The sequence below is a fragment of the Rhinolophus hipposideros genome, assembly GCF_964194185.1.
Source record: "Rhinolophus hipposideros genome assembly, chromosome: 15".
Taxonomy (NCBI): Eukaryota; Metazoa; Chordata; class Mammalia; order Chiroptera; family Rhinolophidae; genus Rhinolophus; species Rhinolophus hipposideros.
Genome location: NC_138061.1, coordinates 33,211,302 through 33,781,071, shown reverse-complemented (window position 1 = coordinate 33,781,071; position 569,770 = coordinate 33,211,302). Strand labels below are relative to the sequence as shown.

Below are 569,770 nucleotides of genomic sequence, written 5' to 3'. Positions count from 1 at the left end.
GGATATAAATATATATGTATATGTATATGTATATATACATATATATATATATAAATAAAATGGGTGTGAAATAGTAAAAGCAGTAGGGTAGAGAAAGCAAAGGATGAGAATTCTGGTGATCTGAGTATAAGAATGTATTGGGGAAAAAGAAAAAAGCACTGGCTTAGCTAAACTACTGTGTAACAACCATCAGCATCAGCAAGTCCTCTATCTGGCCCCCCCTTTCTAGTTCTGTGATATGAAAGTGGTTGGACTTGATTCTCTTTAACATTTGCTCCACTTCTAACAGGCTATACCACTTTGTTTAAATCATTGACATCAAGGTTCTTCAAATACACTTTAAAGAAATGAAATCTTACCATTTGTGACAACATAGATGGACTAAGAGGGTACTATGCTAAGTGAAACAGTCAGACAGAAAAAAACAAACACCATTTGATTTCACTTATATGTGGAATCTAAAAAACAAGATAAATGAACAAACAAAACAGAAACAAACTCAGATACAGAGAACATTTTGAGCATTGCAGGTGGGAGGGGGATTAGGAGACTGGGTGAAAAATGTGAAGGGATTAAGAAGTACAAATTGGTTGTTACAAAATAGTCATGGGGATGTAAAGTATGGTATAGGGAATATAGTCAATAATATGGTAATAACTAAGTATGGTGTCAGAGCGATACTAGACTTCTTGGGAAACTAATGTAATATTGAATGTCAACATTAATTGAAAAAAATTTAATTTAAAAACTATACTTTAAAGAGACTCCCGATAAGATTTCTCAAGAACTTTCAAAATTCATATCAACTAAAAAGATAAGCATAGCTCACCTTCCACATTTCTGGTCTTCAGGGAAGGGGCCACATTCTCCACAAACTGTGCAGGATCTCAGAACAATGTTTTCAGGGGAAACCTGATTTATTCTTACCTCGGTAGGGCCTATAAGGCCTGCAAATCTGCCAACATAATCTCAGAAAATAACCTCCTGCTGTTCTAATGAGAACACAACCAGGGAAATCTAAATTTGAGAGATAATTACCCTCTCTGACCTGTTCTTTCCAAAGGCAGTGGGTAGAGTGTGAGCAGTAATAGCCTACATCCTCCATCTGGCAGCTATGAAAATTTAAACTCCTGTGTGTGTGTACGGTTACACTGTAACTTGTTAGTACTGTGAGTGAGCTCTCTTGGCTTGCTTTTTCTGATAAGATTTGGGATAAATCATGACCCTTGGCTTGTCTTACTGATTTCCTGTTAGAGGCTGTGGACTTTATTGTTAGCCTAATGTGTCTCTTCTAAGCGCCTTGGAAAACATGTTCCAATGTCCAACCACAGTCCTATTCCTCCATCCAAATTCATGTGATAAAATTGATGAGATTAACACCCAATCTAGTGCTGATGTGAAAGTCAAAATATCCTGAGACAGAGTTTAGGAGAGAATCAGATAATGAGCCTTCTCATCTGTTTCTGTGTAATTGAAATTTTCTAAGGCGCATAATCTTGTATTTCTGAAGTACCTAGCTCAATGTCAAGGACCCACCTGAAAGTCAGGTGACCTGAGTTCTAATCCCAGTTTTACTACCAATTTCACCTGTGCCCTTGGTCAAACCATTAAGCTGTCTGGGCAGTCAGTCTCCTCCTCTGTAAATAAGATCAGGTGCTCTACACTCTGTTTCCTTCAGGAACCAGGTGGGTAACCCAAGTGAGTGAAGGGCCCGAGTAGGGCTCTACAGAGTAGGACACATTGAACCCTCTGCCTAAATGCATTCAAGTTTCATTAAAACTGAAAAATAAATAAAACCTGTACAAAACAAATTTGTTCATGGCCTGTAGTTTTCAAACTCTGGTTCTAACTCTGACTCAAAGATCACTAAGATCCATTCTAGCTCTAAAACACCGAGACCTTCCAATCCAAGTGCACTGGACAATGTACGTGGTAGCCTAGATCAAGTGTGACATCCAGTGGCATATTTGGCTAATGACACTTAGAGACTTTCAAACAGCCTGGGGAATTCTGACCTCTTAAGCACTTCATCTTGCTGCAGAGATTTCAACTGAAGAAAGGAAAATAGACCTAGCATGTATTCTCCACTGGGTTGCAGACACTGTGAGAGCAACTTGCCTCATTTATCCTACCCACACTCCACAGTAACTTTGAGACCAATTTTATTATTCATCAAAATAGATAAGAAGCAGAAGAGGTTAACTAACTTACCCAGCTAACTTGCCAAGCTTGCAAGTAAGAAATTGTAAATACAGTCTGACTCCTGAATCCATACCTCATCCATCTTTCTGGGACTTCAGAGAATGTTTCCAGATTTCTATTTTCTAAATGTGGAAATTAGTCTGAGGTAGGCTGAGTGATGCCAAAAGTTAACCTGCTACTTAGGGACAGGGCTGAGGCTAGAACCCAAGTCTTGCAGAAGATCCACCAATTCATTTCTTCATAATTAACCGTCCATAAAATAAATACTATTTACCTCCACCAAGGCCTCTGAAATACAAACTCTGATTACAAGGATTCTTTGCTTTATTTCAAAGAAAAGCTACCACTCTGATAATTGGAAGATTAGAAATGAGCTTACTAACTGCTTTATATCAAGAGTTGGCAGCAGAAAGGAGACAAAAGAAATAATAATAATAAAACTTGAATGTGTAGGTAGTATCATTAGTACAAGGGCAAAAAGTCTGGCATACTTTATGCTCCAAAGGTTTCACTCGATACAACCTGGCAGAATAATTCATGTTCATGATGATGACCCTGAGTCATTAAGAACAATTAAATTATTCTTAGAGTCCTATGTTTAATCAAGTAAGGAAATACGTACTCTAATTTAGAAAGATTTAATATCCGAAATAATGAGAGTGAACATTTTCTGTGCAGTTAAGCAGTTTGTCTTAAAGACTGGCTTTGGTTTGCCACATTCTTAACCCTTGAGCACAGTCTACAAAGCAGTCAGATGACTTCGCCTATCTGGCCAGAAATTCTTCTACCGTCAGCCTTTGGTTTATGCTGCAAATATGGGAGCACTGTGCCCAGATAAGAACTATTTCCTATACCCCTTGCCTGGTTTTCCCTGATAGAACCTAGTCCTTTTCAATTCAGTCTCATAGCAGAGTCATATTCAAGAAACAATTTATAAGGAATTCCATTGTTTATTTGTATTTCCCAAATAACTTTGAAGGGAATTCAAATATAAGTTGGGGTCACTTTGCATACTCTTTGCAAACAGTAACCTTGGTTAAATGTATCACCAATCCTCTCATCTACTTTTGTCACACACGGCATCCTCTCTGGGACCTACCTCTTTAAAACCCTCAGGAAAAGCTGTCTCTGCTTCTCTATCAATGATGCCTTGTCTTCTGCCTTGAATTTCTCCCCAAGTCCACCTCCTGTCCTGTCTCCTTTACCTTCTCAGCCATTCCCACTTATCAGAAGTTAATTCCTGCTTTATTGTTCAACTCAAATGCCATAAAATCTTCCCTTCAAAGAACTTCCTGCTCCTCTCATTGAGAATGAATTCCTTCTTCCACTGCATTACAATTGCATTTTTAGTTCACACCTCATTTGTTCTTTCATGTTGCTTTCACTCAATTATGCCTCACATGTCAGTTATTCTTCCCATAGTTCAATCTCCCATTTGAATCTAAGCTTCTTGACAGAGGGACTATATCTCTTGTTCTGTTTGGCTTATAGTACTTGAACAAAAAATGCTGATGAATTGTTGAAAACTGATCAATTGTTGAATTACATTAAGGTTCTCAGATAAACTCAGGGAAATCTTCAGTAATTGTTTTACATGCAACATTTTTTATTGAAGACCTCTGTAAAATGAGTCTGTATGCTTTGCTGACTTATGACATTGTTGAACTCCTAACAATGCTCCTTGAGGATTTCTGGGTCCTTATTCATTCAACAAATATTTATAGAGCACCTATTATGTGGCAGATGGTTCTAAGTGCTGGAGATTCCATGGTAAACTAAAGTTATTTCCTTTTTTTTCTTTTTTTTTCTGCGATTACGTAAGCTTGGAGTGTATAAAATTGGGCTTCAAGTTTATGAACTAATATTTACACTATATATACCACCTCTTTGTCTATGAAATGCAGAAAGAAGGATGTGGTTAATTGAAATTTCTGGGAAGCTAGATTCCAGTTAACCAAGATTTTGCCATGTTTGTTAACAAACAGAATGGAAATAGCATTTCTGAAGCATCTGCTTTAAATTATTTGCTAAATGATTTTACTGAAATTATTTTATTTATGTGTTACAACCACCCTATGAGGTACTTGCTATTTCCAGTTTATAGATAATTAAACTGATCGTCACTGAAATTAAGAAAACTATTCAAAGCCACATACCTGATAAGTTCCACAGGAGATCCAGACCACAATTAACGGAAATGTGATTCTTTCCTAAAGACTGCCTCTCAAACTAAAAACCACCGACAGGAAAAACTTTGGAAGTAAAATTTTCCCCTGTTAAATTAAACAAGGAGGCCATTAGACTGAGGTGGCTCTAATGCCCTAGCGGCCTAAATAAGCAAACCCAAATCTAAGCCTATAAATGGCTCGAGGTCAGGAGATCAAAACCTAAGGACAACCACTCCCAAACAGCCAACTAGGCTTTAAGCTCCAGTCAATCAAATAATTGTCGTTTTTTTGTTTTCACTTTCTCTCTATTTCTTCTGGCTTCTGTGAGTGGAGCAACCCTAACCAATTCCAGTGTGGTGCTGCCCAAGTCCAATCGATTTTTTGTTCAAATAAACTCTTAAAATGTTTAATATACCTCAGTTAAGTTTTAGTGCCTCTAACTTAAGTCAAGAAAAACTTGGTCATCTCGAAGAATGAAAATAATCCCATGTGAATCCAGTGCACCTTTATTTGCACCTTTATTTGCACCTTTCTCCTAAGAAATGTATACATGGAATTTCCTTGGATGGATTGCATTGTGTTGAGCCAGTTAGGAAAAGTGAAGAATCTATTTCTTTCTGGGCAAAAACTCAGCGCTTTCCATTGTAGTGTCAATTTCACAAATACCACTCCATGACGGCTGTCAATGTAAGACTGCTCTTGTTCATTTCTTGTGAATTCTAACAAAAGATTTTCTTCACTTCTTCATAAGTGATAGTGGTTGTCTGGCTAATAATTCAGAGCCAAAACCGTGCTCATGGAACCACTTACAGATATCATGAACACACATGGAAAACACATAACGTTAAATCGTATTGCATACATGTATACAAATGACCCTAAACTCTTATTGGGGTCACTTTGCATACTCTTTGCAAGGTACAGCATCCCCCTCACTGTTGCCAAGAAACTAAAGGGGCTTTGGGAAAAACATATGAAGAGAAATTTGCTATTTCTGCAAAGGCTTCTGAGATGCCTTGACGTAGTCAGGCAGGATCACTTGACATTTCCTAAACATGGTTTCAGATATTTCCCTGCCCCCGTGTTGTCCTTGATTTCTCCTGGGGAAACTATCACTCCCTCCTCTTGGCTTTGTTCATGGATGTTCCTATCTCTAATTGAGCTTTTCACATTGCACTGTGAATAGTCAGTCTCTTTACCTATCTTCCCCTGAAGCTGTGAATTTCTGAATGTTTTGATCATCATTTTACCAGTATTTTTATCCTTGGTGTTTCATCTGCTCTATAACCAGTAACGAGGAGCTCAATGAACATTTGAGAAATGAAATAAAATATATGCGGATTAATTTGGCTTTGGATGGTAGCAGGAAGTAGGAATAGCTTTAAATTCCAAACTTCTGAAAAGAACTACTTGGAATGTTGATGTGGACAAGTGAGCTTTTTCTCTGCCTTACGAAGACCAAAGAGGGAAAGAATCTAGAAGAGAACTAGAAAGTGACTCTGACCACAATGTACACTTTAAATATATTACAATTTTATATGTCAATTATACTTCAATAAAGTTGAATTTAAAAAAAAAATCCAATGAAAGTGACCCTTGTGGTAACCACACATTTCAAGTTTATGAGGTTGTCAGAGAATTCACAGAATAGTCTTGAGCTATATAAATTCTAAAATAGCACCCTACAAGAGTCAGCAAAGTTACATGCTGGGATAGGAGACCCTTAATAAATGTGTATAAAGCAGGTAAAGAGGAATAGAATGTACATCCTACAATGTTTTCAAGAGCAATAGGTAGACTCAAAACCAAAAGAGGAGAACAGGTGCTAGAGCCACCAATTCTGTTTTGTTTGTTTGTTTAGCTTCCATTATTATGCCCTTTCTGTGTGCTAACCCTTAACTGACCTGCTTTGGCTGAATACTTTAATGTAAAAAACTGTATGAATTCAAGGATAGCACTACAAGAGTTAGTAAAGTTATAAACTGTGCACAACAGACTTAATAAATACTTGTGAAATAAAGAGGAATAAATAACCTACAAAATTTCTAAGAGCAATAGGTAGACTCAAAGAAAAGGTGAGAACATGTTTTAGAGCCACCAGTCCTGTTTTATTTATTATTGAAATGTCTCTGGAGTTCTGTAACTCTGAGTGTCAAGTTCTGAATGTGGTCCGCAGCTGTGTTTGCTTTTCCACTGTAAGAGATAAGCTACCAAAGAATCCCTCTGGTTCTCTCCCTTAGCCTGTAACTGTTTGTCCATCACCCCCAGGGTCACATTATTCCTATGGAGCATGACTGCAACTTTGAAATGACTGACCAACTCTCTTGTTTTGGTAGGAATTGTTCTGCAACATCCTTCAAATTACCTGAGTTATTGTACTGTCAAGTGCATCCCCTCCCACCAGGGCATTTCCCCAGGCCAACACTAGTGACATCTTCAGCAATCGGGCTGCCACCTGTGCTGGGGACTATCTTTGCCTTATCCTCCAATCAGAATGGAGTCATCTTTGCCAGTTGGGTGGTGGATCAGCCAGTCTTGAAATCTCATAATACAGCCCGTTTTCTTTCTCTTATCAACTTAGTCATTCCTTCTGCTGACTAGGAGAAAATCTGCTTCCTTGTCTTTTCCAGCTTAAAGAGGCCAACTGCATTCTTTGGCTCATGTCCCCTTCTTCCATGTTCAAATTCCTCTCTCTTACCATGCTGCCTCCATCTTCCACTAACAAAGACCCTTGTGATCACATTGAGATTCACCTGGATAATTGAAGATAATCTCCACATCCTTAATTAAGTTAAGGTCCTTAATTTAATCACAACTGTAAAGTTCCTTTTCCATATGAGGTAACATATTCACAAATTCCAGGATTAGGAGATGATATCTCGGGACAGGAGGGACCTCATACCGATTATTCTTTTGTGTTGACATGCTGTGTTTCCCCCAAAATAAACCTGGGTCTTAGATTAATTTTTGTTCCAAAAGACGCATTAGGGCTTCTTATGTTCAGGGGATGTCATCCTGAAAAATCAGGCTAGGGCTTATTTTCTGGTTAGGTCTTATTTTCAGGGAAACACTATATAACATTGTTTATTGTTATATGTCAGTGTATTGTTATATATATTGACATATAACGTTAGTGTAAGGTATAAAACATAATGATTATATATATGAATATATATATCTCAAAATGATTACCATATTAAATTTAGCTAATATCCATCATCTCACATCATTATAATTTTTTTTTTTTTGCATTGAGGACTTTTAAGATCTAATCTCTTAGCAACTTTCAAACATACAATACAGTATTGTTAACCATGGTCATCATGCTGTATATTAAATCCCCAGAACTCATTTATCTTGTAATTGGAAGTTTATACCTCCTGATTACCTTCACCTGTTTCTCCCACTCCCCAGGCCCCGTCTTGGCAACCACCGCTCTGTCCTCCGTATCTATGAGTTTTGCTTTTTTTAGATTCCGTACATAAGTAAGATCATACAGTATTTGTCTTTCTCTGTCTGACTTATTTCACTTAGCATAATACCCTTAAGGTCCATTGACGTTGTTGGAAATGGCAGGATTTTCTTCAGTTTTATGGTTGAATAATATTCCATTATATATAAAGGGTGACTCTTAAGGGCCTGAAGAAAACTATGGCCCACTCTGATTAAAACAGATATGCCTAAGTTTTCCTGGAAAATGGTAGAGGAAATAAAAAGGTTCAGAAAAGTGGAATGCTGGGTGGAGATACTGTGAGTCCAAAAGTTCCACCAGTGCAGGCCCCAGAGCTCACATCGTAAGGAATGTACTGGTGAAAGAGTCTCAAGCCTCACTGAGAAACTCAGTAGTGACTCTCCTCTGCAGGCCATGGCTGACAATGAGAGGTGGTCACAGAGCTCCACTTGTTAGAATACATGAGGATGCTGACTCCCAAAGTAATAGGGGCCAACAGACAATGATAGGGACTCTACCAGGTCTACAGACCCACCCGTTGGTCACTGCTATTCACCTGAGCCGGTGGTGTTGAACAATTTGCTTGTTGGGAAAGGAGAAGGAGAGGGAGAGAGAGAGGGAGAGAGAGAGAGAGGAGAGGGGAGGGAAGAAGGAAGGAAGGAAGGAAGGAAGGAAGGAAGGAAGGAAGGAAGGAAGGAAGGAAGGAAGGGATAGTGCTGGTAGACCTGTTTGGGTTTTGGAGACAATATATCTGTCGTGCGGGGCATCCAGCGGGGTCTCTGCTCCCGCTCCCCACATAAGAACGCAGGATGTGGCTAGGCCAAAAAGGAACACCCACGGAGCCATAAGTAGGGAAGTCATACCACTATAGTCTCACTGGAGGCTGGGTTTACACGACGTGCGACCTGCAGTCCGCTTTGCTGCCAACCGACCGACTCTCCTCGACTCTCCTTCACTCTCCTTCAGTCTCCTCCTTCACTCTCCTCGGCTCCCCTCCGTAGCCGCGGCAGTTATATTAGTAGTCAATGGCTCACTGGTTACAGCGGACGGCCAACTAGCCACAGCTGATGGCCATCCAATCACAGTTGATGGCCGTTTACTACCTGAGCCAGCACCTTTCTATGTGAGGCCGAGAGCCTGGAAACTGGTTTCTGGGGCTCTGTCCCCACATACCCACAGACTACAGTGTTGGAGGAGATGGTGGTAGTAAAAGACGCATTGTGGAGTCTATCACAAGCCCGAATGAGGTGTTCACAACACAGATCCATGGGGCTCTGGAGCCAGGCCCTGTGTTCTGCAGTAAACAAATATCTCCTGGCTTGTTCCTGGGCTCCTGTAAAGATGAAATGCCTGGCACCTGCTTCTTATATGGTCCAAATTAACACAGCCATCCTCACTGTTAAATTGAATCACTTGTTACAGCTCCCCTCCTCCCAGGACTCACATATGGCCCCAAGGAGTTGAGTCTAGAAGCCTAGCCGAAGACCTTCACACGCCCAGCACTCCTTAGCCCTCCTTGCAGCTGCACTGTCGTCACCCCAGCAAGGTGGCACACCTCAAGTCTCTGACAGTGAGCTCCTTCCCCATCAAGTATAAGGTTTAGCGTTTAAAGATTCTCCCCAACTGAGAGTTTAGTGGAGGAGCTAAACGCCAAGTGTCAAACTTCCCCTACTCCAAACTCCTCAATTCCTCAGGCAAGTAGACCTCTAGCGGGTTTGACCTTGAATCTCTGATGTTTATGCCTCTCTTTTGGGGCCCCTGATGCACTTGTTCACTGTTCTGCCATTCTGTACCAGTTTACCAAAATCCATCCTCCCAGCTCACCATGTTACCAAGGCCATAGTAGCTTAAAGGCAGACTCTGAACATGGAGGACTGCAGGATCTCCTTGAACGTGAACATAAATCTATAGTGTCTCCTTGGAACCATGGAAGCAGGAAAGGTCTTCTACTTTGAGTATGCTATAGGGAAAGGAGGGGCCAGCAAACCTGCATGGGCCCTGAGATTTAAACTAAGCACACAATTGGGAGATAATACAATATACATGCATTATTTATATAATATAAATTCATTTTCATGACGTTCCAAAATTATATTTCTAATCCACATAAAAAGTCTAAGCTTTTCTCCTGTTTCTCAGACATTTTAAATTCACCTTGTTTTTCACTCACCATTTAAAGAAGGGAGGGAATCCAAAAATATTTCCTACAAATAGGTCAGACACTCAGGTTTCCTCTAACACATTAATAAATTGTGTTGTCTGTTTTCTATACAGTTAAGTTTAGAAAGTTTATCAACTCATAACAATTTGGAATGAGAATGAAGACATTCAGGATCTCATTTGGTCTCAATTCAGCCCGAAGAACAAGAGACATTCAATTCCTTTGGACTTGTGAGGAAACTGAGACTCTGAGTCTCACAGAAAGCAAGGGATCAAGCTCGGATTCAAAGAGCCTATCTTGCCCTGCCCCTATTCTAAAGGCCCGCTCTCATCCAACTTTCATATATAAAGGACCCAAAATAGCCTGCCTAAAAATAGCTTCTGGAAAAGTGTTCTTTAATAGCTGTTCCTTGTTGGTAAGGTACAAAATCTATGACCCCTTCAGGAGAGTGCCTTTGAAAAGTGAATCTCATAGAATTAGACAATAAATGCTGCTTCCATGGCTAAGAAACACGGAGCCTGGTTCAGACCTGGAAAGAAACTAGAAGTTGATGCATGTTATACAAATTAAGAATTCCCTAGAGACATTTTTTTTTCCTGTCTCGGTATCCTTCCAAACAAGGTCAGCTTTGGAAGTAGATGACTGAGTTTTCAGGAGTGACATAGAGTCCATCTATCACAGGCAGGCACAGTTTCAAACCTCCAAGAGAAGCAAATCACTTGCTTCTGCAAGAGGAGCCTTAAAGGTGTCTCTATCTTAGGGAAAGGTCAACTAAAAATGGGGGCTCTTGTGATCTTCCCCGCTCTGGCCAAGCAGAAGATCCTGTCCTTTAGCCATGTGAACACTAAAACGCCCTGTTGAAGGGCCAGGTGATTTGGCTGGAAAGAGCAGGTACTTGGGAATCAGCCAGGCCTGGGTATTGATTCCAGCACTGCCAGTTTCTAACTATATGCCCTGCAAACTTTGCTTCAAAAGTTGCTTCAGCTCTCTCAGCTCCTTCCGCTATAAAATCGCAAGGCTGTAATGAAGCACAAGCCAGTTAACTCATGTGAAGCAGCTAGCAATGTGTCTGGCATGTGAGAGACCAATATTTGAAATGCTCTAAAATACATAAGCTGTGTTCAACTAAATTTAGAAAGCCTTGAATTCGACAAAGTTAAACAGATTTTTTTGCCTTCAGAGACTTTAAAAACCTCTAGTATTTAATGTGCATTGTGAGTCTGTGGAGAGAGGGATTGACTATAGAGTAGTTCCCAAATTTATTGGATCATGGAACTTTTTTTCATGACACTAATATAAACAGTACTGGGAATACCAATTGGGAGCAAAATCTCATAGAGCTTTAATAATCATTATTTGTCTCTCCTCCTACCCAGATTTCTTCACCTCTGATGTCCTAAAACTGACATCCAAAAGAGGCCCTTTGGTCCTTGTGGCTACAAGGATATCAGAAGTATACTTCTGGGTTTCAAGTTTTTAAATGTTGAACTCCATCATTCAAAAATACTAATTTTAAAAAGGAAACAAGTTACTCAACACATATTGACAGTATACTCATGATTGTTGTTTACGTTGAAATAAAAATGGTAGGAGAGTTTCTCAAAAGGGTTCACCTATCAAAATATAAGTGCAGTTAAATTATGAGATTAAAATTTGCGGTCTTAAGCAAAAAGTAAAAGATTTCCTCCTATTGTCATCTGGCACACTTCTAACGTCTTTGTATTATTTCCTGTCTGATTCAGTAGATGGCACTGCAGATTTAACATAGAGAAAATCCTATGGAGTAAATGAAGATTAATCCTGGGGTGAATATCCTGGGGTTTCTTTTGTTTTTACCTTCTTTAGTGTTCACCGTTCTCTATCAGCTTCTCAGGGGAACTTGTATAATTTGTTAGAGGAGACAGTAATAAAGTAGTGTAAACAAAACAAAAAACAAACAAACAAAAAGATTTTCTGCTCCTTTTAGGAACTCTGCCTGTATATCTCATCCCCCAAGGGCATTTATCATTTACAGAATTCCACAGATCAGGAAGGGCAAATATAGGGCCATCATTTAGCCACTCACCTAGACCCCACCAAAGTCAGACAGTGCTAATCAATCAGAGCACACTTTCCCACTGGATCCAAACACCATCTCTCAATCCTTTCCAGTGTACTTCTCCAGGCAGCTACCATGAAGCTACCAACAAAGACACCAAAGATGAAACCTATTTATAATACCTGCCAGAGAGTTCAGACACTCTCAAGATCAAATCCTTGATAAGACTCAGAGTTGTTAAGAAACTTATCCAAATGCTTACCAGATGCTTTATGATAGAACCAGCACAGGGATCCAGGCCTCTTGACTCTCGCTGAAGAGTTTCTCTCCCACCTTGTGTTAATTCCCTGCTGCTAAGAGCCAGACTAAATACAAGCCCTGAGGACCAGGACCAGATAATTAAGTACTGGGGTCTATCAGGTCTCAAGTGGTCTCATTCTTCATTTGGAAAAGGGGGGCAGGGGTAAGAGCAGGCATAAGTTAAATCCAAAAGCTGTCTGTGGGCCCTGTATTATCTGTGCAAATGGCCTTTCAGGCCCATGTCATCTCAGCCCAAGAAAGTTCTGCTCCTTTGGCCCAGGATTTCACAGTCCTCCAGTTGCTCCTGCCCCTCCCTATGCCAAGGCTTTTTATCTGTTGGCTTTTAAGGCCATCAGGTATAAATTTTGAGTTAAATGCAGGTCCCTTCATTAACATTGTTTTCTCAGCACTATATTTTCTTTCCCCTATGGTTTTTCAGCTTCGAATTTGTTGTTTCAAAAGTGCTTTAGGAAAAGCTGAATGTGAAGCCCGTAAGCTGCTTTTCTTCACAAAACTACAGATGATGTCAGAATGAGCATCTCCAGTGGGCTTTCGAGCATTTCTAGATGAAATTCAGCCAGAATTTTAAATATCAACCATCCAAAATTAGTGTTGTCATCCTCCATCTCATTTCTGATTTTTGTCTAGCAATTGCAAGTCTTAAAGGCACTGCTATTCTCCAATCACCCAGATTTGAAATCTCAATCAATTTCAACTCCTCTCTTTCCCTCACCCCATTCTCACCAAACTAATTCCTGTCTGTTCTGCATCCACTCCTTTTAAAAATGTCAGTACAATATTTCAAGCATAAAAAGATGAAACGATTAACATAATGAACACTTATGTATCCACCATTCACCTCTGTCAAATGTTTGTGTTTTGACACAATCAGTTTATGTCTTTAAGAAATAAAAGTACTATTTATAGTTGAAGACCTTGTAAATCCATTCCTGATTCCCTTTTCTCCCATTTACTCATTGTTTCAGTCAACAAATATTGTCAAGCATTATTAAGTGCCAGGTGCTAGTCGAGAAATGGGATTAGATCAGTATATGAAACAAAACCCCTGCTTTCGTGGAGCTTACACACCCCAGAAGTATCACCATCCCCAATTTTTTCTCACACACATTTTTTTTTCTCATTTATTTCATCTTGTATAGCCAAAAACAGTATACAGCATTATTTTGTATGTGTTCAAATTTTATCTAAATGTTACCTTACTGACATGCAGTACATATGATTCTGCAACTTACTCTATTTGCCTCACATTTTGATAATTATCTTGAAACATATAGCTCTAGTTCATACATTACCTAAAGCACTCCATTGTGTGGAACACCATAATTTATTGATCCATTTTTCCTGTTAAAGAACATTCAGTCCATTTTGCAATTTTTCACAATTGAAAATTATACTGTAATGAATAGCTCTTCTTCCCAGTGTCATATTCACGTGGTTTCTTTCCCACTCCCAAACTTGGCACAATGCCTTTTTCCTAGGAGGAGCTCAGCTAATACGTGCTCTCCTCAATGATATTCTTCTAGGGTTGACCAGAAATTTATTAGTGGGCTATTCTAGTTTTTAGGGGAGCTCCAGACACCCTAGCAAAAAAGAATTTACATAGAGCAAGGATAAGTGTGCCCCATTACTAAAAGATGAAATTTTGTTAAAAGAAGTGTAAGTCAGGTGGACTGGTCCTAGATGTCCCTTGTCATCTTTAGCATAAGCTCCCTTGAGTCAATCATTCATTTCTTCTTCCTACCAATATAGTAATGATATCTATTACAGTGCTTCTCAATCCTGGCTGCCCATGAGAAGCCCCTGAGAAGACCTTAAAATGTATTGACTCTGGGCCTATCATCAGAGCAATAAAACGAAAATGTCTGCGGTGGGTCCAAGGCATCAGCACATTTTTAAAAGCTCTTCAGATATTTCTAATGGGCATGCCAGGTTGAGAACAACTGAGCTAAGCCAGTGAAAAGCCTCAAATTGTGGGCAACAGAACACTGCTGGGCTGAGTTCTCTGCCAAATTTTGGTCAAGGTGCAAAACTTATCTGGGCTGCAACCAAAGATACACGTTGTTCTTACACATTTTAATCTCACCGTTAGCACTCTGTTGTTTTTGTGTAGAAGCATATATTACCCTGCGTCCTCACATACTCCCAAAGCTAGGTCCTTCCAGGTCGTGCTGAACATGTAATATTTCTTTGGCATTAGCTGAATGTTGTCAATGCCTCTGACCTGCAGAAAGTCGAATGCCCTTTTAGCCCTCTACAGCACGTCACACGAATCCTTGCTCGAGCCAATGGTCTACCTGACAGGTATCATTATTATGGTATGCTTGTTAGTAGTAAAAATGAATTGCACACATTTATCAAAGTATACACAGTGCTGTCTAATCTCAGGTTGTGCAATTATTACAAGTGTTTTTTCAATCCTGAAGTTCGCTCTTCTTTATACCAGTGATTGCCTCTTAATCTCTCTTTACCCTCTTTGGGTAAATGTATTACCCAAAATTCCAGGATTCTAAATCCACTGTGAACCTTGAAAGATTAAAAGCCACAATTCAAGGGCTCATGTTGGGTTGTGAGAAGAAAAAGGAGTCAAGAATGCTACTTCATCTGCTTTTAGTATAGATCAGTGTTTTTCAAGTTGAGGTCTTTTCAGGAGTTCAATAATTATAAGATTTATATGTTGTATTTTGATTCTAAATAAATTTGTAAAATATTTGCATGAGCATTCTATGGACTATATTGAGTGCTTCCTATGTGGCAGGCACTCTGGTAAGTGTTTAACATACATACCTCATTAATCCTTACAACAACCCTGAGATAAAGTATCACCTCATATTAGAGCCAAAGAAAAAGCAGAGAACACTTATTAACTTGCCCAAGGACACACAGCTGATAATAAATAAGGTTGGGACTCAAACCCAAGCCAAGTTGTTCCCTCGTCCATCTTGTAATCACTAGCCTATGCTGTTCCTTGAAGTATTAATAGAGTGATATTACTTTGTCACCAGTTACAGAGAAAAGACATGAGATGGGCTTAAATGTAATTGATGACTTGTGCCATGTGAAGACCAACTGATGCCATGGCATCTGCTCAAATACAAACTTTGCAATGGAATAAAAAGAGAAGAGTAATGATTAGAAATGAGTCATCACAGCTTACTATAGTCTTGACAGTCAGACTCAAAAACACCCATACAAGAGCAGTCAGAACCATAATCACATTACAAGTGCAAATTTAATTTTAACAAAATAGCATCATGCATCACATTCAATAATTGTTGTTTTCTGATTCTTACTGGTTTATGGTTTTCCAGTATATTTACTATTTTTAATTTATTTACTTTTTATACATGCATAAAATTAACAAGCAAAACAAATTTGTCTAATTTTGTTTCTGCATATTTAACTAACATTTTAATGAAAATATTTAAATAAAACTATGGGATCCATAAACAATTATTTTCCCATTTAACTGTACCTAATTTACTACTTAAGTTTGAGAAACACTAATGTAGACTAAGGATATAGATGCACTAGAGTTCCCATATTTCACGCAGCATCCAGTCCTGGTCTCCAGGGTTTGAGGCCCGAAGCCGCAGTGTTTCTTTGACAAGCCTTGTGATCTCTACCTAGATCTACCTACACAATTTGTCCAGGGCAGCTAACCTGAGCATACAGGTTTTCCAGGATCCTGACTGTTTTCTCCCATCTTCTTGCCTTCAGAGACATAACCACCTAACTTGTCTGTAGAGCTAATCCACAACCACAGGTGACCACACTTGGAAATGAACACCCTTGTGTTTGGAAAGCAGAACTTGAACTTCAAAGATACACCAAGTCCTAGACAGAAGATTGACCTCTTTCTCCTGTTGCAGACTGAGGCACCATATAATTTCTGCCTGGAGAAAGGTACCAAAAATGACAACAGAAATTGCAGCAATCTTCCCTTCTCTTGACGTTTTCATCTGCCTCTGGACACAGAACATATTCTCATTCATCCATTTACTCACACTTCAGAAATAGTTATTAATCAGGCTACTATGTTCTAAGTACTGAGATCACAGTGGTGAGCAAAAAAGACAATTTCACAGGTCAGTTTCATAAGGCGATAAGTGCTCGGAAGGCAATAATATATACTAGAGACAAAAGAGGAGGGGGCTACTTTAGGTTCTGTGGTCAAGAAAAGTGCCTCTGTGGAGGAGACATTCAGTACTGCCATCATCAGGATTCCAAGATACGTTCTTTTCTAAACTATATTTCCTAGGATAAAACTAGTTGCAATTATTTCAAAAAGCCATTAAGCTGGATATGCAGATATTATTACTAGTCTACTATGGTAACCACTAAGGCTGGTCACAGATATACTGCTTCTGTCCTTAATGAAATGTGATAAGTGACGTGTGTCACTTTCAGATGGAAGCTTTAAGAGCTGTTGCATGATTCCCCATGTCCCCATCTCCTAATCATACAAGCATGTTTTGAATGGGAGCCTCTGTCAGGTTGAGTCCCTGAGTGACAAGATATACAGCAGACCTCCCAGCTGGCCCCAATGAACATGTGGTGGGATCAAGAAAGAAATCTCTAATGTTGCCGTACAACAAAATTATTTTGGCTGACACTTATAAAGCAGCTGCTTCCACCATCTCTTCTTTCTTGCTATCAGAACTTGTCTCCCTCTCTAGAGGCAGAAAATGCCAAATATTCTCTTTCTCAGCCTCCCCTGAGGCTATGTGACACAATTCTGGACAAGAAAATATAAGGGAAATTCTACTTGTGTTTCTACTAAATATTTTCTACATTGCAAAAATAGAGTCTGAGGAAAAACCCCCTTCTTCCTTTTTGCTACTACATGCAATTGTGTAAAGACATGAGATAGCCATCTTTCAACTGGGGGGACAAGACTAAGAATTAAAGTCAATATGTTAAGAAAAAAGCCAGTGCCATCGAGTGATTACACCAAACTTGAATGTGTCACCTCAAAATTTATTGTTGTGGGAGATTGTAAATGCTTTTAGTGTTTAGACCCCTGTTGATCAGGAATATTTTGTTACCTACAGCTGAATGCATTCTAACTAATTGTGTGGGGAATATGCAAATTTCTCTCTCTGGCAGCCAATACAACAGGAAATTCTAAAAGCCATTATAAACCACAAGGTCAGATTGGGATACCGAGAAACCAAAAACCTTATTTGGAAGAACTAAAGACATGAAAGGATCATCTAATGCTGAAATCTATTGGCTAAAGATGAAATTCATATGCTAATATTAGGAAAGGACCTGTACTTGCTTAGGTTGGAGGAGAAGTATTAAGAGGGTAAATGGGGAAAAGATATTCACAAGTGTATTCATTCTTGGCCTCTTTGCTCAGAATTAGCTCATAAAACAATTTTATAATTAACTACTTGCCTAGGAAACGCTCAGTTGCCTTAGTAGTAAAACGTGTCAACCATATGAATTTTGCCAGCAGTAGGTCTTTGGAGAGCAGGAAGGAACTGATGCAGCCGTTTCCTTGTGTTTGGGTGGTTACTTACAAAGGACATTTATATCGCTTTCCGACCTGATTTACATGGAATCCGTCACCATTTGTTCCACCTCTTACAAAGAAAAAAGAAAGTGCTCATTTGTCTACATCACCTCTCATTAGAAAATACTTTCCCGTGTAATTATTAATTTATTATTAAACATTCTATTGGATATTGACAGTTTACATAATATCATTGAAAAATATAGAGGGACCATTCAGCACTTTTTGAAGAAGTCACAGTACCCTTAAAACTAGAGTAGACAGAGTACAACAAATAAAATAACATTTTGACATGAGAAACAAAATTTTGTCCCAAAAACTTCTCCCACCAACCCAACCCCCTTTTTCCCACATTCTCCACCACCAATTTCAGGAGTTTTCTTCACACGGTTTGGCTCTAATAAGCCACTCGAAGCAGTAGCCACAGACACAGATTGAATCTATGTATTAACAGATCACATCAGCTTCTTCATCGTGTTCACTTATGCTTTAGTGAATCACCATGGTATCTATAATGCAGGGATCTGGTCTTATTTTTACATATTTTTACATATAAGCTGCAGAAATGGAGCTGCAGAAATGGAAACCTGTTAGTGAGAAAACAGGTTTCCGTGGGTTCTTTGGAGCCAAGAGTACTGATAGACAGAGGGCTGGGTGCAGAAGGATCATGAGCAGGCAATACACTGGCTGCCTTGGCACAGATGCAAGTAACCAATAGGGAATCACCGGATGATTGAGGAAAGCTTCAACAGGAGATATGGAGGTGGAAGAAAATGATTTGAAAACTTTTCTGAGCCACAAGAAATATTTTTTAAAACCACATCGAGAGTTCAACTTTAACTCATCTGTCTGGTCAGCTACTTTCAGAATTACCTGCTCTTTGAGGCCTCTGAACTTTTTCACCAAATACTGTGAGATCATTAGGAAAAAAGATCTCTATGCCTTTTCAAATCCTGATTAGCTAATTTCCCAACTGTTAATTTCCATAGACACAGCCTCTAGAGATTCATCAAAAATTATTCCAGGTTCATTCTAATGCAATATAATATGTCTAAGTCTTACATAAATGGATGTTAGCATTATCATTATTAATATCATTACTATTTTCAAACTTTGGAGTTTGTTTTTGAAATAAAGGTTGATTTTTCCTAACATGCTAAATCTTTTATACACATACAAAAGTATGACTTGGTTTTTGGATATTTATTTTGCAGCCTGAGACTCCTAGTTAATTTGGATAACTTTAAATGCAATTAGTAACAACCTTCAGGCAATCAATTATCAGACTGTCATATCTCATTCTTTGGGGCATTAGGCCGAGTATTTCAAAATGTCCCCAAATAACTTTCAAACAGCTTTTTCCAAATTGTCTGGAGCTTCTTTCCCCCAAAATTAGAGTACCCAACACAGATAATACAACATGTGACTTGAAGATTACAGATTTTTAAATGCCTCTCCAGAATTTACATATCAAAGTGATTAATTCCTCCATCAAAATAGTCACCTTTAACACTTACACATTTATCCAAAATGTAATCTCACCAACTCCTCTCACTAGTTGTCCTTGTACAGGCCTTATACAATGCTGGGTACAAGAGTAAGTCTTAATAAATATTTTATGATTGGATGGGTCCATGAGTAAGTGAGTGAGTTAGTGAGTGAGTGATAAAAAAAACAAATAAATGAATTTATAGCCTCCCCTTTAAGGACTCCCTTCTAAGCCAGTAACTTTCATTTTCTTATCCACATTAATGGCAAAGCTTCATGGTTTGGGGGTGAATTTCATTAGTGGAAATAGTCAAAAATCACTTAGAACAAGTTTGATGAATAAGAGACACAATTTAGGGGGATAAGGGCACTTAAGGAAACACAAAGCATGATCAAAATATTACAAATCTGACTTCCTATAACTCGGCTCTGAAGGCAATTCCAGAAATGATTTGAGCATCAACAACAAATCTGGATTAGCCATATCAACTCCAGAGTAACTGCTCTGAAAGGCCGTGCTCAATATAGAAAAACTGGTATGCTAGTTTTCATGCTACTTTTCTCTATATTTACATTTATATCAATATACTTATGGTCAATGTTCATATAGTGTATTAAAATGTAACTGGGGGAAATATCCTGTAGCCTCATGCTAATCTTAAATCCATAAAACTTCATTTTCCTACTTACAAAATAAAGGATCAAACTAGATGATCTGTTTAAACTTTTTCAGTGCTATCATTCAACAATTCTATAAATAAATAGTTCAACCTTTGTTCACACATCTTAAACCACTCTTACTAAAATTTCAGAGGTTTCATATTAGGGAACTGTCCCTTTAAACAGCCATAAGGTCCCGAGGGAAATCATGCTGTAGACCATGAGGTACAAAACTACTAGAGCAAGGTAAATGGGACACACACACATCACACATACACACACACACACACACACACACACACACACACACACACACGTCTGTCCTGTTAGAAGTAAACTATTTGCCCCCAAACTGGGACATTTATAGATGTCATTATGATAGTTTACATTCATGTGAAATCAGTTATAGAAATTATACAGAGCAAAGCTGCTCTTTAAATGGTTTTTCAACTTTTTACTAAGTCGTTACAACTTCAAAAGTGGAGGAAGTGCTTTCAAATGGAAGTATGACAGCAGGCTTGAGGAAGTCCTGCTTCCGATTGTGTCCAAAGTATCTTATTCTGTAGATTCCAGGCTGGGCCGTATCTGGAATATGCCATTCTATCGTTGCATTGCTACGACCCAGGAATCCCTTGTGCCAATTGAAACTGTTGGTAGGAAACAAACAAACAAACCCAATTTTACTCTTTAAAATGTGTGATTAGAAAAAAATGTATTACTCATTAAATGAATATTCAGGGGGCACCAACCATGAGCAAGGCACTAAGTCTAGCTATTGAGAGTATAACAATGAACAAAACAGAGATAAATACTTTCTAGAAGAGAAACTTTAATGAACAATCATTTGTAGAAATACCTTTACTCGTTCTACCTTTCAAACTACCTAAACTATATCCATCACAGGAAGTTTTACCTCATATTCAAAACACAGATGTCTCCTGCTTTAGAATTTCTATAGCATCCTTTTAGCCCTTGTCTTTCTCTTCTTCAACTGACACGTCTTTTTGCAACGACATTTGTTTATTAAAAATATACATTTAATGAACATATGTGCCAGAGTCTATTCTAGAAGTACTGAGGATACAGTAGTGAGCAAGATAAACATGATCCAAAAATTCATGGAGCAAGAAAGACATGAGACAAAGTTTCTATGTTTCTCAATGATAGAAGAAAGGCAATGAGCAAGGAAACCACAAATAATTTTAAAAGTGGTAAGTGAAATGAAGAAAGGAACACAGAGGTATCTCTAAGGAGATGTCATTTAAACTGAACCCACAATAGCTAGAGGAAGAACATTCTAAGAAGAGGGAACATAGAATGCAAAGTGTCTGAAGCAAGAACAAACTTGGTACAGCCAAGGAACAGAATGCAGGTCAGTAGAATTAGGACATAATAAAACTGTAGAAGCGTAATTGAGATGATAGAAACAGATGAAGTCAGATCACATTGGTCCTCGTAGACCATGACAGGGGGTTCAGATGCACCTCTAGGTACAATGAGATACAATGAGCTAACTGAGCAATACCCTAAAATATGTAGAAATGGGCACAAAAGGTGTGCTCAACCTTCTATGTTTCTCAGTGATAGGCCCAGTGCTCTCAATAAACAGCTGATGGTTTTGCTGCTGATGAACAGGGCTGAAGTCTATACATACCCTCAGTGCTGACTGCTATTCTGATGTGGGGCTTTTGAAAATAAATCCTTCTTTTTATATTATCTGTATAACCTTATTTTAACAATAAATATGTATTTATGACTTGTTTAAAATTCAGCCATACCCTTTAGAGTCCTAAAGATCACAAGGAAGATTATGCCAATATTTACATATGGTTATCAAATGGGCCACAACATGGTCAAATCTGTATTTTCAGTTAGCCATGTGAATACAACCAACATACAAATAATCATAGGTAATCATGATTAGTTATAGGTAATCTAAATAGAAATAAATTGGCAAAAACTTTGCCCACTTCCATGCCACTGTCTTGTGGTAAAATTTATAAAATTGAGAATAGAAACATTTTCTTATTTTAGACACATTTTCAAATCTTCAAAATATCTATTCAGCTCAATATTTGGTAACAAAGGGCACAGAGATATATGTCTCTCTGAAGAAACTCTATGAGCATATTTCTTTCTTACTTTAGTCAGGAAGACTTAAACACTCAAGCTTCTCATGTGTTAGTAATTCAAATGAAGAATCATTGACCATATATAAACACACAATACATGCATAGACTCGTTATTTTCCCAGAAGGAATGTCAAGCTCTGCAGAGCTATCTGAACACACCTTCAACCAGGCCCCCTTTCAACCAATTTGCAAGAAGGCTAGACAGTTTTAGGGGTAATGTCTGTGATCACACAAAAAACTAAATTAACAGATGTTTATAAGAATGGAGGTCATAACCTCATTAGCACCTAATCTTACAGAAGCACTGTTTTGTAGAAAAATATGAAGTATAATAAATCAACTAAATATGGCCAGCCAGCTCCTTGAGAATTTGATATCATTAATATCATGTATTGAGCCAGTCTTCCCATTTGTCTCCCCTGCATTACTAACCAACTGTTTCCAAGGCTTGAAAGACAAAATATTCAATAGACATGCTCACCGAGTCTCCCAGGAGGCATCATTATGCACTATCTGCCACCTTGTGGAAATGCTCTCATATTTCTCCACGGTGAGGAAAGTCTGATGGGTCTGGAATGCAATTAACAGAACTGATCAGACATCGAAGAGTAACAGAAGGAACCTGTCTGTAAATACTCTTGTTGACTGTATGCTAACCTACCATTGACCTTGTATGAAAATGTATTCGAATTTCATTCAAATTCTTAGGTGGTTCTCAACATTCTATGCAATGTCTTCAGAATGTTAATTTATCCAGTCTATTAAAAACCATAACTTTTTTTTTAGAAAATTGAATGAAGCAGAATTTCAGAGATGATAGCAAATTTTGGAAATTAAAGCAAAGGAGACAAAATAAAACTTGAAATTTAAAAAAGGCATAAGTCAAACCTTTTCATGACATGTTTACTAATCTATAATCTAAGACTTTATCTAGTCACCTCAAGATTTAGGAAAGAAAATGGGAAAGTTTCCTCATCTTTCCATTTGCAGATATATGAATTATTAGTAAATACAGCTTCCCAAGTGAACAAATTGAAAAGCATGCATAAATCTTTCTTGTCCTGGATGCTAAAAGCAATTCCAATATTTCGTCATAATGGATTTCTAGAAAACATAGCATAAGCAAATTTTATTTTCTCATTGGAAAATTGCTATAATAATCTGTTTCAGACTAAGAATTCGGCTTCAAACAAAGCATAGATTTGAATAATATAACAAATTAAAAGACACAGAAGCCATACATCTCCAATTTTCCACAAAATCCTTTAAATTGTGGCCATTGGGGCACAACTTGTCTCTAATTTACCTTTGTCCATCATAACCCCTTACACCTGCCATTTCCAGGTGTTCACATAAACCTTTACTGAATGAATCCCTTATTTACAGCTGGGCTGTAGGAGTATTTCAAATTCTCTTCTAATTACTCAACTGATAGATTATATTCAATAAGGAAGTTTTCATAACGATGGTGACGTATAAAGAGAGCTATTTCTGGCCCTTTAGGGAAGAAAGGAGGCCTTAGATGGGGTAGGAGATAGAGTGGGTACCACTAGTGTATAGGTCTAGAGTACAGATTTGACAACAAGTCTAGGCCACTGCATATGTGAATTATATGACCATTCTTTCCCTACTTCCCAACCTTAACCTTTTTCCAGATACACAATTAGATAATATAAGTTATTAATCTCTCTAGGCCTCAGTAAAATAGGGATAATAAAACAGAACTCATTGGGTAGCAGTGAGGAGTAAATTAGATTCTGTGATAATGTATGTAAAGTACTTAGTTTAGTACCTGCAAATAGTAAGCATTCAATAATAGTGGTGAGGATGTGATGGTTATTACTAATAAAACGTATTGGAAGTTGTTTTATGCCTTGTCCCACAGCATTCTTAGAAATTCATTCTATTGTCACTTTAGTGTTTTAAGCATTTTGTTCTGCTGCTTCTTCATGGCAATAACGATAGTAGTATTTCTCTACCCTAGGGATATCAAATGACAGTTAATCCTGTAATTTTACTGCAACACTTTGATATATTCATAAAAATAATGTTATAAACATGTAAATACTCTGGCACAGGTGACTGCCTAGAGAAATTATTTCAAACAGGTACATGTCAATTATCCAAGTAGTCGAACATTTTTGCCCAATGTCTTTCTGACAATGTCATTATTGCCACAATTGTTTTCACAGCAATAATAATATTCTAATGAACAGAAATGGGAAGGCTCATTTGGGAAAAGTGTTTTGTGTTATAAGTGACAGTGGGCCCTGGGAAGAATGGCTCACTGATAGAGTGAATGCATCCTCAGCCACAGTGAAAAATCTGACCTTGAAATCACTTTTATATACTCACTCTCTTTTTCCTCTATTTTTATGTATTGTTTGAATTTTTAAACTGGACTATATCTAGTTATAGCTTGTGTAATATTCTAAGGGTGTTGCAGAGGAGTAAAATGACTTAATTTTATTAACCAGTATATTACACATATATATACTTTGTCATATATGCATAAACATATATAATAAAACAAAAAAGTATGAAATGATATGTAACAGACTATTTAAAACATTTATGAAAATAGGGATCCTTTCACATTCTACCTTAAGCATTTTGTATATTATCTGTTTTTGCACTGGACATGTACTTCTTCTGTCATTTTTCAAGATTAGTAAGTAAAAATCCTATTAGGGCCAGTAGAAAAGAATAGGGAAATGAATGGTGCAAGATAAAGTAAAGCACATGGATCAGGGTTCCAAGCCAGTAGAGCATCCACCTGAGGACCAATGGTCATTCCCACAGTAAAGGGAGGACATGAGGCAGCAGTGCTAGAGGAAGACAGGAGTCAAAGAGGGAGTAGGAGGGAAACAAAGATATACTTCACTCTAAGACCTTTGATTATTTCACCAAATTTAGCAGAGTTTTTAAATTGGGATACATAAATGGGATTGTATCCAAATTTACATCTTCTCAAAAGACAATGCAGTTCTCAATGCATTGTGCTATAGGGGGTCCTAAGTATAGCCAGTTAAATATTTGTGTACTTTTTTTCCAGATTCAATTCCACATTCACTGCTCTCACTGAAAATTTCCCCACACCTACAAAATCAGGTGAAAAGCAAGTTGGAACATTTATCTGCATGTTGTTAACCTCTATAGGGATATTGAAGTAAATGAAAAGCTAAAAGGTGACTTTAAAGTTGCACAATGAATCACTGATGCTTACCCGGTTTTCTGCTGAATTCTTTGGGTTAGCACCAACAAATGTAACTTCAACAACTTCTCCCTGAAGATAAAAATTCATTCTGTGAGTTCTAGTAAAAGTATTTTTTGCTCTGCTCATATTTAGACCATTATTTATGAAATGTTCTAAGATTCTGGGTACCTGTATAGATTCTGTTCTATTTAATCAAGTGAGTTATCTTCTGAGACTATTAGATTAAGTGCCCTTGTAACAATGGACATGGAAGTTTGGGCCAATATATTACTCTAGAATTTTTGGATAATGAATTTTATTTTGGTGCATTTAGACAGAGTTGAAGACATAAAAAGAATTCCATAAACATGAAAATATCCTTCAAAAAGAAAAGCAAAATAAGGACATTTCAAACATATGAAAGAAGAAAGAAAAATGTTATAGGATGTCCTTCAAGTGAACAGAAAATGACACTGGATGGATATTCTGGTCTATACAAAGAAATTAAGAGCTCCAGAAATTGTTAATGTGTGAGTAAATAAAATGTTTCTCTTACTATTTAATGCTATATAAAAGACAATTTACTGTTTAAAGTAAATAATAAGAACACTCCAGGGAGAAGTCCATAAATTACATAAAAGTAAAATGCATGACAACAACAGCACAAAGACCAGGAAGAAAGGAAAGAACACCACGAGCCAGGCTGATCAAGAAAAAAACAGACAGAAGGCACAAATCATCAGTATTGTGAATGAAATAGGTGATGTCAATACATATTGTGCATATATTTAAAATACAATAAGGAAATATTATTCATGACTTTATGCCCATAAATTCAATAAGTTAGATGAAATGCAATGGACGCATTTCTTGAAATATGGAAACTGTCAAAGATCACCGAAGAGGAAATATATAATCTTAATAGCAAAAATTTACCAAATGACACACTTTAAATATGTATAGTTTATGGTATATCAATGATACATCAATAAAGGACTTTTAAAACAACAAACTAACAAATAAATAAATCTTCCCATCACTTACTGTGGTACATGAGACCTTCTACAAGTTTCCACTCACTCTTCTACCTTAAGCCCTCTACTGTCTATGGACCCCAGAGATGGTATATCTTGATGGGTACAATGAACTCTTACTCATCCTCCAAGACCTAGCTCACACTGAAAACATTTTTTCAATAAAAATTTGCCATGGATTCAGAATCCATGCTGACCATCTTAACAGAGATGTGCTGCTCAATTATTTACTTTACTATTAACTCCCCTGTATTACTATCATCATTTTATCTCCTTGTATTTATTCTCATCAGTGAGATTACCAAATTAGCTAATCTAAACAACAGCTAGCAAAATGTTCCAACAACAATCAATTAGAATATCCTGCAAAAATCACTGTATTGCTTATATAAAGCAATCAGCCTGGCAGCAAATATTATGGTTTATCTTAAAAATAAACTTTATGTCTGTTAGCCAAATTGTCCTAATCCTTAAAGGTTTTCTTTTCCTTGATGCTTTTTCTACATTCACAATTTACTATTTACTCATATTCATCTTAACAATGAGAAACAACCCCACTACAGATACAACACACCAATACAAACGGAAGTGGTATACAACAGGCACTTCTGACATGACAGAGTGAGGCACTTCTGATATGTCCTCTCCCCAAAAAGCAAATAAATATATGTATATGACAAACTTTCAAAAATAACCATTTTGGCACTTTTGATATCAACCAAACAGAGAATTGTTTAGTCATTAAACTTAAGGTAAGAGCAGAAGTCTTTAGTGTTCTTAACAGGGTTGCTCCCATCCTCTGTGGCACTGTAATTCAACCAGAGTGGGGAAGGCCATGAAATCAATTGCTTTCCTGCTGCTACCAGAAGGAACTCATCTGATTTGGAATATAGCTATTATATTTAAAATCATGATCTCAGCAGAAGGCAAACATTAGAGGTTAGTGGAGGTTAGTAGACAGGTGGGCTAGTTAGAGATTTGATAGTGTTTGGGGAGGTAAGGTAACCATAGTGCTCGTAATAAGCTCTCCTTCTATCCTAAATTGACCAGAGGCTATGAGCATGCACAGCAGAGACCAGAGCAAACCCAAATCACCCACACATCCCTGGACAATGGAGTCTACGTGGGGTGCAGAGGAAACATAAGAGAGTCTAGTGGAAATTAAAAGCTGGGGTAGACTGGAACACGGTCTGAAGTTTGAATACATACCGCAGCCCACACAGATCCATCAACAGAGATTGAAAATCTTTCTCTCTGAGGCATCTAAACACAAATTCTGACCAACATTTGGTTGAACATTAAGTGATGTAATCACAGGAACACTATGAGAGTTAGACTTAAAAGTAAAATCAAGAATTTAAAAAACTGAGCAAAGATATCAGCAGCCACACATTGCAAGAGAGACAGACTTTACTAATTTAGTTGTTTTAAATGAGCAAACAAAAACAACTCTCTGCTGAAGAGGTGAAGCTAGAATTCAGAGTTGATACAATATAACCAAAAACATCTAGTAGTCAAGAAAATATAAGATATTTTGAAAGCATTGCCCATACTGAGAAAAAAGCAGCAATTAAAACTCCCTTTCTGTGTCCCCAGATACTGGATTTAGCAAAGACTTCCCACCACTGTGATAAAAATGTTCTAAAAACTAATCTAAATCATGTTTGAAGAAGTAAATGAAAGTATGACTATAATGGCTATGCAAATAGAGAACCTCAATGAAATGAATTAATTAAAAAGAACCAATTAGAAATTCTGGAGTTGAAAATCACCACAATGAGGTGAAAAATTCACTAGAGGAGCTTAATAGCAAATGTGAGATGACAGAAGAAAGCATAGGTGAACAAAAGGTATCAAAACAAATTATTCTAGTTGAAGAATAAAGAGAAAAAAATTAGAGTTAAAATAACCTCAGAAACATGTGGGATAATATCAACCAAACCAACATTTACAAAACAGAAGTCTCAGAATTACAGAAGAGAGAAAAAAATGGACAAAATTTTTTTGAAGAAACAATGGCTGAAACTTCCCAAATTTGATGAGCATTGCCTTACATTTCCAAAGAACCCAATAAATCCCAAGGGAGATAATCACAAAGTGACTCACATTCAGATACTTAATAGCAAACTGGTGGCAGACACAGGCAAAAAGAAAAATCTTGAAAGCGGTAAGAGAAAAATGATTCATTACTTCCAGGGATACTATAATAAGATTAACAGTTGGCTTCTCATTAGAGAGTGAGAACATAGCCATTTAACAGGATAACATACTCAAAGAAAACAACAGGATAACATATTTTAAATGATAAAAGAAACAATTTTTCAACCAAGGATGCAGCAAAATTACTCTTCAAAGATAAATGGAAAATAAAGACATTCCAGATAAACAAAGGCTGAGAGAATGTGTTGTTAGCAGAACTGTCTTACAAAAAATACTAATGGAAATTGTTTAGGCTGAAAGGAAATTATGTTAGATGGTAATTCAAATTCTTAAAAAAGCATAAAAAGCATCAGAACTGGTAAATATGTGGATAAACAAAAAATATTCCATAAATATACTTTTCCAAATCTTAACCTCTTTACAAAGCATAAGATTGTATAAAACAACAATTGTAACAGTATATTAGTACATTTATATATAGGTGTAATACATGTGACAATAACATCACAAAGGAGGGAAAGGAAAAATAGATATATTGGACCAATCTTTTTACATATTTTGGAATTAAGTTAGTATTATATTGAAAGGTAGGTTGTGATTAATTAAGATGCATTATTATAGACCTGAGACACAATAAGACATAAATTTCTGGTACACAGCTCCTAAAACCCTTTGAATCTTTGAAGTGATATATCTGTTTGTGTTCTAATGCGAGAATTTATGGCTGGGCTAGTTGTCCAGGGAACCAACCATAGGATTAGAGGGTTAAAACTTTTCACTCCACCCCCTTGATCTCCAGGGAGGGGGAAATGTCGTGTCCAGCACAATGTCCAGGGTTGTGGGGAGGGAGAACGGAGGAGCAGGGTTAAGAAAAGACAAGTAGCCATGAATAGAGTGCAACTGCGGGGCCAAGGGAATCAGCCTCAGGAACTGACCCCCGAATTGGGCCAATGCGTAGTTTTTATTGGTAAACTTCTAAAGAGGTAAAAGATTGTTAATTTCAAAATCTGTGTGTTAGTAGCCTGCTGGCTGTCTTTCCAAAAGTTCCCATTGTGTTCCAGCTTGTATTTTGCCTTCACACACGCACATCTCCAAGGAATCCATTGAAGGGTAGGGACCGATGTAATTCCATCGGGTCTCAATTTGCTGAGACTTCCCATCAAAGGAGCTTTTCTGATATCTCTCCATCAGGCCTCAGTTTGCTGAGGCACTCCCTTGTGAAATCCTGGGAAGAGCACGGGGGAACAAACGGTTTGGCAGTTGAAAGGCAACAGGGGAAGGGGCTGGAGGTTGAGTGAATGACCAGTGGCCAATGATTTAATAAATTATGCCTACATAATGAAGCCTGCATAAAAATGCCTAAAGGAGTTCAGAGAGCTTCCATGTTGGTGAATGTATGAAGATTTGGAGAGGGTGGCATGCTAGAGGATCTGAAATCTCCATGCTGCTTTCTCCATACCTTGCCCTAGGCAGATGCCCTATTCCATTTGTCCCTGAATTGAATCCTTTTATAATAAACTGGCAATCTAGTAAGTAAACTGCTTTCCTGAGTTCTGTGAGCCATTCTAACAAATCATTGCCCATAAAGAGGGGTTCACGGGAATCTCCAATTTATAATCAGTAGGTCAGAAGCACAGGTGACAACTTGCATTTGCCATTGGTGACTGAATTGAGGAGGAGGGGTATACGCGGTCTTATGAGTCTGAGCATCTGGAGGATCTGCACCAACCCAAAGTAGACAGTATCAGAATTGAACTGAATTGTAGGACACCTAAATTGGTATCCACAGAGAATTGGAGAATTGCTTGGTGTGGGGAATACCTCCACCCATATACTGTTAGTAATATTGAGAATAGAGTATTGAGAGTAGAGTGTTCAGAAGAGAAGCAGAGTTCCTTTTCCTTTCCAAGTCCCTAAAACAATTACTAGAAAAATAACTAAATACATATACAACTTTAAAAAAATCAACAAAAAATAAAATAAAATAAAATAAAAAATAAAAAAATCAACAGAAGAATGAAAGGTACACTAAAACATAAAAATAACCTACGCTTCTATCTTAAGAAATGAGAAGAAGAGAAAAATAAAAGAAAATAAAAGCAGGCAGAAGAAGGATACAAAACATTATAAAACATTTAAAAAATCAATGAAATAGAAAACAGAAAAACAATAAATAAAATCAATGAAGCTAAAACTTCTTTGAAGACACAAATTACCAAAATAGGAAGTAAGAAGGGACATCATTATTGACCTTTCAGAAATTAAAAGGATTATAAGGAAATATTATGAGCAACATCATCCCAACAAATTAGACAACTTATTTGAAATGGATAAAGTCCTAAAAAGATGACAATTCTTAGGAAGACACAGATTCCTAAAGATAAATTGAATTCCTAGTAAAACACATAATTGACTCAAGAAAAAAAAAAAAGAAAAGAAAATCTGAATAGGCCTACAACAAATAAAGAAAAAGAATTCATAATTTAAAATTTTCTGATAAAAAGATGCCAAAGTCCAGATGGCTTTGCTGGTTAATCTCATCAAATACTTAAAGAAGAAATGATACCAATCTTTTACACACATTTTCAGAAAATATATGAGGGAACACTTCCTAACTCATTCCTTGGAACTAGAGTTACCCTGATACCAAAGGCAGACAAAGACAAGATGTGAAAAGAGACTAAAACTATCCCTCATGGACACCAGTACTTTTTAGCAAAATATTAGCAAACCCAATTCAACAACGTATAAAAAAGGTTATATACCATAGCTAATGTGTATTTAATACTTGAAAATCAGCGAATACAATATGCCATATCAATAGAATAAAAGAGAAACACCAAATTATCACCTAAGTAGACATAGTAAAGCATTTGAAATAATTTTACACCCCTTCTTTATAAAATCTCTCAACAAACTAGACATAGAACGGAACTTTCTCAACCTAGTAAAGGGCATCTAGGAAAATCCTTTAAAAAAAATCACACTTGATGACTGAACACTTCTCCTCTGAGGATTAGAAACAAGATAAGGATGCCCACTTTTACAATATCTATTCTACATTGTTTTGGAGATTCTAGCCAGTGCAATAAGAAAAGAAAAAATTAAAAGCATCTGGAAAATAAATCCAAAAAGGAGTAAGTGAAGTTGTTTTTATTTGCAAATAACATGACATTATTTCTAAGGAATTTCTAAAGAATCCACTCCCACCCCCAAAAAAACCTATTAGAACTAATAAACAAATTAACCAAGTTGCAAGACACAAGATAAATATAAAATAGTTGTGATGCAAATTCTGCTTCATTTCTGTGTGCTTTTCCTATCTCTGATTTTTCTGAGTGCCTTTTCTGAGATGCTTTTCTGAGTGCCAATGACTATTGCCATGACCATCCATTTAAGAAGAAAAAGACAAACTGGGATTTTAGAAATTCAATTTTATATAATTACCACCTGAAAAAATAATTATTTCCCCATTATCTGTAGAGCCTCTGCAGAGATAAGAACAATTATCAAAATTACTGTTGCTAACAGCTGATCTATAGCATCATTAAAGGCAGGTGGTGCCACTGAACAACATCTTCCTCCCCCAACCCCAACCTCCAAACACAGGCTTTTGAAGCACTCCAAGATCTCTTCGTAAGTCTTACCACTCTGTATTTAGGATTTGGGGGCTGTAGGACATCCCCAAAATTCTTGCCAATTGGTGGTCTATCCACAATATTAGGAATTAATGGGCTTATCAATTCTTTGAAAAATGGAGGCTCTGGACCACTGCTCAAGTTGGCTACTGTGTCCTAGAACAAAGAACAAACATTTGCTTAAGGAGCACACAACACAGAGTCAAAGACCCTTTCCAAGTTCCTGGCCCCCAGTAATGCCTTCATTAAAGGAGTCTCTCTCTCTCTCTCTCTCTCTCTCTCTCTCCTTTAATAAAATGTGAGCTAGATGTGCATAATTTAAACTTTCATCACTAAATTAAAGTTTTTGGTCATTGGCTACACTTTCCTTCCCGTAGGCAGTATGGTTCAGCGATCAGAGTGGAAGCCTGGAAGTAGGTTACACAGCTTTAGATTCTAGGACAACCATTTTTTAAATGCGTGACTTTGGACAGGGGCCTAATGCATGACAAACCTTCATAACATGACACTGTAATTATTCTTTTGATTTTTAAAAAGGGTTGAGCCTCTCTGATCCAGACTCACACCAAGATTTTTTTCCTAAATCTTTCTCTGTGCTGACTAAAGAATATAATAAATATATTTTTAATTTAAAAGTTAAGATCAGCCTATATCCTGGCTAGTTTAATCTGTGTTTTCTACAAGATTTGGCACCTTTAATAATGTCAGCAAAATGCTAACCTCAAATTTGATATAGCCCTTCATATGTATTGAATGTACTGTAATCCTCTCTTTATATATTTAATCTTTACAACAGCCACATGATCTATTATCATTGCCAGTTTGCAAAGGAGAAAATAGGCTTAGAGATACTCAGTAGTTTTTCAAGCTCACATAGCTAGTCTTAGGTACATAATCATAAAATTGAGTGTGAAACAAATTTCCACAAAATGAATTGCACTTTTCTTCCTAAATATTATTATAAAATTTGAAGAATCTATTCCCATGGGAAGAGCTCTAGACCTATCATTGCAATGAAAGTTATCTCTAAGAAAAGGTTATAAGCAGTTATCTCTAGGCACGGGTTATAAGTTTATACTTTTCTGTATAATATGAATATCCTACAAGTTATTATAGCCTTTACGATGAAAAATAAAAATAGTTCTACTTTGGAAAAAAGTATCAAATATAAAATTAAGAACATTATGATAATAATCAGGTAATTAAAACATACCCTAATACCTTGTACTAAAACTTCAAACACACAGGAACTAATTAGGTGGAAGCATATGAAATTGCCAATATTCAACTATTTTGACCTATAGAAACAGCAATTTCATTTGTTTCAACTTAATATATCCAAGCTCTTTCTTTGAAAGCGTTTTATTGTTTTTGCTATGTCATAATCGTTTCGTACACTTATTGGGGCTTATATGCTATTATATAATGATCTGTTTATTAGTTAAGCTCTTTATCCTGCTTGTTGACTAATCTTCCCTCTCTAGAGTGAGGCTTCATAAATAACTGTTTTCAAAGGGAAGACTTCCACAAGTGGAGTTCCTTTAAGTAAACTTGCTTGGGCATGCAAATTTTACATAGATAGAATGTGTATATATATTCCCAGGTACTGTTACACTTGATCAAATCTAAGCCTCTATTAATTACAACAACTATTATTATTTTTGAACCACCAAGAAAGTAAAAACATGCTACTACTTATAATTGTAAGATTCTTCTGATTGAAAGATGCACCCCAATTTTAGAGATGTTATAACATGGAAATGGGCATCTCAGAATTGATGACCTGCTCAACTAGTGATTGGAAAGAGTCTGGCCAGGATTAAAGAACACTGATTCAAGTCCCAGCTATAGTTATAATAAGCCGGATCACTTATCATCTCTGAACCTATTTGCTCATTTGAAAAATAAGGGGGAAAAAGGATACCTCCATGTTTCACATGATGATTATGAGGATAACATGAGATAATACATATGAAAAAAGCTGTCACCACCAAAAGATAGTCACTGAATCTGAATTTATCATTTTCATTTCCTTGATACCTCATAGCTATAAATTCTTTAAAACTAAAGGTTTTCAAAGAAACTGAACCTCACAGCTAAGTTTCTCTTTTGCTTCCCCTCTGCATCTCCTCAGCCCTGAGACTCACACACATACTATTTTTGATTACCGTAGCAATGGCCTTCGCAAGGACTCTGAAGAGCTGGATGTAAGCGGACAGAGTGTGTGGTCCATAGATTGTAGATGCTGCTTCATACCGCTGAACCTGCAAGAAAGTCAGGGCCGTGTTGTCCACTGTTCTCTCTGTCTCAGTCCGTTTACAGAGGTGTCACACCTTAGGTGAGAAGTGATGCTTGGACATCCCATGTAACTCAAACTGGCGCAATTCAAGAATAATTATGACAAAGGGATTGGACATTTCCATTTACCAACTAAAGGGCATGACTCCCGTCAACTACTTGTTGAAGCCAATGAGTTCTCCTGGCTTATGCCATTCGGACTGTCAGTCCGTTTAATCTAAAAGAGGGTAATATCTCTTGGGCTTGTGTCTCTTTTAAGTACTTGTAATATAAATGTTTTCCCCCAAGGAATACAGCAGGAGAGAAAAAATGACAGTCTTAGTCACCTCTGGATAAATTGGGTGGTAATAGTAGTATCTGGAGAAGGACACTTAACCCATCATAAAGCTATAAAACAGAATCAAATACATCTCCTTTTACCTGAGCTCCAAGCCTCTGGTTGTTCCACAGGAACCTCAAATTCATCGAATCTAAAATGGAACTCATCACTCCCAATATACTAGCTTTCCCTGAAACATTCTCTTATTTTTATTAAAATGTATTGGGGTGACAACGGTCAACAAAACAACATAGGTTACAATTCTATAATACATCATCTATGTATTGCATTATGTGGAACATTCTTAATCTTAGTGAATACCATCCTTCCAATCTCCTATGCCAGGATCATCTGGCAGTCATTCTGAGCTTCTCTCTCTCCCTCATCCTACATCCTATAAGTCTCTAAGTCATTATTCCTTGAAATCTCTTGAATTCTTTCATTTTCCTCTGTCTCTACTGCTTTTCCCTTGGTCAAACCCTTACCTCTCACTTTAATCGTAACTACAGTTTCTTTGTCAGTTCTCTACCTCCACACTTCCAATTCATTTTCTATACTGCCATCCTAGTGCTCTTTCTAAATCACAAATTTGATCAGAGAATTCCTTCCTCTGAACTGTACTGCAGTCCCCAAAAGCTTTCCTTGTTGAGTCAAAACTGTGTAGCATAGCATGACTTTTCATCAGCTAACCCCTGCCTCCCACTCTAGCCCGTCTGACTATCCCCTTTAAAATGTACTAAGTCTTCCCCTCTAGACCTTAAATATGTAGCTCTTTCAATATGGAACACCTTCCTTAACTTTTATTTGCCTAATTAGCCCTTACTCATTCTCAACAACTCAGACAGATAACTACATCATTCAAAAAAAAATCTGCCAGTCCCCATGCTCAAATACCCAGTCTAGACTGGTGCTCTTTGTTTTTATATCACCTTGTGCATCACTTTCACAAAAAGTACTCATCTGATTTCTTCTCTGTCTTTTACTAGGCCATAAAGTCTACTGATTTTGAGGGCAGGGGCAGATTCTTAGTCAATGTTATGCCCAGAAAGTGGCTAATACTGTATGTCACAACACATATCTGTTTAATTCATTAATTAATTAATATTAATCCTTGCAGGAGCATATCTCTGAACCGGGAGATAAGCTTGTAGGGGCTCCTAACCTTATTCGTGCCATGGACTCCTTTAGCCATCTGTTGAGTCCTATGGAGCCCTCTCAGAGTAATGTTTCTAAATGCATAAAATAAAATGCATGAGTTGGCAAAGGAAACCAATTAGACTGAAATATACTAATAAAACAATAATAAACCCATTTTGTGATGAAGTAATGTTTGCTCTTCTTTACTGAATAACAAGATCTAGTAGTGGATTTAATAACTGTGATTTTAAAACAGCAATTAGAGTAAATGATATTTCCAGATCTGAAATCACATGAAAAATATCTGTGGTTCCTACTGGTGACAAAGTCAGAGGTACTGCCAATATTATTATCATTTGTCTCCTACATTCATAATTGAAGGAAATGCTACATAATAGTTACAGATAAATAAAAAATGGATAAATGAAAATTATTCCTATCCAAGTTCATCCCAATGAAGAACTTTTATTCAAGGACTTCCTAGAAGGCAGGGAATTTCAACAGAGGGCACAGAGCAGATTTTACTGCTGGCATTCCTGAGTATTTGTCAAGGAGTAGACTGTATGCCTGGGTATAGACTACCAAGATATATCAGAGGATATATTACAAACGATTAATTGTGGAATCCTAGACTATTTTCATGTTTTTAACTACTATTGTTAAAAAGTACTTGGGCTACTTTCTGTTCTATTTCTAAACTAGGAAACATTACCAGACAGAAGCCCCCCTAAATTCTATGAGACTCTATTTTTTAATCTGTACCACGGATATAATAGTAACATACTCCAGGGCTTATTGTGAGGATTACTTAAGGTCACATACGCAAGGTGTTTAGCTCATGCATTCAATAAATAGTAACTATCAGTGGGAGTTTTCCCATGTTCTACAGAAGCTTAAGGCACCAGAAGCATTATGGATAGAGTTGGGAATATTGTATGCCACAACCCAGGCTTATTACCAGCGCCCCTAACAAAATACTTTATTTCAGGGAGAGTGAAAGTCAGTGAGACTAGATTTCTAACCTGAACTTAGAAATGGTAAACCTAGAACTCCTAAATACAATCTCTGGTATATTATTCTTTTATCTGCCCTAAAAACATGAAGGGAAGTATGCATTTCATACAATACTCTTGACCAGGGTATAATTAACTTAAATAATAAAACCTTTTTACTTTACCTGGTATTCTTCATAAGTGGTAATGTAATGTGTATATACATTGCATAGACCCGAAATAACAACAGTCATATTCTGCATTCCATAAGTTGCAAACTCCTGGGGTAAGGGAAAGGAGGTAGAACCCAGTAAAGTTACTCTTAGTCTCAAACTATATTATCATCCCAGTTATACTTAACATACAATCACAGCTATGAATCATTAGTGTAAGTTGTCTCTCTCAATGATGTTCTTTCTAATGATCAAAACTACCTAGGAATGCAAAAGTATCAGACTCCTGATGAAAAGTTAGAGCCATAACTCTGCAGTATAATTGGGCAAGTCAATGGAAATATGAACATCCTAATGATTGCATCTGCAGATGTAGAATCTTATTACTAAAATACAGATATTTATCAATTTCCTAAAAAGTACAATGGGGAGTTTTTCATCAGTTATCATAGTAGTTATTTCCAGCTCCAAGTAATAAGATATTTGTTGATTATATCATTTTAGAACCATTTACAATACTTCCTGAACATAATAGATAAAATACAGAATTCCCAACATGTGTTAGATTTTATTTAGAGAAGACATTAAGATATTAAGGTACTTAGGGGTTGTTTATTATTTAATCTATAAAATCATAATCAATTTTTAAACTATTAATAAATACCAATAAAATATTTTTAACCTGACTACAGTTTCCTTATGCATTTGTAAGTTTGATCTTATACCATCAACATTTCATATTTACCTCTAGCCATTATTGTCAAGAAGTATAAAACTCTAATCATCTTAGCAAAGGTTAATTTAAAGGTACTAAGTCATATGGATACAGAATTCTTTTCTCTTCACCAAATATAAATGCACAGGTATTTTATTTCATTTTTAACTTACTGCTTTAACTGCCTCCCGAAATCTTCGTCCAGACATGGTCCTAAGTAAAGAAAACAAAATTATCTAAGTATTTTCCTATTCAGAATGTATGCAAAGTATGCAGAAAGACTTTTGTAGTGAAAACCAAAAAATTACCCTGGCTCGTTACACAATAATAAAGTATTTAGGAACTCAATAACAGAGCAAAGCTAACGCTGAGGTTTTTTTCCTGACTGTCCTTTCTTCAAAACAAGTTCTGAAATGAAAACAGATAATTTGAAGGAAGTAAAAAGAATCAAAAAATATCAATGGCAAAAGATCACATTCATTTTCCATTCATCATTGATTCAGCAAAATATATGGGTTGTATTCTATCTTAATAGAGCTAAAACAAGTAGAGAGTGTACTGTTCCTGCCTACTGAGAACTTACTATTTTATTCATTCATTTAATTCTTCATAAAAACACAGCACCTACTATTTACCAGGCCCACATTTAAGTGTTATTCAACAGTATAAAGCTAACATTCTAAGGAGGGAAGAGGGTCAATAAGCAAGTTAAAAAGTGAGATAACAATAAGTGCTATGGAAAATATAAGGTAAGGTGAGGATGAAAGGGAATGGTGGTGGTCATTGTCGTGATGATGGTGGTGCTGGTGCTGATGCTGTAATGATGTGGTGGTAGCGGTGGTTGTGGTGGTGGTTATGGTGATGGAAGCAATGGTGGGTCAAGACAATGTCTTATAATATAAGCAGGGCTAGCATCTCTGTTAGAGATTTCAGCAGAGAACTGAGGAATAAAAGAGTTAGCCATGGAGATTACTGGAGGGTAAGTGTTTCAGGCAGAAGGAACCATAAGTTCCAGAGTACTAAGACAGGAGCATGTTTGGTGAATCTGGGAATTTCAATGAAGCCAAAGTGGTTGAAGCAGGGGGGAACAAAAGGGAAGAGTGGAATGAAATCAAACCAAAGAGTTTGATGAGCAGAAGATCACACAGGGCCTTATAGGATATTGTAAGGGTGTGAAGATTTACCTAGAGTGAGATAGGAAGCCACTAGAGGGTTTTGAGAAAGTTAAATCACATATATTAACTTGATGTTTTAAAGGGATTCCTCTGGCTGTGGTGTTGATAAAATAAGATAGAGAAATAACAGAGGAAACCAGATGGCAAGACAAGAGGTTATTGCAGTAATCTAGGAGAGAGATAATGGTGGCTTAGACTAGAGGAAGTTCAGAAGGGTGGGGGAGTGATAGAAAATGTTGGGTAGAATGTAGAACATTGCTGAAGGATTGAAAGTGGGAGAAATTGAAAGAGAGAATTTAGGGATGACTCCAAGATTTAGGGCCTGAGCAACAGGAAAGATATAAAATTGCTACTTACTAAGATAGGAAAGCTTGCATAAAAAGCTGGTTTATAACATTCTTCCATGTTTCTAATACCTAAACTAATTTTTCAAGTACCTGTATTTTAATATTATTTCTAGTTTTTCTGTTGGCAGAGCAATTCACTACACCATTTTAATTTGGAATGATAAGTCTTCAAATTTTTACATTTGCTTCAAGGTACACCTTAGTAATAAGCATACAGAGATTTATTCTTTAGAGGCCCCACCAAAAGAGGGTGGGAATATTTGTCACTGTTGCTAAATATAGTACAGTGAGATATAAAGGAGTCAGAAATGATAGGAAGTGATTCCAACAGAAACGCATATATAATAATTACATTTTTAACTACAAATTAAAAAAGAACTTACGTAAACTCCCCAGGGATGGCAGTTATGGCCAAGGACCCAAGAGTAATAATCTGAACATCAACAATATCTGGGTGCCAGGGATGAGGTTTTGACAGCTAAGAACCCAAAACATAAAACCTGTGTTAGGAATATTACTATTTCTATGGTCAAGAGGCATGTGATACTCACATAAATTCCTTTATTAAAGGATTTTAAGTGTTTCCAGCTGTTTTTGGTGCCTTATCCTATTATCATAGATTTTATTTCTAATTCATGATGTAACATTAAATATTCTATCTGGTCAAAATATGTGAATATCAAATGACAATGCCCCATTAACCTGGACTTATTTTCTCATCAATGAAGTTTTTGGTGGATTAGTCATTGTGGAATCACAATGAGTAACAGGTAACCAAGGATTCTACTAGAGTATGTAGTAACTATCCTTATTCAAAATAAATAAGGAATTCCATTATTTGAGGTAGCTTAACTTAATGACTTCTCTTTTTACTTCAATAGCACTTTAAATTTTCAGTTACCAAATTTTGCCTTACTTCCCAAATTTTCTGAAAGAGAATCTATCCCTTTCCAAGGTCAGACTAGTGTAGAATCTTTCCTTCTACTTCTTTTTCCCTTCTTTCTTTTACCTGAAGAATTTTAATAGAATATTAGGAAAACACTCTATTTAAAATTTTTCTATATCAAAATTCATATTATGAACACTGATATGACATTCTCATATTTAGAATGTGAAAAATCCATGTTCCAAAAAAGTAGTAAAAGAATATTTCTTTAGTTAATAACATTGCCTGAACTGTGAGAAAATTGAGATATGAATATGTTCCTTTTTATATGACCTGAAATATTTTTTTCTCTGCAGAGAATTCTGTGTGAACTCCTGTCCTGGAGATAACATAAATGAATCTTAAATAAGATAAACATTAATCCTATTCTTCCTTTTTCAGTGTTCTAATTGTTTAGGTTATTTATCATAAATTTTAAGTCAGAATATTTAATAATCATATCTCATATTCTTTAGTTAGACTCATAGCATCTATACTTTTAATATTAAATATTTTGATGTGGGGAGATCTAAATAAGACCTCCCATGCCAATAGAGCTCTACCACTCATATCTGACAATTTCTAAATTTTAAAAAGCAATATACTAATTTCATCATGAAAAAAAAAGGAACAAAAAAAATTTTACCTCTCCAGTGTGAATAAGGACTGGCTTCGGTCTATGACATTCTTTGATTTCTTCAGATGGCTTGCCCAGGATCTGATCTCGAATAGTGTCCCAAAATGGATCCGATACTGTTGTCCCTATTAGAGATGTGATAATTAATGTGACTCCAACTCTCCAGAAAATGTCATCAATTTGACAAATGTTGTATAGCAATGTTTTTAGGAGTTTCAGAGATTTTATTAAGGTTGTTATTCAATGACCTAAACTATTTGAACAATAGAAGAGGCGTATTTTCCTGTGCTTCCTAAAATAGGAGCCATTATTTAATTAGATGTTGAGTGTCGTTGGTAGAATAAAAGAATATATTTTGCTCAAAGTTTTGTTTCTATGGCTTTTCCTCTTCCATACTGCAAATAAAAACAATATAATATAATTAACCGTAGATCTATGAATTGAATCATCTGTTTTTCCATTTTTGAAAACTAAAAATGACCAGTTGTTTGGCTTGTGGTCCCTGAAAGAGCCTATCTTGAATCCTCACTTAATTATCTACACACACACACACTCACATACAATGAGTAAAAAACAAAAAGAACCTAAAATCCATAACCTAGGGAAAAGCTATGTTAACTACAAAACCTATGAACTTAGAATCTATAATCCATTAGGAAATTATAACAATTATAAACACATATGGATGTAACATCACAGCATTCAAAGTACATGAACCTACACTGGCAGCAATGAAAGGAGAAAGAGACCATCAACAATAATAGTTGGAACTTAAATAACCCACTTTCAATAGTAGATGAAACAACTAGACAGAAGATCAACAAGGAAATAGAAAATTTGAACAACACTAGAAGTCATCTAGACTTAACAGACATCTACAGATCACTCTATCCAACAATAAATAACATAATATACATTTTTCTCAAGTGCATATGGAACATTATCCAGGATAAACCATATGCTGGCTATAAAACAAACCTTGGTAAATTTTAAAGAAGATAAATAATACGAAGTATGTTTTCCAACCACAATGTAATAAAATCAGAAATAATAGAAGAAAATGTAGGAAAATCACAAATATGTGGAAATCAAGCAACATAATCATAAATAGCTAATGATCAAGGGAGAATTCAAAAGAAAATATAGAAATATTTTCAGATGAATGCAAATGAAGACACAGTATATCAAAACGTTACGGGATGCAGTGAGAGCAGTATTCAGAGGGAAATTTATAACTTTAAATGTCCATATTAGAAAAGAAGAGTAGAGTTAGAGTGACATCAGCAAAATGCCACAGTAGAAAATATCAGCCTTTGTTCCCTCATGAAAAACAATAATTAGACAGCTATTCAAAGATAAAAATAGCCCTGGGAGGGCTCAAGTGTCCAATTAAGAACCTACAGCAACACAGTGAAGCAAAAAACAGAGTAACTACACAGAAAAGATCACTGGGGAGATTAGCACAACTAAGACATCTCTTGACAGCTCAGAACAAAGAAGGGCAGATGCTATCATTAGCAACCACATAGCAGTTGCCATCATGGTTTTCAGTAGCCTGCTTTGTGGAGAACCCCAGCAATCCTTGCTGCTCAGGACCACAACAGACTTCTAGCATTTTTCACAGCTGTAGTGCTCTTCAGCACAGACCCTAGCAGCCTGCTCCACAGAAGACACCAGCAGCTTTTGTGATTGAAGTAACCAATGGCCATCACCATCATGGACCGCTTAGGGACAGAGATGCTGCTGCACCTTCCACATAAGGAGCTGCTGCTGTGCTGCCCTGAGACCAAGGTTTTCGTTCCCCATCCCCAACTGCACGCATGCCCCTGACCCACAGCCCTGGCTGCTCCATGCACACCCTTGTTTCAGACCCCAATAGTGATTGTACTGTGTGCTCCAGACCCCAGATCTGCAGCTGCTCTACATGTACCTGCATCTCAGGCACTGGAGCCACCATTACTATGAGCTATCCAGTGGCTATCCCAGAGCCACTGTCCTCTGCAAGTACATGTGCTCCAGTCCCCAGCTCTGTGGCTACTCCATGTATGCAAACACCTAAGGCACAGAGCCAATATCACTGCTGGCAAGCTAGTGCCCTAGACCCTGGAGCTGCTCTTCAACCATTAGTACCCATGCTCCAGATATCAGATCTGTCCCCATTCCATAGGCACTCATGCATCAGACATCAGTGCCACTATGACTGTGAGGGCACCTGCAAGCCAAACTTAGCAACAAGAGAGATCCCCTTGGCCGTGACATCCCTCAGGGGAGAAAAAAGATCAGAATGTCACCAGCAGCCTTCACCACTGAAGATCCCAACAGCACTCATGGCAGTTGCAGACACCAATAATCTTGGCCTTTGAGGACCCATGCAATCTTCACCAACACTGACCTAAGCTGACAGAGCTACAGGGAGACTATGCCACTTACATGGCATGCCCTGGAACTAGAACTGCAATAGCTCACCCAGTCAATGTCCCTGCACCCACCCACAGGTGAAGATCTTTCTGCAACAGAACCAGTTTGTAAAGTCTAGAAGCAGTAGCTGCTCCATCAAATGCACAGACAAAACACAAGGCTACAAGAACAACATAAATCAATGAGCAGTGTGGGAGAGAGCATCAACAACAGATTTGATCAAGCAGAATCTATGAACTCAAAGACAAGGCATTTGAAATTATCTAATCAGAGGAGAAAAAAGAATGAAAAAGGGTTAAGAAAACCTACATGAATTATGAGACACTATATGCTAAAGGGAATTCTTCAAGCTGAAATGTAAGGATACTAATAGTACATGAAAGATATGAAAATATAAAACTCACTGGAAAGGTAAGTACATAGTCAAATTAAGAATACTCTAATACTGTGATGGTGGTGTGTACACTACTTAACTCTAGTATAAAGGTTAAAAGACAAAAATATTAAAAATAACTAAGGTTACAATAATTTGTTAATGGGTACACAATATAAAAAAGATGTAAATTGTGACATTAAAATGTAAAATATGGGGAGAGGGGATAAAAAGTTAGCTTTTGCATATGATTGAAATTAAATTATCAGCTTAAAAAATAAGATATTTTATGTAAGCCTCATGATAACCAAAAAGCAAATACCTATAGTAGATACACAAAAGATAAAGGAATTAAAGCATACCACTATTAAAAATCATATCACAAAGGAAGACAACCAGAAAGGAAAAAGGGAATATGGAAAATACAGAACAGCCAGAAAAAAAATTAATATAATGGCATTAGTAAGTCGTTACCTATAAATAATTACTTTAAATGGAAATAAATTCTCCATATAAAAGGTAGAGTGATTGATGGATAAAAATCAAGATGAACTATATGCTCCCTACAAAAATCTCACTTCAGATTTAAGGACACACATAGGTTCAAATTTAAGGAATAGCAAAAGATATTCCATGCAAATGAATATCAGAAGTAAACACAGGTAGCTATAATTCCATCAAACAAAACGAATTTTAAGTCAAAAATGGTAACAACAAAGAAAGTCATTATATAATGATAAATGGGTCAATTGGTCAACAAAATTAAGAACTTTTTTTGAAATGATAAACAAGACTGACAAACCTTTAGTTAGACAAAGAAAAAAAGAGAGAAGACTCAATTAAAGAATCAGAAATGAAAGATGAGGCATTTCAACTGACACCACAGAAATACAAAGAATCATAAGAGACTACTACGAGCAATTTTATGCCACCAAATTGGATAACTTAGAGGAAATGGATAAATTCCTAGAAATACACAAACTACCAAAACTGAATCATAAAGAAACAAAAATTTGAACAGACCAATGAGTAAGAGTGAATCCATAATCAAAAACTACCTAGCAAAGAAAAGCCCAGGACTAGGAGGTTTTACTGGTGAATTCAACCAAACATTTAAAGAATTAATGTTAATCTTTATCAAACTCTTCCCAAAAATTGAAGAGGAGTGATGACTCCCAAACTCACTTTACAAGGCCAGCATTATCCTGATACCAAAGCCAGATCAGGACACCGCAAGAAAATTACAGGCTGATATTCCTGATGAATATAAAAGCAAAAATGCCAAACAAAATACCAGCAAACAATTGTGTGGTATGTAAATTATATCCCAATAGTTCTATTAAAATTATTGTTTTAGAACATTAGATAAAGTGGATAAAATATTACCAGGAAAGATGGCACCAAATATGTCAAATTGCAACTGTATTCATTGTTTTAATTAATGGTTCCAAGACATACATACATGAATGACAAGAATGAAATAAGCCAAAACATTTCCTATAGATGATACTCTTTCACTTTTTCCACTTTCTCTACTTTACAATGTGTATTATTACAGTGATAATCAGAATAAAATTATAAAACTTACAATAATCAATTATAAAACTGTGGAAATACACACAGGAAGAGGACCTGGGACCACATGCTGCACCCCCCAACTCCACTCTTGCCCAAGCACAATTTAAAATTGTTCATTCATAGATTAAAATTCAAAGAAAATTTATTTCTGATTCTATTTGAATCAGTGGAAAGCTAAGCGACAAGACACCTATCCCTGAAAAATTGGTCATGTAGAAACCTGGAAAACCCGGGAATCCCTGAGTTTAAAATTAAAAATAGTCAGTGTACTGGCTACAATTAAACCCTCTTAGGGAACACAGCCCTGAAACTTCAGAACCTAGAAGCACAGATTTCCTCACCCTGCGTAAAATTGAGGCTACCGAATCCATCAATGGTGCCCGCTGCAAAACTGTAGCCCAGTGCTGGTTTACACGTTTTTGCCTAATAGAAAGATTTTAAAATCAAAACAAAAAAGAAACAGAAGTTAAACTTCAGGTAAATAATGAGAGAAGCCCAGAGCCTTTACCCTTATGGCATAATGAGCGTGACTCGGTGACACTTACTGTGTGTGTAGAATTGAGCGAGACAGTAACATTCGTCATATTCACCCACTGATGAGCCGAAATCAATGGTCCAGTTACTTCCTGGGAGGCGGAGGCATACAGTTCCTAGAAAACCCATATAGGCTAACTGTTACAAGCAAAAAAGTTAAAATGAATACTACCAACTGTACCCAATAAGTACCAATTTGAAAAAGCATCTCTCATCCAAGTTCCATTTTGCTGGCTTCTTACTATTAGCCACTATCCACATGCATCTCTCTACCAACCCCAGTTGCTTCCCTGAAGATGGAAGGCCCTGAAACAGTGGACCTGTGTCTATTCCCCACAGATATGAAATTCTGCTGATATAAAATGTGGCACAAAAGGCCCCAATCTCACTTGAAAGACAGAAAGGAAAATTTAAGGTTAGAAGTAGAAGGGCCAAATTACTTTCTTTGCCAGAACAAAAATGTATCTTCAGGCATTCTCATGGACATTTCCCTCTCAGAATCCTTGGGTCCTCTGGCAGGGCTGGTACCAAAGGATAGCTTGAAATACTTCAGACACACTTAATCTGCATCAGCTCCCCGCCCCCGCCCCTGCCCCCTCCCCCCCCACACGCACTATTCACCTTTTGATAATCTTTTTCTTTTCAATATGATCAATTGATATTTTTTTTTCAATCTTATGGGAAATGTGAGCCAAAACATGTTGAGAAATGTTTATTTTTATTGATTTGTATCACACAATATAGGCAAATGATGCTTCAGCACAAGTCCCTTTGCCTGACACCTATCTCATTTCCACTACACCCCCATCCAGTTTCAAGGGCCACAAAGGAGCTCTCAATATAAGATCTCAGTAACACTAGCTGCAGCTTGCCTCCCCTGATTAAAAGGGAGGTAGTGCCTTCCTGAGAAGAGAATACAAAATGTGGGACAAATCTCTATGGTTCTGAGGCCCAGAATGGTAACAAAAGTTCTGACTCCAAATTGTGTCACGAGTGCACACTCTAAATAGGATCTGTTAATTTAGAGCAATCCACTGAGGATAATACAGTAATTAAAAAGAAACAGCAGCAATTAGGCTGGCTAGTGTCTGATATTTTTAAAGGTGCTTTTGATCTTCCTTAATAGCTCCTGAAACATTTTAGAATCCTTGGAACAAAATATTTACTTAAATACACACACACACAAACACTGTGTGCGCACAACAAAGGTTGACTAAGCTATAAAAAGGAAAAGCTTTAACTATCTTTATTAGAGATATTAACTCTAGAGCTCATTCTTTGTCATTTCAATCAGCAATCTGTTTCCATAGAAGCTGATACATAATATGGAGCAAAATGAAAGATAAAATTTAGGAGCGGAAGGAAAGTAGAGTAACTCATAGTAATCTTACTGGAAACCAGATTCTGTCCTAAGGAAGAAAAAAAGAAAGAAAGAAGGAAGGAAGGAAGGAAGGAAGGAAGGAAGGAAGGAAGGAAGGAAGGAAGGAAGGAAGGAAGGAAGGAAGGAAGGAAGGAAAGAAAGAAGGAAAGAAAAATGTTAAGAAAAGATAAGATGGATGATCTTTCTTCCCGTATCAAAGAAGACTAAAACTAATTTGAATCCAAATTGGAGGAGTTGGGAGCTGTGCTGTTCAGCCTTGCCTTGTCACTGAAGGAAAAGTTAAGAAATGGCTAGGTGATTTGACCGACTAAAGCTTGAGAGATTTCCAAGATTTTGGAACACTGTGATCATATTTGATACCATGTTAACTGAAAATCTTACAATCTGTCTATTATCCCACTTTCTGAAGTAAGTGCTCTGGCTGAAGTAGAGTGTCTTCCTGATTACTTGGTTTTAAATGTACTCCCTGTAAGCAGTTGGATAAAGCAGTCAGAGACAGATTCCTGTATGGCTTGTGAAAGCAACATTCCTAGCTGGCGTGTAAAATCATTCAGTCTTCCAGACTCCTTGGCGCAGCTTGAGCTCTTGTTCTCTTCCTTACAGTTATTGACTTTCTAATGAACAATGTCAGTGGATTTTAAAGAACAATTCCAAACAAAGATGAAAGAAGTTGAGTGCACAGCTTACCTTTGCTGCTTGATACATGGTCCGTCCTATAATTTGTGTGCTGTCAAGCATATCCTGTCCAGGTCCCATAGCAATGCACGTGGTAGACTGGAACAAAATGAGACAAGATGTGTTCTTAGTGAAATAAGAGATTATTTTAAGAAATAGAAAATTACAAGTGAATCTAAGCAAACACATTTTTAAGCCACATTCTAGCATTTCTTTTCAGACAATCTCTCGATTTACAGATTACGAAAAATAAAATCATTCATTGAATTGAAGCAGTGAATATCTTTAGAAATCATCTATTTCAGCACCTTTGAAAAATAAGGAACTGAGGCTAAGGTGGGTTAGAGGATTTGCCAGATTTGTTAGAGGATAAATCTTTCCTTAGCGACCCATATGTAACTAAGACCTAAAGCCAAGTCTTCATTTGCTGCACATCTCTCTACTTGCTTGTTTTTGCCTGTGGCTCTTGCTCACAATGGCCTTAAATTGAAACTCAGTTAAAATTATGTTGGAATAATTAGCTGACCCTCAAAAAATAAACCTGACACTATACCCTACATCAGAAATATTTTACATTGATCAGCTATTAAATATTATAAATGAAACCAAAAAGTATTAAAATAAAATATGAATAAATATATTTTAAAGTCCTAAGGGTGTGAAAGACCCTTTTAAAATTGTATAGGACAGGCTTAATAAATCTGACACATTAAACATCTTAAACATCCATATGGGGAAAACCAAAACACAAGTAAGGCTGAAAGACAAATGATAAACTTGGGGGGGAGGATGCACTGGTTATGACAAGCTAAGACTTTAATATATTAGGAACTTTAAAAAGTCAATGAGAAAAAATATCTTTATTAATACCTTTTGATTTATCCATATTGAGTTATCTCTTATTTGCAGTAAAAAGCATTTTATATGTATAGCAAAATCATCACATTGTACACCTTAAAATTACACAATGTTATATGTCAATTATATCTCAATAAAGCTGGAAAAAAATAAAAAGAAAGAGAATTATCCTAATGGATACACAATGGAATACAGATGAAATAAATTTACAAAACAAAACAAAAAAAGAACTGTAAAGGGCCATTCAACATTAAAATGTGTTCAGTCTCATGAGAAATTAAATATTTAAAGTTTAAACTACAAAAAGAGAACTCTTTGCATATTGTATTGGTAAAACTTGAAAGATTGACAGTTCTGACAGTCCTGGTATTGGTGAGAGACTGGGGAAACTGTCACTCATGCACCGTGGGTGGAAATGTGATAGAGAGAGCTTTTGGGCAATGCTTAGCATATGTTAGATTCCTTCTTCTTTGACAGCAAACTGACTTTTAAGAATGTGTCCTAAGGTGAAACTCTTACTCATGTGAAAATATATATGACAAGCAGAGTGATCATAGCATACTTATACAAAGGAAGGAAAAAAAGAAGGGAAAGAGGATGTGAAGGAAAAAAGGAGGCGAGGAAAGAAAACACTCATCAGTAAGGGACTGATTAATTATGGCACTTAAACTGAAAATTATGGAGTTAGTATAAATGATGTTTTAAAGTATATTTACCAGAAATAAGGAAGCAGGGTAGAGCACAGTATTTTAGTTATGATCCCACTATGTGAAATTGTATATATGTGCATATATATGCATGGATACATAAAAAGTTGTCTGGAAGGATGTTCATTAAAATTTTAACAGGTTAATTGTAGGATGAGGGAGTACTTTAAAAGTTATTTTTAAGGAAACCACATTAAAGCAGAAGACATGGCAACATTTGCCCATTTCCCTCTTTCTCTTTCTTAAGTGAATCCCAATTTTGTTCAGGAAGCCATCTCTCCCCTTGCAGTCATGGATCCCATTCCTAGTTCCAGGTAAGTCTAAAGCAATCATGTCTATGCGCTAGGCATTGCTGAAGAATGGTCAAGAACTCCAGCCTAAACCAATCAACAGGTACCATTCCCCCAGCAACTGTTGTGGTCCAGGGATGGCCATGTGACATAAATTGACCCAATCATAAATAGAGAACTTTTATTCCATGGTGGAGGAGAGGATTTCTCTCTCTCCTACTGTATATGAGGTGATAAAAGCACACTCCTTCCTCACTGCTGACTGCCATATTGCTAACGTGAGGGAAGCCAATCCAACACTTGGAAAGGAACAGAGAGAAACAGAATCCTATTGTGGAAAGGGGTATGGTTTTGTTTTATTTTTTTTCTGAGCATAAGGTAAATTCACTCATTGTAGAAAAAAATGTATAAATAGAATAAAAACTACTTATAATAGTACCAAAAACAGAAAAAATAGTCAACAATTCAGTGTTTCAGTTTGTCTTTTAACTATGATACATTTATTTTCAAAACTGCAACCATAATGAATACATAATATTGATTCCTAAATTTTTTAGTCAACATTGTGTATTATGAGCTTTTTTCCACATTAAGTATTCCAACATAAGACATTAAGTTGTTGCATAATATTCTACTGCAAATAAGTATAATAATTTTTTTAACCATTTCATCTATGAATTTTGGAATTTAACAAGTAATCATCAGATCTAATGTGAATTAATAATTTGTGAAATTGTAAATAAAAGGTAACAAAGGAAGACTTTCTATATAAAAGTAGTAATATATAATGGAAAGGTATAACTGTTAAAACTATATTGCTCAATGAGTGGTGTTGACAGGAATAGAATATATAGCCCAGAAATAGTGCTTAACAAAAGTAACATCACAGTTGAAATGTTCTAAAACACAAATAAGAACCCAAAAATGAGCATCTGCTGATCATGTCAGAGTTGAAAAATCTAAATGATCTTGGAGGGGGGAAACAGTTAAATAAATGATGGTACAGCCACATTTGTCTTTGAAACCTAATGCTGAGACTTAGATATAGTCATAAAAAGATTTTTAAGACAAATTGGGTGGAAAACTCAAATCCTGGACCAATAAAAAAATAAATAAATGAGTTATAAATTTTTTTTCATGACTGCAGAGACAAATACATAGGGAAAGGTGTGAGAGTGGTAACTTCTGGGAAGGAGACAGGAGAGAGAGAGGGAGGTAAATAGAGACTTTTACTTTTTACTACTGTCTAAGCTTCCATGCAAGCTTAGACAGCTTTACAGCAAGATTTTATAATTTTAAAAGAAAGAAAAAAAATGGATTATATATTGTTTAAAAAAAAAACATGAGAAATATCTCAGGTAGGCATTTTTCATACTATCTTGTGACTTCAGAAATGCCAAGGCAAATGTTTCCAACTGTCCAAGTTTTGGGAAGGACACTTAATCTCTGACATGTAGTAAATTATCTCATCATACAAAAAAAATCACAATCAGATGGAAAAAAATATAATTTTATCCAATTGAAAGTTACTGGGTGATTTGGAGAAGAGCAGGTACTAGAGGTAAGCAGGCCAGTGTATATTTGAGGAAATACTTGTCAATTAATGATAAATATTTAAACAAAAAAAGGTATATGAAATGCAAACACAAAGATTTCATGTCACAATTACCTACCCCACCAATGGGACAAGTGCTATTGGCGTTATCACAAGACTCTCCTGTGTTGATGCAACGTGGGCCGCGGGTATTGGGGGACACATCTCCTAGGTTGGAGGAAGCAAAAGCGGCAACAAATGGACCCTGCCAAAAGAAACAGCCAATTGCCTTTTTATTCTTTCTTATTTCCCATGACTTCCATTAAAAATGTAAACATTCAATCTGCTCCAGTGAACTGTTCTAAATCATTTGCACACAATGAAAAGGGGGATGTACAATATTCTGTGAAAATTTTTTATTTCTGAAAAGGCTCGCATTGTAGTCAGTGTCCAAATTATTACCCTTGATATTCCAATGATCAATAAAGCTGTTTCGAGCAGGAGAGTTTCAAATTTGCACCTCAAACAGAAACATTTTGACAAGAAACACAGTGTTGAAACAACAAATTACAAAATACTGAAACATAAGCCCCCTCTCTGGTGTTGTACTTGGAGTTCTAAAAATCCATTCGCCCTTTAAAAATAAATACCCCATTGGTTTAAAAAGAAAAGAGCCAATCCAGATTATCCTGCTGCAAAACTGAACATAAATATAGCATCCACCATCCAGACCTGCCCTTCAGTGTATCTTTTCTCTATCTCTTCAATCTGAAGTAATAATACATAACCTTTGAGTATAAGGCATTAACTTCAACCCACTGGTCTACCATTCCATCTTAAATGTCTTAAATTTTCTAGGGAAAGAGAAAAGCAAGTATTAAAGATCATGTGTCATTTTTGATGCTAAAAAGATCATTTATCTCAAAGTACCCAGCACCCAGCCAGTGATCATAAATGGAATCTCCTTTCTTTTCCTTAAAACACGGACTAAAATGAAAAAATAAGAGTTTTGCCAACAAAGGAACTAAAAGATCAGACCAAATGTACATGGGGCTAATAATATCTTTATCACAGTGACTGGGGCTCTCATCCCATGGTATATATTCTTCTGCATTCGGGGCTTGGATGCTGGTGTCAAGCAGAGCAGGGTCCCTTCTCCCACTTATCTATTTGCAGTCTTTATTTTACACAGATCTGAGGAGCTTCCGGGTGTACATAGACTGGGTTCCCAGCCCCCCCGTCTCTGCTCCTGTCATTCACTGTGTTTCAAAATTACTAAAACAAGTCTGATGGATTAGGGTTGTCTCTGATTTAGACTTTATTACAGGGAAGTAGAACCAAGTCCTTGAAAGGAAATTCACCATTAAAAGGAAAGTCTGGACCAGTGAAAAGGGCTCATCACCTATCCTCATTCAGGTTCTTACACCATTAAGAATGTGCTTAATACTTTTATAACGCTGAAAGCAAAAGCAAATATCAACACGGTTTGTCATATATTTAGAAGTTGATAAAAAAAACTATTATATATGGCAAAAATCTTGAAATTGCCCTCCTTTATCTAACTTTATCATAAAGTTACAACTTTATGAAGCCATTAATATAAGCAGTATTTGACACAAAGCTTATTAGTCATTTTTCATTTTTCTTTCCCTACTAGAAAGAATGGAGAATTCTTTTTATCAAGTATATCAGTATGTGACGTCCATGATGACACTTTACTCTGAAGATTTGAATCAGCTATTCTGAACACTGCATAAATTATGATACTGAAGGAGCAAAGATGGAGCTTTCAATGACATAAATTCTCACCTGTCCAGGTAGATATCCTTTGTTCTTTTCTTGCTCAAAAAGGTAAGATGCATAGCCCATATTGTCACTATTTACAAGATGATTGCTGTTGTTCATGCTGACTGGGTGGATGGCAAACCAACTGTAACAGAGCAAGAAGCCCTAAGTTAATGGAGGGAACCAGATAACTGGGCCAAAAATGGTGACTGGGAGCTTAAGTTTTCCACAGCAGGAAAAAAAAATCAATGACAGGCATTCCACATTTAGGTTCTTTCATTGTTAATGAGCTTAAACTACTAATAATATGCTCAACAACACTGATCATTTACTGAAATTAAAAACACAAATTTTTTTATAAATATTTCATGATCTTGATCTTCATCATAAACTTTTAACAAGAGTCAAGAGTGGTCATTTAACAGATGATATACCTAAAGAACTAGACATAGTCTAGTCTAGTCTAGTTCTTTAGGTATCTTTATGTAAAGAACTAGGCATAGAATAGACATAGACTTTGTCCTTCAACACCTGCACACATATAACTATTCAAATCAATCCAATCCAGTAGATATTTACTGAGAGCCTACTGTGTGCCAAGTACTAAATGAACTGCAGTTTACTCTCAAAATTTTACAGAGGACAAAGATGTGAGCAAATGGCTTTAATACAGTGTGACAACGGTTATAAAGAAATAGGCATCTGTTTGGGGACCACAGTTGACGAGCAATTAATTCTTAAGGGCATTCCAGGGAGAGGGAACAGCAGAGTTACTGCACAGAGGTGTGAAAGAGGATGCTATGAATAATTCAATATGTCCTTATGCATAGTAATACCTTGTTTAAGTGTAAAGCTGCATAGTTTACAAATTAATGTCACATCTGTTATTTTATTTGAACTTCACAACAACCCTTAGAGATAGGCTATTAACCTCCACTCTGTAAGGTGTCTTAGAGAAGCAACTTTGTCATCCACCTGTCGTAAATGACCAAAACTCAAGTTTGGTTCTGTGACACTTTGTCCAGTGGCCTTTGCAGGATCAAACCTCCACATAGGTGAAAAAGAGACTTTACAGAATAGAAGGTTGTAAAGCAGGTTAACTAGGGTGTTCAAGAAAAGAGAGATGCCAATTCATAATGTTTTAGGCTAATTTAGGATAAAAAAAAATCTTTTGTTGATTTAATTCTTTGCTGAAAACTTTTTAAACATTTCAGTTTACAGTCCTACATAAGTGATATAATGCACAAAACTAAACATTGATCAGACGACTGGGGATGTTTTTGGACTTCACAGCCGTCACTCGGGATTCAATTCTCATGGCCCGGCAAATGCATATGCAGATCAGAGGTGGCCAGCACAATGCCCACGGGGGCTGGTAGGCAACATAAATGACTTACACGGGCTGGCACAATAGGGCCCGGTGTGGACTCTGCAGATCTGAAGGCATTTGCCAGGTCTAAAGGCTGCAGCCTCTACTGTGCTGCAGCCAGATGTTGCCTGTGGGAGTGCAAGCCAGGACTGCCAGATCTTCCAACTATTTCAAAAGAAACCAGGAATCCATGTTTTGATGAAATATTGATCTATTTAAAAATTCTTAAAGAAATCAGTGTTATGGAAACAGAGGAGGGGACCTGTTACCAATTAACAGACTTAAGACACATAGCCAACATATGGAATCTGTGAACTGTATTTTGATTCTGATTCAAATAAAACAACTGTAAAAAAAAACTTTATTGATACGAACAGGGAAAACGGAACACGAACTGGGTTTTAGATCATACTAAGAAATTATTTTTAATTTTATGGTTTGTAATCATGGATTATAGTTATATTTTTTTAAGGTTGTTGTTTTTTTTTTAATCTGATAGAGCTACGCACTGAAATATGTATGAGTGAAACATAATATCTGACATTTGCTTTTAAATACTCTAGCAAAACACACAAACAAAAAGGAGCAGAAGGATGAAACAGAATGGCAGAATAGTGCTAATTATAGAAGCTGAATAATATATATGTGGAGATTCATTAGACTAATCACTCTAAATTGGTATATACTTAAACATTTCCATCATAGTTTTTTTTTTTTTCAATGTTGACATCCATTTTAATTTTTTTTTTTTTTAAACAGTGTTAGGCCAAATCACCAGTCAATTCAGTCCCCAAGGTATATATTTGCCACTGTGCAAAAAGGTACAGAAGTTTAGGCTAAAGGTAGTTCTAAGTTCATCCCCTAGAACTTACTTGCAAGGTTTCCATGTTTTTAAAAAACCTTATATTAGGTTCTTCTTAATTGTTTGTCTCTTTCTCTTAAAACTCAAGTGCCAGGGGAAATTCCACTCAAGTAGTGTTTTCCAATTAGTTGGAGTCACAACCTCTCCAACAAAAGGAAACCTGTAGAACTGGTTTGAACATTCTGAACATTCTGTCATCATTTAACACTTTTGAGGTGAAGGATTTTCCATACAGAATCTCATTTTATTCTCACAAGAACTCTTTGAGTCAGATGCTGTCATTATCCTCTTTTGACAACCAAAGAAAAGAAGTCTCAGAATAATGATGTAACCTGATCAAGGTCACGTAAGTATAAGTCAAGAAGTAGGACTAAGAATCCAGGTTTGCCGGACCATAAAGCTCATGTTCTGATCTATGGGATACTGGCTATGGGATACTGGCTCTGTCCCTTCTGTTCATTCACTTGCTCATTCAATACAAATTTAGTTAACTTTGACTCTGTGCCAGGTGCAGTTTACAGAGAGATGAATGAGTCATCATCTTGCCCTAAGAGATGTGACATTTGAACTGGATCTTAAAAGATGAGTAAGAATCTGGCAAAGGGGTCGCTGGAAAAGACTCATTCATAGCACAGGCACGCAGAAGGGATGGGGAGCAGTGTGTTCAGAGAATGGATAGTCACGGTGGCCAGAGCAGAATGCACAAGGGCAAAGAGAGGTAGCGGTTGCGCCATTCATTGAATCAACACAAATTTATCAGTAGCCAAACATGTGGTTGGCATTGCATTAAACCCCAGGGAACATAGAGAGAAATGAGTCATGTTCTCTATCATCGAGGAAACACAACAATACCTGTGGAGAAAGCAAATGCTAAGAATTTTGGTCTACTAATTAGACTACAAATTTGAATTCTTGTTTATTTCATTGAGTTCTTTTTCAATTATTTTAGGCGTTAGAAAATTAATTGAACTTTTTTCTATAAAAATGAAACAATAAGTATTCAAAAAAGTTATCTAAATTTCAGGATAAGAAGATGCCCTATTTTTCCTCCCCTGCCCTTTGAAATATGTGCTATTAACAATATCAGGCTTGTGGGCAGCTGGATGGCTCAGTTGATTAGAGCGTGAGCTCTGAACAAAAGGGTTGCCAGTTTGATTCCCACATGGGATGTTGGGCTGCACCCCCTGCAACTAAAGATTGAAAACAGCAACTGGAGATCTGTGCCCTCCACAACTAGATTGAAGGACAATGACTTGGAGCTGATGGGTCCTGGAGAAACACACTGTTCCTCAATATTCCCCAATAAATATATATATATTTATTTATATATACATATATTTATATATATATTTATACATATCAGGTTTGTCACAACAACCAAGTACTATGGTAGTAGATAAATATTTACAAAACTATGAAGAAAAATGGTCAGTTTAATTTAAGAAAGCTGTACTCACAACTTATTGTATATGATCAAAAAGTATTCATGAAAGCAAAGTTCAAATGACAGGAGGAAATGTTTGCGTAGTTTCAAAAAAAGTTAGAGTGTAGACATAAAAGGATGAATATGTCCCTGTTAATAAACATTTTAAAATAATGATTATGTCACAGCTAGAGTATAGGAGAGGAAGCATGGCTCGACTTGAATCAGCACAATACAATCGAAGTACTGAGGAAAGTCAAGAGATTTGAAATTGCATCCTAGTTTGTAGCAAAGTTAGTTAAAATTTCGGGATCTCTTGCTTCCTAAGACTGAAAAAATAATACATTTTAAGTACATTTTGTGAATCAATAAACAGCAAATTAATATAGAATATTATAATTTTCTCCTCCTATAGAATTGAGGCATTTGGACAAAAGATTTCTAGGGCCTCTTTAAATTCAAGCATATATACTTCCTACTCTGAAACAGAAAAAAAGCCAAACATAAAAATTGAGATTCTTAAATATTCTAAAAGTAATAAACCCATGCCAGATTCCATACTCTCAGACCTGGGCCACCGTGTCCCACATGTAGAAAGGTGACTGACAAAGCAGGTAAGTGGAGGCTGAAATCCATTACCCATTTGGTTCACCAACCTAGGCACCTTGGTCAGCCCAGGGAAGGCAGCACCTGCGTATGTGTGATTTCCACCAACGTCCTTGCTCTCTCCAAACTAAGCGTCCACTAATAGGGAAAGAGAATATTGTGCAGCCATTCAAAGGTAGTGTTCATGAAGACGTGTAATAACATGGGAGCTCTTTGGTTAAATACAATATAGGAAGCTGTAATGGGTTGAATAGTGTCCCCCCAAAATTCATGTCTACTGGAACCTCAGAATGTTACCTTATTTGGAAATAAGGAGTCCTTAGCAACATAACCAAGACAAAAAGCAAGTGAGATCATACTGACTTAGGTTGGGCCCTAAGTCCAATGCCTGATGACTTCCTAACAAGAGGAAAGGAACAGAGAGACAAGTAGAGACTTAGAGAAGTATATGATGTGAAGAGGGAGGCAGAGATGGGAGTGATGTGTCTACAAGTGAAGGATTGCTGGCAACCGCCAGAAACTAGGAGAGAGACACCGAACAGACTCTTCCCCACAGCCTCCGGAAGAACCAACCCTGCCAACACTTTGATTTGGGATTTCTGGCTTCTTGACCTGTGTGAGAATAAATTTCTTTTGTTTTAAGCCATCCAGTCTATACTAATTTGTTATGTATGGCAGCCCTAAGAAAGTAACACAGAGGCCATGTATTTTAGTGGCTAAGAATATAACACTGGAGTCAGACACAAGTTACTTATCCTGTTTGAACCTCAGTGTCTATATTTGTAACATAAAGATAATACTAGCATCTACTTCATAGCATTTGACAATTAAAGGAACAAATACGTCGAAAGTACTAAAGACTGGTCTATACTAGAATGGACTAATTTAGAATGGACTAAATCATCACTACAGTGTTGTTGATGATGCTGATATTGATACTTCTGCAGCTGATGGTGATGATGAAAAGGGAAAAAGAGATACAAAGCTCTGAATGTGTGTGTGTATATACATATTTAATAAGATAAATGTGACGTGTGTGTGTGTGTATTCAACACATGTATATTCAACTTACACGATCCAACTTACATGTCTCAGGAAGTGAGAAAGCCTGTCCTCCTGTGGCAGAGACTTGAGGTCTCACAAAATGCGCATGTGCTCCTCTATTTCCTAGTCCCACTAGCAGGGCAGAGCATGTGAATAGCTCTGGCCAATAATATGTGTGCAGAAGGACTAACCAAAATGTATTCAGCTTCGTATGAAATAAGTCTGTATTATGTTAAGCCACTGGAATTTCACATTGTCTGTTGTGGCACGAGGCACTAAGTACCCTTCTTAGCACACTTCTTTGCACCTCCCTTACAGCCTTCCTCAGCAGTTCCACTACAGACTATTTGAGGGAGGAGAGGAAAGGGTGTTTCACTGTGTTGTACTAGAAGGTTTATTGGACCTGGAATTTTACCCAAGGGGCAACCTAAATTTTAAAATAGACTGCTCAGATTAAGGAAAGACAATGAGCAGTAGCCAGAGAAACCCTTCTGAAGGTACGTAAACTTGGTGGCCAGCATCCTGGAGAATCTTTCTCCAGAGAAGAGACGTACATCCTCAACTATTCCTTTTGTTATGTTCAAAAATTCTGGATGAGAAAGCCCTTCTTGATGATGTTATTGGAGAGATAGCTGGTTTGGCTGGATTCCATTAAGTTACTACAATCAAAATTCTTGTATCCTAAATGGCATGATTAAGCCATCAACAAAAATAAAACAGGAAATGGGCAATAAGAGTATTTTTTAAAATTCAGCTTAACTAGACGTAGAAGAAATCAAAAGGAAAACAACAGTGATTTGTTTTTGTTTTTTTTTTTGGTCTATTACTTAGCAACAATTGTAAAGTATGATAATACCAAGGTTGGCAAGAGCACAAAAAATAACACTCTGCTCACGCTTGGGTAGCAAGAGTATAAACCAGCAAAACCTTTCCAGAGGGCCATTTGAGAAAGCCTTATTAATGAGTATTCCTCTTTGGCTCAGAAATCCCACCTCTAGGAATTTAGCTTAAGGAAATCATTGGCAAATATATAAGACATGTGTTCGAGAATGCCTACTACAGTGTATTTTATGATGAAAAATACTATAAACGAAATATCACACAATTGCTTGATACACATCACATTATCATGCATATAACGAATACAGCAATTTTTAAATGGTGATTATAAAACACTAAGTAGCATTGAAAGATATTCATAAGGTGCTTCTATGTAGCCACGCAGCAGCTTAACCTTTGTTTCCTTCTACCTGCCCCCATATAAAGGAGAGTCTGTAAGACGATCCTTTCAGGGACTTTGCTATACCTTTGTGTTTGCACCCAATGCCTCTCTGTTTGGTCCCAGAAAGATGACTGGACAGTCAATGACGAGGAGATTCCTCACGGAAGGAACAACTCAAGCCAGACACAGTCATGGGACCAACAGGAGAACCCCCGGGGTTCACAGAGGTGGGCACAGCCCCCACCTTCCTCAGGCTAAAGAAAGCCTCAGCCTCTGTGGCTGCATTCCTTCCCAACATCTGTAAGGGAAGTAATTCAATGAGGTGCTCTCCATCTATTCATATGCATATAGGTTTTGTCCCTTGGGAAAGTTGAGACTTACAGTCCAGCTGTCTGCAGGTAAGGGTGATTGACTCTAATCGGTTTTCTATTAAGATGTATGAGGTACGCAGACCGTGGAATAAATAATGCTAATGCCTTATGTGAATATCAATAAAAGTCACCAGTTGGCCTGACTCGAGGCTCCAGTCTTCCGCGATTACGAGGCCCCCTGGCCTTCTGAGATTTAACTGCATCAAGTCTTTTTTTTTTTTTTTTTTTTTGCATCAAGTCTTTGCTTCTTTCTTTTTTAAAAAACTTAGCCTAAAGCTGCCCCTTTTCGTTCCCTCCCTGCCCGTGTTGCACTGGACGCGACACTTCTAAATAAAAAAAAATGTTACTAAGTTGTATACACAATAAAGTCTCACTTAAAAAAATGTATAAATATGATTAGGCAAAGGCTATTTAACAAAATGTTAATAGAAGTATTATCAAGTCCCAGGCTTATCAGATGATTAAAAAACCAGTTGATAACACGAAGAGTGAAGTCTAATGTAAACTATGGACTTTGGGTGACGATGATGTGTCAATGCAGGGTCATTACTTGGAACAAATGTACCTCTCTGGTAGGAGATGTTGATAGTGTTTGACAGTCAGGGAGGGTGTGTGTGTGTTGGGGGCTAAGGGATACATGGGAAATCTCTGTATTTTCTGCTTAATTTTGCTGTGAACCTAAAACTGCTCTAAAAAATAAAATTCTACTGAAAAAAGAAACAATTCCAGCCCTGGCACAGCGTCACTTCTACCCTTTCCCATTGATCAAAGCAGTCCCAATGCCAGGCCAGTTTCAAAGCCTAGAGAAATCATCTTCACCTCTTACTGGGGGCTGCCACGGTCACTTTGTATAGAATATGTGAGAGAAGAGCTATTATTGCAGCCATCTTTAGAAACTACAATCTGCCATTTAAAGACTGTTTTTTAAATCTCTATTCATCCTCGAAAAGGTCACAGAAAAAGAAAAAACAAGCACTGAAAAAGTGAGACAAATAGCACAAAGTGAAGAGTCATAGAAAAGTCCAGATATATAATCATCACAATTTCTCAGACTAAACTCATGAATCAAAATACAAAGATTGTCAGAGTGAAAAACAAATAAATAAAATGATATGATATTCATAAGAGACACCTCTAAAATATAAGGACCCCAAAAAGTTGAAAGACAATGACATAAAATACATACATGAAAAATTCTAACATGCAGAGAAATGAGCTAGCTATATTAACTTGAGAGTACATAGACTTTGAGAGAAAAAAAAATCATTGTTAGATATGGAGTCACTATAAAAGAAAACACTTGGTAGTCTCTCAATATAGGGAGATAAGATTGTTAACATTTTTTACAGTAATTTAAAGTTTCTAGTGCCCAGAGTGAAAGAAACCAAGTACGCATCCACATTTCCAGAATGACCTTTTAGTCATGCCTATTTCTTATTATATGTTCCACATAAGGATATGGACAGAAGAAAATGTACCTGAATATAAACTGTGGTTGACATTGGGAAATATAACTTTGTGTTATTTTTTTTCTTTCTACTTTCCTATATTTTTCAAGTTTTTCTATGATGAGTACATATTATTTCTATACTGGGGGGAAAAAACTTCAAAAAAAAATAAACGCCTTTTAAACCACTTTGGGTTAAGAACTTTCCAGGTATCCAACAATCAAGTAAGTCCAATGTCTTTTGCCAGTTAGGACAACTGGTTTTATGGCTTTGGTTTCTAAACTTGGGACAAATTAAATTAACAAGCATGATTTATCTCTATTATCAGTCAGCTATCATGACCCACATCACCAAAAAGCCCTTAGTAAGCACCTTCGCTTTACATGGGGATAGACCAGAAATAGGATGAAAACTTACTATACAGCCAAGACCTTGACTCCACTGGAGAAGAACACACACAAGCTGATAGGAAAGTTGGGGGAGGAAGACAGCATCAATCTTTACAACAAAATAGAAGGGGCAGAACAAGAAGGAAAAATTCAATGAAGGATATAGGACTAGAAAGCAGGGCTTCACAAACCAGAGTTGATATTAACAGAGAAGGCATTTATAAAGATAAAGATGAGACGAGGTGGAGAAAAGAGAAGAGGTCAAGAACGGGGATACGAAAGTCAATTTGGGGAATGTAATCAATAATGTTGTAAAGGTTTTGTAGGGTATCCGATGGACACTTGTCCCATTTAGGAGACCACCTCAGGGAAGATGTAGATGCCTGATCACTGCACTGTACACCTGAAGCTGAAGCTGAACAATAATGAATGTCAACTACAAGTTTATATATATTTTCATATATATAGTTATATATATATATAATTTTTATATATAATATATATATATATAGTTACAAGAAGCGGAGTACAGTATTAGGAATAGAGACAGTGCAAATGTAATGGCCATGTGCGATGTCAGAGGGGTAGTGGATGGGGGTAGGGGGGTTGTCACTTTGTGAGGGATATAAATGATAAATGTCTAACTATGACATTGCGCTATGCACCTGAGACTAAACAAATATTAGAAAAAAAAAAAGGAATGGTGAGTGAAGGACAGTTCACTGAGTTTCCTCATTTGCTATCTGAGTCGGGTTAACTGGACTAAGGGAAGAATGTAGAGGCTAGAATAGATATCCATAGGATATAAACAGTCAGACATTATAATTTAAGAAGTCATAGTCATAAATGGAAGAGATTTACACACACACACACACACACACCATGAATGTGTTCTGTAAGTCAATATATTTGAATAAATTTGTGTAATTTCATAAATTGGATTTTTCTAAGTGTGTACACAAATTATTCAAATATTCTGAGCAAATCACTGTCCCTGTTGTTTTTTAAAATGTGCCTTTAAAGGCATGACCCTTTGTAATTTAATTCATCCCAAGTTTAGAAACCAAAGCCATAAAAACCAGTCAGTTGTAAGAATAAAAGGATTAGCATTATATAAAGCAGAAAGCAATGGAGCAATCCTTTAAACACCTGCTCAGACCTTCCTTACAGCTCCTTCCTGATGAATAGGAGCCTCGTCATACCAACTGCTAGTGCTGAAAAGGTTAAAAAAAAAAAAAGGAAGGAAGGGAGAGAGGGAGGGAGGAAGGAAGGGAGAAAAGGGTCCATGCCACTCTTACAAACTCAAGGAAAAAAAACTTATCAGAAGCAAAGAGATAGAAAAAGGCAAGAGAAGTGAGACTGTCCTGTTGCACCATACTTGAGGAAATGAGCCACTCCCAGAGCTGCTTGAACAGGGCGACTGCATGAGAAGTGGTTCTCCACCCTTCAGAGCAACCATTCAGATTATCTGCCTGTATGACTTTCCTTTTAGTGCAGAGATTTACAACCTCTTTGTTTTCTTTCTTCTAGTTTCTTCATACACGTTGTGTCATATTACATAAGGATCTCCCAAGACTCAGTGTCATCTTCTCCACTGGATGACAGACTGTTCTTTGAGGGGGTCTTTCAGAGTCTCTCAAAGTGAATTTTGTGAATACCACACAGCTTACATTTTAATTCAGAATTCAGAATATTCTAAACATGTTCTCCACATCTGGAGAAGAATCATTTACTGTTTCTGCATAAGGTAATAGCAGGCAAAAAGATAAAAATATTTTCCTTACAGAGATACCTGGAGCAAACAGTGGCCTCACATTTGTAGAGGACTTAATAGTCTATGGAATAGTTTCATACACATAATTCTATTTCATTTATCAAGGCAGCACACATCCTAACCCTTCAAGAGCCCCCAACTCCCAGCTCCAGCTTAAAACCCTTGGATGATTTTCCATTTCCTTTGGTATAAAGACCAAAATCTTTATCATGGTACCTAATTTCTACCTTTAACTTTATCTCACAAAACTCTATCCCAATGTCCTCTGCATTCCAGCCACACAGATCTTCTATCAGTTCCTCAAATGAGCCACAGGACATTTGCACATGCTTATTCATCTGTCTTAAAGTACTAGTCTACCTTCCATTTTGCCAGTTAACTCCTACCCTTCCTTCAGTTTTCAGCCCCATTGTCACTTCTTCAGAGAAGGCTTTCCCAGTCTCCCTGACCAAGTCAAATCCCTTTAAGATAGCTCTACATACCTTCCTGTCTTAGGACTTAATTCAATTATAATTATACATGTATTAATATTAATACGTGAATGCATTTTATCTCCACCAGTAGATTGTAAGTTCTATAAGGGTAGCAACTACATCTGTTTTTGCTTATCAGTGTATCCATAGTGGCAACTTAGTTCATGATACATGTATTCCACAATATTGAATGAATAAATGAATGATCTGTGTGTAGAGAAATGTTACATCCATACTTGATAAATCTGGAAACTGAGTCTCAGAGCATTTAAAGGATTTGCTCAAGGAGCACAGACACAGGTATTTGATTCCAAAGTATTTGATTCCTTAATTCAAGGCCAGGGAATGTATCATTTTAAGGACTGGAAAGTGTTGTATGGCACATAGTACGTGCCGAGTGCAGACTTTGCTGAGTGAAGAAATGGAAATAAACATGAAAATAGGAAGGAATGCATTATGAACTTCACTATGGCTTTCAGTGTGAAGAAAATAGTCTTGGTTGTGACACTGGGCAGGTCACCTCACTTTTTGAGGCCTTAGCTGAAGTCTGAACTGGTGATCTCTGTGCTCTGCAAATCTGAGATTCTGTGCTTCCAAATTCCTGGAATCCCACGTTGGGATTCCACCTCATAGCAGACACCTACCTGTGGTGGCTGAGTTATTTAGTAGCCCAGGTTTGACTTTATGTTTTGGATAATTTTCAATGCATTCAAAGAGCAATTATCACTATGCAAGAGAGGAAACGGCAAATGCATTTATGTTAAAGATATCACATGGTGGCTACAGAAACAATGGCAAGTTATTGCGGAGTATTAGCACAGCAGATGGAAAAGTGTTGTTATGACCTTGACAGTTGACCCTAGGACTTCTAGATAAGTTATATAGTTCTTTGTGAAGAAGCAAAGAACATCTGGGCAAAAGGATAGCATTGTTATCTGTTGGCATTGTTAAATGATTCAGAAACTAATAAAAGGGTATCATAAATACTCTCAGTCATTCAGCCAAGACTTAGGTAGAAACTGTAAGGGAAAAGCCACTTTCTTCTCTCAATAAATTTGGGATACTCCATCTAACTATTCACAGATACACACTATTATCCTGACTATCTCCTAACAAAATTCCCCACTAATGTGCTCCACAGTCTAGAGCTAGCTTACCTTTCCAGATTCATCTCTCAGCCACTCCCTGACTCTGTCTGGCCTCATAACTCTGTTATTTCATGACTCTATGAGAAATTCCATGGCTCCTTCAAGTCCAATTGAAATGTCTTTTTCTCTTCGAAGCTTTCCAAATGCTCCCAAGTAGAACACGGTGCTTGCTCCCTCCTCCAAATTCCCACGTTTATTTATGCCCAGGTGACAGCACTGATGGGCATCTGACTTAGGTTCTGATGACTTGTCTGTCTGTCTGCCTCCTGTTCCAATCACCCCACTAGCCTATAAGACCCTTGAAGATAGGAACGTATGCCTTATTCATCATAAATACTGCAAGTACACAGTTGCATGCCTAACATTTAGAAAAATCTATTGAGCTAAAAGCCAGGTGGCAACTAATCAGTAGATGAATTTATTATAATAGGAGAATCAGTCGTATTACATCAACCCATATAATAAAGTTTACCAGGTAGTGTCCTTACTTTAAACCCAAACAAGTAACTCTAATGCTAACAATTTTAAGCACTCTGATATGCCAATAATGGAGTTTTACAAGAGGTATAATATTACTCTACTTCTTATCTTTTAGCTAAATTATTAAAGTTTTTTTCTATGTCAGACACAGACCTAGAGATCTGGATGTATTATCTCATTTAATCTTCAAACCACCCTATGAGTTATTATTGTTCTCATTTTCAAATAGACTAGTTGAGGCATATGTAGATAAGGTACTTTCCACAGGCCTCAGGGTTAACTGGCAGGGCTGGGATTTGAATCCAAGTTCTAAAACCTACACCTAAAATCTGAACTCCTCACCACCATGCTGTTTTCCACCTAGCTAACCCTAGTATCTGCACTGGGGGGCTGGGGGGTGGGTCACAGCCTCAATATTTCTCTTCACCCCTTATTCCTTTCAATTTACTGTTCCTTTTACTCATACAGAACATTGCACTTAGGTATTTCATAATTCTACCTGGCAGAACCTCACCACCGTTACTAACACTTATTATCAACAGTCTAAGGACTCCCTTTGTCCTTTAGTTCTAGAGAGAAGAAAACTGAGACGCGGAGCAGTTACGTAACTTAGCCGACGTAACAGAACTAAGAAGGAGGAGAGCCCAGAGTGAACCCAAGCCATTTGACTCCAGCACTCAAGGGGCTATCATCTACTTCCTTAGGGAATTTCTGCATCATTTGGAACTCCACACATCAAGGTGTCTTGTATTGTTACCCACCCAGTCAATTCCCCAAGTCAGGCCAATTGCAGCAAGGAAAATCACATGTGAATGCAAATGCCTTCTTTTCAAAGAAAACAAACTTCGCATGTTTTCTTATGTGTAAAAAGATGCTAAAATCAGTGGCATGCTATAATTTTAACTCATCTGCTTCCTTTAAGGGGCCTCAGTTCTGTTTTCAAAACTAATTAGCATTGTCCTATTTAGACTTAATCCTTTCAGGGAAACACAGGTAAATAATCTCAAATTCATATTCATTTGCCTGGTTGATCAGACAGTCTTTTTCATTTTACCAAGAGATAATTGTTCACCATCATAGAAGTTACACATATCAGACCTTGATCTAGTCATCGGCACTAACATTTTTTGAGTCTTTATATAGTCTATGCCAGATGCTGTGCTGAACTTTTTCACCCAGATCCCTCCTTTCTATTAATGTAATCCCTTCATTAGCCTTTTTTTATAGGTGAGGAACTAAAGTCTGAGAGGCTGAGCCCCTTGGTCCTAGAGCCCATGGCTGGAGGGAACTCAGATGTGTCTGAGTCTGGACTCTTAACAACTCAATTTATTCTCAGCCTCTACTGCCACTATTCTAGTCTTTTCCCCACCCTCACCCTTCTAATTAAGGAAAGTTATCCAGACAGAATTTTTAAAAAAAGTTAATAATAGAATACCTGATAAGGCCCAATTCATCTCCATTCAAATCTACCATTTTCAAGACAGTCATTTCCTTGTCTGTATTTGAAGAATACCTAGTCACCAAAATAAAGAAAGTTGGTCAGTTTTCTGGTAGAGACTGGCACCCATGTATGAAAAACAATAGACGTTGGCACAGAAGCAAAATCCAACACACCTCTCCGTAAGCTGGGCTCCCTGACGTGCTGTAGTCCTACAAATTGCATCCTGGACCTCTTTCCTCAGCTAAAGAAATGGTTTGCAGCTGTGATTGGAGTGAAGGGCTTTAGGTGAGCTAGCTGACCTAATTTTTATGTAATATATGCAATATTACATAACATGTATTGCTTAGAAAAAGTATCTCTCTTTGAAATTTCTATCAGATCAAATTTTAATGGACTCTCTTAAAAATAGCAGGGAATATACAAAATCAAAAACATTCATGACCTGCAATTTAAAGTGTGTTTTTATGTTCTTTCAAGGGACATCAGATTATATTTTCTAAAAATCAACTCTTGAAAGCTATTGAAAAATATGTAGACAAATGTAAAATGTCAAATAGTCAGGTTGAACTGAGATACTATTGTACTCGGCTCATCACTTAAAAAAAAAAAAAAGACAAAATAATCATCTCCCCTAGTTGTTCATTCAATTATTCTAGGTTTATTTCTTCTGTTTCGTTCCAGTTTTTTTATTATTATTCTTTTATCTCCTCTCTCTTGCCACATTCTCCTGGACTAAGATGATTATTTCTAAATAACATAATAAAAAAAGCTATTCATTAATTTAACAAACACTTGTTATGCACAATTTTATCTCTATTTTACAGATGAAGAAACTGGGAGCCAATAAATTAAGATAAGTAAAACACGTATTATCATCAACATACACATCCTAAAGGTCACACAACTAGGAAGTGATAAAGCTAAGATGAGACCACAATTATATCAGATTCCAAAGCCTGAGTCCTTCAAATATTCACACTGACTCCCACAGCCCTCACAGTAGGAAGATACATTCACAGGTTGGTGTGTGTTTCAATGTTAATTTTTTATTACTTAAAAATATAAATAAATATTTAATAAAAAATAAACATGTCTTAGATTATAAACATGTTTTTAAATTATTTTAGTTTTAATACTTTTTTTCAGGAGCTTACCATAGTCAAATAACAACTCTGGTCTTAGATTCTGTAGCCATTTCCTAAAGGAAACATGATCACATTTTGATAATTCCCCCTCACCTTTCTCTCTCTGACAGTGGATTCTGAAGGTAAGAAAAAGGGCTTCGGTTGATCTGTGCACCATCCACGTTTCCTTTATTGATAAAGAGTTTGCCTGGTTTCAAATTTGTGTGCGCTACCTCAATGCTCTGTGGGTTAAAAACAAAAAGAGTTGTAAAGTTCGAAATCCTGATGGGATATTGACTTAGTAAATATACACAGAAGAGACCCTTGGACAATGTCCTTTGCCTCCAACCTGTTCCCACTATGATATGAAAGCTGGAGAATCACAGGTCTGGCTGGTGTCATTCTGGAGGTAAGCAGACATGACCTTCAAGGTTGAGACAGAGGAAGTGCTATGTATAGAGAAGCGCAGTGCGATTAGCACCTAAAGCTCTCAGGACTGCTGAGTCAGGCGTGATCTGCCATTTCAGATGGCCCAAATGGGAGACTTGACTCTTAACAACACTGGGACAGAAATTGTTAATATGTAGGTATTTCCACCCTTCCTACGCGCTCCATCCCAGCACCTTCTAAGGCAGACTTTTTCAAACTTTGAGAAGCACAGTACGCAATACAATTTTCATCATAACTTAATACACATCAACATATATATTCTAAAACAAAAGTTTACAAAACAAATTGTATCCTTAATACGGAAAGGTTGGAATGTTTGTAATTACTTTTGGTTCCTTGATGGGTTTCTTTTCATGTGACTTTGTGCAGAGCACAGACCATGTGGAGCCCTATAATTTAAAAGGGTTACATTCAAAATGTGTTCTATTTCTTTAGATGACTGCATGAGGCTTACTGCCATAGAACCCTCCTCTCCCAATCAGTCAGTGCCTCAAGCTTAACAACCCACAGCTCAGGACCGGAAGCTACTAGCGAGTCAGGAAGGGAAATGAAAGGTAGGTGGTAAGACTGTGCTCAGACCAAGACCCTGCAGGGACTGTCTCAAGAGCACACAAATCCACTCCTAAAAGACTCCGAGCCGTAGTAAACAACAGCTGCCTCTGGGTTCTTTGCCTACCTTCATGATGCCAGTGACCATGTGCTCAAAAGTCCGATTGCTAAATCCTTCACTGGCAATTACAAATACAGTATACTGGAAAAATCCTGCTGGACCTGAGTGTGTGTGAGTGCCACTCAGGATAACATTGTCTCTTCTGTACAGGGAGCCATATTTACTCTGAAGTCTCTTCAGGACCTTCAAGAAAGAAAGAAAGAAACTGGACTAAGAAGAGGAATAACATAGGAGTTTAGCATGAGAAAAGGCTCTGATTAATCTAATCACTGATCCATATCAATGACATTCCTGTCAAGTGGCCTTTCACCATATGTATCATCACAGTGTATCTATAGCAGATAAATAGTTTATATAGTAGAGATAGCTTGACCATATCATCATACTAACAACAATTGTAATAGCTAACATTTTATAGATTCTTGCAAGGTGCAAGCATGCACAATGCTAGGAATTACATACATTATGTCATTCAAAAGCTTTGTAACAACCCCAAGAGATATTTTTAACCCTATCTTTTAGCTGAGAACATTGAAGTGCACAGAAGTGATTTGCCTACTGATCTAATGACACAGCCTGAATCCAGATCCAAGTCCCTCCAACTATAAGATCCAGTGCTCTTATCCATTCATCATTCCACGCAGAGCATTAATATTCGGGCACTCTTCTAAACATTAAGAATATATGAAGTTCCTACACTGAGAAGTTTTTATTCTAATGAGGGAGAAAAATAATAAGCAAATAAATATGTAATATTATATAGTGAGAAACGCTATGAAGCAAAATATTGCTGATTAAAGAAAAAGAGCGTGATGGGTGTTAGTGAGGAAAGATTTTTCCAAAGATTTTACCTTTCACCAGAGGTTTAAATGAAGAGAGCAAGCTGGTCACTCAATACCTGGGGGGAAAGCATCCTGGAACAGTGAACAGACAGTGCAAAGGCCTCTTTACTCAACTGCCTAACTTCCGAAAATGAAGAACTCAATATTCCCTGCCACAGATCATTACAGTTATTGGTCTCGGAAAAGCCAGCACTATGACCTAAGGACACCCCAGCAATCCTGTGGAGAGGTCCATGTGGAAAGGAACCATCTTGTCGGCACTAAGTTGTTAGCCACGTGGGTGAGAAGCCTATCAAGCCTTCAAACAACTGCAGCCCAGCCCACACTGAGTTCAACCTCATGACACAGAAGTAATGCTATGTGACTTCTGTTCTAACATAAGTTAGAATTACCCAACCCAGCCTCTTCGGCTTTCCTGACCCACAGAAATCCTGAGCAGTGATACAGGATTATTGTTACCTTCTGTCACTGAGCTTTCTGGAGAGGCTCGTTGTACAGCAATACATGACTAATATAAAGAGACTCAGTAAATGTTCATTGAATTAATTACTCAATGAACATCCAAACGCATGATTAGTATATTTGTGTGATACATACACCTCAAGGAAACAACAGAAAGAAAATTAGTGATGTTGCTGTTTCTGAGTACCTGTTTCTCATTATGCTTTAATCAGAGGCAATTTGAAATTTGGTATCATTGCAGCTTCTTTGTGAAAGATGCATTGACATTTTTATGTCAAAAATCATTCAAATCAGCAAAAGTGTCAAACCCAAGCCAGCTTTCCTCAATGTAATATATTGTCACCTAATACTAGGAACAATGATAAAGGCTCATTTATGACACAGATGACAAATACTCTTTCTCTCATGCACTCAGTCCGATTAATGGTGGTTGCTCTCAGGAGTAGTGTGTTCAGATGGATTCTGAATCCAAATCTGGGATTAACAAAAAAGAGTGACTTTTTTGATTAGCAGTGCTATCTGCCTTGAGTATGGCATAGGCAGTGGTATGCTGATAAACTGTCTCTTTAAAGAAAAAAGAAAGCCCTCATTTGTATTGTTTGCCAATTTCCGCTGTATGAATACTCCTACCATAGTCAATTTCAAGGTACCAAAAATTTAATAACCAGCTCACAAAGTTCCTGAATATTTAACAATCTGAAGCTGGTACAAGCCAGTTCTAGAACATCGCTGGTATGTAAGGGAGTAGCAGCAACTTGTGAGCTATATACTTAACACACATAAAGACATCTAGTTAACCTCTTCTATTTTAGGTGAAGAGCTACACCACCCTCATTGTAGTCATGGAATCACTGAATCAGGAAAACGATCTTACAAACTATCTTGCCTCATTAACCTCTCCATGTTCCAAACACCAATTGCTAGGTTATCAAGTTCATGTGCTGAAGCAATCTTGTGACACCAAGCAACTGTGGAAAGGGAACATGATATAATCTGAGTAACATCGTTCTGACAAAGTAACCCACATTCTCCACCTCAATAAGTTTCCATATTCCTTCTGTTTGATCCTAACCCCAGCCCCAACTCTTCATCACTCTTACATATTCTTCCACACAGTAGCTACTGAACTCATGGAGAAGACATATCTGTAAGGAAATGGGGGAACAGTCAATGAAGGGAATGAAAGCTTAACTAAGGTCAAAGGCTAATATTCTTACAATTCTGTAGCCCTAACCAGAAGGTAGTGAAAAAAAGAATGGTGGGTCAACTTTTAAGCTCCCCTAACCTTACCCCATTTTTATTCATAAAAAATTATAGTGTTAGGATTTTAGAATTAAGTCTATTTATTCAGGCTTATTTAAGAAGCAAGCTCTTAAAAATATAGAAATTATAAATATTCAATTTTAAAACAAAAGTATTATCAACAGCTCACGGAAATTTTATACTAAACTGCTGTCTCTAATTTAAAATTAGAAACATGGGACTTCCAGGGAAAAAAAGAGAAAAATAAAAACTCAATCATCTAATACCAATGCCTGCAAATAGCCATTATAAATAGCATGTTTTCTACTTCATGAAAGGGGGGGTATTTTAATATAGAGCAAAGAATTTACATTAATGGCTACAGCTCACTTCTTTGTCTTCAGTTTCCATTTCATTTCCTATTACTGACACTCTTGGGAATATGACAGAGAGATTTAGAAAGTAATTCTGTTTTCCTGTCCTGCTTCACTGCTCAGAGGTCATCCTTAATCTTTATTCCATGCTGGAAATTTTACCAATCTTAAATCTGAGACTGAGAACCTGCTTAAAACCAGGTGTTATAAGTAAGCTTAATGGTACTTGTTTAGCTACATTTATTTTTCACACCTTCCCTTGGGATCACTAAGTGGGTTCATTTAAAGACCTTCCTGCTGGGTCTCAAGTTGCATGAGGAAGCAAAACTAGGAAGAGACAGTTAAATGGTGCCCACTATTGACTTAATAGCACCTACAACCCAACACATCAAACTCCTCTCTCTTCCACTCTCCACCCCCAAAGTCTACCTTTTGACGCTCCTATTTCTATTATGACACCACCATTTCCCATTCAGAACCATCTTTGATTCCTCAGGAAAACAGTATAGTGCAGTAGTAATGAACATGCACTCTTGCCACCAAGATGCCTATGTTTGAATCCCAACTCTGACAGTCTTCACTGAGTAACCTTGGACAAGTGACTTGATCCTCTCAGTTTCCCATTCTGTCGAATGACATAATATTACGTCCCTCATACAGTCATTTGGAGGATTGAGTTAATTAATATATAAACATATGTATTAATTATATATATGGAACAGTGCCTGACTCATCATGGAAGTATGTTAAGTGTTAGTTCTTATGTCTATTCATCCTCAAATCTCATTAGCATTTAATTTGACCTCTTACCACCATTTAGTCTCACTGCTGCCCTATTGGTTTAGGATTTTTGTGCCAGGCTCATATAACATAGAGGAAACTGCCAGGCAAAGTTAAAATCCTTCCTGCAACTCTACTTGTCCTTTCTAGCTCTTTCAGCTGTCCAACACCCTGCAAAACTCCTCTGTTTGAAATGCCTAGTGTGATTAGTGTTTTCCAACTGAACTCTCACCAATAGAGTAATATTAATTTAAAAAATTTGCCAATTTGTGTCCTCACCTCTAGTTCTAGTTTATTGCAAACCACCTCAAATATCACTGTCTAATTAATCATTCTAACTCAAAAGTTTTCTAAGAATCCCCATCACCTACAGAATTAAAAAAAAATCTGGCATGCCCGGACCTCTACAATTATGACCAACACACTTTCCAGGTACATCTCCAATTACGTGCCTAGGTGTGTCCTAATAGAACTAATCTCTGTCCCTTCAGAGAAGTGTCTACATTCCTCCCTTGTGCTTCTTCTGTGTTCATGCTGTCCCCTCCATTTGAGAGCTCTCCTTCCCAATGTTAATCATGTAAAATTCTGCCCATCCAAGTGTCACTTCCACTTCGAAAATTTCCATTTCCTGAATCCCCATGTGGTGGTTTTAAAATACTGTATGGATTTTATACTCCTTTGATATTCCTGCCTTCAAGAAGTAAAGCTTAACTTTGTTCTCCCTTAGTGTGAAATAGGCTTAGTGACTTGTTTCCAATGAATAGATCAGGGTGAAAGTGATGGTGTGCAACTTCTGAGCCTGGGTTAGGAAAGGCACTGTGGCTTCTTCCCTGCTCTTTCTCCTGAGTTTCTCACTCTGAGGGAAGCCAGCTGCTCTGTCACAAGGATATGGACAGTGGAGAAATGAGGACTTTTGCCAACAGCCACATGGGTGAATCTTCTTGGAAGTGGATCTTCCAGCCCCAGTCAGGCCTTCAGATGACTGCCGTCTTTGCCAACATCTTGATTTTCAGATACCCTAAGCCAGAACCCCCTAGCTAAATCAGGCTTGAGTTCTTGACCCACAGAATGTGTGAGGTAATGAATGCTTGTTGTTTGAAGTCACTATACTTTGGGATTGTTTGTTACTCAGTAATAGATAACTAATTCACCACTATGCTTTTACTTCAATGAATTATAGTTATTTGCATATTTCTGTCACAGTCCTTTCTCCTACCCCCAACTACGTAGTGAGCTCATAGGGGACATGGATTATGACTCACTTAGCTGTGTGTCCCCTGAAATGACTGGCAAAGTAGGTTATCAATGCATTTATTTTTCCTCCAAGATAAAGAAAAATATCACTTTTAAGAATATGGGCTCTCGGACCAGATATTCAGAACCAAGCTTTACCATTTGCTAATTGTGTAAATTTGGAAAAGTCAATCATCTTCTTTAAGACTCAGTTTCCTTATCCATAAAATAGAGATCACAATAGACCCACATCAGTTTTGTTGTAGTGTACGGGTGAGGAAAATACTTCCTCCCCAGCTCCTCATTTTTCATAAATGGAAGAGGCTTCTGTTCCACTCTCCAAGAGCAAGTGAGATTGGAGAAATACTTTTAAGCCCTCGTGTCACCCTTCTCACTGGTTCACTCATACAGTGGAGTGTACCATTTAAAATTCTGCCCATTCAAGTGTCACTTCCACTTTGAAAATTTGTATTTCCAAAGTGTTTAAAAGGTGAAATTATTGATAGAACATGACATTGACTGATGGACATTTAATGGTCACTGTTTTGTGTACTCATCTCATTTCTTTCTCACATTCATGAATATGCAAGAAGACATTAAGGAAGCATATTCTCTTTCTGTGACCAGAACCTATGCAGAAAATATAACTAGGTCAGGGCCTAGAAATTGGCTTAGAGAGATAGACTTGGAAGTCCATATCTATCACTCTATTTCTCCCTTCTCTCTCTCTCTCTCTTTCTCTCTCTCTCTCTCTCTCTCTCTCTCTCTCTCTCTCTCTCTCTCTCCCTTTTACAAGTATCAGGTAGCCCAGGACATCCACCCCATCTATGCACCTTTCTGCTAAGCTCAACATGACCCACAGGTGAGTAACAAGATCTAAATTTACAGAAAATCATAAAAGAATCTGCCATATTCTACAATACAGTTTAAGGATTAAACTAACATATTCTTTTAAATTTTTATTATGGAAAATTTCAAACACATACAAAAAATAATCAGTGTCATATAATGAAACCCCCATGGGCTATTACCCATCTTCAACAATTTATGGCCAACCTCATTTCAGTGTTGTATTTTAATTCTCATCTGGTTCCTTGCATCTATTCTCAATTTTCTAAAAACTTCAGGGAAGGGTTACTGATTAATTGGCATTCTCAGAATTCTAACAAGAAGACTAAATGAGAGAATGTATTTGAAAGTCACCTGGAACATAATAAGCTACAAGAAAATTAGCATTAGTAATGATGATAAGCCACCAGCAGAATTGAAAGAAAATTTTTATTAAGATGACTTAGAATGGAAAAATGAGGCTGTTCACCTCACATGATTGTCTGCTGTATTGGCAAGAGCTTATAATGTTGAGGGTAGTAGAAACTTACTGTATGAGAAACCAGGAGGTCTTAGTTACAGTCACAATTACCCACAGAATTTTCTTTTCAATCATGTCATTTCTTTCTCACGTGAATTTCTTACCTCCAGCCTCATTCGTTGGGATACCATGCCTATGTCGATGCTGACAAACACCATTCGATTTGACCCATCAGGTTCTGCCAGGACGAAAGCACGACTGAACAACCTGGTAAGAAGGCCCCGTGCGTTCTGGCCATTTTTACTGTAGCCCATCTAAAGAGGAAGAGAGAATCAGAACCACTCTGTCTCACTCCACTGCTGCCAGAAAGCAGGCTCAACCATAGAAGAAGAAACTACTTAGGAAAGACAGAGACAAACAATGCAGGTGACACCATAGCCTTGGATGAGATATGTGTTTTCAAGAGTAAAGCCAACATCGTAAAAGAGGTTGTAGTCTTCTTGGTAGAAACATGTAAAGGCAAAGTAGTGATCAGCTATGGTTGAGGAAAGAGCTGATCTGGCTCAGAACTTCATCACTATACTAGAGACCTTTTGGTGCTTCTCATTTCTTTGAAAAAAAAGTTTTCTCCCGCTAAGGTACTACACAAGAAAATAGTTCCCCTGCCATCCACTTTGCCCAGAAACATCCTGAAGATTGAAGGCTCCCTCATTTTGATTGTTGATGTGCGTCCCCCCTTTTTTTTTCTGAAGAAAACGGTTTCTTTATGAATAAGTAATCTTTACTGAGAGTACTTCACCCTGGCTTTTCCCATGTTGTCCCTCTCTAAGGCAAATCAGAACAAATACACCTTTTCTAAGTCCCTTCTCTCACCCTTAAAGTATACCCACGTCTTTAGAATGCTCCCTCTACTGCTTGCTCATGTGAGTCTTTATTGAAAGTTCACATTCCAGAGTTGCTCTTCAAAACAGACAGCAGGGAAGATAATTGGTCCTTGAACAATTCAGGTTTGAACTGTGCAAGTCCACTTATACATGGATTTTTTTTTCAATAAATGCAGTCGGTCTTTTGCATCCACAGGTTTTACAACCACAGATTTAATCAACTGTGGATTGAAAATAGTGATCGAAAATAGTATTTTCACATTTCCAACCACAGATCAAAAATACTGTTTTGATAAATCTGTGGATGTGAAGTGCCGACTATAGTTAAGTCTTAGGGGAATCAAAAGTTACACGTAGATTTTGGACTGCAGGGGAGTCAGGACCCCTAACCCTCACATTGTTCAAGGGTCAATTGTAATTTCTAGAATCTAAAGATTATTTAGTAGGAGGGAGACAATCCCATCAGACAATTTCATGCTCTGGTTTCCCAGGGAAGGGTCGATATAAATGGTATGACTGCCATCAAAGCCATGAAGTAGCAGCCAAGACATACATAACACATTGAAGGGTTTTACTTGGCTTACATTGTGTTGGCCCACGTTAGGTTTCCTGTTTTAACTACTAGAGTTGCCTACATTTTCCAGTTGAGAGATTTAAATCCTCAAATCTTCAATCCAGAGATTTTTCTGGTTTCTCTTGAACAAACTGTCATATACAGCAACCCTGAATCCACATTCTTACAGGCAACAATCAGCTAGAGCTATTCCCTTTCTAGTTGTACCATAGTCCTACCGTCCCCAAATTGAGGGCTCACTAGATACGCATCATCTTACACTGGCCTACTTCTGTCATTTGTGGTACCTGCACAATCCTATCTCCTAGAGTTGTTTTGAACAATAAATATGTTAATGCATGTTAAAAATTTAGAGCAATGGCTGGCTTACAGCTTTAGTTTTATTTACATATTTAAACATCTTACATAAACATTTTACTTGTTTGTTTCCACTGCAGACAACAGCCCTGTCACTTCATAAAAAACAGCCACCAGTCTTTACAAGAGAGTTGTGGTTTGACTGAAAGTTCCTTTCTTCCTCATAACACAATATTCATAGTTTTAGACAGCAGTGAAGTGAATGGAAAAGTGAGAAGACGATGATGCAATAATCAGAAATAAATGCATAATGAAAAAAAAGAAAAAATTTTGTTTCAGTCTCTTTGAGGAGCCCATGATTTACCTACCAAGTTGATATCTGCTACTTGTCCTGTGCAGTCAGCTCGCCCAACACCAATATGGTAGCCAGTGAAGTTCGTAAATAGAGGAGGCGCCGGGGTACTAGTTACTGGGGTACTAGTCACTGGGGTACTAGTCACTGGGGTACTAGTCATTGAGGTACTAGTCCCGTCGGTGACTGTGGGGCCCTGGGTAGCTGGCAAACCTGAGTCTAAAAAGAGAATAAGATATTTGAGAAACAACAATTCAGCCTACTTATTTGTCAGCATGAATTAGAACACATAGGTTCAGGTTCCCAAGGAAAAAAATCTTTGTATACTCTCTTATATGTAAGATATTTGATGATAATTATCTCAGGAACTTGTTTTATATCAGTCTTCAGGAGGATCTTTTTCTTGAGCTGGAGATGTTTCAGCCGAACAATCAAGGCATCCATCAAATGTCGTTCAGCTCCTTATCACAAGCCATTCCTTGTCAAACCGGTCTCCCTTCATTCACTCACCCTGCACGTCTGCACCAGCCCAGCAAATCAGGTGCCAGTTTCCTGGCACACAACCTACTACATCCAGCCTCTGGGTATTTATTTCTACCCTTCTCTTCATCTCCCTCACTCCTTTCTGTTCCACCAATCAGTCTCCACTACCAACTTCAAAGCTGGTTCATTTTCATCAGACTCAAATCCAGCTCAACCCTTCATTTCCAGTCCCAGCTGTCTCTACCCTGCTCTGATCCCCCTCAATCTTCTCAAGACTTTTATTCTTTTTTTTAAAGATTTTTATTCTTAACACAACCTAGATCATTATACATTTGTTGACACAGTTCTTCTTTTGTTAGTGATTCTGATATCACCATATGTGTGTGTGTGTGTGTGTGTGTGTGTGTGTGTGTGTGTGTGTATGTATTTATATATTACACAAATAGCAGGGAGGTAGTGATTCAGAGGATAGGTGCCAGAAACAAACAATCTGGGTTGGAAAACTGAATTTACCTGAAAAATCACTTAGGCTACTTCATCCCAATTTCCTCATCTATAAAATGATAATAATACCCTATCTCCTAGAGTTGTTTTGAACAATAAATATGTTAATGCATATTAAAAATTTAGAGCAATGGCTGGCTTATAGCTTTGGTTTTATTTACATATTTAAACATCTTACATATACATTTTATTTGTTTGTTTGTTTCCACTGCAGACAACAGTCAGGGGTGGCCAAGGCAGCAAATGTCAATGTCACAGGGATTCATGGTAAGAAAGTACTTAGGCAAGAGATTAACAACTAACTAATTCTGGGAATTTGGGAACTCAAAAACACTTAGCGATCACCTCATCTAGGATCCTCAGTTTTACATATGAGAATACGAAAGCCCAGAGAAGTGACTTAACCAAGATTTCACAGAAAGCGTATGAATAACGAGGTGCCCAAACCAGCTCCTCCAAGTCAGAACCTGAGAATCTTCCAACTACATTCCAGATGGAGTTAGAACCCATGTCTTCTCATCCCCAAGCTCACATTTTCAACAAGGCATCAAGTATTGCAAGGAAGGAAGCATGCACCTTTGCTAGTACCTCACTGATAACCAATGTAGGAATATGATACCAACCAAAGCAAAACCTAGTCACATAGCCCAGGGTAAGCTCTTTGTAATCTCAGAGTCTCAGCTTCCCCATCTGTAAAATGGCACTAAGACTAGCACCTACCTTCACAGGCATTTTATGAGAATGAAATGAGAGAATTATGTAGACTCCTGACTGCAGTGCTTGACACATAGTGACCCTTCAATAAACAACGGGCGTTACGTAATTACTGATAACCTCCCTCAACCTCTGGATTCTCTCATTTTAAGAGCTAAAACTAAGTCTGCCCTATAGATCCTTTTATTTCTAGCAGTCCCATACCCTGCTCTGCCCACTGGCACAGATAGGGACATGGCAGAGAATACGCTGGAAAAGAAAAAAGGCCACAAAAGAGAAAACTGAGGTGAAAAAAAAAATGCTGTCTCCTTTTCCACTTGGCCTGAGACCAGCCCTCCCTTTACTTTGGTTAAAGCACTCAATCTCTACTGTCTTCTCTATTCATTGAACAAGTATACAACCTAACACCAAAGTAGAGCCTTCATCAAAGACCCATGGGCCTAGATAGTTTTCAAAAACGAAATTTATTTTTAACATTAAAAAACAATTAAGAGGTGTTTAAACATCCCAATTTCTAGCATCTCTGGAAAACTCAGGCAGTCTGGGTCCATATGATGTTATAACCACGAACAGCTGGCACTGTGGAAGGACTGTAGACCCTCTTCACCAAAATCTCAGCTGCCCCACCCAGGTTCACCTCCCCACTCCACCTCACTTACAGAACTTGATTGGCCCTTGTAACTATTTGAATTCAAGACTCTTTTCTCTAAGTCTTTCTAAAGACTAATTGATAGTCACTGGGTCTTTCATTCTCCTTTTGCCCCCATAAGAAGATGATGCCAAAAAGAGACAAAGAGAAAGAGAGAGGCTCGGGGCAGAAGTTCACAATCCTGGGCCTGAAAGAATCCTGAACTGTGCTTAGATCAGTGGAAAAGTGAGAGACAAAAAAATGCATGTGAGATGCTGTCAACTCTGGGGGCAAAGGTAAACTTCATAAAAATTGCTATCAATGCAGAAAGAGCAAATAATGTAAAGGTTAGGTGGCTATCCCAGGCGATTAAGTACGTATTGAACTGTCCTGTTATCAGCATTATCAGCAGACACTCTTTCTTGCCTTAGTGTCCCCAGTAATCAAGAAATTTCCTATGGGCCCAACCCGGTGCCTCAGGTGGTTGGAGCTCCATGCTCCTAACTCTGAAGGCTGCCGGTTCGATTCCCACATGGGCCAGTGGGCTCTCAACCACAAGGTTGCCAGTTCAACTCCTCAAGTTCCACAAGGGATGGTGCACTTCGCCCCCTGCAACTAAGATTGAACAGGGCACCTTGAGATGAGCTGCCTCACGGATGACTCAGTTGGTTGGAGCACAGGCTCTCAACCACAAGGTTGCCAGTTCGATTCCTTGAGTCCCACAAGGGATGGTGGGCAGCGCCTCCTGCAACTAAAATTGAACACGACACCTTGAGCTGAGCTGCCGCTGAGCTCCCGGATGGCTCAGTTGGTTGGAGCGCGTCCTCTCAACCACAAGGTTGACGGTTCGACTCCTGCAAAGTGGGCTGCGCCCCCTGCAACTAGCAATGGCAACTGGACCTGGAGCTGAGCTGCGCCCTCCACAACTAAGACTGAAGGGACAACAACTTGAAGCTGAACGGCATCCTCCACAACTAAGACTGAAAGGACAACTTGACTTGGAAAAAAATACTGGAAATACACACTGTTCCCCAATAAAGTCCTGTTCCCCTTCCCCAATAAAATCTTAAAAAAAAAAAAATCCTATGGGTCTAAGAAAAGCTTCCAAGAGAGCTCATGACACTTGCCTTTGTGATTTTCAATGGTCCCAGTGGTGATAAACAAGAGGCTGAGAAGGGCCACGGTGATCGCAGTCATCATCAAAAGGAGGAAAATCAGAAAGGTCTCTAATGTGGAGAAGGTTTGTTTGGCCATTTCTCCTAAAACAAAACAAAACAAAACAAACAAACAAAAAAAAAATCAGAGAGAGAGAGAGAAATGGAAGAAGAAATATGGGACAGGCAGAAAAAGACAGAATCACAAATTAAAATGCATATGCTTCAAGCTGCCCAAGGTTACGATATCTTAGCTCTTTCATATGAATCGACTATACCAGGAAGTACAGAGCACATTTGCCACTAGTACCACATTCCAAACCTGTAGCAGACAAGACCAATCAATCACAGCAGCTTTGATAAGTTTAAATGGGATTTCCAAATCCTTCTCAGCGCAGTGCTCATCCTGGCAGCCATCACTCATCATTTGGCATTGGCAGCTAAGCTAAAATCTATTTGCATTCCTTGACTACATAATTTCTGCTTTCATTTATGGTGATGATGCTGTTTTGGCTCTCTACATGGGTCTGGGTTGGTGTACTTCTGTCAACAGGGATGACTAATCCATTCACATTGTTCGTACTAATTGTAAGAAGCTGGCTGGAGTGAGGGCTGTAATCTGTGGTTACGGACAAAGCAAAATTGTCTTGTCCACATGGCGGTGAAATCCATACCTTTGGCCTTTAAACTCTATGTTCTAACTTTCAATTACTACTGATGAGCAAATGGCATGGAAAAGGGGGTTAGCATCTCTAGTCTCAAGCCAGGTATTAGGAAAATTTCCCTCTTCAGTAAACAGAAGATCCCACATATTTTGCTAACTGTGTATCAAAGGATGAGGATTAGGAATAATGATAAAGATAAAGATAATCCCTGTGTTCTACAAAGCAGAAAATGTCCTAATAGATTCCTTAAGATATTTTAGGAGAAGAATTCATCATTGGGACTCACTGGGACTATAGAAGCTAAAAATCCATACAATGTAGAAGGAGAAAGTATAATATGGTAATTAAAAAATGGATTCTGAAGTCTGACTCCAGAATTTAAATCTCATTTCTGCCATTCACTGCAACTTGGAAAATCCCCAACAATTAGCCTCCATATCCCCATTTGTAAATAGGAACACGATGATAATAATTTTAGTACCTATCTCATAAAGTTTTTATAATAAGAGGAGATGATACAAATAATAACTTATTTATTCCATGAAATGTAGTAAGTGCTCAAGATGTAAATGTGGCCACGTGGTAGGAGCCTGTGTGACAAACAGACATGGTTCAAAATCAAACTCTTTTTTTGCTAGTTTTGCTCTGCTGAATTGATTACCACTATTGGCCCCTTACACAAGTCAACAGTGGCCCTTGATTTAACATTAGAGTTTCCACCTCTGACTCAGATTTCAATGATGTACCTCATGTGTCTCACTACTCTATTTCATTGCCAGAACTACTGCCAACATATTACATTTCTTTTTGAATACATGAGCACTATTTATTTCTCATCAATGATTAAAATCTGAATTTGAAAGTTAAGGCAAATGTCTTGTCTGCCTTCAGAAGTCAATTGAACCTTGGAGAGCTGAATCAATAATTATACTTTAAAGGATTCTACATTTTTCTAATGGTTCCCACTTAAGTTAGCATAATCCTGTAAAGTCAATGATGAGGCTCTAATGACACAATAGCAGGCCAGCTACTTGCCACATCTTTACTGTGCTGAGGTCCCTGTTTCTCAAGACTGTGAAAGTGAAAAGCAGTGGTTTGGCAAAATGGGTTTCCAAAGCTAAGAAAAATGGGTGAGGCAGTAGTTTGCAGTAGTTTCCAGCTAGACTCTTCCCAGCCGACCCTTCTCTTACTTTAATAAATCTTCCTTGTCTTAGGAAAAAAAAAGAGAATGAAAGAATTAAAGGAAGGAAGGAAGGAAGGAAGGAAGGAAGGAAGGAAGGAAGGAAGGAAGGAAGGAAGGAAGGAAGGAAGGAAGGAAGGAAGGAAGGAAAGAAAGAAGGAAAGGAAGGAAAAAAGAAAAAAAATAGGTGAAGGTTTAGGGTTTCATCAAGCTCTCTGAGGCAATGGATGACTCAAGATCTCTCCCCCCTTCTCCAAGAAAATGCAGGCGTTCTTACCAGATTCAACCTCTCAAAAGAATTTTTGCATCCAGGAAAGCAAATGATGATCCAGAATCTTGTTTTCTGTCCCCTTGCACGTTGCTCAGCTAAGACTTCTCCGCGCTTCCTGAAACCTAGGAAGGAAAGATTTTTCACACTGATGTCCAGGAGAGTTAGAGTTCTCATTATCATACTTTTGTGGGCTTGGTACAAGGATGAGATTAAAGTGTATTGATAACAAAAGGCTTATTATATGCAAACTCTCCCCTGGAACAGCTTGACACTGAGGTAGAAGTTACAGAAGGCCAGCTGGACTAAAGGTCATTTCAGCCTTTATACAGCTCCTCCAGCAATGTCACAAGCTGGGACACACACAAACACATACACACACACACACCCCAAAAAAAAAAGCACCTGCTTTATTTTCCACTGGTCTCTCAACCAGTGATCAAGATGAAGTGGTAAGGTATGCTGGACATTAAGGTGGGCTCCAGGTCCCGTTGGGCAATAGTTAAATAGATTTCAGAACAGAAAAGTGTTTTCAATTTTTAGATTCTCATGTGTAAAAAGAATGCAAAAGTTTAGATTAGCTAAGAATGTGAAGAATGAATATACAACAGGGCAGCAATGCGGCACAACTATTAAACTCATATTGAAGGAAAACAACTCGACATGAAAAAATTACGAAATATTATTTTAAGTTTAAAAAACATCATAAACCCATTTGTGTAAAGTACACATTACTTACATGGGTGTGATCATGGAGATTGTAAGAAAAGTAAGTATAGCAAAATGGCAAGAAGTAATTACCTGATGGTAAGATTATGGGTGGGTTTTGTTTTCATTTTTTGACTCTTGTTATTTTCTGTTATAGCCATGTAACACTTTTGCAATAGGGAAAATACAAATGTTACTTCTTGGAGAATGGGGGTGTCCAAAAAATGTATACAAGTGGACACTTTCGTCAGTGTTGCTCAAGCAGTAGTTCATCATAATCAGAAGTGTCTGGACGCTAACGGTAACCACTTTGAGGACCTCTTGTAATTGCAGAAGTCAAACGTGACTTGTATTCATCTTTTATTATCAGTATATATTGAGTATTACAACTTTAATACAGTTTTCCTGTCTTACAATGTGCACGCATTTTTTGGCACCCTCTATATATAGTATATAACAGCATGAATTTAAACAATGACCCACAAGAGTCAAAGAGAGTAAGAAATAGGCCCAAACTCTTTTTTCCTAGTAAACCCAAGTGGTTTGAAGACCACATAGGCCATTTAATATCTCACAGAGTTTTTAGAGAGACCAGACACTAAGGTCCATCCCTCCTTCCTTTCGTTAGCATTATTATGAAAATACTTGTGAGGCAACACTCAATTCAAGAATACAATACAGAGTGAATTGCTCCCTCCCTGCTACCCTAATTCCCAGCCACTATGTTCCCATTCTAGAGGCAACTGTGACCCACTTTTAGTGAACCTTTCCAAAATGATTCTATGTATATTCCTATGTATTTTTGACACAACAAGCACAATTCTGCTTTTCTTCACTTAATGTATACTGGAGAACGTAACTAGGAAATGGTCTCATTCTTGTTAATGGCACTGGACTATTTGCTTTTATGGTATATCTGTTCTGTAAATTCCTAGAAGCAAAAATGCAGGGTCAAAGGTGAATGCATTTAGAATTCGGTATCAGTATTTGCAAACAGTCCCTAGAGGGGCCAGGCCAGTGTGCATCAGACTTTGTTCCACATACCTGCACTGACAGGATATCTCAGGCTCTTTGACCCTTGCCACTCTGACAGGTGAAAAAATGGTATTTCTTTATGATATTCATTTTCATTCTTTTCTGAATTGAGCCAAATATACTCATATATTTAAAAATTAGAGATATAAGTGACTTCAGATAGAGAACTTAGTAACATATTTTTGCTACCTCTCTGCTACTACAGAAAGGAACAGGTGAAACTGTGGTATTAAACAAGTTTTTTGTGTGTTTCTGTTAGAATCCTTGATATCGAGCAAACAGATGCCAAATCAAGCTAACTTAAGGCAGAGGGAAAAAGACAGAGAAATGAATTCACTGGAAACCAGCATAAGAGGTTGAAGACTCAGGCTCAGGAAGGCCAGAGACCAGGGCAGCTCTGCAGATCTAGGTGGCAGCATCTAATGAACAATCTCTTTGGGGCATTGCCCTTGAGATGGATGTCTTCCAATGATGTTAGGTCTTTGTGCTCTTCTATTTCAATTCCTGAAACACAGCATCTGACTAGCCAAACTCAGATCACATACTTATCCTTTCCCTGAAGATATAATTTGTAAAAAGTCCCGACAAAACCACATCTAAAGAAGGAAGGGTAGTTTTCCACAATAAATCAAGGCGGGTAAAAACAACAGCTACCACTAGTGACCTGCCATTGGATTTCCTTCTCCCACCCTTGTCCCTTACAGTGCAATGGCCTCTAAATTGCCCTTGTGGTCTCTTCCAGACCTCTCCAGCCATCTTCCTCTCCATAAGAAAGAGACATATCATATTCATTTACTCTGAGACCTGCTAGGTGACCCACAATCTAGTCAGATAAGGTCATTTTAACCGGGATTTTAGTAGATGATAATGTCATACTATGTCATTTCTCACAGACAACATCAGAAGACCCATGAATACTAAGAGGGTACAACTCAAGGAGATACCAAGCACTATGGCAGAGCCAGTAGAGAAAAGATGGTAAGTTAAGGGGACTTCTGGTGCCCATCAAAACAGCTGGCTCCTATACCCAGGAATAAGACTACCTCGGAGCAAAGTAAAGATATAATCATAGCACATATTTTAACTTGTACATATATTTTATTTCTATCTGAATAGACCTCAGATAATTCCTGTTAGCTAGGATAATGATGACTGTCCTTTACTCCCCACCCCAAGATGTTCATTGATGCACACATTACCCATTTTACGGATGAGGGAATGGGCACAGGAAAGGGCGATTAAATGTGAGCATGATCCAGCAATAGTTATTCCAGGATGTGAGCCCAAGTCTCCAGATTCCTAGACAAAACCTATTGCCTTTCACCAAACCCTTACTATTCACATCACCTTGACCTGGGCCCTGGCCTGGCAGCCTCCAGGGATATGCAAGTCCATGTTCATTCCTCATTAACAGGTGATAAAGCAAAGCCATGTCCTCTCCTCTTAACATCCTTTCAGAGAAAGAAACGACTCAGCACAAGGTAAAAGGCAAGCAGAAGAATAGTTCTCTCCACACCATACCCAATAATCATTAACATCACAAAATCCCTTAATATTTTTCTTATGCCTACAGAATAGTGGCCTTCAAAGGCTTGATGTGAATTTCATATGCTCTATGGTTACATCCTTTTTCTTTCTTTATTCATGGTATAATTGAATGTAAAATTAATTTTTGAAAATGTACAGTATTTCATATACCACCCAGATTGTTTGGTCTCTAACTACTATTTCTTACTAAAAGGAACAAGAGACTCTTGAAGAAATGGCTGGGTCTGAGAATGGGGCAGGAAATACATGAATTAAACCTGCAACATTTTTTCATACCACAAATCAGGGAAGTCAATGAGATGACTAGAATTATATCAAAAAGACCTAGAGGTTTCCACTAGACAGAAATGAGTCAATTTTAGTATCAACTTAAAGAAATAACTGCAGCAGATTGAAAAAAATCCAGTTTGTTTAAATCCATGATATCAAAATTATACTTAAAAGAAAATCTCATTAACTTTAAAAGATGCTAGGAAACTCATTTGTTTTTATGAAAACTGGTGAGGAAAAAAGGGGAGAAGGGTCAAGAAGTCAAGAATGTACCTGCTTTTCCTGTATCAAGGTATCTTAAGAAAGCCACATTGTTGATGAGGGACAGTTTCACACTCTCAAAATAATCCAGCTAATAAATGAAGAAGGAATAATAGACATAGAATCTACATCTTTTGCAAACTCCTAAGGAAATGCGGGATCTAGGCAATGATCATCAATGGCCAGCTGTTTATGTCACGAAAAGACAAACACCCAGGTATTGCAAACCTCAGAATAATTTACACAACCTCATCTCTCAAATATTTTTACCAAAATTTAAACCCAAATTGAATTAGCCTCTAGATCTCAGTGCCTGTTTATAGGAAATGCAAAAACCTCTAAACTTGTCCACTGAGGACAATGTGGAGACAGAGTAAGCAAAAATCTAGACTGTGAGAGACTCTGTCAGACAAATGACACAGGTTCTTTAACAAATTGGGAGAGAGGAAGAGAAAGATGGAGGAGCAGGACCAGTTGGAGGAGAGTGGAGAGGAGGGGGAAAAGGGAAACAGGAGGAAGAGAGTAGAGAGAGAAAGGCAGGGAGAAGAGAGTGGCCAGGAACGGGAGCAGAAGAAAAAGGAGAAAAAAGCTGTCGATTAAAAAAGGATGAAGAGACATAGCAATCAACTGTATGTTGTAAGCCCCAAATCATCATTGTTTGAAACCTGATTCAAACAAATTGTTTTCAAAAATTATGAGACAGTTGAGAAAATTTGAACACTGACTAGATTTTGATGATATTAAGGGATTATTGTTTAAAATGTTAGTGTGGTAATGGTATTGTGATTAGAGTTTGTTTTTTTATAATTCGTTTTTTACACATATTCACAAACAGATTATATATAGATAGATAAAACAATACCAAAAGTGTAAACATTGGATTGATGGACGGATGAATAGATAGATGGATGATGAACAAATAGAAGGACAGATGGGTGTGGAATAGGCTTTGTTCTTTAATATGCCAGAGGACAGGAGAGAGGTGAGTTAAAAGCATTGTGGCAGATATTGTCGAGTGCTTCACTCAACACCCTTTCTAAACCCATCTAGTGTGCAGAGGCTGGACCCATTTTTCTAAAGATTCAGATAAACTTTAGGTTCTGCCTTTCAGATGCCCTAGTGTGAGACTTTGTTTCAGAACAGAGCCACTTGGGAAGAGAGGCAGGGCCTGGGACATCCATTTTACAGGTTTGGCTCATGGCAGCATAACTCTGCTGGCAGCTGGATGGCTGCCTCGAGATGCTGTAGATGCTTCCTCACTCCGTGACCACTATAAAAGCACCCGCCCTTAGCAGCTCAGTTCCGCAGTTTAAGTTGGCAAGTTGTTCCTAGAAGCTCAAACTCAATTCTGTCTTCAGCCTTCAGAAAGATTTGGCAAATTACCTCTATCCTTTAAGCTAACTGGAGTGGATTCTGTTATCTCCAACTATCAGGTTGGTGCAAAAGTAATTGTGGTTTAAATGGTTAAAAATAGTTGCAAAAACCGCAATTTCTTTTGCACCAAACTAATAAGAACACAGCCAAGCTAAATCTCACAAAAGTGAGCACTGAATCTCCCTTTAGAGAGGAGATGCTTTCTAATCATTGGACACTGTGTATGGCCAACTGCCTCTGGAAACACTTTTAATGCTAAAAGTGATAAGCAGTCTGGAGCAACAAATTTTCATCAGGTCCAAAAAGAAATCCGTTTTAAGTACATAGGTCTGCCATAGTGATAGTGGTACCTTACCACCTCATGGGCTTTACAAAGGACTGAAAAATCCCTTTGACCCCGAAGCAATCCATTATTAGTTGCCTATTTATAGAATCATCTTTTCACTTGTGTCAGTTGAATTTTGACCTCAAACTACATGCAATAGAAGAGAGAACAGAGTCCCTTCTGTACCAAGCTGGAGAGAATGGTTCTTATGAAACCCCTTCTGTACCTGTCATATGTAGAGACTGAGAATGTGACTAGGGGAATGTGCTTCACTGCAGGTGGGAGTCCAAGTCCATTGTACGAAGGAGGTTTCAGCTCCTTGATGGCAGGGCATGGGAGGAAGATGGTGTGTGACAGAGAAACACACTGGGGCTCTCCTTCTTTTCGGGACTCACAGAGCCCATGTTCCCAGAATACTAAAAATACTGCTTTTCTCAGATGACAGCATAGATAAACTACTGAAGGGCTACAGAGTTTCTCTCCCCAAATTTATCCCAGTTCTGCCTTAAATACAAAGGGCAAAAAGGATAAAGAAAGACATTGAGGGTATGGGAAGGACTGGGAATTAGCATTTGAAGATTGAGGCTTTTTTTCCTTGTTTTTTCAGTGACTTTCATTTTCTTTATTGGAAAAATGGCGACTAACAAAAACCTACCTTGCTGATTCACAGAGACAATATTTTTTTAAAAGGTCTTTGCTAGCTCTACAGCCTGTGAATGGTTATCATATTAATTAGGCTGAATGTGGATGCTCAGAAGTTGTAGGTTGCATGCATTTTAAACCTTATAACAGTTATTTCTAGGTGTTTTCCTCATGCTTGTTTCTAAAGCTCTCCCTATTAGATTTTGACAAACTTAGCCTTGGGGAAAAAGATTGTCTTTTGCTGTTTTCAAAACATCCAAAGGTTTAACATTTAGAAAAAAAATTGGCATTGCAAAACTTCCCTACTTTTCTACTGTTAGATATCAATGTGGGTCTACAGAACCACACTGGAAATTATTCTCTGATGATTTATCTTTTTTCCAAAAGCACAGATAAGAAATTATTGCATTTGGCAGTGACAAATTTGACCTGTTTGCCATACAAGATTATGAAGGCAGATTGGGGGAATGCAGGCTGCAGCCTCACTTATTATTATTTCAGGGACAGGGTGATAATATATTTTGATGTAATTCTTCCCTTCTACATAAATCTCAGATGTTTAGCGTCTCCCACCTGTACTACGCACTGTAGAAATAGTACCACACTGTCCATGATAGAACATGGAAAAGGACAAAGAGAAGCAGAAAGCAACTTGCTTGTATCGAAGTCCAGCATCTCTCAATGTTCTCTCCAGCCAATGAGGGAAAAGACGAACTGAGTGGAGCTTGACATGAAAGCATGTTGTCTTTCTTGTACTGGGCAGAACAAAGCCTGAGGAGGAACACTGCTTGTTAAGAATTGTTCTCTTCCCTGTCTGGAGCAAATGTACTGGCAAACATTCACAGAGAATCCCCATTAGATTAGCCAAAAAAGCAAAAGGAGAAAGGAATCAGACCATCCCTATGCGGGAGAGTGAATGCACCTCATTTCTTACGTTCTCTCTTGTTGTGATTTGTCTGACTGGTTCCCAAGGAAAATCCAATTAAGATCCAGGGGGAAAAGAAAAAAGTTCTTGCTCATATGAATCTTCCTGGAGAGATAATGCTCGCAGGAGGACTTAATGTCCTGATTTAAGATGGTGATAAGGGTTAGGTGACAACTGAAATACCTGCACTCAAAGTGTACTGCCAGTGAAATGAGAGAGATTGTCTGTCTGATGCTCCTCTCTGTGTGGAGGTCAGGACCAAGCTTTGGTGTGAACCGAAAGCTAAGGCACGGTTTGGGTCCTGAGGGTCTAAGGTTAGGGTAGGGAGTTCCCACTCAAGGTAAGTGGCTTCCCTAGGGATCAAAGGGGCCAGTCCAGGAAGTCCATGAAAGAAAGCCAGAGCTCAGTGACAGGAGGGAATCCAGGCAGTAATCTCAAGTTTGCAGCAGCCAAAGGCAGGATCCAATCAGAGAGAGAGCCAAGACAGGGTTAGGCAGTGATGGAGTCTAAGCTAAAGCAGATGAGGCACAAGTAGAAAGGGCTTGGTGGTCTTGGGCAAAGCACCAGATCACCTACATGTAGTGTTTGCGACTCCATTTTATAGGTCAGTAGATTAAAGAGACTTGCATGGGTTGGGCTGGCTAATCACGCCAGGATGTGAAAGACAACAACTTATCGAGCTGTTATTATATAGACATGTATCAAGCCAAGGCAAGAAGGATAGTCATCTCCTTAAAAATAATAAAATGTGAAATAAAGTAAACTTATTGAACTCTTAGTATGTTCCAGACACTGTTCTAAGAACATTACATGAATTGACTCATTTAATACTCACAGTAATCCTATGAGGATGGTACTATTTCTATCCCCATTTTGCATTTGATGTAAAAAGCAAACAAAAATAGTGAGTCATAGAGAAGCAAAACAATTAGCCAAAGATCATACTGCCAGTAAGGGACCAGGCTGGATTCAACACCAGATCATGTGCTTTTAGAACACTTTAGGTTAACCATCAGCTACACTATGCAACATAACCATCTGCCCTTTACTAGTATTAATATACCTGATATCCTTAGAATAGCAATAAAATAATGCCTACAAAGTAGTCAAAAACACAAAGCTAAGAAGCAAAAGAAATCCAATATTTAGAGTCAGGAATTATGAGAAAACGTAAGGATTCTAAAGTTATCTAGTCATCCAGTCCAACCCCCTTGTCATTTAGATAAAGTTAAGTTACTTGCCCAAGGTCACTGTGATGGAAACCTACAGCACTCATCCATATCTGGTCCTCAACTCCTTTCTGGGAATATAGGAAGTGCATCCAGCTCCCTGGTAGTTACTGGTCAATGGGCCGTGCGTGGCAGTGATATGTGTTACTCCTGAACTGAAGTATTCAATGTGGAGGCATTTGAGAGAGGGTGTGAGTTCTTACGATCTCTCTTCCTCTGCTGTGGTGACCCTGATAACTGCATGTCTCAGATGACATGTTAAAGATCCCTGAGTCACTACTTGGAGGAAATCTACCACAGAGAGTCATAAGACCAGGAGTACACTTTGCATAAACAAGAAATAAATGCTTATGTGTTAAGCAACTAAGATTTAGAGGGTTTTGTTGTTGTTGTTGTTGTTACCACAGCAAGCCTCCTACCCATCCTAATGAACAGTCACCTGACTGACACCAGTTCATGAAAATGGCTCTTTAGCTAAATTACAAATTTTCTTTAAAAATTTCTCAGCCCAATAAATGCCACAAATCAAATGGCTTTATTTCTAGATAACCACATGCAGAGAAATGAAATTAGATCCCTATCACAAAAGTTAATTCAAAATGGATTAAAAACTTAAAACATAAGACCTGAAAATGCAAAACTTCTAGAAGAAAACATAGGGAAGAAGCTCCTTGACATTAGTCTTGGCAATGAGTTTTTGACACAAAAAGTACCAGCAACAAAAAACAAGTTGGACTATATCAAACTGAAAAGTTTCTGCACAACAAAGGAAACAATTAACAAAATGAAAATGCAACCTACAGAACGAGAGAAAATATTTGCAAACCATATGTAAGATAAGGAGTTAATACCCAAATTGGAAAAAGAACTCACACAAGTCAGTAACAACAACAACAAAAACAAACAAACAACAAAAAAAACAAGTTGATTAAAAAATGGACACAGCAATAGACATTTTTTTCCAAATAAGATATTCAAATTGTGAACAGGTATATGAAAAGACACTTAACATTACATTTCAAAATATACTAAAATCTCTCTAACTCAGAGATCACATTTCATGGAATCTCAACTCTAAGACATAGTTAAAAAATGAGAAATAAATATAAAAGGACTCTATGTCACAGACACGCAATAAAGTCCATATGTTTTATATCATAGGAGAGGCTCTTAGGTTCATGTAGAGCTTGGTGACTTTTAATTTACATACAATTCTAACCAACCATTCTTTTGCTTTCAATCATAGGAAATTAGAATATTCCAGGTTCCTAAAAGCAGGCACATAGGTTATAGCTGAAGGAGACTCAGATGAAAGTGACTGAGTCTATAACAAAAATCAGTGGTCAGAGTTACAACTTGAGTCATTTTTATTTAACAATCTCCAAGACAGCAGAAGAATACATAACATATTTGAAAAATTTTTCCTCCAAATTTTTAAGTTCAGAGTTTAAAAAAAGAACTCCAAGTTTTAAAGCTGTCAAAAATATAAAGACAGAGACAGGGACAAAAAAATAACTAGAGTAATCCAGTTCAAAATGCTCCAATGTTTTATTAAGGTGGGATTTAGGAAACTTTTATTTTCTGCATTTTACTTAACCATATTTAAAATTTTTCTGCAGTAATCTTACAACACTTTTGTGATACACAAAGTTAATTATTTTAAAGGATGAATAGGATATGAAAAAGACATACATTAAAAACTTTTGTTCTCCGACTAGGCTAACATAGGAGGTATGAAGTCTGCTAATCCATTCTTACACATCGTCAAATGAAGAATAACCACTACTGAAAACAGAGTTTTGTTTCTTTTCTTGGCTATATGAGACAAACTATGCTCACTTCAGACTCCACCTTGGTTGGAGCTCATAAATCGGTGATATGATACGGGACTTTTAGAAATAATGAGGTACCAACTAATTTAGTCAGGACTAATAAGACAGAGCCAAGTTCTACATGCTTATTCATTTCATTAATGAAGAAACAGGCTGAGCTGCTTTTTCATGTCCAGGGGAGCTGAACCTTGGATACACCACATGAGACAAAGGTTCTTTGGAATTAGATAATTACATTGGTGTTTCCAGGAGATAACTGATACCACCAGGTGGCATAGAGCTGTGACCAAGTTGTTAACACCTGTTGTCTCACAGGTCAAGACATGATTGAAGACTAGCATTTTTTCCAATCCAATGTGCCAGTTCCAGGGTTGATATGTTCAAAAGATGTAACCACTGATTCAGCCTGAGCACTGACCAATTACAACGGACGGCAGAGTAAAGGGTAAAAAACTGGTATACCTGTACCAGTAGATTCCGCCTGAACATCAGCCAGCCTTCGTGAGTTTTTTCTTAAAACCAGGACTTAGGAATTGGCTGGGAGTTTCTTCTTTCAAAAACCCAATCATTGTGTTATAAGCCTTATAAATAGAATGAGTAGTCATCTAAAAAAAAAAAAAAACCCCTCTAATCTCATCTCACAGTGTTGAAAAATTACCTCAATCAATCATGAAAGAGACAGGCTACCAATAGATTTTACGTAAACCCTTAAGAGCACTATTAAAGGAGAAAAAAAATCAGAAAATTGGCATGATGTTCCTGATAAGCCTGCCAGCACTGCTGGGTGAGGCTACCTCCAACCAAACCACAATTTCTGCCATAATAAAACTGAATTATGAGACGAAAAAAACATCTTACTCTAGTTTAGGCAGGTTATAAGCTGATATATCCTTCAAAAGCTTTTGGAGGGAGGAAAAACAAACTCAATTTGTAGAGGAGAAAATCGAGGCCATAAGCAATGCATAAAAACCTTACCCAGGAAAATCTTACCCTACATCACACTTTCAATGAAGGCAGAAATAAATAAGCGAACACATTTATCAGCAGCTCTCCTAAAAGTGCAGTACTTTACAGCAGGTAAGTAGCTCAGTGAAATGTGAAGGTGTCCGCAAAAGAACTACACCGATGTGATGCTCCTCAACATGGGTGTTGAGGAGACAACAGGGAGCAGTGAGGACTGTCACAGCCGGAAAGTTGGTACCCATCAAAGGGGTCAGCCACCACTCAGTGGTGCCCATCTAAAGGAAACAAATGTTGACGGACCTTTTCCATTTTTTAATGAAAAGCCAATAACATAGGTGTTTTTCTTACATTTCTTGATTTTTTTTAAATACAGGCAAACAATTTTTGAAAAAAATACTTTGTCTTTCTTTAGTCAACACTAGGTGTGACAAACTGAACATTACACAGGCCACAGGTTGCAACCTCTGATTTAATCCATGGCTTCCTTCATTCGGAAATATTTTCTGAGCATCTATGGAGTACCAGATACTGTGCTACACCTATACATTTCATAAGACGAAACGACTGCCTTCAAAAATCACACAATCTAATGTACAATAGAAATGATGTCCAAGTAATTATAATACCAGACAATTCATGACTCTACATACATAACAAGGGAATACGAGCCCAGACTTGAAGAAGGTTAGAAATGTCTTTGCCAAAGAAGTGATACCTAAGTTGAATCCAGAAAGGTAGTTCTTAAAGTAATATATCAGTTAGCTTTGGCTGCATAACAAACCACTCCAAAATTTAATAGCTTAAAATAATAACTTGTTTAGCTCATAATCCCGTGAGCTAGCAATTTGGTTGGGCCCAGCTGGGCAGGTTCTGCTGATCTAGGAATTGTTAATACATCAACAGAGAGCTGCTGGGTTGGTTGGGAGTTGGCTGAGAGTTGCTGGTGTATGGCCCATGCCCAGACAGCTCTAATCCCCATGATCTCTCATTCTCCAGCACACTATCCTCAGGTTTTTGACATGGCAACTGGACGTGTTTGTAAGAGAATGAGTGAAACAGACAAACCTTTTTCAGGCCTAGACTCAGAAGTGGCACACAGGAATTTCTACTGCACTGTTTTGACTGAAGCAAGTCCCAGGGTCAGCCCAGATTCAAAGGGAGGGTAAATGGCCTCCACCTCTTAATAGGAAGCACGTTGCAAAAGGTGTGGGTTCACAGAGGGGTGGAGAACTGTGGCCATGACAACCTCCTTCACCTGATAAGAAGGCATGGCACATGCAAAGACCTGAAGAAAGAGCAAATGGAAGCAAAGGGGATACTGAGGAAAGACATGAGAGAAGGCAGAAGTGTGGAGAAGGCAGACGAAGGCAGATCATGTAGGGCCTACCATGTATGTAGCCCAACGAAATAGATTTTAAGAAAAAGAAAAGGTTTCTCTTTGCTGATTTTGTATGAGGATTACAATACAGGTGCAAAATAAATGGAAAATATAATGTAAGGTTGAATATAAGCATCCTAAATAAAATACACTGGGGGCTCAGAAAAAGGAGATATCATATCTAGTTTAAAAAAATAAGGAAGGCTTCATGAAGGAGATAGCATTCAAGCTGAATTTTGAAGAACAAAAATATTTAGGCAGGTAGAGGTAGAGAGGTAAAAATTCAGCTAAAGTACAGGGGAAGGAAAGCCAAAAACCTGTATAATATAGCAAGCAGTGTGGTTTGGCTAAGCTGAGGGTACCAGTTCTCCCCGCTTTTGGACCTTAACCTCCTGAAAGACAATGTTCATATGTGACGCTCTCCTGCAGTCAAACACTGATGATGCCTGACTTAAGACAGGATGTGGTATTACTTAAGATCATCAGGTCCCTGATTATTATCTCACCCACTGGTCCGTTGTGACACTGAGTTTGAGATCCATTAATGTACATTTTGGTAGGGGAGCAAAGAAAGATGCAGCAGAGAAGATAAGTTACAGGCAGACCCTGAAGTTTCTCAAATGCCAGGCTGCAGAATTTTAACTTAGTGAAGGCAGCAAAGAGTCGCTGACTATTTTTGGGTGAGATAAAAACATAAATTAAGCTGCATTTTGCAAACATTTGTCTGACAAAAGTGGGTAAAATGGAGCAGGGAGAGGCTGAAAGAGGATGTTTCTTGCCTATGCCGTGGTCATGGCAGATACCACTAATCATCAAGGGACTTTGTCTAGAGAAACCCAGATACATCCCCAAATTCTTCCCAACTTAGGGCTCTTCGGGTGTAGAAAGTGGTAGAGCTGAAAACAAATTGGAAGCTGAAGGCCACCCCGGGGCTCGAGATAGGCAACCATTTCAGAGGTGAGAGCCATTTGGGTTGGAAGCAGAACCAAGGTGGTGTGTGGAGGTGGCAGTAAAAATGGAAATATTCAAGAATGTGGGTGAAGTACGTCACTAGGATTTGATACTTGCTCAACTGGGAGGTGAAGGGGAGGGGAAAACCAAATGTCACTCCAATTTTTTAAGATTGGGAGAGCATTCTGGCGACAGTGAGCAAAAAAAAAAAAAAAAAAGAAAGAAAAGAAAAGAAAACTTGGGAAAACAAACTGATTGTGAAGTTTTGAAGAAATGGATTCAGTTTGAGTTCTGGGTATAAACCCCAGGCCTAAAAGCATTAGAATGAGGGCTGAGGCTAAAGTGTGTAACTACAACACAAAACAAAAATCTCGTGAATATGGCATTTCTTCCAAGATTCAGCAACATTGAAAGACTACGTATGGGAGGAAAACAAACTTATTTTCCCTAAAAAGCCTATAACATTGCTCAAGATTCTTGGCAAAATCCAGAAGAGGAAGAAAGGTGTAAAAGTGGTTGCCAGAGAGTTGTTTAGTTTTGCTTGCATAAGAAACAATTGGGAGTAATGACTTCTGCAGTGCATACCGGGCCAAGACGGCATTCAAGTTGAAATCTGACGTTTCCTACTCCACCTTTCAATTTCCACTCTGAGTCTTAAGCTCAGACTTAATTAAATGTGCAAAAGACTTGATCAACTTATGAAATCCACGTTCTGCAACCTCTTGAGATTGTTTTTCATGCAACAAAAGTGGGAGTCCATGTTCAGAGGAGAGGAGCTGAGTCTTTAGTAAAGAACTGTGGCTTAAAGTATGGGTTCTGGATTAAGACATTCTTTAGTTGAAATTCCAGCACTGCCCTAACTGGAAGAAATCACTTACCTTCTTTATGCATCTATTTCCTCATCTATAAAATGGGGATAATAATAGTATCCACTTCTTAAGGTTATTGTAAGGATTAATTGAGAAATACATGTTAAGTGCACTCAATTCTTAAATATGATTGCTTCCCAATTACCCTTATTTTATTCTGTATAGACACATTTTCAAGTGCTAATGAATAATTCCTCTTATAGGTTAATACGCTCCATGGAGAGTTCTCACGTGTTTTTTTTTTTTAATTTCCTTTGGTTTGGCACGAGTAGATAAAGAACTTCAAGAACCTGTAATAAATAAATGAATGTCTCCTATAAAGGGAATTCTCAGAGGCTTCTTCACACTCCAAGAAGACATAATAATGCTAGCCATAGAGTTAATCTACTGAGAAATGCCAGTGTTATCCAAGTCTCTGTGTATGTGAAGTTCCGGAAAAGGACTTCAAAAAATGACCTCCCATATTCTTGTTTCTATTTGTATGAACCCCAAAAGGTAAATCAGTTGGAGAGTACTAGAGTACCCTTTCATTTCAGCTCCAAAGATTTACTTATAAATGTTTCCTCTTATTAATATAGTAACACAAAGGTGGGGTCCTGTCATTAAATCAGCATAGTTCAGGGATCTGAGCACTTTGGAAAGCAGTAGCCTGACCTGAAAAGGGGACCTGGCCAGAAAACTGTCCATTTGCAAACCAAGAGTTGTTCTGCTAAGCGAGACTGATCCTGGGTCTATCGTAACGTTCTGTAACAATACAAAATCATTTCTTCCGAAGGCTACATTTTCTCCTAATGTCTTAAACCAGCACATGATTTCTTTATCAAAGAATTTTCTGCAACAAGTGTTCGCAGTACTGTGCTGCTAGATGTTGAACAACTGGGTCTCCAGGAATCAAAGGCCCTGAAGTATAACATGTGCCAATCTCTATGGTGTAAACACTCCTACTGTGGCTGATTTCAAGCTACCAAAGGAAGTCATTGAAAGTGAAGTTGGGAAGATCCGTGCACAATTGGTTCCGATGAGCCAGTATGAACTTCTGTCAACACATAACTGTCATTGAACAAACCACCTCTTAACCCACAGTCTCAAGTATAGTCTCAGATGACAGTGCTCTCCCTGGAGCCAGGGAGACGATGTGGAGCAGGAATTGAGACTAGATGCCCCAGGTGACTGTTGAAACTATATCCAGCTGGTCCACCCAGCTTTGTTTGTCTCATAAATACATTTTGAGGGTTTGTTTGTTTTTTAAAATGCCAGCTGCTTTTCCCAGACCAGGTTAGACTAGAAGAGCAATCAGGAAATGTAGGAAGCAATAAAAATAATATTGAAAACACTTCCAGGAGAATCCAAGGCCTATAAGGGCCCCATTTCTTGGCAGAATCCCAAGAACCTCATGCTACCCTCCTGAGCAGCCATTAAAATGTTCCTTCAAGGTCACCAATACATTCTCTGCACTCCCTTCTCGTGGCTTCAGTAGCTGCATTAATCTGGGGGTGACAAACCTCTGACCACCTTCTTTCTTTCTTTTCAAGTGTCTTTTTGTTGCTGAAGCTATTCTCAGTGAGGTGTGAGGCAAATTTTGCTTCATGAACCTTGGGTACAAGTGTTCTTGGACCCCTACCTTTTGGGGGGAAATGTGGGACAGATTCCCTCATGCTGAATGGAAAGATAGCTGAGTAGTACAAATTAGAGTCACAGCGAAAGTGTCCCTTGCTGTCTGGAGCCTGGGCGTCAGAGTTCCATCTCTTTAAAGTAAACTCCAACATTATGGGGTGGTTCTTGCCCTTCTGTTTTGGAGTCTTGATGCTGGGGATGGATAACTGGCCATCTCACACTTTCTATTATACTTTTTTCGAGAGTACCCATTCCATCCTGATGCAAGGAGGACTTCTGATGCCTGTCCCAAGAGATGGCCCAGATTAGTTTGGTTCCTTTCCTCTCTCTCAACAGTGTATGTGCACTAGAAATTTGGTATGTTCTCCATTTTTCTCACCTAGTGTTGACTTGACCTTGTCTCTTAGCAGAGAAACAGGCACTTTCTTCTCTGAGGGGGAAATGAAGAGACCGACAAAAGTCTCAGGACAGAAAGGCTTTAGAAAGCTGCCTATTTGGAAGAACATTCAGAGCCATCTCCTGGCCTCTCTGCTTTAACCAAAGAGGCAAGGTTTCCAGGTATCATTTCACAGCTCAACTCTTTCTTTTGGCAAAGGTGACTGGATGGCAAAGGTGACATGTGCATGTCTGTCCTCACCCTCCTATCAGGAACCTACTTCCCAGGATTATGGATGGAATACAGAGAAGAAGTATGTGATATTGCTGTGCAAATTGCAGAGTGCTGAAAAGATGTTAATTATCAGAACAGCAATCCCCCAGAGTTGATGGCTTAACCCATTTCTCCCTCTTAAACTTTACACACTCTTCTATTCTGGTACTTACTATTTCATGAGTGTGTGTCTCACTAGTCATTTTGGTCGTGAGTCCCATCCTATTCCTCTCTGTATCACCAGCACCATCCCAAAGGTTCACACATAGGATCCCAATTTTACAAATGAAGCAACTGAGGCTCAAAGAAGTTTCAAGAGCTAATAAGTGGCAGACATAGGATTTGAATTCACATCTCTTGATTCCCACGGCAGCAATCACATTACCTTGACACATGATAAGTGATCAAAAAATGCCCAATGATGGAGGAAAAGAGACAGGGCAGCCATCGCCCCTCAGCTGCCAGGAACTGGATCCTCATGGGGAGGATCCAGCTTGTCTTCACCAGGGCAGGACTTGGATACAGAGTCTCTGAAGAACAAGGGCCACCTTTTCTCTGCAAAGCAGAGAGGCCAGTGCTGGAGAAACAAAGGCCTTTTCGAGATCAAACAGAGGGGGCTCCGATGGGACAAAAGCTGAGTCCCAACTATACAAGAATGACAACCTGCTGTCTTCCTCCTTTTACAAAGGCCTCTAAAGAGCATGTGTGCCCACCCCACCGTCCCAACTCACCTTTCAATCCTTTCCCCTCCTCCCACCACAGAGTTTCAGGAAAGCAGCCTAATGACTGTTCCCCTAGCTAGCCATCTTCTTTTCTATTCTAGGCCTTTGCTCAAGTTTTTCCTTTGCCTAACATGCCCTTTTCCTTCTTTCCTCTTAAGAACACTTACTCAGACGTCAGCATTTCAGCTCAAAAGCTGTCTTCTCTCTGCCCTCCGTGACCCTTTGATTCCTGCATCAATCACATCTTGCTGTGCACTTGCCCAGAACCCAGTTTCTGCCTGAAGTTAGAGCACTGGTCACATTTAATTATTACCACAAGTATCAATGCCAGCCTCCCCACCAGACTGTGACCACACATGGAGGCCCAGACAATTTCCTAACAATTTCGCCTAGCACAACAGGAGATGGATGGGTAAGCATTTGTTGAATGAATAAAGCAATGAATGGTGTAGAAAGAAAAGTGTCTGGTGAGTACATCAGTGAAAAAAACCTCTTCTTCAACCCTTGCCTTACGAAAACTTTGCCTTATGAAAAGCCTTGCCTTATGAAAGCTCCGCCACTGCACACTCTATTTTCAAATCACTAGGCAACTACTAAATACATCAAAGAAATCAACCAGCTGGTTCACAGAGGAAGTGGTGTGGGGGGTGTTGAGCAATAGACACTGCAGGACCCTGAATTGTGGGGAAAAGCAGAGGCATGCAGGGCACAGGAGAAGGAGAAGGCTCTGGGGCAGTCTGAGGGCAAAGGCACTTGCTGTCAGACAGGCTCATGTCACCTCGAGGATAATGGATTCCAGTGGGCTTTACAGCTTTTGCTCATGAAAAACCTAAAAGAATTTTCTACTCCCTCACCTGTTTTTAAAGATGACATCTAAAGCTTTTATATGCTTACATACTTACAAAAGGTGTGTTATATAATTTTTTGTACATTGTACACATATTTTAAATACGTTTTGGCCAAAAACTTGAGCATCAGAATCGGTATATTAAATTTACAGAAAATATCTACAGACCCTATTTGGCCAAAACAAACTCATCATCAAATCAGGCAGCCCAACAGAATTGTTAGAAAATATGACTTCATTTTTATTTACAATAAATATATTCATACACACCCTGTCCTCATGATAACCTACTCACTCATTCATAATCCTAAGGTAGTCAGAGAGACAGGGCATGAGTTTGAAACCTAGATGAAATGAGATGCGTTCCATTTCTGTTTACTTTGCTTTTACTGGGCTCTCCCTCTGGAGCAACGTGTTCTGAGATCTGCTCTTCGTATAATGCCTAGAAGACTTCTATCCATCTCGGGACCATGGTCAGATTGTATGCCCACAGTGAGATTCTAGCTAAGAGAGAAGTTTGCCTCTCTCTTTTCTGAAGCAGAACGCAAATGAGTTCTCATGCAAAAAAAATTTGGAAAGCAATTCAAATTTAAGTTAAGGATCTGGAAATTAATTCCCATAGATGCCAACTATGCCCATGTGCCCCTGGAAGTCTTCAAGCACCTTTACCTGCAACACTGTGTGCAGTGCCTTCTAGAACCTACTCTTACATTCCAGTTGCCCCTGGCTCAGGACTCTTCCTCAACCACTACTGCAGCACCCATCCAGGTATCTTTTTTTTGCCAACCCTCCACCTTTAGAACATAGGCTCCAAATTCCTGATTCTCACCACCTTTCCTTCATCCTGGGAAAACTCCATTAGTTCAGGGAGAGTGATTTTAAAGAAGTATTAAACATGAAGGTATTAATATTGTGAAGTTGTTAATGACCAACAGCCTGCCCAAGTTTAAGGTAGTGTTTGCATTTTTCAAAGAGAAACTTGTTTACCAAAAGGAGTCTTCCACTGGTTAGAAATTTGGGTGAGTATAAGAGAAGCTATGGGCACTGGGGAAGAAATATTCTAGATGATTCCAAAACAATTTAAAACCAATTTTGATCACTGTGCTGGGAAGCAGTAACTTGTTAAGTAGGATCTAAGCCTGACCAATAGAATCCCATATTTTAAACCTGTAGGTGGTAAGAACTGGGAAAAAGTCATCAGTGCCAGTTAGTTGGTGGATGTTACTGCAGTGCTGGAATGGAGCTGGAAGGAGATCCAGACAAACTTGACTTAAGTCCCAATATCCTTGAAAATTCCATCAAATCCAAGTCTTTGGAGGTGGGTAGTTGTAATCTACTCTGAATCGTAGGTATTTTTAAATCAATAAAATAGAGAAAGGCATCCCAAGGGATGGGAAGGCCCATGTGACCCAGTCAAGTAGACAATAAAAGAACCGAGATTCTCAAGGTTGTTTCAGGTTATGCTGCATATACCTGAGACTGAAGCCATCAAGTTGTAAGGAAGAAAAAAAAAAGACCATATCCAAGATGCTGCTGCTTTCCCTCAGGCATATGGTAAATTTGGAGAAGTTTGTTCTGTAAGCCTAAGGAAATGAATCTTGCTTTCCAAAATGAGGTAGGAAAATGGATTTCTGCCACTTGACTTCACCAATTCATCAAACAACGCTGCAAACCAAATCTGTATCCCTGAATATAGAGATGAAGACTTACAGAAAGAACAGCCAAAAGATACCTTTTGTATTCCACTGTAATGATGACATTCAAATGACCCGACCACACAGCATTGCAATACAGATAGAATGAAAGAAAATGTGCTGTTGCAATCAGAAACATAAGTGAGTGTGAAGAATCTATTCCCCAACCCCCTCCATCCATATATTACTTATTTTTGTAATAAATATCGGTGTCTTCTCAATGTCTACGGGATTCTGTTTGCAAACATGAACGACCATGGCTTTTTTCTCTCTGGAGAAAACAAAACATTATCAATCAAAGCAAAGCTACGTACGTACCCAGACCTGCCGCAGTAGCTGCTTGTTCAAAACCGCATGTCATTCCTCCTGTAAAGCAGTGTCCCCAATGCTTCTGTATCCTCAGCCCCTGCTCAGAAGAGCAGTGCTGCAGGTTAGCTTTGTGGAGGCTGAATGCTCTAACCAAAGAAGCCAAAGGCTCGCCAACTTAACTACTTGCATGCTGACTCATTCACGGGGCAGGACGCCACGCAGCTGAGCCTGCCTGTGGGCGAGCACCGACACCATCCTTGCAAGGTCACATCTGGAAGTCACCATTTTGCACCCTGTACCTACGCTGCCCACGAAGGGGTCCTTCATTTTCTCAGGCTGACCGGCTTCTCCTATTAGATTTGGAAAATGTGAAATTCTCCACTACATCAACTACACACCACTGACAGGACCGTTTGCAAGACAAATCAGCATGGAGATGTAAGTGAGGACCATTTAGGATGAATGAGTTAAGCCTGGGAGAGGGGATGCCCCCATTTTCTAGAATGGCTGTAAGTCGATGGAGCAAATTGATTACACATGGCCACCTTGGTAGTTAGAGGAAGCAAATAAGACCATGTTTACATTTTTCCTAGTGTCCTTCTGGGCAAAATCAAATACCAATTCCCTGTAGTACTGCAGTATTAAACAACATCACAGTATTGAAAAAAGTAGCATGATTGCTAGGGGTCTCTAGGGGAAGAGTTCATACTTCTAACACTTTGGGGCCCAGATTAGCAGGTATTAAAGGCAGGGAAAAGCAGACTTGCAATGTTTGATTGGGTCTTTGAAATGAAATCCATATCATTTCATTCCACCCATATCACAAGCAAGAGGCACAGAAGCCTAGAATTCCTCAAGAAAACTAGTGCCCTTTTTCCAGTTATTGGTCAGTCACTTAGAATAGTAGCTATGGGGCAAAAACTTGCCCCTCATCCTTGGGCAAGTCTCTGTTTTCTTTGGGCCATTACAGAGGTCAACCTAGGACTTACAGGGGAATAGAAGTTGGGTGTAAAGCAGGGAGGAGTGGTGTAAGTGTTTCGTAGGAAATCCACTGTTGAAGGCAGGCAGGAACTAGACATGCAACTGGGTGGGAACCTGGGATTAGAGAGTTACGACACAGGTTCCCTATTCTTCCCACTGACTGGTGCTGCAGCGTTGCTGGCTGAGGTTAATTAGCTACTAATTGGGTTCCAGGGCTCTGGGGCCTCCTTTGCCTAAAGTGCCTCTACCTTGGGGTCCTGCAAGCTCCAGCAAAGGGAATGCAAACCCATCTGTGCATGAAACACAGCCTGTAGACTGAATGTGTAATAATAAGAATGGTGATATTGTAACAAAAGCAGTAGCTACTATGTTGAGTGCTTATTGTATGTAAGCAAATGTGCCGAATGCTCTGCATATGTTCTGTAGCAAGGACTGCTAGCTCTTGCACAAAATCTGTGAGCTCTCTTCTTCCTGGCTTCCGCTACAGTCAGGAGTAACCATGATCTGAGGTCTGGCCAATGGAAAGTGAGCAGCAGTGACAGGCACCAATTCCATTCTTGGCCTATAACAGACTGCGAGGAACATACTGACAGTGACCCTGGAGGTTATGGAAAGAAGACAGTGAAAAGCCTTCCTTAGCCTAAATGACCACATAGAGAGAGCTGCTGACCTTTGCAATTGCTTTTAAATTATGGGGGAGAAAATTGATGCCAACCTAAAAATGCATTTTTCAAAATTCTTTCAGGGACATGTAAGCAAAACAGTTTAAAGAACACTTGTCACCAGAACAAAGACTAGACTCCTTAACCAGCTACTCAAACTCACCCCAGCCCAAGCCCTTTCTTTTATTTCTGTCTTCGACATTTCTCCTGGTCAGACTCCCATTCTGGGTCTCTTTATGGTTCCTAATTGTACTTGCCCTTCCCCACCCCTGCTCAAACTTTTATTCTCACCCAGAACACTTTCCCAACTACGCCCCTCTTAGCTGAATCATACCTTACGGAGGCAGTTTGAAAACATGGCTGCAAATTTGTTGACATTCCATCCGTGGAAAAGTGGAGCTCTATGTCATCGCCCCTTGAATCTGGGCAGGGTTGTGGCCGCTTGTGTCTGACAACTGAGACTATAGAAGCGATGTCATGTGACTTCACAAAAGGCCTTGCAGCTTCCATGCTTCCTGGAACACTGGTTCTTGGAATTGTTAGAAAACAAAATTCAACAGATTGCATTTTAAAGATCTTATTTGCTTTATTCAATGATTCATGAATCAGATAGCATCCATTTTAGCAGATAGAAAGGAGCTCTGAAGACCTCTACAAAATGAAAGGCTTTTATAGGCAGAAGGGAGGAACAAGGAAGTTATATCAACCAACCCAAAAAAGCGGGTTGGTTATTGCAGGGTGACCTTCCTATAGAGATGGTAAGGGCCTATCAGGCACATGACCTAACTGGTGCTGATCAGGCGATTCCTGACTGACTGATTTAAGATCCTATGTCTGGGAGAGTCAAAACCATAACTAAGTCTCGGTTTGGTGACATGGGACTTAGCATAAGAGATGGCATTTGGGGCGTGGTGGCTTGTTTTTAACAGAACCCTGAGTCAGCGCGTTAGAAGTCTGGAAATCCTGAAGCCACCAACCAGGAGAGACCATGTGTAGGTGCTTCAGTCACAGTTTCAGCTGGATTCCTCCTTCCAGCCATCCCCTCCAAAACACCAGATATGCAAATGAATCAGTCTTAGACTCAAAACTCGGCCATCTGCCAGCTGAATACAATGGAGGAAACCCCAACAGAAGTATCACCCAGCCAAGCTCTGCCCAAATTCCTGACCCACGAAAACCATCAGCCGTAATAAAATGGCTGTCCTTTAAAGCCTCTATGTCTGGTGTTATTTGTTACATAGTAAACATAACTGGAACACCCTCCTTCAGGGCCCACGTGCATACTTTTCAAGAAGTTTTCTCTGATTCTACCACTTTCATCTCTTGAGTTGTCTGATACTTTATAATTTTGGTTGTGAATTATTTTTTTTTTTTAATTGGGAGTTGTCCTATTCCACCTAGAGTTCAAACTCTTTTTATTTCACCATATTGCTTTGTATCACCTTATATAATAATGAATAAATTTGTTGATCGATAAGAATGCTACCCATGTAACATGAGACATATCTGTAATTGTGAGGTTGAGGAGTAGGGGCTGGGGGCATGGTACTTCTTACAGGTACCATGCCTTCTTACAGATTTTGCTCTTTCTGGGCACCAGAATCTTGACTGCAATGGCCAGTTAGTATTGAGTCAACCAGTATTTATTCATGTACTTATTAAGTGCCCACTATTTGCCAGGTACTACGTAAGCCCTGAAGATAGAATGGTGACTAAAACAAAGTCCTTCTTTTCATGATGCTTCCATTCTAAATGGAGGAAGACAAACAAAAAATATAATTAAATATAATGCATTAGGTTATGTGACTAGAAAGAAGAAAGCAAATTAAGAGTTGAGAGAAGCTTATTATTTTGTATAGTATAATCAAAGAGGACCTCTCAGATATGGTGGTATCTCAAGATACACCTGAAGGAAGTGGGAAGAAAGTGTAAGTCATGCTTACACTTGGGGAAAAAGCATTCCAGGAAAAATGAGTAGCAGACATCCAGCTCTCCAGGCAAAAATATGCCGGCTAGGTTTAAGGAAGAAAAGATGTCCAGGGTGACTTGTGCAGAGAGAGCAAGAGAGGGACCGGTGGAAAATGTGGTTAAGATGTGTGCAGTGGAGGTGCAGGGCCTAGAGGTCGGGAAGGTCTTACATATCAAGGCCAGGACTTTAGATGTTGCTCCAAATGAGATGGGAAGTCATTAGAGATTTTTGAGCAGAGCAGTGGTATAATCTGTTCTTTAGAGAGCTTACTTTACTATTTATCACCTAGATTCGATGTGGAACACACACGTCGCAGAGACAAGCTTAAAAGAAGTGAGACTAATTTGGAGCCAAGCAAGGGACTGAGACTAGAAGGCTGGTCATGGAGAGCATGTGAAGTGGTCTAATATGGATGTGTTTTGAAGGCATAGCCAACAGGACTTCTTGTTGGGTTTAGAAGGATGAGAGAGAACTAGGAGTCCAGAATGATTCCAGAGCTTTGTAGATTGCAGAACTGGTAGAGTGGAGTTCACCTTGGCTGAACTGGGGAAGAGTGTGAGAGAAGCAGGTTTGGTTAAAGAGAATCAAGCATTTCTGGAGGGATTCTTCAGCTCAAGACTTTGTGAAAATGACTTGTTGAGATTGGTTGGAAGTGACCTACTACCCATGAAGACAATGATAAACAAAAGTATATCCCAAAGGAAGATAGCTTTTTAGGTGGTACAGAGTGGACACTTTTTCTTTTGATAGTTATGGTTTTGATGTGAATTAGAAATATAAATTATAGAGTGAGGCTAAACCAATTTTTAAGGCCTTTATTGGAAGAAATGCTTATTAAATACTAGTACAAGTGATAAACAGTTGTGGGGAAAAATCATGTCAGCTATACACTAATGGGTGAACTTTGGGAAATACTGGTGTACAATTTAATATCCAATTAATTTGAGTACCTGTAAAGGTCAGTCTCTGAGAAAAGAAGCCTTAGCCACTGAGTCTGTCCTGATTCATCCAAATTCTTATTTATATACAGTTGCCTGTATGTCTTATATGATACCCCACATTTTTGTTTCACACGAGGTCTGCTCAGGGGTGCTGTGTTCTATCCCAAAGGACAACACTACCATTTGTACATTATTCACACTCCATGTTCACATAGAATTGCTCAGAGGTTACACTAATGGAAGTCCTTATAATTTGGTTGATTTCCAGAGGAGAATATGCTTTCCTTCAGAAGCCTTGCACAAGGCCACTTGCTGCCTTATTCCCTGTCTTCCAATAGCTAAAGGTTGAAGGCAGCTCAGCTTCCAAACTCCAGCAAATGACCCCCCCTCTGAGTCTGCATGTGGCTCCTGTGACACCAGTGATCTTGGGTGCTCCACCTGACATGGTTGGTGGTAAGAATCCCTTCCTGCTTAGCGTAGAAACAGGAAAGAAGTTATGCCATGAACCCGAGAACATGAGCCTTGCTACCACCTGCCTTAATGTATGTCAGCCCTTTACAATCAACCCTCAAAACAACCCTATAGGTAGCTACTATAATTCTACCAATATCACCAGTGAAATAACATCTGAGGCTCAAATAGCCACATGTCCAAAGTCACCCAGCCGGTAAGTAACCCAACGTATTTTTCTGACTCCTAGATTTTCAACCTGTTCGATGGGACAATAAGCACTTTGCAGAATTACTTTAATACAGTTGCACTTCCTCCCCAACTGCCCTCACCCTGCACCCAGGATAACATCAGGAAAACTCAATGATTACCATTTTCACTAATTACAAGGCGTTTGCTTTGCTAAATGAAGTGTATAAACTGAGAGGAATTTGGAGAGAGAACATGGAAGAGAAACCTGTGTCAATGGAGTGACTGCTGGATGAGGTTTCGGGGAGACAGAAGCCAGGGGAGAGAAACTTGAAAAGAGTGAGGGATTTCTAATGAAGAAGTCGAATTTCGTTTTTGTAGGGCATTGGTACAATTTCTTCCTTAAAGGTTTGGTAGAATTCTCCAGTGAACTCTACTGAGCCTCAAATTTTGTTTTTTCACTCCTAATTTTGATAATGTGTGTTAAACCCCACTTCCTCAAGGCCACTCAGATATTGGTCTGGAGGCCAGTTACTTAGATTCCATTGGTGAAAATTAACCTACGTACTTTTCTGTATGTATGTAATACTTCAGTCAAGTTTATAAAAATATTTTTACTCTGTAAAAACTTTTTTTTTTTTTAAGCATCTGATTCAAACTGACTGAAATAATAAGGAACGTTACTGACTCACATTACAGCTCCAAGGAAGGCAGCCCCTAAGTTGGTTATTTCAGTGTCCGGTGACAATCACAGTATCGTTAAGGACCCAGTTCCTTTCCCTGTCAGTTTTGTCCTCAGTCGCGCAGAAGTTCTGTGCCTTCTATCTAGACCCAACTTTGCCCAGAGGAAGGGGGTATTTTTATCTGTGGGTCTCTTTTTAAGAACAAGACAAATTTCCTAGAAGCAGGTCTGGTCCTTTCTTATAAAATTAAACATATCTGCCCTATGACCCAGCAATCCCACACCTGAGTATTTACCTATGAGAAATGAAAACATGTATACATACACACAAGCACATGTGCACGCCCTCACACACACGCACTGAGAAAATGTTTACAAGAATATTCTTAGCTGCTTTATTCAGAACATCCAAAACTTGGGGATGGTCCAAGTATCATCACAGAAGGGTGGATACACAAACTGTGGTACATTTAGTCAATGGAATACTGCTCACTAGTAAAAAGCAATACACACAACATAGATGAATCTAAAAATAATATGCAGAGTGAAATAAGCCAGACACAAAAACTACGTACATGGTGGGGATAAAAAGTCAACGGTGGGGGGAAAAAAGGTAGATACAGTCGATGTTTGCCTCTGGCAGTGGCAGGGTGAAGGGCTGGCCACGATTGACTGGGTTTTAAAGGACTTTCTGGGAAGATAGTAACGTTCTGTCATGACCAGCTTTTGAGTTACGTAGGTACATGCATTTGTCAAAACAGCAAATATACACTTAAGGGTACATATTTCTTTCTCTATAAATTTTATCTTAAAAACAAACTGAATAAATTTTGAATTTTAGTTGGTGATATAAATGCCAAAGTATTTAGGGAAAACTAAACTGACATCTGCTGATTCATTTTGAAATGCATTTGAAAAAATAGGAATAATTGATCGATGACAAAAAGATGGACAGATAGGTTGATGTGTGATAATTAACAGTAGAAATGAGGTGGTGCCTATATGGGTTCTCATTGTAAAATTCTTACAAATGTAGTGTACACTGAAAAATTTTCCATAATAAAATGTTAGAGGGAAAAAAAGGTTTGAACAAAAAGGGTTTCAAGAACAAATAAATTTGGAAAGTGTTAGCTTCACGAAATTTCAGTAGATTTCTTTAAAGGAAGATTTATTAGAGGCTTAAATATACTGATATGAAGGCTGAGTGTGTGTGAGTGTGTGTGTGTGTGTGTATTCTCTAACTTAGGGAACCCCATCAAAGCCAAACTAAAAGGGACAAAGAGAACTGGGCATCAGAGAACTTTGTGTTCTCCAGTACGTAACATTCACCTGCCCTCCCAGGGACCATGACTTAACGACTCTAATTCCCTGGGCTTCAGCCCCAATCTCACCAGCTCGTTTGCCTCTGGTCCTGGGCATATAAAATCAGCTGCTGCAAACCAAATCAGAAACCAGCAGGTGTTTTCTAGTGAGCTTGGCTGCCTTTCCCGCTACAACCTCCTTTTAACAGTAGGAAGATTGCCATCAATTCCTCATCATTTTTGTCAAATGAAAAAGACAAGGATTTAGGTCTACTTCATTCCCAAGAAGAAAATGGATTTCCTCGAGCTTGAACAATTCATTTCGTGTTACTGATTTTAATTAGTGATTAAGCCCTGAACGTCTTGAGAAACTAAACCAGTTTCGATAGCCCAGATCTACAGGAAGCCAAATTGCCACAGTTCTTCATACTTGCCATGTGTTGGTGACATTTCAGATACCTCCCCGTCTAACTTTGGTGACTTTTTGTTTGAATTCACACGTGGTGAATGTTAATAGTACGTGGGGGTTACATGTGCTGACTACGTTAACATTTTTCTCTCCTGAAGGAGGAACTGTATCGCCACCCCCGCCCCCAGGAATCTTTGCTGTGTGTTGGGTTCAATCGGTGCAGAGGATGGTGCAAGAACAAGGCACGCCTTCTGGTTATACTCCTTGCTTCAGTTCCTCTGCCTTCCTGCAGTTGTATCCCTAAGTGCTCAGGAGCCAGGAGCTTCAGGGGAAAGAAACCTTATTAGGCAGCCACTTGGCCCCGAGGATCCTGAGTGTCCCTCTGTACGCTGCATGGGAAGGGAGGTCAGGCTCTGGGGCGTCATCTGGTGTTAGCTCATGAGCATAAGGATGTGCTCAGGATGGGGCCAGCTACGCTTCCAAAGCAGACATATGCCAGCAGCACTAATTGGACACAATTCTTATGCAAGCCATTTGCTTTACATGTTCATCCCTGCAGCCTGTGGAGAAATGGAGTTAGCACACGCCTGCAAATTCATCTGCCCGCCTCTGGTATGGAGGCTCACTGGAGCGTGGTAATGTTGCTCGCTGTGAAAAGGAAGTGTGTACGGCAACACACTGTATCCTCACTTCTTCCCCCTGCCAGGGGCCGCTGTCACAGCCTGACACCAGCCAGAAGTCAAAAGGCTCTCTTGGCCAAAAGGCTCATTAACGAGCACACATTTCATAAGCCTGGCAGTGATCTGTGGCCTCTTTAAATCTGAAGCCAGTTTCAGGGAAGCCTTCAAAACATTCATTTTAACAGCCAGAGTTTGCTTTTTTCAAATAAATGAATAAATGAATGAATATATATATATATATATATATATATATATATATACACACATACATATATATATATATATATTGAGAAACATCCTAAAATATCAGGGAGCATTGCAATACATCCCCAATGGGAAGCTCAGTACATGCCTTTCCATGGTCATAGGCTCTTTATTAAAAAGAGAACGCATAAAAGACAGTGAAACCCCTTCTCCTCTCCTCTCATGCTGATAAATACCATTAGAAAACAGTTCGCACAATACCAGCTCCTCCATGTGACAATACAGAGCTGGCCAGGGGAGCTGACTCCAAGCACCAGTAAATCATGGTCGCCATGCATGTTTCTGCTTCATTGCTACCCTGGCTTACCATCCAAGATGTCTGCGTCATGCCATTTCAGAGTTGGCCAATTCTCAAAGGAACTGTTGTGCATGCACACCAGATATTCAGAATGCTCGAGCAAGTATTATATTTTACCAAAGGCAGTAAGATGGCAATTGCTCCAGACTGCTGATAATATATACTCAGAAGTCCAAATCAAGGCTACGTCCAGGCTTGTTTTTTTTTTTTTTTATCCAGTCTAGCTCTTTCCTGCTGGGGCCAGTCTTTTCTTTGACGGGAACGTCTTCCTTGACTCCAAAGGAGCCTCCTTTTCATCTCCCTCCCACACTCCTCTCTATAATGACAGTAGTTTACTGAGCAGTTAACTTGTGCACATACTTCACCACTGCCCCACATTACACCACAACATAGGTTAAAAACAAAAAAATCACCCCTTTTCGTGAAGAAACTGAGAATCAGAGACAATTTGCAGGGGATACAGTGCCTATAAGCAGTGGAGTTGGGATTTGAATTCACAACTGAGTCCCCAGTTCGCACCCTAGTGGATATGCCATACTTCACCTTCTCTTGTGGTTTCTCTTCCCCTCAGACAATTACTCTCATTCTTCAAGAAACAACCGAGTCATTCATTCATTGATTTCAACTATCAAAACTTTACCAGTGCGTAATACACAAGTTAAACAGAAAGGTCTTAGCTCACTTCCCAGAGAGAAGGCATTTCCTTTGAACCTGTATTTTCCTCTATTCATTCCCCAAGGCTTTTTTTGTTTCCCACAAACAAGGAGATTCTTACACCATGCGCTATGGTCTTCAGAATCCATAGTTTTCACAGTTGCATAGTTTTTATTCCAAAATGTCATAAAGGTAGATGGTAACATTGATTTTAAGGGTTTCTAATTGAGAAAGTATAAAGCTCTTGCTAGAAATAACATGAATCGGGATATCTAAAAGAGTAACAACCATTGCTATTTCCTACTCACACTGAAAAATGCTTTGGGTCAGACTCAAAGTAAAGTATTTAGAACTTAGTCCAAGCCAAAAACAAATTTTTTTTAAAGGCTCATCAAAAGAAAATTGGAGAAAGCAATTGACTAAACAAATAGAAAATACCATATATCCTAATTTTGACATAAATAGGCCAAGCATTCTGTAGTTGCCTGACATTTTGTCTTAGTGTCCTTAAATTCCTTATAAGCAATCATATTTGTTATTAACGAATGTCCCTGGCAATTCTTTCCCAGGTCAGCAGCTTGGGGGATATGCCACAGTGCTTTCACAGCTTGAGTAGTCAAAAGAAAGAGAGAAACTTATTCAGGAGCATCTCTGGAGTTTGGGTGTTGCTTTAATGCTGGGCTGCTCCTAGGTCCTCTGCAGGAGAGCACATTAAAGGCTCTGGCAAGTCTTGCAGTTAAGAAATCTAGAGAATGTCTGCCAAGTCCCCAGTGCATACTAATTAGAAGACACTTGGATGTATCTCTTCCATTCTCCAATCCAGTGAGTTTCCCAGACTAGAAAAAGCTAAAGGAGTGCATCACCACGAAACCAGTTTTATAAGAATTGTTAAAGGAACTTCTTTAAGAATATGAGTAATAAAATGGAAATAACTTCTTACCTATCAACAATTACTTTAAATGTAAATGGATAAATGCTCCAATCAAAAGACATAGGGAAGCTGAATGGGTAAGAAAATAAGACCTTTATATATGCCGCCTACAAAAGACTCACTTCAGATTGAAAGACACACACAGATTGAAAGTAATGGAAAAAAGATATCTTATGAAAATGAAAAGGAAAAAAAAAACCTCAGAAACCAGACAAAATAGACTTTAAAACAAAGGTGATAACAAGAGACAAAGAAGGAGCCAGCCATATTCTAAGGGATAGGGAGGAATTGGGAATACACTGCTGTAAGGTGCCTGCACTATACCTGAAGTGGTGTTGTGCTATTGGAAGCACGCTTAGATCAGCTACAAGTGTATATTGTAGACTCTAGGGCAACCACTAAAAATTTTTTTCAGCTGTGTTGAGGTATATAAAAATGTGTTTTAAAAAGACGTATACTTGGTATGTTAAGAGATAAAATGGCATGTAAAAAGAGATACAATGCTCAAAACTAGTGGGAGGCAGAACAAGAATAAAAGAAAATTGTAAGACAAACGTGACAAATAGAAAAGAGTTACAAACATGGTAGCTATTAATTCAAATATTATCAATTATACTTTAAATGTGAAAGGCATGAATATACCAATTAGATTGTCAGAGCAGATTAAAAACAAGATGCAAATATATGCTTTCCATAAGAAATCCACTTTAACAATAAAGGCCCAGAGAGGTTAAAAATAAAGGGATAACGATACACCATGCTAATACTAATCTAAAGAAAGCTGGAGTTATTACCTTAATTTCAGACAAAGTTCACAACAAGGAAGATAGAGATGATGTCGTGATAAAGGGGTCAATTCTCCAAGAAGCAGCAGTAATCCTAATGTGCATGCACCTAACAACAGATTGTCAAAATATTCAAGGTTCTGGGCCACCATAGAGCTGGGAGGGGACTCTAGGCCAGCCCCTTCCTGGGTGTCAGACTTCCCTTGTCCTCATCTGGAATGCCATTCCTGTCCCCTGTAGCCACATCTATGTATCCTTCAACACAGAAAACATGACAGGCCTCCCGATTCTTTTTTTTTTTTTTTTTTTGCTAAACTTAAAAAAAAATGGGCTCTGGCAATTTCATTGAACTCTGCCTTGAATCTTCGGTAAACCTCTCCTAAGAATTCCCAAGAGACCCTCAAATGTTTATACTCACCAACCATGGTATGTTGATGGAATAATAGCTCCTGTAAATAAATACTATTCCAATTGACCAAACATTATACATCTGCTATTGTGATTAATAAACAACAGATTCCCTTGAGAGCATTTCTAAATTCATAGCATGTATTTTTTCAATCATTACATGCTAAACTATATACTCACTGTGCCAAGCCAGGGCTCAAGAACTAAAAGAATCTCTCGTATGTGCAAAAAACATTAACTCATATGATACATCCTCATGCTATATTGTCTTCACCAACAGCAAGCCAGAGCCATTCGCACTGTCCTTAGGGGCCCTGCTTGGCTCCCTTTTTTCCCCCCAACTTCCCTCACTCTTCCCTATCTCTCACTGATCGCACCCATGTCTGACCTTCTTGTCGTGGGAGCTGGAGTCTGAGACTTTGGAGGGCAGGCCTCACTTAATTTTCTTCTGACTTGTACTCTGAATCAGAACACAGATAAGTATTTTAAGGTGCTGAAAAGCAGAATTTCAAGGCAGCAGTTCTGATTAATTCAGTTTTCTGGCCAGAGAAAAAGAAGGTATCGGTATCAAAGGATTCAAGTAGAATATCCTGTTTCCTAGTTAATTCAGAACATGCTTGACTTTTTGTATAACAGTCAAATGAAAGGTAGCATGTATTCTCAGTTTACATGATATTGACCAAGTTTATAAAACATATAGCAATTAGGAAACTGGCAAAATGATTCTTTCACACTAGATGGTGTGAATTTCTTGCTCCTCAGTCCATAGTAAGTTATCTTACTTAGCTTTACCACCAAAAGCACAGATTTCTCCCACTGTAGACTCTTACTGAAGAATTTAAGAAAACTCAGAGAATGGAGGTGGGGGGCGCAGGGCAGGGGGAGAAAACAGGGTGGAAAGTTGGCCTCCAATCAGATTTCCAATACTTACCCATTGCATGTCCTTGGGAAAGTTATTTAACATATCAGTCACCTTCCCTAAAAGGGGGATGATAACTAACCTCGTGGTTGTGTGAGGGCTAACAAGGATATATACTGTAAACTGCCCAACCTGTAAAGAGCAAAATACAGATGTTAATGTCTAGGGCTTTGATCAAAGTCAAGGACAAAAAAGCACATGTCCTCATGCAGGCAGGTGTTATCAAGGGGACTACAATTTTCCAAGAAGACAATGAGATTTCTCCTTGTTCCTCCAGGGATACGAAGACTAGAGAGCCACAGGCTATGCCAACTATGCCAATTCATGAATAAGTAGAGTCAGGCATGCAGAGCGATCAGCAAGTGGACTCGTTGGCACATACGTAGTATGCAAACTTATAATGAAGTTTTTCCTGTTATTATTTTGACTCAGAAAAAAGATCCTATTGTTAGCATGTGCCAATAACTCATTTTCATTACTCAACTTCCTTTTCCTTTCAATATCCAGCACCTGGTGAATAATCAAAGTCAGTAAAAGGCTGTAATAGTTCAATATAAACCTATCAGAGACATTTGCTCTATTTGCCTTAGGAGACAAATAGATGTAAGTCCAAAGCTCCACGAAAGAATTCTTACTCGTTTCACCTGTTTGGACTCCTTGAATACGTTCTTTAATAGGGAGAGGTCTCCACTGTTAACATCTTCCTTTCTTCACCACATCAGGAATATCTCTTTTCTTTTTAAAGAGTTATTTTGAATTACCATTTATTATCAAAGCACTAAATACTGCATTTCTCATTTCATATTTACTTTTTCTTTCCATCTGAACTAGAAAAGCTTTATTACTTCCAGTGATGGGGGGAAAAGTTAAGACAGTGATTTGATTGAAAATTAATGACTTGCTGATAAACACAGTGGTCTGCAGTTTGCATTTAACTTATCTGTGATTCTTTTTACATACAGTTGACCTTGAACAACACGTATTATATGCAAATTTCAAAAAAATACAATATTCAGTCCTTCATATCTGTGGATGCAAAGGGCTGACTATCGCTGGAGTTATACTCAGATTTTCCATTGTGTGGGGGTTTGGCACCCCAAATCCCCATATTATTCAAGAGTTAACTTACTATTTAAAAATACACTCAATCTGTAGAGGTTACTGAAGTTTAGGGTACATTTTAAGCAATCTCAAGGGAAAGGAAACAAGATTATTAAAAGCTATCTCTCAAAAAAAGCTCGGTGAAGAAATCCCGAAACTCAGTTTCTTTTCTTTTTTTTTTTTTAAGATTTTATTGGGGAAGGGTAACAGGACTTTATTGGGGAACAGTGTGTATTTCCAGGACTTTTTTTCCAAGTCAAGTTGTTGTCCTTTCAATCTTAGTTGTGGAGGGCGCAGCTCAGCTCCATGTCCAGTTGTCATTACTAGTTGCAGGGGGCACAGCCCACCATCCCTTGCAGGAGTCGAACAGGCAACCTTGTGGTTGAGAGGATGCATTCCAACCAACTGAGCCATCCGGGAGCTGGGACTCGAGGAATCGAACTGGCAACCTTGTGGTTGAGAGCCCATTGGCCCATGTGGGAATCGAACCGGCAGCCTTCGGAGTTAGGAGCATGGAGCTCCAACTGCCTGAGCCACCGGGCCGGCCCCCCCGAAACTCGGGTTTCTTATCTTACTTTAATGACTTCATTTAGAACTTTTGTGAAAAATGTGAACATATTAGAAATAACAGGCATTTATTTTAAGTATCAGTTTTTATTAAAAAGTGCATTTTGATTAATTTGTGATCTATGTAAGCTGTTAAGATATCAGTATACTCTCTGGAATAATAACTTTACAAAGATTTAAAACAAACAAAATTTTAAAAGCCTTTTTATTTCCTTCACCATTATTGTTTTACAATACAAATATCACCTTGTGAATACACAAAAAAACCCTACAGAAGATAATTCTGCTGCACGTAAAATACAGAATGGATATATATACTTCTTCATTTTTAAAAAACTATTTTGTTCTCCACATTGGCAAGTATAGAATAGAATACTTCCCCAAACATACTTATGTTAGGAGTAAAACTTAGAGTTACATGCAGTTTCTGCACAAATATATTTTAAAGAAATAGATCTCTTTTTTGTTGTTCACCAACAAAATTGTCATGAGAGTATGGATAACTAATTTATAGCTTTCAAGTTTTAGTTAAGTGATCATTTTCAAAACTCTCTTTAAAAAAAGTATTCATGGCTGTTTTCATTGTATAGTTAAAATTGAACTACCAAATAGATGATAAAATAATTTAAGTAGTACATGTTATTGTCACCTGCTCACAATATGGGAACAGGATCTGACTTTCTAATTAACCCCTCCCATTCTTTAATTCAGAGCAATTTAAAAACCATAAGCAGTCTTCTGATTTAATTTAGCTATAAATGCAAATTTTAGTAGTGTATACATACATTTATATTTTCATGGAATACTTTATTTTAAATAAAAACATTTAAGGTTGCCTACTGACCATACAATCAAGACAAGAAAGGCACTAGAAACATAGACAAATTTCTCTCCCAAGAAGCATTTTTAAATTTTAACTCTTTCCTCTTTGACATGTAAAAATCTTCAAATTTGGTTTTCATAACATCATTTTGAAAAATAAAGTTAGGAAATACTTAGAAAATCACTTTATAACAGAATCTTTTTTTTTTTTTTGCACTTTTTGACACACTGTCTCTGCTGATTTTACAAAACCCAAAGTTACTAAACCTTTCTGTGTCTGTCATTTTCATTTGAGTATCGGTGCAACAGGTAGAAAGATTTCAGTATTGAACCCCACTCAGGTACTTAGAAACCTTCATAGAGACATTTGCTAGAAAATGGCTTACAGCCCAATCTTTGGGGCAAGAGATATGAAAAGTATGTTTTCCCAAGAAAATAATACGCTTTATTTCCAGATGTGACTGGAAAGACCAGAACTTATGATATATAAAAGCTTACATTTATGCTGTTGCATCATATACAAAGGAACATGGTGGTTGCGAGTTATGTAAATTCCAAACTTATGAACAGGAAATGTGTACAGTGCATGATAGGTTAAATTTTCTTTATTGTTGTCCAACGCAGGTCCTTTGGAGAGAAAAAAAGATCACAGTGCTGACTAGGTAACTCAATAGGTTAAGTCAAGGTAACTGTTGAAAGATAGTAGAATTAGGGAGGTGTTTATGTTATGGCATCTTCTCTCACGGAGTTCTCAGCACTTCGGACAGTTCCTCATTCCCCCACTGTGTACAGCTGTTATGTGCCATTCACCAACCGGCTGTATTTAACTTGCCTACCAAGGTGGACCACTGGCCAGGGGAAGGGCCAATGGTAAGATCGAGGTACAATTCCTTGGACGTTCTTTTCAAAGTACTGAAATGGCCTGTACCACCACACCCTAGCCAGGAGGTTCGTCTGGGAAGCTTCTTTTAGCACCTAAAATAATAAAGAAAGAAGAAACCAAGTCAGGAAGAACAATGAATTGTTCCAGCCTCTAAAGAAACATACATATTTTTCGCATAATATTTAAATAGCTTTTTATATTAAAATTTACAAAGAGCCCCAGACCAGCCCCAGGTCCACCCACATATCCCAGTTTCACACTCACACCACCGTTCTACTCTCTGTACTCATCTGCAAACTGGGCCACACCATAGTAGAAAAATAATAATAACGCCAATTCCAGGAGTGCAAGGAGAACCTGTGGCTTACTCAATCTCCTGTTTAAAATAAATACCTCAACTAACTTTTTAGTTACTCACTCTTCTGCCAGGAAAACGAACAAACTTAATTAAATATTAAGTTTTAAGCTGGTGAGGGGGACAAGGGTAGGAAGAAGAGGGTAGGAATGCTAATTAGCAATAGGTGGGCACATCTTAGAAAATATTTTCAGGGACAATGAAAGTAATGGTATTTGTTCTAGGAAAATGCAATCTCCTATCATTACATTAACATTAACACATTTCTTGTTCATTTTTGATTTGAATCGGCATCACAAAAGACAACAGGATTTTAATTGACTATCCCTCAGAAAAAAGAAAACTAAAAAGATATCTGTGGATTCTTTGCATATCTCCCCCTGCCATACCAGCAACACCTAGCCAGGAACAACAGAAGCTCAAATCAAATGGAGGAAAACTCACTTGCTGATTGGCCATAGTGTGGTACCACCAGAAGAGTCTCGTGGTGATATAATATGCCACCACCACGTCCACAGTGTAGTGGTCATGCGCCAAGAGAATACAGAAGATTCCAACCACGCTGAGAAGCCAGCAGATCCAGTGGTACCACCAGAGTCGGCGAGGGGAATCTGAAAAGAGGAGACATTTGTAATAGTCCCAGCATTCAAATACCGCTAAGAGCACCCAACACTGCCTCACTGCTATCGTGAAGATAGTTGGATCTTTTCTTCTGAAAACAGATCTGTTGGGCTAGCACATCTGAGAGCTTTAGCTTATCTGTAATCAAGATAACAATGAAACCAGTTTTTATAAAGTTATTTTACTCACAGTAGAAATTCATATTTGGCTGTGACTTGATTCATATCATCATAAATACAGTTTAAAAGAACACATAAAGACAGGTTAATGTATCGTGCTCCATAAAAAAAAAAAAAAAGTAAAAAAGCGGTCCGCTGACATTTAATGTACCTGTAAATAATTTGGCGTTAATGCTTTAAACAAAAATCAACCTTTGGGGTCTATAGATCCTTACACATGGACTAGCAATTATAATTGATGTAACTGTCTTTCCAAGCTGTGCAACCATACACTACTCTGAAAGTCTTTGAGGTGTCCATTTCTCAAATTCCAGTAAGAGAGAATCCAAATGTCTGGGAATTCTAGACCAAGTGCACTCCCAACAATAGGGCAGTGACAGACAAATGCTTGTCTGTACCTCCACTTGGGATGTCACTTGAAGGAAGTGACATCTCCATTAGTGCAAGCCTTCTGACCTTTCTCAGTAGATGTACTTCAGAAGGTCTGAAATTCTTGGCAAAAATATTTCAACGAGGTCTATCCTCCCCATTTTAGGGGAGAAATTTCAGGCTTTTACTGGATTCTTAAGGGGTCTAAGAATGAGTCATTCATTCAATCAATATTGATTAAGCATCTAATCAATATTGTGCCCAGAACAGGAACTGCTAGAGCATTTACTGAGATAATGTACAAAACAGGCAAAGAATCTGCCTTTGTGGGGACATCCCTTCCTAATAGGGAAGAGAGACAATAAAATATAATTAAAATAAATAAGGAAATTATACACTATGTTAGCAGGTGTTAAATGCTACGGAAAAAAACAGTTGAACAGAGTAAGCAGGATCAGAAGGGTGAAGGGTAGTTTGCAGTTTTAAATGGAGTGGTCAGGGTAGGGGTCTTAGTGTACGTATAAGGCTCCATATTTCATTTCCCGAAAAATTTGTGTTTGATACCTTAACAATACAGCAACAAATAGCAGCTACCATAAACTCTCCATGCAACTCTATTATTAGTGTCCATATATGCCACCTATTGTCATTTTTACCATCTCCCTTCACCCATGAAATAGCTATCAGTATTTCATTCTCAAGATACAGAAACTAAGACTTAGAACTTAGAAAGGTTAAATATTTTCCCCAAGGTCACAGAGCTAGCAAGTGGTAGCACCAGGATTCAAAGATCAGAGTTTGTGATCCAATATGGCACACTGTCTTATCTTCCAAAAGGATAAAGCTTAATTCCATGCAAGGATTTCAGGTAACAACCAGCAGGGGGCAGAAATCTCTTCTCCTGGGCTGCTGACATCAGGCCTATTCTGTCCCCATTTCCCACGCCCCACATCCTAGTACAAGGGCTAGATCGTGCCCTGACAATTCTGAATGGACAGCATCAGAATTCACTCTATTTGGTCACATACTAAGTACCAGGAGAAACCTGTTCTCCCTTCTCTTTCTCAGCGCCCTGAAGCACAACTTTCCTTCTCCCCGTGTTCCCTATCTTAGTTGTTTTTAAGACCACAACTGGGTGTTCACCCATCAGTCTACCACCTGTCCCCTGAACCCCAACAATCAGTCCTGTGATCTGTTGACCCTTTTTTATCTCCCTCTGATCCCTTCACTTCTCTCCATCTCCAGTGTCATCACGGAAGTTTGGGCCACCACCCATCTCTTTCCTGGATTACAGCAGCAGCCAGTCTCTTAACTTTTCTCCTGGTCTTCAGTCTTGCCCCTCTCCAATCCATCCTGCAAGCTGCTGCAGAAGCAGTATCTCCCTCTAAAAAGGGTAAGGTGATATTGCCCCACTGGTACAACCCTTCAGTGGGCACCCCATCTCTGTCAGATGGAAGTTCAGATTCCTTCTGGTGGCTTAATGCACGCTGCATGATCTGGTTCCTACTTACTAGTTCATTTTCATTTTTCATTATTACCCCCAGTCTAAATTCCAACCATATTAAACTTCTACAAGGTGCCACACACTTCCAAGACACCCCCAGAATGCAATGTGTATCCCTCCTCTTTGGTGCCAGGAGCTTGGTTCACTTATCGCCCTTCATGGCAACTATTGTATAATGTTTATTGAGACTGTTTCTAAGTGGAAAATACGGAAGACAACTGCATTTTCTACAAGTAGATAAATATTTGCGGTTCACTTATAGTATTGTAATAATAATAGCAATTAAAATGAACCAATTTCATCTCAGAAACGTAATTTGAAAGTGGCACGATACCATGAATGTAAATTTTAAAAACATAATATAGAAGTACAAAAACGTGCATGGAAATGACATAGGAAAATGGAAAGGACAAAAGGCTTTAATTATATGTTAATACTTTATTTGCTTTTCTAAAGGTGTTATCTGAAACAGATATGGTAAATGCTAATGTATGTTAAATCTGAGCAGTGTAGTGATCTGTAATATTATTTTTCTTGTATGTTTCATAAAATATTTTACGTGCTTTTTTTTTTTTAAAGGAAACTTCCCATTTAGTTTCTGCCTCATTTAGTGTTCCTGAGCCCCGGCTTCTATGAGGGTAAAGACATCACTGACTCACCACAGTCCCCTTAGCTTATAGCAGTGTCAGCTACTTGAAAAAATGTCTACTAAGTGAACACATACTCTGCCATCATCCAATCAGGCCCATTACTAGATTTCTACATCCTTGAGACTTCTTCCTTCTGGCTCCTTCCAGCAGCTGTAAATCACCCCCGGACTACAGCTGCCACTTGAGGAAACAAGAAACTCCAGTCAAGAAGAGCAGTTACTTCCTACCACATACATTTCCCTGGGTGCCCGTGTACCCAGGCATGGTGGTGAGGTGAGGTACTGCCCTCCCGAGCCCTCCAGTCTTGCTTCAGCAGACTTTCCATGTGGCATGTGAGGAAATGCAAATGGAAGTCTGTTTTGGACTTACATTCTTTGATAAATAAGTAGGTGAGTGTGAGCATGACCGTGTGGCCGCTGTACAGATAGTCCCCACACATGTTGTGAGAGCCAGTGATGGACAGGCCACCGCCGGCAATGAGCTTCATTATTCTCCGCAGTTGGGCTTCCCAGTCTCCAAAAAGCTAGTGGGAAAAGAGAAACAAGATCCATTATTAGCCCTCATGAAAGCGAGCTCTAATTACTATTTATATTCAGAATTAAGCTTTGTGGGTATTTGTTCTTTGTCCCTGCTCCGGGCAGAGCTTCTAAAACCTTTGGAATTTCCTGAGTGATAAGAAAGATAAAGGTGTCTTTTGTTATTCATAACGAGCTCCTTTCAACCACACCTGAGTCCACCTTATTGTGTTGACCTTTGGAAAGCCCTCATGGATGGTTGCCAAAAGAACCAACCAGGTGGTGGCGAGGTTGAAATTTTCAGTCCACTTCACCTCCTCCCGGTTTATCACCAATGGCCAGTGACAATCAGTTGTGGCTACGCAATAAGGGCTCCGCAAAAATCCAAAAGGATAAGGGTTCAGAGAGCTTCTGGGTTGGTAACCATGTGGACATACAAAGAGAGTGGGATGCCCTGGAAAGGGCTTTGAAGCTCCATGCTCCTCCCCAGACTTTGCTTGCACCTTTTCCATCTGGCTGTTCCTGAGTTACATCCTCTTATAATAAACTGCTAATCTAGTAAGTAAATTCTGTGAGCTGCTGTAGCAAATTAATTGAACCAGAGGAAGGGATCATGGGAAACTCTGATTCATAGCCAGTTAGTCAGAAGAAACAGGTGACAATCTGGAGTTGTGATTGACGTCTAAAGTGGAAGGGTGGTCAGGGTGAGACTGAGCTCTTAACCTGTGGGATCTCCAGGTAGATAGTGTCAGAATTGAGATAAAGGGAGTTGGAGAATTGCTTGTTGTTCAGGAAAACCCATGCACACATCTGGTCACAGAAGTGTTCAGTGTAGTTATTGAGAGTAAAGGAAACTCAGGAGTGTTTTTCCTTTACAAACACAGTAAGACACAAATCCCTCACCATGAATTTGCCCACTCAACGTTTACAGTACTTTGGGCAACCCTTGGAAAGAGTATGGTCCTAGAGAAGAAGCAAGAACTTTCCTTAGATGTCACCATTCTTTATGGCACATTTCAACTGATGTTTACCCTTTTTTTTTTTCTATTACACTGATAAATATTGACAGATTCCCTCCTATAACTGCCATCTAGGGGGAAAGAAAATTTACATCTCTAAGGACATTTTAGAGATATACTTTCACATGCTTGGCCTAGACGACAACTGTTTTATTAACTTAGCTAAAGAAGCTTATGAAGGTTGGGGCAGCCAAATGTACAATGTTTTTTTGGTGTGTGATTTTTGGGGGACCAAATTTAAAAAGGGGCTAAGTAGGATGTACCTTCAGTCTTCTGAAATTATGTAGATAAAATTGTATGTTTTTCCTTTTAATAAAAAGTGAAAAAAGTTTAAGAATAAATCTTCCTGTCTCTGATACAGGTCTAGAATTACTCTAATACTAGAGTAATAAATGGCTTGAACAACTTAATCACTGCAACTTTCATTTGCTCTATCAAATGAAATGTGTGACTATTTATATTTTATGGTTGTCAGCACTCTTTTAAATTCCAGTTGGCCAATCTAACCACCATGATCCCATTTCAACATTTAACTAGTATATCATCTGTGGAAATCATATGTTTATATAAATTATAAGTTCATTATAATTTCCCTTTAAAATTGTTATGAAGATTTCTAGTGAAGGAGGGCAGGTTGAACGCATGACACAGAAGATATGACTTTCTAAAGTCAAAGGGATCACCGAATGCCCAGCTCAATAGAAGAAAACAGAGCTACACAGCAAGACTCAACATCATGGAATTTCAGAAACTGGGGGCAAAGAAGAAACCCTAAAGCTTCCACAGATCAAAAACAAGCTTTATATGAAAGCTCAAGAATCAGAATTTTTCAAAAGCAACACTGGAAAATAGAAGACTTTGGAAAAATGCCTCCAAATTCTGAAGGAAAATCATTTCCAACTTAGAATTGTACACCAAGTCATATTATGAACTAAGCATACACTAAACTAAACCTATTTTCACAGATACAAGATCTCAAAATATTTACCTCCTGTGTACTCGTTTTCAGGTAATTACGAAGGACATGCTCTACAAAGAAAAGGTGTAAACAGAGAATAAAAAAGAAGAAATGGGATTCGCTAGCAGGCCAATAAGAGGAAAGCAAATAAAACTGTGCACTTGACCTAAAAAGTGAGCCTCCCAAGTGGGCAAGTGAGAGCTCTAGAGAGTCATCTTCAAGGAACTGAGACTGACAGAGCACTCAATGCCTCTGAATGTATCAAAAGGAGAAGCATAAAATGGGGATGAATAAGTATATAGAAAACTGATATCGCAAAAGGCAAGGCAATTACTAATTCTATAGAAAACAAAACATTGTGCAGAAAAGTAATTATAGGAAACGACATGACTTGGCTGGGAATAGCATTTACAAAACTGTAATAATGTAAGCACTGAATACTGAGTTAAATCAAGGACAGAAAACTATACTGGGAAGACAGAACAAGAAAAGTTAATGTGTGTGATGGGATGGTGGTCGCAGGGGGCAGCAGGCATGAGGACTCTAAATCTTGGCCGTCCACACCAAGAAATTAATAGCAGAAACAGCCTATATTAGAAATGGTAAAGAAACAATATTGCCATGTCACTTAGAGACCTGAGGGTAAGCACGCACGCACGCGCACACACACACAAACACAGTAAAAACAGTTCAAGATATGAAGGGTAAACACTACAAGATTTGGTTAAAAGAGTTCAAAGCATAGAAAAGTGGGCTGGAGTAGGATCAGGGTGAGGGAACTATTGTTTTTCATAACAAGTCCTATAGAACCATTTCAATTTTTAAATTGCATACATGTATAAACATAATTAAATCTTTTTTAAGTTTCAAATAGAAAGTTTGGTCTAGTTCTGTCATAATAATGGAGAATGCATAGAAGAAAATTATGGCAAAAAAAGCGTAGGTAGCTCTTCATTTTACATTTCAAACTGTTCTTCTAAAATTCTGTGTTTTGAAAACTATAAATCATATGTTCAGGCACCATCACCCCATAATTTGCCCTCCCATTTTAGCAGGAAAATGTCTGTGGGGAAACTGTTTGTGTAGGGGTGGAGGGAGAAATTATGAGGTAAACATGGCATTGAGGAAAACCAGCCGAAAATTAATGCTACACTTCTTACAAGTGCCCTTAAACACCTAAGCTTTCTTTTAAAAAGATCTTTCCACATTTGTCAAACCCCTGCAAGGGGGAACTCTCTTTAAGCTTAGTGGGGAACAGGAAAAAAAGATGGATTGTTACATTGTTACAGCCACATTAAAAATAATAATAATAATAATAAATAATAATAATACTTATGTTTTTAAAAGCAAATAAATTAAAAGACAAATTACAAAACAATCGGAGCAGAAACAAGTTAACATCTTTATTGTGTTCACAGCACATATAATTCAAGTAAATAAGGCCATTTTAGGAAACAAAATCTAAAGGGCAAAGGATATGATCAGCTGGAAACAGAATCTGTCAAGCAAATAAAAATGAAAATTAGCATTAACAGGAGCTCATTCCCCCCGCCCCATATCAGACTAGCAAAGCAAAAGAAAGATAGACAATGAGAGGGTAGGCACAATGTCACTGATGCCCCCAAACAGGTTCACCTGAGAGAAGACGTGGTGAGTGCCCCAGCCAGCAGTGCAGGAGGAGGAGGTGGCAGCAGCCTCTGCAGCAAACAGGCAGGGCTAAAATCATGGCGCTTCTACCAAGCAGCTGTGACCCTAGGCAGCCAGAACACTCTGAGCCTCAATTTCATCATCTACAACTCGGGGTCTGATCTATTTATTACAATTGACAGAACCCTCTGCAAAAATAATCACCAGCAATTGAAATAGGCATGACCTCTGACTCAGTCACATTGCTTCTAGGAGTCTACCTCAAAGAAACGACCCCACATATAAAGAGAAGCTTTATGTATAAATATCGCACTGCAACATTATTTATAAAAGCAAGGAGCTGGAAACAATCTAAATGGGAGTTGTTCCTTGCTATTCAAAGCCTGGGCCAGGGGTGTAGTGGCAAGACCAGGAGTTTGCTGTAAAGACTCTCTGGTACTGAACCAGAATCCGAAGTGACTCAAATGCATGTTGCAGTGATGCAAATGCATTCAGTTAGGCGGTAACTGCTGACTACATTATTAAAAACCAAGTTTACAATGATTGCATACCAACTTAATAGCATAAATAATTGTCTTCTATTAAGAGGGGAAAAAACCACAACAGATGTTTGGTATAATTACAACTATGTTTTTAAAAACATGCATAGAAAAAGTCTAGAATATAGACTCTACATGTTAACAGGGTTTGCATGGAAATTGGTGTCTCCCAGTCTTTGTGCCAAGGGGACTTCCATTCCTCCTCCTGGAGCTAGAAAGACAGGGATTCTGTTGGAGTGCGTAAGTTCTGGCATTTAGGTAGCTTTGGGGTGCAGGCAGGAAATATGGGAAGAGAAAAAAGAAGAAGAAAAAACAGGAAACTCATGGCTAGACCTTTCATACTTCTCAGTTTAGCTTCCTTCCCCAATCTGCCTGCTACCATTTTTCAGTCTTCAAAGAGTGCTCCATACATTCTGCCCAGTGGTTTTTGGTTGCATTCAGTGGGAGACAGGATGTAGTGCTGACTCCATTATAACTGGAACTGTAACCTCCATATCAGTACACTTTTCGATGTCCATTCTTGAAAGGAGAGAGATTTTGAGGGAGGGGGGCAGTCATATAAACACTTTCTCACTGGACACTACAAAGCTGTGACAAGTACATCTCACAGCTGCACTAGTATGTATGTGAATTACGGTCTCCTATTGTCACAGAAAATTCAGTTTTTAGTAAAAACAAAGTAATTTTCTTCAACTTCTAATAAATGGCTAAGAAATTAAGTAAACTGACTGAATCACTTATGCAGTAACAAGGCACAGAAAGAAACTGAGAGCAGAAGGCGGCGGGAGAACCTTCTGAGTGAGACAGACCATTCCAGTACAGTTTGAGCCCGTGAGCCTTTGGGTGTTAAAAAACAAGCTTCCCCAAGAACTTTTTCAATGCTGAATAACACAATGCGCTGTTTACTATCAGTCAGTTTGCAGACAGCCTAGTGCACTGCCTTTTCTCTTAACTGCATTTGAAGAGTGGGGACATTCTGTGTTTCACCCCCAAATGGCAGGAGAGAAGCTGGAAACAAAATTCATCAAATAATGCCACATAAATCAATGCCTTTGGCATCACTTTGATGAAGGGCTGTAGCTGAGTGCTGAAGAGTAGAAATGCTATTTAACAGAATGCTTGTTCCTCACCAATGCTCTGACCTACAGCAGCACTGAAGGATCAGCAAGGCTTCCTGGGTCCCCTCGCTGTTCAGGGTTGGAGCTGGGAATGGGACGCAAGTTCTCTAATTCCATGGATGTACTGCCTATAAAACTGTATGCTACCTGTGCACTGCCAGCTTCCACAAGCTCACATGAACTGGATACATACAAAGTAACTTTTCCCTGAGCAGCCTAAGTGGGTACCTTACAGAGGCAATGGCATGTTGTCGTGCCCTATTCCGACAACAATGAGCAGCAGGTGTCTCTCAAAATACTTCCTCCCTCATCGCTCCCTTCCTCCCTTCCATTATTCAGTGAATCTACCTACTGCCACCAGGGCAACTAATTTTTTGTCTTGTTCGTGAAGAACAATCTTCACCCAAAACAGAAAATTCACTATCATCCATGGCATGCCAAGACAGCTGTTCTTAAACACCCAGACCACAGATCACACCTGCGATGAGAATTGAGTATCAGAGATCAGTGGGACCCCTGTCAATCTATATCCCAGCAGCCCGCAACTGAGAAACACGTGCTACACGCTGTGGTTTCCCCGTCAACTTCAACTCTCCAAATGACTAAGGCCAAAATCAGCAAAAATATTCACTTCCTGAATTTCAACTGGCATGTAGCCCTCCCAACCAATGATGGATACTTAAGAACTAATATAATTTAAGAAAATGTCCTTTAGCATGACCTTGAAACCCCCATGGAGAAGGGAATGTACTTATAAGATTGATGAATGCTTTAGATATCATAGTAGCAGTGAGAAGTGAGAGGCTCAAAATGACCCCTTGTAATTTCTCATACCTTCTTACTGTTACTTGATTGGGCAGTTAAATAAAGGTGTTAGGGTGGCTGTACATAATAGGCCATACCTTTTGTTTGTATAGAAATTCCAACTTTTTAACAGTTTTCCCATCAATTACCTCATTGTATCCCCAACAAGCCTGTCATGTGGTTAGAGCAGATGTTAGATGACCATTTTACAGATGAGCAAATAAACAGGCTAATTTCCTGTTTCACACAGTGACTCAGTTGGGATCAGATCCCAATGTCTTACCTCTCATCTCAACAACCTTGCGCTGGGTCCCTGAAAAGAGCTTGTTATTACTGCAAACACCTCCCCTAATGCAAAGGGCTCGATGGACAGTGTTTCCAGGTTCACTTTATATTGTTGCTCTCATGAAATGTAATCCATGTTACATGTCATTTAAACACAGCTGAATTGCTAAAACAATATTTATTCATTATTCACTAAAGATCTGTTTTTCTTCTGTCTTCTCCTTTTAAGTCAGACTTCCCCATCTCTATGAAAGTTATTTTCATGGAACTATTTCCTAAACAAATTGCCCATTTTCTGCCTTCTTAAACAAGGTGCTTTCAGTTTGATTGTAGCTTTCCCTGCTTATATACTGTGTTGTGATGGAGGGATGTTCCAAAGGTACCCATGTTACTTTCACAGGAACAACAATGAGCATAAATACCAGCCCAAAACCCAGTTTTGGGTTAACCACCTCGGTGGCTCTGGATAAACCATTTTACCCACTTTCGCTTCAGTTCTGTCATCTGTAACATGGCAAGAGCAACACTTCCTCATCCTCAACTCTCAGCAACCAAATGCAAAATAATGTTTGTAAAAGTGATAGCTAATATTATAAAGGGTTATACAAATCTAAGGCAGCATTATAATTACCAAGTGAGGTCAATATTTTCTTTGGGGGGTGGGGTGGAGGCGGCCTGCATTCCGTAAGTAAGAACTCAAAGCCTAGCAGCCAACTAGTGAAATTTGGATGGTTCTGTTTCAATACGCAGCCCTCACAGATGCTCATCTATGATAAGACTTTTCTGAATTCTTCCTCCAGATGGTAACCACTTCACTTCTGGAAAGATTCCGTTTCACACACAAATATTATATCCCCCTTAACTGATCTGAAGTAGAGAGATTTCACTACGCACAACCTCTCAGAATTCATATATATACAACTTTTAAAAAGACTTTTCCCTCCACTAAGCTCTGACATATTTGGCCCCCTACACCTCCCCCATTGTCAAATCCATCAAGTCCTATCCTAAGCAGCCATTCTGGATGGGGGCGGGGTGGTCTCTAAGTAATTATCAGCAATCAAACACTAATCCCAACCAGCTTCCCTTTCCTCTTAATTTTTTCATGGCCTCTAGTAAGGAGACTTATCAAAGGCTTCATATAATCTTAAACAAAGCTCAGCTATTAGATTTCCATTCACCCATATTCTTATTTGTCACATTAAATAAATCCAGTAATTCAGTCAGGCAAGTTTTGCCTTTAACAAAATTACAATTGCTGTTAAGTGTTGAGAGATCCTTTAGTCTACCTGGCCATGCAGTGAAAATTGCACAAAAAAAAAAATTTCCCTCAGATTTTTGTTTTGAAAATTTCTAAATCTAAAGAAGAGTATAGTGAACACCGCAGACACTTCACTTAGACTTATCAATCACCAACATTTTGCCACATTTACTTCTATTTTCTCTCTCTCACTTTTTTCCTTGAACATTTGAGAATAAGTTGAATCCATCATGACACTTCACCCCTAAATGTAAAAACAAAGACCTTTCTCTTTATAATCACATACATGAAATTTAACAATGATACAATACTATCACAGTTAATAGACAGTCTCAGCAACGTCCTTTAGAGCTTTCTTCCCTCAACCTAGGATCCAACCGGAGAATACATATTGAAGTTACTGGTCAAACTCTTAATTTTTAGTCTACTACAGTTTCTTAGTCTGTTTTTTTCTAATGACATTGACATTTTTGAAGACTCCAGTTTAGTTTCTTTATAGAATGTCCCTCACTTTGGTTGCACCTGATTGTGTCCTTATGTTTAGACTCACGTTAAATGTAATTGCCAGGAATGTTACAGAAATGTTACATCCTGCTCTGTGCGTCACATCCAAAAGCAGCTGATCTCATCTGTCCCACTACTGGTTTGATCCCTTGGCCATGGAAGTGTCTGCCAGGTCACTCCACTAAATATATCCTTTTGCCCCTTTGTCATTAATAACCAACTTGTGATTGTTTTTGAAATTATGTAAACATTATGGCGCCCAACCTATCACCTAATCCTTTAGCATCCACTGATGATTCTTGCTTGAATCATTACTATAGTGGTTGCAAAATGGTGATTTTTCTATTTCTAATATTTCTTCTACATCTATTAGTTGACATTTTTTCTCCCCAATACAATTTTTTAAATGTTTTTTATGAATGTCGTATAACCAATTACTGTCACTATTTCATTGTGATGCTCAAATTGTCTCCAACGTGGCCAGTGGGAGCCTCTCAAGTAGGAAAATATGGTTTCTGAACGGAACGCGCTAGCCTGTAGTGTCTGGGCAGCTCTGGAACCCCTCCTGAGGGTAAAAGCCCTGCTGTCTGCCTGCCCGTGCTCTGACACAAAGCATAACACTTCATGGAGAGGCACACACCGTTTGACTCTGAGGCTCTGCATTTCCTCAGTGAGTGCTGTCTGACTCTGATGACCTCTTCACACTAGATGGCTGTTGCCACGTAGAACATCTTTGTCACCTTCCCAATGGCTCCCAAACACGACCCCTCTTCCCAGGTCTAGGCCTCCCTCTGAGTCAGGCTAACGCAGCCTCATCTTTCTCCTTCCAGTGAAGTACCAGGAACAGATATGACCAAGCTTCTTGCCTCTGCCACTTAGTACCATGAGTGCCTCTTAGATAAGAGGCAGGTTAAGCAACCTCCTCCCACTCACTGTTGTGAGAATGAAACGAAAACAACACATGTAGAATCATGCCTGGCCCAAAACAGGTGTACATAATTTAGCCCCACTCTAAGTCTTCCTCCTTCTCTCCCTCCCTTACTCTATATCACTGGCGAGAGATCTTCCTAAGATCTTCGATGCGATCATATGAGACTCCCCTAAAACCTTTCCTGGCTTCCCATGGCCACGCTCCTTAGAAGGATGACAAGACCCCTTAAAATTGACCCACAACTTGTTTCTCCGGCTTTACGTCTGGCCACTCGACCCATAGGATCGTATGCCCAGGCAGATCTAACTTTACCTGCTCCCTCAGACTCCCTGTCACACACCCTTTCTGTTTTCTCCACCTGGCAAGCTCTTCCTCCTTCAATTCCACTTGGCAAACTCCTACTCATCCTGTTGAGACTTGGCTCAGACAGCCCCTCCGCAGTGCAGCCAGGACTCCCAGGGGAGTATGCCTCCTTCTCTGTGCTTCCATGGCAACTGAGCTCCACACGCCTATCACAGGGAGGACCAAATAAGTCAGAGAGTAATCTGCCGGGTTACACATCAGTCTTGTAAGAGGAGGGGGCGCTTGTCTTAATATTTGTGTATCCTAAAATTTCACCTTGTACAGGATGGGTTCTCTAGAAATGTTAGCTTAGGAAATAAGCAACTTGCTTGTTTTTCAAAAGGAAGTCACATCTACAAACTCCCTGCCTCACAATCTGCGAGTGTGAGTCTCCCTGGCAATTTCCCTTAAATAAGAAAAGCGTTTAGAAAGTTTAGGGTTTATAAAATCATGTAAAAATGCATATATCAAATGTTAACTATAAGAAAACAGGAATAATTATTCAGAAATCATAATCAAAAGTATGTAAGAAAAATATGCATAAAGAACTAATAAATATACTAAACATTAATAGTAGATAGGGCCATGAGTGATTATAAAAATTCCCCTCCTTTTGTATTTTTTTTCAATGAATCTATAAGGAATGTGGAGTTTCTTTAAAATAGAAAAATAATCTTTTTTAAGAGAGAGAAATTATTTAGTTCATGTCTATTTTTTTATCCCCAAAAAAGGAAGAGAACAGTGGAGATAAAGATGGGAAAGTCGAGAAGAGACTTCGGATGGGGAAGGTCCCTGAAAATTACATGCAGAGAATGAACAAATGAGAATGAACAAAAGGAGAAATTATACTGACAATAAGGAACTGGCAGGCAAGCAGAAAATTAGGTAAAATCAAGCATCGACAATTTAAATTCTATACAATTCAACAGGATGACAGGTAAAAGAATACAAGCCATATTCTGAAATACTGATAAGGTTAGCAGGAGCTAATCAGAATATCACAATTTGTCAGTGTGGAAGGCAGTTTGGGACACTCAAACTGCTAGCTGAGAATGAAAGGAGGAACTCAAAAAGGTTATAAAATCCTAAAGAGCAGTGAATCTTTTGCCTAAGACTGAACTTATGGCAGAAAAAGAGACCTTTAGGCTGATGACCGTCACATGAGGCTTAGCAGTGTAGTTCGTAAGGAGGTGCTTTGATCTTTCTAATTGTGTAATGCAGAAGGACTGACAGTGGCAGAAGAGAATAGGCAGGCCTTTCTGTTATTACATTTGTATTTTATTGTTCCACTGAACAATTAAATTAACCTCAGATGCCACCCAAACGTAACCCTTGTGCAACAGTGGGCTATGTTCAAATGTGTTACGGAGGGGGAAAAAAAACCAAACTTTTTTTTCAAGTTTTAGAGAATCGTTTCACTGAACACACCATGTCAGATGAATGAATTAGCCAGCTAAGTATCCTGGCTGTAACAGAACTCTCTCTTTTTAAGTTTTCAAATCAAATTCATCACTAAGACCATAAAACAGAACACAACATACATCTCACTTGAATGCTTAGTCACAGATTAACTCTCACGATTATTAAAATGAGAGCTGAAAACAGCATGAGTTATTTTCTTTCCCTTCCGTGAGCATTAGGCTGTCTGTGACTCTGGGGCTTAGGGTAGTGTTTTGTTTTGTTTTACCTTTTGGAGTTTGCTAAAACAGACAAAAACTTCTTACAGAAAGCTTAGAACACCAAATAATTCTCAAGCGCTTCTGCCTTTTTTGTTGTTTTTTTAACAGAATCCTAAACAGTTGGAACAAGATGATAAGCGGTTATTTCTGGGTTTGTACACATGCTCCTTGGCGAAAAGCTGTGATGAGATTAACATGGGCTAATCAAAATATCAAAAATTTGGCAGCCTCTAGTGTAAGCCCGGCACACCTGTACACGGGGATCTAGGACAAGTGCTTCCCAGATTACTAATCTAGGAACTGAACACACCTCCTGGCCCTTCCATGTTTCTCAGGGGTTTATCTTTGTTGTAGAAGCATTTGATGGGGGGTGTGGGTGGGCAGTTCTCTTCCTCGTGTAATCACTTCACAGAACAATTATTTCTCCAAGCTATTACATTTGCGAAGTGAAGAGTACACCACCATTAAATGAATGAACAATAGGAACAATTTTCATAATTACTGCTGCAAACATGTTGGAACAGTTTTCTCAGAAGCCATGCATTTTGAGTACTGGCATTAAGGGACGACTAAAGTGTACTAATTATGAGGTTTAATCTGATGGCAGAACCCAGTTTAAGTTCACATGACTATGTTAAACAGGAAGACATATTCTAAAGCTCAACTCTCTTTCCCTGTAATTTAATGATGACTGATAACTGTAAGGGCATCTGTCCACCAAGCGACAGGCCTTAAATGGTGCCTCTTATCAGGGAATATCCAATTCTAGAAACATTGTACCATTATGTACTATCTTTGGCCATCCATACCCACAGCTTGAACACTATCTAGAATATGATGAATCACAAATATTTAATTTCTAGCTCGGATTTTTTCCCCTCGACTTTAGACATGTCCTGGACACCAACATTTAGACCTCTGACAAGTACCTCAATCTCTATTTGTTTAATCTTAAGTCATTAACTCCCTTTTCCTCCTTCCCTCATAATGATCGCAGTGGTAAAACCCAGTTGCCTTTGAAATCCTTCCTATCCTCATTCCCTACATCACAGAGAATACCAAGTTGTATTGATTCAGCCACTTAAGCTTTGTTCAAATCTGTCTCTCCCTTTCCATCCCTAGGGCCAGTGGCTTAACTTGGGGCCCTTCCTACAGCATTTTACAAATGCTGGATGAATAAGAGTCTAGGGGTTGAAGCGCGATGACGACACCAAGTTCTCTTCTTATTTCTGTGAGCATTTTACATTGACAGAGCCCTATGTATTGCCTTCTTTCCTTCTCACAACTCCTTAAGAAAGATATAAAAAGTGTCATTAGCCCTGTTTTGCCAACAAAGGAACTGAAGATCTGAGATGTTAAATGCAACTGCCATCCAGTTAGTAAGTGGCAGTGCAAGATCATCCTAACTCTGACCTCAGCGTTCTTCCCACTACTGGGTAGGTTTGCATTTTTCCAAGGCAACACATTCCCTCTCTGTGCAGGGGTTCAGAGAGATGTTTATCAAGATTTGGTGGTGAGGCTATTGAGAGACATCAAATAGAACATTGGACTGGATGACTTTTTGTAAGGTTCCTTTTAATTTTGAAACTTGGCCCCGGGTATGACTCTAGAGTAGATAAAGCAGGTCTCCGGAATCTCTCTCTGGTGTTACCTTTGTCTCCCTTTTGACACTGTTCATCAATGCAGCATTCCAGCCCTTGACTGACCATTGAATTTCTTAAGCTTGATCTGCTATTCCAAAGGGTGGCAGCCTGAGAGCCTTTCTCTAATTCTGCTGCCTAGCTTTAGGTATCATTCTGTTTTACCTGTGAAGTGTTCTTGCCAAACAAGCTAAAATTAAATAAAATCAAGTCTTCAGAGACAACTTTCTACTTAGAGGAAATATGAAGCAGAAAAGAAACAGTTAATTTACACTAAAAAGAAACAAACAGATAAATCCAGAGCGTGGTATACTCTACAGAACAACTGATCTGGTTTCTACAAGTTGCAGATGGGGGGGTGGGGGGGAAGGACGAGAGGTAGGGATGGAGCGAGGGAGGGAGGACTGGTGTAGAATCAGAGACTTAGAACAACTGTATGTAATATAAAGGCTTTGTATCCTAATTTATATAAATCAACTTTAGAAAAAAGGCATTTTGCAGGCAATTAAGATAGTCCACCAACTGATAATTGTGATACCAAAGAATTACTGTTAATTGTGTTGAACGTACCAATAGCATTCAAGTTACACAATAAGATATCCAAAAATTTTAGATGCACTCTAAAGTATGTAGCAATAAAATGACATTGTCTTAGATTTTTTAAAAAAATTTCTTCAAAAGGAAAAAAAGCAGATGAAGTAAATGCAGCAGATCCTGATAATTACTGAATCTGAGTGTTGGGTATGTGGAGGTTCCTTACACTAGTTTCTTTACTTTGGGATACATCTGAACATTTTCAGAATTAAAAAAAAAGTTTTCTGAATCCTTTCTTCCAAGAGCCCTGTTCTACAAAAGAAGTAATTAGACTTCATGAGTTTTAACTGATAAGTTTTGCTAAGGTATGGTAACATTTTACCCTCTCTTAAATACTTTATTTGAAAGATTCTAATTTCCAGAAGACTGTCACAGAATGATGGCCCGAGTTGGAATTTCTGGAAACACAATTAATGACTGACAAATGTTTGGGTTTGGTTTTTGGCACAGTTCTTGCCATTACCCCTGCCTTTACCAAGAAAACCCACAAGCTATTTTTAGTCAGTGACTCTTGGTTAGTTACGCTGATGGCTCAAGCTGACTGTACCTGCCCGTGCTAACCAACCTTGGGCTTGCCTGCAGCCGGGTGGAGCTACAGAGATCCTGAGAAGAAGCAAAGCCAGAGCTAGCGTAGGGAGCAAGGCTACACAGCATGTCCCCGCGACAGTGGATCCGTCTTCAACGTGTACCTGACCAGATCACACATCTACCTAAACCGGTGTAACATGTTCCTTGGTGGAGAAATTTCCCACAAAGGGGAACTTCTGCACAGACATACTTTTTAAAGGAGTTGAACTAAACTTAGGTAAATAACTTAAACAGTCATCCTACTACTAAGGGCATATTTCTTAACAAGCCAGCCTCCCAGCAAGTCTATACCTTTGGATTCTCAATAACAAGGTATTTCCTATGACCCAGGGGCTGCAGGCACGTGCTTGAGAGATTTTACGGAAGGTAAAGAAGATGTGAGGCTGGCTTCTTTGGAAGGGCAGACGAAAGACCAAGAGGGACGGTGCAGAGAGGACTGCTGATGCAGACGGTGGAACATGGGGAACATTCCTGATTAATGATGGCTTCTCCAGAGTTAAGGAATAGTCTGCAGCAAAAATGGGAAGAGTGAAGTAAGAACTAGCTACCTCTCTGAACACATACGTAAGTCAAGGAAGAAGGGCGGCCCACAGTAAGCAAACCCATGTAAAGGAGTCCAAAATTTCAAATGATAAAGACATCGCTTTAAAAACCCAAAGTCAATTTTTCAGCCCTCTTCCAAGGTTGTGGCAGAGAGAATCTCTCTTCTGGAAGGAACAAAAGTACAAAGGGATGAAGTCGGAAGGGTGTTTCACCAGCACAAGAGCGGTGCAAAGAAATGATTGCAAACACACTGTAGTATTTTCTCCCAACTGAATCAAGGGAACTTGTCTCTTTTACTTCGTATTGCATTAAAGAGCCTTAATGCAGGTTAATATTTCTAAAATTAAATCTTCTGCTAACTATTTCATACATTTCCAATGCTCTCCCTTGGTTGAAATTATTCCAAGGTACAGGTAGAAACAATAAGAGAGGAATGAAGTTTATTTTAAAGAAAGGCTTCTATGCTACTAGAGAAAATCCATAAATATGGCAAAATGTAGCTCTGGAGAGTAGTGATATTATTTGGGTGGGTGGAGAATGTAAGGAATAGTGTCTCTTGTGCTGCTGTTACAGATTTCCGCTGTAGACATTAATAGAAAGAAGGAAAAAATACCATTTGAAACCAAACTTTCCATCTAAGAGAGTGAAAAGCCATACAAAAGCTTTTGGATCTGTGTCAAGGGAGTGAACGATATTTTAAAACTTTGGCAGGAAACCAAAGAGCTACACCCACAAGGCTTAACTGCTTCCAGCACACTAACTAGACCACATATTTCCCCAGCTGAGAAGTACTGGCAGGGTTTGGAAATTTTGAGAAGGGTGGGGCTACCTAGCCATATTGCTTTGTAACATTCCCAGAAGAGGGTGGAGGGACTTGACTACATTCTAAAGAAATTTTCACCTTTGGCCTCTGCCAAAGGACCCCTGGGCAAGATGAGAAACAAACAAAAAAGGGAAATTACAGTGAGGAATGGTTTACCTTCGGAGAGCAGTTGAAATGCATACCAGGTACTGGGAGTGTAGTTACATACATTGTAATACATCGATACAGGTACAGCGTGCCAACTATGCAGAAAAATCTTCTGCTAATAATAGACCTAGAAAAAGGGAAAAACAGGGCAGACACTCAGTCATGAAATTCTTTAGGTTTACTTACTTTAAGTTTTCAATGACCCAATAAAACAAACAAACCCAAAAAACTACTTGAGAGCTTAAAATCCGAATAACTATAGCTAATAGCAGATTAAGGTGAGAACTTTGAGAATGATTCAGTGGGTATTTTTCTCTTTTTCTAAGTATTAACTGGCCAGAAAAGTTTAAAACACTATATTGCTATTCATTAGGCTTTGCGAGGCCTTAAGCCTGTGTTGACATGTAACTGATGTACAAGTGGGGCCCAATCTGATTGGTCAGAGCCCACTCAGTATCTGTGGTTAAATGTTAAGTGTCTTTTCTGTCCTAAAAGGGAAGATGTTTAGAAAGTTAGAATGATATTAAAATGAGAATTCATACTTTTCTGACATTTAATGAGTCGACAACATTAAACAATTTTACTTGTACATCTGAGAAACTGATTTTCTTAGACAATCTCTGAGGAAGCCTGACGCCAAGAAAAGAGCCTGTTTGAAATGACAGCATCCAACCCCCAGCTCCCTCTCTGCTTACTACGTGGCCTTGGGATACGCTATTGACATCTCTGTGTCTCAGTTTCCTAATCTGTAAACCAGGTATAATAACATTACAAATGTATGAAAAATCCCTTCCATATGCACACAATGATAGCCATCAACTATATAGTTTATATGGTGGATAACAAACTAAGCCAGAATTAGAAATCTTTTCCACTTCAAATTGATGAGTGGTTCTAATGAAATTATTTGATATATACATATGAACATGTATATTGAGTTTGATAATGTCTCCTAATAACAAATTCCACACAGGTTTAATTCAATTAGATTAAGTTGTACAAACTTAAGTGTATGCTTGGACAGTAACACTTCTTCCTTCTCTACTTCTATCTTGCTCTACCCACCACAGGCCAGAATTATAGTCCCCTGGGTCTCCTCTTTCTCAACTTGGGAGTTCAAACTTTTCCTTGGCATGGGGCACCTTGAATTAAATGACCAAAAAAAGAAAAAAGGAAAGAAAAGAAAAATCAGAAACAATGGACTGGCTTTCCTCTGAGAACATGGAATATGTGATCACTCTATAATTGTATAGTGTGGCTCTACTTTTAAGCAGGGTAGATATTCCTACTGAAGTGTGGTAACTGAAGGAGAATTTGTATCATTTGTATTTTTTTGTTTAAATAAGAAGAATGAAGTAATGTCACTTGGGAGATTAAAAATTAATTTTAAAAATAACCCATGCAACTATATTAGCATTTCACACATAACTGCACAGTTCATGTAAGTTAAGTTACTTAGGTTGATGGGTAGAGTCTGGGTTTTTTTGTCTCCTTACCCAGATTTCAGAAACTAAGCCATAATTATTTACCATCTTAGTGAAACTCTGTGTGTCACCTCCCAGGATGAGACTTTATTCAGCATAAAGCTGTCTTCTAAAGGTATATGTCTCTAATTTGAAGTATGACGAAAGCACGATATAATCAAACAATATAAAGAAGGACAATACTAAAGAATAATACTAGGGCATAAATGTCTTAACAAGAATACTTGAAATATAAAACTGAATTTTATATTGTATATAAGATGTAATGGTCATCTTTCATCAAAAGGAAATGTCCTCTCTAGCCATTCTGCTCAAACAAATAGAAATTCCCTGCAATTTCACTTGAACTACACTAGAAACATCTAAGACAGAAACCTGCTAAATCTACATGTGTTAATTTCTATGGAGAAAGAAAATGACTGCCATCACTCAATTTTGGTCAAGAATACTATCTTAAAAACACTTCACATGATTGTCTCATGGTACACAAAAGATACATGTACACACATGCCAATAATATTTCCATATCTCAAATTTGAGTCACATATGAATAGCTGTAAAAGGAATTCAGAATTATCTGAGAATTAGGTATGTGAAAAAAATGATAAAGGATGAGAAAAGACTAATCTCTTTACAAAAATATTTTTAAAATAACAAACACTAAAGATTCAGTCATGGAGTGGCCTGATGGCTCAGTTGGTTAGAGCACGAGCTCGATTCCCACATGGGCCAGTGAGCTGCGCCCTCCCCAACTAGACTGAAGACAACGAGCTGCCGCTGAGCTGCAGGAGGGGCGGCCAGATGGCTCAGTAGGTTAGAGTGCGAACTCTCAACAACAAGGTTGCCAGTTCAATTCCCATGTGGAATGGTGGGCTGCGCCCCCTGCAACTAAAGATTGAAAATGGCGACTGGACTTGGAGCTGAGCTGCGCCCTCCACAACTAGACTGAAGGACAAAATGACTTGGAGCTGATGGGCCCTGGACAAACACACTGTTCCCCGATATTCCCCAATAAAAATTAAAAAAAAAATTCAGTCATATTTACTATTTGCCTTGAAATGAAAAAGTCAAAAGACTTTACCCAGTGTTAACGAGGTGATAAGTTGGAATGTTGTTTGTAAGAAGCTTCTGATCTTTGGCATTTACTTAATCATTTTGAAATTAAGCTTAGAATATCTTCAATGTATAATGTTAAACAAGGATCTCCTACCATAGACTTTAAAGGGCAGGATATAAAAGTGTTTCAAAGAACTGTATGCAATGAAGATATTTATTTCCTTAAAGAATTTCACACATTAGAATTCTTAAAGGTGCAAAAGTTCAAAATCTTTAAAAAAAGATTTAAAGTGGTTAAAAATGTAACAATGCCACAAAAAAAGTCATAGAAGAATGTTAATAAGATACTACTGGAAATTAAACGAATGCCAAGAACAAAATGCAGGCTGTAATTCCCCAAAGCACAATGGTTTTCCCCTCATATTCATATGGGATACATTTCTCCTTTCATCTTAGAAAGATGACTGTTGCCATCTGCTCACACTTTGTAATGACTATCACTTCACAGACGCTTGTATTTGGACCTTGGTTATCCTTCTCCCAAGTATTTGAGTAATAAGTTCGTTACTACTTTTTCTTGAGAGAAAAGAAAAACATACTTGTTGAATTTGATTAAAAGGAAATATAAACAAAAGTGTTAATGTTTGATAAATAATTATTATTGTTAGAATAGCATGTCATATCCAGCACAGGTAACTTTATTTTTATGTATTATACATCTTATATTTTTATTTTTCAAATATCCCTATTTAAAAAGGAAAAAGTACTCAAAACCTGATTAAATACTACCAAAATACTACTATTTAAAAATAGCAGCACTGCAGTGTTTTTGGCATTTGCTACAATGGTCTAAAATTCTAAAGAAAAAATGGTGAAAAAAATGAATATACTGGGAAGTATTATTAGGTTGGTGCAAAAGTAATTGCGGTTTTTGCAATTTTTCTTTTTTTAACCTTTTAAATCACAATTACTGTTGCACCAACCTAATAAAATACTGGACAGTTCTTTTGTTACCTCTTTTAACTAATCCACAGCCACACATATATGTAATTTATTCAGTGCTCAGAACTGGCCTGCAAGCTCTTTGTGGAAGCTATTATTGGCTTTTATAAATAAACAGGCCCTGATACATGGGAGTGGAACTAAGCAACAATTCCAAACTAGGAGACAGTCAACAAGTGGGAGAGCACACGTAACTGTAACACGGAATCGGGGAGGCCCACAACTGTGGAGCAGTCACTGAGGTCGCGGCATGATTTAGGTCTCTGATTAGCAATTCCAGTCTGTGCAACATGAACAAGGTGAAACAGAGCTTATCTTTATACATATGCTAGCTCTACATTTAACTAAGGCCTGTTTGGTGACCTGTACCATCTCAACTAATTTCCTTAGAAATTAGCTTCCTCACCAGCAAAAGGAGGAAAAGGATATCTCTTTCTTACAATTCAGAGAAATGCTATTGAGGTATTTCCCTAGGGTGTTATTAGGAATAGCTATGGTTTTGCCAAATATCACCAACATGCCAAACTCTATGCCACCTAGCTCTTAAAACGACCTGCAATGCATGGCTATGATCCTTACTTTACAGATGGGAAAATTGTGGTTCAGAGAGTTTAGAGCTGAAATATAAATATATGACACCAGACCAAAAAATTCAGGAAATTGCTTCAAATTGTGTAAGAAATCCCAGTTTTATTTTGAGACTCCACTGCTGTGTAACTGTAGATGAGCCAACAACCTATCACATTTAAGTTGCATTTCAAAATCTATGTCACTCAGAATTTTCACTAAATTAGTATTTTATGTCACATTTCATATTATCCCAGAACTCTACAAAATAAGTATTCTGATAATAATTTAATAACTATGTTATTATACTACTGAAAAAAATCCTTCCACACACCCAACACTAACTAAATGCAACCTTTTTCATTATTGTCTGCACACTCTGTGCCGTTAGATTTGCTCACCACCTACTGCCCCCAGGTATAATCAGTCATTCTGAAATGCCATCCACTTCTCAGCATTTTATCTTGTCTGAACTTCCACAATGACCTTCCATCTGTTGTTCCTAATTCCACTGATGCCTCCCTAACAAGCCACTCCACAGAGAGCAACCAGAATCATCTCTTCTTAAACAGTCAAACAGAGTATGTCCTTTAAAACTCGCCAGTGGTTGCCAAATGTATCTTGAGTAGAATCCAAATCCTTCACCAACCTCACGAGGCCCTTAAAGACTGCCTCTCTCCAACCTCAGCTACTGCTGTTCTTGTCGTTGTCTAGAATGCAGCTTCAGTCCAATGCCTGTGGGGCTCTGTGAACACCCCATGCAAAGTCCGTCCTGCATCAGGTAGGACCTTTGTGCCAGCCACTCCCTCTGCCTGGACTCCTAGAACACTGCCTGTCACTCAGGTCTCTGAGAGACCGCCTACTCTAAAGAAGTTCCCTGGGGCTCGCTATCTCATCCTTCTGTTCTCACTTCTCTAAAGCCCCTTCCCCCATCCCACATTCTGTTGACTGCCAACTCCAAAGAGTTTCTAACATGTTTTCCTCCCTTTAACTCCTTGCTACTAACCCTTGGATTCCCTGGGTTGTGCAATGGCTTACCACAACCTACTGAAGTTCAATCTCCCCTCCTGACTTCCCTTTACATGTCCTCAAGCTCTCTTACCTATCTTATCTGCAGATGTGAACCCCACTGATCTGGGCAAAAGGGGCCACTTATAGTTCCCTAAAACCCGAGTTTCTTGCTTCAGCCAGCAAATCTCTTTCCCTGGCCTCTCCCATTATCCCATCTCCTACAGCTACTCTACAATCCTACAATCCTATGTCTCCTACAATCCTATCCATCCACATCTGCATGGAGACTTCCAGATGTCCCCAACTGGACAGAGTCACTTCCTCCTCTGACTCACTTCACAACTTTGTTTCTAGGCTACGGTATTTTTAATAGTAAAATTGGCATCACAACTACCAACAGAAGGTCTCATCCCTTCTATCAGAGGCAGCTCTTAAGCGAAGCTGTCTTGGTCATCTTTCAGTCCCGGTGAGGTTTACAATGGTACCTGTGATACTGGCAATATTATACAGCTCTGTGCTGTAGAGCTTTGCTTCTTACTCCCTCTGAGAAATCTTTCCCTGCTTCTTTCCATAAACATCTGCGCTTTCAACTTTTCCATATACCTGCCAAAATTCTCCTGCTGTGATGCTCACCGATCCTTCACTCTGCATCCCTTGTGCACTTACATTTCAATTTACAACATTTGCTGAGATTGCTGCATTCATCCAACTAGCACTGTACACCCCTGGACATGGGGGACTGTGATCTCTCCCTTCCCTCAACGTCTCCTCATCGCCCCGTATGTGCTTTCTACCCATCACAGGAGTCTCAGTGGCTCCAGATGGTCATTCGTGAAAGCCCAGGCTTCATTCAGTACTTCGGGAAAAGAAATTCAGGGAAAGGTTTGTAAAATAAACGAAAGGGAAAGAAAAAATGCTGTAGAACAAATAAAGAAGAGAAACTATATGCTCTCTTAGGAGACCTATAACTCATTCAGTATTTCTGCATTCCCACATAGGGTGGATGACACACTGTGAATCAGGACAATGACACATACCCATGCACCCAGCCCAACAATGTGTCGGTATATGCAGTGTCTTTTGGCCTTTTTAAGATCCAACTCAAAGAGATTTTAGATCTATGGTGTTAGTTATTTTAACCACATTCCTGTTTAACATATATCATTATCCCATTTTACAGAAGGAAAAATTAAGATGTAAAGAGTTTAAGTACTAAGTATAGGGGGGCAGAGAGTCAGTCAATGAAAGCACCACACAAAACCCAGGTCTCTAGACTTTCAATTACGGTAGCTGCTCTTTTCACTAGTGAAACTGTCAAGTTTAGAAAAGGCAGTGGCTTAGATTTATTTTTTTTCCTAAGCCCCATGTAAAAGATCTGAAATATACTGCAAAAGTCATTAAGTTTAGGAAATGATCCTGGTTTAGAGAATTTGCAAAGAACAGATCACACTGTTCTCTACTCAACTTATCTCCACTCAAATTATCTCCACTCAACTTACCTTTTAAAAATATATCATTTCCTGGGTTAAATATACTGCATTTTGCCATGTATAATGCATACTTTTTTGCCAAAATTTGTGAGGGAAAAATAAAAATGTGCATTATACATGGGCGGTACTAATTCCACATCTATATAAATGTTTTTAATTCTTTTATTTATGCATGGGAGTTAAAAGTGTAACTCTAGAAATCAATAATCTTATCTGTATGCAAAATAATATCCTGGAATATGATAACAGTTTTGGAACTTGCAACAACGAAGAGTTCTTGGTCTTCTATAATACAGCAAATATGGTAAATTTGTTACCGGTACATAAAATTTTTTGGACCTTGTATCTGTTCTTGTGTTTTGTAATTATTTGTTACAGAAAATTTCTTGTACCATCATATCTAAAAAATAAGTGCTAAAATTCCTTTATAATACAAAAAACAAGTACTTAAATATAAACAAATAAAAATTTGAATTAAAAAATTAAAATGAAAGATGTTTTCCCCTGAAAGTTTGGGCCAAAAACACAGGTGCGCGTTATACATTGCAAAATATGGTAGACTGTAATGTAAGGTAAAGAAAAAATGTTCCTCTATAAAATCTGAATGACAACCTTGATCTGATCTACTGGAGATAGTTATGTAGAATTAAAATCAAGTATCATCCACAAACTGCTACATACATATGTACAAAATGAAAGGAGCTATATATCTTGGTACTTTAGGATATCAACAAACAATATATGTATATGTGTATATACACATATACGGGGTGCCAAAAAAATGTATACATATGACCTGTATTCATCTTTTGCTATCGGCATATATTGAGTATTATAATTTCAATATTTTTTTCCTTTCTTAAAATGTGTATACATTTTTAGGCCACCCTCTGTAATAAACACATGTGTGTATAAATATATATATATATGATACAAATATGTACATATGGTATATAAAATGCAAATATGTACATGTTTACCCAGATTTTTCCTCATTCCTTCCCTTCATCAAAAATTAATCACCTTGAGTCACATTCTTAGGGGCTTGTTCAGTCACAGCTAGTGGAACTGAACAATTCATATTTGCTCTTGGGCTAATAGATTACCCTGAAAAGTAACATACTCTCATTTTTAACAGGAGGTTTCTAGAAACATAATAAGCATAGACATCACCAGCAGCGGCTAACATTTATCGGACTCTAGGCACAGTAACTAGCATAGAGCAATACTCCATAAATGTTAACTGCTGCTATTTTGATTTATTCACAGAACAAAAATGTTATGTTCTAGGCATTATTCTGGGCACTAGGAATACAGCAGTGAACAGAACGGACACAAACCTGCCTTGTGGTGCTTACAGTCCAGTGGAGGACACTAACAACACACAGGATAAATAAATAAAATATAGAGCGTGTTCAATAAGTGCTAAAGAGTAAAATTAAGTGAGACTGTCACTGGGGGAAGAGAGGTTACAATTTGGGGCTAAGCTGGCCAGAGAAGGCATCCCTGTGTATGAGGGGGTTAGCCACGAGGACATCTGTGGGAGAAGATTCCAAATTAGAGACAAGCGTGCAGGAGTGTTTGCTGGCCACAGCGACCAGAGCGTGGAGTGCACGGGGACGTGCGATCCAGGAGGACAGAGTGTGGGGTCTGACAGCGCCTCCGTGGTCAGCAGGAGGACTCCGGCCTTAATGCTAGATGAGGCGGGAGAAGAGCTCACTCTTACACCGCCACACTCTGTCTGCCAAGCTGACAATGACTTAAGGGAAGCAAGATCAGAAACACGGAGACCAGCAGGAGGCCCTCTCAACAACCCAGGTAAGAGATGACAGTGGTTAGACCTAGGGCAGCGACAGAGGTGGTGAGAAGTAGGGGTTAACAGAGAGACCAGATGTGGGGTGGAAGCAAATACCAAGAACAAAACCAAGACATCTGGCCTGAGAGCCAGAGGAGGACAGAGGTGCCATTTACTATGATGGGGATGGGAGGTCTGGGCACCAGGAGGGGGCCAAAGACTCAGCCAAGTGCTTTGTACATATTCTCTCACTCGATCCACAGAACAGCGCTGAGACACACACTATTTCATCATTCCCACTTTGTAGGGTAGGAAACTGCTACTACAGTAGTTAAGTGACTTGACAAAATTCATTCTGTTAGTAGGTGGCTGGAGGGAAAGAATGATCTTAAACGAGTAAGATTTACAGTATAACTGAATGCTTAACTGCCAGTCACCACACTGACAGGCTGGTAGGGGACAGATATGGTGACTTCTACATCAGATCACGAATAATTAGGCTGGTGATTGTTTAAGAGAAGAGGGAAAGAGATAATCCCTGGGCATGCTGGAAAATATAAGGCAAATATGAGATCATTTAACAATACACACGTACTGCATATATTATGAATAAATGAGCACCCCGAAAAATGTTAAAAGGGATGTGAACCCAAATATTACCATCAATATTTACCTCTGGCAACATGATACTGGTAAGTAACTTTTTTTCTTTTTTTACCTTTGTCTTCTTTTTGTTTACCTTTGTCTTCTAATGGCCTACTAACGACATGTTATTACTTAATTTCCTTTAGTGTTACATTAGGTTGGTGCAAAAGTAATTGCAGTTTTTGCAATTATTTTTAACCTTTTAAACCGCATTTATTCTTGCACCAACCTAAATAAAACTTAACTCATGAAAACTAATGTATTGCATCTATGTATTTTTTTTTGCTCTCTTCTCCTTATAATATTTATGGTAACTTAAAAGCCAGATTGCTAGGGTTACTGAAATTTAGGGAGCTATAGAGGACGAACCTAGTTTCCCTTCAATTCCTAAGGCTAGGCTTATATTTAGGTCTTGAAACCTAAATTGGTAAAACTTAGAAAAAGTGAAAGCAGGTAAGATCACCAATTACCTAATGCCAGAACGAGAAGTGGATACAGCTTGGGGCTGAATCTGTCACCTAGCCCATGCAGTGACTGTTCTTCCCCACTCAGAATAGTGCCCCTGGTAAAAGGAGGCAAAGCAGAGGTCACACTGTATGGGAACGGGACAGGGAAGTTCCCCAGGGAATGAAAGAAAATAGGATTTCAACCCAGGCTCTACAGCTCAGATGGACAATGGGTCAGAATTAATGGGAGAGGAGAAAACTTACTAGAAACAGAAAGGGAAAGAAGGTTGAGCACTCCTGGTCAGTGGTCTTCAGGGGAAAATCATGACGGAAGTTGGTGGCTCAGGGGATTTCCCAGACCAGTAATGAGGAGGTCCCATGTCACACGTAGGGTTACAGAACAGCAGTCAGGACAAAGCTAAGTACATTTTCTATACACTATGGTGGAACAGCAAGAGATGAAAGCTCTCAGAGGTGGCAGTTCCCTTCTGGGGCAAATGCACGTGTGTCCCGGATGGTATGTGACACATAAACCTGATTATCAAACACTTGTTTTATTCTATCTGTCCTACGGACATAGAATCGATACCACTATACCTACTAAGAAACTGTTTTTGCAGGGAATAGGTGCCTGTTATACCATGACCTAGACTGAATTTATACTGAACTGCCTTAGATCCCCAAAATATACCATGTGGGGCCTCAGGCAAGTCAATAGCTCCTCTGAGTCTTAGTTCTCCTCACTGAGAGCGAATAACACTACTTATTTTGAGGAGTGATTGGATCACATGATACAATGCATATAAAAATTTCTTGTTACTCAAATATTAGCTGGTATGGAATCTGTCACTTGAATAGGATGGTAATGATTTTTGACAACATGGATAAAAAGAAACAGAATAAAACAGACTCTGAATAAGCACATAACAGATGTGGGTACCTGTTGAAGAAGAAGAAAGGAGGAGAAGAGGTTCTCCCTGAGCTCTTATCTTGCTTTATTGCTGGAGAGGAGTATGACAGCTTATCAGCCAATTGAATAATGGGATAGATAACCCCCAATAGCTTCAAGAACATGAGGGAATTTTTGTCCTCAGGAGTTTTATACTTGCATAGAGTTCGGACCACACATCCTTTTAAAAACTGAGATGTTACAATGAGAACAAATTCCTCAGAAGATAACCTCTCTGCAGCTTTGTTTTGCTGCTGCATCTTTAGCATGTAGTCTTCAACAATTCTTGATAAGTAACTCAATGTAAAGATGCCCTGAGGCTCCATTAGAGAGCAGCCTGTGGTCCACAACATACGGTCAATTTATAATAAAATAAAACAGCCTTAAGAAAAGGCTCTTGTGGAACTTGGAAAATAAATTCTATTGAACAGGAACCGGGAGAGACCTGCTTCATATCAAATGCTTTATACCAAGAGCTTTTAAGAACTTTAGTTAATCATAACCATCAAAGACCTAAAAACAATTGAAGAAATGTTGACAATAACTGTGGTTATAAACTACCTCGGGAGGTTAGAAGAGGAAAAAGATAAGTACTTTGATTCAATCAACTTAATGTGAAAAGAAACACTGATGGAATTACAATGGGGTGAAACGAAAGATAAATGTTAGTGGAGAGGCTATCTGCTGAATAAAACAAACCTAAAATAATCAAATTAGCATCTGAGAGGGCAGTTGCCAATCAGTGCAAAATTACATCCTTGGAAACTACATTGCATTCATAAAAGAGAGCTAAGTGCTGTAGATAAACTTTCTTATGTTGGCAGACACCCACCTATCAGATAAGGCCCCCAAAGCCAGAGCATTTATCAAAGGTTAAAATACAAAATAAATCTTTTCCTAAGTGGTTCTTGAATATGAGATACATAGCGCCACCAAACATCTAAAAATCCATCCCAGTACTCTCAAGAGTGTGATCCCAGAAAAGCCACACTGGAAAACTGTATCTATTCCTTCCTGCAGGAGAAACGAAGCCCCAAGAAACAGTTCTGAATAGAGACGTGACAGCAGGTCTTACGCAGGATCTGCCAACACCATTCCCCGTCTCCAGTTCCTTCCCTTTTGGCACGGCATCAATTTTCAAAGAACCTACTCAGTGACAGTTCCACCGGTCTCTCTAGAACTCTACACAACTGTTCACTCCAGAGTGAGTCTTTTAAAATATAAATCTATTCATATCATTCTCCTCTAATGACTTGGAACAAAATACAAACTATTTAGCCATGGCTGACAATGCCCTACCTGATCCACCATCCACACCTTGCTGACTTCCTGTGTTACCACTTTCCACACAGCTCACTTTGCCAAACAGGCCTCCAGCTGTTCTCAAATAAACCTTGAGTACCCTGCAATTGCTCTATTTCCTGTCTGGCCCCAAATACCTGCATGGTGTTCACCCTCATTTGATTCAGGTGTCTGCTCAACCTCACCTCACTGAGGCACCTTGCAATCACCCTATCTAAAATACCAGCCCCTCTCTTCTATCCCCAATACTTTCTCACCCTTTCTATGCTTATTTTTCTTCATCTCCCTTATCAGTACCTGGTATGATATATTCACTTGTTTACTGCCTGTGTTAGCCTAGCCAGAATACAGGCTCCATGAGACATCAGTGGCCTCTGCTCACTGCAGCACCCCCGGGGTCTACAACAGTGCCTGGCACATAGAAGGTTGCTCAGTAAATACACACGGAATGAATGAATCAATACATTTTAAGTGAGCACTTTCTCGGTATCAGACTCTGTACAGGGCAGTGGGATATAAAGATGAATGAGGAATAGGATCTCGTCTTTTTCCTCGAGGAACTTAAAATATTGCAGCGAAGGAGACCTACAGAAGGCACACAATGGGATATGATACGAGCTTCAAGTGTTCCAGGGAAACTGTGGACTGGAGTAGCTGAGGATGATGCCGGACAGATCAAGCCAGATAATGAAGAACCCCGAGCTTCATGCTAAGGAGTTGGGCCTCCATGATAAGGAGTTTTAGCACCTATTACACTTCAATAGGTAGGAACAGAAAGCGGTGATGAATGTGCAATTAGAATGGGCAGAACTTAGCATGTGTATAAAAAAAGCTACGTTTCTAGGAAATGCCACTGCTCACCTAGGAGGAAGAAGTTGGAAGAAAACGATGATAAATCTACTTTTGGACAAGTTTGAGTTTGAGGTACTATGAGTGCCACACTAAGTCACAGTGATTTCTCTGATGGCGAGAAACCCCTTGACTTGGAAGTTCTACAATCCTGCTCCCTGGCCTTCTTCTTTGTCAGGTGTTTACAATGTCCTACTAGAGTTGAGCCACGCGTATCACACAGAGGAGCCATGTGTTAGCCATGATTTAGCCATGCATGAAAAGTCCTTACGAGGTCTGTTTAACATATTCTTTATCATGCTTTCTGAAAACAAGGGATACCTGTTTTGCAGTGAAGTCTGACACAAATGCAGAGATTTCCCAGGAATTTTTCCTAGTCAGTGGCTTGCAAGTCCAATTCTAAATGGGGAGACAATATTATTTACAATTTTAAAAATCCAGACGTTCTCAAGGTCAGGCATTACTGTTGCTTTCCACTATGCAATGTAATGGAGATCCCATGTGGATATATGTATATACAAACATATATACATACAGACATGAGGGGGAGATGTTAAGAATAAAAAGAAGCCAAAAAAGAAAAATAAATACAAAAACCAAAATTTACTTTTAACAGTAAAGGACAATTGCATACAATCTGAGGATAGACCCAAATGTCACATGTCACAGATTCAGCATTAAGGTTTCCTAGCCCCTCAAACATCTGGCTGACGGGTGTATTATTGGGGGATGTTGCCCAAATCCCAGTGATCTCATTTCTCAATAAGTCATCCTGTACAGTTTCAGCCTCTGATTCTTCTCTAAAAAGTAGAAGATACAGAAGCAAAAAGGAATAGGCTGATAGGGCCCCAAGACTCTTAAAACCAAAGTAAAATTCCCCGTTGGGATTATTGGCCGATCAGGCTTACGTCTGAGGAGTTGTGCACAGTGTGTCTCCTGAGTGGTAAGTCTCATGGTGGAGGCTGGGTAAAGGGTCAAGACTCAGAAGAGTCAAGCACAAAAGAGGGAGAGGTGAATTCTCTGTTAAACAGAATATTCCAGAACCAGAAAGATCCATTTCCCCAACATGCTGAATAAATAAAAGTCCTATACTGCAACAGGCAAATAATTAGAAACAAGGGGTCTCTGACACGAAAGAACATTTCAGTCTGCTTTACGAGAGCTAGGGAAAGGCGGTTCATCAATCCCCACTGCCTGGCACGTCAATCTGCATCTTTCTTCTTACTCCTTACATGTTTGGTGTGCCATATGCAAGGAAGAGAGGTCTCACAGAGGGAGATGGAAAACCAGGGACATGGCCCAGTAGGACAGGGGTGGGGATTACCGTGACAACACGTGGCTTCCATTCCCCACGTCCCTACCATGCCAACATGGAAGCCAGAGAGAGGACTTGACATAATCCCTACTTAGATGTATTCTGGACAAAAAAAAAATGCTCTGCAGCTAATAGTATTCAAACATAATTGGCCCATTCGATCATGTTAGAATCAAATAAAACATAGTTGTATAGAACAACAGAAATCACCTAAACTGAGAGGCCCTTTTTTTTAACCTGTGAGAAAAACTAGGCTCCCGAGATTTAGAGGTTTACTACCCACACCACCCAGCCCTGGGTTAGTTTTGTCCAAGGCACAAATTAATTGATTTATTGCTACTTAATAATTTAAATATACAAGTGAATACAGTACTGGCAATAGTACCAGTAAAATACACAAATAGAACGCTTAAAGCGAAACAGATATAAGAAAAAGTCCCTGCTGAGAGAAATATAAACAGTAATATATTTCAAAGAAATTAACCCTATGGTTAGGACCTTCCTTTATTACCATAGCAAAAATAAAATTATTTAAAAGTCACAGTTTTGTGAAATATTTGGACTCATGCATGGTATCACTTACTCAAAGTTATATTCTGGGTCAGTAAACTATTTGCTTGCATGTAAAAAATTTTATAAAAAAACAGAAAACAAACTCTCCTAAACAACACAATAACCATCAGGAAAAACACAGGAAACATAATTTAGTTGACCACGACTTTTTAAAGAAAAAATACTGGCATTTTTTTCTAACGTGTTTTTAAGAAAAGAAGTTTAGAAGTCAAAAGTTTCAAAGTCAAAGCAGAAACTGAATTAGAATGGCAGCCAAAAGAATGTGATTAATAAACTCATGAGCATCTCGTATTTCCAAAGCTTATTCCTATCTATTTAGCCTCTTAAAAAACTAAAACAAACAAAAAAAGGTCTTCTACCAAATCAAATGCAGCACAGATCATCATTCCTATTTCAAATTTAGCTTACAGTCTAGGATTGCCAAACCAGCTCCAAAATAAACACTGGCCACTTAAACAACTTCCTTTACACAAGTTATAGTTCTTTTCCTGGCAGTCAGGAACTGCTCTTATTTCCATTTGCAGATATGTAGTTTATAAGGTGAAAAACACAGTCCATGTGAACATACCCGGAAAATACTCATCATTTCTGTCAGATCATGTTCAGCAGAAACTGTCTGCATTTTGTTTTCCAGATTTAAGATGATTTTCTTAATCATCTTCAACCATACTATGGGTCATGAAACATAGAGACACTCAACACAACGAAGAAACTCAGTTCCTTAACAAGCCAGTTTCCAACTCCTATGCATGGAAGCCATAAAGACGTTCTGATAATAGCAAAACCAGACATCAATGAAGAGGGAAACGTAGGTGCTTAGTTTGTTACAGGCAACCCAAGCAAACAGCTTGCCTGAGGGGAACTGTGTTGAGTTTAGAGCTAGGGACATGAAAGCCACTTTAGATCCACCTGAAACTAAAAGATGGTGCCTATTTAAAATCCAGAGAAACTTGAATGGAATAGCCACACACTGCTTTTAGTTGCCACACACTCCAGAAGAGCCATGCAGGTTCATCTGTATTCCACCTATCTAAACAAAGTCATTCCTTGAGAATGTCCTTGTCCCAAAGCCCAAGCCACTCTGGAATAGCTGTTCTGAATTCTATGTGTGAAACCTCTTTAGACACACATTACGAAGGTTCCAGAGGTCTGCTTCTGTGTGGGAAAAGCTATACTGTACAGCCATTCACGGTGCTTAGACCACCTGTCAACAATTTGTTTCATGAGATAATAACACCAAGATTGGATAATTTGTCTGTGGTTCAATAGCTTGCACCCTCTGAAGGTGTCTGTAGGTGTTCTCTCCTGTGACATTAAAACAGAAGAACAGCATCTCGAACAATTCTATTCACCATTCTGTACAAACCTTGTAGAAAGAAGGCAATAAACACGGCCTGTTCTTAAAACTGCCAGAGCTTTCGTTGGGTATGTGGCTTCAAAAAGGTGTGGGAGATAACATGCTTTGTCTCCACTGCTTGACACATTTCATTTCCAAATAATGACTATAAGACATCTGCAGTGCAAACCCCTCAATCCCTGAACCTGAGCATTTCTGCTTTACTTACTTGTATTTTAAGAGCAGCCACTGAATTAACCAGAGTCCCACAAGGATCATGCCGTTAATTTCACAAATAGAAAAGGCCCACTGCACCCGGTTAAAATGGTCAAAAAATGTGTCCGGTAGTGGAGGCTGCACCTCCTTAGGAGGCACTCGTTCATGGACGACCGAGATCATCACTGTGGTGAGGACAAAACAGGAAAGTGCATAAAGAAAGGCCAGAATCGTTTTGCCCCACTCCATGGGGTACTGGGAGCGCTCCGGTTCGGGCATGGGGATCTTTATCATCTCCTTCCTATAGCCATTTGGCATCCCGTTGGGTTTGACCTTGATGCTGAAACTGCTGTCCGGGGTGGTGACATCTGTGCCAATGCTGAGGTGCCCGTTGGCATGGCCATTCTTGTGTGCTTCCAGATGGCGCTCCATTTTCAGGGTCTCTATCATGTCCAAGAGACGCTGCCCGTTGTCGGAGGAGACTCGGCACAAGGGGGGTTTTGTGAAATCCTCTTGGGTTAGGTTGATCAAGTCCCGGCCTGTGAAATGTTCCAGAGGCTCACAGTATTCTGGCATAGCATTCTCCAGCAGCCAGTCTGCCACCGTGCTGGGTGACCAATAGCCCACTTCCTTCATTGTACTGGCAGACGACATGCAGTCCTCAGCTTGCGCTCAGCGGGTCAGCAGTCACGGTTCCTACAGGGCAGGACGCGGGCGCGCCACAGCACATTCATCCCGTCAGGCCTCATGACAAGAGACTGGGTGGCAAGACGGTCGGGGCAGTTTTTAAAACACCTCATGTAGCTGTCCAGGCTCCTGAGGACCTGAGCATCTATTCACCTCATTTTTGAACCAGATTCTTCCTTCTGCAGAGGCAAGAGAAAAAGACAAGCTATTGGGACTTCCAAAACAATGCCCCCTGCCCCAAATGCACAAACTTAATATTAATAAGGAAGATGGAAAACCGGTTATTGAGAAGTCCATCGTTTTCAAACATGTATTCTGACTTGAAGGGACCACGGATTCACTGGTTAGTCTTCCTGGAGAGGGCTTTAAATGGACCTAACAATAAACAGTGTCAAAGGGGAAATGTTTTACAGCCTCTCCAATGGTGTATTTTCTAAGAAATATTTCAGAAGTGCTTTGCACACTGCTCCGTATGAATCAACGATTCTCTTTGCACTTACACGCTTCCTGAGATAATATTCCTGAAAGAATGTGGCAATTCTGCTTAACCTTTTATTGTATCTGGCGAAGAAATGTTTTTAAAATGTATATAACACACAATAACTTAGTAGATATCACAGAAATGTTGAGCTTAAGGATCATCTGATCCAACAATTTTATATTCTTTCACACAAATCAATGAATCCCTTTTCCCAAATGTGCCTGGACCCTAAATCTATGACAGAGTAATAAACGCTGTTGCCTGAGTGGAAACACAGGTGGAGCAAAAGGCCAGAGTCCTCCCTGCTCTGATGACCTTTCTACCCCCAGCCCCTAGGGTGTTTCGTGAAATCCCACCATGTAAAAATTAATGATGTGACCCAACTCCCTCATTTATAAATGAGGAAACTAAGTTCCAGAAAGTTGCAGCTTGCATCAAAGAGCTTTAAGTTAAGGTTCTGAGTCCTAGTTCAGTGTATTATTCATTAAAATACTTAACCAGTATTAGTATGGGGGAACAGACAAATAAGCTCCTCTTAACTGATACTTTTTAAAATAGAAAAAAATCAAATGGTAGGAAACAATATAGGCCAACACACACACACACACACACACACACACACACACACACACACACACACACACACACGGGCATTGTAAGCCTCCATCCAAATGAAGGAACACTAATCTTGCAAAGGCAAGTTCATCAGAGAGCCAGAGGAACTCTTAAGAGACGGCCAGAGAAGTAAATGGCTTCCCTTAATAACTAGGGCAACAAAATTGTTCCCTCCTCAAGAATCCCTGTGCTTACCCCCATCTTGGAATTCTCTGTTTACTCCTCTTCAACAAGTCTAGGCTCTTTCCTTAGTCTTCTAGGCCCTTCTCTGCAAAGCCTTTCCTGACTACTCTACTTTACAATCCTTTCCCCCTCCCTGATTTCCTACATCACTAGTATCTGCGACACATAATGCAATTTAACTGTTTTGTACGCATGGCGTGGTAGAAGGAACACAGACAGTGTGAGTCAGGGAGCCTGCAGTTGGGACCCAACTTAGGTAGTTCCCTTCTTGACAAGGTCCTTTAACCTCTCCAAGCATCGGTTTCCTTTGGAAAATAGGATTAACAACTACCTTACCTATCTTCATAAGGATTGCTACTACTGTGACAATCCAATCATGTAAAAGGAATGAAAGACATTAATTACTCCAAGAAATATGTCTTGTTGTTTCCATAATGTCCTGCTTCCTTTCTCACGCCCAACTGGGCCCGTAGTGACATGTCATAAATATTTACCGATGCAGCCACTTCCAAATGGCATTTTCAAAAGCCCAATTATTCTGATACAGATGAGTAAAAACAACCTTCCAAATTTCACAAGAAAACCACCCTTTATTTTTCAAGCAAGTTTTGAAGCTTGAAAATAAAGTTATACCTGCTGTTATCCTGAAGCTGACGCTGTAATGGTACAAAGGGAGAAAGCTCATTTTTATGCAAGTAAATTGTTAGATGGCTATTCAGTACTTCAAAGGCCACTGCTAAGAGAGGTAAGGACTTAGCCCAGCTGTAGAAGGCGAGGTGAGACTCTCCCCTGGACGCACACACTCCATTCAGAATACACTGTGGCATTTCTGAAAAGGGAGAGGCGAGGTGTTTTCACATCTAGACCCAGAAGACTATACATTAGACTGGGCTCAGAAAACAGCTACCGTCACCATCACGCAGAAAAGCCATGCTGAATCCATTCCTGGGAGAATGTTAAGAAATAATGCATAGCTCAAATCATGAGATGTATTTCTCAGAACTGGAAGAAGTAATAGAAGAGTAATAACTGTACATAAACTCTTTATTAAAACACCACAGAATATGAGAGACCGAAGAGGTGTTGGAACTCTCGTTCAGCTGTAATTTTTAGATATAAGTAAACTAAAGTCCAGTGAGATTGTGATTTGTCTGAAGTCTCCTACACAGCAAAGAGCTGGCCCTGGGGCTAGTTGGTCAGGGCTCTTCCACTGCAAATATTCAATGGCCTCACAGATTTGAGCATATATATAAAGGAGAGTCTAAAAAAGCCTTTTAAAAAGTGATGGAATCCTATAGAATAAAGAGCAGAAACAACAGCATATTCATTATAGATTCTACTCAACATGGTTTCCTATTGGCCCTCAACTAAATAAAAAATAAATCTGCCAAATATGATTTGGCTCAAATTCTTAAAATAGATATTTTAGTCTTTAATATTATAAACACCATCAGATAATATGCCATGACACGCTACAAACTATTTACAGTTAAATTATCAAAGCCAGATCTCCAACAGAAAAACTAATTAAAGCTATTATCCTGGTAATGAAAGAAACATTAACCAAGTACAATCACTAAACAAATCTTTTCTGAATATTTGTTTATCCTTAAATAAAAATCTATTATATTATCTTATCTGGCATTGTCTAGAAATAAGACGTTGTGTAAGCAAAAAGCCACCATATGAATTATACACTGAACACCAATTTTCAAGAATTAGAATACCATGAAATACATAATATTATACAATTATCCATGGAGTAATTGCTCAGAAAATCTGAGTTCTAATGCTTGCTGTGTCATTAACTTGTACTCTAAACCTAATGCCTCAGTTTCCTATAATGAATAATTTATTCCATCCACTGGATGGAACTAGTTAAGGGAATTTACATGGACCTGACAATGCTTTCGAAAACATAAAGCAGTGCATAAAATGGAAAACATTATTATACTGAGTGCAATTTATTCTTCTTTGAAGATTCAGTGGACTTTTAAAATGAGTGTTATGAAATTAAAAACTGGATTTTTCTTATTTTTTTTTATGGCACGTTGGATTCCAAGACTGAACAAACATAGCTGGGTTGTCAATGAAGAAACCAAGGGGAAGTCCAGATGTTTCTAAATGATGATAATGGCAAATGAGAGAAGGAAGGTGTGCGTGCAGAAGTACAAGTTCATGCATCAAATCTCTAAAAACAACTGCCAAAGTGACGTGGGTATATATGCATGATTTCCCTCTACTAGCTTGTGTAAGAAACTTAATGTGAGATCAAAATTTGGTGAGCATGTAATGTTTTGCTCCGACTTGATCATAGAAAACTACCTGTGGTTACCCTGTTAAAGAGCAATGCAAATCAAGAAATGATTATGAAAGAGACGAATGCCTTTTTATAAATACTTCAAGTCCAGATGAAGGCCTTTACATCTACTAGAACTTTCCATAAAAGTCAGTAATAACCTAATGGACCATTTAGGGCAATGAGGTAGGTATTTAATTCTTCTCTAACTCAATTTGGATAGCTCCTGAATGTTTTTCTCCAAACCAGTCTAATTAGCTATAGATTTCATTTTGTTATTTAACATTTAAAGAGTTAAATAGGCAGAATTCATTAAACTGTTCTTTATGTGAAGAAAAAATGGCTAGAATAACAACCACACAGTCTCAGCTGAAGGACCTACATTTTTATTTCAATCTACACAGTTGGGGAAATTTTAGATTACTTTTGATGCCTTAACCTTTAAATTGTCCTTTATTTTAAATTGCTGTTGCATGCAGCACTCACAATTTTAACTCTGGTTAGCAAGTAAAATCAGCCCTTATGACACAGCATCTTGAACTAAGTATACGCTGACCTGTTTTGTTTAGATATAAGAAATAAGAGTGTGCTGAAGTGCACATACGTGCTTTTCAGTCCACTTCGGCTGTTAGACTTCAGGCTGATGAAAGAACCTCGTATGATGACATCTTTTGGTCTCCTCCATGCCTTGTTTATTTAATGATGTTTGAGATTTAGATTTCGCAATATCTGAAATGTATTCTTTCTTAGTAATTGCCCTATAACTTTCCCAACTGATAGCCTCCCTTTTTATGCCTTCCTCCCAAAATGACCCATTCCAATGTAGCAAGTCTCAGTGTTCCAGAGAAAAATAGATAATTTTGGGCCGACAAAATTAGTAGATATGACATTGACAAGAAACCAGCCACTTCAATTGTATACTATAAATCAAGATTCTAGCTGTTCTCTTATAATATGAAACACAAAACTGTCTCATCCTTTTCATGGAAAGTCTTACACCAGCAAGACTAATTAGCTAATGCCATTTCCCATAACCTGAGCCTCCATTTGAGTCATTCTGTGATGGAATGTAAATATTAATTAACCAGAAAATTCAAAGAATCATTTACTATGGCAAAAAACTAGAAACAACCTAAAAGTTCTATAGTGAGAATTCATTAAACACATCATTATACAACACAATATTCACATCCACTAGAGATCGAATGGAGACAGGAAAAGAAAACATTTTGTAAACACACATGTATTACAAATATCTATAGGAAAAAAGTACAGACGGTGTATATCAAAGACTTCTGTTACCATTGGGTGATACAATTATAAAATAATTTCCTGTCTTATTTTTTCCAGTATTTTCTAAATTCTCTGATAAACACGTATTTTGTCTTTGGATAAGAAAAGGTATATTTGTCTTTTAAGCACATGCTATGTTTTTAAACACAGGCTGCACTGTACAATTAAAAACTGATGCTCCCTACATTAGCTTTCCTTTAAATATGAAGTGGACTTACAGATTTCTCTACATAACTGGAACCTTTGCCCTCTGTGTATAATTAGGTTCCCAAATCCTTTGTATTCCCAAAACTAACGGTCCTAGAAGATGACCCAAACCACCAACAAAGATAAAGTTGAAATCTGAACCTAATTACATAAAGAAATTCCAGGCTCAGATATTTCCCATCATCACAGAGAGAGAACAAACCATCAGAATTACAGCTGTTCTATCATCTACATTTTCTTCAATATCCATCTACCCAGTCTACTGCTAAATGTAAAAGAACAATTTGAAAACTTTGCCTTGTTGTCATTACAATAAGGAAAACTTTGCAGAGCCCTAACGACAACTAATCACTATAGTTTTCCCCTGGGGTTCATTCTTCGAACCCAACTACCAAAACTCTGAAGATGATCTACTCATGTTCCCACTCAACTGATTAACTGCCTCTCTAAGTCTGAAACCAGCCAAGCCAGTTTAATATTCATCTAGTTAATCTGTAATCCTTGGACACAGACTCACTCTAGCAGCACTCAAGAATGTTAGGACATAATCAATGTTTCCAAAATCTGTTGGCTTTTACACCCAGCTGATTTGTACAGTGGTGATCTCATCTGTCCCGAGAAGACTGGGAAAGGCTAACACAGGCTCTTTATTTCCATTACACTCCATTCCATTCCTTTCCTTTGTTTCCAGACTGCTTTTTAAAAATGAGACCTAAAATCCTTCTACTTTATGCTCGTTCAGCAAGAAGAACAAAATTGTGTGTGCCTCTGATTCTATCATACAAGTACATCAGGGCTATGAAAAAAGTCAAATGGCTTAGAAAAAGGATGAGGCCATGCTTTACTATCCTCTCTCTGTTTTTAAGAAACTTCAATGCAGTTTTTAAAAGCATATTGGCAGTCTGGCTTACCTAAACTGCCTCAGTTTACTTATTTGTAAAGTAAAAGTAATCCTGCATTCCTGCAATAAGGATTAGAAATCTGACACGACATTTAGTACATGTATCACAGGAGCTTTTCAAGGCATCTATGAGGGAAAAAGTCGAGGTCCTTTCTTTCCTCCTCTTTTTCCTGCAGAGAATCCAATAGTGGTCAGTCAAGAGATTGGGGTCGGGGGTAGGAGTGGAGGCTAGAAGTTGGGGATGGTGACAGAGCCAGCATCAGAGGAGTCACCCTGCCCCCACCACTCCTTAGTCTTGCCTCACCCCTGTCTCCTCTCACACCCCCAGAATAAGCTGTCTAGGAAAGTCATTCCACCAGGTTCTCAACTTCAGATGCCCTGAGGGACGGGGCAAGTGTAGCCCAGCTGGGTTGCAGAGAATAGGGAATGGAGAGGACCATGCACACAGAATAGGGAAAACCTCACCCAATGGAGTTTAAAGTTAATTTTTTAAAATGGCAAAAACAGACAAAACAAATGCAAACTGAATCTGACCCACACTATGGCCACTTGGAGATCTGTCTCTCACTCCCTCATCTATTATATCTAACTGGCCACTAATTTCTGCAGATTCCACCTTGAAGGTGCTCTCAGATGCACTCCCCTTTTCCTATGGCCCATTTCCTTCTGCTTCAGTTTCTGCCTCCAGTCTGGCTCAATAGCAACACACCTCCATTCTGCTATCTAATGGGTCTTTATGTATACAATGTGATCTCCTCACTTCAGGCTTAAGACCTTTGATGGTTCCCACTGATCTCTGGACAATGATCAGACTCCTTAGCTTAGCAGCACGGCCTTCCATGATCCAGCCTACTTCTTTACCTTTACCTTTCATACAAGCACTGTGTTATACATATCCTCAACTGTAATAGTTTCCTTCACATACCATTCATTGCACAAAGCTTCGCGAGACGTTCTTTCTGTCTAGAATATCCTTCCTACCTTGTATTTTTGTACTTTTAGAATTGCCACCTTCAGAAAGCCCAGCCTCACTTGGAATCTTGAGACCCTAACACACACTACACACTTTGTTGAACACACGAATAAATAAGAATGCAAAAGGAGATGGCTTCTAATTCCATAACACGGCTCCAGTGATGTGTCTTTATACATCAAGCATATAAAAAACCTACACAAATGTAACTCCTATATTTTAATACCACAAACCATTTCAAAATAAAGAGAGGGAACTTCCCATGTATCAAAAGAGAAATCTCAAAGCCAGAGTGGAAAATATCAAGCTAACACACATAGTCGAGAGGGATGGATAACCAGCCTTGGGCCCCAGCAGCCAGGAGGTGGGTTTTTAAGATTCAGAACGGGGCAGAGGATGTGGCCTGAGGCCAGATCCAAGCAGGGAGTAGGAAGAAAGACCTTTGCCTTGAATAAAGCAAGGATCCCTGTAAGACTAGAAAAATTGGACCTATGAAATTAGCATACGATAATGCAGACTCCAAATTTACAGTACCTGCATGGTGTGGGATTTCCAAGCCAAACAATGCAAACACAAGAGAGAATAAATGCAAAATAGTGGCTTAGAAACCTTTCAACAATCAAGAGTTCACAGGACTCCCATGAAAAAAGTAATCTCTATTGAGGATGAACAAACAATTGAAATTATAAACCGCATGAGGAAATAATCCACCTTGAGGAAGATTTGACAAGTGTGACAACAAGAAGCACTAAGTTTGAAGAGGCTGTGGAATGGGCACATAAAAGAGGCAAACAAAAAAATTGAGACCATAATGAAAGAAAAAGATAGGTTTTTTTAAAAAAGAAAAAGGACAAGTGTGTTAAAATAAGGTACAGAAAAATCCCAGTTTCTCTCTTTTGCCTGCAACCAGCTGATACCTCAGGAGCAAAGGCACGAGAAGGCAAAGGTTAAAGGAGGTCGAAAAGGAAGAGAAATCAGCAAAAATGTAAAGTATATAAGTTTAAAGGCAATTGACAGGATTTTTTCAAATCTCAAAAACTCACCCGTATATTCTTTTATGGGGGGGTGGGGGGTAGGAAGAGGGGAACAGAAAACCGAAGCCAGTCAATCAAAAGATGAACCATTTCAAAAAAGATGTCTAATTAAACATGAGTTAGTTTCCATTATTTTTCAAAACTGCCCTGAAATGATAGTACAGGGATTAACAACAAACAAAAAAAGGCAAAGCGAATTAGGAAGAGGAAACAGAAGCATCTCAATTTAGGAAGTTGGGGAGCAGATGGACTAGTGGTTACTAACTCAGCAGACCCAAGAAAACAACCCTGAGCCAGGAAGGAGGAAAAATGAGAAGTGTTCCGATTTGCATCACAGAAGCCTTAAAAGGATGAGGAATTGGTGGCACAGGTAGGTACTTTACAAAATGGGGGTGAAAGGGGGGGCTAAAAATAGAAGGGTTGGTAGAAAGAAGTTACCTCCTGGTTTTCATTTTGCAAGGCTGAACAACCGCCTCTCCCAAACACCAGAGAAGACTGGAAGTTTATTCTCTGGAAAAGGGAAATGGAGAGTGTCTAGACTAGGGGATAGCACACAGTGTAAAACACAGGCATTATACTAAAAACAAGGAATTAAATAAAAGTTGCAAACAGATGTTAAGCTGGATGTCCTCTTGCCCTGTATCTTAACAGACACTCCCCCCGACCCCCCTCCAGAATACTGGGAGCCAGGATGACAACTTCCAGGTAAATAACCAGATACACCTTTTCGGGGAACCCCTGACATTTTAAGATAAGAGACCTAAGAACACTGATCATCTAGTACTGAAATCACATGAACAAGCTCCATTCATGCAAAGACGACCAAACAGCATTTTCAGTGCCTCCTTTAACATAAGAATGGACAGCTAAAAATCATAGACATTTCAAAAACTTCTAACAAGACAGATCAAAACAAAAAATAACAAATAAGAACTTGGAAGAAACAGTAAGTAGGGAATTGATAACGTTAAAAAACTATTGTTAACATTCTCAGAGATAATCAAATAAGAACAAAAAATTCAGAGTGTTAAAAAGAAAGCTCCTGGAAATTCATGCTAAATATGAAAAACTAAATAGAAACAATAGAAACCAAAGTTGAAAAAAATCAGAAAGCAGAACAAGAAAGATTGAAAACTGAGAGAAAAGGTCAGAACATTTAAAAAGTAATCTAGGAAGTTCAATATGTGAATAGTAGGAGCTCAAGAAAGAGCACATTAAAAAAAAAACAGAGGGAAGTTATAATCTAAGAAAATCGTTCAAGAAAATTTCTTAGAACTCAAGGGGACATAAATTGCCCAAATGAAAGGGTTCAACAAGTGTCCAAGAACAATGGCTGAAAATACAAAATATGTTTCTGCTATTATTATTCTGTATTAATTATTTTAAAGGAAAAGAGAAAAAGAAATCTTGAAGAACGCTCTAGCTCCCATCCTGCTTTTCACCATCCTCAATATGTTCTCCTCCATCTTCCCCAGACCGCAGCTTGCAATTTCTATCCTTGAAATTCCTTACTGGTATTTCTGTCCCTAATCAGAAGAGCCACTGGGGGCTGAAAGCACGAAGACACTGTTCTTGGTATTGAAGAGTAGTTGTTAGGTATAAGGATTATTTTGAACTGAAGGCACTGAGAAGAAGCAGACACAAGAAAAGCTCTCTGCCCTTACCTCTTTGCCTAAAAGCAGGCCATAAATTTGTAAAAGCATTCCCCTTTCCCTCTCTACCAGGAAGGGCAGCAATTAAATCGCTGGAGACTGCTTTAGACTCTTCCTAGCCCAGAGGTGACATTAGAGGAATCTCACAAACCTTGCTAACGCTAGCCTTTTTCTACCATGAGTCTTTCCATATATTTGCCTTCCCACATTTGTTGCCCCTAGCAGCTTAAAGTCCTTTTACTTTGTCTTTCTCTAAAAACTTGTTTGTTTAAGATTCTGTATAAACAAGATCTTAACCATTCCTTTGAGTTATTCATGGCTAAGTGCTCCCATGTGTATGTTCCATACATGCTAATAAACTTGTTTTTCTCTGTTAATTTGGCTTTTGTCAGTCTAATCTATGGAGCCCCAGCCAGAAAACCTAAAAGGAGTAGAGGAAAAATATTTTTTTTCCCTCCCTAACGTATCTACAAGAATTTTGATTGTATTTTTGGTCAACCTATTGTGGTAGGTGATGCCTCTTTAATACTATATAAACAATGAGGATAATAGTGCCATAAAGTTTAGATACATTTTATATACAGTAACCATTACCCCTGATTTCCTAAGGTGGTTCAGATTTCAAACATATTTCCTTTGTCTCATATGCCATCAAAATGTCCTAGAAAATTTGATATTTCAGTTTCTAATCTACTTTTCTCCCAGAACGCAATAGTTAGAAATTATTAGATGTGTGCTGATGATTTTACACAGAAGGGTGACCACTTTCAAAAATGTACGCATTTTGGAAGACTGATTGGGGCCCCAATCATCACACATAACAATAAAATGCAACTAATTTAAAGTTTACCTTTGGTGTTTCAATTGAGGAGTGCCTCGTTTTGTTAGCAGACTGAAAGAAACACAATTTCTCGATTAATATGAAATAAAAAGTCTTATTTACAGTGAAGTAAGTTTTTATAGTCCATTAAGGACTAGAAATACCCATTTAGCTGAGTAACCACAGCTTTTGCATTTCAGGGAGAAAAAGTCTACCAAATTCTTCTAAACCTGCGCTTACAGAAATAAATTGAACTCACTGAGGTAAAGGAAAGCTAATTTAAGGCACATGCCCCTGAAGGCTAACACCATGTTTCAAAATAAGCAACAGCTCATAGGCTCACGTAGAGAAATCAAATTCAAGTCTATATCCCAAAATAAAATTCTAACACTTACTTCATAGGTAGACAACTTCAAACTATTTTCAGACCAGAGAGCATCCAAAGGGGTAAATTCTAAGTTGATGGCACTTAAACGTGCGTCCTCCGGGCAATCCTTGCCTTGAAGGCACGCTCCCTGTTCTCTCACTGTGTTCTTTTCTTCTCCCATAAATGGCTCCCCCACCTCCTTCCCCGGGATTCCTTCTCCTGGTCTCCTGACAGAAACAGAATCAAGGATTTCAAGGAAGGCAAGTGTAGGTCTCCTCTATCTCTGTCTCCACACTCAAAAAGATGCATTAAGTATGTTTGATATTCTTTTTTCCTGACAGCAATTTTGCTCATTCTTAAAAATGTGTATTCATCAACTTTTCTCCAGTCACCACTGAGAATGGCTTCTTGGTTCTAACTATCTGATATTTTCCCGTACTTCCGGGGCCCATCTTTACAGAGCTTCTTTATCAATTGACAGATGGTTGATAGCACCGAAGCTCAGCTGCCTAGAAGAGATGATGATCCTTATCCACCAAGCTGGCCAGCACTGGAGCACAGGCTGGAGCTGTAAAGGCACTACAGCTGTAGCTTTGCACTAAGGTAGAACACCACCAGGGGGCAGCAGAAAGTCTATGAAATTACATACTCATCCCAGCACCTTTCCCCAAGCTATAAAGGATTTTGGACATATTGCAACAGGGATCCTGAGTCTAAGCAATACAACTAGGCCATACAACTACAAGAGCTAGAACCCCTGTTTTCTAAACCATCAACTGATACTCCTTCTTTCTACACCTCTGTGATTCTAATATGCATCTAGTGACTTGCAACATGGCCTTTCCAGAGCTTTTCAGGCAAACGGCATAGCTGAGCTACCATGCAATCTCACCTAAACAAGACCATGTCTAGGATGTAGGACCTCAAAGAAGTACAAAAGCCAACACTTAAAGAGCACACCGTTTACCAGAAGGACTAACCCTAAGATAATCACTGTAAATATTTATCCTGTCTTTATATAAAACTTGAGTGAGCTTTATTATCTCACTTCCACAACTATAACTAATGCAACAAAATTAGACTCTTGCAACTAATCAATGATGACAGTTGAAATATAAAGATATTATGTAAAATTACACAAATTGTAAATTTAGATAACAAAAGGTATGATAAAACAATAAAGGAGTAAGTAAAAGAACTGAACAAGCACAGCTAAAGATATTCTGCATTAGATAATAACTCCTTTCCTCTTAAAAGGCTTTGAATATGCATCACTGTTGTTATACCGAAAGAAGTTAAAAATGAGTCATATATAGAGGGTGCCAAAAAAAGTATACACGTTTTAAGAAAGGAAAATTGTATTAAAATTGTAATACTCAATATATACTGATAACAAAAGATGAATACAAGTCATGTTTGACTTCTGCAATTACAAAAGGTGTTCAAAGTGGTTACCATCAGTGTCCAGACACTTCTGATTACAGCAAACTACTGCTTGAGCAACGCTGACCAAAGTGTCTACTTGCATACAGTTTTTTGACACCCCGGTATAAACTGTTCTTTCAAGTTCACATGCACTTATGAACTCTATAGCATTAACAAAAATGTGACACCAAGTGTGTGAACCATAGCTTTAAACAAATAACCATAAAAACAGTCAAATACTTCATAAATGAAATTAAAAGACAAATGACAACATAGCATAAAATATTTTATCATCTGTCACAGATCTCAAATATGAAGAGCTCTTAAAAATCAGTTATAAAAAGACTTGAAATAAGTATTACAAATAGGTCAATCATACACACACACACACACACACACACACACACACCAACATATGTGGAGAGAAAAAATTCAATCTCACCAGTTAAAAAAAATAAAAGAAAAATGAACACAATAGTACGATGCCATTTTTCAGCTATGGAGTTGACAAAGATGAAAAAGAACCATAATTTTTTTTTAAAGTATCACCAACGGTCCAAGTTCTTCCAATTCTACCTCTGAAGCAATCATGAATCCATCGACTTTTCTTCATTTCCATGTAACCACCCTGGTTCAGCCAACAACACATTTCATCTGAATTAAAGCCTCCTCAATGCTCCTTCTCTGCTTACTATCCCCTCCAGATCCCAACTGCAATCTCCATAATGCAGCAAAGACAACTTCTTAAGCTGTGTGATTCCCACCTGTGAAATCTGCAATGCTTCCCTCTATTGGAATCAAATCCACGCTTCATTGACCCTCCCTGCCTTTGTATGTCCAAGCATGACCACTGCACACTATACTTCAATTACCTTAGTCTTCTTTTAGTTCCTAACTGCCTCAGGGCCTTTGAACATGCTATTACCGTTCCAGAAACACTTTCATTCTGCTCTTTCACTATTGGCTTCCACTCAACTTTTAGGCCTCCACTCCTATGTTATCTCGTCAGACAGGCCTTCTTTGATTATTTTCTTACCTACATCGTCTTACTTTTTGAATGTCTTTCTCTACCAGAATGGAAGCTCCATGAGGGAAGGTCCTTTGTTGTGTTTTTCATTATTGCATCCCCAGGAGGACAGTGCCTGGCACATATCAGGCACTCAACGTAAATATCTGTTCCATGAATGAAAAAAATAAATACTAGTGAAAGAAGGTAGTCAACTATATTTTCGGTTCTAAGAACATAGGTCTTCATTCCAGATTCTTCACAGGATGAGACTGACCAGATTACCCTCTTTAAAACTCACTTTTTCCTACCTATTAAAATAAATAAATACATAAAATCCATAATTATTTCATCAATAATTCAAAAAAGTAATCTTTTAAAAAGAAATATAATTATGATTTTCAGATGGGAAAACATACTTCCCTTAATCAGATTTCTTCCTTTTAGACTTAACTTTAGTAGAAGAAAACAGCATTGAGCCCTGTTAACCTCTATAAGAACTTGATTTCTTATACATATATAAAAGGAAGTAGCTATCCAATTGTTAAACATAAAGAGAAGATTCACAGAGGTTCCTCAATTTTTATTCTTTGCTATAAAGAAAGTAAACAAGAAATCTAGAGTCAGTGCTATATTATAAACTCAAAAGTATGCAAACAAAATTGTAACTTCATATTTACACAATGAATTAAAATAAAAATCCTTGAAGGGTTCCCTCCCCGCTCCCCCCAAATTGTATACAGAGCCACCTTTCACCTAAAATTAAGCCCTCACACTTTTCAAAGTTACCCAAATCCTCCTCAGTAGTATGTTAATCAGATTTTTAAGCATATCCTAGTGGGAACTACAGCCTAAATATGGGTCCTTACAGATGTTTCCCAATAGTTTCTAGATAATTTATAGATGAGTTGTTCATTACTGTGTCCTAGTATCAGTTGAGACATTGGTTGGAATAAACAATTATAGGCACATCTAAACAATACAGTATCAAGATGGCATGTCCCTAATGACTCCATTACCTAACAGGTTCTAGCCACAAAAATAGAACTGCAGGTGTCACTGTCCTCAGTAGTCTTGTTTTATGCCCAGATCATATCATGCTCATTTTTTCAAAACTCTGTAGGCATTAACACCCAAAGCATTTGACAAAATGTCACTTTCACATACGATGAGAACATTACGTTATCATAACCTGGGAAGGTGGCATAGCTCACTAAAAAGTGCTTCAAAATCTTGTCAAATGATCTCAAGATGTAAACTATAACAAACAATTTAACTTTCAAATGTCACGGGTTATTTCTATAAAACAGAAACAAGGAGCAAGGGACAGCATGAAATATGGACTTAATTTGTAAAAGAACAAAACACCAGTCATGAAGATCAAAACTGGAAAAATGACTAAGCACAGCAAGTATGTACTACATCTTGAAGAACAGAATTTCTCAATAAAGTGGAGGGGTAAAATTTAGCACCTAAAAATGCCAAAAATGCCTTTCCAAATTGTTTCTGACAACTACATTCTTACCATAAAACAACAGTGGCAGTCTCGTGTCTATTCCACACCTGGATCACGTTCACAGCTATGCTAGAGGAATCACGCCACACACATAATGAAAGGTCCTCATAACCTGAAATTAGTTCTGCTTCTATAGAACTAAGTATATAATGGACAGATCCTGTTCATTACAGGAACTCGACGATCTGCATTCAAAGAACAGATTATCAAAGCACTCTGGCAAAACGACAGGCACATCAATTTCACTCAAGACACAGCTCAAATGTATCTTCCATTTATAATCCTAACGAACTTTTCTCTTTGGTGCAAATGCAGCCAGCACTAAAGAGCTAAGGACTGAAAGGTATACATTTTCATAAAAGCCAAATCACCAAATCAAAATAAAACCAAACATAAAGCATCTACTATGTCTCGGGGGTTTTATGAGTCACAGGATACATCCACCATGATTCCTGCCTAACTAGGTTAAAAGTGTCCAAAAAAACCCGAACCCTGCCTTTCTCTAAACCTATTCCTCCTGCATGCCTTCTCCAGCTTAGCAAATTGCAATTCCATCCTACCATTTGTTCTTAACTGGTGCTCTCTCCCTCCTCCCAACCAACCCATCAGAGCCAATGCCATCAGACCTAAGACCTACTCAAAGAAATGTTCGTGTACTAATCGGAAACTTTTATTTAGAAGTACTCCACACTTTTGTGAAAATATATAGTTGAACCCAAAGATTTCAGTGCACTAGCACAGAATAAGTTCTTAATAAGTATCCGTTGAATTAATGAATTAGTGGAATTAATCATGACTAGTGTCTAGCAAATCTGAGCACTTACTCCTAATTAACACCTCAGTATGCACGTGATGGTTATTTATCCATTATTAAGGAACATCAAACCAGTATCCATAAGAATGGAAGAATAAAGGATTGAACTTGGAGTACTTTATTTCCAAATAATCAAGGAGGATTTTTGGTTCTAAAACTCGTTATTGTATTGAATACCAGCTATTAAAGCACTATGTATGCCTGACAATGAAGACATCATAATTCAGGTAGGAAGCAGAGAGAACATACTAAGATATGTGGAAAAAAATGTCCGAAGTACAGACTGGGGGATAAGTACAAATAACAAATGGTAAGATTTAATACAGGCTAAATAATTAGATAAAAATTAGTTAAGACTGTCATAACCTTTATGTAAAGCATTGTTACATTATTTACCAAAATCTGTAACATATTTTGTGTCCCAGAAATTCCATTTCTAAGAATCTCATTTACAGAAACATTAACAAGTGAGTCAAGATATATATTCAAAAATGTTCACAATAGCCCTGTTTATATAGCAGAATTTCCAAAAGCATCTAAACATCCTTCAGTGTGTTTGTATAAATAAATTTGGTACCTTCTCCCCACAGAATACCATGCAGTCATTTAAAAGAAGTGTATCCATATATACCAACATGTCTGTGACATATATATTATTCTCATTTAAAAATATACATATTTCACTACACATATATGTGCATATGCACGTATAAGCATTAAAATTCTATTAGTGTACACAATACAGAGGTTATGGGGGAACAGGAATACAGAACTGGAGAGAGAGGGAGGACATTTCACGTGTTTATACATGATATACATATCATAATCATGTATCATTCAGTGCTTTAAAAAAAAAAATAAAGGTTAGAGAGAGAGCAAGAGGAAAAGGAGAAAGAGAACACAATGGAAGGGAAGAAAGATCACCAAAGAATTCTCAAGTCCAGAGTTTCATATGTCTTTTTAAACATAAAGGGCCATCTGGGAACAGCTGCCCAAGCCAAGCAGGCATGGAATTCACCTTCTCTTGCAGCCCTATCTTCTTGGTTTCCACTCCCCTCCCTCTTTGGAAACTAATGCTACTTGGGCGCTGCCCCATCGTGGGCTCGAGCAGGTTCTGTGGGAGGCTCTGCACCACCGAGGTGAGCGTGTCTGACTTTATCCCTTGTCTTCTCTACCGTTCACCTTTCAGGGGTTTAACTTTAGCATGGGAGGGGACGTAGGGGGGTTCAGGGGAGAAGGACATTGTAACCAGTTAGCTGGCTAAACTTAGCATCCCATCACTGCAAAATCTGATCAAGAAGAAAGTTGTACATTGGGTAACCTGCTCTCCAGCTGTAAAACACACGGGTGGAAGGTAGGTCTTCCTTTCCTCCTTCTTTTTAATGCTGATACTCCTGAGGTTGAAACTATTAGGTAAAATCAGATTGTCAGATTACATATGGATACACACACATATACCATTTATACAGGTAACTTCTACATGGTAATAACCTTGGAAACAAGAACTGGGATTAAACTTAATTGACTTCTGACCTGTGGGTTTCAGCTGGCACCAAACAACAGTAAGAAACTGACCAAATGAATCAGTACCTTTCTAAGGAATTCCACACAATTATAACTTATCTTGTGGGGCAACGTTTAATTAAGGATATGGGAAGATGCATGTGATAACTGTATATCGTCCATTTTAAGCAAGTGTTTGTTCAGTATACCTGACGCATGAGCAGTCACTACTTCATACAGAGATATATGGACACACACAAAATAAGACTTTAGGTCTACATACCAAACTGACCAAAGTTACCCTTAGTGACTTAACCATTCTGCTTGTCTTCTTATAGTTCAAAATTTAAAATAAGAACCACATTACTTTTATAACCAATAAAAGGCTATGAAATAAATAGATGTTTTAAAGGTGGATGCCCTCCCGCACTTCGCAAACACATTCTATCTCCCCACGCCACCCCCACCAAAAAAACACACCCCAGCCTCCATTATCAACAGAAACTGAGAGTCCTGGCAAACTGACAGACTAAATTTAGCAGACAGATCTAAGTTACAGTTCCTCTCAAAACCAGTCCCTGAAATAGTTCGGGTCTTGTGAAACTTAAACTTTCTAGGCCTGCCACTCTGGGCTTCATTTTATAAGCTTCTAGTTTTATCAAATGGCTACAGGAATTACATACAATTAAAAATAGCGCCGCAGAATGCTAGATGATCCAATATCATGGCAAACAGCAACTTGTTTTCTATGGAACACCTACCACATGTAAATCTAAAGGAAGAGGTCAAAGTCTTTAGAAGCAGATTATTAACTTCAGGAGTCATAAACAACTGTGTGATAGATTTGTATTAAGAAGGAAGAAAAAAACTTTATACAAGAAAAATGAATGCTTACATCTTTTATTTGAATGCATTTTTATAAACTATGAAATTATCCAATTCTCTCAGTCAAAATTTGGGGTAAGTTTACGGGTGAGAGCATGGAAGCTTCAGAAAGTGATTTCAAGTAAGATCTTTGTACTATAATTCTAATTATGTTACACCAAAGAATTGTCCAGAATTTATCATTATTTATCAGAACAGAACCAAACAATCCACTTCCTTTTTTCTTTTAAAGTTTAAAAAGATTTCTAATGTAATTATGTCATCAGGATTTTAAATGTACATAGGATTTTCTTTCAAACTTGCATTCATTCTCCACTTGGGCCTAAAGTTTTAAAACAATCTACATGTTTTTTCAAACTATCAGTCTTTTAATAAAATAAAAGATGGTTTTCTTCGTGTATCTTTCAAATTAAACAATACAAAGCTTCATTTGTATAATTTTGCTAACTATATTTATAGAGGCAAGTTTGAAAGAGCTGGGCAGCAAGAAGAGTGAGAAACACAGATTTATAATTTGGGGATGCAAGATGTAGAAACTACGTATTGGAAAAAAATCACAACAGCTTTGTAATGACTGATTTTCACTTTCCTTGGTAAAATTATATGTAACTTTGACTAGGACTGCTTCATGTACTGAATCGCTGGTATAGGCCAGAAGGGCTCTCTCTCATAAAATAAGTATCCTCTCCTTGCTGAGATCTCTTACAAAGAATTTTAGGCTATGACATAGGACATCAGATTTTTCTTCTTTTCCAGCTGTGTCTGATGTTATACATGGGTGTAGATTAGTTAAGAGGGCAATTCAAGGATACCTAAGGTATCGTAGTTAAGTATATTATGAAATGATCCCTCCTTTAAAATAATATAAATCCAACAGTGAAACAACAAAAACAAAACAAACAAAAAAAAAACACCCAACAAAATAAACTAACCCTGGGGGGTAACGGGGGAGGGTCCTAGATATGGAGGGCCAAATTTTAAACACTTCTCTATCAGACCGCATGAAGACTTACAAAACTGATGACTGCACGACAGCCTTTGCGGATTTCACCTAAGCTTTGGAAAGCCAGTGTTTATAAACATGAGAGTAATAAGACATAAGTAGCAAGTACTGTAGTGCAAACAGACTGCATTACTTCATATGGATTATATGTTAGTTACAAAAGCACTAGCACGCTTACATGTTAAAGTAATTAGAAGATCCATATGTGAGTTAGCATCCACACCTGAGGCCAGGAAGTTGACAGCCACCTAAGCTTCCTCAATGCCAAGGTGGAAACCTGTATGCCACAGAGCTAAAACACAACGCCATGTGACAACCTGACAGACAGAGATGAGGCCAAGATGAGGACCAGGGGCCCAGCGACCTCTAAGTGACTCTGAAGAACACTGAATTTTCAGAGGACAGTTTAAGCAGAGAACCGAGCAGGCTCCCGAGTCTGCAGTCTTTTCTCAACACACTTCTGCTCCACCTGTGAAGTGGAAGGTCTGTCCACTTAAGTGCTTCTCATTGTTATGCTTCTCCTCCTAGCAAGAAGGAAGATGAGAAGAGCTAACATAACTGAGCGTGAATCCCTATTAATAGATGAGGACAGTCCCAGAAGTGAAGTCAGGCACTCAAGGTCAGGGGCTGGAGTGGGGCTCCAACAGTTGGCTCAAAGCCTGTGAGCTGCACAACTGAGCAGGACACCCCCAAGTGAGGACAACGGCACTTCCTTTGAAACAATGGGGTAAAGCTGACAGAAGGTTCTGGAACATGTTTTCAGTTCCTTAGAACAAGGTGCACTGTTACCACAAGGACTGTTATCACTGACAAATTCTTCTCCCTTCTTTCCCTGTGGTTTCAGGAGCATTCCAGCACTTCGGGGGCGCCTAACCCCAGGCTGCCCTGCCTCCTCCACTGACCTCTGTCCAGCTAACACATCCACTGTCCTCACCCTGACTCCATTAGCTGGCTTCCTGCAGAGCCTGTGCTGGGGACCCAGCCTTCCTTCCAGGCTCCTGCCCCTTGTGCTGCAGGGTGTCTCGCACATTTACCACATGTTTGACACTCTTCCCCCCACACAACTCCTGAGCACAACTCATACTCGCATTCGAGTGAGTCATATCAGGTGGCCAACTGCCAGAGAAGGAAGCTCCACACATTTTCACATTCCTCAACTGCTCGTACTTAGGCAGGGTTGTAAAAACATCACTGTGGGATGCTTGCAGGGAGCTCCCACGATCACACCCTTTCCCAGGTCAAAAGCTCACACCCACCCAGACAGTTCCCAAGCCCAAAGCAGCTAGTAGAAGGCCCAAATACCTGATTTCTGTGTGTGTGTGTGTGTGTGTGTGTGCGTGCGCGCGTGTGAACTCTTACCTTGTACTACCTCTTCCTTCAAGAAGGACTTTCCCCCTTTTTATAAAAACTCTATTCTCCTTGTAAAAAGATGCAAATGATACAGAAGCACACTCAAGTTAGATAGCTGGCAGGTAGGTAGGTGGGTAGGTGGAGGGGAGGGGAAGGGAGGAGAGGAGGGCGGGCAAGTGAGCTTCCTCAACCCCACCCTTCAGAGATAACCAGTGCTAATACTTTGATCTACATCCTTCAGGGTGTTTTAAAAAAAAGAAAGAAAATCTGTTAATGAAAAAAGCAAGGGAGCAAATTTATATGTATTCTTAATGCCATCTGTGTAAAAAAAAAAAAGGGAGGGAAGGAGACATATATACACTTGCTAATATATACATATCACGTGAAGCCATGAAAAGAAAGAGTCAATATTGACTGGCTCCAAGGAGTAGACCTGGGAAGGGTGGGAAGTACGCTTGTCACTCTATATCTTTCTTACCATTTGAATGTGGAACCATGTGAAAATATTATCTATTTAACTTAAATATTAAAACAAAGAAAATGTACTTATTAAAAGTCCAAAACAGTGCCTACCATAGAGCAGGCACTCAAGCAATACTGAAGAATGACACAAAGGAGTCTATCTATTTTAACATAATAGAAATGACACGACTCGCATGGTTCATGCTGTTTTAAGTAACCTACTACACACAACACCACCAAAACAAATAAAAACACTTGAGTACTGACGTGGAAAGGCGTTCCTGAGTGGTTCTTACAGAGGAATAATATAAAAGATTTTAGATATCCGGCAGTTGGTAAAGGTAAGTATCATCTTGAACATTTTCTCCCAAGACTCCTGTGGGCAGAGGGCACACATAGCCACCCAAAGTCAGGGTGCACAGGCCTAAGGGGCACTATAATAAGAAGGGCCCGAACACTGAAAACATTATGTTTATAGCTTACCCCAAATGTCATATAAATTTTGTGTTTTGCTCTATAGTTAGTCACGGCTATAGTCATACAAAAACCATTGCCTTTGCCCAAATCTTCAAGAATATATGCTGCATGTATCATGTTACTTCACACCTCCTGACCCACCATCCCACATCTGGGAGAACTGAAGCACCCCAATTTGAAAATCATAATCTAGTTGAATCTTACACAAACTGGCAATCATCAAAGCAAACTGCTTTACCCAAGGTCACATGGCAAATACTGGGCAAGCTGAGATCTGGCTGTGAGAGCAATTCTCAGTGGAAGCATAAAATTTGACTGATCGTCTTTTTGTGTGTCCCTTTCTCCCCACCTCCACCCCATGGGCACATAACCACTACCAGCTCCCCCAAATAAAATCCCTCTGATGTCTCATCAGGTCCCATGCTCATTGACAGAACTACTCTTTTATAGCCCCTTCACCATAACTGGTGAACTAAGTCAAGCTACGCCTACAAAATATAAAATCTCTAACAAGCACTGGATCTCATTAGACTCTGTGTGAAGCTTTTTGTTTTAACAAACAAAACCGTTTCTAAGCCCTTTAGTAATCACGTGAGCGACCCGAGCCCATTTGCATCCTGGTTAATGTACTAATTGTAGATCTGTTTTATTTATGTTAAAACCAGAACCTTGGTTTGACAACATTTGGTCAACCAACCATTTTGACTAGTTTGAAAATAGCACTGCCTATTGTTTAAGATATTCCATAATACACATTCCCCCTGATTTTAACAGGTTTTCTCTCAATTTTCCCAAAGAAACTTCATATTAGAAATTATACTACCCTATTTTATATAAGGAATTCTTGAATAATAAACAACAGTTGAAATATCTGCACTGAAATTGTTCAATTCTTTGTGTTCAATTCTTACTCAAAATATTTGGTACTTTAAGTATGTGTAATGACCCCAAATCAGGTGCACAAATCATATTTTATGAAATAGAACTACCTACAGCAGGCAAGACACTTCAGCAGGAAATCAATTTTAACTAACATAAGAAAAGAAAATATCTGTGGGAGAAACAAAATATACAGATTTTTTTTTAGGTTGTTACTATAATAATTTTGTGAATAAAGCATAAATCCTGAAGAATGACTTTATTCCCTCGGGGAATTTAAACCGATAGAATGTGCGTAGTTAGGTATTTTAAAAGGAACTGGGAAATCTGGTGCTTGCACCAAATTCCTATGGAGGTGGAAGAATTCTCCGAACAATTTCAATTTCTCTACTGGATCAAATATCTCTAGTCCCCAGGGAAAATTTCAAACCTTGTAGGCACAGACGAATTCCACTTTGTCACCAAAGCAAACACTGCACCAAGGTAGAGGTGGCAATGATTGCAGTGTGTGGGTCTGGGAGAGCAGTGAGGAGGGGTGGAAACCAATGTCACGGGGGAGAGATGGTGCTGTCAGGAACCAGACAGGGCTGTGCTTGCTGCCCGGGCCCTGCCGTGGTACAGGACTCCAGGAAGAGTGCCGTTTTCCCAAGCATCTCTAGGAGTTTGTCCAAGGTGGTGTGAATTTCCCAGACATTCAACACAGCAATGTTCAGGTACAAAGAAAACAGGCACGTTCCAATTTCACAACACAACAACTCAAAAACCATTCAAAACGGACAGACTTCCGGGCTAGGAGGCATAAGACCTAAAGTTGAGTCACAAACTATCCCCTCTCATCTTCAATTTTTCTTATGACTTACTTGGGCAGAATTCAATCCATTTCCTTACTCATAACACTGCCGTGGGCCTTAAATATGACGAACTATACAGAATCCTTCCAAAAGTGTGAAATGCATAAATAGTATTGTACTCAAAGGATGGCAAAGTCATAAATGAGTAAGTTGTAATGTCAACAGTTTCCTGTGTAGATAATTAGAGAAATAAAACAGGATCTTGCCATATTCCTGTGGTTTCTGTATGAGTTTAATAACACAAATCATGTGTTATTTATGTTATATTTAATCATGTGTTATTTATATTATATTTATATTATACTTATATTTGGGTCTACTTCTTCTACACAGTATCATACAATAAATGCCTAGCCTTTCACCTCACTCTTACGACCTGGGGAGGTAGTAGTTATACCTCTGGGTTCTACTGGTAACTCTACCGTGAACTTCACACAGCACACTTGTCCTTCTCAGGAGCCTTGAAAACCAGCCCATCAAGCACATGTAAAGGACAATGCTTCCAGAAGAGTCCACCTTTATACCACCATCATGGCACAGTGCAAGAGCTATTTCAGTAATAAGAGAAAGAACAGCCAACAGACAACAAAACCACGAGAACAAAGGTTGCAGTAAAATGGTATGAGGTCCAAGATCTCCTTTAAAGTACCGCCTCCTCTCTCCCTCCCCTGCACCCTGAATAAAATACAGGAGGACGACGGGGAGAACAAGAATGACAGTAAGTTGATGGTTGTTAATCCTAGGTAATAAGGATATGCTTGTACTAGTCACTCTATATTTTTTAAAAAATTGCTTTTAAAAATTGTCTTAAAATATTTTAACTTGATATGAACCAAATTTGTTTTTTTAAAAATAGTATATGCACACACACAAAAAGTAAAGAAAAAGAAAATTAAGAAGATGGATGAAGGAGGTCAAAAGGTATGAACTTCCACTTACAAAATAGATAAGTCCTGGGGATTACAAAATAGATAAGTCCTGGGGATGTAGTGTACAGCGTGGCTACTATAGTTAGTAATACCATATTGCATAAAGTTGCTAAGAGAGTAGATATTAAAAGTTCTCAAGAAAAAAAATTCTGTAATTATGTATGGTAGTGGATGTTAACTGGACCTATTGCGGTGATTGTTTTGCAGAAACACAAATACTGCATCACTATATTGTACGCCCGAAACGAATATAATGTAGTATGTGAAAAAAGAAAAGAAAAAAGAAAAGAAAAATAACTGCACCAAAAATTTTTGGTGGTTGGGTGATGGGATGAAACCAAAGAATAAGTCAGCCGATTTCACACAACTCCTAAGCTCAGAGCTGGTATTCCCGGCAAACAGTTCTTTCCACCAAGCCTCATGCGTTCATCAACGTTTACTGGAGCCAACATCTCTTTTTAGTCTGTTTATTTTTTTTTAGGATGTACAATGTGATGATTTAATATACCCATACATTGTGAAACCACCATCTCTTTAATAACCTACTCATACATACCTTCCTGAATAATGTGAGGCTCTGAATGGGCACACAAATATTACCTCCCTGACACTCTCCATACTCAGGGGGGCTTTTACCTGCTAGCCCTTTCCTAAGGGAACAAAAACATATGTCCAGTTTCTCTACCTAATAAGACCAGGTCAAATAAACAGAAGAGAAAAGAAAGGAACAAAGATCAAACTCTGATGTGTAAAGAATGCCTCACACTAGATGGATGATAAAAACCAAAAGAAGCTCAAACCACTGCATGCCATTTATTGGGAAGATACATACTAAAGCTTTACTTTGTTCCATATTTCCTTTCTAGCTTCAGAGGCAGACAATAAAGAAATATCTGAGAAACTCCACAATGGCAGATAGGGAGGTAGGTTAAGCAATGGGACACGGTTCCAAAAATTCCATCTGATAAAAACAATGAGTTCTGAGACCAATTACCAGGGACAGCTTCAGAGGCTATGGACCTTTTCTGATATCTGTCCCTCAACAAGAAAAAAGATTCTCTGAACAGAATGTTTTTATATCAGTGTGGACAACCAAGACACAGCTGACAAAAGTGTTGGCTGAGCAAGAGAGCTTAAAAAGATTCTGCAGGTGCGCTGACAGAAGTGAAATCCCCACAGCATTGGATTCTTCTGATCTTATATGCCATAGGGGCACTGCTCAGTTCATCTTCCTAGAGCAAGGAAGGTACTACGCATTACCAAATGTTCAGACTCCTGACCTTTGCCACCTGAGTCATATATCCTACCTCTACATGGATCACACAAAAGCAGGGGGAAAACTGGCATGTAAATCAATCCTTTGGACTGAAGGGAATAGAAGAAGAATTCTCTTGTCTTTCCTGTCTGAGCTTTAAAGAGAAGTTTGCTTTTCTTAAAAACTGGTCGGTTCCTATCTTATATATAATGTGAATGATATGGTGTTTCCCATTTTACTTCAGCTGCCAGGAATCCCTGAGCCAAATCTACAACTGAACTGAACCTAAAGATTCTGTGCTCGTTCCTTAGGAGTCTGAGTGTTTGTCTCATGAATCCTAAAACAAAACTCCATCACCAGCCATGAGAAATCCTACTTCAGGAAAGAGCGTAAGGGATGGCAATATGGGAGGTGGCGTAATGCTGGTTTCCCCCAGCACTTCAGATGCATTCTAAACCACATTTTATGATGCATGACAGGACAGAATTTGCCCAATTCTGGACACACATCCACTAAGAAACTCCTTCGCCATCCAGCTATCCTTAATTTTCAATACTGTGGGTTTTCTCAGAGGGTGCGGTCTTTACATAGGTCTATACAAATTCTGGAACCAGGCACCATGAAATAGAAATAGAAATAAATCTGAGGTTATGTGAAATAAACACACAATTGCAAAAAGCCTAAATATTTTATAGCTGCCTATTCATTTTGCTTTAAGTTATATCTAAATTTCAGAGGCAGGAAAGCAAGTCAAGTATGACCCAAAGTTCAGGCCATTAGACCCACTCTAAGTTGTTTTTTTTCCTAGGTCTTTGTTTTTCATTCAACATCAAACTATTCAAGTAATAATTGGTTTGCATTTTTTCTATCTTAAAAGTAAAACTACTGAAGTTGATGACTGATTCTTAAAGTAAGTCAAGATATGAACCAAATTAACAATTAGACTGTATGAACTAATTATACTTTATGAACTAATTATCACATACGAAATAACGCTGTAATCTGCATGGACTCCTTTTAGCTTTCATGTAACAGGAAAAGCTTGCCAGAAACTCTCTGGCAGCACCTGAGTGAGTCAGGAGTTTTGTCTCACATCTAAGAAGCTTATCCCTTTACCCAGAAATATCCAGCGATATCAAGCCCTGAGGCGATGGCAAAATCCATGTCCCGCCCTCACTAGCCACATAGCTATTTTTTTCACTAGAGTCCCGTCCAAAAAAAATCCCCACCACTTTCATGTGTTATTGTTATGATGAGTAGTATTAAATGCTTACAGTTCCAGATACGATCCACATAAAAAGCAGGTTAAACAAGTTGGTGGAGTTCTAGGATACCTGTAATAATTAGCCCTGTTTCCCCGAAAATAAGATCTAGCCGGACCATCAGCTCTAACGCATCTTTTGGAGCAAAAATTAAAATAAGTAAAATATAAGTAAAATAAGTAAAAAAAAAAAAATAATAATTTTTGCTCCAAAAGACACATTAGAGCTAATGGTCTGGCTAGGTCTTATTTTCGGGGAAACACTATAGCTCTTTAAACCATTAAAGAACAGGTATAACATTATAGCACAGTTGAGGTTCTCTTAACCAATCTCTGACTGGATTAATGACTCACGACATACTGATGCATGAGGATGGCTAAGGAACCTCTCACTGTCGCTGCTATTAGCTAATAGAAGCCTGACAACGGTTTCCACTGCTCCGTGTGCAATGTTTACCAAGACTCAAGTTATATTTGTTTGCAAACATGTTTACGCAGGTTGGACTTGTTTCTGTTATTACATAATTTAATTAAATATTAAGTAATCAATGAAATTTGAGTCTGAAAAGAAACTGAGCTGTTATTTCTATAAAACTAAATTGAATGCATTCGAAACACTTGACAAGGGTAAACAGCTGAAAAAGACTGCTGTAAACGAAGGTGTGTTTGGGACAATGTTAACATTCTGAGGGGGAAAAAGGACGTAAACCCAGATGAATTCAGCATTTGGCTGCTTTAAAAGCTTTGATGTTCTGGAACCACTTTAAAGAGATAAAGACTAGACATTGTTGATGGAACATGATGAGCGTGGTTTGTGTGTGAAAGACAACACGGGACACAAGTCAGGGCACTGACGTCCAGAGAAGAACTCTACACCGTGTAAAAGACTGAGCAATTCTGAACATCGATATTTCTAAGTTAATAAAATGTTTATGGTTATTTCTTATTGTTTTATTATTTCTACTGTTAACTGATTAATCATCTAACTACAGGTCCCAATTGCACTCAGCAGGACTTTCTCTAAGGCATTATTAAGTCAAGGCCTGGATCCTCCCGGGTATTTTTGTCTTTCCTTGATAAAGAGCTTAAATAAAAATGAAAGGGAGGAAGTTTGTCCTGATGAAATCTCACACCCCCATCACTCTTTCAGTGGCCATCTCCTCTGGAGTCTACACTTCCCCAAGCTCCACCCCGCTGGTGGACAAGATTAAACACTGCCTCTTCACTTCCCTTCACATGTACAACCGCCCCCCCTTTATCTCAAGTCCAAGCATGCTTCACTACGAGTTGAGCAAAGCAAGGTAAAGGTAATTCATACCGTAAGGTGTATTTCTCTTCTCTAGGATGTTTGCATTTCAGAAGATCAATGCTAAGAAGATGTTTACATGTTAGAAGGTGTATCCATAAGTGACATCAGAGTTCAAGAGTATATATAAAGAGGCAGTGAAAAAAAATCAAGATTGTGGAAAGGGAGAGGGAACCTGGTAGCAAGGAACAGGTCAGTCTCAAGGCAAATGAGTTACAATGTAGAGAGCACTAGATTTAAACTCGGTCTGTGACTTTGGGAAAGTTAACAACCTTTCCAAGCCAGTTTACTTGCATATAAAAATAGGATAGCACCACCTACTTCACAGGATTAAATGAGATACAGAGTTATAAAGTACCTACTGGCATATATAGTCCAGGAACAGTCGGTGCTCAATAAATCATGGCTGCTTTTAGTAGTCTACCTTCTCACATCCAACCGCACCCTACTTCTCAAAATGGCATTATTTTTTCCATCTTCTCTCCTTTGATTTAAGAACACAAAGATTCTCTTACAAGTAGTGGGTCCCCACCTCTCAAATACTCCCAAAAGCAGCAGTTCTGGGGCACTTTTATGAAGAAAGCTATATAGGTCAAAGTAATGTTACTTGCAAGATATGTCCTTAACCCTTCAGTACATTCTTGGGAGCTCTGTAAGTATGGGGCACTCAAAGTGTGATCATAAATTGATTTATAGAATCAAATTTACTCAAAATTAATGTACAGTAAGGTCAAAAGAAAAAAAAAGCAGTCGGTTTATTCTTGTTACACCAATACTTCCAACCCATGTTCTTGCACTGAATCATCATCTAAAGAGCTCTGATGTGGCTGCTAGATTTAGAGATCCAATCTGTACGCTCTGCAAAGAGCAGGTTACCACCCTTAAGGAGAAGCTTCACTGCACACCCAGGTGAGAGCTCGCTCAGGGTGGGGCATTCTGCCGCCCCCCCCCCGGCCCCCCCCCCTCCCGCAGGGGCAAGGTCAGTGTCTATTTATAGCATCATTCCCAATTCAAGAGAGGGATCTTGAATCTTGACTCACATACATACACAATAAAGACGAAGATGTAGAAAAGTACAGGGAAGATTAAGTATAGCTGGTCTGGTCTAGGTCTTAAAGGCAATGATACAGTCATGACACAAAACCAAGGAGAATGGGGAGATGAGGGCATACAGTTCATTTTTAACAATATTCTGACTACACACACATCCGATCACAGCTCACTCCCCTTCAAGAAAGAAAAACCTTCATTTTTAAAAGTTCTGAAGAACAATGTGTCTGGATTTCTTTACATGTCTACATCTCTCTGCCTCTGTGCAAATGAGTTATCTTTTCTGGATAAGCATCAACTACTACACGTTGCTTTGATTTTTCCCTTTAGAAGACAAACACAAGTTGAGAAAGCTGCCTTTCCCATTTGCCAAAGATGATGAAATGCAACAGCTGTTACCTAAGCAACCATTCAAGTTTCAGAGGTATTCAAGATAAATCTGTTATTTCCTCTAAAGAAAAGCTTTTCTCTTCCTCTAATGTTAATTACTGATTCATAAAGTAGTCGCTAAGACCAAATGAGTCAGGGGGCCTATGAAGGGCCACAGTGACAGAATCTGCCTGGAGCGGCATCTGAGAATTGTGAAGTGAAATCATTTCCCTTCCCTTCAGTACATGACTTGGGAATACCTTCTGCTTACTAATACATTTCAAAAGGCTATACACCGAAATAATTCCATCCCTGGACTTTGCTCTGGTGTGCTAATAAATATTGCAGAATACAGTTAGCGTCATAATGCATATTTTTTTCTCATTAATAAAAGAGGAGTGATTGTTATTTTTCTACTCTCTCTGAGCTTCTTAAAAAGTAGAGGTCTTTGGAAAATAGTAATTATTCACTTGAAATGACAATAAGAAATACGTACGCACTTTAAATGGAAACCCCCAAAGCAGACCACATAAAAACCCCAGATTCTTAACAGTTCTAAAAGGCAGGGAAGTAGGCATCTAAAATACTTGGAGGAACTGTCAGATATTGAAAAACTAAACAGTTAAAGGAAATTATCCTAAAGTTTTAAATTATCGGCTTTTAATTCAAAATGGTTTATAAAAGCAATAAAAGAGCAATTTTAACTTTTTAAAAATTTTCATTATTTGAACACTATAGAGTTGTTCAGTCCAAATGAGTTGCATAACTTTTCCATGCAATTTGAAGCTAACACTTAGTACCTAAAACATGTTTGGGGTATCATCACTGAGAACATTTTGGTATCACCTCTCAAGGGTGAGGTTCTGGTAAATTCCTGCTACGTGTTGGTAACATGTCTTCTGTAAAACCAGCATATGTTCAGTACTCAATTGGACTAAGCCATCAATCCCAATTACTATCAAGCCACCACATGAAGAAATAAACTCAGTATGCTGAAAACCAACCAGTTTCCTTTTGATATGGGAAGTATTACTGAGGCAGCCTCACAACCATAGAGGGTGTGTGTCTCTGTGAAACAGAAGAGAATATATATAAATAAGTAGATATTATTCTTATTATTATTCAAGACAGTACTGAGCCCTAGTATATATAATGAACAATTCTAGCCAGGAGTTTTATAGGGGCCAAATTATTCAAAAGAATAAGAAAAGAAACATTATTCATGAATATTAAATTCTTAACAGTGACAGGTTATATGAACTATTCAGAAAAGGCAAATCTATAGGGACATAAGGTAGATTCGCGGTGGCCTGGGGATGGGAATGGGGATGAACTATAAAGGGACAGAAGGGATCTTCCTGGAGTGACGGAAATACCTGAAACCGGTTGATGGTGCTGGTTGCATAACTTGATAAATTTACTAAAAATCTCTGAATTGTACACTTAAAAGAGGTGACTTTTATGGTATGGAAAGCATACCTCAATAAAGGTTTTTTTCGTTTGTTAAGTAACAGGGTGATCATTTGGACTTAGCATTCCGATTGGGACTGGGAGGTAACTAAGTAAGGATGCGCTCACATCCTTAATTTTGAGAATGTTCATCCTAGTACCTTCTAATAACCTGAATTTCAAAAGAGAGGATTAATTATAGTGCTTTCATACAATAAACACATGCACTTATTATAAGTTATGTAGGGGAAAATGTGACAATAATCTAATTGTCCATCAATGAAAGTGGCATATGAAAGAAATTATGGCACAGCCATCCTCTGAAAGTGGTATAGCCCATACTAGTCAATTAAAAAATGATAGATTCTACACAACACATATAGAAATATGTCCAGGATATACTGAGTGATAAAGCACTTAGCAGACCAATGAATGTAGTAGTACATATGAGAAATGTGTGTCGATAATCTATGTAGGTACATGTGTTTCCATGAATATTTGGAAAGATAAATATCAAACTGTCATAATGCTTAGCCCTTGGAAGTAGAAATGAGAAAAGAGGAGAATTCTCCACCAAAAATCAAGGAAGGGAATTGGAAGTATGTACAGCCAATGGCTGACGCATGGTTGTCACTGGATAGAGGGGATTTGTACTTTTTCTTCATGTTTTTCTAAACTGTCTGTACTTTCTCATTGGAGAGGAAAGTTGGCATGGTGGTCAAGAGACAGCCCGGATTTAAATCCTGGCTCTTCTGTTTACTTGCTGTGAGACCTTGAGCACATGGCTCAACCACTCTGCTGCAGTTCTGTGCCTCTGTAAACTGAAGTTAATTAACAGCACCTACTCCACAGCCGGGGAGGATTAACCAAGGGTATTATATACACAAGGGACTCCGAGCAGAGTCCAGCATATAATATGTATTCTTCGTTAGTGCTCAACGGCATGTATGACAATACCCTTATTAGTAAGAACATGAACAGAAACTTGATCTTCATGGGGGGGAAAAGAAAGAAGTATAAAAACACAGGCACTGACAGACCTCAGGTATGTTCAATGCCAATACGCAAGCAGAATGTATTAGACTCAAATCCAAGTCTGGACAGGTTGTCAGAGCCTGTCTTAGGACCAACACTGATGCAACCAACCTTCCTGTGGGCCACACCGAGGCCAGAGGGTACGTGGCAGGAAGCTCCCACGTGCCTTGGCTCAGTGTGTTATGACCAACTCATAATGAGAGAGATAATTGGTGTATGTGACCGGACCAACGGGCACAGGACACCTGAAACACAAACGCTCCAACATAAACACTTGTTAATAATTGACCTCAGTGGGACTTGTTGCCTCATCTTGGGGCATACATATAAACCAGGGTCAATTATCTGATACTTAAAACAGCAATGGGAAAAATCATCACATTCTAATAACACAGGCAAATCTCTGCTTTCCTGAAAAAAAAAACAACAACAACAACAACAACAAGTTCTAAGGTATTCTCATTCCCCATGTCTTATGGTGTAAGAGGAGCTCTAAAGTTTAGTAGTCCGTAAGGTCATTTTTAGTGGCTAACCTCTCAATATGCACAATATTAGAAACTTTTTCGTAAAGGCGGGACACTTATGATTTGTTGATTACAATGTACCAAATTCATCTACATCTCTCAAAACTCTTTGAGGTAGGTATTTTAATCTCCACTTTACAAATTAAGAAAATTGGGGCTCAAAGAAAGTATATTCCTTACTCAGGTACCTCCATAAGTGGCAGCACTGAGAATCAACTACAGAGTCATCAATTTCCAAAGTGATTGCTTTCCAAGTACTGTAAATCCTGCTAGTTTCATGTTTAAGTGGTTCATACTTTTATTTCAAACTGCAAAGCATTTCCTGCAAAAGGCCTATACACCACCAAAAGTTTAGACTACCTAACCAAAAAATCCCACAAAAAGCTCCTGAAATTTTCTTGAAGTATATATTTTTCAGAATGGTCACAGTTGGTATCAACATTTTACTTTTCATTTTTTTTGTTTCTCGAAGGCCGACTGGTTTTCAACAAGGCACCAAGGTCTCACCCATAGAACCGACTTTATTGAGTAGAACAAATCACAGAAACTCCTGCTTTCAGAAACTCATTTTTCAAAGTATATTCCATTGCCTAATTCATTTATCCTCCTGCATAAAACGTCAAAGACAAATTCACAAATGAATTTTTGTCAGCCCTATTTAGTCAACTTGATTTATAAGCTAAAGCTAAAGAAGCAAGGTGGTCCAAAGTGGTACAAAGCTATTGAGCTAAAATCATTTGTGAGCTTTCCTTTGAGAGATCTAGACATTTTTAAACATCTCAATTTATCTTTCATTTTGATATACTATTTAGAAAACTGTCATGACCAAACTATAATAAATTGGTGTGGTCAAAAGACAAATTAATGACATCAGTCATCAATTATTTCATCAGTCTGCATGAAACAGATGCTTAATAAGCGCAGATCATTTGAAACAACAAAGACTGGTTCTCTATTGTTCTGGTGTCTAATTATTTTTGCATTGAATGCCACTGAATAGTAACAGAAGTCAAAACTTAGCATTAGCTTTCTCAAAAATAAATCTAATTTTTCCTAGTGTAGGTTTTTATTTCAGTAAATTCAAATTAAATAAATCAGCTCCCTTCATAAAACCATGAAGAGAATAAACAGAGCCATTAGACATCTCATCTGAGGTCAAATGACATCAAAAAGAGGCCATGATCCTACTTGAAATGAAGATTTATTGATATTTTCAGGGAGCAACAGTGTATGTTAAACCATATAGCCCTTTATAGGATACCATTAAAAGGCTTTCGATATGTAGGACTGGATATGTATATAAATACACATTATTTGAATTGTTAGGAAATCCTTAAAATCTTTTCTAGAGATATTAAATAAAGAACTAGCCAACTATTTTTCTTGGATTTAGATTAAGTGATAGTTTACACAGTATGTAACAAGCTGTTTTTATATACTCAATTTTCGTTAACCAAAATCACTTTAAATATTCAAAGAAGTTTAGTTTAAAGAAATTTGGAGAGAAATCCATTCTTGACCTACTTACTATTTGAAAATAAATTTTACATAGTTTTAATAACATTCCACTCACAAGAGGACATGATTATCTCTCATTAGCCAGTCTAGAGAGGTAATTATGTGAACACAAAGAAAGAAGAGGTTCAACCACTTGGCACCAGTGCACTGTTTCCCCATTTAATATTCTATAAAATTTATCATGAGCTATGTACTATTATCTTAGAACTCACCCAGCTGTTTAGAAGCTCACTGAACAGGGGTTATGAAGAGAGGAAGTGTTCTGGACTCCAGGGGTGTATTTGGCAGGCATGCATATGTCCAGTGGACTAAAGTATTCCAAAGTGAATCTTTTCAACCAAGTCTCTGTTCCGGCTCATTCAACCTCCAGTACTTCCTGCTCTTTCTTGTCTCCATCCATTCATTCAACACACTGTATTTCATTTTGGATACAGAACTAGGCGCTGGGGATACAGAAATGAGCATATTCTCCTTGACTGGCTACCTGGGATGATCTCACCAGTGGCTAAACTCTGATGTTTACAGACATGGCTGTTCAGAAACTCACCTGCTCTTAAGAGGCCCGATACAAGGCCTAGACAAATACATAAGGGGAGGACACCAAGGTCTATTATTCCTTCAGAGTAGTCTTGGTGTAAATAGATGGTATGGGGTCTACAGAGCTATGAGACATTCCAGGATCAGTGCGAATAAACTTTTATCCCTATCTACAACTACTCAACCTTAAAAACAGCGGAAAGTATAGCCAACTTTTCTCAACGCCCATCCTTCTTTCATTTCTTTTTTAAAGAACATGTTTTAAACCCCTTACACCAAACTGAAAACTATGTTTTTAATGAACATCAAAAGGCTGGATATAACTTGGGAGAAAATATTTGTACATAATGAAATAGGACTAATTTCCCCAATTTAAAATGAACTCATATAAGTCAATATGATACAGACAAGAACCCTGGGGGAAGAAAAGGAAGAAAAAGAAAGATGGGGAGGAGGAAGTGGAAGAAGAAAGTGCAAAGCAAAGCACTGGGAAAAAAAAAAACACAAAAATAAATAAATAAATAAATAAATAAATAAATAAATAAAAAAGCACTGGGAGCCCACCATTTACAGAAAGAAATTCAAGTGGCCAAGAGACCTACAGGATCCTAAACCTGTAACTAAAGATAAGCAAGTGAAAACAGAGACCACATTTTTAACTTATCAGATGGGCAAAAATGTTACGGCTTGGTGATTTACAGTATTGGTGGGAAAGATACAACCCTGGTTTAAAAGAAATCAATTTGCATAACCTTCGTAGAGTACAACTGGATAATGTTTATCAAAGTTTAAAATGCTTTTACTCTCTAACCTAGCAAGCCCCAGATTAGGAATTTAACCTACAAATATATCAGCAAGATGTTTATACGAAAGTATTTACAGAAAGGCAGACGGCAACAACTCTAATAGCTCAACACAACTCCTCCTCCCAAGTAAGTATCTGGCAATTACTAAAATATCCAGAAATAAGGCAAAGGTGAAATAAGTTATTATACATCTATATAATGAAATCTTATATACATTAAAGTGAATAAGAAGATTTATGTATGCTGATGGAAAAGATCTCTAAAAATATAATAGGACACCAAAAATAACAACACCAAAAAAAAAAAAAAAAAGGGCTACAGAAAATTTAATCCCTTTATTAAACAATATAAAAAGCAGAGAGCCAGACAGATGGAGATATGTGCCAAAAACATTTTTTTTTCTGGAAGAAACTATAAGAAATGTAATTACAGTTACATTTGAGGAGAGGCTTTTACTTCTCTTTCTGTACCTTTCGACACCATTTGTACGTTAACCACATACATGCACTTTCGATGTCATCATGGGTGACTTAAATGTAAGATTACGGGCAATTATCTTCTCTCTCTTTACACTGTTTTTCACCAAAATCTAATTGAAATATATTTAATAAGTTAAAGACTTTTTAGGACAGTTCTGGGAGAGAAAAACACAACAAAATAAGAAATGAAGTAGAGAAAAAGAAGGCAATGCAGATAGATCAAGTTATCAACTTGAGTTCAAGGTCAAGTATTTCTTCTTTTTTAATGTTTTAAACAAAAGGATAAATTATGCACTGTGTGGTGCTAGGGAGCAAGACACCACAAAGAAATCTTTGCAGTTCAAAGCTGTGGATTGTAGAAAACAACCTGGATGGAAAATGTTTAAAATGCAATTCTGGAAGAACTATTCTTCCAAATTCATAAGGAAGTAGCAAAGAAATGCACTAGTAAACGAAATAAAAAGCCACCCAAAACAAATAAAACCATAACTCTACAATGCATTATGAAATCATTTGGCAAATATTTATAAAACTTAATAGATAAAAATCCCAATTGAATTACTTCAACAATGCAATTACAATTCTAGGTTGTATCAAATATCTTCACAGGCATTAAACAAAAAGCTTGGACTGTCATCCAGCTGGATGTCGTTTCATAAATGTGATTCCAATTCCCAATTATCCATATTTATCCAAGGTTTAAGAGGCAAACACAAAAAGAAAAATCAAGAAACTTAATCCTCAATAGTCCCTTGGGGATGAGTCACTCTATGGCTAACAGGTAATCAAACCATAGTGTTAAAAGTCTGAGGGACATGATGACGTACCATTAAGGGAAAAAAAATCAAAATTACCTAAATACCGGGAGTACCAAAAAAATTTATGCACATGACTTGTATTCATCTTTTGTTATTGGTAATATATTGAGTATTATAATTTTAATACAGTTTTTTCCTTTGTTAAAATGTGTGTACCCTCTGTATATACACATCATGTGCAACTGACTGGTTGATGAAAGACAAACAAAGGATCTGTGAAGAAGGGTGGGATTTTTTTCCTCCCTGTGTCAGTTATCAATTTACTGCCTCTCAGCTACAAATTCATCCTTTACTACCTGATCTGCAAAAATGGATCCAGGCCCCATATATATATACATATTTCTTTTTTTTTTTTTCACTTGCTATCTAGTATGATGTTAAGTTTTGTCAGCAGAGGATGCTAGTTGTGGTTCCTGGTTCTGCTGTGCTCCCTCAGGAGGCTCCTGCAGGGTGTGCAAATTCTTCAGCACCTGCCTTGTAACAATTTCACAGTGGAATGCCTCCAGTTAGACACCTCCCTTCAACAGCTTTCCTGAGCACCACGAAGGATGGATTTCCAGCAAATGCCAGAAGGTGGATTTTTAGCAAGTTCCATGGACCTGACACCACAACCATTTCTCTGCCATACAGTGGGCCACAGGAGAGAAGTATTTTTAATACAAAATGCTAATTGATGTATTAAGAAGTGCTTGATTCTGCACCCCTAAAGAGGGGACGGCATTAGGAGTTCACTTTATTCATAAGGGGTGTTCAGCTGAACAGATACCAGCTATGTTAGTCCTGGGCCTATTGGCCCTAACTCTGCTCTGCATTATCACAGGGAGTCAACCTGCTGGGAGGCACTGGCAGGAGGAGGGTGGCAGCAGAAGGCAGAAGCTTCCAGGAGCATTTCTCACCTTCCTCTCCAGCTGTCAATCTCAGACCTCCGGATTATGGCTAAGGCTCCTATCTGCCCCCACCTCCAATAACCGGCTCTTCCATTTGTAGCTCCAGGCGGAGGCTGGGATGACTTCCTGCTGTGGCTGATCTAGGTTTAGCAAGGTGCCTTGTTGGGCTCCCTGCCACACCGTCCCCTATGGTTTTTACTACTTAGGCCCTGACTATTCAGTTAGAATATAATGGCTGCTAATGCTTCACTTCAGCTGCTCTCACAATCACCGTGCTCTGCTAGAATCTGAACTTTACATTTGAGGAATCTGAACTCGAATTTCCAATAATATACCTTCATTAGGCCTCAAGGAACCAACATTAAACCCTAGAAATGTTTTGGTTTATATAAGAATTCCTGGAAAACTTTTCAATGGCAACATATATTTTCTTCAAGGCTGAATCATCTTCTCCAAATGAGATGACAGAAATGTTCCGTATCTATTTCGTCCAGCGTGGTAACTACGAGGTACATATGGCTATTGAACACCTGAAAATGTGGTTAGTGAGACTAAGAAATGGAAGCTATAATTTTATGATATTTTAATTTAACTTAGTTTTTATTTAATTTAAATATCTGCATGTGGCTAGTGGCTATGGCACTGGACAGCAAGTCTAACAATGGTCATTTCCCTTTGTGGAGAAGGACTTCTGCTACTGGTGTTGTCTGCTTTGGCGAGGACGGGTGGGTGTAGAGAGAAGCATAGAAATCTTAGCCCTTTTATTCACTCTATTCACAGTTTAACACTATAACAACCCCTAGCCTATCTGACCCCTTTTCACACAGACACACAATTTACTCAGGTAACTTGGCTAATACATTTTCAGAGAATAAAAGTCCTTTGAATACAGCAAATTGAGAATGAAGAGCTGTGGAGGAAATGTTGATGGTTGAGGAAAGGAATAGACCCAGTTAGGGCAGGAAAGACATACATTAGAATTCTTGCTTCGTTTTCCCTATTCTTCAGCCCAGTGGAAATAATCCCCTGCTTACACCCCACTGCACTGTCCGAGTCCACTCTTCACTCTCCTTCCAGGAGGATTCCCCCCAGTCTGACTTTTATCTATAAAAGACATTCCCTTTAATCCAAGTTCTGGTTAGAGGCATTTACTTTCACATCTCTGACCTTTACATGGATGTAATCAAAGTAAATGACATCAGGCACCTGATTCTCCTGGGAATTTTGCTCCGGGAAGTAAATGCTAAGGATTTAAGAAGGTGACTCTCTCGGATCACTAGACTGATATTTATCAAACAATTGCTCAGCATTACAAAAATCACTATCCACAGTAGATAAAGCAGGACACCGTTTCAGTGTATCAGTGGAAAAAGAAGAATGTTAAAAGAACAGCTTTATATGAATACAGTTTAAAAGCACCGCAGCTTCTGAACCCAAAGGACAAAAGACTAGTACATGCTATGGTGAGAACCAAAGACAAGTATTATTTCACGGATCTACAAGAATCTAAGAAATACAAATCCACACTGAAAAATTCTACTCTGACGCTTTGGCTATGACCTGATTTGATTGAGAACTTGTGTAGTAGTTTGGTAATGTATGCAATTTAAATGAGAAGTATAGGATATGCTAACTAGCAAAGTAGGAATTAGTTCACCTTATAATTGGAACTATAATAATGCATTCTAGTTTACTTTACTCATATTTATAGGAGTCACTCACAGAACAGAACACCACATTTCCAGCGTGATTATGTACTTGGTGATATTTCTCTTCTCAACATTTTTTCAATACAAAAAACGATGCTAGTATTATGGTCACCACACGCTTAAACTGCAAGTGAAACAGCAAAGACAACACTGGGGAAGCCAGCCGGTCCTTGCAGTGTAGTATGACCACTTTGGTGGGTTCGCAGAGTCCAAGGCTGGCCTTTCATCTTAGAAACTCACAAATACGATGATCAGGAGGGTTTGTGCTAACGAAAGTAAAAACGCCCATGTGACACCTTGTTGTGAGAAATAGAAACCATCATGGAGATTGATGCTGGCATCTGCTGATCATGTGTTTCCCCCAAGCATAATTCCACAAGGTGCCCAAATTATAATCAGAAGGCTGTAGAGAGGCGTCCTGGGTGGCCTCACACTGCATTGTGAGGTTCGGTGGGCTCGCTGGTATGCAGTGCCTAAGTGACTAAAGCAAAGCCATTCTCTGAGTCAGGTCTGGAACCTAACAGTTTGATTTCAAAGCCTACTGACAGCCCTCCCATCCCCACCTCACCCCCAGGGCTAAGATCCAGGCAGAGACCTGCTCAGGCTACACCATCTCTGGTATACAGGCCAGGTGGACCACTCACACTTGGTCTTCCATGCTCCACTTTCTAAATTCCTCTGCAAACAAATTCCCTTTCAGACTAACATGTTAGCACCTTTAACCAAGTTATAATTCTGCCCTAGAGCCCATTCAATTTCTTTCCTTATTTTGTCTCTCTTTGCTGTGATCCATTCATTTACCCATGTGTTTCACAGTTTCTTTTGGAGTCTGATCTTTTTTCCCAAGTCGGAAAGGGGAAGGGATCTACCTGTTGACCCTCACTTATGGTACATACATACCACACTTATGGTAGGTGCCAAATAATTCCACAGGGAAATGAAGGCTTTAGGAATTTCAGGGAATGGAAAGGGACCTCTTAACAAAAAAAAAGGAAACTATACCCACAAACTTTATTTAAAAAACTATATTAAAGAATTCATTAAATACCAAGCTTAAACTCTTTACAAAATACAAGCTCATAGACCTATGACATGGATAATCAGGTATATTGTTAGGTACATTGTTCCACTCTAACATTTTAAATCTCTTTGTTCCTTCAATGTCTAAAATATGTTTGGGCCTTTTGGTGAGATGTGTTTCAAAACGCAAAGAAATCTATATTTAGATCTGTTGATTCAGCACAAGTCTAGAACTTGGGATTTTGGTCCAAAATACTATAGAATTTTACTAAGCTGATGTCCAGGATCCTTGCAAATACATTATCAGCTCTCAAACACTTTCAAAGACACTTTCAGAAGTTCATGGAATTTTCTAGTCTCATCCACATCTGAAAAATCAGAGTGATGAAGATACACCAAAAGCGGAGAAATCATCTATCAGGTTTCAAGGATTGTGGTCACTGGCACCATCTAAACTTGTAATTTGTCGATTATTTCTTTTAGTTTATTATTAACATGACTTCAGCTTAAATACCAAACTCTTGCCTTCTGACCCTACAGAGTTATGCAATTTTGTGAACCAGTTCAGGATTCTCGTTAGAATCACTGAGTTTTTGTCAATATTGCCTACCCAGCAACTCAGGGGCAGCCTGAGACCGAGAGAGTCTGGAATATCACCTTCTATTTCTGTACAATCAGGAGAGTTAAGTAAGCTTGAAGGTTAGGTTAATGATGGCCTCCAAGCACTAACAGGGCTTAGTCTATGTTATAAGTTTTTCAGAAGTGTGTTTTGGTCCCCAATTCATTTTCATTATACCATTGTAGTGGAGTGAGCCAGCCATGAATTCTCCTCACTGCTCCAAGAGGAAAGGTTTCCAGAAGCCCAGAGAGAGGCTGGGGGGAGGAGGTACTGATATCTGTTGCATTTGAGGACTCAAGTCACGTGTTTATGTGTGATTTAAACAATTCAAATGCAGTACGGACCTTGAGAAAGAAAGTCAAGAGTAAATCTCTCTTTAAAAAAAAAATCACTAACTTCAATTCTCTAACCTGCCTAGGGGTCTCTTTCTAAGCCAGGGAACTTTTCATTGCCAGGTCTCTTACTGCTGCTACCTTCTTAGAAGATGAACAGAGCTGAAAATGTTCTGCCTTCAAAGAGTAGACAGTGGTGGGCTGTGCACACGCAGGGATCTTTCTACCCAGGCCCTATCACAAAAATATCACACTCTTAAGTTAAATACATTAACTTTCAACTGAACTGATGGCTATGCTACACGCTGCAATATAGGCTACTATAGTGTAGGAAAACAGTGGGCCTCAGGGATGGTGTCCGGACTCCTAGTTACACAGCTGATACATGCATGGAAATGACAGGAAGAATGATTACATGAAAACTTTGCTTCATCTTTTGGGGGGGAGCCTGAGAGGGTACAGGAAATCACTAAGACTGCAAAGTTCACACATTTGCACATACACTGGCTGGGTGTGTTACTTACATCCTAAGGCAATGGAAAATATATTAAGAAACAGTAATATCAAGCGTAGGATGCAAAAAGTAGAGCAAAGTACACTGCTTAAGAACAAACTTTACAAGTTTTTACAGTGGAAGAAGTCACAAACACAGAGTTATACTTGGCTAGTTCTACACTAATGTAAAGTAGATGGCTCTTGTTTTCCATGCAACTCACCCCTCTCCAGTAAGTGCTTCTCAGCCTGGGGCATATTATGGTTCTTCCCTACAAGGCCAAAGTAACACTTCCAAAGACATTCACCTCTCCTAAATTCTGAAGACAAGAAGCCTTTCTGTTTTTCATCTTGTGAAAATTCAAAATCTAATTTCTTTATTCATCCTCTTTCCAAATCTCAACCTCATTACCAAAAAACAGAAAGTTAATTTAAAACACAATGGCTTGCTACCATGCCCAAAGACCATGCTAGAAGATTTACATACATAGCACTTATGTGTTCCTCCAAACTATGAGACAGGGATTAGGTTTTCATGGATAAAGAAACTCTCTCCAAATCACACAGCAAGTGAAATCCGTAGGGCTGAGATTCAAGCACAGGCTTATCTGACTCTCAAATCACTGTAATATATTCCTCCAGGGAATGGAGCAAATGATATTTTACTGTGCTGCTGCTGATGAAATGTATATGCTGTGTACATCTGCAGACTTCAGAATATATTAACTCTCAAAGGCCCTGTCATAAATATACTGTTAAAGCTACTTTATGATATTGCTAAAGCAAAGATCAGTATTCAATTTTCACAAATAGAAACACATGCATTGAGATTCTCAACCTCAGCACTACTGATATTTGAGCAGGGTGATTCTTTGTTCGGGTGGGGTGGGGGGACTGTCACATGCACTACAGGAGGTTCAGCAGCTTCCCTAGTCTCTGCCCCCTAAATGTCAGTAGCACACCTCCCTACCCCAGCTGTGCCAATCAAAAATGTGTCTGGACATTGCCAAATGTCCCGAGGGGTGAAATCACACCCTGTGGAGAACCACTGAGCTAAACTAACTGCCCAAGATGCTATAACTGGTTAAGAATTGTGCTGATACCAGGAAAGAACTCTTCTAAATCCTAGTTTAGTGGAGTTCTCTCTTACACACAGTACAGGTCCTTAAGAGAAAGCCCTTGTGAGAGGGGGTGAAATGTACAGAATTCAGAAGGCGACCACCTCTATTTCACTTTATAAGTACTGTCCTTCAGCTTTTACACTCAGGTATATACGTAGTGTGCACCCCCAGTGTTTTCGACCACTCTCGACTGCCTACACCTGATTAGCCCATTCTGGACACACATTTAAAGACAAACACAGAGACATGTACACGACACTGCCTTAGGTAGTAAAAGCAGGAAGGAAAAGCAAAAGACTGACATCTAACACATACAGTTGACCGTCCTGCTCCGTTTTTAAGCACTTCACTTGGGTTATCTTATTATTAATCCATCAACATCGTCAACAGCCTATGAGGCAGGTATTATTACCTGCATTTTATGGATGAAGAGACTCAAGTAACTTGTCCCAGGTCAGGCTCCGACATCCCTGTTCTTAACCACTCTTGATGGTGCTTCAAAGAACTGTGAGATTATCACCTCCTTGGTTCTAAATTATCTCTACGAATGTGTGAAGTTTTTTCCCCAGAGTATCAAGTGCCCTCAACACAGCAACTTGCTCAAGTCTGACATCACCCTACTGATCATCCCTCTTGGCACATGACAAGATGCAAACCCACTTATCTATTTTGCTGTCTAACCCACATTTGACCATCTTGAGGAAAAAACGTTAAGCACTTTGTTAAATGTTTTCCTGAAGTGGACATGTCATAGCTACGGCAGTGTTGATACAGTTGTCCAGTAACTATAAAAAAAAAAAAAAAAGATGAAGTCAATTGGAGATGAGTGATACTAGATATTGATCATCATCGCATTTTCTAAGTGATCCCCATCTATCCTTTCAAAAATGTGATTTCCAATTCTATTGGACACAAACATAAGGTCTGAATCTAAAGCTTCAGGAATTTACTATCTTTCTAGTTTTAAAAGTCAAGTTGTCTGGCACACTTCCTCCTCTCCATGATTTTCACAAGATTACCCCCAAGTGGTTTTATCATCACACTGGCATGTTCTTTCAACATCCTCAAGAACTCAAGGCACTTAAAGCAGCTAGGGCTCAGGGAGGTTTGAGGAGGAGGCCAAAGCAGCCCTGCTTCGCTTGTTAAGGTAGGTGGGTGTTCTGTGTCAAATAGTGAGAACGCTGAGGTGGGGGTGTGAGCAATACCCAGTGCTGGAATAGATGCTGTAGTCCATGGTCTTCGAAGAAGGTGGCTTGTTCTCTTCTATTATGACATCCCAACAGATGATCCAGCAGATGGAGTCTCTCAGAATTGGCTGCCCCTGGTGAGACACACTGAGACTTTCCCACTTCCATCTAACAAGAAAAGCTTTTAGCACTCACAGAGTGTGCCTTTCGTGACCTCACCTTCTGAACAAGCAGGTTCGACACTAACCCAAGTGCTAACAGCAATTATACAACATTTCACATAGCATATGAAATTATGCAGGTGTGCATTTACACACAGAGAACTCAGCTACTGAAGTCCACAGACCCAACTGCGAGGAACAGGAAGAACGTGCACGTCCAGAACTAAAAAGATTCAGGGAAACAAAAGGAGGAGAAAGTCACCCCAAATCAGCAACTATGAGGCAGTCACATGTGTTGACAGGCTCATCAAGAATGGGGCTCGCTTAGTTAATATTTGAAAACCACAAGCTTCCAGAGTAAATGCATTCATTATTCCTTGAACTTTGGTATTTTGGCACTGGGCAAGGAGGAGCTTTTAAAATCACTTACAAATCTGCTTTGAACCAAGAGCTTCCTCTGGATTATTTCACACAGGAACATCAACACTATTTTGTTAGGAGGAATTGAAGCCACATGGGAAAAATTACAAAGCTTAAATGCTAACTTCCAGTGTAAACTAAATTCACTAGCTGTGAAATCTGGAGATTATGTAACCTTGCTGAGGCTGTTTTCCGAACTACAAAGCAGAGATAATAATACCTCTACCTCTCAGCAAAATCGTAAAAATTAAATGAGATATTAGGTGCAAAGCATCTCAGTGCCTGATAAAAGGAGGCTCTTAAATGTTCGACTCTGTTACAGTTATTAGAGTAAAACAAATCCAAATCCAAATTTAATTATCCCTTTAAATTTTAGACATCTTAAAGAGTTAATAAACTATGTTCCCATTCTTACCACCGGAGGGGGCTTTCCAACTACCCCAGTGGACTTAAGGCTGTTTCTCAAAAAAAAAAGGGATCCCAAGTTGTTACCTCTCACAAAGAGGCACTTAATCGTTAAATTCAATGCAACTGAACTTAACAATTAGCCTACAAGCTTGGAAACTAGCTCAACGTATAACTAATTAAAAATCCTAACAATTTTTTCCAGGCTACAATCTAACAAATTTTAATTACTCCATTTAGAAGTGATTTCTTTCTAAAGAAGTTTCCTTCACAGACCTAAAAATGTCAGTTGCAAAGAACTTTACTCTTTATGTTACAGAGCCTATCAGTGCATTAGAGTCTACAGCTTCAGAAATGAAGGAAGTATAATTCCATTCGTAAGTTCTTAACTCATTTGGAATTTCTTAAGTCAGTTTACAATGTTCTTGTCATCCTTTATGATACCGGGATATCTTCAGCCTGCCTTTCCAGGACAGTGTTTCTGATGGTTCCTCTTGTACTGTGTCTTTATTAAAACTGCGATAATCATGAGATTCTGCTTCTCCTGTCGCCTACCTCCCCATCCTCTTCTAAGAAATTTACTTGCACCATACAAATCTCTATGTACTGCTAATTTCTTATATAAAAAAGATTTTTTTTAAAGAAGCTCAGACTTTATTTCTACATAAATTTAAAAGTGGTAACTCAATAGGCTTAAGTGTGGAATAGGACTAGACCCCAGGTCTCCCGATTCCCACTATGCTACAACTTAAGTAACAAGTACAGACAGGGAACACAAATAGAAAAATAAAAATAAAAAAGCGAGTGCTATACATTTTTCTCAGTGTATTTATTTCCACAAATTCCACAAGAGCCAATTACGTGGCCACAATCAATAGAAAGCATAGCTGTGGAATAAACATGTTCATTCCAAAACCTGGGGACACGTGCTTCCTTCCGGCACGGAGTACAGATGTCGCCCACCAGCTAGCTCCCAACCGGCCAGAGGAGTTGGCTAAAGGACCTTTCGTTTTATTTTGTACAGGGACTGGACTTTGAGAAAGTGAGTATTTCCCCAAACCTTAGTAACAAACTGTAAATACAATTCCACTTCCTCAAAAACCTCTATTAGGACAGCCTCATAACCCCAAACCGAAATCACCGCCTGAGCCTCGGCTCCCAAAGGCACCCCTCACCATTTGGAGCATTAGTTGTGCGGCCTCCCTATGTCACGACCCACTGTTTCCGCAACGGCATTGAGCGCTCTCAGTGTAAATAGCTATTGCCCACTTGATCACCAAAGCGAGATCCAGGACAAACTAAGATTCCCTTTGCGTCGCACTCGCAGAGGGCAGGCAACCACTGGGTTCGCGGAAGTTTTCGGCAAAGCAAGGAAGGCTGTTTCCCCCTGCTTTTAACGAGGTCCCACCGTCTGTCGGTGCCACAACGCCTGCCCCAGACGTCATTTTAATGAACCACAGCATCCCCGAGGGAATAACACTTACGGTCTCTATGCGCTGGAGGCAAAGTCCCGGGAAAGTTCCCGGGCACTAAGTTTGCGCGCGGCTCCCGCGCGCCCAGGGAGCGCGCTGCCTGCCCGGCAGCAGGAGAGGCGGAGGCGGGGAGCGGCCCGCCGACCGGCCCTGCTCCGGGGCGCTCCCTGCCCTCTGCCGGCCGGGGCCGTCCCTCCCCGCCGCCCGCCGTGCTCCCGGGCCCTGCGCCGGGCGGGCGGGTCCTCGGGGGGCGGGGCGGGGAGAGCTGTCAGCTGAGACGCGGGGTCCAACCCCAGAGGCCCCAGCCAGGAGGCCGCGGGTGCGGTGGAGCGAGGCAGCAGACGTCTTTGGAATGCAGGGCGTGGGCCTCTATCTCAGCAAAAAAGAAATGAATGAGTCAGCCCGTCCAACGCGAGCCAATCAGCGTGGTCACTGTAAGCGTGGTCACTGTCGGTTAACGCCAACTTTCCTTGATTTACATCAGGCTCAGGAGCCTTTTACAGTCTTTTTTTTTTTTCCCCAACTTCAGCCTTTAACAACTTCAAGAAAATGGTAGATGGCCTTTGAAAAACTCTTATAAAATGAGGATTAATCTTGTTATGATCGCTACTTGAACACTGGATGTACAAGATCATTTCTATTCCTTAGTAAAAGTCCTAGAGACAGGCAGCAGTCCTGGCTGTGATGAGGATAGGATCCGGCAGCGGAGCAGATTTGGATCTGACCTCTGACACTGCATGACCTAGGGCAGCGTAAGTATCTGCACTGAGGGCGAGAGAATGCTCACTGACATTGTTTTTATGCTGGACAGACGGTATGTAGTAATACACCCCAGACCTTTGGCCCGCTGTTTGACATACAGTAGGCACCTCATGCTAAGTCTGTCCCTTTTAGTTCTCCATCAGAATCTCCAAAATCGTGGACAGGCAGGCTCATGATTTTTTTTTTTATTATTATTAGTTTTCAATGTTAAGATATCCAAAGAATTTTAGAGCCTAATAGTTCTTTGGGATTACATGGTCTGAATCCCTTACTTGAGTGGTAAAAAAAGAAAAAAAGAAAAAGTTTTGGTTTAGGATACTTGGATTTTGGTGTTCTTATTAATACAACAGAAATTTTATTAGTAGCAAAACTAAGTGCTTAAAATTGGAATGATTTCATTATGCTATTATTAAACCAACTTTTAATAAAGTAAGAGTGATTTTTGAAATACGCATTCTATCTGGGTCATTGTGCTGTAAACATTATTTTGGAATAAAATTATTTAAAAGAAACTTGAAGTAGTTGGGAATTAGCAAATTACAGGAGACTATAGAACAGTTAGGGCCTGAGGACGAGTTAAGAAATAAGTTGATCGCTTGTAAGGGTAGGGAGTTTTTACAGAGGAAGAATTATTATTTTTTTTAAGTTACAAATTAAACCATCTTAGCTTTGGCAAAGATCTCCTGAGTTTAACTTTCCTATATTTGTTTAGAGCCAGTCATTCTATAGACCAAGACTTCTTTAAAATACGCAACAACCAAAGATAAGATCTAAAGTGAGATCAAGGGCCCTTTCTAAAACGCTGTTCTTTTCTCCAAACCAGGAGGGAGGAGTAGGTAGAACTATACAAGGACTCAAGAGCTCTGGTCCTGATGGCGACTCTGCCAGTAAGCGACCAGTACGCAGCCCTAGGAAAATGCTCCATCTCTCTCTGAAAATCTCTAAGAGTTCTTGAGAGACGGAACTGAAAGACCGAATTACGGTCAAATGGAGCAGGCGCTAAGGTACAGCACAGGGAATATAGTGACTATTATCCTCATAACTCTGTCTGGTTCCAGATGCGTACTAGACTTATTGGGGTGATCACTTCGTTGGGTATATCAATGTCTAATCATTATGTTGCACACCTGAAACTAATATAATATTGAATGTCAACTATAACTGAAAAATAAATTTTTAAAAATAATCTAAAACAATTTTTAAATATTTTTTTTTAAAAAGGCAGGTGCAAGATAAGCCTGCCTATCACCTAACATTTATCCTTTTTTTAAAAAAAAAAAGATTTTATTGGGGAATGTGGGGGAACAGTGTGTTTCTCCAGGGCCCATCAGCTCCAAGTCGTTGTCCTTCAGTCTAGTTGTGGAGAGTGCAGCTCAGCTCCAAGTCCATTCGCCGTTTTCAATCTTTACGTGCAGGGGGCACACCCCACCATCCCACGTGGGAACTGAACCAGCAACCTTGTTGTTGAGAGCTGGCATGCTAACCAACTGAGCCATCTGGCCACCCCTCTGGAAGCTCAGCGGCAGCTCATTGTCTTCAATCTAGTTGTAGAGGGCGCAGCTCACTGGCCCATGTGGGAATCAAACTGGCGACCCAGTCCTTCAGAGCTCGCGCTCTAACCAACTGAGCCATCCGGCCGCCCTAACATTTATTCTTAAGAACAGGCATAAGTTGGTCCCATGTCCTAGATGATAAAGCTGATAAATCTCTTTTGACTCTCATATTCCTCGTAAAGGTCCTGGCTACCTTAAGTTAAATTCTGGAATCATCTGATCTCCTTCCCTCTCTCTGGAAAATTCACTATCAATGGGTATATGAGAACTTCCTAGTGTCTTTCACATCTGTACCATTTTTTTCCATTCCTGGTTCAGGCATTCATCCCCTCATGCCAGAGTGGCTGAGGCTGAGTGTCTCCTAACTTGTTCCAGCTGCTACGTCCTTCACTCTGTGCTCCCAACACCTCATTACCATCACATGATAAATGTCAAAGTCCAGCATGCCATCCTGTCATGAACCTTTCCTCACTCTGTCAATTAAATGACTACAGTTTTACAGAAGGGATCAAAAGGAAAACATATGCTTTATAGGCAACTTTCCTCAAACATTCATGAAAATTAATACATATTTTTAAGCACATCAATTTTCTGCTTACAAAATTTATGATCAATTATACTGGCTAAACTAATAATATGTCGGCTGTTCCACCAAGAACAGCAGCTCTTTTATATGAGAAGACTATATATATACCCGGAGTGCCAAAAAACTGTATACACATGACTTGTATTCATCTTTTGTTATCAATATATATCGAGTATTGTAATTTTAATACAGTTTTTTCCTTTCTTAAAATGTGTATACTTTTTTGGCACCCTCTGTATAAATCCTATATGCATATGAGCAATTCAATAAATTTCATAACCTTGCAGTATGAAAACTGCAACTGTGTGCGTGTATAGAAACGTATGCAGATATACACTGAGATACATGAAAGAGGAAGGGAAAGCTGGTGCAGGAAAGAGAGAGGTAATCTAATTTGTTTCTATTGTCTAGGATCCAGTCAAGCTTAAAATTCACAGAGTGGGTGCACAGTTCAGGAAGGAGGGTTTCCTAGCTGTTCACCTGCAATCATAACTCAAAGCACTTAAGAGGTGTGTGGGGACAGAGCCAGGAGTGCAGTTTCCAGGCTCTCGGCCTCACGTGGAAAGGTGCTGGCTCAGGTAGTAAATGGCCATCAACTGTGATTTTATGGCCATCAGCTGTGACTAGTTGGCCATCAGCTGTAACTAGTGAGCCACTGGCCACTAATATGACTGCTGTGGCTACGCTAGCAGCAAATGGGGGCTAGCAAGAAGATGGGGGCTGGCAAGGGCAGAGCGTGGCTCCTGCTTTCTGTGTCTCCAACCCAGCCGCCAGCGAGACTATAGTGGTATGACTCCCCTATCTATGGCTCTGTGGGTGTTCCTTTTTGGCCTCACCATGTCCTGCATTCTTATGTGGGGAGCGGGAGCTGAGACCCCTCAGGCCGCCTCACGGGACAAGGTGTTTACAATAATCCTTATGCTTTGGAAATGAGGACACAATTACCAACATTGTTAGAACATTCTCACAATAGAAAAAGGGTAACTGTTTCTAGGATGTCTTTGTTTGCCTAAAGTTAAAATGCAAAGTACAAAGACTCACTCCATAGTCTGAAAAAAAGTGATTATTAGCCCATGCTCTCAATGTCATGATGCTCAGTCATTCAACAGCTGGCCTCCACCTCTCCAAACCCCATCTTCCACCTAAAAAACCCTCTGCCAAGTAACCCAGCTGGCCCACTTGTTCCCCTAAGGCAGTGGGCACATTACCACTTCACACCTGAGCCCGCACTATGCCCCCTGTCTGATGACCTTCCCTCACTCTTCTGACGAGTCATCACCTTCCAGACCCACGGAATCCCTTGCTTTTCTTGGATCCCTTCTCACTGGCTCAGGCCTCAGGGAATTCTCCTCTCCTCCAAATGTCCACGGACCTCGTTCTTTGTATCTCCATCTCAGAACTGACATATAGAACCTTAGTATCTTCTTTCGTTTTGAGATCCCTGACTTTTCTTTCTCTCCAGATGACCGAAGTCCTTGTGAGGCAGAGACTGTGTTTTAGAGGCCTTGTACCTGCCAGGACCTCGTAGATTCTGAATAAATAGTCATTGTTGATATAATGATACTTAAGTTATATAACAGCCACAAAGGAGAAAGGAAAACTTTCCTTTTGACTGCTGACACATCAAGAATAAACAAATAGTATAGCTGTTCAAACCAGTTGGCAAGCAGAACTCAAACGGCAGATGCATTTCTTTGCTCTTTACAACATATTCCAACAATATAGAACGCTATTGCTGAGAAAGAGAATCTGATACTTCCTAAAGGGGAGTCTGCACGAGTGTTGTCACAGAAAACCCCAATTCCCCAAACACTAACCTACTGAAGATAAGAGAGGCATTAAGTCATTCTATCTTCCCTATCAAACAAGGAAAACAAACATGCATATTTGATAATCTTGCCAAAGTACCAATTCCTCCTTAAATAGAAACACCTGTTTACCTACAAGAGCGCCTAACCATAAACGGTAGAAAAGGGTAATTCTTCAAGGCAACTCGTAACTACCCGAACCATCCTAAGTACCCATGTGTATATGGTTTAAAATCAAAATTTGCATTAGAGCTAGTCTGTCAAAAGAGACATTACACACAAACACACACACACACACACATTCATCAGTATACTTTCATTAATGCTAATACATTTCTGCTTTTATGAGATGGGAATAAATGCCACCATTGTTCTCAAAAGCCATGTCATACATTGGCTATCCTACTATCCAATTATATTTAATTATATTTATTATAATTGCCTATGACAAAGACTCACTTCTTTAACATGCCACACATATAAACAACCAAATGAATTAGTCAGCACTAGTGAACTTGCAGGTAACAGACATGGCACTTGAAGCAGCACAGGTGAAAAACGCAAGGTGGGATGTATTGACTCTAAATAACCTAGCAACAAGAAAGCCACCGCTGGGCTTTAGGAGCAGCTCAAAGGGAGGTGCACCAGGATGAGATGGCGTCTTTCCCTCTCCAGTTTGGCTTTGTTCTCCCTTCCGGAAATCAGCCTTCTTCCACTTAACTCCCAGCTCTGTCACTAACATGGAGTATTCCGCAGTTGTAATTTTAAAAATTCTCTAGAAAAACTCACACTGGTACAGTTTGGGGACAGGCACCCACCCCAAAGGCCAAGGTCCCATGTTTGGTGGGTCTACACGACAACTACTTAGGTGGATTGGTAGGAAGAACAGTAAGTTCTCCAGAGGTGAGTTTACCTCCCAGAAGTAGGAAGGAGGGCTCATTTGTCTGCCCCCCAAACACCACCACCTATCAAGAAATTCCATTTTGTGTCTAATGTGAAAAGCTGATCTAAGCAGTCCTCAACCTGGTAGTAAATGACTTCCTAAAAGTTCACTTTTAGAGTCTAAAAGTTAATGAACTCTTACACGGCACCAGAAATGCCTTTCACGAGAGGCAACATATACAGACTGGCTTCTCTGGCCATTCTTTTAACTCGTGATTTATCTCAAGTATAATGTTAATAATATTTCTAATACTATACTCATACCTGATTTGTAACATTGTTCCTATAGGAAAGTGTATTTGAAATTCTACCAAGAACAAGAAAAAGATGCTCAATTTAATTCATTTACTGAGTATCTAGTAATGACAGTTGCTTCCATTGTACACACATTATTTTACATCTAATCTGTACACAACACAGCAAGGCCGGTGTTAACAACTGCACTAAACCCATAAGGAAACTGGGAGTCTAGAAGGTTTTGATGCCCAAAGTCAATTGTCGAGATGAACCAAAGTCAGCTTCCAAAGCCACATACAGTGTGTTTGACTCGAAAGTGGGGACTATTGTGTCTGATACTCACAGCAGCCACAGAGGCACTGAGGAGAACGAGAGCTACTGTTTCAGATTCTGCGTAAATATCTAGATTTCTCTGCAGAGAAGGGACTGGAGGCTGTCATTGTCAACAGCCACACATTCACCTTCTGTATTCTAAAAGAAGGTATTTCTCTGTGGTGGAACAAAAGAAAAGATTTCTTGGGCAAGCCTTACACTATACTGATACTTGTACTTACATGAAAATCATTGGAACAGCCAGGGTCTATAAATAGTATCTTCACTAAAAAAAAAAAATCTCTTTTGCCCTGTTGAAAAAAAAAGGGCACTAACTATTAAAACACCTGTCTAAGGTGTTTGAAAATAAAATTGAAACTGCAAAAATATCTGATTGATGAAACTCAGCTCTGTCAATACAAATACAAGGGGTGCATTGAACATCATTAAGTGTGTTTTACACTTTAAAAAAACCTTTTGGTTATGCAGTATTTAATATATACAAGAGAATATATTTAACATATATGTCAGGAAAACAATATTAAAATCAACCACTGTGAACCCATCATCCAACCTAAAAAGCAGACCATCACCGGTAAACCATGGCAGCTCCCTGGGTGCTCCTTCCTGTCTGACTGAGGCTGACCACCATTTCTTTCTGTGCATGTCGAACAAAAAAGTCTGAAAATCTTTGGTCCAAGATGGGATTTTAATAATAAATTAACCCTGTGCCTTTGAAATCAAAGTGGAGAGGTGGTCAGAAGTAACAAGTAGAAAATAGCTGGATTCAGTTATAAAGGACAGGAACAGCTAAATCATATATTGTCTTAACCCAGAAACTACTGGTCAGATAGACCTCTAGAAACTTTTGGTTTCACTCATGGTCCATAGTTAGAACTAGTCACTAGGAGCATAAAATTAAGTTAGATCTCCTTAACGTCTCTCAGATTATTAGACACATGACCTGATATATGGCAGGTCAACTCCAAATTATTCCATATTGAGATAAGGTATTACTAAGCCAAGGCAAATTGGTTCTCCCATGCAGAGCCTGGAATACATCAGATACCATAAAAAGAAAAAGAAAAAGGAGCATTCTAACAACAATGAACTCCATATATCATTGGAAAAAGAACCACTAACTTGAGGCAGGGAAAAAAAAAACCAGTTAATAATTTACTAAGAGTTTAATTTTGTTGTAATAGTGTGTTAAGCAATTTATATTATGGCGGAAATTTTTAAGGTTAAGTCACCGGTGAAGTTAGAGTTTACAATAAATATCAAAAGAAAGGACATATGTACTAAACTAGTGAATGAGTCATTATAAATTGATTTACTAAAAATACAAATTGAGAATAAGGAAATCTAACAGGTGTTACAAATTAAATGGTACAGTAAATACATCCTGAGGAGGAGAGGGAAAGGAGATGATTGATTAATGGAAAGCAATGACACTTGAACAACATCTTAAGGATGGCAACAACAAAGTAAGGACACCTCCATGAACACAGCTTACTGATTATCAAACTGACATTCTCCTTTCGCACCCAACAATCTGCTTTGTTTTATAGCTACGAGAATACACAGCATCCAGTCACATTGTACTCTAAGATTCCTGAAGGCTGGGTCTAGAGCTTAGATTATTTTAAATCTCCAGACGTCCAGGCCTTGACATGGGACATGTTCTACAAATATCTGAATTAAAAAAAAAAAAAAAGAGAGAGAGATCAATTCTAAATACCATATGCAAATGCCTTAATTGAAGTGATAACATCTGACAAAACTTTGCCCCTTCAGTGCAAGAGAAATACTGCAGTACAGCAATTGTAATATTTCAATTCAGGCTAAATGCTGCTGCAGGAACAAATAGCACCAACGTTTTGGAAGCCAGCACCCTTGGAGAAAGGTTTATTTCTGGCTTCTATTTAGTTCCTTGTAGGTGACCTGTGGCTGTCATCCAGGTCCTCTCTTCACTCTGGGACCAAGGCAGGAGCACCCCTAACCGGGACATGCTGGTCTCATGGCAAAGGGAAAAGACAGATGGCAGGACCAGGCCACGTCTATTAAAGCTTCTCCTCGGAAATGGCATTGATCATTGCCATTTCATTTGTTCACATTTCATTGGCCAAACTAAGTCCTATGGCCAAGCCAGCCATGGGGGGAGGGGGTCAAGCCTCAAAGGGGTGGGAAAGCATAATCCTCCCATAGGGGCGGAGGGTTTGTAGGAAGGAACAACAGATATTTTGACAATAATATAATCTACCACAATGGAAATGGAAAACGGCTAAAGAAATGCTTTCCTCCTTTCAGTAATGATAAAAGATGGAGTTTTATAATAAAAGCAGTCCCTCCGTTTCTAGTATGGTACTGTATGCTGTTTTCATATCTTTCAGATGTTGTCTTCTTGTGTCCTCACAACCATCCCAGTGAAGTCCCAGGACTTGCCCAAAGCCCCAGCAGCACCTGAACTAGAATACCAAGTGTGGTGTTTTCTCCCTGGCGTAAGCCTTGGAGGCCTCCATTTCACTGGCAAAAGACTCTTCCTAAGAAGGTTTGTGAGAGCTTGAGTAAAATGATGTACACACAAGCACATAAAAGCATTCAGTAAATATAAGGTCGTATTATTGTTAAATTGTGATATTTGCCCTCTAACCCCTATCTTTCCCAAATTATCTTTAAATTTTAGTCATAAATAATTCATTTAAGTGTAGAAAATATATTTACTAATGATATTTCCTTCAGCTTTCTAAACCATAAGCTCCTCTACTCTTACAGTTTTGTTTTTTCTATAAACACAGATACTTTTCTCAGCTTCTATTACCTGTTCACTGGCTGATTTCTTAAGACTCTCAAAAATTTTTGGAAAACAGAACTATTAAGAGTTTTTATTTCTCCCCAAAATAAGGGAAATTAAGGAAAACTGAAGATACTCAGAATCTTCATTTGAAGTATGATATAGATTCCAATATGGCTGAGAATAAATAAAGGGCTTAGCATCAAAGATTTTCTATTTTCTACCTCGAGCCCTAATCAGCACTACTCTCCTTCTCCCTTTGCAATCTACTAAACTAAACTACGATTCTAGCCTTTCCCTAGAATGGGGTATTCCTTCCCCACCTTTGCCCTTTTGCTCAAACTCTTTCTTCTACCTAGAGCATTCCCTAAGCACTGCCCCAATTCTGTTCAAAGATACTGCACAAATAATTTGGTAAGTGCACCACAATTCATGCACAAAGATGTTCATCACAGTGTGCTTTACAAGCATGAAAAGTTGAGAACAACCAAACTGCCCATTAATAGGGAAACGGTTAAATACATTTTGAACCATACATACGTGGAATAACAAAAATGAAACAGATGTATACTTATTGATGTGGCATGGTCTCAATATACTGTCAATTGAATCAGCTTTCAAAACAGTATTCATAATGATCCATTTCAGCGAGAAAAAGGTGTGTATTTAACCTAGGCATAGAAAGAGTATGGAACACACACACACACAAAAAAAACCCCAATATTAATAATGGTATCTCTGCATAGTGGTAATATTGATGAGTTTTCCACTCTTAATAATTTTCCCATTTTAAAAGTTCTTTCCAATTAGCATTTTTATTTTTTTATAATTTTTAAAAAAGGTATTTTAATGAAAAGGCATTAATCATTAAGTACTCAATTCAAGTATCATCTGCTCCTGAAATCATCTGCTCCTGAAACAATCCTTGACCTAGCCCACTCTTGCCATGCAAGTAATTTTTCTCTCCTGTCTATTTTCTGAATGTTTAATATATCTCTTATAACATCAACCACATTTGTTTTGAAATTATAGCTTTATATGTTCGGCCTTGATTATTAACTCCCAAAATGGAATAAGCCTGTCTTATTTGTATTGGAATTCACTGTCACAACCCATGACATCCAAGTAGCCAGCAAACTACTGAGTGTGTTGATATGAACATAATGCAAGGCTGTAAAATTTACACATTTGAAAGCTACATACCGAGCAACTCTCTAATCAAACATTCATCTATACTGGGAATGTTCAGATATAGCAGAAGGTCCATTGTAGAGAGAGAAATTATAAATCAGAATATTTACCCGTGGTAAAATTTCTCTGTAAATTATTATCCCCATGTTTGTTTTCAAAGTTACCAAAGATACCCTTATTCAACTTAAGACAGAGGTCATTATTTCCTAATCCAGAGGCAAGTCTCTCAGATTTCCAGTTATAAGCTTCCGCTTGAAATGGACAAGAATTACTTTTGCAATAATCCAAGTCCATCCCTGACTCAGTAGGAACTATAAATACCTATTGTGTTAAGATGAAATAAGGAAAATAAATGTTTTAAGATTATGTAAGTCTGATTCAGGGAATTGACACAAATGAATGTTTTGAAATACCTAATGCAATTTTTTAAGGTTTAATAAAGAATGTGTTTTGAAATTAGGTGGGTGAGATTTAAAATAAAAACAGCTACCACAATCTTAGCTGTTACTTAGCAATTTCAGGCTTCAATTGTTCCCTTCTAAAGGGCAAGTCAGAAAACTGAAGAAACTGCTTCTAGAAGAAACACTGAGATATCTGGTCCAGTTTCCTTCCCGCCATTGAATTCCCTAAGACTTTAATCAAGCCTGTATGAACTTTAACTGGTTTGGTTTGGTTTTGTTTCTCTTTCTCTCTAGAGACAATTCACTTTTATTAAAACTTAATTTCTGAATCAAAAGCAAAGCTACATGCCGTAGTTCATCAACAGGAACCCCGGCTGCTAGTCCTTGCAATGCCACTACCTGAGGAAATGAAGACATGAGAGAGTGCAGAGAAGGAAGTTCCAAAGGGAGTAAACAGTCTGACTCATCGCCAAGCACTGTCATTCAACAGCCAGAAGAGGTGAGGGGTTCCAGGGGCCAGTTATAAACTGAGTTAACAACTTGAGGACTCCAGTCACACTCTTAAGAAAATAGGTTTAAATTCTAAATTGATCTTAGCAGTTATCTTCAATTCCAGAACCCATATAAGCATGACAACCTGGATCAACAAGCGAGTATTCAAAACCAAACCTTGCTTTTATGAACTCAACCAAAGTCTTACCACCAGGACTGAGACAGATAATTGAAGAATTGTGGCTTAGGAATGTCTTTACAATAGGAGACCTACAATCGGTGGTATGCTGGAGCCAGATTTTACCAGCCCAACTAGAGTCAATTGTCATAGTCTCTGGATTTTTGGCAAGCCAGCTGTTAAACAGAGCCATCATTAAATGTTAAATTATATAAACATACAATTAAAATAAATTATATAAAAACAAAGATAAAAAATACTCAAAATTCATCACTTCCTATTTACTATTATCTATGCTCTTGATATCATTTGCAACTATTTAATCTGGCTGGTAGTAAACTATACAATGGTGTACTCCTGCATGTTACTTCCCAAGTCGGCCTATGGTGACTTGGTGGTAGTCTGAAATCAGCCATGGTGGAAGTATTTACACCACAGGAATTGGCAAACACTACAACCCCCTCCTTCCTACAGGACCAGCGCTTAACCCAACATTGCCTGATAGTAGCTAAGGAAGTTGAGCTGGCTAATCTTCTGAGTCATAATAAAGAAACCACTTCTATTTTGGCCCTGTAATATACCAGTCATAGCACAAAGTGCTTCCACACAGTCTTTCATTTCATAAAGGTATCAAATCCAATACACAGATGAGTCAGCTGAAGTTCAGAGGCTAACTACTAAAAGCACAAGAGCAAAAGTCAGGTCTACGAATGTCTAACTCAAAAATTTATGATCTTTCCACTAGGCTACCCACCTACTAACATTATCATTATCACAATGAAACCAAAATCAACCACATATAACTGATAATTAGCAAACATTAATGGTGTCTAATGTATAAAAATGACACATTCAAAAAGGAATATGGAAAAAAATATAGAATAAAAGCTCAGTTTTATTCATATTCACCAAGTTTATTCATATCTACTTCCAAAATGTACCCACAAAATGTGGGTAAGAATGGGGCCCACGGAACCAATGGGCCCAAGAATATGTATATTTGAGAAGGACTATTCCAAGATTAATATAAAAGGAATCATCTTTTAGTCCTTTAAATATTTATGTTCTATCCACCAAACTGATGTACCCAACTGAAAATAACACACTCTACCAAGAAAGAATAATTTCTCAAATGTTAAGATAAATTTTTTTGAAGTACTTATGATATTTACTTTTTAAATATTTTCTCCTTTAGACTTTTAAGTTATTGGATTGTGCTATTCTTTCATCAAGGCTTCTTACAGAAAATTCAGGGCTGGCCCAGTAGCTCAGGTGGTGGGAGCGCTGTGCTCCTAACGCTGAGGTCGCTGGTTCGATTCCCATATGGGCCAGTGAGCTGTGCCCTCTACAGCTAACATTGTGAACAACGGCTCTCCCTGGAGCTTTATTAGTGTAGCTGCCGCCGGCTGCTGTGTGCTGCCATGAGCAGCTAGTGACCAGCTTGAGAGGCCGGTAGCCAGAGTGAGCGGCTGGCAGCCAGCAAGAGCTGCCGTGAGATGCTGTGAGAGGCCAACCGACGATTGGCAACCAATGGCCTCAGCCGGGGGATGCGCAAAGCTCATAATACCAGAATGGGCCAAGGAGATGTGTCCCACACAACTAGACTGAGAAACAACGGCTTGAACCAGAGTGAGGGGGAAGGTGGAAGAAGGGAGGGGAAAAAAAAGAAAGTTCACCTGGTAGTCAAAAGAATTCCAAAGGGCTAACAGAATTTTACTTACTGATTATTTAAAAAAATTCTTGTCATCTTGGCTTCCTATAAGTTACTGGCTTCTCCCATTGTTCCAGTACATTCGCATCACCTGTCATGAGGAAAGAATCTGATCAGTTACATGCCTCAAAAAGACCATTTCTTGGTGTCTACATTAGTCTTTTTCTTTCTTTTAACCCAAAACACAGAAAAATACAGTTGTCTCTTCCTTTTCCTCCAAAATAAAACAGGAAGGAAAGAATAACAACACAGAAGATCACCCCAAGAGAAAAAAATGTTTAGAAAGCAGTATTTCTACTGTTGGGGTTCAGGGTTGAGAACGCTTAAAATACCTGCCGTTATGTTTTCGGGAAAAGATTTTTAGTCTGTTTCCTGGGAGGGAACAGTATTAGAATAACCACTGTCTCTCCTCTCCAACCCCTTCCTTCCTTCTCCACAAAAGTGAGTGACTAATTTGCCTGGGAAGACTAGAAAAAGCACTGTCTTAGCACTTAGCCACTGCACTGAGCCTGGCATTGAGGGCCTCCCTCCAGTGCTAACACCAGGAGCCAGCTGACTCCCTTCCACGCAGTAAATAGGACCGGTTTGCCTGCTTCTAGGAGGGCCAGCCAGCTTTCTCTGTCCCAGCTTCTCTCCAGTTGTTACTGGATGACTATGTCACGGGTGCTAGGGCCCAATGTATGTTTTAGTTTCAGAGAAGGAACTAACTGACACTTGTGAGTTCTCTCATCTGCTTTATCAGTAATTAAGCTAGATCTATGTATGATTCCCATTTCAATCCTTGCTCTATTTCTCAAATTGTTTTAAACTAATAGATAAGAAAGGTGAATAATTAATTAGGCAACCTAAACCACCAAAGAGCAATGCACAGATAAAACCTTCATTCAAAGACCTGCCACATACTGGCCATGTGACCTTAGGGAAATCCATTCACCTTTTCCCAGCCTCAATTTCTTCATTTCTGAAAGAGCATCAAATGCCCTTTCCTATACTGTGTGGTTGTAAGGATTAAATAAGATGACAGGTATAATCTACCAAAGTCAAGCATGCTTTGATCCAATAAGGACATTATCTCAGCACCAGGGGCACCTAAGGCCCAATGATCAGACTTGCTACCTTCTCCGTATGTCCAATTCAAACACGGGAGGTTCATACAATTCATGGAATAATGGAATATGCCCAACAAAGTGCCTGCCTTTTTCCAAAAGGATGTCATTCAGAATGGTATTTTACTTTTGTCTTTAAATTTCGTTAACGTTGTATGGTCTACAACCCAAGGATCGGAGGTTCCACTTTCTTTCCCTTCACAGAAGAGCACTGCATGAAAACACCCCATATCTACCAAGCAGAATGCAACTATTGCTCACTTTATATGAAGAACATATGGCTCCAAGTAGACAACACTTAAAATAGGAACCTGTTCTCTTTCCTCACTTGAAGCCTTCGTGTTAAGTCATTCAGAGAGTTGAATAATAATTGTAAAGTGGCTCCATACACTGAGGTACCATGAGAGACAGTGTCACCTCAGTTATAGAACAGACAGAACCTCAAATTATCTAAGCCATTAGGGTGTGTGTGAGTGTACGTGCGTGTGTGACATAAAGGAGAGAGAGAATAAAACAAGCACCACATAAACCTAGACAACTTCCCAGTAACAAAGAATTTGTCGACATCAATACAAATAGCGGGGAAGGACCTAAGAGTCAGACTTGTAGATTATACCCAACACGGAGGGGAACGTGCTCACTGGCAAGCTATAGCTTTATATGCCTGGTCACTTGGCATGGAAGCCTTTAAAAGTGACGGGAAATGGAGGTTTGTTACAGGTTTACAATAAATAGGCGTGAACTCCACCTCTGCTAGTTAACGGCAGTGTGGTCTTTGTCAAGTGATCTAATCCCTCTCAGCCTCTCAGTTTCCAAGTCTCTAAAATAAGGACAATAATACATACCTGGAGAATAATTACGTAGATTAGAGATAATGAATTATAGTGCCCACCATAGAATATGTCACCAAAATATAATTGCAATGATTGTGTTTACTAGTCCAAGTATGATAGCCTATTAAATTCATGGTAACAATTGCAACTATGGTTATATGGTCCATTAAATTCACACTCTTTTCCTACGTGAACATTTTGGAGAGGGGTTCAAATCATACTTTTGACAGCAACATAAAATTTTTCTACGTTGTCCTGAACGGAGTGTTAAGTAAAAAAAAAAACCCATCTTAGTTGCTGGCCTTTACGAATGGGCAAACAGGAAGCTCTAGCTATGCATTCGTTAGCTTGCTTCATATCAGTACTGAGTTTCTTTCTTTGATGATCAATTCTTGAAAGAAGGAATGGATCTTTCCCACCACTGCTAATTCTTCAAGTATGCACTCTAGGCTGACCTCGCATTACAGCCTCATCTATAATATGGATTTGTCAGCTATGTTTTCAAGGAAAAAAAGACACTCAAGGGCGGCAACACCAATGTTTAAACAGAACTTTCTGTCTAAGAAAAGCGTTCCCCGACTCTTACGTCACCCTCTTTGGGACTCACCCCGATGTTGCTGACTGCTCAGAATAAGCTGAGTACTCTCCTTTTACCTTCAAACTCAGAGTGCAATGCCCACAAGAAAATCTGCCTCTGACTAAAACTGTAGTTTGGTGACTGTTGATTTCTGAATAAAAACCGCTTCATTTGCTATAGTGGAAAATATTTAAATAGGTTCAAGGAATCAAATTCATCCTCATTAAAGATGGTAATTTGCCACCACTATGGTTATTCGAAAAAATTACAAGTGACTTCAACAACTGACTTTAAAGAACTAACCATTTGGCAGAAGACACTGTACTAAGTACTGGGGGTAGGAAAGCGGTTATAAGGTGGTTGAGATGAAGTTCATTTAAAAGAATGCAGTGCAATGGCAGTATCACCAGAATGTGAGCAATTGATTTTGCTGATGCATTTAAAGAGAATAACCTGAATGTAAAAGTCCTGGCTGGGATTGTTAAAAGACCAGTACTTCTTAATCATGCTTTCTATACAATGTTGGGATTCTACCACAGTCACACGGAGACCTGGCCAGAAAGAATAAACTCCTTTCTGAAGGTATGCTCTCTGCTCTAGGCTGAGGCCAAGCCTTCTCCCCCAAGGTGGAAGGAGATTGGTGGGTATCAAAACCAAGAGCATTTGAGAGCTAAGAGGCCAGAGGATGACAGTTGCACCAAGGCTGCAGAAGTGGATAAAAGCTCTTGTACCCATAAGACATGACTGTTTGGGGTTCTCAGCCTCTTTTCTCCCGAGGAGTTAGTTCATTAAGAGGAGTTTGGGCTTTCTTTATGGGAGACAGTGTCCTGTGGTCATTAAATGGACAAGCTTTGTGGTTACACAGAACTGCATCCCCCAACCTTTCCTGAAGACCTTGAGAATGTTGTTTAATTTCTCTACGCCTCTGTTTCTTTATCTCTAGGATGGGAGTAATAGCACTACTACAATTTAATGTTGCTATGCAGGTTAAAAGACATATGCCTGCAAACAGTTTCATAATCATGGCAAACAGTAAGTATTCACCAAATGTTGTTGCTATTGGAAGAAGTATACTATCCTCACTATCAGGGGGCAAAGACAGTACTAGGGTGACGGTGACATCAACAAAAAGAGGTATTTTCATAAGCTCAGATATGTTCCAGAGCATTTCACCAGGAGAGCAGAAAATGGCTTGGAGTAAAGTTTCATTTTGTAATAAAGCACACATTGTTCCTATATCTGTGCATAAATCTTGGGAACAAAGTGAGAGTGGCAGCAGTTTGTTGGCTGGTAGAAAACTCAGAAATCTTACTACCAGCCATAGAGAAACAAAATTGAATCTCCTGTTTGAGATTACTCAGCTAATAAATGGCAGAGCCGGGATTCAAACCCAGGCAGTCTGTCTTCAGCGCTTGTTCTTCACCTGCGAACGACACTGTCTCCTCAGCAAAGAGAAAGAGCAGTACCCGAAGAGCGGTGAAGACCAGGACCGGACAGAGAAAGGCATGAAACAACCCAGACGACGAATACAAAGAGCAGTTAATGGGGCCAAAGAGTAAAAGGACCCAAACTGCTACTGTCTCTAAATGAGAATCTAAAAACACAGTCATAACAAGGTATTCTCAAAAGATGGCACTGTGAAAATGAACTAGTTTGGGGAATTCAGCATTTACTTAAAGTGACCAGATGATACAAAAGCTGAGAAGGACCCACGTAGGTCCTTTACATGAGCCACACATTGACTTAGAAACAAGCGTTACACACCCAAAATATCAGCTGTCGAGGGAGGGCCCCTATAGCACGAGAGTTGCTTACCAAAGCAGTTTCCTGTGACCTTTTCCTTGCATCTTTATAGCCAAAAACAGGAGGAAAAGTCACTTAGGGTTATTGAATTATCTGCAGGTCAGAAGGAGGGAAGAAGACAGAAGGGATGGGAAACATGCACCTAGTTAAGTAGGAAAACGCATAGAGATGAGAGTAAGGATAAAGAGAAGCCATATTCCTGGCCAGCCTTAAATGTTTCAGACTCTAAAATGGCCCCAAGGATCCCTGTATCTTATTATCCATGCCTGTGTAATCCCCTCCCCTTGAGTGGAGGTGGGACCTGGGATTTGCTTGTAACCAATAGAATAAGGTAAAAATGATGGAATTCATATGGTTATATCATGTAACATTGCAATGCCCATGCTGCTATAAGATTCTGTTCCTAGCTGGCTTTGAAGAAGCCAGCTGCCATGTGGTGAGCTGCCTACAGCGAGAGCCCCAGGAGGGCGACCTCCAGCTGACAGGTAACAAGAAGTGAGGCCCTCAGCCTGACAGCCCACAAGAAATTGCCAACAACCAATCACAATGAGCCTAGAAGCAAATCCATCCCCAGTCAAGCCTCAGATAAGACAGCAGCCTAGCTGACCCTTGACTTCAGCCTTATAAAGTACCTAGCCAAATCATGACCAGATAGATCCCTGACCACTGAAACTGTGAGACCGTTTGTGCACTGATTAAGCCACTAAGTTTGTGGTGATGTTATGTAGCTACCGTGTTTCCCCAAAAATAAGACCTAGGCAGACCATCAGCTCTAATGCGTCTTTTGGAGCAAAAATTTACATAAGACCTGGTCTTATTTTACTATAAGACCTGGTTGATAATATGATTGATATGATATGATATGATATGATATGATATGATATGATATGATATGATATATGATATGATATGATACCGGGTCTTATATTAATTTTTGCTCCAAAAGACTCATTAGACCTGATGGTCCGGCTAGGTCTTATTTTCAGGGAAACGTGGTATAGATAACTAATACAGAAGGGAAGTGAGGTTCGAGTCCCTGATGCAACCTCATGTCTTGCAAGAGGAGGGTAAGGACAAGGAAGGCCCAAGGCCAGGACCTGGGAGAGTGGTCCTGCCCTTACATTGTCATGTGTCCTCCATTCACCTAGCTCTGATGCAGGCCCTCAGTCTCCTCTCTTACCAGACAGGTCCTCTCACCCCATTCTTTACATTTGGCGGACATAAAGGAACATACTTACCAAGGAAATAACAATCTTATAAATGGTGATCAGTTTCTCTGGCTGGCTTGCAAAAGCTATTTCACATGCCAAAAACCGACACATTTAAAATAGCAAGGGCATTTTGACCATCATATGAGCTATACTATGACCCTACCCATCATAAAGTAATTTTAACATAAGTATTTTAAATGTGATATATCAGACTTAACCACTTTATAGAACCTATGTTTAGAGAGATAAGTTGGAGACTTTCTATGTTAGTAGTTTTAAGAACAGAATTAAAATAAAACATCCAAGGTTCCATCTGAATTTTGCTAACATGAGCTCTTTAAAAACCAAACACATATATTCTTAAATCTGAGCAAGTACCACCGGCTTCTACAAATTAATCCCAGTAACAATTCCCAAGCAGACTACACAGCTAAGAAAGACTACTGAGCCAGAGACCTCTGACCTCAATAGGCCATCTTGCTACAAGCAGAAATCCTACAATCACATCATTTGAAAGCTGGAAAATCCTCATTATGTAATCGTCTAGTCCTGGCCTCTCAGTTGACAGGTGATGACACATAGACCCAAAGACTTTAAGTGACCTGTTCAGTCTCACTCAGCAACACAAGCTGGGCCTCCTGTTTCTCAGGCTTCTTTATACTCAACTCTACCAACTTCAGCTTCAACACCAGAAAGAATAAAATCACTAGTATTAAATATTCTGTAAGGAAAAAAAGTGGAACTAACTTTCCATGACACTATAAAGTTCCTACTTGTAAAAACTAAGGTCTATGGCAAGAGGAAAAAAATAACATTGACTAAACATTCATATTAAATAATAGCAATGCACAGTATTTTCTAAGGAAACTGAGATGCCCGTAACATAGGCTGCCTTTTCTTATGAATGATCTGCTTTTTCCAAAAAAAAAAAAAAAAAAAAAAGAATGTTAAATAGGGAAGAAAATTAAAAGAGGCCTAGAACAAACACTTGTGAAAGTATATGGATCCCATTGCTTTCCGTATCCCTATTCCTAAATTCACTGATTCATTCCACAGATATTTTGGGGTCACCTACTATGCCAAAGCATTGTGGTAGGTGCTGCATATAAGAAGCCTGTCTGGACATAAACAAATAACACTTATTAATATTTTCAGCAGAAGAAACCACATCTAAAGAAGCAAATACTGCAGAGATGGAGATTTCCAGTATGTGTTTTGGTAGGCTATTAAGAATGCAGACTGGAGTTCTCTTATCTCCTAGAAACTTCCATACTTAAAATAAACAACAACTTGTTTTTTTGTGTAATGACATCATACTGATGACAGCAGTGGGAGTTAATCACAGGAAGAGGTTAAACACCCCCAGGTCATATCCCTCCAGAATTTCTGTTATGGAACTTTCTCAGCAGCCTAAAAGCAATTTTTTTTTTTTTTTAAAGAAAGTGATCTTTCACCCAACATTCTCCTTCCTGATCTTTTTCTCAGTACCAAGAATAAATATAAGTTTAAAATAAACCAAAAAGAAACCAGAGCTTATTTTCCCCCATGTAGCCAATAGTTTCCTCTCCTCAACATGAACTTAAACCTCTAAGGAAGGGTATTACCATCACTAAGACATCATTTAACCTCTCCGTGTTTTAAATGCATCTGCGTGATCTGACATAGTATTGTTGAGTAATACTAATAATACTAGCAATACTAATATTACTTAAAGTAAAAACAGACAAACTGCTTACTACATGCTCTTTTCTAAATGTTTTACATGTCCTCACATTCATTTAATCTTGACAACAGCACTAGAAGGCACATCACTATTATTGCCTTAATTTTGCAGAAAAGGAGACTGAGGCAGAGTTTCTGAGCAAACACGCACAGTCAGTCATGCAATGCATCCATTCACAAAGCCTTGGCGGGAAACCTCCCCTCCCCAGGCCTCCTCTTGTCACTTGGAGGACTTTGCGTTCGCCTAACAGCCCAGTCTTCTCCCAACCTTCCCCCTGGCTAAGGAGGAAGGAGCTTTGCAATGGTGAGTTTGGGAGAAGAGCCTGGTCATTGTTCCCCAGATTCTCCTGATTTCCTCCCTTTCCAGAGCCAGCCTGCCCACAGATGAGGGGCATCCCAGGTTGCTCCCTTCTTCACTACAAAGCGGAAACTGATCTCACACGAGTGTGAAACACCAGAAAGCCCACTTGGCTGCAACTCTGATCAGGTTTACTTCCAATGGACCTCTGTATGTTTAACTCCCATTGGTCTATCCATTGCTCCCAAAATTGGGTGAGGAAGAAGGGTGTTCTTCAACGATCCATCCTCCCAAGCCCTGCCACAAATAGGTTTTAAAACTGAAATGGGTGGCAGGAACTTTGCGGAAAAGGTAAATATTTCTTTTACAAAAAAGAAAATCAAAACTCAAAGGGATACAAGAACATAACACAGTTCAACAAGGTATCTGCAGAGCGGGTCATTGGTGAACCTGCTCCCCGCACTCACTGTTAACTGGGTCCAAAAGACAAGGCTATTCCTCTACTTGGACCTAAAAACACCATTTCCTTTCCAAATACATAACATCCACACAGATAACCTTTTCGACTGTGGTACCCTAATTTAATGTAGTGGGAAATTCCTTAGCATCAGTAATTGCAGTTATTTTCACAAAACGGGCAATGTACTTCAATAGTATATATTATCATCACCTTGACAAAGTCTGTATTTTATTAACTGCATGATAACTCCATAACAGCAAGTACAGTGACAAAAATACTACCAACAACTCTGTCATCCAGGAATAACAATGTCTTTCATCTCTAGACTTGTCATTTGATCTTTGTTCTCAAAATGCAGTGCTTCTGGTTTTAAAAATATATGTAAAAGGGCTTTCATTCAGTAATATTGATTTTTTTTTGCTATAGAGATATATTGAAATGTTGTCACATTTCAGCTGACAACTGAAAATGTTTAATGCAGGTAATTTAAGCTCCATGCTTCTTATTTAAACTGTTTAATAAGAAAAGTTTCCTTGACGTTACCTGAGCAAAAATTTCAAAATAAAACACAAAACACATTTATTCCACAATACATTGGAAAGCAAAATTAACTTTTTCATGGACGCATACAAGTGAAGGAAATCAGGCATCCAGCACCATCAGATTTATAGAAAAGAACAAATGACAGATACACTGGTATTTACGTGCCTTGAGCCTTACACCAACCCTGACGTATAAATAGATAAGGCAACTGTAACACTATCTCCCTTTGCAGAAAAAGGACCTGAGGTTCAGAGGACAGTGGCACGCCTAAGTTGACCTATGTTCTAAGTGGCAGGACTCAACTTTAAACGCAGGTCTTCTTCTGCTTTTTCTCCTCAAGGCCACCATGAAGTGAGAAGTAACGGGAAAAGCCTCTGAGAATGTCCAGTGATCAAAATTTAAGTAGACAAGAGCTGAAAACAAAGACTGACAGTGATGCAGTGTGACATGATACAAGGTGATGTGTCAGCCCCACTTATTGTTATTAGCACAGCCTGGGATACCTGGGAGGAAAGGAGAGAAGAAAGAAAAAAAGTAGATAACAGAGATGACAAACTGCAGACTGGCCGTGGAAAATATGAAAAGAAACACCAACCAAAATAGAGAAATGATGTGGGGCTTGTGGTTATGGATTATGCCTGAACTAGTGGTTAGCAAACGTTTCCTGTAATGGCCCACTCAGTACTGCACGTTCTGCAGGGCATATGGTATTTCTTGCAACAACTTAACTCTGTCATTACAGTGCAAAAGCAGCCACAGACGCAAATAAATGGGCATGATTCGTGTGCCAATAAAACTGTATTCATAAAAACAGATCTAAACAGGTCTCAGGCCAGATTTGGCTCGCCAGCTATCGCTTGCTAACCCTTGGCCTAGATAGTCACCTGGCCTCCATGTGAAACCAGTGACATACCAAAGAAGCAAAGAGAAAGATGCTACAGCCTTCGTAAAAAATCTAGGGACAATATAACCATTCGGCTGGCAGCAAGTACCACTAGGTGCCGAAAGAACCTAGTCTGTGGGGGCTCAGCACGGCCTTTTGATTAAGAAACTGAAGTGACGCATTTGTTCAGTCTTAGTTTATCCGAAATTATTAACATTCAAAGAATCAATCTGTAAAATATCCTGTCGATTATGACTCACAGAATTGTTAAAAGCCCAGTCTTATCACATATTTTACAGGGATGATGATGGGGAAAAATCACCCCCATGTTCCAAAAGTAACTACAAAAGAAAATTGTCCCGAACAGGGGCAGCTGAATGAATCCTGGCTTCCATCACTGACAGTTTCTCTCCCTGGAAAACTCTCCCTGACTTTTCCTGTCCTATTTTCCTATCAGCTCTAACTCCTCATTTAGGTATCAATTTAAACATCTTTTCTTCCAAGAAGCTTTTTCTCAAACATCCTAGATCAGGTCAAGACACCTGCCACACATTCATATGACACTGAACTTCTTCACTACTCTCAGGATACCAAACATCCTTCCTAGTTGAACATCTGCGTCCCAGCTGGACTATAAACTTTGGAAACATCTAGGAACAAGGCTGGCAATGAGAGTTGGATTATTTGGTTGGTGCAAAAGGAATTGTGGTTTAAAAGGTTGAAAATAATTGCAAAAACTGCAATTACTTTTGCACCAATCTAATAAATAGAAGGCTTTGGCATTTCAAAATGGTGCCCTGCATTGAGTGACTAAATAAATAGCTAGTGATGATTAGCAAAGCATGATTCTGCAGAGCCACTTTGGGGCTTTTCCAGCCAGTACCATATATAGTATGATAAGACTAGACAAGACTAGGTCCAGGTACCAGGGAGCAAATTGCTCCTACACTGAAACAGAGTGAGAACAGGTCACCCGTTCCTGAGTTTGTTAAAGTAGAAACTATAGAGAAGTTTCTCTGATGCTTATCAGTTAAAAAGCGCAAACGTGGTTTCAGTTAATGATAAAATTTTCACTATCCTAGGCCTTAGCATATTCAAAGATATTTAGCTGGATAGATTTAAAGCACAGATCAGCACAATTTCTTTTTGTTTAAATAAATACATACAGCATATATAAAAGTACAAACATTCACATACAGAACTGCTTGAAATAAGAGAGGGGAGAAAAAGCATATTATAAAATACATATAGTATGATCCATTTTTACAAATTAAAACAAACAAAATTAACTGAAAAAAATATGTGCTGCCCCTCACCCAACGTGGTTTTACCTGTCAGAGGTATTTGGGTTAATTTAATTTACTTCCTTCTTATTTGTCAGTATTTTCTTCTTTTTACACAATGACCAGATATTTTTTTTATAAGGAGTTATTTAAAGTTATTTCAAATAAAAATCTCTGCTCATTAGGCAATGCTTTAAAGCTGTTTAAGAGAAACATTATACATAGGGAAAATGAGAAACAGGGCAGTGCTGTTATTATTTAACATAGCTTTGCTGACAACTGAAAATGTTTCTGACCTTCCTACTATTCCTACCAATATCCTAATGACGATACATTTTACCAGGGTGAGCATCAGCAGACAAAAGCACACCAGTACCAATGCTGAGGGTGGTAATTTCAGTTTCTAACTACAGTTTTACTTTTCCTGGACCGTGACATATTTTAAGTTGTCCTAATTTCTCTCTGGTCTTAGACTCTGAGAACTGCACTAACTTATCTAGCCAATTTTAGTGACCAAAATGAATTAGGGGCAGATAAGAAACTTCAAAAGTGAGATCTCGTCCTTTGAAAGGTTATTTATGTAGGTCAGGAATTGGCAGCCAGACATTAGGAATGCTGAAGTAGTTACTTGAAACTTATTTCCAGTGCTCACACTGGAGTCTTTAAATACATACACCTAAATCTAATATGTTAAATTTAAATTCATGTGGTCATCTAATATCAGGCTATGCCTACATTAGAGTGATTACCAAATTTCCCATCTTAGAATGTGCTTTAATGCCTTATATTTCTTTTCATAAATACTAAGTATTTCATAAATACTGTCTTATGTTTGAATGATGCTCTACTGGCCAATAACAACAGTTTCATCAATTATACATTATGAAGATATTTTTAAACTCCAAATGAAAAGATTTGACATCTCTTTACAAAGATCTGAAATAAACAACACAAAACACATTCTTTACGAGATTGGCTTTATGATAACAGAGTTGCCCTCCATGCAATAACAATTATAAACTGTGAACAAATATAAAAATCAACTTTGAGGGCACTAGAAAACAACCAAAAGCAGGCAGAAAGTGGACAATCTACATATAACCCTTAAAAGAAGGGAACCACAGTGGATGATAATTTAGTTATACAGCTTATCCCATAAGGGCACAACCAAGTCTGTGCCACAGCAGATGGAATGCAAGCAGCAAACCACAGTCATATTGGTCAGAAAATGGGTCTGTCAGGGTAGCTGAAAATTGAGGAAGAAAAATCCCCCAGATGAGGAAGTCATGGAGAGTGAAGTCCCTGATTTACAAATAAATTCCACACTTGATGGCTAAACTAAGAACTGCAAGACTACAGGGATCCTGTCAAGGGGAGAGAGGAGAGGAGAATAATAGTTAAAAAGTTTTTAGAAAGCTGCCAGATTCCAACAGCTGCCCACCTCCAAGGAGTTTAAAGTTCAAGACATGCCAGGTTTCAGGGGCCTGGTAAAGGCCTCAAACTTTCCTTTGAAACGACATATGCACCATGCCTTAAGGAATAAAGATAATGTATCCTGACTAGAGGATATTTCCTGAGAAACATAGGCAAAATGAAAATACCAACGCATAAAAATGAGCCTACAAAACATTCAAGCTAATTAGCCATTATTTTAACAATTTATTTGAAGAAAACACACTCTCCTCAGGGGAACATAACAGAATCCCAAGTCTTTTACAATGTAGCACCCACAATGTCCATGCAAGCAAAAGTTCATAGATATGGGAGGTAAACGGAAAATGTAACTCCATAATCAAAGATAAATCAATCCACAGAAATAGTCGTACAAATAACCCAGAAAATGGAATTAGAAGACAAGGGTTTTAAAATATGAATACGAAATATACTAAGGAATCTACAGAGAAAGATATAATGGGTAAAGAAATAGAAAATTCCAGGAGAGGGCTGGCCCGGTAGCTCAGGCGGTTAGGCCTCCATGCTCCTAACTCCGAAGGCTCCGAAGGCTGCTGGTTCAATTCCCATATGGGCCAGTGGGCTCTCAACAACAAGGTTGCCAGTTCGATTCCTCGACTACCACAAGGGATGGTGGGCAGCGCCCCCTGCAACTAAAATTGAACACGGAACCTTGAGCTGAGCTGCCTCCCCGATGGCTCAGTTGGTTGGAGTGCGGGCTCTCAACCACAAGGTTGCTGGTTTTGACTCCCACAAGGGATGGTGGGCTGTGCCCCCTGCAACTAGCAACGGCAATTGGACCTGGAGCTGAGCTGCGCCCTCCAGAACTAAAACTGAAAGGACAACAACTTGAAGCTGAACAGCACCCTCCACAACTAAGATTGAAAGGACAACAACTTGACTTGGAAAAAAGTCCTGGAAGTACACACTGTTCCCCAATAAAAGTCCTGTTCCCCTTTCCCCAATTAAAAAGAAAAAGAAAAGAAAAAAAAAAAGAAAATTCCAGAAGAAATATAGAAGCTGTTAAAAAAAGGAACCAAAGGAAATTCTAGAATTGAAAACTATAAAATAAAATGTAAAAAAACCCATATTGGATTAGATTAATAGGTTAGACAAAATAGTGAAAAGGGACTAGTGAACATTAATATATGTCAATATGAAAAATACAGACTGAAGCACAAAGAGAGAAACAATGTTTTATAAGGCGCCTCAGTGACCTATCAGGCAGTATTAAGTGTCTAATTTACATGTTAAAGCAGAGTTAGAAAGAAGAGAGCAGAAAAATATATATAAAGAAACATAAGCCAGAAATTTTCATAACTGAGCAAAAACAGTCATACACCAAAGCAGGAAACTCAGTTAACCATAAGGAAACTTGAGACTAACCATGACAACCAAAGATAACAACAACAAAAATAATATTAGAAATAGCAAGAAAAGACACACATGAGAATAATAAGACGGACGGCAGACATCTCATCAAAAACAGAAGGCCACAAGACAATAAACATCTTTAAAAAGCTGAAAGGAAAAAAAAAACCTGTTAACCTAGAATTCTATATATGACAAAAATATCTTTCAAAAATAAAGGAAATATAAAGAAACTTCATATAAATGAAAACTGAATCTGTTGCCAATAGACCTACACTGCAAGAAATGCTAAAGAAAGTTCTTCAAGCTGAAGAGAAGTGATGCCATACACATATTTTAATCTACAGAAAGGAATGAAGAACATTGGAAATAGTAAATGTGTAGGTAAACATGAAAGATTGTTTCTCATAGCATTAGATACAATGTATTAAGTGTATTTATACACACACTTTAATATATACTGATATATACTGTATTAAAAGTATAATGCTACATTGTATAGTTGGTTAACATACACGTATATAGATACAAAATTCATGAGGATAACAGAGCAATGGATGAGGAGTGGCAAATGAAACCATATTGTAGGTTTCTTACATTTTTACACAATGTAGTAAAATATTAATTCAAATAAGCCTTTTTATTAAGGATGAATATTGATCTTCAGAGAAAGTACAAAAACAATAATGTAAAGAGGTATGGTTGAAAACTTAACAGAGAAATTAAAATGTAATACTAAAATATATTCATTAAACAAGGAGAAGGAAGAAAAGAAGATACAGGACCCTGCCCACCCCCTAAAAAAGTCTAAACGATGGAACAAATAGGAAACAACAAAATGGTAGACCTAAAACCAACCATATACATAATTATTGTAAACAGATCAAACATTGCAACTAAAAGGCAGAAACTGTTGAATACATAAAAAAAGCAATATCCAATCATTTACTAGCTACAACAGATGCATTTTAAATGCAAAGACTCAGATAAACAGGTAGAAAGGATATACCAACATGACCTCAATAAAATCCAGACAAAGACAATAAAAGAAAACTACCTACAGATGTGTATCACTTAGATGCACATACTAGGTCTGACAATTAAGTTCGCAAACTCATCCTAGAAAAACTGCTACATACCTCATTGCTGAATATCCCTACAGTCACCTTTGAAGTCCTCCCCTTGAGAAGCTATGCAGTGACGCCAGCGCCTAGCCCACCCTTCAAAGCAATTTTGGAACTCTTTTTCTAGAATGGCCATCAGAGCTGTCATCGTATTACCCTTGATGTCCTGAATGTCATCAAAATGTCTTCCTTTCAATATTTCCTTTATCTTTGGGTAAAGAAAGAAGTCATTGGGGCCAGATCAAGTGAGTAGGGAGGGTATTCCAATACAGTTATTTACTGACTGGCTAAAAACTCCCGCACAGACAGTGCCGTGTGAGCTGGTGCATTGTCCTGATGCAAGAGCCATGAGTTGCTGGTGAAAAGTTCAGGTCGTCTAACTTTTTCATGCAGACTTTTCACTTCCAAATAGCAAACTTGGCTAACTGTTTGTCCATTTAGTAAAAATTCATAATGAATAATCCCTCTGATAGCAAAATAGGATAGCAACATCATTGCAACAAAATTCGCAAACTTAATTGCCAGGCCTCGTATATGTAAAAAATCCTCAACAAAATACACTATTGGCGTAAGGACAGATGAATAGAACAGTGAAGCAAAACAGAGGCTGGAAACAGATTTACACGTAAAATGATCAACTGATCATTTTTTTTTTTTTTGGCCAAGGTGCCAAAATAACTAAATAGGTATAAAGGTAGTCTTTTCAACAAATTGGGCATGAACAAATAGATATTCGTATCAAAAGAAGAATAAATCCTGACCTCATATAGAACTAACCAAAAAAGCTAAAACTATAAAGCAGGAAAACATAGGTGAAAATCTTTGTGACCATGAAGTAAGCAATGCACTATGAATAAAAGAAAAAACTGATAAATTGAACTTCATGAAAATTAAAAACTTCCTCTTTTTGAAAGACACAGTTAAGAAAATGAAAACATAACCACCAACTGGAAAATATGCACAATTCATATATCTGACAAAGGATTTGTATCTGGAATACATAAAGAACTTACTATAACTCAAAAATTAAAAAGCATAAGAAGTCAAGAATAAAAAAAGTTATACAATCCAATTTTTAAAGTATCAAAAGATTTCACTAGATACTTATAAAAAAAGACACATGAATGGCCAATAAGTATGTACATGAAAACTTTTTCAACATCATTATCATCAAGAAAATCTCAGGAAACCACAAGATAACACATTACACCCACTAGAATGCTGATACTGGAGCATACTGGATTATCTCATGCATTACTGCTGGGCATGTTTAATTATATAACCCCTTTAGGAAAATGTTTGACAATTGTTGTTTTAATTAAACAGTGATGCTCTTCTAAGTGTATATCCAAAGGAAATGAAAACATATTCCAGAAAGAGACATATTGTACAATAGCGTTCCCAATAGTTACATTCATAATAGCTAAAAATTGTAACCCACCCAAATGTCCATCAATAAATGAATAAATTCATACATGGAATGCTACTCAGAAACATAAAGAAAGAACCTACTGATAATGTAACACCAAGCATGACTCTCAAAAACGCCAATAAGTGAAGCAAAAGAAATCAGACACACAATTGTATAAACTATATACGTGAAGTTCTGAAGAGGCAAAACTAAACTCTGTTGATAGCAATCATATTAACATTTATCTCTGGGGTGGGACAACTGACTGGAAATAGCACAAGAGAATTTTCTGGATGATGGAAATGTTCTATATCTTGAAAAAGATGTTTGTTCACTAAACTGTCCACTTAAAATGCGTACGTTGTACAGTATGTAAAGTATACCTAAATTAAAAGATAGCTCGCAAAAAAATTTATCTGAATTAGCTCTAAGGAGATATGGTCTCCCACAGGTCAAAACTACTTCTCTTCTTATTATCTTGTGAGACAAGTTCCAAAGCCTCAAAAACAGAAGGTGTGTGTTTTAGTTCATGCCAGTTTTGAAATATACACCCAATCAAAGCAAAGGAAAAAGAACTATTATCTACTCCCTATGACAATACTTTCTGAATATTTGTTCTAACCTAGAGGAATTGAAATCAACCTGTCCTTTAGGTTTTATCTTATTTATCCCATTAATAATTTAAAGGTACTTTTAACAACACAATGGGGAAAGGACTCAAAAAATAAACTATAACACATTGAAATATTCTAATATCTTACTCATTCTAAAGTATTTATTAAATTCCTACTGTATTCCAGGTAAAACAACAGTCACCAGGGAAATGAAAATGAAAAATGTGTACCCTACTGTTAAAGGGTTCTAGTCCTGTGGAAGAGATATCCATGAACAATTGATGTTAAATAAATGTTTTTAAATATATATTGGCAAAGACCTCACTTGGGGAAAATATCACTTCTTATGCCTCTAAAACCATAACATTTAATATTGATGAATAATAAGTATGTGAGAAGTAAATATAATAAATTCAGTTACTCCTTTAGAAGGACATAATAATTTTAAGAAAAACTTATTTAGTAACTAACTCCAAATCACCACGTTTCTTAGCTCCAGGAAAAATAACACATACTCATACATTCCTTTAAAGAACATTACCCCACCCACAGCAAAGGGGATCAGGCAACTACGTGTTGTACTGCTTGCCCACAGCCTCCACTCCAACCGCACAGCAGGGGTAACCGTCCTATGCCAGGTAAAGATGAAGGCTAGTCAAGCTACGCCTCAAAATGAAGGAACTGGCTGGGTCAATTCTCACTCTCAGGAATCTAATCATGATACAAATCCCTTCCCTTTTATTCTCTCCTGACCCTGTTCTCTACTGAAACTATCCATTTCAAAATCAACAGCGACCTTCAACACTTGCCAAAGCCGATGGCCGGGGCTCAGTTCTCTTTAATAAGAGCTGTCAACAGCATGCCACACTGCTGACCTCTTACTTCTGTTTGGCCCGCAGGGCACCGCCCTCTTTTGACCATCCCCCTTCGTCCTGGCAGTGCCTTCTCACTCCGCTCTGTGGGCTCCTCCTTATCTCTGCAAGCACCCCAAGGTCCATTTGGTCCTCAGATCTCTTCCCTGTGATCACTCACTCTCTCTAGGTCAGCAGTTCTCAAATGTTTTGGTCTCAAGATCCCTTCACCCTTTTAAAAATTACTGAGGAACTCAAAAAGTTGTTATTTATGAGGGTTGTATCTATAGATAATTATTATATTAGAAAACCGAGGAAAGTTTTAAATGTTTATTAATTCATCTAAAAGCAACAATAAACCCATCAGGTATCAACACAAATAACACATTTTAATGAAAAACACATTTTCCAAAACAAAAATGCATATATTTAGTAAGAAGAGTGCTTACATTTTTGAAAACCTCTTTAACAGCTAGCTTAATAGAAAATAAAGGACTCCCATATCTATGTCTGCGCTCAGTCTGCTGTGATGTCACATGTAACCTCTGGAAAACACTACTATACTACAGCATTCAGTATTATCATACAGAGTTTTAACTCAGCAGACCCCTATAAAGTCCAAGGATCCCCATGGGTCCCTACTACACTTTGAGAACCACTTTAGGTCATCTCATCCAATCCCATAGTTTTAAATACCATCTCTTCCAGGGCAATTCTCAATTAAAAGGATCCCCCTAGGCTGAACTCGGTTGAACTCCAAGTTCAAACAGCCAACTGCCTACTCTCACTATTCCCACTTAGGTTATCTAACAGATATCTATTTTAGCTAATAAATACTTGAGTCCCCATCACCCCTACACCATTTTCTTCCTGCACTTTCGCCCATCTCAGTAAATGATAACTCTATAATTTACCAGCAGCTCAGGTCTGAGTCTTTAAAGGAATCCTGAATGCCTCTCTTTCTTTCAAATCCACATCTACGAGTAACTCACACCGAAATTCTATCAGCTTTAGGAATATATCCAGAATCCCACACTTCTTAGCCCTCCCTGACACTTTCCACCCGAGTCCAAGCTTACAGATCTTGGTCTATACTTTGGCGATAGCCTCCTAAATGGGCTCCACATCTCCTCCCGTATTCCCCTAAAGTATATTCTTGTTCACATAGCAACCAGAAGGATTTAAAGCATAAGTCAGATCACGTCATTTCTCTTCTTAAGACCTCAGGTACCTTCTCACCTCACTCAGAGCAATCTGGACTCTTGCTCATATCCTCCAGAGATGCTATGTGATCTGGCCCCCGACTACCTCTCTGAACTCGTATCTTTCAGCATCCCCCTTGCTCACTCCACTCTAGCCCTGCTGGCCCCTTTGCTGCTGCTCATACATCTCACCTCGGGATCTCTGCACTTGTAGTTTCTTCTGCCTGAAACACACTCCCCTCAGATGTCCTCACACTGAGGCATGCTCCCTCAGTCAACACTCACTCACCACCATATCAACCATGCCATCCTCGCCGACAGTCCGTACCCTGTCCCTGCTTCATTTTTTTCCCTAAAACTCATCATTACCTGACATACGTGTCTGTTCTTTGTTCTCCCCAGCCAGTAAATGAGAATGAGTCTGGCCCCGTGCTGTATCCCAGTACCTAGACCAGTGCCCACTATGTAGTAGGTGCTCAGTGCACATTGTTTGAGTGGATGAACAGAGATAACAGTGCAGAGAGCAGAGGGAGTTGAAGGTCTAAGTGACCAGGTAGCGAGGCCAGGAGAGCCACAAGCAAACCAGCATTCTGAAGGAACACAAAGCATTAAATGTAGAAAAAGGAGAGCCACAAAATAAAGGCTATGAACAAAAGGAGACAGCTGCTATTGGATTGCACTACTACGAAGGCCAGGAAACTAAATTATTACCATATGTTTATACAAATAGTAGCACTTAAAATTCATTCAGAATATGCAAACATCTTTGGGACAAGAGTGTTTCCCTCGAATGCCACCTGCGTCAATTCAGTGCAATCTTACACTTTTCATATACTGTAATATACTTAAATCTTGTCTTATACAGGTCCACGCAAAGGAAAATGGTTACTCTACTTAATCTACTCTCGAAACTTTCAGCCTACATAGTAACTTTTCAGTCATTCTCACAAACTGGTCCCATGAGAGAGAAAACACTGTAATCGTTATACTAAACTAGATTCCTATTGCCATTGAAATTCGAGGAGTCTGACTAGAAAACCGAACAGCAAATCACTTTGGCCCAGTCTAAGAATGAGTGTCAGGGTTATTTAAAAGTAGTTAATATCCAAGTCACAATACCATAAACAGCACATTGGTGGACAAATATTTTATCCAAAAAGAATTTTAAAAATTGTTTCTCCATGCTAACCAAGGAAGAAAAGCAGCACCTACAGACTCAAGTCATGACAGGTATCCCAGAATTCAGCTGGCCAGTGCAGCCGTCAGTAGTCACCGGTCGTTTGCCATCCCTCGTGGAGGGAACGTGAGAGGAATGGGGAAGAGGTGTTCAGGAGAAGGTGATTCCCCAACAGCTAAGGTTGTGGGTTCATAGCTCATGGGGGACCTTGACTGAATCTGCTGCCAATTTAATGTGTCATGATTCAGACTTAAAAATGACACAGTACACCATTGTCTTAGTGAATTACCTTTCCACAGGCTCCACACACACACAATAGCAAAAGAGGCAGTGTCTCTTAATAGAACGGAGAAAAAACTGTCCCATCTGTTACTGACATATACTCCTCCTCCTAAGGTACTGCTTGTGTCAGATTCTACACAATTAAGCATGTGCTCTTGGAATCTCACAAATAAAACAAGGACAGAGTGATTTTAAAAAGCAAAATAATAAAAGTATACAAAATTTAAAGAAAGAAAAGAAAAAGCAGAAAAGGTAGTTCCCTAAAAGTTGTCCCTTAACCACCCTAAGAGACTTGAGGAAAGAGGTTATAATTCTGAGGCTCCACTAGCTGAGCAGAGAAAACTAATCTATCTGTCCAGCTACCTATATTATCTATTCCTTTTGTTTGAGAGCAGACACGGGTAAATCATCAATGCTCACAATGTCGAACACATTTTGCTAGGAACTGGAAAACTCTGTAAGATGAACAGAAATTTCCGTTTAGAATTGCCCAGGGTCGTAGAGAAAGCTCGGGCTTTGATTTTGACAGATCTGGGTTTAAACCAGGGATCCTGCGCTGAGGAACTGTGTCGCCTTGGATGAGGCTGACTGGATGTGTATCTGGGCCTCGGTATTTACTGTCTTGGCTGGAATGTGCTTCCCAGATACAGCAGCTCATTTCATTCCCTTCCCTCCTTCCTTGAGTGTTAGCTTGTCACTGAGGCCTTCCCTGACCTCCCTACTTTGTATGATAGCCAACACATCTCACACACACACACACACACACACACACGCACACACACACACACACACACACACCATTCATACTCATACTTCCATCCACTTCTCTGCTTCATTTTTCACCACAACCTGATCATTATCTAGTATACATGTACTTTACTTATTCATTGAGTTTATCCTCTTTCTCCCACGAGGCTCTAAGGCCCAAGGTATGGGTTTGAGGTTTGTTTTTGTTGTTGATCACTACCTAACATAGCTAAAGAAGGGCACAGAACATCAAGTTTACACCAAAAACCTATCGAATGAAGGAAGCTCAGGAAGGTCTCTGCAAGGTTCTAGGGCTTTCGTTAGAGCATGTAAATAAAGACCTTCGGACATAAAAGGCACTCAGTAAATAGTAGACATTATCTTTAGAGAAGAGACTATCTGAAACTCTTAACTCTTATTTTTTTTAAAAACATAATGAGAACAACATCAGAGATGATACAGGGCAGCTGACTGAGTAGCAAAACAGTGAAAGGAGAAATAACTGCTATAAATCCATGGGAGTGAGATCATTCTGGGTTACTATAATAAGAAGAAATTTATACATTCCTTTACAGGAAACAAAGTTTAAGAGAGGAGTGTGTTTGAAAACAGATTCTGGGTTATAGATGGATGTGACTTATGTGTTCTTTACCCCCTGGCTACTAACCCCAAACATGGCCCAATCAATGAAAAAGAAAACTAGGGCAGTTTCATTTTACTTTGATTATTCACTTCGATAGAAAAGCAATAGAACGTGAGAAAGTCAGGACAATAATCATGCCTTCAAATATCTTTCTTGACAATTTTCTAACCGTGTGTGAGTTTATAAGTGGATACCTTAATAACGAACATTTTTCCACAAAATATTTTGGAAGAAAAAGATTCTATAAATGAGCTATTACTTCTCTAAAAGATTCTAAAAATATCTATTCTATAAAGGAGCTATTATATTATGTATAAATCTTTGTTTTCCATTATGGTTTCTTTCTCAAATTAATGCAGATAGAAATAAATTTATACAGTCAAAACAAAAATACCCAACACATCTTTGAATGTGATATAAAAAAAATTATCAAGTGTGCCCCAAGATTAAAAACCTCTGCATAAAAAAGAGTTACCAATATCAAGGAAGCTTTCTTCATTTTACTAAAGTTTTTCAGAATTCCTTTAAAATTAGTGAACTTCTCTTCTTAATCTAAGTGTACTCAATTTATTAAAAATATCATTTATATAATTTTCATAAATGCATTGCATGAAAAATACAACTGTGATAAGAAAAAGAAAACACTAGGAAAAGTCTATGTTCTCAAATTTTGGGGAAAAAAATAATAAATAGTGAATGCCCTGAATTAAATAATTTAACAACGTAAAAATATTTATAATGTGGGATGCAAACCACATTCCTCCTTGGAAACTATTTCCACCAATGCCAATTCAAAGTAAACATTACAATATTTTTAAAACAGCCTTTTTACATAATGAAATGTTAAGATATGTCATAATAACACATTTTGCAAAATTAAAACTTCCAAACACAGCTACTCAAAAAACAATAATAAATGAACTTCTCCAAGGCCCTTCAAATATTAATTTTAACATTTCTAATCATAATATAGTCTTATGTAAGTGTGCAGCTAACATATCATGCTATTATCCAGCTGGCATACTTAGATTGTTACGTTTCTGGTTTCTTTCATGGCAAAGATGTAAAACACACTACTAATTTTCAAAATCTCAAAATACATAACTGTGCCAGACAACCATTATCTCTACTCTGATCATCATACCTTGAGTTTTCTACTGATTTAAATCAACATTTATTCCACTTACTATTTGCTTAGTACCATAACACATGTTTTAAGAAATTATTCATTAGTTTAAATCGTGCCAAATACACTTCCAGGAAACCGTGTTCTAACGTGCCTACGGAGACTAAGGGATGGTCCAGTAACCTTGATGCAAGTCCTTCTCTGCAAAATTAATCTAACATGGGATTCTCAAAAAATGAAAAAGTTCACCACCGTATGCGACTCATTTAGGTTAATGAGCGGCACGTGTACGTGTTACATATTTCTATCAGGGGTGCTTTATACACCCCTATTTAGTGCTCAAAGAGTACAGAACCAGCTGAATTTTCATATCACAAAACTGATTCTGCAGATCTGCACATTGTACATTTAAACCAGAACATTAAGAATTTCTTCTTGAGGCTGATTTCTGTATCACTGGTATATCCTACGAATTGCAACTATTTTCACTTACAAATAATAATACACTAACTCAGAATGATATTAAGCAACACTGAATTAAAGGACCAAAGTACATCAGAATCTCTCCGGACATTATCATATGGACCCATAGCAGTATCACATAACAAAAATGATGACAAATAACCCCCTCAAAATAGGGGAATTATTTAGAAATCAAATCTGACTTAGAAGGATAAAATTATATGACATAGTAAAACATTAGGCAATAAATTAATTAATGAAATCAATAAACAAAAATCAATCTCATTTCAGTAAGTAATGTCTCAAAGACATCAGGGTTTCTGCCAACTCTAAAAGCATTACTGCGGGCAATTATTCTCCCCCTCATTCCTGACCTAATCCAACTGTGTATGAAAAATAGTCAAATTATAAAAGGGGGCTGAGTGAGTTTGTACCTAAGTTTTTAATAATTTTTTGAGCTCTACCTTAAATGTCTTCCCACCTTATGTACCAAAAGCACCTACTAAAAAGCAAAGCAACAAAAACAGGTTTCCCATTTCTGCAGAATGACACGCTAGATACTTTAAACTACACTCCCAGTGAAAAGAACTAAAGTAGAAGAAGATGTAACCTTTTTTTTTTTTTTTTAATGAACCTGTGAGGTGACAATAAAGTAAAAGTGGGAAAGCTGGGAAGTAGGAAGCACCAAAACCAGAACTCTGGTCACCTTGAACTTCGAATTTCTCTATCTTTAATTCTTATGAGCAGGATATATCATTTTCCCCTGGAATAGATTTGAAATGTCTTTTTATGTGGTATGTGCACGCCAGCAGTTAATTATCACTTTTAAATTCAATTTTCACCAACTACTTTTAAAAAAAAACAAGTTATCTCAGTTTCCACCGCTGATCGCTGGCACCCCGAGAAACATCTTATTTCCTTAGTTCCTACAGAATATACAATTTTGACAGAGTAATCTCATCTTTTCTCGGAATTATTTAAGAAAGTTTATAAATATAAAATACATGTAACACAACAATAGCCAACAATACACAGGTTGTACATTTAAGATACAATCTAAAAGTCTTTCCTGCCCCAAGATACTCTGTAACCCTATTTTATTGTTTTCACTGCACTTTTGCATGTCTGAAATATTCTTGTTTGTCTACCTCTTTGTCACTTATCTTCCTGAACCACTCTGCCCGGCTCCCATGGTATTGTAAGTTCCATGAGAGAAGGGATCTTGTTAGCAGGGCTCACTATTGTAGTCTAGTATCTAGAACAGTGCAGAGCACAAAGTGGAGATGCCAGGAGCTGCCAGATGAAAGCAAGCAATCATCAATGGATGAACATACCCAAGGCTGCAGCACTGCACAATTCCAGGGGTACCATTCACTCACATACTGTGGGTTGCACAGTGCACGAGAAGTGTATCCTTGTACTGTGGCCGAAAGTAGGTCAGCAGTTGTGGCAGCCAGAATGGAGACCCTATCTGACTCCAGTTTAGCCTGTTATGTTTACAGATTGGGCATATTTACCCTTCCCTTGCTAGAGATAGCAAGAATTTTCTCTCCAGTGTTCACTCAAGATTAATTTTATTCTTTGAATAACTAAATATGTATTCATGTTAAGGTCTTCATGAATGCATACTCCTGCATCAACTTTCCGGTAAATAAAAAGTTAACATTTTAAATTATTGACTAAGGATTCTGAGTCCCAACTATAAGTTAGCCACTGTAAACTCCTTAATCAGTTTCTCAGTCTTCCCTGGTTACAAATGTCTTTAGGGAAATTCGTTAGTCAACTGAGAGGTGGCACAAACACCAGATTCAGGAATGGTCAGTTCTGTGATTCATCAATATTAACCTTCAGTGTAAGAGAGCCCACCCAAAATCTTTTAGAAGAGTCCAGACATAGATAAGGAAGGTTTCACAGGCTGTCAGGCCCAGGTTCATGCATTACATCACTCCAAGGGCAAGAACATCCTCTTACATCCACATCCTCCTATGATTCCAGTCTCCCAGGGCCTCAAGGGGTTACATGCACGACCACTGGCTGACCCATCACTAAAAGGTTACTTTCTACCCCCAGTGCTTGTAAGGCTATCATGCCATCTCTCCTAACCTTAGATCTTGTGAGGCACCTCTGGAAAGCACTGTGCTAGGAGCAGGTCCGTCTGTGAGAATGCCAACTAGAAGGCCTGTGGTAAGCACCAACACCCAAGAAGAACTGTGTCCCTGCAGGAGAATTACAGGCGGAATGGAAACTTGAAGTAACACTGCATGAACATCTATTTTCTGTTTCATCCTCCCGTAGGTTCCAGGTCTTTACTTCCTTACACAGCCGAGTCATTTTTTTATATAAAACTTTGAGGAAACTCAACACATAAAACACATAAAAGCAGAACTGTTGGTTGATGGGACAATCAGGTGGCTAAAGGCCTTGTCCTTGTCACTCACCCCTCACCCACCCTGGTGGCATGCTGGAATCCCAAGGGCAGTAAGGAACCATGCCCGAAAAGCAACGGCCAGGTCCTCACCTACAATAGTGATAATGATGATAATTTAATTTAATAATGATTGTCTATAAGAAAAGAATTAAGGAACAGGACATTATAGTCCTGGCTTCCTATCAGCCTGTTCGAAGTAGAGTGCTTCTGTAAACCGTTCACCCATCTCAGTGGTAATCGCCTTCTCAGTTTGAGAGCTTAAATCTGTAGGGGCGCAGAATTCTTTTAGTTCAGGAGAAGCCACATTGGTACTGCATTGTGCCTGTCCAAGAGATTGCAAAAGCAGCATCATTCATGAGGCCAGGGGGATTTGCCCAGGTGAGTGCAGCTGCCTGACCCAAGGGTTTAGCCCAGGTGAAATATTTAGCCAAACAAAGAAAAATGCTTAATTGACTTGTACACAAAGCATTAAGTATGTTCAGCAAGTAGCATGGCCAAAATACCCACAATAAAGAATTTGAGAAGTTTCATCTAACTATGGAAAAACTGAAGTTACTTATCATAGATGAGTCACTTCAATAAAAAAAAGAAAAAGGTTTGAAAATTTCCAGGTTGGAAGAGAACTTCCAGTGCTCCCTTCATGCACAACATTAGGTACTGGGAAATTTACAAGTCAGGTTCATTGTGTAATGTAACAGAGGAAGTGGTCTGGGTTTTCTCATCATATTCTTAACCATCGTTATTTATTTTACAAGAGATATGAAAACTAGTGGCAAAGTCCTTGTTTATTTTAATACTTCTATCCTCTCACTATGGCCTAATCTGAAGAGGCACTAACCGAACTGAATGAAAATTAGTTCTACCTAATAACAGGCTGAAATAACTTATGCTGGTACACACTTGGGATACTGTGTAGCCAGTTTTTAGCATGTTGCAAAAAAGTATTTAAAAACACAGAAGAAATGCTGAAGTTATGCTAAGTAAAAATGGATCTAGAATACTATAAATCTAATTTTGTACTTTTTAAGAGGTACGCATATTCATAGGAATAAAAACTGGAAGTATCCACACCAAAATATTATCAATGGCTACCTCTGAGTGGTGCTTTATATTTTGCTTTCAATGCTTACCAAATTTTCTATTTAGAATCAGCAAAATAATAATAATAATTATAATAATAATGATACCTTTAAAAACAAAAAGAAATTTTACTTACAGTAAAATTGATACAGTATATCTGGAATTTTGAGGTTTGTATATTTTGCAAATTTTGAGATTCTTATGTAAATGCTAGAGCTGTGTGATTTAAAAAAAATGTGTGATTGTTTGGCCAAACTCCAGTCCCAACTGCTTTGGAAGGACAGCTGCTCATATAACTGATAAAATGAGTCTAGCTTAATTGCTCTTGGCAGGATAGTAAGAGCAGTGTGGGAAATGACATGCGGCCAGAGTACGACAACACCCCTTCTCCCCCAATTCTCAAGAATGTCTCAGTCCATCATAAACCAGAATTGTCATTATTTGGGTGCGACCTCCTCAGTGACTAGACCTGGCCTATCTAGATGCTTTCACTTCTGTGAGGATGAGGCTTATTTAATTCTTTGTTTTAAGACTGCCTTTGTATTAATGCAAAGCATAAAAAAATTCTTGGACATGTTTGCAATCTAAATGTCACCACTGCATGTAATCAGTGAGACAGTGTAACTGTTAAAAGCACAGTCTGGAAAACAAATAAATCTAGGTTCAAGTTCTGGCTCCACCATTCTCATATGCATGAGCTTGGGCAAGGTTTCATAATGTCACAAGCCTCAGTTTATTCATCTTTCAAAGAAGGTTGACCATACCTACCTCCCAGGATTTTAGTGCAGATTTAAAATATTGATCAGTATATGCAGCATGTGCTAATTTAATAAAAATATTTTAGAATCCTAAATATACAGATTTTCAAATCAGATAGCCCACTATTGAAAAAAAAAAGTGAATACCATTTATTCTTGAGGTCACTTAAACTTAAAACCCACATCCTTCAGGGCAACTTACCAGCTATATACAACACTGAAGTGATCCCTGAGCCAACACTAAGCACTTGAATAGGTGTTCTACATTTTAAAGACATCAGGCTCTGAAACAATATTTTGAACTACATAAGAAGATCTCTTGCAAAATCTCATCATTCCTCTCCTATATTACCTTCATGAATAACTCTATAGTGAAAGGATCTGGATAATGGCACAAATGGTGTCACAGACACAATCAGATTGTATTGGGAATACAAAAGTCTACTCCTTCTACCTCCTATATTGGCCTCACAATCAACTCAGAATATATTAATAAAGGTATCAGAGCCTATGTTAGAAAGAGGGAATATTTTTATAACATCTCATACCAATAATATACTCTCACAAAAATTACGAACAATAACTATTGAAAATATTTAAGTTTAATATGCTAATTAAATGTTATAAGTATAACTATAAACGAAATAAAATGCCATGAAATGGGGAAAAGTAGCAAATAATAGTGAAAAGAGTAGGGCAGAAGATCCACAAACATTAGGATATTTTTCAAACCCAATTTCAAAAAAGGGAGACAGCACGATATACTGTCTCCACAACACACAATAAGAGACAGGCAGAACTGGTGCCGAATCCCATTTCTGCCACTTACTCTCTGGGAAATAGTAGGCCAATTATTTAACCACTTGGAAACTCAGTATCCTCATCTAGAAAATGGGACTCGTTTAATGTTTTCATGATGGTATGATAATCAGAGGCATAAAATGCTTGGCATGAATTACGTCTATAGTGTTTTATATTGGCAGAAGAAAAAACCCTAATGGAACGATCAAGGTGACGTATAACATGACATACTCTATGCCATAAAAAGAGTGAGTTTATCAAAAGTCAGCAGACATCCACTGAAGGTCACCAGATATAAAATAATGGGTGACACTCTGACCTTGACAATAAACATTGTTGAGGAGATAAGAATAAAAAGCTATAAGCAAGAAAATGAAACAACCATGTAACACTGTAACTTGGGGTACAGTTAAGGAGACAAGCAGGTCAAAGTTAACGAATAACAGGGAACCAGTCAATCTGATGCAACCACCACCCAATGTGATACAGCCCTGATATCATTCAGGGTAAGAGTAAAACCAATAAGTAACAGCTGACTCAAAGGACACACATTCAATGAGCTTTGACACAGACTGCCCCTTTCCCAGAAAAGAAGGCAATGATGCCTCTAGATAGAAACCTGTTATCACTGTAACGTGTCCAAAGTCGAATGTTGCCTCTATCATCTTTATTGTCTTTCAGGGAATAAGAAGGATTCTAGAGGGGCTGAGACAAAGATGCTGAAGGAAGAATTAAGAGTGATATCCCACTACATAGCCAAGTGTAGAGAATAATGGCTGCTATAGAGTTCTTGAGACCAGAGGGTGAGGTTCTGCCCTAATAATGGCCTCCATTCCCAGAGGCTCAGCTTGACTTAGTACAGCAAAGTCAGCCATGCTATGTTCAGTCCAAGCTCTAAGTTATTACATACCTCCGACAGTTACAGTTTTGCATTCATTGATAGGTTCCTTTAAAATTATTCTCATGTACGCTTCCTGAGGCAGGGTCTTGTCTTCTATTTCATAAGTTTCCCAACCAGACAATTTTGTACATCCCAAAGAACTCAATGGTGTACCTAGAAGACAGGAGCAATTTAAGCTTTTTTAGCCACTTCAAAAATGGAATAATTAAATTCTAAAGCTGAAAGAGACCATATAAATTAGTAGACCTTACTATAAATAAAAAGCATTAAAGTGTTAAAGTATTAGATTGGAAACAAAAAATTCGCAATTGATTTTCTCCACATCCCCCCCCCCATCTTTTCTTTCCCCTTGCTCCCTCCCTTCTTCCTTCTTCCTTCTTCCTTTCCTCCCTTCCTTCCTTCCTTCTTTTCTTTCTTCCATCCATCTTTTCTTCCTTCTCTCTTTCTTTTTCTTTAAGCTTTTTTGTTGTTCTCAAATATGCATAACATAAAACTTACCCTATTTTTCTTAATTGAAAACTAAAACCTGTAACCCTCTATTATATACAGATATTTCTCCTTTTATATACTTACCTACTGTCTTTAACTGTCAGCAAATAACTGATTTTCACAAATGCAGTATAGCAGCTTCAGTATGAAAACAAAGAGTAACTACCAATATATCCTCTTTACAAATTGATAAAAAGATAGCCATTTCTCTGGGAACAAAACATTACGCTCATAAATGATACCTTTTATTGTTACAGGTGTGTAAATGGGTATTGCATAACCAGAAAGCTAGAGATAACGTTTTGCATCTGACAAAAATAGTTACTTGTTCCTTTCGTCCCTCATGTACTTTAGCCCCACATGTACTTACATGTGAAAAAATGTGGAATCAAATGGTAGCCAGAAAGGAGGTGTTTCATTTTTATCATGTTTAATCAGTATCACTCTATTTTTTCTCTATAATCATCTATTAGAAGTGGGTTCTCAATTCTTTTCAGGATCATATAAGCCCCACATTACCTAAGGAAAACTAAGCCTATAAGTATTCTATCGCTCAAATTCAGAAGGATCTTGAACCACCCTTTGAAGCCCATCCGTGGACCCCCCAATAAAAATCCTAGGGACTTCCATGTACCAAACTGAGTAGTTGATTCATGAGCCAACTAACAGATTTAATTGTGAGGAAACAAATATTGGAACAACAACAACAACAAAAAGGCACTCTTAATAGTCCCTGAGGACCTAGTCATACCAGCCAATGCCTCATTTAATCATTGTTTATCCTTTCTGTAAGAAATAGTGCTACACTTATAAATAATCAAATACAGTTACAAAAGAAAGCCCGTCACAACTAACTAAAAATAACATAGGACTCTCTTGGCATTCCATTAGCTTACAAGTATTCACTTAAAGCTTCAGAGTAAATATATCTTTACATAAAAGAACATCATCTCCTGACAATACCAACATAGAGTGTACATACCTAAATATAAATCAAGGGGTTTCTCCCCCTCAAAAAAGTATATCTCAGGAAATAGTGTGTCACCTTATATTGAGGACCACACTAAGGTTCATATTACAAACACAAATCTCAGTTTATTTTGAACAATGAAATGCTTGGGAAAGTAACTGCAACTAACGCTAGCTTTGGATGTATAGGTCACTTGACAGAAACTGTTCAACAGAGAGGAAGCAAAGGAATAGAATGAACAATCATTTTGGAGGTAAGACCTAACAATAGAAAAAATGAAATATCATTTTTAAAAGCCTTTTAAATATCATTTTAAAAATCAATATGGATTTTGGGATTACAGATGGCCAATGGAATAGGGTTGTTTATCTCTGCTTCTGTCTAAACCCCCATTAAAATTATAATAAAGAGGCAAGAATATATAGATCCGTTAGGACAAAGGGAGCAAAAACATATATTAGAGCTGACAACAGACAAGAGTGACATTTTGGAAGCTGACAGCAGAGATGACTGCTGAACTGAGCTAGGCAGAGCAGGCTGGAACCTCACTGCCTGAGAAGCAAGCAAAAGCCAGCTGACGGCTCCAGAAGGACTCAAGAAATGGAGCTTCTGGTTCCTCGGAAGGAGAGGGCAAGAAGTTGAGAAGAGGGGGACTGGTTTAAAGTCTGTATACAAAACACTGTTAGACCCTTACTTTATACTATACAAGTATACAAAATAAATAAATAAATAAATAAATAAATAAATAAATAAATAAATAACTCAGAAAGGATTGAAGACCTAAACATAAGACCTGAAATTTATAAAATTTCTACCAAAAAAAAAAACCATAAGGACAAAGCTTCATAACACTAGATTTGGCGATCACTTCTTGGATATGACACCAAAAGCTCAGGTGACAAAAGCAAACATAGACAAATGGGATTACATCAAATTTAAAAACTTCATCAATTCAGCTAAGGAAATAATGATAGTGAAAAGGCAACCTAAAAAACAGGAGAAAACACTTGTAAACCCTATATAAAATAAGGGGTTAATATCCAAAATATATAAAGAATTCTTACAACTCAATACTAAAAACTAATAACCCAAATAAAAACTGGGCAAAGAACTTGAAAAGATATTTCTCCAAAGAAGGTACACAGATGGTCAAAAAGCATATGAAAGGATGCTGAACATCACTAATCATCAGGGAAATTAAAATCAAAACAAAATGATGTATGGCCTCACACATGTGAAGATGACCCCTACCTAAAAGACAGAAAATAGTGTTAGTGAGGGTGTGAAGAAAGAAAACCCTTGTACACAATTGATGCCAATCTAAAAATGGTGCAGCCACTATGGAAAACAGTATATGGAGGTTCCTCAAAAAATTAACAATAGAACTACCCTACGATCTAGCGATTCCACTTCTGGATATATGTCCACAAAAACTGAGAGCAGGATTTCAGAGGTATTTGCAGACCTATGTTCACTGCAGCATTATTCACAATAGCCAGGAGCTGGAAGCAACCTAAATGTCCATCAATAGATGAAAGGATAACGAAAATATGGCATATACATACAATGGAATATTAGTTAGTCTTTAAAAAGAAGGAAATCCTGTCATAGGCTACTACATGGATGAACATTGAAGACATTATGCTAGGAAAAACAAGCCAGTCACAAGAGGACAAAAACTGTCAGATTCCATTTATATGAGGTACATGAAGTAATCAAATTTAGAAATAGAAAGTAGAATTGAGGTTGCCAGAGTCAGGGGGCAGGGGTGGGTGGGGGAAGAGTTGTTCAATAGGTACAGAGTTTCAGTTTTGCAAGATGAAAAAGTTCCAGAGATCTGTTGCATAACAATGTGAATTTAGTCAACACTACTGTACTGTATACTTAAACATGGTTAAGATGGTAAATTTTATACTGTGTTTTGTACCACAATAAAAAAACAAGGAGGTTATTCCGGATTATCTAGGTGGATCCAATGAAATCAAAAGGGTCCTTAAGAGTGAAAGAGGGAGACAGAAGATGAGGTCAAAGTAATGTAAAATGAGATGTACTTGACCTGCTATTGTTTCTTTAAAAGGGGGGAAGGATACCGAGAGCCCAAGAATGTAGCCAGACTCTAGAAGCTGGAAGAGCAAAGGAAGGGATTTCTCTAGAGTCTCCAGAAAGGAATGCAGCCCTGTGGAGACCTTGATTTTAGACAATGAGACCTGTGTCAGACTTCTGACCTACAAAACTGCAAGATAATAAATTGTATTGTTTTAAAAAAGCAAAAACAAAAAAGGGGGGACACTTAGAACCCAAAATCTTCTCCCCACCTGGTAGAGCCAGCCATCCCTCCTCCCATAACAGGAGGCAGTTTACTCTGGAGAAAATGATACAGCAATACTTCATTCAGAGACATCAGATAAGACTGAAAGAGAGGCATTAAGATCTCAGCATTTATAGGATGGTGACACCTCTCCCTCCTTTTTCCCACATGACTCCCCCAAATCCTCACAGGCAGGTTTTTCCTTTAACCTTCAAGGAAAAAGACCTTCAGATTCTAATGTCTAGGAGTCACGACTCAAATGGCCAGGTCCTTGCCCAAAGACTCTATAGTGAAGCCCACTCCAACAAATTTCCACTCCACTTTTTATTGTCTCCTAAATATGAACAAAAAACTAAACCCTCACCATTCATTTAGAAAAGCCTCTATCACTAAAAGCAGTGACCAAAACAAGCTACTAAAAAGAGGGAACACAGAGGGGGGAAAGTGCAAAGAGCACAAGAAAAAAGCAAAATAATTAAATTCATATTCTCAAAGAAAAAGAGAAAATATTGCATCCATGATACAAGAACAGATCGTATTTTTAAAAAGGAAATATTCAGAGACCAATTTAAAAATTAAGTTTGAAATTACAGATTTGTTAGCAGAAATAAAAAGTTCAATAAATACTAAGAAAACGTCTCAGAAAATAGAACAAAAACACAGAGATGGGAAATAGATAAGAAAAATACATATGAAAATTAGAGAATTAAACTAGCAGGTCAAAATATCCAACTGACAGACTTGCAGAAAACAAAGAAAAGGATGGAAAGAAATTATCAAAGAAATAATACAAGAAAATTTCCCAAGTTGAAGGACATGACTTTCCGAATTGAAAGAATCATGAACATCAAAAATCCGTAAGATCTATGTCCCAATATAAAATTTTAGAATTCTGGGGATAAAGAAAGGAGTCAAACATAATCCAGGGAAATCATACACAACCAATTGGGAAGCAGAATGGCCTGAGACATTTCAACATAAGTATCACAAAATTCAGCCACAAATTAAATATAGTCTTAATAAAGTAAACACAGAGTATTTAACCACAGACCATCACTGCATCCAGAGAATGGAAAGACACTAAGAGTATGTGCACTGAGAGTAAAGGGTTGTATGTGAGAGGTAAATCCTCAGCAGGAAATCAATGTATCAGCCTAATATTAAAACAGAAATCAATAAATGGCACTTCAAGGCTACACTGTGTTTTTTAGAAACAGGCAGGTGAGCACCAGAAAATGTCAGAGTTGAAAGGTCTATCTTTGAGCAAAGGAGTAACGAAAGCATAAAATGAAGAGGAAATGGCTATAAAAGTATTATTTGGATTTTAAACAGTGTGCATGTAATTACCTCAAAATAAATAAAATAAGTAAATAAATAGAAGGAAGGGAGGAAGGAAAAAAGAAGGAAAGAGGGAAGAAATATTTAACAAAGCAAATCTATAAATTGTTACACAGTGGAGATATCCAATGTTCATCTACACAGAAATAATGAAAGTAGCAACTGTTCTAACATTATGTAAATGGTCACTTGTGACTTGGAATACAATTTCCAATTACAGTACCATACATGAATTCCAAAAGTGCTGCATCACAAACAACACAAATGATAACATGCTGTGGAAAATGGTATTGGATGCTTCAAAAATGTGACTTGAATAATGAAGATACGGACATAAAATATGTATATAAAGAGTTGGAAGAAAACTGTTCTGAGGTAAAAAAAAAAAGCACTCGTTATAATATTGTTTTACATAAATATGTGATTATTAAATACATGTACATAACTAAATTAATTAGATATTACAAATATGTGTTTGATTATTACATCTATATCCTCAACCCATTCTTTATATGTTCAAGTTGGTCACAAAAATTGTTTGTTTATTTCTTCTCAGTGGGAAAACACAGGAAATATAAATCCGGCATAAAAGGTACATAGAGAAATTAAAAATCCATTTACCTGACTCTGTTACTTTTCTTCATCAGTTTTCTTTCCAATCTAGGAGAAAATAATAAGTAAATTAAAGTGCATTCTTCAGGTAATGAGCTGCTTATAAGAAAAAAGAAACCCCTAAAATCCAAGGTAATTATTATTCACTTCTTTTCTCTATCCACAGCAAAAATTGTTCTTTCCCACTTCCCAAATAATTTGTCTGTCATGGTATTTAGAATAAGCTTTACTAGGCAAAGCCAAGCAGAAGCAAGCATGTGTACCCAATGTCAATAAAAAATAGCACATTGAGTACATCTAATGGTATGAGTTTTAAAATCATATACTTTTATAAATTACCTCTCTTTCGTTCAGGTTAATAATTGCTAATTAACGATACAGAGAAAGATAAAAAAAACAAGAAAGCACATTTTTCAAACCACAGAATTACAATTGCTGGGTCAAAGAGGTAGTAGCAACATGTTTAGATTTTCATTTTTACCAGAACACAATCAATAGCAAGTGGAACAATTACCGATTACATACATATGTGTATGATCAAAGAGCTTATAGATTTAAACCCACATCACCTTAAAGGCTTAGAAATGCTTCCTCATTTAATTACCTGAGAGACATTCTCAACTAAAAATGAAATATGATCCTTCGAAAACATGACTATACAGTCATGTGCTACTTAACGACAGGGGTATGTTCTGAGAATTGATCGTTGCGCGTATGTCAGAGCGAGCATTTACACACACCTGGATGGTACAGCCTGCTACTGTAATTGTGTGGGCTGAACCTTCGTAAGCTTGGTAGTGCAGTAGGTGTGTTTGTATCAGCATCACCACAAACAGGAGTAATTGTTGTATAACCCTGACAGTGGGCTTTTCTTTTTGTAATGCATGTGTCAGACTTCAGCTGTGATTGCTGAGGCCTCAAATTCCAGGAAAGCTATCTGGAAGAAACACACTGCCAGCCACAGGACTGGATAAAGATCCAAGCCTCCCCACACTGAGGCTCCTTTGTTTTAGAGATCTTGATTGATTTAGATAACTGAACATTTGGGCTTCTTGTTTCTTTCTCTTCCCGAGCTTTAAATTCCTGCTCTTATGTTTTAAATTCACCAATAATGAGGGAGCCTGAGCAACCCTAGGCCCACACTACTGATCCTAATAAAAGCAGAACCCCAGGCTCTCTCTCTCTAACCAGGCGCGCGCGCGCGCGCTCTCTCTCTCTCTCTCTCTCTCTCTCTCTCTCTCTCTCTCTCTAAACCTCAACCTTGTTGTGTGCCTTGTAAGCTCCAGAGCCTGTAAATAATAAACATTTTTTTCTTCAAAGTTTCCTAATACTTATTGCTGAAGGGTGTCTTGCAGTGGAAATATGCATAAGAACCATGGGGTCCATCCAGTTGTTACACTGGTTTAGAAAGGGGAGATATCTGGGGGAAACTCACTGGGCCCAGGTTGAGTGCCCTCAGGCATTTGTAGCCAATTACTGAGATGGCACAAAACAATTAGTTGTCCTAAGACATAAGGATGGCTATGAGGTCACTAGGCAACAGGAATTTTTCACCTCCATTGTAATCTTATGAGACCACCGTCCTACATGCGGTCCATTTAAAATGCTTCATGCAGCACATGACTGCATTTGTAAAATACATATGTGAATTATGGTACCTGAAGAAAAGGGTACTTTCCTTAAAAATTTTGCTTAGAAAAGTTCTTATTGTTCTCAATGCCTTTAATTTTCATTAAATATTTATTCTTGTTTAATATCTTTAAAAAATCCAGGTTCAAAAGGCAAGGCATGTAGATTAGTTTTTAAAGTGTTTATTAAATTGCATTAATATATGTACTACACACATAAAGAAAAGCACAGAAATCTTGAGTGGCTTACTGAATTTTCCTAAAGTGAACAAGTATGTGTAACTACCACTCTTCCCCAAAAGTCACCTTTGCCCTGACTTCGGATATCACACATTAGTTTTGTCTGTTGGGCAAGGTATTATTTTCCAGGAATCTGAGAGTCTAAGAATCCCTATATCTGGACCAAAATAAAATGCTTTAGGAAGAGAGAAGTAAGTAGTCATTGACTACAAGGGGATATTATTTCAGAAAGATGTTGATGTCTCTGAGGAAGGTGTTTGGGCGGTTGGATGATTGTTTGAGGTCGACCTTCAAGTTCTCCAGAAACTGTAGGGCAGAGAAGCTGTTTTATGATATAAATAGAAGGGGAAGGGCCTTCCTATCGTCCAGGATGAATGTACTGCTGAGGGTAAGATACGGGAAGGGGAAGCAGAAGGAAAGGGGGGCAGGGGCAGGGAGGGAGACTGCACTTACTTTCTGTAGGTACAAAAACACCTATAAAATAAATAACCAAACTAGTATGTGCTAGTAGCTAGACTAAGTTACTGATACATCATCTCATGTGATTTTCCAACTGCTATGAAGCCTATAATCAGATAAGGATATTGAGTCTTAAACCAGCTAAGTATGGTGCCCATACTTAGCAGTAGAGGAAGTTAGTAGAGGAAATAACACTCTTCCTTTTGACAGCTTCTATGCAGGTCTAGAGACACCAAACACAAAAAGGGAAATGCTCCCAGAAAAGAGGTCATTGTAATTAGATACAGAATATATTGCATTGTCCTTGCCAATGAATCATTTAAAAGCAAAGAACCAAGCAATTCTGCAAAAGTGTCTGCAAAATCTTCAGAATAACCAAAAAATTGAACATCGGCCTACTTATCTTTCTGTACCTCAAAGAAGTTTCAAAAGAAATCCTTACACTTCACAAGGTCTGATTTTCTGACATGTTAACTTGTTTTATCACTCTGTATGCTCTCCCACTACAATGGGGAAATCAAAAGAACTTGATGTCCCTCAGAGAAACTCACAGATGCAGAGAGACAAATGAAATGGAAAATCATTGAGGAACCTATGATAAAGCCACTTCCAAATGATATGTCAACCTGCATGAATACTTAATTCTATAATAAGTACTTTCAAAAAGCAGGGGCCAAAATGGGAACACGTTCAAAAAGGGAACTTTCTATTCTACTACTTGAAAGGGAGAGGCAACAAAATATCTAAATAAATTGACATAAGACTATATGTGATGTACCTCCTGCGTCCTCATTGATAAATATAAAATAATATATCAAGGACAACAACTATGATTGCCAGACATCATGAAATTCATTACATTTAATCCTACAAAAACCAGGCAAGGGACGAGGGTTTAGGATCCCCAACTTATCAAATGTAGACGTTGGACTCAGGGAAGTTATGCAATTTGTCCAAGGCTGCAAAATTGTCCAAGGTCAAAAACTTGTCCAAGATTGTACTGAGGGAAGTAGGAAAGGATTGGTTCCAAATCAAGTTTGTTGGATACCAAAGACATGGGACTGTTCTGGCTTAATGATGAAAGCAACCAATTCTGCTTTTCAATTCCAAAGCATTTAATGATTCAGTATTTTCTGGTTTCAAATTGCTTTTGGTGTGTCCTCAGTAACGGATATTAACACTCCTTCCTCCTGTGAGATGGGGGAAGTGCCTTGTTAGTGAGTGGCTTGAGGTCAGGAAACCAAAATAGGTCTGGATGGACTCTTTTTATAGATTAGGTAACTGCTAACGTAGGTAAGAACTCTCTGGCGATGTCTTTATATGGGATCTAGCACAGGAAATGCATAGTAATAGCTGCAGGCTTGATTTTTACAGTGGATACATGCTGTGAAGATACATGCTGTGAGAAGTTCTTTCTGGGACTAGCGGGTAAGCCAATTAACTATGCTCATCTTGCACAATAAAGTATCTAGGGGGAAAAATTATCCAAATTACACTTGTAAGAAAATGGCTCTAAACTTTCAATTAAGACTGGCAATACTAAGTCAAAATCTTTGTAGACATTAACCCAACAACATTCAGAAAAATATTGGGAGAGGAAGGAAAGAAGAAGATACCCTTCCCTTATTGACAATAATTCTGGTATAGAAATACTCAAACTCCTATATTTTCACTACTAGTGACTTCCTCTCAAGAAAAACCACACTAGGGCAGGAGAAAGGTTCAAAGAGTAAAAAGGAATGAGCATAAGAAGCAAGGCTGAAGAAGGAAAAGACTGAAGTTCACGCAATTCTGAAGGGCGTGGCAAACTCCCATTTTATAAGTTTCTGATGAGACCAGTAAAGAGTTAACGGGAGTGGGTTTGTGAGCTGGCAGGATGGGACAGGCAAAGAGTTAATAGGAGCGAGCTTATAAACTGGCAGGAGTAAGCTTAAACATTAACGGCTTGGCTCTGACTCAGTTCCTGTCACCTGCAGGCTGACAAGCACCTTACATCCGTCATAGGTAGGAACAAAACAGTTCCCAATTGCAACAGCAACCCTTACACACTAACAAACACCCATCATAGATGGGAATAGGACAGTTCCCAGGAGAAGGTAATTGTAATGGCAGCCCCCCTGCAGCTGACAAGCACCCTACATCCTGCATGGATAAAACCTCAGCACTTCTCTTTGGTGCAGCTGTCAATATTCTGCTCTGCTCTGGCAAAAGTCCCTTTGCTACTACTATCTTTCTTCCATAGCTGTCCCTATAGGGATCTGTCCTGGCAAAACTTCCCTTGGCCAGAACTGTCTCTCTCTTTGACTTTCAATAAATCTTTTCTTACTCTTGTAGAGTCTGGGAATTCCTTTTACATTCTGCAAACGACCAGGGGTTAATTCTACACCAAGACAGTTTGCATTTTTATGGCCAGTCCTTTCAAAGTGTATTATTTCCTCCTAGACCAGGGAGGGCAGTGGTTTCATCCTGGGTGCCAACCCGATTGACTGACAGGGAGTTGCAGTTCAGAGAACACCACGGGAGACAAAGCCAAAATCAACTGCCATTGTCTACCATGTAAACATGACACAGAAATTGCAGCAGACATGCTTTACTTTTGGCAGCTCTGCCCCAAATTCTATAATGATAATTCAGTTGTTTCTTCTAAGATAGAGTACAGTGTATAATTAGACATGAATAGTAGAGACCAGTAACAGCATAAGATCAATTTAATTATATTTTTCTATTTTTATTACATTTTTCTATTAGAATAGTAAAAATGACTGAAAACTTTCTCCTTCATAAACAGCATGTTATAAAAATTAAATCTTGGTTTAAGAGAATACAAAATCCAAAGTACACAGTACTTTTTTCTTCTAATGTCTAACTCTCAAATAAACACAGTTTGAACTGAACCTCTTCTTTCTTTGCTCTGCTTGGAGAAGAACCTTTACAATCTCTCAGTATGGAGGGATTCAACTACATTTGAAAAGCCCCAGGTACCATGTCTAGTTTATGGAATATTTACAAAGAGAAACAGGCCCAAAATGGAGTCACTTTTACTAAGCCACATCACCAAACCAAAACTTACTAACCTAACTGCAGTTTCAACCTGCCTCAGGAGTGGACCAGAATTTTAAGCCAATCAGTCAGGGATTCCCTGATGAACACTAGTGAGGTAATCTGCTTGATAAGACCCCCTGCCCTCCCTTGAGGGGATGTGTCCTTGTCTGAAATAATCTACACTTCCCACTGCGTAGTCCCACCTGCTTTCTGACAATAACAAACCTTCCATTTTGGATAACTCATCTGGGTGCCCTTTTACTTACTACATGGGTTGCTGCCCGATTCAGGAATGGCTTCATAAAGCCAATTAAATCTTCAAATTAACTTGGTTGAATTTTGGTATTTAAGAGGTGAATGAAAGTTGCCATCTCCTACTGAAAATTAACACTGAAGACCTGAGTGTGACCTCAAGGCAAACAACCAGAACTCTCCCCTTCCACAAAGAGGAACCTAGTACCTTCCTTAGCCTAAAGGAAAGAAAAGGTACTTTATCCCTTTGTTCAGCAAACATTTATTGAGTGGGACATATAGAGATAAAGACTGGCTTCCTTGAAGGAGCTCCCAGTTTAGCAAGGAGAGACAGGCATCAACTATTATTTACATTTCTATGGAACACCTGATACCAAGGAGGTAAACATCAACATCAACACGCGAAAGCCCAAGTAGGGGCCAGGCACAAGTCCCAGACATTTTATGTTCCTCATTTCAATCCCTGAAACAAGCCTGTGAGAGGCAAACGCCTTGTCCTTTTTCCTGATGGGAACTAGGGTGTATGGGACACAGAAAAGTGTTTTCCAAACAAAAAGATTATTTTTTATTCTAATTATATCTGCAGATACCCTATCCCTGCCCTAAAATATAAATCTCAATCCTTATTTTACCTTTGGCAGGCTGCCCAGAAGAGTCTCTAATTCCCAGAACTTTCACTGAGAAATCCACAAATTGAAGGAATAATTTTCTAACCGGCTCTGTTACCAAGGGCCCCATCAAAAAAACCCTGTGACTCTAGTTTAATGGAGACAAGTTTTGATTATTATTAAATCCCTGCCATTGATATGCTAATAGAATTTTCCTCATACGTTATTTAATCACAGCTCCTTGAGGGCAAAAACCACACTTTATCAGGCCCACAATGTCCTCATTACCTCGGACAGAAACTGGAAAGCACCCAACAAAACCCCATTCATGTTTCTGTTACCAATTATACCAAATCAAATTTCTCAGTTCAGCCCAGTCAAGCCATCTGCTCACCCACCTTTACTTTCCAAACTTAGTCATTATTTTCAAAACTGGATTATGACCCACTCTTAAAAGATTTATTCATTGCTAAAGGATTGCTCCTGCAATTCCCTATAATGTCCTTTCCCTAACTGCTCCCCACCCTTTTGATCCATGTTTATCACCTGGTTTAGAAAAAACAATGGAAATATATTTGCAACGATGGAGGAATTATCCACGTGCTCTTTTTTGACTTAATGAAAACATTTGTTTCTCAAGATATTACATATGTATCCAAAAAATTCTGGATTGGTAATTACCTCCACATAATATATTATTATAATTTAGCTTCTATAAAAACCATCTTTACACAGTCTATGTCACTATCAAAATATTTTCAAACATAAAAAACTGTTAATCTTTTCAAAAAATTATCTAAACTATCATGTCTAATCTGTAGTCCAAGTAGCTTCTCTTTGAAACAGTCACATTATCTAACTAATCAGAAAGTCTGATAAGCATAGATTAGGTCATATCCCAAACAGTAGTATGTACAGGTTAGCAATTTAATAAACACTTTAAAAACTAATCTAAATGCCTTGCCTTTTGAACCTGAATTTTTTTTTTAGATATTAAACAAGAATAAATATTTAATGAAAATTAAAGGCATTGAGAACAATAAGAACTTTTCTAATTTCCTTTTTAAATACTTTGAAGTAACATTATGGCTTCAAAAGAAAATTCAGCATGAACTGTAAAACCAAGATACCACAATAAACTCTGCAAGTAGCAAAAGAAGCTTTTGTGTTCCTAAAAGAGGTAAAATTTAGCTGGTTAATAAGAATATAAGACAGACTGAAAGAGAATCCTAAATTTATTCCAATATAGAAACAGATTAAAATATTAATACAGGTCCAGGGCAGATTATGGGAAATGTTTTTAACTGAGAATCAACTAATTTACTGAAATTGGATTTGTAACAGACATATATCAGGGTTTCTGTTCACTACTCCTATTTCTGGGAGATTCTGCCACACCCTCAGTCTCAGTGGTTTTCAACTGCTATCTTCCGTATCACCTGATATAACTACACACACACACACAAACACACACACACACACACACACACACACACACACACAGAGCCATAGCTGATTGGACCTAGAACACCTGACCAAGAGACAGCCATTCATAGGCTGGCCTATGAGTTGTGTTTACAGGCAAAAATACGGGGGTCAGCCAATCAGATTCTCTGCTTCAAGAACTGGAATAAAGAAGGACTAAAGGAAGTTGCCAGTTAGATGTAAAGGTAAAGAGGGACACTTCGGGTCAGAGAAACCTTCATTGGACAGGTCTGTCATAGAAAGCGAGAACTGAACCCAAGCCAGAGCGTACCCTGAGATTCTCACAACTACTTCCTGACTACCACCCTCATCCCCCTGCCTTTGAGTGAGACTGACCTGGTTTTCACCACCCCCCAAAACACCAAAAGACAGAAAGGATAGCAGCGTAAGTTAAATTTTTATGTGAAGACCTACTGTTAAGGTAGTTAGAATAAAGCCACCTTCTTTTAGACTGTTTGGAGTAAACAACTCATATCAGTAAGAAGTCTGAGGTCAAATTTTTAAAGAAATGCATTTTTTTTTTTAAATTTTCAACTTCCTCTCTATTCTGGACTTCAGAATAGAGAAACTTCAGGTTTCTCGCCTATAAAATAAGGTCAACTTATAAGAAAGTCCCTAAGTTCTCTTCTATGGTTTATACTCTCAGTATAGGCAGTCTCTGGTATATCAACATGTCCCTCTCAGACCAAGGAGGACTCTAGTTTTGGACAAACAGTTTTGGGGCAGTGGTGGAAAACATTCTCTGTTACCTGGGCTATCACAGGATAAATTCTTATGCTATCAAATTCATAACTGGAACTAACATTTTCCTTATAAAAATTCTTAAAATAAGCGCTTCCCAGGCTATCCCATTTTAACTAAATGTATATAGAATATTAGAATTTTTCATACTATTTTCACTTGCTCTACTTTTCATTTAAAATGCACTGTATACCTGAAGCTGAAGCTAAACAATAATGAATGTCAACTACAATTTTATATATATATATATATATATATATATATATATATGGAGAGAGAGAGAGAGAGAGAGAGAGAGAGAGAGAGAGAGATACAAGAAGTGGAGTATAGCATTAGGAATAGAGACAGTGGAAATGTAATGGCTGTATGCGACGTCAGAGGGGTAGTAGATGGGGGAAGGGGGGTTATCACTGTGTGAGGGATATAAATGATAAATGTCTAACTATGACATTGTTTTGTACACCTGAAACTAATTTAAAAAGTGTAAAAAAAAGTTAAAAAAATAAAATGCACAGTGATGCTAAAATGCCCTGCCTCTCCCTTAGTTTAAAGAAACTAAGAAGCAGAGCACCTGAAGAACTAACTACCCAAGACTTTTCCCAAGTAATGTTCCCATTCTCCATATAATAAAAAGGAAGAGAAAAAAAGGAGAAGGGAAAGGAGAAGAATTACTTTCCTGTAAGTATGACTTGGGTGCTTTCAAAACAACCTCTACTATTTCTGAATCACTAATGAAACATCTATGTCAACAGTTTCAATGAATTTTTCCTTCCCACAGTTAAGAAATATATATCCCTCAACACCTCCATATTTGTGTAAGGGTATTTGGAGAAGTGTGCTGCAATACCTGCACATTCTCCCCCATCATTCATCAGAAGACATTTTTGCACTGGTCATGGTTTCCTCAAGCTCTACGGCTTAATTGATTAACCACAATACAATCTGAGACCCAAGCAACTCTGTGAGATTAAAGATACTTTTTAAAAAAGATATAATCATCTAATACCTTCCTTGTATAATAAATAAACTTCATTAAATCTGTTCCAAAAAATACATTTCATATTCTATATGTATATGACTAAACGAACGAGGCTAATACTGCCAGGTAAAGAGAGGGTACGTTTACCAGAACTAACCTCGAACCTTGTTCCTATAAAGGGGACATTACAGTTGTCTGGTTATCTACGTTGACGTAGGCAAGTAATCTTTTAAATTCATATTTTATTGAAGATACAGAAAGGGTAAGGAAACAATCGGTGCCATAAACAACAGGCAAGATCTATACCCCACTCATCCACAGAACTTAAACTGTATCTGCCACTCGAGAGGCATTGAACAAATTTTCTGAACAAGTGAATGCTCTCAAATAATAACAGTTTTCATTCACCAAAAATTCTTTCCCTCCATGGGAACCATCAGGATTAATATATGTGAGATTATTCAACCTGCCTCTTATTCAACTTAAATTTGGGGGGAGCCTGCACAAACACCTGGTAAAAGTGACAATTCTCATTATAAGTGTCCAGTTTTGTCAGCATTATAAAACCACTTACAGGAAACACAGTGTTCAAAATAACTTTTCCAAAATAGCCACAAACTTGTCCTGCAGTTCCATGGTGTGCTGTTTCAATTCAATAACATTAACCCTCCAAATGTCTCCCTTTGAAAGGTCAAAATCACTCACTGGAAAATAAACACAGCTCAAATACATTTGCCTGAAGCAAACTGGTAATGTAAAGAAATGGCCCCACTTCCATGGCGGTTGAGTCCAGTTAGCGCCAATTTACTTTTTTACTTTGAGGAAGTCTTTTCTGCCATCTCTTTGCCTTAGGGTGGGTAGATGTGTGTGTGTGGGGTGTGGGGGGAGGGTGTTTAATCCATAAAACAGAGATCTGGTGAGATGTTCTCTCTCATCTATAATTTTGCATTGAAATGATCTGTATTGACAATTATCCTAATTATTCTAATTATTCCAAATTATGAGCAAGAGTCAAGTTTGATTACTACTGATTTAAAAATTGCCATGGGAGGCAATGTCATATAATGGTAAGAGACAAGCTTGAAATTAAGAAATGTAAATATGACACCTAGTAGAAGACAGAAATATGTGGGCCATTTTTGGATGGCACAGTCATTGGGGTCACATTTAGTGAGAGGGTTCCAGGAAGCTAAATGTCCTAAAATATGTAGCACAGGCCCACCCATGAGGCAGGTCCTGCCTTAAATAACAATTGTGAGCAACACTGAAGAATCTGGATTTCCAACCACATGACTTCTCATGAGCAGCGTGACCTTTTAATGGCCTATGGTTAGGTCATTTAATTCTGAGCCTCAAGCTCCTCAAAGGTAAATTGGGAATATTATTACCAGCCTCCAAAGCTTCTTTTGGAGACTAGTGTATAATGTCATGGTGTGGGTTTGGCACAAACTGCCTACAATCAAATCCTGGCTCTACACTTTAAAAATTGTGCGTTCAACTAACCTCTTCAGTTTTCTTATCCATAAAATTCAGGCAAACAAGTTGCAGGGTTTTGATGAGCAGTGGCTCAATGCATATTAGCTATTGTTATTTGCGCAGGGGTAATTATTACTATGTGCTCAATGGGTGTTCCCACTCCACAGCACTCAAGACCACATTCTAGAAGCTTTCTATAAGCTCATCAACTATACCCATCTCAGTGGGTATAGTTACTGACCAGAACAATTAGCAAAAAGGAATAGGGCCTGTTCATTGGTGGTATTTAATGACATTTTAGCAAATTGTCTTTCAAACAAATCTGCAAGTTAGTCTTTTGTTGACTAATGAGTCAGAGTATACACAGAGATTACCAGGTGTGTCCCACAATATAATTATAGTAATTATAAAATAATTAATAGTCTAGAGAATTAAACAGCAAAGCCCAGATTCCAAACACGAGGTTAAATGCTGAAACATCTAAACAAAAACAAAAACTCACTACTAGTTTCTTTAAACACCTTCACACCCTCCTAGTAAGATTTAACTTTGGAAAGATGATGAAGAACATTTGCAGAATACATCGATATTAATAAGAAGTTTAACTATCCCTCTCTCCCACCAGAGCCATAAAGCTAGCAGAAATTGTCCCATGAACTGATGACACACAAGTGAATATGCAAAACAGAAGCAACACAGTTCGCTGGCTGCAATAAGGTGCTGATCCCTTAGAAGCTTACACTTTCCACTCACAGACACTCAGCACATTCCCCACGTTCCAGTATCAGGACGCTCCTCGTCTAGGGAAGTGAATGTCTCGTGGCTGGCTGACAGGTCGTGGATTTCAATGGAGGGCTGGGGACTCAGAATCGACACTGCTCCATCTGTCAAGGGAGGGGGTTACTTAATGATTACACTGCACCTGCCTGAAATAATATTTGGTTGAGAGACCTTACTATTAGGACAAAATGTTTAAATAGATGTGATATACTGGGCTGCCAAAAAAACGTATACACATTTTAAGAGACGTTATCTAAAAATGTGTATACATTGGCACCCTTGGCACCCTCTGTATTTAATCAGCACCTTTTCACAATTATTGGCAGGACAGAAACTATGTGAATCAAACTAAATTCTACAAGGTGACTGGTTTTTCACACAACAGATGTTCAAATTCTAGCTCTATAAAGCCCAATGCACATATACTTTGACAGAGAAGTTAACAACAAAGAATGTTCCATAAGGATATAGCTCTCAATATTACTTGAAAAACATTAAGGTCTAAAAGGGAACTGGTTAAATTCTGGTTATTCCATACATTGGAACTGTGTAACCATTTTTTGTAAATGGGGCGGCCTGGGGGTGGCAGGTTAGCTCACTTGGTTAGAGTGTGGTGCTCTTAACAACAAGATTGCCGGTTCGATCCCCACATGAGCCACTGTGAGCTGCGCCCTCCACAACTAGATTGAAACAACTACTTGACTTGGAGCTGATGGGTCCTGGAAAAACACACTTACATAAACAAAAGTTTAAAACATAAATAAAGAAAATAAATAAATAAAAATAAAATGGGACAGACTTATACATGCTGATACATAATCATCTCCAAGAAGTATTATCCAGTGAAAATAGCAAAGCATGGAATAGTGTGCATATTGTATACAGAATGTATTTGCATAGAACATAATGGAAGAATACGGAAGAAAACTGAAACATGTTGCAGAATTTGTTAGAATTTCTTTCCTTTTTAAGGCTGAAGAATTGTTCCGCTGTTTGTGTAAACCACATTTTACCTATTCATTCATTCATTCATCAATTCTGGGGAAGGCAAGGAAAGACTGGAATGAAAGGACGGCTTTTCACTTTCTATATCCTTCTATTTTGCTTAGAGAATTTTTTTAACCATGTGCATGTGCTTTTTTTTTAATTAAACAAAGAAACAATTGACCCTTTTTAAAAAGAGTAAAAGAGCACACGCTCCCTGCCTGTCAGTTTTCCTTTAATATTGAATCCAATGTACTAAACGATAAGTATGACCATGTAGATTTTTTCAAACAAGGTGGAAAATCAGTTTCTTGCTTCTCTACAAAACTGCTAACCACCTATCCTAAATTTTAGTAGACGAAGTACACCCTTTCCACAGACGCCTGCAGGAAACAGGCCTACAAAACATTTGAAACGTCTGCTTTTGTATTCTGGTGTAAATACTTCTTGTGGCTGTAGATTTCTTGCTGCTTTTATCGTCAAGTGGGTTGTGCCAAGCACACAGTCTTGTATAAAGTAAACATCGCAAAAAGCACTCTGCTGGTTGCCGGCTGTTCCTTATTCCTCAGCCAAATGCCTAGAGAACTGGCGGAACCTGCTCACGTCAATAAATATCAATGTGCAGCTTACTTGCTAAATAGAATCACACGGTGTACCCTGACACCACCCCCAGCACCCCTACCACTGCCACCATCCAGAAAAGCAACCAGGCACCTGGGCGCAGACAGCACTAGCAAAAGCCCCCAGGCCAGCCCAGCTCATGCTGTACCACAGCTGTCATCTCTGCCAAGAAGGTACAGACATGGCCAGAGCTACCCCATGGTTCCTGGACCCCCGTTTCAAGGCAATCAACCACCCTTGCACCTTCCTACACCACATTCCTGATGATCACATGGCTTTGGGCGAATGCAAAAAGCTCCTCCCACCTACCATCCCTGGATCCGTTCAGTGTAAGCTGTGTGGGCTTCACACCCTTCAGATGACCAGATCAGACCAGATGATTCAGCCACTCACCGTCTAACACTGGGCTTCACTGGAAAGCATGACTCTCAGTTACAGGTTTCACTTTGGACACATCTTGTTTACCTATTTGAATGTGAGCCCCAAGTTATTTCTGCACTTGGCTTTTCTCTCAGGCTGAGAAAGCTGCTGCTAAACCGCTCTGAGTGAAAGTACGCTGCTATCACCCTGCAAGGAATTCAGCTTCTGAGACAAGTCCACTCACTTTGCATCGGACTAGATGAAGAGAATGAAGACTTCAAAAACGTCAGGGTGAGCGACATAAAAGTTAAGGTCTCACCTAATTTCCCATCACCCTCCCTTTCCCAATGAACGCTGTTTGGGTGGGTTGGAATAATTTCACTTCAAAATATGTGACTGGGAGAAAAATCCCTTTTATCCTTCAGAGGGAAGAATTCACAACCAATCACTTCAATTCTATTTGTTTAATGATTACTTTTAACTGTAGTAAAATACACTTAACATAAAATTTATTACCTTAACCACTTTTAAGTGTATATAGTTCAGTGGCATGAGGAACATTCACATTGTTATGCAGCCATCACCACCATCCATCTCCAGCACTTCTTCGCCATCCAAAAGTGAAACTTTGTACCCACTAAACAATAAATCCATTTCCCCCTTACCCCGGCTCCTGGAAACTACCACTCTACTTTCTGTCTCTATAATTTTGACTACTCTAGGTACCTTATATAAGTGGAATCACGGTACTTGTCCTTTGGTGCCTGGCTTATTTCACTTAGCATAATGTATTCAAGTTCATCCATGTTGCAGAATTTGTTAGAATTTCTTTCCTTTTTAAAGCTGAATAATGTTCCACTGTTTGTGTAAACCACATTTTACCTATTCATTCATTCATCGATGGACATTTGAGTTGCTCCCACCTCTTGGTTATTGTGAATAATGTTGCTATGAAAATGGGTGTGCAAATATCTCTTTGATTTCTGTTTTCAATACTATTGTATACTCAGAAGTATATTAGTTCAAGTTTAACCAGGAAATCTGTTTCAACCATTGTTATGTTAAAATACTTTAAAATTACTTTCTAATTTCAACGATTATGGTATGTGGGTATATAATTTTTAAAATCCCTCTTTGGTGTTTCAAGATTTAGAGAGGGGTCTCTGCTGATTTTTCAGATTAACTCTTTAACCAGGCCTAGGAAGGCTCACGTTCTCATTATAAATAACATCACTGGGTCTCAGTGATCACTGGAACCAGGCAGGAGGAACTGGGCAGAAACGCTATTGATGACACAATATGCCCGATAAAATAATTAGCCTCACCACTCTAGAATATATAAAGACCATCCATGCTTCCCAAAACTGTATGTTTTCAGTCCTTGGCACTTTTCTTTATTCCACCTTCCTCTGAGTTTTCACTATAATTTGACCAAGAAGAAACCATCAAGTAAGAAAGTCAAAGCTAACAAACAGGGTACCTTAGTCACTGTCTACTTTTTCCCCCTTCATTAGTCTTTGAAATTTAAATCCTACCTCCAGAGGCAGCCAGAGGAAATCCTTCACATCCTTGGGACTACATCGGTTGCTCAGATTCCAAGTTATTTAGCAGAGTCTCAGAACTCCAATCTCTGAGAAGGAATCGTGGCCATGGAGCTTCCGTGGCGGAGTCCTAACTAGAAAATCCTGGTCTGTCACATCCCACTGCAGGGTTCCTGTCCCTGCACATCTTTTACCTGCTGCTCTCATCCTGTGGCATGGCTCACACTACCCAGATACTTGGCTTATGATTCCTGAAAATTTATCCTGAGAGCTAAATTAGATATAAGCACTCTTCCTCACTCACTCAAAGGGAAGTGCTTCCCCTTCTCCTTTCAATACTTTAATGTCATCAGTTGTCTCAATGACCTTTCTAGCAGCTTTTGTTTTCCCTAGGATTCAGCACAGGATCACAAACTGCCTTTATCTCTTATGTCTCTTTAGTCTCCTTTAAACTGAAACAGTTCTTCAGCTTTTGTCTTTCGTGCCATTGACATTTTTTGAAGAATACATGCCAGTTATTTTAAAGAATATCCTTCAATCTGGGTTTCTCTGGTGTTTCTTCACAATTAGATTCAGATGCTGCATTCTTGGCTAGGTATGACATCCAGAGGCACATGACACCTGCTGTCCCTTACAGGTGATGCGAATTTTGATCCCTTGTTTAAGGTGTCCAGGTTCCCCAATGAATTGTTACTATGGTTTCCTTTTGTAATCAATTATTAAATTTGTGGGGAGAACAATGATAAACTGACTTCAGAAACAGACTCATGCACTTGATGGGTTAAAAAATACTTGCTGAGCGCCTGTTACGTGCTGGGTATTATGGTGGCACTGGAGATACCGTGTTTCCCCCCAAAATAAGACCAAACCGGAAAATAAGCCCTAGCATGATTTTTTCAGGATGACATCCCCTGAACATAAGCCCTAATGCGTCCTTTGGAGCAAAAATTAATATAAGACCCGGTCTTATTTTCGAGGAAACACGGTACGACAGTGGGATACAGACTGCCTTTAGGGAGTACCCCTGCCCGTAGGGCATTTACATCCTAGTGAGGAAAGCAGACAAGCGGCAAGTAAAAAAAAAAACAGCAAATACTGTGTGCTCTGGTGACAAGTGCTTCCAAGGAAATAAAGCAGAGATAGGCATAGGGAACACTGAGGGAGGAGCGACTGCATCTGCAACTGCTGGTGTGGCCTTCAGCCCGTACCCAAAGCAGAGCGGAAGAGACCTTCCTAAAGCAGAAATTGTAACTTGTCACTTCCTCCTTAACATCCAAAGTCAGTAAAAACTTCTCTGCATGGAGTGCCCCAAACTCATCACATCATCTCTTGTCATCCTCTCTGGCAGCTTATGCTCTGGTGATATCACCTATGTTGTCAACAATGTACCCTGCTGTGGCCCCCCATTCAAAAGCCCCTCACCCCACTTGGAGTACCTCCCCGCCCTCGTCCAATCATAGCACCTCCCTCTGGACTCTCCTTCAGTGCTGAGAACTGGGGAGAGGGAAGGAATCTAGTCCACCCACTCTATCATTCTAACAGAAATGAAGACAGCGTTCTAAATTATCTGAAAATTAAAACAGCAACTATTTACAATGATCTATTTTACACATAATTTTACGCAAAATTCTGTATTACACACAAAAGTAGTTTGTTACACTTTTTTTTAATTATCCTAGACAGAGCACTTTATGAAAGACGTTGGAATTTTCCCTCTCCTCTGTCTGGGTTAACAAATGATTCATTCACACACAGAGTAAGAAAAATTAGCAGGCATTTCTTGAGCTAAAACAGCTTGTAAACAAACATCATGAATATGTGAACACCTACAGGCAAATACTGCAGAATTCCACCTACATAAATAGACTGAGTCATGCTTCAACCCAATTCAACAAGTCGTCTCTAAGTCCTTATATGGTTTTTGTTCTATGTTCAGTGCTGCAGGAATTGAAGAAAAAGTATAAGATAGGAACCCCACTTTCAAAAAGGTTAGCGAATATGGTGAGACGTTAACATACATGGTATCATTAGAACCCTAATAAAAATATCTTAGGACTACTTTTTCGATAATTAGATATAATTACATAAACAATTATAATTTTATGTATGGACACTTAAAAAATTAAAATTGCACATCTTGTTTATTGTCCATTTTTGTTGTATGTATGTTTGCTGGGAGGAAAAAGGAGTTGGGTTTTTTTGTTTCTTTGAACAGAGGGCTTCCTTTGTAGATGGAGACTCTTTCTTCATCATGTACTACATTTGTAATTTAGAAACACCTGCCATGGACCTTGCCTCCTGCCTGTCAACAAGAGCCCAGGTCCCTGGCTGTTATTCCACAAACTTCCTCCTTCCTCAGAGGCCCCTCACCCGACGACATACCAATCTGAGGCTATGACTGATCACTCCCACTTACCTACAGGTAATCATCTCTACTGCCTGTAAAAAGATGACTCTTGAAATTCCACCTTCAGTCTCTCCCCACTCAAAGATGATTTACAAACGAGGAAAGACAAAAACAAAGGCCAGAACAGCAGGAGAAGTCAGGAAAGAAAGCTGCAGAGCAGGCCTCAGCTCATCCCACAACTGAGCTCTCAAGGGAGGTACAGAGGTGTCCCCAGCGAGGGCCACCTTCTTTCCATCTGTCCAACTGTGGGAAGAAAGCGAACTGCCCTGCACATCAACACTGCCTCCAGCCTTTTCTATCGAGAAGGTTTATTCCTTTCAGCGTGCCCACAGAGGAACAAATACCTGTCCAACACGTTTTTAATGAGTTGTTTTTAAATTCACTAAAATTTAGGATTTCACCATTTAATGCTGTGCAGATGCAAAATTTTGCCACATGAAAATATTAGGACGAAGAAAAGAATAAGAAATACCTTCCCTTTCAATCTCTAGATTCTTAACTTTAAATGTATTTAGGTAGATGCCCTCAAGACCTCATAGGCTTTTTCCAGGGTAGTAAAAATATGCAAATTTATAAACATACATCAACTTTCCAATTTTCAAAAAAGTTCCTAGAAGTGGACGGTTTTGCCACAGGTCAGAAATGAACTTATCATCCAAATAAGATTCTTAGCACAAATCAATTTCTCCCATGATAACTCAAATGGAAAGATACAGTTAAGACCAATCTGCAATAAAGTAAAATATCAATACGAAACTACGACCAATATGAAAATTAGCTGTTAGAGAGAAAATTCTTTACATCTTCATAGAACCATGTAAGAGAACAACAACTCACAATCCCACCTGATGTGGGGAGTACCAGCATACTGAAAACAAGAGTCCTGTATTCATTCCTCGAAGAGATGTGAACTCTATCTGTAATGTCTGCAGAAAGCTCAGCTCTCAGAGTAAAAGTTTTAGGTGCTCATCTTCCTGTGTGACTGACAGGAAAATGTTTCGCTACTGCCTGGGCCAGAGAGGGGAAATGAACTTGCAGGCTTGTGTGAAAACAACAAAATGCTGTTTTTCTAGACCTGTTGATTAAGAACACACTGTCCTAAGTGCAGTCAAGGGAAACGTTCCTTCCTGGTTCCCAGCTCTCAGAGGAGGAAAGAACAGCTCGGCCGGCTTGGCCTCCAATGAACAAAACCTGGGGGTCACCTCCATGTCCAGACAAGGCTTCCAAGGTCACTGTCACTCTGACAGCTTGCAGTAACAAAGGCCTCAGAGACTTGGGAAGACAAAGGGTTGTCAAGATATGTTGACCATGTCACTGCATGTATTTCACAGAGCATACAGGTTGTGTAAAGAGAAAGAAAGACAGCCACGAAAGCTGGGTAACTTACACCGAGGCTATCCTCTTTTGTAGATACACATCATCTCAAGTTCCTGGGAAACCAGAAGCATGTTGTATCTGCTTTGATTAGAGAGAAGATTCTGAATAAATGGCCTATATAAATGGTGACCATATTTCCTGTCTGAATATTGGGACATAATCTGATAGGTATAAACGCACATCTGGAATCCACTTGGCAGAATATCTGAAACCAGACAGACTCACAAAATCCAAGGTGTGTCACCGCCCCACCTACCTAGCAAGATTCCCAGGCCCCGCCCCTGTAGATCTGCGCCTGCAAATCTGGGTGGTGCAGGGAACCCTCATTTTAACAAGCACCTCGAGGGTATTCTTATGCTCAGGCAAGTCTGGGGAACACTGGGTTGGACAAATGATAGTCTCTAATACTTAATTCTCTTTAAGATACTTCTATATCTAAATTCCACTTAATAATACCATCAATTAGGTTAACTCTTAAATGCTAACAATTATGTGTATTTGTCTTCTCCTAACCCCTCAGATAATAATTTTGGTAACACCCATTTACAGAAAGAGGTTAAGTAACTTGTGCAAGGTTACACAACTAGCAAGTGACAGGTGACTCAAATAGAGGTGTGACTCTGACAGCTATATTCATAACCATTATATATATACACATATATGTGTATGTATGTATACACACACACACACACATTTCGACAAGTAAGTTCATGAACTTGCCACTTGCCACCGTGCACTTACACTGGCAGCACTGTACAAACAGCTCGGTAAGGTTTCATAACCTTGGTACATCAGTGTCTCACAGCTGTGTTCGTGTCGACGTATAGCAGTGTCTTGCTGAGTGGCGTTCATTATTGTTGTTGTGTGTTTTTGTGTGCCGTCGCAAGATTGTCTGAGCTTGAATTAGAGCAACGAACAACCATTAAATTTCTTGTTTAACTTGGCAAGAATGGAAGTAATATCAAGGACATGTTAGTCCAAGTTTATGGGGATAATGCCATGAAGAAAATAGCAGTGTACAAATGGATTGAACGTTTTTCTGAGGGGAGAGAACACATCACTGATGAAGCAAGGTCAGGACGACCAGTAACGACCAGGACTGATGAAAACATTGCAAAAATTCGTTGAATTGTGTGTCAAAATCATCAGCTGACTGTAAGAAGCACAGCAGATCAACTAAACATTGATAGAGAAACAGGAACTTGTGCAAGGGACCTGTTAGTCCAATCCCCGCCAATTTTCTATCAGCACAGATGGTACACCCTTTTTCCCAATTGCTCGGGAATGGACCTGAGTGGGGATGGATCCTTCCTTACCCTCCCATCCCCGCCCAGTCAGGAGTCCTGTAGGCTGTACCTCCTAAATACCCACTTCCACTCCCTACCTGAGCAACAGAAGGCCTGGCCATCACAAACATGAATGACTGCAGGGGCCTCCAAACTGATCTCCCCATATCCTTTATGCTCTCCCCTCCCCAAAGCTATTCCCCACTAAGAAGGTAGAGTGAACTTTTAAGATCACGCATGATTACATATGAGAATAGCTCGATGCTTCCCACTGCTTTTCAGAATCACGTCTACATACTCCATGTCCAGGCCACCAGCCGCCCTTCACTACCTCTCTGCATTATTCACACCCCTCTGTCCCAGAGCTCATTAGCCTCGAAGCTACCTCGGCCTTCTTTCAGCTTCTCTGATGGGCCCAGCTCCTTTCTACCAGGGACCTTTACTCGTATGTTCCTTCTGCCCAGAGAGACGCCTTCCCCGTGTCCCCTTGCATGCTCTCCCTCTCATCGTCACAACTCAAGCTAAAAGTCACCCCCAGTGACTTTCCTGATATCCTCATCACATGTGATCCTACTTTACACACTTATTATACACTGTACTTACACAACTATAATTCAGTCATTACTTCTGCAATTTAACGTCTGCCCTGCCCCAATGTCATCTCCATGACATTAAGCACCACATCAGTAGTTGTACTCATGTTTACATTTCCAGGGCCTTAAAAATAGCAGAATTCAATAAATATTTGGGAAGAGATTACCCTTGCTCCTCATGCTTCCCTGTGTTCTCTCTCAAGGAGAAAATATAAGTTGTGTTTTTCCACTGTGTTGTACATGCCTCACAAATTTCTTTTGTAATAACAGAACTTGGGAACTATGAAAAAGCTATGTAGAAATAACAAAGTCCCCAATTGAGAAATCCCAAGTTGAGCCATTTAGACCATGTGTGTCTTCAGTTTCATTTCATGTTATAGAATCATCTTCTTAAAGGGCAGTCAAGTAATAAGCAGAGCTGCCCACTCCTGAGACCCCACAGGTCGGCCAATGACTCCTCTAGGAACAAATTCACGTGATGTGAAGGAACAGAAAGCAGTAGGGAAAAGAACTTCCTGCTCATCCACAGTTACCAGGACTTCTTCTTCTTTTTTTTTTTTTGGTTAAAGCTAACGGGAGGCACTCAGTCTGTGACAGGAAGTAAAAGGACAGTGCTGAGACAGCCTCACATACCATGCAGGCTGCATGTTACTGGAAGCCCCCATGAGCTGCACCTGTGCCAGGTGCCAGATACTCTGCTGAGTGCTTTACACACTTATTACCTCACTTAACTGAACTGAATCTTTACAAGGACACCGTGATCCAAGTGACTTAGTGATCCCCATGTGCTCAAGGAGGAGACAAAGATGAAGTCACCTGCTTACGCTCACAGACATAAGAACTGCTGTGACCCAGGAATCAGAAGCAGCTGCTGGTCTCCAAAACCTCTGCAAAGCATGTCAGTTGGGACCCAGTGTTCCAGTACCAACTATACCAGTACCCAAAGTGCTGATAACTGAGTATGAATCACTCAGCTGCTCTTGTCCAAGCTCCTGGGCTTAAAGGCCCAGAGGGGAAATAACTGGCACAGGATCACACAGCCTGTTGGTAGCTACGTCCAGCCAACAGCTCCATCCCTGTCAGGCCGTCCTTCTGACAGATAGCACCTCCCGTCACAGAAGGTTCCCAAAACCCACAGAACAAATGCCCCAAGGCAAGCTTTCCTAAGGAACACTGCAATGTTGTAAAAATCCTAAAGCATCCTTTAGAGTTGAACACAAGCAAAACAGAAGGACTTTATCACTCTCCTTTCTTGCAGCTGCCACTGGTCTGAATTCACACAAGCAGCCCCTTGTCTCTGCGCTCCCATGTAGCTCTTCTCTAAGCGGCTGAAGCCCAGGAACACCGAGGCCCTGGGCCCAGGCCAGCCGGAGCTGACCTAAACAGGCTAGAAAGCAGGCAGCTCTGACACTCCGTTATCTAACACAACTCCCTCTGAAGTAGCAATAAACACAATCTCGCATGCACAATCACTCTTCTTTCTGTACAAGAGCAAGTAGAATAAGGCCTGAGCACTTCGATGCATTCCTACACCGTGAACAGCACCCCCATTTTTATGATCCCTATGACCAATCCTATTACCTACATGCAGGTCAATTTACTGTGGAATGCAGCCACTTCTTCCCCTGACATAATAATACCACTTACCGCCACCACCAGGCCTGCCAGGCCAGACTAAGCTGACAATGTGTGCTTGCTGCTTGGAAGCTCTTTCGGAGAAGCAGCCCTACAAGGCCTCATGCCATCCTCAGGAGCTTCAAACCTCAATACCCTAACACCCCAGAGTGGCAACTGCCAGGAGAGCTTCTGTTCTAACCAGGAGCTCCAGGCCTGGGGATCCCCTGGTTACAGTAAGCCTCAGCTTGGCCTAAGACGGGATGACGCCCCCTTAACTTCCCACAGTAGATGCCATCAGGGGCGACTTGCAGAGAGGGTAGATTCACCCCACTCCAACCAGCCCTGGCCACTCAGCCAGAGCCACTAGCCAGCTCGGGCTTTAGGCCATGCATAGGTTCCCCGAGGGTGCTATACGACAGCAGTGCTCTATTTAAAACTATAGTCACTCATGCTGTGAGATTTTTTTAAGTAAAAAAATCAAATTAGAAGCAAACATTTAAAGAGCTGAACAATTTAAGAATATTAAATATTCACCCTTCTGCTGACCACACTTGAGGACTGACGTGTAGAGGATTTAACTTTAAGGGGTCTCCACTGTCCTTGAGGTACGCAGCATTAAGGAGAATCCTAAAGCTCTGACCTGGGTATGTTACTCAAGCCTCTACTGCTCACTTTCCTCATCAACAAACTGGGATTAACAACATCTCTCTTGGTATCACAGTGAAATAACAAAAGGGAAAAAGGAAGTCATCCTCTAACCTAGTGAATGGCACATGCTAAGTCATAAATTAATGCTCACTTCCATCTTCAATGCTTTTTAAAGAATTTCCTTTCCTTAATGTCAAGCATTTATTTTATTTTTCCCTTTATTAATTTCTCAAATTCTTCTGTCAAAATTAACAACCCATATATACTCTTATTCCAGCAATTTGGTATATTTTCCCTAAGGACGTGTGGAAAAGTGTATCGAGACATATGTCGAAGGAAGGTCCAACACGGCAGATTAGGTAAATGCTAAGTCTGCCCCAGGATCACATCAAAATTACAACTAAAGTACAGAGCAATCACCCTAAAAATCATCTGAACACTAGCTGAACAGAGCCCCTATAAGGATATAAAGAAGAGCTCAATCTAGACTGGTAGGAGGGGAGGAGATGTGAAACAGGCTGACCCCAAGCCCACAGGTAGTGGTTGAACTTCGGGAGGGACACCTCAGCGGCAAAGGTGCCCCCTGAAGAAGGAGTCCCAGCCCCAGACTGGATTCCCGCACCCAGGGGTCCTGTGCTGAGGAATCTTCCTAAGATCTGGCAATGAAAATCAGCGAGGACTCTGTCCATCAGTCCCAGTGAAAATGAAGGTAGCCTAGAAACCAGATGTCCTCATAAAGGGCCCACACACAGACTCACTCGCTTGCACTCACCTGGGCTCCAGTGGAAGGACAGCAACTCAAGAGGCTCCAGAGACATACTGGGAAAGACTGAGTTGTGTGGCTTCGGAGCAAGGGCTGGAGGAACAGTCCCATTGTCTGCCTCAAGTGTAGTCTATAGGAGGGCGGCATCTTTCCTGTGTTGAACCCTCCCCCAAAGGGTCAACTCTGAGATGACACTGGTCTGATAAAATCAGTGTGTGTGTGCACCACACAGGTGAGGCCATGGGTTCCCGCTCCATACAGTTAGTACTGCATCGCCAAGGGCACTCTCAGCAACTGGGCCACTCTCAGCCCCGCCCCACAAGCTGCAGAAGACTTTTATGGCAGCGGATGGCCTGTGGAGGGCTGGAGAAACTTCGGTGGTGAACACTCAGCCACAATTTGTGCTGCAGCCTCTCTTGGGCAGCTCTCAGGGATCTGCAGGCGTGAGGAGAGTGGTGGCTGGCCGTGGTGTTCTCAGGGAGTTTTGCAAAGTGGTCATGGCCCCAGCACTAGTACATGTGTGGAACGAAACGTGCATTAACTTTGTAAGAAACAAAGCCCACATCCTGTGACTCCCTGGGGCCCTGCCCCACCCAGCTAGTGCTGCATCAGCCGGGAACACTCTCAACACCAGGTCAACCAGCCTGGACCGTGCACCGAAGGAGGCTGTTTCAACGGCTGAGCCTCATTGGAGTCAGCAGGTGGCAACAGGCCTGGAGGGGCCCTGAACCTTTGCCTAAGCTGTCCCAAACCCAAAACTGGTGGCAGTTTTAGAACGTGGTATTATCCATTTTTGTTTCATTTGCCTCTTTTTTCAGTCATCTTAATCAGTATATAGTGGTATCTCATGTTTTTCTTTTAACTTTTGATTTTGAAATAATTTTAGACTCACATCAAAGTTGAGAAAATACTACAGTTCCTTCACTCAGGATCCCCTTTTTCTTAACATAACCATAATAAAATCATCAAAAGCAAGAACTTGACACTGTACAACACTATTAACTGAACTACAGACTTTGTTCAAATTTCATTAGTTTTTTCATGTACTCTCACTCGTCTTTTTTTTGATACAGTTCTATAAAATGTTATCACATGTATAGATTTATATAAACACTACCATAATCAAGATATAGATCTGTTCCATCAAAGCACATTATATTTTGAAAAGACCTTTCTGGTTTTACAAATGTCATCAGCTGGAAGGACTGTGATAAATGGTGACTTTCTGCTGTCCTTTTCCCTTGACCAATTAAAAGTGAGCTATCTATTCTCAGGCTGCTATGTGCAAACCACACTGAAAGAGAAGTTCACTTTTCAGGACAGGTGCCTGTCCTATTCATTCTTTGTTATATGCCAAGCCCAGGGTGAGCAGTATGGAGAAAATGGTTACCAGGAGAGCAATAGTTCCTGCTTTAAAAGAATTTAGAGTGGAGAGATATTCACATACACACACAACTACAAATTGTGACAAGTACTGTCCATGAATGAAAAGCAAAAGGTGCACTGAAAGATTAAAACACTCTCTGGTTTTGACTAGGAGGCCCTTGTGACCTGGCCTCATCCTCTGACTCTCAGTATTTGTGGCCTTCTCACAGGAACAGGATGTCCACGTATCTGAGTCATTGAGCATTAAGTATATAACCAACACTTTCTTAAAGAAGAATACAAGACAGTGCTCGCCCTCCAAGGCTCAGCAACTTCACCAAGCACTGCTTATCTTTGCCTCAGGTCAAGGCCTGGCCCAAAAGGTATAAATAATTGGCAATTGACCATGTGATGTTACCTTAGGGACACGCACAGGCCTATATCTGCCCCCAAAATTTCTTTCCAACCACCTGCCATAGTGAGCCAAATTCCACCAATAGAGATCCTTTAGTTATAGAGGTGTCCCTCTGCTTTAGACTAGTCACAATGAAATACCCTCACAAAGGAGGACTAGGTAACCTAACACTGGCTTCCGGTTGATGGCCGACATGATCCTCTTCTCCTGTCTGAGGGGCCCAAATAGACACATCTCTCAGGGCACAGTTGTTCCTCTCCCCTGTGTCCTCACTCTACCTCTATATGTTATCAATATTAATCCCTAATGCTGTTTGTTTTCACATTTATCTCCCCGTTCTAGAATAATAGCCCAACAATCTGATTTATCTCTGTATCTCCCTGCGTCAGCATCCCAGCTCCTATGCACACAGTAATTGGTCAATAATTTTTTTTGGTGAATATGCAAGAAACTGTCACCTTACAATGTGCACAGCAGGGAGTGAACCAAGACAGGTAGGTCTCTATAGGAAAGACAACAATCTGAGGCATGAGGTAGTTGGTCCATTTCGAGAATTGAACCAGAGTAGCTAATACAATAGCAGGATGCTGGCTTGGACACCTGAGAGAGGGCAGAGGCAGGACAGAAGGAGATGATGTTATGGAGTCAAAAACAAGACTTGCCTGGGGCAGCCGGATGGCTCAGTTGGTTAGAGCGCGAGCTCTCAACAAAATCGTTGCCGGTTCAATTCCCGCATGGGATGGTGGGCTGCGCACCCTGCAACTAAGATTGAAAACAGCAACTGGCCTTGGAGCTGAGCTGTGCCCTCCACAACTAGATTGAAGGACAACGACTTGGAGCTGATGGGCCCTGGAAACACTGTTCTCCAATACTCCCCAATAAAATTTATAAAAATTAATAATAATAAAAAATAAAGACTTGCCCATACATGATAAAGCTCAGGATCAGACCAGGTTGGCACCAGCGAGGAAAATGGCATATATGTATTAAGGAGGTGAGGAGGAATGGGCAAGCACTCTCTCCAGGACTCAGTTTCGAAGGGTATTTGCCAAGAGCTGGGCTGAGGGAGACCAGGAATTCAAAAAGGAGTAAGCAACAGTTGCTGAGGGAGTCAGTTAAGACATCAGTAAAAAATGAGAAAGGAAAAACAAAAAAACTTCCAGAAAACAATTAGTTTGTTGTACACGCTTCTGCCTCTTTCCAGAGAGAGACTAATCTTTCCTATACTGTAACACAAGATTCCAAAACACTCTGGGGTCTTCTGTGCACAGAGCAATGACCTCTGTGAGGCCAATGAGGGCTGGCTACAACCCTGTAAGGCCTCCTCAGCCAGCTACGAGGAAATCCCCCCAGCCCTCTAAAGATCTGAAGAAAAATGTAAGACGCTGCTCTTGGCGCTGCACTAGTTGAGCTCCTTGCACATTCAAACTGCTTACATGTAGTGATTAGTAAATGTAGGAACTCCAAAATCAAAACACTAATTATTTTCCAATCTTAAAACAATTGTTTTGCAATTATTTTAAAGTACCAGAAAATTATTCCACCTATATCTCCAAAACCACTAGCTGTTGCTATAAATCACCACATGGCTTTTCACCAAGACTTTCCCTTAACCAACACCTTGACCTTTGCTACCTGGCAACAGAGCAGGGGTGAAAGTTAAGTCTGTGAAAAGAAGAGGGGAGGAAACCGCAGCTAGCCACACACTGCAGTAGCCACCCTATGGCAACACCTAGCAAAACTCAGGGACAGCTAGCTCGAAAAGCCCCTCGGTGGTGATCTGAAATATATTAAAAAACGAATAGGGACAGGCTTCCATCAGTTTCGCTTACAATTTTCCTATTATGACCATCTAGGGCTAATAAATGTTATTATTATGATGGTAATTGTAATGGTACTTATAATGGTAGTTGCTAAATACACTGAGCTCCTCAGATGCAAGGTGCTAAGTATGAGCAGGCCCCCAGCCACAAGTTCAAGTTATACTAAAGTGCTTCTACTCTGTTTGCTTATTAAAGTATAGTTGACATACAATATTACATTAGTTGCAGGTGCACAACATAGTGTGATTCTCCATTTATATACCTTACGATGTGATCAGCATAATAACCAATAACCATCTGTCACCATACAAAGTTATAATCTTTTTGGCTATGTTTTAAACTGATAAGTGTCTAAGTTCAAACGCATTATAAAAGTATCACATTTTTACTACCTCCCCATTTTTGACACCACATTTTAAATATTTTTCTTTTATGTATCCCTAACTACTTATTGTAGTTATAATTGATTTTGCTGCTTCTTTCTTTTAAACTTCATACTAGCCTCTTATGTGGCTGACCCACTGCCTGTACTATGTATTTGCCTTTATCAAAAGTGAGATTCACTTTCATATGTGTTCTTGTTATTAGTTCGGTTTCTTTTCAACTTAAAGAAGTTTATTTCACATTTCTTGTAAATCCAATTTAATGGTGATGAACACCTTTAGTTTTTGTTTATCTGGGAAATGCTTTATCTCTCCTTCAATTCTGAATGATAACCTTGCTGGGTAGGACATTCCAGTGTGTAAGTTCTTTCCTTTCAGCACTATAAATATATCCTGCAACTCCCTTCTGGCCAGCAACGTTACTGCTGATAAATTGGCTGACAGACAAACAGTTTCCCTTGTATGTGACTAGTAGTTTTCCTTTTGCTGCCTTCAAGATTCTTTAACTTTTGCCATTTTAATTGTATATCTTGGTGTGGATCTCTTTAGGTTCATCTTGTTTGGGACTCTCTGTGCCTGGATGTCTGTTTTCTTCCCCAGATTAGAAAGTTTTCAGCCATTATTTCTTCAAACAAGTTTTCTGTCCTTTACTATCTCTCTTCTCCTTGGAGCCCTATAATGTGAATGTTAGTAGGCTTAATGTAGTCCAAGACGTCTCTTAAACTATTCTCACTTTTCAAAATTTGTTTCACTCTTTGCTGTTTTGATTGGGTGATCGCTACAAATCTGTCTTCCAGGTCACTAATCCATTCTTCTGTATTATCTAATCTGCTATTGATTCCCTCTAGTGTATTTTTCTTTTCAGTTATTGTATTGTATTCATGATATTGTATTCATGATCTCTGATTGGTTCTTTATTTATTTATTCTCTTTGCTGCAGTTCTCACTGTGTTCCTCTATTCTTCTCCCAAGTTCAGTGAGCATCCATATGACCATTAGTTGTAATTCTTTATCAGGCAAATTACCTATTTCCATTTCATTAGGGTTTTTTCCCCTGGGGATTTGTTTTCTTGCTTTTCCATTTGGAACATATTCCTCTATCTTCTCATTTTGTTTGACTTTTTGTGCTTGTTTCTATGAATTAGACAAAACAGCTACCTCTCCCAATTTGAAGGAATGGTTTTCTGTAGGAATGACTTCTGTGGAGATTATTCCAGGTGGCTTTGGCAGGCTGGCTGGAGCTGTAGCAGGCACACACAGTGTCAGGGGTGCCCTAGCAGGCCAACGGCTGAAGCTGGGCAGGCCTAGATGTCCCGGGGTGTGCAGCTCTGTAGTGCCATAACAAGCTGGCTGGTCAGGGCTGGAGCAGGTATAGGTTAAGATATCACGTGGTTTGGGGGTGGGGGGAGGGAGATGAGGGTAATGGGGTCAAATATATGGTGATGGAAGGTGAACTGACTCTGGGTGGTGAACACACAATGGGATTTATAGATGATGTAATACAGAATTGTACGCCTGAAATCTATGTAATTTCACTAACAATTGTCACCCCAATAAATTTTTTTAAAAAGATATCACGTGGTGTGCAGCTGCGAGGGCACCTTGGCTAGCTGGCTGGCTGGGACTGTAATGGGCATAAGTCGAGGTGTCCTGGGGCACTCTGTGGCAGCCTTGCAGGAAGGCTAGAGTGCTTGAACCAAGCTCCCACCTGAGCTACCTGGCTGGAAGCGGAATGTAAACAATGGCGCTCACCAGTGCCTCTGATCCCAGAGAATTCCTGCAATTTGCCTCCTGTTTGGCAGGTGCCTTGGAGTTAGTAAACAGACTTTTTTTTCACAGTTTAGGTACCCTTTAAATTGCTGTTTTAACACTGTGCCCCAGGCAAGTCTGTGCACAGGCCTCTCAGTGACATCCCTCCCCACTACAGATTGCTGCATTAGGGAAGGATTCCCGTGGTTACATCTCCATCTCTCCTACCCTTTTCTGTGTGGTCCCTCTCTTGCTTCTTGCGCATAAACTGTTCAATCAGCCCCCAGTTCTCCCTCAAGAGGAACTGCTGTACATGTGTATAACGGGTGTGTCCATGGGAGGAGGTGAGTTCTGCATCTTCCTAAGCCACCTTCTCTGACCCAATCCACTCTCTCAATTTTAACCAATGTTTTAACTGAGAAGGACCCTGCTTCCTAATGTAATGCAACACAGTACATTACAAGATAAAACAGAAACTGGCATCTGCAAAATGGTGTCTAGTGACCTCTGAGAAAAAGAGCAGAGCGAGTAAAACTGTCCTTTCCACCTCCAGTTCATAGAAGTCACCAGACAGTGGTACAATCCTCTGGTCCCAGGTACCACTCAGTGTGGCTCCCACACAAGTACACCTTCCCCCCACAAGTGCTTGAGGCTCTAAAATTATCTTAGTCGCTTCTTCTCCACCCCCCATCCCAAACCAAAACTTCCCCTCCCAGTCAGTTCAGTTAGGAAATGGATAATCTAAGGTGTGAAAGACTCAAAGGCTTCTCCCACACTAGAAGTTGAAAAATAGTTCAAGACCATATACAGGATGTTAAAATATCTCCCAAGTACTCACTCATCCATAAGGTATTGCAATAATTGATTTAAAGATAAGGATGGCACTAAAAACATGCATTAAACACATAGTCATCAATCAATTAAGCTTTATATGAACCTCAAATTAAGGCCCCTTAGGCCCAAACTGTTTTATTGTATTTACATACATTTTTTAAAAATATAAGCTATTTAGCACAAATATTGCTAACTGCTATTTCACATCAGAAACTGGAACTGGGTTATTCTTCAGTGACACAATGCTGCAAGAGAGCAGTAGAAACTCTTTACAAAATGACCCAGAGGACCCTTTGCATTTTCAAACCCATGAAAATAACTATGAATCAAAGCTGAGTCTGAAATCTCTTTCACTTCCAACTTTCCTCTTACCCAAGGAAAGGAAGCACGTGTTAAGTTCAAAAGACCCAAACAAGGTATCAAAAAGCTGCCTATGAGCACTAAACAATAGATAGTTATATAATTTAACTACAAATGCAAAAATATGCAATTCCCTGCAATTATACCTCTGACTACAGACCATTGTGTTCTGCCATAAGTATTTTTAAATGCTGCAGTCTAAGCAAAATGCCTATTTTTCCTAGCTAATATAAGGACGAGGAAAAGAGAAAACAAAATTTTGGTGATTATCTACTTACCATGGGTATCAAACTTAGATACAATAAGCATTTGAGATTGCTAAATGTACTGTAATATCCAGTCTCCCATTCTTCCTTAATAACAGAACCCCCACTTTTTAAACTGGCACCCAGAATAAGAGGTGCAACTCTCAAGATACTTTTGCAGCTAGGTGTGACCACGTGGCTATGTTCTAGCCGAGAAGTTCTCAAAGTGGGAATCCCTAACACCCTTTTAGGTAGTCCATGAAGCCAAAACCATTTTCATAATAATACTGAGATGATACTGGCCTTGTAATTCTCACTCTCTTGTGAGTGTACAGGGGAGTTTTTCAGAGGCTACATGCACATGATACCACAACAGACTGAATGCAGGAGCCCATTCGAGAATGCACCTGTCTTCTATTGACCCAGACGTTAAGGAGAGTTACAAACATGTATAGCAGTGGTAGTCTTCTCATTACTAGTTGGGAAATAGTTATTTCCCCCCAAAAGTAATTTATGGTAAGTAATGGTTTATTATTTTTATATGAATTATTATTTTTAATTTCTTACTTTTAATTTCTAACACAGAAAATGTTTGCATTACTTTCCCATTGAGGCAGGTTAGTTAGTACGAAATCAGGCAGTTAGAAATTCCTTCTGAGCAGACTGAGCAAGAATAGAACGGTACCAGGACAACCGGACCGGGGCAAAAATACCATCAATCATGCTCTGGGGCAACTGAGTTATTTCAAAGGTCTCCCCCAGGCTGAACAGTAGAGCGAGTGTGGGAAACGTTGTATCCATAGGCATCCACATCCCAACATCCCCCTCCCAGGTAGAAATAAAGGTGTATAAAGACAAGCGTTTTGCCTTAGCTAGTGGGCATCCCAGTTTCGGGTACTCCCTCCCACTCTGGAGCTATAACTCTTTGCTTGCTGTGATAAACTATCTTCCTGTGCAATTCTGTGCCTCTCTCTGGTCCGTGTATCCATTCTTCAGCTCCAGAAGACTACGAACCCGGCATACATTAAGAAACATCCTACATCACTATTGCTGCTGTAACAAATTACGACACACATGGTGGCTTAAAATAACATGAACTATATCTGGAAGTCAGAAGTCTGAAAATGGGTCTTATGGAGCTAAAATGAAGGTGTTGGCAGGACCGAGTTCCTCCTGGAGCTAGGGGAGATTATGTCCCTCGCCTTTGCCAGCTTCTGTAGGCTGCCTGTACTCCTTGGCTCAAGGTGTCCCTTTCAGCAATGGCATCGCTTCAACCTCTGCTTCCATCCTCGTAATTCCTTCTCTGACTCTGACACCCCTGCCTCCCTCTTATTAAGGTCTTTTTGATTGTACTGACCCCATCTGGATAATCCAGGATAATCTCCACCATCTCAAGATCCTTAATATAATCGCATCCATAGTCTGTTTTGCCATAGAAAGTAACATATTCACAAATTCTGGGGGTTGGGGTGCCATTCCTCTGCCTACACAAATTGCTAACTATAACCCATGTAAGGAAAGTTCTTCGGGTCCTCGGTAATTTTTCAGAGAAACACTACTCTACCATATGAACAGAGTAAGGTAGTTATTAGGTGGGAAAGCTCAGAAAAGCCAAAGTCATACAGACTTAGTAGAACTTTACCTTGAAGCCATGTCATCTGGCTACTGATGAACCTACTATGGCTGCAAGCTTTGCGGCCAATTCCCAAACACCCTGACTGAGGCAAAGACAAATAAAAATCATTCTCTGGGCACTTTGCAGGTATCAAATAGAGAATATGACAAGAAGCATGCAGAGGTGAATCTGGTGAGCAGGAGGGGGGACACGTTGGACAAGAAGGTGTCTAAAATAATCTTACTTTTCAAAACATTATTTAGAAACATACAAATTCATTACCTCGTGAGAAAGGAGGAAAATGTCAGAAACGGCCAGGTGTTCCAGTACTGAGTCAGAGAGAGGTAAGTGACCGCTCTCGGTCTAGAGGAGCATGGCTGGGACGAAAGCCCAGGAGGCTCGGGGAGCACGTACAGGAACGCAGCACTCTGAGTCAGACGATGGGGCCTGGTGACCAAACTCAGATTTATGGTCACTCGTCTTGACAATGACTGTCAAGCCCCAGTTTTTAACACTCTAACTGAAAAGGACATCTGAAAGATTGCATTCTTAAACTGTCTCTCTGCATTATTTTGACATGACAAGAGCCACAATTTTGCAGCAGAAAAGAAACTGCACTCAGGTGAACTTGTTAAAATCATGCTAATGATCCAAATCATAACTTTCAGAGACATATATTTACAGTAAAAGAGGGGAAATGGGAGGCCCAAATGGACAGTTACTGCTCTACCAAATAAATTGCCAGGCCCAGGCCAACAGAACTGGGAGCAGTGGCAGTTAAGATTCCTTTCCCTACAATGTGCATTTGGGAATGACGGCACCCCAGCCCAGAAGGCCGGGCAGGGCTTCCTTGGGAAGCACTGGCCATTCCTGACAAGTTTCTCCAGTTCGACTTCATCTCTTTCCCAGTTCTCCAGGTAAAGCTTCTAGAGTGTTCAGCTAACCAAACCAAAAACCTGCAGGAGTGTGTGAACTGACAGCCAACAATAACCCAAGACTATGAAGTAATTACTTGTTAGAACTTGCTATCCAAGGGAGAAAAAGCCACAGAATTGCCTGATATTTATACTTTCCACGTGAAAGTATAAAGTATGGAGTCACAAAAACAGGCAGTCCCTCCAGGAATCTCTAGCCACAGAGCACAGCGTTTCCTAGGACTGTTTTCAGGGCCCGCCTTTCCGATGACTGCACGCACATTCCAAGAATGCTACCTGTAACCTACAAAGTGTAAAGATTTTTGCAGATGAGGAACACGCCTGACACATCACTGTCATCATAAAGTCCTAACCCACACATAGCTGTCAGGTCTGTGTAGCCTCTGAAAAGGTCTGGTGCCGACAGGTGATTGTTCTCCCGCAGGATGAAGAAACTAGGAAATCAGCAACCTCAGTTGACATCCATTTTAAATTGTTTTTCATGCGCCAAAGCCAAAGTCCACTTAACATTTTATAGCTCACAAACTTCATGCTGCTTTCTAGGCCGATGTAGGGGAATGGAGAATGTGAGGACCTGGAGGGTACAGAGATGATGCCTCGAATTCACAAGAGCAAACGTGAATTTTCGGTACTCCACGTGAAAAAGAAAGGCACCCGTAGGCATAGATCCACAACCAAACCGTTTAGACCTAGTGCGCTGGATAGAAAGAAAAACGACATTTTAAAGGAAAATAGATTGGAAGGTATAAAGAAGGAGTGCTGAGTAAGAACTCTGTTCTTAGGAGTTATTCCCAAAGTAGTGATTCCAACTTCCAAGTACGGAAATATTCAAGAGATTAACTAGGAAAAAGGAAAAAAAGGCAAACGTGTAAGGATACAGAGTCACGTGAGTACAGATGTGGTTCAGCTAGCTTTCAAAGAAACCACTGCTTCAATATTTTCCTATCCCTAGGTGAAATAAATTAATTTATCATGTAAACTTTAAAAGGTTTAAGAACATTGATAAAGGGCATGTACAGAAAAAAATTCACTTTAAAATATCGCTTGAACACTACTAATTTAGGAATTGTGGTGGGCTAGAGTTTTGCAGGGCCCTTCAGTTATACTATAATTAGATTTGGGATAAAACAGAATTTTATTTAGTATTAAAAATTAATTTACTACCATAGCATGCAACAAATGAAGTTTAACAACGTAACTGAATGAAACAAATGGAAGTTGTAGAATACATAGTAATTATGTGCCAGAATGAAAATTAACTACCGACACTAAGAACGCTGTTTAGTTCAGCTGATCTTTACTTTTGGCACGAGATTTCCTGCCATGTCCTGGTCCCAGTTCTAGAGCAAGCTCTTCATCTCAACTTAGACTGACACATTGAGCAGTACTGACCGAAACTGCAACTCGGAGAAGAGAGCAGACCTGGGAACCGTCAACTTCCAAGATAAAGAGCCTCAATCCAAAGCAATTCCAGATTAAAGGAAAAGGCCTGGCCCCAAATGACTCTCCCAGGCCGCCCTAGAACCTTTCCTAGTAATTTCTTCTATAAACATTCAATTATTGTTAATAGTTTTGGTTAAACATGAAAAATGGTGTAGACTGAGGTAGAAGTTTTCCTCAATTCAGGTAGGCCTTTTTCCTTTTAAATGTCAAGTTTAAATGTTAGACTTTTAAATGCCCTGGTTTATGTGACTGCAGATCCTGCAGTGCCCTTTTCTGTCATTTCCAGGGACTCAGGCAGACATCACTTCCTGTGCCCTTTGTTATACACATTTCTACCACCGTGGCCCAAGCTGCCTTCCTCTCCCACCAGAAGCTGGCTTCTTCAATCATTTTTCCTTCCTTCCTCTGACCATGCTGGCCTTTCCTTGGCTGAATCTGACGTGGTGCATCTCCAAGGCCTGGAACAGCCCTCCATCCATCAGAGCCTCGCACACAGTCTCAGAGCAAAGCAAAAGCTGTTCTGAGGAACTTCAGATCCATGAGATGTTTGGGAATGGATAAAACGCAGAGACTGACTTACACGTGTTGTCTTTCATACACCCTCTGCTACGCTCCTACGTCACTGTTCTTGAAATCCACAACTTCTTCAGTCACTGAAGCTTTGCCTGGAACGATAAAGGCAGGAAATGAGAGAAGAGGCAACCAAAAGGAACCACAGGGTCTGCGGGGGAAAGAAACTCTCTTATAGAATTAATCTTGACATTTAAAAGAAAACGGGGCCACCTGAATTAAGGAAAATCTCTACCTTAGTCTAAGTCATTTTTCATCTTTTACCACAACTATTACCAGTAATTTAATGTTTATACAAGAAATCATTATTATTTACAAAGCGCTTTCACATGCCTTTTCTTATTTGAGCTGAAAGATCTTGAGAATAAGCAAATATTATTTTCTTTTATTTATTAGTTTCAGGTGTACAAAACAATGTAATATTTTGACATTTATCATTTATATCCCTCACACAGTGATAACCCCCTGCCCCATCTACTACCCCTCATCTCATTAGGGAGACCATCTCAGGGATGATGTAGATGCTGGATCACAGCAAATATTATTTTAAAATGCAGCAGCTTTCCCACGACCATTCAGCCAGCAGGTATGAAAGGAAGAATTAGAACCACCACTATGAATCCTCACTCCAGGCTCTTCTATGGGACAAAATATGATGGTTTCAACTCGAAAAACAGTCTTATTATTTCTTCTTGCACCAGATATATTTTCTTAGTCAACAGGTATAGAAATGGCTTTGCCTCCTGGGTGACACAGACATTGTCATAGGATTAAATGTTTATTTACCAAAGACAACCCACAAGGTAGAAAACCCACACCAAGATAGTTAAGAAATGCATGTGTATTTTTCACATACTTGCACTATCCTTTTTTCTTAGTTGTAATTGATGGGCTTTTTTTTTTTAACTTGCAAATAACTTCAAGCTTATGGAAAAGTTGTAGAATAACAATAGTACAAAGAATACTGTGTATTCTTTACCCAGATTCACCTACTATTAACATTTAACCCATATACTTACTATTTACCCTCTCTCTACAGACACACACATTCACTCAATTTTTTTTCCTGAGCCAGGTAGAGATAAGTTTCACAGGTTATGGCTTTCTACCTCTAAATACTTGAGAATTTATTTCTTTAAAATAGGGATATTCTCACATAGCCATAATGTTGCTATCAATATTAGCAGATTTAATATTGATACAGTACTTTAATCTACGACCACTTTCAGTTAACCCAGTAATGCACTTTAGAGCATCTCTTTTCCTACAACTCAGGATCCAGTTAAGGGTTAGGTACTGCATTTAACGGCCATCAGTCTGAAACACACGGGATTCCTTTGTCTTTTATTACGCTAATGCTTTAGAAAAATAAAGTCCTCCTCGTTTTTTTATATGAATAAAACATTTCCTTTTGACTTGTCTGACATTTCCTCATGAGTCAGTTCAGGTCATGCATTATCAGCCAGGAAACTATGGAGATGATGTTTCTTTTTCCAGGTGTCCTGTCTGAAAGCACACAAAGTCCATCTGACCCTTCTTGGCAATGTTAATTTTGATCACCCAGCCAAGGTTTTGTCTAATTTCTCCAATGGAAAATTATTATTTTTTTCCCCTGGCAACTAATAAGTAATCTGTGGGGAAATACTTTTGAGACCATGAAAATATTTTGTCCCTCAGCAAAACTTCCCCCTAGATTTAATATCCATTGGTGATCTTTGCCTGATCTAAAATTCACAGCAATGGCTGCAACATGCTGCCTGTTCCAGCTCCAGCATTCCCTCCAAATTGTCAGTCATCACTCAGCATTGTACATTATTTGTTTGTCTATTTATCTACTTATGATCAGTATGGATACATGAAGTCCTGCTTTTTCAACGGTTTATCATTCATCACTGGACTTAATTATTTTGGTGCTTAAACCATCTCAGATTTAGCAAGTAGACGCCTCTTTAAGCTGGCTCGTTTATCTTTGCAACATGCCCACATAATTTTTTTTTTTTTACTTTTATTATATTTCCTTACTTTCTGACTTTTTTTTTTTTTTTTAAGTTCTGGGCTCATCTTATACCTACCCTACCTCTGCTCTGGACATAGCCATTTCTCCAAAAAGCCCTGGTTCCCTTCAGTGGAGAATGGTACTAGAGACCGGCATCTAGGATAATACTATTTTAAAGGCATTGTCTGTTTCTATTGATTACTTTCCATTTTAAACATGAGTCACATTTTCCTGTTTCTTTGCATGCTTCTTTTCTGTTATAAGGTAAACAATTAGAAGGTATTCAGTTTGATTCTAACGGCCTCTAAATTACTGGCAGATCCTCTGTATCCTGCCAGGCTTGGTTTTGTAGTTGGTTAAAACAGGTCTATTTCAGTTATGTCCTTGGTCCTACCTAGTGCATGGCACTTACTCTGCAGTATGGCACTTACTCCTAAGATGTAGTCTTTCTGGTGTCTCAGTGGAACGGCTAAGGTGCTCAGGGAGGCCTCTCCACCCTCCCTCGGCCAGCACTCTCCGCATCTCTCAGTACTGCATGATCTCTGGTATGGCCATTCTCTTCGGAACCTGGTAGTAGCTGCTCTCTGCTACGTCTCACCCTGTATGTCTACAAACATCCCAGCTTCTGAGTTCCCTTCACATAGCTCTACAGTACCCTGCCAAACACATCCTCGCCTCTTGGGCAGCCCTGCCATCCGTGAGACCACCATCCTCCCAGTATGAAGGCAGGAAACGTGTTCAAGCAGAACACCAGAGCCAATGTGGGTCTCACCTCATGTGATTCTCTTCTCTTAAGGACCAGTGTCGGTTGCCTGTTGTCCAGTGACTAATAACAACTGCCTCCTATGTTGCTCAGTTTTCTAGTTTACCACGGGAGGCGAGTCTAGCACCAGATCCCTCTTTTCTTCTCTATGCCTTCCACACCACTGATGCTAGGGAACACGGGGCTGCTCTCTTGGAGGGTGAAGAATCAAACACTTTGAGCATATAATAAGTGTTCTTGATTTAAACATCTCAAGGACTCTCTAACAATCTGTTTCTTGGAAATGTATGTGTTTATTTTTATTGCAACGCTGTGGCAAGAGAAATACTCTCTAGCAATCAGACAATTCCAAACAAAGTGACAGGAAAATGTCTCTATTCCTTCCAGAAAGCTGATACTCACTTCAGATAGCCAGCTGGCTATCACTTTGACACATAATTACATTTATTTCTACTACTCTTCCTCCAAATGTCATAACAAAACACTATGGGAAGTGTATCCAAGGAAATGAAAGTTAGTTGCTAGTCTTCCTTTTTCTTGTTTATGCACATATACTTAAGGGTAGGGAGAAGACTCCTTTTCATATAAATCCTTTTCTGATGTATTTCTATTTCCACTTCTAACCACTGAAGAGAAAATAATTAGAAAAAAACAGTCAAAAAGAAAACTTGCAATCCCAGACACAAAGTTTATCGAAAGGAAATTGGTAAACAAGAAGAGTATTTTCATTGCATACTGTGATAAAAGAGAATTTTGCAATCACAGGAAAATGGAGAAGAGGTCTTTCCCTGCACAAGCCAACAGACTTATGTGCACAGTGCATGTGCACACACACACGTGCAGCCTTCCAAACAGTGTGCCAGGCAGAAATTTGGGACTACCTCTTTACTTTGTGAGCAGGTTTTCTCCATATTAAAAATGTACACTGCAGCCCATTTAATTCATTTACTCAAAGGAAATTAATGTATGGAAGTTATAACTTTCTTTGGTTTTACTTCAAGTCCCCTAGAACCTAAAGGCAAGATCTGATGTAAACATAGTTTCTATTTGCCCCTTGGCGCTCCTCACGGACCAGGCCCTCCCTATCCTATGGGGCTCTTAGATCAGTCTTCTCACAGGTCTCAGTTGAATTCGCGTCAGCATGTGCCTGGTACTCTAATTAAATACAGTTCTTCTGTGGTTCCCCATACCATCAGAGCCCCTGAACTTGCTAAAACAAGCCCTCCAAGATCTGCTTTCTACTCACCTTTCTATTTCATCTCCCGACATTTTTTGCCTCTTCACTAGTAAAAACCTTATAGCCATTTCCCTTCAGAAACACCCTTTCCTCCCTTTCTTCTCTTGACTAACTCACTGAAGCTTGACAACCTCTGGGGAATATTTCATGATCACTATTTGAACCCAACCTTATTCTCACAGCAGCTAAGCTCACCTGTATAATAAATAATCGTTTACTGAGCACTTATGACGTGGCGAGCACTCTGGGCATTTAACATGCATTGTCTCACTGAGTGCTCGCTCACGTGAACTCTGAACAGTAGGTGCTGTTATCAGCCCACTCTACAGATGAGCAAATGAGCAGAGAGGCTCAGCGGCTTCACAGTGTCACACAGCTAGTGAGTGGGGGAGCCAAAGAGCTTACAGGCTTTCCATAAACAGCACTCAATATATCTGAGGGAAAAATTAACAGTATAACTGGTGTTTCCAGGTAAAGGCCCAGAATGGGAACAAATGGTGACCCCATGACAACACTAAAAAGGTAAAATAAGATGTAAAAAACTCATCAGAATATTTCAGAAGAGGATGTCATAAAGATAGTCATAAACTAACATCCACTATGATACCCATCATAAAGACCAAAATATTTCACCCAGATGGGGTGACTAGCAGTTTCAAGAATCCAGGAATACACACAGGCTCAAGCAAAAAAACTGTATAAAAGTAGTGGGGAGATGGGGAAGCATGTTCTTACTAGAAACAAACAAGAAAATGTATTCTAGATCAAAGATTAAAAGAACCTCTCAGAGGGAATAATCTGGAATATTTATATAATTAAATCAATTCCATTCTCAAGAAATTCATATATTGTGCAACCAATAGGATCAATCTTCTATTTGGGGTAGCGTTACTTCCTACACAAATTGAGTAAGTGAGGATTAGTAAATAGGCAAAAATCCACCTAGGCCCTGTATGCCATGATCTAACATGCCCATTTCTGGCCCCAGATTGCGGAGTTGGAGAGCTGAAGAAGGAGGCATGAAAAGGAATGTCAATGACCTGCCTTACAAATGCCACACTGATAAGTCTCATGAAGAAAAGTCAGAGAAGATGAATATTTCAGTACAGCATATCAGTTCATACACGTTACCCTTCTCCACACTGTAGACTAAGAACTAGAGCGAGAATAGACTATGATAAGGGCCTGGCAGGAACATAAACAGCACACGTGCTCAGGGGTGACTGTGCGATCTTTAAATCCAACAGCAGGAATCCTCTAACTACAGTATAACCTGTTAATGGTCCCAACCCAGCCTGAAAAGTCATCCACAAAACGCTTGCGTCTGCCACTCTGAAGGGCCATCTTCCCAGGGATTTCACACATGCTGAGGGAAAGAGACGGGCTAAGAACCTGGGCTTAAAAGTCAGACGTGCCTGGCTTTCAATCACAGGTCCTCCAATGTAGCCTTGAAAACAATTAACCTTTTTCTGTGCTTCAATGTCCTCACTGCAAGGACTAACAGAGATAATTTATGTAAAGAGCTTAGTTCCAGTATCTGGCACTAAGGACTACACAAATGAAATACTAATAATAATAACAATAACAATAAATAATAACACACGGAATTGCTGCTGCTATTTCACATTGAGACTCAGCCCTGAGCCATGCGCGAAAACATCAACAAGTAGACAACATCGGCCTACAGACCAAGAATGCAATCTACAAATTTTGAAATACACTGTGAATTCACTAAAATATCAGTAAATATCTACTATAACTCAAAAAGTATTATAACCTGTATTTCAAAATGCTTAGAAGTAAAAAGTCTTCCATTTTAAGAAGTAAGAGTAGTTGCTGTGTACTGAGGGCCGACTCTGTTCCTAGTCTTATTTACAACAGGCACTTCACAGGTGTCATTCAATCTTCAAAACCACTCAGAGGTTCGTCAAATGATCCCAGTTTTACGGATGAGGATTCTGAGCCTCTTGGGATTAAGGGATGGGCTCCCTGTCACACTACAGTAACAGCAGAGACTGTTGCTTAACACTGAAAGCCTCACCAGTGAGACAAGCAGGGACATAATCTCTGGGTGACACTGCCACTCTACAAAGCATTTCCTTGGCAGCAATTGGAATTTCATTGAGCAACATTCAATACAATCCATGTCTCATCCACAAGATGTGCATTAAAGAAGCCCAAATCATTGAAAGGTCATGATATGTCACCCATTAAAGTGACATATTAGTATAAATCGCATTCTATCATCCAGTTTAATTATAATGTCCGTTGGGAACACTGTCAGAGAGGACTAATCTACAAACAGCTATGGTTGTCCAAAAGTGACTAGATTTACAATAAAACAAATTGGGTTCTAGAGATGGGACACTGGTGAAAAGGAAGTAACATCAACGGCACAACACAAAATAAGTGTTCAGGGCTAGCGTGGATAGAGGAAGAAAACGTAAATCAAAAAATCCTCGTCTAATTTTGCTTATAGCAGAGTATCCTTATCACAAACAGCCAATCTATGACTCTCAAATTTTCTTATTCCTGATTTTCTATGTGTCGCCCACCCTTAAGAAAAAAAGAAGGCAGCAAGAACATCTATATAAATGCTAAGACTTGGGCCTGCTGCTCAGACTTCAGAATATGAATTCCACCTCTGAAGGGAGAATCCACGTGTTAGGTCACCACTGTGTCCTCAATACAATACACCACAAGTAAGGGTGCATGTTCACGCCCAGCACAATTCGGAAATGTAGAGGAGAAAAAGTGTGAAGGGCTGCCCGAGGAAGGGTTACCCACCCCATTCCAGCAGGTCTCAGCACCTAACTGCTCTTTGGAACCTAAGAGTCATAGAAATGCGAGATTACAGGAGATTTTGTTTGCTTGTTTGGAATGAACAAATTACACTTTGGAGGCAAAAATTCCGCCCAACCCTTTGACTATTCAGTTTTTGGAATGAATACATATTATGCTTTGGGGGTGAAAAATGCCTCCCGTCTCCTTTTGACTATTCAAAATGTTTGCCAATATCTTGAAAGACTTACTGGCCTAAAATATGCCTCCTAATCTGCTGTTTCAGAGATATGAATCATTCATGCAAAAAACTCACTGCTAGCATTGTGCTAGATATGACCAACACAAAGAAGAACAAGGCTGGGCCAACTTCAGTTTAACAGAGACACAGACCATAACCAAAGAATCACAATGCCACACAACTACTGCTTTCGGCAAAGTCAGATGAAGTGCGGGAGGACGCAGGGGAGGGAATGACTACCCCTGCTGCACATTTCAATCCCACATTGTGAAAAAGAACCTTTGAGATTTCCTTGTCCAATCCTCACTGTCTTCTTTAAAATGAAAAGCAGCACAGTCATCTATATACTAAATACTTTAAACAGTCCCCATGCTCCTCTGCCATCATCCCACCCCCATGAAAAACTGTGCATTGCTTTAATGTGGATTAGCTAAATAAAAGTTCTGAAATTCATGATCAGCCACCCTGTAATGCTGGCTGCTAAAACACACACACAATTTAAGTGTTTAAGCTGTGTCAGAATTTTTTGGCCTTACTATATACCCTCCAAAATCGCTGGCCTTCTTTATAGTTGATAAAAATTGTATGTCATATTCTGTCCGAAAATCTTCAAGATACAAGCCAAATGAATGGTTTATCTAAAATCATGATGTCATCAGCAGCAGTTTTGCTTTATTCAATTATTTAAGTGCTGTCCATCTCGAAGAGAGATTTAAGGCAACATACAATAAAAGGAATAGTCACAAACGTGAAGTCATGACACGGAGAAAGATGTCGATTTTCCAAGCACCAGATGACGCTGTCGGTGTGCTGGAACATGAAAATGATTTCTCACGTTCTGATAGCCACAGCCAAAAGGAAAACGGAGCAGGCCACATTAATTCTGAACAAAGGAAGAATATACAAGGGATTTTCCCGCTACGTGCTGAAAAACAGTCATCTTTTTTCACAGTGGCTTGTGCAATACATGTAGAAGCATCATCAGGTTTCTTACATTTTTACTAAATAAAAGCTATGAGCGTAATATTAAAGTGTGCCTCAGTGAAGGGACTCGGGGAGGCACTGATAATGTAGAAATAAATACCTTTTGTGTACGTCCAGTTTAAAAGTACTACATAAGATGACGAAAAACACACATGGGGCGGGAAGGTGTCACGGAGAGGTTGGTCCCCAAAACAAGACCGTCCAGGAAAAACTATTCAGATGTGGTCTTTTCAGAAATAACTGAAATAAAAGGTTTTCAGAAATGTCAACAACTATTTCAGTATTCAGAAGGCTATCAACTCATGTGGCTGGAGCGGGCACTGTTTACGTGTCAGCTCCCTCACCTACAACCTGCTGCCCCTTAATTTATCACTGAGGACCCCCTTATAACCCACCTAACTGGAAGGGGAAGAGCAATCCCAAAGCGTACTCATGGCTTTATTTCATATTTTAAAGGAACGTACACAGGCTGCCTACTTGTGCCTTAGTTTCTTTACTCAAGTTTTTACTTTTCTTAATGGTAACAAGCTCTTCTGTTTGGGCAAGTGCCACACTTTGTATATCTGTTTATCATTATATTGGGTTGGTGCCAAAGTAATTGCGGTATTGCGGTTTTTGCAATTATCTTTAACCATTTAAACTGCAATTACTTTTGCATCAACCTAATAAATTCCTTTATTCTTGTATTCCAAGTGGATCCTATTCATTACAAAGAACCTTCTGGAGCCTTATGACACTAAATGTGAGACGCGAATGTGGGCATAGAAGCTGGTGGACATGCTGACCCATCTCCTGTCACTAACTTATTTGTCCTACCCCTTTTTTGGTGTTTCCCCGTGGAGCCTTCACATAAGAATAGTGACCCATAGAGTATATTCTGAGAAATGCTGTTGAAAAGTATTTCCTTGAAACAAGATCTAAATTCTTAATGGGCTGATTCACTGATAAGCTCTGTGGCCTCATCTTGGAGAATTAGAAGCCTACCACGAACTAGGCTTTCGGCTGGAAACCTGACGCTTTTGAAAGTCAGCTCTAGCCCCTGAGATGCACTCACATTTCTGATTCAGACACTTTTAGGGCAAGAGAACAAGCCTCGGCTTAGTGGGTATTCCTTAGGCAGTCAAGAGGCATGAATATATGATGTTTCAGTAGGAAATTTCCTAGGCAGAATTTCAAACTATGTTCTTAGTGGTAATATATTAGACTTAGTGTTTAATACATCGCTTAACTATGTTGATATCCCTTCTTTCTTTCCACCCTTTAATTGACTCAAGTTTTCCCCCTGCTCACACTCATTCCTTGCAATCAGAACCCTATTTCCTCTGTGCAAATGATCAACCAATTCAAAATATGGTGTGAGGGACTAATAGTTTCTTCAAACTACCAGGAACATTTGGGTTTAAAAATGATTAAATATTGAAATATTTGGACAAAAGGTTGACAAAACACTTTGCAATACATTAGATCACGTTTTTATTTACTGTATTAAACTTTTGTTTTAATTAAAAAAATAATTATATGTTACATTAAACATTTTAAGTGCTAAAGCCCTAAGAAAGAATTCCAGGTACTTTGAATCCTACGACTTAAAGGTAATCCAAGGGAACATTTTGATTAATGCCTTTCCAGACTTTCCCCCATGCTCCATAGTTTCTTCATTGAAATGTTAACTTTATATATTCTATCTTCGCCTATGTGTCGTCCCACATCAATATTTTTCTTCAACATCTTTGTCATGGTTACACAATACTCCATTTTATTGATGAATTATAATGTACCCATCCATCACCTTATGGGGGGGCCGCATGGGTTGCTTCCAATGTTTAGTTTCAAACAGTGCTCACTAAGCATTCTCAGAGCTAAATATCTGAACACAGCTCTTATCATTTAGTTAGAAGTTACTTCCAGAAGTAGGCTCACTGCGTCAAAGGATCGACAACACATTGTTTGCTGAGTCACAGGAGACCTTGTAGGGAAAAGAGCCCTATGAATCATTTCGGTTTGCATTTCTCTCCCCCTCTTGTGGCTGAATTTTCCCAGTCTGTTCCTGTTGCCTTTACTGTGAGTTCAATTATTACCTGGTTTTCAAGATAGGCAAATTTTGTAGTCTACTGGACATCCTTAATCCTTAATTCAACAAGCTATCTGGCTTAGCATAACCTCTGAGTCCTTTAAAATAAAATCGAAAGTCATTCTGTCTGTTCGCCCTTCTGTGTTCCTAATTTTTTATCCATCTGTCATTTCTGTGATATTTCTAACTGAATAACTGATATGAATCACCACATATTCCAGGGCCCTGTACTGACTCAGCTAATACTTACTTCAAACCTTCTTTTCTCCCCACAGTAACTTTCTAAACCACAGGCAAAGTAAGGTTTGGGAGCTCGGAACAAGTGCCTCCATATTTCAAACCCTCCTACTGCTAGGCACGTTGACACAGCAGCATTTCTCAGAATACATCCAGTGGGGCACTATTCTTATGAGAAGACTCACCTGGGATGGTGTCAATGATAAAACATTGGGTTCTCCGCCCCCACTCCCTCTCATAGTATAGCAGTTTATTTACTTAGCATCTCCCTGTTTATCTTTGAGGGGCCAAGGTGTCAGTGGGAAATACATGCAGCAGTGTTTGTTAAAATCAGAGTACTTCCTGAGTGGAACAGCAGCAGCAGCTCAGGATTATTTCCTTGCTCATAAGTCTCGTCTACATCGTACCATCAGGAAGGGTGAAGCTGCAAAGCCAAATCCAAGAAGAGCAATAGTTCCACTGTCAGAGCATTAACTGCCATCCAAGAAGATGGCTTCGACCACTTGTGGATTTTCCCGGCACATAATGAAGCTCATACTGCATCTATTAAGCCACACAGATTTAAAACCTGGACTATTAATTAAATGCCTGGACTACTCTCAGGGAAACACTAGACAAGATGCAGACAAACCCAAAGAGCTCCAGTGTTTCCCAGGGGCATGCCATTAGCATTGTGGACAGGACAATTCTTCACTGGGTGGGACTGTCCCAAAGACTGAGGGACATTTAGTATCCCATACCCTCAGGATGTTAAATGATAATATACACACCCCTCACCACCATCATTACAACCACAAATGCCCCCACAGGTTTCTAAACAAGAGGGCAGGAGTGAGGGGTGGGAGGTGTAACACTACCCCACATTGAGAACCTGTGTTTCTGTTACTTGGTGAGATGGAATTAACAGTCAGGAAATGACAGAAAACAATATCAATCTGGATATGGAATTGTGCGGTACAAGCTGTAAGTACCATAAAGGATCAAAAGAGACCGAGGGAGGCTAACAGCACAGAACAAGAGATGGAGAACTCTCACCTCTTTCAAGAAGAGTCCAGTCCAGGGTTAACAATTGCTGTGAAATGTTTTTCCATAGACATCCTGGATTTCCCCTGCTTTAAGCTGATGACATGACCTACTACAGTAAAGCACCATCGACACATTTGGCAATGCCACCTTTTAAAAATACTGTTATTGTTTCTGTCTTCCTGTTCAGGGAAAGTTTTCTCCTTGCATCCTAGGTATCCAAGGAGGACAGGAAAACAGTGAGCGTCTTGGTGAAGGTGAAGGTGAAGGTGAAGGTGAAGGTGAAGGTGAAGGTGAAGGTGAAGGTGAAGGGCACTGTGGGTCTGGCCCTGCTGGGCTGCTCCAGAGAACTAAACCAGAAGGACCGGTCCCCTCACTGCAGGACTGACCCTTCCTCGGCACCGAGGAGACCAGAACCTTGTCTGGTTCCTTCCGCCCATGTGAGCCATGGTCAAAGGGCCATTGTTCCCAGAAGACCAGTGTGTTTAAGCCTCTGGAAACAATGCCCCTTGTTGATCTTCTGTGCACCGGCTGAATAAGTCAGTCACTGACTGTTTTCAGCCTCAGCCACAGCCACTATCTTTGCCTTTTACTGTACAGAGGCGGCAGTGGTATGTTTTCTGATGGCATCATGATGGTGAGACCGAAAAAGTCAGTGAATGATCCATCTTGTATGGATCCTGTTCAGAACTTACTAATGACGCACGATACACTAGGTATTATATGGGCGTGGTTCTCAAACTTCTGGAGCTTATTTAAAACGAAAGTTTCTAGGCCTCAAAAAGTCTGATTTCAGTAAGTTGTGGGGTCAGGAACCTACAATTTAGCCACCCCCAGGTGTCCGATACAGGTGATCCATGGACACACTTGTGAAAACCTGCCACAGAAGGACAGTAAACTACACAAAAAACTAGCACCTTCTTCACATTTTCTATTCTAATCTTGAAATGAATTCTTCCCTAGCAAAATAAAAATTAAACATCTGTAAATATAGAAACAAGAAATCCAACTTAATTCTGAAAGAAAAATAGAGCCCTTGTTGTAAGGCTGATATAGATATGGTAAGCCTGCAATTAAAACTCCTATTTATGTCTACAAAGACTTTATATTTTTGTCTCCACATAAGAGTGGCTGATCACAGGATGAGTATTTGTTAAATCAAAGCACATTCAAAGTAACTATACAACCTTGTATTTGGATACGCTTTGCTAATTTTTTTCAACATTTATTACTTTATCCTCATAAAAGAATATCTTACCTTCCCATCTGATCACTTGCATCAGCCTGGTGTGCAAACTAAGGCATAAAGAGTTTCCACAACATGTCTAAAGACCTGCGGCGAGATTAGAAAGATCTGCGGCAAGAGATTACTTGCCATTTCAGATAGACCAGTAGTTCAGAAACAGCTGCCTAGAGTGCAACACTAAGAAAGCTAGCCTGGTGGGAGGCAGTGGTGATAGATTAGCAACGTCTGATACAAGCACAGGGCAAGAGGAATGGTGGTATCTCAGCACACAAGACCAGACATGCCACCTCTCAAAGTATTTAGAAGCACTGAAAATATTTCTAAATACCACTACTTGCCTCCCTTCACTCAACAAATACAATCAAGTATCTCCTACATGCCAGACACTATACAAGGTACGAGGGAGATATCAACCAAGCGTTAAGTACTACCAAAAGGATGGACATGATGCAATAAGGTGGTCTCTAACCTGACAAAATGGTATTGAAGGGGAGAACTGAAAAAAGAATAAAAAGTAACAAAACGTTAAAAAGGAAGGAGGAAAGTGGAAGTGAATGCTTCCTGTTTCTGAGAAACAGAAACCAAGTCACCATGGCTGGATCGCAGAGAGGGAGACAGGAATGGGGAGGGCTGGGCAGGCAACAGTCAGGTCACGTGGGACTTGGAGATTTCAACTGAAGATTGTGGGAAGTTATGGAAAAACGGGGTGATGTACATTTGTTTGGTTTTTTATGGGAGCGGGTATGAATTCCAAGATTTGCATTTCATAAAGAAAATGGAAGAGTCACAGTGAAAAGAGAATGACTGCAGTCACCCAAGTGACCAGACCAGGAGTGGGAGGTAGGGAGAAGCGGGTGGATTTGAGATCCTTTCTGGAGGCAGAATCGACAGTGAGTTGGGAAAGCATTTAGGGGATGACAGAAAGGGAGAAGACCAAGATGCAGCTCTGATTAAAGTGCTTAGGATAAACCCAAGTGGAAACTACCAGGTATATTCATAGCTGGACCAACTAGGGTTCGACACCGTAAGAAACGTTTAAGATTTGAAAAATCTGGAGACTGCAAGCACAGAATATAAGACCAAAAACACTATTCCTATATCTTCTGCTTTCCAATCTAGTTAAATTTTATAATAGTTATATTACTACACTTATAAAGACTTAATCCAGCAGACACATTATCATGTAAGTCTCTGATTTTCTAAGTTACAGCACTTACTACATTTTTTTTACCTCTCATAACAACTTAATTCAAGTAACAAGACAACTCCTGCTATTGAAAATTTTGTAAAGCTTTTGCACTTTCCTGCCTTGTTAAATATGGCACACCAACATAATTTCATCTTTCTTTAGAGATTTAATATCTTACTTTAATTTTACCATTCAGAGACTTATATAATGATCTCAAGCCCCTCTCTGAATGTCCTATGCTGTGTGAATGGGGAATACCTAGACTGGCTTGCTAAGTCATCTGTCATACTTTAAGTGCCCAGGGCTATTGTAAATTGCCCTACTTGCGATAAGACCAGGAGGTGGGGCAACGATCATTGAAACTGTAACATAAAGATGCTGGCCTCTGGCTGAGCCACCTACTCTGGAGATTTGGGGGAGGAGGGGAAAGGCTTGTTTCAAATTCAACAAGAGAACCACGGTGGAGCCTCCAAATTCATGACTAGAGCCAAACTCTAGGACTCATCCACCTAAAAAGGAGACTGATTCCTGGAGCTGATGTTTTCTTTTCTGATAAAACACCTATCTTAGGACAAGGCACTAAAACTGACAGCTATTTCACTTCAAGAAGAGTTTCTGCTTTTATCCTGCCAACAGGTTTTAATAGGAAAAGCTCAAGATGCTGGCATCCACAGATGTTAGAGTCTGTGTGTCTCACACCTGTGCCTAAAATCACTGTGGCGAAAACTGTTAATTTATTTTTTGTTCTTAAAATCTTCCCAAGGCCACCGCTACTAACACCAGATTGAGACCCACCCTATAACTTCCACTTTTTATTCTTCAAAGACTTGTGCGACATACAAGAAAAGTATGTAAACAAAATTTCCAGGTTCTGTGTGTCTCAAAATGGCCGGAAGTACATTTATTATTCTCCTTAATATTATTTTTAAAAATTCAAAAAGATCTGACGCACATATGTATTTACTTACAAATCACTGTTTTGAAGTGATGCCATTCATTGAATTCTTAGACATCTGTTTAAGAACAGATTATGAGATACCAAAAAGATTGAACTAAAGAAGAAAAATAGAATTTCTCTGACACCACCAATCTGGGTTTAGAGCAAAAAATATGCACATGCATGCTTGTTCATTAAAAAAAAAGAGGTCAAAGGAGTGAGAATTTATGAATAACATGAGTCAAAGTAAAAACAAAGTGCCATAAAGAAAAGTTTGTGAAAAAATAGAAAAGCTATATATGTAAATATAGAAAATATAGAAAACCATATATCATATATATATATTATGCATAATATATATATTATGCATAATATATATATGTTACATAGTATATATAAAATATAAATTATCTATAAATGATACACATATAACAATGATATATATTATTCAGAAAGTCCCAATTTTTCTTTGTTAGTTGGTTTTTATTTTTTAGCAACCATTCATGCAGTTTTTTTTTTGGTTATTGAAACGTAATGACAATTGCAAAAGGAAAATTTTTTCAAATATCCCAGCTTTTATTGTTTTTAAACATGAAACTTACCTGCTTTTCAGACCAAAGGAAGCCATCATTGCTAGACTTGGAACCACTTCCCTGACACATACAGTCCTATATGACCACTATCAGGCCAATTTTAACAAGTGACATTAGGCAACCACGTCTGGTCTGCCACAATCCAGACAGCACTGGTGAGTATCATGAGCACCCAAACTATCTTGGAGAAAAAGGTTGACTCTCTGCAGAGCAGTGGATATTTTAAGACAAACTTAGATTTTCCGTTACAGTATGCTCAGCTGGAAAAACTGACTGTAGCAAGGCTGGCAATTTGACTTACAAGTGACGCTAAAGTCTGAGGCTGATTTTCACCTCTCTGGAACCATGGGAGGGAAAGAGGACAGCAGGGACGTGAGGCAGTGCATTTCAGGCCTGGGGCTGGCCCTCACTCAAGTTTTTTTAAAAAGCCAAGGTGAATAAATGTACGTATATCTAGTTGTAAAAAAAGTATTAAGTATTAGAACAAAAGGGTTTGTGGTGAAAAACAAATCTGCAAGTACAACAGAAAACAACCCCACTGACTCTAGTGGGGAAAGGAGTTTCTGTATGGCTGGTGACCTGCATTCAGGTGAACCCCTGAAACTAAGCGTTGCTGATGTTCTACTTATAGAGGAGGAAGGTTGGATAATGGGGTTTTAAGGACAAAACAACTAACCATGAAGTAGTCAAGTCACTTCAGCAGAAGTACGTTCTTTCCCCAAAAGTAAGACCTAGCCAGACCATCAGCTCTAATGCATCTTTTGGAGCAAAAATTAATATAAGACCCAGTCTTATTTTACTATAAGATCGGGTATAATATAATATAATATAATATAACATAACATAACATAACATAACATAACATAACATAACATAATATAATATAATAAATATAATACCAGGTCTTATTTTACTATACAACCGGGTATAATATAATATAATATAATATAATATAATACCAGGTCTTATATTAATTTTTGTCCAACTAGGTCTTATTTTCGGGGAAACACGGTAGATAGTAATTATTGACTCCCAAAAGCCAAAAACCCAAAAGAGTCCGCATGTTGAAACCAAAAACGTGGCTTAGTTTGGCCCGATGACCATACTTGTGAGTGAACTTTACAGGCAGTTTTTAATCCAAAACATTTTTTCACTTGACTTAATTCCAAACGTCTTTTAGCTTTAAACAAAACAAAACAAAAACAGAAAAAATTCAAACCCTCATTCACTCAAGTGACAGAAAATTGACCACGGCAGGAGCCATTTAAAGAATGTAGTTACACAGCCTTCAAAGGCAATCCCAGGGGAGGCATTCCCGAAACAGCCTGTATGGGCCGCTCTACCAAAATCAGTACTTATTTGCCGTAAGAGACCATTCTGAGGAAGAAAATACTCTGTCGGATATGGAGGTTCTGATACATTTATTTCTCAAATGTCTGCTATACTTACACGTGCTGATACAACCTGTAGGAATATGACAACAATTTCAGGCAACAGCTATTGAATGCCAGGGGTGTCTAAAGTGCTTTTTGAGTTAACCCACTAATCCGTGCAATAACTCTGAGATACTTTTCTTGTCTCCATTTCACAGGCAAGGAAACTGAAGCACAGCCAAGTGAAGTAAGTGCCCCTGTCACACAGGGAGGCACAGAGGAGATGAACCAGAGCGCAAACCCATCGCCAACACAGGAAGCCAGAGCTCTAAATAAAGGAATCCTACACCTATACATATCTGAATGTCTATTAACCGTGACACAACCTCACGTCAGGGAAGGAAAGCAGGCTTACGGGCCTTCTGCACTTCATTTGCATGGGTTTCTACCTATAAGATAGATTTTCAATTGCAACTAACAGTTTACTTTTTGCTCCCATTCAGTATTTTCCTTAACAGAAAATTTGAATCAAAAGCTTTTGCTGAAAATCTAAGACAAACAATGAATGTATCTATCAGGTCTAACTGCAAAGCTCAAGAGAAATAAAACTGAAATAGATCCTTTACCTAACAATCAACTAAAATGCTACCTTGCAGTTTTAGAAGGTGAAAGATTTTGAAGATGTGAAATGAACATGGCAAAACAGGAAGTTACACAGAGTCCAGGCTGATGCTAAGAGTGCTTGCAGCCCACAGCCTCTTGTTCTACAAGCTCAGTCTAAACGTCACGAACCCCAGGGATCATCGGGATGCGCTTGCCCCCAAAAGAAACGTGAAATGTGTGCCATTTATTTCATTGATAAGTTCAGTCTACTGACATTACCCTCAACTTTGATTTGTAGGTGGAAAATAATTTGGTTAAACGAGTCATAGTTTCTGTCTAAAAGAGGAAAAAGAAAAGCAAAATAAACTCAGCCCTGGTGGCTGTGGCGGCTCTAAGGAGGAAATGGCAGCACTTGTGCAATACCAATAAAATCAAGAAAAGGGAATGGGACTAGCTTTGAGGGTGGCAAGGCAGGTCTTCCACTGAAGCACGTGTAGAACATCACTAGCCTACCTCAACAGGAGAAGCGCTGTGATATTAAAGGGACTCACTGCCCCTGGCACACCTGAAATTCCTCGTGTGAGAGGAGCACGAAGTGACCATCCTCAACACTGCTTGTGAAAATGTCTTCTCCTTCCAAGTTTCTACAGGCAGGGAATTCAGAAAGAGGTGTTGGTGTTGGCCCCTGGTCGGTGATTCTGTTGGTTGGATGGTGTGGGAGGAGCCCAAATGATTTCCTTTCCTTGGTTCTGCTTCAGAAAAGGTTTTCTTGCTAAAAAAGAAAAAAAAAAGAAAAAAAAGAAAAAAAATTGCAATCAGTAGCAAACATATAAGGCACAGTCACTGTAGTAAAATCCATAGAGATGCAGTTTTTATAAGCTGATTCTAACAAGAGACACTGCTTAGAAGATACAGCACTTAATTTTCACCCCTTATACCAACTAAGAACCTCGTGAGATAGGTATTTTTGTCCTCACTTTACAGATTAAAACAAAACAAAACAAAACAAAACAAAACCCTTGGAATTTCTTTAATGAAATATTGTTTCCATCCCAAAGTGGGAATCGCTGCTCAGAAATGAGCCTATCAGAGACTCCTTGATAGGAAAGTGCCAGTGGACTCACAGATGAGGACACTCTGGTTTAATAAATTAATTCAATTTCACTTAAACAAGACTGATACGGAAACAAGGCATAAGAGGGCTATTCACTGTTTCTATTGAACCAAACACACAAATCACAACATTTGAGGCTGGCTGGATTAAATAATGAAACTGGACTCTACTTCAGAACCAGTGATTTGTGTCCAAAAATATTTCAGGAGTAAAAGGGTGATTTTTAAAAAGTGAAGGTCATACCACTGATTTTGTGAATATGCTTCCCTTTTCATAAAACATGTAAGATTAAAGCATAGAATTTATCTCCTCGTCGTATGCAAAAGAAATGACAAGTTCAAATACCAGCAACCAATGAAAAACAAGGAAGCATTCCCAGGATTATTTTCATCACACAACTTTGGCTCAGTGAGTGTCTCTGCCATCAATTACCTCAGAAGCACCACAACTTTTAAAATAAAACTACTATCAAAAGAGGATAAAGCAGAAAGTTCAACAGGAAATAAATTTGAATTGACTGGGAAAAGCCTATGAAAACTAAATTAAAAATTCATATTCCATTAACTTGGATTGTGTGACATTCCAGCTGGGTGGAGCTCAAGTTCACCTTTGACTTTTCTCCAAGAAAAGGAAACCCTACACACATTAGTAATTACAAGGCGGCAGAGATATTTTAACACCTCTTTTTTTTATTGTTTAAGTTTATTGTTTATAAGCGAACAGATTGCTTAATCCCTAATGTTTCTCTATTTTTTTCCCTGATTATGAAAAAACCTAGTATATACAGAAGTCTTAGGTGAGCTGACAATGGTCCCTTAAGGGTCCCGCCTTTCTTCACTATTCCTCTAGGCACCAGTGAAGCAACTACAAGTTCTGATCCCTCTATCTAATCTGTGTGTGGCTGACAAACTAATTAACTGAAAGCACTGCTTTTATCAGCTTTTATATATCCCTGCTGCCAGTCAGAAAGACCTAGCCTGGTTTTCAAGGCCAACACATCTGGCCCCAACCTATTTCCTACTGCCCTTCCTTCCCAGGCCTAAACTCCAGCCAGATTCATATACTACCTAACCCTAAACATTGTTCTCTCTGACGTACAAAGGCACACTGACCACTCTCACACCTGAAATGCTCATAAACCTGGGAGGTCGGAATACCGCACCACTCTGGTTGGCCACCTGCTTATCTCACCCGTCCTCCTCAGGCTCTTTGGACAACATTCACCTTTGCCTAACCCCTAAATAGACCCCCATTTCCCAGGACCCTGCCCATTTTCCCTTCGTCATCCAAGTAGAAGGAGTTTGTGAGGAAGCGATGGAGGCAGTCCTGTCTAAGCCAGAAATTTCCAAAGTATCTTTGGCCACGGCTCCTTGGAGAACTGGCTGGTTCCATAGCTGAAGCAGGAAATACATAAGATGAGCTTGACATATCCTGTAGGGCCAGAAAGAGTACTAAAATGCACATGTGTGTGCACACACGTACACACACATACGACAATGGGAGCATGCCACAGGGCACAGGAGCCAACAGAAAGAGTTCCCAATGGCCAAAGCTGGAACAATTTGAGCAACTAAATAAATAATGTGTATTAGATAATAACCCAAAGCATAAATTAAATAGCCATGAATCCATCCATGCTGATATAACTGATTGAATGAATGAATGAATTAATGAATGAGAATATACAAATATATGCAGAAGAATGCAAAATAATTTATGTAGATATTCCACACTCAAGACGGTAGAGCGTAACTCCCTACTCCTTACATGTAGGCTGTACAGTGACTTACTTCCAGAGAGTAGAGAATGGAAAGGGAAAAAAAGAAACTTTACAGTGGAGAAACTTGACAAACACAATCTCGCAAGATGACAAGGTCAGTATCAAAAGTGATAAGTCATGTTAACACTATGTACTGTAGATATGATTAAAATGGGGCTTCATTTCTGAGGTCTTCCTCATAAAAACCAGTAACTTCAATCTAATCATGAAAAAAACATCAGATAAATCCCAATTGAGGGAAATTCTACAAAATACCTGAATAGTATTCCTCAAAACTATCAAGGTCATCAAAAGCAAGTAATATCTGAGTCTAATAGTCCAGGAGTCTAAGGAGACATGACAACGAGATGTAAATACGACATCCTGGATGGGATCCTGAAGCAGAAAAGGGTATTTGGGAAAAACTAAGGAAATCTGAATAAAATACGGCTTTAGGTACTGTAACAATGTATCGATATTGGATCATTAATTATGACAAATGTACTATACTAATATAAGATGTTTACGTAACAGTAGGGGAAACTGGGAATATAGAAAGTCTCTGTACTACCTTTGTAACTTTTCCCTCAATCTAAAACTATTCTAAAATTGAGTTTAGTTTAAAAAATTATCCTTGGCTCTCCTATTTCCCATACCCCACACCCAGACTGTAGTCCAAAATACCTCTTTCTGTTCCCTCCTCTCCCATACCCTCGTCCACTGCTCTCCCTCGTCTTTGTATTCTCCAATCAGTCCTCCACACAGTTGCCAGAGTAAGCTTTCTAACATACACGTCTGATCAAACCCTTCAACAGCTCCCTTATCTAGATCAGCGCTGGCAGATTTTTTTCTGTATAGGCCCAATCAGTATATATTTTAAGCCCTGCAAGCCTAATCTACTCTGCCATTCTAGTGCTAAAACTGCCGTGTATTAATATGTAAATGGCTGCAGCTGTGTTCTAATAAAACTTTATTTATAAAAACAAGCAGAGGACTGGATTTGGCCCACAAGCCATAGTGTACCAGCTGCTGACCTAGAGAATCAAGTCTAAACTCCTTCAACTGACATTCAAGGCATGATCCACAGTAGCCCTGCACCCTCTATCCGGAGGAGCCCTGCCTCCTTTGGCTAAGTCATTTGCTCCCACATGGGTATGCTCCCTGCTTCCCCTTCACTTAGAGGAGGTGAGGCATCTCCTCTGTGAAGTGTCTTCAGATCATTTCACATCGGAATAACTTCTCCTTTATCACAAATCATAGTATATCTGGACCCCGATAACTCATCTGGCAGAACATCAGCTAAAATATTAAATATCATCATACATTATTTAATTTTGTATATTTGTCTTGGATTTGTTCTCTCCAATGAATTGCAAGCATGTTTAAGGTATTAAGTAACGTGAAGTTAGTTAAGACATACCTGACGCCTTCAAAAGACTAGTAGGTGATAAGTAACTGAACTAGTACATCCTAAGACATGTTCTAAGTTCTTCATGATGTGTTAATAGGTAGAGCTTTTAAAATGAAGTGTTTTATAATCAACTAAGTCTGAGGAATTCTGGGTTCAACTAAGTTATGCAGCTTTCTTTGTCACAGGAATTTTCAAAGCCTTCTTTGTACATTGTCAATCCCTTAAAGAGGAACATATTATACAATAATCCTCAAATCTGTTTGGCCATGGAAGTTTTTTCACATTTTTAGCATCTGTGTCCTGCTGAACAGTTAAGGAATTGTTGAAATTAAGCATATGCCTACAAGGAAGACTGAAACTTCTAGTTCTTTCTAGTTGTCACTGAAGCAGGCTGAATAATGGTCTCCCAGCAGATATCCATGTCCTAATCTCTAGAATCTGTAAATGTTACCTTACATGGAAAAGAAAAGGACTTTGCATATGTGATTAAGGATCTTGAGATGGGGAAATTATCAGGATGGGTCCTCAATACAATCAAAGGTATCCTTATAAGAGGTAGGCAGCGGGCGATCTGACACCAGACAGTAGAGAAGGCAGTGTGACCAGGAGGCAGAGACTGGAGTAACGCAGCCGTAAACCAAGGAATGTGGGCATCCGCCATAAACCGGAAGAGGCCAGGAAGAGCTTCTCTCCCAGAACCTCCAGAGGGAGCACAGCCCTGCCAACACCTTGATTTCAGCCAAGTGAAACTGACTTTGGATTTCTGTCCGCCAGAACTGACAGAAAATAAGTTTATGCTGTTTAAGTCACCAAGTTTGTAATAATTTGTTATATAGCACCCATAGGAAACTAATACAGCCACAGTGCCAATCACAGTGCAGTGCTCTTTGCCGACATTAAATATTCTTAAATAAAGTCAAATTAGCCTTGTCCACAAATTAGGTCATAATTAGCCTTGGCTAGTGAGGTTTCATCAGCCACTTATAGGGCACAGTATAAGTCTCTGAACCTGGGCTAAAACACTTGGGTTCATATACCAGCTCTAACATTTACTAGTTAATGATATGATTTTGGTCAAGGTGTTTATCCTCTTTGTGACTCAGTTAACCTCACCTGTAAAATGTGGCTATATTCATAGAGCTGCTTTGTCGATTAGATGAAATCATATGCAAAAAGCTTAGTACAGTTCCTGACATACAATAGCACTCAGTAAATAAAAACTATTTATTATTAAATTATAGTATTATTGCTACTTAGAGGGGGGAAAAAATCCACTTTCACCCCAAGCTAAATCTCATGTTTTCTTATTCTCAGTTTGATAAACTATACCCAATTTCTAGATTAGGACATTTAACATGACCTCGACAGAGTAAGGCAGGTGGAAAAGTCCATGATTTCCTCTCTGAATCATAGCTTTGGGGTATCTGACTTGTTTAATTATGACAACTAATAGCTGTGCTTAATGTCACGTGTTAAATTCATGCCTCTCAGTAAAAGGCCAAAAGCTATTCTTCTATATTAATTAGGTAAAAGTGCCAACAAAGGCCTCTTTTCTTAATTATTAAGCTACTGATGCTCCATTTGCTAGTTTTTATCTTAATGTTTGTTTATGCTTAGAGCAACAGATGAAAGTTTTCTGATAGGTCCCAATATCGGAATGGCACAAGGACATCAGCCAAGGAGACAAACAGTCTTGGTATAATGTGCAAACGTCCTCCCGGCATGTCTGCCATATCTTCGTCTCTCCCCTTCTACCACTGTTCTCCATGGACAACCTAAGTGCCACTTGCTACCACATCCTACAGCATAAACAGCCTACATGGGTGATTGAGGAGCTACCATACAATGTACCTGGTCATAAATATTGGGCACTATTGGTCACAAGGTGCTTAAGACTCAGAGCTCTGATTCCTTAAGCCTTCTACTAAAATGGAGATATTTTTAGGAAAGTTAATATTTTAATTCTTCATCATACTGCAATAGTCATTAGTATGAAAAAGCCAAAGGGTAGGGTTGACATAAGAAGGCAGCAGGATTCTAAAAAAGGATATGGGGAAAAGCATGACATCCTTCACTATTCTTTTGGGTGTCACAGTCAAGAATTGTTAAGAAAATCATGGCTCAAGTAACCTAATCTATATATTCTCCAGAATCCTGGTGAAGTGGGATGGGCCAAGAAGACTAGCATTTGCATGAGATTCCAATAGATACCACAAGAAAAATGATCAAGGCCTCCTTAGGACACTGGAACTAAGAACCTCCAACAAAAGCGAAAGGGCCACCTCAACTTCTGGGGGCTGCCCCAAGTAGACAGAGCGTAAAAGACAGACGACAGATCAAGGTGTCCCTTACTTTAGCAAGAGACCCAACCACAAGAGTTGCGAGGTCACATAAGGCGAAGATAAAAAAAGTGATGTCAGCACAACCAACACATTTCCGACCCCACCTGAGCCCTAAATGCCAGGCCGAGTCAGTCTGCCCTGTGAGCAGTGGCCAAGAAGCAACCGCTAAGGCCCGGAGACAGACAGACAGAGATCAGTTCTAGGGACTAGGATTAAAAGAACTTGAAAGGGCTTGAGCTATCCTTGGAGCCTGCAGAGAAAAGCAGGGACTTGGCAAGAAGTACAGACGGCAGGGGTCTCATAGCACAGCTGGGGGGAGGTCCAAATCTCCACACTGATTACTACTCCCTTGGCTCTACAACCCCAGGCAACTGAGGAGCTGTAGAGGCACAAGTCACACTAACAAGTTACGGTACAAACAACCCCAATTAAGGGGCTGTGGAGGAAAACAAAAGTAAGTCACAGCTCTGGCCACATTCAAGAAACAGAGAGGGACTAGCACTCCCTTGGTAATGACAACCAGATGCACACACAGCACACATGTCATAAACACACGGCCAAACTGTCCTCGTCTGTCAGCCGGGGAAAGACCGGGCTGGGACAGTGCAAAACCTCACAAAGTCCTGCTAATTCAGGAAAGCAAGCTGAAACTAAGGAAAAGTTAAAATGTTAGCGATTTTTAAGAAGCACTTCCTTTATTTTTAAATTTTAAAATCGAGGTTATAAATCCAAATGTCAATGGAGCTGGGCCTGGAGGGCAATGGTTATGGCTGGTGGGTATGAAGAACCTGAAGGTGTGTGCCGCATCCAAGAGGGCCCAAACCAACTGCCGTCATGGGAAGCGTGGGACAGGAGTGGGCAGCTACAGCCCCCAGGGCCGACGGACACCTGAGATGGTTCGGGGGCTGCACCCAGCAGAGCCCGTGTAGAGAATCACAGAACCACTGACTCTCTGGTTGCTTGTCTTTCAACATGAAAGTCAGATGAGTGAATAAAATTTAGTTCCAAGGAATATGAAATGAGAAGTGAAAGTCCTTCCCTTCTACTCCCCCAACTGTTAACAGATTAGATCACTACATGTCCTTCTTTTCCTAGACATACAAGATGTTTTACAAGTTGCTTTTTTCACTCAACAATATGTCATGGGATCCTTCCATGTCAGTACATTCAGATCTACCGCATTCTTCTTACCAAGGCAGAGTGAGAAGACAGAATTGCAATGCTGGGAGATGACTGACGAGCCTCTAGGCCAATTCTTTCCACGTACCAGGTGGGGTCCCCAGAGGTCCTGGCATCCTCTAACCACACAGGAAAGAAGCCTGAGCCCCACCCGACCTCCCCCTCCGCCCACCATGCTGCCACGCCAGCAGGTGTCACCAGGATCACGCCAGCCTCCTTACTTTCCAAAGGAGCCAAGCAAAAAGGCCAAGCCTCCCACATGGTAGGTGAGAAGCACTAAGGGAGACAAGATTACCTTAGAACAAAGCAGTGGATTGTAATCAGTTGAAGAAATTTATATACATAAACTTCGTTTTTTTGTTTGTTTGTTTGTTTTGTTTTAATAGCACATATCTAGAACCACTCAAAATACACCCAAGTTACTAAGTTAGAACTCCCTTAGCAGTCATAGTCTAGCTATTTCTGAAACACACTTGAAGTGAAGTTAACCGAGATTTTTGTGACGTTCAACATCTTCCTGATTCTAAGCCTTAAAGAAACAGGGTAGGACCTGAGTCATAAATAAACTGTTTATCCCAGCCAGCTAGCAGATGCCATTACTGGGCCTCCTGGTAAATCCAGACCTGCACTAATGGAATAAAGGATGGGGTCGAGGCCTCTGCTTCAAAGACCACCCTTAGCTAAGAAAACATTACAAGAAGAACTGTAAAATTCATATTTAAAATATTAATTCTGTTAGTGACTCAAGGTACTAAAGAGCTAATTGAGTATTCAGACCTTCAGAAACTCCAGTTTGGATCCCAGATATAGAAAAAGCTCTCTATCTAAAGATATAAGCTCCCTGGACGCCAAAGCCTCCCTGCATGGCTAGCTTTCAAAACATTTTAGGAAACTTGACCTCAAATTAAAATCGGCATTTCAGCAAGGGTTACTCAAAGCCTTTGGAGAAACTATATTTCAGATAAACACAAATTGGAGAAATGAGTTATTCTCATATCCTATTAATACAATTTGCTAGAAACCGGGAATATTCCAGATTGCTCTCCTTTTCCCCTCTTCCATTCCCAAATGAGAATCATCAAGCGCAGGCCCTAGTCTTGACTCCTTTCTCCTCTCCAAACACGTGGTTTAGGTTCTCACCAAATCTTCGGTAACAGCCTCCTCATTCGTTCTCAGTCACCAATCTTGCCCCTCTCCCATCTGTTCCCTACAAAACTGCCTGAGTACTCTCATTCACTCATTCAACAAATATGTACAGAGCGACTGCTACTCGACAGACACTGAGGATAAACAGGGTGCACAACTGAGTCCTTGCCCCCAGGACCACCCCAAGGTGGTGTCAGATAAGTGATCAGTGCCATGGAGAATAAGAAGGCAGGGAGGGGGGCAGGGAGATCTTGGGGGCTGGGTTATTTTATCTAAGTGGTGGGCAAAGGCCTCGCTCCTAAGGGGATGTGAGCATGTCCTGAGGAAGGCGAGTGGACAAACACATCAGGAAAGAGTATTCCAGGTGGAGAGGGCAGCAGGTTCATCCCCGGAGCACGTGCCTGGTGCATCTGAGGACAGCAAGGGGGCCAGCAGAGTGGCTGGAGCACAGTGATAGAGAGGCAGTCCGCAGGGGTGCGATCAGGAGCCGTGGGGCACACAAGCAACAACAGGGAGCTGGTCTGCAGTGAAATGGGAACTGTTTCTGTGCAGAAACTCCTTCCCAGAAATTACAGCTTTTCAGAATCCTAAGAAAAATCAGTCAAGAAATGAGAGGAAAGTATTATTCTGCTTGCTTAGCAATCAACATATTATAGAATACACGGACATTAAGTCCAAAGCAAGACCAAGAAATTCTGACATACAGAGGGGAAGGTGAAGGCCCACATTTTTGAGAATTGGGTCAGAAGCATGTAGAAGTGAAGCTGCCCGAATCTACTCAGTCTTGCTTGTAGTTGTTACCATGTTCTAAGTGTGTTTATGGTCCTGTCTGCTGCCAATGCTGAGTCAATCATACAAATAAAGTTAATATAAATAAGCTATGCATAGTATGCCTCATACAAATCCTGATTCTATATAGTGCTTTTAATCTTGTTAAAAGATCCCAATGTTGATATTATTCAAACACTCCCAGATAATGTTCAGAGCATTTTCCAGTGTTTGAATACACAGCATCGGATACAGTTCCTTGTAAATAGTACTAAACTTAGTATTTATTTACTAAACAATTTTTTAGATATCCATAATAATGAGTAAAGACTAACAAGAATGTTGGAAGTATTTTAAGAATGATAAAATAAATCAATTAGCTTTTTACTAGGTATGTTTTAAATGTTACAAAAATTTTAATAATAAGAAGAAAATGTGCTTTAACAGAAGAAATGCAAAGAAAATGTTGTAGAAATCAGACCTTGATCTAAAATCTGAACTAGAAAAAGAAAATCAATTTCAACAGTGAAACCAAATCAGGGCAATCAGAAAAATAATTTTATCATTATAAAGGAAAATGCGTTTATATGAGCTTAGGGAACCCAAATATTTTATAACAAGCAGTAAGCATGCCCACTGTTTGCTCCAGAGACACTCTCTCTCTCTCCCAAGGCTATTCGCTGCACAAACAAGTGCCTCTACTCACGAGAGAAACCCACGGGGAACTACTTCTCAGTTGTAGGTAGGTTAATAACAGGGAAAGACAGGCCTAGGGAGAAAGTGGAACCTACGATTTCAGAGTGTGATTGGCAGTTTCATGTGCTAATGGTTCCATGAACTCTCAGTAACATAATCGTCCTCTTCCCTCCTCCTCATCATGACTATTTATTTGCTTATTTTCTTAAAATTACAAGGACATTTTATTTAAAGGTACCACACACATTTCACCCCAATGTGCTGAATCTAATTCACAGCCTAGAAGCTTCCTGTTTTAAAAAACAAACAAGTTACTCCTGGCTGCTTAAACTTCATGCCTGAAATATCCCAGATAAGCAAGATCGAATGAACCAAACACCATGATGAAAAACGATACCTGGCATCTTCTCCTGAAGTAGAGAACTGGATTCCATCATTGTTTAAGGACATGAAATTTCAAGGCCTGGGACCACTTTAGTGTAAGTACATATTGGTCTGGAAGCTATTGAGGACTGCTTTGTAATGATCCATTCACACAACACCTGGAAAAGAGAATTCTGAACTAAAACCGACCATGATGCTAAGGAAAACTGGTAAATATGCAGCAGCAGCAACATACACATAACATATCAAAGACCTGTTACTAAAACTACAAGGGTCAGCCAAGGACGACCCCTAGTGTTGTTTTATTTGCCATAATCTTTTATTTCAACTTGCTTTTGCTTCTTTAAGCAATATTAATATCCAAAACACCAGCCATACAACCCTACAGCCTGCCCCAATCCAGCTGCCAGAACTACAACCAGAATTGCCATTCCAAGTCATCTGCAATCACTCATCTTCTGTGTGTGCTGCCACATCTGTTATCCTATCCACAAAGGCAGACACACACAGTGGATACCCAGCCTGCTTTTGGAGTGAAGGAGAAAAAGAGAAAGGATTAAATATAGCTATCTTGGCCAAATCTCTGAATATGGAAGTTCTAACCATCAGATGTATATTAGAATTAAACCCTTTTTACTGGTAAGGAAACTGAGCCCTAAAGAAGTTAAGCAACTTGTCCGAGGTCATACATGTCTGTCTGAGTATAAACTGCTACCCTGTACTCACCATGTATTATCAATAGAATTTTAGCAGGTTTTCTCAACAGTCTGAGCCTGCCCAAAGGGCAAAGGCAATATTTTCACCCGCAGAGAAGAATTAAGTTTCTCACATAGTGAGCTCACACGGTGGAGAGGGTGTTGACTAGTCACGTGGTGGAATAGATTCAGTGTGTGTCCCAGCACTTAGAAGTTCCTAAAAACAAAATCCATTCTCTCTTATGTAAAACTATAAGGAATTTCAATTCAACTATGTGAACAGGAAGAAGCATCTGACACCTCTTCTTTAAACAGAGGAAAGTTTAAGACAGAACAAAGGAAATACGCAGGTATAAATAGCTCAGCAAAAATGTGGTTTCTCGTAGGAACTTTCAAAATTTGTCCTTCAATTTGTTACATGTGTGTATATTCATACATATACATTTGTACAGATGTGTGCAATACAACTGCCAGGTCTTAATGCCTGGCACTGAGAAAACAGATTATCAGTGACAAGTATAAATCGAATCGATGGAATGAAAGGCTTTTTCCACACATTCCTGGTGGCCCAACCCTTTCAGTAAGACCTGACAACAACCATAAAGGTATCATACCCTTTGATGCAGTAGTTCCATTCCCCTGACACACCCCGACCATTTTAGTGAATTTCCTTCCACTCCTCATAAAGTTTTTACCCAGCTATGATCACGGGCCACATACAGTTTCTGCATCTTGCCACAGTTTTCCTGACAGCCATTTCTAAAGGCTGCATTACTTGGCAAGGGACCACAATCACTGGGATAGGAGTCCTGCTGTGCCCGGTAATTGTTTTATGTTATAATCACACCATGTTAGTCCAGAATAGTCTCTGAGCCGTGAGGCTAAACAGAGCTGCTTACATTTTACTGATTATATCAGGCAAATATAACATTCTAAGTCCATAGTTTAAGAACCAGTCAACTGGTACAGTCGACAGGTACAAAATAAGACTAGGGGTTAAAGGGCCTGGTTTCTGAACCTTGAACTAGTGATACTGATACGAAACGGCTTCTCACTAAAGAAACTCTAAGTTTTCTTTTCCCTAGTGTTTTATCTCTGTAATCCCTGGTTATAATCCTTTTTCTAATCAGTTTCTTGATCATAAACGACAGATTGTTGGGTGTCCGTGGTTGGGTGCTCAGTGGTTAGAGCCCCATGCTCCTAACCCCAAGGTCGCTGATTCGATCCCCACACGGGCCAGTGGGCTGCGCCCTCCACAACTAGCCTGAAAATGATGACTTGACTTGGAGCTGATGGGTCCTGGAAAAACTGTTCCCCAATATTCCCCAATAAAAAAATTTTTAAAATAGATTGTTTTTAATCTGAATCATAGAACTCTCCTACCCCCTGCTTTAGGTAATTACCCTAAAGCTTGTGATTAATGTCTGTGGACTATGGTCATTGTATCACAGCATTTTTTCCAGGCCTAGCTCCTAGGTGAACAATAACTGAATGACCGGTTAAACCAGAAGAAAGGCCAGGCTCCATGAAGCAAATTTTTCATCATGCAGTCACTCTGTCAATGGCTTTGAATCCTGCTTCTTGGGCCAATTAACTCTATTAACTAAAATCTGTCTCTCCTTCTCTAGGGGCCGTTAGGATACAAGTGATGTTCCACCATGACTTCCAGTACATCCTGACCACAGAGGTCAACATGGTCCTCCAGGCAGCTCTCATGACCCCTTCCCCTCATCTAAGATCAGACAGGGCGAGAGTCCCATGAATCCCCAATAGGTATGGACAAGGGCCACGTTCAGCAGGGAGCAGATACAGAAGAAGAGACCTCCTGTCCCTCAACTTCCCATAGAGACTTATGGGGATCACGTCTCTCAAGGGGGACATATGGCAGGCAGTGAGAGACAGGAATGGGTCTCCAAAACACCTGGATACATCAGGTAATATTCCTGCACGTCCGACATAGTCTATGGGAAATGACCGCCCAAAAGATCTCCCCTCTCCGCCCAAACTTGCCCTTGTTTACCATCACCATCAGCCATTATCAATCACAGGTATCAACCAAGCAGCCCCACAATTAGAGAGGAGTAGCCCATTCTAGAAGAGGAGGAAATAAAAACTGCAAGTCCTCAGCAGTCAGCACCTTTTGAGCCTTACTTTTGCTCGGGGGCCTGCTCCAAACCCTTTGGAGTTTGGCCTGCTCCAAACCCTTTGGAATGAGCTGTGCTTATTTGGTCACATTAATGCCAGTTGTTTGTAGTTGTTCAATACCCCTCACAAATAACAAATTCTTTATCTTCAAACGCTGAAAGATGTAAAGCAGTCATCAAAGACAGGACTTTCCGCATTCACTCTAATGACAGGCCACCCTAAAATGATCCAGAAACCCATGTGGCGTTTCAAATGCTTCTTAACCATTCCACTCTCAGTTGATGCGGGAAGAACTGAATTATTAGCTAAATTGAAAGACAGAAAGATACAAGACAGAGAAACATTTTACTTTTGGAGTAAATGAGATGGAAAATAAAACCACAACCAGTTTCAAGGCTCACTAACTGGTCTCTATTCATTAATATTTCAGATAGGCCTCTCCCCACTGAGGACTCCAGAGGTCTATCCACTGCTCCACAACCAGATAAAGCAAAAGGGAGAGCTTGCAGTGACATCTCCAAGCCACCAGAGAGCATACCTTATCTGGCTTCAGGACACTTCACAGAAAAGGCGACTTAAAAGTTGAGACTCCTGGCAATGAGAGTGTGAAAACACCACCCTAGTTTACCTGCATTTCTTTTATTCAGATCAACCAAGAAGTCTGAGACCCACCCTTTCTTTTCTTTCTTCTTTCAAGTCCCAGTTTCTCCCCAGTCTAACTCACCCTCATCCAAATGAATGAATGAAACTACCACTTTTTTAGATCAGAGACTCTAGGACTCTGCTGTGCACAGAAGTCAAGGTGTCAGATTAAAATGCAGATTCTCAGCCGCTACACCCAGAGATGATGTTTTGCTGGGTCTCGTACGGGGCTCAGAAATCTACCTGCTGACAAACACGGTCTACAGGAGCCTAAACGCTATCTCCATACTGTCTAGGAACAGGAGGGTTTTTCTCTATGTCCCCCTTTCCCTGTGCATCTGCCCGGTGACTGATTGCCGGTGCTCCACCTTCAAAAGAGACTTCCCCACAAAGATCTGGTCATTACTGTGGCCCTTACTAGGTCAGCTCTAGCACTTCCTGTCGAGAGAAAACCTCAGCGGCAAAGTTCCTGGAAGCTTCAGCAACTCATTCCCAGCTTGATCATCTGCATCAGAACAATAATTTCACTCCTGAACTATAAGCAGCTCAGCAGACACTAACTTCCAAGTAGGTAGCTGGGGCCTCTCGGAGCATGACAGCGGTATGTCACAGGCCCCCGTGGTCGGCCCCTGATTATCACTGCTTTGGAACCATCGTTCTCTGACCAGGTACATGAAGCTGGACTTGCCATGCTCCCAGACTGTGGCAACAGGAGGGGCCTTCTGTAACGCACAGGGCAAGCAGCCTTGTGGCTACTGAAATAACACAATGATAGGCTGCTAATTCAATTAACGGAATGCACTAGACCACGGTTAAAATGAAGTTTTCTAAAACACTATGATACTGAAAACCACATTAAATCCCCTTACATAAGAGACTTGGTCTATGGAGTTCATTTCCTATGCAATCAGTCCCATAGTGACTGGGGTTTAAGTTCCAAGGATCCTCAGGTGCAGGGTTTCGGATTACACTTGTGTATGCTTCGGAATGAAGGAACTGACAACCTCCCTCTACGTGCCAAAGGCAGCAGGGATGACGGTGCCCAGGGCTCTCAGGCAGCCCTTATACCGGACCTTGCCACAGAAAGTACCACGGGAGGCTCAAGGGGCTTGGCCTGAAAGAGAAGTAGGCACCACTCAGGGTCTTGTGAGACACCAGGCCTCAGGCCAAGAACAATAACCTATCATCCAACCTGATATGAAATGCAGAAAGCAACGCCCTGGCACCCAAACATGTTCCTGCTCCAGTCACATAAGCAAGAACTTGAAGCATTTACAACAACTTGGGAGACTGGGTATTAGAGCACTGGCTTCTGAGCCCCTTGAACAAGACAGTTAGAGACTTGTACAGGTAGAAAGAATTCGGCACAGAGTGAAATAGAAAACACATGCTACAAGGCAGTGACTACCATGTTTCCCTGAAAATAAGCCCCGGTTAAGATCGTCAGCCAGACGGAGGCATTTAGGACATTATGACGATGTTCCAGAAGAAGATGACATGACTGTATTTAAATAAATGTAGATTGTTGTACATGAAAAAATAAGACATCCCCTGAAAATACACCCTAATGCATCTTTTAGAGCAAAAATTAATATAAGACCCGGTCTTATTTTCGGGGAAACACAGTAGCGTAAATCCAGATTGTGGTTACCTTTAGGGGGAAGGGAGAGAGTCATGATTAGGAAGGGCACAGGTGGGCTTCTGGAAAATGTCCGTTCTTGGCCTGGGTGGTGACAACTCATGTTCACATTGTGATCATGAATTTGACTTTACTGCAAGACTAGCTAGTGCTCTAGGTCTTGGGATCACACATCCCTTACAGCCTCTGGGCTGATCAGACCACAAGCACGCATGACAATCAGAACACAGCAAATGCTCCCACTGGAGCCACACACCCAGTAGCGGGGTCATTTGTCTACAGAGCTCTCAAAATTCTCCAACTCTAATGCAGCACTGGCCAGTGTGGCACTTCATGAGCAGAAGAGAACATCTGAGAATGAGAATTACCCACAGGTACTGGATTACAACAACGTTTTACCCAGTGTAGAAATGTCACAGAGCAGAGAACAAGACAAGGGCAGATATGCAGATCAGTAAGCAAGGCTACTTCATGTGGGATGTGCCCCGAGCGCCCTTTCTGGTCCTGTGCCTCTCGCCTGTTCTGGGCTGACTGCGTTTGGCCCACTTCCTGGCACCCACTCTCTCTATCCCTGGATTATAAGTAACATGAGCACTGGGGGAAGGGTTAGCATTAAGTTATTTTCTTGTTTTCGTAGATGGACTTTCAAGATTTCTTTACCCTCTAAAGTTTTCCCTTTGTCAGCTTTTTATTATATAAGCAAGGGTGTTTATGTATTGCTGCCTACCCTTTCTTCTCTCTACAGTAAGTACAGAAGGGGCAGAAATGGTCTTACTCAACTCAGTAGCCCTGAGCTTGGTACTGTGTCTAGAACCCACTATATAGAAGAGATATTTATAGAATGAACCAAAATAAATCATTGTCTAAAAACTATGCTATAAGATGCTGGCACAAAACCGTATGTGTCGAAAACCACCTATTCTCACACTGAGCATTCCCTGCTGCTGCAAAGCAGATTGCAATGTAAACTACATCAGAGCAGCTCTGACTTCTACTACATCTGCTTGGAATAGAAAGTTCCAGCACCCTTCAGGCTGGAGATTGGGAAAGGATTCTTAAGCGCTGCCATTTATGTTACATGAAATATACAGCTGGATAAGTAGTAGGAAAGGGCATGAGTTTGAGAGTCAGGTACAAATGGGTTACAATCCCCTCTAACATTCAATGCCCCGGGCAAGTCACTTCACCTCCCTGAATCCTCCATTAGCCACAAGGTGCCAAGTCCTAGGAATGACATGACATCTGATTCCTTTGCCTCCATTCAGCCTCAGTGCTTCCATCTTCTTCCTCTGGGAATAATCTAAAAGTTAACATATGCGTGTAGGTGCCCAGCCTGTGTCTCCTATGGGCGTGTCCTCCTCCAGGGGTGAGTACTGGTGGGAGGGGAGCCCACCCTATCAGAGATGCTGAGAAGGAGGAAGGCCATCGTTTCCTCCTGTCTGCCACCCAGTGTGTGCACATGTCGTCAAGGCTTGGATAATCAGATGCTCCCACCCAAGACTGAATCTGGAGCAAGTGACACAGGAGACAAGGTAAGAGAAGAATGCAGCTGAGTGGCATGCACATAACTCCATATCCAGGGCCTGGCTGGAGCCAGCAGGGGCGACCTCCCTGGGATGTCCATGGCACCACGGTGGCTCACTGTAGCAGTGGTTCTGGCAACCTAACTCCCTTTAGTAACTGCTGGATATTCTTTCAATAAATGTTTTTTCTGTTTAAGTTCTTATTTGCAACCAAGAATACAAGGACAGGGTGAGAAAATTGTGACAACCTTTGGCTTTCAGAAGTGCTAGTGGATGACAAAAATAAAACATCAAAGGAAGCCAAACCAGAGAAGTAACAGCTTAGAAAATGAGCCTGAGCAAAGATTCACACGGCAAAAGTGGTATTCAATGAGTTTGCCCTCCTCTCTTTTTTACCATAACCTTTCTGTAGCTCCTTCATTGTTAAAAATAGAGGCTGTCTCTATTTGCTTGACACACTGGAGGACACTACAACCAGAAAACATATTGATTTTCTTTGTTTTATTCTGTTGACAGCTTCTTCTGTTCTCAAATTTCTCTCTGATTCTTGTAAACTGGAAGGCTATGGATTATTAAGCTCCTTAGCATTCAGTTCCATTTAACAAGTCTTTATTAAAGGCCTACTTAATTTTGTAATTAATGCTTGAAAATTTTATATTTAAACGTAAAAGACCAAGGTAATCATTTTTGACCACTCTGGGTTCTACACTATATGTTAGTGGTACAAAACCAAAAGGTTTCACAGTGACAATCTGTGAGCCACATGCAAACCACAGGGAGGTTTTGTTTGACCTACATGGCACTGGTGTGGTTTAAGGTTTTCAGTCAGTTATGTAAAACTCTGGATTTCTATGAAAATTGGAAGGTCTGGCCTCCACCCCCCACTTGGGCCACCATCTGGCAACGTAGAGCGGGTTCGAGCAGCACCTGCTCCTGTGAAAACAGCACTTGGCCCTCCAGTGTGTCCCAGGGCCCAGCCTCTGCTATTATTTCACATTCAACCCACTTCACGAATTTATGCTACCTGCCTGGCCCTAAGAGTCATTCGAGTTTGGGATTGTTCTTTTAGATATATCATAAAATGGGCTTTAGAAAAAATACACACACACACTTCATTCAAACGCTTCAAAATGTCCTTTTTCCACAAGGAAAACAGGGAAAACATTTTTTCCCATTTCAATTAAACATCCCTTGGATTTTAGACTTTGCAGAAATGTTAAATGTATTAACTATTATATCTCTTATTTCATCACTATATTTTGTATTTAAATGTTTGTTTTCAGGAAATGATGAAATGTTATGCCTCCCCATTTTATTCGCACTGCCACCACCAGAACTCCCATCACTTCCATCTAGTTCCTAGCTCTTAGATTCCTCTTCCTAAACCTTTCCTAAAAGTGAAGACTGGTGTAAAATCAATAGCGCACACAAACTGCTATTTACATTCTTGTGATCCCTTTCCCCTACATAACTAAGGGAAAGCAATCTACAATGCACTGAGGTGGGATTCCTTTGTCCAAAAGAAGTGAGGGCTGCCAGTGCTGCCTGGGACACCTATAGATGTAGTAAATGGTGTGGATTGGAAGTTTGGGGTTTTTTTGGAAGGGGTGAACAGTCAGGATGCCAGGAAATAGGGGCAACATGACACAGCGGAAAAGCACACATTTTGGAGTCAGTGGTGTTTTGTTTTTTTTCTAGCTGGGTGGCAACAGACGGTGGTAGTTAAAATTGTGCACTTTGGAGTCAAACGGATCCGGGGTCAATGCTGACTCGGCCACTGTTATGCAGTCTGGACAGGCAGCTTAACCTCCCAGTCTTCGTGTTCCTCCAAAGAAGCTACCGGGATCCCCCCCATGGGAGGCTGGTGGGAGAGCCTGTGACCAGGCCCCCAGATGGCGACGGCACCAAGTGTGCCACAACAGCAGCAGGGCTGGCTAATCTTCTCCGTGGTTCTTCTCAAGGTCTTCTGCTGACCTTCTAGGGATTTATGGTTACACTTCTTAAAACAATTTTATGCTGGCAAAGCAGTGCAAACTGTGGTCCCTCCAGGGGGAAAAAAATGCCACGGAAACTAAAGGAAAACTTGTCTAGGCTTCCTGGCTGCTCATTCTCAGAAAGAAGTTGAAGAACAATGGAAGGTATTGTTTTAGTTGTCTGTATTATTTGAACCAGCCTGCCTCACTTGCAGAAAAAGTCACGCGACAAACATCTCAGTCTTGGTCCCTCAATGGCAAAGGTAATAAAGGACTAGAGCTCGATTATAAAGGATCATTGAGCATAACAGAAACCCTCTTCAAGTAAATCTGTTATTAAGTCTTAGGGTAATCCTTACAATGTTAATGACTCAAAGGGAATGGGCATTCCTTGCAGACCTCATCTATTGTGAGTATGTGTTGTAATAAACCTGAACAAATCAACAAATCTGGACTCTTATGAGTATAGCTAGTGCCACATGAAATTTTACATATGAAATTCTTTTAAAAAGTGTAAATAAAAACCCAATGAGGGAAACGAAAGACACTCGAGGTCTATGTGCTACTGCTCTGTATCTATAGTTCCCAGTTAAGGTCCTAATAATAACATTGTACTGCTATTTCACAGTCTCTGCTATTTCAGGAAAGGGTAAAAGAAACAGCTTCTGCCCGCAATCCTTCTGCCCGCAAGTCTAGACAAGCTAACTGCCGAAACAGTCTTTGCATCTAGCAAGAATTTTATCAAGTTCAACTACAAACACCAGTTATCTCTTGCCAACCAAGGCTCTGATCAAATTACTACCAAAAAGTAGAAAATACTAATAGCTGCCGAATAAATTCGGTTTGTTTTATGAACAAATCCTTTCTCCCTTAATGTCCATGAAAGAAAAAGTAACCTTAAAAAGTAAAAGATTAAGAAACACACCTTGATGAGGCCACTTTGCCAGTGCCCAGAGAGCCCACATGCCCTGCTCCAGAGAAATGTCATGTCTATTTTAATAGTTAAGACTTTAAGAGAACATGGTGGACATGAGAAAAAACAAAGGCTTAAGAGTTAGAAGAACAGGAACTAAGGAAAGCAAATTACAATCGCAATGTAATTCAAACAAAGCCTGGCATCTTTTACAACTTCCCTCCAGTAAGCACTGTCGCACCTGGAGGGTAGCACAGAGAGAGGCACCATACATTGCCTCACATATCCCGATACTTGAGTGCAATTATAGCATAATAATATAAATAGTATGATAATAACATCTGCTCTGTACTTGGCACTTACTAAGTGCCAGTTACTGTACTAAGCACAATACGTATATAGTGCACATGTATATATGTACATATATATAACAGAGGCATAAAAATCAACATATTAACATAGATATAAAATGTACATGTATATATACATAATACGTACTAAATTTCATTTAATCCTTAACATAACCCTGAAGCAAACAACACCCCCATTTTACAGATGAGAAACTAAGGTTAAGAAGTTTAAGTAACTTTCTCATGATCACAGCCAAGAAGCTGGGATTTACATCCAGATCTGTGTTGCCTGATTCAAAACTTGGGCTCCTACACACCACATCACCAAGGAAAGTTTTTCCAACAACTGAAGAGCCACACAGGAAAATGAGAGAGCACCTACCACCACACACTTTGTAAAGTTCTGATCAGAGGACCAGTCAACCATTTCTTCAACTAGGAACAGAGCTGCAGTGGGCATTCGCTGCCAGATGACCACATTTTGTTCTGTAAATCCAGGTGTACTGGCAAAGACCACCTCTTCTAGGGCTCAGATCCTTTCTTCTAGGCGAAAAAGCAACTCCTGACACTACCACCATGGGATTAGGTTTATATGTTTCCCAAATAATTGAAAAATCACAGTCTGTGCAGCCTCCTTTTGTGGGTGGGGGAAAGGGTGGTGAAGAGGTGAGACCCCCCACTGCTCATGCCCCAACATTCTCATTTGCCAAAACAAAAGGGAAAAAATTCACAATTTCTTGCCGAGAAAAGTGACAGAATCCACCTGCTTCAAGTGTGCTCTGTGGCATTCGAAAGGTCTCTTCGTACGTGGGTAGGGGTAGGAGGAGAGAGGTGACAGGTGGGACCCTTCACCAGAGCAGAATCACAGTCATCCACTTTTCATAATGTGTTTTTGGGAAAAAAAGTATTTAAAGAACTGGTTCCATTGCTAAAATTATGACTCTGACCTTGCAAAATTTAATAAGAAACACAGTACTTCAAAGATGCCTAGTTTATTAATTTTTTAAATTAAATATAAATAATGAATGTCTTTCAGTTAGAGATTCTTTTTGTTTTCCTTTTAACTTCTCTACTTTGTCTATAATCTTTTTTCCTATACCCTCCTCATTTTCCTTTTCTCTTTAATATATACAGTTGTGACATAAACTATAGGACTGACCTCCATTATTCAAAGAGAACACAGACCAGAGTTTTGAACACTAAGAGAGAAGCCTCCAGAAGACCTAGCATCCAGACTAGCTTTCCTGAGAGCTCCCTCCACCATTAGCACTACTGCTGACAGCACCAGGCTGGGGGGCTCTAGGGCACACATTTCACCTTGAAAGTTAGCTCAAGCATGGGCAAAAACATGTCCAATACCTTCTGAAAGCCTCTTCTAAGTTCTACAGGAAACCAAAAGAAAAATACATAAAGCAAAGAAGCATAACCATTCATCTAAAAAAACTACATGCTTATGATCTTCCCAGAGCTATTTTGTTCCTAGGGTCCCAGCCCCATTCCACACCTGGCTTCAGATGTCTCCGTTAGAGCAGCACCCTCAAAGCCATCAGGTCTCCTCTCTTTCCTTCCTTCCTGCATCACACTTTCCATGTTGGGGAAGGTGGGACCCTCCCCACTCTTCAGTCACTTTCCTAACCAAAGCCAAGTGGGAGATGGAAACCTCAACCACCTAACACTCTGATTCAGTCCCAGCTTTTGATCCAAGAGATGCTCCCCAAGAAGGTGGGCGATGGACATGCTAAAGCAGCCCACCCTGCAGGTGATACCCAATAAACAGAAACAGGGCTAGTTTGTCCTCGTTATGGACCCAAGAGTAAATCTCTCAATGTTCTAACTGTGGCCTCCACAAAAGGCATCAAATCCTGGGGTCTCACGTGAAAAGCCAGCAATCTCTGAAACCCCTCACCAAGTACTGTACACTGATCTCAGAGCCATTTGTCCCCATTCTCCTTCCAGCAGACACCACAGCTGCAGCTAGAGGAACACACCCCTTTCCGCAGAATAGCCAAATTCCATAAATGCCACCCTTTCTTCTCATTCTCTTCCAAGAACAGGGGGAGTCCCACAATGGAAAGAATATTTCATTCACACTCTGTCTGAAGAGCAATTTTTCCATAGATAAATTGGATAGTTAAAATTCTCAACCAGATGAGGGGCCTATTCATAACAATCTCAGATCACAAATGACAAAGCTGTAGTCTGTATCATACATTTTTTGAATCACAAAGTCATCTAGCTAATAAATTTAACCTTTTATTGCCCGAAAGCATTTTTTGATACCATCACCCATTACACTATAATGTATGTATGTGATAAACTTCTCCCAGTAGAAGTTTGTTATAGAATACAAAATTGTAATTACTACCTGCTGATGCCAACATCATGTTGGCAACAGAACGGAATTTTAAATAATAGTTGCCCTGTGGGAAGACAATCTAAATCACTTGGAAATTATAGGTATTTGGTTCTTCCTTGATTCTTTATCCAGTAATCTATACATACTGCAGAGTTTGGGCTATAAACCCTGGGAGCGAAGTAGCTCTAGCAAGATCAGAAACTGGTCGTTTCTGTAAAGAACCATTATAGTTCTTCTAATTAAAAAGAAAGGTTTATTTTCCTTTGCTGACACTCAGAATTTAGAAAAGTCTTTCAAAAGACTCAGGCTTAACTTCAGTTAAGCTGAGGGTAACCAAGGAAATATTTTGCTCGTGCTTGGGCGAGAGCTTTAAAAGTTTAAGTGTGGCACAGGCATTGATAATCAACGAGGATCACAAAACTCAGGAAGCCCAGGCTGGGCAGTGATGAGCTAACCTGTCACCATCGGCAGGGCTCCCTCTTAGCGCAAAAAACGCTGGTCTCTGCCTTCTAAGGAACAAACACAGCTCCAAGAGTTCACTTCACTACCTTATATATGGAGACAGACTTGGAAGGCACAGGGAAGACAAAAGTATAGAGGAGAGGAGTTGCATATTTAACAAAAAGGAGCCCTTCCTAACCTACAAGAATTCAGAATTTGTATTTAATTAAAAAACAACAACAACAACCAGGCATTTCTGCAATACTGTGCTTCCTATTAGTTTTAATTCAACCTCAAGACAATTACCCCTAGATTGTCAGTGTCTTTAATAATAAGAGTGAATAAGTGACTTTCTAAACTTAGGAAACCTATGAACCGATTTCCTCGAAGGTTTATAGAGTAATAATAGGCCAATGCTTGTAAGTGGAAAGCAATTTCTCGGTTTTGCACACAGCCCGGCACGAAAAGAAGTACTTTGGGCAAACTTCCATAGCAATCAGCATGGAAGAGGAGAGGTTTTCCCTTTCTTTCCCAGTGGTGAAGTTATAGCTATTGAAGAGCTGCTACTGTGCCGAGCTACAAATCTTCCCAAGACAACTTCTGGTATCTAATCACCACCAGGGCCAGGAACCCCCAGCACGGTAATCAGGCAAAGACCAAGGCATTTCTCTGAGAGGCTGTGCTCCAGCAAGGGGGAAGGGAGCGTGGATATGGACAGAGGACACATCCAGCATTCAGAGGACAGCAAGCAACTGAATTTATTACCACAAGAAGCACATCATGAAACAATTTCAAGGTCCATTGGCCTATATTACAAGAACTACACTGCCCTCCTAAAAACTGCTTAATTTTTACAGAAACCTGCTATCAGCATTAAGGTTAACTTTTTTATAATTTTTTTTTTTTTTTTTTTTTACCTACTCTCTGCCGATCTCAGCGTGACTGCTTTGTTGAGGCATTTACTAGGGATCAAAATCACAAATACAGCTCACTCCCTATGCTGTATTTATGTCCAGTCTCTCTGGCCTGCAAATGCCCTTTGTGGGTGGTCAAGGACAAATGGCATTAAAGCCTATTATTCAGCTTTCCATGTAAGAAGGCTTAATGTGTCAGCTGCATTTTAATCTAAGGATTACACACTTACCCTCAGAAAATTCCTTTTAGAAACATCAATAGGAATCTTTTTTTTAAGGATTCTTATTTTTTATCTCAAAGCCAAATTATTTATAAATTTAGTGGTATTTTATATCTGAAATAAAAGTGTTTAAGGAAGAAAAGAGGCAGCTGCTGCAGAGTTAACAAGAAAATCAAGTTCTCCGCTGAAACAATCTAAATATATATCACTCCTTAAAAATAAAAGAATGCCAGCTAAGGCTTACCACTTCAGGGATGTATCTGACCAAATATCAAATCTACAAATCCTGACCTGGATTTATTTTTTAAAATTTCTACATTGATTTCCAGTTAAAGACAGTATATAAACACACATATTTAGTTCCTTTCCCTCCTAAAACCCCAGTATAACAATTATTGCTTTTTAGGGACCTAAATCTACAAGGACAAAGATAATAGGAGAGACTAAAATGTTAAACGTTTTAAAGCTGGAAATCAAACAGATGATGGCAACTGACTTAGCAGACCCAACGAAGCCAAGCCATGTCTTCCAATTTGTGAAGTCACATTCTTAAACAGGAACAGACATTCAAGGATCATCAGACATATAAAGTATCTAACATGAAAGAAACAAACAATAATAAAAAAAGGAACTTAAAAATTATGTAGGAAAAGCTTCAAAAAGAAACAAAAGGTATCATTAACATCTTCAGAGAGCTAAGAGAAAATACTGTCAAGAAATAACTATAAAACAGGAGCATTCAGAGACATAAAAAATGAGCTGTCAGAAAATAAAAACATGACAACAAACAGCAAAATTTTAATAGGATTAGAATGTAAAGAAAATATTCTAACAACTTAAAAACCGAGGTGGGAAACAGGAGAAAAGAAAAACATATGGGATGAGGGCAACAGAGAGGCCAATATGGGAGCAAGATGAAAGAAATCCCCCACAATGGTGTGTAAGGAAGAGTCCATGTCAAGATGCGGTGCATAGCAGGCCTGGAGAGGCCTGGAGAGGAAGTGGTCTAGACTGGGTCAGGGCGTAAGAGTCCAGGTGAGATTTCTGTGAAGAAGATAAAACTGGCAAAATACCTAAATGTCTTAAGCTACTGGGAGGAGATTCACATGGAATGGTGTTTGTGGCTAATAGTGATTACTGCATACATTTTTAAAAACAAGACAATTATTAAATCCAAGAAAAACAAAATTTCTGTGAAGTTAATCAAATTACTATATAGCATATTGGTGAATCCTGTTTATACAGTATAAGATAAACACTAAATAAGAAATTGGGGAAGAGGGTAGAACAACAGCAAAAAGGGAACAAGAGACCTTGTGGAATTATACAACCCTTAGATAGTAAGCTTATATAACTTGAATAAAGACAAAAACTAAACTTAAAAAAGAAATGAGTATGACTGACAATCTGTACTTAGAATTTCATTAGTATACCACCTGACCGTTTACAAAATACTTTCACATGCATGTATCTAATCATTTAACTTTTACCAAATTGCAAATTAGGTTACCCGCTTCATGCAGATGAGGGAAACTAAGGAACTTGATTAATGTGACACAGAACAACAAAGTGGCAGGAGGCAGGACTAGAAACAGGGTGGCACCCACGGGGTGCGTTTGAGATTTACAACGTAGGTGATATTGAGGGTGTGGGTAGGAGTCTGGAGGGAGACGAGCCACAGCAAATTCAGGAGCTCAGTGGTTCGTAAGCTTGAATGTGCATAAGAATCACCCGGAATTCCTCTTGCGTGAGGTATCTAAAGTAGTTAAATTCATAGAAGCAGAAAGTAGACTAGTGGTTGCCAGGGGCTGGGGGGAGGGGGAAAGGGAAAGTTGCGGTTCAATGGATACAGAGCTTCCGATCTGCAAGAGGAAAAGTTCTAGGAACCTGTTTCACGACAATGTGAATACACTGACCATTACTGAACTGTAAACTCAAAAACGGTGAAGACGCGAATTTAATGTTATGTGTTCTTTACAATTAAAAAGAACAGTCACCTGGGGGGCTTAGTAAAGCACTGATTGCCAGACCTCTCCTGCAGAGTTTCAGTTCAGTAGGTTTGGATGGGACCCAAGAATTTCTCCTTCTAACAAGTTACCGAGTGACGCTGATGCGCTGCTCCAAGGGGCTGGTTTTGGGAACCGCTTCTAGTTCCAAGGTGCTCGGTGGTTCTTCTAGTTCCAAGGTGCTCGGTGCTAAATGCACAGTCCGCTCCCCAGAGACCCTAGACCAAGTGAAGAACACAAGGGGAGGAGGCAGGGGGAGGGCCTAGACCGGCACATGGCGTGCTTTCTGAAAGCCCTCGGGATGATCCCCGTGTGCGGGCAGTCTGAGAGCCTGGACAGCGGCCACACCAACGGGCAGGACAGTGTGTGTGAGTGCTGTGACTGGCCTGTCGCCACTCAGCCACGTCTTGGCTGCGCCTCAGCTTCACCATCTATAAAATAATGCTCCTAGAGTTGTGGACGGTACTAAATAGGATAAGCAACAAAGGAACTCAAGAAAGCTCATCACAAAGGGATAGTGATGTTATTGCTTTTGTTGCTGACATTACAAGAAATAAGGTTGACCCTGTTTTTCCAGCTATCAAATGGGGTCAGGTTAAAGACAGTGAAGAAACTATTAATATTCAATCCCAGAGTACTCAGGAAGGTGAAACGCTTCCAAGGAGCTAAGAATAAAGCAAGTGGGATTACATCTAAGAACCTATTAACGAGTCCCACATGCACCTGACAAACCAAGGGTGGTTTCTACAGGATTAGTAGCGAATCCTTTTACTCTCTCAATAGGTGTTGTTATTTAGAATATAAATATCATTGCAAAACCAGGTGGTAGCATTCATACTCAAAACACCATCCCTTTCATCTAAAGAAACAACACAATGTGGTGTGTTCAGATGCAGAAGCTAATGTAAGACTCAGAGCTGAAATTCCTAAAGATGTCTACATGGTACATGATTTCTTGTCAAAAGAAATTGAAAATGAAGACGAAGGCACAGTGCAGATAGGGTTGTTTATGCAAGAACTACCTGAGTGCCTCTGACATCCCCACACAGTTGTCGCAGAGGAGGGCACGCCACAGCTGGGCAGTTTTTCATGCAGTGAACTGGATGGGTCTGCAGATGCAGCGGGCTTTGGAAACACTGAATAGCCCCGTTTTTCCTCAAAATCACTACAGGGAGAGCCAAAACATGGTTTCTGCTAAGTTTTTCCTTGCGGGCATAGCTGCATATTTTAGGGGGTGTATCACGGATCACCACCAGGGATACTTTAAGTTTCCAGTGTCCTGAGTCCACAGTGAGTACAAAGAAACCATTGTCTTTGTCTCCAGAAAGCAGCATGAGCCTCCTTAGATGTCTGGGTCAGACCGAAGCCTGAGTCCCTAGGGCAAGGCTCCTTCACTGAGTCATTGGAATGATTTCCCCACAAAACATTCTTAACGTTGTGGGAAAATAATTCTTAATGAGGAAAACGGTGTCTATTTCTAGATAGAACTGGCTAAGGGCCTTGAAAGCAGCATTGTGGGGTGGTCCAAGCCTCTCTCTTGTCAGAAATTACATCCTCACACCATACTGATAGGTTCAAACCACCTCCTGACCACAAAAATCTTAGATTCCTCTAACACTCAGAATACTGGATCTGATTAAACAATCAGCAAACATTTCCCAAGTGAGTGCCAACCCTGGATATGGCTGATGGCTCTGAGCATGTGCCCACCAGGGTGGAACAATGCCAGTGTGAATTTCTTCACAGTCATGTTGTCTAAATACACCTGGGGGCACTCTGCATATAGGAAGCTAAAAAACCCACTTGTAAGTATAAGATACGGTACTGCTGCTTTCTGTACACTTAGGTACTTCCAAACAGTAGGCTTACCGTAGGCTTAATTTTTTCCCCTCTCTGCTGTTTTGATTTATTATAATCCCCCACATTATAAATGCCCCACAATCATTATATAAACGCAAGTGTGGGGACTGCGAAGAAGTCGGGAAACCCAACTGCGGTTGGCTCCCCCTCACGGTCCACGTGACTTGGCTTCTTCATCCCTGCCTGTGAAATGAAGAGGACACTGCTGGCAGGGCTATTTTAAAGATTAATGGCAATAACAAGGGATAGAGAGACTAGCGTACATCAGGCGCTAAGTGCCTTACAATTATCCATTAATTGAATCCTTCTGGAATCCTGTAAGGTAGATACCTTTATTCCCATTGAACAGTCGAGGGAACTGGGGCACAGTGACATTAAGTAATTTGTCAAAATCTTATATGGCTACAATCTGAACCCATGCAGTCTAGCTCCAGGACCCACATTCTTAATCACTTCTTTATCCTGCTTCCCTGATGCTTCTTTCAGGTCAAACAAGAGCCTACACCTGAAAATGCTTTGCAAACCATAAGGATACATTTATTTTTATTGTTATTATTGTTGTTATTGTTGTTGTTGTTGTTATATTATTATTATTATTATTATTATTATTATTATTATTATTTTGCCTCCCAGCATCCACTCACCCTCTAGGTAACTGCCCTGATTTAGTACAGGAGAGAACCATTCCCCACTGCCATCAATCAATGCTTTATCTTCAGCTAAAGATGTGCTGACCTCAGGCTCCAGGGGTGAAGCAACATGCCATGGGCACCCCAGTCAGGACAGGCCAATGTCGTCAGGACAGGCCAATGTCCCCGGCCTCGGTGACTGGCCGGGCGCGAGGCACAAGACCAAGGATGTTGTTGGCTCAGGATCGCAGGCGATCACTAGTGAGACGAGCCTGCAGCTGCTGGACGCCTCCACGGGCCGCCCAAGAGCAAGGAGCTAGGAAGGCTCCTCCTGACAGCACGTGGTTCCCCTCGAGCCCTTCCTGAAGTCAGCTCCACCTTCTAGACTTCCAATTACCTAAGCCGATACACTTTTTCACCTAAGATCGTTTGAAACTGGGTTTTCTGTCACTGGTAACCAAGAGAATCATCATAATACTCTTCCTGAAACATATTTTGTTCTATCAAGCTATATTCATCTGTACTTCAGTACTTTCCCCTCCACGCAATAAAACTTGAGAGACTGAGAAAGTACATTTTTATTAGCTAGCCTTGACAAATTAAACACTCCTGAGGCTGGAGTTCTTGACAAAAGAACTCCATATTATACAGAACAAAAGATCCAGTTTTCCTAATGCCACAGATCAAGTGATTTGGCCTATCATCAAATTTATTTCAGAAACTTTATTTTTAACCAAAGAAGTTAAGCCCACAGTTTCCAGCTTTGTAAGGAAAATAACTGTGGTATTTATTTTCTCAGTCCTTTCCAGTCTAATTTTTCATTTACTCCTAAATCCAAACCACCATAAAAAAATTACTAAAATGAAGAACAGAACTGAATTTTTAAAAACATTTTAAACACAAGCAGCAGAAAGTATGAATGGACATATGTCATTTTCTTTCCCATAAAGAAGAGGGGCTAAACCTTAACTTTATTTATTAATTTTGGCAACACAGCACAAAAAAAACCATTAAGGAGTTTTAACCACATTCATTAAACTATTCATTACACCAGCTAACATTCCTTCTTCGTAGCTCCTTCAAACAAATCTTCACAAGAGTCTTAAATTTCACAGGAGAGCACTATTGGTCACCCAGATCACTACCTCAAAAGGTGGCAAGTATTAGGTTGGTGCAAAAGTAATTGCAGTTTAAAAGGTTAAAAATAATTGCAAAAACCGCAATGACTTTTGTTGGTGCAATTACTTTTCTCCAACCTAACATTCCATAGAATTCCATTTGATGTCAGACGGCTCTTAAAACAATGTGCAAACATTACCAGAACTTCATGCCTTTTCACATCTTCAAATTATTACACACAGCTAAATAACTGTAACTATAACATCCAGACAAATGTCCAATCTCATTTCCTAAAAGACTTCTCCGGCTAGAAGAAGGAAATGCAGCCATTTTGGCTTATGACGGTTTACTGAGCTAAGTCGACTGCACTTCCTTTTTATCTGAAGGACAAATTGGGGGCGGTGAAGGGGCAGTCAGTCATATAGCCTGAGTATCCACCCATAAAACATGAGCATAAATGAAAATACTGAGTTAAAACTACGTTAAAAAAGAGTTCTATGCTCATTATAATGCCCTCAGTACCCTCCTATTAAGAAGAAACAAACTTTTATGACCTCAAGTAAGCAACGAATAAGCATACCAACAAAGATTCATTTGTTATACTACATTTAAAACTTTATTACCTTGTGTGCTGTTCTTTCTGTTGAGGTTTATTATTTATTATTAAAGTGGCCTTAAATTGAGGGTCCACTTGGCTTGTTTTGATAAGCACTTGAAAGTTTACAGCCCTATCCAGATACGCTACCTTCCAAACAGCACATAAACAGTTAGGAACTTTAAACAAACACAAAGTCATTTCTATGTATGCCATACTACATACTCCTTATAACTAAAGTAACCATTAGATTATGTAGGATAAGTGTCAATCATATTTATAAAATTAATAAATATAGCCAATACTCTAGTTTATAATTGAGGATTCGGTAATTCTTGTTCCATATCACACTTTTGTTTTGATTCATAGAAAGCACAATCCTAGAATGGAACTTGACGTTCACAAGAGCTACTTGTAAATTCCTCAAGGGCAAGAACCAGATCTGCCTATCACCATTTTATGCCTGACATACAACAGGTACTCTGTACATGTTTGTGGAATAAATAAAGGTATTAACACTAAGATTATTGTGCTTAGACTATTTCATGACTACAGAGGTTACAATTACTGTGTTCTTGCTTTTATGGAGTAAAGCAAGAGTTGGCAAAGTTTTTATAAAGGGCCAGATGGTAATTATTTAGGTAGGTATTATGGGTAGTGTTGCAACTATTCAACCCTGGTCTCTTTCACAATCAAACTTTTCCGTTATAGCACAAATGTGGACATAGACAATATATAAACAAATGAGCACAACTGTGTTTGAATAAAACTTTATTTGCAGAAACATCCATAAAAACTATTAAAACATCCAAATCCCATGGGAACCACTTTCTTACAATGAACACTCTTTTCCCTAAAAGTTGGAAATTGGTGAACTTGCTAAATTCAGCCAGACATGTTTTGTCAGGTCAAAAATTGGGCAGAACATAGATGCTCATTTTCTGCAGTGCCCATGACTCCTTACTGGGCAACCCCCAGCTAATTTCCGTCATGTTTCAAGCCTGGCCCATGCAAGCCTTTGAGCTTACTTCCTGAAATCTCCAGTACATCTGATTTCCAGGGATGTGGCCTATATCCGTACTTGTGAATCTGTAACCACATCGCAGGCTCCTCAGAGCAAGCCATTGATATTCAATTCTTTACCCTTCGTCTAACACTTAGTATCAATACCTAATGAACTTTAAATATTCACTGATTGCCCATGGTTTGATAGATTCTGCATGGTCTCCTCGGAGGGGCTATTCAAAAATAATAACGGCAGAAAAGAAGATGGAAAAACCATGTGCCAGCAGGGACATGGTGAGTCACAGGAAAAGCAGCAAGAATCACTACAGGACTAAAAAACCACACACATTTCTCCCAACTGTGTCTCAGTCTTCTCTCTGCTACCTGGATTCCTCCTTCATATCACAGCAGAAGTTGGACAGAGGTTGGACAACCCGGGACTACCTCCACTGTAAGCAGAAGGAGGATGAAACCTTGTCTAATCTTCATTTCTGCCACAGTGTGCTCTGGGTGGGTGAACACAAAAAAATTAACCTGCATCTAATAGAATGAATAAACTGTTGTATTCTCACACGATGGAATGCTCGACAGCAATGAAAATGAACAATCTCTAACGATATGCAACAATATGGAGGAATCTCTCTAATACACTGTTGAATGACAAAAGCCAGACACAGAAAAGTGCAATCTGCATTATATAACTCAGAGAGAGAAAGAGAGAGAGAGAGAGAGAGAGAGAGAGAGAGAGAGAGAGAGAGAGAGAGAGAGCAAGCAAAACGTATTTATGCTGCTAGGAATCAAGAGAATACCATGTTTCCCCGAAAATAAGACCGGGTCTTATATTAATTTTTGCTCCAAAAGACGCCTTAGAGCTTATGTTCAGGGAATGTCATCCTGAAAACTCATGCTAGGGCTTATTTTCCGGGGAACATGGCAGTTGCCATGGAACAGGGTAGTTAGTGTCTAGTGTCCAGGAGGCATGAGGTTGTGGTGGTAATTTTGTTTCTTGATCTGGGTGCTGGTTACATGGATGAGTTCAGTTTGTAAAATTATATTGAGCCATACACTTACAATACGTATATTTTTTGTATGTATGTCCTATTTCAGTACAAAGTAAGAAAATCATTCCCCCATATCTAAGTGGCCCAGGGCCAGAGAGCCAGTTGAAGGCCCCATACAGGGCCCCATACGCCTTCCCTTCGACCATCCCTTCAAGCCTTTTGCTTCATGTGGAGCCCCATTCACTCCTCCTCATGTTTTCAAAGCATTACCAGACAGAGGCCAAAGAGCGAAAAGAAAAAAAACCAGTTCGTTCTGAGATACCTATAGTTCCAGTCACAGCTCCTTCAGAATGTCAGTATCTTTAGAAGAAACTTTACTGCTACCCCTAACTTTTCGTAAGAAACCTCTGCTGCCCTAAACGGCTCAATAAATAGACTTCTTTTAAAATAATGCTCCAGAGGTACAAGTCCAGTTTATAAACATCTATGAAGAAATGCCTAAGCATATCTAATACTCAGGGATCACCCAAGAAAGATACCATAAATAAAATTAGAATGTAGAACACTTGACAGCTACCCTGGAAGAACCGCGAAGTTATACAACTGATTGTGTAATTGGCCATATGTATAATAATCTACAATTATAATCATAGCTGAACATATCTTTAAGATTTTATGTAAAGTTTCAATTCAGGTAGTCAAATCATGGGCTGAGAATCATTTTGAATCACTCTAAAGTTGCCTTTAATATAGTAACCTGAATGTGACATTACCACTCCTATTCTTTACATGTTTTAATAAATTCAGATTAAAAAAGTCAATTAAGACGTTTGATCACATGAAATCACAGAAACTGGTCTACTTGTGAATACTGATCAAGAAGAAGGCAAGAGAGTAATTAGATCCACTGACCTAACAATAAACATAAGCCACAGTGGGGCAGACGGGCAGGCTAGAAGGAATGAAGAAAGCACAGTAATCCTTCTTACACACGGCCCATGTGTGGTGCAAATTTCAATCTTTTACAGTCGGATGTTTCTCATATCAAACAAATTCATACTGCATATTTATTAAATAAACCACTGTTGATTTTTTTTAATCTGACTTCACATCAGCTATGAAAGGAGTATAAAGTCAAATTACACCTTTTAATAGGAAATTATAACTGCATTTAATTAAATGATTCTACGTCGCATAATTCATGAATGTTCTAAAGTACCTCTCAGGGAAGAACATCCTTATTTTTAAGAGCTGCATCCCCAAGAACTTAAGATAAAATGTCAATGAGGTCTGTAACTGACTTGCACAGGTTTCAGCAGAAAAATACACACACACACACACACACACACACACACACACACACACACAACGTGGCAAAATGCCAACTATTAAGTAGGTAGTGGATGCAGAGGAATTCACGGCACACTCTTTTAACCAGCTAGTATGTTTGAAAATTTTTATAATAAAAAGTTGCATAGAAACCTTTACTCACCTTTCAAGTAGATAGATGGTCGTCTTCTTTCTCCTAATCAAAAACCAATGGCTAAATACGCCCAGAGGCCTATTCAGGGATCATTCATGCTGCCCTCACCCTGCAAGAATAAGCAAAATAATATGTTATCACTCAAGGATTTTTATTATGTTAGTGATACTTCACTTGAGAAAATGTTCTCAATGTGACAAGATTCTAGATTAAAATATTGGTGTAACTCTTTGTTTTCTAAGTAAGGAAAAAAGTGAAAAGAGGAAAAAAAAAATCCCATCACGTATGATATGTGGGGAACAACTATTAACGTCACCCACCCTGGGAACGTCCAGAACAAAGGAATTCCTCAGTAAGTTTCTTTTAATTCACATCAATTTCAGGGCAGTGACGTAGCCCAAACTTCCACTCAAACTGCAGCTTCAAGGATCTGAGCTTCACTCTGATTGGATTTCTGAGACCACACCTAGAAAACATCAACGTACACTCTCAGAACCACACCAGAACTGCTGATTCCCCTGAAGTCCTTTCAGCAAAGGTATTCGGACCTGATCTCCTAACAGCTACAGTTGTACCGTGGCCTACAGGTCATACTGCTGCCGCCTCCACCCCACCTTACACTTTGGCATTATCGATTCCATTTGATGCTCCCCACAACCCTGTGAGGTAAGCAGTGACGATTCCATTTTCCAGAGGAGGCAGCTGAGTGCCAGAGGTGATGCATTAGAAAACACCAGAGATGAAACTCCAACTTAGGTCTTCTGACCCCCAGCTTAGGGCGTGTCTCACATTACAGCCATCCCCACTCCTCCCTAGGCCCCAAGGTGACGCTCTCCTGAAAACTAACCTCAGAGCAAAATGGCCAACAACACATTCACACACCATTGGGAGAGCGGGGGTACACTCCAGTGTGTTCCCTGAGTATATATTGTCAGTCTTAATAGTACTATTAATACTATAAGTACGATTACCAATTACTATATAGTTACTATTAGCAATTATGCTTCCCTTTTCCACACAATAACCCTTAATGTATTTTTGACATTTTATATATGTACACGTACACACACACACACACACACACACACACACACACACACACTTTTCTTTTCAGTTTTCTCCCTTCTTTCTCAAGAGAGCACACTGTTGGCCAAGGGAAATAAAACCTGATGATTTTATTTTTGTCACAACAAAAGGCATTATTCACTTGCTTTTGAGGATTTTCCGTTCATTTTTATAAAATGGAAAATACAATAGAATATAATGACACAGATACTGCTCCACCAATAAAGATGGAAGTAGCATCAAAAAAACTACAGTTGGGCAGAACGCAGTGTCTCTATACAATGACCTAACGTGGCCCTTCATCTGAAAGTCACCAAAATTCCGCAAGCACAGAGGTTTAGAGGTATCAATGTGTGGAGGTGCTGCCACACAAAAGCCTAAGAAAAGCTAGTTAGGGACCCCCTGCACCTGGCTTTCAGTCCTGTCTCCTCCATTGTTAGCTTGATTAAAAATCCAGAGAACCTCTCCAAGCTGCCTCCTCTCCTGAAGGCTGGAACACCTGTTCACCAGGGAATTGCAAGCCACCAAGGAGGTAGGATGTGACTCAGTTCCTCATAAACTGGAGCGCTGAGACCTGAGGAACACTCACCAAGAGGTTAAGCCAAGAGCTACACCAAACCAAGGAAAAATTATGATGTACCTTTGGAGACATCAATTTTACTCAAAGATTTTGGAGCAGATAAGCAAATGAATCAGCAATTTATAAGCTGTTGATAATAAAACAAATATGCATTGTGGAGTAGAATGCAATCATCGCATGCATTTTTTAGCTAAAAGTTCTATCCTTACTTGCCTAATTCATTTCCAGCTATACCCTTACATGTCGGGGGAGTGAGGGATGGACTCTTTCCTTTTTCATTCAAAATGATCTTGGGAGTACATGTGAAGTTGGTAGGGATGTTATATCATAGTGAGCCCGGGAAGCTATCAATGGCCCTTGGTCTGGAGAATTCTCTTCAAAAGCAGGAATCCCAGATCTAGGTCAGGTACACTGAAGTCTAGACACACATAGTTCCAACTCTATACCACACCTCCTGGTGGATTACTGACGTTCTTCGCTTCACGGTCCTCCCCACCAGCTTCGCGGCCACAGGCACACTCCTGTCGGATGGGCTCGTGCCACTCAGTTACCCAGTTACCACCACTTCCTTTTCTTCAACCCCATACTGATTGGTAACACATTCAGCACTTCCAGTAAGGATGTCTGCATCATAGCTAAAGAAAAATAATCTTAGCAATTTAGTGTGTCCCTAAAAACTCTGTACTGTGAAATATATTAAAAAGTGCATAACCGCAGCAGCCAGCCTCCAAGATGGTCTCCAATGATCCCTACCTCCAATATTCATGCTTTTATGTAGTCCCTTCCCACACTGAATGGCGCTGGCATGTATAACCCCTACGCTATTAGGGAAGTGGCGGAGTGTGACTTCAAAGGCTAGTCAAAGAGCAGCTTCCCTCTCACTCACTTGGGAGAGAAGCTGGCTGCCATGTCATGAGGACACTCAAATGCTCTAAAGACAAGCTCACTTGATAAGGAACTAAGGCCTCCTGCAACAGTTAAGGGAGTAAGCCTTCACAGAAGCAGATCCTCTGGCCCAGTCAAGCCTTCAGGTGATAGTGGCTTCAGTTGATATCTCGACTGCAACGCTATGGGAGACCCCAAGTTAAAACCACCCAGCTAAGCTGCTCCTGGTTTCCTGCCCTACACAAAAACTGTGTGAGATCATAAATGTTTATCAGTGACGTAGCTGCTGAGTGTTGAGATAACTTGTTATGCAGTGGTAAAAATAGTAACATCAGATTAAAGAATAATAACATAAATCCCATGTACCTAATACCCAACTGAGACTTCTGGAGGGTGGGGGAAGGCCTGTGTGCCCCTTCCTGATTACCTCTCCCCGTCCATTCTCCCACTCCCTCCTCCCCGCACAGATAACCACCAGCCTGAATTCTAACTTAATTATTCCTTTGCTCCTCTTTATGGTTTTATCACACATGTATTCTCAATACGTTGTTGCATTTTGCCTGGTTTTAAGTCTAATACAAATGAAACCAACTGTATTGGCAAGTCTTTTAAGACTTGCCTCTTAAGATTCTGAGATTCACCCCTATTGACTCATGTGGCTGTAGCAGATTTTTCACCGCTGTTGAGCTCTCATTGTGTATGAACATTGCCACAATTCATCGCCCTTTTCTGCTGTTGAGGATCATCTGGAGATTTTTCCGATTTCTGCTTAGAAAAATGCTGCCATTCACATTCATCCCCTGGAGGACCCAGCAAGTTTCTCCAGGGCACAGACCTAGGAGAGGAGAGCTGGGCTGGGGTTTACGCATGTTCAACTCTCCTAAGGAATGCCAAACTGTTTTCCCAAGTGGTTGTGTACAACTGACTCTTGAGTCGCTTCTCCAGTCTCTCTCCAAATAAGAGGCACGCTTGTTTTGCTAATTACCAGAAAAGCTTCCAACCCACAAAAGGGAAAGCTTTTCCTATTTGCAGCATCACTGCTGCAAATAAATAGTACTCCAAAGTAGTGCCCCAGACAGCTGGAACGTATTAGTCACCGGACATCAGCACAGACTTCAGAATAATGACGCAGACCCAGTCAGCACCACAGACTGCCCACAGGGAGAAGTCAAATTGGATTTCTAAACCAACGTTAAATTCACAGACTTTTCCTCCTGATAGACTCACACCCACAGTCCCATCTTACTGCTGTCATCTGAAAGAAGAAACAAAATTACCACATGCAACCCGGCCAAATTCAAGATTAAAGCAGGAGAGGCAAATCATTACAATGAAATCGTATTTTAGGTTGTTGTTTTTTGTTTGTTTGTTTTTAACAGAGAGCTGGTTATGTTTTTCTATATTTTGACCAATGAGATGAGATTATTTACCTTATTTTATACGTAGTAATTCTACAAAAAAGCTTATGTATTCTCTGTACAAAAAGGTGTTCCTTTTACATTTAATCAATTTTTTAAGTGGCAACAGTAATTTTTATAATTTATCTGTATTTTGTGTAAAAACACAATATCAAACATTTCTGCTGGCGTTAAATACAAAGACAAGAAATTCTTTCCATTTGAGCAGGAAGGAGAGAATAAGAGTTATTGTAAATTTCAAGGAGGCTCTTATTATGTCACTAAAAAAAAGTCTTATCATGTCACTGAAAAAAACAATGGCACCAGATGACCAACATGAGGTCATTTCAACCTTATTTGTCTCTTTATTTGTCTTTTTACAATTGTTTTTCCCTATAAGACAGGATTTATTATTACAACCTTTTTACAGATGGAGGAAACTGAAGCACAGAAAGCAATTAAGTTGTGCCCAATCACACAGCTATTAAAGGTAAAACAAGGATTTGAACCCAGGCAGTTTACCCCAGAATCCAAATTCTTAACCACTCTTCTGGGCAGCTTCTTCAGCCCCCCCAAGACCATCCAGAAGGCCCTGCAATGGTGACAATGAAAATGGCTACCAGTTACTAAGCACATGCAAGTGTGCCAAGCACTTGCTAAGTGCTCTATTGCATTATTTCTAATCCTCCTCACATCTCTGCCAGACATGTATTATTCCCATTTTATAAGAAACTTAGGCACCGGGAGTTTAAGTAACTTGTCCAAAATCACATAGGTAATAAAAAAAAATTACGGCGATATCACTGGAACCTTATCTCTGACTTCAAAGTTCATGTTCTTTCTACAATGGACCTTCAGGACAAAATAAAACTACCTAGTCCCAAGATCTGTGGTAGGTAAGTTTGATCTCAGCTCCTAGAAAGGCCCCCAGGAAGGAAACAGATGCCATACCGTGTTTCCCCAAAAATAAGACCTAGCCGGACAATCAGCTCTAATGCATCTTTTGGAGCAAAAATTAATATAAGACCCGGTCTTATTTTACTATGAGACTATAAGACTTATAGTAAAATAAGATCGGGTCTTATAACATAATATAAATATAATAGAATATAAATATAATAGAATACTGGGTCTTATATATACTCTATTCTACTCTACTATACTATAATACCGGGTCTTATATTAATTTTTCTGGTGAGCAATGGGCAGAAGTTGCCATACCTCAATGGCAGACAGACTGAGGTGAAGCGGGCACCAATCAGAGCAGAAGGCACTCTCAGAAAACCTGGGCCCAACACTACCTCCTTTACCCTGGGCAGTTCAATAGCCTCTCCACACAATGGGTTCGTCTGTAAAATGGGACTCTTTTATTTCAAAGCCATGTTGTGAGGATTAAAGAGAGTAGCACATAAAAGGGACCTGGCAACAGGCAGGTATCAGGTATATGCTTAACAACTGAAGAAGTAAATATATGCTCTAGCTACCTAACAGGGAAAAGAAAGAAACCAATCTTAACAACATCCTTGCTTCCACATGCAAAGCCTCACATACTCCATGATGGATGATTTGACAATTTGTGAAAGGCCATCTTTGTATCATGATTTTTATTTTTTTAGTAATATTATGGTTTCCGCTTCTGTCCTACCCTAAACAGAATAACCTTGCCAACTAGATCAACCCTCCATGATATTAGTAAAAGTTACACATTCTTTACATAAACATGAGTGCTGGAATGAACTCAAAGTAAAACATTTGGCTCATTTAACTTTCCTGTGACTGACTTCAGAATATCTTAAGCTCTCATTTCAAATAGCAACATCTCTTCAAAGTATATCCAGCTTCTTGGAAATCATCTCAAATCATCTGGCCAATAACATAGAAACTTGATTAAATAACTAGCTAAACGACAAAAAGAATTTTAGCAACGCTACATATACTATTGCAATGAAGGTAAGGTTCCTCTGTAGTACCCCTTTTGCCACCCCTAAGATTAGGTATCTAAAGTATAAGATGTGAATTTAGAAACAGAACGCTCAGGTTAACTACCAGCAAGGTCCACAGCAGCTGGTCCTTTTCGCATTTAGGGGAGGGGTGGGAAGCAGTAGGAACTGCAGCATTGTAGATCTGCTTTGCAAAATTGGTCCAAACTCATCTTTCTTGACCAAATGATGCAATCAATCAGTGATCTAACACAGAGGAAACAGAGAAGCACATTCCTTAAATAAAAAAGGCTGAATCTTGTATTGATTTTAATATGTAATCCAGAGTGAAACAGGCGTCCCACCAAAGGACAATTATCCAGAGGGAAATAGCCAGTGAGTGGCAGAAACAGACTCAGTACAGTAGGAAGTTATGAAGACAACAGGAACAGCCAATGCTGATGGTTTCACAGCGTATACCACAGGCCAGACCTTCCGCTGAGTATGTTTCCTACATTCTTTTTTAAAACCCTCACTCAATAACCCTGACAGAAAACACCGTAATATAGATCCCTATTTAACAGATAAGAAAATTGACTTGGAGATAAAATGACTTGCCCAAAGTCACAGAACTAGTACATGGGTATAATAACTGGCTCTTGGTATATGGTATGCACTCAATAAATATCTGTTGAACATGGGGTTTTTATTTCTCCTCCATAAAAATAAAAAACACTACTTATTTCCTGAGGATTTTGTAAAGGTAAAATAAGATTCTGTATATAAAGTTCCTACCTCAGTGCCTTGACCTCTGGAATGTACTGTGGTACACGGGCAACAACATTGATATAAAAATCTAGACACAACAGCCACCTGGAATAGGTTATGATAATGAAAATGGATATAACAAACATCATAATGTATAGAAGATATGCAAACATATATAACAGGCAGAAGAATGGCAAATAACACATGAAAAGGTGTTCAACATCATTAATCATTAGGGAAATGAAAATTAAAATCACAATGAGATACTATTTCACACCAACCAGAATGGCTAAATTTTAACAATTGGTAATATCAAATGCTGACAAAGATGCAGAGCAACTAGGACTCGCACACATTGCCGGTGGGAATGCAATGGGTGAACAAGTAAGCAACCTGTGGTACATCCATTCAATGGAATACTACTTAGTAAGAAAAAGGGGACAAATTATAGATACACACAACATGAATGAAAGAATGCAAATGAAAGAAGCTATTTCAAACAGATATAGTACAGTGCTCACTTCAGCAGCATATATACTAAAATTGGAACAATACAGAAAAGATTATCATGGCCCCTATACAAGGGTGACCCACAAATTCATGACGCATTCCATGTTTTTTTTTTTAAAAAGGAGTACAGTGCATATAATCCCACTTACATGATATTCTGGAAAAGGTAAAACTATAGCGACAGAGAAAAGATCACTTGCCAGGAGTTTGGGATGGGGGAGGGTTTGACTACAAAGACACGGCACCATGAAGAGTCAGTATGTGAAAAGAAGCCAACACAGAGGGTCAAGAACCTTGGTTTCTAGACTGATTTCACCAAATGGTGATTGTGTGAAATTACACAGGCTGTATCACCCCACTGAGCCAGAGTTTACCTATTTCTAAAATGAGACAATGATGATCTTGAAAGTCCTTCCTTACTACAAACATTCTAAGGTCAATTTGTTTTTAAGCAATAGAGTCTGCGAAGATAGCAGGACAAATAAGTAGAAGTACCATGATATGGAAGAATAGCTATGTATCCAAACAAATGCCATCAAGGAACAAAAGTGAAAACCACTGACGTGCATGGATGATAGAGTGATGGGGGAAGTAGCCAATAGCAGGGGAAAAGACAAGAGGAGACTCACAATAATACTTCTTTGCATTATACAAGTCAAGAAAACAGAGGTTTCATTGGGGCAGGCAGCAGAGGGCTGAAATGTCAAAGGTCAAATGCTAAAAGAGTTGAGTCGAATGAGGACTGATAAAACAAGAAGACTACCATATGACCCAGCAATTCCACTTTTGGATATTTATCCGGAGAAAGCCAAAACACTAATTCAAAATGACATAAGCATTCCTATGTTCACTACAGCATTATTTGCAATCCAGATATGGAATCAACCTTAGTGTCCATCGACAGACAAATGGATAAAAAAAGATGCAGTGCATATGTACAATGGAATAATACTGAGATATAAAAAAGAATGAAATCTTGCCATTTGTGAGAACATAGATAGACCTAAAAAATATGCTAAGTGAAATAAGTCAGATGGAGAAAGACAAATACCATATGATTTCACTTATATGTGGACTCTAAAAAAACAAACAAAACAGAAATAAACTTATAGATACAGAGAACAAAATGATGGCTGCCAGATGAGAGGGGTTTGGCGGATGGTTAAAATAGGGGAAGGCATTAAGAAGTACGAATTGGCAGTTACCAAAACAATCATGGGGATGTAAAGTACAGCATAGGGAATATAGTCAATAATACTGTAATAACTATGTATGGTGTCAGGTTGGCACTAGACTTATTGGAGTAATCACCTCGTAAGTTATATAACTGTCTCATCACTATACTGTACACCTGAAACTAATATAATATGGTATGTCAACTGTAACTGAAAAAAAATTTACACAAACAATACTATGCAGATATTTTAGAGATCAACAGTGAGTGATTGCCAAAAAGAATAACAAAAAGACTACCACCAAAACTCACATGCTGTCTGAATATCTCTTGGTTGTGCCCGAATTGTTTTGTCCTTGCATTTTCAATCTCACTGCCTTCATCTTTGCTGTTAGAAGCCTAGAATTTAATAAAACATATAGGCATAGTTTCCTACAACAGCTTACCTCAGAGGTTGCAATTTTCAAAATTTAGAAATTCCTGGAAATTAAGAATATGACTGTTGAGTTCTGGTGAGCCATATATGCAGATTCCAGAATTCTAGAATGGAATACAACATTTCATTTTTAAAGGATTTAATTGAATGTAAACAATACAACTTAAGAAGGACTTAAGATTTTATTGTTGTCACCTTATTAGTTTGTAAAGCAGGAAAACAGTGTGAAGTTAATATTCCCAAACTGACCAACTGAAATGTGACAAATCCTTCACCTCTGTTCAGAGCAGCCCCCAGAACACCACTTAATGGACCTCAGCTCTTTCAGCCAAATGCACGCAGTGAGACACACCACTCCAAGCACTTAACCAGAACTGAAGGAAGATTAGGGAAATTAACATGTAAAAAGTATACCCATGTGGATCCGGAGAAACAAAATACCTACCAAGAAGGACTCCTGGTGGCTAACTGAGCTCAAATTTAAAAGCAGAGCCTAACAGGCGTTCCTAAACAGGGACAAACCACACTTCAGGGAAAAGCCTGAACTGAACTGCTGCCTTCTGCACTGTACTGCCTGCCTGCACTGTGTTCCTGCCATCTGAATCAACCCTTATAAAGGAGCTCCTGCAACTGTATTTCAACCAATAGCACTGAGGCTTTCCCCCATCTAATCAGAGCTATGTAACTACTATCCCCATCAGCATCTTCACCAACCAATCAGAGCAGCTCCATTCTGACCAATCATGACAGTGCCTTTTGGAGTTCTCATTTGCATGAGGATGGGCCAATCAGGGACCAGGCGCAGGGACTTGTCTCTATATAAGTCAGCTCCCCTCTGGCAGGAGGAGCACCCTTTCCCCTTCCACCAAAGGCAGGACTACATTTCTTCAGCTGGAACAGAAACACCAAAGACACTTGCTGGACAGAGCAGGGAAGAACAGGTGGAGCAGAGCAGTGCAAGGCAGAGCAAGAGCTGTCTAGCCAGCTCTTGGGAGGGGACTCACCCAAGGCCTACCTTGCCCCAGGGTCACCTCACCCCAGAGCTGCTTCACAGCCATTCTGCCCACAGCCGTGTGGCTTCATAATTGAGCTGTAATACTACTGAGCTGTTCCACAGCCATGCTGTATCACAGCTAGGCTGTTTGCACTGAATACAGTTTCCTTCTTCACCGCACCCCACATTGGGGATTCCTGTTGGCATTGAATTGGCGCCAACGACCACTGGTTGACACCTGCAAGCAAAGTTAATACACAGAAAACTTTTCCAATACCACTTCTTCGACAGTTTCCTTTTCTGATGATTAAATGTGAAAACATCAACCTGATGTAACCTGGTTCTGCCAGTCATGAAAGAGGAGAAAGAGCAGACGACTTCAGCTCAAAGCCTGGTCTCTTCACCACTGACAACTCCCTCACTTTGGGCAAACATCTTCACTCCTTATCTTCCTTTCCACATCTGTAAAAGGGAGATAATCATGTGCTCCCATCTAGCACTCAGGCTATCAGTGCCCCACACTGAATGACATCATGTCTGTAGAGGCATTTAAACAGAATACAAATAAAAAGACATATACAAGACGTCATTTCTGCTATTCTGTGGGGGGTGGGGAGAGTGAATATATTTCAAACACATATAAATCACATCCCAACTGCCCCTTTCAAGTCAACCATATGCTTGTCTTCCATCACAGCTGGGCTGTTGAGCAGATGCTGGAATGGATACAGAGAGAAAGGTGGTGAGAAAGAACATGTCTGTCCTCCTGATTTGGAAATGATAAAAAAAGTAATTTCTATTCTACTGATCTTTTTTGAGAGCTTCCTTGTATGTGTCATGCTAGGCACTAAACAGGCTCTCAAGTGTATTCACTCTGGAAACAGCTCAGTGTGCTTGGTGGAATTACTGAGGCAAAAGGAGGGAAAACACTCAACCCAGACTGCTGGGTGGGTTAGGGCGGCCAGACGCCTCAGAGGAGGAGATGCTTGAGTTGAGTCTTGAAAGATGAGAACAGATTAGATGAGTGAAGCAGGGGAAAGGCATTCTAAACGGGCGGAAGCCATGGAAGCAAGGAGCCAGTAAGGAAGGGAAAGGGTAGATGAGAGGGATGACATGGGAGAAATAAATGATGGACACTCACGTCTTCCACTGAGATGCTCAGGCCTTCTCCTGGGGGCCACAGGAACCACAGACACATTTCAGTAGGGACCAACAGGATCAGCCTTGCGATTTCGAAAGAGAACTGTGACAGCTGGGAGAACAGGATGAAGACAGGCCAGAAATGGATAGCTAAGTAGAAATCCAGGTAGGAAGTAAGGAGGGCTTATGAACATGAATGCAAGAGATAGTAAAAAGGTGAAATGACCTTGCTTTGGGGACTGGAAGGACACGGGGTAGAGGAAAAGGAACTGTGGATGACTCCCTGGTTCTGTCTTGATGACTGAGAAGAGGATGACCATTTTAAAAGATACTAAAAAGGTACAGACTTAGCAGGTAAGATCAGTTCACTTTGACTGAGCCACTTTGTACATGACTTCATGTATATGAGGTCATTCTATACATCTGTGACCAACCACAAAAAAAATCACATTTCTCATCGTTTAGCTGCCTATTTTGAATTTTCAACGGCAAAAGGGCCTCTTAAAATAGAATAGGATGTCGAGACAAGAACTCAATTCCATGCTTAACTTCTCAGTAGCCAAGTCAGAACGGCCCTTACATCAGAGAGGGTAAGTGGATTACGCCAGGCTACACAGTCAAACAAAGAAGGAATAAACTTGAATCCAGGATGGTATGTTTCCAAAAGATCAGCTTTTCATCTAGTATGCTATAGTGCTCCATTAAAGGCCTAGGATTATTACTTACATGTCTTAAGAGCTCAATAGTCTTGGTCTCTGGCCATTTAGTCTTCTTTTGTAACTCCCTTCTGATAACAGAGTCCCAGATACCCTGAACTATCTATCTTCAATCCCTAGAAACATTGTTCCCACTGCTGAGCTATGGCTCAATTGTACTGGCACCATAGAAAGCCCTGACCCATGTCTGCTTTCATTCCAATGGCTGCTATGTCTGATAACCAGTCACTCTGGCTCTGCAAATGCAAGGAGAATATTCTGGTTTCTATAGAAGTTATTTCCGAATTCAATTGTCCTACCTTATATTATGGCTGACTCTAGCATGACACTTCTCCCTCCTCAATCGCTTGCTCTCCGTAATAGTATTACCTCTGAGGAAACAGAAGGAGAAGGCAACTGAAGCTGGAGAAGCACACACAGTGTTTATTTGGCGCCTGCCACTCACCAAGCACTGTCCTAAGCATGAGAGAACAGGGAACCAGACAGCAAGGTCTCCAAATGTACAGTCCAGTGAAGGTGGGATAGTTGTTTTAAAAAAATAATGTATATAACAAAACACCTCAACCACACCTCAAACACACAAAATATCTGATAAAGTTGAGAGCTGGTTATATATGTTCATCATATTAGTCTCTATTTTTCTATATGTTTAAAATGTTGTCATAATAAAAATGAGAAAAAAACATAAATGTAGAGCTTCTACTCTCTGGGAAAAGGACTCACTAGTCAAACTGATTCCACTTGTAAAGGTTCTAGAGAGAGAAAAATCTTACTGGAATCTGTTTTGTTTTTAACATCATACTCCACAGCTGAAAAAGCCATCAGGAGAAAAGATGGAAATGCACTCATTTGGACAAAATAAATTCAATCGAACAATAAAATGAGGCTCTTGGTCAGTCTAGACTTTCCTCATCTACCTCCATAGCTTCTGTAATGGTAAATGATAAAAGAAAATAACAAAAACATAACCACTTTCTAATATAGTGTGTTCTGAGGAAGCTCTAGTACTCACCATCACCATGTACTGTACACCTACAGTGTGCTGGGGATTTACAGACGTGATCCCATAACAAAACTGTAAGGTGAGCATTACTATCCCCATGTTAGAAAATTAAGATTCAAACAACTCAAGTAATTTGATCAATATCCCATTGCCAGTGCTTGGCAGAGTGAGGCACCCAAACCCATCTCTGCCACGAGTCAAAAGCCTTGGTTGTATTTTCATTACACCATGATATAAGCCTCTCAATATCTGATATTCCCTCTCTCGTTTTTCATAAACTACTGGCTCCACAAATGAGTGAATCTGATAAAGAAAATTTCCACCAGGCAGTTCAGTAAATCACACACACACACACACACACACACACACAGACACACACACAAATCCAAGAAATCAGTCTTGAGATATCAGAAACACTACCTCCAAATGTTAACTCAAAGCAATAAATAAAACTGAGTGTAAACTGTACAATCGTCTACAGTCATGAAAGAAATATTATGTAACTATTTTAAATTGAATAGCCATTAACACTTGAAAGCATTCTAAAAAATGAAAGAATTATTAAAGTCAATTTCCAGTACTATTTATCTTTAAAAATTTGTTACTGTGAAGAGTATATAAAATTTGTCTTCAACATACAGAGAGAGGAATGGGACAAACCAGAGTGTAGGTGAGCAGGTTGAGGTTTTATTATTTACTAAATTTTCAAAACATTAAGAACAGCATACAACTTGAAATGTATGCCATCGTTTATTCCAGTAGGACTCACAGTAACTACCCTGGAAATGAAGTACAGATAATAAAATCACAAAGGTCAAATGTAATCTATACATCGATATTTCTGACCCCAAGAGTTTATTCCTAAAATAGAGGCTCAGTGCCCAAAGGGCTCTCTACTTTCTCCATCACTTTGCCACACAGTCTAAGTTGAAGGCTGACCCTCGGACATTTACAGGTCCCAGTCATGTCCAACCCAGGCAGAGGGGCCACGGAAGAAGTCACAGAAGAAACCACTAGGCAGATGAAAGGACCAGAAGTGTGGAGAGCCTCAAAGACCCAGAGAGGGGAAGGGAAATTGAAAGAAGGGTGTGCCACAGCTGTGGAAGAGGAGGAGGACAAAGCAGCAGTCAGTGACATAGGGTCAGAAACAATGCTAGATCAGCAATCTCAGTGGAGCAGGATGGGAAGATTCCGAGTAAAAGGGGCTGAGCAGAAGATGGAAGATATAAGGGGGAGAGGGAGGGAGCACGGCGGGGGGGGGGGGGGGGGCAAAAAAATGTATACACATGACTTGTATTCATCTTTTGTTATCGGTATATATTATTACAATTTTAAAAATTTGAATAGTTTTTTTCTTCCTTAAAATGTGTGTACATTTTTTTGGCACCCTCTGTAGACACTGTGAGCATAAACAGTCTAGAGAAATTTGTTCGTGTTCCTCTTGATCATGACTTCCTGGAGAGCGGCGCCTAGTTTCCCCTCACACAGCCAGCAGCAGGAAAAACACAGAGCACTGGTCCATCAGGGAGCATGTGGGTAGGAGCCCTGCAGCTCTGCCACACTCTCACCACCACCCGCTATGGCGCAACCAGAACCACAATTACGACTTGCCAGAGAACCACAATGCAGCAGGTCCCACACCTCCAAAGCCACACTTTCAGCCACCAAACACGTAACACAAAAGACTTCAACTATAAACTGGCAATTGTTTGCACAGGTGTCTGTCTGATGCAGTGCCAGGTTAGTCAGCTACACTCAAAAAATCATAATGGGACAAAGGGACCCCAATCATCATTTTTCCCAGAGACACATCTCTGATTATATCTTTCATATTAAACTAAAAAATTTATTCAGGCAGTATTACATTATTAGATTATTATTCTTTGAAGTAGTAGAATATTTGCCTGGTTGACAAAGTGATTAAATATATAAATTATATATATTTTTATAATTTATGCACCCCTACATCACATGGAGGGATTTGGTCATGTACTTAACTTACATAAGATGTTCAAAGACAGGATGGGATGGCCAGTTATTACATATTGGAAAAGGCGGCTTGAATGCAATGGAATTCGACCACTGTACTTTGCAGGTAACAGTATCAACACAGCCAGCTTACTCACAATATCAAAGAGCACGCTTACTAACGACTAACGGTTGCTTGCAGAGAAAGTAGTCAAGTATCAAACACATGTTATTTTGTTCTATGTTATTTTGTCACCTATTTAAATTAAGCACTTTTTAAAGTCCACTCCAGAACTCTACAAATCCGCACAGATACCTATCAGTAAAAAGACCAAGACAGATGCCAAAAAACAATTAAACGAAAAGAAAGATCACACAGCAAGAAAACAGACTTTTAATATAAAAAAATATAATCTGCAACGCTGTCAGGAAACTCAGAAAGGGGCCTCACTCTTCAGATATATCATGTGCCTTTAGGAAGTGTTGGCACCATAAACAGACCACTGGCATTATTTAAACCACAGTCAATCATATCTGATTCTTACCTACCATGTAAAAGTACGAAACATTTCACTTCTCTTACCACAAAACAGGAGGCTAACCTCATTTCCCACATGTCTGCAAAAAAGCACCTAAATCATGTCGTTGCAAGATGACTGTGCACCGAGCCAGCAGACCACCAACAGGCGTCGGTGGAGAATGTGTTGCTCTACATTCCCCATCACGTTTCTCCTACCACACAGATTTGCAATATTTTACATCAAGAGTGCTTGCTATGTGTACATAGCTTGCAGCCCAGAACCTCAGATCCCCTCCCAAACAGACTGGCATCCCTACACAGAAATTCCTGAGCTGCCACAGTGAGACCAGGTCACAGACGAGCAAACCACTTAAATTAATCATATCTGCATATCCAGAAAGAGTTCTGATGACAATTTTACCAGCTAAGACTGATTTGAGAAACCAACACTATTGCCAGATTTTCCCTCTTGAGATACTGACCAGCAAGAGCTATCAGAGAAAAAGATATGAAAACACCAGGCTGTTTTCCAAGAACCCTGACAGGCCTCATTCAAGGTTGCTGCCAAGTTCACTGGTGAGACTGCCCTGAAATACTGTGAAACTGCTTTCTTGACCTCAGGCAAATACTAATGCTTTCAATTGAATATTGCTAAAAGTGCTTGGGTGTTTTCATGTCCGTGAAATAGGCATTGCCTTGGTCAAATTTGGATATGGCCTCCCTCTAGTAAAACTGAAGAAAAGAAGGTATATATTTTTCTCATTAAAAAAAAAAAAAGCCTATTTAAAGATGTTTGATTTGAACAGATTCACAGCAGCATTATTCACAACAGCCAAAAAGACAGAAGCAACCCAAGTGTCCACTAAAAATTGAATGAAGGTTCAACATTCACAAATCCATCAATGTGATACATCACATAAACAAAATAAAGGACAAAAATCATATGATTCTATCAATTGATGCAGAAAAAGCAAGATACAACATCCATTTATGACTAAAACACTTACTAAAATTGGTATAGAAGGAAAATACCTCAACATAATAAAGGCCATATACGACAAGCCCTCAGCTAATCTCATAATTAATGGTGAAAAGCTGAAGCCCTTTGCTCTACGTTCAGGAACACGACAAGGTTGTCCCCTATCACCTCTGCTTTTCAACATAGTGTTGGAAGTCCTCACCAGAGCTATCAGGCAAGAGAAAGAAATAAAAGGCATCCAAATTGGGAATGAAGAAGTTAAATTGTCACTCTTTGCAGATGACATGATGCTATATATAGAAAACCCTAAAGACTCCACCAAAAAGCTATTAGAAACAATCAATGAATACAGTAAAGTTGCTGGCTACAAAATCAACGTACAAAAGTCCATTGCTTTCCTATATACCAACAATGAAATCTCAGAAAAAGAGATAGAAAAAAACAATTCCTTTTGCAATTGCAGCAAAAAGAATAAAATACCTAGGAATAAACTTAACCAAGGATGTAAAGGACCTATCTGCTGAAAACTATAAGACATTTTTGAAAGAAATTGAAGAAGATACAAAGAAATGGAAAGACATTCCGTGCTCATGGATTGGAAGAATCAACATAGTTAAAATGGCCATATTACCCAAAGCCATATACAGATTTAATGCAATCCCCATCAAAATCCCAATGGCATTTTTTAAAGAAATAGAACAAAAAATCATCAGATTTGTTTGGAACCACAAAAGACCCCGAATAGCCAAAGCAATATTTAAAAAAAAGAACAATACTGGAGGTATCACACTCCCTGATTTTTGCTTGTACTACAATAATCAAAACAGCTTGGTATTGGCAGAAAAACAGACACATAGACCAATGGAATAGAATTGAGAACCCAGAAATAAAACCACATAAATATGGACAGATAATTTTTGACAAAGAAGCTAAAAACATACAATGGAGGAAAGACAGCCTCTTCAATAAATGGTGCTGGCAGAATTGGATAGCTACGTGCAAAAGAATGAAACTGGACTGCTATCTGTCACCATGTACCAAAATTAATTCAAAATGGATCAAAGACTTAAGCATAAGACCTGACACAATAAACTGCATTGAAGAAAACATAGGTACTAAACTTATGGACCTTGGGTTCAAAGAGCATTTTATAAATTTGACTCCAAAGGCAATGGAAGTAAAAACTAAAATAAACAAATGGGATTATATGAAACTGAAAAGCTTCTGCACAGCAAAAGAAACTATTGACAAAATAATGAGGCAACCAACTGAATGGGAGAAGATTTTCGCAAACAGTGCCTCTGATAAGGGGCTAATATCCAAAATATACAAGGAACTCATGAAACTCAACAACAAAAAAACAAACAACCCAATTGAAAAATGGACAGAGGACCTGAAGAGACACTTCTCCAAAGAGGATATACAAATGGCAAATAGACATATGAAAAAATGCTCAACATCGCTAATCATCAGAGAAATGCAAATGAAAACCACAATGAGATATCACCTCACCCCAGTCAGAATGGCTTTCATCAACAAGACAAATAGTAACAAGTGTTGGAGAGGCTGTGGAGAAAAAGGAACTCTCATACACTGTTGGTGGGAATGCAGACTGGTGCAGCCGCTATGGAAGGCAGTGTGGAGGTTCCTCAAGAAATTACGAATAGAATTACCATACGACACAGCAATCGCTCTCCTGGGTATCTACCCAAAAAATCTGAAAGCATTTCTCTATAGAGACACTTGTACTCCAATGTTCATTGCAGCTTTGTTTACGGTGGCCAAGACATGGAAACAACCAAAATGTCCTTCGATAGATGAATGGATAAAGAAGTTGTGGTACATATACACAATGGAATACTATTTGGCGTTAAGGAAAGATGATATAGGAGCATTTGTGACAACATGGATGGATCTTGAGAGTATAATGCTAAGTGAAATAAGTCAGACAGAAAAAGCAGAGAACCCTATGATTTCACTGACATGTGGTATATAAACCAAAAACAACAAAAGAACAAGACAAACAAATGAGAAACAAAAACTCATGGACACAGACAGTAATTTAGTGGTTACCAGAGGGTAAGGGGGTTGGGGGTGGGTGATGAGGGTAAGGGCGATCAAATATATGGTGATGGAAGGAGAACTGACTCTGGGTGGTGAACACACAATGGGATTTATAGATGATATAATACAGAATTGTACACCTGAAATCTATGTAAATTTACTAACAATTGTCACCCCAATAAATCTAATTAATTAAAAAAAAATTGAATGAATAAGATGCGATACATACATACAATGGAATACTATTAAGCCTTAAAAAGGAAGAAAATTCTGTTATATGCTATCAGATGGATGAACCTTGAAAACATTACGCTAAGTGAAATAAGCCAGACATAAAAGGAAAATATTGTATGATTCCATTTATATGACGTATCTAAATAATCAAATTCATAGACAAAGAAAGTAGCATGGTTGGTTGCCAGGGGCTGGGGAAAGAGAGAAAGAATAGAGAGTTATTATTATACTTAATGGGTATAAAGTTTCAGCTTGAGATGATAAAAAAATTCTGAAGATGGACGGTGGCTGATGATTATATATCAATGTGAATGTACTTAATGCCACTGAATTATACTCTTAAAAATGGTTTAAAAGATAAACTTTGTTATGAATATTTTACTAATTAAAATAAAATGTATTTTTTAAAAGCATATTAGATTCAAAACATTCTCAGTCACATCTTAGAAATATTATATTTTAAACCTATACAAATAAAATATATGTCTATTTCTATGTATATTTAAGGATCCACCAAAACTTTTCATCTTCCAAACTTAGCCAAACTCTGATCTTTGGTTTCGATCGGAAAGGCCAAAGAGCAGAACGCTTTCTTCAAATGTCATTTCTGGCATCCTCGAACTGGTGTATGACCAATGATTAGATTACCATGTGGGTTATACCACAATAGCATGGCAACATCAGCAATCTGAACTGTTTACTGGTCATAGCCGAAAATTCATTTCCAAAAGTTGGTGAGCATTCCAGATGCATCTCAGAATAAAAGTCTCCTCCACCCAAAGACAATCAAGAGTGGCACCCCTACATCACATGGAGGGATTTGGTCATGTACTTAACTTACATAAGATGTTCAAAGACGGGATGGGATGGCCAGTTATTACATATTGGAAAAGGCGGCTTGAATGCAATGGAATTCGACCACTGTACTTTGCAGGTAACAGTATCAACACAGCCAGCTTACTCACAATATCAAAGAGCACACTTACTAATGACTAACGGTTTCTTGCAGGGAAAGTAGTCAATTATTAGAAACTGAGATGCCTTGAGAGAGCAAAATTTCTCACAGATGACTTCTGTAAAGATTCTTCTGTCATTCTTCTCCAGGGAAGGTGCTGAAATTGGTGTGCAGGCAGTGAACGCTGAGATGCAGATGGAGATTTGGAAAACAGCTTTGTTATCTTGAAAGCCAATTATGCTGCTCCACTGCCACACTCCCAGAGCCAAGGCTTAAGGATGAATTTTCCTCTCAACTGGTTGTGTGAAGCAGCAATTGCATGCAAAAATGTCAGGGGAAAAAAAACTGTATAAGGGCAATTAACTTACTTTTATTTCTGAGATCATTCAGACATATACCTCCTGTGAGCACTGCACAAAGCTGCCCTGAGTGAGTTTAATGAAACTGCATCACCATCACCAAGAAAATCTTTAGTTCCAGGAGTTAAAGAGGAAAGAAGTCAGTCATCTGACAAAAGTTTAACAAACTGGAGACAAAGTATCACTCATGATGGTTTATATTGACAGCTAGCTAAAATAATAATAATAATAATAATAATAATAATAACTCAAAAACCAAAATAAATAAGAGCTTTGCTCTTCCCTCGTCCACCTCAGCTGAGAGTCAATTTCTACCCAATATCACAAATGTTCACTGCACTGATCATATATGCTAAGAAATTAAGTTCCGGGACCACAATGCCCGACTCTAATTTAATAATACTGTAATAATTTTTGTAAAATCTCACATTTATGCTTGTATCCCAAAAGTCAATTCTAGAATAGTGAGATTTAGCTTTGGCAAATCGTATTCCTTTTACCATTCCATCTTTCAGCATTTGGTCAAAATGTTTATTCGGTGCACATCTAATATTTATAGAAAAACAACTGGAGGATTATATGCCAAAATAATAGTAATTATCTATGGGTGATAGGATTATGACATTCTTTTTGCTTGCATATTTTCTAAATGGTGGGAAAGGAATAGGGGAAGAAAGGGAGGGGGAAAGGTGAGGGGAGGAGGAGATGGAAAAAAAAAGAAGTTTTTCTAAAAGGAGAACTTAACGGAGGTTAAAAGGTAAATGCTGAGCAGCTGGAGCAGTCAGCGCAGACCCCAAGGATGCCTTCACAGACGGCCAGCAGTGCCCTGGCTATCCCAGCCCTTCTCAATGTCCACTCACACCTGCCCTCCCCAGTGAAAGCCTTCCAGAACTCATTAGCCAAAGTTCCTTGAGTCCTGATCACTAGTACACACAGCATTTAATCGCATCGCATTGTTGTTAGGTTCATCTCTTGGCTGCCCTCTGTGGAGTTCTTGAAAGCAGACCCCCCACTGCTCCTTCGTCTGTGGACCCTGAGAGCCTGACACAGCCTGGCACACAGCGAAGCTCACCAAGTTTGGCAAAGACGCAGCACTTGTACAAACTTGACAACATCACCAACAGCAATTCTACTTGATCTCAATACTGTGACAAGTGGCCACAGTACCAAAGACAGTGGTTAATTTCTTCTTCCTCAAGAAATCTGCCTTGACTTTGAAGGAATTGATCTTTATTGCACCTTTGTGGGGTCACCGATTTGAAATGTCTACTTTTAAAGCAGATCTGCCTGGAAGAGTCATCCCTTAGGTGACTGGGAGGGGTCACAGCTGTTGCCCAGTGGAAAAGATGCTCAGGGAAAATCAGGACACCCAGATTCCAATCCAGGCCTCGCCAGGCTGCAAGAAGGGATTTAAACCAGATGATTTCTAAGAATAAAGTACCACTCCATGCAGCTGCAAACACCACAGAGGATAGTAAATCAGAGGCCCAAGACTTCCGATCGAAACCAAAGATCAGAGTTTGGCTAAGTTTGGAAGCTGAAAAGTTTTGGTGAATCCTTAAATATACATAGAAATAGACATATATTTTATTTGTATAGGTTTAAAACATGAGGCCCAAGCAAGGTGACAGTGAACAAGAGGCAATTACAGTTGAGCTGGTGATGAGGCTTGTGACAACTACAGCACAAGGAACAGAAACCAGGAAGTAGGCAGGAATACCCCCCACTTCTAAGATGACTATGCCACCACCACTGCATCCTTCTACCCACAGAGCCTTGCACCATGCTGGGGATAAAGGAAGACTGCAGGGAGATAGTTCAACAATAAGACATCTTAATGACTTCAGGCTTTCTAGAACATCAGTGATTTCAGTCAGTGATGTAATTAATAACAGGTATACAGAGGTACCTGATCAGACTTCACAGGGGGTCACACTGCCTATTAAGGAGTCATTCTTTCTGTAGTCCTCCTCTGAGTATTTATAAAATGTTTTTATGAGAAAGTCAATATGGCTTCACTATTTCCCTAGCAGAATATAATCAGCTTGTTGAGGGCAGGAACCATATCTGCCTAGTTCATCACTATGTCACCAGTACCCAGCAAGTCCCTGGCTCATAGCAGGCACCTAACCAGTGTTTAAGAATTTTCTGTATGATCATTCTTCTAGACATTATTTTTAAGGGTTGCCTAATATTCCATTATGCAGGTATTTGTTTAATTAATCCCCTATTGCTGGATATTTAGGTTTCCAACTTTTCACTATGATTAACAGTTATGGGATGAACAATGGTCTTAAAATAAACTCCCAGAAGTAGAACCGTTGGATCAAATAGTGTGTAAGTACCTATGCCATCCCTCTTAAAAGCTATCCTCTATACCGTTACCTTGAAGGACAACTGCCATTAGCTTTATTATTTAGGTAAACTACTGTGGATTTCTCAAGCAGAGGAATTCCTAAAACAGGTGTCTTTGACATCAACAGCCAAAATCCTACACTGTTCTCTTCAGACCTATTTTTGGTGCCCATCAGACCCAGAAATCTGAGAAGCAGTGCCTGCTCAAGTGGTCCTCTGCTCTCCTGCAATGCTCAACCTCCTGTCTTGCTTCATAGAAAACAAAACCACATTGTCCATCACACCCGCCTCTCTCCCTTTTCTCCCACTAAGTTAGCTCGTGTTCCCACTTAGTGGGTGTTCTCCCACTAAGTTAGCTGTATCATTTTGCTTCTCATTTTTTCAGAGGAATAACTAAACCTGCCCCACTGGTGAGACACAGAAATGTCAAGTTCCACATAACTGCGGTGAGGCTGTATGTATATGTCTATCTCCCGCCTGGAGGCAATCACTTATCATTAGTTCCTGTAAAAAGGCAAAAGACAGCAATAAAGATCCTCAATGGCACAATTTTAACTGTCTATCCACTTTCATAAAAATGGACCTTTCCGAGATCTTCCAGGTGAATTTAATGAAAAGTTTAGACACTCTCCCCAGAAAAATGCACATACCTAAAATGATACATTTGATTTCAGTGGCTTTGTGAAACCCATCCAGGACCCCTGATAGAGCCCTCAAACAAATGGGCAAAAGGAGGCCTGAGAAGTTCCTGAGACTGTTCTCACCACCCTGTCTTTATTTCTAAAATCAAAGGGAGGGGGAAAGCCAGCGATGCTCAGCGCCCTATGGAAAGTTGGACTGCTGCCCAGCACAACTGCTGGTAACTTTGTAGAGCCTTTCAGAGTAACTCAGGTGTCACTACTCCAACAACAGTGGTAAGGCAAATGTCAAATTACCGACCTCGTGAATGGGGGCAGAGCTCTTAGGCGGCACAGGGGACTTTGCCTTCTGACCACCTGGCATGCGACCTATTCACTGTCTTGATTATTGTGTCTGCCCCATTACCAAGAAAACTCCAGGCAGACAGAGACTTGGCGTTGTTCACAACTATATTGTACCCTTAGCCTCGTCCAAGTCAAAGCTGCTGGTCCCAATGGTTCAGAAGGCTTAGGTGAGAGACAGCTCACCTAGGAAAAGACTTCCCCCAGAGCAACGACACACACAGGACATTTCATGCATTTGGGATCTTAGGGTGAGGAGAATGAATAGCCAGGGGGAACAGGGACAGGCTCCAGGATAACATCAGGTAGAAACGCAAGAGGAGCGACCACAGTCCACATGGTGAAAATCTCAACAACACACAGCCACAGAGCCGAGTACGGATGGACATTCCCAGTGCACTCAGGCTAAGTCTCACTCATGGCCATCGAGGCAAGTGAATGGTCAACATGCCCGAGTGAGCAGAGAGGGAACCAGCAGTCCCTCCACCTCGGGCGAAGAATCTCTGGGTCACACGCTGCTGCCACTTTCCAAGGTCGCCTCAACAACTGGGAATGCTGCCCTGTACCACTGCAGGCATCTGCCAAGGGCTTCAAACTGACAACACTGTGATCGAATGGTTGTTATTCCCATCTCACATGAGAGAACGCCAGTGCTCCAAAAGGGCAGTCACACCTGTCCCGACTTGCTCTCTCTCCAGCTCAGATGACCAGGGCAGCCTGACTCGGGAGGAAGGCCGTGGATTATCCCACGTGAGGTGTTTCTTTTCCAACACCCTTTCGGTCCCGTGGCTTTTCCTCATGCATGTGAGGCAAGGCAGCTTTCCTCTTCCACCTGTCTGAGCAGCTTCACCACTCACCGCCCTGCCGGTCCTCACACATTTCCCTCCCCCTCTGAGTTTCCTCAGGAGAAATAAACTGCTCTGCTCTTTGGGCCTCACGCACATCTGCACACCCCCACCCCCTTTTCAGACATCTGCCCTCAACTGGCAGCCTGTGTCTGTCAGGAAGGTAAAAAGTTCTCGGCAAAGCACTTCCCTTCCCATCCGCCGCTGTTTCTCTCCCCTTCCTGACTTCTCCAGCCTCTGCTACCACAGTGAGGGGGGCATCACCTTTAGCCAACCTCCCTATCTCCTTAGGGGATAGTGTTCTGAGGTCTGTTCTCTACCACCCTGCCCCAGGACCTTTTTCTTCTATCCCCCAAATGGAAGCTCCATTTCCAACTTGAGTATCATCCACTCTCCCAGCTTAGCTGCAGAGCCCCCATTCCATAACCTGAGATTAATCATCACATCCCTTATAATTTGTCCTCATATAACTTTAGTTAAAATGTCCATCATGGATTCACATAGTGTGCTTGCACGAAACTTTTAAAATACTAAATAGTCCACATTTTACACAAAAATAAGACCTAGACGGACCATCAGCTCTAATGCATCTTTTGGAGCAAAAATTAATGTAAGACATGGTCTGATATTACATTATATTATATTATATTATATTATATTATATTAACCCGGTCTTATGTTATAGTAAAATAAGACCAGGTTTTATGTAAATTTTTGCTCCAAAAGACGCATTAGAGCTGATGGTCCGGCTAGGTCTTATTTTCGGGGAAACACAGTACCTTGCCAGGAGGGGAATCAATCACCACCTGGAAATACAAACAGTGAAGAATCTACCACTTATTGTTCTTTCTACAAAGTGGTTTGGACACGCAACTAAATAGGACTGGGAATGGCAGTTCTAAAATAAGATTCTTTTTTATGAACGGGATAATAAAGGACTGATGTGTCCCCAAATCACAGGACTTACGAGTCTGGAGACCAGATGGCTAGGGGTTAACTAATCCAAACTCTCCAATTACAGATAAGGAAGCAGAGGCCCAAGTATGCCCAGGTCATAGCTTGGCACGTATGACTTAGCTTACACGTTGTTTGTAAGGGTATTAAGGAAGGAAGGGGGAAAGAGGAAAAGAGAGAAAGAGGAGAAGGAAAATGGAGGACAAAGAAAATGAGAAAAGCAAACCACTGAAAACAAAATTGAAAGTGGAATTTTGCACTTTGCCAAAGTTGAGGGGCAATAAAATAAAACTTTGTTTTTAATAAAGTCTTTCTTTAAAAGGCTGATTTACCTTAAATATAGAAAGACATTAATATTCCAGATTTTGCATTCCTAGAAGATAGCTAAAATTTAGCCACATTTTTTAAAGACAAAAAATGTACACTGTCAAGTGTTCCCTATGACTTCCTAAGTGGTTCTGAAGTACACTTCCAGTTCCCTATTCTCCTCTGCTGGCTGACCACTTAGAGCAGGCATCTTCCTAGTCTCCGCTCTGTTGTCAGAGTTATCTCACTAAAAATGGAAACCGCAAAAACAAACAAACAAAAAAACCCACTTCCAGTTTCATCTACACTAACCTATGGTATCAGTTACCTTCTCCCGTGTTCTGTTCCATAGGGAACCTGGAGCAGGTAAACTTCTCTATCCAGCCCACCCCTGCCCCCAGGGGCTTCATGTGTAGCTGCACTCACTACACGGTGATGGCATTTACCTGTGAACGTGTCTGTCTGCCCGGCTAAGCCTTCAAGGACCTAGACTCCATTTCACTCATATCTGTATCTCAAGGCTTAACACGCGGTCTAGCCCACAACAGACCCTTAGCACATGTTTATTGCCGTTGTAAACCTCAGGTTATAAAAAGGCCAGACTTGAGGCCTCTCACATATGTGAACAGGCCTCTTTGGCCTCCCCCATTTTTCCTTAGCAATCCTCCCATCCCCTCTTGCCCCTCCACATCCTTGCCAAAGTCACAGGAGAATCCCGACAACTAGCACAGGGAAATCTGCACCAAAGTTTCTTCCCAAATCTAACTTACTTGTATGTTGTCCTCTGAGTGAATTCTAAGTCCCAATTTCCCACAAAATCTTTCAACTCTAAAAATTTCTCATTCCACAGTTTTGTGTGTAACATTGTTCAGATGGGAAAAATGCAACCTCAATGGCAAAACAGAAAACTTTTGCTGTAATGACAGCAATTCACACTCTTGAGGGCTTCCTATGTGTAGGCCCTGTACTAAGCTTGGGCACATAGTGGCTATTTTATCTTTTTTATTTTCTTCGTTTAAGTGCCTTCCTACAAACGTACAGTTTTCGATTACAATTAACCCAGTCAAGTAAGATTATCTTCTACCTCTCCATTGTCAGGCTATCTTCATACACTTGTAATTTCTCTGTGCCTAAAGAAGGGATAAATGGTGAACACAAACTTTTTTTGTGCCTTGTGGCAGCGGGTGGGGAGGATAGAAAATAAAATGAAAACAAATCAGGACATCTTCCTAAGATGAAATGCATTAGATGGCACTTCATACTTCTAATGAGTTTTGACTTGCATTGCCAAATTTTCTCTCCACCCTGGGTTATTACCCATCGTAGCCAAATCAGAAACAATGGGAGGGATGGAAAGCAAATTTCTACTCTGCACTAGCTCAGACATTCCTCTGCTGGCCCTGATAAACAGGGCCGTGTGAGTTCAGTTTTTATTTCATGAGGTGAAAGTATTTTACATTTGAGTCTGAAATCATCTTACCTGACTGTAACCAGAAGTAGGAACCACCGGCTCCTCACTAATGCATCACTTATGGCCGCGGTTCTCCAAGAGTGATCTCTAGACCAGCAGCATCAGCAGCGTCTGGGAACATGTTAGATGAGTAAACTGCCAGGCCCCACCCCAAGCTACTCGCCTCAGAAAGTCTGGTGGGGGTGGGCCATTTCAAGGAGCCACCACGTGATTCTGATACATGCTGAAATTTGTGAAATGTGAGAAACATCTGCGTAGGCTGATAAACCTCCAAGGTCGTGGGAATGCCCTGCTGGGCTACCCTGTTTCACAACTCTTTATGTAATGATGATGGCTCTCCACCAACAGCACCTACTCTGGTCATTTTTGCCAACTGGCAAAGGCCCCAAACACTACTTTCCTTCAGGGCACTCCTTCTACTGTGTTGGGCAAATCACTTGTGCCCCACTCTCCTCAGCTCTAAAAAAGGAGATAATAATAATAATAATAATACCCATCTCCTAAGACTGTCGCAAGGGTCAAGAGCTTAGACACCGTCTGGCTGCATGCAGATAGCCTTCAACAAATGTGAATCCCCGTGGTTTACTACATCGTTGTCAAAAGGTCGACTCAAAACCAGGAATAAAGCAAAATAAAACTTGCTTCCTGCATGCTCACCACCTGACCTCTTCTCTCCACTGAGGACACTCAGGACTGACAGAGATGGCACCTGGTCCTGTGTCTGTCAAGCATGTACGGTGTTTAGTCTACAATGTGAGCGCCCACCACAGGCCAGGCAAGGTGCAAAGAAAGCCCACTTCACAGGACTGTGCCTCCAACAGATCTCTCAGGACGAAAGCCATCCAACTCTGGGGCATAAGACCGAAGGAGATGCAGGAGAAACACAATGAATATTAGCAAAAGCAGTCATAAGAAAAGCTAACATTTATATTGTGATTCCCTTGTGCCAGGAACTAAGTGTCCGACAAATGTTAATTTAGGTCGTCCTCACCACAACCCTGTGTGGACCTGCTGTTACTACACCTACCCATAAGGTTAGGGAATTAAGGCACAGAAGGTTTACAGAATTTGTGTATGATCCCACAGCTCCTAAATGGTAAAGCCTAGATCTGAATCCCGGCACTCCAGCTCGAGTCAGTGCTCTTACCCACTTTACTATATGACAGAGACCTACTACCGTGTTTCCCCAAACATAAGACCTAACAGGAAAATAAGCCCTACCATGATTTTTCAGGATGACATCCCCTACACATAAGCCCTAATGCGTCTTTTGGAGCAAAAATTAATATAAGACCCGGTCTTATTTTCGGGGAAACACAGTAGTTATCTAAGCATCTACTAGCCATTTGTTATTACTGATCCCAAAGCAATGATTTTTACGGCACTTAAATTTAGGCACAAAATCCACTGGCACGGGGTTCAATACTAGGCCCCCAAACCCCTGGAAGAAATGCTAATTATACTTGGTTTCTCCATCCCCTCCATTCCCCCTAATCTAATTCTACCTAAGTCAAGCCAAATCTCTCACAGAGCAGCCTTTCTTTCTTATAACTCCCCTGACATTGCACCACTTAACCCCTAATTATATACCATCTGTCACATAGACTTCTCTAATTGTTCCTTGTATATTAGCCTGTTCTTCCCCACTGGACTGTAAAATTCTTTGGAATTATCCATACTTTGTGAAGCCCCACAGAACTAGGTAGAAGCATAGGCTTGCATATGTAGGCGCAGAGAGTGTTACACGGTTAATTGGTTGGCTTATTCACTTTGCTTTTCTCACACTTCTTAGTGATCAATCCCTAAGAAGCAGAACAAAAGTATGAAGTTTATGCTATTTAAAGCCAGCACTCGGATATTATTACACCAACATTCACTGAACAGGAGCTCTATTTCAAGATCTATACTACCTGACTCGCCTACATTATCTCCTTGAAACCCCTCAGCAGCCTCCCAGGGGAGGCTCTTGGTATCCCATTTGAGTGAGGAAGGACCAGGGCTATAAAAAGTGAATAACTTGCCTCATTCACCAAGGATAGTGAACAGAGAACCAAGATTGAAACAAGATCTGTCCCCAAAGCCCCCACTCTGCCTTCCTCTAAGGTTCAGACTAAGAAGCCCAGACTCAAATTCTCCTCAAAGTAACTTTGTAAAAACTGTTACCATGAGACAGAAAATTTTAAACTCTATTAAAAGTCATTTTTAAAAGATGGAATGATAACCATGTTCATAGATAGGATTCCAATATTAGACTATACATTCAGTGCAATGCCAATCACATTTCCAGGACTTTTTTGAGAACTTGACAAGCATTCCAAAATGTATATGGAAGAACAGAGATCCACAAAGAACTAAGATCTGAAAAAGAAAAGTAAATGAGGGGCTCACCCTGCCATATAAGACACACAGCAGAGCTATAATAAAAATATTTTGGCATAGAAACAGACAGATGACTGGAGCAGAACAGAGACTTCAAAAACAGACCCCCATGAAGAATCTCAAAATCATTATGTTGAATTTGATGTGGACAGTTTCAGTTTGGGGTGGGGGGAAAGAAAGTTCTGGAGCTTAACAGTGGTGATGGTTGCACAACAATGGGAATGTACTTAATGGGGCTGAATTGCACATTTAAAATGATTGAATGATAAATATATGTTATGTCTATTTTACCACAATTTAAAAAAAGATTCAAAAAGTCTGTATGTTGAACGAAAGGAATCAGACACAAAAAAATACCATACTGAATGGTTTCATTTATATAAAATTATAGAAAATGCAAACTAATCTATAGTGGCAGAAAGCAGATCAGTGGTTACCTGAGCGTGGGGACAAAGAGAAGGATGGAAGGCAGAGGGGCCCACGGAAGTTTGGGGGTGATGAAAACACTTTATATCTTGGTTGCAGTGGTTTCATAGGTATGTACATCTGTCAAAATTCACCAAATTGTATATTTTTAAATGCATGTAGTTTACCACACGTAAATTATAATTCTTAATAAAACTGAATAGACTCAGAGTGCACATGTGGGAACCCGATGTAAGATAAAGAATGCTGCCCAAAAATATGTATTAGAAAAAGAACACATTTAATAGATAATTTGGGGAAAATTGGCTCACAAAATGGAAAGAAAAAAATAAAGCTAGATTCCTTCTTTATGTTATATATGAAAATCCTCAAAGAGATGAAAGCCCTCATGGGGAGAGATAATTAGAAAGCTGTTAGAACAAAACATAGAGTATCTTTGTAATCTTGGAGTAAAGAAGAATATCTTAAGACTCCTAAAGTGCAACATAAGGCAAAAAGTAATGGACTTGGACTATATCAAAACTGAAAACTCCTGAAAGTTACCATTGACAAACTTGACAGATGGCCGAATAAGATTAGTATAGAGAATATGCAAGAAACATCTGCAAATCAATACATTAGAAAAACAGACTAAAGCTGGGCAAAGATATTGTAACACCTAACAAATACATTAAAAGATGCTCAAATTCACTAATAAACTCACATTTAAAAAGTGAGATGCCACTTTATAGCCATCAAATATTGGTAAAATTAGAAAGATGTTTAATACCAACCCTAGCGAGGATGGGGGACTCAGGAATCCTCAGGCACTGATGTGGGAGCGTCAACCCAATCGGCAACACTGGAGAGTAACCTGGTAATGTTTAGTAAACACCGCTGTGCTTGTTCTCTTTTACGCAGCCATTCTGGGTGTATATCCTTAGAGCAGTGGTTCTCAAACTTTGCCATGGTTCAGAATTTCCAGGTTGCCCACGTTAAAACACAGATTGATGTGGTCTGCCCCCGGGGTTTCTGACTGGGGAGGTCTAGGTCGGGGCCTGAGAATCTGCATTTCTAACGGCTCCAGGTGATACCGATGCTGCTGCCAAGTATGGACCACTGTGAGAACCACCACCCCAGACAGAATTCTCACACAAACTAAGAGAATGCTACAGGATATTCATCACAGCTCTGCTCATGGTAGCAGTAGTGGAGGTGAGCTAAGTGTCCACCACTACAGAAAGGGGAAAGTACAAGTAGTGGGTGCACAGCAGGCCAGCTGTACAAAGCGGTCACAGCAATGCACTAGATAAATCTACACTAACATAGATCTCACAAAAATAGAAGTCTTTCGACTTTTATGAATATCCGAAAATTTCCATAATAAAATATTTTAATGTTGAATGAAAAGGAAACTGAATGAAAGCTGCAGCACAGCACCACTTATGTAAACTGAAAACATGCACAAAATAACATGACATCTTTTACATGGATACGGACATACCAAAGAACACATCCAATACAGCAGAGAAGGTGCCTCTGGCAGAGAAGGGAGTGGGAGTGGGGGGAAAAGGAGAAAAAAATAAAACAAGAAAGAAGTATTGTACAAGGAGAGGATTTTGTGCCAAAAACTAAGTAATGTTAACTTAATCTCCAGTACCAGAAGTCTACAAGCTAAAAACTACTAACGCTATCTCTAAATGTCCACTCTACTGTATACAATGGTTACTTCAGGTAAAGCCCGAGCAGGTTTGCAGGCAAGGGAAAAGGTGAGGGGGAAGGATCTTTCTTAAATATAAGCTTGGGGTGATTTCAAACCCCCAGAATCCAACTTGCTACTGAACTCTGAATTTTCCCTCTTTGACATACTAATATTTAAAAAGAAGCTAGGGTTCTCGGCTTTTAGCAACGGGGGCTGTGTGTCCACGTCTGTGTCTGTGTCTGCGTCTCTTTTTAGTATGTTTGTGTGGATCTGTGTGTTTACGTTCTTTCCATTGTAATCAAAAAATACAGTGAATGCTGCTGCAGAGTACTATGCAACGGAAAGGCAGGAATCTTCAAGATGGAAAGCTGCACGTTGAACCTTAGTAACAGTGTGTGACAAGTTTCAGCTTGTTAGGTGCAATCAGTTGAGTGTGAGCTACGGTTGAGAAGGTGTGTTTTAAAGTGTGCTGTAAATCACCCTCCATCATGACAACACTCTGTGTCACACATCGCTTCTGGTATGCGGCAATTTCTGTCAAATAAAAACATGGATGAGTGTGTCCTCATTCACCTTATTCACCAGATCTGGCAATGTGTGACTTACGGCTCTTCCCCAAAGTCAAAATGATTCAGGACATTGAGGCAGCCACAACAGCTCAACTAAAGACACTCACAAAAGAGGACTTCCAGAACTGCTTCAAAAAGTGGCAAGAATGATGGGATAAGTGTGTTTGAAGTGAGGGGGAGTGTTTCGAGGGGGAATTGATGGCAATGTGTCTTTTACTGTAATAATTTTTATTTAAACATTCACCATATTTTTTGATCACATCTCATAAGTGTGTTTATTTGTGGACGTTAAGAGGACTGGGGAGGGAAGCAGAGCACTTGAGTGGAGACTGAGCCCCAGTCGATCAGCCATTCGATTCCATTTTATTGAAACCAGAAGTCACAGTTACAAAACCAGGCCACCTTCCAATCCCCACTAGCCCTTCCCCTTTCTTCACTCTTCCATCCCCACATCCAACACTGCTTCCCAACTCCTCCATCCAAACAGGCTGATCTGAAATATGGTCCTATGGTGATTACATAGCTGATTACAGTTATACACTTTACAGCCAAAATTCTTGGTAGGTGATAGATGATAAATTACCATTTATATTCCTGACCATTTATATCAGAAATTTCAAAATTCTTAAGACCAGGCATGCCATAACAGGTCTTCCAGAAGAGACTGCTGTGGCTGTAGCTACCATCCAAAACAATAATCTGTCATGTCCCCACAAATGCACAGATGGCCACAGCTTTTTCCAAGGGCCATCAAACAGCGGGAAAGTGTACGGGACAGTCAGAAAAGCAAAATTTCCATTGATTAAATTTATGTAAGAAAATGCAACAGATCTTTCTAGCAGCAGCATTAAATAAGCAAGCCCATGCCAGGAAAGCATGTCTTTAGGGAAGAAGAAACAGCTCAACAACTGGAGAAAGGAGCAGAATAGCTAAGGTAAAATGCAGACGAATGAGCTGGCCAAACTCATGCATCCCCAAACACTGGGGAGATTATCCCCCTATGCAAACATTCCAGAATTTTTAATTCCCAAAACATTATTTAGCCAAAAAGTGCTGGTTTTCTACACCAGCACTTTTCATTGGATGGTAAAGTTTTGGGAATTCTAGAGCTTTCCTGAAATGTTTCATATAAAATTAAGTTTTGTAAATAAAATATATTTGCTATGCAGCAGGCGCCCTTTTGTAAAAAAAATTTTAAAACAGTTTTTTTTAAAAATGTATGACAGCTATATATAGGAATCCTTTAGATTTTCATATGTCATAAAAGCATACACATGATTTTCCAGCTGAAGTGCAGGATCTGCCACAATTTGGAAATTAAGAGACTTAACCAGGGGGGGAAAAAGTAAAAGGGTTGAGTTTTTGAGCTAAAATCTAATATTTATGGCCAACACAGGCAATTCTGGCTTATAAAACCATACAAAGTTATTTAAGTGTCAAAACTTACTGACAATCTTGTGACAAAAACATTTTTAAATTTCAGCTAAATAAACATTTACCGAGTCTACAAGTTAGGCAACGTGAAGATGTTAGGGAGCTGCCAATGAATGAGAGATTTTTAATAACTATGTCCCTCAATGTCAGTTTAATCCATCCCTTGAATTAATTTTTTTAAAGAAATGCTTTCTTGTATTTGAAATAGCTCACTAAATAATTGCAGAGACACATCTTACTGTTTTATTAAAAATGTAAATTTGTAATCTCTGATGCAGAAATAAATGGAAAAGACTTTCTCTGCTTTACATATCGCTAGCATTTTCTGCAAAATAACTAACTACTTAAACTGTACATGGTGGCAGCTGCCACCTCCTGCTAATCCAGCAGGTCCCAGAGCTGGAGAGACTAAACAACCGTGCTACATAGTTTAAGAGAAGAAGTGAAGAAATCCAAAAGACCAGGGCCTCCAACCTAAATAGAATGCAAGAGAAGGCAAGGGAGCGGCTCCAGGCAGAAGGCAGCTAGCTCCTGGAGGTTCCCTCCAAGCTGGAGCCTCCAACAACAGGCACAAGCTGCTGCTGCTGCTGCTGCTGCTGGCTTGCGTGGCCAAGGCATGGCTTCAGAGCTGGAAGGCTGCCACCTGCTGAATCACCAAACATCCCTGGGCTTCCCTTGGAGCACTGACCAGACAGAGACCCATCCCCCGCCTGGCTTCTTCTGTGGATATCTTACAGCCCGACCGAAGAAACACCCTTCCGCACAGGCCAAAACAGCCGCCGGCCCGTTACCCCTGGGCGGCCCTAGACAACTCCCATCCCGTTGGTACGTCACCAGTCCCACTCCTCTCTTTCTGCCCACTCAGCCCCCCTGAATGTTCAACCCCCAGTACCAGGAAGCGTGGGGGAATTCACAGCGCACCATGACAGGCACTTAACACTTCTACATCGGGGCAGCCAATCAGAAACACACACACTCCCTCCCCCAAATCTGAAAGCAAAATAACCTGTCCAAACGGCTTTAAAGGTCCACGAAGATAAATGTCAAGAGAGGCAGGCCCCATAACAGGAAATAAACTTCCCTTTCAGAGAACAGTCTTCACTCTTGGTTTCAAAGCATGTACAGCTTAAGTCTGTACTGTTTGAAGGCGAAAAGAAAAATCTGAGAAGCACCTGCATGGATGCTTATCACTCCTTGGGGTCATGGCAACCCTTGTCCTGATATTTACTCGTGTCCCCCAAGAGGGAAACAAGCGTTAATCAGAACGTGCCAGGCTGAATCCGTTAGCTGGACTAGGTCACTTACTCGGCCCACCAGAAGCTTCAAACCCCAGCCTGGGTTAATACGGTGGGGGAGACACACAGCCGCGTCTACCGCAGCTCTGCCCTTGACAAGTCGCCTCGGAACCGAGGGGACCCCTCACTCACGGAGAGAGCGGCGTGCTGGAGAGCCTGTTCAGTTCCTGGCTGCGCCCGTGCCTCCTCCAGGCCTTACCTCTAAACACCCTCATCCGGCAGGAGCAGCCCCGAGGGATCTCAGAGCCTCTCCTTACCTGGAGACTCATTCGCATTCTGGGGAAGGGAACTTGCTCCTTCGGGAAAGGGGGTCCTATCAGCACTGTTATTGACTGGAAACGGGGATCCCTAAACCCTGGGCGCCTGGCCGGCTGCCATCTGGCACCGAGGGACCAACTGTCACGCCACCGCCCGGGACGTGGGGGTGGGGCCGTGATTTGGGGTCGGTCCCTGCGGGTCTTCGGACCCCGGCAGGGCTAGTGCTTGAAGGCGGCTCGTCTCCCGGTTCTTTGGCCCCATCACAGTCCGCTCGCCCCAATCTGACTCTAGGCAGCCTTCCAGCCCGCACGCAGCACCTCTGAAAAGGTGCCCACCGACGCCTCCGCCATCTCACCCCAACTTGATCAGGGAGCCCCGCGGGCGGCCTGTCCCCTCCAAGCCCTGGTTTCGGCCGCCAGACCGCCCCTGCGCCTACCCCCCTTGAAGCGGCGGGGCGGGGGGAGTGCCCGCCAGGTACGCGGGCGACACCGCGCGGGCTGCGCTCACGCCCCCTCGCCTCCCGGCTGCCCGCACTCCGCTCCCCGGCGTCAGTCCAGGCCCGTGGGGCGCGTGTCCTATGTCCTATCGGCCCCTCGAGATCGGCTTTCTCCCCCGGCCCCACGACTCACTTGCACCGGAGTCGCGGCAGCCGCCGGAATTCCGCTCGCCGAGCCCCCCGCCGCGGAATGAAATCCGGGGCAGGGCAGCGTCAAGGCTTCGTAACCGGATCGCGCTCTCTGGCCGGCTCGCCGGGCGCCAGCGGAGAGCAGCCTTCCCTGGCCACCCCTTCCCACTCCCGTCCTGCCCGCCGCCGCCGCCGCTGCCCCGGCAGCTGCCTCCCTGGTGCGAACGCTTCCGACTTGCCACCGAGAGCCTCCCGGGCTGCGGAGCATGCCCAGTCCGCTGCCCGAACCGGCCCGGCTTCCCGCGCGACCCGAATCCGCTCCTCCGGGTGTTCTCCGCGGCCGGGAAGGCGGGGCGGGTAGGCGGGGTCCGCGGGGGGCTCATCCCGGGACCTAGGGGGACCCGGACCGGGCTATGCACCAAGGGGCAACCGGGGTTTGGGCCCTTTGATTTTACTTTCAAGTAATTGGAAGCTCGGGAGGCGAGCGTTTGCCCCAACGACCAGAAAAGCCCCGCTTGCACATTTTTAGAGGGCCGTTTATGGAGGCCAGACGGGAGCCGTTTTACGATCAGAGGCGGTGTGCCATTTGGGGCCGAGCGGGAGAGTTGGAGAGCTGCAGCTGGTCCGAACGGAGAACGCAAACTCGGCCAGCTGGGGTCCGGGCTCTTGGGCTCGAGTTTGGCGAGCTACCCAAGGATTCTCTCCCCTACCAAACCTAAGAACTGCGACACTTGTAATTCATTCCCGACTGATCGTTTATTAAAAGGGGGGGACCTAAGACTCTACAGACTTCCATACCAAAAGCAAAAACGCCGCCTTGCGGGACCAGCCCCGCGAAGCCAGTCACGGCGGGGAAGGCCGGACCAGCTGTAATCTGTGCGGTTAAGACTGAGGCCGCGTCAGGGCCGCCCCGCCCCCTCCGGGCCCCACCTCACACCCGCCCCTCCAGGTTGCCGGGAAAACCCGGAGAGCGGTCGCGGTTGAACGGAAACACTGCGCATGCCCAGCAGCCCGACCTGGTGCAGGTTGCCCGAAGGAAGGTTTTCCTCGACTCCCAGTGCCGGACCCCCGCACCGGAGTTAGGGGTAGCCGGCGGGAAAGCTGGCCTTCCGTCGCGGCGCCCTGCCTCCCTGGCCTGACTGCGCGGCACCCGAGTGGCGGAGGCAGCCCGGAGCTGTGCCTCCCACGGGAAAAGGGACTCGACGAGCGGGGGAGGGGGCGCGGGGCGGTATCGCCGTGACACGTGACTGTCCACGGCGCTCCGGGCAGCCATCTTCCGCCCCGCCTTGGGGCCGCGAGAAATCGGAACAGACTTGAGAGCTGGTGCTACTGGAGCAGAGCGCCTTTCCCCCCGCCACGCCCTCCCTCGGGGCTCTAGCTCAGCTCGGTACCTGCCTCGACCCCGCTGGGGCGCTGGAGTCGCTGCACTGGCCCTGGGCGTGCCAGCAGGACAGGCTCCCTCCAGGCAAGGAGCAAAGGGCTGTGAAATGCGGAAGGCACACTCCGGGGGCGGATGGCCACTGCTTTTCCTTAGAAGTGGAAGTTGCAGAAGGGGGTCCGCTGCTCCAGCTGCCTCGTTTTTCTAACCTATTCCCTGCACAAGAGGCGTAATGTGATGGCAGAAACATCTGGACAGAGTCCGACGCTCTTCCCTGCGGTGCAATGTCCCACAGCCCCTTCCGGTGGACAGTTTGGATGGTGATATTAATAGTTAATATTTACTTATGGAGCTCCTGCCACTGAAGCACTGAGGTCCCTCTAGGACCAGCCATGCCACCATCACAGGAGAATTTGTTAGAAATGCAAAATTCCAGACTTATAGAATGGGAACGAAGGGTGGGATCCTGTGTTCTCTTTAACAAGCCCTCTAAGTGGTTCTGGTAGACATTTTACTTTATTTCAACTATGCCTCAGAGCGGCCCACTATAAATGAGGCATTGAAGTTTTACGTATCTGACCCTAAAAGACAGTAAGCAGTGGGGAAGTCAGAACAAGGCAGTCTGCCTCAGTGTAGGCTTTTTATCGTGCCCTCCACTCAGGCTTTTCTGGCTTCATCAGCCCATGACACTACACTGCTGAGGCAGATTGAGAACGTGCATTTGTCACACCAGGCTGTAAACTAATAACTGAAATTCAATTCAACTACGGGTTTTGAGTGTGTACTGAAGGTAAGGCTCTGTGAATCATAGTACCCCTACTATTTTCCTCAGTTTGCACAAAAGAGGTCAAAGAGGCTTGCTTTCTTATAACGTAAATTTTTCTAACTAAGGGAGTGCCAGAAAACTGTTGGTTTCTCTGGAATACTATTTATACACTGTCCAGTAAATTTTGGATGTCCTAAAAAAAAAAAAAAGCCGTTGAAGTATCTGGTGTCGACTTGTGTCAAGGAGTCTTTAAATTTACTTTAAAATGCCCCCCCAAAAATATAAAGGTGAACTAAGTTTTTCAAAGTATTAATAGTTCTTGATTGTAAGTAATTTTTCTAGGGTGCTCGTAATGTATTTTTCTAATTTTCTGTTTGAAAATTCATAATAAACTTTTTAAATTGTTTTCCATGAGTAAATTTAAGACTATACATATTACTCAGGAAAAATGCAAAGTATAAACCTATTTCTATTTTATTCCAGTTTCATAAAATAACTCCTGAAGAGCAATATAGTGTTAAAGAAACAATAGGCCCAGAATTAAATTACTATGCTAAGCCCCACATCAGCAAACCAAAGCTTAATACCTTAGTTGCAGTTTCAGCCTCTCCCAGGAATGTGTCTTTTAACCAGTTAATCTGGAATTACCTGATCAGCACTAATGAAGTAATCTGCATGATAGACCCCCATCCTTCTCCCAAAGAAAGATGACCTTGCCTGAAACAATCCTCTCTTTGTTAGAAATTTTCTTTTCCCACCTCCATCTGCCTATAAAAGCCTTCCATTTTGTACAGTTCATCAGAGTTCCTTTCTGTTTGCTACCTCGATGGGATGCTGCCCGATTAATGAATTGTTGAATAAAGCCAATTTGATCTTTAAATTCATTCTGCTGAATTTTGTTGTTTAACAGATTTGGTGGCAGTGGTGAGATCCGAAACAAACTGACAACATTTGGGGACAATGAGAAACACAGTCATAGCACCCACAGACCCCTTTTGAGTTCTCTGTCTTTCTCACCATTTCCAAGGGCCATGGATTAGTTCCTCTCAATTCCAAGTTCTGCTTTCTTCGCATTGACCTCCCAATCTAATTTGCTTTCCAGTACAAGGCAAGTCAGCTTGAGCCGGCAGGTGGTTCTGCCCAGAGCCCAAGCCCCTAGCCTTTATTCAGACCACAGTTCTCATTTAGTTGGTGGAAACCCCCAGACCTTGATTCTATCCCAAGATCCACTTAGGGATTATTAGTGGCCATTTGCAGTTTCTCATTTATGTGGAGCCACCGGTCTGTAGTCCCCATTTGTTAAGGTCTGTTGGTTCAATCCTTTCCCCAGTCCAAGAATCCACCTTGGGAATTGTTGGTGAGCACAGGATATTCTCTTGACCAGGACGAAGTTACTGGTCATACAAGGTTACTGCTGATACAAGATACACATGTTTGTTTGTCTTATTTTGTGTAGATAAAGGCTACTGATAATAGGAATCTCGGAGGCAGCTGCAAAATTGGTAGGTATAGGTCAAGCACTTAAGAGCTGTTAGAATGTTTGCCCCCTAACTCAGAGACTCCTATATTAGGATAAGTTGGTCATGGAACAAATTAGAGTAACTCGAGGTCACCCATCAACCTCAAGAAGATTTCTGTGCAACAAGGTACACTATAAAACACCATAACTCCAACTCAGAGGCACATATCCCCAAGGTATTAGTTGGAATATGAGAGACCCAAAGTCTTGCCTAAAATAAATAAACAAATAAATACATAAATAAATAATAAAAATGGGAACCTTAAAATCTAAGGAGTTAAGCACACCACTTTCTGGCACACTTGCTTATTTTATATCTAAGAGCTGCAGTCCCAGAAGCTATAAATGGCAAAATTTTACTAAAAACAACCTACAATTACAGTGGCAATTATGGGGAACATTCCAATTAGACAAGATCATTTAAGAACTTCACTTAAAGCAAGTGCTTCCAAATCAAACAGAATGGCATACCTATTTTTTTTTTTTGGCATACCTATTTTGATTGGTGTGCAGAGCCCTCCAAAAGGCTTAAAAATTCCAAAATAACTTCATTGAAAGATTTGTTGTAAAAGGCTAATGGAAAATTATATAAGAGATACCTGAAACAGAAGACTGTAAGACTGACGTAACTCCTACTGTTCCCCTCTGTCCTGTTATATGATTACGCATTCTAGTAATCCGCTATCTGAATTACCTTTTCACTCTGAAAAGACTGTTAAGCAATTACTTTTAAAAATAAGACCACATGAGACTAACGGTGATCCTCTTCAGGTATCTTTCACTCTTTGGTCAATAGATGAACTAAGGGCCATAGTTTAAATTTTTTCCTAAACTCAGGTAGTATCCTCAAACATTTTTGTAAATGGATTACCGCCTCAGCTTGATGGATTGCTGAAAAGGCAGAAAATAGGATTGGAGGTTGCCATTATGACTAAACTCATGACCATCACTGAGCACTTTGAAAGGACTTTGGAACAAAACTAAAAAAAGTCTACCAAGTTCATGGTCTTACAGAGACCCCCATATCTACCTTCAAAGGAGGGCCACCATATGGGCCCTTCACAGAGTTGAGACTGAGGGATTTTTCTGGTAAACTTCTACATTATTCCCTTAAACACCCAAGGGAAAACTAAAAATTAATGAAAAACTTAGCCAAATCCTGGTAGTTTCTGGAACTACACCCTCTACTTTAAACTCCACTTGGAGCCTACAGATGGGATCCTGGGAAAACTGGCAGCAGCTGGCTAGCTGTGAGAATTCTTCCCAGAGTCCTCTCTCCCTAACGTCAGTAGTACCCAATAAAGAGAGGGGCAAATAAAATATCTCTTGCACTCTCTTCGAGGAAACCTCTGAGTACAAGGTTGTTCAGTACTGCCTGAAATATTTACCACTTGTCCTGGCTGAAACCTGATATTAAAAGGATTTAATAACTCAATAATCAGAAATCTGCCCAAATTGGAAGCTGATATTCAGAGCCTAACGGGATTTTCCCCCCAGTAAGCTAAATGTTCTCAGAGGGAAATAAAAACTTTCTAAAGCATAGTAAAAGGATTTATGAGTTGATCAACCTATGATGTTACTTAGGTTATGACCCAATTATGTGAGGAATTAAAAGTAACTGTCCTTATCTTATAAATCTTTGCAAAACCAGAAATGCAGCTCCAGACACAGTTTAAAGTCCACCGACTCCTTTTACCAATCTCCAAACCTCCCCTTTTTATCTCAAAAGGCTTGTATAAGTATTGTAAAAAATTCCAGCCTTAGGAAACAAAAGTCCTTCTTGGAGAAATTGGCATTCTTTCCCTATGCCTTTGAAACTTAAGCGTTCTACAAACTTCAGGGAGGTAATTCTTATCAGAAATATAATGAAAGGGGGCAAGGTCATTTGAAATTTAAGTGAATGAAAAATCATGTGTCTTCTATACAAATATTAGTAAAAAGCTTTAGCTATCGGAACAGGTAAACTTATTTCAACTGTCAAAAGAAAGTTTGGAATCAACTATTCTTTTATAAACCAGTGAGTATTAGTCTAAAAATGTGTTATTCTAAAAATGAGTAATATTTTAGAATGAAAGCTATACGATTTCTGTTTGCATCTGACTATTTTTGTACACACACACACACACACACACACACGGTGACAATTAAGTTCGTGAACCTGCCACTGTGCACTTACACTGGCAGCACTGTACAAACAGCTCGGTAAGGTTTCATAACCTTGGTACATCAGTGTCTCACAGCTGTGTTCGTGATGACGTGTGGTGGTATCTTGCTAAGTGGCAGTCGTTGTTGCGTGTTGTGTGCCATGGCAAGAATGTCTGAGTTTGAATTAGAGCAACGAACAAACATTAAATTTGTTTTTAAACTTGTCAAGAGTGGAAGTGAAGTCAGGGACGTGGTAATTCAGATAAATTTAATCCAGATTAAGTTTCAAAGGTAATTCAGATAAGTTTACGGGGATAATGCCATGAACAAAACAGCAGTGTACAAATGGATGGAATGCTTTTCTGAGGGGAGAGCAGGCGTCACTGATGGAGAGAGGTCAGGGTGGCCAGTAACAAGCAGAACTGAAGAAAATTTTGCAAACATTCGTTGAATTGTGCGTCAAAATCATGGGCTGACTATGAGAAGCATAGCAGACCAAGTAAAAACGTAGATAGAGAAGCAGGAAAATCTTAACTGAAAATCTTGGCATGAGAAAGGTGTGCCAAAAATGATCCCAAAGGAACTCACCAATGAAAAAAAGCAAAGGAGAGTCGAAGTTTGCCAAGATCTTCTGGAGAGGCAACACGATGTTTTTGGCCGTGTTATCACTGGTGATGAAACATGAGTGTACCAATACGACCCTGAAACAAAGTGTCAAAGTACACAGTGGAAGTCAGCCAATTCTCCACAATTCCCTCAGTCCAAATCAGGAGTCAAAATAATGTTGCAAACCTTTTTTGATATCAGAGGGATTATTCATGATGAATTTGTATCAACTGGACAAACAGTTAACCAAGTTTACTGTTTGGAAGTGCTGAAAAGGCTGTGTGAAATAGTTAGATGACCTGAACTTTTCTCCAGCAATTCATGGCTCTTGCATCACGACAATGCACCAGCTCATAGGGCACTGTCTGTGAGGGAGTTTTTAGCCAGTAAACAAATACCTGTATTGGAACACTCCCTCCCTACTCACCTGATCTGGCCCCCAATGACTTCTTTCTTTACCTAAAGATAAAGGAAATATTGAAAGGAAGGCATTTTGATGACATTCAGGACATCAAGGGTAATACAATGAAGCTCTAATGGCCATTCCAGAAAAAGAGTTCCAAACTTGCTTTGAAGGGTAGACTAGGTGCTGGCATTGGGGCATAGCTTCCCAAGGGGAGTACTTCGAAGGTGACCGTAGATATTCAGCAATGAGCTATGTAACACTTTTTCTAGGATGAGTTCACAAACTTAATTGTCAGAACTCATATGTTGTATGGTATTTTTCTACCTCCAGATGGTATTGCCAAAATTAATTTGTAAAAGAGCTCTATTTGATTAGCTCAAAGAAAATTAAGTGCTTATATAAATAAAACTCTCAGAAATATAATAGAAACTAAGCCTAATATTTTTCAAGTTCACACAATCTAAAATATTTAGTAAATAAAAGCTAGTTTAAGTTTGTTGATTTAATTAAAACAGGTACATCTTTAGAGTTATCAGCATTAAGCATTAAAAATAATGCAGACATACAAAACTTTTATTCTACCTAGGTTTACTAAAAGTCCAGTAAGTTTATGTTATCTCCGTTATGAAATTTGTCAGCAAGAAAAAAAGCTTGAGATGATGAATGATTTTGTCTAATATCTCATGAAGATTTTGTGGCCAGTCTAAACATAATCATTAAGAATAAGTAAATTAAATAAATGTAAGTGAGGTGAAGTTTTCAAATAGTTTCCCCAGGGGCGGCCGGTTAGCTCAGTTGGTTACAGCTCTGTGCTTTTCACAACAAAGTTGCCAGTTCGATTCCCCACAAGGGCCACTGTAAGCTGTGCCCTCCACAACTAGATTGAAAGAACTACTTGACTTGGAGCTGATGGGTCCTGGAAAAACAAAGTTAAATAAATAAAAGTTTAAAAACAAAACAGGGTGGCTGGATGGCTCAGTTGGTTAGAGCACAGGTTCTGAGCAACAGGGTTGCTGGTTGGATTCCCACATGGGCCAGTGAGCTGCGCCCTCCACAACTGGAATGAAGACAAGGAACTGCTGCTGAGCTTCCGGAGAGGTGGATGGGTGGCTGGATGGCTCAGTTGGTTAGAGCGCAAGCTCTCAACAAGGTTGCCAATTCAATTCCCGCATAGGATGGTGGCTGCCCTCCTACAACTAAGATTGGAAACGGACTGGACTTGGAGCTGAGCTGCGCCCTCCACAACTAGACTGAATGACAGCGACTTGGAGCTGATGGGCCCTGGAGAACACACTGTTCCCCGATATTCTACAATAAAAAAAAAAATTAAACAAACAAACAAACAAACACAGTTTCCCCAAATCTTTCTAGTAACCTGAAGCATTCAAGTTTGGCTTAGTTAAGTTAAATGATAAAAATTCGTTGAATAACTAGATCATTTCTAAATAAGATAAAATACTGAAACATTAATTACTGAACATAGGCTTATTGATTTTGACTTCTTGTTACCAAAAAATTTAAGATATTTGAGTTTGTTAATAAACATATCTTGTGCCACATTGGAAAAGTTAATATGAAAAAGGTATGTGTTTCTAAATGTATATATAAAATGTATTTTTAAATGTGTTTATTGGCCTTTGAGACTCTTCTTTTGCTTGGCCTGCTCCAAACTCTTTGGAGTGTAGTTTTTCTTCTAATAATGCCACCTTGGGCCCTTGAGCCATTCTCTACTGCTCAGGTCCCACTCCTATTTCTTTGGAGTGTACTATCTCTTCTAATAAACTACTCTTTCACTACTTAAAAAAAAATGTGTTTATTAAGTGAATGAGTTTTAATATCAAACGTAAGCTGGTAAAAAATTAAAATTTGGCTTTCTCTCTGATAAAAGGACAAAGTTTTCTTGGACTATTGGTCTGCTCTTGATAAGAGATTGTAAAACATTTTCCTTTGCCTTTGAAAATGATCTACCTAGGAAATAAAGATTCTGTGTTTTGTCAAAATAATTTTCTGTGTTGTCTTTATCAGGTCTTTGATTACTTAAGAAAGCTGAATCTTCTCTATTAAAAAAAGCTAAGGGTTTTTTTTTTTTTTTTACATCTATTTAACTTTTCGTATTTGTCTGCGAACTCTTTGTCACTATGTTTAAATAGATAACTAAGTATTGTTTTACAGTGACTTATGATCCTATTTGACCAAGCGTTTTTAAATCTTTTGATATTTTTAACAAACTTCCCCAAATCAGATTCTCAGTAAGTCTTTTTTGACCTCAAACTAACTTTGGGGTTTTCCTGTAACATCTCAAAAAATTTGCTCTCTTTCCTTATGAAAAAGGAGATGTTAAGCTAATTAGGCTTATTTGATACGTTAAATTACATGGGAAGCATTATCATATAAGAAGTAATATGAAGCCTTCTTTACATTGTATTTGTATAGGTACATCATGTTATTAGTATTCCAGAAATTTCATGACATTGCTAACGACTGATTTGTCCTGGTATAATGTTATCATCATAATTCCAGTTATTATTTTTAAATGTTGTGTGTCACAGAAATAACCTAATTTTCTAGTCAATTGCATTATAATGAACTCTTGTATCTTTAACAATGAGCATCTTTAAGTCTTTTTAGAGGCAGTTATTGTTTTACTCTGAGGCTTTTACAAAAGCGTTTCTGTGAAAGTGCTTCATCTTCAAGGATTCATAGAAATAATTTCGATGAGTACAGGTTTCTGATAACTAAGATCCTAACTTAAACTGAACTGAGTAAGAATTTCTGGAACTAGTGGATAAACTGGATTCAAGAAGAACAAGAGTTAACATGGGAGTGAATGAACTGAGGAGGATGATTATAGTTTTTATGGCTTCTTGTTTGAAACATTGCTGGTTCTCTAATCGTTTTTTTTTCAGGTTTGACGAAACTTTTTCTCTTAAGTTATAGAAGACTTACAACAATTGGTAAAATTTACCTTTGTAAACAAAGATGAAACATTTACCTTTTCTTCCTACCCGATCCCTCCAGAATTTGGAAACTCTTAAGTATTCTTCCCATAGTAATATAGTTAGTTATTTGCTTAGGTTCAGTGAGAACCTGTTCTCTTTGTAACAGGACACGATTCAAAATATTGGCTTTGTTACTGAGGCATTGAATAGATTATCATATCTGAGAGAGATCTGTGTAGACTCAAATATGACTCAACTGTCTGAAGGAACCAAGGTTGACTTAATGGAGCCAATAAAGCCCCATGAAAAACTCAGCCTGGTACCTTGCTTACAAGTTTCTAGTGAAACAGCCTTTAAAAAAACTCTTATGGTCAATCACTATTCATGTTGTACTTATGTAAATAATCAGGCCAAGTTTAATGGAAATGAATGTGTTTTACTGTGATTATCTTTGGAAAAAATGGAGGTATTTATAGAGATAAAAATTGGTTATGCCTTTGTAGATATTAGATTCTAATTGTATTAATTGTCTTTGAGGTTTTGTTATATACCTGCAAACTGGACTGCATCCTGAATTCTTCTAGTTTCCTCAAATATCTAGCTACGGATATCCAAATTAACAATTCCACCTTTCTGATTTGGAATCACTAAGAACAAAGACTGCCCTTGAATCTTGTTGGAAAGGACTGCACCAGGCCTTCCTCACTACCTAGATGGCAGCCAAACTTCAGGGACTTCAACCTTGGATATACTTCTCATAGCTGAAGAAGGTTCCACCTGACATTTAGTCCTGTACATACGCTAGAGACCACCAAACCTAATTGACTAGGAAGGGAAGTAGCTAACATAAATGGACTGCTTCCTTCCATGACAGATGAAGACTCCATACTTTAACTAAACATGAGACTTTTTTTCTTCCCTTTCTGTTACTGTGACCTTGTCTGAAAGATAATGCTATCATCCATATCTCCCAGGCCATTGCTAAGGGTGGTAACATTTCAGACTGCCAAATGTGTCATCAGAAACTGTGATCTGTCTATTAACAGTACCACCTTAGGAGGAGTGGTTTGTGCCCCAACAGGATTCATCTTTGGCTGTGGTGGCTATCATTCTCCTTAGGCCTATGAATGCCTAGATAGCTGGCACATAACCAGGCAATGCCTCTTAGGTTATTTAACTATGCACCTAACTGTCCACAGAGAGAGACATCTCATTGGTCAACTCTCCTGAATTTACATTGTTGAGTTAGAAAGGAACTACCAATAGGCATTCATGACACAGGATTTGCTTCCTTTTGGCAGTGCCCTACTTCACTAGTTAAGAGTAAATGTAAGTAGGGCTATGATCAGGAACTTTTCCTTAACTCTTGAAAATATTGCAGAATTCACTGCTAAGGCAATAGCTTCCAAAGAAAAATCCTTAGGCTCTCTGGCCAAAGTTGATATTGATTATAGGATAGCACTTGATTATCTCTTAACTAAGCAAGGAGATATCTATGGGGTGGGCAATACCACCTGCTATACCTGGATTAACACATCTGGGGAAGTTGAAACTCAATTACATAAATTATATAAAACCACTGAGCAATCCACTTGGCTTAAAAAGGTGATTCTTTCAACAGGGTCTTTCTGTGACTTACTTGATTTTGATCGCTTATTTGGGTCTTGGGGACCATGGCTCTGAGGTACACTCCAGATATTGGGAATTACCCTGCTTATAATGATCATAGTAGTGTTCCTGCTACACTGTATTCTCTCAAGAGCTTTAAATGCATCTTCAGATCCACTAAACACCAAGCAAATGATCTCCTTAAGACTGGAATGTCAGAAAAGGAACAAAGAGACCAACGTAAATTTGTGAACCTGAGTTGCAGCCTGTGACTATCACAGAGATTAAGACCACACAGGATCAATAAGAACTGTGAGAACAACACAGCGGTAGCTAAGAATGACACTAATGCCTTAAAATTTCGTCATAGCTCTCAGTTGAGAGTCTGATCAAAAGTGGGGAATTGTTAGAGAAAAAAAGACACAACAGACCCGTAATAGAGTCACTGTGCTAAGCTCCACATCAGCAAACCAAGACTCAATATCTAAACTAACTGCAATTTCAGCCTTTCCCAGTTATACGACCTTTAACCAGTCAATCTGGAATTACCTGATTAGCACTAGTGAGGTAAACTGCATGCTAGACCCCACCCTTTCCCCACCTTCCCCCAAAGACAGGTGACCTTGCCTAAAACAATCTGCTCTTTGTTAGAAATTTCCTTTTCTCCGCCCCTTTCTGCGATGAAAACCTCCCATTTTATATAGCTTCTCAGAGCACCTTTCTATTTGCTAGATGAGATGCTACCCAGTTCTTAAATTGCTGAATAAAGCCAATTTGATCTTTAAATGTAGTCAGTTGAATTTTGTTTTTTAACAACTTAAACAGAAAAAAAAATTGAAAAATAAACTGTAAAGGCAGTACAAGTAAATTCTGGGTAAAGTCATTCTGAAAGAAACTTGAGTTGGGTCTCCCTGAAATGAAATTTAGTCATAGTATTCAAGTCACTACTGTTTGTGACCCCAAAAAAATGTTTTTGTGAAAATAATTATCCCTCTCCTCTTCATCCAATGCTACAGAATTTCACCGGTACATTTTTTTATCAAAATTTTAATAAACAAAAAAATGTTTGATAAGCATAGTATTGCTTGATTGTAAAAATTCAAGATTCTCAACTACATAGAATATCAAAATTATATTGTTGTCAAGACAACTATGAAATAAAAATGAATCACCTCCAAATCACAATCTGTCATTGGAATACATTAGAAATAATACCAAGAACAATTACTGGGGCAAACAGTTCTCTTGCCAAAATAGCTCTTCTGAAGTAGATGGCTTACTTCCAGGTGAATGACTCTTCCACCTTTAGAAGGTAACCTACCTGACAAAAAATGTGTTTTAACCACTTGTCCTGTAAGCAGAAGCCATCACTCACCAATCCATAGTCAAAGTGAAATAATGTTGGAGAAGCGAGGAGTTTTCTGTGTAGCCATGGCAGTTTGTCTCAGTGAAAGAATGTGGAGCCACATAGACTGAGTAGCAGGAATAAGACCTCATGAGCCCCCTTCGCCCTTTAAACTCATCTGGCCAACCCACAACTGGGTTTCCAAACCAGTGCTGGCCAGAAAAGCCAGCTGCATCCAGCAGGGCTGTATCTCAGTGCTTGCCCCAGGGCTTAGATCCGGTAACACTCAACCAACCCTCTGGGCTCATTCCTATGCCCGAGCCTAGGATTCCTGGCTTCAAAAACAACTTGGGTTCTCCTGTTGATCAACAAAAAACTGAAAATTATTTGAAGATACGTAGATCAGGGATATAGCTGAGGCTCACGCAGAAATTGGAACCAGAAACTGGAGTATTGATAGGAAGCCAGGAAGTCTCCCACTGTTTCCTCTGCACTTCCGTTTATTCTCTCCCCCAAAAAGCGTATGGCTTTTTCTGCCTTCAGTTCACATAACAGGGCATAACCACTAGAAAACTCCCAAGTTTCTCTTCCAAGACAGTAGCAAGAATAACCCCACTCATATTCATTAACCCGTTGGTCTAATTGAATTCTATTTCCTCAGATTCCTCCTGACCACTGAACCAGTCCTACTAATATTTCAAGGCCCATCTCCAATTCCACCTTTTTCAGAAAACCTTTTCTGTCTTTAAGGACACAGAAGCTTCCTATGCAAACATTTTGGCACATATTTATGTTACATTATGTCTTTTATAGTTCTCTGGATATTTTTTGCAGGTAAGTCTTGAGTCTCCAACTTACATATTAAATGACATATTGAGGATATATATTTTTTCCTTCATCTTCCACAATACTTAGCATAGGACTTGTACCAAGTAGCCCTAGGCAATAGTAAATATTTATTGAACTGTAATTTATACTTTTCTTTTTTCCTTTTTCCTTTGCTGTTGCTATGTTTTTGTTTTAAAAGGGTAAACCACTAAGGATGGAAATGTCCTTGCTTTGTTGTCCTTCTCTAATTAGCAACCACCCTTCACAATCTGCTGTGTACATTTAAAAAGGATTTTGAAATTAGGCAATTATAACTGGGTGCTACCCAGGGTCTGATGAATCAGTGTCATCTGGGGAACGCTGTACTGACTGACAGACACAGTGAAAATTTGCAATGTACTCCTAGCTCTTCAAATAGTCAATGTGTAACTCCAGGCAAGACTTAATTATCATCTCTTAAAATGGGAATACTATAACCCACCCCCTCTTTGCTTCTCACAGGTATCACGGGAATTAATTAGGTCTTTAATAAAAATATGTGTCTATAAAATGTTTTATACTTAGCTAGAGGTAAATACAATGAAAACATGAGGTGTTGTCAAGTCATTATGAATGTTTATTGTATTTAGCAACCAGCTTTCTTCTAAACACAAGTATTATAGCAACAGCTGTAGTCCACAATGAATAATGAATGCGTTTTGGGTCTGTGTCCTCCAACTACTATTTGCAAACATATCCTGGATGGCCAGAACTAATTAGAGGGTTGAGACAAAACTTATGTTTTCCAGACATTCTCTCCCCTAAATTGACACCTGGAAGAATAAAACATCAATATACTCCAGGAGATGACTGGAAGAATTTGACAAAATAGTTGTTAAATCCTGTGCACTAGGATCCAGACCATGGTTTCTTAACTTCAGCTCTGTGAACATTTGGGGCCAGATAATCTTTTACTGTGTGGGGGGGAGGAAAAACATTCTGGTACATTGCAGGATGTTTAGTAGCATCTCTGGCCTCAAACAACTACATGTCTGTAGCACTGCCCCTCCCAGTTGCAACAGATGAAAATGTCTCCAGACATTGCCAAGTGTACCCTTGGGGGGAGGGAGGGTTGCCCTCAGTTGAGAAACACTGATTTAGATAATGAACAAAATGGGGTAAGCGAATCAAAAGAAACTGGGATCTTGAGTTATCAAGCACTCTTCTTTGAAGTCATTCAGCAATCTTTATGTATTGTATTTATATATTAGGTATCCATATTGCATCAATTCAGCCAGTAATTATTGAGCACTTAAGATCTTAAGTCTCAAGATCAAGTACATCTGTGTATCCATAAAGAGAAATGGATGGGGTGTATTCTATTTCTCCACATCAGGTACATATGTCATTCCAATCCTAACATTTTACTCCACATCAAGATTTTCATATGTTGCATTGTACTTTTTATATTAAAAATTATTCATCATTTATCTGAAATTCAAATTTAACTGGGTTCCTAATTTTGTTTTGCTAAGTCTGGCAACCCTGTCTTAATAGACCCAAAGATTTATCCCTATCTCTTGAGTTCTGGCTCCATAAACTTTATAATTTGACTTCATTAAAAATAACAAGAGTTATTGAAAAGACTTTAAAAGAAAAAGAAATGCTGATAGAAGGAGTGGCACAACTAAATTTGAGAAAGGTAAATTTCCTTTGAAAAATGTTTATTTTCCTACTGAATATTATAGTAAGCTCCTTAGTCCATTCAAAACCTAAAGGGATCTATTGCCTGCTTTATTTCAAAACATTGCTGACACTCACAGGCTGTTTAGCATGTCATGCTAGTATTCTTGTTGGGTGAGAGTCATCAGCATAAGGGAAGTCATAGAAGTGACTAAGGCATAAACCCCTCATAACCTCATAGGCAGGAAGAAGAGCAAGTGAAGCTCAGTTCAGCTTTACTTTCCCTCAGCTCACTTTCCCAGTCATCTGGGAACTTATTACAAATGCATATCCTTGGACCCCATCCAGACCTTCTGAATCAGAAACTCTAGGGGTGGGTCCCGACAATCAGCATTTTATCAAGTCTTTCCGGTAAATCTGGTGCATGTTCAAATTTGAGAACCGCTGTTTTGGAGCCTTGGTTCTCGACTGTGGCTGCCAAGGAGAAACACCTAGGGAATTTTTTTAAAATACTGATATCTGGGTCCCACCCCTCAGAGAGTCTGATTTAAATAGTATGGGATGCCACTCAGGCATGAAGGTTTTTAAAAGCTCCCCAGTGCACACTGCTACTCTACTGAATTATTCTCAATTGCCAAAGGGAAGAGAAACTCCTAATATCGCAAATATTAATATAATGCTTTTTCCTCTTGCCCCAGGTCAACCTGACACAAAGGCAGAAGACACAGGGATTACATGTTTTAATTTGAACAATATCAAAAAGCCAAGCAATCCATATATGTAATGTCTTCTTCAAATCTTTCAGTTCATTCTTTAAGGGCCTACTAGAGTCAATATGATATAGCAGAAAGAAAAATAATTTCCTGGCCCCTAGGCCTTGCCTAAATGTTCATTACCCTATCGGGGCCACGTTTTCTCATGTCTACTCTAGGGATGATGTTAACTCTCCACAGGGTTTTGGGAATGTTTAAAAGGGAACATGTAGGTAAAGAAGGCAGGAGATCAATAATCAGTAATCACATCTGGACCCGAGGGGTCTTAATGGGAGAGGAAATTTAAAAGGATAAAACTCAGTAAATTCACAAATTTCAATGCGTCTTTCTATTTCTATTATAACTATTTTAATTATTTTCTCTTTTTATATCCCCTCATGTGTGTGTGTGTGTGTGTGTGTGTGTGTGTGTGTGTGTGTGTGCCCCCACCACGTTTTTCTTGTTTTTAGTGTGGGAACTTTGGTGACCCATTTACGTTTTTGGCTAGGCTACCTCAGTGATACTAAAAATGACAGTTTTAAAGACAACTGGTAGTAGTTCCACACTGATCAATTATTCCTGGGGCTATAACAAGGTTAACGAGATTGGTTTTTGTTTTTACTATTTTTTAACATGCTTGACTGTCTGGCAACCAATCATTTTAAGCTCCTTGTTCATCTCAAGATACATGTAATGGGCTTCCCTGTGACCTAAAAATGTTCAATGTTATGGGGCTGCCCTGCCTGACTGCATACATGGCTCACATTCTACCATTAAATGGGACAGTTTTTTATGTGGCTTCTTACTATAGAATCTTGCAATATAGGCACACACTCAAGTTACCTGTAGCAACATGGGATGGTGGTCTGCTCCCAGGGTACTGCTGAGATCTAAGAGTTGAAATAGTCACCAAGTGACCTTGCAGGGCTATGCATGGGGGCACCTGGGAGCTGGGAAAGGACATCAGAGAACATTCCAGGGAAACCTGGCTGGCAAAAATAAAGGGACCCACATGGGTCATTGGCATGAACTATACTTAATGTCTACACGTTAGGCCTCAGGGGCAACTGCAAGATTGAAGCAGAAATTCATTCTGTGAAGTACGTCCGTCATGAACCAGAAGCCGGAAACTGGAGCAAGGCCAGAGGCAATGGGCTTTGAAACCAGAAGCTGGATTTGAGTTCCAGTCCTGCCACTTACTAGTGGGGTGACACTGGTCAAGTGACTAAACCTCCTGGGGACAGAGTTTCTTCAACTATAAAATGTGTGTAATAATGATAACTTATTTCTGGTTTGTGAGGATTACTTGATAATCCATATAAAGCACTTACAACAGCACATGGCACACTGTGCAAGCACGTAATAAATGTTAGCTGTTATTCCAAGATAACATTTTGAGATACTCTATTATTTTCCACCACTGTACATCTCCCTTTCCTTCCTTTTCATCTGTCTCAAACCAACCCCCATTTGAGCACATGGTTTGTCCTGTGTTCACAGCCTCTGGTGAGGAAGGGACCTGTTAGCCTTCCTGACTTCTGTTTCCAAAAGTTTGAGACCTGGTAAACTGAGACAAAGCTTCTTGGCCAGAAATGGGGGTAGGGATGGAGTGAGTAAAGGGGAGGGGGGCTAATTTCACTCCAAACTAGAAAGAGATTTTTGTTTGGATGGAGGGAGGAGAGAAGGAAAGAAAGGGGTGCTTTATCAGCTTTCCAGAAGAGCTGTCGGGGAGAAAGCAGGACCAGAGAGGGAAGGGCTGCAGAGACATCTGGGCAGATGTGAAGATAAGCAGCCTAACAAACATTCCCAAGCCTGAAGCATGGGTCCAAGCCGTGGAGCTGCTGGACACAAAGGGCCTTGCTTCCTTCCACCTGAATGGAACGGGGACTTAAGGGCCAATACCTTCCCAACCCCCACAATGGTTCCAAGGAACACTTGAAAAATACTGCCCCACCAAAAATTGAAAAAAAAATAAAATAAAAAGGTAAGTTTCCCACCAGCTAGGTAGAATGAGCAGTGGTGGTCACGGTGGTAGTGTAGAAATGGAAATTAAGTGGAGTTACTAAAAATAAAGTTGTATTTCGCACACACTGGTGTTGTTGGATTTGTGGACTGAGCTTCATATAAAATTCCAGAACTTGCCAGGTCTCAAGGTAATTGTTTAAAACATTAATTATTGTGCTCATACTACAAATGTAGTATAATGCTGGCGGCGGGGGTGGGGCAACAGGATAGAATCGGTACAGCTCCAGGACTACCTTGGGATTTGGTGAGTTCAGTGGCTGATGGCATTATTTAGCTCACACATTAATCGTAAGTGAACAGCTCTGACTTAATGAGCAACACACAAGGATAACTTTCTGTAAACGTGATTACTGGATCAAAAGCTGGGAGCCTCCTTCCCCCTGGCTTTTCTCCTTCCCAAAAACCTTTTCTCATTTCTTTGTCAGTGCCTTTAATTTTTTTTGGCGGCATTTAAAATGTTTTCTATTATTCTGCATGAGTAAGATTATGTGTCAGTTCAGCCTCCTTGTCAGCTTCTGTTTCGCTTTCGTTACATTTGCTGATTGAGTGTGAAGACACAGACACTGCCATCATTGCTAGATCTCATGCTTATGGGTCAGATTGCTCTTGGAGCAAAGCTGTCATCCCCACTACGATTGTGTGATGATGCTCTGGAGAGATGGGGATGAGGCCAGGGAAGAACCTTATTCCTTCCTCATCTCCTTTCATGGGTTTAGGGAGGCAGCAAGAGAGGGGAGGAGGAGACTTCTATTTCCCATTCATTCATTCATTCATTCATTCACTCATTTCACATGTACATACTGAGAGCTTCCTAAGTGGCTGACATTGATTTAAGAGCTGGAGATACATTAGAAAGAGAAAACAGGAAAGAGAAAAAGGCATCCTGCCTTTGTGGAGCCTATGGTCTGGCAGTGAGACAAAGTTTAATCAAATAAAACACTAACTAATATCTAGTTACCCCCAGAGATTGTGATCTAATTGAGTGGGAGTAGGGCCCAGGTACCAATATTTCTAACAGGCTGCCAAGCCTGGGAATCATTGGACGAGTCCATACAAGTTCTAATCAAGCACCGTGAAGCATTTTGAATTTAGCTTACAATGGTGAAGTTACTGAAGACAGTAAGATTTAGGCTATTTTATTATTATTATTTCATTTTCTTATTCTGAAATCGTTGTAGGTTCACATGAAGTTAGTTGTAAGAAATAATCCAGAGAGATCCTGTCATGTGGGGCGGCAGGTAGAGTCTCTGGTCCCGCTCCCCACATAAGAACGCAGGACATGGTGAGGCCAAAAAGGAACACCCACGGAGCCATGGATAGGGGAATCATACCACTATAGTCTTGCTGGAGGCTGGATTCACATGACGTGCGACCTGCTGTCCACTTTTCTGCCAACCAACCAACTCCCCTCGCTAGCTGCAATCCTCCGTGCTAACTGCAATCCGCGCTTGCTAGCTGAGACACCATCTTCTTGCTAGCCCCCATTTTCTCTGCTAGCCTAGCCACAGCAATTATACAAGCGGCCAATGGCTCACTGGTTACAACTGACGGCCAACTAGCCACAGCTGATGGCCATCCAGTCACAGTAAATGGCCATTTACTACCTGAGCCAGCACCTTTCTCTGTGAGGCTGAGAGCCTGAAAACTGCTCTCTGGGGCTCTGTCCCCACAGATCCCATATACCCTTCATCTAGTTTTCCCCAATGGTAACACCTTGTAAAACTATAATGCAATATCATAACCAGGATATTGACATTGATACAGTCAAGATACAGAATACTTTCAACACTACAAGGATCCTATTGCCGTTTTATAACCATGCCACTTCCCTCTTTTCTGCCCAACTCCCTAACTCGTGGTGACCGCTAATATATTCTCCATTTCTGTAATTTTGTTATTTCAACAATATTACATTAATGGAATATAGCACTTAACCATTTTGGGATTGCCTTTTTTCATTCAGCATAATTGTTTGAAGATTCATGCATGTTGGTGCATGTATCAATAGTTTGTTCCCCTTTTTGCTGCAATGTAGGATTCTATGATATGGATGTGCCACAGTTTGTTTAACCATTCATACGCTGAAGGACATCTAAGATGTTTCTAGTGTTTGGAGATTATGAATAGAGATGCTATAAACATTTGTGTACAGGCTTCTGTGTGAACATAAGTCTTCACGTCTCTGGGGTAAATGCCCAATGGTATCATTGCTGGGTTATATGGTAGCAATATGTAGAAACCGCTATCAAGAAACTATCAAAGTGTCTCCAGAATGATTGCACCATTTTATATTCCCAACAGTGATATATGAGTGATACAGTTTCTCCTCATTCTCATCAGATTAATGTCACTCTTTTTTTATTTAAACCATTCTGATACGAGTGTAGCAATATCTTGTTGTGGTTTTAATTTGCATTTCCCTATTGGCTAATGATGCCAAACATCTTTTTGTGTGCTTTTTTTGCCATTTGTATATCCGCTTTAGTGAAGTGTTTCTTCATGGCTTTTGCTTATTTCTAATTAGATTGTTAGATTTTAATGTTGAGTTTTGAGAGTTCATTTTTATATCCTAGATACTACTCCTTTTTGTTGGATATATGGTTTGCAAATATTTTTTCCACTCTTTCACATGTCTTTTCATCTTCTTAATAGAGTCATTCGCAGAGCAAAAGTTTTTCATTGTAATGAAATACAATTTATCAATTTCTCCGTTTATGAATCATGGTTTTGGTGTCAAGTCTAAGAACTCTGCCTATTCCTAGGTCATGTGGACTTTCTCCTATGTGTGTTACCAAAAGTTTTATGTTTTGCATTTAAATCCATGATTCATTTTGAGTTAATTTTTGTATAAAGTGTAAGTCTTAGGTCAAGGTTCATTTTTCTTTTCTTTTTGTCTATAGATTACTCAACACCATTTTTTGGAAAAATTGGAGAAATATCTTTTCTCCAATGAATTTCTTTTGCACCTATGTTAAAACACCAGTTGTATTTGTGTGAGCCAAACTCTGGGATTTCTGTCTGTTCCATCAATCTACACGTCTATTCCTCTGCCAATAATCATACAGTCTTGGTATCAGTTACTACATAATCAGTTTTGAAACCAGTGAGACTGGTTCCTTTTACTTTATTCTTCCATTTCAAAATGTTTTTCTATTTTATTTCCTTAGCTTTTCCATATAAGTTTTAGAATAATTTTGTCTATATCTTAAAACTTGCTGGGATTTTGATAGAAACTGCATTAAAATTGTATATTAATTATTGATATCATTACTATATTGCGTCTTCTAATCCACCAACTCTCTCCATTTGTTTAGATGCTTGGTATCTTTCATTAGCATTATTTAATTACCAGCATACAAGTCCTGTAGATGTTTTATATATAGATATTTATATTTAAGTATTACTTTTTTTTTAGCAATTGTAAAAGGCATTACATTTTGATTCCAGTTGCCATGGGTTCATTGCTAGTATATAGAAATACAATTGATTTTTGTATGTTTATCTGGTATCCTGGTATCTGGCTCTTTTTTTTTTTTTTTAAACTCACTTATTAGTTCTAAGAGTTTTTTTTGTTGTTGTTCCTTGGGGTTTTCTATATAGACAATCATGTCATCTACAAAAAGGTGTCATTTTATTTCTCCCTTTCTAATGTATATGCCTTCTGTATATTTTCTTCTTGTCTTATTGAACAGACTAGAACTCTCAATAGTATGCTGAATAAGAATGGTGAGAGTAGACACACTTGCCAAGTTCCTGATCTTACCATTAAGTGTAATGTTAACTGCAGCATTTTTGTAGATGCTCTTTACCAAATTGATGAAATTCCCATTTATTCCTATTTTTCTGACAGTTTTTTAAATCATAACATGGGTATAAAATTTTATCAAAATTTTTCTGCATCCATTGATTGATATAACCATATGATTTTTTTTCTTTAGGTTGTTAATATGGTAAATTGCATAGCTTGATTTCCAAATACTGAACCAGCCTTGTATCCTTGGAATAAACCCCACTTGGTCATGGTATATGACTATCATATATATTACTGAATTTTATTTGCCCCTTTTCTGGTCTTTTGGCTAAAGAGAGCAGGCTTTTGTTGGGGCTTTATTTTTCTGTACTCATTGGCATTTGTGGGTTGCCAGCTTCTTCATCTCTAAGTCTGGAATATACAGGGGGGAAAATAATCCAGGCAACCCACCACCTTGTTGTGCCGTGGGTTCCACGTTTCCTGGCTAGTCTGCCTTCTTCTTTCCACTTTTCAGAGTGTTACGTTTATTTGATATATACTATTCAGAGTTTTTAGTTGTCCTTAGTGGCAGAAATAGGGAAAAATAGTCTACTCCATCTTCTCCAAAACAGAAGTTTGGATTTATGTTTTTAAAAAGCATTGAAAAATAACAAGTGTGGGTGAGGATGTGGAGAAAAGGGAACCCTTGTGCACTGTTGATGGGATTGTAAATTAATGCAGAAACTATGGAAAACAGTATGGAGGTTCCTCAAAGAATTAAAAATAGAACTATCCTATGATCCAGAAATTTCACTTTTGGGTATTTATCCAAAGAAAATAAAAACACTAATTTACAAGATATATGCACCCCTATGTTCACTGCAGCATCATTTACAATAGATATGGAAGCAACTTAGGTGTCAATTGATAGATGAATGGATAAAGATGTGATGCGCGCGCGCACACACACACACAGGAATATTACTCAGCCATAAAAAGGAATGAAATCTTTCCATTTGCAACAACATGGATGGACCTAGAGTGTATCATGCGAACTGAAATAAGTCAGACAGAAAAAAATAAATACCATATCATTTCACTTATATGTGAAATGTAAAAAAACAACACAAGCAAACAAAACAAAACAGAAACAGACTCACAGATAAAGAGAACAAAATGCTGATTGCTGGAGGTGAGGAGCGGGGAGGAGCATGGGTGGAAAAGATGAAGATAAATAAAAGGTACAAACCTCAAGGTATGTAAAAAATGCACAAAACAGTATGGCACAGGGATGTAACATACAGCATAGGAAAAACAGTCAATAATAGTGCAATAACTGTATGATGACAGATGGTTACTAGACTGACAATGGTGATCACATCGTAAGGAATATAAATGTTGAATCACTATGTTGTACACCTGAAACTAATATGATATGTATGTTAAACATGCTTTCATAAAAACAACTTTTTTAAAAAAATATACAAGCCATTAGGGAGGAAGGTAAAGGGAAGGAAGGTAAAACGCTATTACAGTGGCCCAAAGGAAGGGAGATAGTCCGGCAGGAGGCTGTCACATCCCCCCTATTCTCCTCAAATTCCTCTGCCCTGTTTGCACAGAACTAGGGTTCTACCATTCCAGTGGGGCAGCAATCTCTCCTAGCATCACCCTATGACAAAGGTGTACCACTGCCCTGCAGATAATAGCTGTTCCTCTCTGGAGCTTTTAAATGTTCTCCTTCAGTAGAAAAGAAATAAGTCACTTCTAAAAGCATTCCACCACTATGTGCTTACCCCAAATTCCCTTAACAGTTCATATTTAACATGACTTCAAATATAAGCAACATTAAACAAGTCTTATCTCATATTACAACTTGAGTGAAACTTGAATGATTGCTCAACTTGCTAATTCACTCTTGTCTAATATAATATTTCCTATTTATAATTCCCTTGTGGCTAAGAACACAAATCAGTGGAAAACACTGACAGACTGAACAATGGCAACAGTAGTTCTGGACAGAAATAGCTTTGGTATGTACAGATAATTCCATGTTCCTAAGACAATATTTAACATAAAGTTAAATGTGATAGATAAAAATTAATAAAGGTGACAGTTTCTATGCATCAAAGATTTTATTTTTTGAGACGCCTATATTTTAGCAGTCAGTCTGTCCTCATTCTGCTCAAGGGCACTCGATCCACTTTAGATGGTGTCACCTACAGCAGGAATGATTCACAGTGTAGACTTTGTTTGCTAGTTATGTTTGCAAAAGGAACTTCACAAAATTGTCCGGCAACCTTATGGCCAGTTGTGTTCTTTTCTTGAACATAACAATTCTTCTAATGCTTTACCTTTCACACTGCCATTTTTCAGAAAATAGTTGTGATTCACATCATTGAATTCAACTCATTTAAAAAAATTATACTGGCTTTGGAATGAACAGTGGTCCCCAAATGGGACCTTTTTCTCGTGTCTCTGAAAACATCTATGAAAACATCTGTTCCTAATGTTCCGATGTCAGTACCTCTGTAGTGGGACATTTTGAAGGTGCCACTAGGCACCTGCACAAGAGACCAGGAGGTCTTTCTGAGCCTTGATATCATCCAACCAGGAGGTGGCCATTTTCCACCACTTTATCTCCTTGCTTTGCATTTTGTCATTCAGTCATTCAAACAACCCATTGGTCCTCTACTCATTAGACATACATAACCCAAGACATGATCCTTCTAGTCAAGTTAGACTGTGTCTTATTCACTTTTGACCCCCAACATCTAGATCTGTTGCACATTGTAGCAAGTTCTTATAAAATGTCTGATGAAAGAAATATAAAAAGAAAGAATATTGAACAACTAGATAATATAATGTAGCCTAATGTATGTAGAAATTTACGATCTTGGAATAAATAATTGGCCTTAAATAATTGCTATTTATTCGTTAAACAGTATATATTACATGCAAGGTTCTTTGCCCCAAACTATTGTGAATACCAAAAAAAGGTCCTTATCTTTAGCAGTGAGCAACCCTTTGAGCAATTAATGTTTTTCAATGTGTGGTTTGCAAATCATCTACATGAGAAGCATCTGGGAACTTGTTTAGGAATGAGGATATTTAGTCTGAAATCCTTAAATAAAAAATAATTGTTTTAACCAAGGGCAGACGATAAATTAAATTGAGCCACAAATCAAAAGGGGGTTACATGAAAAAGAAGTCCTTATGCAGGTGAGTCAGACAGTGAAAACTATCAGAGGCTCCTGCCTCACCACAGAAAGAATACTTGGGACCAAAGGCACAGAAGAGCATGCAAGGTATGGCCACACTTGAGAGAAAATAAAAACTTTTCTAGTAGGGGAGACAATAAGCAGGGCCTTCTTAGTGTTAACAAGGGGTGGATTTTAACAATGGAAATAACACTTTCTCTCAGATGAGCAGCCTGAAGTAAACTGCAATAAATAGTAGACACCCAACAGCCATCAAAAAAATTCTGGTATTGGCAACTGGGTGATAGACTTTCGGTGTTTAGGTAACAAAGTTGTTAAATCAAAATGTATTCATAATGCCACTTTCCTCTCACCTAGGTACAATTTGCCCAGGAACTAGGATTTACCTCCCAGGTCCTGTAAGTTAGATCAAGAAGCTTATTCTAACCAGAGCGTATTATATGTGTAATATTAACAATAATAAAATTGTTATTAAACAAAATTCCATTTTAAAATAAAATGCTCTAATGAATAATCATGTGTGGTTTCTTAGTTATGCACATTACAAGAGTGTCCCATGGCTGGGTCTGGACAACTACAAAGCAGGAATATGCAATATTGGCTGTACATTACATCCATCTGGAGAGATATAAAAAGTATTCATGCCAGGGTACCACTCTCAGAAATTCTTATTCAATGAGTCCAAGGAAGGCTCAAATTTAGGTATATATTTTCTAGACATACATCACCATTCACTGGCTACCTGAAATGGAATCATTAGGCACAAGAGGAAATTATCAGCTGTCGTGGATTGCCACCAAACCTTTTAAGCTATAAACCTTTAAAGTTCACAATGTTGGCAGCTTCTTTCAACTATTTGAGAGCTTGTAAAAAATAATATTGTATGTCAAGTATAATTTAATATATATAGTCACAGGATATAAAGTACAGCATATGGAACAGAGTTAATGTGATTGTTATAGATAGATACGATGCCAGAGGGGCAATACATTGGGGGAGGGAGGTTATCACTTTGTGATACATGAAATGTCTAACTATTACATTGCTTTACACCTGAAACTAATAAAATAAAAAAAATCCTGAGGTCCAGGCTGCATCCCAGACCAATTAAACCAAACCTTCAGTGGGATCTCAACATAATAAAGGCTATATATGATAAACCCATAGCTAACATCATACTCAATGGTGAAAAGCTAAAACCATTCCCCTTAAGGTCAGAAACAAGACAAGGTTGCCCACTTTCTCCACTTTTATTCAACACAATTCTGGAAGTTGTAGCCACAGCAATTGGACACGGAAAAGAAATAAAAGGCATCCAAATTGGTAAGGAGGAAGTAAAACTGTCATTATATGCAGATGACATGATACTATATTCAGAGAACCCCAAAGACTCCTCCAAAAACCATTAGAACTGATAAACAAATTTAGTAAAGTAGAAGGATACAAAATTAATATTCAGAAATCAGTTGCATTTATATATTCCAATAATAAACTATCAGAAGGAGAAATTAAAAAAACAGTCCCATTTACAATTGCTTCAAAAACTATAAAATACTTAGGAATAAATTTAAACAAAGAAGTAAAAGACCTGCACTCAAAAAATTATAAGACACTGAAGAGAGAAATTGAAGAAGATACAAATAAATGGAAACACATACCATGCTCATGGATAGGAAGAATTAATATAGTTAAAATGTCCATACTGCCTAAGGCAATATACAGATTCAATGCAATTCCTATCAAACTACCAAGAACATTTTTTACAGAAATAGAACATATAATCCTAACATTTATATGGAACCATAAAAGACCCTCAATAGCTACGGCAATCTTGAGAAATAAGAACAAAGTAGGATGTATCATCAGATTCCTGACATCAAATTATACTACAAGGCTATAGTAATCAAAACAGAATGGTACTGGCATAAAAACAAACACATAGATCAATGGAACAGAATAGAGAGCCCAGAAATAAATCCATGCCTATATGGTCATTTAATCTACGACAATGGAAGCAAGAATTTACATTGGGATAAAGACAGTCTATTCAATAAATGGTTCTAGGAAACCTGGGCAGACATATGCAAAAAAATGAAGCTGGACCACCTCCTTACACCATATACAAGAATAAATTCAAAATGGATTAAAGACTTAAATGTGAGATCTGAAACCATAAAACTCCTTGAAGAAAATATAGAAAAAAGATTTGCAGACATTACCCTCAGTAATATTTTTACTGATTTTAAATTTATATCCCCTCGGGCAAGGGAAGTAAGAAAAAAACAATCATATGGGATTACATCAAACTAAAAAGTTTTTTCACAGCAAAGGAAACCATCAATAAAATAAAAAGGCATCCCACTGAATGGGAGAAGATATTTGTCAATGGTACATCTGATAAACTATCCAAAATTTATATTAAAAAAAACTCATTTAACTCAACACCAAAAAAAATACAACCCAATTAAAAAGTGGGCAGAGGACATAAAGAGACATTTTTCTAAAGAGGACATACAGAGGGCAAACAGACATATGAAAAAAAGCTCAATCTCACTAATCATTAGAGAAATGCAAATAAAAACCACAATGAGATACCACCTCATCCCAGTGAGAATGGCTATCATCAATAAATCAACAAACAACAAGTGATGGCGAGGTTGTGGAGAAAAGGGATCCCTTGTGCACTGCTGTTGGGATGCAGACTGGTGCAGCCACTATGGAAAACAGTATGGAGGTATCGCAAAAAACTGAAAATAGAACTATCCTATGACCCAGCAATTCCACTCTTAGGTATCTATTCAGAGAAATCCAAAATATTAATTCAAAAAAATTTATGCACCCCTATGTTATTGCAGCACTATTCACAATAGCCAAGACATGGAAACAACCAAAATGACCATCGGTAGGTGACTGGATTAAGAAACTGTGGTACATTTATACAATGGAGTATTACTTGGCCATAAAGAAAAATGACATCTTACCATTTGCAATGATATGTATGGACCAAGAGAACAATATGCTAAGTGAAATAAGTCAGATGGGGAAAGACAAATATCATATGATCTCATATGTGGAATAAAGTATAGAATAAATGAACAAACTAATCAGAAACAGTCTCAGAGGTAGAGAGAAAAAAACTAAGGGTTGCTAGATGGGAGGGAGGTGGGGGTGAGGGAGAAGGTGAGGGGTCTACAAAGCACGATTGGTAACCACAAAATCACCACGGAGATATGAAAGACAGTTTGGGGAATATAATCAACAATGTTGTAAAGATTTTGTATGGTATTTGATGGATACTTGTCTTATTAGGGAGACCACTTCATGGATGATGCACTGTACACCTGAAGCTGAAGCTGAATAATAATGAATGTCAACTATAATTTAATATGTATATGGTCACAGGGTGTGGAGTACAGCATAGGGAATAGTGTCAATGGAATTGTAACAGCTATCTACAATGTCAGAGGGGTAGTAGATTGGGGGTGGGGGGTTATCACTTTGTGAGGGGTGTAAATGTCTAACTATTACATTGTTTTGTACACCTGAAACTAATAAAAAAAAAAGGGAAAGGAACCCTTCAGGGGAGAAATTTAGGCATCAGCTTTGAAGTATCTGTAGCCAAGGTCCAGAAGCAGGCTTTAAATGGCTTTACTATTAGAGGTCGCACAGAATTAGAATAGCAAGTGTTTAGATCTTTGGTTCTTAATGGAAACTGATCAATCAAAACTTCTCTAAACTCCTGCCGAGCATCATTGCTTCAGTTCTATTAGTTGTCACTCTTCACCTAGGGTTTGTGAAAAGATACTGTTTGCCTAAAGGTACGGGTCATTTCTATACCTATCATCTGAGAACATCTCATATGTAAGGAATCTCTGTTACAAATTCATCAAGATTCTGTTGTGACTAAGTTGTAAAGCATTATTATCTCGGCATTGACCTCTCTGGCAGGGAATTTCAAGACTATAATTTACTGCATGCTTGTTGAATTAAAGGACAGAATCGTCTATCTTACGAAATAGGCAGTAATGAATGGAAGAATCTCATTTTAAACAGATACTGCTATACACATAACCCTAATTAACGAATTTGCTAACAGTTCCCTATTTTTAGGAACAACTAGCTGTGCATAGCACTAAATCTGTGATAGTTTCCATTTTCTAAAAAAAACATTTCTTTGTACACAAGCAATTTTTTAATAGTATAAAACAAATTTCCATGGGCATTGTTCAGAGTTGCTTTTGTTTTTTTCAAAGCAGTCAACATATTTTATAATATCCCTGAAAATCATTTTAAATTCATTTTATTCCAGTTCACTGCCAGACCATAAATACAGCTTTGTCCACGTACAACACTGAAAACAAAAGAGCATCCCATTTACCATGTTTCCCCGAAAATAAGACCGAGTTGGAAAATAAGCCCCAGCATGATTTTTCAGGATGACATCCCCTGAACATAAGCCCTAATGAGTCTTTTGGAGCAACCATTAATAATATAAAACCCGGTTTTATTTTCGGGGAAACACAGTAGCAAAAATATTCAGTAACTTAGATTTTAAATTTACAGAAAGGAAAACAAGGATAGAAATGCACTCAGTTTTAATGTTACCTTTAACACGGATGGCCCCAAGCAAAACTGGGAAGTAAATCTTGTTTGGTTTGTCGTTTTGCTATCCTTGTGGGAGCCTACTCAAGTGCTCAGGAGCTTTAAGCTTCCATTTCTGCTCCTCCTTTCCTTTCCAGAGCTGACTCCTCCCCTCTCAACTCTTACCTTTGAAAAGGTCTATGTGAAACTGAAGCTGAATAATCTTGAATAATTACATATATATATATATACATATATATATATATATATATAGTCACGGGATGTGGAGTACAGCATCTGGAATAGTCACTGGAATTGTAACAGTTATATGCAATGTCAGAGGGTAGTAGATTGGGGGATTATCACTTTGTGAGGGGTGTAAATATCTAACTATTGCATTGTTTTGTACATCTGAAACTAACTTTTTTTAAAAAGGGATCAATTAGATACTGTTTGTTTGTTCCTTAATAGGAATATTTATTTTTTAATGAATTGCCTCCAAAGGATACTTACATTTTAAAACTTATTTGCATTATTCTTATAATAGTAATAGTGGTTGTTATAAAGGGACAGTAATAACCTGAAGGAAGTGAGTTAGAGTAATGGTGAGTAATACCCATACCTAAAGTGGATTTGTTTGAACTCCCAGCCAGAGTTGCCTGGAAGAAAAATACCCATTACATATACTTAAATCTTAAAGAGCAATAAAGACCTATTATACAAATGCCTTATTGTGCCAAGATGAAAAAAAAATTAGAATATTAAAAAAAAAAGACTGGTCTACATATTTTTTTTTTTAAAGAGAGAAAGATAACAGTCAAGCTACCATCCAGAATGAATGACTCAGAAATCAGAGCTCTGGGGGCTCTGAGAGGCAGCAGTTATTATGAATTCACAAGGGTGGTGATGATTCTATGGAGATGGTAGGACACAAATTAGACATTGATGGGATGGAAAATTTCATTTAACAATTCAGTCCATCTGCACACTTGATTTCATACAGCTTGAACATCTAGATGATTGACTTACTCAACTTATGACAAAATGGATTTTATGTTTTTGCTGGTTTTGCTTTGAGAACATGCCATCTTGGAAAAAAATTGAGGAAAGATTACCCCAGAGGCAGAGACTTTTTGATGTGAGGAGATATTAAAGAAGTTATAATTCTGAGTAGCTTCAATCTATTTAGACAAGACGATCTTTTTAACCTGAGCATTTAATAAATTTCAACTCTTGCCCCCTTCTCCCTTAGTACATGAATTACCTCCTTCTAGCACCCATGGCTTCACTCCCTCTTATGGACTTCACTTCCTCCAGGACTGCTGACCTCAGGATTAGTTAAAGGCCTGCCATTTTCTCTTCTCCTTTCCCTGACAGTTACTGCCTCTGCTTCTGAGACACCTTCTTACACTCTGTGATTTGGCCACTGCTACCACTGTCCTGATTATTGCCCTTTGTCAGAGAATGTTCAGGGCCACTTCCCCAGAAATGTGAGCTAAAACCAAAGGATTAAGAGACATTGTCAAGATACTTGTATGTAATGAAGGGAAGTTGGGGGAGAAGAGGAAGGCAACAGACACAGTTCTGGCAGAGGATGGAGGCCCACCAAGAGACGGAGCTGACAAAACACACATGGTGGGACAATCACGAGGCAGCCGTTGACTGAAGGACTATCCTGTTACAGCAGCCAATGAAGGAGCGACGATAAAGGATTTCTCCTTTCGGTCCCACCCAAGCTCAGAACTTCACTGCTTTTCCTAGTCCCAGAATTTCCCCGGGACACTGGAGGTACACACTGAGCAAACTTCCTGAGGTCCTGGCTGTCATCATTTTACACTGTCATCCCGTTGTACATTTCTGATATTTTCTTTTGATTTCCTCCTGGAATTCTGGCTGAAGAAAACAACTTTCTGCCCCCCAAACATGGCCATATCTTCCCATCTTTAAGTCTCTGCTCACTATTGACTCCACTTAGAATGTCCGGCCCCATCCTCTCCACCTATGAAAATCCTACCCATCCTTCCAGTCCAGCTCAACTCTTTCATGGGTAAAACAATTATTGAATGAAGGCCCCAAGACAAAACTGATCACAGTTACACAGCCTGGGTTCTCAGTGTGGCCTGAAGTCCTCCAGTAGTGCTGCCCTTTGAACAGGTCTGCATTATACCATTTAAATCAACACCCACAGAAATTCCTGCAGGTTAGCCTATCAAAAGTCAAAAGGAAAATATGTACCTAAAGTTTCCATACCCAAATCATAAATTTCTTTTGCACATATAGCAGTTATCAAAAAGTGGCCAAGACTTTTCTCCTGAGCTACAAAAACTACTGTCTGGCCTGCCTCCTGCCCTTAGCTCTATATTGTCAACTCTTTCTCCTCTCTCTCATTGATTGATTTTATTACCTTTCCTGTGCCTGGTTTACATGACATAATCACGTAGGGAATCAAGTAGATGCTTCCAATTAGATTCATTACAAGTTCCCTTAAGAAGAGATTAGGAAAGTAGAATCCCAAATGGCCAATCCCCTCAGTAACCCCGGCAGCATGTTTAGGGTGCTTGCCAACATCAGACCAGGTTTGAAGTGCCACATTGACTACTCTGTCACCAAGGGATCATTGGAACCTTGCAACACTGTGGGTGCAACTGAGTATAAAGTTGGGCTTTACTTAACGCCTACACATGGCAATAACGAGAAAATCAGCAATATGAAAGGCTCATCGAAAGGTAGTTCAGGGTGGTGATTAATTAGTGTGTGGTCTCTGTAGTCATATGGTGCTGTGTTTAAACTCCAGTGACGCCACTCACCAGCTGTAAGACCTAGGGCACTTCTCCGACCCTCAGTTTTCACATCTGTAAAATGAGGGCAATGACAGGCAATTCTTTTGGAAGAATTAAATGAAGTCAGCACAATACTTGGCATTGAGCAGGAGTGTCCAAACTTTTTTCAATGTTTTTTACCAAAGGCCATATGCGGTAAAATACACAAACAGCCGGGCCACTCACTCGAGGTGGAGTACGTATTGCCTCACCTGGTTTATTTAAGTAAACTAAATATATTTTTGGAAGTTGCTGCGGGGCAATTAACAATGGATTGCAGACTGCAGTTGGCCCGCGGGCCGCAGTTTTGACACCCCTGGCATAGAGTGTTCAAATAAATGGCAACTATTACCATTACCATGGAAACTGACATTCTAGTGAATCATGAACTGCCTCCCATTTCCAAAACCATGAACTTGCAGTTGCTAAGCTATTTGTGAGGTCTTTTGGATATAAGGAAAATGGAAAGAAGGGTAAGGAAGATGGGACAGGAAGAAATTTTCCTATTCTCCAGGCTCTCATTGTTGCCCAACTTTATAAAGCATGATAGAGATAATATTTTTGAAATATTTTTCTTTCCCTTCCTTTATAAACCTGGCTCCTTGCAGCCCTTTTGCTAGTATAGCATGAGGAAATTCTTAGTGAGGTTAGAGGACGACCAGATTAGGACAGAGGATAATAAATGAAGTCCTTTCTCAGGCCTGGTGGGTCATGGGGAGAATAACAGAAGGCAAAAGGACAAGCAAGTGGCCTGCCCCCTCCAGGTCACAATCTGGAAGAGGGTACAAGGAGAATGATATGTAAACTGAAGGAGAGGCGAACACAGAAGCAGAAATGATTTGTGCCCCAGTCCTTGTTCAGGATTCTGAGAGGAGAAGACCACGCAGATGGCCAACACCATAGCACAGTGAAGATGGCGGGGAGGTATGGTTCAGCAGAGGGAGGGCCTGTGTACTCTCCCCCAAGCCTGCCATGGCTCATAAAAGGCATGGAAAGGAACAGAATTGGCAGCCTCAGGACCTGCTATGGTCTGACCTCTGTGGTTAAGTGTGAGGTCACATGCCGAGGGCCATAGACAGGCTCTGGCTGAGAGTTGGTTTTGTCTGCAAGTCCCAGCAGATGTCAGGTGGGCGGGTCTAAGTCAGCCAAGGAGCAACACTGTACTTGGGGAAGCACCATCTCAAGGCTCCCGGAGCCTGACTGCATCAGCCACCCTACAGCAGAGGCATGGGACAGGACAGGACCTGCACTCAGATCAAGGCTCATCTCTCTTGTCACAATGGGGTTCACATGCCCAGACACCAGGCTGGCAAAGAAGTGCTGACAGAGGAGTGGGAAAAGGTCATGGAGGAAGCTTGCGAGATGACTCCTCTGCCCTGTGTGGACAGAATTCTTTTGGCCCAAAGAGAAATCTGGCCTTTGCCCTGAGAGGTAATCTTTAAACACTTGAAAGTCCTGCCTGTTTAGCTGGGAGCCTTAGGGCATATCAGGCAAGCTATGCTAACAATATGATTTATTGTTAGGGGGCTTTGGGCCACCCCTATCGACTCAACCTCTGGAGGGGCTAGAAGCTAAGGCCATGCAGGTGGTCAACCATGTCTGCATGACCAAGCCCCAATAGAAACGCTCAGGTGAGCTTCCCTGGCTGGCAACACTTCATGCATGTTGCCACACATCATTGCTGGGAGCAGTTAGTGCTGTCAGAGACTGTACTGGGAGAGGATGACTGGAAGCTTTGTGCTTGGAACTCTCCTGGGCTCTGCCCCAGGCATCGCTTCCCTTGTCTAATTTAATCTGTAACCTTTTGCTATAGTAAACTGTAATTGTGAGTGTAATAGCATTCAGTGAGTTCTGTAGATCTTCTAGAGAATTATTAAACCTGAGGATGGTCTTGGGGATTCTCAATCTCTGCATACCCCAAAGAGACCAAGTCACCTGTCATGGACAGTGGGGAAACATATCCATTAGAGAAGATAAAGAAAACTCATTGTCTTATCAACTTTGAATGACACTGTAAATTTGTGAACCTACCACGCAAGCAAGTAAGGACTCCTTACCACTCCAAATAAGGCATGTATGATGGAATCAGGGCAGGTAAGACGTTCTTCCCTTAGAGAAAGCAAGAGGACATGAGAACTGCTTTCAAATATTTTAAAGCTGTCATGTGAGAAAGGCACCAGAATTAGTTTGTCTGAGAGAAATTATGGAAGGCCAAATTTCATTTTATTTTAAGTATAGACTTAGTGACAACCAGAGGCCTCTAAAAAAGGAAGGGGCTTAAAAAAAAAAAAACCAAACAAATAAAACCCCAACAAACAAAAAAAGGGGCTGGCTCAAAGATAGTTGAGTTCCCCATCACCAGAGCTCTAGAAGTAGAGGCTGAATGACCTGTTGGACTGAGTTTGTGTGTGAGGTGAGAGTTGACTCAATTGTCTAAGTTACGTTCCAAGCTGAGAGGTTATGACGGCAATATAAGAGAATGTGACAAAATGGTGAGCCTATATATGGCTTAGTTTTCTTTCAGCTTTGATGTACATTTCACCTGATGAAACTATGTGATGGTGCTTGCATTTTGCTGTTACCAGCTACTTTGCTATTACATCTAGGTATTTAGTCCTTTTATATTTAGTAATTGCTATGGACTAAATTGTGGCTCTCCAAAATTTATATGTTAAAGCCGTAATCAAGGTGATTATACTTGGAGATATGGCCTTTAGGAGGACATAAAGGTTAAATTAGGTCATAAGGTTGGTACCCTAATTCAATAGGATTGGTGGCCTTATAAGAAGAGGAAGAGAGAGAAAAACTTATCTCTATCTCCTCTATGTGAGGACACAGAGAGAAAGCAGCTGTCTACAATCCTGGAATAGAGCTCTCACCAGGAACAGAATCCTGCTGGACCTTCATCTTGGGCTTTCCAGCCTCCAGAATATAAGAAAATAAATGTCTATTGTTAAAGTCACCCGGTCTATAAGTCTGTGGTATTTTGTTACAGAAGCCTACCAGACTAAAACAGTGATAGTTTAGTGATTTACTGACTTATTTTCTGCCTGTGTAGTATTATTCATATTACTATAGCCTTTATATACAATAAAGTATATAAATATACCTTGGTTTATTTACAGAGGCAGACAAAGCATTAACAGCGGCATTTTTAGAGAGAGACGGAGGTAGGTGACCATTGATGAAACTAAGATTAGGATTTGCTGTAAACACTAGCTTCTGTATATATATTAATATCTGAGGACATAGGGAATTTTACTATGGCAGGAATCACCTCAGTTCAAAGTTGTAAACAGTATAGATTGCATCTGGGGAAACTAAATTGTTCTGCTCTTTACCAGAGCAGCACCATCTACTGGACTGTCTCAAAACACAAATTCTCCAACACTGAAGGAACCCAGCAAAGTCACAGGACCCCTGTCGCGGTTCCTTTTCTGGGCCCTTTTCTTGTTTCCTGTCATTGGCTGACACTTCCTTCCTGTGCTCATAAATATACATGTCCTATTTATATTTCATGTTTCCGTTGAGTTTCCTGGAGATTTGTTACCCATATGTAATGTATGTTATGGAGAATGAATGAATGCAAGGAATCTATCAGAGAATTTTTAATATGAAAGTTCATCTCTAATTTTGCAGAATAATGGCTTGAAAAGGTAAGCTAATTCAAATGTATAGTGTTCCTTAAGCTCAGTTCTTTCCCCAAAAGCAGCGAGTGTGTGTGTGTGTGTGTGTGTGTGTGTGTGTGAGAATGTGTGTAACCTGCCTAATTTCCTGTCTCTATATCCAACCCACTGACCAGCCCTCTAGACCAGCCTTCAAATCTTCTTCCTCCTGCTACCTCACACTTTTATCCCTTTCTATCTCCCCAAACTTCGAGATTAATTCTGAACCTAGCCAGAGGAAGTTTAATAATCTCCACAATCAATGTTAAATCTATTGATATTTCAACCCTTACCTTTACCACAATTCCAGTAGATAGACTTCTGCCTTATGGTTGAGAGCTCAGTCTTAGTTCCCATACTGAACTTTGCCTTTTGTCCCCCATAGGCCTATCTCTCTTTTTTGATTATCTTTCCCAGATCCTCCATTTTCTGGAAATTGTTGGGAGAAATATCTGAATGAAGGACATGACAGGCTTGTTAAGAGATAGTTGAAAAGTAAAATTGGGGAAGCTATAAAACAGCATAATACAGTGCTGAGTTCCCTGGAGAGCTAACTCTGAGATACAGATTTGTATGTGGGAAGGGAAGGGGGAGGAAGAGAGCCGGTGGGGCAGAGAGAGAAGTCCAATTGTGATTCAGTTTCAAACAAAGCCTCAGCTGATCCTGTGGGGAGTTCAAAACACGGGATGAGCTTTTTTTTTTTTTCATTAGTTTCAGGTGTACAAAACAATGTAATAGTTAGACATTTACACCCCTCACAAAGTGATAACCCCCCTCTCCCAATCTACTACCCCTCTGACATCGTATAGAGCTGTTACAATTCCATTGACTCTATTCCCTATGCTGTACTCCACATCCTGTGACCACATACATATTAAATTATAGTTGACATTCATTATTATTCAGCTTCAGCCTCAGGTGTACAGCACAGTGGTCAGGCATCTACATTGTCCCTTAAGTGGTGTCCTAATAAGACAAATGTCCATCTGGCACCCTGCAAAATCTTTACATTATTGATTATATTCCCCAAATTGTCTTTTCTACTTTCTGTCTCCATGCTTTTGCCTATTCTATGTAAATACCTTATACACTTATAGGAGGTATAAGTCCATTACCTACTATAACAACTATAACACTTAATACCTCCTTTAAGTGGAATCATACAGTATATTTGCCCTTTTGTGTCTGGCTTATTTTGCTTAGCATCAAAAGTAGAGTTTTAAAGAGACTTTGGATTTTGAGTGCACCTTTCTTCATTTTTACAGATGAGGATAATGAGGTCCAGCGACAGGAAAACCTCAACAAAAGTGCTACTGTGAGTAAGAGACTGACCTGGGACCCAACAAGAGATCCTAGCAAGTCATAGCACGTGACTTTCAAGCCTTTTGGACTTCATCCCACAATAAAGAATGTGATCTGGGTATACTGACACATACAACAAAACCGAAATAGCACAAAACAACTTCTATTACTATGTGCGATGCAAACTGACTCCTCTTTCCTCTTTCCTTTTTTTAATGCTGATTTAGACCCTTTATATTGGTTTCATAAACAAGCAACTTGAATAACACTACTGTAGAAGATGCTTTATAAAATGACACCTGCTACTGAACAGAGTGTAAAGAATTTTGACGTGGGCATGACTAGTGCCCCAGTAAGGACAATAAAACCCATTGTGTGGACTATAAGGTATGTGGTCCAGCAATGCTGCTTCCCAGACTTCGTCACTGCAAATATTCACACAAAGCTCACTATAGATGGAGACTAGCTGAACATTCCAGCACATGATAATTTGGGTTACTAAAAGCGAAAATTAAGTATATGTCAAGTATAATAATAGTTAGTACATAATAGTGTTTACTACCGTGTTTCCCCCAAAAAAAGACCTAGATGGACAATCAGCTGTAATGCGTTTTTTGGAACAAAAATTAATATAAGACCTGGTCTTAGTAGACTATAAGACTTGGTCTTAGATAAGATGATAAGATAAGGTAAGGTAAAGTAAGGTAAGGTAAGATAAAATAAGATAACATAATACCGGGTCTTATATTAATTTTTGCTCCAAAAGACACATTAGAGCTGATTGTCCGGCTAGGTCTTATTTTCAGGGAAACACGGTATATACAGGCATTATATACTGGGGGTGCCAAAAAATGTACACAAGGGGACACTTTAGTCAATGTTGCTCAAGCAGCAGTTCGCCGTAATCAGAAGTGTCTGGACGCTTATGGTAACCACTTTGAGCACCTCATGTAATTGCAGAAGTCAAACGTGACTTGTATTCATCTTTTGTTATCAGTATATATTATTACAATTTTAATACAGTTTTCCTTTCTTAAAATGTGTATACATTTTTGTGGCACACTCTGTATATATACCTTTATCCTCACTAAATCTCTATGAGGTAGATACTATCATTATCCCCATTTCACAGATGAAGAAATCAGTAAGTAATGTAGTATATAGTCAATGTAAAATTTTAAGAATGTTGCAAGCAATTTGTTTCCAGAAGCATAAAGAGAAAGAGTTTGGTGTACCCCGAGATCTCTGGTTACAGCTCTGACAGAGGTTAAGAATTAAATGGCCCTAGTACCTCTGGTTACCTTGCTCCATCCAAGACACTGAGGAAAGCTGTCTCAAGAGCAAACACATTCCAATTGGCCCCCAGTGAGTGAGGGGTTATTGTTCTCCTCACAGGAGAGTGTAGAATCAAGGGAAGTTGGACAATACATCTCTGTCCTACTTCCTGCTTCCTTTTCCACCAACGACAAGCCCTTTGGATTCTGCACACCAGCTCCCTCATTCCACTGGTCAAAGTGGGTAGCCCTATCCACTGTGGCCCAGGTTAATTGCACCACACCCTTCTGCTGTCACATCCATTAGATTTCACCTTTTGTTTCCCTAATAATTTTTTTTCATACTTGACTATGAGGGTAAGGGTAAGGAACATAATATTACTTATTGGGTCTTCTGTGTGTAGTTCAGAGGCTGAGATTGCAATATTTGAAAGAAATAAGATGTCCATCTGCTGGGACAGGCTAAAGGTAAATCACGAAAAATACTCCCCTAAAACCCTGCATTCAGGGGACTCTACTGTTTGTGTACAATGGTCTCTTAAAATACAGTGGTAGAGGGAGAATTGGGCTGGCAGTGTGATTATTTGTTAGGAATTTGCCCACATTTATGAGATGTTAAACTATCAACTCAAATAATAAAATCAAATCCAAATATGATTATTTGGTATATTTGTTCTTCACTTCTTACTGGAAAGCGGGGTGAGGAGTATAGGGAAAATATCCTTTATCTCCCCTCTATAACAATGGTATAATTCTGAATCTAATAGGCCATCACACAATTCTATTTAATGATTATTTTACATCGATTCTACCCAGCCAGGAGGCAAATAACTTCTTGAAACTTTGTTTTTCTGTCCTGGGAGTTTTTACAAATAAAATGTCAAGTGTTGAGACAAATTACATGCTTAAAAATCTGTCAGCAACATCAGTTTTGCATAAAAAAGTACTTAGCAACTGTTACAGTGTCATTTCTTCCTTGGTGGTAGAAATAATGTGTGAACAGCTATGCTAATTTAGAGGCAATTTTCAAGTTTCATGACTAGTACATGTAAAAGCTACAAGTAGTTCAATAGGGAATGTTTGTGGCGGAGTTGTTGGTAGACATTCTTGTTGATTTATTATATCTTGACAGACTAGTATGATTGAAATGAATTAAATATTAGACATGCTTACTATTTTATATGCTACATGTCATCACAATAGCAAAGTCAATAGATCACGTTACTTACTGCCTTTGGATTTCAAAAATAAAGATTGCTATTCAGATGAATCCTATTTCATTATTGCCTGCCTTGCTCTGTCAAATTAAAAAATATAATAGCTATCTTTATTCCCATTTTAAAGCATGGCAGTCATCAAAATGTTGAAGTCTGTAACAGTACATTAAAAAGAAGTCATTTTTGTTAGGTAGTTTAGAATATAACAAGGGCCTCCGGTGAGAAAGTCAATACTTTCATGGAGATCTCAGGGCCTTATGTGACACAACTCAGCAGTGATGCTTCAGCCATTCCCACCTCTATATTTGTTGACAGACTCTCCTCACCCCAAACTTCTGCAGATTTCAAGAATTTGGGAAGGGGGTGCAAAAGGCATCTCCTTGTCTTCAACAAGTTACTTTAGCTTGGAAGCAACTGAAACCTACTTAAACTAGCTTACGTGAACTATATGTATATATTATGTATATATATATATAATGTATATATATATATACATATATACATATATATATATATATACATATATATATATATATATATATGAAGATACACGTGTGCTAGAGCTTTCAAGCCATGAAAAGACATAGAGGAAATTTAAATGCATATTACTAAGTGAAAGAAGACAATCTGAAAAGGCTACATACTATACGATTTCAACTATATGACATTGTGGAAAAGGCAAAACCATGGAGACAGTAAAAAGATCAGGAGTTGGTGGGGAGGAATGAATATGTGGAGTGGAGGACAGAGGATTTTTAGGGCAGTGAAAATACTCTGTATGATACCATGATGGTGGATACATGTCATCCACATTTGTCCAAATTCACAGAATGTACAACACCAAGAGTCAACCCTAATATAAACTACGGGCTTTAGGTGATTATGATTTCTCAATGTAGATTCATCAATTGTAACTAATGGATCATTCTGGTGAGTGATGATAATGGGAAAGCTATGCATGTGTATGCGGCAGGGGATATATGGGAAATCTCTGTACCTTTCTCTCAATTTTTGTTGTGAACTTAAAACTGCTCTAAAAAATTAAGTCTTTAAAAAATACAGGGGGGTTTCTTGGACACCAAGAATTGGAAGTTCAGTTTGGTCTCATGAGGGATTAAAATCTGGAGCTCTAATTCAAACCCAGTCCGAAATGGCATCATTCTCACTCTGGAAAACAGGCTCATTTTCGCCTAAAGCAGAAAGTAGCCTTACTCTGTTCCACCAAGCAACAGAGCCTGACCAGCACTTCTGTATATGGGGTCGTCTTCTCAGTCAAAATTGTTCTTAACCTGGAGTCCATGGGGTGCCTGTGAATTTGGATGGGATAAAAAACATTACGTGTTCATTTCCACTAACCTCTAACTGAAATGCATTATATTTTCCAATTATGAATGTAAGCAACAACGCATAGTGGAACTTTGTCCCTGTAGTGGATGTTAAGATGTGCCACTCATATTCTCATTCAGGAATGAGGACTTCTAGCTGCTGGGAAAACTGTTGGCAGAGGGCCTGTAGCTGTCAGCTCCTGCAAAGATGGCCTTAGCTGCACAGAGTGGCCTCACGCTGGGTCATCATCTTCCTGGGGCTGCTCACATACAACAATAAATTATTGCCGGGATATGCAGGCTTGGTCCTCTCCTCTGATTCAGGACAGCTCTGAGCTTGCTTTTCTTCCTTTCCCTTCTCTCCTTTCCCTTCCCTTCCCCTCCCCAGGTGCACTCCCTAGTACACCCCCTGATTGTCAATCTCCAGCTTAGATTCTGCTTTCTAGGGAATTCGATCTGTGGCAATCACCAAGAGAAAGCACCAATACCTTCATATCACATCACAGCTGCTGCAGATATCTTTAAATATTATATATGCTTATCCCAGCTTCAACATTACAGTAGATATCAGGCTGCTGAATCTTGTTACTTAATAATAAACATATTTTACTATGTTAAAATTGGTTTTAATATTTTTATAACTGTACTTCAATATATTGGTTTTCTTTGTCATCCCATAAATTTTATTTTATGTACACAAAGAAGGGTAGAATATGCCACCCCAAAATATACCACTTCGGTGTGAGGATTATTAGGCACTTGAAAAACAGCAGGTGTAAGAAGGGCTCCCTGACTTCCCTCTTTTTCTTCCATCTTCCATATGAAAGATGTCCTCCCTACTCCAGGAGAAAAGTAACATTTTTGTCACCAGAGATGGGGAGTCAAGGTTGAGAGAAATTTGTACAAACAAACCTTGTAAACTAACCCTTATCTTCCCAGTCACTTCTCCACTATTAACTACCCTAGCCCAAGCCTCCTTGCCTTGTCACATTGTCACAATTTACTACTCTTTGTCCCACTCATTACATAAGTATGCAACACTAAATGCTTCTTTGGGTCCTCGTTTCCTTAGGAATGCGCCTGTGTCACATAAAATTTATATTAAATAAATGTGTCTACTTTTCTCCTGTTAATCTGTCTTATGTCTGTTTATTCTCAGGTCCAGCAGAAAACCCTAAGAGAATAGAGGTAAAATTTTGCCTCCCCTACACATGAATGAGATTTTGAGAAGGAGTCCATAGGCTTCACAGGACTACCAAAGGGGTCCATGGCAAGAAAAGAAAAGAGAAAAGAAAAAAGAGAAGAGAAGAGAAGAGAAGAGAAGAGAAGAGAAGAGAAGAGAAGAGAAGAGAAGAGAAGAGAAGAGAAGAGAAGAGAAGAGAAGAGAAGAGAAGAGAAGAGAAGAGAAGAAAGAAGCAGTGGGATCAAAAACCTCTGAGAACTCTCTCAGGAAGTCCTGTTCTTTCACGGGGTTTTAAGCACCACCCCACACCAATGACTCCCTGATTTTTATCTGCAGCCCAGACTTCACTTCTCCACTGCTGCCACTCAAGTGGCCACCCAACAATATAGCCCTTAAGCGATCTTCTCACATCACCTTTCTTCTCTCTCATCCATTCCCCACACAGACACCAAGACGAATTTTTAAAAACAATCTATCAATATTTCTACACTAAATAATACTAAAATCATAGTTAACATTTCCAAGTGTTGACTATGAACCAGACTCTCTATTATGCACTTAATCTTTTTAATAAGCCTATGAAGTAGGTACTATCATTATTACTATTCTACACTTGTGGAAACTAAAGATTATAGAAGAAAAGTAACTTTTCCAAAATCACACAGCTAATGGTAAGTGGCAGAACGGGGACTATGATCTTAGAGCCAAAGATCCCGCTTTATAATTTTGTGAAATAAATCGTGAAAAATTTCAAACATACCCCAAAATACAGAGAAACATATAATAAAATCCCATGTACCTATCATCCAGATTCAACAATTTTCAACGTAGTGACAATTTCATGTCATCTATCATCACCCCCTTGCTCCCCCCACTTTTCTCCCCTTTTTATCTTTATAATTTAAAGCAAACCTCAGACATCATAAAATATTACCCAGTAGAATGGTAGAACCAGTAGAGCCCAGTAGGACACTTTAGCAGAATGATGTTTTTTAAATGTTAATCTAGTCATATCTGCTTAAAATACACTAGCAGATTCCTATTCTACTTTGGATAAATCCTTAGCATGCATGATCTATACACTCCTGAGTCACATGGCCCAGGCTTACCATGCCCACATCATTTTATGACTGTCTATACCTTGTTCAAGAAAATTCTAGGCCGACTCGCCTTCTTTCAGTACCTCCAGCTCTTTGTCCTTGAGTCATGGACTTACTACATCTTTTCTTAAGCTGGGAAGCTTTTCCTTCTGCCCATCCTCTTGTTTGAATGTCCCTTCCTCAGACCGTTCTGTGCTAATTTAGATAGTAAGTTCTTCCCAGTCTAATTTTTTCTCAGCCTAATTCTTTCTTATAGCAACCTGTTCTTTGCTTTCATCTCACTTCTCATAGTGGATAATTTTGCATTTATTTGCATGTTTGTCTGTCTCTGCCACTGGGCTGTAACAGATTTGTCAGTCTTGGTCACTAACATATACCTAGTTTCAACATAGAGCCTGGCCCACAGTAAGCACTCACTGAAATGTATGTACAATGTATAATTTACAAAGTTAAACATATAAGTATAAAAGGAGCAATTATATTAAACTTTGAAAAGTTTAATATATACCTACTTTAAATATTTAATTTTGCATTGTTTGTAACTATATTAACAGATGTGACTGTTCATCAACACCGACTGATGAAGGATCGATAAGTTATTTCAGATCATCCAATAAAAAAAAGACGCCTCCTTTCCAGCACATAAAACTTCTCCCCATTGTCCTCAAGAGCTAGAATTTCATAATGTACTTTTCTGTTGGTCCTAAATATGATAATTTTTTCCAAAATACTTTGCAGGTACTTGGGATCATAAATAAGAAATGCAGGTGGTTTTCTTGGAAATGTTATGGGTCAGGTCCTAGAAACCTGTCTCTAAGACAGTCAGTATAAAACAGTTGGTTTCTTATTCTATGAAGCACGAACAATTGGGCATCTATTTTATCTGAACCAGTCCTGCTTCAGACTGCTGTCTTGAAATATCATTCTGGGCTGAATCTCTATTGCAGTATGTATAAAATGGAATTACAGCCCGTTGCTACATTTGCGGCAGTTACTGACATGATGGATTACAGTTACTCAACCAAAATGCATTTAGCATTATAATTTACTAAAGTGGCTGAAACGGGGACACTTGTTCTCTTTTTGTTTTACAATAATGTTTTTATTGGAAAAGTAACTTATGTACATTGTTGAAAAATTGGAAAATACTGAAAAGTATAAGAAAGGGCATTAAAATTGCTGATGATCCCACCAAGAAATAATCACTATTAATGTTTTGACTTATTTGCTTTCAAAAAAAAATTTTTTTCCATTATGAAATTGCTGACATTTGATTCTTTTCACCTACAAAACTGTTAATTTCATATGGTTTACCCTGATTTATCTAATGTCATATGCATATTATTTTACATACTTAAGAACAAACTAAAAAGATTGTTTGCTAGCTTGTTTTTCTCATTTAATATAAGTGTTTGTTCATAATATAATTTACCTAATGATTTCTCTATTAGACATATCAGTTGCCTCCATATACCACCATTACAAATAGTGCTCTATGTATAATTATTTGTATCTGTTTCAGATTATTTTTATTTTCAGAAATTGTGTTCTTTGTTATAGGTTATAGATATTTTAAAGTCTATCGATACATATTGCCAAGAATTTAAGAAGAAACATATGTCCTATGAGTGTAAGGGCCATGTTTGTTTGCTTACCTGTTTCTCCAGTGGCTAAGTGTCACTTTGAAGGTACTTAATAAAACATTTGTTCAATGGATTAACATATGGCATCAGGCAATGAAAATAAAGGAAGTTTCAGAAAATAGCACTTACTTTTCAGCCTCTCTCATGTGTCAGAGATATTTTATAGTGGTTGAGAGTTTGAACTCTCAGATTAGATATATTTTAAACAGAGTCCTCTACTTACGAGCTGCATAAACTTGGGAGTCACTAACTTCTCTGGGCCACACTTTTCTCCTCTGTAAAACAGGAAGATTGACAGCATCAAACTCACTAAGATGTTATAAGGATTAAATGAGATAATTTGTAGACAGTTGCATTATGGTGCCAAGCATGTAGGTATTGTGAAATGAATGTTTTCTATTACTATTTACATAACTGAGAAATTCTGGACATATTTTTTTTTCTCCAAAAGGAGGTGCATAAGGAAAAGTGATGATTCCATGGAAACATCTCAAAAATTAATCAAGAAATACATATGAGAGAACAGAACTCATATGTGAACATATGTTATGAACATTATAGAAAATTTCAAAAGCTTTTAAATTCCTTGTTGGTTGTTTTTATTATCCCAGGTCTGTTTTCCTCTAGTGATTGGCATAAAAATCTTCACAGGAAAAAGAGCTGTTCTTGCAGGGGAGGACAGAGTGGTCGCTGGGGAGACTGGCACCCTACCCTATGGCCAGTCTTCCCAGGGAAGGATTGCCGATTGAAAGAGAGGAGGACATCTTCAGTGACGCGGACAGGAGCGAGACTACAGGGAGCAGGCATGGACTGAAAAAGGCGGTTGACACTTGAAGAATTTCAGACCTGGACAAGCTGCTGACATTGTGTGGCTGGCTTGACTCCTGGGCAGCAGTGAGTGAGAACTGAACAGGTACTCGGATCAAGGCCAGGCACTGTCACAGTGAGGACGGACGGCCAGCAGGACAGCAGTGCTGAAGAGGGTTGGCTGTGGGTGGGAATGCTGGTGTTGACAGCAGGGATCATACCAAGCTTTAGTTTTCTCAGATGTGTGATGTTCGTTTACTTAATCTACAACTGTTATTGCAAGCCTATTATGTGCCAGGCACTGTTGTAGGCCTGGAGGAATCAATGATGAACAAACAAAAAGGCAAGCTCTCTGCCTTTTGTGGAACTGTATTCTAGTGGAGGATATAGATAATAAGCAATAAATATAATACATACCGTGCTTCCCCGAAAATAAGACCGGGTCTTATATTAATTTTTGCTCCAAAAGACACAGTAGGGTGTATTTTCAGGGGATGTGTTATTTTTTCATGTACAACAATCTACATATATTCAAATATAGTCATGTCATCTTCTTCTGGAACATCGTCATAACGTCCTAAATGTGTCTGTCTGGCTGACGATCTTAACTGGGGCTTATTTTCGGGATAGGTCTTATTTTCGGGGAAACACAGTATGTATAGGATATTACATATTAGAAGGTATAAATGCTTTGAAAAAAACAGAGCTGGATAACGGGGATGACAAGTGTGGATGGTGGGGAACTTAGCAATATTAAAAGGGGTTAACATGAGTCGGCATTGTTCAAAAAGTGATGTTGGAGCCAAGCCTTAAAAGAGGGAAGGGAGCAAGCTGCACAGATACAGAAAGAGAATGACCCAGGCAGGGGACCAGCAAAGGTGAAGTCCCCGAGGTAAAATGTGTCTGTTTTTGAGGAAAAACAGGGAGGCCAGAGTCGCTGGGGCAGAGTGAACCAGGGAGACAATAGAAGGAAACAAGGGAGGGAGACTAATGGGGAGCCCAGTAGTGTAGAGCCCAGGAGGCGACTGTAGTGTTGGGCAGTCCTGGATCAATTGCTCGGTTATGCTCTATAAATGATGCACGTTCTGCAAGACAGGCTTCCTTGGCCCATGCCCAGTCTGCTCAGATGGAATGAACGTACAAAGTATTTACTCCTAAAATTTGCCATTCAATCATTCTCCAAAGTCCTTTCTCCTTGTAATGGGTAGAGGTGCTTGTAAGTAAGTAGGAGATGAAGGTGATGATGCCCGGATAAGTTCTCCCTGGGTATTTGCTCTGGGAAATTCCAGATATGATGTCAGATTCTGGTCGCTGGGTCCAGCCCTTCAAGCGTATAACTGGGGAACCCCTCAATTCTCCAGAAAATATGACGCTCACTGCAGACCTGAATTCAGAAAGAGATTGCTAAAGTGGGCAGGCCCCATTCCCCAAAAGGAAACTGAAGCTATGGCACCCTTTCCACTAAAAGAATCTTTTTCATGATTAACAAAAGCAATGACAGTAATGAAGAGGAGGAGGGTATGATTAAGGGCTATGATTATTCAGGATCTCTATGAGTAAATGTATTACTCCGAAATTCTTCAAAATGCCCCAAATTCTCCAGCTTTTGAGTCAAAAGCTAAAGCATTTATCTACATTTTAAGATTTGGGGGACTGAAAATATTATGCTTTTAAGAGTTGTTTACAGCTTTGCCATTTTTAAACCATCTCAGACTTCTTATTTTTAAACATGTGTGCTCTCTCTATGAAAACCCAAGGCTTTATTTACTTAAATTTCAGGGATGTTGAAACATTAAAATAAATATTTAGAATCCAAGTAATGTATGTGTTTTTTATTTATGTGATATATATAAATAAATATATATATATATATATATATATATATATATATATTTTTTTTTTTTTTTTAATATAACTCTAAATAGTTTTTAAAAAATCAGAAAGCTCTGCCAAGAGGTAGGGATAAAATGAGTGACAACTACCTGGTTGGAATTAAGGAACTTTGAGGAACTACTCTTTCTGGATGCTTCTGTATCAATCACCTTAATAGACACTTCTTTGTTGGTGTGACAGGTTGTGACCTTAGATCCTGAACCCAGCTTACTCAGGTACAATGGTTGCCAGCCCAAGCACACGTTTCCAGCCAGCAGCGGCAGAGGGATAAGCCTGACGTCACCCAAAGCCTTGGTTAGTAGGCCCATATATTCAACACCAATGCCCCCATCCCCAAATGTGCTCTCCTCAGTCTTCTCATCTCAGGAAATGGAACCACTACCATAACTGTTGTTCAAACTAAAAAGCTAAGAGTTCTCCTTGGACTCAGAAACCCCCACCCCCAGCCCTGCCTCTGTGTACATCTAATAAATCAACTAATCCCAACAGCTCCATCTCCAAAAGATATAGTGACTCTGTCCCTCTCCACTGCTACAATCCTGGTCCGTATGTTCATCTCCTCTGGCCTTGATTGCTGTGATAGCTGCCTAAATGCTCTCCATGCTGCCAAGCTGGCCCTCCTAATGGCAGTCAGAGTGGTTTTTAAAAACCCGTTCACTCCTCTAAATGCTCCACATCTCTCACTGCACCAAAATAAAATTTAAATTCCTTGCCTTGGCCTATAGGACTGTTACGTGACCAGACTCACCTACCTTTCTGACTCCATCTTCGTCCCTTGCTGCTCCAGCATCTCTTGCCTGCTTTTCTTTCCTGAACCCATTTAATTTGTTCCAGCCTTTGTGTTTCTTTTCCCTGGAACTCTTCTTCAACCCTCTCACCTTCTCAAGGCTAGTTCCTTATCACTCAGATCTCAGCTTAAATACCACCTCCTAAAAGAGGCCTTCACTGACTCCCTAATAAAAAGTCGCCCCCACAAGTCAGTCTCTATCCTATATTAATTCTCAAGAGGATCCTCTCCCTATTTGTTTTCCTTCTGTAGCTATGTCTCATCCATGCTCAGCACGTGAACTCTACAAGAGCGGAATTTTGTTTGTGCAATTCTCTACTAGCACCTGGACCAGTGATTGACAAGTAGAGGGCACTCTATAAATATTTGGTGAATGAATGAAGTTTTCTTCTGGAGGGGTGGGTTTCCATCTAAGAATCTGGCACGTGTTGGTTATCTTTGTATCCAACCCATAACTCTGGTCACCGTTTTTCCCTGGCCACACATCTGATAGCTCTGCATGCCCCCTTTATCACTTGGGGGCAGGTCACAGGGAGAGAAAGGGTGAACAAGCCAAAGTCAAATAGCCCAACTCAAAAGACTCAAAACCCACGACTTTATGTGTATAAATAGTAGCATTATCTTTTCACCTATTAGAATACTTTGCATGTATATATAGATGTTCTTCTAAGAACTAAGACTAATAGCCACCTATTTAGTTCTCTGCTATCTCTGAACAATAGAGAGGGTAGAAGCATTACTCTTAGTTTTCTCTGAGAAACTTAGAGGATACTACTGAAATGATTTTAGAAGCTTTAAAAATAGGTGGTCAATGCTATTTTAATTATGGAAAATTAAAATCAAAAGCCAAATAGTGTAGCAACCTAACTAAAGGACACATAACTTTGGCCTTTTACTATAAGAAAAGTTAACAGAGAAAGCAATGGTCTAGAAAGAAGACTGCAAATAGAGGCTATTTTTATATTTTAGGCAATGCCCTCTATAAGTGAGTATCTTGTTTAGTGTTTACATAACTCCCTGATTTCTTTAGCTTATTAGTAATTTATAATTATTTCCAATCATATAAGTAGTGCATACTTATTGACTATTTGGAAAATATGGGTACAGTGGTAATTTGGCTGAGTTAGAGCTGAGAGTGGGTGAAATTACAGTTGGACCAAGATGTAGTATGAAACAACACTTACCCCGAGAGGTCTGTGGTATGCTGTCAGAGAATACCCTGCAGCTTCTTTCCAGTCTTGGAGATTTGCAGCTACAGAAGTATGTATGGTGATTTCAGCAGGGGATAAGGAGTCCTGTGAGAGGGAATTTATTCCTGGTCCAAAGTGGGCTTTACTCATGAAAGACCTCCCTGATAATCTTAGGCTACTCCAGGAAGCTGTAAGGGTAGGAGAGTAATTGGCCCCTGAGAGAAAACACTATGCGTGAGGCTCAAGTCTGTAGTGTCTACAAGACAGTAGTCTGAGGGAACAGTGTAAGATTGTTCCCTTCCCACCTGTGCCTCATCTCTTCATGCCTGTGAATCACAGAAAGAAAGGTGTCAGCAGGAGCCACCAGAGTAGCAGCAGGAGCTCTCCTGGTGGTCAAGTAAAAGAGAACACCAAAGGTCAGTGGTTCTGAGGAAGTTTCCAGAAGCATGGCCTTCCAATTGGGGTAGCACAGCACAATGGGCAACAGAGGGGTAGGAAGTAGAACCCTCAGACATCACAGTAGAGGAGCTTCAGAGATGCACAAAGCTAATCTGACTTCATGGCACCACTCCTACAAGAAAAAACTAGAGAGAGGGTTCTCTGGACAAGACTAGATGTTTACAGTTAATAGAAGGAGTGGGACTTCTGAGCATGAGGATTTGTGTAACTCACGTAAATTTAATATATTTTACTCATTCCTTGGTGATGTCAGGAGCCAGAGAGTCTACACAGAAAAGAAAAAAAGCCTACCTATAATCCAAACACCCCAAGAAGACTACTTTCAATCATTTTGATATATTTCCTTCCAGTTTTCTTCCTATGTATATTTTTATACTGTATATATCATTTTACTTCTTTCTCATTTATAACATAGCACTCTTTCTTATTATTAAAAATGCTTTTAACTCTTGAAAACAATTTGACAATTTCTGACAAAGTTAACATTTACCACATGACCCAGCAATCCCACTCCCATGTATTTACCCAAAAGAAATAAAAACATATGTTCACATAAAATCATGTACGTGAATGTGTACAGCAGCTCTATTCATCACCAAACAGTGGGAAAAACCCAAATGTCCTCCAATGGGTAAATGGATAAACTGTGGTACATCAATGCAATGGAATACTACTCAGCAATAAAAAAGAACTATTGATACACATAATGATGTTCATGAACCTCACACTCATGCTGAAAGAAGCCGGTCTCAGAAGTTTGAAGTGCATATTGATGATTTCATTTATACCACATTCCTGAAACGACAAAACTATAAGTGCAGAAAACAGTCCTGGTTGTCAGAACTGGGAGAAGTGGACAGGGTGTGACTGCAAATGTATAGCACAAGGAGTTTTTGGAGATGATGAAACTCATCTTGATTTTGGTGGTGGTTACGTAAATCTATATAAATATTAATATTCACAGAAGTGTGCACACAAAAAAAGGCAATTTTATTGTATGCTAATTTAAAAAATAAAAACAGGCTGAATTGCCTTTAAAACATAATTAATATGACATTTTAATAAACATTCAAGGAAGGGGCTTGTGTCATAATTTATTCACCTTTTCCCCTGCTGCAGGATTGTTGGATTGTTCCTAGTTCTGTATAAATAAAGCTGTATTGAAAACTTTAGGGGCATACAGCTTGGTTCAGATTTAGAATGTTCTCATTAGAATGAGTCCCAGAAGTGGAATCACTGAGAGCTGGGTAGGACTATTTTTAGAACTCTTGGTATCTGCTGCCAAATTGCTTTCCATTTAGAGTTATGTGAATTGACCCTCCCAGCAGCAGAGTCTGAGACTAAGTGGTTTGGACATTCTTAAGTATGTGGAATTAGAAGACTTATTCAGGGTTGTTTGCAGAATCGTTGTAGGGAAGAAAAAGAAGTCAGAGAAGCAGAGGTGGCTGAGTGTCTAGACCACAAGAGAAACTAGACTTTCAGACCTGAGGATTATCTGCTTCCTATTTTTGTGCTTTTCAGATAATGGGAACTTTGCTCCACACCTTTCTTTGCCCCATAGCTTTCAGGATTGATTTTTATTTTCTTATTTCTTCTTCCTCCTCTCTTTCAGCCTGAATGCAAGAGCAAAGTTAAGCTAACAAAGCATCAAGGCTATTTCACATAATCTACTAAGCAATCTTTTTAAAACACCAACTGTGGGACAGGCATTGTGCTAGCCATTGCAAGGGTGTCAAAGAGTGATAAATATGGTCTGTGCCCTCATGGAACTTACAGTACGACAAGGAGATTTCCAGATAATATCACTTCCTTGCCCAATACCACCTTTCCCTCTTCTACATTGCTAATGATGACGATGAAAATAACATCAACAGACACTGTTTAGCCATTTGAAAAACAGAACTATCACTCTCAGGTGGGTTCATCAGTTTCGCAAAAGATGTGAAACTAAGCTATGCTTTGCAAGATGGGTGCATCCAATTAAATGCATTCCAGGTAAGGAAAGGACATGTGTAGAGGTGAGAGTATGGAACTGTGACTGCTTCCCCTTGATGTTCTTGTATGAAAATAAACAAACAGCATTTGAAAGCCTCTTTTCCTGAGGCGAATACAAGTTGACTCCACAGTCCGTTTCCATGCATCAGCTTGCTGGGGGAAATGGCAAGTTCTATTCTCCAAAGTAGTGTCCCTCTCACAGAGATAGAGATATCATGTATAATTAATTGGGAAAACTTGCTAAATGAAACATCTGTTCTGCATGCTTAAGCACCGAGGCACTCTCAAGATATGAATTTCCACTCTAAATTCTAGGTGATGTGACGAGCCGAAAATGAGCTTGGAAGATTCATCTCTTTCCAATAAAAATATTTCATTGTCTCTTTCCAACTCTTATAATTATTTTGGAACATTTTAAGATAGGGAATTGAAAGAAACAGGAGGAAAGGAATGAAGACAGAACTGAAGAATTGATGAAAGTGTCATAAAGCTAAGAAATACGGAGAAACGAATTTTAATGAAGTCAACAATGCTTTCAGCTAATTTAACCAAGTCAGCAAAGCCATTATATTGTCATATGGTGTTTATTTTGCTACAAATCTGTGTAGACTAAAAGGTACATTATGAAATATACAAGCTTCCTAAATTTAAGATCTGAACAATTGCATAGATGTTTGAGAAAATAAAATGTGAATATTCTTTTATTGTATGATTTTAGAACAGAATAGCTTTTCTTCCTGTAATAAACATTTTATTCTTTCTGGATGCCCTCAATTTCCCCTACCGGGTATCACTTTCCGTTGGCTCTCAATCTAGATGTACTGTTGGTTTTCGATCTGGATCACTCTCCAAGTTTACTCTTGACCTTGCAATATACAATACCAACTCATGGGTTCTGCCAGGTGGCTGGGTGTGACAATTTTTGAGGCCAGTTTTGAGTACAGATAATCTCTTTTCTTATTGATGCTGCTTATTATTGGTACTAATATTCACCTTATAGGTTTCAAAACCCCTTTCCCAATAGTATCTCATTGAACTTGACCACAACTTGGAGACAGGTGGTATACATATTTTTACCCATCATTCTATAAAGGTGAAAAATTGAGAGGCTGAAAGTGACTTTTTCAAAGTCACACAGGGGAACTAGGACAAAACGTTATCTTCTAACTCCTACTACTCTGCTTTCCTATTATATTATATACTCCATTCTTAAATATAACCAGGAGGGCCTTTTTCCTGGGACACTCTCAGGAGAAACGTTCCCTAGTCCCAAACTTCTTTGCCCTTGCCTACTTTTTGCGGAAGACGATATCCTCTCCCATTTCCCCTTCTTGGCAGATATGTGGTATCGGCAGTATGGAGAAGGATGGAGAAGCCAGCCCAGAGAAGAGAAAGTGCAAAAGCACTTCTAGTGGTGGCCCAAAACACTGCACTGCATTACCTGAGGATACCAGCAACTAAGTGGGCAGAGAGACACATGACTTAGATTGTCCTTGTAAAGCTCCACAAGGCAATCAAAAGCCGTGAGAGTGACAGCCAAGGTCCAAGGTGGACTGGTCTAACAATGAGGGCAGTGGTCAGAGGGAAGTTTTGAACAGCAGTGGGCCAGGGTCAGCCACATCAGTTAGGTTGGCACCAGAGCAAAATGGCCATTAGGAAATGGCCACGAGGAATAGTAATGCCTGTGTCCCAGGATAAAGAGGCGGGAGAGTATGCATGCTGCTTTGTGTGGTGGTATCTATCATTGCACATGAGGTCACAATCATTTCTCCTAACCCTGGGATGCTGAGTCTCCCTCCTGACTCTTCTCAAAATTCTGAGGTAAGAGAGGAGAGGCATGTGAGGGATAGGAAGGAACAGAAAACAAATGGGCAGAGATTACAAAAAAGGCATATTCAATGAGAGACTGCAAGGATGAAAAAAATGAATCCCTCTCCACTTTCTTGGACATAATTTTAAAATAATCAAAGACCATTTTTTTCCCCTTGGGGATGTTGAGGGAGAAGTAAAGCCAGCACCCCAGTACTGAGTCTACACTTACAGATATCCCTGTGGAGACACTGGGTATGTGTTTGGAGGGAGGCTGTGGTCTTGGTTTAGGTCTGAGAGTGCTAATGAACTCTGGTTCAGATTTTAACAATGGCGACCAGATGCTACTTCCTAAGTCGATAAGGCCTGGACAATGCTTCTCAGACTTCGATTCACCTAAAAATCACCCAAGGATTCTGATTCAGTGGGTTTGGAGTGAAGCCTAAGAGTCTGATTTTCTAATAAGCTCTAGGGGATGGCTATGATCCCAGTCCATAGATTACTCAAAGGAGCAAGAAGCTAGGGGACATTCAAATAGCACTGTACATGTGGTTTTGCATTCTGATTTGTTCTCTTAAATCTTTTTTACTTAACATTTTACATGAGCATATTCCCCATGATATTGATTATTCTTTAGACTCATGGTTTTTAATACCTATGTAATATTTAGTTACTTGAACACCGTGTTTCCCCAAAAATAAAGACCTAACCGGAAAATAAGCCCTAGCATGATTTTTCAGGATGACATTCCCTGAACATAAGCTCTAACGCGTCTTTTGGAGCAAACCTGAATATGAGACCCGGTCTTATTTTCGGGGAAACATGGTATGTAGCGATTTATTTGACTATTCACCTTTTGTTTGAAATCTAAAATGCTGCCTGTTTTTAGCTATCATAAATTATGCTGCCATAAGCACCCCTTTTCATAAATCTTTGTATCTTCTCTGCACCAAAACTTGCAACCATGTCAGAGCATGTTTTTGTCTTTCTCCTTATCACCTCCACCTACATCCAATCCACCAACAATCTTGTCAGCTCTACATCCATGTTAGATTTGTATGTTATTCCTTCTCTTAGTTCTACTGTCATCACCCAAGTCTAAGCCACCATCATTTCTTGCCAGTTTCCTAAATGGTCTCCCTGTCTTTTGTCTTGCTATCTTATAATCTTTTCTGCATACAGTAGCCAGAGTTATCCCCTTTAAATTTAATTTTTATTTTACTAAAATATATACATGCAGGCAAAGTATTCAACAAGCAGTATCACCAACAACAAACAAATCCAAGCCCTAAATTCTCCCCACTAACATTTTCCAGAGAAACTATTTTTCAGTGCTTCAACTCAGAGTTGTCTTATTTTGGCGGTTAGGTTTATGAAGGTATAATTTACATAAAGTAAATCTCACCAATTCACCGCTTTTTAGGTATACAATTCAATGACTTTGACAAGTGCATACAGTCATGTAACCACCACAGTCAAGATACAGAATATTTCCTTTACCCATAAAGTTACACAGTATTTTAAAACATAAACTGAATCCTGTTAAACCTTTCGGTAAAAGGCCTTCACTGACTCTCTTCTGAATTTGAATAAAATCCATACTCCTTCTCAAAGTCCTCCAGGCCCTACAAAACCCACCTCTGTGTGCTTCTTGGAACTTCCCTAATAACAGGTCCCTTCACTCAGCACGGCCCCGGTATCTAGGTTTTCATCCTACTTTATGGATGTCCAGCTTGCTGTTCCCTTGTCTAACATGGTCTTCCCCTGATGCTCCATCTCATTAGCTCATCCTTTCTAACTTTATCCAAAGTAGCTTTTACCTCACCCCAAGTGGCCACCAATCATTTCATCCTATTTGTTTCTTGTTACAGTTTGGAATGATTTTGTTCATTTATCTCTTTGCATATTCATGTCTGGACCACTAGAATGTAGGCAAGATGAAGGCAGGGACCTTGGTCCATCTTATACAACACTATATTCCCAGCTCCCAGAATATTACTGAAGCACACAGAAGGTGCGTTATATTAGGCCGAACAATTTATGAGTAGAATTGCTGATATATGCCGACGTTTGACCCACAACAATGGCAGTTTCAAGTGGTTCAACATAATGTGTATTTGCTGTATGAATAAACAAGCTGAAATTTAAAGTTGCTGCCACTAGGAGACTGTAGAGAGTTAACATTTGTGTGTAGTTAGAGTTTGCTCTACCTGAATTCGCTTGACCACTCTTTATCCTAAATTACCTCCAGAAGTACCACTGTAGTTTTCCAAATAATAATTTTCTATTATGAAGATATTCTGCTTTACTAAAACAGATAACACTGATAACTTAAATGCAAAACTTAAAGGTAACATCTCTTCAAGGAAATTTACTAAAAGAAATAAACTTTTTTTTGGTTAGTTTTATTGAGACATAATTTACACACAATAAAATTCACGCATTTCAGATGTACAATTTGATGAGTTTTGCCACACTCAATATAGAATATTTCCATCCTGCTAAAAAATTCTTTCTTACCCCTTTGCATTCAGTCCCCTTGCCCCCTCCCAGCCCCAGACAACCAGTGATATGCTTTCTATCATTATAATGTTGTTTTCTCTAGAATTTGCCTTTCAAGGATTTCACATAAATAGAATAATATGTGTAGTCGTTTGTGTCTGGCTTCTTTTACTTAGCATAATACTTTGAGATTAATCCACTTTGTGTATCAGTAGTTAATTCCTTTTATTTCTGGCTAATTTTTAACTTTCATGCTTTTTGCTGGCAGGTATCTCATGGACAATCCTGAGCTTCTCAGAAGGCAGATGGCTTCCTTTTGAAGCAAACTGATAGCTCGAAGGGATGGCAAGACACAGTGAGTAAGAGAGCCACCAAGGTGTCAGAAAAGCCTGCACACATGGTGTTTAAGCCGCTAACCTGCTAGGAGGCCCCAGCAAGCTGCCTGGCATCCTTCACCTGCAAGTGCGATCCCTCCTTATCCCCTGAGCTATAATTAGGATGACGAGACCACCTACCTCAGGGTTGCTGTGAGGACCACGTCACTTAATGATGTCAAATGTTGGCACAGTGCTTGACAGAGAAAATGCCGAATAAATAGTACCTCAACTAGTCTTTTGGAACCTGCCTCTCCAACATGTCTCTAGCTTTCCTATTCATTTTCTAACCAATGTCTTACTCAACTCAGCTTCTCAATCCCTAAATGACAAAGCTTTGGAAAGGAAAAAAAAGACATGCACTGAGGCTTCCATTTGCTTCTTTGAGAATTAAACCTTATGTTAAACCTCGTTCTAATTAGGTCGACTTGCAAGGTCTCTTTCAATGTTTTGTTTTGTTTTGTTTCACTCCTTGATAAATGACTCTAGTCTTTTCTCTAATCTAATTGCTGATCTACATACACTTCTTTGTGGGTAATTAATTTAGTGGCTCCTAGCAATCGGCCTTCAGTATCAAGTTTAAAGTCAAGGCATCCTGTTAAGCAGAACAGCAAGTTGAACAGAGAATGAACTGGTTTCACCATACTATATTGGAATTAGATGCAAGAATAGGAAAAGCAGATACTTCAAGTGCTGATACAATTAGTATAGCATTGGGTAGCTTCTCTTTGTACTTAACTCCCCCAGGCTGTTCTGGATGCATAGTTGATAACATTTGAGGAAATCTCACCTTTCTTATTTCTATGATGCTAACTTCATCTCGCAGTCCTCCATCTCACTGACCACTGTTCAATTGCTTCCTTAGCTGGCTTCCTGTCCCCTCTCCTACATTAAACCACAGGTAATGGCCAAGGCTCAAGCCAACCAAAACCAACACTTGCTTTGGTGTAGATAATTCCCAAATCTAACTCTGAATTCTCCATGGGCCTATAGTAACTATCTCACTCAAATTTTTAATTCCAAATATTCCAAACTTGTTCCATCACCTTCTCCTACATACCAGCTCCCTAGCCTGTTCTATTTTGGCTTGAGTACCCTCCTTCTGAACTCTGAGGTGAGAAAAAATGAAGGTCTATTTGGCACTCTTATTTCCATTTGGGGACCCAGACTGTTAACAGGTTTACCGTTCTTTCTTTTGGACACTGTTTGGGATCCATCTCCATTCTCTATTCTCACTGTCACTCACCATCATCATGACAGCTGATACTTCCTGAGCATCTTTCATCCAGACATGATGCCATGCATATCACTTCACTTAATTCTTACAGCTACCAGATGAGCAAGCTAGTATCATCCTGTTTCACAAACGGTCCAGTTCTAATTGCTACTGTACAAGTTTTTTCTCCTAGAATGTTATCCCTCCACATTCTTAGGGAATCTTACCTTTCCTTCTAAGTAGTCAGGGAGACCTACATTGCTTCTGGAAGCCTCCTCCATGTGTCACCACCTTACCCCAGTCTCTCTTTTCCCTAAGTGTCCATTACACTGTGTATCAGTGCCCCAAAGTTAGTAAAGAATTGTCTTTTGGCTATTATACATGTTAAAATCACTAAAAGCTTCTTTTTCTCTATGGGAAAGATAAATGCTCATAATAGTAAATTTAAAAGGCTGAAAAAATTATAATTATCTAGACTGTTTTTCATTAAGTCTTTATGCATAGCTCTGAGCCTGCTTGTTTTTTAACTTGTTTGTAACTTACTATTATAAAATATGCATATCCATGTTCATCATTCACATCTATCGAAATTACTGAATAACACACCATCCAGTGAACCTATACATTTTCTGTAGGTTTGGATTAAATAAGCTGAGTATGTGAAGTGAAATGAGTTACCTGACACATAATGGGCAATAAAAAGATTATCACATTATCAATTGATTTATCTTATTTGTCTAATTTGTCTTATTGAAAGCTTCAAAAGGGAAGTCTGTTGTTTTTTTATTTATTCCTCAAATTATTTAGTGCAATACTGTGCTCATTTGAAGTGCTCAGTCTTTTTGGGTGAAGTAACTGTTTTCATTATAAAGGAAGGTGTATGCACACTGCAAAAAATCCAGAAAATAAAGAGGAACTTACTGAAGGAAAGAACATTCACATATAATCCCAGTTCTCAGAAATAAGCACTTTAAATATTGCTGGTGCATTTTCTTTGAATCTAGATAATTTTCTGTTTTCTATATGCACTCAGACACACATATGCAAAGCTAAATACATATGTGAAACAAATTTCAGACACAAATTTTCTCCCCAACACATTATAAAATCTTGCACAATAGCTCCCTCTACAGTGAAAATGTCTTTATCTTTTTAAAAAGGGGTAGTAGGCAAAAGGGTCTGGGTCTCCGACATAATAAACTTGGTTAAATATTCTCAATATGAGAAAATAAAAAGACTTTCTGTCCCAGCAAATTTAGACCCAAATGAAAATTTATGCACAATAATTTTTAACAAATTTTTCCTAGAGCTACTGGCTCAGCAAGTTCAAGGTTAAGGAGCAGATTGGGGATTTCCACTCTTAAATTTTTTAAATTTTAAAGCAAATGGTTTCTTGGCTCCAAGTGAAGTGAAATAGAATATCTAAGGGCATGTGCAGTATGGCAAAATCTTATGTGCAGCATAGAGCTAGAAAGGGAGAGTAAGAGCATGAGGGAAAAACCAGGTACATTTATGAGGGAAAACCAGGTAAATTTAGTCTTTCATTTAACACTGACTAAAATGAGTGGCACTCCTATTTCCTGTCTGTAAAACAGACAATTGCTATTAATAACTGACATAGCTTTTAATGTCATACATTACTTTGTTTTCATATAGATCTTGAAAAAGTCACAGATAAAAGCCACATTCATTTTCTAATGCTTAACAATAACTAAAGAAGCCTAATATCTTTTCATATTTTTATCTTCCTCTGGTCTTATGATTTCCCAAAATAGATATATTATAGAAAGGAAGAGTTCATGAGCAAACGTCACACTTTTCTTGATTCAGCTAATTATATTTCTGCTTTTGCTTAGGATAAGATTAATTTTCCTATTCTGCTAATAAACCATGTGATAGCGAAATGCCTTTAGCATTTTTATGCTAGGAAAAGAGGCTTTTGACATTTTAAAGGATTGGGAAGCTATTTCAGATAAGTCATCATGTTCATAAAGATTCATTTATTCATATGACATGCTCAATAACCAGAACAAACTGATTTAAATAAAACTAGCTCACAATTATTTTTGGTTATGGACATTGATTTCTTTTAAGAAATAAAGTGCCTTTCTACGTGAAGGGAAAAACTAAAATAATGGTAAACAAATATTGATAGAGTCCAGCCAAGTAAGGTGTATCTTTTGTTTTACAGATGTTGTTAACTTGTCGTTAACTATATTTAACTGCTTATAATGAAACCTTGCAATTAGAGTAATAGCTTTGTTCCTGAGTCTCATATTTTTCATCTCCTTTATTCTAAATTCTCTGCCTTATAATCACCCTTTTCAAGGAAGAAGGAACATAGTAAGTGATAAATCAATACTAAAACATTATTTTAATCTGAAGATTTCACACACCCATCTACTTCTAGTAAATTTGGAAACCGTAGGGAAAATCGGAGGCATTAAAACCTTTTAATAAGGAAATCAATGGCAATGTATCTAGGCTATTGTTATATTTTATAAAGATTTCCTTTCGTATCACCATGTCATTTTTATTTTATTTTATTTTATTGTTATTTCCCACAACTGAGCTAATTACTTATGGGATTGTTTCACATCAATCTTCCCATTTAGACCATAAGCCTCAGGAGAGCAGGGACTGAGTTTTTCCCCAGTGGTTATCACATAGTCTGCACTAAATATATATTTCTAGCCTGCACTACTAGTTGGATTAAGGAATTTCTTAAATTTACTGCTGTAATTGTATTTACTCAATTAAAAAAAAAAACTTTTAGGGATGCTCCTTCATCCTATCATTCTCGGGTTTGGTGAGCAGAAGGTATGGCTTCTTGTCTACTTCCTTTCAAAACTGTCTAGATTTAAAACACCCTCAGATCTCTACCTTTCACATCAGTAAGTCCCAATGTACAGGCTGCCCCCAAAGTAAGGTCCTACTCCCTCATCAGTTTGCTTGAAGAACGGTGGCCACTATGTCCTTCTCAGAATGCTTGGGGATATGATTAAACAAAGATTGTGATAATAATCCTCTAATTGTAGTCACTCATGCTGCACCCACCCTAAGTAAGTTTCTACCCACTGGCTGGAATAGAGGGTGGGGGTATTGAGGCGGTACAGGGCCTGGTGGGATGTTGGCTTGGAGTTCTCCAAACTTCTGGAACATAATCTTTTGTTTCACCTCTCCTTCAGAATCTTCTTCCATAAAAGATTCCTTTAAGTGCAGAATGAAAGCTATTTTGAGTGTGAAAATTATTGTACTGAAGTTGTCTTGGTGGAAACCCTCAGTGAGCTCTTACTGTGGGCATCTATCTGATGCTAATAACTCCCTGAAGCTCTGCTCTTAACTCCAGTGCTTATTACTTAATGCAAATCCCAGCAAGCAACCAAAGATCCCCAAACTTTAAGACTTCCATTTTCCCTTTAATGTTGTGAATCTCATATCCTCAAGAGACCAGCCCAGAAGCCACAACATACCATGGTCCAGAATACAAATATAGCACTATAATTATAAACATTATCTCACTTTTCATTTTAGCTTGGTGAAAATTACTACTACTTATTCAGATAGTTTATAAGTATGACTCTCAATTTTAGTTCGTCTATCTGATCCATCCTTACTTCTACATTTAATCTAATTCTAGAGCTGTGTCTCTCAGCTCCTTTGAGATAAAAGACAATAGGTCCCAAGTCTTCCCCTTGGTTTCATAATCAAATGATTCTCTCCAGAGCTAAGCTTTCTTATTCCAGATTCTCTCTAGAGCAACTTCGTTGTCCTGGATAGATATATTTTCTGTCTTGGATATTTGTCAAGCAAGGTACTTAATTCATGTCTGTTCTCATCTTCTATTTGAGATGTTTCCTATGTTTTCAAGTCATGGTATCTCTAAAACAATTCATGTTTCTTTTCATTATTAAATTCCTTTTTCCAGAGTTATCATCTGCAGCCTATAACCTTCCTCCTCATGTCTTTAAATTCCTCTAGGAGGTATTAGATGCCAACCACACATCTTCCTTCATCACTTCTCATTACCAAATTTAGAATGACAGAATATTTTATTTTTCACATTATAGTCTTTTGTTCTTTCAAGAAGAGGCATTCTCAAGTACTCACAGGTACCTAGAGCTGTTCAGAGTATTCCTAGTAAGTGCACATAATAAGTAGATTAAGACATTGTTTGGCAATTGATTTTTACAATCCTTCCTGATAATGCTGGTCCAGTTTCAAAAAAAAAAAAACACAACAAACTGGTTTGATTTAAAAACCAAAAGCAAAACCCAATTAATAACACAAAAATAATACATAGTCATTCTAGATTATTTAGAAAACATAATTAATCTCACCATCCAGAGAGATTTTACCTTTTTCTTTTTAATCTTTTTTTGTACACATATATTTAAACTTATCTATTAAAATGTGATCAATAATACACATAGAGAGTTGAAATAATCCAATATTTCTACTAAACCTGTAAGTAAAAATAGCAATTAGAACTATTTTAAATTTTCAGTTGTTTATTCTGTTGTGTCCTTTCCTTATATTTGAATAGTTGTTTGGTTTTCCAGACTGGCCAGCAAAAATGTATGTCATCTATAAAGTTACTGAAATACTCTCCATCTTTAAAAATGGTAGAATAATATCACAATTTTAGTGACTAAACAAACTGAAAAGTAATCAAATAGAATAAAACTATCTTGAATGTAGGAAATTGAAAACAAGCATATATTTGATGTTCAAGTGAATGGATATCAAGAGGTAGTTGGAAAATTTTATAGATGTCTGGTGCTTTTACAGATATTTTCGAATGGTGGCATTGGTTATTAGGTTTATTTCACTCCAGAATTCCTTTTGCTCAATGGAGGCATCTCATTTGTACTAGTTAAGTATTGGTTGAGATACTGAATCTTGAAACGTTGGATGATGTATTGAATACTGAAATGTATGTAATTCTCGAGTTATGAATACTCAGCTAAAAAAGATCCATATGTGTGAATGGTTCATTCACAGTGTTGCTTCTCTGGGGTGCAAACCTGCTGAGTTGTACCCAGGGCCCACGCTGAGGAATTTTCTTACCACCTTCCCTTTTTCTCGGCCATCATGGCCCTTTAGTGCTGTGGTCCTTCTTATCTTTCACTGCTGGGATCAGTTTATTTGACTGAGGACTGTCACATATATCTACACATTCTTTTTGACCCCTTTCCTCTTAAACCTGTCTTCCAAGGCTTGCCTGATTAGATTTAATTATTTCACTTTCTTTAATTACCATGTGTCTGCTTCGCTTCTTCTAGTCTCCTTTCCTGTTTTGTAAAAGATCGATCAAGTTTTTTTTTTTTCTTTTTTCCTCTAATACTGCTTTAGAAGTTATATATTGTTTCCACTCTTTCAGTAGTTGCCATTAAAATGTTTTTAACTGAATGTTCTATTTTGTTACCATTCTACTAATATCTATCTTCCTATTTAGTTCTTCCTTTTTTTGTTATGGTAAAATATACATAATAACTTTACTTTTTAACCATTCTAAAGTGTATAATTCAGTAGCATTAAGTATATTCACGATGTTGCAAACTGTCACCACTAGCAATTTCTAGAACTTTTTCATCTCCCAAATTGAAATTCTGTATCCATTAAACAATAACGCCCCTCCCTACAGCCCCTGGTAACCTTTATTCTCCTACTTCCTATCTCTGCCAATTTGCCTATTCTAGGTACATCCTATAAATGGAATATTTGTCCTTTGCATCTGGCTGACTTCACGTATTATAATGCTTTCAATGTTCATCCACATTGTAGTACGTATCAGAACTTCATTCCTTTTGAAGGCTGAATAAAATTCCATTAAATATATTTGTACCACTTTGCATTTATCCATTCATCTGTTGATGAACATTTCAGTTGTTTCTAGATTTTTGCTATTGTGACTATTGCTGCTATGAACATTGGTATACAAGTTTCTATTTGAGTACCTGCTTTCAGTTCTTTTGGGTTTATTCCTAGAAGTTTAATTGCTGGATCATATGGTACTTCTATGTTTAACTTTTAGAGAAATAACCAAAATTTTCCACAATAACTTCCTTATTTACATTCCCAACAGCGATGCACAAGGATTCCAATTTCTCCACATCCTCAGCAACACTACTTATTTTCTATTTTTTTAAAAAAATAATAGCTATCCTAGTGGGTGTTAAGTGGTTAGACTTTGTTTGTATCAAAATTTTAAAAAGCATATAGTTTAAAATGTCGGATACTTTCTTATGGTTTATTAGGAAAAACATTAGTCTTGTATCCCTTCTCCTTTCCCCCGATGCAATCATTTTTATTTCTATTTCTGGTCATGTTGGTATCTATTTCTATATCTCTAAAGAATATGCATTTACCTATATTTCTTGATTTTCATTTTTTTGTTATTATCCATTGACTTCCCATGATGGAATTCAACTATTCCCACCACACATGGACTCTCTTTCCTTTATCACACTCTCACAATATGATAGCAATTTTTCTTTTGATTATATCCATCAATATGTTTACATTAACATGACTATACAAAAACTACTCACAGATGAACCATATAGGAAATTATGATTAATTTTTCTTTTCTGAACAGCTTTCTATTTGCATTAGAGCTAAATGTCTTGTTTTATCATTTGTTTAGTTTTCTATGCACTTATCCACAGTTTAATCCCCAATTTTTTTTAACACTTCTCTAAATCTTAAGATATTCAGACGCATTGATTTCATGTTCCTGATGAAGTATCATTCAGATTCTTCTAACAGGCTTTCATTCAGTCATTATGCCTGATATATGGCTGTCACCTTGGGATTTTCACCAGTGGGATTTTCACCAGTGGGATTGTCACCAGTGGGATTTTCCCACCGTCATTCTGGGCTTACTTCCTCCACTCTCCTGGATTCATCTTCTGTCCTGTCCTTGGTCTTCCAAGTCTTTGGTTTAATATCTTGTTTTAGTGAGGTTAGTAAGTATCACTGTAGAGTTATCTGGCTGGGCAGTTTAGGTAGGCAAACTCTGATGTCACTACTTTTAGTTTTTTTCCTCCTGGGCTGGTCAGATAAGACTCGTCCAATCTTCTGTCTGAAGAATGAAACTCTAGCTTCTAGTATCATGGAGCTGGACAGAACAAGATAGTTGTGTGGAGAGGACTCCAGTGTGGATACATTCTTTTAATCTCACTGTTCTCCATGAGGTTCCCCAATTTCAACTCTGCTTGGGATCCCCCAGCCAGAAACTTATTTTGCTCTCTCCTGAGAACATGCCTCCAATGAAGGAAGAGTGGTACTGCAGCTCTCGTGATTGGAAGGATCTAGTGATCTGACCATTCCTTAAACTTTAAATGAATCATCCTTATTTCAGTCTTTCTTTTTCACCTCGTTTCCAGAAGAATCTGATGCTACCAATCTGAAGACTTTGAGGATTTTTAGTGTGAAACAAATTTCTCTTTGGCTTTTCTGCTTCTGGCAAAGTAATTTAATTGTGGAAAGTCTGCTAAGTGCTTTACTACTCATCCAGCATCTTTCAAGTTTCCAAAATTTAGTTCTTGTTGTTTCTTCTCCCATTTCTCCTATCCTGTAGCCTTAAAAGAATTCATTGTCATTTTAATTGGATTTGGGGAGAACAAAATTTGATATATGTGTTTAATTACCCTCTGTATCAGGGAGTTTCATTAAATTTCTAACAAACATAATTTGACATAATAAATTCCAAATATAATCAACATGTTTACCCTTCACTTCAAAAATACAAGAACTTTTAATACTGATCACTCCATATTCCTTATTAAGGCTTATTGTTGTTGTTTTTTTAATTGGGAAAGGGACAAGATTTTATTGGGGAACAGTGTGTATTTCCAGGACTTTTTTTCCAAGTCAAGTTGTTGTCCTTTCAATCTTAGTTATGGAGGACGCAGCTCAGTTCCAGGTCCAGTTGACGTTGCTAGTTGCAGGGGGCGCGGCCCACCATCCCTTGCGAGACTCGAGGAATTGAACCGGCAACCGTGTGGTTGAGAGCCCACTGGCCCATGTGGGAATTGAACTAGCAGCCTTCGAGTTAGGAGAATGGAGCTCCAACTGCCTGAGCCACTAAGTGCCTGAGCCAATGCTTATTGTTTTAATTCCACCTTTTAGTTACACCTTCAACCCAAAAATTAACCGTCATTACTCCTGTTATTTTTGTTTATAAAAGTGCTTATTTAGATATACCCAGATATTTACAAATTTCTTGGCTCACCATTTCTTCTTGTATCTGACTCTTTTCTTCTGGGTTCAATGTTCTTCCTATCAAAGTAATATTTGTCTAAGACACTGTTGGTGCCCTGCTCAGAACCCCTTCACTGGGGTGGTGAATGGATACCCTTGCTGCTCAGTGCTAGTGGCTAATAGCTCACCTCCCTCTCCTGAGGATTTCCTTCAAGCCAGCAATTCCAGGAAATTCCTAGAAGTTTACACCCTTCCATCAGGGTTAGCTCATAGCCAATGACTGACGGTTCTGTGGGCACAAATCCTCCAGAACCGCAGTGCCATTCATCCTCCAAAACTCTCTGGGGGATCAGAATGAAGGTAGACTTCGGCTGAACTCACATCTTTGCCAGCTCTTTTCCTATCCTACTCTGCTTTCCTCGCTCTCCTTTAGAAGAGCATTCCCTCAGTAAATCACTTAGACAGGAATCTAGGTCTCTGGTCCGCTTCAAAGGCCCAACCTGAGACAGTTAATACCAGTAGTCCTATAAATCTGAGTGTAAAAATGAGATTCTGGACTTTGCTCATTCCCCAGCTGGTACAATAAGGACCTCTTCACTGACGATAAGTCTCTGGCATATTGCTGTATTGCAATAGCTAACACTTTTACAGGTGGTTAACCGAGACAAGCTATAGATAGAAGGGAATGCATTAACCTGTATGATATATCTAGTATATAAGAGTACAGTAGAAAGAGTAACTTCAAAGACTGTAGAATTGGGAGGCTGTTGCTAAGCACCACTGATGTACAGAAGTCCCCCCTTACTGTTGGGGGATACCTTCCAAGTTTGCAGATAGTACCAAACCCTATGTATATACTATGTTTTTTCTGATGCATACATGCCTATGATAAAAGTTTAATTTATAAATTAGGCACAGTATGAGATTAACAATAACTAATGATGAAATAGAACAATTATAACAATATACTGGGTAAAGTTATGTGAACATGGCCTCTCTCTCAAAATATTTTATTGTATGGTGCTCACATTTTCACTTAAAGGAAGCACTTTATGGCTTCTCTTTGGCATATCGAATTGCCAGCATCACTACACTTGCACTTTGGGGGCATTATTAAATAAAATAAGGGTTATGTGAACACAGGCACTATGATACCGCAACAATTGATCTGATCACGAAAACAGCTACTAACAGCTACTAACTGATAGGGGGTAGTGCATATAGCATGGATGCGCTGAACAAAGGGATGATTCAGGTTCAGGCAGAATGGAGTGGGATTTTATCATGCTACTCAGAACAGCGCACAATTTAAAATGTATGAATCGTTTATTTCTGGAATTTTCCATTTAATATTTTGGACTGCGGTTGACCAAAGGTCAACTGGAACCATGGGAAGTTAAACCATGAATAAGGGGTACTTGTATACTAAGCAGTGTAAATGACAGGAACAGAGCTATTAAGTGCTAATTGAAACCCAAATGTGAGTCAAAGAGCCTCATTGGTAGCTCTTAAAGGGCCCTCATCACTGGCAAACAGAAGGCAGACTGAGCTGAAGACCAGACAGAAGCCTTAATTAAGAGTGGCAAAACTTCTGAGAAAGTGATTTCTCATCGTAGGCAAGTCCCTTTGAGAGAGTCAGGGCCATCGTAGGAAAGGAGTGGGACCGTCACATGTGGGGTGCAGGTACCTATCAGATACCCTTGAAGACCTTGATCACCCAGCTTTCCCTAAACACTCTGGACCTACAGGGTGGCCCGCTCCCTTGTTGGAAGAGAGAAAACCTTCTCCTTGGTTGGAAACTATATAGAAGCTTCAAATGAGTTAAGGACCTTACAAAACAATGCTGGCCCTGCTCAGAATTTGCACCACTTTTCTCCTGGCCACTAGCCACTTCTAGGATCAAAGTTTAGTATGACTCAGCTGGGGAAATGCAAGGTCTGGTAAGGAAAGAGAGAAATAAATGGCAAAGGAGCTGCAGAATCTGGCCGATTTATACCAGCTATAACCCAGAGATTAAGCCTGAAAGTGGATCCTAAGGGTGGTGTATCACGAGAGTGGAAGATGAATTTGGAAAAAGGAGAGCTTATTGATGTGATGGTAGCACTGTCCAGTGACACAGGATTTAACATACTGGCAAGGGCTCTGGAGTGACTCTTGGAAGCTTGGGTTTTCTACTACTTCTGTGACATTAGTCACATTTTAAACTCAATTTCCTCTTCTATAAAATGAAGGACTTGAAAATGTTTATTAACCAATTGTTTCAACAAATATTTATTGGCCATTTGACATGTACTACTGCGTTTCCCCCAAAATAAGCCCCAGTTAAGATTGTCAGCCAGACGGACACATTTAGCACATTATGATGACGTTCCAGAAAAAGAAGACATGACTGTATTTGAATAAATGTAGATTATTGTTCATGAAAAAAATAGGACATCCCCTGAAAATATGCCCTAATGTGTCTCTTGGAGCAAAAATTAATATACAACTCAGTCTTATTTTCGGGGAAATACGGTAGACAGTAGTTCTTCAATGGTCCCCAAGATAGACATGGCCTCTTACCTTGTGGAGCTTAGAGGGAAAGGCTGATAATAAAGAAGTAAACAAAAAAATGATAATAATAAAGTAATTTGGGTTGCAACAACCCCTCTGAAGGAAATAAACAGAGTGCTGTAACAGCGACTAGTGGAAAGCAGGACCTAATTTAGCTAAAATGATCAGGAAGAGCCTCTCTTAGGAGGTGACTTTAAGCTTACAGCTAAAAGATAAGAAGTCAGCCATGTGAACAGCTTGAGTGAGAGCGTTCCAGGCCAAAGGCCTTGAGGTGAGAAGGAGACTGGGTATCTTCCAGGGACTGGTAAAGGGTCAGAGTTACACTGATATGTTCCCTTGCTGCTGTTTTGCTGCTTAGGTTTTAGAACTCAGTATTAGAAGCTTTGTGCTTATTAAAGGCAAAACTGCCTTTGATTTATAGTATATAGATACAATGGTTCTAAACAGTTATGAACTCACACATTGTTATTTTTGGATATAAACAATAGCATTAGCTTCCATGTATTTATCCTGCTAAATGTCACATACTTTACAAATATTCCTTATCTCATTTAATTCTTCCAATGATTCTGAAAGAGACCTAATGTTACCCTATTTTGCCAATGAGGAAATCAAGGCTTAGAGAGGTTAAATAACTTGCCCAAGGTCATTCAGTACCAGCAAGAGGATTTTTCCATCATTCATCCCCCAAAACCTACCACAGCAGACCTAGTTATTTCCAAATGGAAAACTCCACTGGCTTTATTTTATTTTACTTTAATGCTTTGGCCCTGAAATGTAGCTTTTAAAAATCTGTGTCTAACAATTCTCTTCTTAAGCCAATAGGACACTATTTCAACAAATTAGCCCAAGTTTGATTTGGATGAGAAAGCTGAAAAAATAAAACAAACAAAAAAACCCAACCAGTTGAGCTTAAAAGCTAAATTCAGTAAATTAAAGGAGCAAGAACTACACAACAAAAACAACAAAGATAAGTAGCCAACAGCATATTAAACGTTTACATTTTTAATGATTATATCTAAAGAAGCTCCTCAGTTTTTTAATATTACAAAGGGATGCTGCCAGTGATTTATTAGGTAGTTCTGGAGACCACTAGAAAAGAACTTACAAATTAAACTTTTACTTTAAGGTCCAATCCAAAGACTACAAATATAGTAATTAAAATTCAGTTGTGTATAAACACATAAACAAGCGAACTTCGTATTGTTGCTAGCTTCAGTTTCTTATATAGAATAGAAAGTCAATGTTACCTTCTCAAAATCCCTGGGGCAATTACAAAGGACTAAATGAAGGCAAATTTTCTTGGCCTAGAAAGACAATTGCCAAGTTAGTATAGGATCAAATTCAAAGGCTTTTACCTACGTGTACCCCCTAGGCAAGGGTAACAAAGAGGTACCAAAGTGGTGAAAGAGATATTGGCTGTTTCAGCATAATAATGAAGAGAAGAAATGCTAACAGGAGTTCTGTCTAATCTTGTCTCATCAAATGAGAAAACTGATAGTTTTGAAACTACTCCATTCTAAATTTTCAATGACTCTCACTCCACCCAGAGTGGAACCTGATGAAATTAAGCAAGGTTAACTGAACAAAGTGGGACCCTGAGTGAGAGGAGCAGAGGAGTGCATGTGGTAGCGGTTCTCAATCCAGATTTTGCATGGCCCTGGGGGAATTTGAAAAAAATCATGCCCAACTCACCCCAGACCAAACTAATCAGACCCTCTTCGAGTGGGACCTATGTATTAGTATATTTGAAAAACTCCTTAGGAGATTCAAATGTATGTATTGAGAATCACTGGGTTAAAGGAATTTAGGAGCTGTGAAGCAGAATGATGGGAGGAGAGAAAGGGTACAACGGGAGGGGTGCCTTGGGCCACACCATTTGAAGGGCTGTGAGACACATTGAAGAGAATGAAAGAGCCACTCCCCAACCCCTGAGTTCCCTGTGAACTTTGTGTGGTTTGGAAGATATGATTCAAACATCAGTTAAAGAACCGTAGCTTCTTCTGGACTGTTCACATGTGACTGACTGAGATAACAAAGTTTAAGGCGGAATTACCCCTCCCATTCACTTTTTAGCACATAATACTGAGGTTTCATTATTTTACAGGGTTGTTCTTAAAATGGATATAGGAAAATTCCAAATGGATTCACTTTCTCTGCCATCTAACATTGGAGTGTTTACACTGGATTTACATGTGTGCTACTATGTATGGTGGGTGAGAAACGAGTACAGGAGGCTTCATCATTGCTACTAGTGCTCAGAAAAAGAAATTGTGAGGAAACGGAAAGTTTCTCTTCAGGCCCTTAGTTGATGCAAATTTCAGGCAAGACCAGACTAAAGAGCAGACTAGGAAGCCAAGATTTTAAGGATCAAAGGACAGCTTACCCCTTTGCCCAACAAAAATGTCTCTACTGGTTCTGGTATGTCCCACGTTAATCACTTAATGGACCTCAGTACAAGTACAAATGTTATCTCAGATAAATAACAGCATTAGCTCAATTTATACATTAGCCAGTCAGCTGGCAGAACCCTGAGAAAACTGTAGAAATCAGTAAGTTCTAATGAATGAAAAGAAAGATCTGAGGTTTGGACTGGTGGCAAGACTAAATTGGGAGACTCTAGACTCAAGCAAGTCCTGTGAATTCTGGATATATGTGGGTGCTAAAGAAGGAGCACTGAAAAGGCATAAAGAAATCTGAATACGTATATTGTTTTCTTTGTTCAAAAAAATTCAACTGAGTAAATGTTACAGGCTTTATTCAGTAATTCATGGACAGGGCAGCACCCCATCTAGCAGATAGAAAGGAGGTCTGAGTTGCTGTACAAAATGAAAACTTTCACAGGCAGAAAGTATCAGGAACAAGGAAGTTATACCAGGCAAAAAGGCAGATTAGTTATTGCAAGGTGACTTTTCCTGTAAGGGATGGCAGGGGCTTACCAAGTAGATTACCTAACTAAGCTGATAAGGTAATTCCTGATTAGCCGGTTTAAGAATCCATTTATGGGAGAGCAGAAACTGTAATTAAGTCTCAGTTTGGTGATGTGGCATCTCTATTTGAGTGCATGAGCAACTCTATTTGGGGCCTGTTAGCTTGTCTTTAACATACTCCTTAATCTAGAGACTGTTTGAACATGATGAAGCTTGCTCAACTAAGAGGAAAGCATAGGGTGAGGATGAAGTCTCTTAAGTTCTGTTCCCCGAGGTTCATCGTAAATCTGAGTTTATTCCAAGAAATGTGCTAGATACTCACTTTGGATCAGTCTTTGAACTGCTCTTTGTAAATTATATATTGCGTTGGAGACTTGGCTAATGGATAGTAAGATGATTATAGATTATACTTTCTTTCCCCCTTGACAGAGAAGAATATATTTTAATTACACCTACCAAGACATTCAAATATTCAAACAACCTCTTTATGCTAGGGCCGGAAGGTACAAGTTTAGACAATATTAATGACCAATCTTTAAGGAGTTCTAACTCCATGGGCAATAGACTCTGTTGTGGAAACAAGATATTATATACCTAATATTCCATTTGTTAAACACCTATCCTGCTCCTTACTTTGCGATACTGTTAAGTTTTAAGATTCTCAAGTCTACTCTATTCTAATTAATCAAATAGCTTTGAGCATGCATCCATAATAACAATCTCAGAAAGAGAAGAAGAAATATTTCCTTAGAGCTGCAGAAGAGCAGACATTATCCCATATTGTATATCCAGTTCTGATAGCGAATTTAGGACATTTATGAAAGTCCCACTCCTACTCTTTTATCCAGTGTGAAGATGTGTGAAAACTACATAATCTTATTCTAATTTTTTTTTCTTCTGTTTAACAGAAAAATCTGTTAAGACACCTGGATTTCTAAGTGTATTGCTATGTCCTCTGAAAAGAAATTTATAATTGCTAGAAGTCTGTAATTTTGATTGGTGAACTTACGTAATTTTTTTTCCTCAAGTAATAACATTTAAATTGACCTCTTTGTTCAGAAAAGTATAATACTTTTCTGCAGGATTTCTTCACTGAGCATGAGGAACTTCCTAATGCCCTTCTTTTCCCTTTATATATAAAAGGGTAATAAACCCATGATTTGGCTGCATTCCTATTCAAACCAAGAGTTTGAGTCTTCATCTCATTTAAATTCACACTGCTAAGTGCTATGATAGAGGTTAAACTAAGAGTCATAGCTGTCAAGAGAAAATAACAGTTCTGTTTCAGGATGGGGACCTGAGAAAGCTTCACACAGGAGATGACACTTCATATGCTGTGACGGAACAGTAAAATCTCTGCAAACAACAAAGTGCGGAAAACGTTGGGGAGAAAGAATTTCTGGTGGAAAAAGTTGTAATGCTTTGAAGACATAAAGTACCATATGTTTAAACAATGTTGCATGTTTCTTTAAAAAAAATGTTTTCTGATTTTTCAACTATAGTTGACATTCAATGTTATATTAGTTTCAGGTGTACAGCATAGTGGTTAGATATTTATACAGCTTACAACGTGACCCTTCGATGAATCTAGTGCCCACCTGACACCATACATAGTTATTATAATATTATTTCCCTATGCTGTGATTTACACCCCAGTGACTATTTTGTAACTGCCTATTTGTACTTCTTACTCTTTACCTTTTTCACCCATCCTCCAACCCATTTCTCACCTAGCAACCATCAGTTTGTTCTCTGTATCTGTAAGTTTGTTTCTGTTTTATTTGTTCATTTATTTTGTTTTTTAGATTCCACATGTAAGTGAAATCATACGGTATTTGTCTTTGTTGGACTTATTTCACTTAGCATAATACCGTTTCCCCGAAAATAAGACCTAGCTGGACCATCAGCTTTAATGTATCTTTTGGAGCAAAAGTTAACATAAGACCCAGTATTATATTACATTACATTACATTACATTATATTATATAAGACCCGGTCTTATGTTATAGTAAAATAAGACCGGGTCTTATTTTAATTTTTGCTCCAAAAGAAGCATTAGAGCTGATTGTCCGGGTAGGTCTTATTTTCAGGGAAGCACAGTATACTCTAGGCCAATCGATGTTGTTGTAAATGGTAAGATTTCATTCTTTTTTATGGCAGAATAATATTCCATTGTATATATGTATCCCATCTTCTTTATTCAATTGTCTATCAATGGTTGTTAGATATGTTGCTTCCATATCGTGGCTATTGTAAATAATGCTGCAATGAATATAGGGATGCATATATCTTTCAAGTTAGTGTTTTGAATTTCTTTGGATAATACCCAGAAGTGGAATTGCTGGGTAATATGGTAGTTCTATTTTTTAATTTTTGGGGGAACCTCCATACTGTTTTCCATAGTGGCTACACCAATTTGCAATCCCACCAACAGAGCAGGAGGGTTCCCTTTTCTACACATCTTCGTCAACACTTGTTATTGGTTGATTTATTGATGATAGCCATTCTGACAGTTGTGAGGTGGTATCTCATTGCGGTTTTAATTTGCATTTCTCTGATGATTAGTGATGTTGAGCATCTTTTCTTATGTCTGTTAGCCATGTTAATATCTTCTTTGGAGAAATGTCTGTTCAGGTCCTCTGCCCATTTTCTAATTGGATTGTTTGTCTTTTTGTGTTAAGTTTTATGAATTCCTTATAAATTTTGAATATTAATCCCTTATTGGATGTATCATTGGTAAAAATATTCTCCTGTTCAGTTGGTTGTCTTTTCATTTCGTTGATGGTTTCCTTTGCTGTACAGAAACTCTTTAGTTTGATGTAGACCCATTTGTTTATTTTTTTCTTTTTTTTTCCTTGTCCCAGGAGACATATACAAGAAAATATTAGTAAGAGCAATGTCAGAGAGTTTACTGCCTATGTTTTCTCCTAGGAGTTTTTAGTTTTGGGTCTTACAGTTAAATCTTTAATCCATTTTCAGTTTATTTTTGTATATGGTATAAGATAGTGGTCTAGTTTCATTTTTTGTATGCATCTGTCCAGTTTTCCCAACACCACTGGTCAAATAGACTGTCTTTACCCCACTGTATATTCTTGCCACCTTTGTCATAGATTAATTGACCATATAGGCATGGGTTTATTTCTAAGCTCTCTATTCTGTTTTGTTGATCTATGTATATGTTTTTATGCCAGTACCATGCTGTTTTGATTACTATAGTTTGATATCAGGTAGCATGATACCACCAACTGTTTCTCTTTCTCAAGATTGTTTTGGCTATTTGGGGTCTTTTGTGGTTCCATATAAATTTTAGGATTATTTTTTTCTAGTTCTGTGAAAAATGCCATTGGTATTTTGATGGGGATTGCATTGAATCTATATATTGCTTTAGGTAGTATAAACATTATAATTGTGTTCATTCTTCCTATCAATGACCACAGTATATGCTTCCATTTATTGTATCTTCTTCAATTTCTTTCTTCAATATCTTATCATTTTCTGAGTACAGATCATTTACCTCCTTGGTTAAATTTATTCCTAGGCATTTTATTTTATTTTATTTTATTTTATTTTATTTTTTATCAAATCGGGGTGACAATGGTTAGTAAAATTATATAGGTTTCAAGTGTACATTTCTATAATACATCATCTATATATCACATGTGTGCTCAGCACCCAGACTCAGTTCTCCTTGTATCACCATATATTTGACCCCGTTTACCTTCTTCTATCACCCCCCCCCACCTCTTAACCTGTGGTAACCACTAAACTGTTGTCTGTTTTTGTTTTTTATGCAATTGTAAATTTTTAAATTTCTCTTTCTGGTAGTTCATTATTGGTGCATAAAACATGCAACTGATTTCTCAGTATTAATTTTGTATCTTGCTACTTTACTAAATTTATTTATCAGATCTAATAGTTTTTTGGTGGACTATTTATGGTTCTCTATATGTAGTATCATGAAAGAGGCAGAATATTGCCTGTTTCAATGTGGTAAAGGGTAGGAGTTGATTACTGAGTGAATCTGGAAGAGTTGATTGGGTCAGATCAAATGTTATATTAAGTATTTTGGAACTTTAAAAAATATAGGTTGTGGTGTGCCATCAAATGTCTGTGAGTAGAGGAGTAACATGATTAGCTTTTACTTAGAAATGTAAAGAGCAGCAGGATGGAAGATATATTGAAGAGGGGAAGACAAGGATACAGAGATACCATTTAGGAAACTACCTAAACAGTTTTCTTGCAAGATGACAAGGGCAGTGGCAATGAAAAGATGAAAAGAGTAAGAATTCAGTGATTTCTGGTCAAGATGGAGGAGGAGGTAAATGCTGTGCTTGCCTCCTTTCATGACCACATCACAATCACAACTAAACTACAGAACAACTATCATTGAGAATCACTTGATGTTTAGCTGGACAGAAATCCTACAACTAAGGACATAAAGAAGAAGCCACCTCGCGACTGGTTAAAGGGGCAGAGATGAAGGATGGTCTGGTTCTATACCTGTGTATCGCAGTTAAATATATGGAGGTATATCTCAACTGCAGAGGTCTCTCCTGGAAAAGCAAGGGGTCCCAGCCCCACACCAGGATCCCCAGCCCAGGGTTCCAGTGCTGGGAAGAGAAGTCCCCATAAATTCTGGCTGTGAAAACCAGTGGAGGTTATGGCTGAGTGAGAAGGAGGACAGCTGAAGTCCCAGATGTTCTTCTTAAAGAGTCTGTACATAGGCTTACTCACTGATGGACTCACTAGTTTTGAGTTCCAGCTCTGGGGAAGCAGCTGGAAAGGCACCAGGGAAATATGGGGATGAATTTAATTGTCTGACTTCAGGGTGAGGGATGGAGGGGCAGCTTTCTTCCAGACAGAAGTGCTGACAGAAGGCATTATTCATTTGTTGAGCCCTCCCGCCTCCCAGTGTGCAGATTCAGGTGGCCACCATATCTGAGTTTCCATCAACATGGGTGACACTGTTCTCCCTGTCCTGGTGATTCCCTGAGACCACTCCCCACCCAAACTGCAGGCACAGCCAAGCCACTTTCAGTGGCTGTCCATACAAACAGCCTGTCTTGGCTCATTCTGTGGACTTTCTTAAAATCTCTCAAAGTTTCACAAAATCCAAACAAACAGCATCTGCCCTCGGCATGCCCTATACCTCTTGTTGAGCCTGGCACTAGTGGCAGCCAGCCTCGGTTCAGAACTTGGCCTCTCCCAGGCACCTCCAAGCGCAGCCCAGGTGGCTGCCATCTGCAGATTGCTTTGTGGCTCATGCCAGATGGCCCTGGGCAGGGCACAGGCTAAGACTGAACTTGGCTTGTGGTGGGGTCCCTTCCAGGAGGTGCTGGGATTGGCATACCGGGTAGCCAGCTTTGGACCCAGCTGGAGCACCACCTGGCTGCCTTCGTGGGCAACACACCCAAAGGGCAGAATGGATATGCACCAGAATCCTACTAAAGTGAATCCTGCTCCATTGGGTCAGCCCCTGCACAACAGCTCCTCCACAGTAGTCATGGCCAGTCCTCACAAACAATCAGCCTGTTGGTCAACCCCTCCCACTGATGTGCAAACAGCAACCAAGGCTCAGCTACAACAGGAGTGCACAACCCACACAAGGGTCATACCTGGAGCACCCAGCTGAGGGGACCAGGGAGATTGTGTCACTGCGCTCCACAGGACACCTACTACATAAAACCACTCTATTAATACCAGGAGAGATAGCAGCTCTACCTAATACATAGAAACAAACACAAGGAGGCAGCCAAAATGGGGAGACAAAAAAAACACGTCCCAAATGAAAGAACAAAGCAAAGTTCTAGAAAAAGAACTAAACAAAATGGAGTAAAGCAATCTATCAAACGCAGAGTTCAAAACACTGGTTATAAGGATGCTCAATGAACTTAGAGGAAGCATAGATAAACTTAGTGAGACTTTTAACAAAGAGATAGAAAACATTAAAATGGGGATAGGAAATATAAAAAAGAACCAGTCAGAAATGAAGAATACAGTAACTGAAATAAAGAATAAAAAATTAGAGGGAATCAACAGATTAGACAAAGCAGCAGACTGAATCAGTGATTTAGGAGACAAGGTAGCAAAAACACCAAATCAGAACAACAAAAAGTAAAAAAGAATCCAAAAAACTGAATATAGTTTAAGGGACCTCTGGGACAAGAGTAAGTGTATCAACATTCTCATTATTGGGATACCAGAAGCAGAAGAGAGAGAGCAAGGAATTGAAAATGTATTTGAAGAAATAATGACAGAAAATTTTCCTAACCAGGTAAAGGAAATAGACCTACAAGCCCAGGAAGTACAGAGAATCCCAAATCAGATGAACCCAAAGAAGCCCACACCAAGAAATATAAAATGCTTAAAGTTAAATACAAAGAGAGAAACTTAAAAGCAGCAACAGAAAAGCTCCCATAAGACCGTCAGCTGATTTCTCAACAGAAACTTTGCAGGCCAGAAGGGATTAGCACGGAATTTTCAAAGTGATGAAAAGCAACACTTAAAACCAAGATTACCCAGCAAAGCTATCATTTAGAATCAAAGGATAGGGGGAGGTCCAAGAGGGTGGAGTAGATAAACACTGTATCTGCATCCTGCTGTGAACACATTAAAATTACAACAAAATTATGGAACAACGAACTTGGAGAACCATCTGAAGGCTAGCTAAAACAGAAACCCTATAACTGAAAATATAAAGAAGCCACATTGAGACTGGGAGGAGGGGTGGAGATGCAGATGGGCCCTGAACCTCCCTGTGGTGGTTGAGAATCAGGAGGGATATCTTGGCCACAGAGGTTCTCCTCAGGGGAGCAAGGGACCACAGCCCCCACACCAGGCTCCCCAGCTGGGAGTCCTGGTGCCAAGAAGAGGAGTCCCCACAACATCTGGCTATGAAAAATGGGGAATTTTGACTGTTCGGTGGGACAGAAGGCAGCAGGAAACACAAACGTCCTCTTAAATGGCCTGCACACAAACTCACTTGCTCGCAGGCATTCACCTTGGGCTCCAATTTTGGGAAGGTGCCTTGGGGGGCCTCGGAGACATACAGGGGGCAGACTGAGGAGTGTGACTTCAGGGGGAAAATTGAAGGACAGTCAGCATTTTCCCGGTGAGGGGGGTCTTTCTCCCATGCAGCCAGCAGGTAGGCGCCATCCTTCCTAAGTTGAGCCTGCCCCCACAGGCCAAATCTGAAACTGATTGGCCTGGTGAGCTCTGATGCGCCACCCTGCTGACTCAGCTGGGACTGCACCCCACCCAACTGACGTACAGCTGGAGGCACCTTCTCCGAGAGCAGCCAGCCCCTCCTGAATTGCACTCTTTTTTGGAAAACTATCAGAGTCCATGGGCCCCAGGCAGGTGGTGACTGGCCTTGGTGTGCTCTGAAACTTTTGCTGAGTTGCTCCAGGCTCACTCAGCACTGGCACCAAATCAGAATCTACATTAACCTGGTGACCACAGCTTTTCCCACTCTAGTGACTCCCTGAGACGCTGCCTCATCCAACCCGAGTACCACACAAGGCTTTATCAGTGGCTGAACCTTAAGGGAGCTGGCAGGTGGCAACAGGCCTCTGGGTGTCTTGGCTTTTTGTGGAGTTACCCCAGGCCTGGTACTGGTGGCAGCCATCTTCAGTTTGCAGCATGGCCTCTCCCACACACCTCCAGGTTTATCACAGGCAGTGAACAATTAGGGATTGCTTTGTAGCTCCCACCAGGTATTCCCCAGCCAGTCACTGGCAGTGGCTATCCTGATCCTGCACTGGAGCTCCTCCCAAGAGGCCCCAGAACCAACATACTTGGAGGTTGGCTTCAGACCACAGCAGAGCACTGCCTAATCAGCCCCACAAATGGCACACAAAAAGGGTGGTCTCAACAGGCAACAGAGCCTGCTGGGGCAAATCCTACTCAGTGGGGTAAGCCTCGTACACAGCAGCCTGTAAGCTTTGGATGTGGCCAAACCCCACAGCCAGTCAGCTTAAAGGCCAATCCCACCCAATAACATTCCAATAGTAACCAAGGCTCAACTACAACTGGAGGGCACACACAAGGGACAGTCCTGGTGTACCCAGTGCAGGTGACCAGGGAGACTGTGCCACTGGGCCCCATAGGACACCTACTATATACGGCCACCTGGCCAAGACTGGAAGATATAGCAGATCTACCTAATACATAGAAACAAACACAAAGAGGCAGCCAAAATGAGGAAACAAAGAAATGCATCCCAAATGAAAGGAGAAAAATCCAGAAAATGAACTAAATGAAATGGAGGCAAGGAACATACCAGAGACAGCGTTCAAAACAACGCTTATAAGGATGCTCATGGAACTAAGTGAGAACTTCAATAAACAGATTGCAAGCATAAAAATAACAAAGAAACCATAAAAAAGAACCAGTCAGAAGTGAAGAATACAATACCTGAAATGAAGAATGCACCAGAAGGAATCACCAGCAGACTAGGTGAAGCAGAGGATCAAATCAGCAATTTGGAAGACAACGTTGTAGAAAACACCCAATTGGAACAGCAAAACAAAAAAATCATGTTTAAAAAAAATGAGGATAGTTTTTTTCCCCCCATTAAATTTATTGGGCTGACAATGGTTAGTAAAATTACATAGGTTTCAAGTGTACCAATTCTATAATACATCATCTATAATGCTGTATTACATATCATATTGTGTTCTTACCACCCAGAGTCACTTCTCCACATATTTGAAAAATTAGGATAGTTTAAGAGACCTCTAAGACAACATCAAGCATAACAACATTTGCATCCTAGGAGTACCAGACGGGGAAGAGAGACAGCAAGAGACTGAGAAATTATTTGAAGAAATAATGACTGAAAAGGACCTATAACCAATACTACTCTCCTCAGCATGGCTATCATTTAAAATTGAAGGATAGATAAAGAGCTTCCCAGACAAGAAAAAGCTAAAGGAGTTCATCACCACCAGTATTACAAAGAATGTTAGAGGGACTTCTTTAAGATGTAAAACAAAAAAAAAATCAAAATTATGAATAATAAAATGGCAATAGCTATATATCAATCAAAATTACTTGTAATGTAAATGGATTAAATGCTCCAATAAAAAGACATAAGAGAGCTGAATGGACAAGGAAAAAAAACTCTTACATATGCCTACAAGAGACTCACTTCAGACTGAAAGACACACCCAGTCAGAAAGCAAAGGGATGGAAAATGATATTTCATAAAAGTGGAAATGAAAAGAAAAAGAAAATCTGGGGTAGCAATACTTAAAAAATCTGGGGTAGCAAGACAAAATAAACTTTAAAATAAAGGCTATACAAGAGACAAAGGACCCAGTAATCCCACTTCTGAGTACTTATCTGAATCTACGCAAAACACTACTTCAAAGGGACATGTGCTTCCATATGTTCATTGCAGCATTATTTCTAATAGCCAAGACAGGAAGGTAACCTGGGTGACCATCAATGGATGAACAGATAAACAAGAAGTGGTACATAACATGAACAATTCTATATTACATAACAGCCATAAAATACTCAGCCATAAAAAAAGAACGAAATCTTGCCATCTGCAACAATATGGATGAACCTAGAGGGTATTGTGCTGGGTGGTGTAAGTCAGACAGAGAAAGATAAATGCCATGTTATTTCACTTATATGTGGAATCTAAATAACAAAATAAACAAACAGAACGGAAAGAAACTCATAGATACAGAGAACATTTTGATGGTTGCCAGCCTTGGGGGGAAGGCAGTAGGGGACAGGGTGTAAAAGGGGAAGATTTTAAGAAGTACAAATTAGTAGTTACAAAATAGTCATGGGGATGTAAAGCATAGCACAAGGAATATAGTCAATAATATGGTAATAACTATGTATGGTTTCAGGTGGGTACTAGGTTTATCAGGGTGAACACTTCCTAAGTTATGTAAATGTGTAATCACTATGTTGTACACCTGAAACTAATATAATATAGTGTGTCAACCGTAAGAAACCAGTGGGTAATCCTTGAATTATTATAAACTTAACATTTTTAAAAAGGGGATGTAAAGAAATTTGCTTTGACACAAGTGTCTGATCAATGACACAACTTGAGAGCTAATAATGTGTATAACCCAGCATATACACTACATGGCATCTATATTGTGCTGCTCAATATTTTGCTTAACTATTCTGGAAAATGACATTTTCACATGCTGAATGACGATACATCTTGTTTTTGTGGCTTTACAAGCCAAAATGTTATTTGCTACAAATCAATATCTTGATTGTCAAAGAGAGAAAGAGAGAGAAAAAAGGAATTCAAAAGAATTTTAGAAATGTAGTCCTTTAGAAATAGAGAACGAAGAAGAGAAAAGGGTTGGATACACCTAAAAGATTGGTTACTACACAGGTTATAACATCTCTCTCTTTTGAAATTCATACTCATAATATATGAACTGTATACCTATGGAATGTTTCAGACGTGAAAGGGGCATGAATTGAATAATCACTTGAGGTTTTCTGCCTAATTCTATGATTTATAATTAATAACCTAGGATCACAAATGCAGCCTATTCAGTGGAAGTCATCAACAATGATTAAAATATCCTATATTTCTTCTCTATGAGACCATCCCAACATTTCTACTCTAGAGGACTTAATAGTCTTGCCCTGGAATGCCCATGTTCCTCCATAGTAACTTCCAACTTTGCTCATTTCCCAGAATATATCTATGTGAATAATGCAACCAGTTTTTTACACATGCAAAATGAGTTTTGGCTTTACCAAGATTCAATAACTGAACATTATACAATTCTTTTATAACTCCTTCATTCATTCTTTTTGAACCAATGGCTCCCATTCTCCAAGTAATTTCTCTTTATTATTTCTCTTCGCCTTTAAGTTTCACCCAGTTTTATGGTAAATGCTGTTGGTAATACTTTTTATGAAGGATGAATTATGGAAATAAATGATACAAATAAATGCCATTTATGTGTTACATCATTGCGATAAATAATGCTAAGCAATTTTAGAGTTCCAGTTTGATAGAAGGGCCTCAGCCAACCGATAAGGCTAAACATTAAGTGTTGCAAATTGTTATATATTCAGATGCAAGTTTAGAAAGTTATGATCATGGAAGATGCATCAACCAAATGAAATGATAAATTATCTTCATTTCCAGTGAACCATATTATATCATTTTCCAAGAGATGAATTTTAATGTAATACAGGGAAGCTTTATTCTCTGAGTTATCTGTTACTAGAGCCAAAAACCTTGCCAGCATTTTCATTATAAATTCCAAACTATCAATAAAAATTAAACATCAACACCAATTTACAAAAGAAGGATAGAATTAGCACAATTCCCGAAACTTAATACATAATTTCAAAATTCAGTAGAAAACCTTTAAAAAAAACACTACAGAAAAAAATGAATTATCTGGAAGATCAATAAAGGAAAGATCTTACAACAGAGTCAAGATATAAAAAAATTAAAATGAATGAAAAGTTTTTAAAAAATGAAAGATAGATTCAGGGACTTTATGTGCATGGACTTTCATGAGGTGAGAAAGAGACAACTGGAGATCTTTGATTAAAAGGATAATAAGATAAAACTTCCCTGAGCTGAAGAAAGACTTAAAGTTTTAAAATAAAAGTTCTCCCTGTGAGCCAGACAGCTGTTGAGATATCTGAATTCCAAAGATGAGAAGAGTGTCTTATAAGAATCAATTACTACAGAATTGTTTCAAAGCCTCTGGGAATAGACCATGTCTTCTGTTAGTGATTTTACCAACAACTTTGTGTGGAAACAGTTAAAAATCTAAAAATGCCATTAGAGGCTGTCCAAAAGAACACAGTGGAAAATTAAAATTTGTGCAGAGAATGAATGGAAGGGAGCCTACAGATAACTTACAATTAGCATGTTTAGGGAATTTGTGGCCACATTGTAAAAAAGGAAAAAAGAAACACATTAGCATAAGACTTCCAGTCTGCAACTTTGGAAACTAAAAGATAACGCAACAATACTTATAGATCTTTGAGAGAAAAGAATTACAATCCAAGAACGTAAAATGAAATTCAGATTATCGTTTATGTGCAAGGGCAAAAGAAAATTTTTTAATATTTGAGAATTCACAAATATATCCTCCACATATCCTCTTAATGAAAATAAATGTAGGACCAGATATTAAAAATCAAAATAGGAAAAGATGACTTGTCAAGAAAAGAGATGAGATGAATCTTATCGAGGATACAATGAAAACTAAAACAACCTAAAGCCACGCAGCTTAATAAGATTCGAACTGTGCATTATATGACTTTACCAGGAAATTCTTGGCCAAGAAGGTAAAGTACAAATAATTTTTTGTTTGTTTGTTTTAGCAACTTCCTGAACAAAAGATTATTCATGTAAGGCCTCATCAGTGTAAACAGCCTCTGTTTCAGAACAATAGATCAATCAAACTTACCTTTTCAAACGATGGTTTACCCTTCACGGCTGGCTCCAGAATCCTTGCCTCACCACATCCAACAATCCTAAAGTTTGCCCTATCCTGAACTTTGCCCAATCCCAATCTAGTCCTCCTACTTCACATTGAAAAACCTACTCTAAAACCAGTCGAGGGCATCAGAACATACCATCCTGAAATATGCCACTGCAGCATACTGATTATTTTGAACTGAAGGCTTGAGAAACATGCTGAAAGGGTTCTCTGATGTCCTCCTTTCTACCTAAAAGTAGGTCACAAAATTTCCCATAAGAAATGTACCTTCCTTGTACCAGGAAGAGGAGAATATTCTTATCACCAGAGATGGAGAGCTGATGTCAAGGTGAATCTGTACAAACAAACCCACTAAAATAACCCTACCTTTAATTAGTTTTTCTCTTACATCTCTTAGTCACTTTCCCAAAATTTACTGCCCCAAACCCTTTTTTTCATTTGTCTTATCACATCTCCACAATTAATTATTCTTTGTTGAAAGAGTATATAAGCTCCCAGGCTTATTTGCTTACTTGGGTCAACATTTCTTTTCTACAAAGGGTCTGGTGCCACATAAAAATATTAACATCAAATAAAATTTGTATGCTTTTCTCCTGTTAAACAATCTTTTGTCTGTTTAACTCTCAGGCCCAGCCACAGAACCTAAGAGGGTATAGAAAAAGTCTTTCCTCCCCTATACCAGATGTTTCAACTCTATTCATCTAAGAAATTGATGACAAGTAAAACTGAGGTAACACCAAACATCAAACTGAGGTTTTCATAAATGAATTTGGCTATTTTCATGGTGCCTGATCTTCCTGACTAGCTCTTCTCATTCTACTTCTGGATTTGGTATTTCTTCTTGTCCTAGATCCCCTCCCTAACTTCTATTTAAAAAAATCATGTTACTTTCTTTTTCTATGGCATCAAATATACACTTATGACTCCATATTTATCAACAACTCAAACCTCTCTTCACCTACAGAGGCTGCCAAAACAATGTATATACGTTTTAAGAAAGAAAAAAACTATTAAAATTGTAATACTCAATATATCCTGATAACAAAAGATGAATACAAGTCATGTGTATACATTTTTTTGGTACCCCTGGTATTTAAGTACATTCATTCCATCCTGAATTGAATGTCACACAAATTTAAAAAGTTTAAAACTGTACTCTTGTTCTGTCCCATCAATCCTGTATCGCCTCCAGTCTTGTATATCTTAGCTAATGACACCACCCCCTACTGGAATGTTCAAGCCAGAATCTGGAAATTAATCCTAACTCTTCCCTCTTCTGCATTCTACACATTCACATGTGTAGGGATAGGTCTTTTGGTTCTATCCCAAATCTTGAATTTAGCTATTTCTGTCCTTTATTGGTCATTCTAATAAAAAAATACCATCTTCCCTTGCAACAGTCCAGCTTCCAATATTGTCCCAACAATCCACATTAGTATAGTACATCAAGATTGGAGAATTCCTCTGATTAGAACCCTTTAGTGACTTCTCTTTGCTCTTTGATAAAATGCAAAATCCTTATTAAGGCTAACAGCTTTCTGCAAGATCTGACCCCTGCCTATCTCTCCCATCTCATTTTGAATCATTTGCTGTCTGTGTTACTGTTTCTATTGGCTTTTAGGTTATTGAACGTGTCAAGATCTTTCCCAGTTCACAACCCTCAAACTTTGTGGGTTTTTTTTCTGCCTGGGAATTTCTTTTCCACTCTTTTGGCTGGTTATCTCTTTTGGGCTAAGCATTAGCTGGGACTTAGAAAGTAAAAAATCTGCTCCGTCACTCATCAGGCTGGAATAATAAACATGGATGAAGCCAACTGCAAAGTTTATAGGAAGCTATTTCTGCCAAGGACATGCTATAAAGAGTCATAACAACCCCCTTCTTTCAGTGATTATTGTCTTCTTGCTGAGGAACTTTGTTCTCTAAAACCACAGACTCTCAGAAGCTTTATTGTCTGAAAGTGTATCATTAAAAATAAAACATCCCACTCTTGTCTGGAGATTTTAAGACACTGACACAGAGAATCAGCCTCAATTTCCAACCAGGTACAGAGCTTAAGATAAGGAGCTTCTGAACAAAACACTCCATATCTATCTTAACTTTGTAGTTTCCAAGGAAACAAGGTCCTGGATCCCTCCCAGACCTGATGTTGATCTCTGATTTACTTTGAGTCTATCCAAACACTGCTTCATTTAAATTTCACCCAAACTCCACTCTTACCAAAAATCCTATAATTACTTTATCTTTTCATTGTTTGGTCAGATGTCTCAGTTCTATGTATGATCTCCCTCATTGCAATGAGTCAATCATCTGACTTTGTCAGACTATAGGTTAATCCCTTGTACTGTGTTTCCCTGAAAATAAGACCTAGCCAGACCATCAACTCTAATGCGTCTTTTACAGCAAAAAGTAATATAAGACCCGGTATATTATATACTGTATTATATTATGTTATGTTATATTATAAATAAGACCGGGTCTTATATTGATTTTTGCTCCAAAAGACGCATTAGAGCTGATGGTCTGGCTAGGTCTTATTTTGGGGGGAAACACGGTACCTGTAGGCTGATTAGGCAAGGACAAATGACCAACGACACTGCTTCAGAGGGGCTTTTCTAAGATAAAACAGGTGCTCCTAATCCTCTTTATGATAACCACCTTCTGCTTTTCCTTCATTGTATATTATATCCTTCAAGACCCTGAAGCAATGCAATAACTTAGTCAAAATAACTGGCTAAAAATATTAACTAATTATATTTGTTCTACTCTACTGTAACTTGTAAAGTTGAGAGCACCCTAACTGTCCAATAAAGTTTGAAATAACTTAAAATGTTCATTGTCTTAATCCACACCTCATGATGTCTGCATGATGCATAAAAATTATACAAGTCTGTAGTAATTGGAAACATTAATTTTGACCATTTTGAAAAAGTTTTTAAACAAGTTAGAGAACATTGCCAAACAAGTAAAGCAGGACTGCTGGACTGAAAATGAATTAGGAAAAAAAAAAAAAAACGGAAATGGTAAAATAAAATTTTAACACATTCTTTTTGTTGTTTCTTTTCTTATATGTACTTTATTTTTTCTTATTATGAGAAGGCATTACAATAGAAAAGCAAAAAGAAAATAAAGGACATAATTCTACCTATCCATAGGTAATAGTTCTGCTGCTTTCCTAAACATGCACTCTTTCTGCTCTTCTGAATACAACCATCTTTTATCCTAAACAGCCCAGTCACTCCCTTCACTGGAGCTTTAACTTTGTTTCTAAGCTTCAAAGCCTGATGATGGAGAAGAGGAAAATCTGAAGGCTCAAAAAAGAGCATAGTGGAAAGAGGTGAAATGACTGAAATGAAACTTTCTACTTTACAATTTTGCCTTGGGTTAATTCTGAGGCCTAAAAATTACCAAGGAGACACCCAGTAACTGTCAAATAAATGAACATATTTGTCAATAAGCAGAATTGGTTTAATACATGTCTATTTAATGTTCAATTTCTCGTAAGGATGCTATTTGTATCTTCAGAATAAAAATTTAAAATAGTGTCTTCAGCTCTTGACATTAGATAATGGGGGCACATATTTTTTATCTCCTGCCTGGCACCTTTCTGACAAGTTTCTACTTTGTTATATCACAGTAAAACAACTATTCTGAGCTAACGAGCACCTTATCACTTTATACTTTCCTCACCTCCTCTGTCTTGTGACATTTAATATTTTGTTTAATCCTAAGTACTCCAGTAATATTGCTCATGTCAAGAACAGATACCTTATCACTGGGTTTTGATCTGAGGGCAGAAATTCCGCTGTCGTCATCAGTCCAAACATTAAGAATCAAGAAAGACTTTTTTTTTCTGGGGGGTGGAAATGCCAGCCATTCCTCATTTACAATGTGAATCATCAAATACTTTTAGCCACTCTCCTTAAAAATTTTGAAGTCTTAAAACATGTTTTAATGTATTCATATGTAAGAGAGGATAAATAACAGTAGCCCAGTATTAAACACCACAGCTTTTTGCTTCAAAGAATATCCTCTAGATTTGCTGTTGTCTGAAAACCACATATACATTAAATATTCAAGTTGCATGAATAACATTTATAAAAAACTTTAATAATATTTGTGCCTAATGTACAACGTAGCAATGTTCTTATGAATAAGTTTTAATATAGAGAAATTTTAAAAAAATGGATTCCAGAAATTTAAAAAAAAGGATTCTTCTTTTAAGAACATCTAAGGTTCATTATGAATGTTCTACTTTAAAATACCCAACATAGAAATGGCTCATTGCCAAATGGTTTCCTAAATTCATGTCTGAACTACATCCAAGCTATCCTGAATAAACAATCCTAAAATCCTGAATATAGGGAATTGTCCAATCCAACAATTTTTTAAATCTTTTTTCTTTTCTCCGACTTTCATGTTCTTACTGATAACAATTACCCTTAATCTATCACAGAAAATATAAAAATAACTCCTGATTTGTCCATTCTTTCTGCACAATTACACCACGACTGTGTGAATTCAAATATATTATTTAACCTCAAATAGCCTGTTTTCTCATCTGTAAAAGGGGATAATGGTACCTACCTAAAAAGGTTGTAAGGATTTTTGAAATAAAGTATGTATAGCTTTTAGCACAATCCTTTGAATTTGGCAAATGCATTGTAAATGGTAGTATTATTCTACATTATTACTTTCATCAAAGTAAATGACTCTTCCCAAACCCATAATCTTAACTGAGGAATATAAAAATAGTGTTTGTGATAAAACTGTTTTAAGGAAAAGAAACAGTGAGTTTGGAAGTAAATTTAGTCATTGCATTAGTGTTGTTTTGCTGCTATAACAAATTATGACAAACTTAATGGCTTAAAATAACAAATTGATTATCTACAGGTCTGGAGATCAGAAGTTTAAAATGGGTTGTCAGGGCTGCTTTCCTTCTGGAGGCTCTACAAGGAGAATCCAGAGTCTTGTATGTTTCAGCTTCTAGATGTTGCCCATATTCCTTGACTTGTGGTCCCTGCATCCCTCTGACCTCTGATTCTGTCCTCACATCACTCTCTCTCCCTCCACTTTAGTCATCACCTTTTTTCACTCTGACCATCTCGCCTCCTCTTATAATATAGGACACTTGTGATTACATTGGGACTACCAGATAACCCAGAATAATATTTCCATCTCAAGATCCTTAACTTAATCACATTTTCAAAGCCTTTTTTCCCATATAAGTTTACATACCTATGAACAGGTTCCAAGGATTTGGACATGGACATAATTGGGGCCATTATTTAGCCTATCACAGCCTTTAAAAATTAATCAGGCTATTCAACCTTCTAGAAACTGCCCTGAAATTTCCTCAGAATCTATAGAAAACTTTCTATTTTCTCATTTTCCACTAATGAAATTTGTTTTTCTCCAGGTGTCAGCACTTGGTAAAAATAACACTATTTATGATTCAATATGTTGTTTTTCTGTTTTGGTTAATTATCAATGTTTTGACAAAACTGTTTATTACAGTTTCATGGTATATGTGTATTGTGTGTTAAACAGTCTAAATTGAGAAGCAAACAACTGTTTATAATATTAGTTATATCTAAGGAGATGAGATTTTCCTGTTAGTCTCAATAGATGACTTCAGCAAAATCAGAAAAGCATGAAAAAACATCCTAGGAGGTTCAGTGGAGTGATTTGGTACTTATCTCAATGAGGAAGTTTTCTACAGAAAATAATAAAACACTGGTTTAAACAGTAAAGACATTTATTACCTTAGATGATAGGAAGCTCATAGTAGATATACTCCAGGTTTAATTCATCCACTCAATAGCATCATCAAGGACTCAGGTTCTTTCCACTTTCTGCTGTGTAATCTCATTGGGTTGGCTTTGTTGTTAAGATGTCTCCTCTCTGGTTGCAAGATGGCTGTAGCAGACCTACTCATTACATTTGTACTTGCTAATGTCTTGGGCAGTTGCTTCTTCCTTGTGTGTATCTTCCTCTCATATTTTAAGAATGAGGTTTTTTAGGGTTATATTTAAAATCATTGGCATCTGTGCTGTCAATCTCTTCTTTCCAAACCATTAGTGACATCTATTAAAAACAAAATGTCTCTGTAAAATAATTTATTTTAATAAAATTCATGGAATGTTTGCTAAGTGAGCTGGGGATTTTTTAGTTCTGGGCTGGGGAGAGAGATCCATAGACTAGTGGAAGGTGAGAAGCTACTGGGGATTAAGTCCAGTAGGAACAGAAGTTTAGAGCCAAGAGCAAACATTTTGAGGCAGGATTTCTTGGCCTCTTAGTTTTTCTTTTCCTTTCTTTCTTCTCTTTCTTTCTTTCTTTCTTTCTTTCTTTCTTTCTTTCTTTCTTTCTTTCTTTCTTTCTTTCTTTCTTTCTTTCTTTCTCTCTCTCTCTCTCTCTCTCTCTCTCTCTCTCTCTCTCTCTCTCTCTCTCTCTCTCTCTCCTTTTCTTTTCTTTCCTTTCTTTTCCTTTCCTTCTGTTTTTCTTCCTTTCCTTTCTCTCTGTCTCTCTCTGTCTCTCTCTTTCTAACTCCTTACTTCTAAAAGATTTGTATTCTATAATTTGCCATGGCTAAACTTTCTTAATGTCATATACTAAATTGCCTCATTTAATCAATAATGATTACTGCACCACCTTCACGATATCCATTTTAAGCATTTCATTTACTGAATACCATCTCCTTTCCTTCCAGAATATTTTATGGCTCAAGCTGTAATATTCCTTTGATTCGATAGGATTTCCAACTCATTGACCCTATAAAATATTGATTGTTCATCATCCCATCATTTGTCTTTTTTTTAGAAACAAAAAACTCCCCAGAACTGTCCAGTAGACTGACCTTAATATCTCAGTGGCCAGAGTTGAGTTACATGCTCTTTCCTAAACCAAAACTGGTAAGAAAAATACTTACTAGGGACTGGTTTAAACCAATCAAGACTTTTTCCTGCGATGGGGATTGAGAGATCTTCCTGACAGGTGAATACATATTCCAAGGAAAAAGGAAGAATAAATGTTGGATGGTTAACCAATAGTAATTGCTATAGTATTATGTATAAAATTTATCCTTTTAGCTTCAGCCACAAGTGACAATTTTTGAAGTTACTGATAATTTGTCAATAGTAGGGTAGGTATCAGGAAAAGAAACACACAAAAAAACTATGTTTCTATCAATCACATTCTAGAACTGGTTTTACTAAACCTTTATTGAATTTCTTTTGGTAAGGCATCTAATCTCTGTCTCGATTTCTACATCCACAACGTAATATAAATATTGTTCTTCATATGTCATGGGAGAGCTGGAAAGATAATTACACTGCAATAAATGCAAAGCAATACCATTTCCATATTTTAGGTACCTACACTGCCTCTTTGTTCTATTTTCATTTATTCATTTATTCATACACCTTTTCAACAAATAGATGCTGACAGTCTACTTATTGGATGAATATTTGGGAATCAAAAAAGTTTCACAGTGGCTGCTATATCTAAGGTATTAACCAATGAATGAATTAACAGCAACTGCTTTATCTCTTGGAGTGTAGAATCAGACAAGGCAGTGTAAGATGTAAGACAAGAAAGGTAAAGTTAGGTAATGAGGGGTGTTGTTTGTGGAACCATAATGGTTGCTTCAAGTGGAATGTGAATTGTCCTGTTTATTAAAATGTCTGCAGCCAGGTGTGTGAGTCCCCAGGTGCCTACATTGCTTTTCTACCTTAGGTGTTGTTGGGTTTTAATATTTACTCATATATAATATAGGCAAAGCAACCAGATGGATTTATACTAAAACAAAACAGTGAACAAAAACTGAAAGAAGATTGGTTCATGCAACTGAGACAATACGAAATTAGCATTAATGGACTAATGCTTTCTTGACAAAGAACCAATAAAGAAAGAACTTTTGTTCTGAAAGTTCTCCATTCTTTGGAATTATAAGGAAATATTTATGGCTTTAAACTCAGCTAACCAATTGTCGTAAAGATCCAATAGCTCAAAGACATTTTTCAATTTTGGAATAAGATTTTAAACACAATTGCTATTTTCCAAGCTTGTTCTTGAGAAATACAGGGGAGAAGAGAGATTTTTACCAGGATGTGGAACGCATTATTTATGTTTGTGATGGGATAACAATATGTTTTAGATTGAGGGGACTTCTGGAGGACATTATGTTTCTGAGCAACAAAGTTGGTTTGTGCAGAAAAATCATCAAGGAACAGGACTAGAAAGTGAATAGCTATAGTTTCCCCCTGTTTTAATGCGGGTAACACAGCATAGAAAAATATTAGTAATATAAACTTACCATAGTCTTGTATCTGGTTTCTCAAACAGTTCTGTGGATTTGGAACCAACATTTGATGGGAAGGAAGAATTCACAAAATCAAAGTCCTGGGATGTGTCAGGCCACTAGAAGAGAAGTTTTGTCATTGCAAAATAAGTCCCTTAGCAGAATGTAATAGAAAAGGTGAAATAGCAGGTCACCTCCATTGCTTTTGTATGGTTCAATGAAGGTCTATTCATCAACTGAAACACAATTTAAACAATTCAGCTTAGCTTTGATATGTCAGGGAACAACGTAGTTGTTAGCTGTCAGTGATGGTGTGGTTCCTTTTGAGCAAAAGTTATCTTGTAGTCTGTGGAGCTTGTGATCTATGCCGCCTCCACATTCAAGCGAGGTTGAAGGGACTACTGTTGAAGCATGGATCACTCCAGCCCTGTCCATACATATGGACCATCCCTGTGTTGGCTTCTTCTTCTGCAATAAAAACAAATATGTACTAAATCAATAACCGGCAAAGCCAAGATGAAACATTAGGGCAGTAAAATACTAGAGTTCAAAACTTCTTGGCATAGGCACAAACTTAGTTGCTTAATGTAGTTGTGAGATAATAGATATCTACGAAAAACTGGCCACTTATTAGTTTACTTGATTAAAAGGGAAGCGATACTAAGAAGCATTTTAGTTCTGCATAAGAAAGGTAACTGATATTTATTTAGGGCCAGGAATTTTAGAAAGTCTTTATGTAAACTGTCTCGTTTAATCCTCTCAACAATCCAATGACATTATCCCCACTCTACAGAAGAAAACAAATTGAGGCAAAAGAGTTTACCTTGCTCAAGATCTCACAGATCTTGATAATCAGTGATGAAGCTAGAATTCAAATACCATGAAGCATTAACTTCAGCATTAACTTCAGAAAGCAAATTCTTAATAGAGAGCTTACCCTTTCCCCCACAGAATTTAGCTTTTTCCTTTATTGTTTCTTCACCTAAAAACCATCTTCTTTAATAACCTCTTTAAAAGTATAGTAGATAACTGTAACTTAAAATACTGTATGTGACATCATGAAATCTTAAGAGTGGAATGCCTATTTTAGAAGTCCTGTGAATAATTTGGCAAAAAATAATCTACCCTATTCTTTTAGGCAGTGGATTGATCAGAAAAGAAATTCTACTTAAGACAAATTAGAATAATGTAGAATAGAATTCAACTTTTTTCTTTTCTACTCTGAAAGACACAACAGATTCAAGTCTTCCATTCTCAGTTGGACCCTCCGAGCTATCCATCCAACCTTTTACTTATTTGCTATTCCTCTCAGTTGCAAATCTAAGCCATTTCCACATTCCATAAGACTTAACTCTCATTCTCCCCATCTCTTCAATTTTGCCTCCTATGTCACTGAGAAAACTGAGGCCTCCAGGCTTGAAATCCATGAATTCTCTCCTGCTAGACTAACAAATGTACACATACGTGCACCCCATCCCTTCCAATCTTCCCTCAGAAGATAAGGTCTCCTCTCCATCTGGTTCAAATTCTTTATCAGTGCTCTTGGTTCCATTCCATGCCATGCATCTTTAAGGAACTTGAACCATTAATTTTCTATCATATCTCTTGTGTTGTGGCAGATTTTTCAAATACATTGCTGCCATGCCCACGACTTTTTATAAGGGAAGGCAACCCACCCATGATCTTTGCGAAGGGGCAGCCATGTTTGCACCATGTAAATTCCTGTGTGTTGATTGGACAACGTGGGCACCTATTTCAAAGGCTGGCCAGAGAATTAAGACATGGCCTGGCCTCTTTTCAAAAGTGCTCACTACTTTAGGAATAAAAGACTCATTTATAAGTGAGATGAATGTATTTTTATTATTAGAAAAGTTTTGAAGTGATCTTTGATGCATGTTTTGCCGGTGAACATCATTCACATCAATGTGCAAGTTAAGTTTATACTGTATAGTTGCTAGAGAGCAAAGCATGTTCATACAGGAGTAACAAAACATTGAACATTACTAATGATAAAAATACTACTCATAGCAGCCTATTATATGAGTTTTAAATGCATTATCTTTGATTCTCATAATAATCCTGCAATGTAGGATTTTCAGATAAGGAAACTAAAGGTCAGAGAACTTGGTAATAGTAACTTTACAAGGTCACTCAGTTAATGTGTGGCTGAGCTTAGTCTAGAGCCAAAGCTTATGCATTTTTTGTCCTCTTTATACTGTATCTGGCTTTTTCCTAGCAAAAACATGAAGACGTTGGTCAACTTTATCATTTGTCACCTCAACTTGACATCAAAATGATTGAAGTTGGTTTATGTAAGTATATGAACAACTTCAAATAAACAACTCCTAAGATATTTGTGGAATTCTGGTTTCTAATATTGTCCCATTTAAGTACAATGTAGTCCTAGAAAAAAAATTTCATTTTCTTATCCTTGGAATTTTTTATTCCTAAAATTTAGTAATTTCCCCAAGATATGTCAGAATTTCAATTATTCTAGATCAAGGTTGTTGTTGTTATTTTCTTCCTAGGATAAACTATGTCTTCTTATTTGCAATTTCATGTTTTTATTTAGTTCAAGCAAGTTGTGTTTTATGTTTTTATACAATACTTTTTACCCTATTAAAGGAAGGAAAACCAAGCCAGGGGCAAATTTAGTGTATAAGAACGTGTGCCATAGGTCTTGTAAGTAGACAGGTTTCTAAAGATTGCTTCATTAGGACAGAGTGATGTCTTTAGGAAGACTTGGGAGCTGCAAGACGTGGTACCTTCTTCATCGGTTAATATTTAGAGGTACACGTTTGGACCAGAGAAGCGCTTAGGGAGAAAAAAGGGCCAAGAGGGAGATGACTTACGAAGAGCAATTTAACAGTGTCTTTGAAGGAAAACCTACACTTACAAAAACATGATCCGAGCTTCCTCAAATGTGGATCACCATATGACTCAAGACGGATACTTCTCCCAACTGGCTTATAAAATGGGTTTCAAGTGGAGAAACCAAGGTGTTGTTCAGTTATGATTTGAGGGGTCAAAGACTCCGAGCAGTAAACAACCTATGAAAAACCTAGCTGCCGATTTGAGTATGTAATTACATGGGAGGCGAGGTTGGACTTGGGAGTGGTGGTAGAGAGCACGTTTGCCTCACACAGCACATTAACTCGTATTTAACAGTGGAGTACATCTGTTGGGCCATGACTCAACGTGCCCGAGTTATCAGGATCGCTGTGTCTCCTCCCCACGCCTCGGGCATCAACAAGCACAAAGCTTCTGGGATGGTCTCGCTGATGTCAGCTTTGCTCGGTCAGGTCCAGAGACGACCCAAGGTTCAGGAAGAACTGGGCCTCTTTCCGAGCTCTTCTCTATGTTATGGTATACTGTTTGTTTTCAAACACTGATGGGCAAAGAGCCTTGGGCTACAGGCGGCGAGCTGGCGCAGGGCCCCGGGACGTGCATGTCCAACAACCGCCTGAAGTGCACTTCATGGGGATGCCTCAGAGACGACATTTTGAAAAAGGTGGTAAGATTGGTGCTACAAGAGCCACCTGTTAACAGGTGTCCTCTCTGTGCTGCTTGTTGTCTGAGGCTTATCCGGGCTTATTCACACCCTATAAAATTTAAGAAGCCGAAAGGCGTTGAGTCAGTCCCTGAGGCGCCTGCGATGAGGAAACTCGCCCACGCTCCGGGACAGCAGAAGCCGGCTCCACCTCAGCCACAGGTCTCCGAAGCTCCGCGGGTGTTTCTGCCAGCTTCACCTTAGCCACACGTCCACAGGGCTCCTGCGAGTTTCCCGCGGGCACCCAGGACCCTCCGCCATTCCCTGCGGCCTCCTCGCAGCCCAGCGCCAGCGACGCGCGGAGAATACCGGGAACGGGCCGGAAGCGCCCTCCGTTCCCGCCCCCTGCCCGCCGGAGCCGGAAGTCGGCTACTCCAGCGGGTACGCCGCCCTCCGGGGGCCGCTCCGCACCATGCTTCGGGGTCCGGGCAGCCTTCTCCGGGTCTCTGTAGCACCCGCCGCGGCCCTGGCTGTGGCTCTGCTCTCGTCGGTCTCGCACTGCTCCCACCCGGAGCAGAAAGACCGTGAAGTCTCGCCGCTCAGCTCTTACTTCGGCACCAAGACTCGCTACGAGGATGCCATCTACAAGGATGGCAACTCCGAGGAGCCGCGGCAGGACCTGTACCTGCCGGAGGAGGCCTGCACCCCGGTGCAGCTGGTCGCTCTCATCCGCCATGGCACCCGCTACCCTACTGCCAAACAGATCCGCAAGCTGCGGCAGCTGCACGACCTGCTGCAGCCTCGCCGGGCCGGAAATCACGGGGCCGACGCCGGCGGCGGCAGAGACCTAGGCGCCGCGCTGGCCGACTGGCCGCTGTGGTACGAGGACTGGGTGGACGGGCAGCTGGTGGAGAAGGGACGGCAGGATATGAGACGGCTGGCACGACGCCTGGCCTCCCTTTTCCCGACCCTCTTTAGCCGCGAGAACTACGGCCGCCTGCAGCTTATCACCAGCTCCAAGCACCGCTGCGTGGAGAGCGGCGTCGCCTTCCTGAACGCGTTGTGGCAGCACTGCTACCCTGAGTTGCCGCTACCCGACGTCAAAGGTGACCGACCCGGTCGCTGGGCAAGTGCCCTGGCGTGGTCCTAAGTCCCCCGTCCCCCTAAATCCTCACTCCCCCACTCTGGCCCTCAGTCCTCCCCCAGATCCCGGACTTCTCCAATCCAGCCTTTCCTGACTTCCCTATGTGCCCAGTCCCCCAGCCCTCGAGCCCCCATCCCGTAGGATGTTCGGGACTTGGCTGTCTCCCTTCTCGTTCATTCATTCATTCATTCATGAATATGGCACCTTCTACGAGCAGGACTTGGTAGTAGACTTTGGGAGATCCAATAGGAAAGGGGACAGACGAGGGCAGTTTTTCATCGTTCCCCAATTGAATTGCCCCTTCTGAGCAACAAAACCTCCGTTTCCTCCCTCCGCGGCAGCTAGTTCTACAACTTGGCACACTTTTAAATACAATCTGGGACTTGATTTCTCAGGCTTTGCCTCTGATCCTATTTGGGTTTTCCTACTTAAGGGATTTTTTTCAGATGTTGGTTGTAGACCTTCCTCCTCTATTTTAGGAAGCTACTCCCAAAATGTTCTGCTTTTCTCTGTTTTACTACAGGTACTATAGAGTGACCCTTGTAGCTGTGGTCCATGGTCACACGCAGTACTTGACTATTTTATCCCATTACTTACTCTTTTGCAGAATTTGAGAGGTCATCTGGTTAGGGCCCATTTGTTTTACAGGTGGAGCAGCCAAGCCCAAGAATATGCCTTGCTGATTTGCCCTTTATTTGAGGAGCAGAGTCAGGCCCAGAATCCAGGTCTTCTTGTTTTTCCCCAGATGGTGCTTCCCCCTGCCCCCTTAGAAAATATTTAATAGACACAGATAATAATAATAGCAAACACTTAGTACCTACTATGTGCCAGGCATGCCGTACATTTATTTCACCAAAGCCTTACAACAGCTCTCTGAGGTTAATAGTATTTTCCCTCTAACCGATAAAAAAACTGAGACACAGAAATACTAGATTGTCTGATTTCTTATAGGTGTGTATCCAGCTCTCTTAACCATTACACTGTGTAGCGTCCATTTGTCCTGTAACTTAAGGATAACGATAACAGCATGTAACATTTTTGTGCCAGAGAAATGATCAAGTGTTAAATACTTTCTTGATCAGTTTTAAGGTCAGAGTCCAGGTGAGACATCATTTAGCCCAATGAAAAATGGGCTAAAATGAAAAATGGCTAAAATGAAAAAGGAAGTAGCCGGTTTGTCATTTCTCCAAAAGCATCCTTAAGCAGTTCAACCATCTCCAAGGTTCTTTCTTCCATTGATTGTGTGTCATGTCACTGCTCTGTGGGTAATTCAGTTGATTGTTGGCTGACTTGTGTTTTCTCACTTGTTGAATTGTGCTTTTTAATCATAGCTAGGCTTTTTCCATCAATGTGAGTGAAAATTCCCCACGAATCTGTTAAATTAACTGAATGTTGAAAGTAGAACATGCTTCATTAGCACAATATATATAGTGTATACTTAAAAGGATCTACTGAACCACCTGGGGTGAATGACAGTTTGCCCTCAGATGGCATTGTGGGGATTTCCATTTGTCTGGAAGTACAAAGCCAGGGATCAGGATAATTCAGGATAAACCCGCCATTTTCAGTCTCAGATTAAACCCTTTGCCTAGCTACTTCATTATTATCTATAGACAACTGTTCTGCCTGTTGTGTACATCTGGGCTTTTGAGGGAGGCCACTGAATTAGATTTTGTATTCTTACAGAAATAGAACAATGCCTTTGTTTTCTGTTTAAAGAGCAGCAGTAATTAGATAATAGCAAGGATAAAACAGATCCACTTGGGAAATCATATCTTGAGACCACAAAAAGATGGTAGATGACAAAACTTGCTTATTTTCCTAGTTAAGATGTTTTCTTAAGAACTATAATCAGCAATTAAAGTGGGCAGAATTATCCATTGAAATGGATACACACAGACACACACACTTACATATTTTTCCACACACATCCAAAGCAAAATGGTATAGCTAGACTTAATTTTCTCATATACAGAAATAGTATACTTGGTGTTCTTTTCATGGTAAATTATTGGAGAAATGGTTGAAAGTTGTGTGTTTTAAATATAACTGAAAAAACGTAAAAGACACTCCTATAGTGGAAGCATGATTATGAATGATGTTCCAGTACCTATTGCCACATTGGGGAAGTAATGTAACTTAATTAAATTCTAAATGGAAATTGTCTGAGAGCTTCAGTTAGAAAAATAAACCAAATCAGAAATACCTAACACAATAAAATACAAAAGTGTTAATGTATTTTGTGCTGTTGTCAGTAGTTTTTGTCCAAAGCAGAGTCTTTTGTAAAGTAACACGGGATTGGGAAAGTTAATTGAAAAAATAAAATAGTCTATTTAGACTTTGGCTTAGCGTAGTAAAACAGATTCGATCTGTTGAATTATCTCTCACCTTGTAATTAGAAACTTTGCTGATTTTTAGTTGGTTTTTCAAGTTTTTGTGCCTGACAGAAGCAGTACTCACATATTTTTGTACCTTTTATGACATATCTAATTTTTTTATCATTATATATGTATTATATATTATATTATAAATTATATGTTATATATAACATAAATATATATTATATAATAATTTTTAAATTTATTATAAAATTATTTTAAGAAAGCATTCATTTACCTTTATTATGTAATATTGCTGTAACACATTTTATTTTATCTTTGATATTCAGTTTCTTTAGTCTTGTGGCATATACTCATGAATTACAATTACATATGGGGAATAATTTTGTCTTATGTCTTTCTGGAATAATCTGTGCTTATTTCAAACATGCCAGTGAATAAATAGATTTGTAGTGTTCCTTTTCACACTTGAAACAAAATTTTCAATAATTTTAAACTCATTTATGTCAATTATATATATAATATACTATATATGTATATATGTATGTATATATATATATGCACACACACACATATGTGCAATTTTTTTCCTTTCAGAGATGGAGTGTGGACCACCGAGAATTAATGATAAACTAATGAGGTTTTTTGATCATTGTGAGAAGTTTTCAAGTGAAGTGGAAAACAATGATACAGCTCTTTATCATGTAGAAGCCTTCAAAACTGGACCAGAAATGCAGAACATTTTAAAAAAAGTTGCAGCCACTTTGCAAGTGCCAGTCAACAGTTTAAATGCAGGTAATGTGCTATTATCTTTCATTTGAACTCTGAACTAGTTTTTGAACTCTGAAAATGAAAAAATATGGAAGCATAAAGTTATTCCTTTTAAAAGCCCACAGTTGATTTTACATTAAGAAAATAATATGTTCTAGGTTAAAATTGTACACCTAGTGCTTACTATTTTTATGTTCATATCTTCTTTGAGTTTTATGTAAATTAATGCACAAGAATCTTGCTATATCCTAGAATTTTTTTTTGAGGACAGAGGTATATAGAGCTTCAACTCTAAGCATTTACAGAACAAAATGGATCTTTTCTGTGTTATCTCCTCATAAAGTAACACAAATAGAGAGTCATAAATTCTTTAGCTTTTGAAACAGTTCAGAAGTACACGTTAATGTTTTGAAAGTGATAAATTTTAGAAAGTGAAAAGCAACGTAATGTGGGTTTTTCTGAGGCTTTAATCCTAGAGATGCTGAGAAAATGAGTTGTCGTGTCTGTCATAAGGTGTTGCAGTGGAGACAGGCTGACTTCAGTCTAGCATGCATCCTGAGACACTTGAGGGTGAAAGTGGCACTATTATGCTGGGAAAACATGTGGTCACCTAGAAGTGGGAAATCAAAAATAAGAATTTTTTCCTGTTTTCTAGGAATTATAATGCATAGAGTTGATATTGACAGATCAATGTACAAAGATTATGGATTTCATTATATTGTAAATAAATTTACAAAACACTAGAAGTAGGGGATGTTAAGAGGAAAAAAAGTAGACTGGAATCTGTCAAGCATAGAGCCTGAATACTTTATGAGGATTAAAAAAATGAAGATGCCTAGACTAGCATTTAAAATGGAATTTTTTCTCTTTCCCCAAACTGGTTGTACATTGGGGTCACCTGAGAAGCTTTAAAAATTATTTATTGTTTTGGGAAATAACTCAAGCATATAGATAATAAAGGTTAATACAATGAATATCAGTATACCCACAACTCAGTTTTATCAAATTTTAACATTATGCTTCAATCAGTTGCTTTTAATATACGTATTGAGGTATCTTGGTCCTTTTGTAGAATCATTTATCTTCTCCCCAGAAGTAATTATTGTCATGAACTGAGCATTTAAATCATCCCATGCCAACTTTTATGTTTCTGTTTCTGTATATAAATGGGATATTGTTTTGAAGATTTTTAAACATTTAGCAATGGTATGAAACTGTATGATACCAGTCTGAAATTTTATTATAATTTTGTGTTTTTTATTTAATGTGTGTAATTTTAGTACTACATTTTAAATTTATGTAATAATTTCATAATTATATCAGTATCTAGCCATTATTCTGTTAGTGGGCATTTAGATTGTTGAAGACTTTTTTTAAAACTATTTTTCGTCTTTAAATGAACAAGGCTTATTTGTATTTTACTGATGGGGTAATTGAGAGCAACTTCTTTTTGGAGGCAATATAAGCATAGTGGTTAAAATCGTGGGTTCTGGAACTGGAGTATTTGTATTTACTATTGATTAACGGTGATCTTTGGCAAGTTCCTAACATCTCTTTGCCGTAGTTCCCTTCTCTGTAAAATGAGTATAGGAATTGTACCTACCTTATAAGATTATTGCAAAGATTATATGAGATTAATTTATGCAAAGCATTGGCACAGTACCTGGCACACAGTAACTGCCCCAAAATAGTTTAGCTATTTAAATACCTTTATTTATTTTTTAAACATAGAGAGGTGATGCTGTATGTATTTTCTGTAACTTTTTATTTAGCAATATATCTGTCTCTTAAATTCTACGTTATTTCTTAGGATGTATGATTTAATTTCAAGGTCAATGCTAGTTAACTTATTTAACCCATCGTCAAATTTTACTGGTGAGGGGGCCATCCCAGTGGCTCAGGCGGTTGGAGCTCTGTGCTCCTGTCTCCAAAGGCTGCCGGTTCGACTCCCACATGGGCCAGTGGGCTCTCAACCACAAGGTTGCCGGTTCAACTCCTCAAGTCCCGCAAGGGATGGTGGGCTTCACCCCCTGCAACTAAGATTGAAAGGGCAACAACTTGACTTGGAAAAAAGTCCTGGAAGTACACACTGTTCCCCAATAAAGTCGTGTTCCCCTTCCCCAATAAAATCTTAAAAAAAAAAAATTTTTACTGGTAAAAGGGGCTGGAGCTGTTATAGTCCAAATTATTTTTATAGGAAATCATTTTACTGCTGAGGTTTTTCTTAGTTTCTAACTCTTTCAAATAATAGTACAAGGAACATTCTTATAGTCTGGTTTTTGCATCTAAGAGTTTATAAGATAAATAACTATAGGTGGGAGTTGTTGGGTTAAGGAGGGTGAATATTTTACATCTTAACATGCTTCCAAATGGTTCTTTGAAAATGTAGAAAAATTTATATCAATAATGTTCATTTACCCCTATTTTATCCAACAGTGGATATTATTAGTCATTTTAATTTTTGCCAATTTGATTAATGAAAAATAGTATCTAGCTTTAATTTGCATTTCTTCGATACTTGTGAAGGTGAACATCTTTTCATGTTTATTAACTATTTTCATTCCTTCTGAGAATTGCCTCTTTGTAACCTTGTCCATTTTTATTGTATTATTTTTTTTAATTGCTCATAGGTATCCTTTATGTGTCATGTATATATTAATTATATATTCTTTAATTTTGCTTGACAAAGGATAAATCCTTTGCCTATTACATTTTGCTAACATTTTCTCTGAATTTATTGTGATTTTTTTTAAGTCTCTATTAGGTGCCTTTACTTGTACAGAAGCTTATATCTCATATAGCCACATTTGTCTTTCCGTTATGGCTTCCCAGTGTTGTATTTTGCCAGGAATCCTCTCTTACCCCAAGATTGTAGTATTTTCCTATGTCTTTATTGTTTAATTTTTAAATCTCTAAATCATATAAATATTTTTGAGGCTCCAGAAATTGACCAGGTGTCAGAATGGTCTAACAGATGCATCAGAGCCATAACTCATCATAAAAGATTGTCTAAACTCCCGATTTTGCAGGTGGGAAAATTGAGACCCAGATTACCTAGGTGACTTGCCCAGGATAATTAGCAGATTCAGGTCTCATAGCTTCACTTGTCATCTTACACTTTTTCTTTATTAGTACTTCAGAGAGTTTTTTGGTGAAATTTTTTTCAGTCAACTCCCGTCCAGTAAAGAATATACCATATGAACTGACTTTTCATAGTTTCAGAACTAGAATTTCAAGTGTGAGAAGCCAGGACCTTTCATCAAACATACATGGTACTTTGATATTAGGATTATAAGCCCTTTCATTTATATAAGCACAGTTTTTAAGTGGCTTGCTTTTATGTATATTCCCAATTAAATATCCTATTTGTACAGCTTCAGGGAAGTTCTTCAAACTCAAAACTAGTGCCAAAAATACATAAAATCAATTATTTTTTTGCCCTGTTTTTATTGGGAAAGATGAAAGACAGTGATGTTAAAAACCAAAGCAATGAAGGCAACCCCTGCAGTTTGACTTTTCTTCTTTCTCTGTAGCATTAAATATCACCCACTTGCCCTTGACTGGAGAGCAGTAATTTTATTTGGTACTGACAGAGGCTTCCTTTTATAGCCTAAGTACTCATTCCCTTATCCCTTCTCTTCAAAACCCACATGTATTTAAAAGTAATGTAATCAGCTAATGAGCAATGTAAAAATCCCAAATAATTTATTCTGAAATCCACTCCTGATTGGGTAGCCAAGTTTGAGAAACTGATGCTGTTATCTCTCCCTTCTTCAGTGTGTGATTTTGTTTGTGTGTTCCTCTCCTTGACCCTTTGTTTCTCCTTTCTCCTGACCCTCACTTACTCTAATCTCTATACGCTCTCTACCTTCTATAGTCTTCTCCCCTTTTATATCCTTCTTTTTGTACTTGCTTCTTAATAGTTATAATACGAATTGTTATGTAGCTAAAAGAATGTTCAATAAATGTATTTTATTATTTCTAATTTTCAAGTTGAGGGCTAAAACCTTACATACTTTTTACCTCTCCTCCAAACCCTCTAAAATTAACAAAATCAAATTATTTATATAGTAAGCCCTTGCATTAAACTTTTTAAGGGATTGGTAGGCAGAGGTACTCACAACAAACATACTACTTTTAAAAACAAAAAAACTTACCGTTTTATTACCGTTTTTCAGAGAGAAAATTTTTTAGTTCATTGGACTGAAATTTATACCTCATGGTTTCGTCCTGATAGTTGCACTTCTTCCCTTTTGGGATGTAGAGAGTAAGTCTTAATTCTTTGATAGCCAAGAAGAAACTGAATAGTCTTCTCTCCAAACTAAATACTGGGGGTCCCGAAAAATGTATGCAAGTAGACACTTTGGTCAACGTTGCTCAAGCAGTAGTTCTCTGTAATCAGAAGTATCTGGGCACTGATGGTAACCACTTTGAGCACCTCTTGTAATTGCAGAAGTCAAGCATGACTTGTATTCATCTTTTGTTATTGGTATATATTGAGTATTACAATTTTAATACAGTTTTCCTTTCTTAAAATGTGTATATATATATATTTATATATATACATTTTGTCATCCTCTGTGTATCCATTTCTTCAACTGCTGCCATGACATTCTGTAGATATTTAGCCTTTGGAAAATTGCAGTAAATAGTAACCCACAAATTTTACCTTTTTTTCAGATTTAATTCAGGTAGCTTTTTTTACCTGTTCATTTGACCTGGCAATTAAAGGTGTGAAATCTCCTTGGTGTGATGTTTTTGACACAGATGATGGAAAGGTGAGTATTACTTTTCCAGTTTCTTTGCTTTTCTTGTGTGATTTTTTTTGTTGTTACTCGAAGCAGCTACTCAAAAAATCAGCAGAGTAGGGAACGTTAACTGTCTTTGAATAACTCATAATTTTCCTTCTGTGAATGGAGATTGACTGTTAAGATAGGGCCTGCCTACTTGTGACTAATAGGGGTTCATAAAACTCTAGAAAACATTCTTCCATTGTGATTTGATTTCTAGGTCCACCCAGTTAAAAACCTTTTTAACTTAACATCAGATTTTGCTGCTGGAAAGGATTATAAATCTAATATAATCCAAATTCTTCTTTTTTATAGGAAGCCAAAGCTCAGAGAGAATGAATACCTATTTCTTTTAGAGCAGTGTTCATGATAAATTGAGTTCTATGTTCTACCTGGTGATGGCAATAATTCTTCTACAGTTTCTGTCTGCCTACTTCATATGTTTTCTTCTTTATTAATATGGCTTCTCTGTAGACTTTTAGACTCTAAAAAGAGAAGGGCAGACAGCCCTCTGGTGACTTTGAGAGAGGCAAATTCTGCTCAATTCTGGCATGTTGGGAGCCAGAGAGATGGGGTAGGAGGGTGTTGTTTCCTTAAGCCTTGAGGATCATAGCATTGGAGAGAATTCTGGTGGATGATAGTAGGATGTTTCTGTATGTACGGATCATTTAGGAATATGGGCTTTTGAAACTTTAGTCATCCCTTGCATACATGTGAAACCTTCAATTTTCCATATGAAAATCAATTATTAACCTCAAAATTTAACTTCAAATTTTGAAAAGCAGTGTATTATTTGCCAGATAGAAAGAAGCAGGCTTTTAAGCTGTGAACTAATGTACAAGGTCGGACAATTAAGTTTGCGAACTAATCCTAGAAAAATTGCTACATACCTCCTTGCTGAATATCACTACGGTCACCTGCAAAGTACTCCCCTTGGGAAGCTATGCACCGATGCCAGCGCCTAGTCTACCTTTCAAAACAAGTTTGGAACTCTTTTTCTAGAATGGCCATCAGAGCTGTTGTATTGCCCTTGGTGTCCTAAATGTCATCAAAATGTCTTGCTTTCAATATTTCTTTTCTCTTCATGTAAAAAAAGAAGTCATTGGGGGCCAGGTCAAGTGAGTAGGGAGGGTGTTCCAATACAGTTATTTGTTGACTGGCTAAAAACTCCCTCACAGACAGTGCCCTGTGAGCTGGTGCACTGTCGTGATGTAAGAGCAATAAACAGTTGGCAAAAAGTTGAGGTTGTCTAACTTTTTTACTCAGCCTTTTCAGCCCTACCAAACAGGAAACTTGGTTAACTGTCCAGTTGGTACAAATTCAAAATGAATAATCCCTCTGATATCAAAAATGTTTAGCAACATCATTGCAACAAGTTCACAAACTTAATTGTTAGACCTTGTACATTTGGAGTTAAACAAGTGGTTTATTTTATTACTCAAAGACATAAGTGGCCAGCAACCGGATGAAAAGTGATTTCACTTGGGTATTGTGCCAGTAGGGGACTAGGGCTTAGCGGGTGAGTTGGAAGAAGGGGAAAGGACTTTCAATGGATGATTGCTCTAGGGCGCAGAGTACCAGCAGTAATAGATATATTGTATTTCCTCTCTGTGATCCTTCCTGAGGATCTACTTTTTCTCTGTCCCAAGTATCCAACACCCTTCTCATCTCTTCTAAGTGTCCATAAGTCATCATTTCAGAAACTTCCTTGCTTACCCTCTTTTGAAATGCCCTGTGCTTAGAATGATCAAAGTGAAGTGGGCACAATGAATTATGCCAGTATAGGTGTAAACTGAGACTTATGGTCACTATTCACATTCGTGTCAAAAGACCTCACCTCTTTTTTCTCGCTACCCAGATTGCTGTAGGGAAGAAAGCCAATAAACAAAATTGAAGTGATTTTCAGTATTGTAATAAATAATTTCTGGGTGTTGGCAAAAGGGAAATTTACCTTTTAACAGAAGAACAACCTATTTGCCCAAGTTCCTGTAGTTGTTGGACTATTTGGAGTATTTGGCTCACCTGGTCACCTGCTATCTGCCCATTTACTATTCTGAGTAGCTATATCCATGTGATGTGGTCCCTTACTTCTGAATACTGACAACTTCTGGTTCAAGCCATTTACCCTGAAGTAAGGGTACAGATCTCAGATCATAACCAGCTCTCTTTATTCATCTTCTCCTCGCCTACTTGTACTTCCTTCCCTTTCACTATATGAATCCCTGTCCTTTCAAAACATGTACGCTCATTTTTGTCTTTTTCTCTTCTTGGAGGCAGTTTGATATACCACAAAAACTCTGGAAATCATGATCTGGGTTAGAGTAATACTTAAACTTTCTGTGCCTTGATTTTCTTTTCTGTTAAAAGATGGAACTATTAGGTGACACAGGGACACCCCTGTAACTGTAAGATTCTATACTACTTGTCATTTTCTTTTCCTCCCCTTTCTGTGTCAGAATATCCTTTTATCCCTTTATTGCTTATGAATGCCTCTTTTTCCCCCACAACTTATTTTGAAAATTTTCAAACTAACAGAAGCTGTTAAGAATAACATAATGAACATTCATGTCCTTCACCTGTGTTCACCAGTGGTTAACCTTTTCTGCCACATTTGCTTTTTGCTATACATATTACTTTCCTATTGGTGCTGTAATGAATTCCGACTTAGTGGCTTAAAACATCACAAATTTATTATCTCACAGTTCCAGAACTCAGAAGTCCAAAATGAATCTTCCAGGGCTAAAACCAAGATAGCAGCAAGACTGTCTTCTTTCTGGAGGCTTTAGGGGAAAATCCATTCTTTGCCTTCTCCAGCCTTCAGAGGCCACGTGCATTTCGGGTATCACTTCGACCTCTGCTTCATGGTTATATCTTCTCTGACTGTGCTTCCTGCCTACTTCTTATGAGGGTCCTTGTGATTACACTGGACACACATGGATAATCCAGGGTAATCTTCCCATCTTAAGATCCTTCACATCAGAAGGAATGATGTCAGTTTGTCACATCATTGATGATGATGATATCTTTGATCATTTGATTAAAGTGATACCTGCCATATTTCTCCATTGTGGAGGTATCTTTGCAAATAAAGAACTTCTCATTTAATTTACCATGATTTGAAAATTTGAAATACATATTTATTAAATTAATTTCATATGAGTTTCCTTTTTATATATAAGATGCAAATAAGCTAGATTCTTCGTTTGACAATATGAAGTCGTCTTTGATTTATATATTTCCTGTGGTTATTTTCTTTCTTTTCCAGTGATTTAATAGAAAATAATTTTTCTCTGCTTAGGACTTTTCACTGTGAAATGGGTTTGCATACTGAAATATTTACAGATGAAATAAAATGATGTCTGGAATTTGCTTCAGAATAATCCATTGGTGGTTGTAGGGGCGTAACTGAAGCAGGCTTGGCCAAACGTTGATTATTGTTGAAGTTGGTTGATGGGTACACAGGGTTCATCATACTACTGTCCTCTATTTTTCATGTTTGAAATTCTTTATTAAAAATGTTTAAGGAGCATTTGAGATGTTGCTCCCCGGCATATGTTAATCAATTTTGCTCAAATAAATTGTTATAAAATTTCAAAAAAAATGTAAAAAAACCTGAAAATGAATAGACACAAGAAATTTTGAGAATTGTGGCGATATTAGATATTCAAGACCTTGTGAGATGCTGGACCATGTGTGCTTCATTCAGCAAATACTGTTTGAGTGCCTGCTCTGTGCCAGGCACTTGGTTAGAACTGAAGGCATTGTCTTCAAATAATGCCACAAAGAGTGAAAGATACAAATAAACCATTTCAAGACAATGGGATGGCTATAATAGAGGTATAGTGATATACCAAGGACAAAGCTGATTTAATGGCAGTCGTCAGGTAAATCTTAACAGAAGAAATGACACATAAACTAAATACTTCTCTATGGGATAGCTTTTTGCAACTTTGTATATATCTTCTGTAATGAATGTATCTAGATTTTCGTCTTTTCTGGGGTCAGTTTTGATATTAATATTACCTTATAAAAGTCATCCATATCATCCATGCTTTCAGAATTATTTGTCGAGTTTGGCAAATTTTATATCAATTTTTAATTTTTGTTTTTTTTTGTTTATATCTTGTGATTTTTCCCCCCTACCCTCCAACCAACTGAGCCATCCTGGGGGGCAGCTCAGCTCAAGGTGCTGTGTTCAATCTTAGTTGTAGGGGGCGCTGCCCACCATCCCTTGCGGGACTCGAATTGTTGAACCAGCACCCTTGTGGTTGAGAGCCCACTGGCCCATGTGGGAATCCAACCGGCTGCCTTCGGAGTTAGGAGTTCAGAGCTCCAACCACCTGAGCCACTGGGCCGTCCCTCTTGTGATTTTTTTTTTAAAACAATGCTTCCTCTGTTTCTGAGATTATTTCCCCATTAATATTTTCATTGCTGTGTAGTATTTCATGAGCGGAATTACCAGTTTTTTAATCCATTTTCTTGTTGGTAGACATGTAGGTTGTTTTCAGTTTGGGGCTCTTTCGTCCCATTTTCTGATTGTTTATGTCAGGAGGATATGACTGGTATCAGTTATTCTATCATGGCAGAGAATACGTCCATTTAACGTACTGCTGAATTTTATTTGGTAATGTTTTATTTCAAATTCATTAAATAATGTTTATAATGAGGTTGGTTATGGCAGTGGCTCTCATTTTTGAGTGATACTACAGGCCTGACCCTATTCTTCTCCCTTTGTAGGGGTTAGAAATGTAAGGTGGGGGGGTTGTTTGTAACAATGACTAGGAGTCACATTTGGCATTTAGTGGATGAGAGCACAATGCTAACTATCTTGCAATGCAATTGTCTGAATTTTCTCCCCTCACTTTTTTGGGGGCGTCCAAGAGCTTTCTTTGTCCAATTTTGGTTAAAGGCTTCTATCAGCCTCCTAAAATGAGTTGAGAAGTTCTGTATCTTTTGTCGTACTCTAGAATAATTTAACTAACTCATCTTGAAGGTTTGGTAGACCTGGTTAAAACCAACTATGCTTGTTATCTTTTAGACCTTTGATTCTATAGTTCTTTTGTACAGTTAGTTTGGGTAACTTACATTTTTCTAGCAAAAGCACCCATTTCATTTGCATTTTAAAGTCTTTTTGATGTAAAGTTTTAATAGTGTGCACATATGATTTTTTTAAAAAAATCTCCTTACATCTCCTTTTTCACTTCTGATAGGATTTTTGTTTTATTTCTTGAATAGATTTGGCAGGACTTTATCTAATTTTTAAATTTTAATTCCTGTTTTACGTTTTTTTAAATGTCTACTTTGTCCTCTTTGCTAATTTCTTGATTTAAATGCCTCATTAATATATATCTTTCACTTTCTTTTTGGTATATAGCACTGGCCCACCATTGCTCTGGCTCTTATACTTACTTATGGCTTGCACTTAGTTTCTCTAGGGGCTCTTTTGGGAAGAATGGCTCATAACTACTGAATAGGCTTCTCTTGTACCTCTATTGGGCTGCAGGTTTTAGTTCTCTAGTTTTGGAGTTTTTCTGATCACAAGATACATGAGTACAAAGTTTAACATTTAGATAAAGGCTACCGTAGTCACCAACTCCAATTCAAGACCACTCCGCAGAGATTGCTGCTATTTATGATCTGCATCAGTCTTAGAAATGTGAACCATATTGTGTGTGTGTGTGTGTGTGTGTGTGTGTTTTGATAACAAGTGGTATTTTACTGTATTTATTATTCTTAACTTGCTCTTCTCATTCAGTGGTGTATTTTGGAGATCTTTCCGTGTCTACAATATAGAATTTTTAAATAACTGCATAGTGTTCCATAGTATGTGCATACCATAGTTTATTTAGCCACTTGCCTATCAATGATATTTAGATATTTCCAGGAATTTATTTTTTTTGAGTCCTACAAGCAGTGCTGCTGTAAGACATTGTTGTACATTCTTGTGTTCCTCTGTGAATACTACTCTATGCAAATGTAATTAAATGGGAGATAGAGATGTATGTTTTTACAGATTTTGCCCATTTGCCCTTTGGAACGTGTACACCAATACACATTCTTTTCAGCAGCACCAGTTTTCCATATCTTTAGTCTACTTTTATTACTATTTTTGCAAAACTGGTATATGAACCAAAGGAACTCATTTTCTATCTGGTTTCTACCTTCCTAAAATTCTTAAAAACTCCTAATCCACTGTTGGCATCTTTCTGTGCTATATGAATAGTCTTCTATGTGTATGTTTCATTTTTCTGTATGTATCTTTGCTATCATAATATAATTTTAGAAGAAAGGAAAGGTGAGCACATGCGTTTAACCCACTATTCTGAACTGTCACAAATGCTGGAGTTTTGGCCGTGAGTACTAACTTGCTTTTGCGTGCCAGCCTCTACATTCCCACAATTTAAATTTGTGTATCAACATAAATCTCTATGTGTCATGGATCTTTGGGGCCAACGATTAAATGCTTGAAACAACAAATGTAAATGTAAACTATGAATGCTAAGATTCTACTATACTTTGTTCAGAAGAGTATTTTAAAAATGTAACCTTTACTGAATCATTATTAGGGAATCCGTCACATTAATAAAAATGTAACAATAATCAGTTTTGAAATTTTCATTTTTAGGTATTAGAATATTTAAATGATCTGAAACAATATTGGAAAAGAGGATATGGATATGCTATTAATAGTCGATCCAGCTGCGGCCTGTTTCAGGATATCTTCCAGCATTTGGACAAAGCAGTTGAACAGAAAAAAAGGTAAACACTTAAAAAAAATTTTGATATATATTCTGAGTGCCCAATTAAGCTTCTGGAAAATGTTTTATAATGGGTGGTTTTAAAAATTAGATTTTGCTTATGTATTTTAAAAAAAGTTTAATAAATTATACTGACAAAATAATTAGATGACATATTTGTTATAAAGCATATAAACCCTCCATTCAACCCAAGAACTAGAACATTATCAATAATTTACATTTTTTGTTTATGAATATTCCTTTATGTATATCTTTCCAACTTCCTGCTTCCCCTTGCCTCCTCTACTCCCTATCCTCTATAACTGCTATTCTGATTTGGTGGATATCATTCCTTTGGCTCTCTAAAAATAGTTTTTATTATGAATGTATGTGTGCCCAAACAATATGTTTAGTTTTGCTTAGAGTCATATGCTTGTTGTCTTCTGGGACTTTCCTTCCCTCCCCTCAATATTAATATTTATAATATTGATCGTGTTGTATAGTCTGGTTTATTCATTTTTATTACAGTATAATATTTAAAAGGTGCAATACTCAGTGAATAAATACCACAATTTATACCATTTTCTCTTGTCAGTGGGCATTTGCGTAGTTTCTATTTTTTGTTATTACAATGTAGTTATACATGGCTCCTGGTAGGAATTGCAAAATGTTTTTATTTTAAATGAGAGTTTCTCATCATGAAGCCTTTGTTGACGTTGATAATTTTCAAGGTTTTTAAAAAACTTTTTATAATTTGAACCTTTGATATAGTCTAAACCCCATTTTATTTGACTCATGCTTTCATGAAAGCTTATTTGTTCACAGTTGGAGACAAAACTCATGCTGTAAAGATTGAGAAACACTGAAGATGGTGTATCTGATTGTGTCTCTGATTAAGTTTTATATACATATATAGAGAGAAAGAGCGGAACTTTTCTGTGTGTCAATACGACTCTGGTTTATGAAATTTTCTTGGGTTTGATGGGAGTTTAGGTAAGAAAACCAGATTTTTTAGTTTCTGCTAACCACTTTTGTGGGGGGAGGAACAGCCAAGGCAAGTTCCGTCTTTGAGATAGGCATCAACTTTTCTACTTAGTTTTATGAATGGTTTAAAAACCCTTAGACTTTATGAGATAACAAAGCTTTACTATTTGTTCATTGTTTGTCCTATTGTTGAATGACAATTTAAAATGTATCAGAAAGATTCTTAAATAACTTTTGCTATTACAATTTTATACCAGACTTAAAGCTTAAATAAGAAGTTTATCGTTGGTGTTTTAAAATAAGTATTTGTGTATACTGAAAACTACAAAACATTACAGAAAGAAATTAAAGATGACCCAAATAAATGCAGAGCTGTGCTATCTTTATGGATTGGAAGACTTTGATCTTCTGTTGACTGAGTGCAATCTCTATCACAATCCCAGTAGATCTCTGTGTAGAAATTGAGACGCTTATTCTAAAATTTACGGAGAAATGCGAAAGATCTAGAAGAGCTAAAGCAATTTTGAAAAAGGAGAACAAAAGGACTTATACATACCTGACTTCAAAACTTATTATAAAACTGTAGCCACAGGCAATTTGATCAATGGAATAGAATAAAGTCAAGAAATAAACTCATATATGGTCAGTTTTGACAAAGATGCCAACGTAATGCATTGGAGAAAAGGACAGTCTTGTTAACAAATGTTGCTGGAACAATCAGATATTCGTATGGTAGAAAATGACACATAAATCCTTACTTTACACTATACAGAAAAATGGATCATAGATTTAAATGTAAAATTGAAAAACTTCTAGAAGAAATTATAGGACCAACAACCTAAATATAAGAGCTAAAACGGTGAAACTCTTAAAAGGAAACATAGGAGTAAATCTTCATGATCTTGATTTGGCAAAGATTTCTTAAATACAACAAAAGCACGAGCCATAAAAAAATTGATAAAATGGACTTTGTCAAAATGAAAAACCTTTGAGCTTCAAAAGGCATTAGTTGGAAAAGGAGAAAACAAAGAATAGACTTGGAGAAAATATTTGTAAGACAGAGAGAGAGAGAGAGAGAGAGAGAGAGAGAATTAAGGATTTGAATCCAGAGTATACAGAGAAGTTACATCTCACTAATAAGGAGACAATCCAATTTTTCAAAAGGGCGAAAGATTTGAACAGACACTTCACTAAAGAAGATATATGGATGGGAGTTAAGTACATGAAGGATGGTCAACATCATTTGATGTTAAAACTACAGTGAAATGCCACTAACATACCCCCTAAACTGTCTGTGAAATAATAGAAAAAATATATACTGATTCCTGACATGGGCCTCCTAAAATGCTTGTCATTTCCTTGGTTATAGGAGTGTCTTTTTTCCTAGTGCGGCAATTAGGTGGGCTCCTAAATGGCTCCATGATGAAGACTGGTCCCTGGAAAGACTAACTCATGTTTAGAAGCTTGCAACCTTCAGCCCTAACCCCCATCCTCTTGAGAAAGAAGGGCTGGAAATGGAGTTAATGACCAATTATGTGTTATGTGATGAAGCCACCGTAAAAATCCAAAGAAGTATGGGGTTTAGGGAGCTTCTGGGCTGCTAAGAGAGTGATGTGCTTGGAGAGGGCATGGAAACTCTTGCCCCTTCCCATGTACCTTGCCCTGTGTTTCTGTCCCATCTAGATGTTTGTCTGTATCCTTTGTCATATTTTTTTTAATAAGAAACTGGAAAATGTGTTTTTCCTGAGGTCTGTGAGTTGCTCTAGCAAATTAATTGAACTGAGGAGGGGGTTGTAGGAACCACTGATTTGTAGCCACGGTGGACAAAAGTTGTGGGTAACCTGGGGACATACTACTTGAAATTGACACCTGATGTAGAGGGCAGTCTTGTAGTACTGAGCCCTTAACCTGAGGGATTTTACTCTATCTCCAAGTAAATAGTGTCGGAATTGAGTTCAATTGTAGGTGGTGTCACAGAGAATTGCTTGATGTGGGGAAAAACCCAGACATTTGGTGACCAGAAGTGTTGTGAGTGTGGTAGAGTGTGAGAGGAAAGGAGAAACACAGGAGGAAAAGACTGGCTATTTTTCTTATTCACTGGCTAAAATTTTAAAAGGTATTGTCGTAAGTGTTGATGAGATTTGGAGAAACTGGGAACCTCATACATTTCTAGAGGGAATTTGTACAGCTACTTTGGTAAAATTTGGCAGCTCATTAGAAAGTTAAATGTATATTTACTATATATGATTTAGCAAATCCAGTATTAAGTACCCGAAAGAAGTGAAAATATGTCTATACAAACTTCTGTGTGAATGTTTACAACAGTATTATTCATAGTGGCTAAAAACTGTAAACAACTCATATGTCCATCAACTGATAAATGCATATATACAATGTGGTTTTCCATATGATAGAATATACTCAGCAATAAAAAAGAATGAACTATTGATAGATGGCAACAAAATGAATGACTTCGAAAACACACTAACTAAAAGAAGCCACTTTCATGAGATGATATATTAAATGATTCTGTTTATTACAAATTTCTAGAAAAGGTAAAACTTGACAGATGATAGTAGGTCAGTGGTTGCCTGTATCTGGACATAGGAACAGAAATTGACTGCAAATGGGTCCAAGGGAATTTTTTAAGATTATAGAAGTGTTCCCAAGCTGGATTGTGAAGATTGCATACACAGTTGTTACATTTACTAAAATTCATCTAACTTAATAATTAAAACAGGTGCATTTTATGGTAGTTAACAATATACACCAATAAAACTTTTAAATCAATATGAGTATTTAATAAAAGGAAAAGTAGGGGAGAAAAGAAATGAAATATTTTTTTAAAGTAGAAATAATTTTTTTAAAAAGTAGAAATAATTTTTAAAGAATTTACTAACTCAAAAAAAATTCTCTTTCCTTAGAGATTTTTACATGATACCAAAATGGTTATGACATGTAATTGTTAAAAATGTGTTTTTAAATTATTAGTTCACTTCTCTGGCTTAATAAAATATATTGGAAAATAATTGAATTTTTTTTTTTAATTAGGACTCTTCCAATCCCAAAGAGCAATTACTTTTTTAAAAAAAAAAAATCGATGTTATTTTTTAGAACACTTTTAGGTTCACAGAAAAATTGAGTGGAAAGTAAAGAGATTTCCAATACCCCCCCAGCCCCTCCGACATATACACAGCCTTCCTCACTATCAGAATCCCATACCAGAATTATTTTTATTTTTCTTCAGTTTTATTGAGAAAATAGTTCATATGCAATGTAATTCACCCATTTAAAGTGTACGATTCAATAGCTTTTAGTATATTCACAGAATTGTGCAACCATCTCCGCTGTTTAACTTTAGAATATTTTCATTACCTCAAAAAGAAACCCCATGCCCAGTAGCAGTCCCTCCCCATTTACACTAGCCCTCTTATCACTAGGCAACAATTAATCTACTTTCTTTCTCTATGGATTTACCTTTTCTGGACATTTCATATAAGTGGAGTCATGTACGTTGTTCTTTGTGACTGGCTTCTTTGACTTAACATAATGTTTTCAAGGTTCATCCATGTTGTAGCATGTATCACTACTTCATTCTTTTTTTTTATTAAAAAAATTATGGAACGCTCCACGAATTTGCGTGTCACCCTTGCACAGGGGCCATGCTAATCTTCTCTGTATCGTTCCAGTTTTAGTATATGTGCTGCTGAAGCAAGCACTACTTCATTCTGTTTTTATGGCTGAATAATATTCCATTGTATGAATGAAGGTGCCGTATTTTGTTTATCCTTTCATTAGTTGATGGGTATTTGGGTTATGTCCACTTTTTGACTGTTGTAGTGCTACTGTGAACATTTGTGCACAGATTTTTGAGTGGACATCCTTTCATTTTGCTTGGGTATGTGCTTAGGAATGGAATTTCTATAGAGTCATTAATTTCAACAGAGATTGCTAAGGAATATTAAAACTGTAGATGTGTAGTCTATCCCTGACATGCACTGCTTCCTGGGTGTGATCTGAAGATAAAACATTCCAAGTTGAGGTGAGCCTGTTTATAGTAATCTGGATCATCTGCTGGGAGGTTTTATTTGTTTTGTTTTTATCTTAAAATTAAATTTCAATTTTTGGTTTATTTTCTTATAATTTGCTTGTCCCACCCACAAGTGAAGTCCAGAGGGGAAAGTGCAACTGAGTACCCCATTATGTTAGGTAGTAATTGATAACTGATTGTGTTGTTATATACTTAGAAGCTAATGGTAGGCTAATTTTCACGCATGTTTTGTGGAATCAGATACAGTAATGTAGAGGCAATGTGATATAGTTGGCAGATTCTTGGATTTAGTTTGAGCCTTGGTTCTGCTTTACTGATGCTGCAGATTCTTGACTTCGAAAAAGGGACTATCTCACCTGACTGATGGGTTGTTGTGATAATCAAGTGAGGTGAGTCTGTTAAAGCACTTAGTGTAATGCGATATACAAATATGGTATTATTGTATATGAGAGTTCTTTGGTTAAAGCATGTCCTCAATGTCTTTTGTCAGACTCTCTTCATATTTGCATGGTCTTGAGCTCATTTATTAGACTAATTTCCTTTTCTTCGGCAAGATGGAGAAAATCTTTATTCCTTTTGTATGATTACTCTTTTATTGTGAATTGAAAAGAAGTCATTCATCAGTGTTTTAAATACCTACTATGATATATGTCAGGCAGTATTTTAGGAGCTGGACACAGTGATAAGACAGTCATTATACTTTGTGACTTACAATCTAGAGAAAATAGAAATGCATATAAAGGCCATGGGTCATGGTGTAATTCTTTATGTAAGATTGTGAAACAGTGTAAAAAGTTAAAGGACAGAGAGTTTGACCTTATGAGACAGGAAATCATTTTGGCCACAGCCTCCTTTTCTGAGGGAGGGGAGTCAGCAGTGATTGTGAAGAAACTTGTCAGGTCCTTTTCAGGGACTGGTTATCTCTATGTTAAAAGACTGATTAGGGTTTCAAAAAAAAATACCTATTTAACTGAATCAAGATTAAGTTTTTTTAAATAGGTAAAGGGAAGGAAGTATATTTAGAGACATAAGGTTTCTCTCAAAAACAGATTGACACCAATTTTATGAGCAGTGCCAAAATTCAGAGTATGTCTAAAGAAAACCAACATGTGCTCAGCACAGAGAGAATAATAGGGTTTAAAAAAAATTAATAAACTTTATTTTTTAGAGTGGTGTTAGGTTCACAGCAAAATTGGATGGAAATTACAGAGAGTTCCACATACCACTCCCTTCTTCACATATGCAGCCTGCCCCACCATTAGTATTGCGCACTAGTATGGTAGAATAATATTTTAATAGAGTACTTTATCTTTGTATTTTTTCAGATCTATTCTATCAAAACGTTAACCTCTTTTCTTCACTCTTAAAATTTTTTTTTGGATTTGGATTTAGAGTTTATAAGTATGTTTATATGTGTGTATATATATCAGCAATATTTTGTTGTTAATGTTTTCTGTGAAAATCTTTTTCTTAGTTCCAAAGCTCCCAGGCTACTTTTTGCCTTCTGCATCTCTCCTCTACCCCACGTTGAGATTGTTCAAATACACAGGTTATCTTTTTATTAGCATTAAATTTAATTAACATTAAATCAGATGTTCTCCAATGTTTCTGAATAGCTTTCAACATAATTTTAATAGCATAATTTTACTTCACAGAAAAATAAAAGATTTCAAATAATATTGACAACTGTCAACATTTCTGTTAACTATAACCAGCCCTCCAAATTCAAGGTCCTTGACTTCCACCAGGATCTTGACTTTGATTTTCCCTCTTGTGCTGTCACTACAGTGATGGGATTAAAGTGAAAACCATTAAGTTTGCTATTTAACCAGCTATTGCTATTTAAGCAGCTGTGATTAGAAAAGTAGATTGAATTTACTAAAGAAATGAGATATACGTGGATTTTATTCTTCTTTCCTCCCCCATTATTTCTGTTACATAATTTCATCTTTTTAGATTGGGGAATTTATAAGTCATTTCTCAAAGACTTTTCAAAGTAAGGTTTCTATCATGGACTGTAATTGGTCCTCATGAGATACTCCATTTTGTCAGGGATACTCTCAGACACCAAAATTAATTGCCTGTATATTTGTTACTGTCATTAAATAATTCTCATTGAGTTTTTTCTACCTTTTCACTGACTCTCAAGTCTGTAATATAGTCATATTTCATTGAGCAACAGTAAGGCTTTTTAAGGTTGTGTAGTTCCACATTTTAACATAAGATGGCAGCATTGAAATAAATGAGTAAAATAGCTATTTTGGTCAATTAGCCCATTGTAATAGGAGAGCTGTGTCTTTTCCAGTTCTTAGAAATGTATGCAGATTCTAACAGGTCCTCAGAACCTGTTCTTGTTTGTCTTTTTGATAACTTCCTGAAGTCAGTGTTCCATAGAGTTTAACTCAGTGTACCTAGAGTCTCTTTTGGTGCCAGTTACTGAAAGATGCTGGCTATATAAGGTAAAAATTAGTATAACTAGCCTGTCTGTGCTCTGAATTCAGATTCAAATGTCCAGCTGCCTTTTGGAAAGACACTTTTTGATGCTCAGTGCCTAAGAACAAGCCTGGGATGCAGTTGGTGCTCAATATGTATTTGAAAGAATGTCCACAATCCTTTTTCTCCTGTGGTCCCTATTTTAGTGCCGTCATCACCCTCCCAGGCATCCAGGGCGCAAACCTCTGCATCGTTCTTGGCTGTCTGCCTCATTTTCTACATCTACTCACCTTGTGGTGGTATTTTTTTCTTTTGTGTTTGTTGTTTTGCTTCTAGTTTTATATCAGTTCCTTCAACTTTTCTTCGCACTGTTTTTACCGCCTTAATTCACACTATCTTCTCTCTCCTAGATTTTAGCAGCTGCTTACTAAGAGCTTTCCTGATTTCAGTGTTAACTCCCATTCCACTCCAAAACATCTTATTATGTAGGCAATAGAAGGTGTACAGAAGGGAATGCAGTTATTTACTGTCTCAAAGAACTCATGTCCTAGTTTGGAGGATATTTGTATAACTGCAATAAAACAAAAATGTGCTGAAGGAAAACTAATTTGAACTGTGAGATTTGGTAAAGGCTTTAGGGAAGGGAGGAGTCTCTGAGATTGTTTACTGAAGACTTTTACTAACCTCGGCATTCACTCCTTAATACTTGTTTGCTTGTTTGTTTGTTTTTTAAATAGCTTTATTGAAGTATATTTGATGTAAAGTAAACAGCACATATTTAAAGTGTACAATTTAATGAATTTTTGTGTATGTGTATACCCATGAAATCATCACCACAATTAAGGTAATGAAATATCCATCACATGCAAAAATTTCTTTGTGAGTCTTTCTAATTTACTTCCTACCCCCATTCCACCCAGGCCAACCACCGATCTGTTTTCTATCACTATAGATTAATTTGTATTTTCTAGAATTTTATATAATGGAACCACATAATGTGTACATTTTTTTGGTACGGCTTCTTTCACTCAGCATAATGGTTATGAGATTTAACCCTGTTGTTCTGGATATCAGTGGTTCATTCCTTTTTTAAGGCTGAGCAGTATTCCTTATATGGATACACCACAATTTGTTTATTCATTCTCCCTATGATGGATATTTGGGTCATTTCCAGTTTGAAGAGATTACAAATAAGCTGCTGTGAACATTTCTGGTCTTTATGTGAACATATGCTTTCATTTCTCTTGGATAATACCTAGAGATGGAATAGCTGAGTCACATAAGTGGATGTTTAACTTTTTAAGAAACTTCCAAATTCTTCCCACCAGTGTGTAAGAGTTCCAATTATTCTACGTCGTAGCCAACACTTGGTATGGTACGTAGGTCTTTTCATTTTAGCCATTATGATGGGTGTTTAGTTGCATCTCATTGTGATTTTAGTTTGTATTTCCCTAAAAACTAGTGATATTGAGCATTTTTTCATGTGCTTTTTATCATCCATATGTTTGCTTTGGTGACATGTCTGTTGAAATCTTTTGCCAATTTTTAATTGGGTTGTTTATCATCTTACTGTTGGTAAGAGTTCTTTTTATATGTTCTAGGTACAAGTCCTTTCTGAGATTTATGCTTTACAGATATCGTCTCCGTTTTGTTTTTGTAATAATGTCTTCTATGGGCTGATTTTACCCCACTATTGAGGCAATTCCTTCTGAACATCTATTTGGTACCCTATGTATTTTGAGGTTTTCCTAGTCTAGCTTGTGGGAACATACTGGTCCTGTTTTAGCTTTGGGAATTTTTTTAACTGTTTCTTTTCAATGTTTTTTCCCCTCTGGCTATGGCTAGCTTTCTCACATGCATGTGCTTGTTATTACTAGCTGAAAACTTGAGGGGAGTCCCTGCAGATCCTTCTTCTCTATACTTTATCCTGTGAATTCCAGCCGTGGGACCCACCCCCATCCCCCACCCTCAAATCTCAATCCATTCTCATTTACTCAGGAAGAGAGCCCTGCTTTTTTTGGGTCCCCTTCCCTGTGCTGCATCCTGGAAACTCTAGGCAGTAAGCTCCGGCAGTTGTTGGGGTTCACCACATTTGACTTCTCTGCTCTTATTCTATTGTTGAATGTCTGAAAGTTTCTGTTTCATATATTTTGTATGGCTTTATAGTAGTTTAAGGCAAGAAGGTAAATCCGGTCCCTGTTATTTCATCTTGGATGGAAGCAGAAGTTATTTCTGTTTTTTTTGCTTAAGAAAAAACTTTATGCTTGAGTCATTTTAGTTCCACATTTCTATTAAGCTGTCAAATAGATGCTTCTCAAAATGCCTCATTAGAGCTGATGTTTCAATCAGATGTATTATTTTTTTCCTGGTAATTTTCTTCCCAAAGCATCTCATATCTCTGTCAGTTCATGTTGCTTATTTGTACATTTATGTAAGTATGGGGATTATGTGGATCATGTTTAAAAACACTTTACTTAACATTGGTTGAGTGTGAAACATGAATTAAGAGCTTAGAAAGTACATTTAGGGGAAGAGCATGCAATTATTAGTCGTTTTTCTGGTTGAGTTTTTTGAATGACTTGAAGTATTTTTTTGAGGTGTTTTATCTACTGTGAACACACACAGTCATCAACCCTTACTTAACAACATAATTTTAGACTTCAAATTAAATTTAGTTTTTATGATGATTTAATAAACTCTCCTTACCAACTTATATAAGTAAAAGAGGGATGTAATTTGGAGAATGGCATTTTATTTTGCTACATAACATTAGGTAATTCATTTGTCTTTTCCGTATTGCTAAAGAGAGGGTTTGACCAGATCTCAACCCTAAAGCATTGATTGCTTCTGTGTTTCTATATATACGTTCATATGTATTACTCGTTTGTTTTCTTGTATTTATATGCTTATATTTATTTTTATACTTTACATTTTCTAGGTTTTTGTTTTTAAAGCTAAAATGTAGCTCTTTTAAAGTGGTTTTGTCACTTCTCAGAAAATGTGACATACCAAGTTTAATACATTTTTTATAAGAGGGAGAGAGCAGGGTTAAAGATGTCTTGTTCCTTGCCTTTTTTGTTCTTTGGGAGATTATTCTGTTAAGAATTATAAAGAAAGAATAATCATTACAATTAGGGGATATAAGTTAATTTGAGAAATGTGACCGATAGAAATCTGTGTTTGTTCATGGATCAAAAGATGGAGTCAGAATACAGAAGAAACAGAAAGATTTTAAAAAATAGGGAAAAAACCAAAACGAGACAATAAAGAAAAAAGTAAAGAAAGTCCAAAGCAAATTATAGAATGTCTGCTTCTTAATTCGATGTTAAGTATGTAAATATAAAATGTAAATTTAATTCATCTGTTGACATTTTAAATATAAGACTCATTAGAATAAAGTTATTAGATGTCTCTGGAGTACACATGATATAGGAGACATAATCCAAGGTGGAACAGAATTGTTGGTGCACTATTCCTCAGGATGTCAGATTGTAATATAATATATAGCACAAGGATTCTTGGGGTGTAGAGAGTCTGAATTCCCAAAACTGTATTCAGGTTTTTATTGTTATGTCCATTTCTCTGGGATGAAGTCCCATTCCTTTAGTCAGATTCTCAAATGGTTTTATGTCCTCCAAAGTTAAAAACTACAGGTGCAGTGGGTATTGAATATGCTTATTTACTGATTGCCTTGGCAGCCTCCTTTAAAAAATCTTCCTGCCAAAATACTGTATTCTTTTGTTAAAGATAAAAACATAGTCCTTTCTGTTACAGAATCCTGAACCTCACAACTCTGTTGAATGTTCATGACAAAGAAAGACACATGGGACCATAGATAGAATGGAATGTAGCAACCTTTTTGCTCTCAGCAATCTCATGAAAAAATTACATGCAGTGGCCTTATATTAGGTATAGAGTAAAGTAAGTGACCTTTTTACGCATTCTTTCCCCTTTTGTCCTCTCATACATTATTTTCTTTCTTGTTCTCAGCAATTTTAGGTTTGTAGCAAAATAGACAGTATAGAGAATTCCCATAAACTACCTGCCTCCCCACCTCCTTTACTATTGACATTTCACACGCCAGTGGTACATTTGTTATAATTGATAACCCCACATCGAAGTATGATTATCACCAAAGTTCATAGTTTACATTAGGGTTCACTGTTGGCGGTGTACATTCCCTGGGTTTGAACAAATGCATGATGACATGTATCCGCTATTGTAGTATCATACAGAATAGTTTCTCTGCCCTAAAAATGCTCTGTTCTTTGCCTGTTAATCCTTCCCTCCCCAACAACCCCAGGTAGCCACTGGTCTTTTTATAGTCTTTATAAAAGTTTTACCTTTTCCAGAATGTCATGTAGTTGAAATCATACACCATGTAGCCTTTTCAGATTGGCTTTTTTCACTTAGTGATATGCATTTAAGTTTCCTCCATGTCTTTTCATGGCTTGATAGCTCATTTCTTTTTAGCACTGAAGAATATTTCATTGTCCGGATGTACTACCATTATTTACCCATTCACCTACTAAAGGATATCATCTTGGTCCACTTCTAAGTTTTGACAGTTTTGAAAAAAGATGCTATAAACATCTATGTTCAGGATTTTATGTGGTCATAAGTTTTTAATTCCTTTGCGTAAATACCAAGGGGTGCAATTGCTGGATTGTGTGGTAAGAGTATGTTTAGTTTTCTAAGAAACTGCCTGACTGACTTCCACAGTGGCTGTATCATTTTGCATTCCCACCGCAGCGACTGAATGAAATCTCGTTGTCAGCAATTGGTGCTGTCAATATTCTGGGTGTTGGCCATTCTAAAAGGTATATAGTAGTATCTCGTTGGTTTAATTTGCAGTTCCCTAATGACATGATGTTGAGCAACTTTTCATGTGCTTACTTGCCACCAGTATATCTTCTTTGGTGAGCTGTCCAGGTCTTTTGTCCATTTTTTAAATTGGATTGTTTGTTTATCATTGTTGAGTCTCAGGGGTTCTTGGTATATTTTAGATAACAGTCCTTTATCAAATGTGTCTTTTGCAAATATTTTCTCACAATGTGTGACTTGTCTTCTCATTCTCTTGGCATTGACTTTAGTAGAGCAGAGTTTTTGATTTGAGTGAAGTCCAGCTTATCAGTTATTTTTTTCTTGGATTGTGCCTTCAGTGTTGTATCTGAAAAGTCATTGCCATACCCAAGGTCATCTAGGTTTTCTCCTTTGTTATCTTCTAGGAGTTTTTATTGTATTGAGTTTTACATTTAAGTCCATGATTTTTTTTTGAGTTAATTTTTGTGAAGGGGTAAGGTCTGTGTCTATATTCATTGTTTTGCACGTGGATGTCTAGTGTTCCAGCACCATTTGTGAAAAGACTGTCTTTGCTCCATTGTTTTGTCATTGATCCTTTGTCAAAAATCAGTTGACTGTATTTGTGGGCATCTATTTCGGGCTTTTTAGTCTGTTCTATTGAACTGTTTGTCTATTCTTTTCACCAGTACCACACTGTCTTGATTACTGTAGCTTCTGTAATCGAGATTGATCTGTATAAGAAGATAATATTCATGGCATTTATTTAAAAATTGCACTTTCTCTTCCTATTGAAAATTGCCTGGAATTCTAAAATGAAAAGGTTTTTTTAAATTTAGATGTGTCAAATGAACAGTTGCTTTTTTGATATTGATATGGCTTCCTGTGTAAACTAACATATAAACTTACTTGATTTCCCATAAAACTCCCAATAAACATTTTTAAACACAATTTTCTTTAACTTCTCAAAAATAGCTGATTTTAACATGTGGCTGACAGTAAGGCAGTCAAAAGGAAAAAAAACATGGAGTTTATTGCTTTTATATAAACCTAAGGAACCTTCAGATTTAAAACTTAAATTTGGGTCACAACCTAGATTTGATTTCTTCTATAGCTTGGATGTAATTTTTGGGAATTTGAACTCTTATTACTTTTTTTTTTGAACTCTTATTATTTGTACATAGACTTGTTGGTCTCTTTCCTTCCCCCAGCACACTTTGTTTTTTATGTATGTTTATTTGTCTTAACTCTCTTTTTGTATTTCTATTTATTTAATTGACTTTTGAATCCAAGTATGTAAGGCTGTCCACACCACTGTCTGCCCTGTGCTGTCCGATGCAATAGAACAGCCACTAGCCACCTGTGGTCATTCAGCACCTGAAAATGGCGCTGCTCTAAATTGAGATGTGCTGTAAGTGTAAGGTACACACTGCATTTTGAAGACTGGTAGAAAAAAGAATGTCAAATACATAGTAATTTTTATGTTAATGTTGAAACTGGAATATTTTGTATTATGTATTTCTTCTATCTTGTCCCCAGTTTATTGGAGTTCTTCAGTGAGGAAAAGAGGAGCAAGTTACAGACCATTAAGTCTTTCAGTGAGAAAATAGGGGTATTGCTGCCTTCTTCCTGACACCTTGTATGTCCTGGTAGATCTCACAGAGAGCAATAAGGGAGCATTGATTTTAGGGTGGTTCCTGGCTTTAAAGTTACTACCTCATGGCTAGAGGACTTAAACTGTAAATCAGTATTTTCACTGCTTGTTTTTCTTTAATTTGTATCACTATTAATTTCCATTATATTTCCTTTATGGCAGTGGTATTAGCTTTGACTTGCATATATTCAAACGTATAAAGGGGCCTGGCAAGTAACGAATGAATGAATCCATCCTACATTAGACATCGTGAAGTGACATATGTTCTGTGCAACAGGTATATGTCCTTTCTGGAGAAAGCCCGCATTCCTGTTAAGCAGATATTATTGCCTTATGGGAATGTATGTTGCCAGAGCTTTCAGTTTTTCAAGAGGAGCCAAAAGTCTGGATTATTAAGAATCTGAAATCTCCCAATTTTGAAATACTGACACATAATGCAAAATTGAAAAATATCTGTACAGGTCAAACCAAATATAGGTGTGGTCTGAATGGTACTGCTTTGTAACTTCAGACCTAAGGGGATGCTTCTTGGAAATAAATGGCGGTTTTAGATACTTTAGGTGACCTAATTAATGTATATCAGTTAAGAGGCTTACAATCACCTGTTGATGAATAGTTTTTAAATTTCACACCTTTTAACGAATAGGAATCTCGAAATAGTGAATAATTGTGAAATAGTATGTTACACTTTCTGTTTTTTTGTGGGGGTTTTTTGAGTATGTGTGTCTAGTATAATTGTATTTTCTATAGGGATGTTTTTCTACTCTTTATTCTCTTACTTTTCTGTTGCTCATTTTAATGTGAATTTGTTTTTCAGAATTTAGAAGAAGGCTCATGTCAGATTGCTTTACTAACTCACAGAGCTCGTGTGTGTATGTGTGTGTGTGTGTGTGTGTGTGTGTGTTGTGTACTGTTCAGAAATATGGTAGGTTGCTTTCTGAGATTACCTGGTTTTAGTACCCTCCCCCCACTTTTATCTGGACCTACTCTTTCCTTTATCTCTGCTGTTCTTCTCCTGCTTAGTCTTGACCCCACTCTCAGCAGTTTCTCCTTAGCATGGACTCTGTCCTGGCATAGAGCCTTGGATGGCTTTTTAGAGCGTTCACGGGGCTAGATTTCTTCAGCCCCAGAAGAGGACTATTGGTTATCCTCCCTGGCACTCTCCAAATACTAGTATGGGCTAAACCCTTCCCAAGTTCAGCTGCTAAGTCGCACCATCTGTTTTTATGTGGAAAGTGAGGAAGGTTCAAAAACTGCTGTAAATGCTGCTCTCTCCCAGAAAATCCAGAGGCACTAAATTTGTAAACTAATGTGTGGGGTCATGGCAAGAAGTCAGATGGTTACTTGTGTTTTGAATAGGTTTACAAATTACATTTAAGAACAATAGTCGTATTCTTTCTATAAAAGTTGGGAAAAGGCTAAGCAGTCATTTGCTGCTATTTATTTTTTAAAAGGCTTTACCAGAAAAAAATCATAGAAAGCTTGAGAAAAAAAGAAAACAAAACCAAGATGACTTAGCTCATGGCGTTGAAAACTGTTGTGTTTCCCACCACAGACACAGACACAGTATAGCAGCTAGAACAGGTTGTCCCTCTATCCTTTTGTGATTCTATTTAGGTTTGGTGTCAAAGTCAGGCCTTTGTAAGACATTGAAGGATTCATGAATTACTATTTACTTTTCTGGTTTGGTTTTAACTGAATAATTAACTGACTGTTGCTCATCTTTATTCCCTAGATATAAATAAAATAACATTTGAAGTTCAGAAGAGCTCCATGGAGTGATCAGTGTTCACTCAGGGCCAGTTGGCTCAATTTCATTCACAGAATGGCAGTACAGTTTTGAAATACATATCTGCTTCAAGTTCCTTAATCTACAAGTAAAGACTCTACTGTCTCTTTAAACTTGAAGAATAATATGTATGCACACTGTTTTAGATGGATTTGCAATACTGCAATGATCTGAATTTTGGAACTTACCTTTTAGTATAAAAAAGTTCAGTTCTCCACCACACAGAATTTCAGCCATGTTGTTATGTATAAAAAGATGAGAAAGTTGTACACTACTTCTAAGTATAGGTATTATGTTCTGTGACATGAATATATGTACATTTTTTTTCTTGTTTAAGGTCTCAGCCGGTTTCCTCTCCAGTCATCCTTCAGTTTGGTCATGCAGAGACCCTTCTTCCACTGCTTTCTCTCATGGGCTACTTCAAAGACAAGGAGCCTCTAACAGCTTACAATTACAAGGAACAAATAAATCGGAAATTCCGAAGTGGTCTCATTGTACCCTATGCCTCAAACCTAATATTTGTACTTTACCATTGTAAAAATGCTCGGACTCCTAAAGAAGAATTCCAAGTGCAGATGTTATTGAATGAAAAGGTGTTACCATTGGCTCACTCACAAGAAACTATTTCTTTGTACGAGGATCTGAAGAACTACTACAAGGACATCCTTCAGAGTTGTCATACCAGTCAAGAATGTAAATTACCAAAGGTGAACAACACATCCGACGAGCTGTGAATAACTGGAGAACATTTTAATTTCATTAAGAATCTATAGGGAGTGATTACATACTTGGGATAAGTAGGCAATCCCTGGTTACAAAAAGCTTTCACATTGCTTGGGTATTTCTGTCTTTTCACAGAAAAATACTGGGTTTCTTTTTGAGTCTGGACATGGATGTGTAAGATGATTCTTCACTGGAGCTGGTCTCTTAAGGGGGAAAAATGTATTCAAAGAAATAGCTGGCACTGCTAATGTTTACAGCAATTATATTCTTCCTATTTATACAAGAAACTCACACTGAGAATATGTCTTCAAAATGATGCTTGAAAGTACTGGAGTAACAAAATATGCCATTTGGATGATCCATAAATTGATTGAAGTAAGTCTAGGAACTTTATCAGTTGTGCTGCAATTCTCTCTTTTTCATCTGGCAGCACAGTTCTAATGTTGTGTTAATGCAAAATATTGTGATACATTGGGAGTACCACTTTGGAAGAAAGCTGACCTCTCTTTTTGAGAGTTTGAAACAATATTAAAAACACTCTGATTTCAAAGGACACTTTCACTGAAGGAAGACAAAAAGTATAATAAAATAAATATTTTTGTTAATGGTATTTATGAAGAATTTGAATACTTTGCCAGTAATTCCTTTTAACCTCCTACTAAGTCCTACATGCCATTCTTTAATTATTATCATACCTGTTTTACATATGTAACAATGAAGGGACAAAGAGGACCATTAGCAACAAGTCAGATGGATGGAATCAAAGTTTCTTAAATTCATTGCTTAACAAGTCTTAACATTTTGCTTCTATTTTTATATTTTGCTATTATGTGAAATACCTTTTGGTTGCTTAATTTCTTTCATTCATTCTTTCTTTCTTTTTAAAATAAAGACTTCATCCTGGCTAGCTTAGTTTCATAGATACGAACCCATTTCAAAGAAATAGTTCTGAGTTCTGTCAAATGCCACGAAAGTGTTTGCTATAATAATAAACAGAATTCTTGTGACTTTACTAGCCACCTCTTTTCTGCTCTTCATGTTGATATACAATTAGTGATTGATGGTAAAAAATTGGAATTTCAAGCAGCTTTGACTAAATCAGGCAATAAAAGGCAATTTATTTCTATAGAAATTTTCTCTAATAAATTTTAACTTCTTAAAGAAAAATGGAAATCCATTTTATTAAAAATCTAAATAAGAAATACCACAACTGTATATTGAAATTATAAAAGAAAATGCATAGATCATCGATCTTTAAATGAATGATGTTCATGAAAAATAGATAATTAGCTGGTAAATACTTTTGATTCATCAATTGTTCCTGCAAAAAGGTCTGATTTTTTTTTTTAAATTTTGAAAATAGGCCGACAAGAGAACAATATAATGAACATTCGTGCCCATTGTCCTGTTTTATCAAAATTAACATTAAAACATTTGGTTTAGATCCAAATAAGAACACTTGAGGACTTTTATATGCCTCCCTGATACTCACTCCCTGCCTAGAGGTAACCGCCAATCAGTAGTCACCATTTCATTGCATGCTTGACTCTGCAAACCTGTAGTACTGTTGTAGGAGTTTTAAAATAGTCTATAAAAGGACATACTGTGCATATCATTCTTGAATTAGTGATTTATTTTAGCTGCTATATTTGTTTTTCAAGACTCCTTGATCCTGATGTGTCACAAATTAATGCCATCAATTCATCAATACCTGTTGAGTACTTTTCATGTACAAAAACTAGATTCTGTGTATGGGCATATAACACTGAATGAACCTAGTTCCTTTTTCAAGGAGAGTCTCTTTAAAAAAAAACCCTTAAAACAAATTTACTTAGTGTCTTGACACATTAAGTAATTTTTGATTCATAAACTTTATAGACTATGAAAGTTTTATAGGAATTGTTTAATTTCATTGTTAAATAGAACAATGTTGTCATCTTTGTAGTCATTGGTATGTAAAATATTTCAGGGTGGAGTATAATTGTGGTCCATTTTTGCTAATGTTACAGAGATGGTGATATTATTCTGGTGCTATTATTTTCATTTCAGAAATGCCTGAAACTGAAGAATGTCGTGATAAAAAACGAAATCTTATCTAGGGTAGGACCTCAATGTTCAGCCTAAAATGTTGAACATCAAAAAATAAACTTTAGGGGTGGCCGGTCAGCTCAGTTAGTTAGAGCATGGTGCTAATCATACCAAGGTTGCTGGTTCGATCCCCACATGGGCCACTGTGAGCTGCGCCCTCCTTAAAAACATAAAAAATAAAAATAATAATCTTTGGATATCAAGGGTTCATTCATAAAAGGTGACCAAATTATTCACTTAAGCCAAAATTTAATCACTATTGGTTCTGATAGTTTGGTCAATTAGTAAATAGCCTATGACATTAGTAATTTTTCTGTCTAATCCTAAACTTAATGCGTAGAGTCCATGGTACTTACGGTTTTTTATAGTCATCATTTTGAAGTTTCTGCTCTCCAAGACATAATCATTCACTTGATACTGTTTTCATATATAATCTTGGTCTTAATTTTAATACTGAAAGCAAAACTTAACTTGTAAAGAAAAAAAGAGCTTCATTTTTTCCAGGCATAATCAACTTTCATATCTTTATCTGAGTGCTTTGCTTTTGTAAACTGCAAAACGGATGCAGGCCCTTAAACGTTTGGGAGTTACGTACAACCAAATCAAAATACATTGTGTAAATTTTTGAAATATTATTTCTCTGTTATTTCATGTGGTTCCTTAATGATACTTGGAATTTGGACTGTCTGCCAAATGTAAGCTGGAAATAAATATTTGCATTACCATATCATTTGCCTATACCTAACTCTTCTGAACTTAGTTCACAGATCCCTCAGTTCTCTCCTAACCATTCTTTTTCCCTTCCTTAAACATTTCCTTCCACTTACCTGGCAGCTCAATTCACTTTTAAGCACCTGCACATTAATATATTAAGCTATTTTTTAAGTGTGTGTGTGTGAGAGAGAGAGAGAGAGTATTTTTGAGAAAATTTCACGGCAAGAAAAAAGGTGTCATATTCTTCCAACTAAAAGATTTGTAGTTTGAGCTTCATGCCTGCCAACTTAGGAGGTTAACTTTTGAAAGTTTCACTGTCGTTACTGAAGTAATATATTTTAAGATAGAAGGGTTCTTAATTTTACCATTTCTAAAACTAATTTATAATTCATTATCTTCCATGTACTATTCTCAGATTTTAAGCCATTATTTAGACTCAGGTAGTCCATGTTCACACTTTTGTTTGTTGTGCTGAGAGAACAAATATTTGTTCATGAAATGATAGCCTTCCAAATTGAAAAGTACTCAATATAATGAGAAAGTTTCATTAGAATATTTTATATTATTTCTGAAATAGCTAATTTGGAAAATTAAGTTAGGATGACAATCTGTAGTTTCTCTGCTTTTTTCCGTAGAGCTTATTCTACCAGGCTTGGTTCTGATTGACTTTTGACTGAATATTAACAGTTGGGTGCTTTTGGAAAACTTTTCAACAAATATTCTCATTCTGGATGAAAATACAGTGGTACCTCGGTTTTCAAACATAATCCATTCCGGAAGACCGCATGAGTTCTGAAATGTTCGAAAACTGTGGCATGGTTTCTCCATAGAAAGTAATGCAGAATGGATTAATCTGTTCCAGACTTTTAAAATCAACTCCTAAAACTGCAAAATTAGCATGAATTTTACTATCTAATGATACCATAGATCCATAAAATTTACAGCCTTCATAAACTGAAATGTTCATCAATGGAGGCATTCGAAAACCGAGGTACCACTGTAATCCAGTCTGGATATAAATTATATGAAAATATACTGGTAAAATATATCTTTGGGTACATACAGATGAGAAACTTGTGTTTATAAAGAAACATTTTTAATTGGAAATAGGAAGAACGCTAATTTTGCTCTCGCCATGGTTGTTCTTCCTTTGAGGGACCCTTAGTTTCTTTCCCTTACAATTTTTTTCTTTCCCTTGCCTTTCTGAGGAGGTGAGAAGACTAGTCTTGGTGAAACAAGATAGTGCTTTTTTTCCTTCTGTTTGCAGTGTTGCTCCCTGAAACTTGTTGCTTTTTGCAATATGGAGATTAAGACGAGAGCCTGGTTTTTAAAATTTGATTATTTTAGATAGTTACAGTGTTGTAGTCTTTTTGAGGCATGCTACAAGTGCTGTCCATGGTGGGGGATAAAACAATTGAGTTTTACATCTTTTCTTGCTACTTTAGAACTAGATAACTGAAAAGAGTCTGAGGGAAGATACTGAGATTCTTAGGGCAAAAGATTGAAGGAATGGTATAGAAACAATCCCGTGCCTTTTCCTTACTGAGAAATGAACAATGTGTGAAACTTCCAGATGTAGATAAGGAATCAGAAGTCACTGGGATTCTGCATTCACTTTGGTTTGGTTGCAAGGTTTCAGGTCTTTCTATGTATACTTTGTTTTCCCGTACATAACCTTTTCACTTAAAGGAAGTGCTTTATGGCTTCTCTTTGGCATATCTGAATCGCCAGCATCACTACTCTGTGCTTTGCGGCCATTATTAAATAAAATGGGGGTTACTTGAATACAAACACTGCGATACAGCTGATCTGATGACGGAGATGGCTGCTACGCGACTAACAGGCAGGGATGTGATGCACAAAGGGGTGATTCCCATCTGGTTGGGACAGTAGGATGGTGCGAGATTTCATCAGACTACTCAGAATGGTGCACAATTTAAAACTTAAGAATTGTTTCTTTCTGGAATGTTCCACGTGCTGTTTTGCAACCTAGGCTGTTTCAGACAACCTAGTGGGTATCTGAAACCACGGAAAGCAAAACCATGGGTAAGGGGGCCTACTATACTTGCTTTTCAAGCCTAGCTGCTATAAGCCTGGCTCTTGAAAAAATAGAAGCATCACTGAAAGACTTTCCTCCAACGCATGAGCCTATATGAGCTTCAAAGAACAGCTTTCTTTAACACGTCTAAAATCTTTTTGGTTACTAAGTAGTTTGTAAGCGTTTTTGTAGATATGGGTACATGTATTTGATAGTATTTGCTCAAACACAGATTGTGATGTCTAGTTTTAAGGGAAAGATCATCTTGTGTTACAGCCACAGTGTAAGAGGTACATTTATAATTCTCAATACTTAGCAATGTACCTGATGTAAACTAGGTTAGCTATAAAATAAATCATGTGTGTGAAATAATAGTTACCATTGGGTAAGTAAAATATCTGCATCTGCCAAATACTATAGAAGGTAATTTACCTGTTATTCAGTTAATCTTTCTTCATTATAGTTGATAATGTAAAACCCATTTTGCAGATAAGGAAATTGAGTTTGAGAATGACAGTGCATTTTTTTTTTTTTTTTTACACTTTAGGTTCTATTCAAATTTGTCATCAGTGGAAAAAGTGGAATTTGGACCTAGTTCATTTGGGGCACTTCGGTTAGTAGATTGAGTAATGTACACTGATTGTAAACCATTCAAATCTCTTGATTCTGCTCACCATTGTAATTAAAAAGCTTTTGAAGACGCAGCCACCCTTTGTCCATCTCCGTAGCTGTTGGCTGTAATTGCTGAGGCCAAGAAGTTGCACGCTGAGCAGGAAATGCAAGGGAGACAGGCAATCAGAACCTCATATATGATGTTTTCCCAAAACTGACACATCAGTTCCTTCTCTCTCCCCAGGCTTAGCTGACTCTGCCATGTACCTGTTGTAGAAAGCTTTCTGAGTTAATCAGGAGGGTGGGCCAGGTTAATTGATTGTTGTATTATATACCGTCCCTTAGAATTTTATTTGCAGTATTTCAAAGCAAAACACCATTCAGACCTTTTTGGAGATTCTAGAGTGTTTGAATTCCAGAATAATGGGAACTGTAGTTATATTGTGTGCTTATTTTCTCTTCCATTGCTTCATTCAGTGAAATGGCTCCTTATGGCATAGCCTCACTCCCGTAAGTTATCCTTAGGTTCCATAAAGCCAGGCTCATTGAACGCACAGCAATGGCAGAGGCAGATGCTTTAGCATATATTCATATGCAGAATTCTAAGGGGGATGAAAAAGACAAGATTTGCTGCAAGTTGCATATGTTACACCATGTCAGTGATCTCTGCTCCACTCCATCATATAAATAGAGTGTGCCCCTTGCAATAACAGTGTGTGTTACAGCAAACACGACATGACCACACCACCAATGGTTAGCTTTTTTGTTTTGGGTTTTGGGGTTTTTTTAAAGGTAAAATTGGCATATAACACTATATTAGCTTCAGGTGTGCAACATAATTCAATCTGTAGATACTACAAAATGATCGCTATGACACCATCACCGATTTCACCCATCCCCCAACCCTCTTCCCCTCTGATAACTACTAATCTATTCTCTGTACCTCTGAGTTTTGTTTTCGTTTTTAGATTTCACATATAAGTGAAATCATACAGTATTTGTCTTTCTTTTTCTGACTTACTTCACTTAGCATATGACCATTAAGGTCCATCCATGTTATTGAGAGTGGGTATCCTTCTCTTGTTCCTGATCTTAGAGGAAAAGCTTTTGGCTTTTTTGAGTATGCTGTTAGCTGTGGGTTTACTCTATATGGCCTTTGTTATGTTGAGGTGCGTTCCCTCTGTACCCACTTTGTTCAGAGTTTTAATAATTGGATGCTGAATTTTGTCAAATGCTTGTTCTGCATCTATTGAGATGATCATATAATTTTTATCTTCATTTTGACTATGTGGTGTGTTATGCTGATCGATTTGCAAATGTTGAACCATCCTTGCATCCCTGGAGTAAATCTCACTTGATCCTGGTGTAGCAACCTTTTAATGTATTGTTGAATTTGGTTTGTTAATATTTTGTTGAGGATTTTTGCATCTGTGTTCATCAGGGATATTGACCTTAAAGAATTTAAGTAGGATAGATATTCAGTTTTCTTTGAATGTTTAGTAGAATTCACCAGTGAAGCCATCTGTCTCATGGAATGTGTAGCCTGTTTTTGAATCCCTTCCTGTTGAGGATTTCTCCAGTTTTTTTTTTTTTTTTTTTTCCAGGCAGAGCTGGCTCTTATACCACTTTCTGGGAATTCCAAACAAAAGGTTGGATAAGGTTTCAAAAGTAGAACCTCTCTGACGCACAAGTTGATTCTTATGCAAATAGCAAAGGGCAGCCATTGGAAAAGAAGCTTTATAGCGTGATTATTACAATCTCAGAAAATTGGGAGCAATAAGCCTGATGAAGAATGGGAAGAGATGACCATTAGATCATAAAAATTACCGTTACCACATCATCAAGGAAGTAGGGCCTGGCAACAAACAAACAAACACCTGTTGTTTTTTATTTACTAACTAAACCAACTAAAGAAATGGTTTTTAAAAGCCACAAGACATGAAACTTTCTTTTTTTCAGCCAGTTAAAGAAATTCAAGTTCCTGTTCTGACAGCTAACATCTTAAAGTAGTTCATGACACCAATCTATAGACGACAGGCAGTCTGTACTGTATTTGAGAACAAAACAAACATGGGGTATAGTATGACTTCTGCAAATAATTAGCTGTGTGACTTGAGGAAGGTGACTTACCTTCTTCGTATCTCACCTTTTTATTTTCATCTGGAAAATGAAGAGTGTCAGAGAGTATGTTAGTGACAGAACAAGCAAGGAAACACTTGTATCATGCGGGCTGCAGTTCTTCTTTCCTCTTTGAATTCTATTCTTTGTTTTTAAACACAAAAGGTCCTGGTTGATTGAATTAGTTCAGTTTCCAAATCCCAAACTAAAAATACAAGCCGGTTAATATAAGTTGATTTAATTTTTAAAGATCACAGGGTTGGGTGAGCGGGAATGTAAATTAACAGCTCAAAAAAATCAAGCTCTGCTATGATTTAGAAATGCCTATGGTGAGCTCTCTCTTTACTGCCTCCAGTTCCGTTTTGGGACCTGTGTTGGCAGAACCGATGATCTGGATTGGCCGGAAAGCAAGTGTCTGGTGGAGCTTTTTCATTCTCTCTAGCATTTGGCCTCACCTCAGCTCATGACACTTGAGTGGATTGTTACTTCTCTTGGCTAATCCTGTGCTAAAATCTTCCTGCTTGTGATGTAAGGCAGACAGTTTCCTAGAGCAAACAAGTACGGGCTCTCTACCTGCATCTCTTCAGCCTTGTGCCACCTTTTCCCCCAATCCAGGTCAGATGCTAATTTTCTATTTTGGGCCAAATGACAGTCAAGTGACAGAAATAGGTGGTTCATAATGACTTGGAACTAAGAGAGAGAGGCTGAGGCTTTTGTACCTTGAGTTAAAATCTAAAGAGGCTTTGTGGGAGCAGTCCCCACCTGAGTCAGCGGGACCACTGTGGCTTTCTGCCCCAGCGCTAAAGAAAAGTAAACCAGGGAAAACCACCAAAAACATCTCTCTTACTAGTTCAGGAAGCTTCAACCTCCCTTCTGCTCTCTCCCTCCCCTCTGTCACACCCAGCCCTCAGGATGGGTATGGGTAAAGGGCAAAGCCATTAGCCTGAAGGGAAGGACTTCAGCCCTGAGAGAGTAGACGGCAGCTGTGAGACGCACAGGGTCAGGCCTTGAAGTCTCCTTATGGTTGTGACTAATTGACTTCTAATGGTGTGGGTGGGGTTTCCGTATCTAGACCAAGTGCAAGCCATACTAGGGGCTAAATAAAATGCATATTGAATGAGTTAAAGGTCCGAGCCAAGTATGTAGGGTGGTTGCCTTTGACCCCTCTGACTTTTTCTCTCCCTCCGATGGGCTTAAGTAGGCCAGGCATCTTGGGGCCCACACTGTCTTCTGAGAAAGCCTGAAGCTGAGCAATCGGTGAGGGGCAGATGCTCTTTTGAATGTGTTGCTTCTTTGCTATTAGGTTGGTGCAAAAGTAATTGCACTTTAAAAGGTTAAAAATAATTGCAAAAACCACAATTACTTTTGCACCAACCTGGTAACTTGCCAGTTCTTCCCTGCACTCCCTTTTCTGCGTTGTTACAGTAATCAGATCCCGAGAACCTGGCTATGGACTTTGGAGGAAAAGGCTTCAGGAGCTTTTTTGCTCTTAGGCCCTCGACTTGCCTCTAGCCATGTGAAAGAGATCTCCCACAAGGACCAGCCCAGTTTACTGCAGTTTCCCTGGGGAAGCGGAAGGGGGCAGGATTAAGTGTTATAACACGCATTTGCCTGGTCATGTCTTCTGTACTTTTGTCTTTGTTTCCCTCTAGAATAGGGGTGCCCAGACTTTTTTCAACGGTTTTCACCAAGGGTCATATGCGGTAAAATACAAAAACAACCAGGCCACTCACTCGAGGTGAAGTACGTATTGCCTCTCCTCGTTTATTTAAGTAAACTAAATATACTTTTGGAATTTGCTGTGGGCCAATTAACAATCGATCATGGGCCCCAGTTGGCCCGCGGGCTGCAGTTTGGACACCTCTGCTCTAGAACCTAAGGTGGGAAGGGGGCCAAGGGCATAGAAGGGAAAGAAGAGAAGCATTTGAAACCTGACTTCTGGCCCTCCCTCCCTCTCTATGTAAATCTCTGCTCCTTGTAAATATGACTAACATAATTCATGGAAATCTGGAGGAAGCTGTGGTCAGAAGCTGAAACATCCATCTTAATGCCAACTCACTGTTCCACTGATTTCAGACATGCTGATAAGCAAGAAAGAATAGTAAGAGGAACTAAGAGATTATGGGCTCACTGTGCAAGGCCCTGGACTAAATCATGCACCTACAGTCTCCCTGATCCTCACAGTAACCCATGAGGTGATATTATTTCCATTTTACTAACGAGGAAAATGCGGCTCAGAGAGAAGTGCCTTGTCCAAGGTCAGGCAGGGTTAGGTCTAGGAGAAAAATTCCAGTAATGTGACTGGAGCCAGTGTTCGTACATGTTATGTGTCTCCCTCCTGCCCCCCTGCATACTGAAAAACAGCCAACAGTGTCCTTATCACTGCCCAGCCTGGCTGATGAGCAAGAAGAATTTGCTTCTGAGGGGGAAGGAAGTTCCTCTGCCTCCAGGACCACAACCACTCACACTGCATGGTTGGTGTTTAGGATTCCACTGTTAGGTAGATTTCCTTTTTACGTAAATCTCTGTCCAGTACACTAAGTGACACACCAGATTGAATCAGTCATTTCCCAGCATGAAAAAATAAATTAGATGTTTTCCTGAGTGGATTGTTTATATCTTTGTGCTTCTGCCAAAGGAGAGTCACCATTTGGATCTAATCATAATTTGTCTTAATAGAAATTATCTAAATCTGAGCCTGTCAATCATTCCTAAAACATTTATTGACTAATGTAGATACAGAGGGTGCCCAAAAAAAAGTATATACATTTTAAGAAAGGAAAAAAACTGTAATAAAATTGTAATAATATATACCAATAACAAAAGACGAATACAAGTCATGTTTATACATTTTTTGGCACCCTCGGTAACACTTGTAGCATTTATGTTATTTTGGAAAGAGCATTGACCCATAATTATTCTTATCTGGGATATTTCAGCAAAATTGCTGAATAATCTGGATGTGGTAGGACGACACAAAACCAGAGAGAATGAGTGTATTTCTGTTCTCAGTGAAATAGTGCTTTGTTGGTCCTAAAAAATGAGTTTTGGTTCAGGATGACGAGCAGGTCAGCCAAGGGACAAGAGTACCATATTTCTTTTCAATAATCTAATTGGGCGCCCTTGGAAATCACTAGGTCTCTCCAATGAGGGAGGAAAGACAGAGAGAAACCCTGTATTTACCAGAATTATAATTTACTTTTAGATGATAAAAAAAAGTCTCTGGAATATATTCAAGGAAATACTTTAAGGTATAACATCCTTATGTGCCATGCACATGTATCTTTAGCATATAAAATTGAGACAGGTTAGTTAGCATGTTGTTAGATAGACAGGAATGTCCCTGGTGGAATAAACAAAGGCAGCCATACCCTAAAATTCCAGGTTCTGAAATGCCTCATTCACTCCAGGACAAAATGTAACTGGCGCCTTGAGGTTAATAAATTATCTCATAAATCCCTTTTGGCTGGACAAAACAGATCCCATAGATAGAAATGGGTTCGTTAATCCCTTTAGGGTGAACAAACAGAACAAACCTGAGAGACAATTCCATTATAAGACTCTAGTTCCCTTCTCCAAGCAGGCAAGGGAAGATATAAAAATAAGAGTTTTTGCCTCAGCTTTTGCATCCCATTTGGGACCCCCTCCCACTCGGGAGCTGTAACCCTTTATTTTTAATAAACTATCCTCTTTTACAACTCCTCTCCTCTCCTTGGTCCGTGCTTCCACTCTTTGGTTTCACGAGACACGATTCTGACACAGAAATTTCCTTCATCAAAATGACTTTGTGGGGCTGGCCCAGTAGCTCAGGCGGTTGGAGCTCCATGCTTCTAACACTGAAGGCTGCTGGTTCGATTCCCACGTAAGCCAGTGGGCTCTCAACCACAAGGTTGCCTGTTCAACTTCCACAAGGGATGGTGGGCTGTACCCCCTGCAACTAACAACAGCAACTAGACCTGGAGCTGAGCTGAGTTGTGGAAGGCTCCACAACTAAGATTGAAAGGACAACAACTTGACTTGGAAAAAGTCCTGGAAGTACACACTGTTCCCCAATAAAGTCCTATTCTCCTTCCCCAATAAAATCTTTTTAAAAAAAGATTATTGTACAATAAGTTACTACTATGTGAAAGGTCACAGCAAAACAGAATCTTAAGAAAAGGTAATTGGTAGGGCTGTTCCCAAGTTAAGTAGTAAAGTAGTATGGTTTTCTTGCCCATTTCTAGATAGAGGTTAGTTTCTAGTTATCTATTCTTTGAAGATATTTTTCAAAGAGAGCCAAGAGATCCGTTGTGTCCTAGTTGGTAATCCCATACATACGTATTTTAGCAGAGTTCATTTAAATCTGATGCCTGGAATTTGAGCTTTACCCTTCAAACATTTATTGAACATTTCCTGAGCCTCCTCTCCCATGCTAGGCACTGGAAAAATGGCATGGTCCCTATCTCAGGAAACTCATGGTCTTCTGAGGGACAGACCCGTAAGATAATTGAAATACACTGTGCAAGTGCTAAAATAGAGGCGTAGAATGATCAGCTCTTCCTGGGATGGTCAGAGAAGCTTCCTTGGTAAGGTAACCTGTGAGCTGAGTTCTGAAGGCCGAGTAGCACTCTCATGGTGAGAAGAGGCAGATGGTCCCAGGTCACAGCATGGTAGAGAACTGCAAGAGCGTATCCATTCATCTCACAATTATAAAACTGTAATATTCTTGATCTCGCTCTGAACAAAACAATTATAGCAATTACTGGTTTTCTTGAAACATATGAAAATAGTCTTTGTGTTTGACAGATCTAGCTTCAAATCCTGATTTGAAGCATATATCAACTGTAATCTTGAAGATATTACTATCTTTCTCTCAGCCTCAGTTTCCTTATTTGTAAATTAGCATTATTCTTATTTTTTGTGGTTTTGTAGGGGTTACGAGAGATAGCATAAAGACCGATAACAAGTAGGATTGCTAGATTTGGCAAATAAAAGTACATGACATCGAGTTCGATTAGTATTTCATAAAATAAAGAATTTTTTAGGGTATGTCCCAAAGATTGCATGGGACATATTTACACTAAATAATTATTTGTTGTTTATCTGAAATTCAAACTTAACTGGGCATCCTATATTATTTTATCTAATAAACCCTAATAAAAAGAGAACTGTAATGCAATAACTTGTGGCATAGTAAATGTTTTTTTTTATGCTGGAAAGCACTGACTTGGAAGAAACAGCAGTTTTGAAACAAAACTATAGATAAGGAGGGAGAGGCAGGGCTCTCTCTGCCGAAAGGCAGCCTGTGCTCTGCCTATGGAGTAGATTTTTATTCACTAAACTACTTTCGCTTTAAAAAAAAAAAAAGAAACAAAAGTGTAGACTCTACATAGTATTTGGATGTGGATGTACAGATGAATGTGGGGTTAGGGGAAACAGTGGGAAAGGTGAAGGTGTTAGTTAATGTTAGGAAGCCAAAAGCCTCTCCAGGATTGATAAACATATTCTCCTAAGAAGAATGTTTTTCAAATTGGTTAGCAACAATAACAATAACAACAAAATCAACAAGTTTGTAAGAAACGTTTGTTTAAAGGCCATGCCAACAGGATCTGAGTTTTGGCACTTTGCATCTTCAAACATTACAGCAGACTGGAATGGTATAATTTTGATGCCTTTTTTTCAAGGCATAAAAATAGCTTTTGGGCCCTTCATGTGTCAGAATCTACATGTATTTTCATCTCCCCTAAAGCACTGCCAGGTCTCAGATCCTTGTCCAATGGGTGGGTGAGGCACACTGGACCAGGTAAAAGATCACTAAGGCTGTCACTTTACAGAAGACTCAGTTTATGCCAGGAACTGTGGGGAGGGATTCCAAAAAGGATAAGTGCCCTGCCCTCCAAGAGTTTATCATCCTATTGAATCCGGAAAAGAAAGATAGGTAAGTGCTAAATTGAGTCCTCTCCTGTAACATGTTCTGTGAAGGCCAAGTTGGCTTTATCAGTGTGTCCCCAGAGCCCAGAACAGTACCTGACAAACAGTAAAGGCCCCATAAACATTTGGTGAATAAATTTATTGCTGCGGGCTGAATTCACTGAGGAAGGTTTAATGGAGTAGTTTAGCCCGAAATGGGCCTTAAAGGAAGATCTGGCTGAGCAGAAAATTGTTTTCATCATCATCATAACAGCTGCATTTATTGTGAACCAGGCACTGGGCAAAATATTTTGTAAATTCTGCTGAGATGTTTTCAATAGTCCTTAAAAGTTTAGGTCTACTAGCCCAAAAGCCTGTTTTTCTTCCGTAAATCACCTTGACAGTTACTTCTCAGGGAGACCTTCCCAGGCCATCCCATCAAAAAGCACTCCATGTTACTCTCTACCTCTGCCCTCTGTTGTTTCATGGCTCTTATTGATGTAGAATATTTTCTTTGTGCCAGTATTGTGTCTCATGAAACCGAAGAATAGAAGCACAGTCCAAGGAGAGGCAAGAAGTTGTAAAAGAGGATAGTTTATTAAAAGTGAAGAGTAAAGAGTAGCAGCTCCCAGAATGAGAGGGTGTCCCGACCAGGTTGCCCAACGTGGGGCAAAGGCTCTAGTTTTTATATCTTCCCTTGACTTCTTGGAGAAGGGACCCCTTCTAATGGAATTCGTCTATCAGGTTTGTCCTGTTTGCCCACCCTAAAGGGATTAACGAACCCATTCCTATCTATCAGATCTGTTCCTTTTTTCTGACCAAAAGGGCAAAGGCTCTAGTTTTTATATCTTCCCTTGACTTCTTGGAGAAGGGACCCCTTCTAATGGAATTCGTCTATCAGGTTTGTCCTGTTTGCCCACCCTAAAGGGATTAACGAACCCATTCCTATCTATCAGATCTGTTCCTTTTTTCTGACCAAAAGAGATTTATGAGATAATTTATTAATCTCAAGGCGTGTTTTTATGTCTTTGTCCTGGAGTGAAGGAGCCATTCCAGAACCTGGAGTTTCAGGATATGGCTGCCTTTTGTTTATTCTACCAGGGACCTCCCTGTCTACCTACAACATGCTAACTAACCTGTCTCATTATGGCAGTTTAATTTATTCAGTATTTTTGGTCTGTCTCTCTACAGTCTATGAGGGCAGGGGCTGTTTCTGTTTTATCACTGCTGTGGTCTTAGCACCCACCAGCTAACTCATTCCCTGACACTCAATAAATATTTATTGAACAAGTACATTTTTTTTTCAGTTCTGTCTACATAGAATCATCTCCTCAGCTTAAAACAAAATAAACCCTAAAGACAAAAAAGCATAGCTGATAAGGATTCACTCGAGTTTGTAGTTCCAAATACTCGGTGGAGGGCCCAGATATCTTCCTCGTCTCCTCCCCTTCCCTCCCCTCCCCTCCCCTCCCTCCCCTCCCCTTTCCTCCCCTCTACTCCCCTCCTCTCCTTCCCTTCCCTCCCCTTCCCTTCTCTTTCTTTCCCTTCCCTTTCCCATATTCCATGTGAACCTGATTCATAGCCAAAGATGAGAGCTTCAGTGAGGGTACAAGTTACTGTAAGGGAAACTATATGGAGTCATGTTAAAATCTGATGGATAAAATTTTCTCCATGCAGTCTTTCAAATAAAGCTTCATAGAACTTTTTCTGCCCTAAGAAATACATTGACCATAACCTTTGCCTCCACATAACCTCGCTTCATACCTAATCACACCCTTCCTTTTCTCTCCAACTTTAAAAGTGAGAAAATACCAGCATAACCAAAAAATATATTTGAAATAAAGCATATTTTCCAAGATCCTTAAACATTGAAGAGATCCTCAACCTCATTCAAAAGAAGAGACATGGCAATTATAACTATACTGATAACACTTCTCATCTATCAGATGACAGAAATGCAAAAGTGTGACAACATATTTTATTGGCAAGGCTACAGGGAGATAGCCACCCTGAAATATTGCTGGTAGAATGCAAAATATCCCAGTGAGGGACGTTTGTCAGTATCTCCAGTATTAGTACATGATATATACCCTTTGTCCCAGCAGTCCTACTTCTAGGAATTTATCCCAAAGGTGCACTGATAAAATATAGTGACATACATTCAAGATTTTCACTGCAGCATTATTTATAATAGCAAAAGAGAAGAAGTAACACAAATATCTATCAGTAGCGGATTGGTTGAATAAACTGTGGGACATACATGTGATGGTATATCCAGCCATAAAATAAAATTAAAAAATGGAGAAGCCCATCTACATACAGATGTGGAATAAACTCCAGGGTATTTTTTTTAAGTAAAAATTTTAAAATCACAGTGCAATATAGTTTTTATAGTATAATACTTTTTGTATAAAAGAGGGAGGGAAATACGAATATCTGTAAGTAGTTTATGTTTTTTAAAAATAATGGAAGGACAAACCAAAATTAATAAAAATAATTAGCTATGAAGAAGAGAAAATAGACTTTTCTAAATCTACCTCATTTAAATGTTTTATTTTTGACTAGGAATATGTTATGATTAAAAAAAAATTAAGTCAAAAAGAAGAATACCCTATCACTAAAACTAAAAAATAAACACTGAAAAAAACCCCTACTGAATATCAAAGTTGTGACCTACTTACACTAAGAAGAATTATTTCACAATTATTTAAAACACAATATTTTAGGATGTATTATAAGGGCAAAAGAACTTTAAAGAAACTTAAATTATATTTAGTAGTTTTATTGTTAGTGGTTATATTGATTTTCAAATTTTTGATAGTATTGTTTATTTGTATGATTTATTGTGTTGTTAGGAATCAAATTTTTTAGCCTAAGAGAGGTGCAGATATAAAATCAAAGATAGTAAGTAAAATCTTTGCAATCTTAAATTTGAATTGAACTTATTAATATGATCTTGTGATTTACTTTTCTGTCTTTAAAAAACAAAAACACATGTTTAATAGTTCTGTCCACTGAGGCCTAAGAGCAACCACAACCCAATAGCAAAGACCAGATTGTGTTCTCCAAACACTATTTCCCACTAGAAAGAACCAGGGCACCTTGGAGAAATGGCTGATCCTGGTCTGGGGCAGGAATTTACAAGATGAGCCTGGCATATATCTTTTGTGCCCAAAGCAAGGAAGTGCTCAAAGACTGATGGGGTCATGTCCAAAGGTTGAGAACCAAATCGGCAGGGGCTTCTATCTGGCTAGAGATCAGACAATTTGATCATCAAAAAGAATAACTGCAATTGATTTGAAACACATTGAATATGGAAAAATCTGAATTCATAATGATACTTTTTTAAATCTAAATAAGGAAACAAACCATTCACTATTGAAGGTAGCTAGCACGCTAACACTATACTTTAAAAATCGGTAATTAAAAGGAAAGAATTAAACATTTACATTGTACAAACTAGTTTTATTCGCAGAGTTGCCAAAAAGGCTTGGAACTGCCTATTTTTTAAAATTCTTTTACTTGCAAGAGAAGCCCTTGTGTGTTTAACTCTATTAACTCTGTTATGTACAACCAAACTTAATTGTAACTGATACAACATGTATAGCTACAACATTAACTACAACATTTTCTTTTCTTTTTTATAGTTTCAAGTGTACAAAACAATAGCTAAGACATTTACACCCCTCACAAAGTGATAACCCCTCTCCCCCAACCTATTGCCCCTCTGACATCGTACAGAGCTGTTACAATTCCATTGACTATTCCCTGTGCTGTACTCCACATCCTGTGACTATATATATATATTAAATTATAGTTGACATTCAATATTATTCAGCTTCAGGTGTACAGCACAGTGGTCAGGTATCTATATCGTCCATGAAGTGGTCTCCCTAATACGACAAGTGTCTATCTGACACCCTACAAAATCTTTACAACATTATTGATTATACTCCCCAAAATTTTCTTAATTAATGAGGTGCTCTCTTCCCAAATAGCTAGACTCCTTCAATCTTTGCTCACTGTACGGTTTCCTCTGTCAATCCCTTCATTAAAATAATGATTATAAATCAGCGATGCACAATTTCAGCTCAGAAGAGGAATTACACAGACTCTTGGTTCATAACAATAAAACAATATCCATGGCAGCCTTTTCATGCTGAAGGTGTCCAGAGGAGACATGAAAACTATTTTAAGGATGATGGGAGGAGGAGAGAAAAATGGTAGTGGGAATTTTGTGAAGTAGTGACATTTTTTGTGCAAAAATAGATGAAAGACCAGTCTTGTAGCCATGCTCTGAAAGACCTGAGATATCAATTTTGGATTCCATTAATATTTAATCAAGGGTGCTCTGGGTGAAGCCTTGGGGTAGAGGATTTTACAAACACTTTAAAAATATTGATTATCCTTGAAAAGGGATGGCTGTATTCAGCTCTGGTGAATGTCTGTAATAGTGGGGAAATGCTCAGTGTTAGAATCCTCCATTTCCATCTTAGACTAGAGGACTGGATATGCAAACCACCTAACCCATGTTTCTGTTAGCTTGCTTATTTGTTTTTATTCTGAATCTGTTCACTCTAAGGCAGGGGTGTCAAAACTGCAGCTGTGGGTCAACTGCGGTCCACAATCCATTGTTAATTGGATTGTGCAATTCCGCAGCAAATTCCAAAAATATATTTAGTTTACTTAAATAAACCAGGTGAGGCAATAATACTTCACCTCGAGTGAGTGCCCATTCCTGGCTGTTTGTATATTTTACCGCATATATGGCCCTTGGTAAAAAACGTTGAAAAAAGTTTTGACACCCCTGCTCTCAGGGATAGAACACTGGCCCCTTCTGAGATAAGGCTTCTGATCAAAATTGATCCTCCTTCCCTCCACCTGCCCACAAGGGAAGAATACTCTCTAGCAGTCTGTAGTTCTGCCCATATTTACCCTTCCTGCCTTCCCCCACTTAGAGCCCCTCAGTTATGTCTCTGGGCTCCTCATTCCAGGCTTTGATAGTCGAAGGTTTTCCTGACATCTGGCAGATGGCTGAGCTGAATTTCTAGTTTCAAATTCCACTGTAAATTTTTCATCTCTTCTCTTTGGGTTCATGAGTATTTTCATAGGAAGTGGAAGGGTAATCAGTGTTTCTTGGTTTCTGCCCTCTGGAAGGTGTGGTTGAGAATCAATGGAGACTTTGCTACTGAATGTTCAGAAATGTTCCCCCACTTTCTCATTTGCCCCTACTCCCAAATATGAGCCCTCTGCGACAACTGTCCTGCTTTCTTCCCCTCCTCTCTGAAATGCCATTCTCATTCCATAGTCACTCTCTTCATAGTAGTTTCCCAGGTTAGGTTCCTGCAAAGCTGACTCTGAGATGGAAATTAGGGTGCAGGGGGTTAGTGGGGAGTGCTTGAGATCAGCACCTGTGGAAGGGACAGGCAGGAAGCAGAACTGGGCAGAACCTGAACTGAGGTGCAGTCCCAGTAAAGGCCTCGGGCATCCCCCAGGCACTGGCTTGGCTCCTTTAGATGTCCTCCGATGGAGTCAGGGGCCAAGATTTTATATCCTCATATGGTCGTTCTTTGGATGTGGGCTCTTTGGAGGAGGCATCACCCGGATGAGGCATTTTAACAGGGCTGACAGCTAGAAACCATCGTTAGCTCCCAGCACTCCCAGCAGCTGAGGGAATAACTCCTTTCCTGAAGGGAGATCTGAGTGGGGCAGCACATCTGCCTCAGGCAGTCATTGGATAAAACAGCCCAGTACTTTGGCCTCTAGAGGGTTTAAGGAACTGCGTTGAAATATCACTGAATGCCACCCTTCATTTGGATTGATTAAGGGACAAGGGTAAGATTATAAACTTCTTACAATCCGAATAAGATGATAACCAGACGGCCTGAGCTTGGAACCAGAATTGTTTTGAGTACTTAAAGCTAAAAACATTTTTGATGACAACTGGTGAAGAAACTGCAAAATAGCATCCATATAATCCTCCAGTCGTGACTGGTTAAAACAAATTAGGAGTTACCTGCTTTGAGAGGAGATCAAGAGAATTAATACAGAGACTTCTGGATTTTCCAAGAGAATTGATGTTGTCTTTATAGCATCCCTATGTGTTATACAAGAGCCTGAAAGTAAAATGATCATATATTTTAAGTGCCCACGGAAGAGATTTTTGTTTCATTCAACTGTGAAGTGAATTCTCCATGTCCTATCGCTGTGTAGGTCAGCCAGGCCACATGAATGGAAACCATGGTTTCGTTACTTGGTATGTGCTTCCTCAGAGACAATTAATGTCTAGTGATTGAAATAATTCAGACCAGAGGTTAGAGACTCACTTGCCTACAGAGGTCTGGGAGCAGACTGGTAGTTAGTGCCTGTGAACTGGAACATGAACACTGATTATGTTAACAATGCCTCCTCCGCACCAGCTTCTCGCTGTGTCTGTATGGGGATCCAGGCCCGGTGCTGCCAAAGAGTTTAATTTTTCAAAAGAATGTGGATGAAAAAAAGAGTTCTGTGGGAAGTAACCTCACAGGGTGATCTGATCATAAATTCCTAACTGGGCAGGTCATGGTGGGTAGTTATGCCCCAGGCATATAACTTTTTAGTAAAAGGTTTATCTTTGCTTTAAGCAAGCTCTGTCCATTGTTCTTATGCATCTAGATTAATATACCTTTGAAACACGTGAAATAATACCCCTCAAAGGGAGTATTAACCCTCAAGAGAGTACATAATCTTGTTAACTATCCTGTAATCCAATCCCTACTTTGCTTTCTCCAGTCTTCTTACTTTCCGCCTTAATTTCAAATGCATAAAACAAGCTGCAAAACTATTATTCTGTGGAGCATTTGAGATCTAGCTCCCTAGCATATGTTGTCAGTTTGGCTCAGATAAACTCGTATACCAATTCTCTACGGGTTTGGACTTCTCTTACATTGACATGAATTAATCTCCCTCTTCCCATTCCAGCCCTGTGGTTCCATCGGCAGCTGCCATGTTTTTACCTTACCTTGATTTCCTGTTCCCTGTTGGCTGGTCTGGCCCTGAGTACCTGACCCGAGGAAGATAAATCAGAGCTCCATAAGAAAGGGAGTCAGGCCCTCTCTGGTGTCAGGAGCTGGCAATGGCTATGTGGATGAAGTTAGTCTACAATGAGAGAAGGAAGCTTAGCTCACCTATAGAGAGAAGCAGAGCTAGTGATGGGAAGAGAGAGGGGTGAGGAGCCCTGGCTGCATTTGTGATCCCAGTTCTACTTATTTCTGAGGACTTGCTGCATCTCCGCACTACCTTCAGTTGGATTGTTTATGAAAAGATGCTCAACAGCACTAGTCATTAGCAAAATGCAAATCAAAACCACAGGGAAATAAATACCACTTTACAAACACCAAGATGGCTATGATTAAAAATACAGACAATAGCAAGTTTAGGTGAGGATGTGCAGAAATTGGAATCCTCGTGGCTGGCTGGATTGTAAAATGGTGCAGCCACTTTGGAAAACAATTTGGAAATTCCCTAAAAAGTTAAACATAGAGTTATCATATGGCCCAGCAATTCCACTCCTAGGTGTGTACCCAAGAGAATTAGAAACATATGTCTACATAAAACTGGTACATAAATGTTCATAGCAGCATTATTCATAATAGCCAAAAGGTGGGGGAAAAAACAAATATCTATCAACTGGTGAATGAACAAATAAAATGTGGTAAATTCATACACTGGACTATTATTCAGCCTTAAAAGAAATGAAGTACTTAAATATACTGCAATGTTTATTAATCTTGAAATCATTATACTAAGTGAAAGGGGCTAGTCACAAAAGATCACATGTTGTATGATTGCATTTATCTGAAATATCCAGAAGACAAATCCATAGAGAAAAATTCAGAAAGATTAATGGTTGTCAGAGACTGGAAGGAGAGGGGAGGGAGAGTGAATATTAATGAGTATGGGGTTTCATTTGGGGTAGAAAATATTCTAAAGTTCTGATGGTAATGGTTTCATAACTATGAATATACTAAAAATCACTGTGTTGTACACTTTCAAAGGGTGAATTTTATGGTATGTGAATTATATCTCAGTAAAGCTGTTATGAAAAGCAGTTAGGCATACTTGCTTCACAATAATTTTGTCTATGATGTTGAGATAATTTCAGTATTTCATTTAACAATCCTACTTTACAGAAACCTAACAACTAGCAAGTATCGGCAAATTAATGTAATAACCAGCAGCTACAACAACATTTATCACGTAGTAGAGAATGTGGTAGATGAAAGGCTGGGAATGTAAAAAGGGGTTAAAACAAAAGAAAGCAAATTTAACAGGTGGGGAGGGGAAGTGTCAAACAAAGTCTCTGCCTGGAGTGTGGTCTGGTTCAGGAAGGAGGCTCTGTCTCAGGGCCTCCTTGGCTTTGCACTTGGTTCACTGCACAAGAACACAAAGCTACCGGGATGAATAAGGGCTGAGATTAATCTGTTTTCTGCCCCCAAAGCCATGTGCCCTGGTGCACGTCAGGGTGCATCTGCCCAGAGAGGGCACCTTTTTCTAATCTCACAAAAGTGCCATATAGCCTAGTGATAGGCCTTGGAAAAAAGAAAAATAATACAGTAAGAGATAAATGGTGACAGACACCAAAGAAGAGAGTTGTCACTAAGCGGTGGAGCAGTTAAGTCTTCCTGAAAAAAGTATAACTGGAATTGGGCCTTGAAGAAAGGGTCCAAGTTGGACATGGAAGTAAGTACAGGGGGAGTGAAGAGGACAGTTGAGGTATTAAGAGAGGTAAGGAGGCTGGAGTTCATGGGGGTGTATTTAGGAAAAAGTATGTGTTTACTGAGCAATCATTGAGGGCCAGGCTCTGAGCTAAGCACTGAGACTAAAACATCACTAACTCAAAGACTGGCCAAAAGGGCCAAAAATCTAATAGGAGAAAGAAACTAGCAGTTATATCACAGTGATTTAAATACTGAGGGTGGAATGTTTGAAAGCCTTATTTTCTCTATAAAGAAAGAGTGATTCATGTAGGCATTATTTTTCATTCTCCAGATGGTCAGGAGATAATCCTGACTGGTGAGCGCAGCAGAAAGAAAATGTGGCTGGAAGTGTTTTCCTATGTAAATAAAATAGATTAGGGAATTCTCTGCTTGGAAATCTTACAGATGTTAGACCTGGAAAATAGGTTCTCTGAGGCTGATTTAGTTCATGGGTATTTAAATTGTCCCTGAGCTATTATCTCAGATCAAACTGGATGTGAAAAACACTGTGTAAATGTCATATCCTTGTTTCATTTTTGCTTTAATTTTGTATCCTCAAAGTAAAATGTCAAAAAATTTCTTCTTATTATTTCAATAAAAAACAAGAGCGATAGCTTATTTCCCAATCATTTGGTACAGAACAGCTAAACGGGACTCAAATTTATTCTTGGAGAATCATTAGTTACTTAGTGATGAGAAGAAATTAATGGAACTTTCATAAAATTTAACTATGTTGATGTGTGGAGAGGGGCCTGCTCAGAGACCGGTATAATTGAAGCATCAAGTGCATTACCAACCCAAATTTATACTAATATTTTCTGGAAAAGTTGGTCTGTCACTTTGGATAATATTAATGGCTTCAGGATTCAAATGAACTGAACATTGAAGGGACCCAGTTCAAAATCATGAATTCCACCCACGCTAGAAATGATCAAATAAAGTATATTTGACAGGTCAAAAGTTTAATCTTCTAAACGAATTTCATCCAACTCTAGGTTGTATCTTACAGCTCATAGTCTTTTCTACAGATAACCAAGAAGCTTTAAATCCAGCTTCAAGTACCAGCTTCATATTATTATAAGGGTGACATAATAACACAGGATAGTGTAAATTAAAAAAGAGCTCTGTAACAAATCTGACAAATTCAGTAATGGAAAATAACTACACAGGCTGTTGACCATAAATTCCTAACTGGGTGGGTCATGTTGTGGTGGGTAGTCAAGACCCAGGCTTGTAAAAGGTTCGTCTTTGCCTTATGCCAGACTTGTCCCTTGCTCTTATGCATTTTAGGCACCTCTGAAATGCCATAAGCAACCTCCTTTTTCAGACCTCTCAGAGGTGTAACCACCCTCAAGGGAGCCCATAATCTTGTTAACTCATGTAATTCAGTCATAGAGATTTCTCCACCTTGCTTTCTCCCACCTTCCTATAATCTTCCTTAGAGTGCCTCCTTAATTCCAAATATATAAAAAGAATTGCAGAACTATCACTTTCAGAGCATTCGAGATCTTGCTTCCTGCTGTGTCACCAGTTTGGCTCAAACAAATCCTTTTGAAAATTCTCCACAGGTCTGAATGTTTCTTACACTGACAATAGAGAAGCGAACGAATCAGAATGAACATGTGGCACTGTCAGCTAGTTTGTAGAATGCTGGAGGCCCTGGTATTTCCTGGTTCTCATTTCCTGGGGAATGAGAGAGGCTGAGATGAAAGGACCGAAAATTGCTAGGACAATGTAGTGATTATAAGAAGAAGAAGGACTTCGGCCTTCCCTGGTCCCAGACTCCCCCATAGCCTGGCTGAAGCCAGTGGTCATGCACAGTCCACATGGGGATGCCCCTTGAGTACCTGGCTCTGGTGGCTGGGGGGACTGTTGCTGGGCTCCACTGCAATGAAGCAATCAGAGAGACAGTTCTTGGAAGGCTACCATCCCCAGGGCATGGCTCAGACAGCGACTAAAATGACTAAAACGTATTCCCTACTCTTCCTGTGTAAAAGACCTATTTACTTGTCAGTGAGCCTCCGCCTGAGGGGCAGACTTCAAGTTTACCACACTTAGAGGCTACAGAAGTGCTCTCAGGGAGTGTAAGTAGGAGTGGGTTGCCATCTTTGCATTCTCCCTTGGCCTCACTACAGCTTACTGGTTCCTTCCAGAAGGAAGCTTATACACTCATCTAGAGCCCTGATTTTTTGCAACCATCACCAAGGGGACGCCTCCAAATCTTCTGGTCTGGAGGCCAGCAGGGGTCACGACTGTGGTTCCAGAGGACTATGTATATTTGCATACTTTAAAAGCTGCTGCCCAGATGTCTGGCTTCCAATTACCTTGAAAGTCGGTGCTGACTGATATCCCACACTTTGTAACACTGACAAGGCTTGGCACAACCTCAGCAATTAGGGCCTATCAAGGATAAATCACGCTGCTTATACAATCACAAGGGTTCCAGAAACAAGGTAGAGTTAGGGAAAGGTTGAACCATAAGGCTCATTGCTTATGCAAGGCCACTCCTTCAAGACTGGGAGAGGTAGCTGTTTTGCCTGATAACAAAGAATCAAACACAGAAAGACAAGCAAAATGAGAAAATAGAAGAAGGAATATGTTCCAAAGGAAAGAACAAGGTAAAACCCCAACAAAAGGACAATAAGAATGGATGAACACAGTAAGTCTTCCTGGCATTGTCCTAGTTCTCTTCCATCATTAGTTCCATTTAACCTAAAAGTCTGCAGTTGATCTGCCTGTAGGACAACTCTCTTGAGCATTCCCTTTCCTGTTGGTTGTTTATCTCACTCACCTTTTCAGGTTGTAACTTCAGTACTTAACTTTAAAGCACTCATGTGTATATTCATATCCTGGCACCCCTATATGTTCTGGTCATTATTTTCAGGGGTACTTGGGGTTTTAGGGAAGAGTCTCCTGGTTTTTTGTTGTTGTTGTTAACCTTTTCCCAGACATGTTTAGGTTTACCTGGCCTGTTCGGCAGCCCCGAAGATGGCACCAGTTTCAGTAATAAAGAGGCTTGTTGGAGTATACCCCAGCATACTCCTGATTTTCATGCCTTTGTGTAATCATTTCCCCATGAATGCACACTAGACCTAGTGAGTTACCTCTGCCAAAAGAATATGGCAGAAATAATGAGATATCATTCCTGAGATTAGCTTATAAAAAGACTGTGACTTCAGTCTTTTGGTGTCTCTCTGTCTCTCTCCCTCTAATTTCTCACTCTGGGGGAAGCCAGCTGCCATATTGTCTGCAGCCCTGTGGAGAGGCCCACGTGGTAAGGAACTAATACAACAGCCAACAAGAACCCGAGGATCGCCATCAAGCACATGAGTGAGCTTAGAAATAGAACTTACCCCCGTTGAGCATTAAGATCACTGCAGCTCCAGCAGACTATAGCCTGTGAGAGAGCCTGAGCCAAAAGCATCCAGATTCCTGACACAAAGAAGTTATGAGAAAATTGAAGGTTTCTGTTTTAAGTTGCTAAGGTTTGGAGTCATGTATTATGCAGCAATAGATAATGAATAGCCCTAGCAAACAAGTGTTTGGATCTGTAAGAAGTCCTGACAGGCCAAAAGGATGCAGGACACTAAAGATTTTACATTAATGGGAGGGGCCAAGAACGATGTCATTTTATAGATGTAAATCTAAGTTTCGCAGATGCTAAGCAACTCGTGAAACCAAAACTCAGAGTCCACACATTTATGCCATGTGTGAATCCAGTAGGAACAGATCAAGAAGGTCAAATTGCATGAATTTGTTGTGGAAGCAATTGACTTATTTTGTGATTTCCCCCCCACCCCCCCAATAAGTAACTTGTGGCCCAAACAATGACGTGGAAAATAGACAGCATCTCTATACGGAGCTGGGGAATGGCAAAGTTAGAATGTTGAAAAGCCAGCGAAGTGAGGGAACTAGCAAGGCAGTGAATGGTTGTTTTTTGTTTTTTGTTTTCATCATTTATATCCTGGAAATTTTCCAAAATTGGTTTCCAAAAACCAATTTTAACACGTTATAGAAATGCATGAGCATTTAAGTCAGCATGGAAATAAAGGGAAGTGATGCAAAAACATGGGTGATGAAAATGAAAGCTGAATTAGTTAAGATGCTTTGGGATGCATGTGGTGAAATCCAATCATTTCTAACTTTAGCCAAAAAGATAATTTACTGCCTCAAGTAGATAAGAAGTCCAGAAATGCATTTAGCTTCAAGCAAGGCTGAATCCAGGGTCTCAGACAATTTTACTAGGGCGATGTCTTTTTTTCTTTTGGCTTTTTTTCCCTTTCTTCTTATCTAGTCCTGCTTATTATTGTATTGACTACATTTTCTCTTCTCCACATTTCCCTCCTCTACTGTTTTATATAGGTATGTGGATATGTGTGTGGAGAAGTGATTACTTTTAAATATTTAAAAACATAATTAAACTTAGACTTTCAGCAAAGTCTAAAGGTAATCAGTCTCACTCTTCAAACAAAAAAGGTAAGACACTTAGCTTTCTTTTACTTCTTTCCACACTCTTCCTCCCAACTCCCATGTTACTACTCGCTGAAATTTTAGTTCCAGCTTGTTTTTAAACACATAGTTTTTTTTAATTTATTTATTTTTTATTGGGGTGACAATTGTTAGTGAAATTACATAGATTTCAGGTGTACAATTCTGTATTACATCATCTATAAATCCCATTGTGTGTTCACCACCCAGAGTCAGTTCTCCCTCCATCACCATATATTTGATCCCCCTTACCGTCATCTCCCTACCCCCAACCCCCTTACCCTCTGGTAACCACTAAACTATTGTCTGTGTCTATGAGTTTTTGTTTCTCATTTGTTTGTCTTGCTCTTTTGTTGTTTTTAGTTTATATACCACATATCAGTGAAATCATAGGATTCTCTGCTTTTTCTGTCTGACTTATTTCACTTAGCATTATACTCTCAAGATCCATCCATTTTGTCACAAATGTTCCTATATAACCTTTCCTTACCGCTGAATAGTATTCCATTAAACACATAATTTTAAAAACTTATTTATTTTGATTAACTACCATACTTTTAATGATTTATTTGCTCACTGTGACTTTGTATCCTTCCTTTAGATTCACTCTTTTTCTTGCTGGAATACAATTTAGTGTAGTTCTTTCAGAGAGAATCTTTGGATAGTAAACTTTCTAAATATTTGTGTCTGAAAATGTCTTTATTTTGCCTTTACAACTGGATATTAATTTGACTAGATATAGAATTCTAGGTCCAAAATTACTTCCCTTTAGCACATTGACTTCTGGCCTCCTATGTTGCTGATAATCTCATTCTCATTCCTTGTAGATATTATGTCTTTTCCCTCTGAAAGCTTTTAGAATGTTACCTTTATCTCTGATGCTGTGGAATTTTACATGATATATCTAAAAGTGTGTCCTCAATTTATTCTGCTATACAGTTAGTGGGAATTTTCCATTTGAGGACTCATTTTTTCCCCTTTAGTTTTGGGACGTTCTTGCTAGTATCCCTTCAATATTACTTTTTCACTATTCCTTCCATTCTCTGCTTCTGACATTGTTAAATATATATTGAAGGGTCTGAATGTGTCCTCTTAGAAGTTTTCTTTAATATTTTCATTCTTTTTCTCTATAAGTTGTGTTCTGCATCCTGATAGATACATTTTATTTGGCCTTCCAGTTTACTCATTTGCTCTTCAGCACTAAAGAAGCTGCTGTGAAGCATATCTATTAGATTTTTTTATTTCTTTTTCCCCCTACTTCCGCCCCCCCCCCTCCGGTTCAAGCCCCACCCCCACTCCGGTTCAAGCCGTTGTTTTGCAGTCTAGTTGTGTAGGACACAGCTCCCTGGCCCATGCTGGTGTTATGAGCCTGGCGCTCCCCTGGCTGAGGGAGTCCGTCGCTGAGCCGCTCACACCAGCTCATGGCAGCTCTTGCCGGCTGCACACAGCAGCCAACAGCAGCCCACAGCAGCCCACAGCAGCCAACAGCAGCCCTCAATAGCTCACTGGCAGCTCATGCTGACCTACAGATGCTCACAGCAGCCCAGCTCCAGGGAGAGCCATTGTTCACAATCCTAGCTGTAGAGGGCGCAGTTTACTGGCCCATGTGGGAATTGAACCAGCGACCTTGGCGTTAGGAGCACAGCCCTCCAACCGCCTGAGCCGGCTGGCTTGATTTTTTTAATCATTTTAACATTTCTAGTTGCAAGTTCTGGATTCAAAATTTTTCTTGCTTTGTGGCTTTTATTCCCACCTGAATTTATTTCTTTGAGGATTTTGAGAATATCCTCATTGGAGAGCTCACCCTGTACCCCAGTATTCAAAGGTACTGAACAATGAAAGTTTCTTTATAAATGGATTCAGTTGAAATCTCCCAAGAGCTAAAAGCATCTAAGGGAGGGAGAACTAAGAATACTCTCCTTGCCTCTCTTTTTATTTTCTATTTTCTGAAAGGGTAGCACATGGATATGAAATAGAGAGGTTTCTAACATGCATTTGACCCACTTAGGAAGTTATAAGAAATTTTATTCCTCCAGTGAAGAACTAGGAAGTTATTTGTCTTTTTCTCCCCATCAAACCTTGATAAAAAGCCCAAGGACAAATAAGACAAGGACTGCTTGTTAAGATAAACAGTGGATGAACTGTTATAATGAGGCAGACCAAGAGAACAAACACAGAACATCACAATGGCCAGGACTCTTGGCATCCACTAGTTTCCAATCTGAAGCTTAAAGAGCGACACAAAACCAGTTTCGATAAGTGAGAGTTAACTCTGTCTTTAACATTTGAAATCTGAGATCAATAATCAGGGAAAGTGGTAATTTGGATTTGGAAGAGATTTAGCTTTGCCCCCATAATCCTTGTAGTTTGAAAGTTGAGCTCTGGGAACGTTAAGTAATTTGAGTTTCTTGAGGCTGCTTTGAGAAGCCTCGAGTTTTGCTTATTGTTGCTCAATATAGAACAAAACAAAACATGAAACAACTGGTTCTGATTAGGTGCAATGAACATTTTGGCCTTCTAACGTGGAAGCATCCTATTACAGGCCAATTTCACAAAACTAAAATGAACTGTTGGTTGCTAGATGGGAGGGGGGTGGGGTTGAAGGAGAAGTGGAGGGGATTAGAAAGCACAAATTGGTAACTACAGTATTGCCATGGGATATGAAAACCAGTTTGGGGAATATAATCAATAATGTTGTAAAGATTTTGTAGGGTCTCAGATGGGCATATGTCTTATTAGGGAGACCACTTCATGGACGGTGTAAATGCCTGACCATATATGTAGTCATGAAGTATGGAGTACAGCATAGGGAATAGAGTCAATAGAATTGTAATAGATATATATGATGTCAGAGGGGCAACAGGTTGGGGGAGGGGGTTATCACTGTGAGGGGTGAAATGTCTAACTAGTACATTGTTTTGTACACCTGAAACTAATTTTTTAAAAAATGAACTGTTGCTTTGATAATCTCATCATTGCTAATTACATTACCTATTTCTCCTTATGCTGCCAAATCGTATTTTAGTCTATAAAATTTGTTTTCCTCCTGGTTTGATTTGTTCCTTCTTTTAGAGATAGGACATTTTGAAATAATCATTGATCAATTAGAACGTTGACAAGTTGGAAATATCATGGAACAAGACTGAAAAGTACTGAACTGTTTACTTTGCTAGAAATTTCTTAGAGTATGTACTGTTTGAGTAACTTACATCCTGAATCACTCCAAAAGAGTGAGTGATGCATTGGCTAACAATAAATTGGTATTGTTGAATGACAGCCTTAGGTAGTTTTTTGTTTTCCTGTGTGTCTTTTGGAAGAATTGTTCTGTCACTACATCATAACAGAGAAAATAAATTCATTAGGAAGCCCGGAACTTGCTTTGCATTATAACTAGAGCCATTATCAAAATGTTTGTTCATAGGAAAATCTGTTTTGCAAGATTTTAATTGTGTGTTGGGGAAACCTTTTGTGCCAAATGAATCAGCAAAAACATCTTCTCGATCCTATTGGAATAAAAAATTAAACATACAATGCAATGTATACATGCTGTGTTATACATTTGAAACCTATATAATTTTATTAACCAATGTTACCTCAATAAATTTAATATAATTTTTAAAAAATTAAGTTACTAATGATATTTCAAAATTACATTCTGTTAGAAAAATTTTTGTGCAGTAAAAATCATGGATATATGTTAAATATATGTATGTTTTTCATCTATTTAAGGGAACCACTGTGCCAAACAAACCATTGGCCTTATGCATAAGGTTAGAGCACAGCTTTTCAAAAGTTTATTTTGAACCCTGAGAAAAATCAAACTTACCCATTACCCAAATCTCTCCTTCCCTGTCTGTGATGTGAATTGCTTCATTGAAACCTAACAAATTCCCTTGTTATACATTAGCTCTAAATGGTGAGTCAGTTTTAGAATTTTCCAGAAGTGATCTGACTCAAGCTTTGTGAGTATATTGGGCTAGGGGGGTTTTGTGGTTTGGCTCACAATCCTGAGGTTGCATCAGTCTTGACTGGAACCACCAGGTTTGCCCTGGCAAATTTAAATATTCATTCAGTTTTTCAAACATTGTGGCAGGCACTGTGCTAGAGGAAAATGGGAGAGAGATGGTAGGAATAGTCCCTCCCCAACGTCCACAGTAACTTGCTTAAAACAGTGTCCTGATTTTGGCAATGTGATGGACTAAGCTAATGCCAGTAAAAAACAAACATTCTGGTATGAAATAAATTTCCCAGTTACCATTTACACAGTATAGTCAGACGAAGCTGTGCCCCTTTAACATAACGCAGGTAGAGAGGGGCCACATTATTTTTAAAACAAACAAACAGATAAACAATCAATCATCTGAATGGTTCTATGAATCATCTGAATGGTTCTTCTGCTTGCAGCTGGATGCACTCATATATTTGCAGTCAGCTATGGTACATTTGTAGGCAGCTCCTCTGATTTTTGGCTGGGCTCGTTGATAGGTTTGGGGTCAGCTGTGTGCTGCTTTAGGATGGACCTGACTGCAGTGAATTCATGTGGTCTTTCATCCTTCAGCAAGTTAGCCTGAGCCTGTTCACATGGCAGCCACAGGGTTCCAGGAGATAGACTGGAAGCAGGCAAACCTCTTGAGGCCCAGGCTTGGAACAGATGCGTCATTACTTTTATCACATTCCGTTGTCCAGAGCAAATCACAAGGCCAACCTATATGCAAGGGAATCAGGAAATAGACTCCATCTTTTGGTGAGATGTGCTACAAAGTTATATTGCAGAGTGCATGGATACCCAGAAGGGAAGATTATTGGGACCAGTTTTACAATCAGGTTACTACTATATAGGCCCTCGATTAATGTGAAAGAATACATGAAAATAAAGGAGTCAATTTTTCAGCAGCTGATAATGATGTTTATGTTTGGGGCTTCCATTTTCTTTATATTTTAGGTTTGAAATGTGGGTTCTTTGATTCTTTGGTGGTATGCAGTAGAAATTGTGGCTAATAGACCATATATATATGATATATATGATATGGGATGGCTCACAGAATCTAATGATGAGCTTCACCAAGGACAGGAACCATGGACTACCCAGAATCTAGACTGCAAGAATTCATCCATTCAGGGCACTGCCGCTGGGATTCAAATTTCCTGGAGAGAGAGTCCAATTGGCCTCTGGGTTAGTTGCCAACCTTTGTGAAGGGGGGGGCCAGGCACCTTAACTCTAAAGTCTTACCAAGATTGGAAACAAAGAGGCTGGATAGTTCTCCAAAGTAAAAGGAATCTCATACCAGATAAAGGGAATTCAGGGCAGACAATTACAACAATGTCCTCTACAAAATTTAAACTGCTCAGTCTTAAAAAAGAAGACCTGCTGAGGCTTAAGTCTCCACTGGTGTGGGCATGGAGAAACCCAATGTCATTTCTCTTCTTACCACCCTTCCCAGTGAGTGAAAGTTGAGAAGTAGCCAGAAGCAAAGAGAGGGAATGTAAATTAGAGATAATTTACCCAGTCTTCTACCCAGTCAATGGCAAGTGACCACTTACTTCTTTAATTTAATTCTTTGTCTACCCTTCCTTGATCAAAGCATAGTTTATATATAGTAACCTTTGCTCTGTTTCAAAGAACATAGGAAATAAGGGGCCAAAGAGAGAAGATACTTCTTTAAGAGTTCTATAAATTAGGAAGGTTTCTGACTATTGGTGACTTTACCCATAGGACATTATAGTTACTGAAGAGGAAGTCCCAAAGTAGTATTCCCAGGGTGGGCCCAGAAGCTCACCAACGTTCTCAAGGCCCCTATCCTCAATGGGGCAGCAGTGTCTCCTCCTCTAGCTGCAGGATGGCCGCTGCAGCTCCCAGCATCATGTCCTTCCAGGACAGAATCTCCAGCAGAAAGGAGACAGGAAAGAGCAAAACAGGTTTTGCTTTGCTTGCCTCCCTTTGCCCCTTCAGTGTTATCCTTTAATACCCTTACATCTTTTTGGCTATCCTTAAACCAATCACTGTAATGGGCTTAGACCAATTTTAGTTTAGTCTCTCAGGTTGGGAACATTGCCACCTGCATCTGATGTCTAAGGTGCCCCATTCAGATTTTCTTGGCTTTGTCTCTAATTCTAGCCCCAGCTGGGGTCAGAGCTGGCTTCAGGGGCATGCGGCCTGTGTAATTATATAGGGTCCCTTGTTTAGAAGGCCTGTATGTTTGGTTTAATGCTCTTCTGTTTCTGTCTTGAAATTCTTAGTAATCCTTTTTTTAACAAAGAACCCTGCCTTTTCATTTTTCACTGGGTCCTGCAAATTATCTAGCCAGTCCTAGCTATGGTGGGCAGTTCCACATAGACCTTGATAGTTCCTTGCTTCAAGCACACAACCTTGCTTTCCTTTCTAGGCTTCTCTGAAACTACAGGCACCAATGGGTGTGTTCAATCAGCTGGAGGACATGTATAGCTTGGAAAGGTGGGGAGAGAGGCTAACACCCGCAATCTTGAACCAGTGCAGGACGGGATCAATGGAGAAATCCTTCTTCACCCATCTTTCAAGAGCATTCTGCATGCGTTTTAAAAGATCCTGGTGGAATCCAACTCCACTGCCCAGAGCAGTGACCTTGATAATATAACTTTCAATTGGGTTTTCTTCCTTTTCTGTCCCGCTCTTACCAGCCCCTCATTCCTGATCTCTGGAATCACCTTCCAAATAAACACCTGCACACTAGTCTTGTCTCAGAATCTGCCTTCAGGAGAATCCAAACTCAAGCATCATCCAAACAAAATTAGGATTTCCTGCCAAGAGGAAGGGTGTAAGGCTATTTATTTGTTGGTTAAGCAACACCAACAGTGTCAGTCACAGTACTTGTGAGATAATAAAGAGAAACCACCCCAAATCCTATACCCCTGACTTGGAAAACAGAAATCTAACATTCGCTGAGTACCTACTGTGTGCCAGATTCTGTGCTGTTTTTTAGACATCTTCTTTCAGCCTCACAACAGCCATAAGAAATGCTTATCATTATCTCCATTTTATAAAAGAGAATGCCAGAGATCAGAGAAGTCAAATTGATTTCCCCAAGACCAGTAAAAGGAAGACCTGGAAATCAAACACAGTAATCTAGGTGTTCTTCCCACAGTGACACCCTGCTGAAAGGAAGGACATTTCATCAAAAGGCCAACTAGTTGGCCCGGGGGTGGGTGTGGGGTGTAGCCTCTGAGCTTTGTGACCAGTTAGGAAGTATAAAGCACTTCCTGAAGAACTGCTAATGGGCAGGCATGCCAGCAAAGGGGCAAGCTTCCCTCTCACTTTTTGGTTCTTCTATAAAAAGTGTTCACAGCAGGGTTTCAGGCACAGAGGTCCATGGCCAGCACATGGCTCATGTGCTTTTTTTTAAACCAATAGCAACCTGGCAACTGTATTTTCCAAGCCTGGCTAGACAGATTATTCTGTTTTGCTTTGTCACTTTCAAGGGAGTGTCCTTCTCCTTCACAAACTCAGTGCTGTGTGGTTGACTACATTTATAGAGTGTTCTGGATAATGAGGTCAGGCAAACATTTGAAGAGACCCATCACAGACTACAGGGACACCACTGTCTTTTTCCAGGGCAAGCTGGGAAAAGAAATCAGACGATGGACCAGACAACGTCTGCGGTACCAGCTGAATTGGTAAAGCATGCCAATGCCTGGCTAGCAGTCAGGGACATGATTGAAGAAAGAACTGTAATGTTATTATTCTCGAAGGATGTATTTTTAGTACACGGTCTATAAGGTGTGACCCTGTTCTGTAGAGCAACACAGAATGGAAATTTGCTTAGTAGCAAGTTGCCACCACTGGATGAAGAATTTAAGTTAGTTACAATTCATAAATCATGTATACATAACTTCAGAGAATTTTCCAGAAGAGACCCTCAGATTTGTTTTTAATTCTATGCACAAATTTCCTCAATATTCTTAATAGGAACTGAAATTTGATAAGTTAGTACTTCTTGCTGATTTTCTTATATCAATTTCCCTGAGTTTATTTTTTTCCTGACTGTCATCTAACAAGACATCAAAGCCGTGGTCTCTAACCTTTGTTGATTTTGTCTTATCAATAATAACACTTGTGCATTAGACTCAAATATGTGTGTGTGTGTATTTAGAAATTGCTGTACTGCTGCATTAATAGTTTATGTTAATATAACACAGGCAGAATTAAATTTTAAAGGACAGTAAAGTTTATCTTAAAAGTACTTTTGAATTATGTTTTATTTAGTAACAGTACAAAAACCACTGCTTTTGCTAATGAGAACAATATGATTAAATATATTTCTTTTTTTAAAAAAAAAACATGATTTGTGACTGTGACACTGCAGTACAAAATTTAGGACTAGTTCAGTTTATTACAATACTTGTCTTCTTTTACTCTTTTTGAAATTGAGATATACTTTACATAATGTAAAATTCACCCCTTTAAAGTATACAATTCGGTGTTTCTTAGTATATTCACAAAGTTGTGCAACAATCACCACTATCTAATTTAAGAATATTTTTATCACCTCCAAAAGAAACCCCATACTTATAAGCAGTCACCCTCATTCCCTCCTGCCCTTAGCCTCTGGCAACCACTAATAGGTTTTCTGATTTATGAATTGGCCTACTCTGGACATTTCACATAAATGGAATCATACAATATGTGGCTTTTTGTGCCTGGCTTCTTTTCCTTAGCATAATGTCTTCCATGTAGTTGTCTAAGTTGTATCAGTACTTCATTCCTTTTGATGGCCAAATAATATTCTACTTTCTATCACGTACACCAGTTATGCAAATGTATGGCTGAAGATCTGGTTAGTGAGTTTCTATCTTTTCTGATGTCTGAGTTGTTCTGGGCCTGGCAAACCAATAGTTAGGTATTGCATTTCTTTCCCCTTTTAACACACAGATAAAACTTCACTAAAACTCTTCATTTAGAAGATTTTGTAAACAAGTTAACAAATTTTTCCCATGTTTTCAGAAATACAACCATGAGTGTTTTTAGAAGGTGTCATTACACTTTTGTAATTTTAGCAACAAAAACTGTGGGACAATGAAAACATTTTGAAAGATTCATTTACAAAATGATCTCATAGCTCAAGTTTGTTAGCTTATTATTTAAGAGGACCTCAGTTCTTTCTGTGAAGCATGTACTAGGAAGTATGAGAAATGTTAGCTCTTCAATTTTCATTGTTAGTATCCTCTTCAACCCATAGTTTCTTTACAGTAAATATTTTGAAGTTAAGTATCCATTTAAAAAGAGTATGTTAGTTAAAACTACATAATATAATCTGTTGGGTATTTTTATTTTTATTAATTTATCTGTCTACCTTTATTATTTCTTTCTTCCTACATTTTTAGGGATATGTCTGGTATTCTTTTTCAAATCTCCTGACTTAGGTGTTACTAATTTTCAGCTTTTCTTTTTTTCCCCCTTAATGTGTTTAAATTTTCCTCTAAGAGCTGCTTTAGTTGCATCTACAAGTTTCGGTAGTAATTTTATTATCATTGATTTTTCCAGAATTTTCAAAGTTCCATGTAATGTCTATGTTGATCCATAAGCTATATGTGATTTAAAAATTCCCGATATGTGGGGCGAGGGTCTTTATTTTTTTGTTTTTAAGTCATGCTTTGTTGTCAGAAAAAGTAATCTGCATACTCCTGATTCTTAAACTTTGTTGAGACATGTTCTGTAGCTAATACCTGGTGGATATTTGTAAAATTGCCCAGAGTTAGTCAAACTGCTAAGTTTGAGGGCATATCCTCCACACAAGACTACCTTCACTTCTGATACCAACTATAAGGTGATTCAGCCAACTGCAGTATTAAAAGGAAGAGTCCCCAAGATTTCCCCCACTTCCAACACCAACTGCAAATTCAGCGTATGCCCCAAACCAGCCCCAGCTTTATAATTTGCCTAGAGAACTCACTGGCAGCTCTTATATTCATTGTTATGGTTTATTACAAGGAAAGGATACAGATTAAAATAAGCCAAAGAAGAGACCCTTGGGGCAGAGTTTGGTGGTGTTGGGGGATGGGGAGGGTGTACCAAATGCAAAGCTTCCATAGTTCTCTCCAGTGGAGTCAGGAAATTACCATCCTGGCATCCATGTGTCACAGTGCGCACAGAATATTTCCAACCAAATATGCTCATCTGAGCCTCAGTGTTCAGTTTTTTAAATTTAATTTTAAAAATTGAAGTTTAAGGTATACATGTTGGTTTAATAAATGTTCAGAGTTTGTAGTGGGGTTCCATTATGCAGACATGATCGCGTGATTATTGACTGCCCACATGTTTGAACTCAGGCTGACTCATACTGTGTGACCCAAAGCCCTCACTGTACACGTTCTCTGAAACAATGAAGTAAAGCTTATGAGTTAAGTCTTAGAATTTTCTCATTAATAGAAACCTCTCTTTAGTCAACTGAATCTAGCCCAAATTTCCATGGCTCAGGTCTCATTGTACTCAGTGGGTAAAAAGTCTCTTGAATTCTTAACTACCTCTCAGTTTGAGGGCAGATCGCTTTTGCAGGCCCGATCAATAAGGGAACTGAAAACAGGAAAACGAATCCTGTCAAATTCTTCTTCGCTTCCCAGGAAACCTAAAATGATATTTTCCCCTGTGACCCTTTCCTTGACCCTCAGTTTCCCTCCTTCTTTTATGATTTGTAAATCTTTGTTGCTGGGTTAGAGCACTTATCAAAGTTTGTTTTCCTTCTGATAGTTTATTTACTCTTCATTAAAAGGTGAGCTTCTTCTTTATGCATCTTTGTATCTCCAGTATGTCCTAATCCAGAGCAAGAACTACTATATTGCATGAACTGGAGCTTTGAAATATAGATGACTGGCAGGAAGAAGAAAAAGACACGGTAACAAATTTCATATAGACCCAATTATTGCTGTTTCTATAAAAATCTGGACTCTAAGACAACACAGGAAAACTATCTTTAAATGTGGGACACAATTTAAAGAAATATTTGGGAAGAGACAGAAGATTGTCCAAATTCTTGAGGCTTAACTCATAATTTCTGCAATCCATGTCTATAAAATGTGTGTGTGTGTATTTACAGCTAAAAAAATATATATAGACATTTAAATTTACTTTCCATTCTACCAAAGGGGACCATAAATTCTATAATATTTGTTAAAATGTATTTGCCATATATTATGATCACTTTTTATATGTTAAGGAGTAATTTTTTTCAGTTGTTCAGGCATTTAGAAGATACCGATCAAATAGTCAATGTCTGACTACATATTCAGTTTGAAATGTTACTAATACATTTGATTTTTAAATTTGCACACAGACAGTGACATAGGATTTCACACGCATGCAGTGCTCTCTAAAGGGAGTAGGTGCACATGCCACAATGTGAAGAGAAAAACTCCCAAGGAGAACTTCTGTGAGTGCCTGGCATTAAGCTTTTTGATTGTAGTATAATTGTCTGACATTAAGCTTCTGATTGCCAAGATACTCATTTCAATGACATCCATCTTATATAAACATATTACCAGCTTTATGACACAGTTACTAGTAAAACAACTTGATAAGGAACCACGTCCCCCCAACCCATGCACGAAGTTTCCCTTTTAGAAAGTCCTGGGTAACCTAGATAACTGACCACTTGAGTGACCCAATTTCCCTGGTTTCACACCCTAATTCCCACCCTTAAGCTTTAAATTCACCAATAAAAAGTGAATCCATGATACCCGAGGCACCCCAGCCTCAAACCCTAATAAAGGGCAGAGCCCCAAGTCCGTACCTTCTCCCTATCTCTCTCCCCACAACCTTGCTGCGTATTCCTTGGGCATGCCGTGCCTTGTATGCCCTCTAGGACCTGTGAGTAATGAATCTTGCTCTTCCAAGTTCCCTAACAGCTTTGCTGAGGTGTGTCCTGCAGTCATAATGAGAACCACAAGGGTCAGTCCAGCTACAACATCAGTCCATGGTAGGGGGGATGTCTGCAAGGCTCAGTAAGAGTCAATACATCCTAGGTGAGTTCCTCAGGCCACAGCATCACTATCGGTGGGCTGAGACTGACACAACAACTTTATTTAAGTGACTATGGATGTTCCCATGCACCAGAAGAAGGAAACACAAATGTTTTCCTAGAGAGTGAGCCCTCAGGTAACTCTCACAGAAAGCACAACATGTTTGGGCTCATAATAATTTTTAAAAAAATCAAGGAACATTCAAGAAAATGAGCTACCATGAATGAGAGACAGCAGAAACAACAAATGATAAAAGCAGCCCTGTAAGGACTTTAGATATTAGAATCACTGGATAAAACATTTAATATGCTGACAGAAATAGAAGAGGAGGCAAAAGAACAAGAGGATATAAAAAGTGACCAGGCGGTTTTGAACAAGAATCAAATGGAATTTCTAAAATTGAAAAAACATGAAAACTGAAATGAGAAAGCAAGTGGAAGCCTCAAACATCAGAGTAGCCTTATTTGGTGCTGAAACAAAGACCAGCCAAATGAAAACAGGCCATTGCTTCAGAGCTTGCTAAAGCAAGGGAGTCAGCCATTATCGCTTGAGTTTGGCAGAGACTCAAAGGCAGGCAAGGAATCGATAAGATTTATAAAGACAAAAAGGGAAGGATTCAAGTATCCTCTTATTAGTTGTTGGCACAGGGAACCTAAAGGTAGTCAAACTAGAAGTGGTCATTTTATGTAACTGCTTTGGAGCATATTTGGCCTCCTCTGGTTGGTCCTCAGTTGGAATCCAAAGAGAAAAAATAGGAAAGTTGGCAGTTACAATTCAGGTCTTGACTGTTCTTGGACCAGTCACTGCAAAGATTGTCATTTGGCTTTCTGGGCTTCTCCTATGATTAGAGTTGTGAACGACAAAGGTGCTGTGTAATAAACCTGACAAGTTGGGGTGGGGAGAGGGAGGGAGGGCACATGGCAGCCCTGACAAGTTCAGTGACCAAAAGTAACTACATAAGGCGATCTGATTACAAACTCCTAACTGGGCAGGTCATAGCAGGTAGGCAGGGCTATGGCTTCCTTAGCAAAGGTCAGGCTTTACTTTAAGTGAGCCCTGTCCATTGTTCTTATGCATCTAGGATAACATACTTTTGAAATGTCTAGACCCCTTTTTTTTCTAGGCCTCTCTAACCGGAGGTACCAGAGCACAAAAACCTCAGAGCATGAGACCACAGAACCCTCATTGTTATCTTGTTCCCTGCATACCATTTCTCCGTGCTGTAAATGTTAATTATTAACTACCCTGCACCCATCAATGTAAAAGACTTATGTGTTTTTCCATTTTGTGATTTATTCAATCCTAGAGATTTCCCCACTTTGCTTTCTCCTGCCTTCTTAATCGACCACCAATAGATTTCATGTATCTTCCTTACGTTTGCATAAAAGGAACTGGAAAACTGCCATTCTCCTGATCATTTTCTCAATCTGTTGAGATTTTGCGTCTGGGAATGTCCTCAAACTTTGGCTCAAAGAAACTGTTGTAAGACTTTTCTATAGGATGGATGCTCTTTCCTCGAAAGGTCTCATTATGATGTACAGTGTGGCCATTGTCCTTTGTGTATTTAATCTTTCTTGTGAAAACTGAAGAACTAGAAGATGATCTGAAAAAATATTCTGAATGCAGCCCAGAGAAACAAAGACAACATGTAGAAAAGAAAGGTTGAGATGTGAGAAGTACCATGGAAGGGTCAATTTATGTCTTATCAGATTACAAGAATGAAATAAGGAACAGAATGAGGGACAGGAAGTATGCAAAGAAATAAAGGCTGAAACTTTGTCAAGGTTCACGAACAACTCAATTTACAATGTTCAATAAATCCCTAGCAACAGAAATTCATGTGGATAAATATAAATAAACATTACCTATAGTGAATATAAATTGGTATATCACTTAGAGTAAAAATAGCAAGAGAGAAATAAAAGGCTGGACAACAATGGTGTGTAACCTGGAGGCTACTTTAAGCCAGGCATTCTAAATTACTTTTTAAAGAGAAATATATTGATTAAATGTATACAGAGGGTGCCAAAAAATGTATACACATTTTAAGAAAGGAAAAGCATGTATTAAAATTGTAATACTCAATATATACCGATAACTAAAGGTGAATACAAGTCACATTTGACTCATGCAATTATAAGAGGTGCTCAAAGTGTTTACCGTCAGCATAATTTTAATAGTTTTTTTTTCTTTCTTTCTTAAAATGTGTATACATGTTTTGGCACCCTCTGCATTTTAAGTATTTATGTTAAAATTCTAAGGGAAACCACCAAAATAACAGAAATTAAATGTATATGGTCTAAACTGATAAAGGGCAGAAAAATGGAATAAGAAAAACTTTAATCAATTCAAAAGAAGACAAGAAAAAGGAAGAAAAACATGAAAAAAAGCAAGGCAAATACCCTATACTATGTGCAAATAAGAGGGAAAAAAACAAATCCAAATAAATCAGTAATCACACACAAAAAAAGATCTATGACAAACTTTTCAGTTACATGTCTTGGACTTTTAGACCATAAAAAATGAAATCCAGACATGTGCTGTTTTCAAATACATAAAAACCCAGCAGAATAGAGAAAAGTAGAAAGTAAAAGAATGGATAAAAAACAAGCAGACAAATACTAAGCAGGAGAAACATTGTATAGCTTTGTAAATGGCAGTCAAAATATGGTACAATTTTAAAACATTGCTAGTAAGTCATCCTTTCATAACAAAAGGTTTATTCATTAAAATAAATGTTGCCTCAACCTTCATAATGTTAATAATTTAGCCACTTGGTTAAAATAATTTCATTTTATATTTTCTCTATCTTTACTCTTTCTCAGATCTAAATATCTTTTAGAGTTATCTTCTTGGCTGTGACATATATTAAAAACCAAAACCAAGCACTGAGATGTGTAGATCAATGGAATAGAATTGAGAGTCCAAAAAAAACCAAAAAACAAACAAAAAAATGTATACATTTATGGTCAGTTGACTTTTTTTTCTTTAAACTTTAATTTATTTTTAAGTGTGTTTTTCCAGAACGCATCAGCTCCAAGTCAAGTAGTTGTTTCAATCTAGTTGTGGAGGGCGCAGCTCACAGTGGCCCACGTGGAGATCGAACCAGCAACCTTGTTGTTAAGAGCACCGTGCTCTAACCAACTGAGCTAACTGGCCTCCCCAGTGGTCAGTTGATTTTTGACAAGGCTGCCATGACAATTCAACAGGAGCAAGAATAGTATTTTCAGTAAATGTGGTGGGACAACTGGCTATCCACAGTCAAAGAATAAAGTTGAACCCCTACTACATACCACATACAAAATTAACTCAAAATGGATCAAAGACCTAAATGAAAGCGATAAAGTTATAAAACAGAGACGTAAAGCTTCATCACCTTGGATTAGGCAATGAATTTTTAGATATGACAAAATACAAAAGTGACCAAAATACAAGTGACCAAAGCAAGGGCTCTGGAAACAGATCTGGCTTTGAATCCTGTGCCACTTGTAGGGTTTACAATCTTAGGCATATTGCCTTCTCTCTTTAACTCAACTTTTTCACCTGTAAAATGAGGACAATAATAACTTTCTCACAGTGTCTTATTAGAATTAATTGAAGTAATGTTTTTAAAGCATTTAGTGTAGTGCCTGCACATAGTAAGCACTCAGTTATAATTGTCATCATCATTATCATCCATATTATAAGGTAAGACTGTAAGAATCAAAGGGTTCTAAGAGTGTGTTCTAGATTCTAGAGGACACCCTCTCTGGGTTATCTGATTCTGAATCTATAGAAGCAGTTTTAGCAACTCTAATTTGTAGCTAACTGATCTCAGTACAACGTAATTCTTATCTATAGCTATACAAATTCTGTCGTGTCTTTTTGAGATTCAGTAGACTTTGTGCTCCATCGCTTGTGGAATGACCAGTTTTGCCTCTATTTGCACATTAATTTCAATATTCCTGATCTATAGGCAAGAGTGTTCCTGGAATATGCAGGGCAAATATCTATATACACAGGTATATATATACACACACGCACACACATATATATATATATATATATATTTAAAGATTTTATTGAGGAAGGAGAACAGGACTTTATTGGGGAACAGTGTGTACTTCCAGGACTTTTTTTCCAAGTCAAGTTGTTGTCCTTTCAGTCTTAGTTGTGGAGGGCGCAGCTCAGCTCCAGATCCAGTTGCCGTTGCTAGTTGCAGGGGGCACAGCCCACCATCCCTTGCGGGAGTCAAACCGGCAACCTTGTGGTTGAGAGGACGCGCTCCAACCTACTGAGCCATTCGGGAGCTCAGCAGCAGCTCAGTTCAAGGTGCCATGTTCTATCTTATTTGAAGGGGCGCAGGGCAAATATTTTTTGTGTAAACTGTTTGTTGCACACTTTAAATGGGTGAATTGTGTGGTATATGAATTATATCTCAATAAAGCCATTAAAATTTTTTGTTTTTTAGTCACCCACCACTATTCTGGTGGGTGTAGGTCCAGTCCAATGTGATCCCTCCCATGAGAGATCCCAGACAGCACTGGAGTCAGACCACAACAGGCCCATGGGAGGACCCCATAGATATGAATCCCAGAGCTACTAGGGGCATATGGTTGTTCCCAAAGGCATGCGTCACAAGGTCAGAGAAGACTCCACAGAAGAGAAAATAGATTCATGGTCAAGTGGGTCCAGTCAGGGCCTTTGACCAAAAGAAACTTGGAAACTTTCAAGGAAGGTACTTCAAAATGTCGGGGCCTGAAGGGGCTAGGCCGAAGTAGAGGTCTCTTGCCCTAGTGTTAAGGGAAAGGACCACTACCAAAAAATGTTTCTTTCAAAAACGCTTCCCTTTAGTGTTAGTTGAGCTTGAATAGCATCATTCCTCCCCCTTAGAGTTTCTGTGAATGTATGCTAATTAAATTGGAAAGCTGAGTACAGCAAAAATTTTAGAAAGATTTTTAAAGTCTGTGCTATAAAAACCTCATCTTCTCTAATCCTTTGAGTTGTTAACCTCTACATAGCTTTCAAACTTTCAGTTGTATGCTCTAGGGTCTTTCACATCTGCAAATCCTCTCCTTAGAATCTTTTACATGCTAAACAGATCAAATTTCCCTGGAAGATATTCTTCCTTGCCTGTGTTATTTCCATTTCCAGTAAGTCTTTACATCTGCATCGTAAAGTAGCAGTCATGCTTCCTTTTCACTTACCAGCCTGGGTACATGTTATTTTCTTGACAAGCAGTTTGGATGCCTTCCAACCCACAAGGCCCTGTTCATCAGTCTCTGTGGAAATCCTTTTCTTTCTGGACAAGATTGTCTTCTGCAGTACAAAGTGGATTTTGTACTCTTTTGCCCTAACTCTAACTGCTTTCCCCCACTACTCTTCAGAGGGCCAATTCTTGCAAGGAAGTTGAGTAAACCATCTCTGACGTGCCACACTCATCTTCTCCCACACCCATCCTGGATTAATATTTCTCTTGTCTTCCTGCTTCCGTGCCTTTAATCGTGATTTTTGCCTATACCTAGAATTTCCTCTTCATCACTCTCCTTCCCCTCACGTCACCTCAAAGAAAGTGGGGCATTAGTTTAATCATAAGGCGGAGTTAAAGTACCAGCCTTTTGAAAGTCTGATTGTAGCCATTTGCCTTCCAGGAGCAGTTAAGAAAAGAATCACAAGTTACTCCAAGTGTCAGTAAATATTTCCAGCTTTAATCAGTACACATGCTCCAGGCTGACAGACAGGAGTTGAAAGGGACATAGTTTTGCACCCAGTCAGCAGCTGAGCTTGGCGTCAAGCTATTAAAAAAAATAAAAAGGTAGAGATTATACAGGGAAGGAGAAGGAAGGGAAAGAAATAAAATATCGTCTTTGTCAAAGAAATGTGTTTTGAAAATTCCTGCAGGTAGAACTGTCAGGGCCACATATGGACTTTCATGGACCCTATGCATTTTACCTCCAGGGGCCTTCTCCCACCAAAATGGATTTTCATGGGTCCTAAAATTTTCTTTTTATTTTCATGGGCCCTACACTTTTCATTTCTTCAATCCTACATCCATTTTCCTTTTTACTCCTAATTTTGGTGGGCCTCTAAAAGTATTATGGGGTTCTAGGAATTGTGCCTAATGGATAGTCAGTCCTGAGACTGCATCTTATAATGTAGCATAAAGTGGTTAAGAGTGGCAATCCTGGATCCAGGCTGTCTGAGTTTGAGTCGTGGCTCTGCCCTTCTCTAGCTATGTGACCTCAGTGAAGTTATTTAATGTCTCTGTGACTCAGTTTCCTCATCTGCAAAATAGGGATAACACCACCCCATAGTCATTGGGGTGTAGCTAGGGTTAAATGGGCTAATACGTGGGAAGACCAATGACTGATACATAGCACTATATGTTTTAACTATTGTCACGAATTATTGTCGGTTGGTGGTTAATTAATATATTGAATGAAACTATGAATATTCTTCTTATGCCAAAATGTTATTTTCAGTAACATCAAACAACCTGAAAAGAAAGATGTTAAATCTGGACACAATTATTCCTATTTTTGAGAAAGAGGAAACAAAACCTTCTGGGAGATGAGATAAACTGTTGATAATATGTGAATGAATCTTATGAAAATACATATTATGAAAACCAGGAACCCTTCTCAGCTGGAAGCATGTCAAAGGCCTTCAAGCCCAGCCCTCCACACAGTAAAAGACTCCTTTTTATGACACAGCTCCTTAAACACTGTCAGGAACATGGAGTTGAATCTTCCATCAAGCATCTCATTCCACCATGAATCAGATCAAGTCTGAGAACATTCTTCCGTATATGCTGACTAAAATATTGCCTCCCTGCACCTTCCATCCATTGATCCTGCTTTCTGCCTCTTGGAAACTATTTAGAACAAGGTCATTCTCTTTCAGACAACAAGCTCTCAAGTACTTTTAGATGGAGTTCAAGTATTCCTTTGTCTTCTGTATTCCAGGTAGTATCCATTTTTTTCATCCATGCTCTAGGGGTCATTACTTACAAACTCTGTGCCAACTTGATCTTTCTCCACAGGTCACAATCTAATGCCACCCTTAATACTTGGCTCCCCAACATGACCATGGCACCCCAGCTCTGCTCTCATGCAGAGAACCCTACTTTGTTGTGGATGCCTTTCTGTATTCACAGAAATATAGATTACAGTCGCTTGAAATGTTTTGGTAGTTGCATTATACTGTTGGTTTATATTAAATTAGTGTATAATTAAACTCTCGAAGTTCTTTGTGTATAAAAAATTATCAAGCCAGGTTTTCTCCATCCTTTACTTCTACAATCCATTTTATAACCCCAATTGTAGGACTTACCTTTATTATGAATACTGCTTTTATCTCAGTGTCTTAGCCTATTAATTCTTGATTTTCTTTTAGTAATCATATTAGTTTCCCACCCAGCCTTTTACCATCTAAAAATTGATAAGCATATTTTTTCTGATTTCATGTAAGTCATGACTGCCTCTGGGTTGACATATTTTTTGGATGTACCATGTTTCCCTGAAAATAAAACCTAGTGGAACAATCAGCTCTAATGTGTCTTTTGGAGCAAAAATTAATATAAGACCCAGTCGTATTTTACTATAAGACTGGTTATAATATAATGTAATACAATACAATACAATACAATACAATACAACACAACACAACACAACACAACACCAGGTCTTATATATTATAATGTAAGACTGGGTCTTATATTAATTTTTGCTCCAAAAGATGTATTATAGCTGATTGTTGAGCGAGGTCTTATTTTCGGGGAAACATGGTAGTTATTCAAGCAATTTTGAATGTCCTAATTACCACCATTTAACTCATATGTCTCGATCTTAGGTAGAATATGATCAGGAAAGACTTTGTAATAGGCCAGTTCAAATCAACACCACCAGAACCTAGGAATAGACAAGGGAGGATTTCTCTACAGGTTTTAGAGGGAACATGGCCCTCCCAACATCTTGGGTTCGGATTTCTAGCCTCCAGAACTGTGAGAATAAATTTCTGTTGTTTTAAGCCACCCAGTTTGTGGTACTTTGTTACAACAGCCTTAGGAAAGTAACACAGTACAGGCATACCTTGGAGATATTGCAGGTTTAGTTCCAGACCACTGAAATAAAGTGAGTATTGCAATAATCTTTTTGCTGGTGGAGGGTTTTGCCTTAATACAATAAAAGACTGAGGTCTCCCAAGGAGGAGGGAATTCTGTTTCCAGACTGCCTTTAGACTCAAAATTGCAACAACTTTTCCCCAGTCTCCAGCCTGCCAGCCTGTTCTGCATATTTTGGACTTGCCACTCCCCACAATGCATGAGGCTATTCCTTAAAGTCTCTCCCATACATATACATGATATATATATACATATATAGATCTATACATGTATGCAGATATTTATACATATATAAAGCTATATACATATATAATTACATACGTGCACACATATATGTATATATAAGTACATATACACACATATCCTATTGGTTCTGTCTCTCTGGAGAACCCTGAGTAACACAACACCTAATGGCTCAGCCTACTCCTTGGTTTCCTGCCAGTGCCTGCCAAAAGCCCATTGCAAGCAAGCTGGGAGAAAGGATGCCGTGGATGCTGTCTGCAGAGGTCAATCTCCTGGGGTACAGAGTAAGGAGGAGAGGATGGAGCTGGAGGGGCAAATCAAGAGTATCCAACAGCGACGGTTACTTTCCCACAGAGAGGCATTTTAAAATATAAATCTGGCCTTTCACAGTCTCTGCATCACTGTTGGAAAAAGCTGAAGCTCCTGGCCCATCTGGCTGGCTGCATCTTTTGTGACCTCAGCCCTTCCTTTCTCACCAGCCTCACCTCCTGCCTCTCCCCACCATCCATTCCACTTTATGTTTCCGTGGTAATTCCCTGAAACGCTTGTAATTCCTGACACCGAGCGGGTTTGTTCATGCTGCTGGGCCTCTCTGTACACACCTCTCCATCTGGCTGGCCTGCCCTTTGTCCCCCATCCGTTTGCAAAGTCTTGCTTATCCTGCCAGATCCAGCTCACATGTCACATGCCTGATGAAGTCGGTGAAGTCTATTCTATTTGCTCAGCCCCAGGGTTCCCCCAGCTCTCTTCTCTGTTACCTCTGTGTGACACATAGAATTCACTGATGACACAGAATTAAGTTATTTATTATAGAGCTCTGTCTTCTCTAATGCACTGTTCGCTCCATGAGGATGGGGATGGTTGTGACCCCTCTCCATGTCCCAGCATCCAGCTCTAAGCCTGAACTGACAAGAGGTGGTGAGCATAAGTGATGTGTGAAAGGTGTATTTGGGCTTTTCATTGAGATGTAGATAGATACTCTTTTTAGGACAGTTTCAAACGACAGCTCTAGTTTTTTAAAACCCATGCATTGTGAACGTACCTGCATTTCTACACATTGAACACATTGAGACAGGCTAGGGACTGACTGGAGATTTATTTATTGGCAAGTATCTGATGTCAACCTCACTTGTACCAGCTACCCACAGTGTGTAATGAAACACACTGAGCAAACATTCTTTAGCTGCTTCTGGCAGAGTGAAGTGCATAAAAAGCAATTTAACAGTTGGACAACGCTCTCTTGGTTCATCTCGTCCTGAAGTCTCAGCACCAAGTCAAGCTGTTCTAAAGCCCTTTTGAAAGTTGTTTCGTCAGTTGTACACTAGAGATTCATTTCATGGACTTCTGTTACAGGAAGGATCATGCTTGATACACAGATTTCTGTATGTGTTGGGGGAACAGGAGGGGAAACCATAAACATGTTTATTTAGTTCAATTTTTTTAGTACAACCCTTATTCTTGTTTCCTTGAAACGAACTATAATGTCCAATTTCAAATCAGTTTCCAGAATCTCTCTAAACATATCGTAATCCCACACTGCCAGTAAATGCTGAAAGGTTGTATTTCAAGCTGAAGTTTATGGCAGACACCATCCTACCCTCCAAGAATGAGCCTCTTTTTGATTGCTTAGGAAGGCTGGGATCAAGGACAGAGTGGCTGTAATACACTCATCCCCTCTCATCTGTGGGATATAGTTTCCAGGACCCCCAGTGGTAGCCTGAAACCTCAGATAGTGCTGAACCCTATGTTTACTATGTTTTTTTTCTATATACAGAGGGTGCCAAATAAAGGTATACACATTTTAAGAAAGGAAACAACTTATTAAAATTACTCTGATGGTAACCACTTTGAGCACCTCTTGTAATTGCAGAAGTCAAATGTGACTTGTATTCAACTTTTGTTTTCGGTATATACTGAGTATTACAATTTTAACACAGTTTTTCCCTCTTAAAATGTGTATGCCCGTACATTTTTTGGCACCCTCTGTATACATATCCATGATAAAGTTTCATTTATAAATTAGGCACAGTAAGAGATTAACAACAATAACTAATAATAAAATAGAACAATTATCACAAACATACTACAAGTTATGTGAATGTGGTCTCAAAATATTATACTGTAATCACCCTTTTTGTGATGATGTCACATGATGCAGTGCCTATGTGATGAGATGAAGTGAGGTGAATGAGACATTTTTAAGTAAAATAACTTGAACCCGAGCACCGTGATATCGCGATGGTCGATCTGATGACTGAGATGGCTACGAGGTGACTAACAGGCTGGTAGTGTATGCAGCTTGGATACACTGGACAAAGGGATGATTCACGTCTCAGGCAACACAGAGCAGGATGGCTGGAGATTCCATCATGCTACTGCGAATAGTGTGCAATTTAAAACTTATGAACTGTTTATTTCTGGAATTTTACATTTAATATTTTTGGACTGCCGTTGAGTGTGGGTAACTGAAACCACAGAAAGCGAAACTGCGGATAAGGGGGGACTGCTGTATAATAACATAATGAAGGAGAATAACTCCATTAAACACAGTCCTGCTAGATGAGTAAACTTTGTGCCATTTCACATCAGTTTAATGCCTGAAAAATACTATTGCACAAACATTTGATTGGTGACGTATATGTGCAAGGCACAGAGCCAGTTGATGAGAGGAAGCTCAGTGAGACGTGTCTCTGCCTTTAGGGAGCCCACAGGGGCATCTGGCACCTCACAGTCAACTCTAACTTAAACCAGAGAGATTTGCTGGGGTAAGCTTCGACACCTTTGCAGAGAGATTGGCATTTGAACCTTGAAATATGGTAGGGTTTCAACAGGTAGAGGTGGGGAGAATGTCATTCTTGAAAATGGGAACAATGTGGGCCGAGGCACAGAGTAGATCCCATGTGGGGTCCCCTCAGTGAATGGTGGCCACGTCTACAGCATTAGATGCAGTAGGACAGGTGACTAGGGGGAATTAAGGCTTGAAATATGGCCCAGGAGTCATATCTTAAGGGACTTGAATGCCTCCATAAAGAATTGTAGTCAGGAGGCAGTAGTAACGAGTCACGAGAAGGTTTGGGCAAGGACATGGCATGATCTGGTTTGTGCTTGAGGTCAGTGACTCTAGGGGCAGGCAGTATAATGGATGGATTTAAAGAAGGAAAGGTTGAAGACCTTTCTTCATGGTTAACAGCTTTTCTTCTTAGTACCTTACCGCTTAGACTTTATAGCATGATACGCATTAACAAGTACAAGTCATTCATCCATGCCCATCTCCTTCTTTCAGAAGACAGGCTTTCTGGCTCAGTGAAATTATTCCCTTCCCCTCTCATTAGGAAGTTAATCCCTACAATTATAATACACAACGCTGCTTGTATGCAACCGACTTGGGATTTTTGCCCCTTCTAGTAAAGGTTAAGAGTGTGCTGTAAAATATTTACCTATTTGGTTTAAAATTGAAACGTGAGCTTTTATTTTAAGATATGTGAACACTTTGATCTAGCAATTTCATGGGTGGGAATTTGTCCTAAGGAAATCATTAGGACGGCCATAAAGATTTATCTGTAAGGAATTCATCTCATGTTGCTTATAACAATAAAAAATTGGAAGCAACCTAAGCATCCAAAAAGAGATTGGCTAAATAAGTATATGCGACCAATCAAATATTTTTGAAGAATGTCTAGTAATATGGGTAAATGTTATAATGTAGTGTTGAGTTTAAGAAGCATTGTACAAAAGAACATGATTCCCTTTTTAAAAAATTAAGGAATTCATAGAGAAAGAAACAATCTTGTAACAGTGGATATCTTGGGTTGATGAGTGAGCATTATGGGTGACTTTTATTTTATTCTTTGGCCTTTTGCATATTTTCTAAATTTCCTAAAATGAATATGTGTGATTTTTGGTTATCAGGAAAAAAATGCTATTTAAAAATTGCTTTTACACTAGAGGGGTGGAGTACAGTTCAGAATCATTCTTAGCTACTACTTTTCATCTCTTGGATGAGTCTGGGCTTCAGAATCTCTATTTGAATTAGAGGATTAGTTCAGATAAATTAACTCAAAGATCCTTTATAACTCTAAAATTGTCTGCACATTTCCTGTCCCCACTGCACCAGGTACATGCCTTGTCACAGCACCCATCATAAGGTAACATTCTCATTAATGTGTCTGCCTCTCCCCAAAGAACTGGAGCACCTTAGAGGAAGGAACAACCTTTAATCTCCTCTATTTGTCAGAAGCATTCTGGCTTCAATTAACAAACATACATATTACTCAAACTGACTTAAACAAAAAAAACAAATAAAAGGAAATTATTATTAGTTCCTAGCACTAAAAAGTCCAGGGGAAGATCTGTTTCAGGGGTAGCGGGGCCCAATATTCAAACGATGGTACCCAGAACCTGTCTCTCTCAGCTCTACTTTTGTTTCTGTTGGCCCCCTTGTCAGGCGACTGACAGCATCACATTCTCACAATTCCAGCCTCCATGGGAGGGAGAACTTCATCTTGGGAACAGTTCCACAGGAGTCCGAGATTGCTTTTCTTTTCGTCCCATGCACAACACTGTGGCCAGGAGCTTAGAATATTCCTAGTTCCCCTCCGATATCTGTGCTTGGTGGTGGTAGTGAGGGACGGAACGAGGCTTGCCTCTCCTGAAGGAACCACATGAACCAAGAGCAGGGAATGCGTGGCTTCCCACAGGATAATCAAGATGTTGGCACCAGGAAAGGGGGAGATGGATTCTGGGCAAGGAAAAATGACAGCTATACCTCCATTTGTACCTCTGGCACTTTGCACTGTGCCTGCCATCGCCTGAGAAGGGACTCGGTAAAGCTCAATAGAATGGATGAAGGATGGATGTAAACTGTCACTTATTTTTCCCCAGAGAGAAACAATTCTGATCACCCAGGTCTTGTTTTCTCTCATTGCATATTCTGGCTCCTACAGTTTTTCAAATCATTGGCTTAATCTTAGCTATTAATAGAAATTTAAAACTGTTTTTATGAAGTCATTTTCCTCTTTAGCCTTTATTACACATTCATTTTCTTAGACTCAAGTGAAACTTTCTATTGGATTAATATAACATGAGCATGACCGTTGTAACTCTTTCAAATATCAACCCAGGCATTATCATTAACTGATTTATACTTCGTCTTTGAAAGACTGTTAGAACATTTCTTGCACTAGTATGTGGGAAATAGTCCAATTCAAGAACTACTTTACTTAATGACTTGCCAGAAAAGAAAAAAAAGCAGTAGGAATTCTATTTCCTCACCACTCTGATTTAATACGAGTGAGATACAGGGTTATTTTAATTTCCTAGTGATTGGACTTCCATATTATTGTTATTTTTTAAGTTTAATACAAGCATCCGTAAAAAATAATTCAAACCATACAAAAGAACATGCAATGAAAGCAAGTCTTCCTCTATCTCTGATTCCTCTTTACAGAGGCAACTGCTGCTAATAGTTTTTTTATGTATCTTTTCAGAGAGATGCAATACGAACACAAGCCTATCTATATGTATTTATTACTACAGCTCCTCCTTCCCTTTTCACAAGTGGTAGGATTAATGTTACTGTTATGCAGCTTTTTTTTTTCTTCACGTAAGGTGTCTCAAAGGGAGTTCCATATTAGAACACATAACTCCACCTTGTTCTTTTAAATGCATGTATTCTAATATAAGGACATACCATAATTTTCTTAACCACTTCTTTACCGATGGGCACTTAAGTTGTTACAGTTTTTTGCTGCCTCACCAATAAGGGATTTCTGCTTCACTTGACACGAGGTTTTCGCCTTTTATTAAAAGGCACTGCTGGGGACCATCCCAAAGAGTAAATAAAAATAATAAAAAATATAAAGCCATGGCATTGGCAAGGTACTACTTTGTAATGCCAGGTAAAGTTCCGAATGCCTTAGTCTTCCCGAAATGGTACCTCTGTCCTCACACTCTATTCCTACCTACTCCTTTTGGATGGTAAGGGGAGGGGAATTAGATTCTTCCCTTACTTCATTACCAACCTCAAGTTCTGGAGCCCTGCTACTCCCCAGAGCAGAGCTAGACACCCTAGATCCATCCAGACTGAGTTGCACTGTTCTTCTGGGCACCCAGCTGACCTCTGGCATACCAGTCATGGTTTGCGTATGAAATGATAGGCCAGACCCTCAGGTTACTCCTACAGTGATGCCTGCCGGTCCCACCGATACCACTGCAGCTCCTCCCTTTTGTTCCTCGGCCGCGCAATGGGCACCCACGGCAAGGAGTACGACTACCTCTTCAAAGTTGTCCTTATTGGAGATTCCGGTGTTGGAAAAAGTAATCTCCCGTCTCAATTTACTCAAAATGAGTTTAATTTTGGAAACAAGAGCACCGCTGGAGTAGAATTTGCAATAAGAAGCATTAGATTGATGGAAAAACAATAAAGTCACAGATATGGGACACAGCAGGGCAAGAGCCATACTGAGCTATAACATCAGCATACTGTCGTGGAGCTGGAGGTGCCTTCCTGGTTTATGAGATTGCTAATCCTCTCACATGTGAAAATGTAGAGCGATGGCTAAAAGAACTGAGAGATCATGCTGATAGTAACATAATGCTTGTGGGCAGTAAGAGTGATTTCTGTCATCTCAGGGCAGTTCCTACAGATGAAGTAAGAGCTTTTGTAGAAAAGAATGGTTTGTCATTGATTGAGACACCTGCTCTAGACTCTACAAATGTAGAAGCTGCTTTTCAGGTAATTCTGACAGCGATGTACCGCATTGTTTCCCAGAAGCAAATGTCAGACAGACATGCAAATGACATGTCTCCAAGCAACAGTGTGGTTCCTATTCATGTTCCACCAACCACAGAAAACAACCCAAATGTGCAGTGATATCAGAACATATAAGGCATTTCTCTTCTCCCCTAGAAGGCTGTGCATAGTCCATTCCCAGGTCTGAGATTTAAATATATTTGTAATTCTTGTGGTCACTTTTGTGTTTTATTACTTCCTCATACTTATGAATTTTCCATGTCTTAAGTCTTTTGATTTTAGCTTTATGAAATTATCCAGTTGTCCTGAATAATGGCAGCTTTTTTTTCATGCTATGACTTCACTAGCCTTAGTTTAACAAACTGAATGTTTGGATGAGAGAGAGAGAGAGAGAGAGAATGGAAAAAAGGAAGAAAGAAAAAGAAATGATAGGCCAGGTGAGGCACACTTGGGCAGACTTCAAAACAATGACTATAAGAGAGTTATCAAAATGGCACAATTTCCTGAACTGTGATCTGGGCTATGAACTCTCATGACACTACTCTTCTCTCGGGAGGGGAAACTTGGGAACTGCCACCTCAATGACAAACATATTTGGGGAGCTTTGACTTTGACACGTCTGAGGGTCTTTCTCCTGAGGGCTTACTCAGCCCTCTGCTAAGTGGTTTATATACTTTGCAGTGGAGTCACATCATACAAATATTTACCTTTCAAGAATTCTATTATGTGTCTTTAGCAAAAAGAGAAAGATAATTCAAATAATACGGGGAATGGCTCTGCTAGTCTGTTGGATGAGCATGTTGTGTCTGAAACCAGCAACGCGTTTTGGCTGAAAACTTTGGAAAGACTTTGAGTGACTCTAAGGGTTTGATCCAAAAAGTGAAACCATTCTTCTCAGTGGCAGGTATAAGAGTGGTGATAGAAGAAAGTGAGGAATTCATTGAGAGTAATTAATGAAGAGTTAGAGAATCTGATAAAATGATCTTCAACATTGGCCACAACAATACATGTACTGGAACTGTACTTGGGTTTGTATTTGAAGGATTTTCAAGGTTGCTTTTGACCAGATATGAACTGCACCCTTAATGTGGTTGAACTTAAACCATGTTAGATATGACCCCACCGTATATCAGCTGAACTTCCCTGCGGCTCACAGAGGGAAAGTAGTACTATGCCAGAATTCACAAGCCAATCGATAAGTAGCAGAGCCAGAATTCAAACCCATGCTGCCAGAAAGCCCTACGGATGTAGCCTCTGCTCTTTATTGCATCGTCATTTATAATTCTATTGCCAATTTAACTAGGAGAATGACAATGACTCTGGGCTGATGAACCGACGGGGCTTACTCAGGAAGGGTTTCCCTGGACTTCTCACTTTTAAAATGGGGACTGTCCCAGGCAAATTGTGGTGGCCAGTTACCCTATTCGAGATTTGAAAGGTTCTGGGTCACATAATGTGACCATCTTATTTCATTGATCTTTCTATTTGGAGTGCTTCTGTGACTGAACTTTGTTTTGAGAAATAATCTCAAGAATAATGCCTTGAAGGTTAAAATGGGGCATTTGGATGAGGTAAGTCTATTAGACCTAAGAGAAATCCATTGGCAATGGACTTTGAGTTCTCCATTTGTGTCTTTATTGAAGTCTCAAGTTCAAGTAAAATCAATACTTTGATAATGTAAGTAATCACTGGCTGATTTATGTGCTTTCTACATCTGTTTTCATGATTTGCTAGAGGTTGTGTATTGTAACAAGGTGAACAAAGCCAGAGATAGAATGTCTTGTTGCAATACCTTTCCCCATGAGAGAGGAAACCTAGCAGATGAGAAATATGTGATGAATAGGAAGTTCTCCAACAAAGTTGTACAAATGGCCAATAAGCACATGAAAAGATGTTCAACATCATCAGTCATCAGGAAAATGCAAAGCAAAACCATAATAAGATACCACTTCACATCCACTAGGATGGCTGTAATAAAAAAGATGGACAATAACAAGTGTTGACGAGGATGTAGAGAAGTTGGAACCTTTGTACATTGCTGGCTGGAATGTCAAACAATGCTGCCACACAGAAAAAAGTTGGGCAGTTTCTTAAATGGTTAAGCATAGAGTTAGTAAATGACCCAGCAATGCCACTCCTGGTATATACCCAAGAGAAATGGAAAAATATGTCTACATAAAAACTCACACATGAATGTTTATAGCAGCACTATATGTAATAGCCGAAAGGTGGAAACAACCCAAATGTCCATCAAAAATAGATAAAGAAAAGGTGGTATTTCCATACAATGGAATATTATTGGCTATAAATAGAAATAAACTACTGATGCATGCCACAGCATGCATGAGCCTTGAAATGTTATGCTAAGTGAAAGAAGCCAGACACAAAAGGCCACACATATTGTATGACTCCATTTGTATGAAATATCCAGAACAGGTAAATCTATAGAGACACAGAAATTAGTGGTTGCTAGGGGCTGGAGGATGGGGGAATTGTGGGGTGATGGCCAAGGAGTGTGGGATTTCTTTTGGGGGTAATGAAAATATTCTAAATTTGATTTTAGTGATGAATGTACAGCATACCTCTATGAATACACTAAAGCCCATTGCACTGTACACTTTGAATGGGTGGATTTTATGCTATGTGAATTATATTTAAATAAAGCTTGAAGAAGGCGAAAGAGAAGGAGGAGGAGGGGGAGGAGAAGGAAAAGAAGAAAGAGAAGAAGAAAAGATGAAGCAGAGATGGTTTTAAGCCTTGCTTTTGTCTCACAGCACCACGTTTCAAACCCCCTGACTCAACAAGGTTGCATCAGACCCATCTTATCAGCTCCTCCCTTCATGTCAGCTAGAGAAGTTCCAGGGATTTGAAGTTCCTTTTACTGTGGAATAAAAATAAATGACTGGATCACCTATCAGGCAATGGCAATGCTAAAAAGGACTTGTGTTTACTGAGCTTTTACTGTTTTCCAGAGTTTTGGTTGGATCTGTAGGAATCTAAAGAACTCCATCCCGTCCTATAAGAAGGAGAGTTTATTTATGATTTTAAAATAATGCTTAGTTTATTTCCTATGCTCTGGAAGCTAGCAAGGCAGAAAGCGTGGTCAATAAAATGCTCTGATGCCTGCTTTTTTATAGAAGTCAAGTTCCTACCTTTGGACTTAGCTGCTATGAAATGTCTGATTATTCAACCTGGGTAGGGCTCAAGATATAACTGTGAAAACATTAACTTCAGTAAAGAGTTTGCTAAGCAACTTGACTTTGTGAATACATTTTCATGCACTCATTAAACCTACGTAAGAGAATAAGTTGTTTTTAAAGTTCACCAGATGAACACATATAAACAAAGCTAGTAAATACAACTGCCCCTTCCCTAGCAAGGTCTCTATCTGGAAACATAGTTCAGGGGCTGGGAGTTAGTTCTGCTGTTGGAAATATTTGAAAAAAATTATAAAACAATTTCTTTTAAAGCATTAAAATAAAAAATATTGATATAGTCTCTAAAACCATTTAAGCTACTTTTTTCACTTATGCAGAATGAGTTTTCTACTAAAAATTGCAAGTTAATGAACATTATTTAGTTTAATGCATTTAAAAAAATATTGCATGCACTGGCACAGGAGGGATTACATGCATAATTGTTACAAATGTGGACTGTGGAGCCAGACTTTCCAGGTTTGTATCCTGGCTTTGCCATCTACTTAGGTACTTGACCTCTTTGTGCCTCATTTCCTCTTCTATAAAAACGGGCATAGTAATATTACCTGCTTCATAGGTTGTTGTGAAAGTTAAGTAACTTAATATATGTAAGGCACTTAGAATAGTGTCAAGTGCTATGTGCATTTGCTTTATTGTCATGACATCGCCAACTACTCATTGGGCCTAAAACAACAAATTAATGTTGTTAACTCAACCTCACTTTGTTGCCCTACCTTGGGAACTTGTTTTAGTAAAATAACCCTATCATTAGGCCATGGATGGGTTAAGCTAATGCTTTCTCAGCAGAATTCTAAAATTAAGAAAGGTGTTCATGGCCAAGTGGATTAAGGAATGGAATAGATAATTAGGACTAAGTTTGAAAATATTTTTTTAGGCAGAGACAAGTTTACAGAATCCCACAGATGATTTTTTTCTCCCATACTTACTTGAAAAGAGTACTATGTATTAGTTTGAGAGACTTTTATATCTCCATCATTTTCTTTTTGGAGTAGTAGAGACTTTACGGCAAACCATGGTGTATCAACATAATGGAATATTAATAACTACTTCAAAAGTTAACATACATGTCTTCTATATCAATTTTTGGAAATTGGTATATATGTGTGACAAAAAGGAACACAAAATAGTTGGCACAAAATTACAATTGTATGAAATGCATTTACATATTCTTTTTTTTTTGGCAATATGATATTCTTCAATCCAACCCTCTCGATAATCGCATTAAATGTAAACAGATTAAACACTCCAATTTAAAGGCAGAGGTTGTCAGTCTGGCTAAAACAATGCAAGACCCAATTTTGTGCTGTTTACAAGAGACACATCCTACATATAAAGACATGGGTAGAATGAACGTAAAACTATAAAAATACAAAAGAGATACACTGCAACCAATCCAAAGAAAACAACCTTGCCCGTGAAGTGTGCTGTTTAACTTTTGAAAATATCTCCATCATTTTTGAGGATGTTTGTATCTCGTGTGAATCTACTACCTAAGTCAACATCGTTTGGCTTGTGACAGATGAATTAAAATAATTCCTTCCTATTAGAATACCTTTTTAAGGTTTTTATATGCTGTATAATTTCACAACTCCTTTTAGACATAAATGCTTTTTTATGACGCAAGTGCATATATATTCAACTTATTAGCATTTTATTTTCAGTTCTGCTGAAAAAGAATGTTCCCAATGTGGCTGACTCCTTTTAATAGAGACAAAAATTTCACATACCAGCATGAACAGAGAAGTGAGTAGTGACTATGGACTGAAAACATTTGATAATTCATTTAGATAGAATTTTTAGGATCTCATTTTATTAAAGCCCTCTGTGTACTTCATAATGCAGTCACATTTCAGGATGGAATGATATTGTCAATATCACAACTCCTACAAGTGCTCTCACTTCTTCTGTTTATTCTATAAGTTTTTCTCATACTGAGTATCGGGTGTGCCAGTTATTCATGCTGCAAGGTTGAAATAATACTCCTTTCAACTACTTAAAAATATGGAAATATCTTTGATTCATAATTCAGAATATGTGAGTGTGATGTATTTCTTCTAGAAAGAAAAAAAATCAGGGCTCTAATCCTCACCTTTGAAAAATCTGGTTGTATAATAAAGGCCATATATGACAAACCTTTAGCTAATATACTCAATGGTGAAACACTGAAAGCTTTTCCTCTAAGATCAGGAACAAGTCAAGGAGGCCCACTCTCACCACTGTTATTTAATGTAGTACTGGAAGTCCTTGCCAGAGCAATCAGAAAGAAAAAGAAATAAAAGTCATCCAAACTGGAAATGAAGAAGTAAAATAGTCACTTTTTGCAGATTACATGATTCCTTGTCTAGAAAACCCTAAAGACTCTACCACAAAACTATTAGAAATGATAAACAAACACTATAAAGTTGCAGGATACAAAATCAGTGTGCAAAAAAACCATTGCATTCCAATATACTAACAATGAAATTTCAGGAAAAAAGAGAAAAAAATTATTTTCTAATACCAACAAAAAGAATAAAATACCTAGGAATGAACGTCACAAAGAATGTGAATGACCTATATTTGTACACTGAAATCCCAATGGTATTTTTAAAAGAAATAGAACAAAACATCATTAGATTTGTATGGAACCACAAAAGACCTCAAATAGCCAAAGCAATTCGGAGGAAAAAGAACAAAGCTGGAGGTATCACTCCCCGACTTTAAATTATACTACAAAGTAACAATAATCAAAACAGCATGGTATTGGCAGAAAAACAGAACAATGTAACATAATTGAGAGCCCAGAAATAAACCCATGTGTATGGGCAAATAATTTTCAGTGAAGGAGCCAAAAACATACAATGGGAAAAGAAACCTCTTCAATAAATTGTGCTGAAAAAATGGTGAAGCCACATGGGAAATAATGAAACTAGAGTGTTATTTGACACTATACACAAAAATTAACTCAATATGGATCAAAGATCTAAATATAAGTCCTGAAACAAAATACATAGAAGAAAATATATGTACTAAACATATGGACGTTGGTCTTAGAGAAAATTTTATGAATTTGACCTCACAGGCAAGGAAAATAAAAGCAAAAAGAAATGAATGGTACCATATCAAACTAAAAAAGCTTCTGCACAGCAAAAGAAACTATCAACAAAATAAAAGGCAGCTGACCAAATGGGAGAAGATATTTGCAAACAACGCCTCCAATGAGGGGCTAATATTCAAAATACATAAGGAACTCATACAAATCAACAACAAAAAAACAAACAATCAGTTAAAAAATGGGCACAGGACTTAAACAGACAGTTCTCCCAACAAGACATACAAATGCCCAACAGATATATGAAAATATGCTCAACTTTACTAGCTATTAGGAAAATGCAAATCAAAACCACAATGAGATACCGTGTTTCGCTGAAAATAAGACCTAGCCGGACAATCAGCTCTAATGCGTCTTTTGGAGCAAAAATTAATGTAAGACCTGGTCTTATTTTACTATAATATAAGACTGGGATATAATATAATATAATATAATATAATATAATATAATATAATATAATATAATATAATATAATATAATATAATATAATATAATATAATATAATAATACCAGGTCTTATATTAACTTTTACTCCAAATGATGCATTAGAGCCGATTGTCTTATTTTTAGGAAAACAGGGTACCACCTCACACCTGTTAGAATGACTATTATTAATAAAATAAGAAATAACAAGTGTTGGAGAGGTTGTGGAGAAAAAGGGACCCTCATACACTGCTAGTAGTGATGTAAATTGGTACAGCCACTATGGAAAACAGCATGACATTCCCTCAAAAATTAAGAATATCGGGCCAGCCTGGTGGCGCAGGCGGTTAGAGCTCCGTGCTCCTAACTCCGAAGGCTGCGGGTTCGATTCCCATATGGGCCAGTGGGCTCTCAACAAAAAAATAAATAAAATAAAAAATGTATAAAAAAAAATTTAAAAAAAAATTAAGAATAGAGTTACCACATCACCCAGTATTCCCTCTTCAAGAATTTTGAAAATATTTATTTGAAAAGATATATGTACCCCTATGTTCATTGCAGCATTATTTATGGTGGCCAAGACATGGAAACTACCAGTGTCCTTTGATAGATGATTGGATAAAGAAGATATGGTACATTTATACAGTGGAATATTACTCAGCCATAAGAAAAGATGAAATACTGCCATTTGCAACAACATGGATGAATCTTAAGATTATCATGCTGAGCGAAATAAGTAAGAGAAAAAGTCAAAACCATATGATTTCACCCATGTGGGATATAAAACTGAAAGCAACAAATGAACAGACAGACAAAAACTCATAGGCAAAGACAACAGTTTAGTTGTTACCAGACGCTAAGGGGGGAGAAAGGGTGATAGAAGAGGGGAAAGGGGGTCAAATATATGATGATGAAAGGACAACTGACTCTGAGTGGTAAATACACAATTCAATATATAGATGATGTATTATATAAATGTACACTTGAAACCTATATAACTTTTCTAACCAATGTCACCCTAATAAATTTAATAGAAATTTAAAAACAAGAATATCCAGGATTGGTGTCTCCCCAACACACCAATTTCTTCTCTTTCCACTTTACTTATTTTCTAAATTTTCTATTAAAAACATAAAAGGCATGGGTGATTGAAAGACCTATATCTAAGGCAATGATTTGCAGAACGTGGTTCGTGAAACAGCAGCATCAGCATAATCTGGGAACTTATTAGAAATACATATTCTGTGTCATACCCTACACCTCCTGCATGAGAGACGTGTGGAGGAGGGATAGGAATCTATAATTTAACAGGTAATCTTGATGCTCTCTCACTTTCCAGAACCAATGATTTTTCTTGAAGAGAGACTTTAAAGCTACTGATACTTTGGACCCAGCCCCAGATTTTCATTTAATTAGTCAGGTGTGTGATTCTTCAGATGTTTGTAATATACAGTGAAGACTGAGAACTTTTGAGGCTTTAAAAGAACTTGCCCCTGTCCAGAATGGAATTGTCTTTCTAAACTAAAACTTGAAAACTAAACTGTCTTTCTAAACTAATTGTCTTTCTAGACTAAAGAAAAACAAGTGTGTGGGGTTTTTAAATGAAGAAAAGACACTTTCAAAAACAAACTAACATGAATTCCAAGGTTCAAGCATAAGTTTGTTTTTATAGTACTTATAACAATTTTGGCCAATATTTATTATTGTATTATAATGGCAATATTTCCCCATTTATCTTTAGACTAAGATTACCCTTGTGATTGTAGTTGTATTTCTAGTGTTTGATGATTGAAAATATTATAGAAAATCAGGAAATGAATTTGATAACATTTTAAATGACTATGCATTTTATTCTTTTATTCTTTAAATATTTCTTTGAGGGAGGGGATACCACACTTCTACTCATTTTAAGAAAAATACATATTTTTTAAGATTTTGTTTTTAAATTTTATTGGGGAATATTGGGGAACAGTGTGTTTCTCCAGGGCCCATCAGCTCCAAGTCATTGTCCTTCAATCTAGTTGTGGAGGGCGCAGCTCAGCTCCAAGTTCAGTCACCATTTTTCAATCTTAGTTGCAGGGGACATAGCCCACCATCCCACGCAGGAATTGAACCAGCAACCCTGTTGTTAAGAGCTTGCGCTCTTACCAACTGAGCCATTTGGCCACCCCAATCATTGAACATTCTTATAATCAGTGTTTGGAACTCTGCATCTGATAGATTGCTTATCTCCGTTTCATTTAGTTCTTTTTTTGGGCCTTTGTTTTGTTCTTTCATTTGGGACATGTTTCTTTGTCTCCCCATTTTGGCTGCCTTCCTGTATTTGTTTCTATGTATTAGGTAGGGCTGCTATGTCTTCCGGTCTTAGTAGAGTGGCCTTATGCAGTAGGTGTGCTGTGGGGTTCGGAGGTGCAGTCTTTTTGGTCACCTGAGCCACGTACTCCAGGTGTGTCCCTTATGTGGGTTGTGTGTGCCCTCCTCTTGTAGTTGAGCCTTGGTTGGTAATTGCACATCAGTGTGAGGGACTGACCCTTGGGCTCACTTGTTGTGAAGACTGGCCTTGACTACAGTGGAAGGGTAGTTGTGCAGGGGCTGACCCTACAGAGCAGGATCTGTCTCAGCAGGACTCTAGAGCTTGTCCAATCCGCCCCTTGGGTGTGTTGTACTTGGAGGCAGCTGGATGATTCTCCAGCTTGTTTTGAAGCTGGCCACTGGGGATGCCAGCCACAAGACCACCTTGGAGGGGATCTGCTGTAGGTCTACTTCAGCCACAGCCTGAGCACCACCCGGGGCCACCTAGCAGGAGACAGAAAGAAATCTGCAGATGTCTGCCGCCCATGCTGTGCTAGGAAGCGCCTTGAAAGGCCAAGCTGTGAACCAAGGCCAGCTGCCACTAGTGCCGGCTTAGGGCTGCTCAGCCAGAGATACAGAACATGCTCAAGCCAGATGCTGCTTGTCTGGGTTCCATGAAATTTCAGAGACCCTTGGAAAGCCTGCAGCTTTAGCCAAGACAAGTGGTCTGCATTAAAAAGCCACCGGAAGCGGCCTGGGTGTGCCCGAAAGTTGGGCGGGGCAAACAAATGTCGGTAACTCAGAAATGGCGGCTGCCTGTGTTCACTCACCAGGAGGGGGGAGGGCTCAACAAAAACAGTGGCCTCCACCAGCTCCCCCCTTCAGGAGAAAGCCGCCTCTCCAGCCCCCGTCCCAAGCCAGACAACTCAATTCCCCATTATTTGTCCCTGCTGCCTTTCCTGCTGATGCCCCAGCGCTGGAGCTCAGAGCGAGTGATTCCACTGGTGGGTAAGTCCGCACATAGTCCATTTAAGAGGAGCACCTGTGAATGCACTCACACTGTCTCACTCAGTCACAATCTCTGCTGTTTTTCACAACAAAAAGTTATGGGGACTTCTCTTCCCAGCACTGAAACCCTGGGCTGGGGTGGGGCTGGTATCTTTTGCTCCTTTAGGGGATGGGGGAGGATCCCCACAGCAGAAATAACCCTCCAGATCTGTAATGATCACACACAGGTGTGGGACCAGCTTGTTCAGCATCTCTGACCTTCCTACCCATCTGAAGGTGGTTTCTTCTGCAAGTCCTTAGTTGAAAGGATTCAGTTCAGCTTGATTTTAGGTGATTCTCAATAATGGTTGTTTTGTAGATTAGTTGTCATTTTAATGTGATTGTGAGTGAAGGTAACCACAATGTTTGCCTACTGTGCCATCTTGGTTGTCTCTCCTGCATTTTATTCTTTACTGCTGCACATAAATACATCTGAAAAATAATATGTATGCAGAACTATTACTATTTCAGAAAATGCTTAGTATTGATAAATACTCTTTTATAGTATTTTCAGGATGCCTGAGGCCCATAAGTTAAGGACTGTTAAGGATCTTTATACTTTTATCTAAGAGATGGACATTGATAGAGACAGAGACAGAGAGAAGTATTTTATTGATTTTTTTTTACTGCTTATCATTCCATGATGTGACTACCCAAATTGATAAAATCCTTCCTGAAAGTTTGGGACCTACAAATAAATTATGCTCAACATATTGTATTCCAATTTTTTGCAAATTCACCATCCATTTATGTTATCTCTGATGTTCTCTAATAATTATAATATTAATTTTATTATATCACCACATTTCTCAGTTATGTTGAAAAAGAGAACACTTACTTTGTAACCCCATATAAGTTGTGGGGACAAAACCCCAAAAAACAGTTTCCAGGCTCTCGGCCTCACATAGAAAGGTGCTGGCTCGGGTAGTAAATGGCCATCAACTGTGATCAGATGCCAGCAGCTGTGGCTAGTTGGCCGTCAGCTGTAACCCGTAAGCCATTGGCCACTAATATAACGGCTGTGGCTACGCTAGCAGGAGAGGAATGGGGGCTAGCAAGAAGATGGTGGCTGGCAAACGCGGACTGCTGTTAGGCAGATTATGTAGATCCTGCTTCCTGTGTCTCCAGCCCAGCCGCCAGCGAGAATATATTGGTTTGACTCCCCTATCTATGGCTCCGTGGGTGTTCCTTTTTGGCCTTACCGTGTCCTGCGTTCTTGGGCGGGGAGTGGGAGCTGAGACCCTGCACGACAAATGGCGCAGCGAGCAGGGTCCCCTGTGCGACATAAGTTATTTGAAAATGAAATATTTCTGTCCTTCCATAATTTAAGACAAATTTCTCTAATTATAACTCTTATTTCTCTGAATATATCGTTTTGTGATATTTTCTCAACTTTAAGCCAAATATCACAATATCACCCCTTTGTTCTTTCCCTTTCTTCCTTCCTTCCTTCCTTCCTTCCTTCCTTCCTTCCTTCCTTCCTTCCTTCCTTCCTTCCTTCTCTCCTTCCTTCTTTCTTCCTATAAAATATGTCTTAAAATCTAGCTAAGTTCATGTAGATATTTTTCCAATAACATAAAGCCTCTAAGTGACATGGATTAAGTTATCTTCCACTTAGCTAAACATCTTTTAAAAGAAATCTGTTGAAGGCTGAAAATTCAATCAATTAATTGGCTGAAATAATTGATTTGCTTGACATTAAAGAAATGTAACTGTTTTCATTGAGCTTTGTTGAATTTGGGAGGGAATTTCCCTAAATATCCTAATTATTTCTACTTTGCATAATGTGTGATATACTAATTGTACTTCGTTTTAAACTAGTAAAAAGAGTAGACCAAAGCTTTGGACTGGATTCCACCCAGAAATGGCAGAAGACCATTAATTTTGTCTGGAAGCATGGGCTTTTCCTCTAGCTGCCTAAGCTCTGTGGGCAGTCTTTTGGTGATACAGTCAGTGTTGCTGTGCAGTCTAGTGGTCAGCAGCCTATCTCTGCTCGACCTGGGTCTTTAGTGACAGGCTGGGGCACTTCAGGAAGGAGGCACAGGGAATGGCAGGGTAGGGAGTGAACACTTCATGTAACCAGAACCAACAGCCCCGACAGCCTAGGCCATCAGTATGGTCCATAGTGTATGGACAAATCGCCTTCCTATCTAGCTCTCTTTTATCCTTGAAACTCAGGTTAAATTATTACCACCCATTGGGATTTCTTCATAGTCCAGCAGTCATTGCCTGTGTGTGTGTGTGTGTGTGCTTTCCCTATTGCTTCAAATATCCCTTTATTCCAGCATTTATCACATTCCCTTGGAATTATTTGTGTGTGTGTGTCCATCTCTCTCACCAGACCAAGGACACCTCAGGACACTGACTTCTCATCCTTGGACACGAGAAGTGTCCCATAATGACTAATGAACAAATGGAAGGCCAGCCACGTGGTTAATGCACTCTGATGAGCATGAGGAAGACAGCATGCAAAATCATGTTGCTGCCTGATTGCACATGGCAGGTCCTGAATTACATCCTTCTCCCACTCTTCTATTATATCTCCTAAACTCAGCAATACAGATACTTATAATTCTCTGAACATACCAGGTTATTTCATGCGGCTCTCTGCCTTTAAATTTTCGAATTTACACACCCCTCTTCTTTTGGGGAGGGGAGGGCTGGGCAAAACCCTACTCTTTTTTCAAGTCACAGTTTATGTACCATCTTCCCCCAAAAATCTTACCTCTCTGTCCATTGCCCCTTCTTCCAAAATTGAACTGGATATCCCTCCTGTGTGCTCCCAATATCATTTATTTTCACTGACTGGCCACTTTAATCCATGTTCTCCATTTCTTCTGGAACAGATAATGACTGATGCCCACAGCAAACTGAATGTTCTTTGACACTGGAATGCCCGCACACTTCTGCATGCACCCCCACTCCCTAAGCAGGATGCTTACTGAGGTCCATTGTGTTTGTTCCCAAACCTATTGTTGCGAGTTGTACCTGTTAATGTAATGAAGTCATTTAGTTACATGTGACTTAAGTGAATAGCATATGAGTGAAAAAAAGAGTTATGTTTCCTATACGAGCAGATGCATGCTTTGGAAAGATGAGCTGCTAAAAAAATTGTACTGTTGAATTAGGTGTAGGCAAGAGAACAAAGATGTAAAAAATCTTGAAGGAATCTCCTCTCAGATTGTGTAAGTGCCCTTCATTTTTAACTCCATTTTATAAAACCCCAAACTAGAAGTTGTCAAAGATGCCTTATGAGAGTGGTTTTTGGAACTCCCATCAGCATACCCATACCAAACAGAAGTCCTTAGCCCTATATCAAAGATTAGGGAAGTGCATGTGTTTTAAGTCAAAATAAAACGTCTAAGGCATGCATGTGTCATTTTCACCTGTCCCTGACACGTGTTGTATTGAAATAATTGGGGGGAGAGTGGAGAGACAAAGTCTGTCTCGTTCACTAGATTTTGAGTTTCTTGAAGACAGGGACCACATCTTGCTCATCTTGGTAGTACCTGTGCCTGGGAAAAGTGTTTGGATCCTAGCCGACTTTCTCTTAGGGCTTCTTGACCCAAGGATACTAACTACAGCACTTATTTCATTCAGTACAGGGGGTTTCAACAATTAGGTCTCTTTTATGCACCACAGACACTAGGGGGCAATATAGCTGCATTTCTTTGGAATGGTCATCCAGGGGAGGTGCCTCCAAGCTAGATCCCCTAAAATGTGATGAGCCCCACCCCCCAGCCAAAAAATAATGTGTCGGAGAACTTGTGGCCTAAACATCTCACCAACACTGGTATTCTTTGAATATGTGTTTCCCTTGTTTATTTGGAGGAGCTAATTCCATCTTTTCTAAACAATAAAAGGACCAAGTTGTAATAACCACCTTATTATGTTAATTGTTAACGCAAAGTCAATTCCTGGAAGGAAGAAAATAGGAAGAAGAAAAAAAATACCTGATACAAACGATGTGAGTAGTACCAAGGATTATAAACTGGTACAATGAAGACCACAAGGTTTCACAGTGGAGTCTTTCAGGGAACACTACTAAGAAAGTTATGGAAAGTGTATCCATATGAAAGGACAGACCTCACCCCCCTTCCCCTCCCCTGCCTGAGTCTTTTCCCAGTTCTGATGTGCTGGAATCATAGACTCCAAAAATTAAGCTGCTAGTTGCTCCTATCTTTTGAGAAGGAATATCCTTTCCTAGTAGCAGGAGGGTAGTGAGATGAGAAAGACTTCAAGACATTGCCTTTAAAAGAAAGACCCTCAGAAAAAAAGTATGATTATTTTACTTTGAAGTGAGTTGCCTCTAAACTGATTATCTGTGACGTTAAAGGATCTTAAACAACGCAGCTTGTGTCCAAGGTAGCTGAGGCCTCCTATTTCACAAGTCTTTGGGAATAGTAAAAGAATATCTGTTCCAAAATACTATTTGAGAATTAATTAACTCTAAAACAAGATAAACAGTCTAGTTTACAATTATCATAGGGTCTTGAAATAGTTGACCTAGAGGGTGAGTGATTCAGAGCCCAGAGCATTTGGGGAGTCAGCTGACCTGGGGTTGAGTCTTTGGCTCTGCCCAACTAGCGACCAGGGTCAGATTACCTCCCTTCTCTAAGCACCAGTTTTATGTTGCCCATCTGCGAAATACAGGGAAGTAGCCCTAGGGATTTGCCTTGAACTTCCTTCTGTGTCAAGAACACAGCTTTTTTAAAGGCAAGATGAAAAAAAATTATGCAAATTGGTATTTCTCCATCCTCACCTTTTCTCTTAATGCAGTATCTGGCAAGGTCCAAGATATCGTTGGAACTGATACAAAAGGATTATTCCAATGAAATTAGAATGGGATGTTACTGTTTAAACCACTTAAATTCAACATGTGCTAGTTCATGTGCAATACAGAAACTCAAACCCAGTATTTGTCCTCTAGCAGCTCCCAGTTGAAGGGAGTGGTGGCAGCTTACTCAAAATGAGTAAGAAAATAAACATAACTGGAGAAGAGCAGTCAAATGAATACTCAGATCTTCAGGTGTCTGTCTAAACAGCTGGCAATCTTCCAGCAATACAATTAGATATGATAGAAAAGTCCCATCCCTCATCCCTTAGCGTATAACTTCTACAGCCCTTTCACAGAAGGAAGACCAGAGTTGGAGAGAGGAGGGTGGGCCTTGTGCATCTTCAGCATTCTTTGGCCTGTACTGTCCTATTGCTCTGTTTGTGGCATTTTGCAAGGTGTTAAGGTACTAAGAGGTGTGAGACCTAGTGATTGCCCTCAAGGTGCTTGTCACTAATTATAGCTTCTCTCCTCCATTCTTCAGCTCGTCCCAGGTCCCAGACGTTTGGGTTCTTTAAGAGAGTTGCCTCATTCTGTCCTCTGATAAAACCTTGGAGCCCTGGGGTCTAGCCATAAGCCTTCTCAATGTGGGTCTCCTTTTACTCTTTCCCCACGGGACTCATCCTAGTTGCTGAACAGACAGAATTAGTATGGGAATACTTTGGGGGATGGACTGAAACTAGTCGCTAGGCTACCACCATGGGCCATTTTCTGGGATTGGCCTTGCTTACTTGGCTTTGTGAGAAGGAACAGTGCCTCAGCTGGCCCATTGTTACATGAGGAAAATATTGTGCTCTCC

General features: G+C 39.0%; 3 protein-coding genes and 1 pseudogene across 14 annotated transcripts; 2 read left to right on the top strand and 2 right to left on the bottom strand.

Moving 5' to 3' along the window:
- Window positions 1-20,324: 20,324 nt before the first annotated feature.
- On the bottom strand, window positions 20,325-83,382 carry ASAH2 (N-acylsphingosine amidohydrolase 2). The gene is made up of 21 exons (XM_081074176.1): window positions 83,267-83,382; window positions 81,118-81,249; window positions 77,678-77,880; window positions 75,719-75,868; window positions 69,319-69,495; window positions 68,307-68,434; window positions 67,063-67,140; window positions 53,043-53,163; window positions 51,373-51,498; window positions 47,857-47,943; window positions 45,800-45,904; window positions 45,596-45,677; window positions 40,895-41,010; window positions 39,707-39,801; window positions 37,975-38,014; window positions 37,099-37,194; window positions 34,336-34,431; window positions 32,177-32,323; window positions 25,366-25,425; window positions 22,621-22,709; window positions 20,325-20,654 (listed from the first exon to the last, which is right to left on the bottom strand). The coding sequence occupies exons 2-21, from the start codon at window positions 81,242-81,244 to the stop codon at window positions 20,465-20,467; spliced, it is 2,313 nt and encodes a 770-aa protein (XP_080930302.1). The 5' UTR covers window positions 81,245-81,249; window positions 83,267-83,382; the 3' UTR covers window positions 20,325-20,464.
- Window positions 83,383-117,210: 33,828 nt separating this feature from the next.
- SGMS1 (sphingomyelin synthase 1) lies at window positions 117,211-372,401 on the bottom strand. 10 transcript variants are annotated; one of them, XM_081075239.1, is made up of 12 exons: window positions 372,082-372,383; window positions 336,843-336,942; window positions 303,038-303,296; window positions 285,261-285,345; window positions 249,636-249,674; window positions 243,919-244,062; window positions 214,771-214,851; window positions 154,963-155,815; window positions 138,923-139,040; window positions 123,346-123,499; window positions 120,098-120,264; window positions 117,211-119,390 (listed from the first exon to the last, which is right to left on the bottom strand). In XM_081075239.1, exons 8-12 carry the CDS (start codon window positions 155,601-155,603, stop codon window positions 119,211-119,213), a joined length of 1,260 nt encoding a protein of 419 aa, XP_080931365.1. In that variant the 5' UTR covers window positions 155,604-155,815; window positions 214,771-214,851; window positions 243,919-244,062; window positions 249,636-249,674; window positions 285,261-285,345; window positions 303,038-303,296; window positions 336,843-336,942; window positions 372,082-372,383; the 3' UTR covers window positions 117,211-119,210. The 10 variants fall into 10 exon arrangements, with proteins under 10 accessions (XP_080931365.1, XP_080931362.1, XP_080931364.1 ...); XM_081075236.1 differs by having other exon boundaries at window positions 303,090-303,296; window positions 372,082-372,377; XM_081075238.1 differs by lacking the exon at window positions 372,082-372,383 and adding an exon at window positions 337,154-337,299 and having other exon boundaries at window positions 303,090-303,296.
- Window positions 372,402-468,506: 96,105 nt separating this feature from the next.
- On the top strand, window positions 468,507-503,115 carry MINPP1 (multiple inositol-polyphosphate phosphatase 1). Of its 2 annotated transcripts, XM_081073883.1 has the most exons (5): window positions 468,507-469,192; window positions 472,167-472,364; window positions 477,021-477,118; window positions 483,756-483,889; window positions 499,916-503,115. In XM_081073883.1, exons 1-5 carry the CDS (start codon window positions 468,559-468,561, stop codon window positions 500,310-500,312), a joined length of 1,461 nt encoding a protein of 486 aa, XP_080930009.1. In that variant the 5' UTR covers window positions 468,507-468,558; the 3' UTR covers window positions 500,313-503,115. The 2 variants fall into 2 exon arrangements, with proteins under 2 accessions (XP_080930009.1, XP_080930010.1); XM_081073884.1 differs by lacking the exons at window positions 477,021-477,118; window positions 483,756-483,889 and having other exon boundaries at window positions 499,916-503,109.
- A 50,442-nt stretch (window positions 503,116-553,557) lies between these two features.
- On the top strand, window positions 553,558-554,186 carry LOC308508110 (ras-related protein Rab-11A-like; annotated as a pseudogene). The gene has a single exon. The product of its transcript is annotated as a ras-related protein Rab-11A-like (transcript).
- Window positions 554,187-569,770: the final 15,584 nt, after the last annotated feature.

Coding starts and splice junctions, on each gene's coding strand:
- ASAH2 (XM_081074176.1), bottom strand. CDS start 81,244: ATGGCCAAACAAACCTTCTCCACATTAGAGACCTTTCTGATTTTCCTC. Junction 45,905..47,856: donor CCATGTATCAAGCAGCAAAG/GTAAGCTGTGCA, acceptor TGGGTTTTCTAG/GAACTGTATGCCTCCGCCTC. Junction 41,011..45,595: donor TAGCCTCAATTTTACGCAGG/GTGAGGAAATCT, acceptor CATCTCTAATAG/GGACAACAGTATCGGATCCA.
- SGMS1 (XM_081075240.1), bottom strand. CDS start 155,603: ATGTCGTCTGCCAGTACAATGAAGGAAGTGGGCTATTGGTCACCCAGC. Junction 123,500..138,922: donor ATTTCAACTGCTCTCCGAAG/GTAAACCATTCC, acceptor TTTTCCCACTAG/CTTTTTGGAGACTGGGAAGC. Junction 119,391..120,097: donor ACACTATGGCCAATCAGCAA/GTGAGTTTTCCT, acceptor TTATTATTTTAG/GTGCTAAAAGAAGCTTCCCA.
- MINPP1 (XM_081073883.1), top strand. CDS start 468,559: ATGCTTCGGGGTCCGGGCAGCCTTCTCCGGGTCTCTGTAGCACCCGCC. Junction 469,193..472,166: donor GCCGCTACCCGACGTCAAAG/GTGACCGACCCG, acceptor TTTTCCTTTCAG/AGATGGAGTGTGGACCACCG. Junction 472,365..477,020: donor AGTCAACAGTTTAAATGCAG/GTAATGTGCTAT, acceptor CCTTTTTTTCAG/ATTTAATTCAGGTAGCTTTT.